The sequence below is a fragment of the Rhinolophus sinicus genome, chromosome 1 (genome assembly GCF_057876585.1).
Source record: "Rhinolophus sinicus isolate RSI-liver-muscle chromosome 1, RSI-T2T, whole genome shotgun sequence".
NCBI classification, from domain to species: Eukaryota; Metazoa; Chordata; class Mammalia; order Chiroptera; family Rhinolophidae; genus Rhinolophus; species Rhinolophus sinicus.
In genome coordinates, this window is record NC_142501.1 from 174,363,875 (window position 1) to 174,851,461 (window position 487,587).

At 35.5% G+C, this 487,587-nt stretch overlaps 3 protein-coding genes, 1 long non-coding RNA gene and 1 pseudogene across 27 annotated transcripts; 4 read left to right on the forward strand and 1 right to left on the reverse strand.

The window, feature by feature from the left end:
• The first annotated feature begins 69,874 nt into the window (after positions 1–69,874).
• LOC148759300 (elongation factor 1-alpha 1-like) lies at positions 69,875–71,232 on the forward strand (annotated as a pseudogene).
• Positions 71,233–114,837: 43,605 nt separating this feature from the next.
• SMARCAD1 (SNF2 related chromatin remodeling ATPase with DExD box 1) lies at positions 114,838–200,896 on the forward strand. 3 transcript variants are annotated; one of them, XM_019741131.3, is made up of 24 exons: positions 114,838–114,986; positions 115,601–115,839; positions 135,510–135,687; positions 141,525–141,696; positions 144,029–144,095; positions 155,150–155,253; positions 163,111–163,212; positions 164,195–164,276; positions 166,253–166,644; positions 175,220–175,419; positions 180,999–181,089; positions 183,408–183,507; positions 184,113–184,172; positions 184,284–184,359; positions 186,752–186,887; positions 187,418–187,555; positions 188,837–188,932; positions 189,030–189,147; positions 189,372–189,493; positions 191,241–191,429; positions 192,570–192,688; positions 193,736–193,918; positions 194,877–194,986; positions 199,542–200,896. In XM_019741131.3, the coding sequence occupies exons 2-24, from the start codon at positions 115,650–115,652 to the stop codon at positions 199,601–199,603; spliced, it is 3,087 nt and encodes a 1,028-aa protein (XP_019596690.3). In that variant the 5' UTR covers positions 114,838–114,986; positions 115,601–115,649; the 3' UTR covers positions 199,604–200,896. The 3 variants fall into 3 exon arrangements, with proteins under 3 accessions (XP_019596690.3, XP_019596689.3, XP_088648069.1); XM_019741130.3 differs by lacking the exon at positions 114,838–114,986 and adding an exon at positions 115,116–115,324; XM_088791943.1 differs by lacking the exons at positions 114,838–114,986; positions 115,601–115,839; positions 135,510–135,687; ... (4 more) ...; positions 164,195–164,276; positions 166,253–166,644 and adding an exon at positions 166,940–167,308.
• Positions 200,897–204,760: 3,864 nt separating this feature from the next.
• On the reverse strand, positions 204,761–250,684 carry HPGDS (hematopoietic prostaglandin D synthase). Of its 4 annotated transcripts, XM_019741098.3 has the most exons (8): positions 249,862–250,684; positions 249,260–249,425; positions 221,027–221,168; positions 218,331–218,423; positions 214,496–214,605; positions 211,335–211,661; positions 206,840–206,938; positions 204,761–205,281 (listed from the first exon to the last, which is right to left on the reverse strand). In XM_019741098.3, the coding sequence occupies exons 3-8, from the start codon at positions 221,157–221,159 to the stop codon at positions 205,117–205,119; spliced, it is 927 nt and encodes a 308-aa protein (XP_019596657.3). In that variant the 5' UTR covers positions 221,160–221,168; positions 249,260–249,425; positions 249,862–250,684; the 3' UTR covers positions 204,761–205,116. The 4 variants fall into 4 exon arrangements, with proteins under 4 accessions (XP_019596657.3, XP_088648072.1, XP_019596658.3 ...); XM_088791946.1 differs by lacking the exon at positions 211,335–211,661 and having other exon boundaries at positions 249,862–250,293; XM_019741099.3 differs by lacking the exons at positions 249,260–249,425; positions 249,862–250,684 and adding an exon at positions 228,386–228,564.
• Positions 250,685–257,155: 6,471 nt separating this feature from the next.
• On the forward strand, positions 257,156–294,340 carry LOC109452270 (uncharacterized). Of its 2 annotated transcripts, none has more exons than XR_002138117.3 (3): positions 257,156–257,432; positions 259,905–260,061; positions 291,104–292,084. It is a non-coding gene; the product is annotated as an uncharacterized LOC109452270 (long non-coding RNA). The 2 variants fall into 2 exon arrangements; XR_002138116.3 differs by lacking the exon at positions 291,104–292,084 and adding an exon at positions 294,020–294,340 and having other exon boundaries at positions 257,184–257,432.
• A 3,773-nt stretch (positions 294,341–298,113) lies between these two features.
• Positions 298,114–487,270, forward strand: PDLIM5 (PDZ and LIM domain 5). 18 transcript variants are annotated; one of them, XM_074323330.2, is made up of 19 exons: positions 298,114–298,241; positions 301,700–301,837; positions 358,963–359,114; positions 405,808–405,850; positions 407,520–407,938; positions 414,721–414,735; positions 417,085–417,102; positions 417,357–417,529; positions 417,899–417,935; positions 435,643–435,759; positions 437,282–437,350; positions 437,789–437,929; positions 438,896–439,027; positions 446,302–446,489; positions 467,095–467,269; positions 476,550–476,730; positions 479,143–479,263; positions 482,225–482,340; positions 484,001–487,270. In XM_074323330.2, the coding sequence occupies exons 2-19, from the start codon at positions 301,742–301,744 to the stop codon at positions 484,088–484,090; spliced, it is 2,283 nt and encodes a 760-aa protein (XP_074179431.2). In that variant the 5' UTR covers positions 298,114–298,241; positions 301,700–301,741; the 3' UTR covers positions 484,091–487,270. The 18 variants fall into 18 exon arrangements, with proteins under 18 accessions (XP_074179431.2, XP_074179438.2, XP_074179455.2 ...); XM_074323337.2 differs by having other exon boundaries at positions 437,792–437,929; XM_074323354.2 differs by having other exon boundaries at positions 437,864–437,929.
• The last annotated feature ends 317 nt before the right edge of the window (positions 487,271–487,587 follow it).

A 487,587-nucleotide genomic window follows, 5' to 3' on the forward strand; every position in this document is an offset into this window, starting at 1 on the left:
TGTTATTACTATCTTGCATTATTGTGGTTGATTTGTTAGAGCTGATTAATCAATATTGATACACTAATAGCCCGTAGTTTACATTAGTGTTCACTTTTGATGTTGTACAGCTCTATGGGTTTTACCAAATAAATAATGACATGTATCCATCATTATAGTATTAGGTTGGTACAAAAGTAATTGCAGTTTAAAAGGTTAAAAACAATTGCAAAAACTGCAATTACTTTTTGCACCAACCTAATACCATACAGAACAGTTTCATCACCCTAAAAGTCCCCTGTGCTTCACCTTCTCATTCCTTCCCTTCCTTCCTCCCCACTCCTGGCAACCACTGATCTTTTTATTGTTTCTATAGTTCCATTTTTTTCCAAAATATTATATGCTGGAATCATACAGTATGTAGCCTTTTCAGACTGATTTCTTCCACTGAGCAACATGCATTAAGGTTTTCATGGCTTGATATTTCATTTCTTTTTATTGCTCTAAATACTGTTTTTAAAATTAGTTTCAGGCATATAAAATAAACAAATAGGACTATATCAAACTAAAAATTTTTTTGCACAGCAAAGAAAATCATCAACAAAATAAGGACATCCTACTGAATGGGAGAAGATATTCACCAATGACACATCTGATAAGGGATTAATATCCAAAATCTATAAAAAAAAATCATACAACTCAACACCAAAAAAGAAACAATCCGATTAACAAATAGGCAGAGGATCTGAACAGATACTTTTCCAAAGAGGACATACATACGGCCACTAGACATAGGAGAAGATGCTCAACGTCACTCATCATCAGGGAAATGCAAATGAAAACCACAATGAGATACAACTTTACTCCTGTCAGAAAGGCTATCATCAATAAATCAACAAACAACAAGTGTTGGTGAGGATGTGGACAAAAAGAGAACCTTTGTGCACTGTTGGTGAGATTGCAAATTGGTGCAGTCACTATGGAACACAGTATGGAGGTTCCTCAAAAAATTAAAAATAGATCTAATATTTGACCGAGCAATTTCACTCCTGGATATTTATCCAAAGAAATCCAAAACACCACTTCAAAAAGATATATGCACTCCTATGTTTACTGCATCACAATTCACAATAGCCACAATTTGGAAACAACTGAAATGTCCATCAATAGCCGCTTGGATAAAGAAATTGTGGTACATATACAATGGAATATTACTCTGCCAAAAAATTATATCTTATCATTTGTGACAACATAAATACGCTTTTTAACATAAAATTGTAGCACCTACAATATGTCAGGCTCTGTGAAGATTACTGAGAATACAGAGATGGAGAGGACACAACTCCTACTCTCAAGCATCTTACTGCCTAGCATTAAGAGAAAGGTACGTAAACACAGAAAGTAGCAGTGTGTAGGTATTATAATAGTATTTTGTAGTTATTATAATAAAATTCTATAGGGTTACAAAAGAAGGGCCAAGTAGGGAGAAGTCAATTTAACTCCTGGTAGAGTGAGGAGTGGCTCCCTACAGGATTTGGTGTTTGAGCTGCAGGACCAGCAAGAGCCAGAACATAGCACTAGAAGTGAAGTGCAAGGTTTTAGGTGAGACAGCAGGACATGTTTTGAGAAAGGCAAGAAGCCCAGCCAGTACCTGGTAGAGTTGGAAATGAAAATGTCAACCTCTCAGGTCCCTTGTAGAACGTGTATTCTCTCTCTCATTTCCTTAGTGTCTCTTCTCAAATATCACCTCATCAGAGACCTACCCAGAACACCCTAGAGAAAAGAGAGTACCTCCTTCCTACCTTCCCTCTTCGCTTCTTACCCTCCTTCTTTTTCTCCATTGCTATTATCAGCTTTCATATACTAAATATGTATTTGTGTTTGTATTCTCTGCTTCACCCACCAGAATGTATGACCCTGGGGACAGGGACTTTAGCTTTGGTCATGTCTGTCCCCCAGTAGGCCTGCAATAAGCATTTCCTGATGGGATGAGTATACAGAGCAGTTTTATCAGTGCTTGAGATCCTTCTGGTAGAGGAAAAGCACTACAGACAATCCCCGATTTAGGATGGTTCAACTTTACCATAGTGTGAATGCGAAACATATTCAGGAGAAACCATACTTCAGATTTTTAATTTTGATTCTTTTCTGGGCTAACGACATGCGATATGATGCTCTCTCATGACACTGGGCAGTGGTGGTAAGTCACAGATCCCTGTTAGGCACATGATCAGAATAACTGATGTTCTACAGTGTCATATTAAATGCATTTTCAACTTACAATATTTTCAACCTACCATGTATTTATTAGGACATAACCCCATTGGCAGTAGAAGAGTGTCTACATAAACAATGTATGAATATATCAAATCTTACCAAATGGGAAGCTTCTAACCCTAATTTATAGATTTTCAACAACTGCTATTAAATCAACAATACTCTAATGCCCAAGATTCTAATATTGTTTTATTTCTCTGCATTACATTGGAAGACAGAAAAAGGAATCCCAAGAGTTTTGAAAATGTCAGATAACTTTACTGAACTTTACAGACTGTAATTTTAATAAAAACTATTTTTCCAGCACTAAATCAAGGCCTACCTAATAAATATCCCTGGCTACACCTAACATAGCCCAGCACTTACTCAGATAAGGGTGTAAATTAAATACGTAAACAATGATCCTAGAGAAAAGCTGAACACTGGCACTCAACTCCTTATTTTTATACAGCACATCTTGTGGCCTTCAGGGTTTAAAATTTTTAAATTATCTCTTTTGTGGTTAGGTTTTGAGGGCTACACCTGGTAAACTTTCCACTGGGAATGCTGTCTTGGAGGGGGGTATGTGAGGAAGTAACATGCTCTGAGCACTACTGCGTACAACATGCTTCAAACAGTACTGCTCCAAGCCACGGCTAAAGCCCCAAGCACTGATTCCAGTGATGAAAATGAGAGGGGAAGAGATGATTCTGCACCTTTGCCCCAAAAGTAACTATCTGTTGTGTGACGATAGTGACTATTTCAGTTTGGAACCGAATTGTCCAGGGTATTACTTCCCCCAGGGAACATTTTATGAAAAGCACTTGCTTTCATCATCCCTTGACTTCTCTGTTCTTATATCTTTTCTCCAATCTTTTTCTCTATCCTAACCCATTCATTCATGTCCAATGCCATAACTTTGGACCTTGACACCATTTATAAATACACCACAGAAAAAATAAAAATAAAAAATCTCAGTGTCAGGCTCCCATCTTTTTGACATGCATCCCTTCCCCTGTTCCTCCCCTTTCTCTACCTCCAGTGCCAGTGCCAGCAATTATTCAACTGAGTGAATAGTTTTCCATTCCCATCATCTCACATCCTTATTTCTTACCTCTCCCAGTCTAGATTCCATGGATGATCATTATAATCAACTTGTCTTTAACTCCTGTCCCTCCTTCCCATTTAATTATCACCCAACTCTGGTTAAAGTCAATTGTCCACCTTCTCTGCACCTTTGCCCCAAAAGTAAATGTTCTTGGAGAAAATCAACAACTATGTAGACTGATCTTTCTTTAAACTTATGACCACCAATCTTAGAAGAGCACTCACCAGTACCCAGAAATCCTGCTGCATTTTCCATTATTTGAGACAAGTTTCAGATCTTCTTTCTCTTCAAACCTCCAAAACCCCTCCCCTCCACAGCTCATGAACTCACTTTATTCTTCCCTGAAAAAAGAGTAGCAATCAGATGGGAACTCCTTCAACTTCCCACCACCAACTTTATTAACTTATCTGCATCTACACTCACATTCTCTGCCTTCCTCTTACTACAATGGAAAGAAAAGTTTCCCAGTGCCCAAAAATGCCAAGTCCCCCCTCCGCCTACTTTCTGGATTTTATCCCCTTCCCATGTTCAAGAAATTTAAGCCTGCAATTATCCTGTGACTCTCTATGTAGTGTAAGACTCTCTCTGTCTACTGGATTATTCCAATAAACATAAACATACACACAACTCAATTTAAAAAAACCTCCTTTGACTTCACAGTTATTACCTCATTTTTACGACCCTTCACATCAAAACTTATCAAGAGGCCATAGATTTATTGACTTTCTTTTATCATTACACCTTTTATCCTCAACTCACCCAGTCAAGTTCATGTACCCTTCAAGCAGTGAAATTGTACTTGTCAAAGTCATAATAATGTCCAGGATATGAAATTAATGGTCATTTCTCTGTTCTCATCTGACTTAACCTTGCAGCCATTTACTTCCTTCTTGAAACCCTTTATTCTCTTTATTCCAAGTTACAACATTGTCCATGTTTTCTTCCCTTTGAAATGGACTCTCTTCTCAGCCTCTTTTGCTGGCTCACTGCTGGGCATCCATTTCTTCATCTAGACTCTGCTGAGATTTCATCCAGTCTCATGACTTTATTATCTGTGGGCTGTTGACTCTCCATTTTGAATCTCTAACTCGGAAACTCTCCCCCTGAGCTCCTAGACTCATGTCTCTCTTTGTTTTCCCTGACTAATGAAGGGTATCACCTTCCAACCATTTGCTCAAGCAAAATTCCTAGAAGACATCTTTGACTCCCTTCTGTCTCTTATACATCCTGCATCACCTATACATATACTTCCTAATCAAGCATCAAATCTGACCAGCGCTACCTCAGAAATATCCCCTTTATCTGTCCACTTCTGGTCAGCTACCACCATTGTCCATGTCACTGTCACCTTTGCTGATAGTACTGCAGTAGCCTCTAAACATTCTTTTTGTTTTTTGTTTTTTCTAGGCCCTCCAAATCTATTCTCCATATAACAATTCAAGGGAACTTTCTACAATGTAAATAAAATAATTTTAATTCCCTTAAAATTCACCTGTGGCTTCCCTTTGCATTCAGAATCAATTGCAAACATCTTTCCTTGCCTGAATGGCCTTTTATGATCTATCCCAATCTATCTCTCCAACCTCAGTACACTCCACTCCTCACTATGATCCAGTCACACAGGCTGGGGTTCTTTGTATTCTTCAAGTTCACTAAACTGCTTCCCAATTCAAAGCCTTTGAAATTGCTTTTCTTTCTGCCTAGTGTGCTCATCAGGTTTCATCTCTATATTAAGAAATGTCATCACTAAACACCTTATCTAACATGAATCTCTCCTCCAGTCACTGTTATGAAATGACTGTTTCATTTTTCTCAGAGCATTTCTTATTATCTAAAAATTACATTATAGCTTCAATTTATTATCTGTCCTCCTTCCTCTAGAATATGACCTTATGACAACATAGCCTAGAAAAATCTAAATAACTTTTTAAAGAAGAATATAGTTGAAAGAGTCACACCACCCAATTTTAAGACTTACTATGAAGCTACAGTTATCAAGACAAAGTGGAACTGGTGAAGGGATGAACACATAAATCAATAGAAAAAATAGAAAGTCCAGAAAGAGAGCAACAAAAAAATATACCCGGTTAATTTTTTACAATGATACAAAGGCAATTCAATGCAGTAAGAACAGTATTTTCCAAAAAGTGGTGTTGAAACCATTGAACATGTAAATGCAGAAAAATGAACCCAAATCTAAACCTCCTAAATTAACTCAAAATGGGTCAGAGATCTATATGTAAAACATAAAACTATAAAATTTTTAGAAGGAATACAGTAGATAATCTTCATGACCTGGGATTAGGCAAAGAGTTATTAGATATTACATCAAAAGCACAATCCACAGAATAATAAATTAATGGACCGCATCAAAATGTAAAACTTTGGCTCTGGGAAAGACACTACTGGTAGAATGAAAAGACAAACTAGAGACTGAAAAAAAAATATTTGCAAATCATTCTTTCATCCAAAAAAAAAAAAGAATTTGTATTGAGAATTTATAAAAACTCTCAAAACTAAGAATAAAAACATAAACAACTCACCCCTCAAAATGGGCAAAAAAATCAAACATTTTACCAAAGATGTTGCAAGATGGCAAATAAACACACAAGGTACTTAATGTCATTAGCCATTAAATAAATGCAAATTAAATCTATAATGAGATGTCACTACACACTTATCAGAATGGCTTAAAAAATATCACCATACCAACTGTTGACAAGGATACTGATCAGTTGAAACTCTCATACATTCCTGGTGGCAAGGCAAAATGGTACAGTCACACTGGAAAACAGTTTGGCAGTTTTTCTACAAATCAAATGTACAATTGCACTCCTGGGCATTTATTCCAAAGAAATAAAAACATACCCAAACCAAAACCTATACATAAGTGTTCCCAGAAATTTTAAAATATGAACATGGTGTGCATTATATTGCTGTTGGATGGTACAACTGTAGACTCATATCCAAGTGCCTGTTACACATCTCCTGGATGTCCCACAAGCATCTCAAACTCAATTTGATTCAATATGTCCCGAATTCAACTCATCGTCTTTTCCCTAAAACCCCTTTATGGGATTTTTCCATACAAATTGATTACTAGCACCACAACACACTTATTCAACACAAACTCTTAGTAGTCATTCTAGACTCTTCTAAACCACTCAGCAGCTCATCAATTTCCAGGTCCCATGTTTTCTACCTCCTTAATCACTCTCAAATCTGTATATCATTCTGCATTTTTATTACTATCTCTTTATTTCATCTCTTCCTACTCTAATCACTGCATAGTCCATCCCTAACTAGCATTCCCTCCTTATCACCTCCCCATTTCCCAACTCTCTCAGTCTAATATTCACCCTGAAGGCAGACTAATTTTTCTACAATTCAATTTCAATTATGTTGTTCACAACTCAAATTCCTTTAGTAGTTTCTTTAAAAAATAAAATTCAGATTCCGTAGCTTGACTAAATAGAACTTACAATCTTGTTTCTTGCCTCTGTGCTTTTAGACTGCTTTTTACCTTGCCTGGACAATAATCCCACAACTTCATAATTTTAGCTCATTTATTAGTTATCTCAAAATTTACTTCCCAAGGAAATCCTCTTTAAGTGCCACTTCCTAAACACCCTCTATATATCTCATCTGCCAGCATTTGAACTAGTGGCCTCTTATTTCACCTACCAGTATGTCCTGACAGACTAGATTATTTGAAATTGGGGTCATTTTTTGTTGTTATTACTTTACACACCCAAAACCTGACACTTAAAAGGTACTCAATAAATGTCAACTGAATTAATGAGGTAAAGGCATCTTCCTCTTTCTTTCCTTTCCTTTCCTTTCTTTTCCTTCCTTCTATTCATATCTCTAGAGAATACAATTCATAGTCTGATAGAATTGTCAAGTATGTGAAAATTAATTATAAAACAACCTAATAAGTGCTAAATAAGAGAGAGTGTAGCTTTATGGGAGTTTTTGACGTGTTTTCTGTGTAAAACTTAGGATTGAGTTTTCCTTCAATACAGAATTTTAAACATAATTTCCTACAAGAGGAAACCAAGAAGAACTCAGTTCAGATCAGATGCTCTTAACCATTTTTTGCTTATAGATGTATAAGTTAGCCTCTTTCTTTTCTTCTCGCTCTTCCTTCTCAAAAGCAAAGGCAGTAATTTATTTTTATTGTGGATATTATTAGTTTTTAATAATTTTTTCTGCATTACTATTACATATTTCATTACTGCTAAGCTTAGAGGCAAATCTTCAAAAGCTACATTTTAAACCTTTACATTTTCATTTTGATAATTCACTTTCAACAATGGAGTTGACTCACAATCCCAACATTTTCTTATTTGACTTGGATAGTGTTCTTTTGGGTACATGAGTGCCAAGGAATATATTCAATTCCCACATGGTAAAATTCATAATAATCCTTTAATGTGCATTGTGATAATACACACACACACACACACACACACACACACACACACACACATACACACAATCCTATGAAATATAAATTACTATCCCCACTAAACAGTTAAGAAAAATGGAGCCATGACAAATAGACTGGCTTACTCTAACATGACCTTACTAGTAGTAATTGGCAGACCAGGATCCAACCTAGATCGCGGAATTCCAACTCCAGCATTTTCTCCACTTCATCACAGCTATTTTCCTACATTATCAATGCATCTTCCAAAGAATGTGATACCTAATGTATTTGCAGTATTACAAATCTGTTTCCACAACAAATAAGACAACTCAAAGAGCACCCTATTGATAATTAACTTTCATTCTTGACATAAAATATTATTAAACTTCCCTTTAACAAGTCAAAAACCATTTTTCATGGCTTACTTAAGAATATTTACATTTATCTTAACATGCCCCATGTGTCCATTCTATTGAATTTTAGTACTTACAAATGTATGACAAAAATACAAATGATCAAAATATAAATATCACAGCAATAAAAATCTGTTAGCCTTGAAAGAGGCTTGAAACATACTGGCAGGAAAAGGCTTACTTTTTGTTAATGTTGAAACATATCTCAGTAATTGGAAGTTTTTCCTGTAAGCTGTCAGCATTTATTATGAACTGTAAGTCACAACTGAAATCTTTGTAACAAGTAAACAGAGGAGACACTGTCTAAATTGAGAGAAGATAGAGGGATAGAAAGGAAAAATGGGATGAAAAATTAGATATACTAGATCAAACAGAAGAAACTATAAGTATATTTTATTCCATATTTTGAATAGCTATAACAGTTATTCCCTTCGTGATCCTTTTGTTTCTTTTATTTCTTCCCAGTATTCAATCACATTTTCAATACAATTATCGTATTATTTTGCAGAAACACTTTGTGTCCCTTGGTGGATTTATTCAGCTAATTAATGTTTTAAAAAGAATTACTGAAAGCAAATATTGCGAGAAATAATTTCCAAACTGAAATTTATACACTTGAAAACTGATTCCTACAAAAAATGATTTGGCTCTCTAAAAAAAGAAGCAATCCATCAGCTCCACAGACCCAGACATGGGCCTGATAGGATTTCTTTTTCATAGGAAATTACTGCTATGACTGATTCTTGTTAACCCTACGGGGGGAAAAAATCCAATGGCAAGGCCTAATCAGAGACTGAAACAGAATGTTCTATTGTCTGAAATGATTATCTTTGTGTAGTAGTTGAAAGACAAATTAAATGTGTTACAATCAAGTGAAATATTCATTTTCCCTCTTAATTTCACAGGGCTACCTCACTTTAAGTGAATTACTACTAGGTGTCTTTGCCCCTTAACTCCTCTTGCATCCTGATAATTAAATATATACCCCATATTTCATTTCTATTCAGACTCACAGTGGAAGACTGTCTGCGGAGAGAATTAATGTGGCCTGTCCTAGTATCCCTACCTAGCTGTATTTGCTGCCTCGACCATTCCCTCAAACCATCCCATGCTGCTAAGGAGCATGTCAGACATACGTCTCTGTCATATATTCCTTTCATAGGTGGCTTTTTCTTGAAAGCTGTTACCACCACCACCACCACCCTCCCAGAAGGCTCTTGCCAGCCCTGGCAGCAGAGTGAAGACAGCATGAGAATATTTGTATCTAGTAGCTTTTTTGCTGTGTTCCTATAGTATTTACTTGTGTTCCTATAGTGTATAATAGCTAAGTAGACCAAGTTATAGCTTTCAGTGGAAAACGCAGAGGCCCAAAACACTCCCAAAAGTTAAGCCTTCCATGTTCATTTTTTTCTGACTTCCCAAAATTACTAAACATGCAGATCATATTTTTAAATGTCACAAATCCTTTACCTCAGCCTTCAACAGAATGTGTGTCACGTAATGAAACAGTGAACTGAAGTCAACACGTTTGAGGATATATTTAAATGATAAATCATGACTCAATGGTTTTATATAGCTTGAAGAAACTGTGCTTTAAACTGTGGCACAGCAGTGAAGCATGAGTTCTGTCCACCCTCCAACAACTGGCTCTATGACCTTGAGCAAAGTACTGCCTATGCCTATTTCCTGCTTATGTAAAGTTGAGAAAATGATACTACCTACTTCGTCATGTTATTATTAGCATTAACTGAGATAATACATGCAAAGTACATAAAACAGTATCTTTCATGAAATTAGACCTCCGCAAGTTTTACTCCTTACAGTCACTAAGAATATTGTAAATGAAAAATATCTCTAGATATTATTATTTAGTTTGTAGACATATGAAGGCACAACATGGATTCTTAAATAACAATTTTCAAAAATATACTTTTTTATGATTACAGATTTATTTCAGGTAAGTTCTCAAATTCATCTTACTGTTGTTGTTTTTCCTCTAAACTCTTAGATCTTATTCGTCAGAACTTGCTCTGGTGTCATATAGCTATTATGAAAGAATGAAGATCAAGTTAAAGACAAAAAGCCTATTCTAGAATCATTAGTATTTAGAGTCATGTAAACTAACAAGTAAGGCTTCCATGTTAACTACTGTTGCTATTACTCTGTGTTTCTCAGTACTATCTCCCACGGGATAAGCATATTGTTTTTTTTTAAAAAATAAGACACCCAAGCAGTTAAGACAATTTTAAAATAATTCCTCCTTTTGGTTCTTCCTTTCCCTGCCACCACTTTTATCCTTATTTATTGGCATAGAGAATAGCCTAATAGCCTATTTCTGCTCACCTAATGCAGTTGAAAAACCTGTATATCAGAGAACACTTTACAACTGGTTTGCCAATATACTGGTCGTTTTCATGTTTTCCTTCGTTGTTAATGCATCTATAATTCCTTTTGTTTTTGCTTAGAAAGAAGAATTGGAAAGCATTCCACTACATAAAGTAAACTTTTTGTTTGCCCTAACATTTAAATTGTCAATATGATGTAAAATAGAAGAAATTATAGACATTTTTCTGTGTTTATGCTGAATTGAACTTGGTGTTTTTTCATCCCTGCTTAAAATGAATTATGTCTAGTGAAATCGGTTCTTTCTCCACAATACAGTGTTTGTGGTACAATGCAATGCTCAGAACCCATCTTTTCAAATGCCTACTATTTAGGTTTAGTCTTCTTCATGAAATGAGTAGCTAGTGATATCATTGTTCTTTTTTATACTGGTGAAATCAACATTTTCTCATTTTACCTCCTGAATACAACACTGATTAGACTTTTGAAAGATATTTGCTTACAAAAATAAATGAATTCATTTTCCTCTCAATCATAAGTCAAATCTTCCTGGGAATCTTGCACTTTTTTTACATTAACTATTCCTGTTCTTTATTCAACATTTCAGAGAGAGCTGGCTTTGATATTATAATGTTGGAGCCTAGTGATGGCTGGTTAAAAAAAAAAAAGAAAAAGACCTTCCATTTAGAGCCTCCTGTGAAACAGAATTCAAGGTTGCTCAGTCACTGACTAACTTGAGGGATATTTGTTTTATACTGATTCCCATGTCCCTACAAGAAACTTGTTTATTTTGATGTATAAACTATAGGAATAAGAAAACTGAGGCTGAAGGTGGTCATTTAAGACAGGCCCTTTCTTCTAGCCCAGCAGGTCATAGGGTGTTAAGTGTGATGCTGATCTTAGTAATTAGAACTGGTAATTAGAACTGCCCAGAATCGTGTTTATATTCTCACTTCAATGATTATTACATGTATACCTCACACTTCCTTGCCCCCACAACTGTGCCCAAATTTTGCATGGTTTCCTTTGAGACCTCAAACAATATTCTCCCCAGAAGGTCTGTATAGAAATATATACCACAGTTTGGTTTTTATTTAGCAGTTATCTAACCGATGTGACTTTTTTTGTTGTTTTTAAAGCAGTCATCCGTTGCTACACTGAAATGCTTTGTTTCACAGCTGGCATATATAGGTACAAGATTTGCGCCAAAAGAATTTATTGTTACTTCTTGTACCTAATAACAACAAAATAACTCAACCCGGTGGAATTCCTCATATATGTATTTCTCTCATTCATTGCGACTACACCTACTTTAAATTATGTTTTATTTGAAAGAACAAAGGGTGTGATAACAAAAATTAAAAATTGAGCAAATAAATAGATTAGCCATCTGGCAAAAAAAATAAAATTAAATCCTTATTCCACTGTCATTATTTTTATTAAAATTTTCCATTGGGGAAGACTTTTTATTCTAGTTTCTTGACATTAGTGAGAAATAGAATTGCTTATTTCCGTAGAATAAATTTTAAAACCTAAAAGTAGTGTGTACTTCCATAAAAATAGTATTTATGTTATTTGGTTTTAATTTCATTTTTTGTTTTTGTCTTTATCTGTGAGTAACATTCAGATTCGCAAAGTGCTCCCAAAGACACTTACTGTGGTGCTAATGTCACATTTTCTCCTTAATTCTTTTGTTGCCAACATAATTTTTTTATTCAAAATACGTGTATAATAATTAATATTAAATGTATAAATAACTATAAATATATTGAAACCATGTATTTTTATTTCAATGAGAAAAATTCGTAGGAATCTTGAAAGTACTTATATTACAGAACAGTACCATATTCTCAAAAGTTTTTTTACCATGACTATAGTTAACACACTCATTAAGAAATTTCTGGCAAATGTAAGCCAGTATGATATGCTGTGACTTTCTCCATATGCTGGAAAGGAGAGACAAACTAAAAATCACTCTAATTTTATATAGTACTATCAAATATACAATAATGATACCATCTCATTTAAATTATGGGATATTGTAATAAAATATTTTGTTTCATAAGCAAAATGTAATATGATTGTTCTAATTTTATTTGGAGTTGAATAAAGTATTACTTTGAATTTATATATAGATTATTATCCTATTTGCGTTACATCTTCTTTTACTTATTCACTAATGTTTACATTTTATTTATCTCATTTTTGCCTTTTATCTCATTGTTACATTTTATTTATCTCATTGTTTCCTTTAAGCCACCTAGAATTCTTTCTGAAATGAGGAATGGTGTGAATAAATTAATTAAAGTACGTTTCCAAATAATCACTTTTCAAGTGGAAAAGCTATTAACTGCAGAGCAATATTGTAATAAGTTTATAAACTATAGAACAATATACCTCATAAAATTAATCACCTTTTAATAGGAATTTACATCTGTATTTTATAAGTTGGAGTATTTTCCTTTAGATAGTTCTAAATTGTCCAGATTCTGACTATGCAGTGATAACTTTCACCCAAACTAAAACCCAGGGCTGTGACAAGGAAGCTGAGCCCAATAATAATTGTGTGTGACATTCAGTTCCAGGCATCCTAAACTGGATCCTAAGTTACAGCAACAATATTTCTGATCCTGACGTGCCAGGCAGGCAGGGAACCCACTTTTCCAAGCAGATGTTTCTGCCCCTCTAGGGGAAAAGCAGAGTCTCCATCAAATGCCCTCAAGTCATGGCTCAAAAAGACCAAGAGAGCACCAAGAACAAGCATCAGTCAAGCCCTTGTGAGCTCACAATAACATTTGGCCACCAAATTTAAAGTATGTACTATATACTGAGCAAAAGTGAAGAAGAGAAAATATTAAGTTATCAAAACTTTGGAGCACATAAAATGTTCCATAAGGAAATTTTTTTAATTTACTCTTCTGTAAATAAAATGTTGTGACTATAGATCAGCATTCATCTAAAACAAAAATATATCAATTTTGTTTCAGAAATAACTAGTCTTAAAAAGGATATAATTGATTATGTACACCATATGAAGATTGTTGAAATCTTCCTGATCAGTATGGTAAATAATCAGCCTGTGAAGAAATATGGTTTTTTTCTAATTGTTATTTATGATGAGGTTTCTGTGCAAAAAGGAAGGAAGGAAAGAAGGAAGGAAGGAAGGAAGGAAGGAAGGAAGGAAGGAAGGAAGGAAGGAAGGAAGGAAGGAAGGAAGGAAGGAAGGGGAAGGGGAAGGGGAAGGGGAAGGGGAAGGGGAAGGGAAGGGAAGGGAAGGGAAGGGAAGGGAAGGGAAGGGAAGGGAAGAAGAAAAGAAAAGAAAAGAAAAGAAAAGAAAAGAAAAGAAAAGAAAAGAAAAGAAAAGAAAAGAAAAGAAAAGAAAAGAAAAGAAAAGGAAAGAAAAAATAATCCAAAATAATTTGAAAAGGTGTGTGATCTGTCAAGGCTTTCACTGTTGAGAAAATTTAGAATTATTTTTTGAGAAAATGCAATAACCTTTTAAGTTAATAATCATATTTATTTGGCAAGCCTTATTCTGAAGATATAAATCAGTCACCTGAGTCCCAGAAAAAAGGCTGAGTTCTTTTTATGTTTTGCGTTTTATTGTCAATGCACTGACAATAGATGTTTGCTTGCTGTAATTAAGAAAAGAGATGTCTCTGTTTTTGGCAAAGGCTTATGTCAGACTTATTTTCTACAAATAGCAGTGTTAAAGGACTTTGAAATAACTATCAACAATCACCTTAAACCAGTGCAACGTGGGTTACTGACACCTGAAACTTCCATGGCTTATAAAATCACGATCTTCAAAAGCAGTGGCTATTGGATCACTTGTCTCTAAACGCCATCACTAAAAACAATGTTAGATTCTCAACTCAAAGAGTTCTTTTCTTCTTTTGAATCTCACGGAATGAAAATCTGACCCACTATGTAAATACTCACTAGTACATCCTTTAAAATGTACATTGGGTTGTACACAGTTTGTGCTTTGAGTTTTTTTCTTTTCTTTATCATGTCCAATAGAGATCTCTGAGAAGAGTAACCTAGCCCTTACAACACTACCATTTTCCAGGATGCCTGCCAAGTGAGTACTTAGGAGGATGGCCTTTGGGCTGGGAGGAGTGTGTTATCCTCTATCTGGGCACTAGACACAATCCAGGAGGGTCCCAGGAGGATAGGCTCTGTTATCTGAGAGCTCTTTTCCATTTCTGACTAAATAGATGTCAGGAGTTTCCAAGGGGTTAATATTTCAGTTGAGACCAATAAATACACTTCTTTAGTGGCTCCTTGAATTTAGCATGGTCATAGCTGTATTATTTTTGTTTCTTATTCTCAGAAATGTGGATTCTGTCATTGATTTCCCTAATTAGAAAAGAAGATGCAGATTTTTCAACCTTTCGTTGAATCCAAACAGCAACCTGTCAATGCCAACTCCATCTGTGTTCATAAGAAAAAGAATAGTTCACCTCTTCCCTTTGGGCTTTATGGGATTTTGAGGGCCTTGGGAATCTTATTTTGTTATAATCATAATGTTTTAAAATAATATTCTTTCTATATATTTTGACAATTTAATTTGATGAATTAAATTGGCTTATGTCCTTTTTCAAAAGTCACTTCACACAACTATTATTATATTTTATGACCCCAATCTAACATGGCATGAATATCATAGTGACATTATGATTTAGGCCAAGGTTTGCAACCATGACTGCAATAACTTATGCCAAAGCCTCACACCCAGAGATCCTAATTTAATAAACCCAGGTCAGTGCTCCAGCATATGTATGTCTTTACAAACTTTAAAATAATTTTATTACTTAAGAAAAAAAATTGTTGCACATGCTCCAGGTAATTCTTATGCGCAGCCAAGGTTGAGAACCACTGACTTAGGGCCTAAAGAAGAATTTAGATACCTACCTTTCTTTGTGTCAGTGATTTCCAAAGAACAGAGTGAACTGTAACAGTGAAGCTTCACAAATTATTCTAAAAACCCCAGTCCTGTTATAAGGTTGAATGATTATAGAGAAAGACAAAACATTCCTCACCACTCTAAGTATATGCTTCCCAGGCCCAGTGAGTCATGGGACTATTACCTGGCTACCTTGTATTTCTCTTCTCCTTTACTCCCTGTATTTTGGGAATTTCACAACCCATTAACAATTGGATCAAGACATAGAGAAGAAAGAGGAGAAAGTAAGGGGAGGGGGCAGAAACTAACACTCGCTGAGCTAGAGCTACAAGGAGTCAGCACTGTCATTGCCTGTTTCCTTTCATCCTTTCAACCACTATGAGGTGGGTGGTATTAAATCCATTTTATGGGTGAGAAAACAGCTTCAGAATGCCTGTGCGGTTTTTCCAAGTTTATGTCACTAATGAACAGTGGAGGAAAGACTCTAACCCAAGATTCTCTGGCTCCTAATTCATGTCATTTCCACCAGCTCCAAGGAAAGATCAAAGATTTGTTTTGTTATTCTTCATTGGCCATGGTAAAGGTGGGAAGGAAAAGACAGGTAAGGGAGACCTGAAAGAATACTTCAGCAGAAGTGTTGTGATCATTTTGGAACTTGAAGCCATTGAATTTTCGTGCCACCAGACACAATGATCACTGGATTTTTACATTAGTGCAAAAAGTCAGCTGCTGCAGCACGTTGCAAACCATGGGGTTGAGAGCAGTTGTGTATGTCTGTGTCCAGGCAGCACAGAGGGAAATTGCACTCACCCAATGCTAGAGCTGCTGCCGTGGCTTAACCCTCGGTGCAACTCCCTCTGACTCTGAGGTCTCACTGGAGGACAATCTCCAAAAACAGATGGGAAATGAGGAAGAGCATACAGGAGAAAGGGAAGTTCTTCCTCGTTTTCTACTGCCCTCCTCTAGTCACCTAGCTCTCACATCTCCAGATTGAATGAGAGTTTGGAAAGGCCGTGTGTGTGTGTGTGTGTGTGTGTGTGTGTGTGTGTGTGTGTGTGTGTGTGTAAAACTGAGACATGAGAGGTCTATTAATCCCTGCAATCTCATATTGTGGGTGCATGAAGAGACAAAACCCTGAAATCAAAACCCCATGCAGCAGCTAGAACTTGTGTAAGAACCTAGCTGCAGCGGCAAGGTCTTGAAACTGGAAGCTGTGAGAAGTCATGCAGAGTCTTTTCTGGGCAAAGAGAGGTCACACATTTTCCTGATGAGAAACTGGCCAAGTTACAAGCTGTCATGGAAAGAAAATATGAGAAATGAACATGTAGGTATTATTAACATGTGCTTCTATGGTTCAGTTTAAAATACCGAACCCATTATGTATTTGGAACTGCACCGGGTGCCGGGACACATACACGTGATTGTGTTAACACTGCCCTCAGGAAGCTCACTGGCTAGCAGGAGAGATAAACATGTAATAGGATGCTTTACTAGAGACCATTCAGCCCTACAGTAATGGTAAGGACTAAGTAACACGGAGGTGGATCAGAGAATGCTTCACGTTCTGCAACCGGCTCATGAAAAATGAATGAGAATTTCCTGGGTAGACACAAAGTTAATCTACAAATGGGGCATACGCAAAGAAATAGAGAAATGAAGCCACATGAAGCTATTAATACTTGAGCTCATATTTATCGAGGTGAAATTAAGCATATGAGAGGCTACTGTGGAATGATGGGTGGAAGTCACAAGTTTTGTACTTAAGATCTGGCTCTGATAGTTAGGAGACAACACTGGGCAAGCCAGGCACTCAGAGTTTCTGTTTCCTTTTTTTGTAAAATAGAAACAGTAACGCCTGTGCAGGATACTACGGAAAGCCATATAGGGTACCCAACCCAATCTTGGGGAGTGAGGGCTTTCGGCAAAGTAAAATGTGAGGTTGAGACCTGAAGGATGAGAAGGTGGGATAAAATGACCAGGCTGAGATAAGGCAAAGCCTGGAAGTGAAAGAGCAAACGTGGCACTTTTGAAGAATTAAAAGTTTCATATGCCTGGAGCATAAAGTAGCAATAGTGAAAACTGAGGCTATAGTAGTAAGATCATGACACGAGTTGGGGCTTCAGTCGATGGGCTAGTGGGGAAATACTGAAGATTTTTGTTTGTTTATGTTTTGGTTGGTTTTGTTTTGCTTTGATTTTAGAGATGTAACTGGATCAGATCAGACCTTTAGAAAGGTTGGGGAATTAATTGGAGGAGAGTCAAGCTGGACTCCAACATACCAATGAGAACACAATTTCGGTCAATGAGGTGAGAACTGAAGGTGGATTAAACTAAGGTAGTAGAAATGAAACACTCTGGTTTCTCTCTAGATCACATAAATCTTGTGTCTGTTCCCCAGGGATCTTAATTGTAGCTACCTCTTCTCACCATTCACTTATCACATGGCCACGGTTTCTACTCCTCCGCTTGGTTTTTGCTTCTTGCTTTTACTCAATTAAACCCAGATTCATTTTTTTTTTAATTTGTTCTAAATATCTTTCAAATTAAAATGAAAAACTATCATGAATATTGTGCAGCTAGAAAGTATATTCAGAGATGTGTATGAGTGTTACACTTGTGTGACAACCAAGAGAAATACAGCACTTGCTCTTACTTGGAAGGCCTGGTTGATGAGCTTGGAGAGGTTGGTCCCAGTGTCTGCAGACTTCAACAGCTACTGAGCAACTTTACCACAAAGCAACATTTTCACATTATCCACTCCTTAATTTACTCGATAAACTTACATTTTGCATTCTTATTGCTCATTAGGGTATATGTCTTCACACAATAAATACAAATTTTTCAAAACACTAGCTACACTAGGATTATACTTGTGCTGAAAGAACAGGGTCATCAAGGTTATACGAAATTGCTTGATGATGGATTACCCTAGACAGCATTTCCCAAAATCTTTATACAGTATGTCACAACAGGTCAAAGATCGTGTTCCTCTCCTCCTGGCCCTCTGTCTGGAGATGTTCACTCTCACACTAGGTTATGTACCAGAAGAAGGCAAGAGGGTTTACAGAGATTTAACATAAAACACGTGAAAAGTCCTAAGAATGCAAGCACCTAAATTGCAACTGCAATGTGGCCTAAGAATCTAGCAACATACCTCAAATCAGAGGCAAGCTAGGATATAAAATAACAGAATGGCAACTATACATCTCCTTGATTTGGCAAAAAGCAGGGAGTGCCTTCAATTTGTTCATTTAGATAATTATTGTGGCACATGAGGAAATAGAGCTAAAACAATGTTTCTTTCATTTCTAAGAATTATTGTTCTTTCTGTGGTGTGCTGTTTTACTGTGACATAGGATGATCTCTCCCTCCTAATAATTCCATATCATCTAAAGCTCTTCCATATCAAATGTTATGTCTTAATGTTATATAGAAATTAAACTAAAAAATATTAACTTGATGTTTATAAATCTCATTCACTTCAAAATTGGGAAAATGTCGTATTTTAAAACTATTTTGGCAAGCTATTTTTTTTTTCTTTGAGCACCAAGTATGTCAGGAATTTTATTGGATAAATATATAAGTAAGTTTACAAAGATTATAAATACACTAGTAATTGAGCAAGAACTAGATGCAGAAACGTCAGCTGTTAAGAGTTCTATTAACAGCTACTCTAGCTGCACAGTCATTTTAAAAACTTGAATTACTCTACATAGTAATTTTAAAAATTTGAGTTACTCTACAATATATCTACTGAAACTCACATAATACTACTGAAATATAAAAAAAGAATGCTTTGTTCACTTCTCAGTGACACTACATAACCTGATGTGTCCACCATTGTGTCATGGGCTCTTTTATCTCAATCCAGGAAGAAATAAGTTTCTCTTATCTATATTTCTAAACAACTGGAGTGATAATTTACATTACATTTATAAGAATATATATTGAAATATTTAAATGTTGTATCCATATTAATTCTATTTTTCTATCATCAAAATGATATACAACATTAGAAATTTCATTTAATTTCATGTTCTTTTTATATTTTTCATGCCAAAATTGAAAACACTACATGTTTTATAAAGACTATGTTAGTTTTGTCAATATAAAAAGTCTTTGTGCTTTCAAATTATAAAGAGATTAAATGTCACTTCTAAATATTTTTATTATAATGAGTCTACAAAGTCATTTAAGTGTTTGCTTATTTTATTCATGTATTATTAGACTCTACTTTGTTCTTTTAAAAAAGTTAAAGCAATATTTCAATAGGTATGAGAAATCACTCATGTTATATATTTGATTTATAATACTTTATATTACAGTAAGAACTTAAATGTGTATGTCTGCAAGAGTGAGGAATCTTATCTTCATATAACCATTAGGATAGCAGTTCTGAAGAAGTTGATCCCTCCCCTATTATAACCAAGGCCGATCAGTCTCTCCTAAGCTTTATATTGATGCGAGTTGACCAAAAGCTTGTATTGACTAAACACTGTCTAGAATAAGAGAGAGAGCCTACACAGCACACTGTAACTTCTCAATAAATAGTTGTAATTATTTACCAGAAGCACAGACCTGAAGTGATGGCTACCTTTTCAATCCCTGCTCTACCATTTGCTACATGTATGATCAGGAGCAAATTACGTAATCTTGCAAACCTCGCATGTTTTAATCCATCAGTCAGAAGTAATAATTCACCTTTATCTTAGGTTTATTGTAAAGATTCAATGAGATAATCCGTACACCACATTTGAGATAGTGCTTAGCACAAATTGTAATTAAGGCAAGTAGTCAAACAAAAGCCATAAGACTAGATGGAAGTCACAGTCTCTTCTGGCTGTGAAGTTCTAGAAGATACTGACTTTTATTTCTCTGAGAACATTAATTCTGTAGTTAGAGAATGACTAGAGCACATTTTTCTTAGTGCAGTATCTGAATGTGCAAGTTAAGAGTGGAGTAGTGATCTAAACATGTATTTATCATTTGCTTTGTGGAGAAGCGGAGTGAGTCCATTTCGAAAATGTAGCAAGTGAAGAAAGAAGGAAGAGAGTCAAAACCTCAGAGCAAACTAACAGCAGGATTGCTCCCCATATTATCTACAGTTCATTGTTCTTTAGAGATATAAATAATATAAATTCAAGTGTAAAAAATAATTGAGAATCCAATAGTAGGAAACTTGTTTTATTCAAATATCTCTGTAGAAGGATTTGCCATATTATCCTCTACACCTTGGAAGCAAAGATAATAATGGTAAATAATTACAACTATTTATTGAGACGTTACAAAGTGCCAGGAACTATGGTAAGCACATAGCATATTCTACCTAGTATAATTTTTATTAAAATTGCATTATGGAGGCTCAGAAAAATTAAGTAAATTTCTTCCATTTGCACAGTTTCTAAGAGATAGAGGTAGGAATCAAATCCAGGAGTGATGAATTCCAAAACTCCTGCCCTTTCCTATGCTACACAACTCCTGGCAACAACTGAACAACTAGGACCTTTCTGGTCACAAGAGCTGCCAATACATTTGCCCTGGCATCCAGGACGAAGCTGAAACACGTTGTCACTGGGATCACCTATGTTGTCAGTTCTGGGCACATTTATTGCATCTACTTTAAGACTTTTTTTTTTCTTATAATGGGGAAAAAATAATGTCAAAGGGAAGATTGGTCTTCATTCGCACAACAGGAACATGGAAAATTTAGCCAACTTCATTACGGTTACCCCAATTGTGCCATAACAGAAATGATTTTTAAATAAAACCGCAATTCCATTTCCAAATTTGAGTTGGTCTCTCAAGTTTCCAATAATATGCTACAATACCAACGATCTTCATTCCTTTTGTAATTCCTGACCACCTGTACTGAAACTTATCACCCTTTCCCTTTATACAGAGTGCGCTCAAGCTAGAGTGCTAAAAAGACTCAGTCATTTTCATTCTTCCCCTGGGATCTGAGATATTAATAGTAGCTTAAAGTAGTTAGAGTTTTATTCTATGTCCAGTCTTCCTTTGTCCATCAGCTCTTGCCTTTTTACTTCAGGAAAACAAAATGAGGCTGCCTAATTGAAATTCAAATATTTCTAAGCTGATTTCAACTTATTCACAAAGAGCACAGATATGATTCTGATCAGCAATGGATATGAAATGTGACTCATTTTACATTTCCTCTCATCACATGAGGGCCAGCCCACAGAATCTCTGGCATATTCTCAACACCTAAGATGTAGCTTATTTTGAGGCATCAAGGTTTCCAAAACGAAGTGGAAATGTAACCTACTAAAATTTCATAACTTAATGGACTTATTCCTGCATCTTTGAGATAATATCCTTTTAAGCAGTAGACCAAATCTCTGTGCAAGTGCAGCTGATAAAAAATAAGTTGTTATTAATAACCGTACTAATGAACACACAGGTAAAAATTACATGAAGCTGTGCACAAAGAAATCACAGAATTTTCTATTGCATTCACCTTCTCATTTATTTAACATATATTTATTGAGCCTCTAATATGTGCCAAGTATCGGATTTGGTGTTGGAGATGTAGAAATGAACAAAGCAAATGTTATCTCTGTCCTTCTACCTGCCTCCAACATAAATGATAAAGAGGAAAGAGTACTATAAGTAAATTCCTTTATCATAAACAAAATGATGAAAACAGTGAAAATTATAAAGATGTCATTTATATGAACTTATTGCAGGAAAACTAGAAATAAAAATCCAATGGGTCTTCATGCACCAGTATTTGTACTCATACAGCAAGGTTTAATAGAATTTTTTAATTTTAGAGTAGAAGACATGTCAAATGCAGTTTACATTTCTCAGCCAGTAATTATATTTTCTTACAAGTGGCTATTACATTTTTAGAGACAGACACAACAAATAATAAGAGGTTTTATTTGAGAGGAGAAACAAGCATGGTGGGTTTTGTTTTTTTTAGATGAAAGGGGTATAATAAATTTATGAGACCTCACATACAGCCATAATATAATAAATTAGAAGGATTAATAGAATTGTGAGCTACAGTAACCTGCACTAGTAGAATGCCTATTTTATGGAGCTCGATAATACAGTTTATCATTGACTCCATGGGAATTCCCACAATATATTAGCTGTGGTGTAACAATAAAGCACACACAGTAAGGGGCATGTCCCTTTTGACACACATTCTCTTCCCACACTTATTTTACCAGGGAAACAACTCTAGTGCAGTTTAATTAAACTGCACTGCAATGAATTAGTCCAGGTCTTAGCCCTCTGACAGAGAGGGGCCTGGCAGTACCACGGGGGTTTGTCCCCTTATGACACCAGAGATACTTCAGAAAACCTGGGAAAAATGTATAGGTTCCCTCAGATGACAGTGTCACTGGGAAAGCCTAGAGCTGTCAATCAGGTCACTTAAGGAAGCATTCATCTCTTTGGAGAAGTTTTATATTTCCCCATTTATTGACTATGAGTCAATCTTTTGGGGAACATCTAACTGCTTTGGGAAGGTTATGCTCTATTCCCTAGATGGGGACAAGACCATCAATGCTCATTTTAAACAAAAATCACCTTGCTATTTTAAAGTCCACTGTGTATTCATTCATAGCTAGCTTTGGAAAGGCAAGCAAGAAAGTAATAACTGGAAATAAACTTAGGATGATGATGAGTTCAAATAAACTCTATTGGAAATAAGAGATGAATAAAAAAATTCTGTTCAAGTTAAAACTCTCCAGCTAAACATGATCTAGAATAGCCAGGATGGGAATGTAGTACAGAAGATACGTTATTTCCCCAGAGTTTCTGATCAACAGCATAGTAAGGTTACACCCCTCAATGACACAGAAAATCTTGCATTATTGATGAATATTCTTATTTTATCTGAATGCTGTTTATTAATTCATGAGGGTGTTTTGGAATTGAAAATAAAAATTTACAAAACAATTACATTTTTAATAACTGTTTCTAGCTGGAAACAATGAATATTTAAGTGAACTATCACACAAAGACCTCAGAAGAATTTATTAGACAATGGCAATTAGATCTCTAATAACTTGGCTCCGCTGGAATTACTGAGCTCCATTTAGATGCCAGACATGGCACCTTAGTGATGGGTACACCATGTCGCCACCCTGCCTTTGGCTGAGGACCCTGAGAAATGACAGTCACATTAGGTGTCATGTAAAGCAGCTGACCTCACACTCTAAGCACTTGATCTTTGCACTGCAAGTGACCATTTGTCACTGTTGCCCAGAGATGGAACTCAGGTAACTCAATGTCACCACTGCCTTTTCAAAAGAGTAAGATAATTGTAAGTTTTTTCCAAATCTATTTTTTCCAAGCCTAAAGTGAAAATTTGCTTAGAAAAATGGATAGACAAATTAAAAGCAATGAATAGAATTTTTTACTCCTAAGGAATATGCTTACTAATCATTAAAAAAAAGTATCTGGACTTAGAACTTTTTGATCAAAGGGAAAAAAGGAGATTTGTCGTTGTCTGAAAACTTTTTCCTATTACAATCTTTTTCCTAAGTAGGTAATAGAGAATAAAAGTATTTCTACTAGAGCCAACACTTTAACATAGAGCCCCCCAAAAGTAATATTGCTCTTTCCTTCTTAAATAATATTTAGTTGTCCATAAATGGTGGCTCACGTAATAGAAAAATTCTCACCACAATATTTTCAAGCTTTGGAGATAGTATTATCTCCTTTATTTGTTGTGCCTTAGAAATCCCAGAATTTGAGCTAGTTAGATGAGAGACGAGCTCCTCACATTTCCAGTCTTTCGGGGCCTTTTTCACCTCAAGTGATTCTGAGATCCTCTGTGTTGATTCATAATAGTAGCTATTGTGTATTAGTTATCATTACATACAGACACAGTGTTAAGTGCTTTACATATTTTAGGAGTGTTTTATTTTAGTTCTCATTAGAAGCATGGGAGTTTGGTATTATTATTATTACTGTCATTTCATAGATAAATAAACCGAGAGTCAGAGAATTTATATTATCTGCCCAAAAGTAACAGAGTTAGTAGGTAGCAGAGTTTGGATTCTAACTGAGTGATCCTAATTCTAAAACAGATGCTATTAAATTCTTATCTACATTATCTCTCAAAATTAAAAGTTTGGAGAGCTTTTCTCACTGGTAAATATTTCCATACTATATTCTACTTAGAAAGAAAATGTCTAATTTTTTTCAACAAGATTCTGAAGCGATTAAGCCATCTCTTGTCTCTCTATACCCTCTTACTACGTGTGTAGTGACAGAGGCTAAGATGCTGTTTTACTTGGGGAAGCAACTTCATTGTTTAGTCTGAACTTGCATTTCCTTAGGAAAGGGGTTACTCACATCATTGTGCTCTTACCCCTTCTTCATGCACCTGTGTCTCCACAGGAAGGGAAAGTGGAAAAATTTCTTTTCACTGGATGTGCAACTATGACACCAAAAATTAAACATTGCCTTAATGGTCAAGGAAGAAACAACTGAAACTCAAAGTTATGATAAATTACCTATAACTATCTTCCTCCCTATCATTACCTCCCACCTCCCAGCCCAACCCAGGATTAAAAGAAATGAGTTTGGTTTATAGTTGGAACGCAAAATGTATTCATTTTTAATTTATTGGTATTAGAATAGGAAGAACAATATCCTGTGAATTCAGAGTCTCATTTTCAACACCTATGGCCTTTGTTTTCCCAATTCATTTTATAGTCTCATATTTCCCATTTTATAGTATTTATGAAATAAAGTTTTATGTCCCTCTTGAAATTTTATTCTGAAATACCAAGCATATCAATAAAAAATAAAATTTTTGACAATCTCAATGTTTCCATATATTTAGAACTAATATTTGACTTTGAACATGGTGGCCTATACCAAAATTTTTTTAAAACCTACACTATAATGTAAAAGTATTAAAAATATTAAAATGCTAAGTACAAATATAACAGAAAGACTTAAAATATATAGCTGATATCAAATGAAAGAAAATCATGCATGTGCCAAAGAGGAGCCAGAACAGGCAGCTTATAAAACTAATAAAAATGGAGTCAGTCAGAGAGATGTGGGCAAGTTATAGACCTAAGGACCAGAGGATGAGGTTTCAATTTCTATCCAGGGATAAGAGATGTGGCCTTGAACCCATGCATTGTAAAGAGGCAGAAATTAGATTGTTCATGAAGTTGGGACCCCAAAAGTGATGTTTCTTCAGTGTAAGATAAGGATTCCACCCAAAAGTTCAAGAGACAAAAAAGGACACTGTCCCTCCTAGGAGCTCTGCAAGGCTTAAAAAATTAAAATTCATTACAGAAAGTGAAAATTCGCCCTGTGTCATCTTGTGGCATAGGAATCCTTAAGGCAAAAAAAAAAAAATAGCGTAAAAATTCATTCCCAACTTTTAAACACCTGGTAGAAGAAAATGCAAAGCTACTCTGCATTAGCATTACAGAATTCTACATTGAACAGTTATTTTTCTTCAGCATTATTCTCTGTCCCTGGACAAATAAACACACAATCATGAATAAAGATGGTCTGAACTTCAAAGTGCGAATCCTAAGAGGAAACACTCCAACATGAATACATGAAGCAATACAACACTCAGGGGGATTAGAACCCAAGGCCTTCTGGCAATAAAATAATATGAAAAAAAACCCTGTAAAATAAGCACATTTAAGATTATTAAGGAGACAATAAAAAGAGCAAAAACTATAAGGAAAGAACAGAACATTGTAAAAACCAAGATATGAAAAACGAATAGGAAAAAAGTTTTGGAATTAAACATTGGAATTGAAAATGTAAAGGATGAATTAAATAGCAGTGTAAATGGAGCTGTGGGTTCAGATCAGAGAACAGGAAGATCTGAGGAAACTACTCAGGGGTAATATAGTAAGAGGAGTGAAGGAATAGGAAATATGATAGAGAACAGAAGAAACATGGAAAATAGAGGATATAGAGTCCAACATAGAGGATATAGCAGTTCCAGAAGGAAAGAATAGAAAGATTAAAAACATACCCAATGAGATAATGTTTGATAATTTTCTGTAATTAATGACAAGAATCATTTGATTTTTTTAAAAATCACAAAGAGCCCAAAGCACAACAAACAAATCTACTCTGAAACACCCCTTGCTAAAATTGTAGAATAGCAGAACAGAAGAAAATATTAAAAGCAACCAGAGTGAAAAGATAGATTACCTGCAAAGGAATAAAAATTAGACTGCCAATGGACTTATAATCATCCAAAAACAGAGGCCAGAGAATAATACTCAAGAAAAATAACAGTTAACCTAGAATTACATAAGCAGCTCAAATATCACTCAAAGGTAAGGATGAACAGGTTATAGGATATACAAGGAATAAAGGAACAAGCTAAATGACACCATGAGGTCAAACAAATTCAACAGCAGGTCATTCTCAAAACTATTAGTCTGGTATCTTAAAAAAAAAAAAAAAAAAAAAAAAAAAAAATCAGTGTCATGGAAATAGTGAGGCATAGGCCCTATGCTAGATTAAGAAGGTTTAAAAGATATAACAAATAAATACAGTGTGTGTTTTTGCTACTTACAAAGCACACCAATGAATTTAGTAATAAGCAAGCTTTAGTAAGAAGGAAATTGAACTTCAGAAACAATGGAAAATAAAAATTGAGGTGGCCGGTTTGCTCAGCTGGTTAGAGCATGGTGCTAACACCAAAGTTGCTGGTTCGATCCCTATATGGGCCACTTTGAGCTGTGCCCTCCTTAAAAGAAGAAAAAAAAGAGAAACAATGGAAAATAAAAATTAGTAAATGTAAATCAATATAAACAATGACAATAATGCCTACTAGAAAGGGAGTACACAAAACCAATGATGGAAATAGAACACATGAAAATTTGAGATGGGATTCAAGAAATACACTCTGAAATTCGGAAAATTTACTAAAAATGTAAAGATGCATATTAATTTAAAGATTTTTGTAGAGTAAGAATGCATATTAAAGTTTTTGAGATTATCCATTAGAATAGAAAAAATGTATAACTTCAAAAAAGTGAAAAAAAAGAAAATTATAAATCCAATCATTGCAATAGAAAGCAAGAAAAATAAATAAATAAATAAATAAATAAATAAATAAATAAATAAATAAATAAATAAATGTAAGATAGTAAAAATAAATAAAATTACTCCAGTTTTGGTGATAAGTATAAACGGACTTAAATCCTAGTTAAAAGATTCTCAGATTGAATGTTTACAACTGTAACTATATGTTACAGCATATGAAATAGATCAGCAATCATCAATATGGATGAATCTCCAAACATATTGTTGAATTTTCTGAGAGTTGTAAAAGAATAAAATAATATAACACCATCCATATAAGACATTAAATACACACAAAAGCGTTTAGCATGGAATACTATTTAGCACTAACAAGCAACAAACTTTTGGTCATTTTTGAAAAGACAAAATTACAGATTAGTGGTTGCTTGGGGTTAGGGATGGGAAGGAGGAGGGCAAGAGCTGGGTGTGACTATAGAGTGGTAGCCTGAGGGAGACCTTTGTGGTGATGGAATAGTTCTGTATCTTGCAGTGATGGTTACACCAATCTACACATGTGATTAAAATGACGAAACTGTACACATACGTGGTACCAATGTCCTGCTCCTGATTTTGATATTGTGCTATCGTTACATAAGACGTAACCACTGGGAGAAACTGAGAGGAGGGTGCACAGGACCTCCCTGTACTATCGTTTGCAATTTCCCATAATTATTTCAAAATAAAAAGTTTTTAAAATACCACACTTAGCTTTAATTAAATATGTACATAGTAAAAGTATAAAAACATCTTGGTATTGTTTGAATTTTTCTGAGGGCTATATGCTTGATACTTAATACTTACCAAATAATAATAGTAGTAATGCAGAAGATAAGATCATAATAGCTTGCAAAAAATAAAAAGTGCTTGTCTTTGGTTTTCTGTTAGCAAATAACATGGACATGCAAACTAAACAGAATATTTACACATTCTCTTTGTTTTCTGATAATTATTAATTCATTTAACTCCACTCTCAGAAACTCAGAAGGAATTATGACATTGCAGTTTAAGCAGAGAATACAGGCAGTCCTGACTTTGCATGATTTTCATTTACGTGATTTCAGTTACCATCAATTGGTTAAGTAACATCTATCCACCAACAGTGATTCGAATTTCAGTTACCCATTGTATTCAATGTAACTGTTCAAAGTACAAACTTCTCTGATTTTCAGTCCACAGATCACTACATAAATAATAGATGTGCATCTTGATCAGTGAGCAATCATATTATTTCTTTCAAAGTCTGCTGGTGATCGATCACTGAGCATGTTATTCATTTCACGCACAGACAGCAAAATGTGTAGTGATGGTCATGTCCGTGTCTCCCAGTGGCGAACTCAAGGGACATTCCGCAAAAATAGATAATCAAAGAGGGAATTGGCCAACAAAGGTGAAAGTGCAGGGGGAAAAAAGTGAAAACCCTGATGTAAAATTAGAATGAAACAAAATACTTCAGGAATAAATGGTTGATCATGTGAATGTAGACACTGTCGCCGTGAGAGAGTCCAGCCAGAGGAACTTGTTGAAGGTAAACATAAATAGGAAAAACGGTTGTAGCAGAGATATCCCAGAGGAAGTGACTCCAGCAAAAAGCCGCACATAACAGTAGTTCTTGGAAATTGTTCCCTACATGAAAATGCATAGGATAAAATGGTGGAAGCTGATCCAAACTAAAAAAAAGTATGACAATTCACCAACACATGGAAAGGATGCTCATTCCTTATTGTAAATTATACAATGAGAAGACAAGCACTGCTCCAACTACACTTAATAACTTTTCGCAAACAAATAAAACACATTAATTCTCAATATTTCTAAAGTTTTAATGATAGTGTAGTAAATATTAGTTTCCCTATTATTGCATGTTCCTATACATGTATAACCATGTATTTACATGCATAAACAGTAGGAGAGTTTTTAATACTTTGACAAATTTTTAATGATCACGGAGCACAACAGTATCCTATTGATGTTAAGATGGTCTGCACACTGCTATGCAGTGAGGGCTGCCTAATCCACTTGTGTAGAAATTGAGTAATGAGTCCATCCCCTTCAAGAAAAAGCATATTCTCTAGGTGACTTAGAAGGTAAATAACACAAACAGGACTTACCTATGCTTCTCCACTAACTTTGTGTGCTATCATTTCACAGTTAAATCTCCTTTTTAATGGTTCTTCACATATTTTTAAGCAATAGAACCCTTACTTTAAATTCAGTCTGAAGTGAAATAACTTATTAACCAAGATTACACTTAAATGTATTTTGTTTATAAAGCTAGTTAATGAGAATTATGATGAATTAATCACTGTCCATGAGAACTGCAGTCATTTCTATCTAAATACCTAATTTTTTTCCTACATTTTTTGTTCAGTATTCAGAGATATACAAGCTCCCCTTGAAATCTCTGACTACTCTTCAATTAATCTGAAATGGCTAGTTTGCCTATTTGAATACATATGTGAAACTTTTAGCAATAATAATAATAAAACCTGAGAGGGCTGCTTTATTCCAAAATATGTACAAAAAATTTAAAAGGAAAAGGAAAATAATAAAATGATCATAAGAACTATAGATGAGAATTATTAAAAGAAAAGAAAGAGGTTTGTAGCGACATTCTTCATAATAGCTAAACATTTTTAAATTGAATTGACTTAAATATCTAAATTTAGATTGATAGTTGTAGAACTTTAAATTCAGAATGGAATATTAAGCATCCATGAAAAATTATGTTTAGGAAAAGTTTTTAACACTGAGAGGAAATGCATTCGATATTTTTTTTTAAACAAGACTAAAATATGCTACATGTAATGCAACTATGTTAAAATGCACTAAAATATTAAACAGTAATATAATATTAACAATAGTCCCTACAAGGTGGAATCATGAATCTTTGATAAATGGTAAAAGAATTGATATTTCTATCTTTATATTTTTCAATGCTTTTTAAAATATAAATTATAATAGAAGTATTTAAAAATATTTCTCTAATAAAAATTGCATAAAACAAATAAGCCTCTCGTTCTAAACTAGAAGTGGTTCTCAAAATACCCATGGAATTGGGCAACAAAACAGGAACTTTTCATAGTAAGGAACTTTCTGAGAAAGCTTATCTATATCATCCTTGGGCCCCATCCTCAGAGACTAAGTGCAATAAGGAAAGACAGGAGCCCTTGATCCTCACTGAGGCAGCGGCCAGCAAGTACTGTAGCAACTCTTCAACGCCACTCCTGCCCCCATCTCCTGGTACTAATAATGGAGAATTTGCCAGAATGCAATCTGCCTGTGGCTTCTGTAGTATTTACTGTTTTGTTACAACTTAACATGATGGAAAAATACTAAATAATTTCTGCTAAATTGGATTGAAGCTTATATAAGACTTCTTTAGTAAAACAGTATAATTTAACAGTGGAACGATCAGAACAAATTACTACTCTTTTTTTTTTTTAAAGAACTAAATAAAAAATCAAATCAAACTAAATGAAAAGAAGCAAAATCAGAGAGAACAGAAAATTAACAAATATCAATTTAACCTGTCACTCCTTGGAGGTAGTGTACTTGAACACTATTACGATATCAATAGACCTGTGTTATTATTTTTCTCCATAGTTCCATTATCAATAAGTAGAAGGTCTATAAAAATAACTCAATTTTATTTTTTAATGTAATTGTTTATTATAAAAACACATATGCACATGACTTATTTTATAAATTCAAATAGACTAAAGGTGGTAAAATAAAAATAAGTGTCCTCCTCTACCCCAATCTTAATTCTCACTCTCTGGAGGTAAAATTAATAGTTTCTTAGGTCTCATTATAGAAATTTTGGGGACAAATACATACACACACATTTATTTTATACATGTGAGAGACATAATATGTCTGCTCTCCAGCTGTATCTTTTCTCCCTTAAAATACACATATCGGGAAATCTTCCATGTTGGCACATGAAATTTCATTCTTTGTAATAGTTAAATGCTGTTGCATGCATGATTGTACTATAATTTACTTAACAATTCCCTACTGATATATCAAGTTGCTTCCAGTTGTTACATTACAATCTGCTGAAATTGGCATCCATGTACATATATTTTTGCATATTTGTTCAAGTATGAACAAATACTTGAACAAATTAGCAATGGAATTGCTGGACCAAAGGCAAATGTATTCTAATTTTTGAGCGACATTACCAAATTACCTTATATATAAGTACACTAACTGATACCCCATGAACAATGTATAAAAATAACTCTTCCCACAGCTTCACATTGCAGCATTATTCTATGACTGTTAAGCATATTACCCTGAAAATAAGTGCCATTTCATCCACAGTTAGCCATCACACCGGAAGACATTGATCATGTATTCTTCCATGATATTCTTGCCATTAGAATTATTTAACTAAGTTGTATAGTTCTTGAGTTTCTGGTTTGAACATTAACTGTGGAATCCAGTAGGACTAAATTCTGACACATAATGGAGGGAATAACTGTGTAATCTAATTTCTAAAATCTTAAGTGTGTTAAAACTGGCTTGGATGGTACAGCTAATGTACCATTAAAACATTTTAAAAAGTTTTTAAAAAACAAAATGTTCACTCATTTTTAATGATATTCTTTGATCTCCATTTATATTATTTTTTCAAAATATAAATTTTAAAACTTTTAAACATTTTTCATACCCCCAAAATAACTTTGAAATGTTTATCAGATCTTAGTCTATCTCCCAAAAAATACAAATTTTTCAAACCTCAGTGATGAAAAATTGCTTTCTAATTATTAGCAATGTAGAAATAAATAATTTCTTACCTGAAATTCTTGAACTTCTCTAATACGTCTCTTAAAAGATCTATGAAGTAGAAGCTATGAAACATATGGTACATCCAAGAAGGAAATCTTCAAATTTGGGACATAAGCACAAAGTGGTGGCTGTTTTAGAAGAGAATTATCTGCACTGCAAACCAGCTGTAGGCACAGTCTAGTTATAGCCCTCAGAAAAGCTGGGCTGTGATATATTAATTTACACCTACTGTGCATTGAATGAGAAGCCAAAGGCCATGGACTGGGCACATAACTTACTACCCCAACACAATATTACATTTGCTAGTAAAAATATTTAACATATGATGTCTTGGAATTTGTAGTGTGGCAAACAAGTAAAGAGCCTGAGAATTTATTGTATAATTAGCTATCCCATGTTGCCAGAATGTCCTTAATAAATAGTGAAAGAAGTGATCAAATAAACCTTGAAAATGTAATCAAATGATAGAACAGTTAGTAATTACTAAAATTATGAAGGCCATAAGTCAAGGTTTCCACACCAAATTGTGAAGTATAGTTGGCATCAACAAATCAGACTATATAATGCTTATTCTTTCCTTAAAGCAGTATGGAAAAAAATAGTGATTCTGCACTACTTTTTGAAATGGTAGAGTCTTATATCTCACGAACAAAATAGTATATAATTACAACTTTCTTATTAGAAACATTTCATTTTATTTGCGACAGCAAGGCTACTTTTACACGAGAAAATGTACTTAAAAGATAATACAGTAGTACTCAGACATTGTTGATGCCATCCCATATTGTTGACTACTTCACCTGCAGTGGCACATGAAGGTGGTTTCTGGAACATTGACAGGTCTAGAGAGTAAATACTCTGGGGAGGAACCACCCTCATCCAATGGGTAAGGGAGTCAGTTGAAAACTGTCCCAGAACAGTTTTTAGAGGGTCCCCAGTGGGATGTGCCCACAGCAGTTATCCACACATTAGTGCACCCTTTAGTGACCTTTCTCTCTTGTTTTGCTTCCTAGAATGACTTCCCAAATAAATTATCTGCATCCAAGTCCTTGTCTCAGAGTTTACCTTGTGGGTAACCCAAATTAAGAAAGCAGCTTAAATGTGAAGAAGTTGGTTGTTCTTCCTTGAAACAGTCCAGAGGTGTATAGTCGAGGGCTGCTAGGGTAGTCCTGCTATCCTCAACAGGTTGTTTCTTTAACTAATTACAGGATGGTCCAAGTTGGCTGCTTCACCTCTCACCACCTCCCAGAATATGGAAAAGGGAAAAAGGAAAGATCATACAAGATGACTCCCACCGAATACCCTGTGAATTATAAGGTTTTCTATTCTGGGGGAGGGGAGCAGGCTCTTTCCCTGACACTGTGAGCCCTGGGTACTATTCCCTCCCATCCTCTTGGCTGGTTCTTTTCTGTGCTGATCAACACTCAGCTGAGTTCTCTGGTGCAGCCCTCTGCAGATCTCTGGAGAGCTGTTGTGACCTTTGTAAAGGCTGAGCCACCCAGTGTGAAGACAGGGATGCTCTGCCTCTGAAAGGGGAGTCGACTTCCGCGTGGTAGAGAGGGAGAGGGGGTTGATGTGGGTGACTGAGAGGTAAAAAGATCCCCTATTCATGCTCTCATCAACTGTGTCTGGACTTCTAGTAACAAGCCCGGGTACAGGTACCAGGAAGATGCATAAGAAATGGTAAATCATACATGGGAGTCACTTCCCCTTGAAAAAGTGCCGCAGTACTCCTCACCAAACTCGGGTAGATTTTTAGACTATGATAGACACTTTTGCAAGAATCTACAAAAAGAAAATCTAACTAGGAAATAGGGGTTGGATAATGGACCTTTTAAACTATTAGTAAAAATCACATTTTTTTCAACCCCTACCGCCAAAACCTATTTGTGTCCATTAAGGTGTCAGGACGTGTTTTTCATTTGTATTTGTTTTTAGTTGAGAAAAGAAAGAAAGAGCTTTTGATTGGAGCAGGGCCCAGAGAACAAATAAGCGAACAGAAGGGAAGGTGTAGGTCTGTCTCCTCTTTAGGGAAAGATGTTCTGGGGAAAAGTTAACAAAATTTACTTTGAAATATTTAGGACACAATCAAAGCCACTTTAGAGCCCAAAAGGAAAATATTATATCTGCCTCTTTATTAAGACAATGTTTTGCCCCAATAGAAGGGCAATGTTTTTTGTTTGTTTTTGTTTTTGTTTTTTTAATGATAACACAAGGATGTAGGGAAGTAGGCTTTCTTATGCAGTGTTGGGAAGATGGCAAGAGATGGTGGGCTGCGCTCCCTGCATCTAACAAAGGCAACTGGACCTGGAGCTGAGCTGCACCCTCCACAACTAAGATTGGAAGGACAACAACTTGACTTGGAAAAAGTCCTGGAAGTACACACTGTTCCCCAATAAAGTCTTGTTTCCCTTCCCCCAATAAAATAAATAAATAAATAAATCTTTAAAAAATGTAGGTGGTAAAGGGGAAAGCAAGAATGAGCCTTGTGGGCCAGCCCGGTGGCTCAGGTGGTTGGAGCTCCATGCTCCTAACTCCGAAGGCTGTCGGTGCGATTCCCACATGGGCCAGTGGGCTCTCGACCACAAGGTTTCTGGTTCAACTCCTCGAGTCCCGCAAGGGATGGTGGGTTTCGCACCCTGCAACTAAGATTGAACACGGCACCTTGAGATGAGCTGCTGCTGAGCTCCTGGATGGCTCAGTTGGTTGGAACACCAGTTCTCAACCACAAGGTTGCCAGTTCAATTCCTCGAGTCCTGCAAGGGATGGTGGGCAGCGCCTCCTGCAACTAAGATTGAACACGGCACCTCAAGCTGAGCTGCCACTGAGCTCCCGGATGGCTCAGTTGGTTGGAATGCGTCCTGTCAACCACAAGATTGCTGGTTCGACTCCTGCAAGGGATGGTGGGCTGTGCCCCCTCCAACTAGAAAACGGCAACTGGACCTGAAGCTGAGCTGCACCCTCCACAACTAAGACTGAAAGGACAACAACTTGAAGCTGAACGGCACCCTCCACAACTAAGATTGAAAGGACAACAACTTGACTTGGAAAAAGTCCTGGAAGTACTCACTGTTCCCCAATAAAGTCCTGTCCCCCTTCCCCAATAAAATCTTTTTTTAAAAAAAGAATGAACCTTGTGGTGCTACATTAGATTTAAAGACACCAATATAAACTCATGTTAAGTTAATATAGATATAGGTCCAGCAAAGATAACAGAGAAGGTAAACACTGTGCTTTTTCCCTCCCATGACCACATTAAAATTACAACTAAATTATAGATCAACCTGGAGAACCATCTGAAGACTAGCTAAACAGAGTCCTCTAAATAAAGATATAAAGAAGAAACTACATGGAGATTGGTCAGAGTGGCAGAGACCTGAAACAGGCTGGTCCCACACCCATGTGTGGTGGGAGAATTGGGAGGGTTATCTCAGTTGCAGAGGTCACCCCTGAAGAGGTCACCCCTCAAGCCAGGCTCCCCAGCTCAGAGTGCCAGTGCTGGGAAGAGGAGATTCTACAGCATCTGGCTGTGAAAATCAGCAGGGATTCCGACCATCTGAGTAAGAAGGTTGAGACAGAAGACTGCAGGGAAATCCAAGTGTTCCTCTTAAAGGGCCTGCACACAGACTTTCTCACTCCCAGGTACTTACTCAGGGTTCCGGCAGAGGGACAGCAGCTCAGGAGGTCCCAGAGACATAGAGAGAGAGAGAGTTGAGTGCCTTCAGGCCAAAGGCTGGAGGGACAGCCAACATCCTTCCTGCGTTGAGCCCTCCTCCCATGTAGCCAGAGCAGACGCCATCTTTCCTGTGTTAAGCCCTCCCCAACATGGCCAAATCTGAATTTGCACTGGCCTGGTAAAATCCTCTGGCTATACCCTGGTGACTCCTTGGAACCCTGTCCCATTCAATCCTCACAGCCAGAAGCTCTTTTAGCAACCAGTGGGCAGCCTGTGTTAGCTCCCATTACAATCTTTCCTGGACAACTCTCAGAGGTCTGCAGACCCCAGGCAGGCAGCAGCTGGTCTAATGTGCACTGAGCCTTTTGCTGAGTGATTCTGAATTTGTATTAATCTGGAACACCACTTTCCCCACCTTGTGATTCCCTGATCCACACCTCACCCAACTTGCATAGCACCCAAAGCTCTTTCAGCAGCTGAGCCTTACAGATAGCAGGCAGGCAGCAACAGGCCTTGGGAAGCCCTGGGCCTTTATCTAGCTGCTCCAGGCCGACTGTGTTTCCCCAAAAATAAGACCTAGTTGGACAATCAGCTTTTATGTGTCTTTTGGACCCAGTATTATATTATATTATATTATATTATATTATATTATATTATATTATATTATATTATATTATATTATTATATCTGGTCTTATATTATGTAGTAAAATAAAACCGGGTCTTGTATTAATTTTTGCTCCAAAAGACATGTTAGAGCTGATTGTCCAGCTAGGTCTTATTTTTGGGGATACAGGATAGTATTGGTGGCGGCCAGATTTAGCTCACATTGTGGTCTCCCCACGCACCTCCAAGTCCAGCACAGACAGCAACGAATAAAGAATTGCTTTGTAGCTCCTATGAGGTAGTCCTGGGACAGTCATAGGCAGTTGCTGACCTTGGCCTACAAGGGAGCCCCTCCCAAAAGGTCCCAAAGCCAACACAACCTATGGCTGCTTCAGACCACAAGAGAGCACCACTCAACTAGCCCCACAAGTGGCACACCCAAAGGGTAGTCTCGGCAGACACCAGAGCCTGCTGGGGTAAATCCTACTCCATGGGGTCAGCCCCTGCACAGCAGCTTATACACTGTGGTTGTGGCCAATCCTCACAACCTATTACCAGGAGAATCAATTCTACCCACTAATGTGCCAAAGTAATCAAGGCTCAACAACAACAGGAGGGTATATACAACCCACACCAGGGACATTCCTGAAGCATCTGGCTCAGTGATTGGGGAGGAGACTGTGCCACTAGGCACCATAGGACACTTACTACATAACTCCATCCTACCAAGACTGGGAGACATAGCAAATCTACCTAAAACATAGAAACAAACACAGAGAGGCAGGTAAAATGAGGAGACAAAGAAACATGTTCTAATTGAAAGAATAAGAGAAAACTCCAGAGAAAGAACTAAATGAAATGGAGGCAAGCAATCTACAAGGTATAGAGTTCAAAGCACTGGTTATACAGATGCTCAAGAGACTTAATGAGAACTTCAACAAAGATAGAAAAAGTAAAAATGAAGATAGGAAACATAAAAAAGAACCAGTCAGAAATGAAGGATACAATAACTGAAATGAAGAATATATTAGAGGGAATCAACAGAATATTAGACAAAGCAGAGAATCAAATCAGCAATTTGAAAGGTAAGATAGCACAAAACACCCAATGAGAACAGCAAAAAGAAAGATGAATCCAAATAAATGAGAATAGTTTAAGAGACCTCTGGGAGACGAAGTATAACAGCATTTGCATTATAGGGGTACCAGGAGAAGAGAGAGAACAAGGGATTGAGACACTATTTAAAGAAATAATGATGGAAAACTTCCCTAATCTGATGAAGGAAATAAACATACAAGCCCAGGAAGCACAGAGAGTTCCAAACAACATGAACCCAAAGAGGCCCACACCAAGACACATCATAATGAAAATGACAAAGGTTAAAGACAAGGAGAAAATCTTAAAAGCAGCAAGAGAAAAGTAGTTAGTTACCTACAAAGAATCTCTCATGAGATTGTCAGCTTATTTCTCAACAGAAAATGTGCAGGCCAAAAGGGATGCGCATGAAATATTCAAAATGATAAAAAGTAAGGACCTACAAACAAAACTACTCTTACTCAGCAAGGCTATCATTTAAAATTGGAGGAGAAATAAAGAGCTTGCCAGACAAGAAAAATCTAAAGAAATTCATTACCTCCAAACCAGTATTACAAGAAATGTTAAATGTTTTACTTCCTTAAGTAGAAGACAGAAAAAAGAAGAGAACATAAATAGGAATGATAAAATGGCAATAACCTATCAATAATCACTTTAAATGTAGATGGATTAAATGCTCCAATCAAAAGATGTAAGGTAGCTGAATGCATAAGAAAACAAGACCCATATATGTGCTGTCCACAAGAGACCTACTTCAGATTGAAAGACACACACAGAATGAAAGTAAAGGGATACGAAAAGATATTTCATGCAAATGAAAATGAAACAAACAAACAACAAAACTGGGGTAGCATTACTTATATCAGACAAAATAGACTTTAAAACAAAGGCTATACTAAGACACAAACAACATTCCATAATGATAAAGGGATCAATCCAACAAGTGGATATAACCTTTATAAACACTTATGCACTCAATATAGGAGCACCTAAATACATAATCCAATACTAATCAGCATAAAGGGAAAGACTGACAGTAATACAGTCATAGTCAGCGAACTTAACACCCCATTGACAGCAAGGGAGAGATGTCCCAGACAGAAAATGAACAAGAAAACAGAGGGTTTAAATGACACTTTAGATCAGATTAACTTAATTGATATTTTTAGAGCATTTCACCCCAAAGTAGAAGAATATACATTCTTTCCAAGTGCACATGGAAGATTTCCCATGATAGGCCACATGTTAGGACACAAAGCAAGTCTCAAGAAATTTTAGAAGATTGAAATCATATCAATAGTCTTTTCCAACCACAATGGTATGAAGCTAGAAATCAATTACAAGAAAAAAAACTGAAAAACACACAGAGGCGAAATAAGATGCTACCAAAAAAAAAATAAAAAATGAATGAGTTAACAATGAGATCAAAGAAGAAATCAAAAGATACGTGGAGATAGGTGAAAATGAAAACACCCAAAATCTATGGGAGACAGTGAAAGCAGTCCTAAGAAGGAAATTCATAGTAATACAGACCTACTCCAAGAAACAAGAAAAATCTCAACAAAACAACCTAACCATACACCTAAAAGAACTAGAGAAAAAAACAGCAAACAAAGCCCAAAGTGAGTAGAAGGAAGGAAATAATTAAGATTAGAGTGGAAATAAATGATATACAGTCTAAAAAATCCAAACGACTAATGAAACCAAGAGCTGGATCTTTGAAAAGATAAATAAAATTGATAAATCTTTAACAAGACTCATCAAAGAGAGAGTATGCAAATAAATAAAATGAAAAATGTAAGAGGAGAAGTGACAACCAACACCACAAAAACAAAAATGATCAGAAGAAAATACTGTGAACAATTATATGCCAAGAAATTGGACAACCTGGATGAAATGGATAAATTCCTAGAAACATATGATCTTCCAAGACTGAATCAAGAAGAAAAAAATTTTTGAACAAACTGATTACTACTAATGAAATCAATAGAGTAATCAAAAACTCCCAACAAACAAAAGTCCAGGACCAGATGGCTTCACAAGTGAATTTTACCAAACATTCAAAGAAGAATTAACATCCATCCTTCTCAAATTATTCCAAAAAATTCAAGAGGATGGAAGGCTCCCAACCTCATTTTACCAAGCCCTCATTACCCTAATTCCAAAGCCACACAAAGACATTACAAAAAAAGAAAATTATAGGCTGATATCCCTGATGAACATAAATATGCAAAAATCCTGAACAAAATATTAGCAAACCAAATTCAGCAACACATTAAAAAGATTATACACCACAATCAAGTGGATTTATTTCTGAGGTACAAGTTTGGTTCAATACCTGCAAATCAATTAACGTGATACATCACACAACAAAATAAAGGATAAAAATCACATCATTGTATTAATAGATGCAGAAAAGGCATTTGACAAAAGCCAGCGTCCATTTATAATAAAAACTCTCAGCAAAGTGGGAATAAAGGGTACATATCTCAACATAATAAGAGCTATATATGACAAATCCACAGCTAACATCACACTCAATGGTGAAAAGCTAAAAGCATTTTTCTTAAGATCAAGAACAAGGCAAGGATGTCCATTTTCACCACTTTTATTCAACATAATACTGGGATTCCTAGCCATAGCAATCAGACAAGTAAAAGATACAAAAGGCATCCAAATAGAAAAGGAAGAAGTAAAACTGTCATTATTTGCCGAAGACATGACATGATATGTAAAGAACCCTAAATATTCCACCAAAAAACTATTAGAACTGATAAGCCAATGTAGTAAAGTAGCAATATACAATATTAATATTCAGAAATAGGTGGCATTTTTATACACCAAGAACAAATTATCAGAAAGAGAAATTAAAACAATCCCATTTAAAATTGGATTTTAAAATAAAGTAAAAGAAAATACCTAGGAATAAATTTAACCAAAGAATTAATAAACTTGAATAATATAAGACTGAAGAAAAAAATTGAAGCAAATATAAAAATAAATGGAAGCATATATCATGTTCCTGGATAGGAAGAATTAACATTGTTAAAATGTCCATACTACCCAAAGCAATCTATAAAATCAATGCAATCCCTATTAAAATACCAATGACATTTTCCATAGAACTAGAACAAATAATACTAAAATTTATATGGAATCATGAAAGACCCCAAATAGCCACTGCAATCTTAAGAAAGAAGAACAAAGTTGAAGGTAAAATGCGACCAGTTATCAAACTATACTACAAGGTTATAGTAATCAAAACAGCATGATACTGGCATAAAAACATACACATAAATCAGTGAAACAGAATAGAGAGTCCAGAAATAAACCCACACCTATATAGTTAATTAATCTATAACAAAGGAGGCAAAAATATACAATGAGGTAAAGACAGTCTATTCAATAAATGGTATTGGGAAAATTGACAGATACATGCAAAAAAAATGAAACTGGACCACCTTCTTACACCATATAGAATAAACTCAAAATGGATTAAAGACTTAAATATAAGACTCAAAACCATTGAATTCCTAGAAGAAAACATAGGTAGTCAACTCTCTGACATTGCTCTTCATAATACTTTCTTAGTAATATTTTTTAAATCTATATCCTCAGGCGAGGGAAACAAACAAACAAACAAGAAACAAATGGGACTATATCAAACTAGAAAGTTTTTTCACAGCAAAGGGAAACATCAACAAAGAAAGACAACCTACCAATTGGGAGAAAATATTTACCAATGATACATCCAATAAGGGATTAATGTCCAAAATTTATAAAGAACCCACACAACTCAACACCAATAAAAATAACAATCCAACTAAAAATGGGCAGAGCACCTGAACAGATATTTCACCAAAAATGCCATAGAGTTGGCCAATAGACATATGTAAAAATGTTCAACATCACTAATCATCAGAGAAGTGCAAATAAAATCACAGTAAGATATTACCTCACACCTGTCAGAATGGCCATCATCAATAAATCAAGAAACAAGTTGTAGTGAAGATGTGGAGAAAAAGGAACACTCATGCACTGTTGTTGGAACTACAAATTGGTGCAGCCACTATGGAAAACAGTACGGAGTTTCCTCACAAAATTAAAAATAGAACTACCTTATGACCCAACTCTGCTTCTGGGTATTTATCTGAAGCAATCCAGAACACTTATTTGTAAAGATATATGCACCCTGATGTTCATTACAGCATTATTTACAATAGCCGAGATATGGAAGCAACCTAAGTGCCCATCAATAGACAATTGGTTAAAGAGGTGGTACATATATATACATATATACAAGATGAAGCTTAACTACTTCCAACAATTAATTGTGGGTAGTACTTAGTTATTGTTTACAAAGACTAGAGTATGGAAAATAAGAAAAAGAAAGGGAAAAAAAGTAACTTTATAGTGAAGAAACCTGACAAACATTATCTTGGTCAGATAATCAAGGTTAACCTAATCAGTGATAAGCCAAGTTGATAGCAAGTACACTTAATGGTATTTGATGAAAATCACCCTTTGCCTCCCTGATCATCCTCCCAAACACCCATAGCCTCAGACTGAACATGAGAAAAATATCAGACAATTCCAAGCTAAGGGGCATTCTACAAAATATCTGACCAGCGCTTCTTGAAAACAAGTCTGAGAAAATGTCACTGACCAAAGATACTAAGGAGATATGACAACTTAGTATTTATAATGTGATATTCTGAATAGGATCGAAGAACAGAAAGAGGACATTAGGGAAAAATTATGATATCTGACTAAACTGTGAAGGTTAGTAATTAATGACGTATTGATACTGGTTCATTTGTTGAGACAAATGCACCATATTAACATAAGATGTTAACAATAAGGGAAAAGAGGGAGGGTTAACAATAAGGGAAAAGAGGAACTCTGTACTATCGTCACAATTCTTTTCTTTTTAAATTTAAACTTTATTTTTTGGAACACATTCACATGGTTCAATTTTTTTAACATAAAATTTGCCATCTTATCCATTTCTAGTGTGAAGTTCAAGAGTGTTAAGTGTAGGGTGGCTGGATGGCTCAGTTGGTTAGAGTGTGAGCTCTGAAAAACAGGGTTGCCGGTTCAATTCCCAAATGGGCCAGTGAGCTGTGCCCTCCACAACTAGATTGAAAGAACAATGACTTGGAGCTGATGGGCCCTGGAAAAACCCCAATATTCCTCAATATAAAGAAAAAAAACAAAACTGTTGCTTAAAAAAAAAAGTGTTAAGTATATTCACTGTTATGCAACCAATCTCCAGAACTTTTTAACTTTGAGAAACTAAAACTCTATACCCATTAAACAACTATTCATTTCCACATTCCCCCAGCACCTGGCAACCACCTTTCTACTTTCTATCTCAATGGATTTGACTACTCTAAATACCTCATAAAAATGGAGTCATACAATATTTATTTCTCTTTTTGTGACTGGCTTATTTGATGTAGCACAATGTCTCTTCAAGGTTCATCCATGTTGGAGTATGTGTCAGTGTCCTAGTCGGCTTGAGCTGCTATAACTTGATACCATAGACTCGGTGGCTTAAACAACAAGTATGTATTTCTCACAGATCTTGAATCTAGGAAGTTCGAGATCAGGGTGTTAGTATGGTCGGGTTCTGGTGACAGCCCTCTTCCTGGCTTGCAGACTTCTAGCTATGTCCTCACGAGGTGGAGAGAGAGAGAGTTCTAGTCTCCTCCTCTTCTTATAAGAACACTAATTCCATCATGCGGTCTCTGCCCTCATGACTTCCTATAACATAATTACCTCCCAAAGGCCCCACCTCCTAATACCATCACATTGGGGATTACATTTTCAACATATGAATTTTTGGGAAACACACACATTCAGTCCATAACAGTTTCTTTTTAAGGCTGAATACACACACACACACACACACACACACACACGTAAGTTCTGACAATTACATTTGTGAAGTTGTCATTATGCACTTACATTGGCAGTACTGTAGGAACAGCTCAGTAAGGTTTCATGACCTTAGTACATCAGTGTCTCACAGCTGTGTTCATGTCGACGTGCGGTGGTGTCTTGCTGAGTGCTGTTCATTATTGTTGCATGCTTTTTTGTGCCGTCGCGAGAATGTTTGAGCTTGAATCAGAGCAACAAACAAACATTAAATTTCTTGTTCAACTTGACAAGAGTGGAAGTGAAATCAGGGACACGTTAGGGGATGTTTATGGGGATAATGCCATGAAGAAAATGGCGGTGTACAAATGGTTTAAATATTTTTCTTAGGGGAGAGAATGTTTCACTGATGAAGAGAGGTCAGGGCAGCCAATAACGAGCAGAACTGAAAAAAACATTGCAAAAATTCATCGAATTGTGCGTCAAAATCGTCAGCTGACTGTGAGAAGCATAGCAGACCAAGTAAACATCTTGGCATGAGAAAGATATGTGCAAAAATGGTTCCAAAGGAGCTCTTGCATCACGACAATGCACAAGCTCACATGGCACAGTCTGTGAGGGAGTTTTTAGCCAGGAAACAAATAAACTGTATTGGAACACCCTCCCTACTCACCTAATCTGGCCCCCAGTGACTTCTTTCTTTACCCGAAGATAAAGGAAATATTGAAAGGAAGACATTTTGATGACATTCAGGACATCAAGGGTAATTCAAAGACAGCTCTGATGACCATTCCAGAAAAAGAGTTCCAAAATTGCTTTGAAGGGTGAACTAAGCACTGGCATGGGTGCATGGCTTCCCAAGGGAGTACTTTGAAGGTGACTGTAGTGATATTCAGCAATGAGGTAGATAGCACTTTCTCTAGGATGAGTTCATGAACTTAATTTTCAGACCTGTGTGTGTGTGTGTGTGTGTGTGTGTGTGTGTGTGTGTGTGGTGCCAAAAATATGTATACACATTTTAAGACAGGAAAAAACTGTTAAAATTGTAATAGTCAATATATACCTATAGCAAAAGATGAATTCAAGTCACATTTGACTTCTACAGTTACAAGAGGTGCTCAAATTGGTTACGATCAGCATCCAGACACTTCTGATTACGGCGAACTACTGCTTGAACAACGTTGACCAAAATGTTCACTTGTATACATTTTTTTGGCACCCCCGGTATATATTAAATTATCCTATGCTTTGGTTATTTTTTCCCTGAAAGAACCTGTGTTATTTAAATGGAACCTTTCCAAAAGTTTACGTTTTCAAAACAAAATAATTTTTAGTATGATTTCTTTAAAATATAAGAATTACCAATGAATCACCACACCTAATGGAAAGACCAGTAAGTTTCTGAAGTGGTATTCCAGTTCATTGATCAACTCCTTCAAATTCAAGGATTCCATGCAAAAAAATCCATTGGCAAAAACGAGATAAAGAAACACATGATTTTTTCAAACTTTGGTACCTGTAGCCAAAAGCAAAGACTGAGTAGAAAAGACAGAAAAGAGAAGGAGAACAGCCAGGTTTGTACTATGCAATTCTAAAAGCGTGAAATAATAGACTTCAAGAGACTTCAGATATTCTGGCATAGGTCAGACATAAGCAATTATCAGCTGACATTTTACTAGCAAAACACAAGAAATACCAAGAGTAATCACGAAGAAGGAAAAATAAAGTGCTGAGGTATAAAAAGTCATAAAGACAAACTTTTCCTACTATTCTTTTTTTTTCTTTTTTGTCCTAAGATCAGTCCTAGCATACACATAAAACTATCTCTCTAGATTCCTTTCCATTGTACACTGAACAATGGTCTCATGTCATCTTTGGCATATGTGCATAGGTTACTGATTGTTCTATCGCCCTATTGCCAAACAATAAGAAGAGTAGAGAGAATTGAGTTGCAGTGTCTTAGGTCTACAAATGGGACCATTTGGAAAGGCGTTTTTCCTGTGGAACCTGTCTTCTCTGACTGAAACCTATTCAATAGAACTGTTCATTCTTGACCTCCTGCCCCCTTGACACTGATCTGTCCTAAAGAGGATGCCAGTATATTGTCTGTCAAATTTATATTAGAAAGCCATAGCATAAGGTCCCTATTTCTATATTGCACACAATGCTCTATGTCAAAGTTTGATAAACATGAAATCTCATTTTCAAAGGTTAAAAAACAAGTGTCAGTCAGTCAAAAATAGTTGACCACTGTGAGGGTCTCACTGGTTGACCTTGAACTCTTCCATGACTCTGAGGTCAATGATATGTCATTATAGGAAGAAATTCTTATAGATTTATGATAAACTCACTTCTTTGACTATGTTCTTGACATTAGAAACAATTTTAAGTTGTCCATCTTCAAACACCTATCTAGTGAATGAAAACATAAAGCTATAAAGGGATCAATCTTCCTTTCAATTGTGCAAGGAACTAACATTTTTCATGCAACGAAATTGATGTTAATAGGAGTTATACATGCATATCTATGAGACAAAGAACCCAAAGATTTCAATAGAATCTAAGACTCAATAAAAGAGACAAAAAGGTAGAAGAAAACCAAAGAAATGTTCAGTATTTACCACAGACTCCATTTCCACCTCAATTTTATTTGTATTTAATAGAAGAAAGTTAGCAGGTAGAATTATGCATGCATCTTTAAAGGTCTAAAAGAATTGCGAAGTTCACCTTTTATTTTAGTATGGCTATGGAATACCGTTTAACTATTGCTATTAGATTTATACTATGCCACACAAATATATGAATGAATGCTATCCAAACATTATCAGGGTCAGTTTTTAATATCAGCTACTAAGGGGTTAAATATAACCCAAGACAGGAATACTATTATTTAGATAGCAGAAAGTGTCATGTACAGTTAATTACTCTCAAAATGCAGTTCTTTCCTAGAAAACATGTTTTGTTGGCTAGTTTTTATTTGTTTGTTTGGTTTTGCCTACCTGTAAAAGATAAAAGAAATTAATTTGTATTTCCCTTTCTTTGTTTTCTTCAGTATCAATGCTATGAGCAATCAGAGAGATTTTAAATGAATGGCATAGATCTGTTGCACACACTCACCGATGATTGTAATGAACATTTTGTTTTGTTTTGTTTTTAATCCTTTAACATTAATCCTTTAACATTAAAAGTTAGCTTATCATTCTCCCTGGGATGCACAATGTTCATAAAACATATCTTACAATTTCTCAACTATGATTTAACAGAAAGTGATATACCCTTGAGCATTTTGCAGAAGTACAAGGGCATAAATATAGGCTGCTGTCCTTAAATATTTGTTACGTGTTTCCAATGTTTCCAGCCATGTGATATTTTGTACTGTGTCTTTCATATCAGACAAAGTATGACTGAAAATAACGTTAGGCAGTGAGGCAGCTTTATTATTATTTAGCAAACACAGTTTTTTGACCCATTTGAGTTTCCAACTCAGATCAAGTCCACTTTAGTGACTATGTTCATTTCCTCAGTGCCATTTGTTAAGACTTAAGTAAAGACAGTCAGTGAGAAGAAGACAGCCCTTAAACTTTATACTTAGACTCACATCTACTTGAAGGAGAAATACATGACAGATCTATTGTTCTGTATTAGCAGGACATTGTCCCAGTATATGAACACATGCAAACTACTCAGGAAGGCCTTTGAATATTTAAGGCAAGACACTAGTGGTTCATCCCAGTGGGAACCACAGAAAAGGGGAACCTGATTAAATTTAATGTCATTGTCACTTTTTTTTCATTGGGAAGAATTATATAGGTAGCCATAGCTACCACACTGTTCAGACAGCATGACCACAATATTCCCCCTCAGAGGTTGGCGTCAAGGACTGAATTATTCACTCAAAGAATGTGATTCATTGCTGGATGTGGGTCTTACAAGATTAAAAGAGTCATCAGTATATAAAATACACATACATGGGGGCAAAAGTAAAACGAAACATTGAAACCGTTTGATCACTGATAAGGCTTTGAAAGAATATGTTAAAAAACTATAAATATTTATTTTTTGAATATAACTTGGACTGTGAGCCCAGATATCTCTCTCTCTCTCTCTCTCTCTCTCTCTCTCTCTCTCTCTCTCTCTCAAATCAATTTGAAGTTAAAAAGTTTTAATATAAATTGTTGGAGAAGTTTAGAACAAGATCCTCTTCTCATTCTTATTCCTTTTAAAAGGGAATCCATTTACTCAACATTTAATTATGCTCCTCTGTGGTATGCAGTATCTCTGAGTAAAAAGTACTCATTCATCAAAGATTGCTTGCTGAGCAGCAGCAAATAAATATTATAATAATCTAACAATGTTTACCAAATACGTTGTCCTTTATTGAAATGTGATTTCTCTTAAGTCTCAATTTACAATTTTCTTTTCTTAGATAAATATTTTCAAGTGTACAGAGTCATTTCTAAACACATCACCTAGTCAAGTCAAATAAATATGATTTTAAGTAAGATCATTGAAAATTAATTCAGTTTTCACTTACTCATCTAATAATATGACAAAAGAAAACATGCTATTATTTAGCCATCTATGTAAAATTGCTTAGACCTCATCTTTTTCACTAATATCAGGCCCTACTCTTTAAAAGGCAATAAATATAAAAGTGAATGTTAGCTGATGCATAAGGTAGTCCACCAACGATGTAATTGGTAGCTTTTTATAAACTCAGGGGACTAGTAACAAGCTTTTACTTGCAGAATGTCAGTTCATCTGTTCAAACTCAGTCCATGAGGGCCTTACTGAAAGCCATGCCACCTGAGTGTCACTCACTGGAGTCTATAATATGAACTGGAAGCAAACTCATTCTGATTAATAGTGGACACAAGTCTACAACCCAGCACCCACCATCATAATTGGCTCCCTCGTTTGATGTCTCAGGAGACTGAATGGGCAATGGAATTTGAACTACCAACTTATTCTGGTCTCAACAGGGAAAGATGAAGGCTCCCTGGTGGGGCTACTTGGAGAAACTAGTAATGCTGCCATTGTGCCTTAGACCTAACCTATAAAAAAATAGAGAGCTGTCCTTTCTACAAGTGTGTACACACTTATGCACCTTTGAAACACTAAGTAATTCATTGCACATACATAGGGTTTAATTAATATTGTTTTATGACTACCTTAAAAATAAAAAATGTAAATAAGCTTCTTTATTTGTTTTAATCTACGTGGAAACAATTTTGTTAAAGAATATTAATTGTATTACAAAGAACTTAATTTACACTCTAATTAAAACCTAATCTCATTACCTTCTAGTAAACCTTTGTTCACTGAGATAAAAATCACATCTAGAATTTTCTTAAATACAATCTTATTCTATAGTATGAAAACATGCCAATTGCAAACTCAGAGGTCATAATTTCTTTCTATTTAAAAAAAAATCTCTATATAGATTCTACATATTGATTATTTAAATTGGATGTCTACAGAGATATCACTTAATTGAAAGCTAGGTTGATTACCATGGAATTTATGAGAAGTCAACTGTAAGCAGTCGAAGCCTTGGAGATGGAAGTTTGTCCTTGAAATACCAAGGGATATTTTCCTCGGTAAAATGTTAATGCGCCTTCAACAATAAACTGACAATGCCTTTCCTGAGGCTTGTGGAGTGGTCACGGTGTTGATCTTGTCTTTTCTTCTGAATGTGCTCCCATACCAGAGACATTACAATGGTCATTCACAAAAACTACAGTACGGAGAAGTTTAAGATGCTTCTTCTGTAATGTTCCTTTCTTCTATCTGCAGCTGGGGGTTTACAGCTGGTGTCTTTTTTTCTTATTATTTTTTCTTTTTTAGTTACCTGAATGGATTTCCACGTTTTAACTGTACCAGCTGCCATTCATTGTGATGATAGGTTCAATCAGAATATTTTAGTGTCCCTTGGCTTCTGAGATACGCTTTAAACAGTTTTAAAGAAAGTTTTGCTAATGTTGAATATTTTCTTCTTTAATACCCTCTTATGTTCCTTTATAATTATCAGAAATTCATATAATAAAATGACTAATTGAGTAAGTTTTTAGCTAAGGCCTATATGTAAAGGATTTTTTTCTTTTCAAATGCTGTCAACAAAAAAAGATTCTTAAAAATGGAGTTACATAACCACAGTTTCTGATAATGCATCAGTAAATGTTATGGCATTTACAGAAATAAGGGAGCATGAGGTAGAAAATAACTAAAATTAGGCTCTCTGCTCCTTAGTCTATATTCTAAGACTAGTGATAGAAAAGACTCAGTTCAAGGTCACTACAAGGATTGTCCAAAAACAGATATTGAAACACCACAAACTTGAGTGTTTTAATGGTTTCGTGACCTGCATATTTATAATAATACATACCATTTATGATATCCTTACTATGTACCAGGCACTGTACATAGTATTTTACATTATAATGTTAAATTAATCCTCACATTATCAAACCTATATGAGGTGGGCACAAAATATGCCCATTTCACAAATGAGAAAACTAGTGATTAGATAAGCTAAGTAAATTGCCTAAGGTCCATAATGATCTAGGAGAATTTGAACTCATATCTGCCTGACTTCAAAACCCTTGCTCTTAAATGCTGAATTATACGGTTTCTTTATATTTATATAAACAACTGGATATTCATCAACTGTGGATTTTTGATAAACTATTATTCAAATATTATCCTTTGGAAGATATCCCCTGGCATTTCTCAATATTGACTTTGAGTTGTTTTTGTTGACAAACTTAAGACTTATCAGACAGGTGACCTTGGGTATGTCATTTTATCTCTCTGAATCTCAATTCTCTCATCTCCAAAATCAGTTAAATGAACTAGATGAGTCTCTAAAAGTCTGTATTAGCATCAGCTGTATAACAGATCATGCCAAAACTCAGTAACTTAAACAAAAACCAACGATGTATTAGTTCATGATTTTGTGGGTGAGAAATTTGGATTGAGCTTAGATGATGGTTCTTCTGCTAGTCTCGGCTGGGTTCAATTATGTTTCTAGGATAACCAACCATCTTAGTTTGCCTGGCACTGAGGAGGTTTCTGGGACATGGGACTTTTAGTGCTAAAACTGGGAAATTTCTGGGCAAACCAATATGAGTTGGCCACCCTATATACCAGGGGTGCCAAAAATATATATATACATGACTTGTATTCATCTGTTGTTATCGGTATATATTTAGTATTACAATGTTAATAAGTTTTTCTTCCTTTCTTAAAATGTGTATACATTTTTTTCGGCACCCTCTGTATATCTATGGTGGGCTGCTGTTTAAGCCTTCACTCACATATGTGGTGACTGGCTGGCTATCAACCGAAGCAACAAGGTAAGTGAACCAAAAATATGATCATTCACCATCCTGGCTCAGGTTCATTCACATCATGGCAGATATAGGATTCCCAAGAGCAACAAGAGAGACAAGTCCCAATGAGCAAAGTCTCTGTTTCTATTATGTTTCCTACTCTCTCATGGTTCAAAGCAAGTCATATGGCCCAAATTCAAGAAATGAAAAAACATATTCCACCTGTTTATAAAAAGCTATACAAATTCACACTATAAAATAAAAAGAAGTATATAGAGGGACAGAAAGAATTTGTAACCATTTTTGCAATCTACTACAAGATCACTTACTACCCTGAAATCAGGATTTCTGTGCTTATCCTCATGTTGTATCAAAAACATCCATGGCAGTAACAGAAATTAAGTGACAGAAGTTATAATCTATCTGTTGTTATACTGCCCTGAGTAAACAATACGGTCAATTATCTTGTCCCAGGACTCTTATCCCACTTGAAGAATTTGCTTGGATTGTTTAGGTAGGAAACAAAGATTACATTTGTTTATATTATCTTTATATTATATTATCTTTCTTCTCGTGACTTCTGTTAGTAGATTAAGTCTAAAAAGATGTCCAAAACTGGGGTTACATATACTGAGTAGCATTTCTGTGTAGTTTTAGTTGCGCATTAAATAGGTCCCAAAGGGGTCAGTGACCCAAGATGGTCTAAACTGAAGGCAACATAACAAAAATTGTTTCCCATTATAAGACTTTGAATAAAGAAATTAAAGACACAAATAAATGGAAACATATACCATGGTCCTGGATAGGAAGAACTAACATCGTTAAAATGTCCATACTACCCAAAGCGATCTGTATATTTAATCTAGCGCCTATCAAAATACTAATGGCATTTTTCACAGAACTAGAACAAATAATTTTAAAATGTAAATGGAACAACAAAAGACCCTGAAAAGCCACAGCAATCTTGAGGAAGAAGAACAAAGTTGGAGGTATCACACTACCAAATATCAAACTGTAATACAAGGCTATGGTAATCAAAATGGCATGGTACTGGCATAAAAACAGACACATAGATAAATGGAATAGAATACAGAGCCCAGAAATAAACCCATGCCTATATAATCTATGACTAAGAAGGCAAAAATATACAATGAGGCGAAGACAGTCTATTCAATAAATGGTGTTGAGAAAACCAGACAGATACATGTAAAAAAAAAATGAAACTGGACAACATTATTACATCATATAGAAGAATAAACTCAAAATGGATTAAAGACGTAAATGTAAGACTCAAAACCATAAAACTCCTAGAATAAAACATGGGCAGGAAACTCTCTGACGTCATTCTTAGTAACACTCTTTTCAGTAATTTTTTTTCCTTTGATCTATCTCCTCAGGCAAGGGAAACAAACAAAAAAGAAACAATGGAACCACATCAAACTAAAAAGTTTTTTTTTATAACGAAGGAAACCATTAACAAATGAAGACAATCTAGCAATTGGAAGAAGAAATTCACCAATGATACATCCGATAGGGTGTTAATATCCAAAATTTATAAAGAACTCACATAACTCAACACCAAAAAAAAGCAAAGTCCAATTAAAAAATGGGAAGAGGACCTGAAGAGACATTTCTCCAAAGAGGACACGCAAATGGCCAACAAACATATGAAAAGATGTTCAAGATCACTAATCATTAGAGAAATACAAATTAATACCAAAATAAGATATCACCTCACACCAGTTAAAATGGCCACCATCGATAAATCAACAAGCAAGTGGTGGTGAAGATGTGGAGAAAAAGGATCCCCCATGCACTGTTGTTGGGATTACAAATTAGTGAAGCTACTATGGGACACAACATGGAGATTCCTCAAAAAAATTAAAAATAGCACTACCTTATGACCCAGCAATTTCACTTCTGGGTATTCATCTGAAGAAATCCAAAACACTAATTCAAAAAGACGTATGTACCTCTATGTTCATTATAACATTATTTACAATAGCCAAGATATGGAAGCAACTTAAGTGCCCATCAAAAGATGTTTGGATAAAGACAAGGTGGTACATATATACAATGGAATAGATCCAGCCATAAAAAATAATGAAATCTTACTATTTGCAGAAAAAAAACAAAAAACAAAAATTAAAAAAAAATGGATGGACCTGGAAGGTATTATGCAAAGTGAAATAAGTCAGACAGTGAAAGACAAATACCATATGATCTCATTATATGTGGAATCTAAAGAACAAAATAAACAAATAAACAAAACAGAAACAGACTGATAGGTAGAACAAACTGATGGCTACCAGACAGGAGGAGTGTTGGGGAGCTGGGTGAAAAAGATGAAGGGATTAAGAAATACAAATTGGGGTTCGAAAACTGGAGAGATCCACAGCAGATAAACACTGTGCCTGCTTCTTTCCGTGAACGCATTAAAATTACAACTAAATTATAGAATAAGCAAAGTGGAGTACGATCTGAAGTCTGGCTGAACAGAAGCTTTATAACTAAAGATATAAAGAAGAAGCCACATCGAGAGCAGTAGGAGGGGCAGAGACACAAAACAGGCTGGCCCCAAACCTCTATGTGGCGGAGGAAAATGAGGCGGGATATCTCACCTGTGGAGTTTCCCACTGGACAAGAGACGGATGCTAGCACCACACCAGGCTTCCCAGCTCATAGTACTGTTGCTGGGAAAACATCACGTTGTGAAAAAGAGTGGGGATTCAAATTGTTCAGGTGGGATGGAAGGCTCGGGGAAACCCAGACATCCTCTTAAGGGGCCTGCACACAGACTCACTCACTCGCAGGCACTCACCCTGGGCTCCAGCAGAGGGACGATGACTCGGAGAACATCAGAAGCATACAGAGGAAGACTGAGTTGTGTGCCCTCAGAGCAAGTTTTGGAGGACAGTCACCATTTTCCCTGTGAAGTGGCATCCTCCTGTGCAGCTGGGAGGCAGGTGCCATCTTTCTTCTGTTGAGTCCACTCCATCCGGCCAAATCTGAATCTGATTGCTCTGGTGAGCTCTACTGCTCCACCCTGATGACTCACTGGGTATCAGCCCTACCCAATTCCCCCAATACCAGAGTCACTTTCTCTGTGAGCAGCCAGACCCACCACATTGTACTCTTTCTAGGAAAACTGTCAGAGTCTGGGTGCCCCAGGAGGGCAGTGACTGGCCTTTGAACATTTTGCTGAGTAGCTTCAGGCTCAGCACTGGCACCAAACTAGACACTACATTAAGCTGGGAACCAAAACTCTTCCCACTGTAGTGACTCCCTGAGACCCTGCATCACAGGAGGCTTTATCATTCGCTGAACCTTAAGAGAGTTGGCAGGTGGCATCAGGCCTCTGGGTGTCCCAACTTTTCACAGAGCTACCCTGGGCCTGGTACTGGTGGCAGATGTCCTTGGTTCACAGTGTGGCATCTCCCACGCACCTCCAGGATTAGCACAGGCAGCGAACAACTGCAAATCACTTTGTAGATCCTACCAGGTAGTCCCCAGCTGCTCATAGACAGTGGCTGACATGGGCCTGCACCAAAGCCATTCCTAAGAGGCCCCAGAACCAACATACTTGGAGGTTGGCTTCCAACCACAGCAAGAACATGCCCCAATTAACCCCACAAGTGGCACACACAAAGGGCAGCCTCAACAGAAACCAGAGACCACTGGGACAAATCCCACTCAGTGGGGTAAGCCCCACCCCCACACCCACAGCAGCCTGTAATCTGTGGACATGGCCAAACCCCACAGCCAACCAGCCTGAAAGTCAATCCCACCTACCGATGTGCCAATAGAAATCAAGGCTCAACTATAGCAGGAGGTCCATGCAATCCACACAAGGTATACTCCTGATGCACCCAGCGCAGGTGAACAGGCAGACTGTGTCCCTGGATCCCACAGGACACCTGCTACATAAAGCCACCCAGCCAATACTTGGAAACATAGCAGGTCTACCTCATACATTGAAACAAACACAGAGAGGCAGCCAAAATTAGAAACCAAAGAAATACATAATACATCCGAAATCAAAAAACAGGAGTAAACTCTAGAAAAAGAACAAAATAGAGGCAAGCAACTTACCGGAGCATCTTTGGTTACAAGGATGCTCAAGGAACATAGTTAGACCTTCAACAGAGAGAAAACAAGCAGAAAAAAGGACATAGAAACCATAACAAAGAACCAGTCAGAGGTGAAGAATATAATAACTGAAATGAAGAATGCACTAGAAGGAATCGCCAGCAGACTAGATGAAGCAGAGGATCAAATCAGCAATTTGGAAGACAACATAGCAGAAAACACCCAATCAGAACAGCAAAAGGTAAAAAACAATCCAAAAAAATGAGGACAGTTTCAGAGACTTCTGGGACAACATCAAGCATAACAACATTCGTATCATAGGGGTACCAGAAGAAGAAAGAAAGCAGGGGATTGAGAACGTATTTGAAGAAATAATGACTGAAAACTTTCTAACCTTGTGAAGGGAATAGACATCAAAGTCCAGAAAGCACAGAGAATCCCAAAATGGATGAACTCAAGCAGGCCCACACCAAGACACATTATAATTAGAATGGCAAGAGTTAAAGACAAAGAGGGAATCTAAAAAGCAGCAAGAGAAAGGCAACTAGTAACTTATAAGGCAGTTCCCATAAGATTGTCAGCTGATTTCTCAACAGAAACCTTGCCGGCCAGAAGAGATTGGCACAAAATATTCAATGTGATGAAAAGCAAGGACCTACAACCAAGATTACTCTACCCAGCAAGGCTATCATTTAAAATTGAAGGACAGATAAAGAGCTTCCCAGACAAGAAAAAGCTAAAGGAGTTTATCATCATCAAACCAGTATTACAATGAATGTTAGAGGGCCTTCTTTAAGATGGAAAAAAGAAAAAGATCTAAATTATGAATAATCAAATGACAATAGCTACATATCTATCAACAATTACTTTCAATGTAAATGGATTAAATGTTCCAGTCAAAAGACATATGATGGCTGAATGAATAAGAAAACAAAACCCTTACATAGGCTGCCTACAGGAGAAGCATTACAGATTGAAAGATACACACAGATGAAAAGTAAAGGGAAAGGAAAAAGATATTTTATGGAAATGGAAATGAAAAAAATTTAAAAACCTGGGGTAGCAATACTTATACCAGACAAAATAGACTTCAAAACAAAGGCTATGACAGCAGCTCAAAAAGGACCCAATAATCTCACTTCTGGATATTTATCCAAGGAAACCCAAAATGCTACTTTGAGGGGACGTGTGCATCCATATGTTCATTGCAGCATTGTTCACAATGGCCAAGATGTGGAGGCAGTCTCAGTGTCTGTCAATGGATGAATAGATAAAGGGGAGGTACTGTGTTTCCCCGAAAATAAGCCCTATCTGGAAAATAAAGCCTAGCATGATTTTTTTTTAGGATGACATCCCCTGAACATAAGCCCTAATGCATCTTTTGGAGCAAAAATTAACATAAGGCCTGGTCTTATTTTTGGGGAAACACGGTAGTACATAAACATGGAATATTACTTGGCCAAGAACAGGAATGGGTTCTTGCCATCTGCAGTGGCATGGATAGACTTGGAGTGTAATGTGCTAAGTGGAGTGTCAGACAGAGAAAGACAGATGCAATGTGTCTGCTTATATGTGGACTCTAAGAACAAAATTAACAAACAAAACAGAAACAAACTCATAGATACATAAAACATTTTGACGGTTGCCAGATGGGAGGGAGGTTGTGGGTGTGGGTGAAAAAGGGGGAAGGGATTAAGAAGTACAAATTGGTTGCTGTTCCAACATAGTTATGGGGATGTAAGGTGTAGCATAAAGAATATAGTCAATGATATGGCAATAACTATGTATAGTTCGTGTGGGTACTAGACTAGACAAGGGGATCATTTTGGAAATTATATAATGTCTAATCAGTATGCTGTACACCTGAAATTGATATAGAATAATATTGAATGTCAACTGTAATTGAAAAATTTAAAAAGGGGGGGGGAGGTGAAGGGGAATAAGAGGCCAATTTTTCACATATACAATAAATAAGTAATGGGGATGCAATGTACAGCACAGGGAATATAATCAATAATATTATGATAGCATAGTATGGTGTCAGATGGTTGCTGGACTTATCATGGTGAGCACTTCTTTAGGTATAGAAATGTTGAATAACTGTGGTGTACACCTGAAATTAATATAATATTGTATGTTAGCTATATTTTTAAAAATAAATTTAAAAAAGTACAAAATAGTCACAGAGATGTAAACTACAGCATAGGAATATAGTCAATAGTATAGTAATATCTGTGTATGATGCAAGACTTATTGGGGTATCACCTTGTAAGTTATATAAATTTCTAACCATTATGCTATATACCTGAATCTAATAAAATAACATTTAATGTCAACCATAATTGAAGAATAAAAATAATAATTTTTCCCCAAATTAGAAAGATCTTTGTGAAATGAAGGAGAAAAAAGGAAGGAAAAGGAAGTAAGTTTCTCATAAAGGAAAACATATTGGATTATTTTTTTTAAACAATGTGTAAGTACACATGTACTGTATAGTTATATGTATATAAATTTATTTATTTTGTAAATATGACATATATTTTCCTTTTATATTATATTTGTTTTGTAATTTATCTTATTTGTAATACAGGAGTCAAGCAGATGGTTCAAATGAGTGAAATTAGAGAAGTAACTTGGTGCAGTAAGAAACAGAGTGAAGGGGAATATAGCAAAACGGAAGCAGAAGTCCTATTTAGAGGGAGAAAACTGTTACTAACTTCTTGGTCAAGCTGATTATCTCCAGGTAGAATTGGGGCACAATACTCCTTTTTGTTTTTAAAGAGAAGTCAGAAATACACAATTCTCAATTTAAAAATGTTGAAAAGTAAATTTAAAAACATTTTTTAACAGTGCAAGCTAAACAAAATATACCCAGAGCTGAATTCAGGCCACAATCACCAGTTTCCAACTTCCATAATAGTTGTTACTGTGGATTATTTTCATTTTTTGCCAAAATATGAATTTGGGACCAATATTTGGAGGATATTTATTGGTCTGTGAGTTTCCCAAGCATGGTAAATTTGTTATCTATTGCCACATTTGTCACATAGTGCCACAAACTTAACAGCTTCAAAAAAAACGCATTTATCTTCTCACCATTTCTATAGTTTAGAAGTCCAGCATTTCACAGCTGGTTCTCAAGGTCTCACAAGGCTGAAATCCAGGTATTGGCCGTAATCTCATCTAAGACTCAGAGTCTTTTCCCAAGCTCATTGGTTATTAGCAGAATTCAGTTCCTTGCATTTGCAGGACTGAGGTCCTGCTTTCTTGCTGGTTGTCAAGGGGAGTCATTCTCAGCCTCTAGAGACATCCCATGGTGGCCTGACATATGCCCCTCCCCACAACATGGCAGTTTGCTTCTTCAAGGCCAGGAGGAAAAACTCTTCATTTCTTTTAAGAGCTCACCTGATTAGGTCAGGCTCACCCCCAAGTAATTTCTCTTGTGATTAACTTAAATTGACTAGGAATCTTAATTACATCTGCAAAATCCTTTCTGTTGTATAATCACAAGAGTGACATCCCATCATATCTTAAATTCCCATTCACACACACGAGGGGAAAGGATTATGCAGAATGTGTACACCAGGCTGTGAGAATCTTGCAGGCCATCTTAGAATTCTGTCTACATACATGGAACCACCAATTTTGATTATTATGATACTGTAAATAAATATACATGCATCAAACAGGTTCTATGCCCTGATCTTCTTAACAATTACAGTTATCAAGTTGTACTATTTCTCTTCTTACGTTGTGTCATTTGCTTTTAATGAAAAATGATCTAGGATATGAGGTGTGGTCCAAAGATATGGTAAATGTTTAAATTTTAATAATTTATTACTCAAAAAGACACATTGCCATAATCCCCCTCAAAATATTCCCCTTTGCTTAGAACACACTTATCCCATCACTCTTGCCACTTTCTGAAGAAGTTCTTGAATTCCTCTTTCGTGAGTGTCTTTACTTCACCCACACATCGCTTCTGGTATGGCAATTTCTGTTAAATAAAAACATTATGGTGTGTTCTCATCGACCTTATTCACTGGATCTGGCACCATGAAACTTCTGGCTCTTCCCCAAAGTCAAAATGACCTGAAAGGAAAAGGTTTTGAATCGATTCAGGACATCGAGGCAGCCACAACAGCACAACTAAAGACACTCACGAAAGAGGACTTCGAGAACTGTTTCAGAAAGAGGCAAGAACATGGTATAAGTGTGTTCAAAACAAGGAGGAGTATTTTGAGGGCGATTAGTGGTTTTACTGTAATAAAATTTTTTTTAATTAAAGCATTTACCATATATATTTTTTAAATCACACCTCATATAGTCTTTTGAAAGTTATTTCTTCATGTTTTGTACAAATAATGAAATTTTTGTCTATAGTCTATGATTTTTTTAAGGAGCCTCATGTGAGGTATTTCTTCGAAAAGTTGCTAGGAAATATTTTGTTTATCCTGGAGAAGTAAGATTTTTTTTTTTCTTTTACTCTAGAAATATAAAATTGATTTTCTCTCTCTTTTCCTTTGGCTGCCATGAAACTTAGAGCCAGATTTAAATGGTCTTTTATTATCTGTACATAATAGATGGAGATTCTGTTCTTTTCTTAAAGTTATACCCATATTTTTCTAGTGCTGGTTTTAATTCTTAATTTTATATATTTAATGTTTTTGTTGAGGTCATCTCAAATCAAGGAGAAGATACATGACAAATACATAGATTAGATAAATGAGAGGGAGATAAATAAATAAATGATTAAAGTTAAACAGAATAAATAGTAATGAGAAAGACAAAATAAAGATCATGTATGCTTCCCATTTTATAGGTTTTCTGTACATAAATATATATAGCTATCCTCATACCAATGTCTCACTATTTTTGACAGGATGATATCGTACTCATATATTTAAGACCCAGAATCATATTTTGTTCTAGAAAATGAATGATATTATTCCCTTTAGAGTTGGAGACAGTTTAACTGATATGCAAGTCCAAATAGACTGGGAAACAAGGCAACATTCCAAAATGCTGACAAAGGTTTTGGACTTTTCTTGAGCAGCTGATATTCACTGTAGCTTTATTAATTTGTTGAAATATTTAAAATTGCAAAAATAACGTAGGCTAGTGTAAAAAATATGCTTAAAATTTTGGTGAAGATTCACAACATGGTGCTAATTCAAAGCCGAGACAGCATAGTAAAGAGAAGGAGTAAGGAGCATTGGAGTTAACCAAGCCGAGGCCTGAATCAGGCTCTGCTGTTACCTCGTAATCTCGCACAAATTACATACCTTACTGGATCCTTAGTTTCCTCATCTATAAAATAAAATGGATATAATAATATCTACTTCAGAATTATTTTGAGGACTAAATGAGATAAATATGTAAAGCGTTTATCTCAGTGATTGGCATTCATTTTGTGTGACAAGCACTACCCTAGGCCTAGGGATGCAGCAGTAAAGAAAACAGGTATCTACCTTCTTATTGTAGAGCTCATAGTCTAGCAGAAGAAAGAAAATAATCACAGAAATTACTACATAATTACAAGTTGGTAAATAATAGGAGACTGTAACAGGAGTATTTAATGTGCTAATAATAAACACTTTATAATGTTTATATATATACAACAACAGATACCCACATACACATATACACATTTCTGTCTAAGATTGATCAATTAGTGATTGGCAAATCTTGACCCAGAACTTGGGCCCTTTCTCACTGGTGAGCTAACATTTCCTCTTTTAAACTTAGGATTTATAAAAGCAGTGTTCATTAAGAAGTTCATGTACTAGTTACATTTACATCACAATTCAATTTGTAATAGAATGTAAAAGACAATCAATAATGATTGAATCACAGGTCTGGAAGGAAACAGAAGAGGTCATATAATTAAACTGCTACCTTCTTGGCAAGTTCTCACCTTAAAAAATATTTTGAGTCAGATATTCTCTTTTTTGTTTGTTTAAAATGTGTTTACATCTGATACACACTGCATGAACCTTGAGACATTATGCTAAGTGAAATAAGCCCTATAACCAAAGGACAAACATTTTATGATTTCCCTCACATGAGGTACCTAGAATCAAATTCATAGAGACAGAAAGTAGCACAGTGGTTTCCAGGTCTGGGAGGAGGGAAGACTGGAGAGTTGTTATTTAATGGGTACAGAATTTTAGCATGGGATGATTTGAAAGTTCTGAAGATGGATAGTGGTGATGTTTGCACAACAATGTGAATGTAGTTAATGTCACTAAATTATACACTTAAAAATGGCTAACATGGTGAATTTTACATTATGCCTATTTTACTGCAATATTGTAGTAAAACATACATAACAAAATATACGTAACATAAAAGTTATGTGTATATATTTATAATTTAAATTACATATATTTACAATTTATATTACATATCATATATATTACATAATATATATTTACAATTTACTACAATATTATAGTAAAATATACATAACATAAAATTTGATAAAATTTATATATATGTATGGTATATTTACAAAGAATGAAATTGTTAATATTTACCTTTGAATAGGGACCATAGTGAAGAGAAATATTTTCAGTTTCTGTGTAATACATATCTCTTTTATTTAGATTGTTTACATTTGTGTACTACTTTTATAATCTGTAAAAAATTTTTAAAACAAAATTTGCTTTCAGCATAAATCCTTATAACAATAAATATGGATAGTATCTATAATATGCACAAAACATAATGCTGTCACATAAAAAATTCAATTTAATTTTCTTTACTAATGAAGAGTAAAGAACAATAATATAAGAAATACACAATATAAAGGGCTTGCTGGCACCTTAACACAAACAAACTTTCAAGGATCATCTTATCAGGGCCCCACCCTTTATCCACAGTGGTTCCTGTTGTCACGGCCAGGACAGAGAAGCCTTCTTCGGAAGTTAAGCCTGGACACGTCTGCCCAATGCTACTACATGCTCCAAGGGGACTTCAAGGTAGACATGGAATCAGAAGATTGGAAGGAAGAGAAATTTATCTTGGAGGGTAACTCTGAGGATCAGTCAAATCTGAAAGGGTGATCTGCTAAAGACTCTTCTGTTTTTTCACCACTTTTGTAGGAAGATTATATATAGTCTGTTGGTTGATCCTAGTGACTGGTAGGGGATGAGTGAGGGTCTGAGCAGAGAACAGAAAAAGCAGAGAAGGGTATCCCCTGACCTAAGAAACCCAAAAATGGCATTTGAGCACTCAAGATTCAGGTCTTTCTTGTCTCTGAGAGATATAAAGGCCGTTATGAGTCTCTACAGTCTTCCTTTTTACTCCAAGGACTGAAAGGGGGTGTGCATACATAATAGGTAGTTAATAAGCATTATTCTTCTAACAATTGTAATTATTCAAATCATTACTAAAATTTCCTTCCACAATATACACTTACATCACTAGAAAAATATCAACGCTAACTTATTACGTTCTAACTTGAACCGTTCTGTGTATCATATTACTACTTCTGTATTGTTTGAGTATGTGAACAATGAACATGTTCTGGTAATAGAGTTTACAATTTTTAAGCTCCTACTGATTCCTTAAGGAGAGCATTCTACCCCAAGAGGCACCATGTTGCCCTACTACACCCTTGATCTAATTTTTAGCAGGATCCAGCTCTGGATACATTCCAGTCTTCATCAACATACATTAGTTTAGCTTAACTCTAACTTGTGTTAACCTGAAAATAAAAAGGCTGTTCAAAGTGAGAGGCAAAACGCATTTATTCAAGATCAAGCCTTTATTTGAATCAATAAGAATAGCTACTCAGGAAGCACTGATTCAGGCAGAGGCCAAATAATGTTCCAATTAGGAGACAAAGGCAATGGGTATTTATGAGAAAGGGAAGGGGAATAATTACATCAATAGAAGGAAGGCATTTCTATTGGTGCAAGTAACATAATACAGTAATGTTAATTCTAAACAATGTTTTTAATTTCCAGTCATAATTCCTTTCTTGTTATCTTTGCAAATAGTTCTTTGGGGGCACAATGTTACTTTAAGCCTAGTCCAAAGGTTCTTTTGACCTGTTACAACATTCCAAAAATTTGAGGCATAAGACATTCAAGGCAGTTCCTCTGGCATGGCAGCTCTGGCACCATTTTAAAGAGGATCCGTTTTTTGTTTGTTTGTTTGTTTGTTTGTTTGACACCTGCAAAGGAATTCTTCAGGATTTTATTTATTACTCTCCACAGTGCCTAGAATGATGCAAACCATGTTCTCGATGCTCAACTATGTTTATCACCTGGCAATTTACTCTAGGTGATTTCTGATACAGGTACAATTTCCTCAGAAAATGGGAGGGCTAAAGTTAGTTTGTCATTAAGGCAGAGTCTATATACTCTCAGAATTCAATAGAAATAATTTATAGTATCTTTACCACAATGGCACCATTCAGATGAGAAAAAAATATTCCTCTTGAAGACTTAGTTTCTGGGTTTCCTACACCTATAAATAATCCTTTAAGCTTTCACTGCATGCTCTTAAAGACAATCATAAAGAAACTAGAATCAACAACTGTTCTTAGAGCAGTTTTTAACAAGTGTCAAACATCGTTATCTTGATTTGTTTATGTGAGCCCTTTTACAAAGCCACATTTTCGTTGATCTGTCTTCTCTAGCTTCCTTTAGAAACTTAACACACATTATATATGTTTCCCAGTGAATGAAATCTTTAATAATTACTAGGGAAAAATGTGAAACAACAGCAATTTATTTTGATAACTTCTTGTTACAGATGTACAGATTTCCTAGATTGGCAATTCAAAGCAGTTTCATTGATTTGTTTGGTTATTGTTTAGTTTGGATACTTGTCTGGTTGAGGTTTTTTTCTCGCCTATAGAACTTAGTACTCTCTTCAACAAAATGTCCCGTAAATTTATTCAATTTTATATCAGTTATCTAGAGAGAGAGAGAGAAAGAGAGACTTTCAAAAAGGTTGCATTGAGAGTGATTTTTTATTTAAAAATTAATCCTTAAAACACATCAATTTAGAAAAGAAAAAAAATTGCACACTAACTGGTATTTTACTCCAGCAAATAAAGTCAGCTTAAGTGTGATTTTAAAATTTTACTGTAGATTCTTTAATAATCAGATATAGTGATCAGAACCTCAGAAGATTTTGAGAATGAGGAAAACACAATGCTATAAAGTTATAATTGTCCTAGAGAAGAGTTGCTCAGGTGACTGGTAATCTTGAGGAAGACAGAGAAGTATCCTCATACTATCACATGATTAAGGTATGTTATTTATTTTATATCACCCAATGCTAATCTCAGATTATATGCCCATAAAGATGTTATAATTGATAATTCATAGGTACATCATGTACTTTGACTCAAGCTGAGTATAAGTACTCTGAGTACTCTGTAGTCCTGTTAGGCTTGTCTCAGCATAGAGTGGGAGCTTGTAAGATAATGCCTTACAGATCTCACTGAATTCTATTCATGTCATTATTGAATTCAGCCAAAATGTCAAAGAAAACTGAAAGATCTTTATTTTTTTCAGTTTAAATAATCTCTGAAAACAAAATAAAATATCATTGCCTCTAAAAATAATTCAGTTTTATTCAATACAGTTCTTTAAAAAGCTAATTATAACGATTATATTTCTAGAAAAAAAATGTTTTTTTCTGTTTTTTTTATTGAGAAACAGAATAAACGTGAAAAAAGAGAAACAGAGGATAGACATATATGAAAAAACAACATGTAATTTTAAAAAATTGAATAAATAAAAGCTAGATGAAGCCACCTTTTAGATGACACACATACAAAAAAAAAAAGCTCCAAAATGACTTGATTTTTAAAATCAATAAATATAAGCTCCCTATACTCCTGAGGAAGGATTTCAATAAAACTTTACAAGCTACCACTACGATGGCAAATTTGGATGATTAGGCACATCAATGGAGGAGGGCATCAGAGAGAGAATGTAGGAAAAAGGCAACTGAGTTAGGGTCCTGTTACCAGATACAACAGCATCTGCATAAAGCTTGCCAGAGGCCAAAGTACTGCTTTACTCCGCAAAGGAAGTGTGGCATCTAGTGGTCATTTTGTTTCTGCAGTGCCTGCCTATATTTTGCAAAGAAATAGATGTGATACAGATATTTGAGGTTTAACTGTTTGTTGTTATTGTTGCCGTTGTTTTAAATAAGCCATGTTTTTATCTTGCGTGTTAAGTGTGATTTGTTTAAAGACTTGGCAATAAAATACAAGCTGCTCTTATTTTAAAAAAGTTGTTTCGAATCTATAGTTCTATAAAGTAAGTGTGCTTACCTTTTATTTTGAAAAATATTGCAGAATGAGTTTATTAAATTATACTTACATTAAATAAAATCATTTTTTAATTTTTCTTGGAATATTAAGTTTCCCAAAATGTGAAATGTTTTAAGAAAGGAAAAAACAGTATGCAAATGTAGCGTCTTATCGTGAAAATCTTACAAATCAGAGATTTCAAGTAATAACAGAAATATTGAACTTGAAATTCACACAGTTCTAAAGTACATGTTGCCTTCATTTTGGAAAATAATATTTTCAAAATAAGGTATTTTAAATTCGAAATTATAAACAAATTTCAGGCTTTTTGATTTCAGTTATTCACTGACAAAATAAAAGTTGGACTGGTCCCAAAAAAAATTTATTTCTGAATATTCTTCATGACCCAAAATACATTAACTTACTACATTATTGAGTCATATTTCAAAATTCATTTTTGTCTTCTGTCAAATGCATCAAGTGTTTTTTAAAAAAAACTTACAAGTGTACAACTTGGTATTTATTAAAGATGAACAATTTCAAAATAGTGTTTTCCTATGAGTTAACTAAATTTTCAAGTTATCAAAGACTCTAGGCAACTTTTGGTACACTCTAAAATGTTATTTATCTACTATTGATTCCTCAATATTTCCATAGATTTGCTCGTATATCCTGATACAGTTGGCCTTTTAGCAATAGGAAACTTTGAAGAATAGTTTGTGAATTTCAGGTGGGCAATCTGAAATGGCTTGGGTTTTTTGCCACTTGGGGGAATGGAAGCCTATACTTCTGTTCATAGTTTGGTCCCCCCTAGTGGACATCAAGTAGCACTGTAAATTAAAATTTTCACATAATTATCCAATGGTCAATGTAATAGAGATTAGTTGTAGGTTCAGCTGAAGGAAATGAAGTAGTTATGGTCCTGTGATATGTTTGAATCTTACAGTTCACACTTAACTTGGTGTTTAACCATCCATTGTTCAAAATGTGGGTGAAATATCTTTAAATATCTGTAAATCCATGAAGAAAATTATACACTTCCAAAGTTAATACCTTAATGATTTGAAAAATATTGATATACGACATTTATGTATTTGGAAAGTTTTCTGCTTCTTTATTTCCAAGGGAGCTAAATAATCATCCATACTCTGTTCCATGAAACTTTTATGAATTTGGAAATACCCCCTTCTTGGACTTCCTAAAAGATAGCTCACTCTTATGATTACACAGTGGCTTATAAAATGTGCAACAATATTTCTTAAATGGAAAGCTCTTCTCTCTCTTATAATGATATTCATTAGCATATATTTCTCCCACACCTTTCTGGACATGAATGAGAAAATGAAATGGAAAGAATCAGTGAATTTTTAATGCAATATTTGTGTTTAATAAAATTTGTTCTTAATAAAGAGTTTAGTAAAAGTTTGAAATAGGGAGGAGGAGGGGAGAGGCAGACAGAAGTGTGTGGAGTTGCTCTGCAACCTCCGGGAAAAGGAAGGATTGCTCTGGTATGGGTATTTCAGCACTGTACTATACAAATAGTCATGGCAAAATACAGCAACTTAACACAAGTGCATTCTGGGTACATAGTTGCAAATGGCATCAGTGTCAGTTATAACAGGGTTTCTACCAGTATTAAATGTGAAAGTTTCCCATAATGTCTAAAGCACTACACAAATATAAGATAGTGCTATTAGTACTGCTACTTTCATCAGCAGGGATAAGAGCTAAGACATAGAATCTTGCAAAGGGGTAAACACAATTTTAACTGGTATAAATACATCACTTCATTTGATCCTCACAACAACTATATAAGGCAGGCTCTATTTTATCCTTATTTTACATAAGAGGAAAATGAGGCACAGATATGTTAATTACCCAAAGCCACACAATTAGGAAATGATAGTGTAAGGTATTAGCCCACAGTCCTAGCTCCTAAATCTGTGTGCTTAACGTCTAAAAAATCTTAAAGTAACATTAGTGATGCTAATGATAGTACTGGGAATAAGAGTCTACTAAAAATATATATTAAATGCATAAATTGGAACTAAATTATTATATCCTCAATTTGAGTTAAATTCTCCTTTAAAATTAAAAGCATTGCTATCATACAGTACAGATGTTGATATTGTCCTTTAGATTTATTTTCACATTTGAGAAAACAAGCAGCAAAAAATGCCCTCTTGTAGAATCAGCTTGTAGTTATAGGTTGATATTTAGAATAAAAATAGTAAAATGACAAGGCGCTGTACCAACTTGTAACAAGATAAAAAGTAATCCAAGACATTCATTTATTCTTTTCTTTTTTTTTAAGTAGTGAACTACTCATAACCTTTCAAAAGCATTGGATTAAAGGGAGATTTACCTTTTTCTTTGAAAACAGCTTGCATGTAAAGGTTTGGAAGTTCCCCAGTTCTAGGTTATAAAAGGTGTGAGTTTATATAAATGTGTTATTCTTCAGAGGTATTTAGAAGTGTGTTCATTGTATAAAATGCTAAATAACTTACACTAATTTCAAGATATTTCTTAAAGTTATGAAAGATCAAAATATCAAATCTGCGATATCACCATTGATACACTTTAATCTTTGTATATAGTATTCACCATCATTTTCCCCACAATGAAAAATACTGTTATCCTGTTTTATGATACATTGTTCTATCTTCTGTAATGTTAATTTTCATGATATAATCTGATATAAGGAAATTCAGAGCTCAAATTACATGAATTTCTTATACTAAAAAAGATAAAAATCAATCTTTTATAAGTTTTCTTTTTTGCAAATTGATATGTTCCTGATTGTTTTACAAGTGGGATTTTTTATTTTTAATAGACAAAAAAATATAAGTACCAATATATTAGAGCCAACACCAAAAGTATCCCAACAGAGTAGGTTATTCAAAGAATAAATGACCTTTGACTAATAAAGGAAATGAATAGAAGCAATTATAATGAGGTCTTCAGAACTGCTTTAGGTGTTTTAAAGTTCTCTTATTTCACTGATTTTCAAATTGTGGCTACCATTACCAGGTATTTATTAGAAATGCAAATTGTCAGGCCCACATCAGAACTACTCAATCTGAAACACTAGAGGTGGGACCCACCAATCTATATTTTGATAAGCTTTCCAACTGTCTGATTTAATCTTCATTGAAATTAATAATTTTTATATTTTACAAACAAAGGTTAAACAAAATCCTAATGATATAAAGAGAGAGAGAGAGAGAGAGAGAGAGAGAGAGAGAGAGATCCAACTCTGTGCTGCCTACAAAGAACACATTTTAGATTCAAAGACGCAAATAAATTTGAAGTTAAAAATTTTTTAAAAGATACACATGCAATTAATAATCATAAGAGCACTGTAATGAGAACACTAATATCAGACAGAATAGACTTTAAGACAAAAGTATTAATAGAGATAGAGTGACATTTTCAAATAAAAGGGCCAATTCATCAGGGAGACATAACAATTATAAACATATAAGCATCTAGCAACAGAGCCCTGAAATATATGAAGCAAAAAATAACAGAATTGAAGGGAGAAATAGACAATTCAAGAATAATAGTGGAGGCTTCAATACTCCACTCTGAATTATAATGGACAGAGCAACTGGACAGAAAATCAACAAGGATACAAACTATGTTCTCTGACCATGAGGGAATTAAATTAGATATCAAAATAGAAGAAAAAAATGGGAAATCTACAAATACTGGGGGTGCCAAAAAAATGTATACAAGTAGACAGTTTGGGCAATGTTGCTCAGACAGTGTAGTTCACTATAATCAGAAGTGTCTGGATGCTGATGGTAACCACTTTGAGCACCTCTTGTAATTGCAGAAGTCAAATGTGACTTCTTTTGTACCCATCTTTTGTTATCGGTATATATTATTACAATTTTAATACAATTTTTCTTTCTTAAAATTTGTATACATTATTTTTGGCACCCTCTGTATTTATAAATTTTAAAATATACTTCTAAATAACCTATGAGTCAAAGAAGAAATTAAAAGGGAAATTAAAAAATATTCTGAGCTGAATAAAAATGAAAACACAACATATCACAATTTATGAGATGTTGCAAAATCAATGTTTAGAGGGAAGTGTATAGCTATCAATGTGTATATTCGGAAAGAAATAGAAAAACTAAGTAGACATAACAAGTAAAGAAATTAAACCAGTTATCAAAAATTTTCACACACAAAAAAAGCCCAGACCCAGATGGCCTCCCTAATAAGTTTGACCAAACATTTAAAAAGTAATAACAAATCTTCACAAATTCAGAAAATAGAAAAGGAAGTAACACAGTTTACCTTATGAGATGAGTTTAATCTACACATTAGAAAAGAATAAAAGATCATAAAAAAAGAGAAAACACAAATTACCAAAATTAGTAATGAAAGAGAGGACATCGCTACAGAAATTAAAATTATCATAAAGGAATACTGTCAACAACTCTATGCCAACCAACTAGACAACTCAGATGAAATGGACAGATTCCTAAAAAAAGACAAAAATACTGTAAATTAAACTTGACTCAAGAAAAATAGAATCTCTGCCTTTTATTTCAGTGGGTTTGTGCCAGAACACAGGTGTCAAAAAACCTCGCTAAACCTAAGCCAAAATGGGAAAGGAAAAGACTCATATCATCATCTTCCTAACTGGACACATAGATTTTGACAAGTATACCACTACTGGTCATTTGATCTACAATGTGATGGGATTGACAAAGAACCATAGAAATATTTGAGAAGGAGGCTGCTGAGATGGGAAAGGGCTCCTTCAAGTATTCCTGGGTCTTGGATAAACTGAAAGCTGAACCTGAGCGTGTGATCACCATTGTTAGCTCCCTGTGGAAATTCAAGACAAGCAAGTATTATGTGAGCAACATTGATGCCCGAGGACACAGAGACTTTATCAAAAACATGATTACAGAAACATCTCAGGCTGACTGCTGTCCTGATTGTTGCTGCTGGTGTTGGTGAATGTGAAGCAGGTATCTCCCAGAATGGGCAGACCTGTGAGCATGCCCTTCTGGCTTACATATTGGCTTACAACTAATTGCTGGTGTTAACAAAATGGACTCTACTGAGCAGCCTTGAAGCCAGAAGAGATATAAGGAAATCGATAAGGAAGTCTGCACCTACATTGAGAAAATTGGCTACAACCTTGACACAGTAACATTCGTGCTGATTTCTGGATGGAATGGTGACAACATGCTGGAGCCAAGTGCTAACATGCCTTGGTTCATGGGATGGAAAGTCACCCATAAAGATGGCCGTGCCAGTGTAACCATGTTGCTTGAAGCTCCGGATTGCATCCTGCCACCAACTGTTCCAACTGACAAGCCTTTGCATCTGCCTCTCTAGGATGTCTACAAACTTGATGGTATTGGTACTGTCCCTGTGGGCCAAGTGGAGACTGCTGTTCTCAAACCCAGCATGGTGGTCACATTTGCTCCAGTCAACGTTAAAACTGAAGTAAGGTCTATTGAAATGCACCATGATGCTTTGAGTGAAGGTCTTTCTGGGGACAATGTGGGCTTCGATGTCAAGATGTTTGTCATGGCAATGCGGCTGGTGACAGCAAAAGTGAGCCACCAATGGAAGCAGCTGGCTCCATAGCTCAGGTGATTACCCTGAACCATCCAGGCCAAATCAGTGCTGATATGCACCTGTGCTCCATTGTCACACAACTCATATTGCTTGCAAATTTGCAGAGCTGAAGGAAATTGATCATCATTCTGGGATAAAGCTGGAAGATGGCCCAAAGTTTTTAAAATCTGGTGATGCTGCGATCATTGATATGGTTCCTGGCAAGCCCATGTGTGTTGAGAGGCTTTCTGAGAATCCTCTGGGCCGTTTTGCTGTTTGTGACATGAGACAGACAGTTGCTGTGGGTGTCATCAAAGCAGTGGACAAGAAGGCAGCTGGAGCTGGCAAGGTCACCAAATCTGTCCAGAAAGCTCAGGAGTCTAAATGAATATTATCCCTAATAACTGCCACCTATTTTAATCAGTGGTGGAAGAATGGTGCCTCAATTGGCCATTTAAGTTTAATAGTAAAAGACTGGTTAATGATTATAATGCATCATACAAACTTCAGAAGAAAAGGAGAATGTTTTGTGGACCATTTGGGGTTTTTTATTGTGGCAGTTTTTAGGTTATTAGTTTTTTTTAAATCACTACTTTTTAATGGAAACAACTTGACAAAAAATTTGCCACAGAATTTTGAGACCCATTAAAACAAAGTTTAATGAGATACCTGTGTGTTCTTTTGGTAGCACTGTAACTTCCTATAGTACTTCTTAGGTAAGAGACTTAAAAATAAGAGTAGCCCATAACATATCTCTGGTTTACAACTGCTGAAACTTTAGAATTTGATAATTCTGGGTGAACATTTTATTCTGGGTGGGAACTTTGGGTTTTTTCACCTTATCTTAAGGGAAGGAAACATCTGTTTACATAGTAAAAAGCTATGGGAAGCAATCTGTTGGTGCAACACTTCATAGGTTGGGACCAATATGCAAAGAGGAAGTTTGTTCACGGGTAAGCTATTTACAAAGGCCGAATTTTGTAATATTAAAGTCCACATGTTGCATACAAAATTTTGTGTAGTTATATCAATATTGAGTAAATTTGTTGGTATGTCAAATTTTAGTTTTCTAGTTATTGGGATGTGAATTCTCACATTTACAAAAACTGAGGTAGTTCAAAGAACCTAAATAATATTGAGGCTTAAATAATATTGAGCATTGTCTTGCTATATAGTTAATTGTATCCAGATTCTAGGAAAAATAAATGATACTGGAAGTTAAAAAAAAAGAAAAGAAAAATAGAAAATGTGAATATATCTATAACAAATAAAGAAATTGAACTAGTAATTTGAAATCTTCCCACAAAAATAAAGCTCAATGCTAGATGGCTTCAATGATGAATTCTACCAAATATTTAAACAAGAAAGAATACCAGTCCTTCCCAAACTCTTCCCAAAGACAGAGGAGAAGGGAATACTTTCCAACTCATGATATAAAACCAATATTATCGTGATACCGAAGCCAGACAACGATATCACAAGAAAACTACAAACAAATATCCCTCATGAATATACACACAAAAGTCCTCAACAATACATTAGCAAACCAAATCCAGGAACATATAAAAAGCATAATGAGCAAGTGGGATTTAAAACCTGGAATGCAAGGAATACACGGTTGATTTAGCATCCCTAGATATTAATGTGATATCTTAATAGAATTAAGAATAAAACACACAGGCTCTTCTTAATAGATGCAGGAAAAGCACTTGACAAACTTCATTATGATAAAAACAAAAACAAACAAACAAAATGACCTCTCAACAGCCAGGAATAGAAGGAATCTTTTGTTACCTGATGAAAGAAATCCATTAAAAACCTACAGCTAACTCCATACCTAATGATGAAAGAGTGAATGCTTTCCCCCTAAGAAAAAGGCAGACCCCTTTTTCTGGTTTGTTCTCACCACTTTTGTGCAACATTTTATATGGTAATCAGGTGCTATAGACCCAATGTTGATGTCCACCCAAAATTTGTATGTTGAAATTTAATGCTCAATATGATAGTATTTGGAAGTTGTTTTGTTTTGTTTTTTCTTTGGCAGGTGGGGCTTTTTGGGATTAGTGCCCTTATAAAAAAGATCTCAGAGACCTACCTTACTCTCCTACCCTGTGAAGATAGAGAGAAGACGGCTGTCTGTGAGCCAGGAGCGGGTCCTCAGCAGACACCTAATCTGCCAGTGTCTTGATCTCAGACTTCCCAGCCTCCAGAACTGTGAGAAATAAATTGTTGTTTAAGCCACCCAGTCTATGGTATTTTTCTTATTGCATCCTGCACTGACTAAAATGTCGGTAATAAATAAATAAACAAATAAACAAACAAACAAATAAGTAAAATCCACATGAAAAAGGAAGAAGTGAAAAATTGTATTTATTCACAGGCAACATAATCTAATATGTAGAAAATCCCGAAGAATCTACAACGAAACTATAAGAATAAGATCAGCAATGTCATGGGACACCATATCAACACACAAAATCAATCATACTTCTAAACACTAGAAATGAATAACCCAAAATGAAATTTAAAGAAAATGAAAGCAACAGTCCCCAGAATTCTAATTTGACCTAAACTGTAGTTTTAAAACAATCTCTTTTTTTTCCTTCTCTCTCTCAGCACACTTTGCTGATCTGACCTTAGGCTCTCACTTTGATGATTGTAGGTCCCTGAGGTAGCAGAAGACAATAGTCTGGTTCTGACTAATGCTCACAAAGTTTAAGACCCCAGCAGGTTAAAGATGCTATTTTAATCTAATTTATCTTTTAGCTCCTGGGCCCTAAGGCAGGACAACCCCCTTGGCTACCTCTCCTTGAAACTAGTTCTGGATCCTGGACCCTGGAGCTGACCTCAGAGTTGTCCTTAAGACCTGAAGAAATTACTTATTATTGTTATCTCACCTCTGACCAATCAGCTCCAAACATGACCGTGAACCCCTAACCCATGGTGTCTTGTGATTTTGCCCTATATAATTTGTAAGCTACACACCATCAGGGAGTTATGTCTTTTAGAGCATAAGCTCACCTGTCTCCATATTTGCCAATTCTAGTAAAGTAATTCCTTTTTTTACTGCAAATTCCTGTTCATGCATATTTTTGGTCAGAGTATGCTGGCAAATAAACTTGATCATTGGGCTTTGGTAACAAAAATCCTATTCATAGTAGCATACAAAAAAATCAAATACTTAGCATTAATTTAACAAAAGAAGGTCAAGGTTTGTACACTGAAAAGTACGAAACATCGCTGAGAGAATTTCAAGATCTAAATAAATTGAGAGACTTCGCATGTTCATCAATTTGAACAGGATAATAAACACAGTAGTTCTCCAAAAATTGATTTATAGATTCAATATAATCATGATCAAAATTCTAGCAACCTTTTTTTTATGGATACTGACAAACTGATCGTAAAATTTATACAGAAGTGCAAAGTATCCAGAATAGCAAAAAATATCTTGAAGAACAATAAGGCTCACACTATCACATTTCAAATTTTTCTATAATCAAGGTGGTGTGGTTGGCATGAGGAGAGACACACGGATCAATTGAATTAAGTTGAAAGTCCAAAAATAAACCATTAAATTTATGGTTAGTTGGTTTTAAACCACGGTGCCAAGACAATTCCATGGGGAAAGGGTAGTATTTTCAAATATTCGATATCTTCAAACAAAACAGTGAATTTAGACTATTAACTCACACATTACACAAAAGTTAACTCAAAAATGGATCTTAGCCCTAAAATAAGACTAACTACACATAAACTAAAACTCTTATAAGAAAATATGAGAAAATTTTCACGACTTTGTGTTAGGTAGATTTTTTAACACCAAAAGTATGAGTCACAAAAAAAAATTTGATAATTGAATATCAGATTTCAAAATATTGTAGCTCAAAAGACACCATTATGAAAATTATAAGACAAACCATAAATTGAGAGGCAATATTTGTAAATCATACAGCTGATAAAGCAAATCTATTAAAATAGATACCAATATATATAAAATTTTAAAGTATTCTTGCAACTCAATGATAAGAGAAATAAGCCAACTAAAAAATAGGCAAATGACTTGATTAAGTATTTCACCAAAGAAAATATATGAATAGGCAATAAACACATGAAAAAAGTCAATTAGCTGTTAGGAAAATGCAAATTAAAATCACATCACACCCCGTAGCATGGTTATAATAGAAAAAGACATAGTAACAAGGGCTGGAGAGCATATAGATAAACTAGAACCTCAAACTGCAGTCACTCTGAAAAACAGTTTGGTTGTTTCTTTAAAAATGAAACATAAACTTACCCTACAACTTTGCATTTCTACTTCTAAATATCTACCCCTGAGAAATGAAAACACATGTCCATACAAAGACTAGATCATATATGTCAATAGTAGTATTATTCATAATTGCCATATTGAAAATTTTCAAATGATCACCAACTGGTGAATGATTAAACGATGTGTGGTTTGCATATACACTGCGATTTTATTCTTCAATAAAAAGCAGCAAACTACTGAAATGAATGAACCACAAAACATTTTGTTAAATGAAAGAAGTTTGCCACAAATTGTAGGATTCTGTCTATTTGAAATGCCCAGAAATGGCATACCTTTAGAGACCAAAAACATTTTTGATTAGTGTTTGCCTGGGCCTCGGGAATGGGGACTAACTATAAGTAGGCAGAAAGGAGCTTTTGTGGGTGATAGAAATGTTGTAAAATTGAGTTGTAGTAATGGTTTCATAACTCTGAAAACATACTGAAAAATCACCGAATCATACACTTAATATGGGTAGATTTTGTGGGATGTAAATTACATCTCAATCAAGCTGTTAAAAAAACAATTATACTGTTCCCACAGTAAGTGATGGACCTAGGATTTAAATTCAGGAGCAACTTGCCTTCAAATCTGTGTTCCTTTTTGTTATGACTTAATTTCATGAAAAAAACAGATCTTTCTGATTTGGAAGTGGCTGAAAAATGAAATATTTTAACAAAAGCTGCCTTCCAATAATAATATACTTGTGAAACTTTTTTTTCACATTTTCTTTTCAAAATACTTGCCCTTAAAATTGTGATGAGGGTAAAAGGGATCAAATATATGGTGATGGAACAACTGACTCTGGGTGTTGAACACACAATGTGATATATAGATGATGTATTACAGAATTGTACACCTGAAACCTATGTAACTTTACTAACAATTGTCACCCCAATAAACTTTAATTTTTAAAAAAAGTTGTGATTAGTCAATGATTGTTTGTAGTTATTATCCTTAATCTGCTAACAACTTTACTAACAAAAGGCATAGAAAACATTTTGGAGTTCAAAACAGAATACACTTTTAAAAGTGATTTTTTCCCCTTTATTGAACAAAGTAACAGATCATATCAACAGCCCACTCATCGTGATTTCTACTGTTTGCATTCTTTTGGAGCCACAGCACCATCACAAGCTGGGAGTGAGTCACCTTATCCAACACCTGCATATAACAGAATCACTCCAATACTGATTCCATTAAGATTTTTATCTGGCTCATTTTTCTACACCTCTAATGATCCAGACTTAATAACTAAATGTAGCAATATATCAGAAAAACACAGTTCTTATATATATCCACATATATATATATATATATGAATTTTCCTATATTTCATGAAACAGAGGAAAGCAAATTTCTAATCCAAAATTCATGACATTCATTCCAGATAGCCTTTCTATCTTTGAAAGTTTCGAAAAATTCTATGCAGAAAGCTCTTTCTCAGGCCCCATTCCTACCTACATTCTTTGCTTGGCTAAGTCCTAGTAATCTTTGTGAAGTAACTTGAAAGTTACTTCATTTAGTCATTCATTTTTTTTTTTATTTTAAAGCACCAAGTGCATACTAGAGGCAAGGTGATCTGCTGGGTTCTGAAGAATAAGGGGCAGGGAAAGAGACACATTATAGTTCAAAACCAGAACTATATAGTCATTATAGGGATGAGTGCCAGGGGGGAGAGGTGCAGGTTACAAAGAGTAAAACCAGGACATCTCATTTAAATGGGATGCCTCCAAAGCCCTCTTGGAGACATTTAAACCGAAGCCTGAAGTATAACGAGCAACTATTGTGGTGAAGCATGGGAAGAGTGGTCCAGACCAAAGCAGCAATGTTGTAAGTAAGGAAAGAAACTAATGCTTGGGCGGACCTGAAAAAAAGCCCATTGTGAGTGAAATGGAGAAAGGCATGAAGATGAAAGTGAAAAGGGAAACCAGGATTTGTAGGCCTCTTGAGGTTATTATATTAGTTTTTATCCTAAGGGCAATGAGAAGCCTCTGACAGGTTTCAAAACAGGTAAACAACAAAATCTAATTTACCTTTATAAATGATTTCATTACTGTGTGGAAAATGGATTAGGCTAATTAAATTAAGTATACTTAACCCATGTTATTAAAACAGGCATTTTGGTTGGGAGTGGATGAAACTCTTTCCCTTGGTAGAAAGAGGTAATCTCTGGAAACACTTCCTTTGGGATGCGTATGACCAATGATGGTTGTGAGGCTAACAATGTTTTGTTTGGTTGCTTGGTTTTTTATCGCAGATCACGGTTTGGCTTCTACCATGTCCCACCTTTGATTTTATGCTCAAGAGAGCTGAACAGCATCAATAAGCAATCAGGATACACAGCACAAGAGCATCACCAGGACATTGTCTTCCATTAGGGGTTCTTGTGACTTCTGTTGTCAAAACCAGGGATAGGATGATGTCTCTCATCCTAAAGCGGGAGCTTATTTCTCATTCATTCAAATGTCTGTACCTTTCCAATAAAGGTGACATCAAAGAGCCACAGCAGAAACCAGCATATTATGGGGACCAGTGATTGCTAATCAAGGCAAAAATAAGTCTGGGAGTAAAAAAAGTGTTAAAATTTTTTTCAACTGAGTAAATTTGAATATCTAATTGGTTTTATTAAGCTATTCATGAATTGGGCAACATCCCACCTAGAAGCAACTAGAAGGGTGCTTCAAGGATTTGTATGAAATGGAAGGGTATTATAGGCAGAACTAGGTAGGACAAGGTTATTAGCAAAAGAAGAAATTATTATTTCAGGCCAGCTCACCTACCTTTGGAGCTTAGAAAATGACAGGGGTTTTATCATGCCAGTTACCTTACTAGTATTAATCAAGAAATTCCACTGATTGGTTTAAAATTCCACACCTGAGAGAGGCTAAAACTGCAAATAGGTTAATTATTAAGTTTTGGTTTGGTGACATGGCTCAGCAAAAGTGATTGCATTTTGGCCTTTGCTTCTTTTTTCTTTTTTTCTTTTCTTAAAGTAAAGTGTGTTTAACCTTTCATTTCTATCCTGAAGTCTTATAGGAGAGCCTTTAAAAGTTCTATTTTTTATTATCTTACTTTGAAGATGAAAATAAGAGGGAGAACAAATACCATCATGTTTATACATTGTTACATGGAAGCAAATTTAGAGCAAATTGAAGATTTAAAATACATGGTTTACATGGGGAATTGTCACGTCTGAAATAGCTTCAAAATAATTCAACAGGAAGGGATAAAAATGAAGTTGATAATTACTGAAACTTGATATTGTGCCCATGGGAGCTTATTGCACTATTTTCTATTTTGTATACATTTGAGATTTTTCATAAGAAAAAGCTAAAAAAAATTCATATGGATTGAGAAAGTGGACATTCTCTCACACACTATTAATGAAAGCATAAATTGTCACAACCTAATTATCACAAACTAATGTGGAATAACTGCTAAAATTAAAAATCATCTGCACAGCAAAGGAAACTATCAACAAAATGAAAAGGGAACCTATCGAATGGGAGAAAATATTTACAATCATGTATCTGATACAGGGTTAATATCCAAAACGTATAAAGAACTAATACAACTCAACAGTAAATAACCAATAATCCAATTTAAAAATGAGAAGAGGATCTGAATAGACATTTTTCCAAAAAATATACAAATGATCACTTGGCATATAAAAAGGTGCTCAACAGCACTAATCATCAGAAAAATTCAAATCAAAATCACAATGAGATATCACCTCACACCTGATAGAACGGTTATTACAAAAAAGACAAGAAATAACAAGAGTTAGTGAGGATGAGGAGAAAAGGGAACCCTTATAAATTGGAATAACCACTTTGAAAAACAGTATGGAGGTTTCCTTGAAAAATAAAACTACTATATGATCCAGCAATTCCTTTCCTGGGTATTTATCCAAAGAAAACAAAATCACTACCTCAGAAAGATATATGTACTCCCATGTTCATTGCAGTATTATTTACAATAGCCAAGACAGTGAAGCAACATAAATGCCCATCGATGGATGAATGGATAAAGAAATACAGTACACAGCATACACACACACACACACACACACTGAAATATTATTCAGCCATAAAAAGGGAAATCTTGCCATTTGCAAAAATATGGATAAATCTTGAGAACATTATGCTAAGTCAGACAGAGAAAGACCAATATTGTATAATCTCACTTACATATGGGACCTTAAAAGACAAGACCCAACCTTGAACTCATAGACAGAGAACAGATTAGTGGTTTTGTAGGGGGGAGATGGGGAGAGTTGATCAAAAGATATAAAGTTCCAGTTATTAAATAAATAAGTCCTATGGCCATAATGTACAGATAGCATTATCATGGTGACTATAGTAAATATGTTATTGTATTTTTTAAAGTAGCTAAGACAATAGATCTTAAAAGTTCTCATTACAAGAAAAAAATTATAACTAAGTGTAATGATGGATATTAACTAGACCTATTGTGATCATTTTGCAAAGGTGGGGATTCAGAACAAGCCACCCCAAGATGTGCCTCAGTGGTATGGATATTACAGCTAAAGGAAATTTTAGCTTCAGGCTGAAGGGAAACTCCCCCCCACCCACCCCCCAACAACCTAGAAGAACTTGAATTAGGGGCCTTGCCCATAATAAAAGATTGTCTATCAGAGATAACCTCTTTTGACCTATCTGCACGTCAGGACAAACTTCTATTTACTAAACATCTGCCCTTCTTATCTTTCTACAAAGACCCTTTGAAGGCCCTGAAGCCATCTTACCTCATCCCTAGCTCAGAATGCTTTATACACCCATGCACGCTTTCTACCTCTGAACCTCTCTGACACTCTCTCATGTACGAGGGGTTCCCAACATATGCATTAAATGTGATTTTTTTTCTTGCTGATCTGTCTCATGTCTGATTATTAGACCGGCCAGAAAATATTGAGGGTAGAGGAAAATGTGTTCTTGCCCCACACGACATATAAAAATATCAAATCATTATGTTGTATACAAGAAACTAATACAATGTTATATGTCAATTATTATCACTAAAAATTTTTAAATTAAATTACCTATATGCATACTCTTTGATTCATTAGTCTAGTCTGAAATCTAGCCTACAGAAATAACATTAATATTTACATATAAGGATGTCCAAGGAGATCCAAGATGGTGGAGTAGATAAGCACTGTTCATGCTTCTTTCCAGAAACACATTAAAATTACAACTAACTTATAGAAAAATCAACCTGGAGTACCATCTTTATATCTTTATAAAGATATAAAGAGAAACTACATTGAGACTGGTAGGAGAGGCAGAGACACAAAATGAGCTAGACCCAAACATCTGTGTGACAGTTGAGAATTAGGAGGGATATGGAGATTCAGCTGTGGAGATTCCCTCAGAGGAGCAAAGAACCCTAGCCCCACACCAGGCTCCCCAGCCCAAAGTACTGGTGCTCAGAAGAGGAGCCATAACATCTCGCTATGAAAAACAGTGGGGATTCTGACCATCTGGGTGGGATGGAAGGCTGCAGAAAACCCAGACATCATCTTAAATGGCCCATGAACTGACTCTCTCACTCCCAGACACTCACCCTGGGCTCTGGCAGAAGGACGGTGACTGAGGAGGCATCAGAGGCATTCAGGGAGCACACTGAGGTGTGTGGATTTGGAGCGAGGGTGGGAGGACAGTCGCGATTTTCCCTATGTGGGGTACTTCTTCCTTGCAGCCAGCAGGTGTATGCCATCTTTCCTGTGTTGAGCCCTCCCCAACACGGCCAAATCTGAATACGATTGATGTGGTGAGCTCCACTAGGACCCTGCCCTACACAACTCCCCCAACACCAGAAGCATTTTCTCTCAAGAAGCCAACCCCCCTTACATTGCACTCTTTCTTGGAAAACTATCAGAGTCCCCAGGCCCAAGGTGGGTGGTAATTGGCCTCGGCGTGCTCTGAGACTTTCGCTAAGTAGTTTCAGGCTCAGCACTGGCATCAAACCAGAGACTACATTAACCTGATGACCACAACTCTTCCCACTCTAGTGACTCCCTAAGACCCTGCCTCACCCACTCACTTACAACATGAGGTGTTATCAGTGGCTGAACCTAAAGGAAGATGGCAGGTGGAAGCAGGCCTCCAGGTGTCCTGACTTTTTGCGGAGCTACTCCAGGCCCGGTATTGGTGGCAGCTGTCCTCGGTTTGCAGTGTGGTCTCTTCTATGTGCCTCCAACTTTAGCACAGGCAGCAAACAACTGTGGATCACTTTGTAGCTTCTGTGAGGTAGTCCCCAGTCAGTCGTAGGCAAAGGATGACCTGGGCCTCAACCAGAGCCCCTCCTAAGAGGCCTCAGAACAAACATACTTAGAGTTTGGCTTCAGACCACAGCAGAACACAGCCCAATTAGCGCCACAAGCAGCACACCCAAAGGGCAGCCTCAACAGATACCAGAGCCTGCTGGTACAAATCCCACTCAGTGGGGTAAGGCCCCCACACAGAAGCCTGTAGTTGTGGATGTGGCCACACCCTACAGCCAATCAACCTGAAGGCCAATCCAACACACTGATGTGCCAATAGCAATCAAGGCTCAACTATAATATGATAGAAGAGCACACACAACCCACACAAAGGACACTCCTGGAGCACCCAGAGCAGGTGACCAGGGGAATTATGCCAGGACCCCACAGGGTATATACTACATAAGACCTCCTGGCCAAGACTGGGAAACATAGCAGATCTACCTAACACATAGAAACAAACACAGAGAGGCAGACAAAGAAGGACACAAAGAAATACATCCCAAATGAAAGAACAGGGAAAACTCCAGAAAAAGAACTAAACGAAATGTAGACAACTAACCTACTGGAGACAGAGTTCAAAACAATGGTTATAAGAATGCTCAAGGAAATTAGCGAGAACTTCAACAGAGAGATAGCAAGCATAAAACAGGACATAGAAACTATAAAAAAGAACCAGTCACAAGTGAAGAATACAATAACTGAAATGAAGAATGCACTACAAGGAAACACCAGCAGACTAGATGAAGCAGAGGATTGAATCAGCAATTTGGTTGGGGGTGTGGGTGATAAAAGGGGAAGGGGTTAAGAAATACAAATTGGTTATTAAAAGGTAGCTATGGGATATAGGATATAGCATAAGAAAAATAGTCAATAATATTGTGATAACTACAGTGTTTCCCCACAAATAAGACCTAGCTGGACCATCAGCTGTAATGTGCCTTTTGGAGCAAAAATTAATATAAGACCCGGTCTTATATAAGACTGGGTCTATAATATAATATAATATAATATAATATAATACCTGGTCTTATATTAATTTTTGCTCCAGAAAATGCATTAGAGCTGATGGTCCGGCTAGGTCTTATTTTTGGGGAAACACGGTAGGTATGGTGTCCGATGGGTACTAGATTTGTTGGGGTGATAGATGGGAGGGCATTGGGGGGCAGGGTGAAAAAAATGAAGGGATTAAGAAGTACAAATTGGTAGTTACAAAATAGTCATGGGGATGTAAAGTAAAGCATAGGGAATATACTCATAGTCAATGATATGGTAATAACTATGTATAGTGCCAGGTGGTTATTAGAGTAGTCAGGGGGATCACTTCTTAACTTATATAAATGTCTCACCACTATACTGTACACCTGAAATTAATATAAAATAATATTGAATGTCAAGTGTAATTATAAAATTTTAAAAGGAGGGAAAGGGTGAAAGGGAATAAGATGTCTAAATTTCCAGGTATAAAACGAATAAATCATGGGGATGCAATGTACAGCACAGGGAATATAGTAAGTGTCGCGTCCAAGTGACAAGGGTTGTGGCAAGCGAGGAGGGCGGCGCAGGGTTAAGAAAGACAGTAGCCATGAATAGAGTGCAAGCGGGGCCAAGGGACTCCAGCCTCAAGGACTGGGCCCCAAATCGGCCTACACATTAGCTTTTATTAGTTAGGTGGGGAAGTAAAGGAGATAAAGCTTGTCAATCTCAAGATCTGTGAATCCCATACATCATAATAGGAAACTGATTCAAACCATCACCCTTGCCTGCAGGCAGCTGAACTGTAAGTCTCAGGATATATGAACTTCCCCAAGGGACAAAACCTTTATGCATATGAATAGATGGAGAGCACCACATTGAATCTCTTCCTTGCAGGTTGTGGGAAGGAATGCAGCCACAGAGGCAGAGGCTCTCCTTAGCCTGGGGAAGGTGGGGGACTGAGCCCAGCTCTGTGAACCCTGTGGGTTCTCCTGTTGGCTCCCACTCGACTGTGCCTGGCTTGAGTTGTCCCCCCCATGGGGAATGTTACTCGTCATTGGCTGACCAGCCATATTTCTGGGGCCAAACAGGGAGACATGAAGTGCAAGCACAAAGGTGAAGCAAAGTCCCTGAAAGGATCTGTCTCACAGACTCTCCTTGCTTTACAGGCAGGTACAGGAGACAGACGGATAGGCTGCTGTGTGGCAACAAGTAAGTAATGTTGGGGTAGCGTGGTGTGATGTCAGATGGTTGCTGGACTTATCATGGTGATCACTTCTTTAGGTATATAAATATTGAATAACTATTGTGTACCCCTGAAACTAATATAATATTGTATGCTAACTGTATTTTTAATAAAAATCTTTTCAAATTTTAAAAAAATAATTTCCAGGAAAAAAAAGATGTTCACTGTACCAACATAATAGCAAAATGCTCATTAAACTAAATGCTCATTAAATAGACCGATAGTTAATAAGAGGAAGAAATGCTATAGTCATCTTTTTTATGAGATAAACTTGTATGTACTCATAGAAAACAGTCCATGTTAGAGCATTACATTATTTTTTTTTTCTTTTACTGCAAACCAGTGTTATTGGCATTATGCATGTGTCTATTACCTACTGGGGTGTATAACTGGGGAAAAAGTTTAAAAGGATATAAATCAAATGCATCGTGGTTAATGGAGTACAGGTTTGCTTTTATCCCTTACTGTAAATACTTTGTGTTTTCTTAAATAGAAGGATTATGTTAGAGGTGTTTTTCATTTGTTCTACTTAAGATCACACACTTAGTGGCAAAGTTGAGCAATAAATCCCTGCAGTCTAGCTCCAGAGGCCCTGCTTTTAACTTCTCACTAAACTGCCTTTATTTGGAGCACTATGTAACATACAAACTAATAATCTCAGAATTTATTTTATTGAATCTTACCTCTCCTATCCAGAGTGACTATTCTTTCCTGATTCCAAGTATCCCTTACTATCCTTGAGTCAAGAATGCCTTTTGTTTCACAAAGTCTTGACCTATACATTTCAAGCCCTGGTTATTCCCTCAGAGATCTAGCTACATGAAGGAAAGAACAAAGACCTAATTACAGAGCTTTAAAATAAGTCAGCTAGTTGTTGTGTCCTTAAAATTACAACTTAGTTTGGGCATGTAATTAAGCCAATTATCTTGAAAATGCTACAGAAATTTTCAGTAAGCAACCACCCCTCTGGCCCCCTTACCTGGCTTCCCTGCCATTGTTTGGAAGCACAATAGCCTCTTTGTTGCAGAGACAGAGGTAAAAAATTCTCAAGCTCAAAGGTGACAGGATCACTTCATAATTAATCCCAGGGTGACCCCACCCCACCCTCCAGAAGTTCTTAGGCTATAAAGGTTCTCATGTATATGCCTGTTATAACCAAGTCCTTCTAGCCCTGTTCTTGTCTCACTCTTCTACCTCCTCTGCAATTTCTTCTTCCTTAAGGCATTTTAAGGAGAGACATTCAGTTACATAAAGGAGGTAAAGAACATTTTCTTGTTATCCAGCTAAAGGAGTCCTCTTGAAATGAGTTGAGAGGGGATTAGTAAAAAAGGAGAAAACCTTCTGCCAAAAAAAGCACACACAAAAAATGTTGCTAATAGTGCCTGGAATTAATTACATGGGCAGTTACATTATTAATTTTTTCCCTTATTTCTAGTAGCTTTTAGAAGACTGTGATTTACCAGGCATATTTCCTGGCCAAGATTTCTCTTATGGAAAAATTTGCTTTACCTAGACATAGCCCAGCAATTTACGGCACATGTAAGATTAAAGAAGTTCTAGTTTTTTTCAAAGCATACTTTTAAATTATCCTGGTCTTTTCCATTCATTTTTATATGTTAGTCCAGAATCGTGTGTACCATGCATGCTTTCTACTTGAACCTGAAAAATTTTTTGCTCTTGGAGCTCTACATAAAACTGCACAACAGATATGATGAATTATTTAAGATTGATATTGGTCTTACTTGTGACTTGGCAAATTAACTCTGTAGCAATATATAAATCTCATGCACATCTGTATACAGATGAAAATGGTGGCTATCTTTAAAAATCTTCCCCCAGAAAATATGCCCTAGTTAGTATATACAGTAATTCCATGAGGCCCAATAATGCTTACAAGATTCTTTCATCCACTAAAATTTTTTAGGATATTTCCCCCAGAGTGAAATGAATGAATAAACTTTTTCTGATCTTCATATTAAATAATTGCAAAAGTGCCTATCATGGCAGCTGCTCTCTACAAGAACCACAATGAGATAATAATATGACTACCAAAAAGTACCCCATCAACCCCAACTTGTTCCAAGAAATGATCAGCCACGGAAAATGTTCACCCATCAAGCCTTTGTCTTTAAAATGACCCCAAACTGCATACCTCCTTATGGCCAAACGTACCTGACAACCACTTAGAAAGTCTCTCTGCTTCCAAAATTTTCACATTAATAAATGCTTGCCAGTCAGAGACTGTCTTCACTAGATAAAGTCACAACTTTCTAACACTATTGAAAGCCTGCTGAAATTAAAATGATCCCCATTATCATTACTAATATCCATATCATGCGTCACCTAGAGTGAGAAATAGTCCAGAAGGGGATCTCTTTGCCTCCAATGTTCTCATATTCATCCTTTGTCGTACGCTGACAAAGTAGTCTTGGTAGAAGTCAAATCTGTCACTCTTCCCTTATTTTCATGGCACTCCAAGAACTAGCTATAGTAATAAAGCCCAAATACTTTCCATTGAAGAGGACTGATAGTAGTAGTAGTAATAGAATGTTCAAGTTAAAATAAATTTATATATACATATATAAATTTGTAATAAGTTTCCATTAACCTTGATAGATACACTGAAAGGTAGAGAGGTTTTGTTATCCTAGCTGAGAAATCTGAGATTCAAGGAAGCTAAGTATTTCAGTTTATTCGGGATGCTATAACAAATGCCATAGACTGGGTGGTTTACAACAGAAATTTATTTGTCAGTTCTGGAGGCTGCAAGTCCAAGATCAGGGTGCCTGCATGGCCAGGTGAGGGTCTCTCTTCTAGACCACAAACTTCTTGTTGTAACCTCATATGGTGGGGAAAGCTAGGGAGCTCTGTGGGTTATTTCATAAAAGCACTAATCCCATTCATGAGGGCTCCACCTCATGACCCAATAACTTCCCAAAGGCCCCACCTACTAATAACCATCACCTTGGGGTTACAATTTCAACATATACATTTGAGGTTGGGGGAGGCACAAGTATTCAAACCATAGCACTAAGTGAATTTACCCAAGATCACTTAGCTTGTAAATGGCCGAGCCAGAATTTGATCCCATGCTTGTCAGATGCCAAAGTCTGTGCTTCCACTAAATGCCCAATCCCACAGCCATATTAAACTGTATTCTTTCAATATGCTGTTCTGGTTCATATGTCTTTGCCTTTGTACGTGCTTGGACTGATCTCATCTTTTTGTGAAGCTTTCCTTCCCTTCATTCTCTTCAGGCAGAGATGATTATTCTCTCTTTGCATCACTGCTTTAGCTGAAATTTGCCTCTTTCATAGCCCTTATTACACTTTAATATAATTATTTCCTTATGTTAATATTTCACTAAACTATAAGCTCTTTGAGGATGAAGAATTCCACTCCATTTCCTAGTAAAATTTGTTATTCTGACATACAATGATAGGAATTTTTAGAGAAGGGGAAAACATTTTTTTTATAGACAATTGGGACTCTTTGGTGAAGGAAAAAAATTGAAATAATAATTACTAATTACCTCACAGGATTATTCAGAAGATTAAATTAGTGGTTCTAAAACCTAACTGTATATTGGAATCCTCTTAGGAGATTGGGGTCATATAAATATCCAGATCTAATCCCACATCTTCTGATTCATAAACTGTAAATGGAGAGCTCATGAATCCGTATGTATGTAGATACCCAGGGGATCTACACTGGGCAACTAAATTTGGAAACCACAGAACTTAATGTCATAAGCTATATAAACATTCAACACAATGCCTAGGGCCTATGGTAAATGCCAATAAATGTTAGAATTTAAGCGATAAAACCTTACAAATGTCATACCACTTTATAATTTATAAAGCACTCACACAAGAATTATCCCATTTGATTTAAAGAACAATACAAGAATCAACATTAATCTCTACTGCCCCAAATTATTCAGTAGATTGCACACTTACATGCTGTATCCTTCAAGTGGAATGAAATAGAGAGATGGAAGCCTCTTAACAATAAGGTCTTCTTTAGCCTGAAAAACATCCTCCTGATCTCCCAATGGCATGTTGTCTACAATGACTGTCAACTTTGGGTAATCGGAATCTCTAATTTCTTTAAATAGTATTTAGATCCACTGGCATTAGGAGGATAAAGATAAAAGAGTACTGTTCAGGCAAACAACACTTCCATTACAAGGGATATATTTACAGAAGACAAATATGAAAATTTAACCAAGAGAATCTAAACCTGTACCTTGCAAGAAAAAAGAGTCTCAAAATGTTGAGAAAATTTGCTGCTGGAAATCTGATGCCAATTGTGCAATCCCTGCTCACTTCCTGGTGAAACTCCAGAAAGCCCTGAACAAATATTTCCAGATCTTTCTTTCTGAAAGTCCCATGGGGAAGTCTGGAGGTGGCACTGATGAATTAATAAACGTGTACGTCTGAAGCAGTCAATAAGTGACTATAGAAAGATAGTCAATAAGACACGTAAAAAAATAAAACATATGATAGGTTTGGTGTCGAACCAGGTGGTAATGAAATTGGCTGTAATTCCGATAGGAGTGCAGAGTCTCAACAATATAAACATGGCAATTAAAAGGTACACTGAAGAGTGCCAATGCAATGAGTCAGATGGCAAAATAAAATTTTTAAAAAATGGCACGGTGTGAAAGTCATATTACAATAAAAATTAATTTTAACCTGGGTCCAGTAAGTAGTGTCCAAGTCTTTTTAGCATCCTTAACTGTATAAAGTTCCCAAGTCCGAACCAGTTCTCTCAGACATGGGCAACAGTGGGCACACAACATTACATCCTTGATAATCTAACACATTAAACATGTGCTTTAACGTGAAATGTTTAAGTGCTGTTAAATTTATTAATTTAATTTACTATATGTAAATGAACCTAACTGATATTAGATTTGTGATTTTAATTTTAAAATTGCAAAATACTTTAACTTGTTTGTAAACATTATTTCAAATTTTAAAAGAAGGTCCAATAATAAACTTCTATATTTAAACTTATCATATCTGCAAGTAGCATTTAAATGTTTACAAAGTTTTTTTGGGTTTGTAAGCCTTCCTTGATGATAGTTTGAAGTTCCTGAGAAAAATTAAAATGTAAAATTCATTATTATATTTGAAATTTATAACTTTAGTAAATTGAACGGTATTTTAAATACAAGTACGTGTGAATATTCTCCCTCCAGACATTTAAAAACTCAATCGAATATCTTCCAGGTAGAAATACAATAATCCCCTTTAATCCACAGTTTTGTTCTCTGTGGTTTTGGTTACCCACAATCAACCTCAGTCCAAAAATATTAAATAGAAAATTTTAGAAATAAACAATTCGTAATTTTTAGATTGCGCCCCATTCCGAGTAGCATGATGATATCTCGAGCCATCCTGCTACTTAGCCCATTATGTAGTCACGTAACAGCCATCTCGGTTATCAGTGCTTGTATTCAAGTAACCCTCGTTTTACTTAATAATTGCCCCAAAGCACAAAGGCAGTGATGCTGACAATTCAGATATGCCAAAGAGATGCCATAAACTGCTTCCTTTAAGTGAAAAGGGAACACAGTACAATATTTTGAGAGAAAGACCACATTCATATAACTTTTATTACAGTCTATTGTTATAATTGTTCTATTTTATTGTTAGTAATGGTTAATATCTTACTGTGCCCAATTTATAAATTAAACTTTATCATGTATGTATATTAAAAAAAATTGTATATATAGGGTTTGGTACTATCTGCGGTTTTAGGAATCCACTGGGAATCTTGGAACACAGTCTTTGTGGATGAGGAGGACTACAGTATGGCAGAGGTAGGGGGAACAAAACAGAGAAAGTAAGTGAGCATTGGTTTTGGAAGTGAATCTACTAATATGCTCTGCTTAGAATGACTGATGTCTCTTAAAAGTCTCCAATTCTACTAACATTGAGTGGAATGCCTAAAATTGCTCTGATTTTTATTAGATTATGTACACATTTAGTCAAAGTTTATGTTTAGGACAGGAGCTTCATTCACAAAATTATTTTGATTGTATTCCTAATCATCTAATATATATTCCTTTTAAAAAAGGAAAGGAAGGAGGAAGGGAGAAAAAAGTCAATATTCCTGCCTTCTAGAAGCATTCAAAATATTACTTTTTTACCTTTTCTTGTTTTGAAAATATTCATTCACCAAATATTTTTCAGGTTCCCAAGTGCCAAGTCCTGTGTTGAATGCTAAAGATAAGCCCTGAGCAATATAGGCATGGTGTATACCTGTGCCAAATTTAAATAGAACTTAAGTTACAATAAAATAGCCTAAAAAAGTACAAAAGACAAGTAAATATTAACCTTTATAATTCATTTAAAGTATCTCTAAGGTAGATTTTAATTATGCTCTTTACCAAAGTTAACTATATCCTAATATGAATTTAAAGGGTAGATATGGAAAAAATAATGTTCTATTACAGTAAATGCTTTGTAGCTGAATATTTAAGATATCATTTCCATATTTCAGTCTTACAGACCAGTTCAGACTAGTTATTGTTATTGAGTATATACATAATAAACATATAATTATAACGTAACGTATCAACCTAATTATGCTGTTTGGGGAAATGTTTTTTAAATGGTCACAATTAAGATAGTTTAAGAATTGCTTTATAAGCTTAGATAAATACAAAGGACAAAACTTCTTCTAATTCATGGAAATGATCTGAAATTATTTTTAGCCTATTATATGCAATTTTGACATGACTTCTACATGGATTATCACATGTAACAGATATAGACAGAAATACTTGAAATCAAAGTTACTTACCAAAATCTCTTGAAAAAAATAACCCTATAGTCTATAAGGTTTTAAGAGAAGCAAGTACAGATAAGAAAACTATCTCCATAAGAATTTTCCTGCCTCTTGAGAACATATTTCAATTTCAAAACCATCTAGTATACTTGTTCTTTTCTAAGTGCTTCATCCATTTCCATATACTGAAAAGCATTACTTAGTGAAAAATATAATTTAGATTAAACTCTTTCCTGCAAGAGTTGGTCAGAAGCATTCCAAATACACAATATTCGAAGGATGAGCTTCACAGGTTAATTCTACTGTCTTAAGTGTAAAGAAAAATTATTACTAGAAAAGAAATAGCATAAAAGTGCACTTCTGTCTGATTCGTTTTGTGCCTTCAGTCCATCAACAACGCTGTATCTTCCTATTTGTTAAGCGCTACTCACCACACTGAAGTTGTACTGATTCATCTACATCTTCTGACATCATGTTTTGTTTTCTCTCATGTTGTACTATACATTTCCTTTCACTCTGTTGAAGCAATAGAAATTATTTTCTCATAAACTGTTCCCAGGCCCTGTTCAAGAATGGGTACATTAAAAGGCCTTGCTTACCTTTTTTTTTTAGATGCCTCTCAAATAATCCTACTATTTTAACTCAAATTCAAAGATCTAGTTTGGTTTCTGAGGAGCTGAAATACTTACTGGCCACCTCCTCACTGATTCTACAGTCTCCAGGCTACCTCCCACTTTTTCCATTACTCCTTAATCTCATTTGAGAAGATAATGGCAGTATAGTGACTATCAGCAAACATTCGGTGCCTTCCAGATGCCACCTCTGGGACACATGCATGAGTAACACCAGGCTCACCCTATTTCTGGGTTTCCTACTACTTGATAAGTTATCATTGCTTTTCAGTTTCTTCCTCTCTCCTTGTCTAAAATAGGATGTCTAAAATAGCTTGGATAGATAGTGTTATCTGTCTTGCAGGAATGAGACATTAAGCAGTGCCAGTCCATAGAACTTCAGACTCAGCACCTGCATCTGGCTCTGATTCACATCTGTTGGCTACCATCTAGCTCAAAAACATACACGTTTTTTCTATTCACGACCACATGATCAGAAATCCAAACGAAAGCAGGCAGCATGAATTATCTTGTTGATAACAGTGATGAGGTAAGAAGGTCTGTGTGGCAACTCTCAGGAGTGAACAAATACATGTGGAGATCTGGACGTACTTGTTTTCCATCTCTTGGTAGTTCTCATATGATCCAATCAAAGAGGATTTTAATGAAATTTAATTTTAATGTCTCTAAATTAATTAATCAGCTTCAATTACAGTTTCTGGTACCACACCTTATAGCAGGTAGTTACCCAACATAGCACAGAATTGGTTAGGACATACTGGCATCCAGTTTGTGTGTGCTCTTTAATACATTTCTTTTTTTTTTTTAATTAAAGTTTATTGGGGTGACAATTGTTAGTAAAGTTACACAGATTTCAGGTGCACAATTCTGTATTACATCATCTATAAATCACATTGAGTGTTCACCACCAAGAGTCAGTGCTCCTTCCATCACCATATATTTGATCCCCTTTAACCCTCATCTACCACCCCCCCTCCATGCTTACCCTCTGGTAACCATTAAACTATTGTCTGTGTCTATGAGTTTTTGTTTCTCATTTGTTTGTCTTGTTCTTTTGTTGTTTTTGGTTCATATACCACATATCGGTGAAATCATATGGTTCTCTGCTTTTTCTGTCTGACTTATTTTGCTTAGCATTATACTCTCAAGATCCATCCATGTTGTCACAAATAGTCCTATTTCATCTTTTCTCACCGCCAAATAGTATTCCATTGTGTATGTATACCACAACTTCTTTAACCATATATCTATCGAAGGACAATTTGGTTGTTTCCATATCTTGGCCACCATAAATAAAGCCGCAAGAACATTGGAGCACACATGTCTTTATGTATAAATGTTTTCAGATTTTTTAGGTAGATACCCAGGAGAGGGATTGCTGGGTCATATGGTAATTCTATTCGTAATTTTTTGAGGAACCTCCACGCTGACTTCCATAGCAGCTGCACCAGTCTGCATTCCCACCAACAGTGTATGAGGGTTCCTTTTTCTCCACAGCCTCTCCAACACTTATAACTATTTGTCTTGTTGATGATAGCCATTCTAACTGGGGTGAGGTGATATCTCATTGTGGTTTTTATTTGCATTTCTCTGATGATTAGTGATGTTGAGCATTTTTTCATATGTCTATTTGCCATTTGTATGTCCTCTTTGTAGAAATGTCTCTTCAGGTCTTCTGTCCATTTTTCAATTGGGTTGTTTGTTTTTTTGTTGTTGAGTTGCGTGAGTTCCTTGTATATTTTGGATACTAGCCCTTTATTGGAGGCACTGTTTGCAAAAATCTTTTCCCATTCAGTTGGTTGCCTCTTTATTTTGTTGATGATTTCTTTTGCTGTGCAGAAGATTTTAAGTTTGATATAGTCCCATTGATTTATTTTAGCTTTTAACTTCCCTCGCTTTTGGAGTCAAATTCATGAAATGCTCTTTGAACCCAAGGTCCATAAGTTTAGTATCTATGTTTTCGTCTATGCTGTTTATTGTTTCAGGTCTTATGCTTAAGTCTTTGATCCATTTTGAATAAATTTTGGTACATGGTGACAGATAGCAGTTCAGTTTCATTCCTTTGCACGTGGCTTTCCAATTCTCCCAACACCATTTATTGAAGAAGCTGTCTTTTCTCCATTGCATGCTTTTTGCTTCTTTGTCAAAAATTATCTGTCCATATTTATGTGGTTTTATTTCTGGGTTCTCAATTCTATTCCACTGGTCAATGTGTCTGTTTTTCTGCCAATACCATGCTGTTTTAATTAATTAAGTCAGGGAGTATGATATCTCCAGCATTGTTCTTTTTTCTTAATATTGCTTTGGCTATTCGGGGTCTTTTGTGGTTCCAAACAAATCTGATGATCAAGCACAGAAGCATATTAAAGAAAAAGAAAACTTTCTTTAATATGCTTCTGTGCTTGATTTCTTTCTTTAAATCTCACGGCAGATGCGCAGCACTTTGGATGTTCAGGGTCTATTCTATTTTTTAGGAATAAAAATACTGTATTTTTACCACTATTCCTCCTTGTTTGGTACAGATCCTATAACCCAAAAAGTATTTAATAAAGGTGAATATAATAAAGGTAAATTAACATTTTTTAAGCTAGTGGACTGCCTTTCTGGTTAAACAGAAACTAAACTTTCTCTTTAAACTTTCTCTTTAAAACCACATTTCAGCCATAATTTTGATCTCAAACCCATAATCAACACCTGACAATTAAGGAGATGGTTTCATTGGGGCTATTGTAATAGGGAGAACTTCTGTTAATAAGTGCCATCTCAAGGAAAGGAAGTGGGGCTAGAGTTTTGTAGAGGCAGATAAACAAGGGAGTCATTGAGGAAGGAGGGAGATGGGTCTTAACTAGGAATAAGTGACAGCAGGGTAGTCATTTATAGTTAGCCATTCCTTGGAAGACAAAAGAGTAGGGAGGAAGTGTCCCAACTGTTGCTACTTTCCAGGAACACAGGACTCAAATGAAGTTCAACATTGTCAAGACAATGACAATAATTCAGGATAAATAAATATCATTTATCCTGAACAACTCTCAGAACCAAACATAAATATCCTGAGTGAGATGAAGCAAGATCTAAAAATTAATATCTCAAGGATTCTGATTGGCATTGTTTCTGTAAAATCAGTTAAACCATCTGTTGAGAGATGGTGGCAAATGTCAGTTACTTTAGGGTCCTTGAGGCCCTAAAGAGTTAGGCATTTTAAAAGAGGGATGCTTAAAAGGAAAAGAGAAATATTAGTATAAAAGTTTATATTAAAGTGAAGAGCCAAGTGTTGAGCCCTGAGTATAACCAGTTCAGTGGACACCAAGAGGTTGTTGAGAATCTTTTGGTTACGCAACAATGCTTGTTGAATTTCATGCTCTCTAGCTAGGATGTCGGTACTCTTGGTGATGTTGTCTGCAGTCTTGGTTACATCTTATTAAGAGCATGCTCGACCCAAGAATTTCTCTGGACTTCTTTAACGGTCCAGACAATGACTGGTCCAGGAGAAACCCGGCCCACAACTCTGCCATTGCAGCTGTGAGGTCTTCAAGGTTTTCATCAAGTCATCAGGCTTTAGTTTGCAGGGCTTCTTCCAGTCCTGTGGAAAGGGGTGGCTGCCAGGCAGCCAAGAGTCCTGGGGATTTGGGCAGTCAGGTTTTGGTTCATGAGACCAAACCAAGCAAAAGGGAGAAAAATGGAACCAATTTGGATGGCTACTGTCAGATATTGAAGGAAACTTGCAGAATTTAAAATTTGGTAAGGCTGAACAACTTCAACAATATAACTGAATCCAGTCCAATTTACAGTAGGTACTAAAACTGGTTCTTCCCCAGGGTGGGGGTGGAAGCCTTTAAATCTCTGTCAGATAAGACAGAGTTGGCATATCTATCAGCTATCAGTAATTTACAAAGAGGTATGCAAAAGAGCTCAGAGACCTTGAACCAGGCTTGAATCTGATAACTGAGAAGGGTGTGTTATAATGATAGAGTTTCCATTGAACATAAGACACCCACCTTTTTTCAAAAATAATCACAAAGAAAGATTATTCTAAAAAAAAAAAAAGAAGAAGAAAAAAAAAGGATTATTCTTGATCACAAAATAAATCTGGTCTAATTAGATTCAGCCTGATTACTTACATAGGGGTAGCCATAAAGATAATTTACCATCTAGGCCTTCTTAAATTTGCTTTGCTGGAATTTTTCATAAGAAATCTCAGATTAGAATTTTAAATGTTTCTTGAGCCTAGGAAGGCAAGCCAAGAACCTGCTACTGATTTTACCTGAAGTAGTTATAAATTTGGGTTAATTCCTCTCTTCTCAAGATCCCCAAAATGTTCTAAGGTCCCTTAGCTTTCCAGGAAGTAATCTTCCTTCCTCACCTATAAGGCAGGGAACACTGCCTTATAGCCAGGTACGAGTCTAGTTTCCCAAAAAGGGCTTTGTCAGCGTTACTCTATAAAGTCAATCTTAGTTTCTTAAAAATGTCTGGTCATATAGATTAAATGAACATCATTGTCAAATATGGGTCTGAGTTGAATAACCAATGCTCCCAATTATGTCGTAGTAACAAGGACAGATTCTTTTTGAACCTACGCAAATAATTATATTCTAAAATAAGAAGACCCAATAGTTTCCAAATTCTAGAGGGACCAGACAAGCAGAAAAAGATCATTTACAAATATTTTACTTCTGTGTAAAACAAGTCTACTAAATTGTTATGAGATATGAAACTCAGGGTCCTTATGACTTTGATTAAATTTTGTTTTAAATTCTAGCTCTAGAAATCATCTCTCTCTATATAAGCCCCTCAGAGACCTAGCCTTTCCCCCAGATAATCAGTAACCCCTGAGGCAGCAGAAGACAGTAGCCAGGACCTGACTAATGATCATATGGTCCAGACTTCTGGCAAGCAAAAGATAACATTTTGACCTAAGTTATGTTTCAGCTTCTGAGCCCTAAGGTGGAATGACCTTGCGGCTACTTGCCCAGGAAACCAGACAGAGGAACACTGGAAAAGATCTCAGAAATGTCAAGACCTGAAAAAATGATTTATTACCCTTACCTCACTTCTGACCAATCAACTTCCAGCATGACCCCATACCCACTAACTCATGATGTCTTGTGATTTTGCCCTGCATAATCTGTTACCTACACACCATCAAGGAGATTGGGCTTTTGAGCATTAGCTTCCCATTCTCCTGGATGGCACCATTCATCAATAAAATAGACATTATTTCTCCACTGCAATTCTTGGTGTTTAGTGTTTAACTGCTAGCACCAGGTGGACACACACTTCTATAACAATTATAGATAGCTCAGGAGAAAAAAGAAAGTACTTCTTTATATATGCAAAAAATAAAACATTAAAACATCAACAATATTCCAAACAAAACCCACAATCATGTCTCATTAGTTTATTCAGTCTTATGTAATTAATTCTTGTACTGCTCAGTCTTGGGTTAGCAATCTCATGGGCCCATCTGCCTGACTCAACTAGAATGGTCTCAAAGTTGTTTAAAAGATACAATCAGAAACCTGTACAAAATATAAATAAATAAATAAATAAATACCCCAAACTTGGTATCATCTTTTTCCACAGAGCACTGGTATTTGGGCTTGTAACTGATTGTAAGAGCTTAAAGGAAAGCATTAGAGGCAAAAAAAATTGTAGATATAAAATGACTGTGGTTAAATTATTACTGATAATTTTCCAAAGTGGAAGATCTGATGAGAGTTCTTAACAAGAATAGTACAACTGACAAGGAAATTTGTTGTTTCTGTGGTGTGCAAAAGAAAAGAATAAAGCCAATCCGAAAAAAAAAGAACATTGTAGACTAAATATCTATAAACATAAAATTAACCTATTTTCAAAGAAGAGTGGGTATTAAATTGTCAGCTTAAGAAATGTCCAAACCTGTAGAGAATTTTTTCATAGTTTATTTGAGCCCAAATTGATGACAATTGCTGGGAATCCAGATCTAAAATGCTCTGGAGAATGAGTTTTGTGGTTTCTTTTACACATTTGGAAAAGAAGGAAACATGAAGAAGATTAAATGAGGGTGGCAGAAAGCAAAGTACAGGATAATTAACAAGAATCTGTGCTCTCTTGGGGTGGTTACACTTCTAAGGGGTCTGGAGAAGAGGATTATTCCTGGCATTTCAAAGGTGTGGTAACCTAAATGAACAAGAACAATGGACAGAGCTGGCTCAAGGCAAAGATAAAACTATTACTACAAACACTATATGCCTGGGGTCTGACTACCCACCATGACCTGCCCAGTTAGGTATTTATGATCAGATCACCCGGTGAGGTTACTTTTTGTAGAACCCATTTTTTGTTCTCAATAGCTAATTGATAAAGATGGTGGACATAATCTTTACAAATAAAAAACTTTGGACATAATATATAATAACTATGAGACATAATATACCTTGAACACACAAAGCATATACTTAGAGTATACCAAGAATTATCAAGAATATCAAGTTAAAAGGTTCTATAAGTCTGAACTAGGTCTTAATCGTCTCTATATTTATAAAACTCCATAGGTAAGTTATGTGAATCCCCAACTGAAAACCTCTGGCCTAGATAAACTTTCAAATTTAAAATGTGAAGTTGTAACAAACATTTTAAAAACAATAACTGAATTTACGGCTGACAATGTTATACTGTTGTTGTCTAATATCAGGCAAAGCAGCATCAGAACTCTGATAAATAGAAACATAGCATGGACAGAGAGGGCATTGACAATTCTCTAGGAACTTCCCATGTAGCATATAGTTTCTAAAATATTTGTATTAATAATGTTTTATCATACACATTTAATTTAGGGAAGGCTAAGCATGTTTTCGGATTTGGCAACTTCTCCTCCCCAATGGAATGCAAGTTTTACTCAGCACTATGTGCCAAGAACAAATGAAGTCCCTGGGAATTCCAAGATGCACAAGACACAACTCCTGTCTCCAGAGTCTTGTCTTACAGTTTAGTGGGGGAAATACACAGATGAGTTATGGAATCACAGACTAGCTGCTCTGTACCCAACCCAGGAGAAGTGAGGAAAGTGAGAAAAGGAAGGGAGATGAATGTGGATTACATATGGCTTTTGGAGAAGTGATGCCTAAACTAAATGGTTTGAAGATTAAAAAGGAGAAAAATAAAAGAAAATCCATGTAAACTTCTTTTAAAAGAGCTTAATGAAGTAAATAGATAAGAATTTGATGAAGGTATAGAGAAGGTACAAGATCTTTAAAGAAATTTAAATCAAGAGCACAGATCAAGAATACTGAAATACAAGAGTGCGTTAAATGTAGGTAAAGTGATAGGTGAATTCTTCCTTAATCAGTAGAATGTTCTCGTATCAGTAGAATTTTCTCATAGGGACCTCTGCTGAGTGTGATTTATTGTGTTTCATACAGGAACTAGAGCATTTGAAGATGGCAAAATATGTTTGAAATAGTTGCCAAAGATAAAGAAAATTGTCCAAAGACTGTTAAAGGACTTTCCATTAGCACTGATCCCCTTCCCAGGGCCCCCCATAATATTGAAGATAAAATGTTTCTGGAGAAGCCGATCAACACAATCTGGAACCTTCTCTAACAGGGTCAAAGAGCCATGCTTTTGGGTGGAGAAGGCAAACAGTGACTGAGTATATAGAGACATGAGATCTGGAGTGCACCCAAAGAACACACATAAAAAGGAATCAAGGAAGTGGAGGATTTGGTGCAGTTAATAGTAGGAGTGGGGGTACAGCCTGAAATAGCTGGAAGGAGAGGATCACTCCAGCCCCTAATCTGAACCTAAAGCATTACAAACAGGTCATCGTATTAAATCACTTCATTCTCACATCAACCCTGTGAGGAAAAGTGGCCTACGTTAGAAACCACAGAATCCCAGAGCTTGTAGAGAAAATATTCTTCCTACAAATTTTTATTACAGAAACTCTTTTGAACCAACCAAGACCAGAGGGTATTTTGGTATTCAATTGATTTTATTTAATTTTATGTTGTCAATGGGTCTGCTTCCAGAGTAAGCTGTTTTGTAGCTAAGGATTTGGGTAATTTACTCAAATGTGTTTTTTAAAGTTTTTTTTTCAGTCCAACAACTGATGAATGGATAAATAAAATGTGGTATAACCAAACAATGGATTCGGCAATAAAAATGAATGAGGTACTGATACATACTACAGTACGGATAAATTTTAAAATGCAATTTCCTGAGTGAAAGAAGCCAGACACAAAAAGTAATATATTGTATAATTCCATTTATATGAACTGTCCAAAATAGGCAATCTATAGAGATATAAAGTAGATTAGTGGTTGCCTAGGGCTGGAGGAAAAAGGGAAGGGAATGGGAAGTGACAAGTAATGAGCACAAGGTTTCTTTTAGGAGAGAAGAAAATGTTCTCAAATTAGATTTTGGTGATGCTTGCACAACCATGTGAACACACTAAAAATATTGAATTGTACACTTTAAAATGTGCAAATTGTATGGAAGGTGAATTCTATATAAATAAAGTTATTTTTTAAAAAAATTATTTATTCGAGGTTTAAGAGAACTAAAATGTACTAACATTTCAAAAACATGATAGTTAACAATTTAGTAATGTGTAATGATATATTTCAGAACCTATACCCTCTATTAAAAATAATTATCATTAATCATACCATGAGAAGATGGTAAATCAATTATTTACCTAATTAATTTAGAAAGACTATTTTTAAAGAACTATGACATTTTGATATAATACATTCTGTTCTTCTTTTTCTTGGAAGCATGTTATTATGGGGACTGCCTTAAAATTCATGTCATGGTATTTGTACTTTCATAATTTAAGTGATTTTAAAACCAATTGTATTGACTTTTGTTCTATAATTATATTTCAATGTGACATTAATGCTTTGGCCTTTGTTTGGTCCATACTTACAAAATTTTGCATTTATTAGTTATTCTAATTACAAAACACTGCTGAATCATTTCATCAAAGATTAATAAAATTCTTCACCATGGATTCCTAAATATTAATTTTCTAGATCTCTCTTGCCATTTGAGAGATTATCTCATCTCTTTGGGGCTTTTTACTGCTATAGCTGAGGACCAAATTGAGTTTTCAGTTAGCCTTACTTACTTATATTCTTCTTAGCAGCCTTTGTCTTTATGCATTCCTTCACTCAATAATTTACTGAGTACCTCTTATGTGCCAGGCACTGGGAATATGCAACAGACACTATCTCTAGAAGCTAAGAGTCCAGGAAAAATGTATCATCGAATAAACAATTACGATAGTGTGGGCATTGTGACAGTACTTACCGGGGGGACCTCAACAGGTATAGGAATCAGACTAGGGCATTTCAAAGAAGGTGATGTCAAAGTTGAGACTTGAAAAATGAACAGCAATTAGGGAAGCAATAAGTAGGGTAGTTCAAAGAATATAAAAGTATATAAAAATTATCAGAAATGAGTGACATCGTCAAGCTTCCAAGATAACTTTCCCACAGTTCAGAATGTCTTAAGAATTGAGTTTAAAGGAGGAAGTATGGCTGGAGAGAATTAAAAAGGTTTTGAAATGCCTAGTAAGCTGTTTTAAGTAATTTGGATTTTCTAAGGGCAATGGAAGTCTTTGAAGAGTTTTAAGCTTTCAAACAAGATAAGACCTGTGTTTTAGAAAGACTAAGAAGGATTTTTTTTCCCTCTAAGATAATCCTCAAAACCAGGCAACCTCAAAAATTCTTATAATCATGTTGCCTATAGACTTCAGCTATTATTTCTAAATATTTGACATTTTTCCTGCTTGAAAAAGAGCTATCTCAGTGCAATAATCAGTCCCATCTGTTATCAAGCAATCGATTTACATTGGGATGTCTCTTGGCTCAGAGCTTTTAGGTGCACTGAGTTGAGGACAGTGAGTAAGAACAACCATTTTTAAAACTCTCACTTTGTAGAATGTTCCCCCTTGGAGAAATAATGATGCATTTGCACCGTGGAATATTATGCAATCACTAAAAAATAATAAAGTCTAGCTATGGACATGGAAAGGATTCCAGGAGTAATTCTGATGAGAATTGCAAAATATAAGTAAATGTCTCCATAATCCCATTTTTGCAAAACCATGATATCCCACCATATATTAATATATGTATGTACATGTTTGTATGTTTGAATATAACACCATGAGCATTTACCACAAGATCTGAGCTGAGTAAATTCACTTTTACTCATTGATTTCCATTTCCTTTTGTTATATCCTTTTGTAAGTATACATTTGACTATACAAAAGAAAAAGACCAAGTAAAAAGAACCCCACCAACGAAATCTCAATAGGAATCTCAGATTAGTCCTGATTTTTTAATAAATATGAATACACACACACACACACACACACACACACACACACACACACACGAAAGGTTGGACTCTCTTCACTAAGTATACACAAATGTGTGAAACAAAATATTGTTTTTGTTCATAGTTAACTTTGTGATTAGGAACTGGAATTCAGGCATAGTAAAGACCTGTTAGGTTTGTGACTCATTCTACATAGATTTTGGGTGGCTTGGTGCCTCTGGCAGTTCAGACTTGTAATGACAAATCATTGATGGAATAACGATTTTCCCCCGCACTTTTGAAATCCTTCATCAAATGAAGAAGTACACTTCAATAGTTTAACTTATGTAGGCTGAATACAGTAAAAATAGATTTGGGATTGTGCTGTTAATACACCTTTTCCAGAATTTTTGTTAAGAGCTCATATTTAACAAGTTACAATTTGATCCCCATTTCCCCCCTATAATTTAATCCCCAAACTCAACTCTAAATATGAAAGGTGTTTGTGTATTAATGTTAAATGTAAATTTATGTACTTTCTAATTATTTCTTACTTAATTCAGTTAAACTTGGTGAGTTTTTGTCTGAGCTCAAATCATTCCTTTGTTCCCAAAGTATTTGTAGAGCATCTATCTCTAAGAGCACTTCACTGGGCTCTGTCATGCAGCTTAGAGTCTATGAGGGGTTACAGAGAATTATGTAAGCAATTATAATACAGTGTGGTAATGACACCTGATAGGAAAACACTGCATGTTCTAAGAATACCGAGAATGGTTGATGGAGAGCATGAAATGACACTCAGCTAAATGAAGTGGGTCAAGACATCACCAAGGAGATCCAAGATGGCAAAGTAGATAAACACTGTTCCTGCTTCCTTCTGCGAACACATTAAAATTACAACTAAATTGTAGAACAATCAACCTGGAGAACCATCTGAAGTCTGGCTGAACACAATTTTTATAACTAAGGATATAAAGAAGATGCCAAGTCGAGACTGGTAGGAGGGAAGGAGACATGAAACTGGCTAACCCCAAACCTCCATGTGTCAGTTGAGAACTGGGAGGGATATCTTGGCCATGGAGCTTCCATCTGGGAGGAGTGAGGACTCTAGCCCCACACTGACATTTTCAGCCCAGAGTACTGGTACCGGGAAGAGTCACCCTCACAACATCTGGCTGTGGAAAACTGGGGATTCCAGCCAATCTGTTGGGATGGAAGATGGCAAGAAACTCAGACGTCCTCTTAAAGGGCCTGTGCATAGACACTCTCACTCCTAGGCACTCACCTTGGGCTCAAGCGGAGGCATAGTTACTCTGGGGGTGTCAAAGACATACAGAGGGCAGACTGAGTTGTGTTGCTTCAGGTTCAGGGCTGGAAGACAGTTGCCATTTTCCTGTGAGGAGGCCCTCCTCCCGTGCAGCCAGCAGGCAGGAGCCATCTTTCCTGTGCTGAGCCTGCCTCCACACAACTAAATCTGAATTTGATTGGCCTGGTGAGCTTCACAGGTCTGCCTTGCTGACTAAATGAGACCTCACCCAAGCTCCCCCAATGTTGGAGGCACTTTCTCCAAGAGCACTCAGCCCCACCCACATTATACTCTTTCTTGGAGAACTATCAGAGTCCTAAAGACCCCAGGTGGGTGACAACTGGCCTCAATGTGTACTGAGGCTTTTTCTGAGTAGCTTCAGGCTAAGTAATGGCACCAAGCCAGAATTTACATTAACCTGGTCACAACTCTTCCCACTCTGGTGACTCCCTGAAACCCTGCCTCACCCAAATTGTGTACCTGTGGGGACAGATCCAGGAGAGCAGTTTCCAGGCTCTTGGCCTCACATGGAAAGGTGCTGGCCCGGGTAGTAGATGACCATCAGCTGTAATCAGATGGCCATCCACTGTCACTGGTTGGCCATCAGCTGTTACCGGTTAGCCATTAGCCACTAATATAACTGCTGTGGCTGTGCTGGCAAGGGGGTTGTTGGTTGGTTGGCAGGCAGAGACCCAGACAGCGGATTGCAGATGGTGTAGATCATACTTCCTTTGTCTTGCCCGGCCACCAGCGAGACTGGGCCCCGCAGGAAGACCCCTTGTTGGGATACTGGCAGATGTTTGCTCCCTATGTCTCCAACCCAGCTGCCAGTGAGAACATAATGGTATGTCTCCCCTAACTATGGCTCCGTTGGTGTTCCTTTCTGGCTTCACCATATCCTGCATTCTTATGTGGGGCGTGGGACCAGAGGCTTTATCAGTGGCTGAAACTTAAGGGAGTCAGCAGGGGGCAGCAGGCCTTGGGGTGTGCTGGCATTTTGCAGAGCTACCCTAGCCCCAGTACTGATGGCAGATGTCACCTGATTTGCAATGTGGCCTCCCCCTCAGGCCTCTAGGGTTAGCACAGGGAGCAAACAACTGCAGATCACTTTGTAGCTTTTACCAGGTAGTCCCCTGCTGGTCATAGGCAGTAGGTGACCTGGGCCTGCACCAGAGCCCCTCCCAAGAGGCCCCAGAACCAACATACTTGGAGGTTGGCCTCAGACCGCAGCAGAGCACCACCCAATTAGTTCCACAAGTGGCAAATGCAAAGGACCATCTCAACAGGCAGCAGAGCCCACTGGGTCAAATCCCACACAGTGGGGTAAGCCCTCCACCTCCACCCCCAACCGCCTGTAAGCTGTGTAAGTGGCCAAACCGCAGAGCCAATCAGCCTGAGGGTCAATCCCACCCACTGATGTGCTAATACCAACCAAGTCTCAACTATAAAAGGAGGGCACACACAACCCACACAAAGGACACTCCTGGAGCACGCAGAGCAGCTGAACAAGGAGACTGTGCCATTGGGCCCCAGACAGCACTTCTACATAAGGCCACCTGGCAAAGACTGGGGGAAGTAGCAGATCTACCTAATATAGAGGGAGTCAAGGGAAGAAACAAACAAACACATTCCAAATGAAAAAAAAACAAAAAACACAGGAGAAAACTCCAGAAAAAGAACTAAACGAAATGGATGCAAGCAACCTACCAGAGATAGAGTTCAAAACAATTGTTATAAGGATGCTCAAGGAACTTAGTAAGACCTTCAAAAGAGAGATAGTAAGCATAAAACAGGACATAGAAATTATAAAAAAGAACCAGTCAGAAGTGAAGAATATAATAACTGAAATGAAGAATGCACTAGAAGGAATCACCAGCAGACTAGATGAAGCAGAGGACCAAGTCATTGATTTGTTATTAGACAAGGTAGCAAAAAACACCCAATCAGAACAGGAAAAAAAATCCCCCCAAAAAAGAGAATAGTTTAAGAGACATTTAGAACAATATCAAGAATTACAACATTCACATCATAGGTGTAGCAGAAGAAGAGAGAAAGCAAGGGATTGAGAACCTATTTGAAGAAATGATGGAAAACTTTCCTAACCTGGTGAAGGAAATAGACATACAAGCCCAGGTAGCATAGATAGTCCCAAACAAGATGAACCCAAGCAGACCCACACCAAGACACATTATAATTAAAATGGCAAAGATTAAAGACAAAGAGAGAATCCTAAAAGTAGCAAGAGAATGGAAATTAGTGACTTCTAGGGGAGCGCCCACAAGATTGTCAGCTGATTTCTCAACAGAAACTTTGCAGACCAGAAGGGATTGACACAAAATAGTCAATGTGCTGAAAAGCACGGACCTACAACCAAGATTACTCTACCCAGCAAAGCTATTATTTAGAACCGAAGGACAGATAGAGTTTCCCAGACAAGAAAAATCTGAAAGAGTTCATCACCCCCAAACCAATGTTACAAGGAACCTTAGAGGGACTTTTTTTTAAGACAAGCAAAGAAGAAAAAGATAAAATAATATGAACAATAATATGGCAATAAGTACATATTTATCAACAATGACTTCAAATATAAACGGATTAAATGCTCCAATCAAGTTAGGGTGGCTGAATGGATAAGAAAACAAGATGCTTACATATGCTGCCTGCAAGAGACACACTTCAATACAATACTATCACGATATTATTGACTATATTCCCCATGCTGTACATTACATCCCCATGACTTATTTGTTTTATACCAGGAAATTTGAATCTCTTATTTCCTTTCACCTTGTCCCACTTTTTAAAAATTTTTCAATTACAGTTGACATTCAATATTATTTTATATTAGTTTCAAATGTGCAGCTAGACATTTATATAACTTGAGAAGTGATCCTCCTGACTAGTCTAGTACCCACCTGACACTATGCATTATTACCATATTATCGACTATATTCCCTATGCTTTACTTTACACCCTCATGACTATTTCATAACTATCAGTTCATACTTCTTAATCTCTACATCTTTTTCGCCCTGCCTCCAACCCCCCTTTCTTCTGGCAACAATCAGCTTGTCCAATAATTATTTCATTGGGCTCTTGTGGCAGTTGTATGTGTAATGCATTTGTAAGTGGTATAGTTCTTGGTTTTACAATTAATTATGATCTACATTAAAATGTCACCTAGGGAAAAATGGGTGGACTTTCAAGTAGATCTACATCTGATGTGGTTATCATGATAGCTTTTGTAGTACCAGAAATCCTGATTGATGATTGTCATTATCCAAAGGTGACTTCATCATTTCCCCCAAACTAGTTCCTCCTCCTCCTCCTCCTCCTCCTCCTCCTCCATTCCCTCAGGGGAGTCAACATCTACATCATCATCCATTCCAGAATTCTCCTCTCCCCCAGCCAAGACTCCCATCCATCATATTTCAAACTCCCAACAAATCCTGCCAATTCTATTCTATAATTTTCTTTCAAAATCTATCCTTTTCGCCATCTCCACTATCACTATCCTGCTTGCATCTTACTTAAACTATTAGAACATCCCATGTGAATTTTAGTAGACCTTCAATCTATTCATTTTCTCCCCCCAAAATCCTTACTTTAAAAATTGTAATAATATAATTACCTGGTTATAAACGAAAGCCCATTACCTAGATTATCATCGGATTTTTTTCAGCAGAAAGTCTGCAGCTAAAAAGGAATAGAATCAATATTCAAGCTATTGATAGAAATTACCAGCCACAAATAATATATCCAGCAGTTATCCTTTAGATATGAAGGAGTAATAAAGACCTTTCCAGATAGACATGTGGTCTGCCAGTTAAGTTCGCAAACTTGCCACCATGCGTTTACATTGGCAACACTGTACAAACAGCTCAGTAAGGTTTCATAACCTTGGTGTATCAGTGTCTCACAGCTGTGTTCGTGTCGACATGTGGCGGTTTCCTGCTGAGTGGCATCCATTATTGTGTGTTTTTGTGCGCCATTGCAAAAATGTCTGAATTATAGCCACAAGCAAACATTAAATTTCTTGTTAAACTTGGCAAGAGTGGAATTGAAATCAGGGATATGTTAGTCCAAGTTTATACAGATAGTACCATGAAGAAAACAGCCGTATACAAATAGATTAAACGTTTTTCTGAGGGGAGAGAACACATCACTGATGAAGAGAGGTCAGGGATACCAGTAACAAGCAGAACTGATAAAAACATTGCAAAAATTCATAGACTTGTGCGTCCAAATCATCAGCTAACTGCAATAAGCATAGCAGACCAAATAAACATAGAGAAACAGTTAGGAAAATCTTAACTGACAATCGTGGCATGAGAAACGTGTGAGCAAAAATGGTCCTGAGGGAGCTCTTGCATCACAGCAATGCACAAGCTCACACGGCACTGTCTGGGAGGGAGTTTTTAGCCAGTAAACAAATAACTGTATTGGAACAACCTCCCTACTCATCTGATCTGGCCCCCAGTGACTTCTTTCTTTACTCAAAGATAAAGGAAATATTGAAAGACATTTTGATGACATTCAGGACTTCAATGGTAATATGACAATAGCTCTGATGGCCATTCCAAAAAGAGTTCCAAAATTGCTTTGAAGGGTGGACTAGGCACTGGCGTTGGTACATAGATTCCCAAGCGGAGTACTTCAAAGGTGACTGTAGTGACATTTAGCAATGAGGTATGTAGCACTTTTTCTAGGATGAGTTCTTGAACTTAATTGTCAGACCCCATATATAAGGACACTTTCAAAGTAAAAATTACTACAACAAAAATGAGATGCCATAAGTACAGATGTGGTCAAATTTGGATCTCAATGTGTAAGTTCAATGATTCAATGTATCAAATACCATCCTGACATTGTGGGTGTAGACAACAACAAAATGGTGATGACACAATGTCCTAAAGAAACTGAATTGCAAGAACACTGGGAGAAAAATATAGTCTTGTGTGAATTCAAATTTCTAGTTCAGAGCATCATGACAATTGTAAGATATACATAAGTAGTAAAGAAGAGGGGGAAATAGGATGAAAATAATCAAGTAAGGAAAGATAAAACATAAGATATGCTCTTTAATAGGAAGTTACAGGAAAATCAAACATTATATGCTGTATTTAGAATTTAAATCCTACCATTTTCCAGAAACACAATTATGGTAGTTAGCAAACTACAGCAGGTAATTATCAAAAAGGTGAAAATACTCAATATTTTTTCATCCTCTAAATTAGTAATGGCAGTTACTCGAATTTTTAAGTTGTAAAAGGCACATACAGGGATGGAATCACCATGGATTCTACCAGTTATGAAGATTGAAGACCTCTTTGTCAGGATTTTTTAATGTGAAGTGTACAGAGCACTAAGGATTCCACACACCTCCTGAAATTATGTAGTCTGTCATGTGCATGTGCAGTTTTCTGGAAGGCATTCCACAGATTCTTAAAAATCAGATTCTCAAAAGAGGTTTATGACCATTCCTTCTACCTCCCCATATTAAGAATGATTACTCGAAAAGAAACATTTGCTTACAAATTGGTAATATTTGGCTTAGTTTCCTGTTACCAAGGAAGAAAGATCTATTTAGTTTCATGATTTGGTATCTTGTCTTTTCCATTTCATATATGTGTGTGTGGGAGGTAAGATTAGTTTACACAAGTTTCCATTACCAACCAGGTGTGGTTTACATTTTTAAGATATCAAGTTAAGAAGGAATCCAGGTTTGCAAACCTCATTTTTAATCTCTGTTGCTGTTATTACTTTGTTTGGTTTAACAAACAAAGCTCCTTCCTTGAATTGCTTTATGATTTTATTTTGGTAAATATAAAGCAAAAAGAATTTTTTTTTTTAATTCCCACAAAGTCTTTCCTCCTATTTAATAAAGAAATTTGTGGATTCTATCAAACATTTTCATTGAGCCCATTTCAAAACTAATATGTAATTAACAGGATCTTGGCAGCTCTATTAGTCAGGGTTCCATGAAAAAACAGAACCAATAGGATATATATAAGTATACAGAAAGGCATTTATTATGAGGGATTGCCTCACCCCATTTTGGAGGCTGAGAAGTCCCTCTACAAGCTAGAGATCCAGGAAAGCTGGTTATGCAGTTCCAGTACAAGACTGAAGTCCGAAGGCCTGGGAACAGGTATGCTGATGTCCAATGGCAAGAGAGGATACATGTCCCAGCTGAAGCAGAGAGAGTGAATTTGCCGTTCCATCTTTTTGTTCTATTCAAACCCTTAATGGGTTGGAAGAGGCCCACCCACATAGGTGAGGGCAATATTCTTTACTCAGTCTACCAAATCATACTAATCTGTTCCAGAAACACCCTTACAGACATACCCAGAAATCATGTTTTACCAGCTATCTGGGCATCCCCTAGCCCAGTCAAGCTGACACATAAAATTAATCATCAAGCAGTCCTACATTAATATTTATTTTAATTTAAAAGGTGAATTCTTTCCCCATTGGGACTCTTAAAGCAATATTTTATTTCTGAAACCTTAGTCACCATCTTCGAGTAGTCCTATTTAGAAAGTTCTGTTTTATGGTCTATATTCTAGGAATATCATTTTAATTACCATGTTGAGTCCCATAAAACACGTTCACTTAAATTAGAAGTGATAATGCTTTTCAGTAATTAAGTATATATTGCTAAACAAGAGGTGCCTTTAATCTCCTTTATACTACTGAGAAAGAGGAATTGGATATTATTGTGGGAAATAATTCTTCTGGCAAAGAAGGCAGAGAGAAAGTATGAGGACACATAAACAAAGTCTGTTAAATGATGGGTGTTTGAACTCAGCGGCTCCAAACTTGAGGTGAACAGGAAATGGGTCTAAGATTTCCAGACAGTTGCTGAGTCAAGGTATTTTAAGATGGGAAAATAAGGAACATTTTAATTCTAACTTGAAGTATCAATACACTTCAGACAAAGATGTAAAAAAATGTTTGGATATGTTTCAATTATCTAGCACTGCATAACAGACAACAAAAAAATGTGGTTTAAAACAATAGACATTTTATTGTATCTCATGATTTTGTTAAGTCAGGAATTTGGGCCAGGTTTGCTGACTGATTCAAATATTATCATTTCTTTCTCACACATATACTAGATGGAATACTTTTATAAAGAGACATTTTCCTTCATCTATTGTTTAATTACCTAGCAGAACCCTTCACAGAGTTAAGGCAGGATAAAAGTTTGATTCTTTTCCTCTAGTTACCAGTTTTCATGAAAATGAATTGTCTTCCTTTCATTCTCCAAAGACAACCAGTTTAATAAAAAAAATATAAAGAACTCATGGATTTAAGGACATTTGAAGGTTTTCAAAAAATTGCAATTTTTAATCTTACTGAAGTTCAAATTGCCCCATGTTTGGTCAGTAGTGGGAGTCACTTCAAATTGACCCCTGGATCTTTAGACAAGATGTCAGTTGTCTTCGATAACTTCCTTGATTTTTGGTAAGAAAGACATTTCGGACAATTACTCCAATACAATTACTGTAAAGTTAGGAAATATTTCTTTCACATGTTCCTACCAGTCTCTCTCCATTTTAACAGGTGTGCATTGACAGATCATATAAGCATTATATGCTATGTTTTTTTTCTTTTAAACCTCATATTGTTTTTGTTCTACAAATAACAATATAGTTAATGCTCAATATCTGTTCATACATCACTGTCTTTACAGACATTTTGGTTTTATGAAGCTCATTCTGTAATAGAATTCTTCAGGAGTGCTCAGGAGAACAATATCCACAGGGTTCTTCCATTATATTTATCTGTGCCTTTGTATTTGAAATGCACTTTTGCTCAATATAAAATCCTTGGATCACATTTTATTTCCTTGAACTTTCTAAATACAATACCCCACTTTCTTCTGGCATAAAGACTTGCTCTTAAAACTGTGATGATAATTTTTTTCCCCTTTTAAGTTGCTTGGTTTTGTCTAAGAGTTCAAGGAACATTTAAAGTTTTTCTTTAAAGTCTAAGTTTTCCTAGGATATGTCTTGGTGTTGGATATCTGGGTTGATATGCTTAGATAAACAATGTTCTCTTTCAATATATAGTTTTAAATCTTTATGATTTTCCGTTTCAGGAAATATTTTTTTGAATTACAGTTTTGAATTATCTCTTCCACTTCTTTGCTTGGGTTTCCTTTTTTAGTGACTCCGATTGTAATTATGTTGGATCTTCTTTGCTTACCTTCAATATTCATTATTTTCTTTTGAAATCTATTTACCTTTGTATTTTTAGTTTTAGTTTTTTTCCCTTTCTACCCTCTATTTCTCTTAAGGCATTATCTCTTACATTTATTTATCTGTGTGTTGCATCTAGTTTAACTCTTATTTCTAAGATTATTTTTTTCTTTTACTTCTCTTCCTTTCTTAAGTTATATCACCTCTTTCCAGAGATTTTTAAACTCTGGTTTATGTTGTTCTTCCATAGCATGTGTCATTTCAAAGATCTTCAGCTTATTGTAAAATTTCTTTGCGGTTATCTGTACACTTAGGCACTTTATCTAGTTATTAATATCATTCATTTACTCAACACATATTTATTGAGCATGTAGATAGGCTTTGTAGCCTGAAGTTGAACCACACTAGCCAATCAAGCTTATTGTTTTATGCTACTCAAATTTTGTGGTTGTTTGCTATACAACAAAAAGCTAATATACCATATTTATAATTATTAAGTCCTATTTGTGTTTATCTCAGCAGAATACTTTTACACCATGAATTCTCCATTCTTGAAATCTTCATTTTTGATCCTATCAACTGGATTTATGTCTTCCAAAACATTTTAAGGAAATATATTTTCCAGGAATTAAAAGTTTGAAATTGTTTTTTTTTTTTTCTTCCACAAATGAATGACATATATGTGATTTAGAAAATTGCTGAGTCATAATACTTTCCCTCTGGATCTTTGTAGATATTGCCTCATTATCTTTTGGCATTTAGTTTAATGAACAAATTTTGACTGATTTTTTTTGTCCTTTTGTAGGCTGTTAGGTTTTTTTTTCGTGTGGGAAAAAAATGCTTGCAACACATTTTTTAAATTCTTCAAATTAAAAAAAAAAAATTCTTCAGCATGTTTTTCGTTCATAGCCTCTCTTCATTGATTCTGCCTTGAATTCAGTGCACTCTTTCACTTGCAGACTAATGAGAGCTCATAAACATTTTCTATTATATTTTTTCATTATTTAGTCTATTCATTTTATACATGTGTATTATTTCCTCTAATTGTATTAATTAATCAAAGGCTGTTCCTCATTTCTCTGACTCCTATATTTATCATTACTTTAAATCTCATGGATTTCATCTCCTTGTCTTTTTCATCTGCATTCTAGGGGGAAAGGTGGTTTTCACTTCTTCTCCCATATCAATAATTAAATTTTTCTAGTTACTTTGAAAAATAGTTAGGTCTAATGAGTTATAATCTGTAAACGGTAAGATTAACCCCTTTTAAGTCTACAGTTGAGTAAGATTTGACAAACATATTTAGTCACCACCATAATAAGTCCACTCTGGGAAAAGAAAAGACAGTAGACAACCAAGGACTGACCTTTGGAAAATGGCCATATTTTGGATCAGAAGGAAAAAAAAATTAGAGGACTGGCTTTTTAGCTCCACTTTCTGCTATCATTATAGAAGATTTCAGGGCCCATATAGAGAATCCTTCCACTCTCTTGGCCCTATTATGGGCTGAATGGTGTCCCCCCGAAAAATTCATATGTTAAAGTTCTAACCCTGTATCTCAGAAAGTGACTCTACTTGGATACAGAGCCTTTAGAGAGGTAATTAAGTTAAAATGTAGTCATTAGGGTGGGTCCTAATCCAATAACATTGGTGTCCTTCTAAGATGAGGAAATTTGGACACTGACAAGTGCATAAGGAAGACTATGTAAAGCAGAAGACAGCCATCTCCAGGAGAGAGGCTTAGAACAGATCCTTCCTTCATGGTCCTCAGCAGAAGTCAACCCTGCCATCTCCTTGATATAGCACTTCTAGTCTTCACAGCTGTGAGGAAGTAAATTTCTGTGGTATAAACCAACTAGTCTGTGATATTTTGTTATGGCAGTCTGTGGTACTTGTTATATACTTTCTCAATCTTTTGATCCACCATCAAGCAAAATCTCAAACATGGACTATTCCAATCCTCCCAGGTTATTTAAAGAATGCTGCAGAACCACCCCACCCTTACAACTGGGCAAGAGTGGCTCCTGTATAGGACCTAGTGCCTTAGAGGCTCAATCTAGCTTTTTTCCAGCTGTGCCCCACCCCAAAGGTCAAGGAATCCGCGGGGATAAGAAGACATATTAACTCAGAACCTGTACCTTAACTTTTAGACAGTGGTTTCATGTACCTGGTCTCTGAAATTCTCTGTTCACACAACTCCAAGAAAGCTAACAGTGACTTTTCCCCAGTCATGCCTGCTGATGGCCAACAGTGCTTCTAATATCAATATCCTTAGGCCTAACATGTAGCAAAAGGCCCCTAGGCGCAAGAGGTGACCAAGCAGCGGGGCGTGGGTAGGTTTGCCAAATAAGATACAGGACATCTTGTTAAAATGAATATCAGACAGACAACAAATAATTTTTTAGTGTAAGCAAGTTCTGAATATTGCATGGGACACACTGATACTAAAAAAGTATTTGTTGTTCATCTAAAATACAAATTTAACAGACCATCCTTTTTTTTTTTCCCCCCAACAAATATGGCAACTCTAGGTGGGGTCAGAATTGGACAATTGAGCTGCGTGACCATATGCATGAGAGCAAGGCCCATAACGGTATTGGAGTGGGGGTGGGGGTAATACAGGAAAGCCAGGATACATGGGCCAATCTATTTCCTTGAATCACCCGTATTTTGTCTGACACACAGGAATTCTAAATTCATCCTCATTTTCAAGGTCATTTTCAAAACAGGACAATAGAACACATTTTATTTTTACATTTTTTAACTGTATTTATAATAGTTAAATATTTAGATATTTGGTACGCAGGTCTCCGTTTTCACTCTTGCCCCAGCTGTACAAAAATGTCAAGGGGGTTAGGACTGCTGCAGAATATTGCCCTGAGTCATCACCAACTATATTTAAAAGATGAGGACACTAAGGCTTAGAGAAGTTATATATAATTTGTTCAGTCGTTCGCTAGTGAAATCCATTTTCAATGTTAGATCTGTTTGAATACAAACCAAATATTTTTAAATTACATATTGAGTATGGTGACTATAGTTAATAATGCTGTCTTGTATATTTGCAAGTTGATAATAGAGATCTTAAAGGAAATATTCTTCACCACCAAAAATAATTTACTATTTGAAAGTTGAACGTATCCTTCGATTACATCATTTAACATGCATGCAAAAAGCGAGAACATTTCAGGGATATCAAAGATAGATATAATGGAAATCCCAGTTGTTCAGGCTTTTATCCTTAATTTTATGGGTTCAGACACTGTTTTGTAAGTGTATCCACATCTGACAAACCTATGGGTTAGTGTTACAATTCGAAACACTGATTTATAAGACAATGCGAATTTAAGTTAATAACGACCAATGTATTTGGCAGACTGATAATTTGTAGTAATTCCTTTTAAGAGGATCAAATTATAACTCCAAACTGCCTTGGTCTCATGTTAGAACAACAGGAGTAAATACTCTTAAGGTATTATTTCCATCAAGATAGGTGAACTGTCATATTCCACTCTAAGAACAACCCAGACGACAGTGGGCAGGCAGTTCATATGCTTTGAAGCTCAACACACCTGGGTTTTTACTACTTAAGTACTTAACATCTGCAGGCCTCGGTTTCCTTATTTCGTAAAAATAGGATTCCTTTAAGGGTTCAGATTATCCCCGTAAAACATTTAGCATATTATCATGATACTACTTATATTTTACATAAAATATACATTATAACATCAAACATATATTATTGTTATGCTATTTGTTGTCATTGTTCTATTTATTACTGTTCTATTTAACAACTCTCTAGCTAACCTGGAGAAACAGGCCACAAGCGCTTTCCCCAGAGAGAGAGGGGCGGGTACGAGTTACCATGACAACAGCGCGCGCCTAGACATTTTCCGCTGGTGCGTCGCTGGGGAAGAAAAAAGCCTAGGCTGCGTGTTGCGTCATCAGTACGCGCTCGTTGGGTTTCTCCGTGCTGTTTTGGAAGGTCCCGGCCCGGCTCCCGTCGCCGCAAGCCAGGAATTTTTTTTTTTCCCCTCCAATCTTTGTTACATCGCACCAAGACTGCAAGACTGTAAGTACTGCAGGAAGAAAGAAAGAAAACGGGCGAGTGAGCATTGAAACAGATGCCGCGGCACACTACCCATCTCTGAACCTTCCCTGTGTTTTCTTGATCCTATCAGCTTCCTCTCAGCTGGGATCGCGCCGCGTAACTTCCGGGCGGGTGCCCGCCTGCACGGCCTCCGCCGCTCCCCTGCTTTGGCCCCTTTGTGTCCCCGCAGTGTCGAGGCGCGGGCCCTGGCACGTCCTTTCTCGAGGCAGAGTGCACCGTAGGGCAGGGAGCTTCTTACTGTGGGCGGGCGCACGGCCCCCAGGGGGGTTAGAGTGGGGAACGTGCCTGCGCGTGCTGGGGTAAGAGGAGGTTGCACGAGGGTCAGCTTGTGGTTTGAGGAAGGAGGGGCGTGGGGGGTGGGGAACGAAGGGGAGCAAAAGCAGTGGGGGAAAAAAAAAAAAAGATACCCCTGTCCACCTTCTAATCGTGGCCTAACAATGAAGCGCAGCCATAATGGCCATGCTGAGCCTTTGGCACATTGCGGGCTCTTAATTGCCTTGGGAGTGAACTGCTGTGGCTTTGTATTTTATATTGTTTTCATGGCCTCTTTTTCTCTTTTAATTTTCTCCCTGCAGATAGTTCATTTAAAACTCCCAACCCCACAGGGTGGTGGTTTCTACCAATATGAATCTTTTCAACCTGGACCGTTTTCGCTTTGAAAAAAGGAGTAAGATTGAGGAAGCTCCTGAAGCAACCCCTCAACCCTCCCAGCCTGGCCCTTCTTCACCAATTTCTCTTAGTGCTGAAGAGGAGAATGCTGAAGGGGAAGTTAGCAGGGCAGGCACCCCTGATTCAGATATAACTGAAAAAACAGGTGAGTTACAATGATGCAAATTGATGTAGCATCAGGAGATATTTTTAAAAGATGAAAGGCAGAAGTGATATTTTTATTCTTGATGTTATGCCTAATAATGCATTGTTTTCCACCGTGCCCTTTTAAATACAATTTTAGGACTGCCATAGACATCCTGTATCTCCAATTAAGTGTCCATCCATTAAAGCTTCACTTTTATTTTTGGAAAATGGCCCTATGATGGAAGTTCAAGTCAGAATTTAGGTTATCCTTAGGTCAGAGTGGTTGCTACTAGAAGAGGAACTAGGCGATTCAGTCCTATGAATCACCTAGTTGTTTATCACCTAGTTATTTGGCCAGACATTTGATTCCAGTATTTCTCCAAAAATATTGATCACCTATTATTAGCTAAACTATTCAAGGTTCCTGAAGACAGTCTCTGTGAACAAATGAAGATCACATTCAGATTTTGCCACTACTTCCTGGAGGTCCTCTGAGTGCTCAAGAATAATTGGTATTGTTCATGGTGAATGAACCATTTTTAACCTCCAGCAGATTGTCAGGGATAATAGGATTTGAGAAGAAGCCAAAAATTAACATTTCCATTGTAATCTATGTTCTTTGGTCAGTTAAATATTTAGAATATATTTGAATTCTTACTATGTTTAGGCATAGTGCTTAGTGCTTCACATTCTCTCATTTAATTTACACAGCAGTCCTACTAGATTTCTACATTTTGCAGAAATGAGACCCAAGGAGGTTAAATTGTTAAGAAGTTGGTAGAATCAGAACTCAGAGGCAAGCAGTCTAATTCCTGATCTTAAACTTAATCGTATACATACAGTTTCTGATGAACGGTGAAAAGAATATAAGAAGTTTTAATGTTCATTTTTGTAATACCTTTTTAAATGCAAAACTCAGTATTTCACAAGCAGCTTTTAGATTAAGGTGGCCCTGACAAGATTGATAAAATATAGGCCTTAGCTTAACCCTGGGTGTCTCTGTTTTGTTTGGTACTCTTCTATTTAAATGTAACAGTGATGGCAGAATATAAGTTATGGAATAACATTTTAAAATACTTTAGTGTAATTGGAACATGGGGGAATGATATAGTTGAATTAAGTGATAATTAGAAGTCAGAACTTGAAAGGCTTTGTCTAAAGGGTTTTGAACTTGTCTGAATTCTGTGGGGAAGCACTGAAGGATTTTAAGCACAGGAGGTATATTCCTGTGTTTATTCTTTAAACATAATTTGATTCGCATAACATGCTATAGTTAATGTCTAAACATCCAGGTACTTTACTACTTTAACAGTAAATGCATTAGTATGTTTCTTATGTAGTTAAGGCAGGGAAGGGAAGGGTTGTAGGCATGAATTTTGAGTCCTTAGACGCCTCTGCTTCTCCGTTTTAGTTAAATGTGACATTGAACAAGTCACTTAAAATCTGAGATCCACAATTTTTTCATTTGTAAAATAAAAGCACTTTGTAAAATGGAAATCAGTGGAATTTTTAGTTATTTATCAATATTAGTAATGTAAAATTCTTAATTGTCTTTTCTAATCAGCAGATGCTGTTTTGCATTACCTTTTTTTTTTTTTTGTCTGAGGAGACTTCACTCCTTTTTATTGGGACTTTAGGAATCTCGTAGTTAGTCTTCAGACACTGGAAAATATGAAAATGAGGTTCATCTGGGAATGGTGAGAATTCATCCTATTAGGAATAGAGAGCTTTGGTTTAAAACACATTATTGTAAATGGTACTGTGAATTTTGGAGAATCTGGAAAACTAAGGCTAAATTTTGACTTTACATTTTGATACTAGGGATCCATTAAAAACTTTAGGTAGAAGGATAAAATGATGAAAGAAAGTTGTGTAAAAATCAGTCTAGCAGTTGTGAATACTCTATATTTTTAGAGGGTAGGGCTTGAAGGGAGAGAAATTTCTTAGGAAGCTTTTATAATGCAAACTTAATAACAGCAGTAGAAATGGAGAAAAAAGAGATGTGACTTTTTTTTTAATTAAAGTTTATGGGGGTGACAATTGTTAGGAGAGTTCCATATATTTCAGGTGTACACTTCTGTAATACATCATCTATATATCACATTGTGTGTTCACCACCCAGAGTCAGTTCTCTTTCTATCACATTTGATCCCCTTTACCCTCATTTACTACCCTTCTCCCCGCTTACCCTCTGGTAACCACTAAACTCTTGTCTGTGTCTATGAGTTTTTGTTTCTTCATTTGTTCGTCTTGTTCTTTTGTTGTCTTCAGTTTTATTTACCACATATCAGTGAAGTCATATCGTTCTCTGCTTTTCTGTCTGACTTACTTCGCTTAGCATAATAATGTCAAGATCCATCCATGTTGTCGCAAATGGTACTGTTTCACCTTTTCTTATGGCTGAATAGTATTCCATTGTGTATATGTACACCACGACTTTTTTATCCATACATCTATTGAAGAACACTTGGATTATTCTGTGTTTTGGCCACTGTAAATAAAGCTGCAGTGAGCTTTGGAGTACATGTCTTTATGGATAAATGTTTTCAGATTTTTTTGATACCCAGAAGAGGGATTGCTGGGTCATATGGTAATTCTATTCTTAATTTTTTGAGGAACCTCCACACTTCCTTCTATAGTGGCTGCACCAATCTGCCTTCCCACCAACAGTGTATGAAGGTTCCTTTTTCTCCACAGCCTCTCCAACACATTACTATTTGTCTTGTTGATGAGAGCCATTCTAACTGGGGTGAGGTGATACCTCATTGTGGTTTTTATTTGCATTTCTCTGATGATTAGTGATGTTGAGCATCTTTTAATATGTCTATTGGCCATCTGTAGGTATGTCCTCTTTGGAGAAATGTCTCTTCAGGTCCTCTGCCCATTTTTTAATGGAATTGTTTTTTTGTTGTTGAGTTGTATGAGCTCCTTGTATATTTTGGATATGAGCCCCTTATTGGAGGCATTGTTTGCAAAAATCTTCTCCCATTTGATTGGTTGCCTCTTTATTTTGTCAATGGCTTCTTTTGCTGTGCAGAAACTTTTTAATTTGATATAGTCCCATTCATTTATTTTAGCTTTTACTTCCCTTGCCTTTCGAGTCAAATTCATAAAGTGCTCTTTGAACCCAAGATCCATACGTGTAGTACCTATATTTTCTTCCATGCAGTTTATTGTTTCAGGTCTTAGGTTTAGGGCTTTGATCCATTTTGAATTAATTTTGGTACATGGTGGCAGATAGCAGTCTAGTTTCATTCTTTTGCATGTGGTTTTCCAATTCTCCCAGCACCATTTATTGAAGAGGCTGTTTTTTCTCTATTTTATGGTTTTGGCTTCTTTGTCAAAAATTATCTGTCCATATTTATGTGTGTTTATTTCTGGGTTCTCAGTTGTATTCCATTGGTCTGTGTGCCTGTTTTTCTGCCAATACCATACTGTTTTGATTATTGTTGCACTGTAGTACAAGCTGAAGTGTAACACTGGCAGCATTGTTCATTTTTCTTAGGCTTGCTTTGACTATTTGTGGTCTTTTGTGGTTTCATACAAATCTGATAATTTTTTTGTTGTTCTATTTCTTTAAAAAATACCATTGGGATTTTGATGGGGAGTGCATAAAATCTGTATATTGCTTTGGGTAATATGGCCATTTTAACTCTGTTGATTCTTCCAATCCATGAACATGGAATGCCTTTCCATTTCTTTGTGTCTTCTTCAATTTCTTTTAAAAATATGTTGTAGTTTTTAGTATATAGGTCTTTCACATCCTTGGTTTATTCCTAAGTATTTTATTCTTCTTGTTGGCAATTGCAAAAGGAATTCGTTTTCTTTTTTTCTGAGATTTCATTGTTAGTATTTCATTGTTAGTCCATAGGAATACAATGGACTTTTGTACGTTGATTTTGTAGCCAGCAGCTTTACTGTGTTCATTTATTGTTTCTAATAGCTTTTGGGTAGAATCTTTACGGTTTTCTATATGTAGCATCATGTCATCTACAGAAAGTGACAATTTAACTTACTCATTCCCAATTTGGATGCCTTTTATTTCTTTCTCTTGTCTGATTGCGAGGTCATCAAATACTATGTTGAAAAGCAGATAGGGGACAGCCCTGTCATGTTCCTATCTGTTGTGAACATAGAGCAAAGGGCTTTAGTTTTCACCGTTAATTATGTCAGCTGAGGGTTCATCATATATGGCCTTTATTATGTTAAGGTATTTTCCTTATATACTTATTAAGTGTTTTAATCATAAGTGGATGTTGTATTTTGTCAAATGCTTTTTTTGCATCTATTGCAATAATCATACGATTTTTGTCCTTTATTTTGTTTATGTGGTGTATCACATTGATTTGTGTATGTTGAACCATCCTTGTGCCCCTGGGATGAACCCCACTTGGTTGTGATATATAATCTTTTTAATGCATTGTTGCATTCGATTTGCTAGAATTTTGTTTAGGATTTTTGCATCTGTATTCATCAGAGATATTGGTGTATAGTTTTCTTTTTTTGTGTTATCCTTACCAGATTTTTGTATCATGGTAAGGTTGGCCTCATAAAATGTGTTAGGGAGTGTTGTCTCTTTTTTTTGAAAGAGTTTGAGTAGGACAGGTACTAGATCGTCTTTGAATGTTTGGTAGAATTCACTAGTGAAGCCATCTCGTCCCGGACATTTGCTTTTGGGAAGGTATCAGATGACTGATTCAATTTCCTTCCTGGTGATAAGTCTATTTAGATTTTTCAGTTCTTTGTGATTCAGCCTGGGAAGGCTATATATTTCTAAGAACTTGTCCATTTCTTCTAGGTTATTGAATTTGGTGGCATATAGTTCTTCATAGTAGTCTTGGATGAGCCTTTGTATTTCTGTGGCATCCGTGATAACTTCCCCTCTTTCATTTCTGATTTTGTTTGTGTCTTTTGTCTTTTTATCTTAGTGAATCTAGCCAAGGGTTTGTCAATTTTATTAATCTTTTCAAAGAACCAGCTCTTTGTCGCATTAATTTTTTTCTGTTGTCTTTTTGTTCTCTGTTTCGTTTAGTTCTACTCTGATTTTAATTATTTCCTTCTGCTGACTTTGGGTTTCATTTGTTCTTTTTCTAGTTCTTCAAGGTTTAACGTGAGGTTATTTATCTGGGATTTTTCTTGTTTCTTGAGATAGGCCTATAATGATATAAATTTCCCTCTTAAAACTGCCTTCACTGAATCCCCAAAATTTTGGTAGGATGTATTTTCATTCTCATTTGTTTCTATGTATCTTTTGATCTCTTCTCTTCCTTCTTCTTTGACCTAGTCATTCTTTAAAAGTATGTTGTTTAAACTCCACATTTTTATTTTTCCTGCTTTCTATTTGCAGTTGATATCCAAAATGCAATGCCTTGTGATCAGAGAATATGCTTCGTATGAATTCAATCTTCTTGAATTTGCTGAGGCTAGTTTTATTTCCCAATAATGGTATATCCTTGAGAATGTTCCATGTACACTAGAAAAGAATGTGTAGTCTGATGTTCTAGGATGAAGTGCTCTATAAATGTCAATTATGTCCATTTCATTTAATGTGTCAGTTAGGGCTCATATTTTTTAATTGATTTTCTGTTTGGATGATCTATCCATAGCTGTCAATGATGTATTTAGGTCCCCTACTATAATTGTTTTGGTCAATTTCTCCCTTTAGTTCTGTTAGTAGTTGCTTGGTATATTTCAGTGTTCCCTGATTGGGGTCATAAATATTGATCACTGTTATGTCTTCTTGTTGTATATCTTCCCCTTTATCATTATGAAATGTCCAGCTTTGTCTCTTGTTACCTTTTTTATCCTGAAGTCTGTTTTATCTGACATCAGTATCGCTGCACCTGCCTTTCTCTGGATACCATTTGCATGGAGTTTCAATTTCCCCTTTTTTTACTGTGAGTCTATATTTGTCCTTTAGATGTTACTTTGGAGGCAGTATATGGTTGGGTTAGTTTTTTGATCCAATTGCTACTCTCTGCCTTTTTAGTGGTGAGTTCAGTCCATTTACATTTAGGGTGATTATTGCTATAAAGATTTCCTATTGTTCTATCTTTGGTTTTCTGGTAGGACTTTGTCTCCACTGTTTCTTGGCCTTTTTGTTGCTGTCTGTTATTTCAGTGTGGTGGTATTCTATGATTTTCCCCCGTTTCTTCTTTTATTATGTCATGTATTTCAGTTCTGGATATTTCTTGAGTGGTTACCATTAAGTTTATGTAAAAGAAAGTTTTGGGTGTCCGGATGGCTCAGTTGGTTAGAGCGCGAGCACTGAACAACAGGGTTGCTGGTTCGATTCCCACATGGGCCAGTGAGCTGCACCCCCCCACAACTAGTAGATTGAAGACAGCAAGCTGCCACTGAGCTTCTGAAGGGGTGACTGGATGCCTCAATTGGTTAGAGCGCGAGCTCTCAACAACAGGCTTGCTGGTTCAATTCCTGCATGGGATGGTGGGCTGCGCTCCCTGAAACTAAAGATTGAAAACGGCAACTGGACTTGGAACTGAGCTGTGCGCTTCACAGCTAAACTGAAGGACAACTTCTTGGAGCTGATGGGCCCTGGAGAAACACACTGTCCCCCAATATTCCCCAATAAAAATTTTAAAATGTTTCATATTTAGAGTATTCCATTTTCTTAAGCATGCTTACTTTCTCCATTCCCTTATGTCAGTTCAGACCTTTACTCTCCCCCCTTTTATGTTTTTGTTGTCACAGATTATCCCCATTTATGCTGGTCGAATAGCCTCCTTTAGTATTTCTTTTAGTGCAGATCATGTTAGAAAATTCCCTCAGCTTCTGTATGTCTGGAAAGGTTTTTATTCCTCCTTCATAGCTAAAGGACATCTTTGCTGGATATTATTCTTGGTTCATAATTTCTCTCTTTCAGTAATTTGAATATTTGAGTCCACGCTCTCCTGACTTGTAGAGTTTCTGTTGAAAAATTGTTGACAACTTAATGAGCTTTCCTTTGTAGGTTACCGTCTTCTTTTCCCTGGCTGCCATAAGGATTCTTCCTTTTTCGTTAATTTTTGACAGCTTCAATACAATGTGCCTTGGAGAAGTCCTGTTGGGGTTGAGGTAGTTAGGTGTTCTATTTGCTTCTTGGATTTGAGGATTCAGTTTTTGAGGATTCCACATGTTTGGGAAGTTCTCGTCGACTGTTTGAATATACTCTCTGTTCCCTTTTCTCTTTCTTCTCCTTCTGGTATGCCCATTCTTATATTGCTCTTTCTGATGGACTCAGAAAGTTGTAAAGTTCTTTCATTTCTTTTAACTATTAAGTCTGTTTCTTCAATCTGTGTCATTTCCAGATTTCTATCTTCAGTGTCACTGATTCTTTCATCTGGTCAGCTCTATTACCTAAGCTGGCTGTTTCATTCTTCATTTGTTTTCTTGAGTTTTTAATCTCCAAAAATTCTATTTGGTTCTTTTTTAAGATTTTAATCTCTTTCGTAAAATGTTCGTGTTCTTTGATTGTATTTCTGAGTTCATTAAATTGCCTGTCTATGTTTTCTTGCATCTCATTAAGTTTTTTCAGAACTACAATCTTGAATTCTCTGTCATTTAAGTCACATGTTTCCGTGTCTTTAAGTTCATTTTCTGGAGACTTCATTTTCTTTCTGAGCTGCCGTGTTACCTTGGTTATTCATGGCAGTTAGTGAATTATTATTTCTCTTCCTAGACATCGACAGGAGTGGGTACTACAACAGGTTGGTAGGAAGAGGTCTTTCCTTTTCTTTCTAGTAGGTGTTGGTGGAATGCTTTATTTTCTCTCCGACTACAGCCTTTTATTCTCTCTCACATTGTAATGTTGTATTTTCTCTGCACTGTTCCTGGCTTCTCACACAGTGGGGGCATTCCTGGAAGGTGTACTTATCTTTTGTGAGCAGGTTGCCTGGGTTTCAGGGCACTGCCTCCGTTGGGGGATGTGGAAAGCTTCTGAAGTTCCGAAGCTCTTCCTGCACCAAATTCAGGGCCTGTGTGTTTCAGTGGCTCTGTTTACCCTTGCAGGGATCTGCCTAGATTGGTGTGGACAGGGGTTGGGTGGGTTGTGAGAGGTGGCCCAGAGCAATGGCGGTGACCACCACCACAGCCAGTCCTGCACCCAAGGCTCCCTCCCCTTCGCCGGAACTAGTTGAGCTGTTAGTCTGTGGCTGCGGGCCGCAGTTCTCAGAATTGCAATTACTCTGTTTTTTTGATCTGACACTGCTGCTGTTCTGCTTCTAGCACAAGAGGGTGGGGGTAGGGCTAACTCTGGGAGGGTGAGGAGGGGACGGCTAGGCTCAGTGCCTAAGCCTTCTGTCCTCTGCTTGGCAGTGAGGGCTTAAACTGCCGTTTTCACCCTTCTTCCCTCAATCTTTGTTCCGAGGTCTCTGCCGTGAGCATTGGGTTCAGCCATGTTATATGCTGATCCCTCAGGCGGGACTGGGCCATAAGCGGAGCCCTAGCAGTTCCCAGTGGCTGCGGTAGCTCTGGAATGCAGGGAGCTCGGAGCTTCGAGCTAGGTCTTCATCCTGAGCCTGCGTGGCCTGTCTCCCCACTTTCTACTTCCCTCCTGCTCATCCAAGTTGCTCACCTTTACACTATTTCAGTTGCATGTCTCTTAGTCTTGCCTGTCTGCTGTGTAGGGAGTCCTTTGTGGAGTTATAGTTGTGCAATTTGTTGTAAATTCCAGGGGAGATTTCAAGAGGCTCACATCATGCCGCCATTTCTATGATGTCATCCCTCGAGAATTTTTAAAGTGAGAACGAACGAGGTTTTAAAACTAGATTCCTGATAGAAATAATATAAAATGAATGATAAAAATTTTAGTTTAGTCCATTGGGGAAAGAATGGTAGTTTTGTACATCAGAATAGGTATAAAGTACCCATTGTTAGCCATTGAGACATGCCTTTAAAAATTCAAGTAAAAATCAAAGATCCTGTCCCAAACTAGCATGTTGGAATAGACCAAAGACAACTAAACTTACCATGGGGGATACGAATGTTGAATTGAGTGTTGGGCCTTGGGCTGTGGAGCTAAGATACTGAAGTTGGGTTTAAGATCAGGACTGAATATGTAATTGGAGAATTATCAGGATATGAATATTGACCTTATTTTATCATATGGTAACTTCATATTCTTTCGTTGTGGGATAATGTTATATTTGCACATTTACAAGAGTGTTAGGGTCTAAATCAGCTTATAGGATAAAAATTTTAAAAATTGTAACACTCCTCTTTAGCTAACCCTTTATTTACCTAACATGAGTTAAGATTTTATTTCCTGCCATTCTTCTTCAGTTACTATGCCACAGCCACTGTTTCTTGAGTATGCCAAGCACAGTCCATCTTTCTTTCTTCCCGTATGCTCATTTGCCTCCAAGGCTCTGCTAATACTTGCATATAACTTTCAGCTTCTTCATTTCATTAGGTGTTAGTGAAATGTTACCTTTCTTAGGAGGCCGCCTGGTGATCAGTCTCTCTGAAGTAGCATCTCCTCTACACCCTGCTTTGTTCTGTTTTTCTATATAGTATTTATCACTACCTAACATGTGATGTATTTGTGTTTCCTTTACACTATAATGTGCAAGGAGCACTTGGGGAAAAGGACATGTAAATGTATAGTTGAAAGTACAATATGGTAACTCATAAGGGAAGATTCTAAGTAGTGTAGGATGACAATCCAATTCACAAATGATAGTTCATTCTTTCTGGGAGGATCAGGAAAAGTTACAGAGAGATGACTTTTTGAGGGGACCCTAACCAATGAATCATTGCTTATTCAGTGAACATGGGATGAAAACATATGTTGCTTGAAGAGTCTGTGCTATGTGTATGGGAAGGGGGAGGTTATCTTTGGAAGAGGAGGTTTAGGGCAGTGTAGATGAAGCTGAAAAGAGAAAAGGAACTAGCTGGGGTGTTAGGGACCTTTTATGCTATGTAAGGGAGCATGGACTTTATTTGGTACAGACTGTAGAGCATTTCATTATGAGAAGACCATTAATGAAGCTATTGCATTTGAAGACTAAATGTAGGGGAATGATAGTCAGGATGACAGGAGGCAGTTTAGGGTAGTTTTATATGACATATTTGATGGTATTTGGTGAGGTTTAAAGATAAATGTTCCCTGCTTAGACAGTTGGGTGATTGACACTATCAACTGAATTAGGCAGTACATTTAGGAGGAAGACCCTAAAACATGTTGAGTTTGAGTTACCTCATTCCAGTAGTGAAGTCTAATAGACGGTTTGTATATCAGAGTTTGGAGCTCAGAGAGTAGTTGGAATCTAAGAAATCAACTTTGGAATCATTGTGGTAGTTAAGAAAAAATGCTCTAAGCATGGTGCATAGTAAGAAATATCAACCTTTAATGATGGTCTAACGAAGGGAAACCAACGACAAATACAAAGGATGACTAGAATAGTTACAGAAATGATAGTGGCCTGGAAGCTAAAGAAAGAAGAGAGTTCCAGTTTGGAGTGTAGTGAACATTGTAAAATGTTGTAGAGAAGTCAAGTTGGATAGGAACTTATCAGAGACCACTTTCCGTTTTGTTTGCCATAGAGAAATTTTACATTTTTATGTGGTCAATTTGGTTCATTCCTTTTCTTTAAGGCTTTTGATCAGACAGGCATTCACTACTACCACATAAATATTTTCATCCATGTTTCTTTCTCGCATATCTGTGCTGACTTTGTTTTTAATTGTAGTAAAATATACACAACAAAACTTACCATCTTAACTATTTTTAAGTGTACAGGTTAAGGAGTGTTAAGTACATTCACATTATTGTACAACCAGTCTAGAACGCTTCATCTTGCAAAACTGAAACTCTATACCTATTAAACAACTGCCTCCTACCCTTAGCCCCTGGCATCTACCCTTGTACTTTCTGTCTATGATTTGACTACTCTGGGAATATCATAAAAGTGGAATCATACAGGATTGTCTTTTTGTGACTGGCTTATTTCACTTCCTCAAGGTTCATCCATGTTGTGCATGTGTCAGAATTCCCTCCCTTTTTAACGCTAAAAAAATACTCCATTGTATGTCTACAGCACATTTTATTTATCCACTCATCCATGGATGGATACTTGGATTGCTTTCACCTTTTGGCTCTTGTGACTTAACACTGCTTTGAAATGAGTGTGCAGAAATATCTTTGAGACCCTGTGTGGGGACGGAGTCCCAGAGAGCAGTTTCCAGGCTCTCGACCTCACTTGGAAAGGTGCTGGCTCGGGTAGTAGATGGCCATCAGCTGTGACGAGTTAGCCAATTAGCCACTGATATAACAGCCGGGGCTGTGTTGGTTGATTGGTTGGTTGGCAGGCAGTAAAGCAGACCGCAGATTACGCATCGTGTGGATCCTACTTCCTGTGTCTGGCCCGGCCGCCAGCGAGACTGGGGTGCAGGAAGACCCCTTGTTGGAGTACCGGCAGATCTTTGCTTTTGTATCTCCAACCCACCTGCCAGCGAGAATATAGTGGTATGACTCCCCTATCCATGGCTCCATTGGTGTTCCTTTTTGGCCTCACCATATCCTGCGTTCTTGTGCGGGGAGTGGAACCAGAGACCCTGCGTTACACCCTGCTTTCAGTTCTTTTTGGGTACTTACCCAGAAATGGAATTGCTAGATCATACAAGAAATCACCATGTTTTCCACAGCAGCTATACCATTTTACATTCCCACCAACAGTGCACAGGGTTCCAGTTTCTCCACATCATTGTCAACACTTGTTTTCTGTTGGTTTTTTTGTTTTGTTTTGTTTTTGATAGTGAAACTGATGGATATGAATTCAGTTTTGTGTTGACTTTTTTTAACCTTAAATCTTATTTGGAATTTTTTTTGTTATAAGGACTAAAGAGAGGGTGATTGTTCCTTCTTTCACTCATTATTTGTCATTTACTAGTCAGTTTTCCCAGAATTTTTTTTGACAAATCTTTTTTCTTTTTGTTTTTTATTCCTTCTTCTGCCTCCCACTCCTGCTCTGGTTCAAGCTGTTGTTTCTCAGTCTAGTCGTGTAGGACACAGCTCCCTGGCCCATGCTGGTGTTATGAGCCTTGTGTTCCCCCTGGTTGAGGCATTTGGTAGCTGGTTGGCCGCTCACAACAGCTCACGGAAGCTTTCGACAGCTGCTGGCCACTCATGATGGCTGCCAGCCGCTCACACTGGCTGCTGGCCACCCACGCTAGCCACCGGCTGCTCCTGGCAGCACATGGTAGCCCGCGGAACCACACGGCAGCCCACTGCAGCTCACGCCGACCTCTGGCTGCTCATGGCAGCCCAGCTCCAGGGAGAGCCGTTGTTCACAATCTTAGCTGTAGAGGGCGCAGCTCACTGGCCCATGTGGGAATCGAACCAGTGACCTCAGCTAGGAACATGGCACTCCAGCCACCTGATCCCCCGGGCTGGCCCAAATCTTTTTTCTTATATTTGAAAATTCATCATTATATTCTAAATTCACATGTGTATTTGCATCTTATGGACCATTAGTCTTTCTTCAATCTTAACATTAGTTTGTCACATTATTTTTATTCTTGTAGTTTTATCACATACAGGTTATATATACCACATATATTATATATAGACAGTAGATTTTAATATGAATTTCTTTTTTTCTTCCTTTTTGACCAGAAATTTCAAATAAGTGGTTTCTATGGTTTTTCTTTAAATTTCTAAGTGGCTGAAATTTGCCGCAGTGTTTTTAGTAATATTTACTTCTAATTTCACTGTTTCGTGACTTGAGAATGTGGTCTGTAGTACTTCTTCGATTAATTTACTGAGATTTTCTTTGTGGCTTAATAGACCATTTTTGTAAAAGTTCTTAGAGTACTGTAAAGAAAGACATAATATAATTTACTTAGAGATATAATGATATGCCAATAACAGATGAGTTTTTACTTGTATCATATTTCACTATGAATAATAGTTATAAAGTCAGTTTCTTGGGTCATGACTAAATACATACAACTAATTTTTAATGGAGTAGAATAAATAGAAAATTATCAAAGATGAGATGTGATAAAAAAATACTGTGTATGTTTAAATTAAAAAAAAAAAAGTCATTACAGTAAAAGAGACATTGATTGCCATTAATTCCCCTCACAATACTCCCCCTTGCTTCCAGCACACTTATCCCATCATTCTTGCCACTTTCTGAAGCAGTCTGGGAGTCCTCTTTCGTGTCTTTAGTTGTGCTGTGGTGGCTGCCTGAATGTCCTAGACTGATTCAAAACATTTACATTTCATGGTCATTTTGACTTTGGAGAAGAGCCAGAAGTTGCATGATGCCAGATCTAGTGAATAAGGTGGATGAGGACACATAATGTTTTTATTTGACAGAAAGCTATACCAGAGGTGATGTATGACACAGAGCCTTTCTGTTGTGATGACTAAATACGGTGAATGCTGCTGCCGAGTGCCATCCAACAGAAAGGCAGGGATCTTTAACATGGGAGTGGTGCGTTGAACCTTAGTAACAGTGTGACAACTTTCAGCTTGTTCGGTACAGTCAGTCAGGTGTGAGCTACGGTTGAAGGAAGCTGTGTTTTAAAAGTGTGTTGTAAATCGTCCTCCATCATGCTCCGTCTCACACATCGTTTCTGGTATACGGCAATTTCTGTCAAATAAAAACATTATGGTGTGTCCTCATCCATCTTATTCACCAGATGTCGCACTGTGTGACTTCTGGCTCTTCCCCAAAGTCAAAATGATTCAGGACATCGAGGCATCCACGACGGTGCAACTAAAGACACTCACGAAAGAGGACTTCCAGAACTGCTTCAGAAAGTGGCAAGAACAATTGGATAGGTGTGTTCAAAGTGAGAGGGAGTATTTTGAGGAGGATTAATGGCAATGTGTCTTTTACTGCAATACATTTTTTTAAACATTCACTGTATTTTTTTATCACACCTTGTATATCACTTACAGTAAAGCTTCTGAAACTTGTCTTTGAGTTATGTGACTTAACAATTTCTGTGTTTAGAGTCATAATCTAAAATGTGTCTCTTACAGTGGGTTCTGATTACAAATGTTTTAAAAACACTGTCCTATATCTTATTTTTGTGTTCTCTTCTCTATTAAGAGCTTAGAAAAGATAATTAAAGCCTCATGTTTATCTCTGTTAACTTTTTGCCTTATGTATTCTATAGTGTTTATATATCCCGTAGTGTAACATTACATTATTAGTATGCAGTTGAGATATATGTCTATTATATTTTTATTTTAGATACAAATTCTGTTATTAAAAAAATAACCTCTCTAGGTTTAACACTTTTGCTTTGTCCAGTATTAATAGCATGACTTACTTTTTCTTTCCGTTTTTTTCTACCTATCTTTATCTTTTCTTTTGGCTTAAACCTGAAACATTTTGTTAGAAACTACTCTTCAATCTTGTATTCAATGTAGTCTTTGTTTCTAGAGCTTTCATCAGAGAGATAGTTTGATGTTTCCTTTATAAGAGGCTAAAGGTATTTCCCTAAGTTGTATGACATTCAAGTTAAAGACTATCCAGATTTTACAATCTATTGTTTTATAATAACCCTTTTAAAAGGGCAAATATATGATCTGTTTTACTTGGTATTCAAAGGAACTGCCTTGAAAGTCGGTTGCCATGTTAGAGAATTGAACCATGTAGGGCAATACACAATTAAAATATCAAAAATGGCACACTTTTGTAAGTCTGCATATAGGTATAGAGGTTTATGTGTTCTCATTTCACTTTGGGAAATCTATTTATGATTATCAAGTTGGTTTAGACTATTTCTATTTGAACTCATAATCTCCCAGGAGTGATTTGTTTTGTTTTGTTTTTGAGTAGTCCTTGATCTTGGACCACTTGGAAATGTGATATCAGTGGCAGGCTTATATGCTTTTGTTTCATGGTAGACTTAGATATGAGAATGGGTACAGCATACTGGAAAAATTTGTAACGTAAAATTGTTTTCTCTTGTGCACCCACTAATGGGGAATTTAATTTGGAATTACTCCCTGGATCCTTAGAGTCTTCTTGGATATGCTAATGATGTTGGTTCCATTACCTTTGGTGAAGAGGAAGTATCATCATCTTGTATCTCTAAAACAAAATAGGCTTTTTAACTGTTTTTGTATGAAAGGACAGACTGTTTTCCCTTATGTTCCTATAGCATGCTATTTATTCCTGTTGGTGCATAGATTATGTCTCAACAGTTATTTGTGTACTTGGCTACTTAGCTCTTATGTTTGTTTCTTTAGGACAAGTGCACCTATAACTTGACTTTTTTTTTTTCTTTTATATCCACCACCTCCTGGTACAGTGCCTTAAACACAAGGAATTCAGCAAATGTCAGAATTGAATAGTAGCCAATGTTTTCCTAATTGTTTTTCCTTTCACCTTTCTTACCTTCAATTTTGTATTTTTCTGTTTTGTTTCCTTGTCTCTTTTGTGCTGCTGCTTGGAAATGCTTATTTGCTGTGGGTCAAAAAGCATCATTGTGTCAGGAATATCTTAGGTTTTTTTTTGCTGTTGCTTACTTCCAAAAATAGTCCAAACAAATCTAAGCATTTGGCACTATTCTAATTCTAGAATATTGAGCATTTTGGAATGTTGATATTTTATATAAACAAGCTCTTACTGCATCCCATTAGTTTTCAAAGTGTGGTCTGTAAACCTTTGGGGTCTCTAAGGTCATAACAATTTTCATAATAATATTAAGACATTATTTGCTCTTTTCACTATGTCGATATTTGCACTGATGGTGCAAAATCAATGGTAGGTAAAATTCCTGGTGCTTTAACACGAATTAAGGCGGAGACTCCAAGCTGTGTAGTCATTGTATTCTTACAATTTTTTAAATCCCAGTTTCACTTAAGAGTATTCTTGATGAGGCAGTAAAAATTAGTTTTAGTAGACCTCAACTTACCAGTATGTACTTTTATAGTATTTTGTGAAACAAATGTGAGCTACCCTTTACTGAATACTAAAATATAGTGTTTATCTTAAGGGAAAGCATTTGAGTGATTGCTTTGAGTTGTGAGCTAAACTTACCGTTTTTTCACAGAACACCACTTTACTTGAAAGAACTACCAACAAATTATAGTTATTCAGATGTTGATACTTAGCAGACATTTTCTCAAAAATACTGTTGTATTATGACCTCCTCCCTCCCCATATTATCGAACTACTTCCTCTGTTAGTCACTTGCCAGTTAGTCTACTGGAATGCCACTTGGTTTGGTGCAGTACGCATGTTTATTATGTATATTTTGGTGGTATGTATTATATATCCAGTAAAAGCTCTAAGTAATTGAGTACGTGACAGAGAGGAAGACAGATTTTTCCTTTATTTTTGTGTTGTTAGCTAAGCATACTACAGGTTAGTTTTAAAAACTGGTGTATGTGTTCACCAAATATATTTTGTACTATAATCTGTATGAAGTAAAGGGAGAATATCATAGAAAAGATGAATATATAATCAAGTTCAAGAAACTCTAGTCCTCCTAATACTTAGAGAATTTTTAGACCCCCCCCCCCCCCCAAGCACTGAGGCATTTAAATGGCTAGGCTTGAAACGATTATTCTTTTCACATAAAGAGAATTATTTTCCTTTTTTTTTTTTTTTTTGCCCCCACTCCCCCATCCTCCCACCTCCCATTTCCCCCCTCCCCCCCCCCCGCAGTTTTTAAGCCATTGTTTCTCAGTCTAGTTGTGAAGGACGCAGCTCCCTGGCCCATGCTGGTATTATGAGCCTTGCACTCCATCTGGCAGAGGCAGTCCTTCCTCAATCGTTGGTCAGCCGCTCACAGCAGCTCTCACTGGCTGCTGGCGGCTCATAGCTGCCAGCCAGCGAGGCCACCGGCTGTTGGCAGCAGCCCGCAGCAGCTGGCGGCAGCCCTGCTCCAGGGAGAGCTGTTGTTCACAGTCTTAGCTGTAGAGGGCGCAGCTCACTGTCCTATGTGAGAATTGAACCGGTGTCCTTTGGCATTAGGAGCACGGTGCTCCAACCACCTGGCCACCCACTTTTTCTTTTTTTGATATCCTTGGTCCTTATACGTCCCTCCTGCTTCCTCTAGTAAACCTCCCCCCTTGTATTTTTCTAATTTTTTTTATTGGGGAATATTGGGGAACAGTGTGTTTTTCCAGGACCCATCAGCTCTAAGTCAAGTCGTCGTTTTCAATCTAGTTGTGGAGGGCGCAGCTTACTAGCCCATGTGGGAATCGAACTGGCGACCTTGGTATTATGAGCACTACGCGCTAACCACTGAGCCAGCCATCCGCCCTAAAAAGACTTTTTGAAGAAAAGATGATCCAAATCATTTTGCCATAACCCTTTTGAAATTTTATAAGAAAGCAAGACACTATCGTTGAAGTGTTCAGGTGATATGCATTAGATTTAGGTCAAATTTTTGATATAGTAAAGACTAAATTTTTAGTTTTATGTATGATTTGTGATATATTAGGAACACTTTGTGAAGGCAGAATCCATAGTACCTTTATAGTTATTATATAGGAGTTGGACTGCAATTTTGTTAATTTACATAATTATCAAAATTTGCAAATGCCTTCGTATTTATGGCAGTTAACATATGTAGCTGTGATTTGTTTCAATGCAGAGTTCTTAACCCAGGGCACACTCAACATTTATAAAATTGTTCTTTTGGAAAAAATCTGATTTGCTTTTTCTTAGCGTTGATGGGACTTCATTGTAAGAAGTAAAGAAATGTCATTGTTTTAGTGCCATCCAGACCATTGTGGGCCTTGGTTGATGTTATTTACCATTATGGCTCATGAGCCTCATTAGGGGAAGCTAAGAGTTTTAGAGTAGAAGGATTTTTAGATTTTGCTTCAGGTTTGAATTTCATATCTGCTACTTTCTCCTATAAGACTTTGAACAAGTTGCTTCCTCAAATCTGGGTTTATCTATAAAATGGTAGTATAATGTATGCCCTAGGGGTTATTGTGAGGATTGAAAATGTTTGTGTTTCACCTGAGGACTTGAGACTCACTGAGGAAGTAAATAATGGCAGCTATTGTTTTTTAAATCAATATCTTTGAACCAAAAGAGTCATCGGATCATTGCTTTTTAAAGTATACTGTATTCATTTTACCAAGGCCCTGACTATAATACTTTTACTTTAATGTGAGTTCTTTAAATCTGATCTCTTCCTCGAATATATAAGGGAGAATGGTGGTTTGCTAGGAGAAAGGAGAATAATTTTGAAACTCAGCCCTTGGAGAGAGGAGACTGCCATGGCACGAGTGGCCAGGAGGGGTCGGCCTGAGGGGGGAAGGGCGAGGAGATAAAGAAAAGACAAGGAGACAGGAAAGCTGGGATCGGGAGGTCTACTGTCCACGGATGGTGGAGCAGTGGCGCAGTCTTTATTTCACACATGGTTTATATACACTCTTAGAATAATTGTCTATACAAGCAAGTATTAGCAAAACAAGCAAGTATCAGTAGAACATTCTGTTCTGTGTATTGGCAAGTTTGTATGTCTGTGGCTGCATTAATGTTATCTTGTTCTTTCTGGGAAGATGCAGAGGCGAGGCTTCCCATGGATGACCTTGCAGGCTGCAAGGTCCTTGTCAGCTTACAGCCCTCTCCCTACAGGAGACCTTGGTAGAATACACCTCTTTGGACAAATGATGCCAATTTTACTAGTCTGTGAGGGCTGCCATAACAAAATACCACAGACTGGGTGGCTTAAACAGTAGATATTTATTTTCTCGCAGGTCTGGTGGCCTTTCCCTTGGCTTGCAGGTGGCCAACTCCTTGTTGTGTCCTCACATGGCCTTTCCCTATACAGGCACATCTTTAGTGTCCGTCTCTAGAACATCATTCATACTGGATTAGGGCCCCACCCTAATGGCTTCTTTTTTTAATTTAATCACCTCTTTAAAGGCTCTATCTCCAAATACATTATATTCTGAGGTACTGGGATTTGGAGCTTCAACATACCGTGTTTCCTCGAAAATAAGACCTAGCCGGACCATCAGCTCTAATGCGTCTTTTGGAGGAAAAATTAATATAAAGACCGGGTAAAATAAGACCGGGTCTTAATATAATATAATATAATATAATATGACAATATAATACCAGGTTTTATATTAATTTTTGTTCCAAAAGACGCATTAGAGCTGATGGTCCAGCTAGGTCTTATTTTTGGAGAAATAGAGTAGGAATTTTGGAGGGGACATTATTCAGCTTATAATACCACCATCACATAAGAGAATGTTTATTGGATACTGGCTGTGTGCCAATACTGAACTACATGCTTAATATATATCATCCAATTTTATGTGTGTATTAGCCCTGCGGTTATTAGCATCTCTTTTTTACAGGTGAGGACAGTGAGACTTAGAGGATTAAGTAACTTGGCTAAGAGACAGGATTGAAATTCAAGTCTTCTGGGCTCCAGTGTCCATGTTCTCTTAGGCAAGAACTAGACTAGGAAATAAAAGGACAGAGAGAACAGAATTAGCATACAAAATACAAACCTGTTTTGCAGTTTTCAGCAGGGTTTGCTAGTAAATAATGTGTGAAATGGAAAATCATTTAACACCAGCCCTGGTAGACTAGTAATTTTTTCTTTCAAAAGTAGTAGAAATTTTTGGTTATAAAATGGAAACAGTGAGTGAGGTTAAATATTTTTAGCACATTATTCTAATTATAAAAAAAAATTTGTTTTATTTTTAAGTTGCTCCAAATGCCTTCATTCTTTTTTCTTTTGCAGAAGATTCTAGTGTTCCAGAAGCTCCAGTAAATGAAAGAAAAGCAAGTATAACATATTTCAAGAATCAAGGAGGAATACAGTATATTGATTTGTCTTCTGATAGTGAAGATATTGTCTCCCCAAACTGCTCCAATACGGTTCAAGAGACAAAATTCAACAAAGACACAGTGATTATAGTGTAAGCAGCTTAATAGATTCATTATATCTGCATGTATGGGAGAAAAAGTTACTTAATTTGAAATATTTTGATTTCCTTTTTTTTTTTTTCCTTTTCCCTACTATAGCTTGGTTATTTTTTCCTAATTTAGAAATGTAGAGGTTTTGTGTGTGTGTGTGTGTGTGCGTGCGCACGTGTGTGCGTGTACACGTGCGCGCGTGCGCGTGTGTGTTTCTAGATAATAGTAATTTTCAATTAAGTTTAGTGAGAGCAGATATTTAATTTTTGTAACACTCCATAGATATAAAAATTATTTGAACAACTACCTTTGATTACCTCTAACTGCTTTATCATTTATTCTTGAATCTAATAATTTTAACATTTTTGGGACACATTCTGTGGCATAGTACGGAGCTTGTGTTTTAGTCAGGTAGAAAGATAATAAAAATTGCTGTATGTCAAATAACAGATATTGTGAGCAAAAAGGGAAAGCAGATAAGGAATTCAGGACCTGGGGTAGGGGTGTGGTTTCCAAACAGCACAGTTGGTAGAAGGCTTCATTGAGAAGACCTATGCTTGAGCAAAGACCTGAAGGGGGTAAGAAAGTGAACCATATGGAAAGGGGGGCAGGAGGTATATTTAGGCATTTTGAGTAACCTGTTCAGTGACCCTGAAGGGCTATTATGCCTGACATTTTTGAGCAAAGTGGGGGCACATGATGCAGAGAGAAGGTCCTGAGGCCCCAAGGTAAGGAAGGACGGGGGATGTCAAGCGCGTACATACATAGGCTATTTGGCTTCTATACTGAATGAATGGGAGCTAATGGAGTGTATTGAGCAAATGAGTAAAATTATCTGCCATATGTTTAAAAGGTCTTTGAGAATGTAGGGATGTAGTAGTAGAAGCATGAATATTGCTTTAATAACCCAAGCAAGAAATGATGGAGGCTTAGACCTGGCTAATACTTGAAGAAATGGTAAGAAGTGGTAAACTTCTACATATACTTTGAAGATAGAGCAGAGACGATTTATTGATGGATTTCCTGTGTGGTGGGAGAGAAAGGAGTAAAGGATGACCCTATAGTTTTTGGCCTGAGCAACTTAGAAAGATGGAGTTACCATTAACTGAGATAAAGAAGACTTTTGGGTGTGGTGGGGGAGCTCCTTTAGATGAGCTGTGATTGAGAAGGCTCTGAAACATGGAAGCAGAGATGTCAAGTAGGCAACTGAATTTGTGACATTTGAGTTCTGGGGAGAGGTCTAGGTTACATACCTAATTTTAGGAGTTGTCAGAATATACATTTGATATTTAAAGCCATATGATTAGTTGAAATCACTAAGGGATGGTAGTATGGCTGGAAAAGAGATCTCTTGGTTAAGGACTTAGGCCAGAGGGACTCTGGCTTTTAGGAACTGGGACATGAGAAGAAACCTGTAGAGGTTCTAAGAAGGAACAGTCATTGAGGAAAGGGAAAGTCAAAAGGTTGTGTGTGTGGTCAGAAGCTAAGTGAAGAAAGTATTACAAGAATGAGCAAGAGATCAAGACTGCTGACAATCCAATTGAGGATTTCTACTTAAAATGAACTTCTTCTTATATATATAAGCCCTGATGAACATGGCTTTGTGCAGAAATTCACTCTGAAATAAAAAGTGAGGATCCTGTTTGTTTAATCCTGAGGTAAACAAATGTTAGCCTCCGCCACCCAGCCAATTTTTACTTCGTATTTTGAAAGAGTTTTAAACTTACAGAAAAGTTTTAAAAATAATAACTCCCACATTTCTTTCAAAAAGATTTCACCCATTTCCCCATATTTGCTTGTCACCTTCATAAATAATAATGATAATTATTACTGAATCCTTTGCCTCTAATATTTTCACATTTATCTACTAAGAACAAGGTCATTCTCTCACATTACAAAAGTAGTATTTCAAATGCAGAAATCCCAGTTAACGTTGGTATAATACTATTAGCAAATATACAGTCCATATTTAAATTTTATCAGTTAATCCCAATAATGGCTGTTATAGTAATGCTACTCAAAAGTACTAGTTTGTAAATAATGTAGTGATTCCTTCACCAAGTAAGTCTTGTAATAAAAAAATAATGCATACCGGGAGTGCCAAAAAAATGTATACAAGCAGACACTTTGGTCAGCGTTGCTCAAGCAGTAGTTCACTGTAATCAGTGTCTGGATACTGATGGTAACCACTTTGAGTACCTCTTGTAATTGCAGAAGTCAAACGTGACTTGTATTCATCTTTTGTTATTGGTATATATGTATTACTACAATTTTAATACAGTTTTCCTTTCTTAAAATGTATATACATTTTTTTGGCATGCGCTGTATATTCATTTGTTCTTTATTCACTTAGCAGTATACATATCTCGTAAATTATATCAGTTCATAGAAATCTTTGTTCTCTTTCACAACTTCATAGTACTGCATTGTATGAATGTTCCGTGGTATAATCAGTACCCATGTATGGGCCATTTTGGCTATCAGGATTTCTTAACCTTAACTGTTTCTACAGTGTGGGCCAGATAATTGTTTGTTTGAGGGCCTGTCCTGTACATTGTAGGATGTTTAGCAGAATCCCTGACGTCTACCTTGTAGGTGCCAGTAGCACCTCCATAGTAAAAAAATTAAAATGAATCCAGACATTGTCAGATGTCCTCTGGGGGCACAATCTCTCCCCTTTTGGAAACCTCTGATAACAGACAATACTCAGAAACTCTGGCAGCTGATAAAATCTCCCAGGAAGCATTAATAGACAAGAAGGAAATGAAGACAGAATCCTAGGTAACAAGGGCAAATCAAGGAAGTGAACAAAGGAAGAAAAGCCGTCTGTAGAGTTTAAGGACAGGCAGAGAGATAAAGGGAAAATCAGGAGTAATAAAGTTGTAGAACCCATGAGGTGAGGGGTGGGGTGGGGGGTGGGATCAGATTTTCAAAGAGATTTGTCAGCAGTATAATGGGGTCAACTGTTGCCACGCAGCAGCCTACCCGTCTGTCTCCTTGTACCTGCCCCTAAAGAAAGGAGAGTCTGAGACTGATCCTTTCAGGGACTTTGCTTCACTTTTGTGCTTGCACCTTATGTCTCCCTGTTTGGCCCCAAAATATGGCTGGTCAGCCAATGACGGGTAAGATTCCCCATGGGGGGGGGGGCGCAACTCAAGCCAGGCGCAGTCGAGTGGGGACCAACAGGAGAACCCATGGGGTTCATAGAGGTGGGCACAGCCCCCCACCTTCCCCCAGCCAAGGAGAGCCTCTGCTTCTGTGGCTGCATTCCTTCCCACAATGTACTGGGGAAGAGATTCAGTGGTGTGCTTTCCATCTATTCATATGCATAAAGGTTTTGTCCCTTGGGGAAATACTTATCCTGAAACTGCAGGCAAGGGTGATTGGCTAGAATCAGTTTCCTATTTTAATGTATGGGATTCACAGATCTTGAGATTGACAAGCTTTATCTCCTGTACTTCCTCACCTAACTAATAAAACTATGCATTGGCCCGTTCAGGGCTCAGTCCTTGAGGCTGCAGTCCCTCCGCCCATCTTGCACTCTTATTCTTGGCAACTGTCTTTGTTAACCCTGTGCCGCCCTCCTCTTCGAGCAGGAAGCGACAGCCAACGAAAGGTTTTTTTTTTTTTAATCACATTCGACATATTAGAGGATATTATTGCTCTTAGAGCAGTTTCACCTAAGTGGTGGGATAGAAGATGTAAAAATAGTGAGTTGAGAACTATATAGATAATGAGAGTAGAAAAATCTCTCATTATGAAAGATTGTGAAGGAGAGGAGAATTTGTTTCACTGCCGTGTCCTAGAACCTCTGGCACATTGACTGCATTGAATTAATTAGGGCAGTCTTGAGCACGTAGGCTTAGGAGGACGAGCTTGGAGGGGGGGGTAGGGGGAGAAATAGGGGAGACAAAATAGTTGATAAAGCAGAGTCCTTGTAGGAAGTAGAAAGGGCTAGATTCCCTTAGCACTGAGTGGGGACTTAGCCTTCAAGAGAAGGGCATAGCCTTATCTGAGACCGAATAAATGGTCACAAAGTGGTCAACTCTTGTTCTTATAGACTTTTTCTTTTATTATTAAAGCTTCAGGCAAACAGTAAAATAGAATAATATACATAAACACCCATATACCTACCACCTAGATTTAACAGTTGTTAGCATTTTTTTGTGCTTGTTTCATTATTTTATCTGTCATTGGCTGAAGTATAGTTACAGACATTCTAACATTTCTCTCCTAAATACTTGGGCGTACATCCCCCCTCCAACCCCCCCCCACACACACACACAAAAACACACACAAAACAATACTGTTAACAGTGAATAATTCTCTAATACCATTCCCAGTTTATATTGAAGTTCATGTGCTTTGTATCTGGCTTTGCAAACCAGGATCCCAACAAGGAACATCTACTGCCTTCAGAAGTTAGGACTCTTAGCTCTCTTGAGCGTAGTCTACTCCCCACTTTTTTAAGGATTTTAACTCACTGAAAACTATTTTCTTAGAGAAAATAGGTTTTTCTAATTGTTTCCTCCTGATGGTATTGTATTTATTTCTCTTTCACTTGTATTTCTTGTGAACTTGACTTTATACCCAAGGCACAAACAGATTCGTGGTCAGCATGAATGCTTACTACATCAAGAGGCACTTGAGTTTATCCCACTGAATGGTCGTGAGTCTGGTCACTAGCTTGAGATTGTGATGTAGAAGAGTAAGGATTTTTGATTGTTCAGGGTAGGAATTGTAAAAGGATTCCAACCCGAATGCTTTCGTTTTCATAGTGAATTAGGAGAACTAGGAAAATCAGTCAGGAAGTGTGAACATAGTGAGGCAGAATGAATTCTCATATTTGAATTCTCATAGTTGAGTGCAACAGGAATGAGAAGTCTGCATGTATGGAAAGGGAGACTCGTGTAATCGTCTTAAAATATTGAAGGATAGGCATAGTGAGAAAGGAAGAGATTGATTTTACCTTGTTACCTTAGAGCAGTTCAAGAAGTCATCCTAGAAGCTTAAAATATATATTCCTGTCAGTGCCCTAATAGGTACAACTGATCTAATGTGAACAGGCATAGAGAAGTTACTAAAATACAGATTCTGGATATGTGCGTAAAAGAGATGTCAAAAAAATAGAACTAGCTGAATAGCAATGTCTGCATTCTCTGATTTCCAGATTGCCTATCATGGTTGAAAACAAAAATTTCAAAATGAGATTTTTTTTGGTTTGTGAGATAGTTGATCAAAATTTGGCCCAAACGTCTTTTATATAGGATAAACATATAAACTGAAATGGAGCAAGATTAAGGTTAGTTGTTATAGAATAAAGCCTCATATGGAATAAATGCTCTATGTCTGCTAAAGAAATGTTTTCTTCCTAGTAGAGATTTTGATATTAAATGGGACCATTCCAATGTTATCATTTAGATTCTAAACACCTAGGCCATTAAATTCTTTTATCTTTCTATCATTGTAGGCTTCGTAATTTCTCAGGAGCAACATGAAAACACTCATCTGATATGTAGAGTATAGGTAAAAAGGAATAAGAAAGAAAAATAGGCATGTAACAAATGTGTATATACCTTTATAAATGCTAGGTATTTTGTTACTCTTTTTCATTCCAACCCAGATAATTGGAGATATTTTCAAAGTATGCTGACTTAGGGAATGTAGGTTTATATACTATATAAACAAAGTTGTTTCAATCTTAGACAGATACAGATTTCATTTAATATGGAAAAGAAGTACAGATATGCTGTATTACATATACACTTATTTAAATTATAACTAAATAACATTAGTAATACATTAAAATACTTTTTTTTTCCTCTGAAAATATTTTTAGTTCTGAGCCATCTGAAGATGAAGAGTCTCAAGGCCTTCCTACCATGGCAGGTGGAAATAATGATGATATTTCAGAATTGGAAGACTTTTCAGAATTGGAAGACCTTAAAGATGCTAAACTTCAGACCTTGAAGGAACTTTTCCCACAAAGAAGTGACAATGATTTACTTAAGGTTATACCTTTTTATAGTAATTGTAGCTGTAATGATGTTATATAAAATCTTTCCTGTATCCAGTGCTGTATTTAGTGAGTAGTCATTTTTCTAAAGATACTTTGTTTGAAGAAAATTACTAACTTTTATTTCATATAATAATTAAGGTAAATGCCAGAGATTTACTTGAGAGTCTTATTAATAGCTGAGGTTATTCATCTATGACTTGTATAATAATCTGAGTTTCCCTCAATAGCTCACATAGCTTGTGAATTTTTATACACTTGAATGGTTCTAAAATGGGGACAGTCCCCCTTCCATCTCCCATTAGAAACTCTCAAAAATGGCTGGAGGCTTTTTTTTTTCTTTAAGTGACAAAGAGTTGCTGTTGTGATTTAGTGGTGGACACTGGCTTACCATATAGTACATGTCCTTTCTAAAAGAAGTAGCAACTCCTTAGCTGCAGCAGGATATGGTATGTGATATCAATAATAGCCTATTTTTATCAGAGATTCTAATTTTTCAAATTAAGTGAAAAGGCTGGATTTTTATTTAATGTTGATCGTCAATTTAATAACTTTATTGAGATATATAGTTTAAATGTTATAAGGATCTCCTGTTTAAAGTGCATAATTTAGTGGTTTTTAGTGTATGTACGGAATTGCACAACCATAACTGTAATCTAATTTTAAAGCATTTTAATCATTCCACAAAGAACCCTTGTACTCATTAGCAATTACTCTCCCAGCCCAAGGCAACTAATAATCTCTGAATTTATGACTTGTCTATTCTGGACATTTCATATATGGGATGATATAGTAATGATCTTTTATGACCGGCTTCTTTTCATTTAGTATAAGATTTTGAGGTTTATGTTATATCAGTACTTCATTCCTTTTCATGGTGACTGATTTAAAGAAAAACAAAATACCATTCAGGGCAAACAAAACAAGTCTTGACTGAAGGTGACCTGGGCCTTCATAAGTGTTAGCTAAATGAAACTTTAGTGTTATCTTGGGTGTACATTTTCCCCTGCTAGCAGTGTTATTTGTCTCCTGGTATGATTTTTTTCTAGAATAAGAAGAAGTGTAGCCACTAGTAGCTACAGGGCCACTTACACTGCTGGAAAGAGCTTCCAACAGAATAAACTTGATGGAGTACTAAAATAGTCAAAGAAATAAGTCTCATTTTAAAAATACTTTTTAGCTTGTTGCCAATTTTTCATATAATTCAAGGGTATTTTTTTTTCCTGTGGAATTATTTATCTCTAATTTTATAATTACAATGGGAAAATAGACTTGATATGTAGAATCTGTATGTATGTTTCATTAATCGGTATCTGACACATTTGGAATGTAGCTCATCACTCACTCTAAAGCAGAGCACTCTGGAGGTCATCCTGATTTCAGGTGATCCCTATCATTTCAAGAGATTTAAAGGTGACATTCATAAATTACAAAGGCTTTTAGACCCATGTAAAATAATTCAAGAAGTTATAAAATGGAAATTTAGTTTTAGACTGTTAAGAATATGCTTTGGCTGTTTTGAAAAGGAAGAGAGGCCTACAGGATAGCTTGTGATCCAATTTAGGAAAACTAGTGAAGAGAGCACTCTCATTTGATTTGAGCCTGTTTAATACACAAAAAAGCTGATTTTTTAAAAGTGAGAACATTTAAAAATAAGTAACTAATTGGAAATAGAGGAAACTTTAGCAAGAGAAAAATATAGGGTGCTTAGTTTCTTCTGAAATCTAGTGAGTGTTACAGAATAGTATAAAAAATATATTGAAAATGTCTTTTAAGCAATATAAATATGTTCTTGAATAAGTTAAAACAATTCAGCAATAGAGTAAAAATCAAAAGAGACCTTTATCCCACTCATCTTACGAAGTATTAGATTTTTTAAAATGACTGCAGAATTAATGTATGCCAGTGTCCACCATTAAATGTCAATAAAAAGGGAATAATATAAATGTCTGTCAGTCTCCCCGTCTCTCCCCACCACCCTCCCGCCATACACACCTCAGTGCCTGGACAGGTAGAAAGTTTTTAGGGCTTCAGTGCACAATCTTGTAGTTAACAAAAACTTTGAATATACTGTATGTATTTGTTTTAGTTTTTCCTTTATAATAATGATGAGTAAATTTGATACATTTTAAGATATGCTCCGGTAAATTCACACTTTTAGATAAACCAGGCTTCCTGAAAATTTATCATGGGATTTAATGAACTTAAACTATGGCATATTTACTCATCTTATATATATTTAACATATTCTGTAATATTTTGATAACTTCATGAAATAATTTTTAAAGTGTTGTTTTAAAAACATTAACCTTTTTTCATTCTGTTAGTTGATTGAATCAACCAGCACAATGGATGGAGCAATTGCTGCTGCCTTGCTGATGTTTGGTGATGCAGGTATGCCTGACTTAGTTTCAACCCGTGTTAATTTATTAGTTATATAATAATATCTTTTCATTTTTAATATTGCTCTACAATTTACCATGTTCCTTTATGGATTTTTTTTCCCATCATGAATTCTTATAGGAACCTTAAGAGGTATTAGGAACTTCAGGATTTTTTAGATGAAGAAACTGAATCTTAACACATGGTTTGTGGGAAATGAGTAAACTCGTCATATCGCCTCTAGTTGGAACCGGCAAAAATTTTGCAAAGTAAATAAATATAGACCTCTTTTTAAATTAAAACACTGAAAGTTTCATAGAAAAATATCAAATAGATCGAAAGATATGAATATTTTACAGAAAGTCTAATTTTGGCGAGAAAATGTCAAAAAAGCCCCGCGTTACAACGCGATTTGGCGGGAAAATGCCCGCTTACAAAGTGTTAAGGTTTAAGTGACTTACCAGAGCTCATACTGTTAATTTGAAAACCCAATTTTCTATGTTGATTTCCACCCCCTCCTCCAGACAAAGGAGGGGACAGCATTTCATTGGTAATTTTGCTTCTTTTCCACAGATCAAATCTCCTAACAGTGAAGTTTTGGAAGATATACTTTTTTCCTTAAGTGTCCTTTCTAATTGCATTGTGGTTTTATTTACAGATCTACAAATCTGAGTCAGTAGGAATATAATGTCTTGTGGAAAGTCCTAGCTGGTAATCAGCGTTCCTTCATTTAGTAACTGTTTATGCTCTTTTCCAGACTTGGGAAACAAAATAAATGCATTTGAAGGAGTTTGTAATATAAAAGCACCTCCAAGTTTTTTGGAAATGCTATCTTGATTTTTTTAAAACTTGTACATACCAAACAAGTAGAAATAACCTGTAATCCCATTACCAAAAAGTTATTTAAGGAATGAAAACAAACCCATACTCTATTAGCCACTTTTAAATTTGCTTTGTATCATTCTCAACTTTTCCTGTGCTTATATAAACCATTGTACAACACATAGGTTACAAAATGTAATTATATTATTGGTTTACATTTTTCAAATTAAATTTATTTGGGTAACATTGGTAAATAACATTATATGTTTCAAGTGTACATTTCTATTAATACATCATTTGTATAACTGCAATGTGTGCTCACCACGTAAAGTCTAGTCTCCGTCTGTCACCATATCGTTGACTCCCTTTACCTCTTCTCCCCCCACCTCCTGCTTTGCTAGCCACCATACTGTTATGGTGTCTATGAGTTTGTTTTGTTACTTTGTTTTATATCCCACATCTGAGTGAAATCATATGGTTCATGTCCTTTTCCGTCTGATTTCACTTAGTATGATACTCTCAAGATCCATTCATGTTGTCAGAAATGACAATATTAACCTTTTCATGGCCCAGTAGTATTCCATTGTATATATGTACCACATCTTTGCCAGTTATCCATTGAAGGACACTTGGGTTTTTCCATGTCTTGGCCACTGTGTGTGAATAATGCTGCAGTGAACATAAGTCTTTACAAAAATGTTTTTAAATTTTTTTGGTAGATAGTCAGAAGATGGATTGCTGGGTCATAGGGTAGCTGTTAATTTTTTGAGGAACCTCCATATTGTTTTCCATAGTGACTATACTAATTTACATTCCCACCAGCAGTATACGAGGGTTCCCTTTTCTCTAACCTTTTCAACACTTGTTATTTCTTGTTGTTAATAGCCATTTTAACAGGTGTGAGGTTGTATCTCATTGTGGTTTTGATGTGCATTTCCCTTATAACTAGTAAATTTGAGTATCTTTACATATATCTATTGGCCATTTGTAGTCTTCTTGGGAAAATAGTTCAACTCTGCCCATTTTATAATAGGATTTTGTTGTTGTTTAATTGCATAAGTTCTTTATATATTTTGGTCATTAACCCCTTATTGAAGGTGTCATTTGCAAATGTCTGCTCCCATTTGGTTGGTTCCCTTTTTGATTTGTTGGTTTCTCTTTCTTGCTGTGCAGAAGTATTCTTGACACCAGTCCCGTTTATTTATTTTTGTTTTTACTTCCCTTGCTTTTTGGGTCAAGTTCACAAAAACCTCTCTGGGACCAAGGTCCTTAGGGTCCTTAAGGTCCTTAAGGTTAGTAGTACCTATGTTTTTTTCTGTGTATTTTATTTTTTCAGGTCTTATATTTAATTCTTTAATTCGTTATGAGTTAACTTTTGTATATGGTGTTAGAAATCTAGTTTCATTCTTTTGCACATGGCTTTCCAATTTTCTCACCATTTGAAGAGCCTCTCCTTTCTTCATTGTCTGTGTCTATCTGTCAATACCATGCTGTTTTGATTATTGTAGCTGTGTAGTATAATTTGAAATCAGGGAGTGTAATACCTCCGTCTTTGTTCTTTTTTATCAGGATTGCTTTGGCTACTCATGGTCTTTTGTGGTTCCATACAGATTTAATGGGTTTTTTGTTTTATTTCTTTGAAAAGGGCCATTGGGATTTTGACGGGGATTGCATTAAATCTGTATATTACTTTAGGTAATATGAGCATTTTAACTATGTTGATTCTTCTAATCGATGAACACAGAATATCTTTCCGTTTCTTTGTATTGTCTTTAATGTCCTTCAACCATGTCTTGTAGTTTTCAGTGTATAGGTCCTTCATTTCTTTTCTGATATTTTATTGTTAGTATATCGGAATGCAATGGGTTTTTGTACATTGATTTTTTTTTCCTCCTGCAGCTTTATTGTGTTTGTTTATTGTTTCTCGTAGTCTTTTGGTGGAGTTAGGGTTTTCTGTATAAAGAATCATGTAATCTGCAAAAAGTGACAGTTTTACTTTTCCATAGCCAATTTGTATGCCTTTTCTTTCTTTCTCTTGCATGATTGTTTTGGCTAGGAATTCTAATACTGTGTTGAATAACAGTGGTGAAAGTAGGTATTGTCTTGTTACTGTTCTTACAGGAAAAGCTTTCAGTTTTTCTCCATTGAGTATGATAGTAGCTGAGGGTTTGTTATATATAGCCTTTATTATGTTTAGGTACTTTTCTTCTATACTCATTTTATTCAGTGTTTTAATCCTAAATGGATGTTGTATCTTGTCAAATGCTTTTTGGGAGGTTTTGATGACTATTTTAATTTCCTCACTGTTGGTTTGTCTATTTAGGTTTTCCAGTTTTTCGTGATTCAGTCTAGGAAGAATATTTCTAAGAATTTGTCCGTCCTAGGTTATCGAATTTTGTGGCATGTAGCCTTTCATGAGTATTCTTGTATAGTTCTTTATTTCTGTGGTGTCTATTGTAACTTCTCCTTTTCATTTCTGATTTTATTTGAGTCTTTTTTGTCTTTAATGAGTGTAGCAAAAGGTTTGTCAATTTTATTCATGTTTTCAAAACACAGCTCTGTTTCATTAATTTTTTTTCTATTGTCTTTTTTGTTCTCTATTTCATTTAATTCTGCTGACTTTGGGCTTGGTTTGTTGTTTTTCAAATTCTTTACAGTGAAATGTTAGATTGGTAGTTTGAGGGGTTTTTGATTTTTTGAGGTAGTCCTGTAATATTATAAAATTTCCTCTTAATACTGCTCTTGTGGCATCCCACAAATTTTGGCAAGTCGTATTGTCGTTCTCATTTGTCTCTATGTATGTTTTGATCTTTTATTTCTTTTTGACCCAGTAGTTCTTCAGTAGCATATTGTTTAAACTACATGTATTTGGTTTTCCAGCTTTCTTTTTCCAGTTAATTTTCAGTTTCATACCATTGTGGTTGGAGATTATGCTTGGTATGATTTAAATTTAAATTTATTGAGACGAGTTTTGTGCCCTAACATATGACCTGTCCTTGAGAATGTTCCATGTACACTACAGAAGAATGATTCTGAATATTCTGTTGTTTGCACTGGAGAAGAATGTATATTCTGTTGTTTGGGGGTGGAAAGCTCTGTAAATACCGATTCTGTCCATTTGATCTAAAATGCATTTAAGGGCGATATTTCCTTACTGATTTTCTGTTTGGATGATCAGTCCATTACCATCAAAGGGGCATTTAGGTCCCCGACTTTAATTGTGATTTTGTCAGTTTCTCCCTTTAGATATGTTAGTAATTGCTTTTTATATTTTGGTACTCCTTGGTTGAGTACATATATAGATAGTTAAGTGTTATGTCTTCTTGATGCATTGTCTCTTTTATCATTGTAAATTGTCCATTTTTGTCTCGTTATGTTTTTTATATTGGAAAGTATTTTGTCAGATAAAAGTACAGCTACACCCACTTTTCTCTGGATGCCATTTGCTTGGAGTATCATCTTCCACCCCTTCACTTTGGATCTTTGTCTTTGTAGCTGAGATGGGTCTCCTGAAGGCAGCAACATATAATTGGGTCTTGTTTTTTAATCCATCCTGCTACTTTGTGTCTTTTAATTGATGAATTCAGTCCATCTATATTTAGGGTGATTGTTGATTTATGGGGACTTCCTATAACTTATCTTTTGTTTTCTGGTTGCTCTGTGTCTCTGTTTTTTCTTTTGTGTTTCTGTCTGTTATATTAGTTTGGTGGTATTCTATGATTTTTTTCTCCATTTCTCTCTCTTTCTTTTTGTTGATATTATGTGTCTCAGTTCTAGATTTTTGTTTTGTGGTTACCAAAAGGTTTTTTCAAAAAAAGTTTCAAATGTACACTAATCCTTTTTCTTTTAATTCCATCTTATGTCCTTCACCTGTACAAGTTCAGACCTTTTCCCCCTCCCACTTTATGGTTTTGGTGTCACAAATTATCCCTTTTTTGCTGTGCATTCATTTCCAAATTGCAGAAGCTATAGTCTTTTTATTTAAAGCTTTTACCCCCTTCAACCTTTATATTTACGTGTTTAATACCTTACTCTGAATAAGAGTTGCAATTTCCTTCTTCTGTCATCATCTTACAGTTGTGTATCCTTTTATTTTTTTTGTTTTAGTTAGAAGAGCTCCTTTTACCATTTCTTGTAATGCAGGTCGTGTGGTGGTAAATTCCGTCAGCTTTCGTTGGTCTGGAAAAGCCTATTCATCATATCGAAAGGATAACTTTGCTGGATATGTTATTCTTGGTTGGTGATTATTCTTTTTCAGTATTTTAAATATTTGATTCCACTCTCTCATAGCTTCTAGGGTTGCTACTGAAAAAATTTGATGAACCTAAAGGGTTTTGTTTTTTTGGGTTACAGCCTTCTTTTCCTTGGCTACCTTGAGAATTCTTTCTTTGTCATTAATTTTTGAGAGCTTTAATGTAACGCGCCTTAGAGAAAGTCTTTTTGCATTGGGATAATTAGGTGTTCTGTCCGCTTCTTGGTTTTGAGGGTCCAGTCTTTCCCTAGGTTTGGGAGGTTCTCATCTGTTACTTGTTTTAGTAGGCTATCGGTTTCCTTCTCCTTCTGGTATACCCATTATTTTAATACTGGTGTTTCTAGTGGAGTCAGATAGTTATCATAGAATTCTTTAATTTTTTTTTTTTTTAGAAAACTCAAGTTTCTTCTTCTACTTGAATCATTTCTATATTTCTGTCTTCAAGATCATAAATTCTCTCTTCCATTCATTCTGCTGTATTTCCTAAGCTCTTTAATTTATTTTTCAGCTCATTAATTGAGTTCTTCAGCTCCAGACTTGCTGTTGGGTCCTTTTTTATAGTTTCAGTATTTTTGGTAAGGTGCTTCTTTTGTGTATTGATTTTTATTCCTGAGCTCATTGAACTGCTGTTCTGAGTTTTCCTGTATCTCATTGAGTTTTTCAGAACTACAATCTTGAATTCTCTGTCATTTAAATCACAGTCTTCCATATCTTTGAGTTTATTTTCTGGAGATTTTTAATTTTCTTTCTGAACTACCTTGTTAACCTTGGTTGTTCATGGTATTTGATGGATTATTTCTCTGCCTGGGCATTTGAGGCATTGAAATATTTTTTAAGTACTTGTTGCTTTTAACCATTTTGCAGGTTGATAATTAGAGGTCTTTCTTTGTTTTCCAGTAGATGGCCTTATAGCGCAAGTTTTTGTTTTACCTGCACTACTGGGAGTTCTGGGATCACTGTGGGCCAGTGTCCCTTTGCCTGTGGAAAATGCCCCATATTCCCCAACGAGGTGGCATCCCCTTCATGACTGGGTCAATCCCTTTGGTTTCGGGGCACCTCTTATGTGGTGGTGATGTGTGGCAGGCAGCCTTGAATTCCCAGTACTGCTTAACTGTAACCAGAAGGCACCAGCCTCGTCTCATTATCTGAAGTATCCCAGCTGCGTCTACCAGGGTTCTCCGTGACTGGTAAGGGAGGGGTGGGTGGGGGTGGGTAGGGTTGTGGGGGACTGGTTTGTGCATCTTTGGGTTTGTTTTTTCCACTGGATTTAGCCACAATGAGTATGGGCTACACTGGCTGGAATGTTGCTTCTGCCCCTTCACTACCATGTTTTCCCAAAAGCAAGACCAGGTCTTATATTAATTTTTGCTCCAAATGACACATTAGTGCTTATATTTAGGGGATGATCCTAAAAAATCATGCGCGGGCTTATTTTCCAGTTAGGTCTTATTTTCTGGGAAACGTGGTACCTGCTTCCTTTGCTGCCATGCCTGCTGGAGCTGAGTGGGCTACAGGAGGGTGAGGAGGGGAAGGAGGGAACGTATTGGCATGTCTGTATCACTGTTTTTTTTTCCCCCTGGTGATGCTGGCTGTTTCACACCAGGTGCCACCACCCTCTACTGTTTCTCCCCTCGTTCCTGGGCTCAGAGTCAGTGTGTACCAGCCACACAGGCTAGAATGCTGCCTCCGCCCCTTCGGTCTGCGACTGCAGGGTTGCAACCCGACCCTCCACAGTTACTGCTTTCCTTGGGGCTGTAGCCAACACTGGACTGCATCTGTGGCTCCCATCTCTGTCCTCCCTGCCTTTCCCCTGCCTCCTCTCCCCCACTCGCCCCATATGCCCACCTTCCAATGTCTGAATGTGCACATCTGTCACATTGTTGTCCAACTTATAACTTTAAGGGGAGAGAGATCAAGAGGTTTTTCTCACTCTTCCATGATGCAGATACCATTCCTGATTTGCATTTTAAAAAATGATTTGATGATTTATCATGGATAACTCATCAGTACAAGAGATTTATCTAATTAAAAAAAATGGCTCCATAATATTCTTCTGAACAGACGAGAGGATTAGTTTATTAACTATTTCTCTATTAGCTAGCATTTGTGTTTCCATTATTTTGTTATTTTAGTACTAAAGTAAATAGCCTTAGAAGTAAATGTTTATATCAGTATATCTTTACCCTAAATTTTAAACCAGGATGTTGAATCATGGGGTAGGCACATTTATAATTTTACATGTATTTATACTTCCATGTTACATTTTTAAAGCTTGTGCCAATTCTTTCATCAGTCGTGTGTGAATAAATGCCCATTTCTCTAAGTGGATTTTTTCAGCTTTTAAAATTGTTTTGAAACTTAAAAATATACCAAAATAGAAAATATATAATGTTCTCCCATGGACCTGTGATCCCTCTAAAAATTATCTACCTCATTTTTTGCCTCCACAAAGTATATTGTATTGGCGTGGATTCCAAAGTTGGTATTATTTCGTCCATATGAAATATTTCAAATCTTTAATTTGCTCTAATTTGAGCAAGGGAATGGTATTTTGTTGTGTGGGTGCTGCCTACACAGAATGCTACTAGCTGTGTGGCTTTGGGCATTGTTGCCTACTCTTATGTGCCTCTGTTTCCTTAGCACTAATATAGTATAATAATAGGACTGAACTCATAAGTTGTTGAAAAGCAGTAATAAAGTCATTGTAAATCTCTTACTATAACATGTGGCACATAGTAAGTACGTAGTAAATGGTAGCAGTCACTTGTTCTTAAGGCCATCTAATGACAGAAAATGGTATAGGAAAAGGTTGACTGTCTTCCTAATTAGTGTAGTCTAGCACTAACTGTAAAAGTTCCTAAAAATACTAGTTTTACTAAACATCTTTTGAATTGTAAAACAGTTTGGGAAATTTTACATAATCTTTCTTGTTCTCATAGTATCTGAATATTCCATAATCTTTCCATTGAAATATTTGTAGAATAACTTTATCCCACAGTAGTGTCTAATCTTTTTTCTCTGGAATAATTTATGTCATTCAACTTATTAACTGGAAAAATGTTTATTGTGCACTTACTACCAGGTGCCAGATGCTATTTTAGGTACTGAGGAGGCACAAAGAAACAAGATAGGCAAAACCCCTGCTCTCATGGAGTTTAGAGTTCTCATTAAATTTGAACTTCACTTGAGTTTTTTTCTTCTCATTCTGTACTATACTTTGATATTCTTTTTTTAAAAAAAAAAATGTTGTCAAGTGGCAAGTTACAAGGAAAGAAGAAATCAGGGTTTTCTTGTTTTTTAAGTAAATGTCCATGCTTCATCTTGGAATGGACTGGACAATCATAGCAGTCATCTTCATCTTTAGTACTGTCCACTTTTGAAGTAATATATAGAATGGTGGTTTTGTCTCACAACAGTAAGATACAATATCATTAGGACGGGAAACTATTTTGGATATATATTAGGACAATTTTCAATAACAGACCTTTCTAAGTACCTGTAAGAGATCTTGGACAGTTCCACAAATCATGATGTTTGACATTGGTTTTAACCACAAATTAATCTTTTATAGACAGTATCATCTTGCATATTAAACAAAGGGTAGCTTTTATGTATTGCTATCTGGAAGTTTTTATTTATGAATACTAAGTTATAAAAAAGTAACATCCAAAGTTTTTACCCTGTTTTAAAATGTAAAAATGTGAATTTATTGATGTTGTCAGTAGTCTCTAGCTTTTTTTTCCATTTCTCTGTATGTGTAAGAATAGGCAAAAAATTTTTATATGCGTATGAACCTATTATATCTGCTGTATGGTAACTTTTCCATTTATTAGACATCTTCCCATCTTACTATAAAAGTCTGCCTCTTTTTTTTTTTTTTTAATTTATTGGGGTGACAATTGTTAGTAAAATTACGTAGATTTCAGGTGTACAATTCTGTATTACATCATCTATAAATCCCATTGTGTGTTCACCACCCAGAGTCAGTTCTCCTTCCATCACCATATATTTGAAAAGTCGGCCTCTTTTATACAGTGGTATTTATGTGTGTATCCTAATTTGTATAATAGCTTGGGCATGTAGACGTTTTGGTTACATTTTTGTATGTATGCCTAAGCAAACATTTCTATCCATTCTGTGGAATAAATTCCTAGAGAAGGAATTGTTGCATTAAGAGATATACACATCTAAAATTCTGAGATGTGTTATCCAGAGAGCCTATTGCAATTCATAGTGTTCAAAAGTACTTATTTACACACAGTCAATTTACTATTTTTAATCTTAGGATGAAAAATGTATTTTATTGTTATTTTTTTTCACCTGTCTTGAATTATTAGTTGAACATCTTATTTTTTGTTTCTGTTAAACTGCCTATTTGTGTTCTCGGTCCATATTTTCTTTTTGCAGTTTCATGTTTCAGCTTTTATTTTCAAATGTTGAATTTACGTGGAATTTACCTTTATCTGGAGTATGTGGTAATATTTTTTTTCCCCTTTGAATTGATGATGGGTGTTCTCAATAAAAGATGATAATTTATAAAACACAGAATTTGGAAGTGATATTTAGTGTAGAAAAGTTTTAATTAATAATTATAAATGGAATAGGTTTAGAGATAGATAACTAAGCATTGTGTGCTGTTTGTAGCCTTTTGTACTAAAATGTTAGTTTTGCATTTTCTCCCACATATAATTGCAAATTTTTGCCTTTAGCCATTTTATATATATGTAAGATTTGATGTCCTAATGTTAACCAAAAAAAAAAAAAAAAAAAAAAAAATGTATAGACACATATTTAAGGCTGAAGAATTCTTTGACAAAACAAAGCTCTTGCTCTTTTAGGAAAAATACATGTCTAGGTGACATGGAATAAATTATCTAGTTTGAAGGTTTTTTTCAGACTTAGTGTATTACTAATAGTGCTCACTTAACCCCAGCAAATATATGGGTAATGATAGGGTGGTGGTTATATTTTCCACCTTTTAAAGTAGATGCATAGTGCACATTTACTGTGAAGTAAATTGAGAGAAAAAATAACAATCGTTCATACTGACATGTAATTACTATACTTTAAAAGGCCAATGGCATTCAGTTACTGTGTTATAACCATATTATGAAAATTTCAGGCTTACAACTTAAAAGCTGTCATGTTTGTTTTTATTTTGAATATAGTATTTCTATAAGTTATTTCTAACTGCATAGTGTACTGATATAATTAATACTGAAATCTGAAACCTGCGTAAGCTTTAGCAGACACTTTCCTATTAGCGCAAGGATATGTCTAAGGACTTTGCTCTCTGAAAGTAGAAGTATTTAAGAAATAGATAAATGTATACAAAGTATAAATATGTATTATAGCTTCTTAAAATCATATAGATTGAGTTGTTTTCTTTCAGTCTTAGCAGAATATGCAAATTTTCTATTACTGTAGATTCGTATGTTATACTCATAAGTTTAAAAGCATTAATTGCTTGAGCTATCTATATTTCAGTTTCTCCTCATTTGTTAAATGAGAATATTACCTACTTTGTAGGTTTGTTTTGGACAGGAAATGAAACCACAGTTTATAAAACCCCCCTTTAAAGCCTGGTACAGTAAACAATTACTGGTGTCAGTGATGCTATTTAGATAAGCCACACTGGTGGGACTCACCCCTTTTTCACCACTGAACACTCAGTCACTGGGGAGAGCCCTTTCTTTTCAATATTGCTCTGAAAAATTACTCATCAATTTAGTGTTGTACATTTTTAGCATTCAATGTGGTTGTTGACAAATAACACTATTCTAGTGATTACTGCTTTTGAAAGACTAAAAAATCTCTGTTCACTTTTCCTTCAATTCTGTTGACGTTTATTGAGTACACATGACATGAAGAAATAACATTGAGCTTTATGTCAAGAGAACTATGCATATGTAGTCATTATAATAACACTTTTGCTCTTGCTTTGCATTAATGATTCTTACACAACCTGTGCAAACTTTGTGCTCTATTTTAGAAGGTGGTGGACCCAGAAAAAGAAAATTATCTTCTTCTTCAGAGCCATATGAAGAAGATGAATTTAATGATGATCAATCCATGAAAAAGAAAAGACTGGATCATGTAAGTTATATTTGAATTGCAGTATTAAAATTAGCTACGTAAGCACAGAATTTGTTGAGTGTGTGGATATCAGACCTGAAAATTCACCCTAAATGAATCTTCTTTCTTCTCTCTCACAACCAAGTCAGAAAATCTGTCTGCATTTCATTTGTGACTGTTTTTGTTTTTAATATATCCAGTATTAATTGCTTATCTGAGTTACAAAATTAATTTTCAAAATATTCTAGTGATATATAAATATACTTTAAAATTATATTTTATTTCATGAAAATTACATATACATATGGTTATACAACACTTAGGAAAAACAGCTGTTATCACCAGCAGCACCATTTCCTCTTCCCCAGTGGCAACTACTTATAACTCCTCTGGATGACTCCTTTGTTACTTAACTGGTTATATAAAAATAATAGTAGTTATGCTTTTATTGGGTTACTCTAGTTTTCCATTAACTTTTACTTTATGGCTAGAACTACTAAGAGGCCTCCCAGTGAAACCAGTCACAGATCTCCCTGTCTTTGCATTCAGACAACACAATTTCTTCTTGGTAATGAAAATAAATCACCACAACTAACAAAGTCACCTCTTTCTTTGCCTATGACTTAGTGGTGTAAGAAGCCCAAAATAGCCAGGTGGCAATCTCTCCTGTAATTTAATGGGACAATTGTTACGTCCCTACATGGAAGCGTTCTTCCCTTGGGAACGAATACTGAAGGGAAGTAAAAATCCTGTGAGTGGGTTTTTAGGCATCAGGAACAGCTGTAGTGTAAGAGAGTAGGCCCACATTTTAGTTTACAGACCTGTGTGTAATGGCTGTGGGAGAAATAGCATCATATTGATGGCTGATCCAAAGCATTTACCGTGCTTGTAGTACATCTTGTTGGACAACATAGCAGGGTGTTATCTACAAGTTCACATTCTGGACTTTCACTAAGTGATACTACTGTGTGTAAACCAGTTGCTTCTAGGTGTTGAGGAGCATGGTAAAATCAGTGAGCTCCTTGGACATGAATCTATTGATGCCCTCGTCTTCCAGTGAAATTAGCTACCTGGTCAGACATGGCTGTGTCACAGTGTACTGTGACTGTGAATCAGGCTTTCCATATATGATGTATTAATTTCCTAGGGCTGCTCTAACAAAGTACCGCTACCTGGGTGGCTTAAACAACAGAAACATCTCACAGTTCTGGAGGCTAGAAGTTCAAGATAAAGGTGTCAGAAGGTTGGTTCCTTCTGAGGGCTGTTGCACCTCTCTCTGCTAGATTCTGGTAGTTTGCTGGCAACTTCAGCATTCCTTGGCTTTTAGATCTCTGTCTTCATCTTCACATTGCCTGCTCCCTGTCTTTCTCCAAATTTCTCCTTTTATAAGGACACCAGTCATTAGACTAGGGCTCACCCTAATGACTTCATTTTTACTTGATAGTCAAGGTAGTATGACTCTGAGGTACTGGGCATTATTCATCATATGTATTTTGGAGGGACAAATCAACCCATAACTGATAGGTAAATTCAGGCTCAGAGCAAGTTTCTATTACAGTCTCTTCCATGATGAAAGGGGTCCAAAGTAATCAACTTCCCATAGACAGCTGACTGAATCTTCCAAGGAATGGTGCTGTCATGGGAACTCATTGGCCTCTGCTCTTGGCAGGTTGAATATTCAATAGTAACAATAGACAGATAAAATCCTGGTGTTGGAAAGTCTTATCGTGTTGATCTGCATGCATAGCCTCAATCCCTGTTTCAGTGACCATTTGTATATATATAGACCCATTGAGCAAGCATCCCAGTGGCTATGATCTTATTCGTGTTCACAGAATGGATCTTGCCCACCTGATTATTAAAAATCTCCTCTACGGTAGATGCCCTTTGCTGAACATTCCTGTAGAACACTGTAATCCTTGCATTCTGTTCTCAGAAAACCTGAGAAATTCAACAATTCACCTCTTCCCCAGACTCTGGTCACTGATCTTCCACTCTTGTTCTTCTCCTTAGCTAGTGTCCATGTTACATCATTGATCTGTACCTCTGGCCATCTCATTCTAAACAACAGATATACTGCCCTAAGTTGTGCACAGGGCTACACTCTTAAATGGGGTTATATCATAGCAGTTGCTCACTTCACTTTCAGCTTTTTCTAACAGTTATGTAAACTCTTTGAAAACAAAGTTCACAATTTTCTCCTTTATCTGATCCTAAATAATTCCCCAAAGTGCCATAGATGCTGGTTGAAGGAGGGGCAGCAGCAAAGCAGAAGTAGGTACTATGGGAATCTGACAATTATTTGTACCTTATTATTTGTACTTGTAACTTATTTGTACCTTCTGAACCAGCTCAAGTCCAGTCTAAAATACACCATTTCCATTTCCTGCTGTTCATGCTCAGTTTTAGAATTGGTAGATCATATACCCAGAACACATAACAGCTCAAGTCTGATGGTCACTTAATATCTCGTGGTCAACCATTGTGCTCCTATGAGGACCCCCTATCAAGCCAACAATTGTTTCACAAAAAGAGATCAGTCCGCTCTGTTTTAAAAATGTGTATTGTTCCAATGCAGTAAATATGTTAGAGAGTATTTACTAGAGTAAATATGTTAGAGAGTAAATACATAGAGTAAATATGTTAGAGAACAGTTTGAGTATAACCTGAATTTTGCATTGTCTCTGCAATTTTTGTCCATGACAAATACTAGATGAATACAGAAAACTACACCCAGCTGAACTGGACCACATAGGAATACATAAAATGCACGTACCTTAAAACATCTACTGGCTGCTTCATTTCACCATACTTGTTATCCCACAAAGTTGTCTTTTACTGTTCTTTCACATCTGTGAACTTTACTATTTGAAAAAAGCACTCACTTAGCATCCCAAACATATCTAAGCATTCTGGTTCAAAAATACCACGCAGTGCATACAAAAGGAAGGTTTAAAGGTTGAGGAGAAGCTTGAAGCAAATGTTTGGGAAGAAATGAGAACATGTGATATATATATATATATATATATGTACACACACACACACACACACACACACACACACACACATACATATATATATATATATATACCCTGAGCAATGGGCATAAAGGAATCTGCGTTGTCCCCAAAATAGAAGTATATAGGTGGACCATCTTCATATGCTGTGACGTCACTAAGAACAGGTATAAAGAAATAGGAGAAAGTGAAAGGTGGTTGGTTGAGCATTTGGATTAAAGACCAAAGAGTGAAAAAATCAGGAACGACCTTTTTCGCATGGATCTTTCTATACAAAGAGCTGAAATGGAAATCACTGTATCCTTCACGAGGAGCTCCTTTTAGTGGTAGCTTTGGTCTTTTCAAACTGCTACAAATTCATCAGCCATCAACTGGCAAACAAAGCCATGCTTGCAGATGGGAAAGCTGCAAAAAATAATTTCCCATTGGTGATACAGAAGTAAACTGAGGAGATGGTGATACATTGAATTAAATTTTCAGTTTTGAAACGTGTCTGTTGTGAATACATGCCTCAAAGGATCCAAATGTGAAAGACAGTAAACACTGTAGGATTTAAGGCTTTGAAATGTAGTATTACTGTGATGTTCCATCCCAGTGCCTGGTACAGACTTGGAGCTGAAGTCCGTAGTAGTTTATCACTTACCAAACTGAGCCTTTTAAAAGAAATAGCTAAAATCAGCCCTGGAGTTCACTACAGGTATAGAAAAATTGGATGGACTGCCCAAATCTGCATTAATATTTTTACTTAATTCTTCCCTGTTATGGAGCAGTATTACAAAAACAAAATTCCAAAATGAAAACACTTAACCTTTAAAATTCGTATAATACATCAAGCCCATCCCTCTACAAAAGCTGAACGCAACCCAAAACTTTTTTTTTCTTTTTCCTTCTTTTTGCCTCCAAAAACTACCTCTCTGATGCAGCTCCTTGATAAAAGAGTGATAACGTTCATGGCTTGCTATTTAAAGTGAACATTTAAGATGCTAATTACTGTTATTGAAGGTGAGAAGGCAGATATGGTTATGGAATTTTGGAAGATTTCACATCAGAATGGCCATTGCTACCATTGTAGAAGCCTGTAGTGAGTGATGCAAGAGTGTTACATGCTGTGTGGTGGAAAATTCTCATTGACTTGATTCATGATTTTGAAGTATTTAATCCTTCAGAGAATTTTTTTAATTCAAAACAAGCTATTTTGATTTTGATTTTGATTTAGGGAAACAGGTTGGATTTGAAGAGGTAGAAAATGAAGGTGTTGAAGACTTTCTTGGGTTCCATCCTGATTTCACCGCAACTTGAAATAGGTTGCTGCTTATGGCCAGATAGATGCAAAAGATGATGGTGATGTTCATAAAAACCAGAAACCTTCACCATGGCAGTGTAACACATCCAGTTACCAGGTGTTTTAAGTGTTATTGAAAGCAGTGGTACTGGTTTGAAGATAATAGCTTTAATGCCGAATGTAGGAGAGTCCTCCATGGCATCCAGTTGAGTTGGAAACATACAGACAACTTTAGTGTGAAAGGAGGAAGCTAGCAAAGCAGCAGAAATGTATTGATTTATTTTTAAATTTATGTTTAGTTACAGCCTGTATAGCAGAGATAACACAAGTATAATGAGCCACGCCCTTCTATAGATGGTGTTACAACTTCCTGTTCATTCTCAGATAATCCTGCTCCCACCACTTCACAGTAGTAACTCACAGGCTGCAATCCTTCCAGTGCTAAATCCCCAAGCAAACTTCAGTTCACATTTATCGTAGTATTTATGCATGTGTTAAACATTTAATGTGTGTAAAATTGTGCTTACCCTTTTTTAAGGTTCCTTTTTTTAATGTGTCACTGATGAAGTTTTCGAATGTTGCACCGCTAACTGGATTGTTTTCAACACTGTAGTTTTCTTTTCATGATTTTGCACAGCACAGTAATTTTGGGAAGTACGTATGTCAAGTTATAGCAGAACAGGTTGTAGTTATCAGCAGAAGCAGACTTGACCTTGTTGCAAAACCATGTGGGTCTGTGCTCTGATTTTCCTATTGGGGCTTGCCAGAGGCTTTATACAACATCCGTGTTAGCCACAGAGTCTTTGAGAATCATTGCATCTGCTTGCTGGTCATGAAGCCTAAGTGGCAGGGAACCTTGTATTGCACTGGACCTACTGCTGAGCCCCATTCATAACTGACAGCCTTAAGGGCTACTTTATGAACAGAGCAGAACACGCCATAATGAAGTAAACCTTACCTCCAATATCCAAAGAGGCCAACCAAGTGTTGTGTCTCTTTTTTAAGAGTCAGGCATTGTGCAACCATTTGTGTATGGTATTTTTTGTTTGGTTTTTGTTTTTTTTTAGTGGTATTTACAACTTGCTCCAGATTGGACCCCCACAGAAATCTTGAAAGTGGTGGGCCCAGAATTTGAGGGTGGTGATTTCCCTCTCTTTGACATGTATGTATCTTACTAAGGCCATCAAAAACATTTATTGCTTCCTGCTAATCAAGTCAAGTCAACATGATATCATCAGCGTAGAGGCACAAAGTGATATTCTGTGGACTGTACAGAACTGTCACAGTCCTTGGGTACTGTACTATGAGAGAGCAGAAGAGTTACCGTAGTCCTGAAGACAGTGAAGGTGTATCTATCACTGATCTGGCCCAGGTGAAAACAAATTGCTTCTACTTGTCCTTTCTAATTGGGACAGGGAAGAAAAAGCATCTATCGGATTGATAACTGCATGGTTCCATTGATCTGTTCCAGTAAAATACTACATCTTGTATAACAGCTGCAGTTGGGGTCATCACCTGTTTGTTTATGTTAAACTAAAATAATTCTCTGAGACCCATCCAGCTTTTGTTTAGGCCAAGGAGGCAGGTTAAACTGGGATGGGATGGTGGTGTCATGTTTCTGCATTTCCTTCAGGAATGATGGTATTGCTGCTGCTGCTGCTGCTTGAGAGGGGCAATCCTAAGGACTTAGATTTGGTGTTTCCTACAACAGCCCCTACTCCTTGAGTTAAGGACCTAATAGAGATTTCTGCCAATACCAATTATGTCTATTCCAACTCTGCATTCTGGAACCAGAAAAATAGCTGCAGGACTGATTCGTAACCCCTGGGCCCACAGAGACAGATTTGGGCCCAAATTCCAAACACCTGGCATTTGTAAAGCTCTGGTGTAACCACGGGGCCACAGAAGTATTTTCAGTCTCAGAGATTAGCAGAGCTGGCAGAAGTGTGGGAGCTGAGAGCAAACAGCAAATGATAGGAACACTGTCTACTGAATGTTTAATTTGTGCTATCACATATTTGATTCCCAAAAGATATTTACTGTTTTCCAAATATTTTAACTTTTTTTTATTGAGGTGAAATTCACATAGCTTAGAATTAACCATTTCAGTGGCATTTTGTATGTTCACAGTATTGTGCAGCTACCATTCCTATCTAGTTCTAAAACATTTTTATCGTCCCATAATAGCATCCTATATCTCTTAAGCAATTTCTCCTCATTCTCTCCTCACCTCCCCAGCCACTGACAACCACCACTGTGCTCTCTGTCTCTGTGGATTTACCTATTAGACACCTCAGTTTCTAGTCCTGCCATAGCTGGGGTTATTATCCATCTGTGACTTCTAAAAGGCTTGTTCTTTAGTTTCAGTGTCTTCACGGGTAAACTTAAATATGGCAGTATGAATATTTGAGGACTTTGAAGTGCTTTCTCCAAGTATTAGTGTTTTGTTACTCCCCTGCTCAAAACCCTATTGCTTTCTGAATAAATAATGACTTCAATTTGGCACTCCAGGCCTTATACAATATTATTAGCTCTGGTTTCATTTTTCAGCCTTACAGCCTACCCGTCCATGGTCTCTGTGCTTCAGCCCAAATGGCCACTTACTATTACAAATATACATGGAGATTTCTTCTTCCTACTCTAAACTTCCATAGCATTTTATTTGTTTCTGTCTTATGGAACATTATCTTTTTCCTGTGTGTAAGAGAGGTATCACTCACAACTTATTTTTATCTTAGATAGTGAAAGAAAATACAGCATTCAGTTGTTGGGTAAGAAAGGAGGTAGAAAAAGTATGAGACTGTATTTTTCTCTATTTTGTTTGTATAACATGTGGTACAGATCTAAGCAGAGTCGATCAATGCTTTTTAATTGACTGAAATGCAAGATTTTTCTTAGGCATGAACGCAAGGAATCTTTTTTTTGGGGGGGCTGAAATGTGGATTTTTAACCAGTTTCTTCAAGTAATGTTAAGTGACAAAGAAAGAGAAAAGAGATTGTGTGCATGAATAGCCACTGTTATTTCTAGTTTAAGTTTAATTTATATGTTGTTTACTTTCACAAGATTTTTTTATCATTGTGTCACTTTTATGTTGTGGCTGAACAATTGATATTTCAGCCATTCTATGAATCAAGACTGAAGTAAAAGTAAACTTTTTTCTCTCAGTATTTGAAATTTGTAGGGGAGTATGAAACTGAGCACAGATGAGGTATTTGAATTTTTTTTTGTCTCCATTAGCTCGGAGAGACTTCAGTCTACCTTGATTATTTTGAGTTAATATGAGGAACATTCTAGTTTTTTAGCAGATTTATCTCATTTTGAGCACTGTATGAATGGTCGTGAGTTGTGAGTTATTGGATATGCAATCAGAGTCTTCCAGTAATCTTAAACCAGCAGTATTTTTCATCCTTAAAGACATGAATTTGTCAATTTTTGCATGAACAGAAAAACATTTTTGTGTTCTTCTGATTGAATGTGATAACTTCCAAATCAAGTCAAAATACAAAAGGTAATCTGTCTTAAGACAATGGTTATTAATCTCTGAAATTGGTTCTCTTTTTTTTTCCCCTCCCCATTAGGGAGAGGAATCAAATGAGTCTGCAGAATCTAGCAATAATTGGGAAAAACAGGAAAGTATTGTATTGAAATTGCAAAAGGAATTTCCCAATTTTGATAAACAGGTGAGTACTATGCAGAAATTTAATCAGTGTGTACTAAATGTTTGTATTCCAAATAGTGTGAGATCAGCCATGTAAAAGCTTTGTATGATTTTTGCATTTTTCTAATTAATATTTTCCTGTATTAATATTATAAAATATGTTTATAGGGCCTGTTAATTCTTTCATTGTGTATTCACCTTATTTACTAAGTATAGTATCAGCATTATAACCACAATCATAACAAACATAACCGTAGTAACTGACAGATGTGAACTCATGTATAAAATGTAAATCATCTACAAAGCCATCCATAACCCCAGGTCAGTTGTTTTAACTTTCTTTTTTGTTCTCTTTCCTTTAAATGTCTCATGAAGAATTTTAAAATGTAATACTGCTTTTCAGTGTGTTAATATTCCATAGCTTTGTTCTATTTGGCAGATAGTAAGAATACTTTCGCAGTCAGGAAAGACCCATGCCAACCATGCCAGTGCTGAAAAGACCGCTGTTTAGACACATGATTGCATAAAGAAACACATTATTTGTTTAACATTTGGAATACATTTATACTTGCATTTGATTTATTCATGTATATGTATAGATAGTACATCTGCTTAATTCTGATGAGCTGAATGTAAAATCTTGCTGCTACCCTGGTTCTTTACATTGTTGAAATGACGTGTTTTGAAGTTGGCAGTTTTTAAAAGCCTAGCTGTGTGTTGAAATTTAATTGAGCAAACATTTGGTCCTCTAGTGTTCAGAGTACTTCATAGGGAAAGTAGAAATGTAAAAAAAGTCAAGCTTTTTTCTCTTTGAAGACTTGCATATCTGTGGAGGTGAAATTACACATAGAAAGCATTTGTAAAGCAGCATAAAAACTGCTGTGTGAAATAATCAGATGCATTCTATTAAGTTTTCAGGTGATTTGTTTATTTTTAAAAGAGATCAATGTTTTCTACAAGTTCTAATATTAGATTTTTAACAGAGATCAATAACTTATTTCTAGGAACTAAGGGATGTACTCAAGGAACACGAGTGGATGTACACAGAAGCTTTAGAATCTTTAAAAGTGTTTGCTGAAGACCAAGGTAATTAGAAAATACATACTTCCTATTCTATATTTTGTGTATAAGAAAATAGTAAACCTATTATCTAATAATTAGAATGGGATTGCAAAAGATGTTGGAAATAATGTCAAAATTTTTTAAATGACCAATTCCAAAATGTTTTGGCATATTCTTGATGGCATTATAAAAATGAAACAATAAATACTTTTTTCTGTTTGGATAATTTTTTTTGATAGTTATGGCTACTTTTAAACTGCCATGTTTTATTGAGTACAAAAGAAATATTTTTTACATTTTAATAGCTCTCAGGATGGATCTTACAATTGTTGGTGTCATAATCACTATAGTGTAGATGCCCTAGCCTGCACTTGTGTGAATGGCAAAAGCCCCAGTATCAGAAACGTACAAGATTGGAATCACCGGCATGGAACAAAGTTCCTAACCCCATAGTGGAACACTCTTAACTTTAGCAACCGAATGTATATGAGAAGTAGCGGGGACGAGTTGAATCACACATGTTTAGTAACATCCTTAAGCAAGAATCAAGTGCACTGGTTCTGTATAATTGGTTTTAGGTTTTTCTTGGTTTTTGTTGTTTTTTTCATGCATTCTTTTAAGAAACATTGTACTACAAATGCTTTTTTTTCTTTTTTTAAAGATTTTATTGGGGAAGGGGAACAGGACTTTATTGGGGAACAGTGTGTACTTCCAGAACTTTTCAAAGTCAGGTTGTCCTTTCAATCTTAGTTGTGGAGGGTGCAGCTCAGCTCCAGGTCCAGTTGCCATTGTTAGTTGCAGGGGGCGCAGCCCACCATCCCTTGTGGGAGTCGAACCAGCAACCTTGTGGTTGAGAGGATGCGTTCCAACCTACTGAGCCATCTGGGAGCTCAGCTGCAGCTCAGCTCAAGGTGCCGTGTTTAATCTTAGTTGCAGGGGGCGCAGCCCACCATCCATTGAGGGAGGTGAGGAATCGAACTGGCAACCCTGTGGTTGCGAGCCTGCGCTCCAACCAGCTGAGCCATCTGGACACCCATGAGCTTAGCGGCAGCTTATAGACTTCATTCTAGTTGCAGTGGGCGCAGCTCACTGGCCCATGTGGGAATCCAACCGGCAGCACATTGCCCAGAGCTCGCGCTCTAACCAACTGAGCCACCCGTCTGTCCCTACAAATGCTTTTGATGGCAGAGAAATGACATTGTGTGGAGAAAAGAAAGCCACCAATATAACCAATTCTCAGTAATAAATGATTCAGAAGAGAGATTATGAATGTGAAGAAGTTTGAAGAATACCTTATCCAGTTTATCTTATAGTTCTTGTATATGCACAAGAAGGAAGGTGTATGATAATCTGTGTGTGAGTCTGAAAGCTCTTCAAGTTGGTAAAACAAAAACATTCTAAATAATCAAGTATTGTGTTAAAGATTAATTGGTATATTTTTTCTTACTGGTACATAAAATAGCTGCCTTCAGTCAAGGCACCTTAATCTATGGAACGTGATACATTAATCAGTGATAAAATAGTGGTGCCTTTAATAATATATTTAAATAATTCTTTAAGTAATGATGAATTTAGACTATTTGGAGATGGAGAGGTGAAAATGAATTAATATGGAAGGTTTTAATATAGAGTGAGCATTCAGTGTTGGCCATAGGGATGGGGCTAAGTAATCGCCAGGACTTCTTGTGGATATGTACCTGCCATTTATATTTTCAGGACCTTTGTTAGAAATGGGGGTTTATATTTAATCCACCTTGAAAAAGAAGTTATCACTTGTTTTGGAAACTACTTATTTCAACTTAATTGTATGACTTCAAATTCTGTTTCAGTATTTCTCTTTAGAGTATATCAAGATTTAACAACAAATTTGGTTGAATTCATATTCAAAAGGAAAATATACATGTTTAAATATTTTTCTTATCTTATTTGAAGTCTTATACATTTTTATATTTAATTTATATCTTTGTAATTTAGTTATTTTTGTCTTTCTTTGTACACAGATATGCAATATGCTTCACAAAGTGAGTTTCCAAATGGAAAAGAAGTTTCTTCAAGAAGTCAAAATTATCCTAAAAATGTAACTAAAACAAAACTGAAACAGAAATGTTCCATGAAGCCACAAAATGGTTTTAACAAGAAGCGTAAAAAAAATGTATTTAATCCTAAGAGAGTTATTGAAGACTCTGAATATGATTCAGGTTCTGATGTCGGTAGTTCACTAGATGAGGACTATAGTAGTGGTGAAGAAGTGATGGAGGATGGTTATAAAGGAAAAATTCTTCACTTCCTTCAAGATGCTTCAGTTGCTGAACTTACTTTGATTCCTCAGTGTTCTCAGAAAAAGGCTCAGAAGATAACAGAACTCCGGCCCTTTAATAGTTGGGAAGCTCTGGTAAGGCTACATTCTTTTTTTTTTTCCCTCTGTGTGTGTGTGTGTTTAATTCACAGTACCGTTTATAGTCAAGGTGTCTTCAGCCCAGGGAAGCATAGATGGGTGGCCGTATCCTGTGTAGAGTCAAACATTACTTTCATTGTAAGCCAATAGTATTTCAAATAGTGTCATATGACCTAATTTTGAATGAATTAAGGGGTGATTTTCCTGAAAAAACCCAAGCTGATTGGCTGGGCATACTGTCACTCATTCTTTTGCATAGACACTTGGTTCATTTCACTGCAGAAGAAGAAATTAGAGCTTACATTTAGGAAGGAGTTGTTTGCTAGCCTGTTCTGATCTGTTACTGCTGAGACACCATGCAGAAAGCAAGAATGTGGCAGAAATTTTACTACAACTACTTGAGATCAGTAGCAACGTCCAGGGGAGCTCCATGATTCAAAATGCCAGCCTAAGTGTTTTATGCTTCACTACAAAAGAAGCAATTTGTTTATTTTCTTTTTCTTTTAAAAATGACAGCTCAATCTCTAACATGTTTTTCTTGGTTAAACAACGCGGCCATTTTATGGAGTGTAGCAGGCTGCAGCGTTTTTAATTGGAAAGATAGAAAAGTGTGTGGAAGCCTAGAATTCGAGCGTTAGGTGAAGGGAAGGCATAAGTACTGGTAAGTACACTCTGCATGATCCTTTTGTGGAATTTGATTTCCTATAAACAAGTTTTATACAAAATTACCTGTCTTTTGAATTTTATAAATGTCAACAGCAAATCTTATTCAGAAAAAAATATAAGAATTCTGTCTTTTAAATTTTGCTTCAACTTTTGTGAGAATGTGGGCTTTTATAACATGAATTGTATACAGGCCCTGTTGTGAAAGCAGTGTGGATTATTTTTCACTGCTTTAGAAGATGAGCTGATTCTTGATGCTTTATAAATTTTTAGGAAGTTTTATTTCCTAACTTGGAGTAAAGTTGCTTTTGTGATTAATTTTATAATGTGACAAACCTCTATAAGCATAAGTTCCCTTGGTAAATGTCTTAAAGTTGTGGTATGGAAGGGCCCTAAACAATGATTGTAAAGCATTTTTTGAAAAATTAAAATATTTGAAAAATATAGAACAAAATTACTACTATTTTCTAGCTTAAAAAATAAATAAATAAAGCCATTCGTTTTGCCTGAGGCCTTTGCTTTTCCAGAGAACATCTGTCAAAGCAGGCCCTTTCAAAACTTGTTCAGCTTTGCCTGAGTGATTTATTTGTTAAAGTATTTGCTGAAGGGCTTTCTTGTTCTTCTTTTCTTCCTTTTCTTCTTTCTTTTAATCTTTAATGGTCTCCTGTGTTTAATATTACAGAGTCAGATTGCTCAGGCTTGTTGGGATTCTTATTAATAAGGAATGCAGTTATCTGCACTACTGTGTTCAGTCACTGTAACTACTTGCCCAAATATCTTATAGTAACAGTAAATTAAACCAGAGTTATATGTGCCAGATGCTTTTAAAAATACTCAACAACTTAACATGTGGAAAGCATATTCCCCCACTAATTAATTGGCATAGTTTAAATTCGTCTTAACATGAATTTGTAGATTATGCATTACCTAGTTAAACCTTGTTCCCTTTCTAAAAGTTGAACTCAAAGACTATTTTTTTGCTAGCCATGTATGTGAATATTATTTTATGTAACATTTAAAAAGTAAACTTGCTACTTGAGCTCAGGGACTACAGAGCTTTGCTGTCCTGAAAAACAAAGTAGGTAAATGAAGAGGTTTGGGGTATGAACAATTAAAATTATCAAGTCAGTGTACATAAGCTTTGAGTTTTAGTTAGCTTGAAACTTTAAGCTTATCAAAGGAAAAGTCATATATTTTTGGTAAAAAGCGATATAAGTTACTACTTCCCTATTAATCGGAGAGGTTTGATAATATACTTGTAAACAACTTCAGAATGAAACAAGAAAAAGCCATTTACTTTTGTTTTCATAGCTGCCTTTAGGATTTCCTGTGAGAACTACTTGAAATAGTAATTTTGTCAGTTTTTAATGAAAATTATAAAGCAGTATATATTAACAACAGTGTGCGAATGACTAAGTACACTCTTAACATTATTGTTGAAGCTTATTTAGTCTTGAGGATTTGGAATTTTGGTATAAGTATAAAATTCATTAATATTTCATTTAAAAATGCATACTGAGCCAAAAAATCAATTACAGGCGTATGTTTTAATTACGATTTTTGTTAAAACTGAAGTCTGTGGCATTGGTAGCTTAAATGCAATCATTAATATTTCATTTTCTTATTTTATTATAAAAATAGTTTGTATGTGAAAATTATGTTAGCATTGCCTTTTAAAACAAAATTTGAAAAGTACATGATTGTTAGGACTTTCTTGGCAGAGAATTACACTTTTTAAAAACTAAAATGCTCTCGGATATTCTGGTCACCCTCATTTTACATGAGGGGAAAAACGGTTATTTAACAAAATGCATGCATTATATGGAGTTGTTTATGTTTGCAGCTTTATACCCATTTTTTTCCTTCGAATCAAAACTTAAATATTGTCAAGTTTTCTTCAGAATTTCTCCATTTTACTTGTTTCTCTGCTTAATAGCATTAAAGTTCATGCTTATTATAAGGAACCACATCATTAAATCATGTCGACTTTGGGAATACAGGAAACCAAAAGTGTCATTAGTTTTAAAATATGTACTGTTAATGTGGTAAAATTGAGATTTTTATTGCCAAATTTCACGCATTTGATGCCATAAGTTCACCAACCACTCACTGAATTTTTGATGAGCCTTGTGCAAAGTAGGGTGGGGATGCTATTATGTCTGTGATAATCTTATTACATTTTATCTTTATACTTTAATGGGAGTAGTAATGTATACTGACCAAATCAAGTAAAACTCATTCATGAATAGCTTAACCTAAAAACTTTATATATGCATCTACTTCCTTCCTTAACATTTAGATCAGTGTAGATACAGTTTTCCTTGACTATTAACCAAGCAACCCAGGTTGAGTTCATTTTTTAGTTCATTTATGCTCCTCATTATGCTGTTCCCATTTACTAGTAACTTAGACCACAGGTGTCTTTTTTGCTTTGTTTTCCCGGTGTTTTTTGTAAAAATGTCTGTCTAAATTTGTCATTTAAAGCATTTTAATGCTCACTGCTGCTTTCCTGATAGGGTAGCTTCAATAAATTTGTGTATGAGATTACAGTATTCGGGCTTTGTTTTAATTTTTATAAGTTGTACTCTGTCCTCAAGACTGTTGTTACTTGTTAGGCGGGAAATTAAATCTGCTTTTAAACAATTTCCCCCTTCCTGTAGAAATTCAAAGCTGTTTGTGCTATAAGAGTGACACACTGTGGCAAGAGAGAGGTACTTCCGTTTGTGGCTGTTTAAAGGGAAAAGGTTCTTAGGGTGATACTTGAGTTTTTAATAGTAGCAGTTAAGGCCATATTGATGTTCTTTTTTTCAAGTAATTATCCAGCAATATCAATATCAATTACTTTTTTTCCTTCTCCCTGGAAAAATAGCTTTATCAGTTTATTTTTAAAGAATAATTTGTTTTCATTGTCTAAAATTGAAACAGTAATTGCAAGAACAAAGAAGAAAGTATAGTCAAAATTCTGCCAAAAATACCCACCAATAATAATGTATTGAGTATCTGTCTATTTATGCATACATTTGTATGTTTCATATTAAGTAAACAGGGTCCTGTTTTCTATGCTTATCAATAACTTTAGATTCACTAGTAGATCCTGCATTTACAGAGTACTTTGTGTTTTTTAAATCTCATTTTGGGGCAGCTGAGTAGCTTACAGGATTGTTAAATGCTTTTTGTCTTCAGAAAACAGTAACAATAGTAGAGTGTTCTTACATCTTTCCTTAAATGCTGACTTCTTCCCTGGTCCTGTTAACCACCCCACACACCACCCTAATGAAGATATTGTGGAATTAAATACTAGGATTTTCAAAAAATGTTTTGATTTTTATTATTTGTGCATGTATTTAAATGAGCAAGTTAAGTAATCTTACAGGCTTGTTCTGCCCCCAAATCCATATTTATCCCCTTCCCCCATCTGTTTCTCACACTGCAGATAAACTCCTTTCACTTCTTTTGTCTGATTCTTACCACTTCCACCATCTCTAGCTAATATAAACATGATGCTATGTTTATTTTTCAGTTGCAAGCCTTATCTATGCAGAGCATTATAGTTGTAATATTATAGTAGGGTTAGCTCTCTTCTCACTGTCTGTCTCAGTTCACATTCCATTTCCTATTCTCCAACCCTACCAAAATAAGTTAATAATGTGGTAATTTTGGAGATCATTTTTTTTAGCATTTATGTTGTTATGATTTTGTGAATATCTTTTACAGCTGAGCCATGTAGTATACTACGTGACTATTTCCTTGCTCAGCATTTTGTTTTCTCTAGTTATTGTCTTGATTTTTCTGTTTTCTTAGTTGTCTATATACTTATTACTTTGAACTCTTCCCCAGTGGTCTAAATTTCCCCTCAGTTTTTAGACACGTCAGGTATTCTGTCAGTTTTATATTCTTGAGGAAGTGTTTTCTGGAGTCTTATGACCTGCTCTGGTTTGGAGTGGTTGTGTTCTAGGCCAGCTCATCATCTGTGGCCTTGGGATCTCACTTTCCTGGTATCCTGAGGAATCCTGTTGTCTGTCTTATGTTGGTTCTCTTGCTTCTGAATTTCATGCATGCTTCTTTATTCCCTTGGTTTTGTCAATACTGATGAGGAGGTGGGTGAATAATCTAGTGGAGCTAGATGGTCTCATCTTGAATCCCAGTTCTGATGTTTTCTAGCAATTTATATGACCTTAACTTCTCTCTTACTCTATTTCTTCATATGTAAATGAGGTGTAATCATGGTACTGACCTATGGGGAAGTCTAAGGATTAAATAAAGTAAATGTCCATTTAATTGCCTAGTTTTTAGAAAAGGTTAGCTGCCGATAGCCACAATATTTTGCATTGGTAGTATTCTATATACTGTTAGTATACACAATATACTGTTAGAAACGCTAAGAACCCATTTGTTTACTGCTTATCTCTCAATATCAGTTCTAGCCATATAGAATTAATCCTTTTTGGATCAGACCATTTTTCGCTCTCGTTTTTTTAACCCCCTCTGCTCTTAAAAACAAATTTATGGCTAGTTACATTACCCATTTAATAAGACTACATTTTTCAGCCTCTCTTGTGGTAATTTGACTAAGTCTTGTCCAGTGAGATATAAGAAAAAATATATTAAGATTTTTTTGGAAAATGCCCTTAAAGGATCCCTTCCCTTCTTCGTGTTGATCGAGATGTCATTGTGATGGTGGGAAGCATTAGAGTTCTTGATTTTGAACCACTATACCACATCTGAACTGCTTCCTCAGGTCTTCATCTACATGTGAGACAAATAAGTATGCTTTATTTAAACCCTTGGTGTTTTGGGTTTACTGTCATTTATAACTACTAATCCTAACCAATTCATCATTCATTGAAACTTTCTTGAAAAATCTGTCTGCTGATGTTCTACATTCATAGACAGTATATCACTACTAGATAGATGTAAATCATAAACTAGCAGCAGTAATCCGGATCATCTCTAATGTTAGCTTATATGGGAGGCGGGGTAGGAAGAGTGGGAAGCCACAGGGAGTTAAATTTTGAAATTGGACTTCAAAAATTAACCAAAGTTCAGTTACAAATGTTAGTAACCATTTCAAACTATTGCAGCATTGTCAAATGAGAGTTGCCTTTTGCACTTCCCTTCATTGCCCGTACAAGAATTTCAAACCTAAAAATCAGAACAGTATAATGAACTCCCATGTGTGTATCATGAGCTTCCAGCTTATGTCTGATCTTGTTTCACCAATGCCCTCATCCACTTCTTTCTGTCTCATATTATTTTGACACAAATCTCAGACTTCATTTTTTTCTTAAAAAATTTAAATATGTAGCTCAAAAAAGGTTTTTTATTCCTAAACAAAACCACAGTAACATTGTCACACCTAAAAAAAATCACCGATAATTCCTTAATATTAGAAAACACTCAGTGTTCACATTTCTAGTTTCTCATAAATGCCATAAACATTTGTTTGTTTTTTTACAGTTAGTTAGAATTAGGATCCAGATAAGAGCCACATGCTGCAACTGCATGAAAGGTCTTTTTAAATAACTCTGTTAATCTGTAGATTCCTTATCCGTCTACCTCTTTTTCTTTTCCTTTAATACCTTTGGTAAAAAAAAAACAAACTGAATCATTTGTTGTATAGCTTCCCAGTCTGGACTTTCCTGGTTATACCGCTGGTATAGTTTAACATGAACACATTCCTCTGGACCAGTATTTTCTGGAAAGTTATTAGGTTAAATGGAGCCAGTGCTGTTACATGGTTAGTGCTGTGTTCTTTCATCAGGAGACATTAAGGTCTGATTGCGTCTTTTTTGTAACATTAGTTTAGCTCTTCTCTAGATTCTGACCTAATGAATTGGACTTCTGTGGGTCAAAACAGTCCTTTCTTATTTCTGGTCTTATTGCTCTGAAAGGACTTCCTAGACTATGTATTAGTCACTTTGCAAAAAAGTGCCCATGAAAGTTTGTTCTTTCCCTTGTATTACCAGTTGTTACACTTAAAATTATTTGTTGCGTGTCTTTTTCCATAATCATAAACCACATGAGGGCAAAGACTGTGTCTGTATACCAGGTACTTTCAACATCCAGGGTAGTACTTGCTAAAAATAAGAACATAATAAATGGAAGTGCATTACCGATTAAAAGTTGTTGTTTTTTAAAAAACAAAACAAAAAACTTTGAAGGTCTTAATTTTTTTTTTAAACTTACGGAGATACTAGTTATAGTGAAAAGAAAAGAGCATGGACTTTGGAATCTATTATCCTGCTTTATAACCTTGGAAATTGAAGCTTAGTTTATTCATCCAGAATTGGTAGACTAATGTTGCAATTGCTGTGAGAATTTAATGAGTTAATGAATAAAAGACATCTAATAGTTTCTAGCACATAAAAAGCATACAATATATGTTCCTCCTTATTTTCTGATTATTGTTTTTTTTCACACACATACATACCACAAACACACACACACACCACAATAGGCATGAGATTGTTTTTTGTTTTGTTTTGTTTTGATTTGGTTTTGGGGTTTTTTTTTTGTTTTTTTTTTGGTTCCAATGGAAACTCCTTAAAATCTACAAGGCACTGATTCTCATATATCCTGCTGTTTACATATAAATCTTTTCCCCAGGAAAGCACAAAGTGGGAGGTCACATTGTAATTATGAATGTTGTCATTGTGAAAACGTATTCAGCAGATAACTTCATACATCACAGTGCCATTTTGTGAAATAGTAAATTTTTTTTTTTTAATCCGATAGTACATTAATAATATGGTGTAGAATAGATTGGAGATTTTATTTCTTACCAACTTATTCTAGGTTAGATATGAAAAATGTATATTATTATAAACTGCATTTTTAATGAAATATCTTAACATTAATATGTCCTGTTAAGTGTTGAATTTCTGTTGCTTGAGATTCTCTGAATTGAGAAATACTGTGATCACAGGGGTTATTTAGAGTTGTTAATGTGATTCTTGTTGTAACTTGAAAGGATATGTGAAATAAGATGCCATGAATCAAAATCATGTATGGTTTTAGCCTAACAGATGGTGTTACTTTAGTTTCTTTTATTCCGTTCTGGATTATTGGCTTTTTCTTTTTGCCCAACAAGCTTTCAGACAGCTATTGGGCTTTCTAATCCTTTTCACTAAAAATATTTTTTTGCAGTGTTCTTCAGGATATGTTTTTTCAACTATCTATATGGAAAAATTCTAATTCTATCACAGCTTTTGCATTATGAGGTATTCAGTACCTCCTTTAGGAAAATAAATACAAATGCATTTTGGAAAAAATTCTTTGAGTTTTCACACAAAACCACTTATTCAGGTGTTGTATTAAATTTTTAAAAAGCGTTTTATCAAATTATTGAATTGGTCATAGTTAACTTTTGACTCATGCACTATCTTTCCAAGTAATAGTTTCAGTTTAGGAGTAAAATATCCAGGGACCAATAATAATTGGAGTTTTGAAAGCTTGAGGGGTTGTACTTTGATGATAGATAAGGAAAAGTATGTTTTAGGAAGATTAATCTTATTAGTAATATGTCAGTTATAGGAAGTGACAAATGGAGGCAAGAGATCAGGTATGCAGGTATTACATTTAGTACAATTACTTTTGGTAATAAAGGTGAATCTGAGAATTTGAAGACAGCTTGATAATAGACCTGAGGTCAAAGTAACAGGCTTGGGATTGTGTATTTTGGGGAGAAAGATTTTATTTCAGTGTGATAAATTTGAGGTGACTATAGGATTATCAAAGTGAAACATGGGAATTTAAATGTAAACATGAAGATTCTGGTTCTCTTAGCACTTGATTAAGGTCATTCGTAAAAGTTTAAATTAAAAAACTTTTTTCCCTCATAAAGAAATTCAGAGTGCCTTTCTATTTACTAGATCTGAACTGTTAAATTATTTTTCTTTTTATGCCATAGTTCACAAAGATGTCCAAAACTAATGGCTTATCAGAAGATTTGATATGGCACTGTAAGACACTGATCCAAGAAAGGGATGTAGTTATAAGGCTTATGAACAAATGTGAAGACATTTCAAATAAATTGACAAAGCAAGTTACCATGCTCACTGGAAATGGAGGTGGATGGAACATAGAACAACCTTCCATTCTGAACCAAAGGTAATATTTGTTATACACACTTACTCATTATTTTAACTCAGTTGTATAAAATTTCTGAACTTATTTGTGTATTGTGCCTAGAGAACTTAAATGTGGAAGTGATGTGAAAACTACTATTAAAAGGGAAACTAACGTTTTCTGTAATGGCACATAAGCGATATGTGAATTGTTTTTCATTGCTTGCCGTCCTCCCCTGCCCAATCTGGATATTTTACTCCATCCTATTATAAATTAGAGAGAAAAAATGTCACGGTCTTATATAATCTCTGTTTTACTTGTCTGGTGACAGATGATTTCATATATAATCACAGAAACTAAAAAAGTGGTTTTAGCTACCCCTTCCCATAATTTGGTACTTCCAAAAATCAGCTGCTTAATTGCATCAATGTAAAAATTTCTGTTGTAGCTCAATTTTTTAAATCATAAATGAAGTTATTAAAATATCCTATATCTGTAATAAAATGTTTTAAATACTTTCAAAAGCCCATATTTTTAAATCTCTTTGGTGTAGAAGCACATCAAAAATGAAAAGGATATTTTCATTAAATAGATTATATAAGGAAAGGTTATAAAAAGCATTTTTAAAAAGTACATTCCCTAAAAATGTTACTTTCAGTAAATACTTTATCATAATTCTTACAAAAAATAGACACTAAATTCTTTTCACTAAAACATTGGTCCAATAGCCAGTGCATGTTAAAACAGCATTTTGTATAATTATAAATGCCCCCTTTTTCATGGTGTTGGGATATTTGGATGGGGAAGATTGTTTTCTACTTCCTTTAAAAGTTTATTTTTTAGTGGTTTGGGGACTCAGAACTGTTCACAGTATTACCTTTTTTGGGGGGTGGGAAATGAAATTGTTTATGGTGATGATATTTATAGTGGCAAAAACATGGAAACTATCAAAGTTCCAACTACCAGAGAATAATTACAATGAATTATGGGATATCCGTACTATGTAGTGTTACAGAGCATTAAAAATCTGTTACATTTGTCAAAATATTTCTGATAGGTATTTAATAAGATTAGCACTAAAGTCTCAGTAAAATTAATTACCTTAGTTGGTGATTTTATTTACTTTTTGTAGTTTCCTAAGTCATGATCACAGCATATTTGCTGATCGTTGATTAATTTAAAATCAAGGTGTGGTTACTGGCCTTTAATAGTAAGCTACAATCTTTTCTGTGCCCTTCTAGGGTGCTATGGGATGGTGTAGGGAAACATGATGCAGTTCCCACAAAGAAGCTCTTTTCTAGAAAGAACTATGGCCATGTCAGCATATTCATCTCCTAAAAGTGTAGTTGGAGCTGCTCCTTCTTGTTCTACAGCATTGGATATGGGGAGTTCTTCACGCTACAAGACTTACCCAGTTGAGTCTACTTTGTCATAATTGGGATTTAAAAAAATCAAGTGCTTTATTGCATCATTTAAAAAAATTTCTCTCTCAAACCCACGTTTACAAAGTCCTGTTACTTGTTAATAGTATAATCAGGTACTAAACTATCCTTTCCAGTAGACTGAGGAATTTTTAATGAAATATTTAATATACAAGAAAGTAGTTTGGGTTTTTTTTAAGTGCTTATTGGATATAGTCCCAAGTACAACTTCTAAAAACCTTTTTAGATAGTCTCTTTAGAGTTTATTTAGATGCACTTTTAGGGGGTGAAATTTGTTGTCTTGGTTTTTGTTTTTGCCAAGGTAAGAGTTGGACAAGCAATTTTACTTGTTATGCTGGTGAGGCATCGTGGCTGCTGAGTATACACACATTTAAATTAGTTTTCTTGCCTTGGGCAAAGATTTAGCACAGAGGAAAATGTTGGACTATGCTGATGAATAAGCTAGCACGCTTTTTCTTAACAGAACAATTTTTTGTATTAGTTTACTTTGAAGCAAAATTATATTAACTGTTTATTTTCCTACTACAAATGTGTATGGATTATAACAGCAGGAAATTTGCTTTTTAGAGATAAAGGAAAATACAGAAGTACCATAACTCCTTGTTAAAAATAAGGTCTTTGCAGGAAAAAATTAAATTTCTCATATGTATCTCAAAATCGTTACATTCATAATCTTTATTTTAAAATGTCAAAACTGAAATTGCCTAAAGTTAAAATAAAATACAATGAGGGAAAAGAGAAAAAAACCGTCAGTTTATCTCTTATTTTATTCCTACTGTAGCTATCTCAAGCTTTACCAGTTTATCTAAAATTGATCAGCTTTAAACTGTTTTAATTTAAAAGATTTTTCAAATGTTTAATATAGAATATATTTAATCTTGTGTGTTCTGCCTTTTCTGGACTAAATCTAACAAGGTTCGTCTGATCTTGTTCTCCCTCAATTGATGCTACGGTTCCTATCCTATTTGTAAACAGTTGCTATAAAAAAAAAAAAAATTTGACAATGGTCTGAATGCAAATCAATACTGCAAATGGGGTTTGACTAACTCAAAGTATTGTGATGTAAATATTTTAGTAGTTTGGATACTAGTATTAGGACAAACCAATGTTGTAGTGTTTTCAGCAGCCATGTCACACTTAAGGGGCATAAACTTTTGGTCAGCTAGCATCCCCAATCTGTTCCATGTGAACTACTTCAAGCCAGTCTCTCTAGCCCTCTATTTCTGCTTTTTAAACTCAAATTTAGCATATTGTATGTACTCCTATTATTGTTTCTGTTTCAGGCCTTTCTTACCTTTCAAAATAAATTTGATAATAGTTTCTCTGACCAGAGATTTAAACCCAATTTAATTTTCACTCTGAAAAGAAATCATAGTAACTCTGGATGGATTTTTCTCCCCTAATAAAACAAGTAACTTCAAAATAACATGCTGCTTTGTTTACTTTCATGATGTCAGAAAATCTTAAAAATCATTTTTTTTTCTTAATGAGAGGTAAGAAAACCTTCAGTTTAAAGATATTTATAGTCCCCTGTTAAGAAGAGAGCATTTAACTAGTTCAGAATTCCTGGGCTTGGTAGTTCTTACTATTTGGGTAACCCTGGCATATTACATATGTATTCTACATATGCAGCCATAAAAAGCTTAGAAAATTGTAGAATGTCAAAATAAATGAAAGGTATGATTGTATAGCATCCAAATATTAGAGCCTCCTAGAGAAAGAACACAGCTGCCCATTTGAAAAATTTGTCATAACAAGTGAATTGGATTTAAAGGTCTTTGTCAAAACTGCATTTTTATTGATCCTTTTACATTGTGAAGAAAGAGTCTGTGATAGGCAGCATTATCGTGATGGTAAGCAACAGAAAGTTACTTGTAATTTAGATAAATTTAGCAGAGGAGCAAATACACATACACAAATGTTTGTATTTTTAAAACAAATAATTCAATATAACAAAGCTATTTAATGTCCTGATCAAAACAGCTTCTGAGAGCTGTTTTGATTGTGGATGAAACAATTTAATTGGAATGAAAAATTCTAGATGCTTCTCAAAATTTCCTCATCACTTTTTAAAGTTAGTGAAGAATATTTTAATAGTTAGACTTGTCTTTTTTCCAGTTTTTTTTTTTTTTTTTTTTTTTTTTTTAAGGCAGGTGCAGCTCACAGTGGCCCATGCGGGGATCGAACCGGCAACCTTTGTGTTATTAGCATCATGCTCAGTTGGTTAACTGAGCTAACCGGCCACCCCTAGATAGACTTGTTTTTCAACATGTGTTAGTAATGAAGAAATTCAGTAACTTTTGTTTGTTAAGAATATTTCTTGGCTCTTTGTGATTTACATTGGGATAGCATGTTGGCCCTTGGATGCATTTATAAGTGATGTGATATGACTACCTCGTCAAGTTTCACCATTTTCATGGAATATGAACCTTTTGCATGTGCAGTGTCTTAAGACATTGTGAAGGACTCAAAAATAATAGGGAACTCAGTTTTGACCATAGAATGGGTGGGTCAGAGAGAGACAATTCTTTCATGTTTACTGTTTAGTAGCTAAGGGCAGAGCGCTGAATCAGACCTGGGTTGGATACCAGCTCTGCCCCTGCACACGTGGATTTGGACAGCTGTATGACCTTGGGCAAGTTACTTCCGTGAGTCCCAGAGAAGCTCTCATCTGTGAAATGGGGATAATAATAGTATCTACTTTATACAGTAGATTAAATGAAATAATGCATGTTAAACACATAGCGTAATGTTTGGAATATGGTAAACAATCTAGTACTAGCATTTACTCTCAGCACTACTGTAGCAGAAAGAATTCATTTGGATCTAGAAGTTAAAATATCTTTGATAATGTGTAGTATTTACTTTTGTAGTGGCATAAAAACTATTTTGGGCAAGAAAGCTAAGACATTGTTTTTAAATGAGTTGTAAAGACTTCAGCAATACTGCTGATTTTTTTCCTACGTATACTTTTAATTTTTTCCCAGAAATGTATTATAGATTACGTACCCCATAGTTGAAACATAGATTCTGATTTAAGATGGCTATCATTCTACCCCACCTCTTTTACCCCTTGCAAATTAAGGTGTCTCGACTTTAGAATCTGCCCCCTTAAACACTGACTATGCCATAGCTAGGTCCAGACCCCTTCTCTGTGGGCAGATAGAATATGGGAAGGAGGAAATTAAGGGGATAAGGTAGAAGCTGGAGAATGGGAGGCATGGCCTTATCCTAGGTTTTCATGTTATATGGGGTGTATCAAATCATAATGAAATATGAGAATAGCCTCCAAGTGAGAGAGACTTCCTGAATTAACACCTTAGCCATACACTTTGTAACTCCAACCTTGGACAAATTAATGAGCCTCAGGTGTATTTTGTTTGTTAAAATGATGATATTAGCTACCTTTATAGGATGTTAAAAGATTAATTGAGGTGATATTTGAAAATGATATCTTTGTATATCTATATATAGTAGATGTTCAGTAAGTAACTGCTATTAGTTTTTAATCACTTGACCTTTTAGAAAAAAACTGTTGTTTTTGTCCAGCATGACCCTCCCATATTTACCTTCCAAACAAGTTCTTCCCAGGAATTAGTCTGTTACTATTAACATTTTGACACTTGCCTGCAGGGTTCTGCTCACTGATGTTGATGTCTGTCAAATTTACATTTATACATAGTTCAAACATAAATACACACATACATACACGCTCCAGAATTATACACACTAGTGACGTTAGAGGTGATTGGCATTCAGAAAGGGTTTATTAAATCAACCTAGCAAAGTAGCAAATTATGCTTTTGCTTTTGTCCTAATGCTTTAAGTTCCTTAAAGTGTTACAATTCAAATCAGTACAATACAATTTTCTAGTATAAATATTAGTAATAATGTTATAGTAAATATGCCAAACATTTGTGGAATTAAGACCAAATGGGATTTTTTTTTTTATTATTATTCTTATTGCCAGAAGAAATAAATAACAAATATGGAATAAAATTTGACAAGATAAAAATGTATTATGTTTTGGGCTCATTTTACGTATAAATGTCTCATAACAATAAGTTAAAAGGTAAGACTAGATCTAGGTATTTCAGTTTTTGTGTGCATTGTAAACCTAAACCTTATGTCAGAAATCTAGTATAAATCTATAATATTTGGTAACTCTCTCTTTATCAGTTTGTCACTCAAGCCCTATCAGAAGGTTGGTTTGAATTGGTTGGCATTGGTACATAAACATGGACTTAATGGCATTTTGGCAGATGAAATGGTAAGTCGTACTCTGTTTCAAGGATTTTTCATTAAAAATCATCCTTGTGTCATTTAAAAAATGAAATTTTCCTTTGATTATGTAGTTTACTGCTCTTACCTCAGTATCTTTAACTCTTCTTACCCCTCCCGGTTTTCTGTTTGCTTATCTAGCTCTAGCCTACTCACTACTCCCTCCCAATGAAAATGAATTTATTGTGTATCTCATCAAATTAACAAATATGTTTAATACATGCATATATGTACAAATATATGTAAAACACTAAATGAGATTGTACTGTATTTGCTTTTGTATAGCTGCCCTTAAAATTATTATAGGTAACCTGTCCTTGTCAGTAAATAAATCCACACATTTGTCAGCAATAACATCAGCCTCATTTCAGCCATTTTACTTTTATTAGATGTCTCTGAGTTCTATCCTTTCCCAAATCACATTTGCTTGAACTGAACTTGGGAAGTTTATTACAGCCAACAATCCAGGTACTGAAACATAGAAACGTGACGTTTAACTTTACCTTTGCCCTCCAGCTATACTTTTTTGAAAGTGTTCATCAAAAATGAGTCATGGTCAGTGGAGAAAATGTTTATTGAATATATATGTATTACATTGTGTATTAGATTTCCAAAATAAAAATTAATAATGACAGTGACCTTTGTTCTCTTCTTAGCTTCTAGTAATCATTATACTTTGACTATTTCTACACATCCATCATACTTTCATTAAAGCAAAATGCTCTTTATCTGATAGAAAAGTGAATAATATATTCAGGATTTCAAAATAGTTATAGAAATTATAATAGAATGTAGGACATTACACTTGTAGAAAAACTAGACTTGGGAATCCAATCTGGGTTTTGGATCCCTCCTTTGCTATTCATGGGCTGTCTGTTCCTTACCAAATGACCTAATCTCTCTGAACTAAAACAGGTAATTTCTAGATCATAAGATTACATTCAGTATCAAATGAGGTATATTATGTAAAACTGTTGTTGTAACCTGTAAAGGGCAACATTTATGATAAGTTAGAATCTAAGTCTGCTAGGGATGCTATACCAGTATCAAAGACAGGGTGGCTTGAAGAACAGAAATTTATTTCTCCTGGGTCTGGAGGCTGGAAGTCTAAGATCAAGGTTTTGGCAGGTTTGGTTTCTCCTGAGACCACTCTCGTTCGTTTGTAGATGGCCACCTTTTTGCTATGTCTTCCCATGGCTTTTTCTCTGTGTACATACATCCTTGGTGTTTCTTTCTCTTCCTTTGAGATGAGGATGTGTCCCTAGCCCTTTGACCTCATTTAACCTTAATTACCTCCTTAAAGGCCCTATCTGGAAATCCAGTTAGTCACACTAGGGGTTAGGGTATTAACACATGAAAGGGGAGATTCATTTTTTAACGGATAGTAATATTTATTTAAGCCTCAATAGCCTTTAAAACAAACAAAAACCCCCACTTTATTGATGCATAATTTACTTGCAGTAAAATGCACAAATGTTCAGCTTAATGGCTTTTTACAAATGTGTGCACCCATGTGACCAGCTCCCAGATCAACCTTTCCCTCATCCCAGAACGTTCCCTCATGCTTCTTTTCAGTCATTACCACCATCATTCTGATGCCTACCACTAGTAGTTTTTTTATTTTGAACTTTATATCATCACAGAGTTACTGATATTCATCTGTGTTTTTACATGTATCAGTAGTTTTGTTTTATTTCATTTTTATTTTTTGGCATGTAGTTCGTAGTATAAACATACTACAACTTGTTTATCCATTCTCCTGTTGATGGAAATGTAGGTTATTTCCAGTGTTTGTCAATTATAATAAACACCTATGAACATTCTTCCCCAAGGTTTTTTGTGGACATGAATTCTCATCTCTTAAATATATTGTTAGGAGTGGAATTACTGGGTAATAGGAATTACTGGGTAATTGAATGTCCAACTTCAATTAGTCATTGGAACATCATCCTCAATCCATCCAGTACATATTAAATATGTGCTTTATATAAGTAGTTACCAAAATTATATCTTTTATATGCAATGCAAAGGTCTTTCCTATTAATGTATATGTCACATTAACTAGCAGTTGCGATACATCTTGGTCGTTAAACTAAGTTGTAGTTTCATTTGGAGATTTGTTTTAACTGTTACAGAGAACTGAAAACAGTAGAAATTGTCAATAAAGTTGCATTGTGGGGAATCAAATAAAACCAGAAATACTTTTTTTTTCCTTTTGTATTTTCCAATATTTATTTGGGGTTGTTTTGGGGGTTGTTTTGGTTATTTTTACATTTTATATATTGTCTTTTGAACTTTTAATTTTAGGGCCTAGGAAAAACTATTCAAGCCATTGCATTCCTGGCATATCTCTATCAGGAGGGTAATAAAGGTCCTCATTTGATCGTTGTTCCAGCGTCAACTATAGGTTTGTAATACTGTCGACACCCATACTTGACTATATACTATTTCATATAGGGAGAGGAAGAGCTGTGTGTGTGTGTGATTTCTTAGTTAGTCGAGGTGAATATTAATTCCTATGGTCTCAGAAAAGCTTTTTTCTCCTTTGTATATGTATGTGTATTTTTACTAGAAATATTTTAAAGAAAATACATGTAAGTCAATTATATTAATAAATTAGGGACCATTTGATAAGATTCTTTTGTTTTTATAATAATTTTACATTGTTTTTATGAGTCTTTAAGAGAAACAGTGCATTTAAATTTATAATTAAATATTTACTGAGTCAGAATGTGTGCAGTTCATCCCCACTCTAATTACTGTTCCAATCCTGCTCAGTTGATTGGATGTAGAATAGAGTATGAGAATGTTAGTGTGTATAAATGTAACCCCAAAACCCGTCTCTTTAAATTGGAGTAAAATTGTGACGGGTCTGTGATTTTTAAAAATCATCTTGTATTATTTTATAAAAGAATAATTTCTGGGCAAAACCTGTCAAACTTTAGTGTTCGTTTTAGTGCATACACATACCCTATTGTAGCAGATGCAAGTAATATCTCTTTTGTTTCATAGATAACTGGTTAAGGGAAGTTAACTTATGGTGCCCCACTTTAAAGGTACTCTGTTACTATGGTAAGAATATGTTCTTTTGCTTTTAACTTAGGAAATTTCTTTAGAATCCTAACATATATAGTAAAGTACAATAAATGCAATCAATATGTGTATATTATTTTTAAATTCTAGGTTCTCAAGAAGAACGTAAACAGATAAGATATAACATTCATAGTAAATATGAAGAATACAATGTAATTGTGACCACGTAAGTATTGAGAAAAAAAATATTTTTGGAAATTTTTTGCAGCCAGCAAAGTTTCAAAAAATAATTTTAATATAAAGGAGTTTATGCTAAGAACTATGCAACTAACATCATGGAATGACTTATGATGAGGATTCAGGCATTTTTCAATTTGATGTGTAACAACAAGATAGCAGTTTTTTGCTAGTTCATGAGGTGACTGACAGTGATTATAAAAAGATTTTGTCCACTTGATTGAAAACGTAGTGTTATAATAATGCCCTCAGTTAAACTTAGAGTGACATTTAAACTTATAAATTCAACAACAAAGGAATTGATAATCAAAACGGGAAGAGGACATGAAAAGACATTTCTCCAAAGAAGATGTACAGATGGCCAACAGACATATGAAAAGATGCTCAGCATCACTAATCACCAGGGAAATGCAAATCAAAACCACAATGAGGGCCGGCTTGATGGCTCAGGTGGTTGGAGTGCCACGCTCCTAACGCTGAGGTTGCCGGTTCGAGTCCCACATGGGTCAGTGAGCTGAGCCCTCTACAGCTAAGATTGTGAGAAATAGCTCTCCCTGGAGCTGGATTACTGTGAGCAGCCACAGGTTAGCGTGGGCTATCATGAGCTGTGATGACTGACTGGCAGCCAGCATGAGTGGCTGGTAGCTGGCGAGAGCTGCCATGAGCTGCTGTGAGCAGCAGACCGACGACCAGCAACCGACTGCCTCAGCCAGGAGGGAGCGCAAGGCTCATAATACCAGCATGGGCTAGGGAGCTGTGTCCTACACAACTAGACTGAGAAACAAGGGCTTGAACTGGAGTGAGGCGGGGAGATGGAAGAAGGGGGCAAAAAACACAACCATGATGAGGTACCACCTCACATCAGTCAGAATGGATATTATCAAAGTCAACAAGTAGTATGTGTTGCTGAGGATGTGGAGAAAAGAGAACCCTTGTGCACTGTTGTGGGGTTGCAAATTGGTGCAGCCTCTGTGGAAAACAGTATTCCTCAAAAAAACTAAAAACAGATTTACCATACAACCCAGCAATTCTACTTCTGAGTATTTATCCAAAGAAAGTGGAAACACTAATTCGAAAAAATGTATGCACCTCTATGTTCATTGGAGCATTATTTGCAACAGCCAAGATATGGAAGCAACCTACATGTCCATTGATATATGAATGGATAAAGAAGATGCTGTATATCAGTACAGTGGAATATTATGCAGTAATAAAAAGAATGAAATCTTGCCCTTTGCAGTAACATGGAAGAACCTATATTTTGATATATTTTGAAATATATCAGAAAGATACCATATGGTTTCACTTATATATGGAATCTAAACAAAACAAAACAAGAACAGTCAGAAACAGAAACCAAAATGATGGTTATCGGAAGGGAAAGTGTGGGGGATGGGTTAAAAGGGTGAAGGAGAATATAGTCAATAGTAATGTGATAAGTTTGCACAGTGACAGATTAAAATTAGTGGTATGATCACATCGTAAGGTGTAAAAATGTCAAATCACTATTGTATACCTAAAACTAGTAAAACTAGTACAATACTATATACCAGCTATACATAAATAAGTTTTAGAAAAATAAAAAGCATTTCTTTTAAAAATAATAACTGACATTTAAGATATTTCACCAAGATGATTTATAATATTTCTAACTTATAAATAATAATAAATACAATGAAATCTCACTTCTTGAAAAATTTGAGTAGGAATAAGGGTGGAAAATATAACTGAATAAGTTGATCATTACTTAGTAGTAGATATTTGTCATAAATATCTAGCAGAGAACTTAATGCCTTCATGTTATGTTTATTATATAAGCTATTTTAAGCTTCATATTAACTGTCAGTATTTGATTATTCTCTCTACTGACTTCTGTAGGCGGCCATGATTAAAAGAATTCATTCAAAATTCTTAATAAAATGGACTCCATGTTTATATATAGTCATGTACTGCTAGCTGCTGTTATTTCTTGGATCTACTCTAGTAGTTTAATACAGTAGTGTTGTGTTCTCAACAGAAATGTCTTAACCTAATGCCCTTTTTTCTCTTGCTTCTTAAAATATAACAGTTAATGAAACAAAGTGTATAACAGGTGCAGATTACATATAAATCGTACCAAAATTGGCCTCTTCTTAGGTGTGTAGAAGTTGTCTGATTACATTATAAATTGTAAATTTTCTTTTAACTACATATGGCAGCTTTCATAACTTGTTTACATGTACAGCAGTAATTATTGGATACAAGTACATCCAGCTGTATCTTTTAAGTGCTGGCTATTAGAAATGTATAAATAAAAAATAATTTTACAAAGCATATGTCTTACTAGGGTCCAGGCTCCTAAAGGTATAACCATAGAGATTCTTTTTTTCCTTTGGTGACAGGTATAATTGTGCAATCAGCAGTTCTGATGACCGTAGTCTCTTTCGACGACTGAAACTTAATTATGCAATTTTTGATGAGGGCCATATGCTGAAGAATATGGGCTCCATTCGCTACCAGCACCTTATGACAATTAATGTAAGAGTGTTTTGTGAGTTTTTCCAATTATGATGAAATTTTACATTATGTATTTTAATGTATATAGCATTTTATATGAGGGTCAGCAAATTTTTTCTATAAAGGGCCAAATAGGAAATATTTCATGCTTTGTGGGCCATTCAGCCTCTGTCACTTTGCTATTGTTTTATAATCCGTTAAAGATATGAAAACCATTTGTTGTTCATGAGCCTCAATTTACTCTCCCTTGTCCTATACGGTAAACTATATGAACATCAAATATAATCTTTCATCATGTCATAAAAATGATCTGAGGATGCAAGTTACCTACTTATAAAATGATACCATTAGTTTTATACCTTCTACCTTAAAGCACAATATTTCATAATTTTTCTAAATTACTAATCTTTCATCGCAGAATTTGATACTATTAATAATGGTTTACATTTGTTTTCTCCCCTTCTAAGGAGGGTAGACAAATAAGAATATGGCTCTAGTAAAAAAAAAAAACAAACAAAAAAACCTAATCTTACTTTTACCTTCATTCACAGGCAAATAACCGTTTGCTGCTCACAGGCACACCTGTACAGAATAATCTGTTAGAACTCATGTCACTGTTGAATTTTGTTATGCCACACATGTTTAGCAGTAGCACCAGTGAAATACGAAGAATGTTTTCTTCTAAGACAGTAAGCATAAATTCATATTTTCTCCCAATTACATTACTTTGTGTTTTACCTGGGTTACTTTCCTTTTTTGGTCTTTTTTCCTTTTTTCATGGTGCCTATGTGGTATGAAATAAATTTAAGGAGTTGATATATTTATCCTTAGTTGAGTTGGGAAGTCAGCCATAATACAATGGGAAATTAACTGGTAACTTCTATGAGTTTCTAAAAGTTTTGGTTTTTAATATCCTAATTTTCTGAAGAATGACAATTGTAAATTAGTGGAGAGCTTAGATATATAATATGTGGGGAAAGTTTGATCATTGCATCTGCTTTATTGAAATTAGTCAGATAAATTAGTAGTATTTCTTTATAAGTAAACTAGAACTGAACAAAGGTTGAATTTCTGGAAAATTCCTATACTGGGACATATTTTTTGAAGTGAAAGTCCATACATACAAAAGTAATTTCTAAAAGTTACACTAAAGAAATCCTATTTAGAAGAAAATCTTATTTTCTCCCCATTGCTTAGAAAAAGTACAGTATAGTCTTCAACAACTCCCACATCTTCCAGTACAGCAATGTTTGTATAGATTCTTCATTCTCTTCCCAGGTCACATATATTTTGCAAGAATTTTCTATGATACTCTTCTACTGCAAATTAATTGCCTTTTAAACTTTCAGTAATGTATTCTTTCCCATTTGATAGCCTCGCAGATCATAGGCTATGGAAGACTTCTTTACATTATAGAATAAAGTTCCACTTCTTTAATTTTCCAAAACTAACAGGTTTTGGCTAGGAACTATCCTCATTGTTTAGACCACATGATTTCCTTGACCTGTACTACGTAGCTTTCTTTTAAGACCATTTTGCACAAATATAAATTCATTCTCTCTCTCTCTCTCTCTCTCTCTCTCTCTCTCTCTCTCTCTCTTTATCTCTCTCTTTTTCTCTCACGCTCTGTCTCGCTCTCTCTCTCTCACACACACACACACACACTTTTTTCCGTGAGAGTTATCTAGGTACTCCGTAATGACTCATCAGTTAATAACTTCTGAAAACCTACTACAGTTCAATTTTATTACCTCAGCAGAATACACAATTACATGTCATGAAACCTCATAATACATATGGATCTTTAAGAGGTAGATTATAACCCAGAATTCAGATGTAAACTTCCACCTAGAATGGATTGAGTTTCCATGGAAAATAACTCAGATTGTAGTGAGGGAGATTTTCAGGTTGTGTAATATTGTTATTGTGAACAAATGATTTCTAAAAGGATATATTCTTATTTTACTTAGAAATCAGCAGATGAGCAAAGTATATATGAAAAAGAGAGAATAGCACATGCAAAACAAATTATAAAACCATTTATTCTAAGAAGAGTAAAAGATGAGGTAACTCTTATCTGCATATTTTTTATTATGATGGTTTTTTAAAATTCTGTTTTCCCCTTTATTTGAATAATTTACTTCAGCTGTTTTCCTTTCTCAGGTTCTCAAGCAGCTACCGCCCAAGAAAGATCAAATTGAGTTGTGTGCAATGTCAGAGAAGCAGGAGCAACTCTATTTGGGTCTTTTCAACAGATTGAAAAAATCTATCAATAACTTGGGTATAATCTGATTTTCACAATTTTATGTGAAAAATATAATCCTGTACTGGCGTTGCATTTTGTTTAGTCAGATTATAATGGGATTTACTCATTCTTTTAAAAGATTAGTTGGAATTCGAAGAGATAATTTTAAAACTTTTCATTTGCATTGAGATACATGTCAACAAACAGCTATCTGCTTGGTTTTTTGTTTTGTTTTTTAATGTGTACTCTTTGGATCACAGAAAAAAACACAGAAATGTGCAATGTCATGATGCAATTGAGAAAAATGGCCAATCATCCTTTGTTACATCGCCAATATTACACAGCTGAAAAACTCAAGGAAATGTCTCAGCTTATGCTAAAGGTAAGAATTTCATCATATGTTAACACTGAGCTTTATTAAGACTATTAAACATGAGGTTAAATTGTTAGGCCAAAAATCAGACTATTGAACTAATGAGCATATTAACCCTTTAACAACATATTTAAGAAAAACATTTTTACGGTAAAGTTCAAGATACTTTGGGGGACATAAGCGCCAAGAAGGACTGACAGTTTATATCAGGAGTCAGCAAACTGTGGCTCTAGGGCCAAATACAGCAGTGTCTTTTTATAAAGTTTTATTCTAATACAGCCATGCCCTTTTATTTCTTATGTTGTCTGCTTTCTCAAAACAAGGGCAACATTAAACAGTTGCAAAACAGATTATTTTGCCTACAGAGCCTAAAATATTTACTGTCTGGCTCTTTACGTAATAGGTTTACCAACTCCTGATCTAGACTGCATAATACACTTCTTTATTTTTACCAAAAGATTCCTCAGATTATATGGCCTGGGTACTGAGTTATTTTTCGTTTTATTTCTTCCTTATTATATTGTATCCATTTTACCTGTTTAACTGTTATCCATTTTATCTGTTTAACTGTTTATTTTTGCCTAATTCTCCCTTAACAATTGGCGCTTATTTCTCATTATAAGTCTGTGTTGAAAGCAACCACTTGCTTTCAAAAATTTTTTTATATTATTTTAAACTTATGGAAAATTTCAGACATGTAAATGTAGAGAGAATTGTATAGTGAACTCCTCTGCCCATGTAACCTTCACACGTTTTCTGCAGTTATCAGGAATGACACTGGTCTGTTTCTTTTTTACTTATTTATTAAGCATAGTTGTTAGTTATATTAGTTTCAGGTGTACAGTATAGTGATTTGACATTTTTATACCTTACAGTATTATCACCCCACTAATTAGTAGTCATCTGTCACCGTGCAAACTTACCACAATATCGACTATATTTGCGTTCACCCTTTTCACCCATTCCTCCATCCCCCTCTCCTATGTCAACCATCCCTTTGGTCTCTGTTTCTATGAGTCTGTTACTGTTTCGTTTGTTTACTTTTTTGTTTTCTTAGATTCCACATATAAGTGATACCACATGGTGTTTGTCTTTCTTTAATTTATTTCACTTAGCATAATACCTTCTACGTCCATCTATGTTGTTGCAAATGGCAAGATTTCATTCTTTTGTTTTGATGTGTAATATTTCTGTGTGTGTGCGTGTGTGTGTGTGTGTGTGTACCACATCCTCTTAATCCATGCATCTATTCATGGACACCCAGGTTGCTTCCATATCCTGGCTATTGTAAATGCTGCAATGAACATAGGGATACATGTATCTTTTGAATTAGTGGTTTTGTTTTCTTTGGATAAATACCCAGGAGTGAATTGCTGGGTCATATGCTAGGTCTATTTTTAGGTTTTTGAGAAATCTCCATACTGTTTTTTCATAGTGGCTGCACCAACAGTGGACAAAAGTAAACATTACTCTTGTTTCATCTAGACCTCTCCCCAGGATTATTTTGAACTAAGTTCTAGACATTATTTCATCTGTAAATATTTTGGTATGTTAACTCTAAAACAATAAGTACTTCCCTCCTCTTTTATTTTACCTAAAAAAAATGAATATTAATTTCCTTTGCTAAATCTGTTGCCCTAAAATGTTCTAGGATTTACATATTTTATGAGATGTGAACAATGTTATTAGATTGTTCTGATCATATTGTAAATTATCTTCATTTTGAAGTGTATATATTGTTTTGTTTTGTTTTGAGGAACCTACACATTGTGAAGCCAACCCTGACCTGATCTTTGAAGATATGGAAGTTATGACAGACTTCGAATTACATGTGCTTTGTAAACAGTATCGACACATTAATAACTTCCAGTTAGACATGGACTTGATTTTAGATTCTGGAAAATTCCGAGTTTTAGGACGCATCTTGTCTGAATTGAAAGAGAAGGTATTAAAGAAGAATGCTACTCTTTTTCTATATTTCCCAATTAGTTAAACTTGTTTAAAACAATTCTGGTATGACTTCACTTTCTTGAAGTTTTAGGCTATATCAGTTCTACATCCTTCTAGAAATTAGTGTTTTGAGCATTTTTTGGATACAATAATCTCCCCTTATCTACTCTTTCATATTCCATGGTTTTAGTTACCCACAGTCAATTGTGGTCTGAAAATATTAAATGGAAAATTCTGAAAATAAACAATTCATAAGTTTCGCATGCCATTCTGAGTTGTGTGAAATCTTGTGCTTTCCCACCCGGAACATGAATCATCCCTTTGTCCAGCATATCCACACTGAAGACACTATTTACTATTTGTCTTTTAGTCACTGAGTAGACCTCTTGGTTATCAGATCTATTATCGGTTATCAGATTGACTGTCATGGTATCATGGTGTTTGTGTTTAAGTAGCCCTTATTTTACTTATTAGTGGCCCCAAAGTGCAAGAGTAGCAGTGTTGGCAATTAGGATACAGTGTTGGCAATTAGGATATGCCAAAGAAAAGCTGTAAAGTGTTTTCTTTAAGTGAAAAAACTATATATGTATAGGGAAAAACATTATCTATGGCGTCAGGCATCCACAGAGGTCTTGGAATGTATCCCCTGTGAATAAGGGGGTTCCACTGTATTTGGGCATTTATTTTCCTCACTATTTTTCCTGTCGAACCTCAGAAAAATAGAAGTTAGTAGAATACATCTATATTGATGTTTTTAAAAAATAATCTTAATTGTTATTTCATAGGTGACAGTCTGTATGATTGTTTCAGAGTGAGTATTTTAAAGATACTATATTAAGTAGTAATTTAATTAATTCTACAGTTTATATGTGAAATAGCTTAAATTTGTAAGATCACAATCCCAATAGTACTTTTCTATTTTAGTAGCTATTCCCATTAACTGTCCTTAAAAATCAAAACTGAGAATTAAATTTTAGGTCTGAAGTTTAGAAATTTATTTATTTATATGTAATCTAAACTAAGAATTTTACCTTTGCTGTGATTACTTGACTTTTTTGAAGAAGCAACTGATCATTAGATACTTACATCATAATTTTATTTTCCATGTATCTAATCCATAAATGTATTTTCACAGGGTGATAGAGTTGTGTTATTTAGCCAATTTACCATGATGCTGGATATTTTAGAAGTTCTCTTAAAACATCATCAACATAGGTACCTCAGATTAGATGGAAAGACTCAGATTTCTGAAAGGTTGGTATACTTCAGTTTCAAAACTCCACCTTATCCTCAAATAAGTGGAAATGTTTGTATTTTAATATCTGGAGCAATTGATAGAATTGTATAACTTTGAGTCTTCTATGTGTGGTTACTTCAAATCATTACCTTAAGATGGGGAGCATTTTCTTTTAATCTTTTGGTCTGAACTGCCTACAAATATATGGTAGATGTTTTCGAACATCTCTGTTGACGAACATTTCGGTTTACGAACACCGTACGTTTTATGGATCTATAGTATCATTAGATGGTAAAATTCATGCTAAATTTGCAGTTTTAGGGGTTGGCTTTAAAGGTCTGGAACAGATTAATCCATTTTGCATTACTTTCTATGGGGAAACCGTGTCTCGGTTTTCGAATGTTTCAGAACTCGAACGGTCTTCCGGAACGGATTACATTCGAAAACCGAGGTACCACTGTACTTTGAAACAGCTGTTACAGTTATATACTTACCAGTGTTTTTCTTTTTAAAAATCATTCAAAGTCTGAAGTATTTTATCTTTAAACCAAGATTGTTTTAAAATCTTGAGCTTTTCATGTTTTAAGGGTAATTGAATTTTTTGTTGTTGTTTTTATCGGCACAAGTAAATTTTTTTTCTCTGGTGTTAGAGTGAGGGTAAGAAGTCATGCTAAAAGAGATTACATCAGTACAGTTTGATCTTGAGATCCTTAAATTCACAGGCATGTTGTCTATCAGTAGCAGCTGATAGACTTCTGAGAAGATTAAAGGTGTATGCAGAATTTAGATAAGCCAGAAGTTATAAACAAAGGACAAAATAGTCCTTTAGGAAGTAATTAAATCTGAATATTTGAATTAAGTAAGACTTAGTAGAGAGATGAGTAGTATAGAAAAGAAGTTGGTGAATTGGGAAGGTCTTTCAATAAAATAGCTACAGGTAATGTACTGTAATACAAAGAGCATGTATTTACTCTTCAAGTTCATTTTTTCATGAGATATGATTGTTTTCAGTTTTAATTATATAACCTTTTAGTGAGATTTAACCTAGTACATTCATCTTACAGGATTCATCTGATTGATGAGTTTAATACCGATATGGATATCTTTGTGTTTCTGCTGTCAACAAAAGCTGGTGGCTTAGGAATAAACCTGACTTCAGCAAATGTTGTTATACTTCACGATATTGACTGTAATCCATACAATGACAAACAAGCAGAAGATAGATGCCATAGAGTAGGCCAGACTAAGTAAGTGTTTTCAGTTGAAATTTATTTTTAATTAAATGCAAGTTTAATTTGTGTAGAATATTTGCATACAGTCTGATGTCCTGCCTTAGTTTTTACATTTTTAGCAATGCATGGCTGCTGATGTATTGCATATCAGCGGTGTTGAACATAAACTATGTAACCTAATCACTTTCTAGTAATTAAAACAAAGTAAACTCCCACCCCACCCCAAGTAGTTCTTCTGCTAATGAAAAGGAAGTTTTATCAATGATCCAACCACTTTGAAAAAGGGGTAATTAGTAATTAAAAAGACTTGCTTGTTAGACCATTTGAGAGCCAGATAGACTTGGTAATATACATGCTGTTGCTACCCTGTTACCCTTTAAGAAATAGATTATTGGAATGGTAGATATTTTAGGTGACGGTTAATTTTGACATTGGTCACAGGACCGTATAGAGGTGAAAGAATACCTACAATTCAAATCTACTTGCACATTTAAGCAGTGGACAATGTCTACTTTGTGGAGTATTTTACTGTATTTCCAAAAGACAGTGATAGATTCATTTATGAACCAAATATTTATCAGTACCTATTGTGGGACTAAAACCTCCCTTGTAGTCTTTGTACTACATTTCCTTACTTTTTGTACTGAATTATTTCTTAGAACCTAATAAGCAAAGTACATCCCTTTTTTAAATGGAATACTTTTCTGAACCTAGAACTTTTTGTTGTAATATAGTTTTACCAGTAATTTTTAAAGTATAAATATCTTTTTTCTCTTGGCTCAGTAATAGGAAAGGATGTTTAAAAGTGACATGCTCAGAAAAAGGAGAAATTAAATTTATGAAATATTTGTTACACAATTTTCAAATTATTCTTGTTAAACTTTGAGATTATTTATATAGTTCATATGTATCCAAATAATTTTATATTTAGTAACCAATGGACGTATCTTTATCTTTTTTGTTTTCTTTTTAGAGAAGTACTAGTTATAAAATTAATAAGCCAAGGGACGATCGAAGAATCCATGCTAAAAATTAACCAACAAAAATTGAAACTAGAACAAGATATGACCACGGTAGACGAAGGTAAGTTGTTTATAAGGAGAAATTTCTGTATTATCCACATGAAAATGCGTTAAATTAGCAATAATAGCAAGAGGATAACAAAGATGGTCTGAGTCCTTAACTGGCATGCAGTTTAGGACTGGCATGGGAGAAGATAAGCATACTCATTTCAGAAGTTCTATAATTACAGATCATTTTGCCAGATATAAACACCTTGACTTTGGAAAATTCTTTCCATTCTATCCTTTATCTCTGACACCAAAACATTCCAGAAATAAAATTGTATCTGTTATTTTATACACAATTTTATGATTTACCTACTATGTAAGTAATACGTATGAATCAAAATAATTAAAATAGATGGCCTAATATTAACTTATTAAGAACTCTAACATTTACATTAATTTCATTTTGTCTAGCAAGTATTTATTGCACTAGAATGCAGTAAAGTGTATTTTTTCAAAAATTTCAGATTGAAGTAGTTGGGTCTAGAAAAAACCCTCAAATAAGAAACCTTCACTCCACCTTTTTGAAAAGAACAATTTTTAAAGTTTTATAAGTTTAAACATTTTATATATATTTGAAAAGATATACATCCACATAGTTCAAAATTCAAAAGTTACAAAAAAGGGCAAACAAAAGCCTCCTTCCCGCCCCGTTATCCAGCTTCCCCATAAAGGTGATACATTAGCTTTTTGTTACCAGTTATTTTATGCAGATAGCGGTAAGTAAGTATATGTATTCTCTCTCCCTTTTACAGAAGTTACGCAGTTTTCTACATCTTGTTTTTATTTAATGTTAAATTTAATTGAAAATAAGCATTTTTATTATTTGAATAAATAAGGATATTCCTAATACTGATAATGGTTTATTTCAATTCAGCAGATTTCCATTGAATATTTACTATGTTTTATTATTTTGTCAGGCATTCCATACTCGAAGCGCTCAATATATTTTAATCTGTCTTCAGAGAGAGATGTATGATATTAGTATGTGTCCTTCATGTATAGCGTTTATTTTAGGGTGCTGTGCCAGGTTGGGGAGGCAGGCATTTGAGAAAGCTTAACTAAGAAGCAACCAAGTTAAGACCTTTAAGGGTGAGGATGAATAGAATAACTGTAACGTAAACAATTAACAGTAATTACTAGGCTTCGTGTGGAGGTGGCAACTTGCCAATTTCAGATTATCCAGCAAAACTAAAAGAGTTAACACATAAGGCAGAGTCCACTGGGCACTGTGCTTTTCCTGATTATTTTATTAGAGCGTCTTTTCAAATTTGGTAAAGCAATTGAATACCTAGGTTAAGTCTCTTAGCAATGCTAGCAAATACCCAGATATGTTGATTTTATCCTATCAGTAAGTCTTTAAATAGAACCATCATAGTTATTAATAATTAATCGGGGACTGAGCTGTTTGATTGCCAGACTCCCGACTATCTTTAACTATCTTTCAAAATGAGAGGTTAGGGGTGGCTGGTTAGCTCAGTTGGTTATAGAGTGTGGAGCTAGTAACACAAAGCTTGCCGGTTTGATACCCGCATGGGCCACTGTGAGCTGCACCCTCCTTAAAAAAATTAAATAGATAGATAAATAAAATAAAATAAATAAAATAAAATAGAGGTCATTTCTCAGGGGTTAGTTTGTTTCCCCAAGCTATGTTCTCCAATCTTTTGCAAAGTGCGGGTGGTGGGAGAGGTGTAGTATAAGCCTACTGACTATATTCTCAGAGCCGAGGGGGAGTGTGGGGGTGGGAGTGTTGTCCTATTCAAATACTTAATTTTCCTATTCCCACTGCAGTTTCACAGCCCTCTGTTATCCCCACATCCAGTGTTTCTTTGATTCAAATTTTCCGAAGAGTAAACCTTTTGTATATTTGGGGCAGATGACTGGCTCTGATGGGAAGGCTTTAGGTGTCCTACCCATCAATCTCTTTTTACCTCCATATGTTCCCCACCTTTCAGAAGTACCCATTACCTCCACATCCTGAGCTCTAGGGGTGAGGGGGATTCTGAGCATGATGTACAGTAGCCTTGCATTTCCCACCTGCCTGCACTTTAGTTTTTGCTGTGTCTATTCTGCTAAAGTCAGCTTCCATTCTTCCATCTGCGTTTCATCTTCCAAAATTTGTTGACAGATCTCTCTCTCGACTGCTCTCTTTTTCTTCAGTTCTTTCTCTTTATGTTTAATGCCCCCCCCTTTGTCCCCCCATGGCATTTAATGGTATTTCACATGAGAGCAGAGGTGATATGTATGTCAGTCATTTCCAGTCATAATTTATGTAAATTATTTGCATTTATATAAATTTCTTTAGTTGAAAATTTACCTGTTATTTTCATACCTGGTGTGTGTTAAAATAGCAACTTATTTTAGCTATGCTCTTAGGCCATTAGCTTTGAAATGTTTAGTTATGAAAATTTCCCTCAGTTATCACTCTTCCCTTCTGTGGGAAATTTCCTCCTTTACCATACTGATGCTATTTATGTATCAGTTGTTCCCAGTAAGTGTTTTATTGGGTAGATGAGGATACAATAATGTCTTTCATTTAATCTCTTAACTGTGTATAATGATTTTGTCTTTGGCTTTGCCCCTGGTTTCATTTAAATAATTTGACACTGACCCTGATAAGAGTACAAGTATGCCCTTCTTTTCATCTCTCACAGTGAGTTCGTTTCCTCTGTAAACAAAAGGTATATTTGTAATATAGCATGTATGTGCTTTATGTTTTCTGTATGCTTCTTCTCCCATGAAACTGAAAGATTAAAGACCATGATTCCTCTCCTATGTGCTTGTCGGATTTTTGTGTTTCTAGAACTTGCCTTAGTGGATATCAAAGTGTAGCCCCTGGACCAGCTGCAACAGCACCACCTGGGAAATTGCCAGTTTGAATTGTAAATTCCCAAGCCCAACTCCAGCCCAACGCAGTCAGAAACTAGGGAAAGGACACTATAAACTGGTTACTGTTTCTGATACATGCTAAAGTCAGAGAACCACTGCTTTAGAATAAGAATTGTGTGGGTTTTTTCCTTTAATCTCCCTTAATACAATTATATTAATAAGTTATCTACCACTTAAATTTTTTTTATTATGGAAATTTTCATGCAAAAATGTTGAAAGCATAGCATGAATAAAAAGTACAATGATTCAACAATTGTAACATTTTACAGTGTTTATTTCATCTACCTTTTTTTAGTGAACTATTTTAATGTCAGTCATAGACATGACACTTAATGCTGAATGTTTCTGCATGTTCCTCTAAATTGCCATAATATTACTATTACATCCAGAAAATTAACAGTAATTTCAAATATTATCACATATTGTCCACATTTGGATTTTTCCCAATTATGCTCTTAATACTTTATAGCTTTTTGTAAAAAACAAAACAAGATCAAATGAAACTTCACACCTGCATTTTACTGTATTATTTTAGTGTCTTTAAATTTAGAACAGTCTCTCCACCCTTTCCTTCTTCTCTTCCTGCATCCCTAGTAATACTGAATTTTGGAGAGTCTTGTTGTCTTGTGGCTTTGTATGCTTGTTGTCTTATTCTGGATTTGCCCAATTATTCATGGTGTCAGTTTTAGGACAAGTGTCAATCTAGATTTCATGGGCTATTTTCCGACCTTGGAGGCAAGGGTGTCAGTGAATTCCATGAGAATTTATGCACTAGTTTGTGTTCATGTGCATATAACTTTCACTGAAAGGATAGATAAAAGTACTCTCATAATTTTAGATTATAACTGGGGGGAGGGGAGAGGTGATAAAGGTGATGAGTTTTGCTACATTTTAGCCCCATCTAATTTATAAAATTGTTCATAGCTACAAATGTCCAAATATTTATAAATTGTCAGCACTACCATGTTATTGTAAACTAATAAATCAGTTCTTCTAAAAAACAATTTGAGTGATTGAGTTAATCAAGGGTGACTAGATTCTGTGCCACCTTGACAGATAAGATGTTTTCACATCTTAGAAAATCCTGAATAATTCCTGGATAAATACCTAGATAATAGAGTCCCATTTAATTGAAATATGGGGCAAACATTGGGAAAAGATAATTTACAGTGGATACTTTAATCCTCAACGGGGATTGCTGTACTCAAGATTTTATTTCAATGTGTCAGTTAAATGGAAATCAGTGATTGTATCCTTGGACTGGAAATAAGCGTGTAGATGAAATGAGTCTCTTTGGTGTGATTGATTGGGAGCTCTATTGTCCTGTGTTCAGCATTCAGTTTGTTACATATATGTGTTTATTAGCAAACTAGAGGAGTAAATACTATGTGGATATGAAGATATGCTCCGAACTATCTATGTCTGTGTATCTTTATATTATGTATAGCAGATCCGAAACCTAACTGTAGATTGCTGTGCTGTCAGTAGGCACACGAGCACAGAGGAAGGAAGTAGCCCTGTTTTACACAGATTTGGGAAGGTCTTTAACAGAGCGTGACACTGAAGCAAACTGGGCCTTGCAAGATTATTAGGAATTCTCCAACGGTAGAGAAAATTGGAGAGAGAGAATATAGTTCATAAAATATTTTATTAAATTTTAATGCCACTTTTCTGACCTACAGGTGACGAAGGGAGCATGCCAGCAGATATAGCCACATTATTAAAAACGTCAATGGGCCTGTGAAATAACAATTGTGAATTCCTGATTGATGAGGAAATATCAACTTGGTGCACTCAAGGACATTTACATTATGATGACCATGGGGTTTATGAACATTTATAACTTTTTATAATTTCCATATTACATTTCTCATAGTATGGACAACTTTTTTGCCACTAACTGAATTCTCCCAATGCTCATATGTGAAATTTCCAAAAAAGCCACAAATATGTAGTCCTAAAGATACTGAATAATCATTTTACAAAACAGTTTTCTGAATGGGGTTTAGTTGGTGATTGTTTGTAACAAATATGCTAATGCTTTAGAAATGTCAGTATTTTTGTAATTATTTCTACCTCCAAATATATATATATTGTCTTTCACTGGATAATGTGTGTAGATTTTTACATGTGCCTTATTTGATGATGCTTATGTCTTGTTTTTGCTTGTCTCATTCGAAGTTCTTTTTTATTACGTTAGTTTAAAGAATGCAGCTGTATAGATGGTATAGTTTTCATTTTATTGCTATTTGAAGCAGATGTTCACCACTGTCAACAAGAACTCAACCTGAATCTAAAGGTGGCATTCCATATACTAACACCCCCCAGGTCCTCCCGAGTACTTCTGTTAAAACAAATTTATTTGGCTAGGCACTAAGTTGTTTTCCAGGGAATAGTAACTAAAGAAGCCCTTACCTTGCTCCATGGATTAATTCCTTCTGTTCATTTCCCAGCGGCACTAATTGTGTTTATTATTACTCTGCCTATTCTTGTGCATGTTTTCATTGATTTGCCTCTCCTGGCTTTTGCTTCTCTTGAAACTGTTGCCCAGTCACTTCTGCTCCAGTTCTCTTTACTCTCTAAATAGTAGTTTATTCCCGCCACATCTCCATGCATCAGCAAAATGTTGGTGACATTTTTCCAGCCTGGCACAACAGATGAACGGGCTCTTTCACTTCAAAGCATACTGAATGTGACTTTGTATTAAGGCAGCATTAGGTACCGCATGGAAATGGGTCATTACCTTTACATTCTTAACAAAATATGATTTATCAGTTTCCAGAATTGCCAGTACAGGACCTCCTGAAGAGAGAGCCATTGTTCAATTCCAATTCAGTGTGGGTGACAAAGTGAAATTTAGAAGTAAAGTTGTCTACTTGATATTTAGCTCTTTATTAAATCTTTCTTTAAATTTTTGCCTGTCAGTCTATATTGCTGTTTTTATTACACATCAGTTTCTTTGTATAACTTGTGAGTTTCATGTGTTTCGTTTTTATTATGTAAATATCATTATAAATAAACTTATTTATAAATGAAAGCTTTGTTAATTATTGGAGATTATACTTTCAGGGCATCCTGACTTGCTAAGATGCTAAGGTACTATAACCCTCTGGAGTTAGAAGGCTAATGTAGCTAGCTCTTACAGTGATTCTGCAGGTGTTAGACTGAAAACTCATGACCCCGTAGATTTACCCAATCTTGAAGGTATATTGCACATAGTCCATATATTTTAGTGTAATGAGGCTAAAAGGAATCAGCAGATACTACTACCTCCCCCTGCATCATAGTACCCAAATCACTTAGTCAAATTATTGGGAGTATTACCTTTTAAAATCTTTTAATGGATTTCTCGTAACTTCTGTATTAATGTATCTTCAATGATAGACTATTTCTTTTGTTGTTAAATCCATCTTTTGCTCTTCAATGAACTGTAGTTGGGTTCTTTACAAAATCCATCTTTTGATCTTCAATGAACTGTAGTTGGGTTCTTTACATCTGTAGTTGTAATGCTTTATTATGTCTTGGGCTTAATAAAAATATTTGTGATCATAAGTTGTATTTTCAAACCCTTTTTAAAAGTTTCTAACCCTTTATCCTTAAACTATATATATATATTGTTGAGCACAAATGCAGTCATATCATGTGCTTAATACGAGTATTATCTATTTCTCAATAAACTGGGAATTTATTGCTTAGGGTCTATTCTTATTAGTCCCTTCATTGGACTGAGGTCGGTAATCAGACTCCGTTATCAGTAGAGAGAGCATATGAGGCCACAGTTGCGAAAATATCTTGACCACCTGAAGCAGCTTTTACTTTTTTAATACAAGTCACACAGAGATGGAAGACATGCTTTATGTGTTTTCATAACTATTTCTAACCCCATGGACTTGAACTTTATGCCAGGAGATATTTGTATCGCAACATTAAGTAATTTTATGTTATTGTATAGTGGTTATATAGGAGTATCAGATTTGGTTTCCCTTTGTGTGACCTTAAGTAAGACACTTAAATGGTCCATAAAATTAAGGAATTGATTCTTTTCACTTTTTCTTCCCCAAATGTATGTTTTTCTTTTCTGATTTTAATATGCAATTTAGTTTCTGCTCTGATCTATTCATATTCTTTCTCAATTGCTCAGTATGGAAACATTTAATTTGGGTACAGGGTGGGATAATGAAATGTGTTATCCTTCAGTGAAAATAGGTGACCTAAAGATTGTGGTGATGCTATGATTGAAATGAAGTATTTCCTTATGAAATCTGCTGTGGCTGCATTTCATATTTGAATTATGATTTGTGTAAACAAGTGGGTCTGATCTTATTTTGAATTTTCATAATTTTAGATAAGATTGCATTTTACTAAATTCTGTTTTTATTAAAGTTTGTCAGAATGTAATCAATGTGCATGAAAATGAATATACATAAGAATGAAGAAAAGTTACTACCTTCATAATCCAGAGTATTACTCAAATTTTTTTTGTGAAAGATACTTTTTTTTCCTTTAGACTGCCTTGATAACATGATAAGAGTACTTTGCAATGAGATTTACTTATAATCTATTATTTATTAACAGCTTATAACCTATTATTTACTAACGATAAGAAAATATGATCCAAAAAAGCAAGGTACTTGGAAAATACACTTTGCATTTATGTGTAATCCTTAAGGCATAAAATATTTTAACATTTTTTCCCCATTTCAGAACATTGTTGAGAAGAAAGAATCACCTTAAACAAGATCGTATTTAGCTGGGCTTTCCTTTTCCTTTTTGCTTTCTTCCCCCTCACCCTCCACCCTCTCCCTGTTTTTGTCTGCTCAGCTATGTTTTCCTTCCTCTGCCTTGCATTTCAGGTGTAAGGCCAAGTATCATTAGTCTGTTTCCGTATAGAACATGACATTGAGCTAAACAATCCAATATTAATAATAGTAACATGTAAATTGAACTAAAATGTGATGTTCTAATATAATTATGGCTTAAAGTAGGTTAAGGGTAATCTAAATATATAGTTATTTGGAAGGTTTGTATTGAAATAACTTGTTTATACTGGGAGTTCTTGCTTTCCATGGTAGTGTGGGGCTGTGAAAATGAGTGGAAGTTGAAGTTTGCAAAATAGTTATTGGGGAAAGTGATTAAAAAGTTTTGTCAACACATTAAAAAAACATTGGTTATAAATCTATACATGAAAAAAGTAAAACATTGAGTACAATAAAATATTAGAAACAGTGACAAAGTTTTTGTCAAAAAAGTAGTTTGAACAGTACCTTCTTATGTTCAAACTTTTTTTTTAATACTTTGGAAAATTGTCATAATTCTAAATTTGGATCAGTTTCCAACATTTTATTATACTCTTTCAATGACACAAAATACCTCTGTTCTTTTTTTCTCTTTTAATAGACTTTATTTTTTAGAGTTTTAGGTTCACAGCAAAACTGAGCAGAAAGTACAGAGTTTCCATATACCACATGCACTGTCAACACCCTACACCACAAGGGTATGTTTGTTTCAGTACCTGCACCTACACTGACATAACCACCCAAAGTCTGTAGCTTACATGAGGGTTCACTCTGGGTGTTACACATTTGATGGGTTTGACGAATCTACCAATATACCATGTTTCCCCGAAAATAAGACCTAGCCAGACCATCAGCTCTAATGCGTCTTTTGGAGCAAAAATTAATAGAAGACCTGGTATGTCATGTTTTGTTACTATGTTATATAAGACCCAGCCTTACATTATAGTAAAATAAGACCCGGGTCTCATTAATTTTTGCTCCAAAAGACACATTAGAGTTGATGATCCAGCTAGGTCTTATTTTCGGGGAAACATGGTAGGATCCTACAGAATAATTTTACTGCCCTAAAAATCCTCTATAGTTCTATTCATCCATCCCTCCCTCCCCCTTAGCTTCTGGCAACCACTGATCTTTTTACAGTCTTCATAGTTTTGCCTTTCCCAGAATGTTAAATAGCTGAAATGATATCGTAGGCTGCCTTTTCAGATTGGCTTTTTTCACTTAGTAGTATGCGTTTACGTTTCCTCCTGTCATTTCATGACTTGATAGCTCATTTCTTTTTAGTGCCGCATAATACACCCTTGTTTGAATGTACGGCAGTTGTATCCACTCACCTGCTCAAGGACATCTTGGTTGTTTCCAAGTTTGGGAATTATCAACAATGTTGCAACAAATGCCCATGAGCAGAAGATTTTTGTGTGTACATATTTTCAACTCCTTTGTGTAAATACCAACAGTGCGGTTGCTGAACTGTATGATAAGAGTATGTTTACTTTTGTAAGAAACTGCCAAGCTCTCTTCCAGGGTTTCTGTACCATTTTTCATTCTTGTCACAGCAATGAATAAAGTTCCTGTTTCTCCCCATCCTTGCCAGCATTTGGTGGTGATGATGCTTAAAATTTTTGCCATCCCAACAGGTATGTAGTGGTATCTCATTGTTTTTATTTGCAATTCCCTAGTGACATGATACTGAACATGTTTTCATAAGCTTATTTGCCATCTGCATATCTTTGATGAAGTGTCTGCCCAGGTCTTTTGTTCATTTTGTAAACAGGTTATTCATTGTGTTGTTGAATTTTAAGAGCTCTTTATGTATTTTGAATAATAGACCTTTATCAGGTCTTTTGCAAATATTTTTTCTCAGTCTGTGGCTTGTCATCTTATTCTTTTGATTTCTGTTCTTTTAATATGAAGTTTTACACCAGTCTCCCTTCCTCTGGGATATTTTCATCTTTGTCACACCACCCTCCTCATTTATGTTGCTGAGTTTGCCTTCACCAGTTTCTCTGGCTGCATATCTAGAGCCATTTGAACTGCAGCAGTGTCAACACTCCCACTATCAGCTCTTTCCACTTTTGTTCAATTTGAATTTCACACCAGCACTATCAACTTGTCCTTTCTTTATTGTACTTTTGTCTTCGTTGGTGAGTTCCCGTTTTCAAATATCCATTTTTGTAAAATGTCAAATGTGTTTATCACTGAGAAACAAGCAGGCACTGCTACTACACACTATTGTCTGCGTGAACAACATTTGCAGTTAACTATCAATCACTAACAAGCTTTGAAAGAAGTGACATTGGTCATCCGTCATGCTGTGCATCCTATTTACATAGTGATCTGCTGACAATAGCTAGCAGCAAAGTTGAGGGAGTGTGTGTGGACCACGGCAGGTGGATGTAGCGTCTTATCTGATGGGAGCCTTACTGTGAAGAACAAGGAAGTTGGAGGCAACAGGCATCACCTAGAGTTTGGTCTGGGGCCTCCTTTGTATCCAGTCAGCGATGGCAGGAATGGCTTGGACTTTCTTCCTTAACATCACCAGCCTGCGATGGGTGTCCAATAGGTCAGGTTTCAAGACCAAAAGTGTAGTACTGCAAATTTCCCAGTAGAAATCTGCCCAAGTTACCTAGTTTAAAAGAAAATTTTCCATTTAAATGTAAAAGGCATAACTTCTTAATCTAAAAAAGTTTCTTTTAATCCAAAACAATCTTTTATTACAAAAGTGGAATATGTGTGATAGAAAATTCGAGTTAACACCATACTCCCAACACCCAGAAATTACTAATATTAACACCTCTTTGTATCGGGTTTTTTTCCTGTGTGTTCATGCATTTTTGTTAAAATGAAATGTTACAGTACATACACTTGTAACTTGATGGATCTGCTCCTCTCTGACTACATTTTCACCTATCGAATACCCAACCAATACTTTACGTGGGACAAAGAATCGTTTCCAGGACCAGGCATTTCACCTGGTTGTGCCTTTGAACTCTTAATTCACAACAGTACCCCTTTTTTATGCCACTGAATGCTGGAGGATCCCACAGTAGACCTGCACAATGTCCTGTCTTCAGGATTTGGGTAACTTGTGTCTTGTTTACCTTGTTCTTTACACACTGCAGAGTGTAAAGCAATAGAGTGCAAATTATCCCTAGAGAGTTCACGGTTTCAAGTTAAATATTTCTGCCTCACACGTTCTATTGCATCACATCAGAAGGCATAATACATGGGTGTCTGACGATAAGTGGAACCCTAAGATTGACCGCTATTAGGGTGATGACAGCCTGGTCCTTCCCTGTGTACTTTTTTTGTTCCTCCTTTGTGACTAGAAACTAATCGGGATTACATTACTTTGGCTCCATCTGGACATCCATCAGAGTGAAGTTTAAATGTGGGCTATTTTCTTTTTGTATGGAATTTAATAATGCTTATGGCTAGTGTTTTATGACTTGCTTACTAAAAGGAGCAGGGGAGTCTATTAGAGAGTCAACCAGGAGAGTCTATTAGAGATTCAGAGTTTGGTCAACACATTGTGGAGCACCTACTGTATGCCACGTGCGGGTCTAGGTGCTGGGGTTAGTGAGAGCATGTTATGCAAGCCACTGTTCTGATGCAGCTTTTATTTTAGGAGCAAGAAGACAGTCAAACATGCAAACTGAGGGGCGATGAAGAAAAAAGTGTGAGAGGGACTCTCAGGTGATCAGGGAGGAAAGACCTTTAAGAGGTGACATTTAAGCCATGGCTTGAATGATAAAAGGGTTCCAGACATGCAGCGATCTCGGGATTAAACATTCCAAGCAGAGGAATCAGCAAGTGGAAATGCTCTTAGGTGGGAATAAGGCTGGTATCTGAGAAACAAAACACCAGTGTGTGTGGAACACTGTGAGGAAGGGAGAGAGGGCTGAGACATGGACCGTTCAGGAGAAAGTTTACAAAGGAATTTTAGTAGAAAACAGAAGGAAAAAAATAAGTCCATCAAAACTGTTCATAGGGCAGGGAGAGGAACATTTTCAGAAAGGCTATTGAGTCAATGGGTAGAAATGAACGGGTATGAGGTATACATACATTTATATATATGCACTGATGTTTGCTGTATATATATATACACACACAGAGAATATATATATATATATATGTGTGTGTGTGTGTGTGTGTCATATTTTTAAGATGTAAAACATACTCACAGAGTTACCAATAAACCACTCTCTTTCCCCTAAGTATGCTTCCAAATCTTGCAGAAGCTGAGGTGCATCGTACGTAAGTAGTTCATTAAACGTCTGCTTCTAGGAGAGGGAGAAAATGATCACTTTAAGGATAATAGGAAGAAAAATAAATAGTATGATTTGAAGAAGAGGAGTTCCATCTTTATTTTCCTACTTGAGTTCAGAAAGGAAGAGAAGTAGCTAGGCGTGTGTGTGTGTTTTTTTTTAAGGTGTGACATTACTGAGATTCAGATCTAACTTTTCTTAGATCTTAGTCATCCCTTTATTACTCATGGATTAAAAAATAAATACTTTGTCACTAGTTCTTATAGTTTCTTTGTATATTATGACTAAATGTTTTACCCATAAAATCTTTTAATGATTTTATCTTAATTTTTTATTAATAAAAATTCCATTATGTTTTTCCACTTTTAAAATTCTCACTTTTCTTAGCCTCACCCCCTTTAAAGTTAAATAATAACTGAAGGTAAAGAAATTTTATTTTATAAGGAAGGTTAGCTTTCTCTAATTTGACAGTCTTTTTAATTTTTTTTTTTTAATTTTCAGTTATAGTTGACATACAGTATTGTATTAGTTTCAGGCGTACAACAGTGATTAGACACTTATATAACTTACAAAATGATTCCCCCAATAAGTCTCATCCCCCCGACACCATACATAGTTATTACAGTGTTATTGACTATATTCCCTATGCTGTTCTTTACATCCCCGTGGGGCAGTATTTCATTTCATCATTACACTTAACGGAAGTAATCCATACTGAATCATTATGCTCTGGGGCTTGTATGAATTTTCTCTCTTTGACTTGATATTGTGCCTCAGTATATTTGTCTGCCTTGAATATCATCTATAAACACATCATCTAGGTGCCTCTTTTTGATATATTATGTAAGGTAATATTACAAACCAAATAATATCCTTACCAAAAAAATTTAACAAATATATCCATTTTTAAAAAATTGTCCTTGTGTTTTTGCTTGAATCTCTGAAGACCAAATAATTTATTCATGGCCGATTTCTTGGTGCAAAGTATTTGTTTATATATGAAAAATTTGGCTGGTTTGTATTTTGGATGTGAAATGTAATTCAGACTTAAAAATATTATAAAGTCTGACCATGTGTCATTTATTGCTATTCATAAGTGACCTACACAGGCACACCTCACTTTATTGTGCTTTGCTGTATTGCTCTTTGCAGACAGCATGTTTTTTTACAGGTTCAAGGTTTGTGGCAACCCTGTGTTGAGCAAGTCTATGGCACCATTTTTCCAATAGCATTTGCTCGCTTCATGTCTCTGTGTCACATTTTGGTAATTCTCTCAATAGTACCAACTTTTTCATTATTATTATATTTGTAATAACAGTACCAACTTTTTCAGTATTATTATATTTGTTATGGTGATCTGTGACCTTTGATGTTACTATTATAATTGTTTGGGGTGTCCAGAACTGTGCCCACATAAGACGGCGAACGTAATTGATAAATGTTGTGTGTGTTCTGACTGCTCCACCCTCAGGCCTCTGAGACAGATGCAGAATAATATTGAAATTAGGCCAAAAAATAAACCTATGATGGCCTTTAAGTATTCAAGTGAAAGGAAGAGTCAATCTGTGTGGCAAATTGCATTGTTGTCTTATTGAAAAAATTGCCACAGCCACCCAACCTCAGCCACAACCACCCTGTTCAGTCAGCAGCCATCCACATTGAGGCAAGACCCTCCACCAGCAAAAAGATTATGACTTGCCAAAATCTCAGATGATGGTTAGTAATTTTTAGCAATATTTTCAAATTAAGGTATATACACTTTTTTAGACATACGCTACTGTACACTTAATAGACTACAGTATAATGTAAACAGAACTTTTATATGCACTGGGACATTGAAAAATCTGCTACTTGCTTAATTGCAATAATCTCTTTATTGCAGTTTATTGCAGTTGTCTGAAACGGAACCCAGAATATCTCCGAGGTACGCCTGTAATAAAAGCCAGTCTTTATTAAGGTAAGTCAGATAGTTGATAACTACCTCACCAATTTGCTGATTTACTTCCAGTTACGATTATGACTTAGCTAGGTAATACCAATTACTATTACATAATGCCTTATATTTGTAGAGTTGTTTGCAAAAGCATCATTACATATTTACAAACATTTGCCAGATTTTGCAAACTGAAGCTTGGAAAGCTTATTATTTTGACTTTACACTGTTATATACCATCTTTGTACCTAAGGTTCTCTCTCTCTATGGTTAATACGTTCATAGTTTTAAATTAAAACAGTGTGAGTCCTTCTGCCCCTTACTCAGAATTTGTGAGCTGAGGCAATGTGCCCAGAGCTGTGTGGCACTTCCTGCAGCTCAGCTTAGTTTAGCATCAGTTGGAAAGACAATGGCCAACTTGGCTATCCCAGAATAGCTAGAAACAGGAGGGAGCTGAACAGAACGGGATGTAGCTGCTAGACAGCTTTCCAAAAACTTCTATATGCTCACCTGGTTAACTTTGTTACTTTTTCTAATGTGCATTTCCACAACTTAAGGTACACCGATACTTGCATTATATGCAGTGCCAAATAGAAATTTTATGTCTGTGCTATTGACTTCTTTAGCCCAGGTTCTCTTTACATGTTTTGTGAATCATCTTAGTCTAATAAAATGTACATAACCAAACAACGTAATCATTAGTATTTAAGAGTCATTTTAAAGAATACTCACCAAAATAAGATAAGATGAAATTTGGTTATACATCCTTTTCTTCCCAGATGTGTACTTTTTAAAATGCATTTCCTGATAAATCCTAGACAGCCACTCTTGTATTTGAGGTACTCAGAAATGTGCTACCTCCTCCAGAGAGTCAGACTGCAGGAGGTTTTTGCCCCCTGAGAAATCATTGCTATAGTATTAATATAGGAATTAAAGAAGATTGTGCTTCTCCAAATCATTGTTTTTAAACCACACTACCAAAATCATTTAGTATTGGAAACGGGCCACTAGCATTCCTTCAGCCCTACTCCTGCATCCTACCCCGACCCCTGTTCTGCAGATGAGGAAACTGAAACAGATACATTGCATAACCAAAGAAATACTAGTGGTAAATTCAAGAATTGTCAGTGTGGGTGACCAATGTCCTGAGACGTACTTTGCCTTTTTAATTAATCTAAATTAATTTTTAATTGGAAATGTAATTTTTAGCAACCAATACTAAAACTTTTATAATTATGTGTATTTGATAGATTTTTAAAAGCACATGTAATAAGAGGACTCTTTTCATTATCCATTCGTCTTTACTGCACCAATATTCTGCGTTTGAAAATTTTACCTGACCACAAGGTGGCAGCAATGCAACCCACTACAAGGAGATTAGGCGACAAAATATAAAAGCACTATGCATTTTTCATTGTATGCTAGCCAGGTTCTGCTTATTAATCAGACAGTCTGTAACTATCTGCAGTATTTCTGCAACATGTTCTCCCTTCATATGATTTATCATGAGCTTGGATTTTGTTCTGTTAAACTTTGTTTTGTGGTAGGTGGTATGTAAGAGCGTTGTTATCCTATTATAAAGGTAGAGTGTTACTCTTACCATGAATGCTCAAAGAATATTTTCCTCTGTGAAATGGCCTTTGTTTGGAGCCTCAGCCAAAACAGAGAAAATACAGAGGGCAAGCCCATAAATTGACAGACTGCCAATCAGCGAAGATTTTTAGCGTGTGGGAAAAAAAGCTTGTTTCTTTTTCTAAATCAGGATTCATATATCTACTTGTATGCATTCATAAGGATATGTAAAATACAGATGCCATGTTTAACAAACAGAAGGGAAAACAACAAGCACTGGACTGTATGATAACACTGTATTAGTTATAGCAGCTAATGTTTATTGAACACTTTACCTAGCCATTAATATTTATGCTACCATTTAAACCTCCTAACATATTTCAAAGTAGATTCTATGATATTTTTACAAACAAAGAATTTAAACTATTGATAAGGAATTAAGAAGGGAATCAGGATTTACTGGCAGCCTGGCAGTCTGAGTACAGAGCCCAGGTGTATCGTCTCTATCATCAAAGCTGAGCTTTTAAGACTTGGTCCTGGTTAGTCGTGTGTGTGCATCACCACACACCTTACATTTATGTCAAGGAATCAGTGAATGTGACTACCTTTATGTTTTAAATATCTCTATTCAAATCAGAACGTCCTCATTAAATAAACAGTATTTAGAATAAATATGCTTAAGTAAATTAAGGAAGACGGCCATCTGTTCTGTGCTGCTGTAGCTTTTGGATGCAGGCCTTAAGCTATGACATGTACATAATATTCGTGTGCAGCTGTCTTGAACAGCTGCTGGCACTATGGTCTCACACCCAGTGGTTAAGAACATGGAGTCTGAGTCAGAATGACTGGGACTGGAATTCCTTGTATATGCCTTACGAGCTGAATAACCTTCAGCGAGTGACTTACCCTATATAACCTTACGTTCTGGAAAATAAGGATAACAACTGTTTCTCCCCAAACGGATGCTTTGGGATGAGTCACTAATTTGGGAGAAAGTATGTGTAGATGGTGAGGCTGTGAGTTCTGGGCTGGGCGGACTTGTTGTGTGACCTCGGCAGCTACTCTCTTCTCAGTTTCTTCATCGGCAAAGTGAGCATGATGATACAAAGCACTTGTCTCACAGGAGGATAAGGGCACTGACTGAGATAATCCATGTAAAGGGGCAGAGCAGCACTGCACATGGTGCTGGAGGAGCTTGGCTCTTCTACCACTCACACAACAGGGATCCAGTGCCTGCAAAACATAAGGTGTGGGGCGCACCAGCGAATGATGCAGGCAGGAGTCCCACTCTCATGACACATTCTACTGCAGGAGACAAAGTCAATATATTTTAAAGTACAGATTATCATGAGTGCCCTAAGAGAAACCACGAGGATCTGTCTGTAATGGAGAATAACCAAGAGATCTATTTACAATTCTGGATAAAGATGACGGATTTGATTTGAGACATATATATATACATATATATGTATATATATGTATATATATATGTATATGTATATATATGTGTGTGTATATGTGTATATATATACATATATATGTATATATATGTGTGTGTATATGTATATATATACATACACACACATATATATGTATATAGTTCCAAAAGCACAGTATATATATTTTGGAAAATACAGAACCGTATGTGGAATATTGGAGAGGAGACAAGCAAACAGAATTTGAAGCTGTAAAGCAGATGGATGAATAGTACCTGCAAAGGGAAAATCAAAAACCAGCATCATCTATTCCCATAAAATCCTCAAATAGTTCAGGAAATGCCAGGATAATATCTAGAATTGGGGGTAAGGAGGTAAGGAAGGGGATAAAATGAGGATGGGTGAAAAGCTGTGGAAAAAAGTCATTTTGGCATAAGACTTCCTCCTTGATTTTACACTGCTGGGTACCTGCCTCTTCGCCATCCTTAGCAGAAGGCTAGAGAGGGTGGTGTAGATGGTCTCTGGGTTGGGAGTCCTCATACATAATGTATTAAAAAACGGGGATTAAATGAATATCTGTATGCTGAATGTCAAATTCTGAGACAGCCTTCTCTTTGTTCCTTGTCTGCTAGAACACTGGCAGCCAGGCCATTATATCTCTGGGCAAAAGATTGAAAGTCTTCTCTAGGGACTCTTTCTAGTGTAAGAGCAGATACTTGAAAATGGTGATATTGGGAAGTACCTCCAAATGGCCTCATGATGCTCAAAATCAGCAAACCCCATCCACATGCTGAGAGCTTTGAGTAAACGTTTTAATTTCCCTACTTTTTGTCATGGATAATAAAGGATGGTATGACTCCTGGGGAAAGACAGAGACCAAAACAAAGAGGAAAAGTGGCAACTTTAAACAAACATACAATAGGCAGGGAGATGATATTGTATCAATTAACCAAATATGAAGTAATATTTTTTAAAAAACACAGAGAGCATCGTAGAATAAGAGTCCTTATACATTTAAAAACATATCAGATGTTTAGACCTCAAGAGAAGGATTGTTGAATAAAATTGAAGAATTCTCCCTGAAAGTAATGGCAAAAAACAAACAAAAGGAGAGATTAAAAATAGAGAAAGGATCAAATATCTGAATAATAGTAATTTTAATTTAACAGATCAAAGAAAAGAAAGGAGGAGGACATTACCTGTGAAATAATGAAAGGCAATTTCCTAGAATTAAAAAACATGAGTCCCAGATTTTAAAGGGCCCGCAAAAGAGATAGCACAGTTTATGAAAAGAGGATCATACTAAGACAATTACTGCAAAATTTTAGAACTCAAAGACAAGTGGTCTACCAGCTTTCAGAGAGGAAGGAAAAATAGGTCATATGCAAAATGTCAGTAATTAGATTAGATTCAGACTTCTCAACTGCTAGGAGACCATAAATAAATGTTTTCCCAATACTAAAGAAAAATTGCTTTTCAACATAGAATTATATACCCAGCCAAATTATGAAACAAGTATGAAGATGAGATAAAAAAGTTTTTAGACAAATAAGGCCCCAAACATTTTCCTATGCTCGGTAAGCTCCTGGAGAGTTGCCCCACAAAAACAAGGACAGAAACCAAGAGAATGAAGCCAGGAAAGGATCCAGAGAATCATCCAAGATGATGATAAAAATTGCAGGATGACAACTGTGCACCACATGTCTAGTGCAACCAGAGACACAGAGGAGAGAGAGATCCATACTGTTATCACCATATCTCCTGGCATCAAGCCTTCATTTTAACTTTTGAAATACTGGAGGATATGCCCCCAAATAAAGGAAATAAAGACAGAGGATGGCATCTAGGAGACAGGACTCCAAATAAAAAAAAAAAGAGATCCCTGGGATGGCAGGGACGGGAAATTTGATAATGATGGTGGTACAGAAAAGCTAAACAATTCTACAGAGGAGAATGGACGTCTCTGGCCAGCTATCACCAAGAAAATAATGGAAATAATAGCTTATCGTATTATTGACATTGAGGAAAACCATACTGGTCGACTACTGGATAGTGTGGGAAGGTTTAACAATAAAAGTGAAAAGAATAAAAACAAATGGGAAAAAAAAACAATTAGTAACTTTGAAGGGTAAAAATAAGAAAGGAAATATAATCAAAAACATACTGCAAGGCACAGTTCTGTATAATGTTTTCATGGGCAAACTAATGTATTCACCGAATACTGATTTAACCAAAAAAGTTTTAATATCACTGCATTGGCAGTTTGGGGGAACAGGAAGCAGAGAGAATGACTATGTAAGAGTTAAATTCTTATTACTATAATAAGAAATCCACAGAAACTAAAATTAGTGAATCACAGTAAGCCATATTTATATGTGCTATAGAAATATGGAGATATGTAAATCCTATAGAAACAGCTAAAAGGGTTAGAAAAGGGATTGCATCTGAGAGGAGCCATTGTGAAGAGGTTAGGGCAGAGAATCACAGTGTTTTGCTTTAAACTTTTCAATATAACTTGATATTTTCAAACTACAGGTCTAACTTTGATAAAAAGGGACTTAAAAAGCACCTAACATAATGTCTGGCAAGTGAATCTGATTAATAGCAGTAATAGCAAACTGATTACATTACTTTTATGTCTTGTTTTTTCTCGGCCCAAGGAAAACGTGACATGAAATCATCCAATGTATCCACAATAGCATCAACTTGACATTGTTCCAGTTCTGTTTTTCCAGCCAAATCTGTGCAACAGAGAAAAAGGTCATTTTATGCCCCCAAATATGTTCAATTTAATTTACTATATTGACATTAATTTTTTAATATGCAATATATTCATATAGTTCAAAAAATCAAAATATTAGGTTGGTGCAAAAGTAATGGAGGTTTTTGCAATTATTTTTAACCTTTCAAACAGCAAGTACTTTTGCATCAACCTAATAATATAACATAGTATCCCAGGAAGACCAACTTCCACCCCTGCCCCCATCCACCTCATTTTGCTCCCTTCCCTACTACCATATTGATAACCACTTTTATTAGTTTCTTTTGTATTCTTCCATTGTCTCTTTACGAAAATAAAAATAATATCCCACTCAATATGCACCTCTCCCATATATCCTAGAGATCTTTCCTTACAAATCCCTTAAGGGTATCCTTGCTCTTTTTTCGGCTTCATGGGACTCTTTTAAGTAGAAGTGCTAAATTTATTTAGCCTCAGCTGACTAGGTCTGCTTCCAATCTTTTGCTAATACAAGCAATACTACAATAAATAACTTGTATATACATTTTCATTTATTTTGCAAAAAGAATTCTTTTCAGTTTTCCAGACAGTTTTTGTCAGGAGCATTTGTGTTCATACTGGAAACTACAAGTTTAAAATAATAGAGGTTTTTTTGTTTGTTTTCTTTCCTGCCATTCATTGATCATCATTTTGCTAAACAAATATTGGTCTTCCTAAATATTTTCTCACTGGTGTCGATTTAAAATTCTGCAGTGTGGAAGCATACTAAAATAGATTGCTTTTATACAATCGTGTGAAGTTACTAAAGATCAAGGAACTGTACACTGACAATGAGAGAATTGTAGGTCATACACACCTCAACAAAGCTGTAAAAGAAAGAAAATGCTTTGGTGATTTACAGTTCTTCTGTAAATTATCTGTAGTGTTTGTGTGTGATGTTCAGAGGTTGATTTTTCTTTTTGACCTTGAAAAGCCCCTCCTATTATTAGGTTCTCTTTACTCATTTTCATCCCCACTTTAACTTTCATGCTCAAGGCTTTTGGCTATCAGTTTTATGCAGATGACTCCATATCAACACTTTGAGTCCTAAATTCTAGGCCCATATTCTCAGCCTCGTTTTGGATAGTTCTTGAATTCTTTTGGCCCCTAAACTTCCTTCAAAAAAATCCCAAATGGAGTCATCACATCCTACTTCCCACCAGCTCTTCCTTCTTCATTCATTTAACAAATGATTACTGGGCTCCAACTGCAGACATACCCCAACTGGGGCTACAGCCGTGAACGGAAGAGATAAATTTCTTGTCTGCATGGCACTTATGGCTGACTGGAGGAGACAGATACTGAAAAGGGTACTCCTAGTTAAGGAACTCCCTTCTTTCTTTCCTTCCTTCCTTCCTGCCTGCCTGCCTTCCCTCCTTCCTTCCTGTCTTAGAGAAGAGGAGGAGGAAAATGAGAAGGAGTTATGAGAATGACAAACCATGTCCAAGCTGTCGTATGCCTGCCCTGACTCTCCTGGTCAAATAGACTGCCCTTCACTTACCAATACTGTCTTCTGGTCCCTGTGATGATTCTATTTCCACAACCTTTCTCATTTTTTCCTCACTCTTTCTTTTTTCCCTTTGCTGTCTGAACTATTTCAATGACATCCAAACGTATGTCCTTCACACATGAGCCTATCAAATACAAAGTATAACCAGTATAATCTTCTCAAACTCATAGCTATAGTTATGTAGGCTTTTCTGCATAAAAACCTACAATTGAAGTTAGACAGAGAAAGATAAATAATGTATGACCTCACTTATATGTGGAATCTTATATGTGGAAACAAAACAAGAAAACCCCCAAAAATAACAGCAAAAACCTAACTCATCAATACAGAGAACAGATTGATTATTGCCAGGGACAAAGGGTATAGAGTGGGCAAAATGGGTGAAAGACTTGGGGCTGTAATGTACAGCATGGTGACTATAGATAATACTGTATTGTATACCTGAAGTTGCTAAGAAAGTGGATCTTAAAAGTTCTCACATAAAAACAAATTTGTAACTGTGTGGTGACGGATATTATCTAGATATACTGTGGCGATCATTTATCAGTATATCCATATATTGAATCATTATATTGTACACCTGCAACTAATGTAATATTATATGTCAATTATATCTCCATTTTTAAAAAACTTGCTTGAAGAATGACATCCATACTTTGAATCTTTCTAACCATATGCCAATCTATTTTTCTATCTGTTTCTCTTTTTACGTCTCCATTCTGCAAATTTGAAGTTCTTTTCTTTTTCTAATGCCATTTTCTCTCTACCTGGGATGGTATAGATTAGAGATTCTCCAAGTGAGATCTATGGACTGGTCCCGTCAGCATAATCTAGGAAACTATTTAGAATGCCAATTCTTGGGCCCTAACCCAGGCCTATTGAATCACAATCTCTAGTCGAGGCTGAACAATCTGTGTTTTAATGAGTCTCCAAGCAATCCAGATACACATAAAGTTTGAGAAACACTGCCTGGGTCCAAGTCTTCCTCTTGAAATTCTAGGTATCCTCTAGTTAAGGCTCAACTCAAATGTTATTTTCACTTCAAAGTCAAATTTCCGTAGAGTCAGAATTAAAATCTATCTCCTCTGAACTTCCAAAAAATTTCATTTGTTGAAATATGTTAGTGCAACAGAAATTTTTGTATTTTTAATGTACACACATAACTGATTCAAAAATAAAGGTCTAGTCTTTATAGTCCATTTTATTTGTGAGCTAACCATGTGTTTGTGTCTTGGGTTATAGTGGTTGTGGTGTGCATGGAGGGTGATAGGTTTGAGAGTGGGGCGTGGAGATTCTACAGATGGATTAGAAAGAAATGGACTATTAAAAAAAGCCAGATGTAGCTTTTTACTGAAAAAGAATGTTAGGGAAGTATGAGGGGAGATAGACGACAAAGGAACATAGGATGGGAGAAAAGGTATCCAGCAAAGACAAGAACTAACAGTTTTCTATATTTCTCCTCATCACTGCCATGGATGCAAGCAGGTGCTTACAAAACATTCCAGAAGCCAACTACCAACTTAGGATGCCTCATATGGCACTCATTGGAAGCAAATACAACCTTGCTAGTTTTTCCAGTGTGACTAGGATGGAGAACATTGAGAATATGATTCAAATAGTCTGAGGAATTTCAAACTTCATATGCCATGTGGATTTCCTGTTAATCTTCTCTGATAACTTACGATACACATGGTAGCAAAAGTGTGGTTTCAGACATACTTGTCCAGTTTTTTCAGCTGAATTCCGATAAGAGATTGGGGGCAAGGAGCTGAGGGGCAGGAGTGGCTGTGGGCAATATAAAATAAAATTAGATGTCTAGGAAACTCATGGAGAGTTAAAGTGGCATAGATGGTACATTTATACTTCTCCAGCATTTAATTCCATTCTTCTTTGCACTATAATGTTCAATAATAAAATTATTTAATGAATACTGAATATATACTGTGTTTTCCCGAAAATAAGACCTAGCCGGACAATCAGCTTGAATGTGTCTTTTGGAGCAAAAATTAATATAAGACTGGGTCTTATGTAATATAAGACCGGGTCTTAATGTTTCTCCAAAAGACGCATAAGAGCGGATTGTTCGGCTAGGTCTTATTTTCGAGGAAACATGGTGTGTGTGTGTATCCTTTCTTTTTTCAGTTATCCAAAATTTTAAAATGCAATAAACATATTACCTGTGTTTTTGGTCAAGTATCTTGCTATTGCTAGGCTCTGGTGAAGCTTAAGTCCATCGATTTCCAAAATGGGGATTTTGCCAAATGGAAAAGCTTAAAATAAATGAGCAAAGAATCAACTTCCATAATAAAATCAAGAGTTATAATACTTCCATTTTTACTGATAATTGTGGAAACGCAGAATGATTTTTAAAGTCATGGAATTCTTGAATACTTATTCTAAAAGGGACACTAAGTGCTCTCTTTACGTTTTGTAAGTTAAAAAAAAAAGATTGTTAGAAGAACTGCTATAAAGTTAGTGACGGAACTGTGTCTAAACCCAGTTTTGCAGTGGTACTCTATATAATACTATAGATTATCTCATATGCTTACTTAATTTTCTAAAACCTTTCTTAAAAAGCTTACTTTTGTTAAAAAACCTTTCTTTTAAAGCTTCATTAATTTTTGTGGCATCAATCAAGGATCACATTAATTATTCTTTAGAACTATAGTCTGAAGAATATGGAGAGTTTGACTTACATATTGATTTTGGTAAAATTCTGTTTTTGATAAGCGATTATTTGAAGTGTATAGTAAGGCAGCAAGCATATTATAAAACAGGACAGACTCATACCAGGTATCATATTAATATTTTATCTGTAAGTTCTACTTTGTTTAGATAGCAAAACAAAGTTTTGCTATCTAAGCCTATTATATTTTTGTCAGAAAGCAATATATTATTACAGAAAAATTCTAAATTGAAGGTAAATAAAAATAATTCTGCCACATAATTATAACCACTTTAATATTTTACTTGCTTTCCCATTGATATTAAAAAAATGACATTATAGTGTATATGCTTCGGCTTTTAAGCAAAAGATATACATTTTTATCCTCTTTAAACCACTTTTATGTCGGATCTCTGTTAAAGCATTTGAAATTATAGTCTAACGATCACAAATTTTAAGATCCCTTTCAACTTGGAAAATATTAAGAAAATGCGGCAATTCCATTTTCAATAACATAATGAAAAATTAAGGTAAAATAGAGTATAAGGCACTTAGACAACTTATATCTAAAAACTGAAAAGTGGGATTTGTTATATGTAATGTTTCCATTACTTGCTATCCATCTTATATAGTGGATAAAATTAAATTTCACCTATTTTATGTCGACAGAATTATAAACCCCCATATAAAAACTCTGATATCGGAAGAAACATTTGGTTATTAATGGTAAAGTTTCATGAGAGCAGAAAATAAACTCTTCTGTCCCACCAGAGAATAATTCTCTGATAAGAAAAAAGATTGATTGTAGGGGCAATGACTTTTAAGGAACTCAGGCTTCCAAAATGCATGTAGCCACATTTATTGTTAATATACCATTTATCATGGTATTATTGTTAGCATTATCTAGTGCAAATAGCTTGGGCCACAGTGTTAAGTAGACCTGTGTTTGAACATTAGGTCTGCCTTGCTAGAGCTGTGAACCTAAAAAAAATTACCTAAGCTCTGTGTGCTTCAGTTATCCCAACTATAAAACGGACACAATAATACGTTCCACATAGGCATGCTAGAGAAATTAAATGAAATGGAGTCTGTGGAGTATCTACCAGGTGCCAGATAGTCTTCGAGTACTCAACAGTTGTTTTCTTCAACTTCGTCTTTATGTGAGTTGGTGATAATCTGGTCATAAATATGTGAATTTTACACACAAAACTAATATTTAGTTAGTATTTCTAGGTAACATGGCAAGCATCTAGAGGATGGCTTACAACTTACTGAGAACCACACACTGTTTTTTGTTTAATATAATATTTATTATTCTTCCTCATTGTCCTGAGTGCAAAATAGCATATTTTGATAGGGTAACCTGCCCAATTTGTCCATTTGCTCTTTCCTCTGATGAAACAGATCCCAGTTTTGTTTGTGTATCCACCCCTCTCTCATGTCGTCACAGCCTCAAGAAAATTGATTCTATCCCCAACTTCAGAGGGGGACTAGATTACTCTAAGGTTCTTTCCATACCCTATGCCAGTGGCTGATTCAGAAATGGATGCATGCACCAATTTGAGACAATGAGACACGAGAAATTTGCTGAGGTTTTCAGGGTAAGTTTTTCTTCATTCTTCCAGGAAGCGGTTGTCTTTCCCTTACTTTTTCTCATATATCCTCTCAATACTACTGTTCTGGGCTAGGAGGCTGGAATTGAGCAACATATTGCTACCAGCCTCATGATGGAGCCAGCACACAGAGAAGGAAAAATGGATAAAACCATCCTTTGAAACCTGTCCTACTTCTGGATTTTCAGTTATATGATACAATTCATTTCCTTATTATTTAAGCCATTTTGAGTTCGGTTTTCTGTTAGTGCAGCACATCTGATACATTGTGAAAACATTATAGATACCTGTAGCAAACCCATCCAATTCCAACTGTCAAATATGTTCACCGCAATATCCCCCCATTTCAATTCTTCTGACAAAACTTCATATTGGTTTATCTTTATATTCTTTTTCTGTGATAGTTGTATTTTCACCTCAAATAGGAAATTTTCTGGGTCACATAGTATTTATTTAATTTGCCTGAATGCTGCCTCTCGGTATAAAGCTACGTGAGATTTTTAAAAATCTTTATTTTTCATTTTCCTGAGGAAAGACAAAACATTCTGGAGACATTTCTCCTACATTTTCAACAACTATTATTTGTGCTACTTACTTGATTTGATTTCAGGCCAGTCAGCTTGTTCTATTCTGTGGTCTTCATACTTTATGTCCAAATATGCAAATATGTAACGAATAATTTCTGCTCTCCCCCTCATATTAAAATACATGAGTTTGTAGTTTGGCATGATATAATTCTGGAAAGAGAAAATTGGAGGAATTATTTTTACACGCTTCTAGCGATGTTTCAACATTTTTCTTTGAGGACATTTTAAAAACTTTATGGCATCTTTGGAGATAACTGAAGATATTAGAGGATATTTCAAAATGAGAATCATAAATCACTATCCTAATAACATACGAGAATGACTTGGAATAAGATCATGATTCTCTCTTTAAGAACTAGCTAGAACATTCCAGTGAAATAACCGAATTCAAATATTATTTACGAGAGGACTTCAGACTGAGAGGGTATCTGCACACCAACCTTCAGAAGTTGGAGTCAAAAATTCCCGTTTTAGGATGTTTTGCCCTGCCTTTAGTCACTTGTAATGGGTGCTATTTGACATATGGTTTGTTGGTTCTCACAGCTGAGTTTGTGAGGACAGCTGGGTAAAGACTGTAAAGGCAGGGTACACACAAGAGGAACAGAGCCAGCCATGCCGACCTGTCATCGCTCACTTCCCTCACCATGGCTTTTCCCTCTAAGAATCAAAGGCTTAGGGAAACCTTGCCCTCATTTCCCTCTTACTGATCCATGCTGCTGAGTTTATAGGGTTCCTTGCACCATACAAACATATCCCATCTTGTGGATCTCTTTTGGGATGGCACAGTGGTGAAAATATCCCCCCATTCCCTCTGTAGAAGAGCAAGGAAGTGAAAATGCTAACTTTTCTTACATTTTCAGAGAGTGTGCTGATACTGGCTACATTGGTTAGATTTATGTCATTATAATTTTGTGAGTTTTCTGTGATTTGTATCATTTCATTTCCAGTGTTTGTAAACAATTATTTTAAGCACTGATAGTAAATTGTATTGTAATTTTATGATTAGGCAGCTGAGAAAGACATCTTCATTTGGAACTCCGTTCTTCCATTTAGTTGCTGTGTATCTTTGGGCTACCCAACAAAATCTCATTGAATTTCAAAGCCCACTTTTTATCAATAAAGATACAATGTGGACTTGGGGATTTAATGAGTAATTCATGTATAGCACGTACCACAATGCTAAATACTTAATAATGAGTAGCTATAATATGAATAATAAATTTGAGCTAGTTCTATAGAAAAATAAACACTGAATGCAGCATACCAAAATAAATAATAATTATAGTAATTACATAAATAAAAATCATAAGTAACAATTATTTGTTATTTATGCATATAATGTTTAAAGTTATATGCATAAATAATAATGGTTTATGATTTTTAAGTAGTAAAGTGGTAAGTTGAAATATTTATTCTCTACTAAGGAAGTCTTTCAAAGATATTAATAGAACATTAAATAAAAGAAAATTTGTGCTTAGGCCTCAAAGTGCCATCTGAAATCACATCACATAAAAGGTCAAACTCTAAAAACCTAGATTGCCTAGTTTACATTTCAAGTTCATGCATTCGTGTGTCTATCTTTGGAAAGGATGACTGGAAATAACTGTCTGGTTGCCTGTCTAGACCCTCTCCGGATCCAGGAAATGGCAATTCACCATCTGGCCCCAGGTTTTTCCATGTCTAGATATTGTAGAGAGGATGTGGTACTTTTTGTTATAAACAGAGAGTCACCCTAATTATTCTGTGTCCTGTCCCACTCTCATTAGCCAGTCCAGTTACCACCCAAGTGAAATGTGGCACATGCCGCACATAACAGTATGTGCGGGAATGTTCTCAGTGGAGAGAAGAATTCACTAGAGGAAACCAGTGAAAATTCCAAGACTTATAGCCCTAAATTCCTTTTGGGGAAAAATATAGGGAGTTCAAATCTGAGGGACTAAATGAAGTGCCCATGGGACTAATGAGACTATTTTCAAGTTCCTTAGAAATACTGAACTTATAAATAAAAAGGGGGAAATATCTGAGAGCACAAAAATAGTAAATTAAAAATGTAAAGTAGTAACTTTCTTTCTGAAAAAAGAAAGCATTGGTTGGTAACTATCTATATTTCTCTGCACATATATCTTTAAATCTGAGATTTGGCACAGGCCCATCAACATCTGACAAATGCTTATCGTTCCTTCTAGAACATCCTTTCAATGGTTGTAACTCATTAATGAAGCTGTATTTGCACTTCACATTCCCATAGTTGCTTGTATAATTATGTTTTCTACCCAGTAAAAGTCTTGGTTTCTTGGTTTTTACAGCTACAAAATCCCAAACTTTTTGTTGCTGTTGTTCAGGATACAAGTGTACATTTTTATAACAAGAAAAATAAAGGTAAATGCAGTTAGAAATAGTTACTGATTCTAAGAATTCTTCCTGTATTTTATAAAGCTTTTGCATAAAAACCAACATTAAATATTCCAAGTAAATGTTTCTATGGTTAATGAAAATAGATAAAAGGAAATTTATAATAAAGACTAAAGGTTAGAGGATAGTGTCTTGAAGAATATCTTTCTCCCTTATTGCATTTAGCATTATATCTCTGTTATAATTGTCTCACGTTATTAAAGCATTTATTTTATAAGGATGATGGACTGAACGAGTGAAGATAAAATGTATCCCACTCCCCCCCCCCAAGGGATGTTTCTCACCAAGTGAGAAACAAGTTCAAGGGTAGAGCAGTTCAATGGTGAAGGGAATGTGTGGTTTTGGAGTCACCCTTGTCACTTACTATCTAAAAGGTCTTGGACAAGTCACCTGATCCTAGCTTTAGTGTCTCACCTGTAAAATAGTAATGAAAAGATTGTGTGTAAAGTACCAATACACTGTTTGGCACATAGTATGAGTTGAAAAAGAAAAGAGAATACAAAGGGAGAAAGGGAGGAGGAAGAGAGGGAGGGACAGTCCCAACACTATTGGAGGAGAAAGTAATTAGCTTTGTGATTTGATAGGACTCAAATCCTCAAGATCTTGTTCTTTGATGAACCAATCCTGCTGCAAGCACATAAAAATTTAAAAAAGAAAATATGTAGTTAGGATTAAAAGTAATATAAACTTTGCCTGGACCCAAATGAACAGAAGAAACAAAACGCAGCGAGCAGGACTCTGAAATCTGAGAGAGGCGGTGGACAGCCAGGAGTTCAGCTCCTTCAGAATAAAGGAGAACAAAATCCTGCAGACCTGATGGGAAACTGGGCAGACGTACTGCTTGAAACTAGGGTCTGGCATGTATTTCTGTACAATATTTTAAAAGGTCAAATTGCAAACCTCTAGTAAAACTGATAAAGAGGAAAATATATGAAAAGTCACAAATACTATTACAAATAAAAAGAGGTCATAGCATCAGATAAAGCAGCTCATTAAAAATTGTAAGCTAATACTACAAATAACTTTATGTCACTAAATCCAAATCCTTAAATGGGAAGATTTTGAGACATATAAAAACATAATCAAATTGAAAAGAAACTGAAAGCCTGCATTTAACAATATCCATTAAGGAAATCAAATTGGTAATTAGTTACACCCATGAAAGACACCAGGCCCAGATGACTTTACAGGTGAATTTTAGTTAATCTTCAAGGGAAAAGTAATCCTTGTCTTTTACAAGTAGTTATTAGCTATTTAAATTTAGTAGTGTATAAAAAGAAATAAAATGTAATGACAAGATAGGGTTTATCCCCGGAGTGCAATATGTTTCAACCCCAGAACATCTATCTGCATAATATACTGCATTAATTGATTAAAAGAGAAAAAACGTAAATTCTCAGTAGATGCAAATAAATGCTTTCAAAAAAGATTTATAAAATTACTCATTCATTTGTGATCAAAACTCTTAAAACAAAACAAAACAAAAAAAACTCTTAGCAAACTGGGAATAGAGGAAAACTTCCTAAACCTTATAGAGTCTACAAAAAACGTAGAGCAAACATCAGACATAAGGGGGAACCAATGGAGGCATTTTTCTTTATTGTCAAGAATAACAAGATCCCCACTATTAGCCTTACTATTCAACATAGTCCTGGATGGCCGAGCTAATTCAGTAAGATAAGACAACAATATATAATATATGTAAGGAATGGAAAAGAAGAGACAAAACTGTTCTTATTTGCAATCAAAATGATTGTCTATATTCAAAATCCAAGACAGCCTACAGATAAACCTGATCCTAAATTTCAAATGGAAATGCTAAGGACCAAAATCGCGAAGACAAATCAAGAGAACAGAAAGAGGGGACTTGACCTACCTGATCGCAAGACATTAAAAAAAACCTTATAATTTCAGGTAATGTGATCCTTCTTCAGGATTAGACATGCAGAAGTGTGTAGCATCTTGAAACAGAACCTAAGTTATGACACACATGCCATTACAGTGAGGATATGAAGTGACCAGACTAAAACACTTTTGAGACAAAAGAGGAAACGTATGCATAATTAGACCCCAACTTACTTATACATGTAAATAACATCCAGGAGGCTTATAAATCAAAATATGATTTGACTGGCCTAGGCAAATTCCAATGTCATGCTGGCCTCTTATTTCCTGTTAAGTGTCATTTCTGAGCCCTTCTACTGTCATTCTGAGTTAAGAATCCCACATAGGGAAAGCTGCATGTATTTCCTTAAATGACACAGAAACAAGAAGTAAAAAGGTGGATTGTGCTTACAGATCTCCTTTACACCCAAAACTGACCACTGACTAGTTTGTGTAAAGTTCCTCATTCGGTAGACAAAAAGCCCTCTTAGAATTCTCTTTGAAAAATAAGACATACGTTTCTCAAAAAAAATATGAATAATGACTAATAAATATCCGAGATAGAAACTTTCACATATGAACTCATGAATGTAGCCATTAAAATGAAAAAGAAGGTTTAGCTTTAGCGTATGCTAAACTGGATTAGAAATGAAATCTTTTACATGGAAAATAATTGTGTTTCTGAGAAGTTCTGTCTTGGGTATTTCCTTTCTTTCCTTTAGGTTTGTAACACTTTTTACTTTATATAACAATCATACATTTCAGTGTAGTAGTTTGATAGTCTGTAGTAGTAGGAGTTTGATAAAATACAAACTATCATAATAAAACCATATCCTTTTAACTAAGCCAATATTCTATTCTGTACATCGCTGTAAGAGCAGAGTGAAACATACTTTCAAAAATTCTAGTGTCTGTGCCAGAAAGGTGACAACAATCCAAACTTAACTCTTTGGCAAAGGAGGCTAATATTCAATTACCATATATGTACCTTAAAAATTGTCAGGAGATAGCTAAAAAAAAAAAGATGGAATTTTTGGAGTAATTTTAATGGACAAAAAACTTACAAATAAGGACTTACTAACCATTTTACAATTCTGTCCAGAACCTCAATGCTATTATCCGGATTTATTTTATTCATGAAAATGTTGGCCTCGATGAGCTCTTACTCTTAAATAAAATGAACTTCAACCATATTTGGGAATTCCAGATACAGTTTTATATATGCCTGTGAGTTAGAATTATAAAAACAAAGATTGCTTGTGAATTTTTCACAATTCTTTGCTACATCTTCACCAATAATAATGTGTGTACTTTCATTGTATGCACTATAGTGTTTTGAAATGCAACAATTGGATTCAGACAACAATCAAGTGATACACTATTGTCTACATAGGAACTTCTTGTACATACTGTGTTTCCCTGAAAATAAGACCTAGCCGAACAATCCTCTTTAATGCGTCTTTTGGAGCAAAAATTAATATAAGACCCAGTCTTACTTTACTATAATATAAGACCGGGTATAATATAATATAATATAATATAATATAATATAATATAATATAATATAATACCGGGCAAATATAATATAATGTAATGTAATGTAATGTAATATAATATAATATAATATAATATAATATAATATAATATAATACCAAGTCTTATATTAATTTTTGCTCCAAAAGATGCATTAGAGCTGACTGTCTGTCTGGGTCTTATTTTTGGGGAAACAGGGTATTGACATTAAATAACAGCACTGTCTTACCCGCTAACCGTTGGTGGTAAGGAATGCTTATTTTCCTCATTAGTAGTGTTCCTGGGCATTCCCAATTCAATTCTGGATAAGTTGACAGGTTGGAGTTAAATTGTAGGCCAATAGAGAAATAGTAAGTTTTGTTCACTGAGTAAGTTATGAATTTCAACCAAACACTAGATGTTTAATTTTGAGTTAGCAAGGCAAGATATCTATTTTCCTAACAAAGACCAACTAAATAATCATTTTAAATGGTTACCTCACATTAAATCCAAAGCAAGAGGAATAACTGAAATATCCTTTGGGAGCTGTGAGTTCAAATTTCTGGCCTGGGGTAATAGCCTTAAATAATGCTTGAAACCAAATAAAATTAGAATGCAATTCTTGGCAAAACATGGAGACACTTCTCCAAAATGAGCCTGAAAGCAATAGAAAATATTAAAATATTACGAATAAGATCTCTGAATCTTTTTTTTCTTCTTTTTCTTGGCTTGCCTAAAAGAGGCCCTTCATCTCAAGGAAATACTGTTTTCTACAGGTGCAGGGTTGGCATTTGTACAACCCTGAGCGTGAGTGCTCCTTTAGATTTTGTGCCCTAGCTACCTCACTCATCTCACTTGCCTCATCCTAGTCCTGGCCTTGATGGAGAGGACTAATAATAATAGCAACGGCCAAAATTTACTAAGCACTCACTATGTGCTAGTCACTATGCTAAGACTGTTTCATGTGTTACCTCTAATTCTTCCCCAAAGAGACACAGCAAAGTTGCCCACCCATGTCCATCTTCACTCTTCCTTTAATAATAACAACAACATCATCAATAATAATAATAATAACAATAATACCTATTTTACGTGGTGTTAGGGAAGAATAAAATCCTTGAACTTTAAAAAAAAGAAGAAGAAAAAGAAAAAGAAAGTGAAGAACTATGAAAGTCTCTACTGCTTCGCATATCAAAAACATCACTTGGGAAAATTCTGGAACAAGACACAAATCTGATTAGAACAAAATTCTTCCTCTGGTATTAACTGTATTTTCTATGTTAAAATCTAGTTGAAGGATTGTTTTTAAACCCTCTTGAAATCTTTTAAAATCTTTTGTACTTATATTTTTCTTAGAAATTACTATTTGATGTCCACTTGGCCACTAACAGAGAGAGGCTCTGAATGAGACAAGGTCTGGGAGTGAAATAGTGAAAATAATCCACAAGACAGTCACTCAGTCACACACAGAATATGACAGTAATAAAACTAAAACCCTAAAGTAAAGAGTGAAGACTATCTCATTTCTTATCTTTGTAGAGTTGGATCTTATCACTTACTTGTGCTATGTCTCTGTGGAGTCCCTAGTATCTTCTATGTCCTCGTGTGTGGCTGCATCTTGCATTTATATGATGAGTAACTGATGGTCACAAGCCAATGAGAGAAGAGGCAACTTAACTTCCACTTAAGTCTCTTCCTTCAATTTTTAGATAAAATATGCCCGCCAGACTGTTCAAGCCTTCATAGTCTTCTGGCTGTCCTTGACTTTTTATAGTGTCGCTACGTCCACACACCTCACATATTTGCATACAGTTGGCAAAGTCAAAGTGCCAGGTATGAAGTGTGCCTATTGCTACAAGCTCGTTTATTTTTGAAGTCTTACACATAGGCTCCTGGAGAATGAGAACCCATGAGAACAAGTCAAGCCCCTTTCCAGGTACACACTTGGTTTGCTTCCTGGCTCCATTAGGTCTACTGGGAGAATTCTTGGCTCACCACAGCTTCTCACCTCCTCCAACAGTCTCATCCTTTACCTGCTGCACATTTCACCCTCGCAGTATCTGACAACATAGTGTGTTTTATTTATTTGCTCCTTCCCCCAGTAAGATGGAAGCTCTCATATAAAAGCAGGCACTTCATCATGTGTCCTCAGACCCGAGAGAGGTACGGGGCATATCATCAGCACTAACATATATTTGATGAAGGAATGATCTCAATTTACATTTCCCCACAATTCCCATTTTTACAAGAACTCTTTCAAGTCTCACTGTGGCTACTGTATTTACACTCGCTTCTCAGAAGAGCCCATTGTTTCATGTAAACCTGGAGGGAGAGATGCCAATACAGCTTATTGATAATCCTTATGCAGATTAGTAACAAAGGCCAAAAAGTCATAAAATTGTATTTTTTCACTCCTTAGTGCAGGAATTAATTCCAGCTATAGTATTCGGACAGCTCGGTGTAAAGGTCCAGTAAAATACCTGCCTGTGCCCCATTGGGCCTGCAGATTATCCATGAAACATTTTAAGGAAAGGCTGGCTTTCACCTTCTAGGAAATTGCACTCATAGACAGCAGTAGCAACCAATGAATCATGTAATATTTCCTATTTCTAAGCACTTTGAATTTTCAAAAATGTGATTACATCCATTTATTGTAAACATAAATGAAAATAAACATAAATATTAGTCTGTAAAAAGTTTAATTAAGAAGACAATTACAGTCCCTTACCTGCCAAAAAGATACATGTAAGTCAAAGTCAAGTGCAAATGGAATAGGAGCTATTTAAACAAAATCAACACATTGCATTTATTATCTTCTACTGAGTTTTAACTTACATTAAAAAAAAAAAAATCTTTTTGTCCTTACCTGAATCATTTTAATCCCCATTTTATAGATGAGGAAACAGAGACATTGGGAAATTAGGTAAATTGCCCAGGAATTTTGGAAGAATAAGCTAGTACACTCAGTGCATTGCTTGGCAAGTGATTACTGCTTGAAAAGTATTAGTTATGGCGTATTTCTTTATTAATTGAAAAATAAATATAGTATTTTTGAAATAGCCCGCATGTCAGTTCCTCTTCATTTATTTATTTTGGGAAAGGGGAAGTATTCAAACAAACCCATTTCTACTTTTCTAGCTGCGGTGCTGATGGAGAAAGAGGGAAGTTTCCCAGAGGGGCCCACAGAGCTTCCCATCCTCGGCTTCACGATGCCTTTTTCACAGTGAGTTATTTGAGAAACTAAAAACATCTACAGTCATAAAACTAAAGTACTTAAGCCCCAGGTGGAGAAGGCAGGAAATGAAAACTATGTTTCCTTTCTGCTTCTAACCTATTGGTGTAATTCAGGGGTGTCCAAACTTTTTTCAACGTTTTTCACAAAGGGCCATATGCGGTAAAATACACAAACAGCCGGGCCACTCACTCGAGGTGAAGTACATATTGCCTCACCTGGTTTATTTAAGTAAACTAAATGTATTTTTGGAATTTGCTGCGGGCCAATTAACAATGGATCATGGGCCGCAGTTGGCCTGCGGGCCGCAGTTTGGACACCCCTGGTGTAATTGAAATGTTCCTGTAAATCTTTAGTGTCTATGTTTTCCCAGATTTCAGTGGTGACAACACTATTTTTCTTACTGACTCTTCAGATACTCTGAAGAATGATATAGCAATTGTCTCCAAGGTTGTGAGTAAATGTTTGTCTGTTTAGCTCTTCGACTAAAAGAGTATTCCCAGATATAAACAAGTAATGGTCATATAAATAGCTAATATTTGTTAACTGCCCCCTGTGGGTCAGGCGTTGAACAAAGTGCTTGCCGTGTATTATCTCATTTAATGCCCAGAAAATAACCTCACAAATAGTGTGCATATCCTTGTATATGGTTATGTAACTGACTAGGGCATATCATGAAAGCATTTCTGGATGTAAAAATTCTCGAACATTTGACTCTTATTCATGAAATTTCATGTTTACTCATCTGTCAAGAATAGGGAAAATAAGCATTAAAATAGAGTAAATGAACTTGTTTTTACTTTTTTTCCAGAATCAATTAATGTCCCCTCTGTATCATTATAACATACAATGTAGAAGAAAGGGCCATGCGTTAAATCCCACCTCTGCTTTTACCCTGTCCTTTTACCCAAAGAGTCTAATTTCGTCTTCCAACCTCCGTTGTTGGAAAATAAAAGAGTTTGCCTAGTTACCTCTGAAGTCCCTTTCTGTTCAATTATTCAATGACATAATTTTCCCCCTGAAGACTCTCTCTGTCTTACATGATAACTTGAATGATAGTCCCAAGTCACACATAGTTCTAGGCGCACAAATTATCTTTGTCCCCAAAACTAGCAACAAAGACAAAATACGCGGATCAATGCAAGCCACTCTCTCTGATAAGCCCAGGTCACAGGATGAACTTACTTTTTACAAGCACTAACGTAATGCAAACAAAAGTGTAATTTAAGAAAAAAATTTGGTGAGATTAAAGCAGTCTCCTAGAAGTTATCAAGAAGCAAGCAACCAAAATGTAGCTATTAAAATGATTTGTGTATTTGTATTTTTGAATATTTTGAAAATATATTAATCTAAAGATGTGTGTTTTCTTCATGAAGTCTAAAAATAGGAGATTTTGGAGAATAAGAATGTGTCAGAAACCTTCCAGGACTACAGGGAACTGATAATAGCAAACATTGATAATTTGTGTGGCTCATGTACCTGGTACTCACTCAACGTTTTAATTTGCCAAGGTCTCAAAACCAGCAAGCCAGATCCGTTATTTAACAGTGATAGATATTTAGACATATATGTATATCTCGTGTATTTCTTACTCTGTCAGGCTTCCTTTTGCTGACACTATTTCTTAGGATTATTCAACGTTCTTTAGGCTTACTGTACATGTCAAGTAAATTTCTGATCTAAATTCTTTCTCCTAAGCAGGTTTTTTCACCACTTTATTCTAGAAATTGATTTTGCATGCCTTCATATCAAATATGAAAAAATTCTGGCCTTTCACGCTGGCCTGTAATGCAAAGAGAGGAAATTGCTTAGAACAAAGGAAATCCTGTTTCTGCTGACACAAGTAACATCTGCTGCCCTGTGTCTACAAGGCAAACAACTCTAGTGAAAGGAAAACTCTAAGAGATGACTAGGAAAATTAGATGAAGCTTCGATCCTTTAGAGCACAGACTTATACAAGAATATTAAAATATATAGTTTGTTTAAGCAAAGAAGAAGCAATTTTCATTTACACCAATGTAACAAAAAGATCCAGAAAACAATGAACAAAGTTAAGCTAAAAAAATATTTTTCTGGCCTCTAAGATATAGTTTTGTTCCATGAGTACTTTGGTTCTTCCTGAGTCTGAGTCACATGGAGAGAAAATATCAGCTGTTTCCAAAATTCTGGGACCTTGTCCACAAGGCTGTTAAGTGGTATGTTTCCTGGCACTGTGTACATTTTGTTGATGGAAACAGTTTCAATAGCTCATGGGAAGTTATGGGCCACAATTAGGATGAATCACAAGAGTCTGGGGAAAAGATCCCATATTGTCACTAGGCCTGGGGCTTGGAAGAATTTATATAAACAGTTAAAAATTTGTCATCTCTGTACACCACTGAAAGATGATGTGTAAATGAGATTCTGTAAAGAACTGCATGCTTCCTAAATATTAACATGGTCCCTATGGCCCTTGTAACAAACGTCAGTGATCACAGCATCTTTGTTTAATTGTTGCTAGGGTGGTTCTTACCATTTGGCGACTCCCTTCCTTTCTCAAAATCCATTTAATTTCCTCTCAAAGTTTTGTGTTCTTTGAAAGAGAGCAACCTTCCTCAATCAAATACTTCTGTTTAATCAAGGGATTAAAAATATACATGTAAATGAGTAATTGACATGAGATTGTCACTCAACATGCATGCAACAAACATGTCTTGAACACTGGTCCCAGCATTAGAAGATGTCACCTATCAACATTTATTTATATGACACGTGCTTTTTGGTGTCGAGTAAGAATACTTGAAAAGAAAAACCTTTGTAAGACAATTTTCAGGTTTCCAAGTAAAGTAACGAAATCTTCCCTTGCCCGTGAAGATTTATCCTTCTATTGATTACGCTCTTTGTTGAAATGGCCCAGTTCTCTATAATTTGATACAACCCTTGGAGATGTGTTTCTTAACATATTCTAATACATTTATATTTTGGTTTTTCACTGGTTTGTGAAATATTGAACGACCTCATTAAATTTCCAAAATGGCCAGGCCAAGGAGCAGACGTTAGATTAATGGAGATTTTCTAACTGCATACACTTTGTTAGGCTCAATTTGAAAACACAGGCTTTCCTTTCTGCACATGGATAGAAATTCATATGAAATTGTATGTTATGTTGACTAACACTTCTTATTAATATGCTACTATGTTTTTGTAAATGTTCAGAATCAAATCTTTGTCTTTTATTGCTTTGGATGTAGTGGTAATCCTACTTCATTTTAACTTTCTACTTATTGCCTGTTTTAAAACAGCAGGATAGAGAGAAGTAAGCTCTGAGCTACAACAGTCTGTTCAGTTACACAGCTCAAGCAAATTAGCCACCAAGATTAAGCTGCTGTTCATGGTTCATTTTTTTTCAATTTTAGCAAATGCAAAGCATTAAATTAAAAAAAAAATCAAAGGCATCTTTTATCAAAGTCAAAGGCATCTTTTAACCCCCTTAGAAGTTCAAAAAGTGAAGTTTGAACTTAAGCCAGTTGAGCGTTTAGTTAGTTCTCATTCTTTGTATCCTGTTTATTAAGCCCTGTTTACAAATTCAAAGAATAAGGATAGAGAATTTTCCGGAAAATGTGCTTGAAAAAAAAAGTATTTAAGCTTTTTCCTGAATTATCTTAAGAATTATATGATGGAAATGCTCAAATTAAATGTACGGACTGATGTGCGGAAACTATACATCTTTTACTTAACATTTTAAAAATTGCTTTCTCTTTTTTATGATTCATACCTCGTTTAAATCCTATCATTTAAATGTCCGAACTTAACCATTTAGATAAATTCTTCCAAACTCCAGGCCTAGTGACAATTCTGGATCTTTTCCCCATTCTAAACTGTTCTTTGTAAAGCAACTAATTAAGTGTGACATGTTAACAACTCATGGTAATAATATCCCCAAACCCCACTGAAAAGATAGTAAACTTATACAAAAGGAACAGTCAGCAAGGACAAATAGAAATGGGAGGTATCAAGTATAGGAAACATTTCAAAAAATATTTTGGCAGACAGGAAGCAAGTGGAGGGTGGCCCTTGATGTATAACCCGTATAGTGAAAGTTATGACCCTAGTTTTCCTAAAGGTGGGAGAAGGACTTATACTGAGGAGATGCCATCCCAATAATCCCTAAGCACCCGTGACACACCAGGGCCCCATGACCTACAAAAGTGGACTTCAGAGTTAGGACAGAGTTAGGGGTGGGATGAAAGTCAGCAAGGAAATCACTGGACCCCTGTTGCTCTATCCTTTCTCAACCCCCACTGCTCACCGACCAACCCTCAGTCTTCAATGAAAAAGAGTAGGGAGAATCTTGGGGAAACAGAGACCACGCACGATAGGGGATATAAAATTGAGTAGTCTAATTATTGAATAATCTTATAAATATGTAGTTTCGGAAAATAATTTCCATAAAAACTTAAAGTGAGATTCAAATTCGGGTAAGCTTATTTCATAATAATGATAGTTGGCGGGTCTTTTAAGGCACACGGCAAATCTATAATGCAGATATTATTAGCCCCAGATGAGAAAATTAAGGCTTGGAGTGATTCAGTAGCTTACCCTAGGTCATACAGCTATTAGGTAGTGGTTCTATACTCAAATTCAGTTCTGTTGATTATAAGCTTGTGCTCTTACAACTATCCAAATGTGCTGCTTCACAAAGATTTGGTTTATAACCACTGCACAGAGAGAAGATTCTTCAGGATAAAGAAAGGAGTGTTGTGGGACATTTCTTACAAGTTTAAAACTTCTAATTACTTCATTGTTTAATGTACTTCAAATAATATCATTTTCCTCCTAGAATTGCAAATACACACAATTAAATTTCAAAAAAGAAGTTAAACTGAACAATGTTGGTTAATCTTACCAAGAGTTTCTTATCTTTTTTCCGTTAGTCATTTCCTCAGAGACTGTTTTTCTCTATGTCTAATGTGTTCTGGACTCACTGTCCCCTGATAAAAATACTGCTCTGCCTAATAGTTGGGACCAAAGTGCTTAGTATGATTTCTACCCATTTTAATATGAGCTTAATATTTTTGTATTCTTTACCAACCTTTGTCAGGTAGTCTAAATAGCAATTTACATATGCATATATGAAAAGTTCCCGTTTTCTCTATAAGAATAGTTGGGCGGAGCCAACCCTGAGTTAGGGGTGGGGGATGGAGAATTGGTAGTATGGCTGGGGGCCTGGGTTTGTGGGAAGATCTAGAAGGAAAAACTTTACATCATATCTTTTGTCCACGTGCCACATCCAGCATTTTTAGCCAGGTTAAATAAAATGAAAAGTATATCAAGAACAAAGGTATGGACGGGGGAGAGAATCTGTACAACAAAGTGATTTGTGAAGATGATATGCAAATGGGGGAGGGGCAGTGTCACCTGATAGAACTCAGATGATGTTAAGGAGTGGGGTACAGTCCCTGAACATGTTCTAACTTCCATAGCCTGTGAGCAGCAACTGGGAAGCTGTTCCTCCACCACCCACCATGCGCTTGCCCAGTTGGGAAGACCCTTATACATTATAAAAATGCTCTATATCAATTATGCCACATATCTTTTCCTTGCATTAGAGTTTTGTGATATCTGCTACACAGATTCCTGACAAAGTGTGTTAGGTGTTTAGGTTTGCAATCTATGCAAAACGCAGGAAAATTCAACCTTTTTAAAGGCCCACAATGAAATCCAGAGAGCATTTTAAAATGAATTGCCTCATAATCTTTCTCTTTTTATTTGATTCTGCTTTATTTCTCTTTTTCTATCTCATTTTCTGTTTCTTAATAGAGATAGTTTTAACTTTCAAAGTCAAAGCACATTTTTTTAGTGAGAAAAAGAAATTTGTTATGCTGGTGGTGATAAATTTGTAACTTTATTGGTAAATTTAATTTACCAAGTCGCTGTGCAAAATTTGTGATTATATGCTATGGATGAAAAAAATCGGTTTAGCTCTTCATGCATATAATAATAATGTTCGGGCAAAAGCAAGAGAACAAAGGACTTGCTTCAATTCATTTGGCCATTTTTCCTTTTCCTCCATAGTAAATATTTTGTACAGAAATCTTTGTACAACCTTTTTTTTTAGAGTATACTTTCCCATTGTTTTATTTAGTACTTGGCAATGTGATTTCCTGTGCCCAGTGTAATACTCACAGATGTGATACAACCAGAGGCTTTAAATATGCTTGCAGTTTGGATTTTCTTTCTGTGCTCCTGGGCTCTGCAGTAAGAAGAACACGCCCTGGGTAGCCGCTGGTCCCAGAATGAAAACAAAGCCTGAAGCAGAACTAGCTCAGCTTCCCTGTAGTCTACTCTACTTACCAGTGAGGACGCTAAAACGTTTGTTGTTCTCAGCCACTGAGACATTGTTATGCAGCAGTATGGCAGCAATAGCTGACCAAATATTAGTGTGATCCTGTCAGCCAATTGCAAGAGGAGGAGAAATTTTAAAATAAAAAATAACATATAGAAAATATACTGCTCCTTTTCAAGAGAAGAGATATCCTAGGAACACTGTATATAAATAATTGGCGAGGTTGGCAAGAGAAGTGACAGCTTCCAGCAAACCAGCCAGTATAGCAGAGTATGTAAGAGGCAAAGTCAGAACAATCAATATTTCTGCAAGAAATTAACAGTTATTTATTAGTCAGGGTTCTCAGGGTTTATCATATTACGTATTAATTATATATAATGTATATTTTATATATATAATACATATATATTATACATATATATATAATATACAGGGGGTGCTAAAACTATGTATACACATGACTTGCATTCATCTTTTGTTATCAGTATATATCGAGTATTATAATTTTAATACAGTTTTTTCCTTTCTTAAAATGTGTATACATTTTTTTGGCAGATAGATAGATAGATAGATAGATAGATAGATAGATAGATATAGATATAGATATAGATAAATGAGAGAGGGAAAGAGAGAGAGAGAGAGAGAGAGAGAGAGAGAGAGAGAGAGAGAGAGAGAATGAGAATTAGAAGGAATTGGCTCATGCAGTTGTGGAGGTTGCAAAGGTCAAAGGGGACCGGGTGGGCTGGCAGGGTGGAGACTAGCAGAGCCGATGCTGCAGATGAACTCCAAAGGCCATCTGCTGGAGAATTCTCTCTTGCTCAAGGAAGCTGGTCTTTTTGTTCTATTCAGACCTTTGATTGGATGAACCCAGCCATGTTAGGGAGGGTAATATGCTTTCCTCAAAGTCCACAGATTTAAATGTTAATCTCATCCAAAACCACCTTCACCGAAACACTCGGAATAATGATTGGACACCATGTGGCCCAGTCAAGTTGACACATAAGGTGAACAATCATAGTCATTTTGAGATTAATATTGACTATAAGGCTAAACTTCGTGTTTTGAATCTAAGGTAGCCAGAGTATACAGCAAGACAAGCCTGAACTAAGGGCATTGAAGTCATCACATGAGGAAGACTGGGTCCTGGGCCAGGCAGAGTCCAATAGGAGACCACATGTCAATTATTTTAACAGAGAGAACTTAAGAAAAAGAAATACTAACTAGGTATTAAAGGACTGTAAAGGCATAAAGATGACCTTAAACTATCAGGGAGTTAGCTTATGCAGGAAGCAGTTACCACCTCTGACCTGGAGGAGCAAAGTGAAAGGGGTTGACATTATTTTAAGGTATAAGCTGGAAGCAAATGCCCGTGTTGCTGAAACTCAGACCCCTGAGACCATGGGGCTGGGATGCAAACCTCTGAGGGGGACAGCAGTCAGCTGGCGTGAGTGTCCCTGAGAGGCCATGGTGAAGCTGGTCTTGTGAGTGTTAGAAAAACTGAGAACTGGAATCAAGGGCTACAGCTGGAATGAACTGCCACTTCCCGGGCAAAGAAGTGTTGCTGGGTGACACTCGGAGGTTCAGCAAGCAAACAGGAAGAGAAAAAGTAAATCCCTCCTTCCTCCTTCAGTGCGAAGTCTCTCCCTAGTGCTGTCTCTTGGCAGAGCCTAACAGGCTGCTAGCTGGCCAAGGAGAAAGATGGTTCACAGGACCCCAGCCCAGTTCCCACTGGGTTTGTATCTGGGAGACATTAGCTTGAAAACAGGCAAAGAGTCCCTTGTAGCGTGATCCCCAAAGTGTGATACATGCACCCAGGAGATACGTAAGACAATCCACTAGGGAACGGGAAGAAATCTATTTACATTTTTAATCTAAAAAAATATATAAGCAAGAAAATTTTATTAATATTTAAAAGGCAGATTGAGAGTGAAAGCTCTCTTTGAGAACATTAAGATGAGGGAAAATGAAAATAAAGAATGCAGCCAAGAGAAAAAAAATCTAAACAAAACAGCAGGAGGGAAATTGGTGTTGCTAAAATGCAATCCTTACACGTGCAATGGCGAGGAAAAGGAGCGAATAACAGTGACTGAGAAATTTTTTTTGTACAAGTAAGACATGTTTGCACAAACAGACACTAAAGAAAGTCAATTAGAGTCCTTTGAATTATTTTTTGGATCTGAGAATTATGGCCTGCCCCAGGCTCAAATTTGCCTGTTATCTCTCTAATCTGGTGGTATCTGTATTAGTAGCAGTTAGTTAAAAGATAACCGAGAGAAAGGGGGTTGGTTGCTGAGGATGGAAGGTAGTCTTCCCTAAGACAAACAGCCTTGCGTTGAGTTAGTCTTGAACAGTGCCAGAGTCCTAGAGATGATGATTAGTAGATGAGCTAGAAGGGGGACAGAGGCCAGCCCACAAAAGGTCTTGCATGACTTGATAGACAGAAAATAAAGAAGCCGGTGAAAGCTCCATGTATCCCTTTCTCCTTGAGAACTCTGCCAGGTGCCAGAACCATGCTCTACCACTGTTTCTTGGGTATGGATACAAAATTAAGCCTTGATTTCATATCTAAATGCAACCAGGGTGTGGGGGACAAGCACATTCACATCTTTAGTATATTAGTGGTCATTTAGAGCAACCAAAAGACCCCTTTGGATTCTCTCTTTCGAGTTTAGACATCATCCAAGTTGATAACCCTTTGTTGAGCACAACTAGCCAAACTTCAAGATGAGAAAGTTCAGGGAAGAAGAAAAGCATTCCAGGCAGAGGGAATGTTTGAATAGACACTAACGTAAGAGTGAAGGAGACATTTAATATGTAAACCACAGGAGCCTGGGGGGCTGAGGGGTGAGGGTGAGGGTGGAGGCACCGATCTGAGACAGCCTAATCCACCAGCCTAAAATGCTGGGGACTTTATGCCCCAAGGCAGTGAGGGATCACCGAAGGGTTTTAAGTAGGGAAGTGACATTTTTGGTTTGTGACCAATCACTCTGGTCAGTATGGATTGGAGAAATAAGGAAACAAATTAGAGGAAACCCGTGCAATGGGAGAGGTAAACAGAATTATGGGACCTCTTCCATCATACCACATGTTTATATGAATCTACCTGGACCTACAGTAACAGCATATGCAAAGTATTTGTTCATTTTTAAGCTTTTAATTAGGCACTTTGGTTTCAGTGAGCACCCTCTTCCACGGAAACCCTAAATTACACAGGCTTATGGAGAAAAGGAATTGTATGGGTCCTTGAGAGGTTCTGCTTGAGAGGCTGTTAGGAGATCAGATCCTCCCCCAGTTCTACTTCCTCTAGGTTAGCTCTGTTTTCAGGCTCCCAGCGACTCCCAGATTTCCCTTTCTGGTTGAAAATATCTGACTGTGTGTAATCCAAAAGGCCTTTTGCCAACAACCTTTTACTGGGTTTCCCAGAAGCCTAGCAATCACCACCTAGAGTCTTACTGGTTGACCGAGGGCCAATAATTCTATCAGGCACAGTGAGGCTCAGTGCGTCAGCACCCAGGAAAATGTTTTAATTTCTTTGAAAATCATATGAAAATAAAATACACTTTTAAAATAAACTTCCTTTTAAGATAGGACCACTACGATAGCAGATTCAAAAATCATTTGATAAAGTGGAATACTGATTGTTTGAGGACGTAAGTGGTATCACTATTTTTGATTCTTAACACTGTTTTACACTGGATGAAAACATAATCTAAGGTAACTTTCTGCTCATCAGGACTGCTTTTCTAGGGCTCCCAAGCAGAGAATTAAAAAAACAAAAAATAGCAAAGCGTGCATTTGAACAAATTGAACTCATATGGTGAACTCAGAAACACATTCTTTTCAGGAACTGTGAAGTAATCAAAGATTTCTTCAAAAAGACAGTTTTAGGGAATCAATTTGAAAAAAGCCAAACCTGTATATATTCTAAAGTTACTCAACCATTGGAATGAGAAGAAAAGTTTCAGGGGATGGATGGTGGTTGAGTTTGCACAACAATGTGAATGTACTAATGCCACTGAATTGTATACTTAAAAAGGGCTAAAATGGTGGTAACTTTTATGTTATACATATTTTACCACAATAAAAAGTTTTTTTAAAAAAACAGTTCATCCTGAATAAAACAAAACTTGAAAATATTCACCAATTTGAGCTTGAACTTTTATCCTACGTTACTTGCTTTGAGCCTTGAGTGACTACCATACCAGTGGTTCTTATGTCCCTGCCAAAATCTTCCTGAGTATATTTGGCTGGGTTTTGAAGGATAACATTCGTGGGATACATAAAATATAACTCATGTCCTTACTGATTCATTAAAATAAGTAAATAAATACACAGTCCAAATTGAGCTCAGTTTTGAATTAAAAGTCATATCCATAGCTCCAACAAAATGCCTATTGCCTTTCTCGCATATGTGTTCAATACTTCTATTTGTATTTGCCAAAAATCATTCCTCCAGAGATACCATATGACTGCTTTTAATTGAAACATGTTGGACTGCTTTCTATGATGTCCAAATCGTACGAAAAAATATTTGTATAGAAAACTGGCAAATGGTTCACTGCCCATCTTTAGGCCAAGGTATGTACACAGCTCATATTATGTTCAACTCTAGTCCACTGGGATCAACACTTAATACAGAGTTGATGGTCCTATAATCCAGGAGATTACTGTCAAATTTCTCACGTAGGGTTCTTAAGCCAAGTGGCTATGTTTTTAATGTAAAACTGACCCAGGTTTATATCTATCATGAACTCAGAATGTCGTTTTCCAAGATTTTTTCATCGTAGGAGATAAGCTATTCTGCATTAAGTCTAGGTACACATTACTAACATTTTTGGTTTCATTGTTTTTGTTTGAATAATTTTCTATTATGAACAATTTAATATCCAGCAGAGTATAGCTTTTTAAAAATAATTTAAATATGGGTTTGATTCTGTTTATACATAAAGTGGTTACTATCCAACTAAATTCAAAAGGCTTATTGCAAAAGTAATCTTTCAATTCTTCATCAGTGATACTTTAGGGTTATTTTTTTTCCCCCAAAGAAAAATCCTATGTTCTTTTCCAGTATAGCTTATGGCATATATATAATCAATGACATACCATGCAGCATACCACCATTGATGATGGTTCAATAGTTCAGTCAGTTACTATGTAATGATCTCTGATTAAATAGATTAATTCTTTAGAACATCATGTTTGACTTTTTTTTTTAAATACGGTGGCCACATTTTATTGTTTGATTAAGTTATTGTCCTTTATTTCCTCTTAATAATACTCATAGCTTACATAACTTACTGGCACCAGGCATTTTATAAGCACTTCATATAAATTAATTTATTTAATCCTCACAACACCACTATGGTGGTGGTACCATTATAATCCCTACATGATAGTAAGGAAAGTGAGGCTCAGGAGTTGCTGACAGTCATACAACTAATAATCGAAAGTGTTAGGCTTTGAAACCAGGCAGTCTGGTTTTAAAAGTGTTGTATTTGTTCCCTGAACTATAACACAGGCACATCTGATAAGTTTCCTGCCTGTATGTACTTCTTCTCTTGGGTTTGCACCCTATACTCATATGTTATAAAACTCTTGGTTGTTTGGTTTGGTTTGGTTTTGGCCTTTACAGTACTTATTTCAGTTAGTGAAAATTATATGGCAGAGAGTAGAAGAATGTTCCTGATTCAGTTGCTTTGCGCTGAGTTGCTGGGTATTGATCTCTTTGTCAATTGTGTCTAGCAGTCAGTAAGGATTACTAAAGCGACTTTGTCATACGGATATCAGCGTTTGCAGAAATGCGATAGAATAAAAGATGTCACAAATATATTTTAAAGCGTTTCCTATGGAATTATTGAGATTCTGTATAAAGCTAATCTAGGTGAGCCCTGGAATAAAGAAAATAAAAGTTGAGGTCTAGCATCATTGCTAATTTGTCTCTGGTGGGACTGAGAGTTGGCAGCAAAGCTGAGAATAGAGGCTAACTCTCCTGATTCCCCATTTAGTACTCTTTCCTCTATGCCCTCAAGAGCTCATAGTCTCACAGTGGGTACCAGGAAATAAAAAAGACAGTGATAAAACTGGGAATGTATTAAGGAGAGCACAGAAAGGAAAATGGAATCCAAATGGAGAGACTAGAAAATGTTTCTGAAAGGAGATGATACAGAACTTCAGAGCTGACGCGGTAAAGAGAAGAAAAGAATTCCCCAAGCTGTGGAAGCAGCATATTTAAAGGCCTGAGAGCTGTGAAAGTAGAGAACCTGGTCAGAGACTGCAGCTAGTCCAGGGCGTCTGGGTAAGCTGGAGCGTGGGAAAGGGGAGGCTGGATATAGAAAGTAGAAAAAAAAAAAACAAGTGCTTTCTATGCTATACTTAAAGATTAAAATTTTACCAAACCTTTTGGGATGACATTGGAAGATTTTATACCAAGTAGCATTGTGATTAGATTTGCATTTTAGAAAGAGTGCTCTGGCTGGAGAACGTTTTGGACTCTGGGGTGAAGAGAGAGGACTGCAAAGACTAAAGGCAAGGTGCCGAGACTAAGAGGAAACTTGCAACGCCCTGGAGAGAGCAAAGCAAAGTTCAGAGGCAGTAAAGAAAGTAATGTTGTGAAAACACAGACTGTAGATGTTTGTTGCATGACACCAAATCGAAACGTGCAGAAGGATATAGGAGGTTGACCTTGAGGTGACTGAGGCACCCGAGTAGGGAGACACCTAGTTGGTATATGGTTCTGTGCACCTGGTACTCAGGAGACCATTCAAAAGAGAGAGAGAAAAAGTGGCAATTATGAATCCCATCATTCATTCAAAACATCTAGTGAGCATTTACAAAGTGCCGGGTGTTGTGACAGGTTCTGGAAATTCAGAGGTTAATCCAGTCATAGTCCATCCTTGTCTCCCAGGAATTTATAGTTTACAGAGGACACAAGATACATATAAAGAGTTAAGGGAAGGAAAGAATTACAGGTTCTATTATGCAATTGTGTCCAGAGCACATGGGGTCGTCAGTTCTCTCTGGGAAAAGTTAATTTGCTGCAGTGCTCTGAAGTTATATTCTCGAGGTCCTTAAAAAAAAATTTGCATAAGTGATGAAGTGCTAACTTGCTCAGAAGTGTCCTTTGGCATTTGAACTTCATGAATAACATGCTCATTGGTGCGTTTATCTAAACAATTGTTTCAGGAATAAGAGTAGTAACTAACGTTTATTAATTGTCTACTACAGGTCAGATAATAGTCTGAATATTTCAAATGTATTTTCTCATTTGATCCTCCCAACGACCCCAGGAAATTAGTATTTTTATAATCACTATTTTATATACTTTTTTGTAGTTAATATGTTATTTATTTCTTAATAAAAACAATTATACACAGTCACCTTGTATAAATAATGTAAATCAATTTATTCAACACAAAATAGCACTTTGAATTTTTAATCACAATAACTAGAAACTCAAAGACACTGAGATGTAATAATTTGTTATGTAGTTGCCTTACTTTCATGGAAACACAACTTTCCATGCTGATTTTCACAGCTAATCTGTATTTTACACATGAGAGAATCAAAGCACACGAAAAATAAGTAATTTAGACGAGGTTTCCAGTTAGAAAATGGCTGATCTAGAATTCAGGCATGCAATCTTGTATCTCCTTATAGGGAGAATAAGAATAAGTGGCAATAGGAAGGATCATAAAATGCTTTTTCCATCATCAGTTGTGTATGAATGTTGACTTTTGGTATTTCCCTCTTTTTAAAAAATTATTATAGGGTTAATTTTTTTCAGAAGCTCATCATTGTGTCGGTTGAATAAGCACACCAGACCCCCTCCTTTTACATGTGTGAACTCCCAGAATGATGTAAGCTCCTTATACTCCTCAGGTCTGCATGGAGCCCTTACAGCATCTTTCTTTTACAAAGATACTTAATTCTTTTTTTTTTTTTTAAAGATTTTATTGGGGAAGGAAGGGGAACAGGACTTTATTGGGAAACAGGGTATACTCCCAGGACTTATTTCCAAGTCAAGTTGTTGTCTTTTCTGTCTTAGTTGTGGAGGGCACAGCTCAGCTCCAGGTCCAGTTGCCGTTGTTAGTTGCAGGGGGCACAGCCCACTGTCCCTTGTGGGAGTCAAACCCGCAAGCTTGTGGTTGAAAGCCCACTGGCCCATGTGGGAATCGAACCGACAGCCTTCGGAGTTAGGAGCACGGAGCTCCAACCGCCTGAGCCACCGGGCCGGCCCAAAGATACTTAATTCTTGTAAATGATTGGTTAGTATAACATATCTATCGAATAATTATTTTGGCTGAGAGAAGTATTATAATGGAGAAAGTTGCAATTCATTAAAAGAAAATTATCAAGCACTTACTCCTGTGTGTCAGGCAGGCACTGTGCCAATTTCTAGAGATGAAAACATAAATTCAATATGATTTCTGCCCACATATTAGAAGGAAATAATGATTAAAGCATTCATTTCTGGTTCCCCATAAAGAAAACCCACCCACAGAACATACAAAAGGCCTAACTCTTAGTGGGTGATATTGAGAAAATCATATCCTTGCACGAATATATTTAGCTAATATATTAAGACACAACAATCACTTAGTTTTGTTTTCAAAGTAAGGGCCATTATTAGACCCTGGGAAGTTTCCTTTTACTTTTATCATCGATTTGCTGGGTAGTCCAGTGTTTTACTTTATAGCGTCACTCTTGTAGAACTAACACTTAACCTTTATACCCTGGATCTACATGTTTGGGTGTATTCGATTGACTGAGAATCATTGACATTTGTGTGTGTGTGTGTGTGTGTGTGTGTGTGTGTGTGTGTGTGTAAGGAAGTAAATTAGCTTCTTGATTTCCTTTGTTGGTTTTGTTTGCTTTTGTTCATTTTCAGCCTTCCAAAATACTTAATGACTAACCAAGAATGCGACCACCCTCATTGTTTCTACATTAAACAGGCTTAGTCAAGCCAAGGTCTCTTTTACTGGCCCCATTATCACCTTTAAAAAAAAAATCAATTCTAGATGCATTTCATTTTAGTATCATTATTTTCTCTTATCTTTCCAACTCTAAATCTTCTATCAGTTATAGCTATGTTCTGGAGAAAAGACAGAGATCTTCAGCCAAATATTCAGTTTCTGGACACTGCGTGATAAAAAGCAATGTAACCCCATGTCTCATGGCTGCTCTGAGGAAAAAAACATCATAATGTGAAAAAAGGTCCAACACTGGGATATTGAACATACATCTGTTTACTTCACTGCAGTGCTGTAAGGACAAATATGGTAAACCTGTCCTTAATTATCTGACTTGAATCTCCTCAAAAGCAAGGAATAGGAATAGGAATTTTGTGAATACGTATGAAACATACCATACAGAAGCCAAAACAATTTACTAAATTTTCTGCTTCAAATTTTATTCTCTTAGTCTACACCACAGTACAATGGCTGCAGCAATTATAATCTTAAAGTGAAATTAATATTCAATTAATTAGAATGTATTGTGTTCCAGTCCTGCTGATAATTTTGTTTGAAGTTATGTTTGAACTTTAAAATACTTGATCAGTTGTTTTTGCTTATGATTATGAAACACAGTTAAGTTTTTAAATACAAATTAATTTGGGTCATGATTTAAAAAGCATAGTTATGGAAGCCACCTCACTGGCATACCATAACTGATGATAATTCCAATGTAACTGCCGATTTGACTTTTCAGGTTTTATAGAAATTGCCATTAAGCTATATTTGAGGACACAGAAAGAGGAAGCTATCTTGAATATTAAGTTAGATCAGTAGCAACCAGGCTCCTGCCTCCAGTCTGGCTCATTCAGATTCATCCTGAATTTTACAATTAGATTAATCTTTCTAAATAGCAATATGGTCATGTTACTGTTTAGCTCAAAACCTTCAGTAGTTTTTTTATTATCTACAGAAAGGTTAAGGCGTTGATTATAGCAGTGGTCTCAGAAAAGGAAAAAGAAACTAAGCATGCAAATATGTATTTCTTCTACATAAAATCATATGTGTATTGCTGTAATTATCTAATATCTTAAAGTATAATTCTTAGCACAGAGCTTATTGTTTATTATCCTGGTTTAAATTCATGTCTCATCTCAAATGGTCTGCTTGCTTGACTAATTTAATTAGATTACTTCCTCCTCTCATATCTGATTTGATGATCATTTGTTTAACCTACTTGTCAAAGAAGGCCAGGGGAAAAGTCAGCTTTGTGATTTTTTTGTGTCTGTCTGTGCTTGCATTTTAATATTTTCTATTTACAGTTCCTTTGCAGGGTTTTCTCATTGTCTATTTACAATTGTCTAAAATATATTATAAAATCCATCAGCTTACATCAGTAGATTGTAGAACATGCAGCTAGCAAAGACTTTAAGATCTAGTCCCTGATACAATATCTAATCTTGACTTTTGTTTCTGGAAATATGGCAGAACTGGTTTACAAACCAGTTGTATGGCAAACTGATGTTTACAGAAATCTTTTCTAGTAGGACACACCTAACAATATTATATAAAATATTTTTCAAAAGAATTACCGATTAATGCTGGAAGAGAACTTAAGGAATCTTCAGAGGCCAAAAACAATAAGAAAGTGGAGAGTGAGAACTCGGTTTTACTGGACCACCCACGTGGTAAAGAGATAAAGCTGGGCCTCTGACCAGGACAGAAGTTTAGACCTGAGACCTTGGAATAAAGTATGGACACTTAAAGGAAAATATCCTTATTAGGTGAATTAGGAAAACATTTACCGTCCTTACAGAGAGAGATACCTACCATGTTCTGGGAAGACTGAAAACAAAAGAAAAGTTCTAATAATTCGTAATGTCAAGCTTGAACTCACATGGTTTCTTGCCTAGAATCCATATTCACTATCTTTGTCACCCCCACTAGAAAAAAAAAACAGAACAAAAATTGAATTTAAAGTAATTCCAGGTTGTAGTGCTCTCTGGAAGAGAGCACATTAAACTTAGGTGTCAAAGAATTCTCAAAGATAAAGTTCCAAGGAAAATCAGCTCAAAATAAAAAAATCACCACATACACATGAAAACTAAACATTGTGAGTGAGAGCCAACAGAAACAACAAATAATTGTATTCACATCTTACAAACAACAGATATTAGAATTGATAACAAAAGAGACTATGAAATAAGTATGTTTAAAGATAAAAAATAATTCAATGAAATTATAATGAAAAAGCAAATGACTACCATAATTGATTAAGAAAATTTGTAAAAGTACAAAAATGAATTTTTAAAAATGAAAACTATAATATTGTCATTGGAAGCGCAGTCTTTTGGCTAAATAGCAGATTTGAAATGGCTCAAAGCATAATTAGTAAACTGGAACATAACAGAGCTAAATAAATCACAAAAATGTAAATAGAAACACAAAGATATGAAAGAAAAAGATCAGGAAATACAGGATAGAGGGAGAAAGCTCTACATACCTATAATGAATGGATATTTCACTAAGAGAAAATACAGAGAATGGGAAAGGGAATTTAGAAAGATAATGACTGATAAAAATAATGAAATCTTGCTGTTTATGAAAACATAGATGGTATTGTGCTATGTGTAATAAGTCAAATCGAGAAGGACAAATACCATATGATTTCACTTATATGTGGAATCTAAAACACAAAATAAACAAACAAAAAAGAAACAAATTGATAGATACAGAGAACAAATTGATGGTCGCCAGATGGGAGGAGGATTGGGCTGGGTGAAAAAGGTGAAAAGGATTAAGAAGTACAAATTGGCAGTTACAAAATAGTCATGGGGATGTAAAAACAGCATTGGGAATATAGTCAGTAATATGGCAATAACTGTGTGTGGTGCCAGATGGGTACTATACATATTGATCACTTCATATGGTATATAAATGTTCATTACTATGTTGTACACCTGAAACTAATATAATATTGTACGGCAACTATAATTGAAAAATACATTAAAAATAAATTTAAAAAAAGAGGTAATGGCTGAAAAAATTTCCAGAAATAAAAGGTATCATTCCTCATGATTCAGAAGACCAATGAATCCAATGGAAAATATATAAAAAGAAATACACTCCTTATCACACTGTTGTGAAATTTCAAAATACCAAAGGGACACTCTCAGAAGTAGCCAGCTCATCTTAACACACCGATTAACTGAGTTCTCAACTGCAGTAAAAAAAACCCAGATGATAGCAGTATGATTATTTAGTTGTCAACCGAGTGAGTTCCCTATCCTTACGTGGCATTTGGAAATATGTGAGAATGTTTTCATTGTCATAGTGACGGAAGTGTGACTGACAAGTTTCTTAACTTCTCTGTGTCTGTTTCCTTATTATTATGGGAAAAATAATATCTCATGAGATTGTGGTGAAGATTACATGAGTTGGATACTAGACAGCATTCATAACAATGCACGGCACAATAAGTGCAAAGTAATTGTAGCTATTCTAGTACCCTGAGGCTACCTCTAGTAATGCAAAGAGGTGTACAATGAAGAATCGTCAGACCCAAATTTCCAAGAAAGTCCCCCAAAACACTAAAAACCTATCAAACTTCTTTTGACACTATTCCCACTACTTTTCTCCATCTCACTTCAATACATGTCATCCTCTAGTCACTCTCTGAATTCACTTTTTCATCCAACAAATAGTTACAGAAAGCAATACTAAGCTCCAGGAACTATGCTTTGCATTGTCTTCTGATTATATCTTTGCAAATTCCTTGAGGGCATATGTGGCAGACGCTAGCTAGTGTCTGGCCATCTCACTGCCTCTTTCAGTTCATTTGGGGAGTTTCCTTGTCTCAGCCTCCCTTGCACTGGCTGCACAGCAGGATTCTGGTTAGAGGAATGGTAGAAATAACACCACTTACAGGATGATCGAAACCTCCAGTGAGAAACCTATGAGGCAGGAGATCTTAGGCTCTTCTCCCTTACTCTCTTTGCTTCTGAGCATGCCGAATGTGGAGTATCCAGGGGCAGGCAGACGCCAAGGAGATCAGGAGCGTTCAATCAGCACATCTAAAACTTCTAGTCAGACTTTGACATAAGCAAGAAATGAATCGTTATTGTTTTAAACTACTGAAAATTTAGTCTTGACCAACATAGCACAATTTTTTTCCTTTTCAACTATAAACCTAGAACAGAACACAGTGCCTGGTTTATAGTAGATCTCTATAAATGTTTGTTAAGACAAAGGAGTGAAGGAAGAGAGGGAGGGAGGGAAGAGATAATCTCCAAATGAACATATCTATTCCTTATTTTATTTGAAGTGATTATTCTAACCTATCTACAACTTTTTCAGTTTTAACAGTCATTTCTACCCCCCAAACTTTTTTCTTTTTTCTAAAGAAAACTCCCTTCTCTGTCTCTCATTTATTTGCATTTACTATAAAGAAATACAAGACCTCTTTAATGGTAATGCTGACTTCTCAGGTACTGCTCATAATGGATTGAAGTAAGACTGTTTACATACCAAAGGAAAATGTAGAATTGTTCCTCAAACATTTCCTCTTCTAGAAAGCAAAGCCATCCTAAGCATTGGACCCTTGGAGTTAGAGTGGAGGTGATGCAGTAGGATCTGATGGAAACTTCTGGATGAGGCAGGAGAGCTTAGACTCGTCCTGGAGACCATGCAGATACGATGAGCTCAGTGGCAGAATCGGGAGGAGGACAAGAGGAGCATGAGAGAGGGGCTTCCCTCTTGCTTTACCCTCACCCATCTCTTGCCATAGACTGCACTAAAATTGAACTGGGAAGATAGGTCAGAAGAATCAGTGGAGGGCAAGAGGGGGAACAGAGGGAGAAGAGGAAGAGATGTCTCAAGATCAGCAGCTGGAAGGAAATGAGACCCTCCACTCAGCACTCGGGCAGGTTTTCCTGTGTAAGCACTGTTTGTAAATTAAGCTTAAATACTTTGTGGACTATCATACATGTCTTAATGCTAATACACAATTAGATGTTCTTTTTAATTTTTACAATTAAAATTATTCTGAAACTTTCAAGATAGAGCGAATAAGCCAAGCACTTCAATTGGTGTTAAATTTGTCTACGTTTGAAAACCACACATGTATGTGTTTCATTTACTGTTATTTTTCTTATAATTTCTCCAAGATTTCTTTGGAAACAAGCACTGTTGTAAGTGCACTGGTGTATCCAGGGAGAGAGTTAGAAGCCTAGTTTTAAACATATGGCTAAACAAATACATAAAAGTATTTGGAAATGAATTTTTCCAATCACGAACGTTTTTACCAATGCTTGGATAAGCACAAAAGAAACTTTTATAGCTCTCTGGTGATGCTTTGATTTAAGATGAGAAAATGCTGGTAATCATTTTTTCCTTCAGTACTTTATTTATAACCTTTGATCTTTTCTATAAAGGAAAACAATTTTATGAGTTTCAACTGAAAAAATACATATTTTTATATATCATGCTATTCAAACCAATACATGTTCTGATTTTTTAAAGTGCTCTTATCAGAGTAATCTTTATAATTTTCGTCGACACTCTTGACAAAACACTTTTTAATACACAGATCCTTAAACATTTCATTGAATTATGTGTTCATAAACTTCATATTGTTTCTTTCTGAAATAAAAACTTTAGACTAAGATTTTAAGGAGCCCATGAGCTACTCTATTGCATATCAGAATATGTAGAGATGGTTTCCTTGTAATTCTCCCAGGAACCCCAGTTTTCGAATCATGAATACAGATGACATACTTCAAGACTGACCATTGAAGAATGGGGCTTCCTTATAGCAAGATAATATAAGAAGGTGGGAAGGAAGTGGATTAGAACAGTGGTTTTCAGTCTCTCGTCTATATGACCATTGGAGGTTTTAAAACTAAATAAGGAGTTTATATGCACATCAAACACAAACTTTATTCAGAATAAATAAAATGTCTTTCAAATATACTGGTGGTGCCAAAAAATTGTGTATACAAGTGGACATTTTGGTCAACGTTGCTCAAGCAGTAGTTCACCATAATCAGATGTGTCTGGACGCTGATGGTAACCACTTTGAGCACCTCTTCTAATTGCAGAAGTCACACGTGACTTGTATTTCTCTTTTGTTATTAATATATATTGAGTATTAAAATTTTAATACAATTTTCCTTTCTTAAAATGTATATACATTTTTTGGCACCCTTTGTTTGCATTAATAATTCTCAGATTTATGTAGATGCTTTTAAAAGTAGCAAAATATCAAACTGTTGCTGGACTCATGGTGGCAATTGCCACTATCTGTTCCCCATCAGCTACTTTCAAGTGGAATGTGAATTAAGACCCCTTAATAGAGCACAACGAGAGGAGGACTTGGTCTATTTGAGAGCAGAGATGTCCTGAAATTTCTATTTCCATTGAAGCAAATAGTCTCCACTAGATGTTCCTCTTTTCTCAGTAAGAATTGTCATCCTTTCCTTCTAAAGACCAGCATGTCTTGGTAATAGCTGCAGAGGTCAGTTCTCAGTCAAGTTACAGGTTGTTGGTTTTGTTGACTGAAGGCCCAGCTGCCTATGGATAAGCTTCCATGATGGTGATTGTCGATATGACTCAGGCTGTGAATAACCTTGCTTCAGTCTCTGTTGTAGTCTGTCAGCCTGTTGGGATATCTAGGTGTTTCAGTTTGTACTAATACCCTTTTTGCTATTTGCTTGAATATTTGAAGACAATTGAAACTCCTGGATACAGGCTTTCCTGCAAGAATAAATCTGTGTTGTCAACTGCTACAGTTGACGTAGGTTTTCTTAGGTCTGTCCTGCTCTGGTGGAGGGTTTGTTGCCATCCCTGGATCTACTGTCCTAGCCAGTCAAGTGCCATACAGCATCATAAAAGCTCAAGAATGAACTCCAAATGGAAATGTTCTCTAAACGATAAGAGTTAGTCTTCATTTAGAAGAAGAAAGCCTTTTCCTTTTCTGGAGAGTTCTAAACTTTTTTTTTTTTTTTTCATTTGCCCTGTGCTTCAATTGAACCAAACATTTCATCTTGATTTTGTTGAGCTGTGATGGTTTTTTTTTTCCCCAGACAGAATGTTAATGACCCAGATTGTTTTAAATTTTCAACTGTCTCTCTCAGTAGTCCGCAAACTAGGGCATACAAAGACATTTCGTGGTGGATGTGAACATAGAAAGGTTAAAGGGAATCAATTTCCTAATGCTTAGCTTTCATATGTACTTTCCCTTAAAACTCATCTGCTTGAAAATACGACTGTGTTCAAGGAGCCATGCCAATTTTCCTCTCCCACCTTCCATTTCACAATATAAAAGTGAGGTGAACAGTTCAGCCATTCCAAATTTTCCTATGTACATTGTATCAGGGTGTAAAGATTTCTGAAAGTGCCAAATATAGGAAAAACTCAAAATTTGCTGTCAGTGAAAAAGCTCATTTAAACAAGGTACCATAAATCTACGGTAGGAGTTTATGTATTTCCCTATCTTATACATATTTCTGTGCATGGTTTTAGAAATGGAGCGTTTTGGCCCGTTTTGGAATATTCTGAATTAAATATTTTGTAGAGTAGGAGTAGCAAGAGTGATCACTATTTATATTTACTATTCATTTCTTCTCTCCCCTAATCACAGGCAACAAAAATAGATTTCACCCGTGGGAGTGAGCAAAGCAAAGACAGCATCAGTAATGCATACTAAAAGTGACAGCACTTTAATTCATCTACTCAGAAAACTCAGTTTTTTGAACTCTTTTCCTCCAAATAGTCTTGTGCATCGCCCTATGTCAGCCATTAACTTCTAGGATCATGGACTACATCTTGTCATTTCCAATAGCTGCAGCATCTCCGCGGTCTCCCACCACCACAGGTATCTACTCACCAGTAAACGTAATCATGTACTCTGCTTTCCCAACTGTTGGTATAGGTAACTGTCATGCTGTCGGTAGAAAGCCAGTTCCTCTCCTTAGACAAAGATCCCATCCACTCTCTCCCTAATAAGTCCTGAGAACAGCAATTCTACCACTTCCTACATTATCAATTTTTCACTCTCTACAGAATATTTCCTATCAGTATCCAAACATGCTGTTATTTTTTTTCTTTCTTAAAAACACTCTCTTTTAACTTCACTTACTCTGAAAACTACCATCCTTTTTTTTTTTTTTTTTTTTGGTCTCATTTCTAATAAAATTCTTTAAAAGAGTTACCTATATTTCTTTCTCTGACTCCTCCCGTTCCCTCTAAGGATTACAAAATTAGGCCTTCGCCCATCCTTACATCAAAAGTTTAGTACAGAGTTCACTAATGACTTTCACAGTCATGAAATCCAATGATCAATTGTGCTTCTTGATCAAAAGGATTTAGTTGATCAAAAGGATTTAGTATGGTTGATTAGTCTTTCCTCCTTGATATAAATTTTCATATAAAAATTTTCATTCAGTATTTCTCCTCCCTCACTAGTTTATCTTCCTCAGTCTCCTTTGTTTTTCTGTTGTTGTTTTTTTCTGTTTGTTTGTTTGTTTGTTTTTCTCTCTTAACCCCAACCTCAAAATACTGGTCTACCACATGGTTCAGTCTTTGATCTGCCAACTTTCTCAACACTGATTCCCTGAGTGATATCATTCAACCTCATGGCCTTAAGTAACATAGTCCCTATCGCCAATGACTCTCAAATGTATATATATATATATATATATATATATATATACACACACACACACACACACACACCTGTCCCTGAGTCATTCTTTACTCTTTTCTTTCTCTCGTTACATATTCAATGCATCTAGAAATTGTGTGACTCACCTTTAAAAACATCCATAGTCACACCACTTCTCACTAGCCTGTTCTGAGACATCATCATTTTTCACTTATAATTATTCAGTAGCCTCCTTAGAGGTCTCCTGACTTCTACCTTTGCTACCATACAGTCTATTCTCAGCAAAGCAACCAAAATGATCCTTCAAAAATGTGGTTGAGATCGTGTTATTTCTCTGCTTAAGATCCTCCAGTGCCCTCTCCCCTGAGTGGCTGCCAGTGCCCCTCCGGGTGTGGCCTCCCATTGCCTCTCTGAATTCCTCTTCTGCTAACCCCTCATCCCTTACCACACTCCAGAAACATCGGCCTCCTTGTGCATGCCTGGCAAGCTCCCACATTAGGGCCTTTGCTCCCTTTTTCTGGAATGTTGTTCCCCCACTTGGCCATCTTCTCCCCTCTTTTAAGTCATTGCTCAAATCTTATTAATACTACAAACTATCCAGTTTTCTCCTCCTACCTTTTTATCCCTGAACTCCCTTTTTCGCTTCTATTTTTTCTTTTTTCCCATGTCACATATCACCTTCTAACATACTATTTAATTTAGTTATTATGCTTACTATCTGTTTCTAGACTCTAAGCTCTTTGAGTCTCGGTTTATTTTGTTTACTGATGTATCCCATAAACATAGAAGGTGCTCAAAAAATCTTTGTTGAATAAATGAATGAAAAAGCTTTTAGAGGACATGCAAGCAAACAATTTTGAAAACCACTGATATGATTTCCAATTTCATAAGGGAACTATAAGTTCAAATGAGACATGTCTAAATGAAAACCTTAGCTTCAACTTATGGTTTCAGTTTTTTAAAACTCAACAGTTTTAAATTTGGAAACTGTTTTAAGTCATTTTGTGAAATGTAGTTCTGAATGAACACTAAAAGATACAAACTATTTTTCAACTCAGAGCAATGAGGAAGCATTACCTAATTCACGACCAACTTAAAATAGGACATTCTCTGTATGTCTGCTTTTGAAAAAGACTGGAGAACTACCCAGGCATCATACTATATGGCTATATATTTTTTAAAAAGACAAAATGAAAAATTCATTTATTGCCTTAGTTTTTTAAATGCCAATCTTCAGCATTTCTTTGTTAACTATAAATTCTGTTAGCAAGAGCCAATTCCGGTGCCTGTATTTTAAAATAAGAAAAAGGCTCTTTATAAATTACAGTTAAGAGTTAAAGTCTCTTCCTTCCAAGAGTGCCTTAGAAATTGCTGGCTTAAAAATTCAATAATTATTCCCTCCAAATAGCTAAACTTAATCATTAGAAAATTAACTGACGAATACCTTAGGAACAACGTGGCTTTGTGAAAAAATATCCTGTGGATCATTCTAACTTTTTTGCAGACCAGAATGACAGGACCTGTTACAATAGGTATCATTTATCTGGACTTGAATAGAATCCCTGTAGGAATGGAAATCATGACCCCAGAAAAATACTGTCTTGCATGAGTGTCATCCCTTTTTTTTCAGTCAGTTTCTAGTCAGACTGTAAGTGAGCTTTCTGCACATACTGCTTTTTGTGGTTATGGTAAGAATTCTGGGCTCATAACCACAGTTTGGTGGCATGCAACAGTAGTCAGATGCTCCAACAAAACCTTGGTGCAGGGCAGGAGAGCATACACTATAGCCAAATGGCACAAGCTCACTGTGGGTTATTTCTGGTCTATCTACGGAAGGGGAAAACAAAAATGATGCTTGAAAAATGAACTCAGTGTAACAGCAATACAGATCAACATTCTAAACAGAATCCCCCAACAATTGCCTAGCTATTATTATTATCCAATGGAAATATTTTCCCAGAAAACAAGTCCTCAAAGGTAACATTGACCTATAAGCCAAGTATTATGTAGAGTTTATGTGGCATTTAGTTTTTTTTTTGTTTTGTTTTGATTTTAATTTGATGATCACAGTAATGGAATGTAGAGCACATAAATTAAAATCATAGGTAATTTCAAATTAGAATAAGATATTTGCCACTATAATCAGATATTTTGTCCTAGTCAGAAAAAATTGAATTCAATTTAAAGATTCATGTTCATATAATGATCCAAACACAGAAGAACAAATACACCAGTTAAATTCAAGAATGTGTGGCTTAGCTAAAAAAGGAGATAGTAATCACAGAGAACACAAATAATAACATATTAGAAATGCATGATAGTGTTTAAAAGTGCATATGATACCAGGATTTTTAAGGACACAGTTGTAACAGAAAAAGGGAATTACTCTGAACTCTGGTACAAATATTAACATGTCTTGTACGCAATTTATGAGAGACATGAAAAACTTAAAATTCATAGGCATGAATTAAAATGATTAAGGGTTTGCAAATAGGTGATAAGAGGACAGGTTAAATGAATGGGATCATTTATCCAGTAGAAGAGAAGGCTGTAGGATGACCTCAGCCTTCTAATTTATAAAGCAATATTATGCAGATGGTGAACAGCTGTTCTCCATCTCCACTGAGGACTGAACCAAAGGAAATGGGTCTAAACTTTGGCTTGTGGGATTTAAGTTAAATATAGAGAATAGTTTCCTGACAGCAAGGGTTGTAAACTACTAAGCAAATTCCTGAGAGGCATTATAGAATCCCCTTCCCTGGATATCTCTTAAAAACATAAATTGCTTTACCATCTGCAGGCAATGAGCGCATGGCAGTGTTGCAGAGAATAGGTGATAACTCAAAATCCTGTCTTTATGAGTTACTATAATCCAATGTGATATTTCCACCCAAGTAGATTTCTATGTATTTTGGTTTGGGGATTTTTTTTTTTTTTTTTTTTTTTTGAGAAGCGATGTCTTAGTGGTTGAGAATTTTACTCACACCAATACATTTTCTATGGAAGTTAAACACATTTCCCTCTACTTCATTTAAAAATAAATGCGGCTCATTTTCACTGGTCTCCAGAAATAGTTCATCCTTGTGGGACTTCCAGACAATGAAATGCCTTATCCATCACTCAAGAGGAGATGTTATGAGAGCTGACAGTTGTTGCCTCAGTAATGTTATCACGCTATAGCTAGAGCATTGTTTCTAGGAGACGTTTGATCAGTCTGTTTTCACATGGTGGAGATATTTCAACTGTTAATAACACAGAGGCTTGAGAGTGACTCACAGCTTTATAAGAACAATAGTGTTTTATTTTCAGTTTGCATGTATTTAAGCCTTCATTTTTCATTTGAAAGAAGAGAAGATAAAAACTATTTTATGTCCCTGGGCATAAGAATTTAGCTCTGTGCATCTGCTGCTCTTCCTACCTGAATAAATCAGACAAAGTAAGTAAATGTGAGGCTTATTGTTCATGCATGTGTGTTCAGGGAAAATTAAACATTTAATGTCCAATACTAAATTTTCTAAGGAGGCAATATATGTTGGCTATAGTTGTTAATGCTTTAACATATGAGCTTTTATGTCATTTATGACCTTGACGGGAGGTTTTTTTTTCCCTATACAAAAATGTCATGCTTAATATTGGCTATGAGACCTTTCCATAACTATTACCTTATTAATGTCTTTGAGAGCTTAATAAGTTGCTATTTTATGAAGGATAACCCAAATAAGTCAAACACTTTGCCCAAAGTCCCATGTTTAGTAATTGGAGAAGATAGAACTAGATCTCAGAAAGTCTGTGGGTGGATGTTTACCTGTAACTCCTCGTCCTTGCCTCTTCCTCTTCCCTGTCCTCTTCCCTTCCAGTCAGAAGACCACAGCACCACTTCTGTCATGATTCTGCCAAAGATACCTGAATTTAATAATGAGGAAACACTTTTTTTTTCATGTGGGATATTTTACAAAATAATTGGTTATAATATTCAAAAATGTGAAGTCCATGAAAGTCAAGGGAAGATAGAGGGTACTTCCAAATTAAAAGAAACTAAAGAGACACAACAACCAATGCAACGTATGATTCTAGGTTGTATTTTTTGCTATCAATGACATTATTACATTAAAGTGTTTCAATGTCTTAAGGGGGAAAGAGGTTCTTAGTGGATATAGATATACCACTAGCACCCAAGTATACATTAGTAATATGTACTTAGAGGGACCTCAACACTTCTGCTATATGTTATCGGTAGGGCTCAGAATGTAGCACTATGTTTCTAACCTTTAATGTCCATTCTTTTCCAGAATGTTTATATACGCAGTGAACAGCCTTGGACGACAGAGATAGGGTTTCTTCTAGAGCAAAGGGCAGGCAGGCTTTCTCTCATTGTAAAAGATTCAGGTTCCTTTCCTGAACACAATCCATTGTATGTGCAGGTCTCATATCGCCCTCTCTGAGTTGCTCTGTAGAAATCGGGGCTCAGGGAACCAGGGCCTAAAAATGCTGATTCTCTGGCTACTGCTAACGATGTGAGTAATACACTGTCCTTCATCTGTGACCCAGGAGTCTTACTTCTTGTACCAGCATTCATGAAACTTTGACAGGTTAAAGTGCAAGTAGGTTAAATCTCAAACCCTTTCCAGTTTTTGACAGTTCATTCCTCCACTAGTTTCATTCACAATAACATAGTGATTCCCTATTCCATATAGACTAATTTGTAAAGTCAACCACTATAAACCACACCATATAAAACAATAGACGGAAGGGAAAAAGGAAGAAAAATGTAATCGGTTATATGTATGTATACATATACATAACGTATGATAAGGTAAGATGAAGTATAGATTACTGTAATCCCCATTTTTGCAACTGATCAAAGGCCAAAATTTGTATGTATAGCTTCTTTTTCCAATATCCATTTTACATTCTTCTTGCCCTTGGTTGGTGTAAGTTCTTTATTAGTGAAATGTGATGACTCAATAATAATATATTGTGGTATATTATACAATGGAACGCATATCTCAAAATGGATGAAACTCATAAATATAAATGTTGATGATAAAGTAAGTCACAGGTATCATTTATGCTAAAAATAAGCAATATATCAAGGGGTAATATGTGTACCTAAACTATAGTGACAAGAAATGATATGACAAAAATTATAAACATCAAAATCAGAACAGTGTTACCTCTAGGGAAAAGGGAAATTTGTTCACATAGCCTTCAAAAGCTAGATACTGTTCTATTTGTTGGGATGGATGGTGTGCACAGATATTTGTTTTATTAATATTTTGTAATATATTTACAAAATAAATATATTTGTTGGACATTGAGTGACACCCAAAGCCTTTCTGCCCAGCCCCAGAAAAATCAATGTAAAACAATAGTTCCTTTTAATGTATTTGTCATTTTCTTTCCCACTTATCTTTTTTGGCTATAGTAATAAATAAATAAAATAAAAATACAATTAAAAAAACACTTCTCATTATAGGTCTGAAATTCATTTGAAATCTTGAAGAAATTATTGATTTATTTTAGTGTTTTACTTACCTTTTCTTCATGGGTATTCACTTCATCTCTGGATAATAAACAGCTCTCAGGCAGTAACTATTAAGTTATAAACAGACTAAGTAGTAATGACAGGAACCTGGGTTTAAATCTTAGATTGCTCATAAAATTTGTAAGTTTCCTTTTTACCCGTTTCGGCGCAAAGCCACCTGCTGGCAGGAGAGAGTTAACCTTTAAAATATTTTAGAATGCAATTGTTGAATTCAAATGCACAGGAAAAGTACATTGATGAGGCTGTACTTCTAAAGACTATTAAGGAGACTGAAAATGTTAATGTTAAAATGTGCCATGTAGTGGAGGGAATGGCATTTTTTTAAAAGTTGAGAGTGATTAGATCAAATTGAAATATTGGCAGGAAAACCCTATTAAGAGCTGAGAGTTTGAAGGAAGGTACAGTGAGGAGGGAGGAGAATCCATTTTGAAGGTTCTTGAAAAGCAAGAGAAGATGGATTCCCGAGTACAGATGGAAAATAGTCAAGACAAGAGATGAGGACTCTCCTCAGATGCATCAGGTAAGACTGGGGAGCGCAGGTGGGAGTTGGGGAGGAACCGGAGAATTTTGATTGTATATGGCTGAAAGAGAAAATGGGATAATAGTCTAAGGAATTTAGGAGACTAGAGAAATGTGAAAGAGTTAAGCAAATAAGAAAACAAGTTGCCTAGAGAAACACACTAGGATTTCAGGGCCACACTGAGAGCCCAGTGGAAGTTGGTGATCATAAATTTCTGGTGGTACTCATATGCTCTGCCTTGTATTTTTTTTCCCCCATAATTGTTCTGTTGTCCATATAAAGAGATGAAAAAAGGAAAGTGTTGGGATAACAATGGAGGGATTTTTGTCAGATAGAAGAGGTAAGACAAAAAAGAAAAAGAGTTTATGGCATTGACAATATTGTTCTTAAAATTATAGATCATGGAAAATAAAGAGAATGGGGAAAAAAATAAACATAGAAGGAAAGATATAGATATGGGGACTGGTTCCTCATGGAGGGTCCAAAGAGGTCAAGGAATTGTCAAGGTAGAAATAGTTGAAGAAGCGAGCCAGAAAGATGAGAGGTGATGGTGAGAGTGCGCAATGTCTAAGCCAATAATTTGGAAAATAAATGGTTTTGATGATTAAAAGATCCGGAGATGACCAGGGAAAGAAGTAGCTGAGGTGGAGCAGAAAAGGCCATAGAGATGAGGAGGGTGAGGAAATGAGAGGCCAGAGTGTTGAAAGTACACTGTGGCTGCTGAAGCCACCTACAGTGATGACAGGAATTGGAGCAGAGCGAAGACTGTGAGTGTGGTGCCAAAGATTCTGATGAACAAAGGCGAGTGGTCACATTGTAGATGACAATGATGAAGAAAATTAGCAGGCCATAGAGTCCCAATGGCATGTCTCAGAGAAGTAAGATTACTTTTATAAGAGATTGGGAGGGTAATGATCTAGGAGATGTAATGAGAAGCAGAAAGGATTCCAATCTTGCTCTAGAGAGTAAAGTCTATAAGGTTTGGAAGAATCACATCCACACCCCCACTGGGCTCCTAGAGAACATCAGAATGACAATAAGGCTGGTGGAGACAAGGCTTGAAGAAGAGGAGTTTGTGCTAGTGATGGAGCAGCAGTTTCAGGGGTCCACGATTGCCGAAGTGGCAGGTGGAGATGAAATGGAGGGTAAATAATTTACCACCAATAGTCTGCTTAGTGTCTTCATCTTTCCTGAAGGAATTTCTCAAATTAAAGACTAAGTTCAGGCTATTTCTATTACATATTTACTGTTACTGACATATCAATAAATTGGTTACTGAAATAAGAATGTATTGCTCTCCAGAAACTAGTTCATATGAAACATATGGCAAGGTATACACTTCAGTTTCCTTATTTATAAAATGGACATAATTATTATCCCACAGATTTGTAGTGATGAAATGGAATTTAATTGTATGTGTGTGTGTGTATGTGTGTGTATATATACATAGAGAATAAATTTCTTGTTTTAAGCTACTCAGTTTGTACTACTTTGTTATAGCAGCAGTAGGAAACTAATCTGGAGAGAAAACACAGGAGAAAATCAATAGGTGACATCCCCAATTCTAAGTATAAATTCTGTCACTCTCTGGCTGACCCCTGAATTGCACATGTATAGAGTAGTTAAGACTAAAGTAATTGGACAGGCTTTTAGCTGCTTTACTCCACATGGATACAGAGTTTGGTTTACTTTCAGCTAAAGTACCTGCTGAAACATCAACAGAAACAACAAAAACCACAATTCTTTTTGGAAGACTATAAGAGAATTTGAATCCCAAGAAACAGAAGAAAAAACAAACAAAACAAAAGTGAATCCGAATCTTTACAATACGTCACTCACAGAATACAATTCCAAATTATTAGACACATGAATAAACAGAAAAAATGCAACCGTACTCAAGAGAAAAGACAATCAGTAATAAGTTATCAGATATGGATTTTACATATATATACATATACACACACATACAACATCATTAACATCATTAAATATAATTGACAGTTTGCAAAAATAAATGCAATACGGCACTATAAAATACATATAAAATTTAAATCAGGGTAAGAAAAAGTAGGATAGTATGATGAAGGCAAGGATAAATCTAATATGCTGGAAGTCTTAAGTTCTTACACAAATGCTGGAGGTAAGCCACAAATTTCTTGCTCTCCTAGAAGGAAATATGATGAATTAAAAATATAGTGTACATAAAAATAAAATTTTCTTAGCACTGGGGAATAAAATGTCTATGATTATAATTTGAAATCTAGAGAGGGAGGGAAGGAAAATGAGTTATTCAAATGAAAATGATTATTACTGTTATTTTTAAAAACTCGTAATATACATATTTTAATGACATTATTGAAATACTACTGGAATACATTGTTTTTAAGCTTCCAATATTGCTTTGAAGAGTTGGCTAAGTAGGTGGTCAAGGGGAAAGGAAAGGAAAGGTACTGCAAGGCTGGGAAAGCAGTATCTTCAAACTATGGGGCACTAATAAACATGAAGATATTCTTCGGTATTTATGTTATTTAATCCCATATTATATTGACATTGGTAACATGGGCTTCTATTGACTTCCTTGCCACTGTGGAACCTAGGTTTTCCTCATACCTCTTTGGGAATTCCATCTCAATTTGTTTGACAGGTTTATCTTGCTCCATTCATTCCTTTCATGTTGGTCTCCTTTATGGTTATGTATCAAGCCTGCTCTTCTTGTCACTTACACCCCCCCCTGATGGTTTCATGCATGCTCAAGTTTTAATTACAGTATATATATACTGATGACTTTTCAATTTTTAGCTGGAACCTGAATTTCTCTTCTGTTCTGCATATCCACATATGTAACTATTAATATGTCCACCATCCACAGTTGCCCTGGTAAGAATTGTGGACATCTCTTTTTATATTCAAATAATTATCAAGTCTTTTAGAGTCCACTTTTAAAATCTCTTCCAAATCTGTCAACTTGTCTCCATCCCTTGGTTCAAATCTCCATCATTCTTGTTGGGATCATTGCAGCAACTTCTGAACCTGTACAGTTGACCCTTGAACAACACAGGCTTGAACTACACTGGGTCCACTTATATGCAGATGTTTTTCGATAATTATACAACCAGCCCTCCATACTCCCAGGTTTACACCCTGAGATTCAACCAACTACAGATAGAAAACAATATTTTTGATCCCGGTTGGGAATCCACGGGTGTGGAGAGTCAATTGTCTGCATTGTTCTGTCATTTTATGTAGGACACTTAAGAATCCTTCAATTTTGGTATCCATGGAGGTCCTGGAACCAATCCTCTGCAGATAACCAAGGGACAGTTTTGGGGGAGTCAAACATTATACACAGATTTTAGACTGCAGGTGGTGGTTGGCACCTCTAACCCCCACATTGTTCAAAGGTCTACTGTATTTCTGACAGTATTTCATTGCGCTGATCCATTTCCAAATACAGTGATTTTTATATGGTCTACCTTCTACATTTAAAAATCTACAATAGCTGCTCATTGCCTCAGGCTAAAGCTCCAAATCGTCAAAGAACAGAGTTGCCTTCAATATTTGACATTGGCAATCTCATCCTTTCTCCCTGAACCCCAGTGTAAGCTCACATCAGGCTGTCTCTAATCTTTAGTGTCTTGTTCATGCTGCTACCTCTCTCTAAAATACTTTTCCATCTTTCCCTTGCCTCCTTCTTCCCCTCTCACTTCTGGTCTTCATTTCCTTGTTCCCACTTGTCCTTCAGTTCTTAGCTCAGATAGTAATTTCTTTGGAAATTTTCCTGGTTCCAAGGGTTGAGTTGTATGGGTCTTCTACACGCTTTCTGAGCAACTTGTACTTAATCTTGGCCTTTATAAAATTTAACCAGTTGAGATTAATAGAACCCATATTCTTGCATTTAAAGAATAGTATGCGTGTAAGTAAGATATAAATGAATTTAAGCAGGAGAATGGATTGCCTCTTTCCTCTTAACCAAATATAAAATATTAAAACTTAATTAATAATTCCCTGAATAACAGACACAAGGATGTACGAAGCTTCATTTATTTGGATGTTTACAATTATTTAGAAGCTCTTATTTAGTAGGGAAGAGAAGATAATTTGCCCTTACCAGTTCCTACGTATATATATAAGGTTGATTAATAGAAACTGATTAGCAAAGGAGAAAGGGATGTTAATAAAGAGCTCACTCCTTGGTCTTTAAGTTTACACACAAGCCTGGAACTTAAGACTTTCACTTAAATGCTAACTAGCATAAGCCCCATCTGTCATTTCTGGTCATCACCTCTGCTTTATAAATAGGAAGAAACCAAGATATACCTTGTCACCTCCACCCAGTGACAGGATGGAGTGCTAAGGAATGGAGCTGACCCAGGACGAGTTAATTGCATGGTGCCTGAGCTCAATCAGAAAGGGTAACCATATTTTAAAATAACAAGCATTATGACCCAGTTACCTCATTTATACAAGAAAAAAAAATCGCAAAAACACACAAAAAATCAGATTTTGACGATTTCAAAAGAAACGCTTTTTCCCCCTCTACCTCGGTTCAAGTTACAGGGCAAATATTTTTAAAATCTAAATGGGAAACTTTATTTTTTGTCTTCAGAGAGCATTGCTCTTTGTGTACATTGTGTACACAAATGCCTAAAGAATTCACCCTCTTATAGTATTTGGAACTAAGCATTTGGAGTTTAATTTCAGGCTGTTTTTGCTTGTTTTAGTTGTGTATTTTAATAAAATACTATCTTTAATATCTTGTTATTCTTACTAAAGCTTCATGCTTTGGACTTGTTTCTGCTAAGAGAGTTCTCATGCAAATATGTTCCAATCATGATTCTGTTATCTGATGCTGAGTAACAATTCTGGTACTTTTAGAGACCGTTGCCTTTGCACTTAGCACACTGGGTAGATAGAGAAGGAACAGGAAGATTTCATCTTATCTGTGGCCATATTTTCCATCAGCAATGGGAAGCTAGCAGCATAATGTTAAAGAAAGTTCTGTTTCAACCAGAAATTTATCTTTGATCTTTAATCGACAATTTGATTACTGTGCTATATATTTACCTCTTATCCCGAAATAGTGTCAATTACAGCAAAGCTTTACGTTTCTATCTTTGAATTCAATGCTTTCATTTAAGAATATCTAGGGAAAGGGCCCCTATTTTTAACTGAGTGCTACCTACCACATGCATAAAATTAGTCTACCTTTTGTAAGCTGTACTTCTTACCAAAATCAATACTTTGAAAGAGATGTTGAAATCAATACCTAAAATACCTAAAGAATTCACCCTCTTACAGTATTTGGAACTAAGCATTTGGAGTTTAATTTCAGGCTGTTTTTGCTTGTTTTAGTTGTGTATTTTAATAAAATAGTATCTTTAAAATCTTGTATCTAAAGATTAAAGTTCCTGCTGTGAAAAATTTTCCTGAAATAGTAAATATCACAAATTATTCTGTAGCATTCCAGTTTATCCAGAAAATGGTGGCTTTTCTTATTTGCACAGATATATAATAGTAAAGAAGTCAGGGAATTTCAGATAAATTTTAACTGGGGTCACCGTGGTAAATTCCTGAGGATTTCATAGCTTAACTCAGTCTGCAGAGTAAAGTACTCTGAACATTTAGATCACTGAATGGTTTAAGTTTCAGTTCTGAAAAATATTGCAGTGCAATCTCTCTCCTCTTTTATCAGTTACTAATTGCAAAGTAAACAGCTCTCCACTACAGTGACACATGCTCTTAGAGTGGAATCATAGTCAGTACTACACTATTTTTAGGAATAATGTTGGAAGTAATTTGTTCTTAGAACCTACTCGTATATATTAGAAGATCTGGTAATCCTGAAGATTCTCAAATTGTTTTCTGGCTACTCAATCTACCACATTCATTGAACACTTCCATTTCCCTTCCCAATCCTTCATCATGGACTTAAGAACAAATTCCTTACGATAATGAATGATGACAGTGGAGTTGATAGAGTAACTGGCAGCTCATTCTTAGTGTCCAGCAGACTTTCCATTTTAAGCAAGTGACCTACATCATTTATAAAATAAAATGTTTAAGTTACTTGGTGAGTAGCGGCTCCTCTTTTTTTTCTTACTTTCTATTTTGAACAAAAATTCCAAATATACCAAAAAAGTGTAAGAATAGTATGATGAATCCCCTTTTATCCTTCACCTAAGATTCACCAGAGTCTTGGCATTTTTGCCATACCCTATTCTCTCTGTCTCTCTCTCTCTACCCCTTCTTTCCCCTTTATACTCTTATTAATAGTCTATATATATATATATATATATATATATATATATATATATATTTATTAGTAGTAAATATAGTACTAGTATTTTTGTTGAATCATTCTCCTATATAACCACAATATAATTGTAAAATTTGGGAAGTTTTATATTGACAAATTATTATTAGCTAATATACAATCCACATTCAGATCTTGCAAATTATCTCAGTGTTATCCTTTATAGAAATTTTTTAAAAATTTGAAATCTAATCCAGGATTATACTTATCATGAATTGCATATTTTTTTTAAAAAATTTATCCTGCCTAAAATGAGAAAATGCAGGTGATGTCATTGTGTGTAAAAAAATAGTAATCTCATCCTTATGGCAGCAATAAAACAACATTAAAATTATTAGAGGAAAATTTTAATCAAATTGTCTATGCAACGTAGAGCATGTGTCTAGCAGTGTCTAAAATCCTGAACATTTTAGCAAAGATTTCATGGTTTCTTGCTCTTAACTAAGTCACAGTGTAAATGCTGAAGCAGATCTAATACCCAAGTGACAACTGGCTAATGAATAACCATTATATCCATTAGCTTTGTTGCAAAATAAACCACCCTTAAGTGGAGTGAGGTAAGACAACACTTTTTAAGCTAGCAATTCTGTGAGTTGGCAATGCCAGGGGGCAATGTCAGCTGGTCAGTTCTCTTGGTCTTGCCCAGGCTCAGTCATGCAACTGCAATATTGGTTGGGTTGGCTGGGAGCTAGTCGTTCTAGGGTAGCCACGGTCATACATCAGGCTGTTGGTTGGTACTGACCCTGAATTGGGGAACAGGGATGACTGGGCCCCATGTCTCCATGAGGATAGCCTACACCTCTTTCACATGGTTTGTCTCAGGGCTGCCAAGAGCAGCAAAAGAAGGGAAGCCCGAGTACACAAAACTGTTCATGTCTCTTTTGCATTGCATTTGTTCATTGCCTCTTTGTCCAAATTATGTCAAATGGCCAAGTCCAGAGTCATTATATGAGAGTTTCTGAAAGGGCATGGATAGAAGGAAGCATGAATAAACTGGAGTCATCACTGCAGTAATCTATCCCAACAGTATAAAATTTGACTAGAATGAGATTGATGAGCACTATCAAGGAATAAGTATTATTTTCTAACTAAAACTTACTAAACAAATCAAGTACTAAAGGATAGTTAAAATATGATACAAAATGATTATGACAAAATAGTGTATGTAAGTAGAGCCTCAAGGAAAGAATGGCATGGAATGGCTCTCAAACAATGGCTGGGAATTAGGCACATAGTGAGAAAGTTACAGACAGAGGATTAGGAGTGGGTAAAGGAGGGATCTAAGTTAAGAAAATGCATGGAACTGACAAAGAACATGACATGTCTGGAGGATAGTGAAGGAACAAACTCAAATTGAGTAGGTGGCCCATCAGAAATAGCAGAAAATAGGATTAAATAGGTAAAATCGGCATAAATTTTGAATGGGGGCATTGAAAGGTTAGCCGTAGTTCAGAGTTGGAGCTCCATGACATCAACATTATTTTAAGAAGAATCATTTAGTAACAGCATTAAGATGGATGAGGTCAGGTGCGAGCAGTAAAAACCGGATACACATTTATTACAATAATGCAGATTAAGGTACTAACATTGAGAAAAAAGAGACGAGGACAAATCTCAGAGACATATTAAATGAGAAGAAAGGTAAAAATTTGAGATCTATTTTATATAGAAAATAGTGAAATTTTTAAACTATAGATTTGCTCTCCCATTCCCTTTCCTTCTACACCATTGTCTTACATATATTTGAAAAGAGCGCAAGTATCACTACATCTTTGGCATTTTGCCCCTGATGTTTAGCTAGTCTCCATATGGCTTTAAATATTTCCTGCTTCTGAATACTCAGTAATTTGTTGATATCATTAAACTTTGGTATTCAGAATACAGCACAGTATCTCCTACGTGCCTGACCAGGATGGAGTATAGTATTTAACTGAATATCATACTTATAGTCATGTAGTCAGTGTCGACATCAGACATTTTTCCTGTGATATCACATGACCACTTCACATTTATCCTATAAAATCAACTGAATTCCTCAGAAATTTTACATGAGGGCATTCAAAGTTAGGCTATCTTCTAAATCAATTTTCTTTTTACTATTTTTACAGGTTATGCTCAAAAATATTTTTAAATAAAAAAAAACGGTTTATGCCTATTGAAATTTAAAAGAGACTTATTCTAAACATGGGTTAACCTTCAAACATCTTGAGGGATGTTTTTCATTCTGTAAAAGTGCCTTTTTCAGTATTACCTGACTGCCATTACATAGTCCTGTAAGGTGTGGGCCCACAATCGAATGCAATATTTAGTACGAACTATATTCTTTTACTTGCATAATAAGAATTACTGAACACGGTATTATAGACACAACTCTAAAGCCTCTATTCCTGTTCTTAACATGCAACGTTGTCCTTAGAGAGTAAGGAATCTGAAGTCATCAGCTATAAATCCACTGGGAATCCAGACATTTTCGGGACACTCATGTACGAGACAATGTGCTCACCACTAACTAGGGCATTACAATGACAGTTAGTCCTATAAGGTCATGTTAATGGCTTGGAAAAGGAAAGAGTGACTTGCCAGCCTTTATCTTCTTACAAACAAGGTAACAAGTAAATATGACAGTTCAAGAGCAAACTAGGTACACAGCTAAGACAAGGATGTACTTCTCCCCCTCTTTTTCCTCCCCCATCACACACACCAATAGCAATTTTATTTAACATTGTAACTCCTGTAGCATTATTATTTTCTTCTTAAAAATTTGCCAAACAATGAAAATTATCTCAATGACCAATGAGTCAAACACGTAAGATGAAATAATTATTTTTCTAATAAATAGAACATTACTATTCTTTGGCTTTTATGGTAAAAAAAATTTACCGTGTATTTCATGTTTGTACATATCCACTCCTATATGAAAAGTTTCTCCAGGGGTAAGAATGATCTTGTACTTCTTTTGTGAATAGTTGCATATAGGTAGTTTCATAATAGATACTGGACAAATTTTTTTGTTGCTGTTAAATGTAAAAATCTGATAGCAACAAAAAAATTCACTAATATATAAAAATATATATAACCATGTGCTTTTCAACAAGGGAGATGGAATCTTTTGGAATATGAAGATTATATTGTCAATAGATGGCAATATTTTTTAATGGTGATGCTCTGAATAAAGGAACCTCAGGGAAATGTCTAAGGGACTTGAGATGAGAGAGAAAAGGCACCACTAGAGGGCGATAGCCCCCTCAGTTGTCATAACTAAAGTTTCACTTAAGCGTAACTTCCTATAGCTGTTTAATAATTTTTCCCTCTAATACTTGATCATTTTCTTCCTCTCACAGCAAATATCTGTTATGTAGTTTCACTAACTTTGAAATCCCAGGAATTTAGAAATATAATACCTGGGAGTATGAGATAGCAAAAACATTTAGAATCTGTTGTTTTCATTGTTATTTTAGTCTAATAACTCAGAAATAAGGTGACACCTTGGATTTGGTAGAGAAATCATTTCTCACACCAAGCATTATTCTTACAAGTAAGCTTTAGTCTGTGGCCTGTCCAATGCTTGTTAAGATTGCTTCCTCTCAAGGCACACTTTGCCCTTTAGCGTAGCACAAAGGCAGCTGCAAGAGAGCCCCTTTGCCCAAAATAGCCCTGTCATTCTATTTGAAATCCATTAAGATAGTGGTTCCCAACATTTTCAAAGTGAAGGCCCTTTTCAAACAAAATTTCATAACCCCCATGTGATAACTCTTAAACTCTTAAGGTCAGTAGATTAAAATATATACATATACATAAAAAGAGACCATAAAAAGATAACTTCAGTAACACATTTTAATGAACTAAGATTGTGTTAACTAATATTGTACCTAAATAAGTTCAAGAACCCCTTAAAATGAACCTATAGTGTACCCGATACCTACAACATAAGGTCTGGGGTGTAAAAGAACAGAGTCATTGAATGTATGTGTCATCGCACTCAACTTCCACTTTTAACTCTTTCACTGCATTAATTGATTTCAATTTTTTTCCAAAATGTGTTAAAAATCCACAAAAAAGTTGTTATTTTGACTACTTTATGCATTTAATAACATTTTGACTTACTTTATACATAAATTACATTTTTATTTTAAACCTTTGATAAATTTACCATTATATTGAAATTTAGCACAAAATACTCAAAACATATTAAATGGCATCAATTACATTTAAGTACAAATAAATGAGAATCTAATGGCATTGATGACAAAAAAATTATTACAAAATGTTACACAATATGGCATACAAACCATCTTTGTTGTTGATAGTGCAAGACATAGGAAAACATATCCGAACATTGCAGAAAAAGAGTTAAGATGGAAACATCCTATTTTTCTGGTTAGATTTTTTTGTTGTTGAAAAAAACCTCACCATCTCTTAGAAAGTGTATCTTTCTGCATACATTTAAGAAATGTCATAGTTCCTGGCATTCATCATTCAACACACCTGACATTAGTGTATATATAGTTCTCTACATGTGTCCTGCATGTGAAGATTTACCAAGATTAAAGTTTTCAAAATATCAGTGGAAGTTTAAATCTCTCAAAGACGTCAGTTCCAAATACAGTTTGTCTGTGTGACCTGAGGAACTTTCTTCGGTGTCCTACTATGTACATAACATGCATTCTTACCTCAAATGTCCTGCGAGTTTTGACATCATAGAGGAAATATCTCCTGGCACTATTAAAAGAGTATCTGGCATCATGTAACTCTGCAGAGAGCCAGGATTCCAGAGCTCATGTTAGCCGACAGTGGAACTCCACCACTCAATTCTGGGAAAAGTCAAATTACATCTTTTACAAAAGTAACTTACTGTATACTCTGCTCCTGCTTCTCTCTGGAATTTGTCAATGGAAGGACAACCATTTAATTAAATCAAAAACATAATCACACATCCATGCTTGTTGCATTATTATCAGGGACAGGTACCAAATATAATAAAGATTATAGACAGGACTAAACTGAAGAAAACAAACTCACTCAAAAGACAGCCATCATATAATATGGAGGAAATTAATTGATTATACTTTTCTTTGCATCAAGGTTATTTTACTGTAAAATAGAAGAGAGTATTCTTACTCTTGTCAAATATTCTTTCTTTTGTCAAATGTAGAAAAGGGGTCTATGAGTCCAAGCTAACAGAGAGAGACAGAAGCTTATCCACAAACTATGTGAGTGTTTCTCTCCCTTTTCAATAATCCTTTCTGAAGGAAATAACTCCACGATGTTTCACGTATTGTGGTGGCAGTCAATCAGACAATTAAGGGTGACATGTGTGTCTGTGGGCTCTTGGCAGTGGATAGAATTTGAGGGCCATAGGTTGGGAAATGCTTATCTGGGCTAACCTTCATTTTCTGAGGTCCAGAGTGATGAAGAATTTGTACAAAATTACACAATTAATGAGAGTCAGCTAGAGCTAAAATACAAGTCTCATCCTCTTTGTCTCATACAATTTCCACTATCCCAGAATTATAGATAAAAGTACATAGAGTCCTTGAAAAATGATTCCTATGCTAATTCGCAAAACTAGATATTCAGGCAAATCTATCAGCTAAGTGCCGAGGGCATTACTATACATCTGGGAATTCAGAAGGGTGCTCAGAAAACTTATAAATAGAATTGTTACAAGTGGTTTGATGTCAGTCTTAACACATAAATAATGTTAACAGGTGTCAAACCAAGGCCTGGTTCTGTTTGGTATTTTCATCAGTGACCTAGATAAGACACTGGCAACCGAGAGGGCCAAAATCTCTCAAAAGAAGTTTACATTTTAGGAAGTGTTCTAGTGTCTGCTGCCCACAAATTACTACTCTTTCTCTTCTCCCATAATCACGTTTCATCCTCCCACAGCTCAGTTGATCTCACCTAGGAGTTACATTACTTAACTAATTACCACTAATATAATAGCTCTTCCCAATGTCTTCGAGACCTTTATGTTTTAAAAAATCAGTTTATTTATCCAAAGGAATACTTTTTAGTGTGTAGAGATATGTATCTCTGTGCCGCTTACTGACTGGAACATTTCTTCTTGCCAAATATAATCGTAACTCCTCTGAATTCATTAACATTTTTGGCAGAAAATGCTTGAAGATTTCAAAATCACAACAGTCTTTCTTGCTGATCCTGAAGTAAACCTCCAAACGCTTGTCAATATGATTCTCCAGGCAGCCACTAGCAACTGATCGATGGGAATTGAATGGCACCTGCAATGAAACTTATTTGCCATTTCTGATGTATGAGTATATTCTTGCTCGGAGGTAGACAGTATTTCATAACCTCTCAAAACATTTCCTTCACCACAGCTCATTTTGTAGAAAAGATAAGGTCGTATTTCTTTTTTTGCTCTCTACTTCTCGTTACCTGTAAGTTGTGCTAAAGCTTGAAGAAAAAGAACATAGAGGCTTTGGTTTGTGTTAAAGAGAAAGCAGATCCTTTTTCAGGATCACTTAGATCTAAAAATTATTTTTGAAAGTAACCAAAATGCCTGCAGTGGCATGAAATTTTGTAGAGTGAAGTTTTGGCCATATGTATTATATTCTTGATGTATACACTACTACATTTTAAAAAATAAAACGACATCAATTTTGGGGGTAGGGTGGTAACCACAAGCAAGGGCTTACAAATGAGGCTACTTAGAAGCAGCCACAAGTATCTGACAGGTCAAGAAAGTAGACTGTCTCATCCAGGCTTTGCTGTTAAAAATACTCCCGTGATGTATTTTTATAGGCAGGCGAAGGAAAATGTCCTTAAATAGTTCTAGTAAGTTTAGCCAAAAGCTTAAGTTGGTAGTAAAAATATTACATTGACCATCATTAGAAATATTGCAAACTTAGTTAATACTCAAAAGGCAAAAATAAGGATACGCTGAATTATAGCAATAATTAAGTTTGTAGAAGTATTTTGCCTGTCATATTGTATATTTTTCCAGTTTTTTCCATAGTTTCTTTCCCCAGTTTCATATCCTAGATTTTTTTTTAACCTCAAATTTTATTTTCATTGGTCATTGTTTTAAATGTTTTATTTCTTTCCTGTTCCAAAGTGTGGGATTTCTTTTTTTTTTTTTTACCATATCCTAGAAACTTTTCCTTCTTCATTTCAAATTTTCACTACCAGTCAATTTCTTTTTAGGGGAAAAACATTTAAATGGGTGTGGTGAGTTGAGAGGGTGAACTTCACCTTCTGACACTGGCAATCCATCTCAGTAAGATGTTCTTTATCCTGATATAGGATTCCCTGAGTGTTCACGGTGGGCACTTGACCATGAACTATGAGTTGGCAGCTGTGACGTCTAAGCCTAACTCAGGTTTGTGAAGTTTCACAATTTTTCCCCTTGGGAACAGCCAATATTGAGCTGGCATCACACCACCCAACTCAGCTCTTTGAAGAGGACTCTCCTGAAGCCCATGTGAGGAATATGGTACTTGGTCATATTCCTAATTCAATAGCATCCAGAATAATGAGGTGGAGGCTTTGCAACCTGTCTTGGGTAGCCTTCTCCCCACTTAGTTAGAGGAAGAACTAAAAAGAAACCAAGGCCTTATTTAACAGCATTTAATGCCGGTCTGGTCATGGTGACACCTAACTTATTTAGAAAGATAAACATTTGTGTACATGAAAAACCAATTAGTTGGACAATTACTTAACTGGTTATAAATTTAAAAGTTGAAAAGTTTTTTAAAGTCTTATGTGTTTCAACTCCCTCCTCTAATGAAATTAGAAGACGTTAGCCATTCTTTTAAGTCTGAGTTCAGGAATGAAGCAAGAGAAATAGGGCCAGAGCTCGGTGGCAGAATCAGGGCCTAGCTTGAGTCATCTTTCTAGTCTTTTTGATTTTTAGAAGGTACCTCATTTCTATTTTCTTTAGACAATACTCTCCAATGTGTTACAGTGTACTTTCTTGTCCTAACTGGTAGAATTTTTAATAAACTTACAAGTTCTCTCCTATATTCTGATTGTCTTTATACCTCCACACTCACAGTTCATTACTAGTTACTACAGTAGAAGTAATCTTAGCTAGCAATTTTAGAGGACACACTCAATTTTAATGTAAAAACATCCTTCTCAAAATTCTTCCAACAAATGACCCGTGTCATTTCTTCTGATACGCTGCCACTGAATGCTACAAAAGAGGTTAAGTGTTGACAAAAGGCCCCTTTTCCTGTTTTCGTCACAGTCATTGCAGTTTCAAATTCTTACTGGGAATTTCAGTGCAAACAAGAAAGTTTGCAGTGATTTTCATAACATGTTCTTTGAAAACTCTGAGCCTCATAAACATCTCTAGGGTTATGGAGAAGTATGTAGAATGATCACAGCTGGATGTAATTTATTTTCCCCATTTTTTTCTGTAGACTAACTGAATAAGGTTGAGGGTCAGGGACACGGAAAATTAGCTTTATGAGTTGGAAACACTACTCAAGTGACATATACTCAGTTGAAGAAGACCATTTCACAGCTCGCTGCCAGTTATTTTGGGACATATTTGGTAACTTAGAGTGAGCGATGTTAGTCTTCAAAACAGAATAAGGACACGTTACTCTTTACTTTTGGCAAAGCCTATTCATTTTCTACAGATAACAGGGAAAACAGTAAGGTTCGTCTTCATCAGTGTGATTACTGTTCTTTATGTTTGCCTTTGGCAAGAATGCCAAAGGCTGATAAAGCCCTTTGAAATTTTAATTTCCAAAGCACTGTCACATATAAACTTAAATGCACTATGAGCAGAGTAGGAAAAAAAAACGGTACTGCTGGTGTGAACACAGCTCCTTTCACACACCAATTCTGTCCAGCAAACAATACTGGGAACTGAGCCAAGAAATGTCATTTCTTTCACTTCAGACTTTCATAATAAGTCTCCATCCCCTGTTCCATCCTCTGACTAATCCACCCACTCCTAATCTTTCCTGTTTACACTGTAAAAGAATGGTATTTTAAAAACCTTACCCTTAGCAAATTACCCAACAGAGAGGAGAGCCTTGCTCATAGGGGCATATCATAAATGTCATTTTGAAAATCTTTTAAATAGATATTCCTTTATGAATTTCATTGATCACGGAAAGAAACAACTCAAGGTTAAACCCAGCAACTGACTCTTCATGATAAAATTGCTTCTGTCAGAAAGTACCAGAACCTGAATGCCAGATTTAAACTCTTAAAGACTTTACCTGAATTAACACACAAGTTACTCAGTCCTCTAATGCACTGAATCAATGTCAGCATTTCAGAAAAGTTGGTCCTGGTTTGACAGAACCTTTAATTTTTTCCTAGTTTGTGAAACTGACCCTCCCCTGACCTAGATTTGTAGGAGACAGTATTAGGCATAAACTTTGTAGGAGACATTATTGGACATAAACTAAAGTTTACTCCTGAAATCTGAATTAAAAAAAAACATTCACTCACACAGAAGGTGACAATCCCTGGTCCTTTCCCTCATAAACAAACTGCTCTCAAGCAAGAAGTCCAGAAACATCTTTAGGTGACAATACCTGCGAAAAGTCAACTTAGTTAGAATTTACTTTACTTTCTTCCATTTGTGGGAATTTTAGAAGCCATTTTTTTTTTTTTTTTTTTTGTAAATCAGGAATTGTTTGGATGTCTCTTTACAGGCATTGCATTGATGCAATTAAATTGTTTTCAATTTCTCTCAGCTGAGGGAGTAATTCTCCTCCTGTGTTTCCAGCAAACATTTACAAAGATATTCAAATATATCTGCTTGTCTAGTTTTCTATCTCCAACATAACCCCAATTCTGCAAGATATTTTCATCATTGAGTCAAATTGACCTTGATGGAAAGCATAAAAACTTTGTTGTATCAGTTTTAGTCCAAACCAAATCTGCCACTCTCTGCCATCACATCTGAAAGTTATGTCACTGTCCGGCTATTACCTGTTATAAGACCTCAAAGTCATAGTTGAGTACTCCTAGTTATATTACCTTTGTGGTTACCAGAGCTTGCTGGTTCTCTTTATAGGCATCTGTCTGGCACACACCAATTTCCATTCAGAGCAGTTCCTTTTACAAGCCTTGGTGATTTACCAATGGACTATTATAATCTTTTGCCCTTTGACTTGTCTTCTCTTTAATCATCCTAAAAGCTATATGTCTTATAGTAATATATAAGAAAACAATGGTAACTGTAAGCCACAGTTAACGATTAATGTAAGGTGTCATTATTGTACAATCTTAAGTAATTAACATCAACTAACCTTTGTTTGTACTCTCTGACACCCAACATACCTGGAGCGAGGGCTTGGAAGGTGAGGTCTGGGCGCTGAGCTCCCAGCGCAGCCTGGGCTGGCCCTAGAGGAGGGGCCGTATGAGGAAGTTCATTCCTGAGGTCATGCCAGAGATGATATACTCAATAACACATATGGGTGACTGCACTGAGCCAGGAGGGAATCCATCCTCGAGTCTGCGCAAAGAAATGAGGGGACAAACGTCAGTAGAGCAAGGCTTCAAAACTCCAGTTCAGGCTTCAGCAAAGTCAGAGTAGGACGATGAAGCAAGAGGTGAGCCATAAAGCAGGAAAAGATGGGGTGAGTTGTCAAAGAACACAGGACAGCCCACCCATATGACTATCCTACACTTTGTAGCTTCTCTAGACCTTTGTTTCACTATCACCCACTCATTCTGGATTCTTAATTCAAAGAATTTTGTTTCTCCACCTCCTTTCTTCCTCCCTCTGTCTCCTCTTCATTATTTTGGTTTCTCTTGTCTGGCTTTTTGTTGTTCTTGTTTTTAAACTTTCTTTTGCTTTACCCATTCTACTGACTCGCTATAAACAAAGCCCAAAATCTAGTTTTGCAAATCCATAGCTCTTCTTAGATGGATGGAGAAGGAGGAGGGAAAGCCAGAATTTCTTGTCCCCATTGTGTTTCAATAATGTCTTGAATTGTTTTCTAATATTTTTTAAGTACTGTATATTAACTTATTTCCTCAATTGGGTTAAAGATTCTTTGAGAAAAAAGAACATGTCTTACTCTTCTTATTTTTCTTTATACTCTCTTGATGGCAGATAATAGCCTCTTAATGCTGGTTGATCAATGTGCATATGATATATTTGTGTTATGAATGTGTCAAAATGTTTTGGAAGAGTTTTATTATGTGTGCTACTGAACACTTAGCAGGAAAACTATTGGAGCAAGTGAAAAATTATGTACTATTATATGAAACTTAAAAAGTCAAGTGTTAATATTATTTTAAAGAGATATAAAATAGAAGAAAAATGCCTTTTATAATTTCCCATCTTTTAACCATTTCTGTAGATCTTTATTGTTTTTCTGAATCTAGATTTCCATGTGGTATTATTTTCCGTTCTTCTTTTGATCTTGTTTATGGTATAGGTCTGCTGGTGATGACTTTTCTTGGCTTGTATTTGCCTGAAAAAATGTCTTTATGTCACCTTCATTTTAAAAGTGATGTTCACTGATTATCAATCCTAAGTTGGTAGGCATTTTGTTTTGTTTTGTTTTTTTCCTTTCAGTACTTTAAGGATGTTGTTCCTTGTCTTTTGGGTTGCATAGTTTCTGACAATAAGTTCTGCTTTGCTTCTTTTCTTGGTTTCTTTGTATTTTCTTTTATTTTTCTCTCAGGTTGCTTTCAAGAATTCTGTCTTCATCAGTACTTTTCAGCAATGCATTTATGATGTGCTGTGGTGTGGTTCTCTTTATGTTTCTTTAGCTTGGAGTTTGTTGATGCTCTTTGATCCATGGGTTTAGATTTTTAATTAACTTTGGAAATTTCTTAGCCATTGCTTCTTCAAACAGTTTTCTGGGCTTCTCTTCCCATTCTGGGACTTCACACATATGTAACAAATCAGTACTAACATTGGGTTTCTAGAGTGTTTATTATATGACTAAAATGAGGTATGAATATCCATGGCTGAGCTCCTAAGTATTTAAGTTGATTACTTGAAAATTAAAGATCAAAGTCATTGACTATTTATAGCAAAACTATTGGTGTATTGTAAAGTGTATAATATAGGTAGAAATGAGGTGTATGATAAATATAGCACAAAGGAGGAGGGGATATGGAAGAATGCTGTTCAAAGTTTCTTACATGTAAAATGATAAATATTATTTGAATAAAAACTGTGTTAAGTTTAAAAATGTGTATTGCAGGTCCTTTGAAAAGCCATAAAAAAGTAAAATGAAGAGCTGAATCTAATACACCAATAATGGAGACAAAATGGAATACTAAATAAAATTTGTTCAAAAGAATGCATGAAAAGAGGGGGTGGGGAAAGAACAGGAAACAAATGGGACAAGTAGAAAACAGGAAGTAAAAGCATAGATTTAAACCCAGCTCAGCCATCCTACTTCTTGGTATCTGCTAAAATGAAATGAAACATGCCCACACAAAAACTTGTAACCAAGTTTATTGACTTTTTATGCTTATATAAGATAGAAACTACTCAAATATCCATCAACTGGTGAATGAATGAATAAAATATGGTATATCTATACAATAAAAAACAGCAGTAAAGGGAGCAAACTACTTACCCATGTAAAGACACAGATGAATCTCAGAAGTATTATGCTAAGGGAAGGAAGCCATTCATACATTCTACATGATTTCATTTATATGAAGTTCTAGAAAAGGCAAGGAAAACTACAGCAACAGAAAGCAGATCAGTGATTGCTAGAAGCTGGGGGATCTGGAAGAGGGTTGAGTACAAAGGGGCAATGAAAGAACTTTTAGGGGGTGGTGAAATTGTTCTATATCTTGATTGTGATGGTGGTTACACACTGTTTACATTTGTCAAGACTTGTTGAATTGTATATTTAAAATTACCCCTCAATAAAGTTGACATGAAAATGAATAATGATTTGACAATCACATTTTTAAAATAGCAAGTTGACATTATAAGTGAGATAGTGAATGCCCTTGAAATAAGATCCTACTATGGAGAGAAAGGCAACTCATTGGAAGAATGTGAGTGGAAAAGATCAGTAGAATAACCCATGTTCCAGGAATCCCGAGACTGAGTGTATTAATAGAGACCGTAATTCCTTCTCTATAGGAGTCTGTTAAAATATGCCTGGGAGCTTTGGCTATTCTCTTATCTAAACAGAAAGACTGACTTCATGACAGCTAGTATGCTAACTGATTTCATGTTGAAAGCATCAGGTAATTTGGCAAGTTGGAATTCTCTTGTATTTGCTACCTAGCTTCAAGAGCAAACAAACAGGCCTCATTTAGCTAATTGAGGCCAACTGGTTTGGTCTTCAGCAGTCACTGGATTAGGACAGATGACAAATGCTTTTGAGATAGATGTGTATAAACCATTTTAGAGCCTGAGGCAGGGCATATCATACTACAAGTGGAGCAGCGTAAGGCGTAGCTGGGAAAGAAAGCAAACTTTAGACTAAGGAACAAGTTGATATAAGTGCCACACGCAAAGCTAGAAGGGGGAGCTGAAGATGCACCTGTTGGCTTCTACCCTGTTTCCCCGAAAATAAGACCTAGCTGGACAATCAGCTCTAATGGGTCTTTTGGAGCAAAAATTAATATAAAGACCTGGTATTATATTATATTATATTATATTATATTATATTATATTATATTATATTATATTTATTATATTATACCCAGTCTTATATAGTAAAATAAGACCGGGTCTTATATTAATTTTTGCTCCAAAAGATGCATTAGAGCTGATTGTCTGGCTAGGTCTTATTTTCGGAGAAACATGGTAAGTCTCATTAAAGGATTTAAAGGTTGGATAGTTTTAAAACCTCTCTAAGTAGGTAGATATAGTTGACTTTTCCTTCTACCTGCTTGCTGTATCATCTCTCCTTTTACTTCTTAATTCTTATTAACTTATTGGTATACATAGAAATATATACCAATATATATTTTTACTTTTAAAAACAAAAGTAATACACAGACAAGATTTTTTTAAAAAAACTTTAAACAAGCACAGAAATGTGTAAAAAAGAAAATTGAAAGCATCTCTTCCCAATACCCATACCTATTATCTTCTAGAAACATCAGTCATGTTAAAGAGTCCAGACTTTCATATAAATGTGATCTTTATGCCGTAGCACATAAGATCTGGAGATTTTTTATTTCTAATTCCTATACATATGTATATCAGCAAGCATCACACTGACTTTTCCCTTAAAAACCTTTGCATTCTCATTTGCCTTGACCTCTCTCCAGCTCAGTAAACAGCCCCTTATTTATTCATATGCTCAAGGCAAAATTGTTGGGCTCATTCTTGATTCCTCTATTAAAAAAAAAAAAAAAAAAAAATTACACTCCATAGTTAAGCCACCAGCAAATATCTTCAGATCTACTACTCCCAAAGTATTTGCAATATTCCACAATTTCTTCCCATATCTACTACTACTATACCTAAGTTTAAGCCACCACTCCTCTTCTGACTTGTCTCGCTGATTCTACTTTTATCTTTTAAAGTCTGTGTTTATGGAATTTTGCCCTACCCCTGTTAAAAATCCTCCAGTGACTTTCCGGACACTGGAATGAAATCAAGACTTTTTCATGGGCTTCAAAGCCTGGCATCTGGCCTTTAGCTGCTTTCTGATCTTATATCAAACTTCTCTCCCTTTAGTTCTTTTAGCTCCAGCAAAACTCGACTCCTTGCTGTTGTGAAAACAGAGTGAATGCATTCCCTTTTCAAGATCTTTTTGGTTTGTTTGTTTATTTTTTCCCTTTTATTCTACCTGAAATGCTCTTTCTTAGATACTTGTGTGGCTTACTTTTTTTTATATCACTCAACAGGCTGATTAAATGTCACCTCCTCAAAAAGCTCTTCCCTAAAATACCACCCCATTCCATCCCACTTTTTTTCACAGTCCCCTTATCCTGATTTATCATTCTTTATAGCATTTATCAGCATGTGAAAATAATGTAAGTACCTGTTTTATTGCCTATCAGACACACTAAAATGTTAACTCCATGTGGGCACACACTTAGTTTATTTATCACGATAGTTACATCCTTAGAACCGTGCCTGTCATAGAGTACGCACTAATGAATATTTTTGAATGAATGAATGAATGAACTCTCAGCATCTTTAGCTATCTAGATAGTTTAATGAAGTGCTTCCTACTTCATGAAACTGTGATCTCTACTGTGATGATCAAGCACAGATCAACTGGAAACATCTGTGATTTTTCTCCATCAGAGATGCAAAGACAGAGCTAACCAAAAATCAGTGAAGAAGTCCAGTACTGGTTTTCAATCTTTTATCAATAATCTAACACACTAGACTGAGTGATTAATTATGTTAGAACCTTTGCCTCAAAGTAGATAAAGAAAATAGTATTTCAGAGATTATTGGTCTATCCTTTTTAGATGTACAATCTCATTCATCAGGAAATCTCAACTGATGTCTCCCAGTGGAAAGTTGGGTTCATCAGTATTAATCACACACGGGTTTGCTCCAGACACTGTTGTAGATTGCAGAAGTGTTTGGGCTGCAGGGCTCTATATTCAACTGGAACTCTCTGATTTAGCTGGTTCTGGAACATTGCCAAAGCTATGGACATCGTTAATGGCCTTTTTGAAATTGCAGGGTGGAGCCTTGTTTTCTGAGAGTTTGTTTCTGTTCTTCATGACATGAGATGGTGATCTTTCTTAACTTTGTAGCACATTGTTAATAGATGGTTTCAATCTATTTATATGTGTAAGAACATACTAAATAACTAAGAAAGAAAAACTTCAATCACTTTTTATATTCCCCATTTTAAACAAATGAGGTATGAGATTCAAAAGTAACCCTAAAATATCTTAGTCCTCTCCCAAGATATGGAACAATTTAATCCATTACGCTGGTCCTATCATTCATCTGGTAAGATGATACCTACTAATCAGGTAAAATAGTCAATTAAAATTTTTTTTTTACTCAGTTCATAGTTTCCAACAAACTATAGATGATGCTGAAATATGTATAGGACTTCAGTCTAAAATATCTCTAAGGCTGCATCAATGAAAAGATGTCTTGATTGTTGCTTGCAGGTTTTACACATTCAAGTGGTCTTCATTTAAAAAGAAAACAACATAAACCTCAAATATGCTAGTAATTTAATCTAGTAATCAGATTTTGACATACAATACATAGTATGTTGAGATTTATGTTGTTTTCTTTTATACCCTTGGGTATAAAAGCACTAGGACACAAAGAATGAATTTACAAAATCTGGGTTGTAAACTTTTGTTCTGAGTTTAAAATATAATGAAATCTATCTAAAGTGGCAGTGGTGCTGGTACTACTGGTGGGAAGCAAAGCTGACATCATTGAAAATCCATGGGGATTACCCATAAAAGGCTTAAATGTCAATTAAAAAAAATACCAGACTATTTTCTGTATATAATTGTAATATTTATGGACTTGTCAATTGATCCATCTCAACATTCATGTAATAACAGGCCGTATTAAAGCTAAGTTCTTTTGTATTTGTTCAGTAGTCTTATTTGCAGTGAGGTCCGCTTGGATGTCATCTTTAATCCATCTTTCTCCTGATAGTGATCTATGTAGACTGTTCATTAAACTGGAAAATGTTCTGGGGTTTTGATGAAACTGTGTAACAAAACTAAGGGTTTTCCCTTGAGTGAAACATGCAGTAGGCACTCAGTAAATCCCATTTTCTTTCATTTTATATGTCATGTTATCTAATTTCTGAAATGACGCTTGCATTCAAGTTTGGATCCTATATTGTATTGTCTTATAGTCACTAGAGAATGCCACGAAATAAAGGGAACATATAGAAAAGCTTTTATCCTTGAATATTTCTGTTACTCTATCTACAGTTTTCATTAAGAACTTGTTTATAACTTTCAAAGGAAATAGAAGGAAAATTTACTCAGTGAGTAATGGAGTGGTAGAGTCACAATTGAAAGATTCTGGTAATGTTATCTTGAAGAACATAAATAATTCCATACTAAAAACCCCTCAAGTTTGGCCAAATAAATAGCTACTTTCCACTATATAGCACATTACGTCTCTTCAAACAAGGTTCTCCTGTTCTGCTTATTTCAAGGATCTTACAGTTTATAGAAATTAAGTAGCCGGTACCGCTTGGAATTCTTGGGCAGACCTCAAAAGAAGGAATCAGTCTGAAGGAAAAAGAAAAGTTTGTTTTAGTTGATCCATGATTGTATTTTGTTGTTGTTAATTTAAGAACCTATGAGCAAATGTGAAAATTGCTTCTTTCTCTATATGAACAAATGCAATTAATTGCACTATATATTAATTTTATAAACCAATCACCATTGAGCTTTGAAAAAAAAAATCACCACTTCAGATCATGAGTCAATATAAAGATTTTTTAAAATTAAATCAACATGTGTTTATTGAGCACCTACTTATATGGCAGGTACCCTTCCAAGCCTTGTGGAGATTACATTCTTGTGGGAGTAAGATTTATCTTGCATCTCACTCAAGATGGCTTATTACCCAACTACCTAAACAATTTCTGTAAGAATATCATCAACCAGCTAGCTTTGTAGCAGAGCCTCTGAAAAATAGCACTGAGAATTCTATATAATATGCAGATATAGCATAATAGAAGTGACTCAATGATACGATATCTTGCTTAATAGTCTTAATGCTTTACAACAGATTTCAGGAATAAAAAGGTTGAATGATATAAAAGCCATAGATCTTATTGAACTGTGATAATAATCAAGAGTATGAGATAGGCCTCTCCACAAAATGGATTATTAGTAAGAGTAACTATATAGATATCAAGTTGAAGCCTCTCAGCATATAAAATATTTATGGAACAGCCCTGAGATCTTAATCAAACTGATTTGAAAGAAAAACAGAAATAATATTTTCAAAACTATTTTTCAAAAATGATATAGAAATAATCTTCCTGAGGGGAATGCTGATGTTCTAAAGAGCAGAAATTACAGATTTTTATATAGTTTGATTTTTGCTGTTCAAAAATACAAATTTCTCTGGCTCCTTGGAGCCTTCTTGGCTCTCCCTGTAATCTCATTCGCTATTATTATTCCCTTTTCTGTTTTTTTTTTGTACTCTTAGAAAAAACAAACAACAGCAAAAATACCGTTTGTCTCTTTGAACCCACAGAAATTCAGATGTCATTTTAAATAGCTATGTAGGTAATATATGGACATGGAAATGAAAAGTTGGAAATCTTTTAATTTAACTCATAGACATAAAAGCCAAAGTGTTACAATCAGGATCGTTAAACAGGAATCAAAGTGGAAGAATCAGACACTGAATGATTATTAAGAAAAGTTCTCCCCAGTGTTGGTATAACATTAATGAAAGATCAGGAGAGATTACTCTTTAGAAAACAAACAAACAAACAAACAAATAATCTTTTCTTTGCATTTTTTATTCCCCAAATTGCTATATCAGTCAAACTTCAACTACTAGCCAGGTGACCTTGGACAAGTTGCTTAATATTTCTAAACTTTATTGTCCTAATCTGTAGTGTGATTTAAAAGTGTAGCCACTTCAGACGGTTGTTGTGAGAATGCATATGAAACACCTAATCTAGTGCATTGCACACACTAGGCACACAATAAAGAGAGTCATTATTATTTGTTATTCTTCTTAAGCCAGATAAGCAAAAACTTATGAGGTTACGCTGAGAAACACATCTATTCATTTGTTAAATAAATATTCATTGAACACCTACCATGTGCCGATCACTGTGGTAGGTGCTGGGAACATATATTCGTGAACAAGATAAACACGTTCTGCCCTCATGGTACTTATGGTCTGGAAGGCAACAGTGACACTAAATAATAATTACTCAAATTACTATATAATTACCATCATAACAAGGGCTATGAAGGAAAAGTGCAGGGGCTATAAAAGTATAAATACAGTGTGTGGAAGTGGATAACTTACTCTGAAGAGTCCCAGAAGGCTGCCCCAGGGACGTGACATTTAAACTGAGATCTAGAGTCAACAAGACAGATTTGTAGAGGTAGCACTGATAGAACACAATGAAGTAATTCAAATGTATAAATAAAACCACACAAAGATGGCATTTTAGCCGAAGACGTTTTTCTTTTAAAATGATAGAAGTAAATTTTCTAAGGGACCTTACAATTTGAAACTATTATTATAAGGTGGTATTACTAGGTAATTAAACTCAATAAGAAATCTAAGAAAATATTGTTTAGCAAAATACATTTAAATGGGTCACTTTGTTTCAAATTCAGGTGTACATTTAAAAAGCTAGAATTAAACAAATTAATCTCACCTCACTTCAGGTTTCCAAGATGTAACTTACAACATAGAAATGGATAAGGTTTTATTTGCGTTGGGGAGTTTTTTTTTATTTGTTTGTATTTTTAGGCATAGCGAAGTGGAAAGAACATTGAATCTGACGTCAGGAGGTCTGGGTTCTATTTCTGACTTTTATTCGCTCACTGGGGAGCCATAAGCAAGGCATTTAAAATCCAGCTTCCTCTCTTGTAAAAGGGGGCCTTCCTTACAAACGCCCTGCATTACAGAAGCTTAGAGAGGAGCACTGTTAGCTCAGGAGATGACGTGATGGCACCAACTGGGTCAAAGTGTTCCTGAAACCTCATTATTCTTTCACCTAAACATCTGTTTGCTCTTTTCTGGCTTTATGACAGTAAAGGACCAGGAGTCTCATTACCTTAAGATTCACAGGAACCACGGGGGGGAGAAAAAAAGAAAAGATTAACAGCTTTTGGTAACAGTAATGGAACAAATAACTAATAGGAGCCAAAGTTAACTTGAGCGTGAAAAGGACATGATGGGGACTGGTATTTATCACTGCAGTTCTATTGGAGTCTTTTATCTGCTGAGTGGTGCTTGGGGTCCTTTTGTCAGAAGTAATCACACTACTATGAGAACCAACCAAACTATTCCTTATTCTCTCAGAATTTCTCTTTCTCATTCTTGCTCTTCTTCCTAAGCAACACTCTGCCTTCCCTCATTCCATATTTTATCAGTTTCCTTGTATTTTTCCTTTGTTTTCCTTGCCTTCTCCCTTGTATTCTTTTTTCCTTACTCCATTTATGGTCCCTTTTCTATTGCTTCACCCCACAATCATTGTTAAAATCCTTAATAACCAAAGCAGAAGTGCATTTCAATAAAAGCCTTAAAAATTATAACAGTTGTTATAACCACATAATACGAGAGCAAATTTGTCAACAAATTACACTGAAAGGTCATTCCTCATGTCACCTAGGACTACTTGCAAGGTTCCATTTGCAAGAAAGTAGTATCCTACCACTCACACGGTAGGATTCAATGTTTTTTAAGGAAAAAAATTTGAAGAATGGTAAGCATTGTATTTGTGCTCAGTGGAGAGGCCACTCTGAGCTAAACATATTATGCTATCATATTGTCAGATAATTTTATTGTCATTTTGCAGGTGGGCTCTTTAAATAAATTACTTGTCAATCCGTAATGGTTGTAATTATATAGACAAGAAAATAAACACAGGTAAATAAATCCAAAGGAAAAACAAAAAACAGATTGCTTTAGATTTTGTGGAACAAACCAGGGAATTTTTCAACTTCAAAACTAAGAGGTGAATTATTTTCAGTGAAATTATTTATACCCAACATTATATCTGCATATAAGATAACCAAGTATCATTATTTCAGAGATGTCACTGACACCTAAATGCTCCAGCGAGGAATTCCTCAGTGTCCCCACCATTTGTCACTATATGGTTTACTAGCCAACCGTCCTGGAACATACTAACAGAGGAGGAAAATGCTCTTTACAAATGCCAGAATTGGAGTGTGTTGGCAATCCATAAGGGTTCAGTGAAACGCTCTCCAGCAGTATTCTTTTGGTTGGAATAGATTTTTAAGAATTCATGACAGTAGACAGGCTATTTGATTAAGTCAAATTCTTATGGATTGGCTAGGGTTGTTTTAAAAAGGAAGCCACTTAGAACAAATGAAGGAAGTTGTGAAACTTCTGGCTGTGTTGACTAAAGAGTCTCATTTACTCCTTTGTTACTTGATATGAGAGAGGGTTAATGAAACAGAAATTAATATAATCTGAGAACTCTTGAAATTGTTTCCATTCTCAATCCTTTGATAAAGAAAAGCTAGCATAGTGATAATAAATTGGTAGCAGGTGCATGCATAAAGGAGAAACAGAGTCTGTTTTATTAATCTTATAGAGAAACAAATATAAATAGAACCAACAAGCTTCACAAAGAGGAAAAAAAGCTTTTTTCTGATGTTCAAGTTGAAAAACAAAGTGAGAAATTTGATTCTTTGGAAGCCATCCCACATAGTTTGGGTTATAGGCTAGCCTTTCTTTAACCATCCCAGAAAAAAGCCAGAGTCCTTTCTCTGAAAGCTGGAAAAACAGGAAAAATCTGTACATATTTGAGTTTTGCCAGTGTTCAAGTCTAAATGACCTGAGGGATGGTAGGTAGCACACCCAGGATTCAATAGTTTCTAAGTAGATTGCTTCTGAAAGGTCAGCAAGGAGCCTAGGAGTTTTCCCTCTAAATGGAAGACATTAATTTAAAATGCTACTCAGGTAGGTAAGCTACAATCTTTGAAATTGGGTAGTTCATAGTGAAGTGTTTTAGTAATGAAAAAAAAGAAATTAGGAGATTTAATAAGGAAGAGTTTGACAGCTCTCGTTAGTGTTCTCTGGCCCTGGCCTGGGGATGGTGTATTATGAGCACCCTAAGTCACCTACTGAAGTAATCACCCAACAGGGAAGGGTCCATCTGGTTAGCCCAAAAGGATGAGCTTCTCCTTAACTTTATTTCTCTCTTTTACTCTGAATCTATTCTTGATGAGCAGACTTCTAGCCTAAATTTTATTTTTCAATGAGATGTTCCTGGAAGTAAAATGACCTGAACATTCCAGATTGCTTCACAAGGATCCTTTATTATAAATGAACAAATTGAACTTCTGGATTCCTCATCAGTGTCTACTGAGCTTCATTGTTAGCATGAATGAGTCCCTGGGAGTGTCTATTCTGTAGTTCAACTAATAAAAGTGAATTTCTGAATATGTTCAGTTTTAATTGATGGAGACCTCAATCAAAAGAGATTTATTTACCCTTAGAGTTTGAATCTGAAGTAAAAAACCTACCAAGTGTTCTTTTTTTACCAAATCTGTAAGTGCAACATGGATGAACAAAAACCCACATTCCTTCATATAACCTGAAAAATAGTTTGTGAAACCTTGTCATGTATAAAACTTATCTTTGTTTAAAACTATGCATAAAACTTAAAAAAAAAAGTATTAATGATGGCAATTGTTGAGGCTGGGTAATGGATACATTGCGAGTTGATTATATGTCTTTCTATTTTGTGTATGTTTGAAAATTCTACAATAAAATGTAAAACATTCTCACATTATTTGGGGGGAAATAACTTCAGCAGAACACACTGGGAAAAGAATCTCTGCCCCTTTCTGTTCCAAATTCAGTTTTCTCCCTTCCTGTCTCAAAAAAAAACCTTTATGGAATCAACACCACTGTGCTCTTAGGGAAAAAAGGAAAACTTTCTGCTCCCTTAGCTCTGCTGGAAGCTGAAGGGTGCTAGGCTACTGTGCAGTAGTGCAGAGATTTCTAGCCTTTTCCCTTCTTTCTCTGTATATTGAGCTCAAACATTACACTGTGTTTCTATGTGAATACGATTGTTAGCATTTACCAACATGTGTCTGTCTTGTTTACAAAAAGAAAAAAAAAACAAAAAATGGGGTTATAGAAGGTCAGCAAAGGGTGAGTTTGAGATGTCTGGGTGGGTTACGTGGGCATTTTGGCAACATGGCTTCTCCTTTGGCATGTTTAATTGTGATGTTTAATGGTCATTCTTGCAGTTTAAGATGACTCTTTTAGAATAAAATTCTCTCCTAATGAAAAAGAAAGTAAAACAAACAAAAAGACACATCAGGACGTTTAAAATCTATCTTCAAGAACTTTCTAAAATTGAAGTAATGTGATTTGTTTGCTGCCTGGATTTTCAGTGTATTTGTCTCCACAACAAGCAAAACTTTAGCTCAGGTTACTGGGGCAATGCTATCAGGTGTCTCTCCACCAGCTCTGCCTCTTGCTGTGTGTTCTTTCTTTTCCAGGAGGCACTAAATTTGGATCTATGTGTAACAGTTGATACTTTGGCTCAAGTTGTAATGAACCAACTCATTGCTTTTCTATGAGGGATTGATACTTGCTTGTCCCCGCTGATCATATTGAAATACATGTGAAATAGATAGGATTTTAATTTTTCTAGAGGTGTTTCCACTTTCTTGCTAAAAGAAGTAGAACTTCTCCTTGTGCGGCAAGTTCTCTGTTGCCTACTACACCAACAAGCTCTCTTGTTCAAAATTGATATACATTCTGTCTTTGGGCCAGAAACACTTTCATGTTATAGAGGTTAAGTTCTGAAATGATAATACACTGATTTAATTATTGCACAAAATTTATTATACGTTACATATAAATTTATGTATATAAATTTAATATAAAATTCTAAATATTATAAATTTAATAAATAGTACAAATAATATAATTTATAAGCAATATAAAATTATATTAAATATAGCAACAAGGCTACAAGAATTTGGTTAAGGAATCTGATCAGAAAGATATAAAGAAAACTAGAGATGCCCTCAGTTTTTTTCCCCCTAAAGATTAAATCCTACATAGAGACACTTATCAGCTAATACATTTCCTTGAAAGAGATGTTCAATTGATGTTAATTTGGAAAATGTGCCTCATTTACCTCACCGTGGTATGTATTCATTTTACCTATATTTTTCTCAGTACTTTTTGTCATTTACTTTAGTTAGTGTGTTGAATGTGTTTGTTTAAAAATTATCAAAATTTTCTTTTTAACATTTAATATAGCTTTGATTGACTACTCTACTAAGATTGATTAAGATATATCTACATTAAGTTCCATATTAAATTAAAAAAACAAAGTTAGACATTTTTAAATAACTAATAGTTTGGTTTTATCTAAATCAAGTTTGTGAATACTTTATTTTTCAGATTTTATTTGTATGTTTGACTTTGTACTGATGGAGCAACCATATATAACGTTCTCAAATCTCCCTTTCTAGAAGAAATTCAGAGAGAAAATGAAATATTCTACGGAGATTTGAATTTCATTTTTTCATTCTTTCACCTACTGAAAAATATTTTTATTAAGAGGCACTTTTCTGTAGGGAATGCTATAAATCTTTTTTATTTTTTAAATTTATTGGGGTGACAATTGTTAGTAAAATTACATAGATTTCAGGTGTACAATTCTGTATTACATCATCTATAAATCCCATTGTGTGTTCACCACCCAGAGTCAGTTCTCCTTCCATCACCATGTATTTGAACCCCCTTTACCCTCATCTCCCACCCCCACCCCCCTTACGCTCTGGTAACCACTAAACTATTGTCTGTGTCTATGAGTTTCTGTTTCTCATTTGTTTGTCTTGTTCTTTTGTTGTTTTTGGTTTATATACCACATATCAGTGAAATCACATGGTTCTCTGCTTTTTCTGTCTGACTTATTTCGCTCAGCATTACACTCTCAAGATCCATCCATGTTGTCACAAATGTTCCTGTATCATCTTTTCTTACCGCCGAATAGTAGGAATGCTATAAATCTTAATAGAAATAATGGTTTCAGCTTAAAATATTTGAGAAAATATTCCTTACGATCAGGTTACAAGATTTATCCCTTAATCTTGAAATGACTTTTATTATGATCACTATTTATCTTATTGCAGCTTATTCACTTAATACTCCTTGTCAGTTATGCAAAAACATAAAAATCGTCAAGGAAGTTTACATCTTGAATTAGAACCACATTGGACTGAATCAGACTTACATGAAAAGAAAATTTCAGAGACACAAACTTCCATCATCCACTCTGGAAAAGCAGCCACATATTTCAGTTAAGTACATGTATTCTATAGTCAAATTGTTTGGGTTGAAAACCTAGCTCTGCTTTTACTAGCCAGCTGTACAACTGTGAGTAAGTTATATTAACTCTCTCATTTCTTTATATGAAAATAATAGTACCTAGTGCCTACAATTGCTGTGAGGATGAAATAAGTCAATACATATAAAGGAGTCAGAAAAATATCTAGCTATTAGTTTTTAATAAGTAATGGTTATTATTCATAATTTAATTTGTTTCAAAGATATTTGTTATGACTATATGCCAATGTATATAGCATAATGTATATATAACATTGTCATTGTATTAATATATACTAAAAAATGCTACTCCTAATATTCAGTTTATGATAAAAGTAAAATGTTTTCTTTGAAAAGTATAAAAAGCAAATAGAAGTAGAATACAATTATACCAAATTTCACCACCCATAGGCAACCATTGAGAGCATTTATACCTAGACTTTTTCCATGAATTTTAAAATGTAAAATTTAATGTCTAATGTAATAATATTTAAGTAAAAATGGATGAATTTTGTTATCTATACATCATAAAACTGCAGTTATTTTGTTAAAACTTTTAAGTTCTGAGAATAAGCAGGCATCAAATTTTGGCTAATATATAGTTTAAAAAATACATTGTCATGTGAAATAATCAGATTAGGAAAATATTTTAAAATTCCAGTTTCATATCTCATAGATTAAAAAAAAAAGTCTTGCTTATTTTCTTAATCAGTTAAACTTTCACAGCTGGCAGAAAGTGGCTTTGAGGAATTTCCCAGAATTAATTTTATGAAACTAAATGGCAACAGGTAGGTGCATATTACGTCCTGGCAGAACTGGATGTGATGTGTAAATGGATATTTTCAGTAAAATTAAGTAGAGTTTTGGTTTATGTTATTGATCCATATTCATTCCTTTATGTTATTCCTTATCTTAAAAACAATTCTATGCTTTAATCAGATTTTTGATGAATTGATTCATCACTCTTGGTACTGCATCCCTTACAATTTGGCTAGAAATGACGTGCCTTAATGCATTCCACTATGACTATACGTGTGGATAAATTCCAATGAAAATATTAGTTTTCTTGCGTTTCCCAGAGTCTGTAAAATGATTTTAAATACTTAGTAGAGGTACTGTCTTTTGGGTAGAGAGATTTTATTGTAAACAAAGCATGTTAAGATTAGATTTCCCCAAGGATCTTTCCAATCCAAAATACCACTTGTTTAAATGGCCTTATTTGTATACTAGTCTCATTAATAATTATGTCTTCATAGCTCCGTCATTGATGAAGAGATACATGGAAAAACATGAAAAATTCTAAACCCAGACAATGTAAAAGAGTACCTAAGGCATCCATAGAGATTATATCAGTGGTTGGGGACAAAACCATAAGGAAATTGGGATTTCAAAACCAATTAATTCAAAATTAATTTTGTCCAATATAAGCTTATGTTACTGGGGTGAATTTAGTCCATTTATATATATTAAAAAATAAATTGGTGTTGCTTTAGTCTCATTGTAGATATAACATATTCTCTAAAAATCTGCAATATAGAAAATTATAAAGTAAAAAAATAATAGTTTCATAATCCAATCTCCCCAAAATAACTACTGTTAATACTTTACTATATATATATATATATATATATATATATATATATATATATATATATATGAGGTCCGACAATTAAGTTCAGGAACTCATCCTAGAAAAAGTGCTACATACTTCATTGCTGAATTTCAGTATGGTCACCTTTGAAGTACACCCCTTGGGAAGCTATGCACTCACACCAGCACCTAGTCCACCCTTCAAAGGAGTTTAGAACGCTTTTTCTGGAATGGCCATCAGAGCTGTCATCATATTATCCTTGATGTCCTGAGTATCATCAAAATGTCTTCCTTTCAACATTTCCTTTATCTTTGGGGAAAGAAAGAAGTCACTGGCGGCCAGATCAGGTAAGTAGGGAGGGTATTCCAATACAGTTATTTGTTTACTGGCTAAAAACTCCCTCACAGACAGTGCCCTGTGAGCTGGTGCATCGTTGTGATGCAAGTGCCATGAATTGTTGGCGAAAAGTTGTTTTTTGTCTAACTTTTTCATGCAGCCTTTTCAGCAGTTCCAAATAGTAAACTTGGTTAACTGTCCAGTTGGTACGAACTCATAATGAATAATCTCTCTGATCTCAGAAAAGGTTAGTAACATCATTGCAACAAGTTCACGAACTTAATTGTCAGACCTTGTATATAGACAAGGTCTAGATTTAAGAAGTATTGTATTTGTCATTCAAAATTATCACAATTTTTGCTAGCTCTTTCGTTGGTTAGAAAATTGACAATGTGGGCAGAAAACATTTATTTCCAGATTCTAAGTGACGGTGGGTCATACCACAACATTTTAATCTAATAGAATTGCTTATAAAACCCCTAAAATGTCGAACTTAAAAAGTCATTAATTTTAGAAATCCGAAAAGCAAAAATCCATTTTTTTTTCAGAACATGCATTTGCTTTTTAAATCATTTATATCAGTAGAGTTTGGGACATGGTTGATGCTCCATAAAGAAGTGTGCATAGCATTTAGATGATTTATGCTAAGGAGGTGATGATTCTAAGGGACCATTCTCACAGTGAGCATTATAAATCTTCTTTCTTTACATTTTCCTTAACTCATGTACTACAAATGTGCAAGACATTATAATGACTACACGGAAAGCCAATAATTTGTCTCTTTTTCATTTCCTAGCCCACTGCTTCTCAACTCTTTTTACATGAAGGCAAACTTGGAAACTGAGGACAATGCACAAGGCTTCTTCCCACCCTGCACTGCCTCCTAGGCTGAAGACGTTGATTTCTTGGCCAACAGATTAGGAAGTTGTTCCCAGGCCCTCTTCTCACTTTCTTCAAATAACATTTTTCTTCATACGCTATACTTTTTCAATTACTGACCTACACGTTTTGTTTCTATCTTATCTCTAAATGTACACAGTCTATATCCTTTGAACCACTCACCAGACTCCTCAAAGAAATGACTTTATCTGAATAAAACATCAGACTGTCAAAACCTGGATCTTGTCATGAGGAGTATTTCTCCCTTTCTGAAATCTCAAAGTTGGAGCTTTCCAGTACTTTTACCAATGCCCTTACTGTCTACCCCTTTTCTTCATACCCCTTACTTACCCGCTGGGGTTTTTCACTTATTAGAAATTGCCATGTAATGCACAGTCCTTCAAAACCTGCTCCTTTTTGTTCAGCATCAGTTATTAATAGCACCCCAAATCCCAGACTTGAAACTATGAAGTTAGGTTTAAAAAGTTTAAACTTCTTTTTCACTTCTTCAATCACACAGTTGCTCAGTTACCTAGGCTTCATGGATTTGCTCTTGGAAGCTTTCTCACCCATTTATTCCTTTTTTGCACTCTGCCTACTTTAGTTGTGGTTTTGTCCCAGAATTCCGTGCAAGCTTTAGAATGACACCATGCCTTCAGTCTCTCCCTAGATTGCCAAGTGTTTCTTTAGGTATTACGATAGCTAATACCTCCTCTCCATTCTAGATTTTAAACATTAAATAATCACACCTATGACTGGTTTATTTATCTTTCAGGATTTGGATTTAAAAGATAAATTGAATTACAGTAAGGTAGGAACTTTTTAAGAACTGGCACTTTATAGTTTATTGGGTGCAACTGTAAAAACTCGCCACAGCCATGCCCTCTTGTAATTAAAAGTTTCTGTTATTTTTGAAGTACTGTAGGAGGATTCTGAGTCATGCATTGGATAATAAAATGTTAGAGCAAACATTTATACACTTAGGTAAGTACTGTTTTTAGATGGAATATTCTTACAAAACCTTCCTGCTAAATCAGTGAATCTTTTGATCTACTTTTTTTTCATACTTCAGCTCTTTGTGCACTGGTTATGATAAAGTGAAGCTTTTAATATGGTTTTCTTTGCGGCGAATGCCTCATTGTTCAGCCTGTAGAGGAGGCTGAGGACACTGATGTGATTTCCCAATGGATTAGCTATCTTCCTGCTAATCTGTAGTCCTTCGAAACATGGCCAACCACTTTATAAATGTTAGTCACAAGGGAGCAAGAGGAGGCGAGTCAGAATGGCTCAGTGGCAATTCATTCTAAAACAAGTTAAGGCACATGCCCTACCAGAAACGGTTCAGGAGTTTAGTCCTATCTCATAGGCTAGTAACTCAGCATTTATTGAATTTCCGTAATTTGCTGCAGATTCTACCTCTGTGGCCTACATAAGTGTTAGTTGCTATAGCTTTCCATCTTCTTTCTCTGGTGTTTAAAGCTGGATGGCTTATTGCATTTACTGAAAGGCAGTGGTGTTGAGATGAAAAGGACATGGTTTTTGGAGACAGATCCTCTGCTCTATTTCTGTCACTAATGAGTTGTGTGCCCTTGGTGAAATTTCTTAATCTCCAAGTTTCTCTTTCTTCCTTTGAAAAAATACCTTCCTTATATCATTGTAAGAATTAAATAATATACGTAAATCACCAAGAACATAGTACCTGCATAATGAATATTAAAGTTCTGTACTTGTTTTTTGTGATATATAAATAAATCTAATAAATTGGTTAGGAAATTTTCATAGGGCAACCATTTACTTAACATCTACTTGTTGCCAAGCATGATGAAAGGTGATATATATACACACACACACACACACACACACACACACATACACTTCATATATATTCATATATTATTCATATATATACACTTTCTATATACATATACTTCATATATACATTCACATATATATACTTCATATATATATTCATATACATATGTGTATATATATATAATTTCTATTCCTCGTGATAACCTCAAAAGGTTATTTATAATTATTATTTCCTTTAAGATGAGAGAACTGAGATAAGTTGCTGCTGAGATGCATGGTTTTCACCTAAGCATGAAACACAGTAAATTGAGGATATAGGGGTATTTCTAACGAAGTGGTTTTTAAGTATTGTAGTTTAATAATTACCTGGGGGGTGTGGTGAGGGAAGGAAGTGTTTATTAAAAAGACAGATTCCTGGGACCTATCTGCAAGGATCCTGGGTCTGGGTTGGACCCAGGAAAATGCAATTTTTACAAGCTGCCCATGTCATTTTGATGCAGTTGGTTCTTTGGAGGACACTTGGATGAATATCAGACAATGCATCACATCTTAATTTGGTTCATTTACTCTATACCTCAGGCTTTAAACTGTGGTAGGAGAAGGAGGTGAACTCAGAGCCAGGCTAGCATCTGTGGGCTAAAATTGAATTTGCATAAGTAAGCAACACTCCTCTCACTCTCAAGTCTTCTTCATCACCTCAAGATACTTATGTCTGGTGATACCTTCATATGCCACCTGTAGTTATTGACCTTTAGTCAACCTTTGTTGATACAGGCTTAAATGAACTGTATCAGCAGCAAATTTGTCTTATTGTAAGGACTATCACACTGTCCAGCACATGGTAGGTATTTGTAAATGGCAGCTATTGTTATTATTTACTTAATTTTGGGGTGAGATGTCAAACATGATAACATATATTAAAGCACTTTGTAAATCAGCTCTCACATTAGGAAATCCTTCCCTCCAACATAAACTTTTGAAGAATGTGATGAAAGATGTGGACCAGCGCTATTCAATAAAAATATAATGCTAGTCACATAGGTAATTTTAAATTTATTACTCTCCACATAAAAAAGGCAAAATTAATTTTAATAATGTATTTGACTAAATATAAAGACTTTATCACTCCAACATGAGGTCAATATAAAATTATTAATGAGGTATTTTATATTTTTCACATTGAGTCTTTGAAATCCATTATTTCACTTCTATCATATGTCAATTTAGCAGTAAATTTTCAATGGTAAAGTGAAATCTATTCTTACCTAAACAATAAAGTTGTGTTTAATGGAAATAGGTTACCCTGGTTCAGTTCTTAAATTCAAATTAAACTTATGTAAAACCAAAAAAAAAAAAAAAAAAAATCAATGGCTCGGTCCCTGTAGCCAAATTTCAAAAGTTCAATAGCCACACGTGGTTACCCTTTTTGACACAGCAGTTTTGGACCTTCTCTAGAATTTTGTTTGTACTTCTAAGGGATTCATGGACCCCATGAAATTCATTCTTGCTTTACATGTCCCTTGGTTAAAAATTGTCCTTTTCACATTTTATATATAAGCCAACTCAATTTAAAGAAGTCAAGTTACTTTCCGTATGTTCACTAAACATTAGTCAAGTTTATTTATGAATACATTTCTTGGGCAACTTTATTGAAACTGGACTATTGAAATGGACTATTATTGATTTGGAGGTAGAAAAATAAGCTTAGGATGTAGCGGTTGAACCACTTTGGGCAGTTGTTCTTTATCACTGTCTTCTGTTGTGATCACAGGATTTAACTTTTAGATATTAAAGTTACTAATTTTCACCTTCCTGACAAGCAAATTTCAGGGTTTGCATTTCTCAGGACCTAGGAATCTCTCTCAAGAAAACAGGCAATAGCTACTGAACTTGCCTGGATAGGGATTTATCGAAAGCTCCTTTCTCTTTTTAGCCAGAGCAACTGCTTTCCAATCCAAAGTTTCTGAAGAGAGAAATGCATCCACCGCAAAAGAGACGCGCGGAGCAGACCTTTGCCCGGTAAGCGCTCGAAAACCCCTAAGACTACTCCCACCGAAACTCGGTAGCGCAAGCGTTTTTCCGTAGCGTGTTCCGCCCGCCCCCGCATGCCCGAGCGCTGGCAACTCCAAGGCGTTCTCGGCCGGCGCCGAGCCGCCTGGCCCGGCCCAGGGGTGTGGCCGGGAGCGGAGAGGGCGTGCCCGGGCTCGGGGGCGGGGCCGGGAGAGCTAGGAGGCGGAAGTTCCCGCGGGCTGGGAGGTCGGCGTACGCACCGCGAATCACTTGTCAGCGCTCGTTTGAGGCGGACGCAGCGCGGTGCCGGACCCGGGGTGAGTGGCCTCCAGCTGGGGATGCGCGTCTCTGGTCCGCAGTACGGAGGATGGAAAGAAGCGGTTGCCGTCCGCCGATCGCGAGGGGATCCCAGCTGGGGAGGAGGTGGGGGCGCGCCTAGTGCGGGGGTGGCTTCTCAGGTGCTTTCTGGACGCGGAGCGGCGGAGGTGGGAGAGCGGCGTGGGAAGAGGAGCGCCCGGGAAAGGGCGGAGTGGGAGTGGACCCGGGCACTGGAAGTTCCCGGAGCCCCGGCCGACCGGGACGAGCGAGGCGGAGGCAGGGACACGGGAGCGGGGCGTCCGGGGTGGCGAGGGCGGGCGCTGACGGGCCCCCGGGCGCCCTGCACCGACCCACCGGCCGGCTCAGGGCGTCGCCGGGCACCCACCTTGGCGTCCGGGTCCATCCAGGTCTTGCGGGAATCTCTTGGAGGTGTGGGGAGGAAGCGGGACTACACAGGAATGGCGGGTTAGTTTTTGCTTTCACGCTACTGGGAAGCATTTATTTCCACCCAAATATTTAGGATTGTGTAACCTGTTTGGGGAACATTTCCGTGCGTCCGGAAATAAAGCTGGTTTAAAAAAACAAATCTGTAGTGAGCGCCAGATGTATTAACGACTTGGGTGCTTGTTGGGGCATTTATAAGACTGTGCCCTCAGTGCGTTTGACAATTAGTGGAAAAAGGAAGGGCGTGTGGCCAAGGGCAGAACTTGGACAGAAAAATCGTGGCTGCGGTGGGCAGGGCAGGTCTAGGGTGTGATCGCCAGATCCTATCCCAAGTCCGCCTTCCTGACCGTGAGGACGTCGGAACCCGCCTGCCACGGAAACAGCCGGCTCGGGAGCCTTATTTGGCAAACAGGGCTTAGGCGTGAACATCTGCTGGAAAACTGTCTCGTCGGCTGCTAGTAGTATCGTCCTGTGCCTGTGGCCTTAGTTCTTCAGCTCTACCTCCGCTGTCTCTCATTCTGGGGAAAAAGAGCATCTCAAGATACCGCTCTTTAATTTCAGACCGTTTCTGTTACCCTGAGCATTTATTTCATCAAGGGTTCTTTCCCCATTCTCACCCACCAAAGAATCTGGGATAGGAGTGTGGGAACTAACCAAGCTTCCTTCCCAAGTTAAAGCGAAGACATTGTTTGAACTTTCCCTAAGAGAAACTCCAGAACTAGACAGAAGTTCCAACATTTTCTACGTGTTTGAAAGCAGAGTAGGCTTCACTGTTTCCTGCCTGCTTGTTATTTTAGGCAGAGTTTGGTCACTGGTAATCAAATGGAGGAGACCAGGAAAAGGCCAATAATACTACCATTGCTTAGGGATCAGAATACTTAAGGCAAATGAAGTTAGCAGAGGGAGAATGCTAGAAATGAAACGACATTGACTGGAAATGAAATGACACAGTGGTTGTGTAGTGTGGCTATGACCTTGCCAGTGCTAGAGATTTTCATAGCAAATGGGAGAAGTCAGGAAGGGAACTTCCAAGTAAAGGGCAAGTTGCATGTATACGCGTTGATACATAAATGCATTTTCTTGTAGGGAACAATGGAGCCAGAAGTTGAGCCTAACTTTCACATACTTCTCTTAACAAAAGTTAAAGATTAAAGGGGGGGGGGAAGGGGCAGGTTGTGTGTGGTATATCTGTTGGCTTTATACACTTCTGATTTGTCTGGTGTGCCAATATGAAAACAGTCTTTCTCTGCTAGTTCTATGAAACTCTTTTATTATGGCGGGAAGACAAATTATATATGGCCCCTTATTACTTCCTTACTGTTTGTTTTTCACGTTATCTATTAGGTTGGTGCAAAAGTAATTTTGCGGTTTTTGCAATTTTTAACCTTTTAAACCGCAATTACTTTTGCACCAGCCTAATAACAGTTTGACTTCTGTCTTGGCCTTGAGTCTTGCCTAGTGCCCTGTGCCTATTACATCAGTAGTGCAGTAATGTGCTAATTGCTTAGCAGTTGAGTATACTACCATGCCAGAGGGAAAGCTCGTTTAGTTTCCAGATAGATGCCATGAAGATATTCACTGATTTAATTTTTATTTAAGAACCAGACTTAGTTGAAAGTTTGGCTCATTTTCCTCTTATGAAAAGATGGAATCTGTTTGCTTTTAATATACCCAGTGGTTCGGATATCTACATGTGCCACTTTCAATTTTGATGTGATGGGATAGAAATTTTGCATGGGTTAAAAAATGGGAAAATATTGTAAGACAGGTAATATAAGGTGATAATTTGGTCGAACAGCATAGATTTTCCAAGGAAGTGTGTCTTAAGCAGCTTTTTTTTTTTAAAGTTTTAAAATTATATTAAATTATACATCTATTATATTTAAAATATTTTTAAAGAGGGAAATCTGTTTCTTAGTATTACATTTTAGAAAATCTCCATTCTTCCCATTCTCTCACTGACATATAACCACCATAATAACCAGTACCAAACTCCATGTCATACTTTTTTCTTTAGTTTTTTATTTTGTAAAAGTACTACTGTGAGAGTCATGATGAGTCCACTTACAGCAAAACACACAAGAACGCGAGTACTGAAGTGCTGGTTCTTTTCTAAAGCTCCAATTCCCCTTTATGCATTTAAGATTAGCTATTAGGTTGGTGCAAAAGTAATTGCGGTTTAAAAGGTTAATAATTGCAAAAACCGCAATTACTTTTGCACCAACCTAATATATACTATTCTCTCAGTCAGTTTTAACGTGTGGTCAGTTTTCACGCTCTTCTTTGCCTGATGAAGTGTATGTATGAACAGAAAACAGGTTCTGACTGAAGTATCACTGTGCTGGGGTATTACCTGTTATTGCCTGTCTGAAGAAAAAGTAAATATTTAAGTGTGGAAAATATCACCTCCCTATAAAAGGATATACAAGTTATAGTTTATGATTAGAGAGAATAATTCTGTGCATTAGAAACAATTCATTTTAAAGAATTTAGTATTTGGAAAACAGAAATGAGGATATATGAATTTGCAGCCCTTTTTATATGTTAGTGTAATTTAGAATTTAAGGAAGTAAAATTGAAGGATCTTGTTAACTGCAGGCAAAAGAATACATGAGGTAACAGAAAGGAGAAAATCATTTTGAATGAAACCTGAAATAAGATCTTGTTCTTCAGTGTATAACAAAATGTTGTAAAGTACTTTGAGTTAAAGTTTGTATGCAAGATGCCACAAATTGTAGCACGCTGTAAAACTGATCAAGTGTCTAGGAATATATTCTGATGTGGAATTTTTAGACTATGGAAATTGGCGTGAGTTTAGAAATTGTATATTAGCTCATAAATACCTTTTCTTAGACTGAAATGAGAACTTAATATAGACTTATCCTCTATATCCTCTCATGCCCCCTAAAACAAAATACTGAATATAATTTAGTTGGATTTATATTAAATACATTTAAATATGTAATAGGGCTTCAGATAAACATTTTTTTAACCATCTGATTTTCTTTCACAGTTTCTTTCACGTTCTGGGATTGGACTTGGAGTCATTAGAACCATGAGCAACTACAGTGTATCCTTGGTTGGCCCAGCTCCTTGGGGTTTCCGGCTGCAAGGTGGCAAGGATTTCAACATGCCTCTGACAATCTCTAGTGTAAGCACACTTTACAGATTTTATTACAGATGTTCATTCAATGCTTAGTCCTGGGACCTTAAGGACTGATTCTCTGATGACCTGTTCTCTTACTTATTACAATTGCTTATGAGATTTGATCTCAGCAAACTTAGTTACCTGCAATAAAGGATATAGAGGGAGAGAATTTAGCAAGGATAATTAATTTCAATTATGTTTATTTTCATTTTTCCTTCATCTCATTCAAAATAAAACAAAGCGTTTAGGGGCAGCCGGTTAGCTCAGTTGGTTACAGCGTGGTGCTAATAACACCAAGGTCACCAGTTCGATCCCCGCATGGGCCGTGGTGAGCTTAAAATAACAACAACAACAACAACAGCAACAACAACAACAGAAAGTATTTAACCAGGGGCAGACTCCAGATCTTTGAACTGTCACTAATTTGAGGAATTCTCTGGGACTTAGTTCCTTCATATGTAATATTAGAAAGTCCCACTATGGGATTGCCATGGTCTCTTTCAGTTCCAAACTTGTTTATTAAAAAGTGTTGATCAGTATTAATAAAATGACAGTTTTTGGTGTTATTTCCTCAGCTCACTTTCTGGGGAAAGTGGTAGCCAACAGTACAATGGCCAAAAGCTACTTACCTTTGAAGAGGAAGTGAAGGGCTTAGATCTCCAACTAGATAGTCTATGAATAATTGAGATTTGGCTGTTTACCTCATTATGGATTTAGTTTGAATGGATTCTGTGTATATATTTTAAGGATATGTCTTCATGGTGGTAATGAGGGGAGTAATTATAGCTTTCAATTAGTGGGCTTGACTGTGTGTCAGGCAGTGTTTCACTTTCATCAGCAATAGATAAGTAACTGTTGCTATTAATTACTTGTATAACTTTCCAGAGGCTTTTTTTTTTTCTCTTCAGATAACCATGAGCATCTACTCCCCTTTTACTTGTATGGTAGCATATTATACACACTGATCCATAACTTGCTATTTTCTCAATAATTTGACATGGAGAACTTTCCCTATTAATATATAAAGAGTTTTTTGTTTGGTTAAAAAACAACTGTGTAGAATTCTTTTGTAGGGAAGTAACATTTAACCAGTTCTCTGTTGGAAAACATTTATGTTGTTTCCAATATGGCTGTTACAAACAGTGCTGCAGTGTATACCATATATACATTATATATATATATATAAAACAGACACATGGGATCTGACAGTTAAGTTCGTGAACTCATTTTAGAAAAAGTGCTACATACCTCATTGCTGAGTATCACTACGGTCACCTTTTGTGACCAGTGTTTACTGGCTAAAAACTCCCTCACAGACAGTGTCGTGTGAGCTGGTGCATTATCGTGATGCAAGAGCCATGAATTGTTGGCGAAAAATTCAGGTCGTCTAACTTTTTCATGCAGCCTTTTCAGCACTTCTCAATAGTCAACTTGGTTAACTGTCCAGTTGGTACAAATTCATAATGAATACTCCCTCTGATAACCAAAAAAGGTTAGCAACATCGTTGAATCAAGTTTGCGAACTTAATTGTCAGACCTTGTGTGTGTGTGTGTATGTAAAATTTTGATAGGTTGTGCCAATTCACACTTTTATGCCTATTCCCCCTCGCCCCCCACAACCTTACCCAGAAATTTTGGGATTTTTGCCAATTGCTTTGCATGCATCATCTCACTTAGTTCTACTACCAATCTGTGAAATAATGGCATTATTCCCATTGTACAGAGCTCATAGTTGGTGTAGAAGAACTGGCTTTCACTTAGTTGTGTTATGTTGCCTCCCTAATAAACTTTAACACTTAAGTAGATTGTTTCTATAATCAGATATTTAGAAGACTATTGTTTAATTATGTATGTATATATGTATAAATATGTATATATACACCAATTCTTACAGTGTATATCCAACTTGACTTTGAAAGATTAAACATAAGTTTGTAACACTTACATATCTCTGTTAAAATACTGCAAATCCCAGCTTACTAATGATGTTTTTTTGGCTGTGGATTTCAAAATAGTTACCAATTCCTGTTTCTTGGCTGGGATTTTCAAATAGCTATAATTAATCACTAATACCTGTCTTGATTTCAGTTTTTCAGATTTTATGAGGAAATACATATATGTAATCCAGCTTGCAAGTTTTCAGACGTTTTGTGGTTGGATGACATTTTAAATGTAAAGCATCCATGTGAAAACTTGTCTTGTGATTTATTCCTATTTGAGTGAGGCAGTATTTTATTTTTTTATCCTACTGAAGATTGATTATGAAGAAAGGAACAGTATTTGATTATCTGTTTTTATATTCTGTTAACATTATTTTATATAAAGCATGACTTGTCTTACTTTGTAATAATGGACTAAAAAAATTTATTCAATTAAAATACTTCCATTTTTGCTGGAAAAAAGTCCAGAAATAAATTGATGCCTAAATGAAACAAACTTAATCATCTTGTTTGGTCATAGAAATGCAAATGGTATGTAAATATGTGGTACCAGGACTTTTACAAAGTTTTCTGTGCTTCAGTTCCCTGGCAGCCCGTTTGAGGCCTCGCTCCATGTTGTGATGCTGATAAAACAGAACACTGTGTACATACATCCATGCCCTCCCCTGGCACAGAAGAAATGCTTTCCTTGTGTAGACAGAGTGCTAATTAAAGGATTTTGAACATACTGATTAAAAGAAACTACCCGTAACAAAGCTGCTGAGTTATTTCTGTTCTCTTACAAAAGTCTCTGCCATCTCTTGTGACCTTTTTGGGCCTTGTGCAGTGGGGCATGCAATTCATTCTGGACTCCAGAGGATGGGGGGGAGGGGGAGGAGGGAGGGGAATGTTGGCTCAACTGAGCTGCTAGGCTGTTGGCCTTTCATTGTAGTTATTTTTAACCCCTTGTGTGGTTCAAACATGCCTAGTAACATTGCCTAATAAAGATTTGTGCCTAGTAGCTAATTTATATTGCTGTGGTAAGATTATTAATGTAATACTTAATTAGTTCTCTGGCTGTATTTATTCTGCCTTAATTATGTAAAATTATTGGGATATATTTCAGAGGTCACCAGATTAGTTAATAGTATCAGAAGCAATTAAAACCTGAAAGCATGCCTTATAACATGTAATTTAGTGATTCTTTTATTTTAATAGTCTGTGTGAAATTCTTAGCAAGGCCTGGCACATATTATTCTCTCAGTTGTTTTACAATAATATTATTATCAAATTAAAAAAACATATTTAGAGACTTGAGATACCAAATCTCCATAATTGTAGGGGACATAGCAGTTACATATATATATGTATATGTGTGTGTGTGTATATATATATATATCTATATATACATATATATCTATATATATATACATATATATCTATATACATATATATATGTATTTTACTTACAGTCTTTGGAATTGAAAAGAAATCACAAGTTTGTGCTGAGCTAGGAAGCTGCATCTTTATGTTCAGAGTTCAAAAGTATACAATTTTTCCTCTGGTCAGGTATTATGTTGAACTCAAAAGGGTTATTTATGTTCCCTTATAACATTGGAACTCTGTGATATCAAATGTATTTGAGATAAATAAGCCGTTGGCTGGGACTTGAACATCCTGTTTTCTTGAAATTTTATTGTTACCAGCATATGAATATGCTGAATATGACTTGTATCGTAAAGCATACAGACTATAAAATTTTAACATTTCACTCAAATTTGTTCATCACCTACATTGTATGAATTTTGCATTCTTTTTTGGTAGGTTTATTTCTAATACAAGATTAGTAATTCCTGCAAACTTGAAATGATTCTCGGATTGCTGTAGCTGCATGATCACGTGTCATTGTCTTCAGGTTCCTGTTCTTAAAAGGGAGTGTTGGCTACAGGAGTTTGCAGGCTCTTTTTATCTTGGAAGGATGTATTTATGGAATTGCCTTGAAGCCATGGAATGTGGGGATGGGTTTCATAGTAGCTTTGTGGGTTTGTTGGTCTTTGCCAGTATATTTTATAAGAAACAGGAGACTTGTTTCACAATTCAAGGCCGTATTTTTGCAAGTTGATGTTTCTCATGATGGAATTACAGGAAGGATAATATATTTGTGGATAACATCTTTTAAATACAGTATCCTAAAGTTGAAGTGCTCTGCTGTGTTATTTTCTGATGTGTGATATTAAAAGTTTTTTAAGTTTTTTCCTTAAATGCCAATAGTTAGATTTCCTGAAGTTGATGCCCCATTTCTCAATAAACACACCTACCATGTTTCTTTAGCAGATAAGGAAATCAGACATTTTAATAACCAGATAATAACTTTGATTCTCAAGAGTTGGAGAGGATCAGTTGTTACCAACTTAGACAAGATTTTATTTTTATTTATTTTTTATTTTTATTTATTTTATTTTAAATTTTTTATTGGGGAACAGTGTGTTTCTCCAGGGCCCATCAGCTCCAAGTCGTTGTCCTTTAATCTAGTTGTGGCGGGCGCAGCTCAGCTCCAAGTCCAGTCACCGTTTTCAATCTTTAGTTGGAGGGGGCACAGCCCACCATCCCAGGTGGGATTGAACTGGCAACCCCGTTGTCCAGAGCTCGTGGTCTAACCAACTGAGCCATCAGCCACCCCACTGGCAGCTCAGCAACAGCTCGTTGTCTTCAATCTAGTTGTGGAGGGCACAGCTCACTGGCCCATGTGGGAATTGAACAAGCAACCCTGTTGTTCAGAGCTCACACACTAACCAACTGAGCCATCTGGCCATCCCTTAGATAAGATTTTAGTTGGATTTGAAAAGCAGAAGCTATTTATTATTTCCTGGAGTATGGAGCCGTTTGGGAGTATAACAGAACAGAGAAAGATAGAGCTGTGAAACACTTTGCTGTGAATTCATTTATTCAGCAGTTAAAAGAATACTTCCTAGAAGCCATTGAAGAAGATAAAGAGTATTGGGAGTGAAAAGCTTGCGGAGAAAAGCAATAAGTACCGTACTAGACAGTGTCATGAGACCTGTCTATTACAAGACAGTGTTTGATGAAATGGCAAAGATATAGATAAGTGTTTCTCAGTTTCAGTGGGCATATATCTTTTGTATTCATGGGGGTCAGCTTCCGACAGGAGAAATTAATTCAACTGGTCTTTGAAGAATGAAATTTGAACACCTCAAAGTCAACATTTCTCTGTGTTGGTTTTGGTGCCAAGTGAAGATGAAGACTTTTCTTGCCATTGCTTGACTCTGAGCGAAGCCATGAATATAGTTGAGTCATTCTCCAGATGGGCCAGCTGCAGAGTTTCCCTCCTGCAGGAGGATAGAAAGAGACTTTCTGTCTTCTCCAGCCGAAATGGGAGAACCATCCTACCTGCAATAAATGGGCCCATTGTTAATTTTAAGCTGTTGAGTATTTTTCTTTTACATTCCCTCCCAACTACCCTGTCATTATGCCAAGACGGAATGTTAATAATTTAGTTTGTATAACTGCATAATATATATTTCACATGTATGCTCATTCTCTGCATTTAAAATACTAATTCCCTTTTGTGTGGGGGCTTAGAGACCTGTCTTTTCCCATGTGGCAGTTTTCTATCATTGTGGTCACATGGGGCAAGAATGTCCAGGTAATTCTGAAGATGTTTTTCTGGTCTGTTATTTGTAAAGAAATGAAAATCTTATCAGTATGTTGTTGTAAATTAATAGTTTTAGAAAAAAGGGCTTGCATTTTTAAATTTTAATGAATGTTGATCATTTTGGAAAGTTATTGGTTAAAATCAGAGGAATTTTACTGCTTTGCAGGTCTTTGGTATCTGATGAAGGAAACAATATTGTAGAGATTGGGTAACGTAAGAATAGCACTTTAGATCTAAGTAAAGGAGATTTTCATAAAACCTCTTTACCTCCTCATGAGTTAAGTCTAGTATTTACTTACTAAAACTGTGTATACTGAAGCCTATAGACTTACTGTCAGTTATTTTTGAGAACTTGCAAGGCAGAGAGCTTTTCTTTATGATGGTTGTTGGCCAGGCTGCAGTGTGAATGTACAGTTAACCAGGCGTCTTTGTCCGAAACATCCTGTTTTCAGTAGTTCTTACACAGGTTCCCAGAGGCTTTAGTCATGGCCTTTCTCCCAGTTACAGCAGCATGGAGGTAGAATCTGATAGGACTTAATCTAGAAGCAAACATTGCTCTGGACAGGGAAGGGTTGTTTCTTTGGCATCTCATAAGGGATAATTATGTTTCAGCTTTAGCAGGTGAGACTCTAGGTCTTTACTTAAAATTTTAAGGTGTAGAAATAATGAGTATATGATATAAAACTTGGCCAGACAGTATCCTAGCATATGAAATGTTAACATATGTATGCATTTGCAAATAAATGATATAATAATGGAAATGCAAAGCGAAAACACTAGTTTAGGCAACTAATGAGCAGTGATCTTGGTGACCCCTAATTTAGGTATGTTAGATGCAGGGACATTGTATCATGTAAGCTGGGGAACATAAGGTTGGTGTTTTTAAATTGCAGAGTGGAAAAATCACTTTTCTAGCGTAGGTACTCTGTTTTTATTACGGTTTTTTTTTTTTGGGGGGGGTAATAAAATATGAATGGATAGAATAGATAATATTGAATGAGTGTATAAAGTTGGTTTTGGAAGAATTTTTGTCATAATGTTAAAACGGAATCTCTCAAATCTTATGGTCACTTTCCCCATCTTCTTTCACCTTACTTTTTTTCTTTCTGTTGCATAAGTGGAGTTATCTACCCTTCTGTAAATATTCAGATTTCTTTTATAGCTGATGTTATGTTGTTGCCCATTTTATGTGACAATTACTGGAACAAAGTTCATCAACCTCTGGCGTTTAGTACTCCCAGCAAGGCTAAGTAAGCAATTGCAGCAGATGTCCTGATAGACCTAAATGGAGGAGAGTAAGATGAACTGGGAAAGTTGACAGAAGGGAATGAAGCACAGCAAGTTAGGTAGAAGGAGAAAAGAAAGAGGCAATTTTTGAAAAGCCAAAATGAGAACAGTTCTTTATTGGGACAATTAAAGGACAGTCAAATATAGGACAGTCATTGTACTTCAGAAATCTTTTTAACCCTTCCCCCTTCCCCCTTTTAAAGTTGATTAATTTATGCTTTTTTATTTTTTATTTTTTTTAGATTTTATTGGGGAAGGGGAACAGGACTTTATTGGGGAACAGTGTGTACTTCCAGGACTTTTTTCCAAGGCAAGTTGTTGTCTTTTCAGTCTTAGTTGTGGAGGGCGCAGCACAGCTCCAGGTCCAGTTGCCAGTGCTAGTTGCAGGGGGCACTGCTCACCATTCCTTATGGGAGTCGAACCGGCACCCTTGTGGTTGAGAGGATGTGCTCCAACCAACTGAGCCATCTAGGCGCTCAGCGGCAGCTCAGCTCAAGGTACCGTGTTCAATCTTAGTTGCAGGGGACAGAGCCCACCATCCCTTGCGGGACTTGAGGAATTGAACTGGCAGCCTTGTGGTTGAGAGCCCACTGGCCCATGTGGGACTCGAACCTGCAGGCTTCGGAGTTAGGAGCACGGAGCTCTAACCGCCTGAGCCACCGGGCCGTCCGTATGCTTTTCTTTAGGTATGACATTCATATGGTTTGAAATTCAAATATACAGTAGGGTTCATAGGAAAGAGTGTCCTGTTGCCCTCCATTCATTTCCTCTCCCGGGAAGCAACAAGTGTTAGTAGCTTCTTGTGTATACTTTGACAGAGAATCTATACAGATATCTGTAAATACGTATATATCCTCACCACTCCCCTTTTCAACACAAATAATATCCTTAAAAAACTACTTATTTTTTGGCATTTGCACTTAACCCCAAATCAGTAAATATATCATCATTCTTTTTGTACATCTGCATTGTTTGGATTTAATCATGATTTATTTAACCAGTTTATATTGATGGACAATTAGGTTGTTTCTAGTCTTTTTCTTTTGGTGACACTGCAGTGTAATTTTTGTGTGCGTGCACACACCCACTCTTTTTTTTTTTTTTGCTTGTATATGAACATTTCTGTCAGATAAATTCCTAGAAATGGAATTGCTCAAAGGGTTGTATGCATTTGTGATTTTGATTGATATTGCCAAATATCTCTATAGAGACACTCCTACCCACGATATGAGAATGCTGGTTTCCTCATACCTGTGCTGGCATGCATTTCAATAGACTTTGGTCTTTTCCAATCAGATGGGCCTCTGTTCTACCTTTCTCCTTTTTACAGGGCTTATCACAGGTGTTCTGCTAAGTGCTCTATGTTTTTGAGTAATTTATTGTTTTCTATTTTGCATGACAATATATGAAATAAAAACATGCTAGTCTTCTTTAAGTGGGTTTTATTAGATTCTAGAGATGCTATAATATTATTTGAATTTTTTCCAGAGCTTTGGTTAATAGTTATCTCTCTCATTTGTTTCTAATTTCTAAACAGATATCCTCTCTCGGATATCCTCTCTCTGTTAATGTATTCCAATTACATGGCGAAATGCTTTTCTTTTTTTTTGGTGCAACAGTTTTTGGCATAGTGCCCTGTCATAGACTTTCTGAAAAATTAAGCAAATTACATTTAATAGATTTAAGGTTGTTACCTTCGGAGTTTCTTCAGTAGCTTGATACATACAGTGTGTAATTTAGAATCGCACTCTTCTCCAGCTCCCTTTCAGTGCTGTGACAAGGAGACTGCCCATAATGAAGTGTTCTGCATATTCCTGAGGCACAGTGAAATTCACCCTTAGGAACCTCACTGTTTCCCTATCAGCCTTTATTAGCTTAACTGCAGTCACAAAGGGTTATAGAGTGTTCCATAGCATAGTGAGTCAAGCATTCTGAAAGCATACTAAGGTGTGGCACAATACAGTTTGTTCATTCTACTTGGGTGTAAGCGGCAGAGTGTATATGTTGGTAACTTTGGTGACAAAAACAGTAAGGATGCCAGGGATATTTGTATTTTATGCGCTTAATGATGGGGGAAGGCGAACGTTCCTTTAGTGTGTTGCTGTAAATTTTTTAATGTGATGAGAGGAGTTTGGAACTAAATAAGAATTTGTACCATTTGTTGTTTGAATTCTGTGACTTCTTAAACATTTTTTTCCCAGGATCCAAAAATTGATTTAACAATGGCCACTGTTCATAGTAATTGTCTTGGGTAAATTTCAAAAAGAGGAAGTGTTATTTTAATGACATTAACAATTGAATGCCATTTTCAATTATTTCTTCAGGGATTTAGGTCCTGTGACTTGGTTCCATTGAGGATCCAATTATTGGTCCAGTATTACTCGAATGATTTTTGAGATAGTAACTGTTAGAGAAGGTAAAATTTAAAAATTTAGTAAGGTTGTGTAATGCTAGCCAAAGGGATTGTGGATATGTTCTGAAAGTATTTTTCTTTTTGAGAAAAGATACTGCAGGACAAATGTCCATTAGAACACAAACTTTATCCCTTGACTAGGAAGCCTTATAAATATTCTGGAGGAAGAAGTTTATATGTAAATGCAAATGTTGTTACACATGTAATTTTCATGATTTTGAACATTCTCTTGAAATATCTCTACCCTGTTAACTTCCAAATAGTCTACAAATGGTTCTTTCGATTTTTTTATACCATGCATTTCTCTTTATATGTACCTTTATTTGTTGTGGAAGATTCTAGTTAGTTGGTATCCAATTTTCAGAGTGATACTTTGATATTTTGGCAGACAAAGGTGTTCCCAGATTTTGTCAATGGCTTTTCCCCTCGTTAGGCTGGTTCCTCGTCTTCAGGCTGGCACCTTGCCTAGGCAGGAATTCTTTTTTTCTGATTTTTTTCATTTTTATTAAATTTATTGGGGTGACAATTGTTAGTAAAATTATATAGATTTCAGGTGTACAATTCTGTATTACATCATCTATAAATCCCATTGTGTGTTCATCACCCAGAGTCAGTTCTCCTTCCATCACCATATATTTGATCCCCCTTACCTTCATCTCCCACCCTCCACCCCTCTTACCCTCTGGTAACCACTGAACTATTGTCTGTGTCTATGAGTTTCTGTTTCTCATTTGTTTGTCTTGTTCTTTTATTGTTTCTGGTTTATATACCACATATCAGTGAAATCACATGGTTTTCTCAGGAATTCTAAAATCCTATATTTAATGCATTACAGCCGTGTTTAAGAACTATAAGGGCTTCTGTTATCCACTGAATTATTACTTAACTCCTCTGCTGGCAGTGGGGCTGCATGTATAAGTGGGCCTATTTAATGTAACTGAGTTTGTAGTCCAGAATGCCCCCTTAAAACATGAAGTTCTTGGTTTCTTTATTCTTTATGCACACTATCTTTATTTGCTCTTACCTCTAAAGCCCTCCCCATCCTTCACGGCACATTCATATAATAGGTGCTCCTTGAAATGTTTGACTGCTCCAGCTCACTTGGGTCTCCTTTCTTTCCAGTATTAAATAATAATAATAACAAAAATACCGTATTTCCTTGAAAATAAGACTGGATCTTATATTAATTTTTGCTCCAAAAGATGCATTAGGGTTTATTTTCAGGGGATGCCTTATTTTTTCATGTACAAGAATCTACATCTATTCATGTACAAAAATCTAAATTTATTCAAATACAGTCATGTCATCTTCTTCTGGAACATCGTCATAACTCTCCAAACCCCGAATTCTGGCTTGAATTTCTTGCGACTCCATTTCCTGTAGAACCATTGGCCCCAATCTCTCATGTCCAGCAATAGAGCTCTCCTTAAATGAGCACTTCTTGTCCATGTGGTCTGCTCGTAGTGCATTGGCAACACAGCTGTCAGTGACTTTATCCCAGGAATTCTTCACCCAAGTCACAACCTCTTGCAGGCGAGGCTTCACAAAGTTTCCACGCTGATTTCTCTCCATTCTGTTTTCATTGTAGTCACTGATTTCTATGCGCAAATGGTCCTAGAATGGCTTGTTTATTGCAATATCAAGAGTCTGGAGATAGGCAGTCATTCCTGCAGGAAGCATTATTTGATCTGTTCTTCTCTCTGCAAGGAAGTTCTTCATGTCTTTAGCGCGGTGAGTGCTGGCTGAATCCCAGACTAGCAGACCTCTTTCACCACCTCACAAAACAAGTGGCAGCATTAAATCGACCCACTTCCTTATTACTGCTTGTGTGCACCAGACCTTTTTGGTTTTAAGAACATAAATGCCTGAAACACGTTCTACCTTATCTTTCTTGCCCTTAGTGATGATTAGAAGTGGGGCTTTCTTTCCATCCAGACGAGTTGCCAAAAGACAGGTAACGTGTGCCCTGCTATAACCAGTGGAGGGAATGTAGATTGATGAGGCACCCCTCTGAGCAATTATCATTTGAGATCCTTGGCCCATAAACACTGCAGTTTCATCCATAGCAATCATGTTGGAGAATTGGTATTTAGAAAAGTCAATGCCATCAACAAAGGACTTGGATGCAAGTGCACATTTAAAAACTTCAGTATCTTCCAGCTTGAACAGTGTTGTTGATCTTAGAGACAGTTCATATCGCCGAAGGAAGCCATCCAGCCAGTGTTGTGATGCTTTGAATTCTTCCGGGGATATTTCTAACTGTGGTGCTATTGCAAGGGCAAGTGCTTGAATATCAGCCTTGCACACAATCAAAGCCTTTGCTCTCCTGTCAGCAATCCATTTACAGATGATTTTGTGCAGCTCAGGAAATAATGGTTGCCGACCTGATACACACTTGATCTTCTTGGCATTTCTCTCGTTTACCTGTTGACTGAGGTTATAGTACTCTGCTCGCCGTTTTCAGACCATTTGGAGATCCAACTTCTCTTTGCAGAAAGCTGTAAGATTCTTGTTTCGGGAGTCCTCCATGATTTCTTTCTTGTACTTGACGGAATAGCTCTTTCTTTTTGCACTCATCTTGTCTGGGGGTCAAAATGTTGTTCCCTTTAAATCTACCATTCAATCAAGTGTTAACTGAAGACTTACGAAGCAGGAGTGACAACAAAAATGGTGGTGACAGTTAAGAATGATGGTCCACACAAAAGCTATGAAAAATCGCAGGCACCAAAATTCAGGAAACGTTTCTTTATTTCACATGAGTGCATTAAGTACGTCCGTTACAACACATGACGTACTGAATTATGAAGATTCATATTAGACACAACCACGTCTGTTCGTTATCAAGTGCACACGTTATTCATGTGTTGTGTCTGTACTCCAATTGGTCGTTCGACAATAAGTCTTGAGTTCGTCTGTTTACATAGGCGTTTACCTCTCGTCCAATGGTGCCCGCTTGGATATTTACAAATACTCAATTATAATTTTATTATCGTTTATTTTAAGTATTAATGTCAATTTTTTTTATATATAATTATGTTTTAATATTTTATAATTCAATACATACGTCGTGTGTTGCAATGGACGTACTAAATGCGTCCATCTGGCTGATGATCTTAACTGGGGCTTATTTTTGGGTACGGCTTATATTACGAGCATCCTGAAAAATCATGGTAGGGCTTATTTTCCCATTAGGTCTTATTTCCGGGGAAATTAGGTCTGCTAACATTTATTGACTCCTTGTTATTGTCTGGGCCCTGCTGTAGGTGTTTTGCACGTGTTCGATTGTTCAATCTTCATCACATCCCTCTGAGGAAGTACGATTTTAAATCTGATTTACAAGTGAAGACACTGAGGAGGGAAGTTAAATAACATGCCTGAAGTTACACTGCCAGTAATTGGTTAGGCTTAGGATTTGAAACTAGTCACACTTAGTAGTAATAAATAGTGCTTTAAACAGTATACTCTATTTTTGGGAATAAATGTCAGTTTTCACTACTGACAGCCAAGTTTGTATGTGTTTCTGAAAGAGAGCACATGCTATGTGAGATCTGACAGTTAAGTTTGCGAACCCATCCTAGAAAAAGTGCTACTTATCTCACTGCTGAATATCACTAGGGTCACCTTCAAAGTACGGTCACCTCAAGGTGGGAAGCTATGCACGGATGCCAGCGCCTAGTCCACCTTTCAGTTTTGGAACTGTTTTTCTGGAATGGCCATCAGAGCTGCCATCTATTACCCTTTATGTCCTGAATGTCATCAAAATGTCTTCCTTTCTATATTTCCTTTATCTTCGGGTAAAGAAAGAAGTTATCGGGGACCAGATCAGGTGAGTAGGGAGGGTGTTCCAATGCAGTTATTTGTTTACTGGCTAAAAACTCCCTCACAAACAAGTGCTGTGTGAGCTCACAGTTCTCTTATTATTATTTATTATCCTTTAGGAAAGATGAGTAAATTCTTGGTACAGCAGGGTATGTCCTCTTGGTGTTGTCTTCTGGTGCTGCCCCTTAGAATGACTTATGCCAGAGCCCTGAGAGGAGAAGGTGTTCGTCCACACATATTTTTTTATTTCTTACTGTGTACTTGGCCTTGGATATAGAGGGCTGTTCTCCATTCTCTGACATAAGGCACATAGAAAATGAGAGGATATATAAAAGGGACTTAGCAGAAGGAGAGGGCATAGGTATAGTCAGATCTGGGACAAGACCACACAGTAACACATACGTTGACTATACAGCCTGTGTCAGGTTGGCAGGGATCTTCTAGAGTAGGCTCTGTAGAATCCATGGAGCAGACACAAGTCGGCAGCAGCAGATGGAATTGGCTATACTTACATCTGAGAGTGGAGTCACTTATTCAGTATCATTGAGCACTTACTTTATGATCAGTATTGGCCTAGGCACTGAAATTACAGAGATAAGCAAAACAAAGTCCTTAGTTATGGCCCTTATATTCCAGTAAAACAGACTGATAACTCACAAATACATAAATTAATAAGCAGTGTAATTTAATAAGGTGATGTGCTAGGGAATAATAGGGGGAAGAGGATGAGCGTATGGAGGTAAAGGATTTACTTATGATCGGGTGGTCACACAAGCCCTTCTGACTGAGGAAGCAACATTGACTTACCAAGAAGCCAGCCAGAAGAGCAAGAACAGCATTGCAGACATAGAGAACAGTAGGTGCAAAGGCCTTGAGATAGGGAAGAGTGTGGTGTATTCAAGGAATAGAAAAGAGGCCAGTATGGCTGGAGTGCAGAGAATGAGGAGGAAAACAGAGTGGGATGAAGGAGGAGAGGTAAGGCTAGTATCAGAATGAGAGATGAGGTTCAAGGTAGATAACATTGGGGGTGATGGCGGGACAACTGGGGATTTGAGAGGGCCTCTGAATCCGCTAGATTAGACTCGAGCTAGAGAGAGAGTGGGTTACTATTATTGTGATTTTGTTATATCTATAAGTTGGTGTGTTTTCAAATTAGTTTTGATGGACATTTCAGGGAAAGAATTCCAAAAATTTTTTGAGCAAAGGAATAACCATGTAGCTTTCCAGGATGACTACTTGGAAGTAAATGACTAATTTTAATGTAGTATGTTTGTTTTGAAAAGTTAATGTAGGTAAAACACATACATTATTATTTTTTTCACTGTTATTTGCACACTGATTATATTTTTTCTGGTTTGTGTTCCTCAAACAATTTTTATTATCTCTGTAAGAAGCAGCTTGTTTCCCAGATGGCTTCTGTTTTCATTTCCTTGTGATGTTATGACCTTTTCTACTTTAATAAAGCAATGTTGCATACACATTCAGGAGTTGTTTACAAATTATGCTGCTAACACTTTTGTTAGAGTCTGCCTCAACGATAAAGTGAGTGTTAGTCTGTTTATTCTAGGTCAGATATGTTGAGCAGAAAAAGGTTTGAAATGTGTCTGTTTTTAAAAAGAATGTTTTAACCTATTGGTTGGTTCATGTACCCAGTGCCAAAAGTTATGTTTTGTGACCCTCTTATTATTTCAAGTGGAGGGAGTTTATAAGATTGACTGTTTTTCATTTCTGAACTTTTAAGAGCGGTCACTTGAGTGGGGTTAACATCTAATAAGACAAGGCTGACAGTTGACACTTCAGTAAATTCAGATGTTCATGCCTTAAACACGTTGTTAATGGGTAAAGTGTCATCAATTCATATGGATGTAGCTCTGCTGTAATAAATCAGAATGCCTTAGCAAATGATACAACTTCATATTTGAGTTCAGCTTTTTATAAATTCAGGGGAAAATGAGTTTTCGTATGAGTTACACGGTATACTTGGAAAATAATGCTTGGCAACCAATTTACAACTTATCTGTATTACATTAATAGGATAAAATAACACTAGTGTAAAATAATTATCTCTTCAGATACAGATTTCTTAATGATTTTATCTTAAAAGTTAAGGTAATCTAATAGTAATTAATTTCTAGCCTTTAAAAACATTCAGGCCTTTGTGAAGTGTTATGTACCTTATATTCTAGAAAGAGGGACTGATAAGTCACAGATACACAAATTAATAAGCAATGAAATTTAATAAGGTGATGTGCTAGGGAATGATAGGTCAAGCATCTGTGAATATTATATTAAAATCTATGTTAGTAATACATTTTTTATTGATTTTTTTACAGTGATCTTTTAGGGTTTATATTTTCTCCCAATGTAGCATTTAAGATTGTGATTTTTTTTAGTGGACAATATTCTATATGCTGTATGTGTAGTTATTATAAATGCAAGCTCTGGAGCTCAATACCTGTGTGTGAATCCTGGGTCTGTAATTTACCAGCTACATACATTTGTACAAGTTACTCAGCTGTGCCCCAGCTTCTTCACTTGCCAGATGGGGGTAAAAATAATATTTACGTCATAAAATTGTTGAATTGAATACATTAACACATGTAAAGCACCTGGCACATTGTAAGTACTCAGTGAAGGTTACCTAAACCAATAAAGGTTACCTTACAGTAAAAACTATTTATTAGTAATATCTAGTTGAAGCAATTTTGACACTATTATTGAAATATTTCTAGATCCATCACTTCTTAGGTAATGCAATCTTCAAAATTCAATTCTGGTTTTCTTTTTTGTAGGTTTTTATAAGGATTCTTTAGAAACACCCTTGTCAGTGTACACACATGCGCGCGCACGCATAACACACATACACCCTGTAGTTTGAATTATTTCATGAAGCATCTTCTTTCATAGAAGATACATAATATTTGTAGAACGAATGGGGCGTTTTCTTCTTCCATCTGTTATGGTCTGGCTTAAACTAAAAGGTTTGAAAGGAGGTTTGGCACCAGTAGTACCTCCAATTAGACGTTCTTTCCATAGTGATTGCCATTCACTGTTTCTTGTGTTTTTTTTTTTAATTCTTTAAAGGACATGATAAATGTATATTGTTGGTGAGAGACAGTTGCTCATGGGAACGGTTTTCTTGTCCAGTGAAGGACAAATTTGATTATGAGAGACTGTATAAGTGAAATGGACACTAGACAATCTCATTAATGTGTCTGCCATTTGTACTATCTTTTTCGAGGAGTTTTTGCATCATCCATTGTAATGAGACCAAAGCTTCCCATAAAATGTTTCTGAAAATAAAACTTAAAAGGCAATTTCAAATATTATGTGACAAATCCCTAACAGAGTGAATCATTTCCCCTATTAATATGCCTCTAATAATCTGCATGTTACTTTCTTTAGTGATTACCCAACAGATACTAAAATTTTTCAATCTCCCTGATGAGGCTGAAAAGTAAGGGTATAGGCAAAATCTTGGAATAAAGACAAAAATAATTTTTTGTTTCACCTTACTTTATAGTGAATATTATTGAAAGAATGATGGCAATGAAATTAAATAAGTATTCACACTTCATAAAAGTTATTGTCGCTGAACTGTGTATATTTAATTTGACCATACTTCTCATTATAATCACCATTCCTACATATAAACAATAGTACTAAGAATAGTACTAAGAATACAAATACCAATATTTACAACTTTTAAACCTGAAATACTGTTAAAAATTAACATCAGTCCTGAATAAAATAACCTGCAATCAGCACACTTTTCAAAGTCTTCAGAGAAAATATTTCCTGTGTTCCCAAAACAAACCAAAAAGCTCTCACTATGTTGACAAGGTCTTATTTTAATCCAAAGACAGAATGCTTCTGTCCTGTCAGCTAACCTGCTGTAAATTTTAATACCACTAATATTGGGAAATAAGTACATTCAGCTCTCTAAAATCATCTCCTACCACTCTCTCCCTCAGTCTCCTCCAGCCACTGGAGCCTTCTGCTCCTTGAACCTGCCACATGAAGTTCCTCTCAGGGTCTTAACACTCTGCCCCCAGATTTCTTCCCCTCACTTCATCTTAAGTGTCTGCTCAAATGTCACCTTATTGATGTGGCCTTATTTGCTCACCTTCTATAAATTAGTAATCCATATTCAACCACCACTCCCTTCCCCTATATATTTTGTTTTGCCTCATACTATTTATCACCAACTATTTTTGTTTGTTGTCTCTTTTTCACTCAACTAAAATACAGGTCTAAGAGGGCATAAACTTTGTTTTATTCACACCACTGTATTTGGTATATAAGAGTTGGTATATAAGAGTTGTCCAATAAATATTTGTGCAATAAGTAAATAAATCAGTGAATGAACAGCAGTGATTTGCATTTCCTTATATCACTAAAGTTCTGAGTCAGTCTTATATTTCATAAAATTTGTGATGCTTTTAAAGAGTAAGACCACATAGAGATCTGCTAACTTTGTTTATATATTTGAGTCAGGTCAGGCCTCCATCCCGGGACCAGCTGTCTATGGCCAGAGAAGCAGGATGGCAAGGTCAGGAGCATAGAGAACTCACACAAAGGCTGTTGATGTAACAATGCATCTTGGCTCTTCTCCCATCATCAGTATATATAAAGACTTTTTTTTTTTTGTCGTGGTTGTATATTGTTCTACCCTGTTGGTTTTATACTTAAATTTTTTGAGTTTATATGTTGATGGTTTAGGAGAGGTGTAACAAATACAGGGATACAGAGTCAAGAAATGACAGTGCCTAAGAGTATGGACTTTGGAGCCAGCCACTGTGTGTTCAGATCCTAACACTAACACTTTATTGCTGTGTGACCTTGAACAAGTTGTAAAACTTCTATGGGACTCTGCTTTCTCCTCTATAAAATGGAGTTATTAATAGTATAGTTATATTGGAGGAGTACTATGAAGATTGAGTTCATATTTTTTAAGTACTTGGAATATCTGGCACAGAGTGCATGCAGTACAAATATAAACTATTTTCTTTCTTATTATGGATGTTAGGGTTGCTAACGTGTTAAGATAGAGGTATATTTAAAATGATTTGAGGTTTTAGTCCAAGCACCCACATATATTCCTTTGCCAGTTCCCTATCTCTTCAAAACATTGTGTGTGATATTGTTTTGTGTCTGTTGAATAGAGATGGGGTGGAAGGGAGGGTAATAGAAAGGAAGTTTTGGGTTTCAGAGTCCGGGATAGAATTACTGTTGGCAGTTACCCATGCTTTTCTGGCCATATCGCCTTTGGCATATCTTGGGTGGCCTTTGACTAGAGCTGCTCTAAGTAGAGCCAGCTCTGCTGTATCCTGGAATCCAGGGAATTGTTTTAAAGGTTCTCAACCCAGGCAGTTTAGTTAATATAAGTTAGTGAATTTTGGCATGTAGTCTAGCCTGGAGATGCACTCTGTAACCTTACTGACCTTTTCTTGATTTGTGTGTTTAAGCATTCTTAAAGCATTAAAAGTGGGCTGTGTTATTTGAGAGACACTTCCTTTTTTGGAATTGGCCTTTTTGACTTCTTCATTTTTTTTTTTTTTTTTAAAGCTAAAATTTAGAGGGAAAGAGCGAAGCTGTGACTTTTAGTTTTTCATTTCAAAGTAGTTTTTAAAAATGGCTTGAAATAGAGGAAATGTAATGAAACAAAAAAATATTTAAGGAGGGGCGGCCAGATGGCTCAGTTGGTTAGAGCTCAAGCTCTGAATAATAGGGTTGCCGGTTCCATTCCCACATGGGCTAGTGAGCTGTGCCCTCCACAACTAGATTGAAGATAACAAGCTGCCGCTGAGCTTCCGGTGGGGTGGCTGGATGGCTCATTTGGTTAGAACGAGAGCTCTCAACAACAGGGTTGCCGGTTCAATTCCTGCGCCCCCTACAACTAAAGATTGAAAATGGTGACTGGACTTGGAGCTGAGCTGCACCCTCCACAACTAGATTGAAGGACAACTTGGAATTGATGGGCCCTGGAGAAACACACTGTTCCCCAATGTTCCCCAATAAAAATTTATTAAAAAATAAGGAACGTTGATCTGTGGTTACATATATTTGTAAAATTTTAGTGTAGTCATCTATGAACTTCCTTAAAGTCAGTGAAAAGTTATTAATCAAATGAACCTATCTTATGCTGGCTTCACTTTTTGTAAGTATACGTATAAAATAATGTATGATTTCTGACTAATTTTTATGTATATTTCACTTTGGGTATCATATAAGGCACATAAGAAGTTAGAGAAAGTTAATGTGACCAGTAGAATATGGGTTAGTGTAGTATTACAACAATCCTGGGTCATAGTGAAGATAGTTCTGGCTGGAAGTGTTAGGCTATGAGGAGGAATGTTAGGCCACTGGTTGAAATTTATAGTTATCAGTAATTTCTAGAGATAGTGCTGACTTTGACTTTGTAAAACACACCAAAACCACTATTTCAGTATGCAGTCTTTTTTCACTTTTTCTTAATTCTTTCTCAAAACGGCCCTTTAGGGGAGATGAGGAGAAATACAAAATATATTGGATTGTTTTCAAGGCAAATTATGATGAGAAGCTAAACCATTATACATGATTCTACTCCATATTAAGATATAGATAAGATATAAATAAACTATTCCATCTAGTGATATATTTCACATAAATTTGTTTTCACCCATATTGTCATCATCTAGATATTTGTCTTTGATTATGATATTTTAATTCTGGCAGAAATATACTGGCAAAAGTTGTTGTAGATCTAATTTTCAAGCTTCTGTATGAAACTTTCCACTGTCATTCACCAATTTTTGATTTTTTCTTGCTCTTGGAGAAAAATGTCACTGGGGGAGGGGGAAGAAGGAAAGAATTAAGAGTTCTGGAGGAGGCTAGAGCTAAAGCTCGTTCAATAGTGGGTCACTAAATCAGAAACCATCTTTTAATTTCATTCTTTACATTTTTTTTAAACACTACTTCTTTTACTCGTTATGGACGTTTTAGATAAATGTAGACCACAGGATCTGTATGAGGATCATTAGAGTTAAATCTGGATCATGGGTAATTTATATATCATAATCTTTTGTATTTTAATATTGCCATTCCCCCTGCTCCCCCTCTCCCCCCAAAAAAAGCAAGACCCAGTAAACATTACTTTAAATTACCTACCTCTTTCATTGAAATATCCTATTAAGGTCTTGATTTTAGAAACTAAATGAGTCAGGGTCCAGTTAGGAAAATAGGAACACTTTAGGTGTTTAAAGCAGGAAACTTTAATACAAGGAATTGGTAAATAGGTTTTGGTGGAGCTGAGAAGTCAAACAGTACTGGTATGGTGGAACAATCTAGAGATGAGCAACAGTAGGAAACCATTGCCATCCTTAGGACCAAGAGAGACAGTGGGAAGATGTGGTGTTACCAGAGCCTGAGTGAAGGGGCTGTCTGACAGGAATTGAACCGCGAGAGGGGATCCGGTTCCAGAGCTGGGACTATGGAACCAGGGGCCAACTGACTGGATGTGGAACCACGGAGAAGATGTAGAAAGGTGTGGGGAGAAATACCACGGCTTTTCTCCTCCTCCTACCCTCCTGCCCTCTGCTATTGTGTCTCTTACTGGTGGGACCTACCAAGAAGCCAGAGCAAGGGGGTCGGGGTTATGAAGCTTTGCCATAAGGGAAGGACAAACACAGGTAGGGACTTGATTTGAGAGCAAATAGACAAATGAGCAGCACAGACAATATAAAAACATGTTGAATTTTTTTCACGCCTGGAAATAGATATTAGTCCTTCCATATTATATTCTAAGACACTCCTCTTCCCCTGTGCTCACGATCCCTCGTAAAAGATGGAAATAATTATGATTTGTTTGGTTTGAGTTTTCAGGAACCCTTTATGTTTAATGGAATTGAACTATTACATTTGCTGAATATATTTTTGCCATTCTCTTTTCATTTTTATTGTTTGAATATTTTGGACACACAGAAGTTAATCGTTTTCATTTGTTCAATTCTTTTCCTTTATTTTTAAATATTTCTTCAAAGATTAGAAAGTCAGTTCCCTTGAGAAATTTAATAAATATTCTATCCTGTCATCTGCTTTTTCTAAGTTTTCAACATTTTAAAACTCTGTAATCCATCTGGAATTAATTTTGCTGTGGAGTTGATGTATTATTTTAAAGCCACTGAAGATAGGTTATTCGTTTTTAAAAAGATTACCTGTGCTTTGAGAATCCTTATATTTTCTTTTTCGATTGCCTTGTCTGTGTTGGATTTCTTTTTATTTGGTACCAATCTATAGTAATATTGCAAGTTTTATTTAAAGTATCATCCTTGCTAATTCCTTAATTTATTGACTAAAGTATACTTCCATCTTGCATCATCTTTGAAGTGGCTATCCAAAGGCATTTTACCTCCTTTTTTTAAATGAAAAAGTTTAGGCTGTCCTGTGATTTGGGTTAATTTTAAGACCTTTGGATATTTACTAACAAATAGGTATGAGTTAAATATTGATGCATGCAACTCTACTTGTTGCTTTTTATGTGCAGGTCCAGAAGGGACTGATTTTCGTGTTTTAAATTTACCTTACTTGTGGGGGAGTACCTGTGTTGAGTAATAAGTGTCTAATGTGTTTTGAACTTGGCCTTTTAAAATCGGTTGCTTTGATAATATTAATCTGGTACTTGTGGTATGGAACATTGTCTAAATTTAGTAGACAGGGGTAAAAGTCAAAGTATCAAGAGAAAGTAAGGGTAGGTTGCTTAATTATTAATTCCTTACCTTTTTCCTTGATGAATTTATTCACTTGTGATGAGGCTATTGGAACTCCGAAAATGTCTAAATTGAGAGGGCATCACTTTCCACAAATTTTATTTGCTTCTGAAATGCATATTATTATGAAGTATTTGGGCAAATGATAGAATGGTTTAAGTTAATATTACATGTTATATTGTGTTGTAAAGGAGAGTGAGTGAAGAGAGATGTATTTAAAACATTACGTATCAGAAAACATTCTGAAAAAGTATCCTCTCAGTTTAGAAGTAAGAGACTTTTGTTTCCAGTTTCTCTCTAGTCACAATTTAAAAATTGGTGTAATTGTTATTAATTTAAAGCTTATTAATATAAACAACATTTTTAATGTAGACAATTCCAACATTATAAAAGTAGAATAATATAATGAACCCAATGTATCCATCATGGAGGTTCAAACACTGTAGTTAATTTCATTTTATCTCAATTATCATTGACTTCTTTCTCCACTTTTGGATTTTTCTGAAGCAGATACTAGCTATAATGTCATCTAAATATTTCAGTATGTATCTCAAAAAAATAAGAACTCTTAAAACTCATAATCACAATACCTTTTATCATATCTGAAAGTTGACAATGATTTCTCAATCTCAGCTATTTAGTCCATGTTCTCATTTTCCCAGTTGTTGTATGTGTGTACATGTTATTATTTTTTAATAATCTGTTTCAGGATCCAGATGAGGTTCATACTTTAGGATTGGTTTATGAATTTCTTAAATCTATTTTAATATACAGCTTCATCTTCCTTGATTCTTTATTTCTTAAAATTTTATGTTAAAGCAGCTGAATTACTTATGTTATATAAAACATTTTATTTGAGGGAAAACTTTACTACAGAAATAGAGCGTAACGTAAGTATTTTATAGATTTGTCATTTGTTTACTGTGTTCATGATTTTTGCCATATCCTAGATTTGTTTTTTGCTTAGTATTTTCATGATTATTGTTTTTTTAAAACCAAAATCCATACTTTTTATCATTCTAATCATTTACATTTATGAAATCATGGATTTGATGTCTTTGTTATATTTTAAAATACATGTTAAGATAAATTTAACAGTTAAGATAAAACTATATCCATATACAATCTAAAATCATCTTGCATACCACATATTAGGAAACACTGCTTTAATATTAATGCCTCTTCTCCTTATCCCCTCCACTCACCTCCTGTGTGGAAATTTAATCAGTTACCCCAAGAGGGACCAATTTGAAACCTTAGATACATTTCCTGCATGTCTTCAGAAACAAGGTACGTCCTGTGCAAAGTATGGTTATACTAGCACAGTGCTAGTGAGGTGTGTTACCAATCTGAGATCATGGTCTAGCCAGTTCGGCATTCTTATCGTTCAGCTTCAAATTACATTACGTGTGACATGTAATTTTATAGAGGAAGAAAAAAACCCAGGAACCTGTTTCTGGACTGTCATTGAAATCTTTAGTTTATTGTTGATAAATAGTTAAGTAATGGCTGAAAACATTTCTCTTTCTGTTGAATAGGGATTAACTTTTAGGGAAAGTTAAATGTGAAGATTATAAATTAAGAAAACAGTGATTTTTTTTTTTTTTTTTTTTTTTAAGTTTCAAAGAAATGTCAGTAAAATAATTTGTTTAAAAATACAAGCTTTGGGGAAAATAGAATTTATTAATTTACTTTGTGTGGATCAGTATATTTAACCAGACTTTATATGTGAAGATCATCCTTTTTGATGTATCAAAATAAATATGCTGTAAATAACTCAGAGTTCTTTCTCATGCATTGTTAGTTGTATGTCAAGTTACTCTAGAAAGAGTTAGGGAAGCTTAGGGAAGTCACAGAAACCTTGTGACTTGCCCTTGACATGTAGCTGGTCAGAGTTAATACTGAGAACCATGTAGAGATCTGTTTTTCACCATAGTGAAGACACTGGATTTGAAATCAGATGTTCTGGACCTTGTGCTATTTATTAGCTAACCAGTATAAGTTTGGATAATTTATTTCAAATCACTAAGCAACGATCATTCTCACTGTAAATTAGGATAATTTGCTACAGAACTTTCTTGAGAATTAAGTTAGATAATGTATAAGTAAAAGCAGTATAAAACTGACAAAAAAATTACAAAATAAGTTCTCTTTGTGAGTTCATGTTAATGTCATTTATCCACAATAGCAGTAAATATAATTTTAATAAATACTTAGAAATAAGGATTCATTGCCTTTTTAAAAAGTTTTCATAAGAAGTCTAAGTAATAAATCAGTAACTGGGAGGCATTTCTATGTTTTCTAACATAAGTTTCTGGGGAGCTCCTTTTTCTATAATTGGGAAATTTAATGTACTACATTTTGTTCATTTGGTGAATTTTGATAGGCTCCGGGGATACAAAAATGAGTAAGATACATTTCATTTCCTTGAAGAGATCACACCCATGTGGGGAATACAGACTTAAAACAAAACAAGTGAATTTCAGCGGAGCGTACAGATGCTTTATTAGAGGATGAAAGAGTGCTAGGAGAGTTTTGGGGAGAATTAGTTAGAATTATATGACATTATATACAGTACAAGACTCTGAGTCGTAATATTTATCTACAGTCGGGGAGGTTCTGCCCAAATGGGGCTATTGGGCAATAAGTTGTTTTGGGTTGCTTTGTTGAAGATAAAAGGGGTAGATAAAAGGGAGTTCAGCTTTTATCTAAGGGGTCTTCTCCCCACCAGGTATTGAGTGGAGGGTGTTTTGTGAAGGAAAGGAGTGGAAGAGGAAAGAGAAGCTAATGTTTTGAGAATAGAGTCACAAGGTGGATAAATATGTGCCTAATGGGCACCTGTTACTTGATAGAAGGACAGAAGAAAGTACAAATCTCCTTTTTTGTCTATTTGACCAGCCAAATCCTATTTCTCCATGTTTGCTAGTTTATCCATCTTTGCTAGTTTTCAAGTTTATTTCTCTTAGGGTTATCCATTTAGTCGTGTTAGCACTGTAGGGTTCTAACTGCAATATGTCTCTCTTTAGTTATGTATTATTATTGTGCTAGAGCTGTGTCATTAGGTGATATGATAACATACCCTATAAATAAAAGCATTTGTTTCACATACTACATGGCCAGTATAATGCAGCTGGGAAATTATGTGGTTGAAGTGAGTGAACTAGTGCATAAGCCTTATGCTTACGGAATGTTAATTACCTCCACGTCTCTTCTACCTCTTAAAAAAAAATCATGTGACATCTGTATGGTGAAAGGCCAATAAATTATTAATCTGGATGCTGCAACCACAAATCTGTAAGTTACTTACTACCTGTAAATATCTAGCTTACTGCTAGCATTTCTTTCCTTAAACTAGGCTGTACATTTTTTTCTTGTACTTTGAAACAAAATAAAATAATAAAGTACATTTCTTGTACTTTGAAACAAAACAAAATAATAAAGAATGCTATTAGATAAGGTTCCTTTAGCTTTTGATAAATTAGGTAGGTTTTATATGTAGCCTCCAGATAAAGACAATGTACTGATTTTAGGGTTAAGGCTCGAGGAGATAAAAGAAAGATCTTTTGTGAGTCAGGTAATACTATTAGACCATAGTAAACTCTCTAGACTAAAATGCTCAGACGACTTTTCTTACAAGGAAGTTTGGGTGACACACTGCAGTTTGCCTATCCAGTACCTTTCATCCTCCTTTTTTCTTACTACCAGTATCCTCTTTGGGGTGACAGTGTGCCCAGTAAGAGATTGCTTTGTAGATTCTTTGCCGTGCAGTCTAAGTGGATGTTTGCTAGGGTACATGTCTGTGTTTTCCCTGAGTCAGGGGCCTGTCACACCTCCCATCCCCTAGTGATTTACTTCTTCTCCTTGTCAGGAAAGTGAACATAGTGCTTGGACTTCCTAGCTACCATTTGTGACAATTAAAAAGTAGAAGAAATCTGTATATAGGGGTGACTGAGAAGAAAGAATGAAGAAGCCTGGGGTAGAGACATTATTATGGAGCTGCGTGGATTGCCTACCTTTGTACTTCTCTTTACGTAAAGAAAACAATTTCTTTTTTATTAAAACCACCGTAGAAAGATTTTCTGGTATGTGCAGCTGAATATAGTCCTGACTTTGCTGCATAAGAAATATTTTGTTTTATCTCCCAGAGCCTTTGTTACTAAAAGCTGTTAGTACACTCCCCCCCCCACCCCCTCATAGAGATTTTGTTGGTGAACTTCAACCAGTGTAGAAGTTGACCAGCTGGGGTGAAGAGGTTATGATTAAAAAGAGTCTAACTTCAATGTAATTTGAACATAATATATCATCAAGAATCATGTGATTAAAGACAATTGTCTTAAACAGTAAGTTGAAGAAAGCTTTGGATGCATAAAAGTTCTTTCAGTTTGGTTTTTGTATATTGGTTGTGGCTTTTTCACCTCGTGCAGACTGGCCATTTCTTAAAAGATATAGCCACTAAGGCAGATGGCGCATGGCGCATATCCAAAAAGTCGCGGTGTTTCTCCTTGCTGATTTTAGCGAGCCTATGCTCCCTTTAAAATAATCATTAGGAATGAAATGAATTCAGTAAAGTCACAGGATAGAAAATGAACATGCGGAAATGTGTAGCATTGGTATACACTAATAATGAACTATGGAAAAGAAATTAAAAAAAACAACAACTCATTTACTGTTGCATCAGAAAAATACCTAAGAATGAATCTAACCAAGGAGGCGAAAGACCTGAACACAGAAAACTAAGACACTGGTAAAAGAAATTGAAGAATACACAAATAAACGGAAGATCATTCCATGCTCATATTCCTTGCACATTTGAAAGTGTGTCTAATTTTTGAGTTAGTTTTTCAGCAGTGCCAGTATCAGTTTTTCTGGGAGATGTTTCCGAGGCCTCCTAGGTGGGCTTGTGTTTTACATTCCCTATAACTACCCTTTTCGTTGTTGGGCTGTTTCTTTAGTCGTCATAAAATGCCTTCCCTTTCATCAATTCAAATGCCTTAAGGGCAATCATTTCTCTAGGAGTTAAGGTGGAGTAAGCTTACAAAGGAAGTGCAGAAACAGAGCACAGCTCACCTCCTTTTATGGAAAGTAATTTTGCAGGAAGAACTACTTTGTATACCTCCCGCTGAGAGTCAGGCAGTTCAGATGTCCCTTTTGGAATGGTCCTAAAGGTGTGTTTTCTTCTGTTGATGACATACAAGCAGCCTAGAAGATTTGGTAGTCCTTCAGTCTGACATAGTACGCGTGGGCTCTTTCAGTCATGGGGAAATAAAATGGACAGTTGAGACAAGTAGTTATCCTAGCAGCTGTGAACCAGGCACAGGGCAGCCTGGGACATTCTGTCCCTGGTTTTGGAACTTTCTGGACTCATTGGGAATGTTTGGTCATCTCGGGTTACATAACATGCAGTTCCTATGAATGCATATGCATGTGTATTATACATTGGGTAAACAGAGACATACCATATGATCTCACTTGTATATGAATCATAAACATAAAGGATAAGGTCATGGTCAAGTTTGACTATCAGGTAAAATTTGTTGCTTTTATGGTTTTGGTCATAATATGTGTAGAATGCCAAGAATACTAACTAGTATCTGGTAACATCTTTTAAAACAAATACATATTTTTATCAAAAAATTGAAGTTTAATTATACTTGTAAAATATCCAAAAAAATATAAAAATACACAATGTTTATAGTAATATTTCCTCAGCTTCTTCCAGCCTCCCTTCTTCCCAGATGTAATCTTTTCAGCTTTTTACTCTTCATTTCTGCTCTAAATGTACACCAGTCTCTTCACAAATACATGTTCTGTTAGCTTTGCTTTTGTTCCTTAATATATATTGTGGATGTGTTTCCAGGTCAGTACATATAGGCATTTATCATTGATGTATATAATTTATCAAAGTTTTTTGATGTTGTAATTATTCTTCATATCCCAAATTTTTTAAATGAATGTTTGCTTATTTGCCCAGTACATATCTGTATGTGGCTGTTAATGGAAAACAAATCAAATATAGAGTGTGGACAATTTTATTAATGAGTGTTATGCTGAGTTATAATGCACATTTGAATTAATCAACAATTTGAAAATGACCTAAGCATCTTTGTCAACAAGAAAATATTGTAAACTTTTCATGAACATTTTTCTGTATACTTGATTCTATATAAAATAACATTTAAATGAGTTTAGATTGCATTTTAAATCTTTGAAACTTTAACATCTGTAAATATGCTTTCCATTCAGTGTTCCTCAGAATTAAAAATATGTAGCTAATACAATGTTATGTCAGTTATACCTCAATAATAATGTATATTGAAAGATTTACAAGTAAAATAACTAGAATTACAATCCCATATGCTATGTTATTTATTCATAGTACTTAAAATTGCTGATCATGTCCTTGCATATAACAGTAGATAAAGAATTGGTGAGATAACTCAAAGGAGTAGATGGTCAAAATTAATTTGCTTTGGATATTATATGCATTCTTCTAAAATTTCTCTGACAGATTTTGATATTTATAATCTTATTTTATGTAGGCTGATATTAAAATAAGTCAGTGTTTATGATAATTGTACAAATGGTAAATGGCAGCAGAAGCCAATTTAGGATTAAAAGAAATGTTGTGGCTAATCATATAATCCGTATGTGAAAATTTGACAGATGATTCAAGAATTGATGACTTAGGGAGGTAAATTATTCTTTTAGACTACTGTCTTAATAAATAGCAAGGTTACAGTGTTAGGTAGTTCAGTAAATTAGTATGGGTTCTACCCAGAAGAACATAGGAGTGGATGCTTAATACCTCTTTCATTTCCTTGACTGTGTTTTTTTTTTTTTTTTTGTACTGTATGTGAATATGAATTTTGTACTATAATATGAAATGACACTGTATCATTGTTTTTATACAACTTAAAAGTAAAAAGGCCTTTATTCTCGTCTCTGTTACAAAGCAACACTTATCTATTCCAAGTGGGAATTTTTATATTCTACAGTGAACCTTGTTTATATTCACTAACAGAGATCCTTGACGATTGATTTAGGGGTGTGGTCACTTTTTTAGGGAAAAAATGCAGTGATCACCTTATTTAGAACAAAAGCCAGAAACTGATTCTGACATTGATGGGGTTGATTTTACTGGCATGTGGCATTTGCACTTGAAACAAGAAACTTACCCCTCTTCCAAGCGTTTGAGCTATTCAGGTATTTGATTAAATCATTTTCTTTGCATAACTTCTTAACTCTGACATTGATTATCCTTATCTGATATTTTTAGAGTTAGTGTTATTATGGAAACTTTTACTGTTGCTAGTTCACGTTTAAATCCTGGGACAGTTTCCTTTCCTTTTTGATTGAGAACAAATTGAATACTGAATAATCTCTTTGGAAATGTATCTTCAGTGTTTGATTAGCTTGCTGAATACATTACTTGCGTATTATATTGCTATTCCTTACGTCTTAGGACGTTTCATTGACAACTAAGGTTCATAACCTTTAAAACCAAGACATGTAAACTGTGCTTTATTTTATTTATAGCATCAGTAAGATGAATGTTCATTTCATCATCTCTATGTCATTCAAGTTAGAGGTTCCGTGTGTCATGCTTAGAAAACATCCATGCTTAGAAAACGTCCCTAGGTTTAAATAACACATAACACTTAATCTATACTTTTGGTTTGTAGGATTAATACATAGAAAACACTGTCATGCTTTATTTGTCCAGTAATTGTGTCGTGGCTGTATTGCCAGTAATAACCGTTTTAGCCTCGGTAATAGCACATAGGATTAGGTAGATGAGTCGGCGTGGACCATCTGTCTCCCCGGACATTTGTACAGGACCAAATATCAAGGACCTTTTGGCGTGGATCAAATATCTCTGTGGGCATTTTGGATAGGACCAAATGTCCACTGATCATATTAAGGTTGACATCTGCATGTTGTTAAATGACTACCAGAATAAGGTTAGTTAACGTCCATCATGTCACATAATTATAATTTTTTTGTGTGGTGAGAACATTTAAGATCTGTCTTAGCGATTTTCAAGTATATAATACAGTATTGTTGACTATCATCACCATGGTGTCTACTAGATCTCTACAACCTATTCAGCTTTTAAGTGGATTGAGCATCTTTTATGTAGTTTTGCTATCTGTGTATTTAATGATGTGTCTTGTTCTTTTTCACTTAACAATACTGCATGGACTAAAATTGAAGTATATAGGTCATATATTTATTAACAGAGATCTAATTCCACAATCTTTTTAACTACTCAATAATATTTAATTTCATGAAAGTATTATAATTTTTTAAACTCCAAACCATAAAGATAGTCGCTTACTATTATAAAAGCTGCTGCTCTAAACATCCTGCACTCTTTTTTGGTGAGAGTAAATACTTAGAGGTCTAATTACTGGGTCCAAAACTGTGTTTATTTTTAAGTTTTTTTGATAATTACTGCCAAATTTCCCTCAAGAAAAATTCTACTCTAACAGTGGGAACACTTGAGAGGGGCAGAAAAACCTTCAGAAGTAAGCATTGACCATAGAGTGTTGTAATCTTCCTTCTTATTCTGCACGTTAGATCCTGACTAGATCACCCTGTTTCTTGACTAACTTTCATGTCTCTAAGTCATTGTAACTTTTTTCTGCCTCTGATACATGTGTCTTATGTAAGTAGGCTTTTATACCTGCACGTCTTTGTGCTTTTTCTGCTCTGTATACATGGAGATTCCCACACATCTTCTAAAGCTGATACTACTCTGGCCTTCCTTAATGAATTCTCATTTTCAGTTCCAGAGTTTAAGTTTATTCTAAGTGTATATACTACATTTTATATATTCATGTTTGAATTCCAGAGCGTACAACTATGCTTGGCATATATAAGTGGATTTCCTCAGTACTGACTAGTTAAATTATGCTTGGATCAAATCAGGTTTTTGGTCCATATTATATTTTACAGTGTATATTTCATATTAATGCTGTATTCAACTTGAAAAGCTTATTGATATGATTATATCCCTAACTACTAACATGATGCTAAAGATCCCACTTTTGTTTGAGAATGAAGATGACAGCAACATGAGGTCTGACAATTAAGTTTGTGAACTCATCCTAGGCAAAGTACTACATACCTCATTGCTGAATATCACTACGGTCACCTTTGAAGTACTCCCCTTGGGAAGCTATGCAACAACACCAGCGCCTAGTCTACCTTTCAAAGCAATTTTGGAGCTCTTTTTCTGAAATGGGCATCAGAGCTGTTGTATTACCCTTGTTGCACTGAATGTCATCAAAATGCCTTCCTTTCAGTATTTCCTTTACCTTCGGGTAAAGAAAGAAGTCATTGGGGGCCAGATCAGGTGAGTAGGGAGGGTGTTCCAGTACAGTTATTTGTTTACTGGATAAAAACTCCCTCACAGACAGTGCTGTGTGAGCTGGTGCATTGTCCTGATGCAGGGGACATGAATTGTTGGTGAAAAGTTCAGGTCGTCTAACTTTTTCATGCAGCCCTTTCAGCACTTCCAAATAGTAAACTTGGTTAACTGTTTGTCCAGTTGTTACAGATTCATAATGAATAATCCCTCTGATGTCAAAAAAGGTTAGCAACATTGTTGCAACAAGTTCATGATCTTAATTGTCAGACCTGGTATTAAAATAATTCTTTGTTTCAGAATTTTGTAATCTCAAATGACACAACTGTGTAAGTATGGTCTTGTTTTACTGTTTAGAATTACAGAATAAAATATTTTATTGAACTTGACATTAAGGTTTTCCAATAAGTTACAGTAGCCTGTAAGATTGGTTCAGTTCAGACTGTGTTGTAAGTTAACCTTAATAACATCTTTTGTTAGGTAGCATGGCAAAAATTAAAATAGATCTTAGTTATTAAAAAAAAAAAAAGCTTCAGCATTGTAGTTGTTTGTCCATCTCTGGGCTTACAAATTTGACCATCAAGCAATGAAAATATAATTTCCATATAACCGTCTAGGACATTAAAAAAAAAAAAAAAAGAATCTTTTGAATGCTGAATCGAAATTACTAAGTAAATGTATTACTTGCTTTGTAGGTAAAAACAGAAATTGCTATTGCCAGTAACAGAATTCTTGTGGAAGTCTTATTGAATTGATGAATATGTAAGAGAACGTTTTTATGAAGATCACTACAAGCTGTTTTCCAGTAAAGTCTGGCGAAATGTTTTATTTTTGCAACTTGGACAGTACTAATGCAGCAAGTTGAATTATTTTGGGGTTTTTTGGGCAACACACATATGCCCAGAAAATGTCTGGGCTGATGACTTGCCAGATGTGTGTTTGACCTAATGAAGGCGAAACCAACCAACCCCACTCACTGCCAATTTCAGGTTCCATTTGACTTAATCCTAAAAACCAAAGCACAAATAGGTAACAGGCTACAAATTCAATTAGTTCCAGAAAAACCAGATTTATCTTAAAATTACCTCTCATTATATTATAGTTCCTCTGTAAATTTTCATTGATGGTAGTAAATAAAAAAGGCATTAAAGTTTGAGTCTTTCTGATTTTAGAAGATTTGTTCTCAGCAGGTGTAACACTGTCAAGCTCACATCAAGTAAGTGAATTGTGATTTAAGATTTGCTTAAGACTGTAGTCCAGCGTGGGTTTCTCTTTTTTTGTTTTTGAAGACCACGTTTGATTTTTTTTTGCCATAGGTATTATTTCTCTCAAAGGAAGGCATTATCAATGGATTTAATTCAATTAACCCTTTTCCTGTGATTTTTAAAAATATTCCTAGTGATATTGCTGAACTTTGTGAGTGCATGTCTTAGCAATAACGTATTTGCTGTCAATAAAATCTTTCTCTGTATTTTGAAGTTGAGAAGATAATTGATTTTTTTTTATCCTACTAAACTGATTACCTTTTATGTAAAGAAATGAAAATCCAGACACCTAATTTCAGTATCCTAATATAGGTAAAAAAGTAGAGGAACAGCTTATACCCAATGAACTCTATACAACACAGTATGATCATGATAGAGATGATTACTAATTGTATGATACAAAATTCACTTTGGAAAGGTAAATAGACTGTGCTCATTTGTTAAGATATTTTTTTGAGATTACTTTGATGTTCCTATTAGGTAAAGTGGTAAAGCATCTTAGTGAATTATCCTGGAGTTCCATCTCGCAGCTTGTTTGTCGTGTGGCTTACCATGTCTAGGTATCATCACAAAGATTTATGTAAAGATCGTGAAACAGCTTCGTTTAATAAAATGGGAATCTGTTTTGTGTTAACTACGTATGTTACTGCAATGTAGAAGAATGCGTATCTAGTGCACCGTCCTCCAGTTTCATAGATTTTTGGACTACTGTTAGTTAGCAGCAGCACTTTTCAAAGTTGCCAGACTAAATGTGTAGCTACATACAGTGAGGGAGTTTTAGCTTGCCAGATAGCCTGAGAGGAAATTAATAGAGACTCCTTCTTGGAGAACTAAAGTGGTTATTTTGCCACAGTTTAGTTAAAGCTAGATGTTCAGCCAGTAATCCAAATGATGAGTGACCTGGACTTTGAGGTCAGGGGCACAAATGTGTGTGTTTTAAAAAGCAGGCTGATTTGGATTGTACCTGCAGAGAGATACTAGCTTTACACATATTCCTCATTCAAATTGAGTGGCTAAATTTAAAATCTGGGTACCCCGAGGAGTGATTTCCAGAAAATAAGTGTGACTCTTCACAAAAAAGTAATTACGTTTTTGATCCAAGGTCTTTTCACTTCATTATGTGACTTCATAATTATAACTGATATTTTATTGTCATTTAGCAGACAGCTCAAACAATAGGTGTAAAAACTGTTAATGGTATAAACTTTATAGGTTGTTTTTAAATTTAAACTATTTAAACTGAAAAAAAAAATTAAAACAGAGTTCACTCATTTCTTCTACCCTTCAAAGCCCTTCTCTGGCAACCTTAGATTGTTCCCTGTCTTTATGAGCTTGTGTGTTTTTTTGTTTGTTTGTTTGTTTTTTGAGTCCTCATGTAAGAGAGACCATATGGTATTTATCTTTCTCCATCTGACTTATTTAGCATAATGCCCTCAAGGACCGTCCATGTTGTTGCAAATGGCAAGATTTCATTCTTATTTATGATTGAATAATATTCCATTCTGTATTTATACCACAATTTTTTAATCCATTCATCCATAGGTTATTTCTGTATCTTGGCTATTGTAAGTAATGTTGCAGTGAACATGGGGGTGCCTTTTTGAGTTAGTTTGTTCATTTTCTTCAGATAAATACTCAGAATTGGATTTGCTGGATCACATGGTAGTTCTATTCTTAAAGTTTGTTCATTTTCTTCAGATAAATACTCAGAATTGGATTTGCTGGATCACATGGTAGTTCTATTCTTAATATTTTGAGGAGCCTCCATGTTGTTTTTCATAATGGCTGCACCAATTTACATTCCCACCAACAGTGCATGAGGGTTTCCTTTACTCTGCATTCTTGCCAACACTTGTTATTTCTTGTCTTTCTGGTGATAGCCATTCTAACTGGTGTGAGGTGATATCTCATTGTGGTTTTGGTTTGCATTTCTCTAATGATTAATGATGTTTTAACATTGTTTCATGTGTCTGCTGGCCATCTGTATGTCGTCTTTGGTAAAATACCTATTCAGATCTTCTGCTCAGTTCTTCATTGGATTGTTTCCCTTTTTTGTTACTGAGTTGTATGAGTTCTTTGTATATTTTGGATATTAGCCCCTTACCAAATATAGGATTTGCAAATATTTTTTTTTTCCATTCAGCAGGTTGCCTTTTCATTTTGTTGATGATTTCCTTTGCTGTGCAGAAGCTTTATAGAATGATGTAGTCCCACTTATTTTTGCTTTGTTGCTTTTGCTTTTGGAGTCAGATTCAAAAAATTATCTCCAGGATCTGTGTCAAAGGAACTCGCCACATACGTTTTCTTTTAGGAGTTTTATGGTTTTGGGTCTTACATTCAAGTGTTTAATTTATTTGAGTTAATTTTTTTGCGTGGTGTAAGATAGGGTTCAAGTTTCATTTTATTACCTGTGGCTGTCCAGTTTTTCTAACGTCATATTTTGAAGAGACTTTCCTTGTATTTGTGGCTCATTTTTGTAAATTAATTGACTATCTATGCTTGGGTTTATTTCTGGGCTCTATTCTGTTCCATTGATCTATGTATCTGTTTTTATGCTAATATCATACTGTTTTAATTACTGTAGCTTTGGAATGTAGTTTGAAATCAGCGAGTGTGATGCCTTCAGCTTTGTTCTTTTTTCTCAAGATTGCTTTGACTATTTTGTGTGTGTGTGTGTGTGTGTATGTGTGTGTGTCCATACAAATTGTAAGAATTTTTTTTGTTCTGTTTCTTTGAAAAATGCCATTGGGATTTTGATAGGGGTTGCACTAAATCTGTAGATTGCTTTGGGTAGTATGGACGTTTTAACAATATTGATTCTTCCAATCCACAAACATGGAGTGTTTTTCCATTTCTTTGTGTCTTCTTCAGTTTCTTTCATTAATGTCTATAGTTTTCAATAAACAGGTCTTTCACTTCCTTGGTTAAATTTATTCCTAGGTATTTTATTCTTTGATGCAATTATAAAGGGGATCATTGTATTTATTTGTCTTTTGATGGTTTGTTATTGGTGTATAGAAACAATAATAGACTTTTGTGTATTGATTTTGTATCCTGTAACTTTACTGAATATGTTTATTGATGTTTTTCAATGGAGTCTTTAGAGTTTTCTGTATATAATATGTCATTTGGAAAAAGTGACCCAATTTGGATGCCGTTTATTTGTTTGTTTGTTTATTTATTTAATTTATCTATCTTGCCTAATTGCTGTGGCTAGGACATCCAGTACTATTTTGAATGGAAATGGTGCGAGTGGGCATCCTTTTCTCATTCCTGATCTTAGAGGTAAGGCTGTTAGCTCTTCACTGTTGAGTATGATGTTAACTGTGGACTTGTTGTATATGGCCTTTATTATGTTGAGGTACATTTCCTCTATTTTGTAGCCATTTTGTTGAGAGGTGTTATCATGTATAGATGTTGAATTTTGTGCTTTTTGTGCATCATTGAGACAATCGTATGATTTTTATCCTTCATTTTGTTAATATGATATATCACACTGACTGATTTCTAGATGTTGAACCATCCTTGCATCCCCAGAATAAATCGGACTTGATCATGGTGTATCATCCTTTTACTGGATTGTTCAATCTGGTTTGCTGATATCTGTTGAGGATTTTTGTATCTGTGTTCATCAGAGAAATTGTCCTTTAATTTCCTTTTTTTGTGGCATCCCTGTTTGGTTTTGGTATTAGGGTAAGAGTTTCCTTCACTTCTGTTTTTTGGAAGAGTTTAAGAAGTTATCGGCATTAATTCTTTTTTGAATGTTTGGTAGAAGTCACCAGTGAAGCTTCTTGGTCCTGGACTTTTGTTTGTTGGGAGGTTTTTGATTCCTGATTCAACCTCCTTACTCTAGTAGTCAGTATGTTCAGGTTTCATATTTCATTATGATTCAGTCTTGGTAGGTTGTATGTTTCTAGGAATTTATTCATTTCTTCTAGGTTGTTCAATTTGTTTTTTATAATTGTTCGTTATCGTCTCTTATCCTTTGTATTTCTGTGGTATCAATTGTAAGAACTCCTTCTTCATTTCTGATTTTATTTATTTGAGCCCATAGGTTTTTATTGCATATTATTTTATGAAATTTTTTAGGGTTGGGCATTGTGGTCTACTTCAGTAGGTAAAAGGAGTTCTATTCGTATGAATGAGAGCTTGAATACTTTGAAAATAATTTCAGATGAGAGGTTAGACCAAATGTTCACCAAAATATACTTCGTGTTAATGCATTTTTCTGGAAAAAGTGAAGCCATCTCTGCAGAATATATTTTTTATGGTCAAGAAGCATGTAAATTATATATTTGTGTGTGTGTGTGTGTGTGTGTGTGTGTGTGTGTATGTATATTTTTTCCCTTTCTTTCTATTTTTTTTTTTTTTTTTTTTTACTGCAGTCAATGACCACAGGCCATTATTCAATTACAGGATATGCAACATAAAATGGAGGAAGAAAGTAGTTATTTATATCTTCTCTTTCCTTTTCTTGAGAGTAAACTTAAACTTTTATTCATTTATTTTTTTATATATTCACTGAATAAGTAATACATTTATAAGGTACAAATTAAAAAGTGTACAAATATCCATAGTGCGTAATAATCTCTTTGTTACCACTGTCTGCTCTGCTCGATTCCAAATGAGTAACCTCCTACCTCAGTATTTAATGTTCCCAGTGTCCAAATCAGTAACCGTGGTTAGTAGCTATTTTTTTTTTTTTTTTTAACAGGACTTTATTGGGGAACAGTGTGTACTTCCAGGCCTTTTTATTCCAAGTCAAGTTGTTGTCCTTTCAATCTTAGTTGTGGAGGGTGCCTTTCAGCTTCAAGTTGTCCTTTCTGTCTTAGTTGTGTCAGGCGCAGCTCAGCTCCAGGTCCAGTTGCCGTTTTCTAGTTGCAGGGGGGGCACAGCCCACCATCCCTTGCGGGAGTTGAACCGGCATCCTCGTGGTTGAGAGGATGCGCTCCAACCAACTGAGCCATCCGGGAGCTCAGCGGCAGCTCAGCTCAAGGTGCCGTGTTCAATCTTAGTTGCAGGGGGCGGAGCCCACCATCCCTTGCGGGACTCGAGGAGTTGAACCGGCAACCTTGTGGTTGAGAGCCCACTGGCCCATGTGGGAATCGAACCGGCAGCCTTCAGAGTTAGGAGCGTGGAACTCTTAACTGCCTGAGCCACCAGGCCGGCCCCTGGTTAGTAGCTTTTTGAGTATTCTTTCAGAAATTTTTTTGTGCCCATAGAGACAGATGTGAATTTTTATTTCCTCTCTTTCTTACACAAATGGCAGCATTCTGTGGGCAGTGTTCTATACTTTGCTTTTTAAAAAGCTTTCTCTGTGCTATATATAGATATTCTTTGTCACTGCTTAAAAGCTTCCACATTTCTACCTTTATTGAGGTGTAATTGACAAATAATTTCTCATTTTTTATGATTGCAAAGAATTTCACTGTGTAGTTATCACATAACTTACCAACTATTATAGATAAGGCTACATACAATCAGTTCCGCAATTATGTTATTTTGAAAATGTTAAAATGTTAATTTGTTCCAACACAGTTGACATGTCAGGGAACAGTAGCATAAAGTGAATTTTGCATTTGCCTATGTGTGATGTAGTGTGAAAAAACACACACAACAAAACACTAGGGAAACAGAAAATTGCACCCAGCTGAACCGAACCACTTAGGACTACACAAAACACACACACCTCAAACAACTACAGAGTTTATCAAATGTGTTATGAGTGAACTCCATTCACATCTGGTGTTACAACTTTCCTCTATTTCAGGTAACCCTCCTCCCATCACATCACAATAACCAACTCCCAAGCCCTAGCACACTTCTACTAGCAAACTTCTAGTCTTTTTCAAGGTAAAGTCCCACAATATTGTGCCTTTCACTCTATTTGTTTCATTAGCTAGATTTTCCCATAAGGTTCTCATGGTGTGATTTTGCATAGCACAGTGATTTTTAGGAACACACATGTTGCATTGCAGCGGAACTAATTGTACACAGTTTCATCTATGTGTGTAGATATTTGTAGTATAAATTCCCAGAGGTAGAACTGCTGCATCAAAAACTGTATATACACATTTGTAATTTTAATATATGTTGTAAAACTGCCCACTGTTAATGTGTGAAAGTGCCTGTTTCCCACACCCTGGCAACATACAGTTATGACATTTGTATGTTTTAAGAACTATATATTTTCTTTTGTGGGGCAAAGTCTTTTAATATAAAAATCTTTTACATAGTAGAAAATCTAAAAGTGTAGTATTACTTTGACAGTGGTGATTGTTTGCACCTGACTAACTCAAAGTGAAATTTATTTTTGTGAATAGTTAACTGTGCCCATCAGCAAAAGCAGCTTCATTGAGCACATCTAAAATCTTAACAGTATTTGAAAAGTTGTGAATTTTATTAACGTGTAAATTCTTTCATTAATTTTTAGCCAAAGGGACATGTGTAAACACAGTCAACATTTTAATAGATCTTTCAAACATGTGGATTAATACCCATAATATGCATCCTCATATTATATAAGTTATGCGTACATTTTTCTTTTTACATTGGGGCATTGAAGGCTGAGTAAAGAGAGGAAGGAGAACAAAAAAGTATAAAAAGATAAAAAGGCAGAAAACATGTTTTAATAGTCAAGCTTTAATGTGCCATAAAATAAGCTAGAGCAACTGAAATTTTATTTACTTTTACCACTTTTTAAAATATAGAATTCAAAGAAGAAAATTGAAAAATTTGCCCATAATCACACTATGTAATACCTTCTGATAATTCCTATTGACACTTAGAAAAAAATGTTTTTCTAAATTTCTAAAAATTATTTAGCTATTTCTAATATCCTGATATTTAGGGCATGGAAAGTGGTCTTTGATGTTCTAATACAGTGTTTTTCAAAGTGTTGTCTATAGAGTTGTCAGTTTGTGATAGCATAAGTTTAGAAATTGAGAGTGTTTACACATTTTTGTAGCAATTTGACCCAGTAATTTTATGTCTCTTGAATCTCATAATGAAAATTTGGGGCTTATATTACATATGTGTATATATATGTATATGTGTGTGTGTTTCACACATATGTATATATATTAATTAATTTGATAATAGTTTTGTTGATGTATTTTTACTAAAACATTGGTCTGAAACAGATTGAAATTTTTTTTTTTTTAAAAATTGTTTCATTTTAGATACTTTGAGAAGCCACACTGTATATTGTGTCATTGAAAAATCATATTTGAACTGGTCTTATTCCCCTCACTGGTCTCAGGTTTCCATCATCATTCATCAAGGGCAGGCCAGGGAAGATCCTCCCACCAAAATAAAAATGTGGGGAGGAATAGGGTAATACCCTAGCTTGGAAGACAGAAACTGTGCAGGCTGACTCCCCTTTTCCCCAGAGAGCCTATAAATGGGATTTTGGAATAAGATTAGAAGAACTACAGGGACTTTAAAAAGAAGAAAAAAGATTTGGGGGACTGTTCTTTTCTGCCACTTTCCCTCTCTTCTTTCATTTCCTCTTCCCTGATTCTCCTCCTTTCCCTCCACTCTCTTCTGCTTCCTCTGTCTCGCCTCCTGTTTGGTCAGGATGGTTTAGAAATTTGACTGAAGAATTTTTTTATTTTAAGGGTGTATAATGATGGATACCTGTGTTCTTCCTGGAAGGTAGACGAGGCGTAGAGAGAGTTAATCAAGGTAGCATTTTAGAGTGAAGCTTTAGGGGCAGATTTCCGTCTTGCTTTATCCAGCTTAGTTTTATCTAAATGGGAGGAACAGATCAGTGGGATTTAGGGGATAAACTGTTCAAGAATAAAACGTGCATTTGGCTGGAGTGTGCAATGTGTTATCTTTGGAGGGAGAGTGGCAGATGATGTGCCGAGTGGGAGGGCAGCCCATTTGGTGGTTACAGGATGGGCTTTGGAATCGCTAGGCCTGCGTTCCAGCCCCAGCACCTCGTAGCTCTGTAACCTTTGAGTAGTAACCTAAGCTCTGTCTGCCTTAGTTTCCTCACTTCTAAATTAGGAATGCTGGTATTTACTCTGCAGTGTTTTTTGTGAGGTTAAATGAGTTAGTACCTGCAAAACATCTAACTCTCCAGTGTTGTTTTCTCCTTCCTCCTCTGCTTCTCAGTTATTAGCATCAAGCCTGTACCAGGGAGCACGTTCAAATAGACATCTTGGTGGGTGTTGCCCCGGTGTAGGTACTAGCCAGATGTTTTACAGGATGGGCACACGGTGAGGTTTCTTCCTTTTTAGTTTGCCATTTTGAAAGTGTTAGGGTTTTTTAAATCAGCAAACGTTTCTGGTAGCGACTATCTTTCTGTTTTCAAGATTGGAGATATTAGGTGTTGGATATGCCTTCAACTACTTCCCATATCCCCATGGAACCGGTAGTCACAAAGCAGAGGCATGGAAAGGTCAATTGTAAGAGTGGCGAGGCAGCCCAGATTGCGCAGTCCAGACAGGCTCAGGACAGATGAGTTCACTGACTGGTATACCTAGTTTTGAAAAGAACTTCTTTAGGTATGAATTCAATATTTAAATTGCTAGTACAAGAGGATTGGTTAACCTGTCTTTAGCCAGCAGACTTTTTACTTGAGAAATATGGGTATTTTTCACTAACCTCTCCCAAAACAGTTTCGTAATAGCCTTTCATCACGTAGGAGGAAGATGTTTTTGATGCTGCTGCTTCACATTGGGACAAGAATGGCAGTGACATTGAACGGGTCGTACAAGAATTTATTTTAGACTTCTGCCAAGTTTCTCTTCCTAGGTGTTTGTATCTGTCACTTTGCCCGTAGAAGGAATTCTTTTATTACCAATGAAACCACCCAATCTCTGAGGATAGTCCTCTTTTAAAAGGCCCAACATCTGGTTCCCTGTACCAGCTTTGATACCCAAGGCGGACTTGTTCTCTGTCAAACATGCAAGAAAGGTCATTGGAACATCTAACTCCAGACCACTTAGAGTTCTCTACCCCTTTTCTGTTCTCACTCTGTTCTACTGGTTTCTGTTGGCTCCTAAACTGCAGGCTGTGATATTGGCTGTTAGCATCAAGTTACACGAGAGTTTCTATTTATTATATGCAGGATGATAGGGAAATGGACTGTGTTTAGCTCACACAACATCTTTTTATTCCTGTTTGGAGTGATGGCTATTACATCTTATGGAGCAATTTAAGTATCCCGTGTAGAGAGAGGTTACAAAACCATAAACAATCAGAATTCTGTCTGGCCTAGGAGGCCTCCTACTCTTGTTTCTTGCATTTACCTGTGTCATTACAGTCTAACAGGAAGTTTTTTTAGTGAGGTCTTTTGAAACTATGTTTCTTATTTACTGTAATAATATAAATCCAGTTACTCTGAACTCTAGCTAGATTGACAATCATATTTCATTTTATAGCATTTGCTACAGGAAAGCAAAAATGTTTGCAGTCTGATTGAAATCACTATGATGGGTAGTGAGAATCAGAACTTTATGGTTTTATTGCTGTTATGGAGAAAGATGATTTACAGTGTGTAACTCAAATTGTGTAATTGTGTTCTTGTGTCTGATCGTTCACTCTCCAGTGACTTATTGGTACTTACTATATTTATCATTTTCATATTCATATATATCCTGTACAGCACCCATGGCCTGTGACTATCTGCCCTCTCTTCAGATATATGCAGGAATAAGAATCCCATTACTTTGCAAGGAAACCATTATATTTCTGGAATGTTCTGAATGTTCTCAAGTCCTTAACTGTACTGAGAATCGAAGTCTTTCTTTTTGGAACTTCTACCCCTGGACCCTAGTTCTTGCCTCAAGGATTATTAGATTCCTGAGTCTTCACTCAGAGTTTCTAAATCAGAATCTCTTGGATTAAGTATCCATAGTCTATCTTTGAAAAAGTGCCCTGAGAGATTTTGATCTGCCAAGTATGCAAATCACTGTTTTGTAAAACAGAAATTCTAGATACTCATACACTTAGTATTTTCAAGACCATCCCTTTTTTTTCTTTTTTTTTTTTTTAAGGAAGGTGCAGTTCACAGTGGCCCATGTGGGGATCAAACTGGCAACCTGGGTGTTATTAGCACCACGCTTTAACGAGCTAACTGGCCACCCACCACCATCCGTTTTTAATAAGTAATTCTTGGCCTGGGTCTTTTACTCTTCTGACTGTAGTTGTTTCTTTGGTACTGAATTACACATAATATTCCACTAAATTACACATAATATTCCCGAACATATAGAATACATGAGTGGGACCAGCTCTTCCCTAATATGGATAGTGCTTTTTTTTTTTTTTTTTAATGTAGATGAAGGCTATATTACTACTTAAAACACACACACACACACACACACACACACACACACACACACACAGATTGTGATAGTATTGACTCACAGGGATAACATAGCCTAAAATCTCCTTGATATTATTTTTGTGGACTCCGTGTCAAGACTTCTTCTATTGAATTTGAATTACTCTTTGAATTTCTTGCTTTTGAAACTCAATACTGTGTTATATAGATTTATCTCTGTGTGTTTTGTGTATCTCCAAGTTAATAAAGAGCTTCTAAGTCTTTCTTCCACAGCCCAGGATGCATCTCTTTTCTACCCTGTTTTTCGGCGTCTACACATTGATACACATACCTGCTACGTCTTTAAAAAGTTGCTGGAAACAAATACTGAATCTGCTCCAAGAAATGATTTTTAATGATTGGAGAGTAATTATCAAGTGAAAATCAAGCAAGATGTCATACATTTAATCAAATACCCAAATAAGTTTTAGATTTGGGAGTGAAGAAAATAAATACAATAAAAAATCCATTTCAATTAGGGCTGGGTCGTTTCTGCCTGTTTTTGTTGTTGTTGTTTTTTTTGTGTTTATATTGCTTCAAGGAGAAAAGTTTTTGGTTTGCAAATCATTTTGGTAGGGCAAAATACCTAGTGTCCCTTCATCTTCCCTTTTTTCTTCCAAGCAAAATAAAATGTAACAACAAAAAAAACCCCCCAACAATACTTATTTGAAAAAAATCTTTACTGTTGAGGCTTGCTATATATATAACCCTTCAGAGAATTATCAGTAAACATTTATGTTTCTATTCGATTAGGTTTTATGCCAGAACAATTTTGAGACCATGAAGTGTGCCTGTGATGAAAGAATCTGTTGCAAGGATTATGTTCCTTACCTGAGTGTTTCTGAGCTATTATAGTAGACTTTACACGTGAGCACACTGGTCTCTGGTTTATGTCTATGATGCTGAACAGTGTAGCTGGATAACTCAAGGACCTAGTCAGAGACTTTTGCTCCTGGAATCAGAGTTTTCTTACACAAATCATATTTTGACATTGTATACTATTTTCCACCTTGCTTGAAAGGTGAAGAAATGGCTTATAATAATTGCCAGCAGGGAATAATACTCATAGCTGTGCTAACCAAGGGGTTGCCAGATAGGTTTTCTTGGAAATATATTCTTACTATTTAACTGTTTGAATAGATGATTGCATACATTGAAATACTAAGGCTGAATGTTCACCTGTGAGATAGAATGATTTTTTCATTTGTTATCTGATCTCTGTCATTTTACATGTAGAGATAGAAGGTTTTGTAAAAAGAGAAAGTAGGAAAGGACCTAGCATAGTAGTGAGTACTCAATAAATGGTAGTTAGTCTTATAAATATTATTTGTAGCTACACATTCTTTTTTCGGTGTGGGGGAGATCAAACCTTTTTATTGAGAGCCTTCAGGGGAGGGTGGAAGGGCTGGGAAGGCAATGAGATCTGATGTCTTCACCCGGCCCGGATCTCTCCAGCTTCACAACCACCAAAAAAACGGCCAACACATAAGCTTTAACAATTAAAAAATATAACTCAATGTTACCATCCCGTTTTTACACCCCCCCCCCCCAGAAGATACTGTATGCACTGGTATATATATCACATACTCATTAATTGCTGAAAGAATGGAACTCATGTCAACTATAACATAGCTCATATACTTTCAAGTAAAACACTGATCTCTCATCATTCAGTAATGATCTACAGTTGGTAGTACTGGTCATTTCTGATTGATGTAAGAGCCTAGATTTTTATAGAGCCTAGATTTATGTCTACTACCGTGTTTCCCCGAAAATAAGACTGGGTTTTGTATTAATTTTTGCTCCAAAAAACACATTAGGGCTCATGTTCAGGGGACGTCATCCTGAAAAATCACACTAGGGCTTATTTTCCATTTCGGTCTTATTTTCGGGGAAACACTGTAGTAAATTCTTGTTTTCTCTAACAACCGGAGCTTTGGTCTTACCTTTATATTTGAGTGACTCTGGGTCTGACTAAAGGGAAGAGGTGGTTTGATTCATCAAAGTGCTGATGTCATTAGTGGGAACCAGCGTAAAGATGAAACAGCAGACAGTAGACTTCAGGAATATTCTACCAGGCAAATAAAAACCTAGCCCCCTCAGCTCCTTCACGCCCACTGCTCTGCAGACTTTGCACCATTGGGAGCAATGACAGTGCTTAATGGGCTTTCTCTAAGTGCCGTCAGCACCTTGTCCCCTGCCAAGTCCAGTGTTACCAGAGCTCAGAAACACATGGTGCACCAGCTGCACCACAACAAGAAGTATTCAGTTGCTCCATATCTTTTACCTTTAGTTTTAAAAAAAACAAAACTAAAGAAACAAGTAACAGTGGCACCGACGTGAGAAGAGTTCCTTGCCATTTCTAGCTGCTGTTTGTGATGTGCATTTGCTCTGTGCGGAGGAGTGGAACATGTGCAGGAAATCAGTGTTGTGTGACTGGAGACCAGAGTGCTAGACGTCATCTACTAACACTTGGTGCTCTCTTGATAAAAGCCAATTGGGCGGGAAGGTTTATTGGGCTAGAAAAATAAACCTGGGACTGCAGGAAAAGGCCCAGGAGACCTGTTAGGGGTGTTGGTGGTAGTTCTGACCTAAACAAAGACAACTAGAAGAGAAAGGACCCCTAGGATTTTCTTTTTGCTCAACAAATTCCAAGCAGGATACATAATTCTATGTATAGAAATGATAACACCAGGGGTCCAAGTGTTGCTGGGTCTTGGTTCTGAAAGGCTACAGATGTGTGAAGGAAGCTGAAGCCAAACTTCCTGCGACAGGAGGGAGACATAGCCATGTTCTCTAAGGGATGAGAGAAAGTGCATGGTAGGAAAAGCACTGAAAGGTACCAGTTGATAAGCATGGATTTCTTGGAAACAGGTTGGCATCCAGGAGTGCTAGTTGTCTAATGTAAGCAATCTGTTCTAAGCAGTGAAAAATTTAAGGAGACCACAGCAGTTAATGTGGAAGCAACTTGTCAACATAGATTCTTCAGAAGTTATTTATTGTCACATACTGTCACGCCCTTTATTGTATGGCGTTTGGCAACCTGACTAGCCTGGGCTGTCATTTTCCCTGTCACTTTCTCCCTATAATGTGGATACCCAACTACTTGTCTTTCCTTGGAAGTAGTAGTACTTTTATGTTACTATGTTTTTCATGTGCTCTTTGTTTTTGCCTAGAGCAGGGGTGTCCAAACTGTGGCCCATGGGCCAACTGCGGCCCGCAATCCATTTTTAATTGGCCCGCAGCAAATTCCAAAAATATATTTAGTTTATTTAAATAAACCAGGTGAGGCAATACGTACTTCACCTCGAGTGAGTGGCCCGGCTGTTTGTGTATTTTACTGCATATGGCCCTTGGTAAAAAACATTGAAAAAAAGTTTGGACACCCCTGGCTAGAGCAATCTCTCCTGTTTTGCTTCTGCAACTTCCAACCTATATTTAAGCACTATATATTTAAGCACTATATATTAAGCAATTGCCATTATCTCTGAGAAACTTTTTTCATGCCACCTAAGTAGATTGTAGTCTTTGTGTTATTTTTTATTTTATTTTTTAAAGATTTTATTGGGGAAGGGGAACAGGACTTTATTGGGGAACAGTGTGTACTTCCAGGACTTTTTCCAAGTCAAGTTGTTGTCCTTTCAATCTTATTGTGGAGGGTGCAGCTCAGCTCCAGGTCCAGTTGCTGTTGTTAGTTGCAGGGGCGCTGCCCACCATCCCTTGCGGGACTCGAGGAGTCGAACCGGCACCCTTGTGGTTGAGAGCCCACTGGCCCATGTGGGAATAGAACCGGCAGCCTTCGGAGTTAGGAGCATGGGGCTCCAACCTCCGGAGCCACCGGGCTGGCCCCTAGTCTTTGTGTTATTGATAACTTCATACATTTCTTTATTATGTCATAGTGCCCCAGAGAATTTTTTACCTTTGCTCATCCCTCTGTCTGGAATGCTTTCCGTCTAGACAGCTGCAAGGCTCTTTCTGTTAACTTCATTTGAGTCTGTGTTCAAATGTCACCTCTCCCAGGAAGTCTTCTCTGACTACCCTGCCTTAAAAGAACGTCTCCTGACACTTTCTACTCCCTTGCTCTGTTTTATTTTTCTTCTGTAATACGTATCACTTGCTGATATTTTATTATTTACCTATATGTTTGTTTATCTTCTTCCCCCTGATTGAATTTGAGTTCCCTGAGGCCAAGGACTGCATTTTGTTTACTGTTGTGTTACCATTCCTAGAACAGCCAGGCACATAATAGATATTTGACGGGTATTTGTAAATGGTAGAATAAATGAGTATTTTCCCATTAGCCTAATAAGTCAGTGTTGCTGTCATTAGCATCTGGTCCATATGTAATCGCTCAGTAAATGTATGATAAACAAATGAATGCATAATCCAGCATTAAATTCTAGGGGGCTCACCTGCTACCAGTGGAAAGAAGATTCTTGTCCTTTAGACTAATTTATTCTAAAGGAAAAAAATCACTTGGGATCTGAAGAAGTAGATAAGCTAGATTCTCTTCTCTCTTAGTTCTGAAACCCAGACTTTTGGGATTTAATGTTGATGAGGTTTTAGGTTTTGAAAAAGCACACTTTTGCCGTTTTAATGTTTTGTAATAGAGAAATAAGAATCATATATATAAAGTAATTGCAGAATACTACAAAATTTATTTTAGTGCCAAAGTGAGTAATAGACACTAATTGTAATGACTATTTAGCCTAATGAGAGATTATAAAGTCTGTGTTAATATTTCTTATGGCTTAGAGTTTAAAGGAACCCTAGAACATTTGTTCCAACTCTCTTGTACAGCTGACAGAATGAGGCCAGAGATGTAAATGATGTGTCCAAGGTCACAGGATTTTTAGTGGTAGAGCTAGGATTACCCTCAGGTTTCCTTTGTAATAGTACAGGTTGCACGGGTGTGGATAACAGACATGTTCATGCACAGTGTGCAGATTTATTAATGGCCACAGACATTCTTACTGGCAGTCTAGTGTCATGGAGCAACAATTTAAATGTGCATACCTTTTTAGAAACAAGTCCTAAATAAAAAGTCAGATAACTGTGCCAAAATAAATGTACAGTCTAGTTAATCACTTTATGTTTAACACAAGAGCAAAAAGAATTGGAGACAAATTGCTAAATAATAGCCAATGTATTAAATACGTTTGATTTCCAGTGTGATAATTCATCAAATGTCTGTTGTGTATTATGTTTAAGTCCATGTACAATGGATCTAAAGAGAAATAAAAAACACAGTCATTGACTAGAAGAAATATCCTGCTGTCAGCCGTCCAGCAGACTGTTGGTTACAGTTTGAGATGAAATAAGGATAGAAATGAAGAGTAAGGATCTGGAAACTTTCAGAGTTTGACAGAGTAATTTTATGTCTATTGAATGTGATGATAAAAAATTTGGTCTTGTATTTTGTATGATTTCTTTAAATTTTGTTTTTCCAGTAATTTATCATTATTACAGATTACAGAAGAATTGGCATATGACAGATGAGGGGAAAAAATCTTTCCCCACGGATAGTGTCTTTTGCCACACAGATAGTTTGAGGAACACTGCTTTATGGAGAGTTGTGTACACATAGGAAAAGTTAAATAATATAAAACAGTGGATGAGGGAAAGGGCCATGCCTCTTGTTTTATACCTTTTCTCAGCATTCAGTAGTGAATGTAGTGCCTTATTAGGATAGGCCGTTATTAAATGTTAGTAATTTACTACTATGAAGATTTTTAAAGTTTCTTAAAAGTGAATCCCTGGTTTTTTTTTAAGCTACACTTCCACTAGCATGTGAAATCATGATTTTGCACCACTTAGAATAAATATTAATTCTGCTTCGAGTTCTTAAATTTTCTTGATGTTAATGGATTTTTTCATTTTGAAGCATCTTTAGCTTGTGGATTTTAAAGGGCTTGTGATTTTTTTTTCCCCCTCGTCATAGAAGTATGCTGACATTGGTGGTTTAGGAACCACACTTTGAGAAAACACTGTTCTAAGGTTTCATTAAATCCTTAGTTCTTAACATTTTTTTGGTCATATATGCCTTTGAGAGTTTCAGGAAAGCTCTGAACTTACTAAATGGAAAATACATGCATACTTGTACACAGTTTGCCTTCAGTTCCGGGGGATTCATCTCATCACCAAACAGAACCTAGTGAGGAGGGAGGATTGAAATGTGTGAATTTCAGTGTTTGCAGGTAAACAAGAGTTCACTAATTCATTTTTAATCTTTACAGCTATCTGTGACTTTTTTTTTTTTTACTGTTTTCCTTATTATATAGTAACAAGCCTACTGAGAAACATTAATTTCTCTGTAATTAAGAAATCGGTTTGATTTTGAGATATATTAGATGTGCTTTATTTTTAACTACCATACTTTTCACATTTCTTGAGAAATTATATTCACACATTAACTACAAAGAACATTAAATCTCTGAGTTAAGCACATATGGATTAGGTATAAAATGAAAATTACTTGGCATCTTAACAGTGAATTACAGTTTAAGAAAGTATGCTTTAATTTTCTTAGGATGGTGATAGAGAAGAATGAAGATGTTATTTCAATGGAGGAGTCATCATGGGAAATACATTTAGACTACTAGAATAAACAATATGTGCAGAAGCTCTGTGTGTGAGCGAGGTAGCTCCTTGGCTACATAAGGAAAGAGGCAAAGTCGTTCTCTTCCGTTTGGTTGTAAGGCATAATGAATGACACGGGCTTTGAGGCATTCTCATCATTGCTACCATATAAGGTATAGACTCAGACTTGCGGGTAAAACTGATTCCAGTTAGACTCATACACCAAAAAAATAAGGCCCATAGTTCAACTAACCAGTGCTCACATGAGTCAGGATTTTACAGATTTATTCACAGAGGGACATCAGTAATCGCGGCTTGTGTTATCTCACCATTCGAACCTACAAAAAGCCAAATCACTTTACTTCACAGAAAAGGGTAGTAAAATTAATCCAACGTAGCCTCAGATTTTAAAGGGGCACGTTCACATTAGACGGCCAAGCCAGAGATTGTCTTCATACGTGATTAAGTAGCATTGGCAGGCTAGTCAAGGCACCGACACTTTATAACAATAAATAGTCCAAGACAGGACAACTTTAAGTGCTGAGTGTAATTTGTAAGGCAGATTAGCACTGGAATGAGGTAAATAAATTAGGATTTGAAAAAAGCCTTAGCGGATAAGTTTGAAAAAAAAAACAACACAACCCAGCACTTCTCAAATGTTCTTTACTCTGCTCACTTTAGTGGCTGAAAACTCCACCACTCTTGCTTGTTTGTGATATTTGGTTTTGGCTGAGTAGCACGCATTGTTCGTCAGGAAAACCAGTTCTCTGAGTTCTTTATATGCTGTGATGCATATAAGTTCTTACGAGTTTCCGAGGGGATTAGTGCAGAAACCACATTCATTGTATCCTGGGCAGTAGACACCTAGACACTTTCAACCATAGGCTCATATGCCTAGATTCAAAGTTTTTATGCTACACTAGGTACTAGAAAGTAACATTTTAAAGCAAAATTAAAGGTTGACCATTAATCAGGTGTTTTTTTAAAATAAGACTTTTCTCAGTGCTTTTTTCTGCCTCAAGAAAATTCTGTTGGTCAGATTGACATAATTTTATTAGTATATTTCTCCAAATTTTAGTAACAGCCCTGCTAGAAAAACAATAGCTTTTATTTTCCCATGGTTTAGTTCCCATGGTTTTCAGATATGGGAAATTTCTGTTAGTGCTTCTTTCTGTAGCTGTCATATTTGTATGTTCCTTTTTCACATTTACTAAGTCTGATGGCATTCCTGTCATACCCACAGTCTTAGGGTCATAATTTCCAAACAGTCCATATTTGTGGAAAATATGCAGAAAAGTTGAAAACTTGCATGTTGGTTGTGGCTCATTATATAGGTACCTGTCTCCTACTTGTTACCCGAATGACCAAAGTCAAATTTTTTTTTTAACCAGCATAAATCATTCTTAGTAAACATCGAACTATTAAAATCGTCTTATCTACTTTATAAAATGATCTCTGTTATATAGTTGGGCATCTGTATATGTCTCTTCAGTAAATCATTTCTATTGCTAACACCTGTTTTTTGAGATTTGTAACTGCTGGCTTATTTCCAGTAGAGGTTTTTGGGTGCATACTGAGAATTCCTATGATGTAGAAGAATACATTTCATTAGGGAATTCTAAGAAAGTGTTGGAGTCACTGCTATGGCTAGACATGCTGCCTCTTTATGAAAAAGTTTAGGGCAATATAGAAGATGTTGTAAACACTCATTTTAAATACAAATCTTAGGCAGTTTGACTTATTTAAAATATCTCCCATTTGGGTTCTAACTTTTAAAAATGAAAGCTCTATAGTGCTTTCATTGGTTTTCTTTTTTTTTTTTTTTTTGCCGTGAGTTCAATGATTGGTTTGTTGCAGTGATGTGCTCTCCAGAGGTAATGGCCATGGGGAACGGTTAATCTGATACCTTAGGCATATCTCTAAGACCTTATGAATCCCAAATAGCATACTTCTTTGAGAATAAGATACGTTTTTTTATTTTATTTTATTTTATTTTATTTTATTTTATTTTATTTTATTTTATTTTATTTTTTATTGAGTGCATTTTTGAGATCCTCGTCTAAGTGGTATGCTATCTTGAGATACTAATATTTTATTTTCAGTGCAGTTTTATAAAGATGTAGTGTTATTTTTCTCTTTCATTAAAAAGTTTCAAGCAATGCTTCTGGAACCACACATTCGTATGGAGGGTAAGCATGTGGGGGAGGTTTAATTATAAATTTTATTTAAGTGCAATAAAGTTAATGACATGTTTAATGATGCACATACGTATTACTGTAAGTTAATTGGTTCTAAATTATAGTTATTAATTATAGTCATTTATATGATTTTGGTTATTGAAGTCGAAGTATAACATCTTTCTATCTTTCTTCTTCTATTATTTTGATGTTCTCTTCAGTTTAGATATTATCTTGGGTGTGTGCACATGGAGGTACCGCACAGCCCGAGACCAGGCCTGGATCCAGCTTACCAAGCCTAGGAGACCTCCTGGCCACCTCTTCCCTCCTGGTCCTGGCTCCCCGTTCTCCCCCCTATACCAGTACACTCCGTTCTTCCCTTGTGTGTGTTCCCATGTTTTCCTTCCTTCCTTTCCTTCCCTGATCCCCAACTCCAGGCTTCTTCACCAACATCACCTTACTGATTCTTACCCTTTGGCTGCTTGGTGAAGTGACAATGCCTAACTGTCCTAGGAAGTGGTGATATGAGGTCACCATCTTGAGGGAATGGAGTTTGGAAAATTCAGATTTGGATAGTGGTAAGCAAGGAAGGAGGACATGGTCAGTGGGGGTTCTAAATCTGTGACATACGGAGCTCTGTCGCTGAGTGAGGAGAAGGCTTAGGGTTAGAGAAGCAGAGGGAAGAGAATGAAGGAAGGAGGGATTTTGGATCTTGTTTTGAGAAAGGAAGGGAAAAGCCAGAAGTTAAGACTGGTCAGTTTGAAAGCTGTCTTCTCTACCCTGTAGGTCCTTGAAGCAGGTGTCCAGCCTATGAGAATTGGTGGCATAGAATATGATGATGAGGAGGATGATAACCATGGACATTTTCTGTGCGTTGTGTGGTACATGCTGTGCTGGTGTTTAATCTGCTCAACAGCTCCGTGAGGCAGGTGGAATTATAGTCCCTATTTTCAAGGAGAGATAGCTGAAGTTGAGAGAGGCCCATTAACTCATGTCACACAATTAAATAGATGGTAGAACATGACTCTGAACTCATGTTTGCCTAACTTCAAAGCCTCTGCTCAGTACTGTGTTCTTACTTGCTACATGGACGTAGGCAAGTCATTTAATCCCTTTGAAGCACTCTTTTCCCATCTGTAAAAAATCTGATAGTGTGAAAGAACAATAAACGCTTCCCAAAGTCCCTGACTTACTGTGGTGTTCCATAAGTAGTCCTAATTACTTTTTCTGGGTCATTTCTTTCTTAGGGCAGGAAAAGACTACGTGAGAGGAACTCCCCCTCTAAAATGACTGAAGAAAAGTTACCTTTGGGTATTTTCTAGTCAAAGTAAAATGGAGGAAGCCTGTGATGTCTTTTTTTTTTTTTTTTTACATGTTCTACCACACACACACACACACACACACACACACACAGAGAGAGAGAGAGAGAGAGAGAGAGAGAAAGTCCACCCATCTGCATTAGTAAACAGAAGCTCAGAGGTAGTTCCAACATGTGCAGCCATGTATGCTTGCAATTTAAGTGAGACCACAAAGCAATGTTTTTAAAGAAGCATACAGTTATAGTTAAGTTTATGGAAAATTGGACAGCAGTACTGAAAAATGCATTTAAAGATCAAAGAGAAGCATTTGCTTGTGATTAGCTTGATTTATACTGAACTTGACCTAGGAGCCTCCCACAGCTGCTTCTTCCTACACATTGTGCATTTATGAAATATATACACACACACTTGTGGTTGTCATATAATATGTACAAGATTTACTGATGACAGAAAGTTATTATTGCTTCAAACAAATGCAAGCTATTTAGACTTGCAAAAACAAAGGAAAAATGAACTATGCAAAAAATGAGTGACCTTGTAGTTTTTCCTTAGTTGCTCACAATTCATAATATGCTACATCCTACACAATTAATGGGGGGAAAAAGAAAACAAAACATTTATCTTTTTGATGAGTGGATGGCTTGAAAAAGTGATTCTGGGGATAAGTTAAGCTCATAAGAGTATTCAGTGAGATGCCATCTTTAACAAGTGTTAAGTATGTTTCTATATATTGGGCCTTTCCCACTATACATACAGCATTTCTTCAGGAACTTCATGCTCTTTAGTTTAAATAGTGTGAGTAGAAAGCCTTAGTCTTGAATAATAAAATGGTTGGAGATTTAGAAAAGATGTTAATGTCAAAAGCCCAAGACAGTATTACTAAGCTCAAAAAACTGTAGACAAAAGGAGTTTGTCAGTTTAAATAATGTGAAAGATTGTACTGATGGCAATGGGTATTTGTTTCCATTCCTGATAATTGATTAAGAAAGGGTTGAGATTAAATACAGTTTACTCTTACTTTAGGATTAGATTTGTACCTTTGTGCAGATAGCTCACAGGTAGGTAAACTTTTAAAACTGGAAGAGACCTTAGGAAGGCCTTTGAGATCATCTAGTGCGTGCCCACACTGCTCAGATTAGTAATCTGAGGTCAAGAGAATGGTAATCACAGCTAACGTTCATTGAGCTATAATCTCACATAATCATTATAACAACCCTGTAAATAACTCCCACAGAAAGTGGTGGCATTGCTGGCTTTAGAAACTGTTTTCTTTTAAATGTCTTTCACAATTTAAACCATTTAGTTCTGTACATTAGAGCAGGACAATGAGTTTGCTTTAATTAAATGATTTTTTAAATATTTAAATTAATAAAAAGAAATACTAATTATTAAAAGATGGTCCACACCTATTATTTAGTGTACAGTCATGCGCTGCTTAACGATTGGGATCGGTTTTGAGAAATGCACTGTTAGGCGATTTTGTCACTGGGAGAACATCATCAAATGCACTTACAACAACCTAGATGATACAGCCAAATACATACCTAGGCTGTGTGGCATATCCCATTGCTCCTAGGCGACAAGCCTCTACAGCATGTCACTGTACAAAACAGCACAAGATTAAATCAAGCACAAGAGAAAGTGATGCAATCGAGATGCGGTAAAGACGAGATGTGTAAGGCTGCTACTGATGTAACGTGGTATACTGTTTTACAGGAATTTTTTTAATAAGTAGAAAGACTACACTGTAAAATAACAATTAAAAGTATAGTATTATAAATACATAAAGCAGTAATATGGTCGTTTATTAATCATTATGAAGTATTATGTACTGTGCATAATTGTGTGTGCTATACTTTTGTAAGGCTGGCAGTGCCCTTGGTTTGTTCATACCAGCATCACCACAAACACGTGAGTGATGAATGCATTGGGAGGTGATTTTATGATGGCTATGACATCACTAGGCAATAAGAATTTTCAGCTCCATTATAATCTTCTGGGACCACCCTCCTATATGCAGTCCTTGGTTGACCAAAATGTCGTTATATGGTGCATGACTGTAGTAAAGCCATATCATTTAATGTACTTATTGTTAATTTTAAAGACTTTTTCCTAACTTCCAATTACAATTACTTTTATTTTTTAATAAATATATCTGCTGATACAGTATTTAAAAATATATGTGATAAAATTCTATCTGAATTATTTTCTTTTGATCCTGTGATCCTGTAATCCAATTCACTTAATTTACATTGAATTTTGGAACTACTTTGTCAATCATACAATATCTATATATATAATAGAAGGTGTGTATATGTGTACATTATAATGTAGTTATGTTGATAAATTTTATATGAGTTAAATTTTGATCTTGTTACTCTGGAAATTTTATTTTTTTAACGTGAACATTTCATTAATTTTTCTTACCTTCGAATACTTGGGTAGCTGAGAGGGGTTGTTTTGTTTGTTTCTATTAGAGCAAAGATGAAAACAAAATCACTATGTACTATGTATAAGATAGAGAATGTTTGAAAGGTTTGAAAGTTTTTTTACACGTTGTGTCTGTTAGATTTTACATATCCTTGCTCAACTAGATGTTTTTTCTTATTAATTTAAAGAACTGTGTCAATTACTTGATTGCTACATATCGGAGAATGAAGTAAATTTCAAATTATATAAAATTTTAGTGTTTCCTAGTGTCACAATTTAAAACAAACCATAGATTTTACTAGCGTTAAATAATACATTTGTGACATCCACTCATTCAGCATATGTTTCGTGATGGTCTGTGGTGTTCAGGCATACTTTTCGCATTAGTGGGGAGGAAACACAAACATGGGCTCTGCCTCCATGGATCTAGTACTATTTTCTTGATTTTCGATCCAAATACTTGTTCTGTGTACTTGGATGGTCTGCCTTGGTCATTATTTTTAAGGAAAGATTTTGACATCTGATGCTAATCAAAACCTAATATACAATATCCATTGTATTTATTGCTTTGCTTCCAAACTATGAATTCCAGCACTCAGTTCTTGTTTGGTTGGCTGAGGGATATATATTTTTTAATCAAAAAGTAATTTTAATAAAATGTTCTCCAAAATATTTAGTGTTTTTTATGAGTTGTAAAATATACATATATAAAAGTTAATCACTTTAACCATTTTTAAGTGTACAATTCAGTTGCATTAAGTACATTTACAGTGTTGTGCAGTTATCACCACTATTTATTTCCAGAATTTTTTATCATCACAACTATAAACTGTTTAAAATCTTTGGTTTTAAGTACGAAAGGAATACTGGTTATTTTCTTTCCTTTTTGGGCCTAGTCTCACCTAACTTCCAACAACCCAATATTCAGTGTGATCTACTTGTACTTATTAAATTCAGAGCTTGTGATTTGAATTTGAATGGTTTCTTTTGATATGTGCTTGTTCCTAGATATCTATTAAAATTGTATCATCTTTCATTTTACTGTAATTTTATATTTGTTTGCTTCTTTTGAAGCAATAAAACATATATAGACGTGAAGTTTGAAGGAGATCAAACTGACTAATGTAAACACATAGAAAATTTTACAGAGAAGGGAATAAAGATTGGGGATTAAAGACAGTGGTACAGAAAACAGTCTAGCAGCTGCAGACGAACTAGTTTCCTTCCCTTCCTGCTAAGTGCCTGGAACAGGAAACACATCTAATAGAAAAGATATTTGGGCCTGTGATCTGAAAGTATTCATCCCCCCGAACACTGGATATGAATTGGACTAAACAGGAAGGATTGTTCGATAGATCCTCCATCTGTATTACTTTTTGTGCTCAAACAAGAATACAGCTGTTTAAAGAGTTTTAAAAATTATTCCTAAAAGAGTATTAAATACTCTATTCAGATTGTATTCCGTTCCTTCTGCTAAAATGTAGTTTCCTTGGCTACTTCTCTTCCTCATTCGTAACAGTCACACTACTGTTGCACAATAAAGAAATGGAGAAATTATCAGGGAACCTTTCTCAGAAAGTTGTTTTAGTTTTATAGAGCAAATAAGAATTTAAGAAAATAAACATAAATGTCATTTGAATTTTGACTTTACCAGTTAAACGAGATGCTTTTTACTACTTTGTCCAATAATATATTCATATACTTTTGATATAAGCAAAAGTTTAATTTTCGTCTGTGTTTATTATTCTTTATTTTTTAACAAGTGACACACCTAATGAAATCTGTTTGTTGCAGCTAAAAGACGGCGGCAAAGCATCCCAGGCAAATGTCAGAATAGGCGATGTGGTTCTCAGCATTGATGGGATCAGTGCCCATGGAATGACTCATCTTGAAGCCCAGAACAAGATTAAGGGTTGTACAGGCTCTTTGAATATGACTCTGCAAAGGTAAATTGCTTTGTTTTTGGCTCTGAGAGAGAAAACAACACTGAAGAATGTTTCTGTGTGTCTGATTTATGGTGTTAACTTTTAAAAAGCAGTTTCTACCACCCTTATTTCAGAGAGATAAATAAAAAATATAATGGCTACTAAATTGGGTAATCAGGCAGTATAAGAATTGGTGAAAGCTTTGGATTATTTCTCCACAAAAAGGCATGTATTTACATACTCATAAAAACTGTGTCTACAGCCTCAGTGAGCTGAAGAGTTCCTGAAATTTCTCAGTGGAGCACAGGCTAAGAATTCTTATGATACGGTAAAACTCTGCCTTAATATTCTGGGCAATATGTTAGAGGGTATTCTTTTAAGGTATGATTTGGCTTTTCTTAGTATGTCCTTTCCCTTTTTTTTGCTGGGTAGAAGAGTAATTTTTTAATATACTCATATGAAGTCCAGGGTTTCTGAACTTACTGTTTTTTAAATGTTCCCCAGCCTCATTTATAAAATATGTAATCATCTCTTTGATGATAATATATCAGGCATTTTGAACATCCCAACATTTGATGTACACTGTAATCACCTGATTGCTTGTTAAAAATACTGATGGGAATCAGAATATTGGGAAGTAAGAACTGAGAATTATATTTTAATAACTTCCCTGTGATTATAATGAATTATTAATATTAAGTTAGAACCACCGCAGTATCTTGGGCTGAGGTGAAGGGAAGAGAAAAAAGGGATGACGAGAGGGCGATTGAGTGATAGCTCTGAACCTTTAGGTTTATAAGGAAGGTAGCTGCCCTTCCTTATACACCAGGTGGGTTCACCAGGTGGGTTTTAAACAAGTCTAGTTTTTAATGATTACAGAAGTGTTCTCTATTCTATAAGGTTTGGAAAACACCATTTCCCCCCAAATCGTCTTGTAGTCTTTCATAAATTGTTGTGTATATTGTAAATCGTTAGGAGAGAAACAACATATGTGGTACCTTCCAAACATATTTGGCTATGGGACCTTTTTTTCCTGGAGTGTCTCCTGGGACTATTTACAGATATGTAGAGAATAAATTAGATGTACTTGTGTGGAGGAGCATCGATTTGGCCTTAGAACTGAAGAGTAAAATTTTTATGAATTTATACATTTACTTTGATACATCATGACTTTCTAACCAGTTCCCCCTTTTTTTCACTTGGGAGAAATTCCTTTCAGTGGGATCGTTGCGTGTATTTAAATTTTGATAACTATTAGCGATACATTTTAATGCACATGAAAGTAATCAGTGAGAAAAATAACCTTGCTAAAAAGTTCTATTTTGATAGTATTCTTTCTGCCTACAAATAAAAATGAGTACTTTCATTTATTACTCATCTTTCTTTGTTGGCATTTTTACTAAGTATGATTTTTTGAAAGAGAACTAAAAAGTCAAGAAGCTTAACGTGTGTGAGATATCAACAAAACAAATATAGATGCTAATGAGCTTTCTCAAATTCTAACGTTGAAAATTTATGTAGCACATCAGCTCATTTCCTGGGCTGTGCATCATTTCTTTCATACCAGCCTACTCGTTTTCACATTGTGCTCCCTATTTTATGACCCAGGACCCAGTATCTTATTTTCCATTGAAAACACTGCTGGGTCCCCTAAGAATAGATGAAAAAAGAAGTTACCCTGTTTGGATGCATTTCTATTTTGAGTAATCTGCTACTGCCTCTAACAAAGATTCTTTAAAGCTACTTAAATACAAAATCTAACAAACCAACTTGTTGTGAACATTTGGAGATACTACGTAATCTTGTCTTCATCTTTCTGAACACTCATATTCAGGAACCCAAAATATGAGAGAGAACTTGAGAGTCCTATTATTATTAATTGTAATTCTTCTCAAGTTTTTGAACGCTTCTTGTGTAAGGTAATGTCAGCCGACAGGAGATTCGCATTTAAGAAAATTGATGATACAATGCTGACAATGCTACTGAAGAACTTTCTGCCTTTTAAGGAAAAAATGAAACTTTGCAGAGTTATCTTCAATTCTTCCTTATACTAAGGCAGTTCTCTGCTTAAGTTCTCTTTCTTTCACATATCAAAGCAAATATTTTTTCTTCCACTTATTTCTGAATTTGAACAATAGCATCCTTCATTGGCTTCCAGTCACCTTACCCTCTTTATTCCACCTATCTCCTACCAGATTGCTCTGAATTCTCCTTCCAATATGAGTTTCCTGCAACAGTACTTTCTCTGTGTAACTCTTTTCTTCATAGGCATGTAGTTTTCTTCATGAATATGTAGTAGTTTCCTTTACAGACTTGTCTGAGTTTAATTTCCCTAGAAGCAGAACCTGAAATGGGATTCATGAGTAAGTGATTTAAAAAGGGAGTTCTTTTGAATGTTAAAGAGAATAAGTGAAGCACGGTTGGGAAGAAGAAGAAATGGAGATGAGCAAGGATGTGGTTTCAGGGGTTGTGTAGCCTCACCTAGATCCAGGACGGAACGTAGGAACAAAACTGTACCATAGCTTCTGTCCTGCATTGAAGTAAGGGAGCTGGGCTTTTGTCCCTGTCCCTTCCCTGCATTTATTCGTGATTGGCCACCAGCTGTCCTGGAAGTGTGTATGTGTGTGTGTGTATGTGTGTATGCACGCACAGGAGGGCTAGGAGGTAGCTTCTGTTGCTGTCACAGTGTTGCCGGTGTGAACCATTGCGGAATGGCTTGGGGATGGGTGTACCCAATCGGGAGAAGCGTCCCAGGGGACTCCGGCTGGGTACAGCAGCATGTGCTGTGCGATTCCATCCAGACGAGTCTGCTCGGAGGATGGAGTTCCTGTGACTTAGGCCCACTCACATTGTCCTCCCGTGATCATCACTACTCGAAAGTGAATACCATCTTTCCGTCTAAGATAGGTTTCTAACCATCCCTCACATACCTTCATGTCCCCTCATGAAATTCTCTGCATCTAGAAAGCCTACCCACCTCTGCCCCTCCAATAAATGCCTCCACACACACAAACTCCATATCGAAATCATCATCTGCATACAGTCTTTTCTTACTATTGCAACTTACTCATGTTTTTTGGCTTCTGAACTCCTATGACAAATTTATACCATTCCATTCAGCATTTAAATATACACTAGGAATAACAAGGCCGATTCCATTAGTTATATCCAAATAAACCTAATTAGTTAATGGTCATACCTAATACTGCCTATATAATTCACTAACAACTCCATGTATATTAGTTCTATTTCTTCAACCAGACTCCTTGAAAGCAAAGACTTAGGTTTTTATGCACTACTTGTATAGTTTTGAGTTTTTAGTGTCTTAATAAATATTTGTTGGGTGCCCGCATTATTTCTCAAACTTGGAACCATTTATTCCACAAATATTTTTTGAGCTCTTGCTATGTGTCAGGCATTGTTATAGATGCTGGGAACATAGCAGTGAACAAAACAAATCAAATCCCTGCCCTCATAATGCTGACTTTTAGTGAGCAGAGGCATACAGGAAGTAAGAACAAAAGTATATCACATGGCAATCAGTGTTACAAACCAAAATAAAGCATGGAAGGGGGATAGAGAATGCAGGGGTAGGGAACTGCAATTGCAAATCGAGTGGTCAGGAAAGCCTCAATGAGGAGATCGTTGTCTATCTGGGTCACGAGTGTCCCAGGCAGAGGGAAGAGCTGGTGCAGGAGGCCAGTGCGCCTGGACAGAGTGAGTGAAGGCAGGCCGGGGAGAAGTGAGGTCAGAGAGGGAGCAGGAAATGGGTCCAAGTGGGACAGAACTTGTAGGGCTTTGTGGGCCACTCACTGTAACGTTTGTAATCAAATTTCAGTTTTCCTGAGCCTGTAAAAAATTGTGAGAAAGACTTGGAGAGTTACAGCTGCTTGGCTGTAACTATAGTAGGGTTTGAGAGAGAAAAGTGACTTTACCACTGGAACAAGGGGCTCGAAGAAGGGGCAGACCAAGCCTCTCGCCAGTCTGGATAGTGGCAGCTCTGCCTTTTCCTGTAGAAACATTAGATGATTACCACTTCTGCCAACTTTCTGCTCACCTCCACCCAAAATTCCTTAGGGGGAGAATATAAGAGAGAAGACCCATTATTAAGGAAAAAAAAATTTGTTTTTCGAAATGAATGTTACCAGCAATTTTGTTTGTTCATGTATGTGTATATATACATATATGTGTGTGTGTGTGTGTGTGTGTGTGTATATATATATATATATATATATATATATTTCATTGATCTCTTTTTTAGGCCCAACCTCAATATCCTAAAATAGGATTTAGATAAGAAAAAGTAAACTAAAGATACTTGCTTGATTAAGGTTATTTTGTAACTGAACTAGTATACATGGAGTTGTTAATTTTTTTTCTATCTAGTTTAACTTGGGGATATGTAATAAAGCAAACATCTCTCTCTCAGATATCCTAAAATAACAATACTTTACTCACTATACTCTGGATTTCTAATGAATATAGAGGTGTGGAAAATTTTATTTTGATTTTTCTTTTATCCTTGACAAGGATGTGAAAAAAATGTTTTTTCTGCAACTGGAAATGATTGTAAGTACTGCAATTGGACAATGAAAAATTCTGTTTGAAATTATTTTTCTGCTTGGGGAAATTAGGCATATAGCAGTGTGCTTATTTTTAAATACCAAAAGCATTTGCCTTTGCTTTTGATCCAAGTCAAAGTGGATCATTTTATAAATTATGTTATTTCAGCTAGGTAAAGAAGAAAATTATTTTTTAAAGCTTTGATGTCTAATAACTATATTAACTATATTAGAGTTGGATTCTATGAATAAGACTTAACTATTTTATTTTATTTTATTTTCAGTAATTTTCTGCATAGCATAGATAAACTTGCTACTAACTTACTGTATGAATTAGGGCAAGTCGCAAAACTTCTTGACTATTAAGTGAGGTCATGGGTGATTTCTATCTTCCCTTTAATTCAGGTTCTTGTTCTGGTGTTTTAGCTGTAAAATGATAAGTTCCCTAGAGCTTGGTATTAGATCAAACTAACTTCAGTTTGCTTACTTTGGCTGAGAGAATCAGGAAACTGGACTCTTTTCATTGGACTTATCTTAAACAGTGCCAGGTTAGCAAAGTGACTTGTGCTACTCTGCTGACTTTAAGGTGAAAGGTAGGTCACGTGAATATTCAAACAGCATTTAATCATTAAAAAATACTTTATGTATTTGTCCTTGTTTTACATTTTTAAACTAATTCTCTTGGATTAATCCTCAAGAGAGTATGTGTGTGTGTATATACCGGGGTGCCCCAAAATATATACACATGACATGTATTCATCTTTTGTTATTGGTATATATAGAGTATTACAATTCTAATAGTTTTTAACTTTCTTAAAATATGTATACATTTTTTTGGCACCCTCTGTATATATATGTATATATAGCTGTATATTCCTATATATAGCTGTATATATTCCCTTGTGCTTTACATTATTAGTAATGGCATGTTTGTGTTTTGTTTTGTTTTTGTTCCTTAGACTTCATTTAGTGTATAACTTGTTATGATTGGAAATGAAAGATCTAGTAGGATTGAGGTTTGAAAAATACTGAATACTCTCTTTCTGCCTCCCCATTCTTTCTTATCCTTCAAAAAACAAAAACATTGTCAGAGGTCCAGTAACTGCTACTACTACTAAATGACAGATTGAAATAATTTAATAGGTACATTGAGTTAGAAGAAAAAAGAAAGAGTAGCTGTAATATAGACCGAAGCTATTAGCCATCTTTTGTTTCATTTTAACAGATTGCTTAACATCCTATTACCTTTAGCTTTATGGGTTCAACTCTGCTCTCTTACTAATAGCATCAAGGCCAGACTTCAGAAAGTATTATTTTTTTAATCAAAGTTTTTAGTTCTCTATCTGTGATATTTCAATTTATGTGAATTAAAAGATATTTAGTTCAGTTATCTTTTCTTTTAATTGGAGTTGCATAATATCCCATTTCAGGTTACTTTTCCCCCTTTGTATTTCACATGCTTTTCTAATGTCTGCTCTACAATTTAGGTTTTATTATTTTTTGTTTGCTTTTTTTTTTTTTAAATCTTGGTTTTAGTTTTGAGTTTTAATTCTTAGGTTGGAGAATGACTGTTTTCAAAAGGACTCTCACCCCCTCATCATTAAAATTAGAAGTGCTGCTTAGGATAGGGGAAGAGGATAAGCAGGCATTGACATCTCTTGTGCAAGCCTTTTCACATGTATCATTTAATCCTTATATCAGCTCTTTGAGGAAGGAGTTAACATGCCCATTTTGCAGATGAGTACTTTAGGGCTTCGAGAATTTATGTTACTTGCCTAATAGTTCAAAGCCTGTGCCCTCCCCACTTCTCTGCTGCAGTAAGGGACTTGTAACTATAGTCTCTTAATAAAATTTGGTAAGATAGGACAGGGACACAATAGGGATAACTCTCTGACTCTTGTACGTGTAAGCAACAGCATCTCTGTCCAAAAGATACTTTTCATTTTCAGTCTTACCTGTCAGCATTCTGTAATATTATACCTAAATTATTTTCTATGTGCTTCATAGACCCTATATATTAGAAGGAAAGTAAAGGGGAAAAAAAGAGGCTAAATAGCTCTTGGTCCACTAGATACAAGCATTCATTTGGATACTGACTTGTTCTTTATGGTTGCCTGTCCTTTATTGGAATGTTATCTTTTATTTTTCCCTCCCAATTTATAAGCCTGTTGACTATATTGGATAATTTACTTCTATATTAAATTTTAAAGAGCTAATTTTTCAGTAAGCTTCCATCTGTGCATTCCATGAGTAATTAAGGATTCAGGAATTTAAAAAAATATGTTTTTCGGACTTTTGGCTCAATATGACACTCGCCGGAAAAGACACTGTCGTCAATCAACAGACATAGAAGAGAAATATTTATCTGATATCTCTTTTTCTTCAGTTCAGTTTGGATAAAGATTATTGAAAATAAACTTGAAGGTTCAAGTTAGTTCATCTTTTTTGATAGTCTGTAGCAACTTGACAACAGCAGATTTGGTAAATACAGGTTCCTCAGGGTATATTTTGCATTTTGAAATTCTTCTCTTTGAACTTGACATCTTGAAAATGTGTGGTTATTTTTAACATAAAAATCTTACTTCTCTGAAGGAAAAATTGTTTCAATGTATAATCCTTTTGAAAAACAATCCTAGGAAATAATACATTTAAAGACCTATTTAATTTTAAAGCTTTATTGTACAATTTTTGTATGTGCAAAATTTTTAAACAAGGCCATGGAATGGAGAGGTAAAGAAGGGGAATGGTAATAACACTGGCTTTGATACTGGGCAGACTTGATGCAAACCTGGATTCAACCACTTCCAGCTTAGGCAAGTTACGTAACTGCATTTCAGTTAGCCATTTGTAAATGGGACTAGCAATAACTGCCTTGTAGGGCTATTCTAAAGATAAAATGAAATAGCACATACAATAAAGATGTTTTCTCTCCTTTCTGCCTACCTCTCTCCTCAATTGATAAGTGAGTGTTTATATAGTAGTCATTGTAAAGTCTCTTTTAGGAGATCATATTTATTTAGTTTCTTAGCAACAAAATGGGTATGACTGGAGGGAAATTGAAAGAAAATGAGAGGGCAGTCTGGTAGGTAGTCATCTGAGAAAGTCAGAAAGATGATGATGCAAGTGTTAGAAGAAAGGAACGTTGAGTCAAGGGAGTGATTTTGATCATGCAATTCTAATGAAAGCTTTTTAGAAGAGTGGATGCAAACGTTACGCTTACTGCCAGTTAACTACTGTTTTGGTTCAAAATTATTGTCTTGACCAATAATTTATGGCAGCAATGAGAAACCAGTACACACCTAGTTTTGTTTGTTCTGCGATTCCTTTTGTTCTACTAAGGGGAACAATGCAGATGTAATTCTCTTTTATTGTGGGTTAAGTCGGCAATACAAACTACAAAAACAACAAAACAATGAGTATTTTTTTCTCTCACGCTCCTATTCAAATTCATGTGTATTTCCTTTAATTTCCTGAGTAACATTAAAATCAAGTTAAATTATTAACTTTTGGACTATATTTTAAATGGTACTTTTAGAAATAATTTTCTCTTAATCTTTCATTGGTACTGCCATTGATTAAGTTTTAGTTGGAAATCTCATAATAATGTTCCAGATTTTTAAAATTTGGATTTTTCCTCCAGATTTACCTTACGACTAACAGCCATAAGGGTAGTATATATAAAGACAGTGATTTATGATTTCTGCCGTTCAAGGATTTTGTATCTATTCATTGGGATTAGAAGAGACAGAAAATGCTACAGGAGCTTAAAAGAGGGCAGTATCCCATTCAAATGGAAAGGCTTCCTGGAGGTGATGAAATCTGGGCTCTGCTTTGAAGGATGAGGACGATATCTCAGCTGGAAGAACATGCTCGGAGGTGGTGTGGGGATGGCCAATCCCCAGGCATGTGTTGGGATGAGCATGCTGACCAATTGGAAATAGAGATAAGAATAAAAGGAAAGTTAGGTAAGAGTAGTGATTTGCAGGGTTGGGTCTTAGACACTGAGGTATTAAAAGTTTTGATCAGGAAAGTGACGTTTTTCAGGATATTTAGTGAGACTGCTTGGAAGCAGGTGGAGAGACATCAGATCCCAGGAGACTGGTCAGGCAAGTATTGCAGTCACTTGGCTACGTGAAGTCTTGAAATGGAAGACAGAGAAGAGATGAGAAAAATTAGAACTTGTGAATAGTAATTCTAAAGCCACATTGATGGTGTAGAGAAGAGGGAAGAGCCAGAGCTCGCTCAGGTTTTAGCCTGCTGGACCCAGGCTCTGTCTCCTTTCACCTTCCTGCCCCTGCTCCTCTACTCACTGGATGGAGTCTGGCTTCTGCTCCTGGCTTGCCACTGACACTGCTTCACACTTGGATGTCTCACAGATTCTTCAAACTCAGTGTGGTCAAAACTGAGCTCGACAGCTTGTCTCACCAATGTGCTTTTCCTGCTGCATTTATCTCGGTGAATGGCCGCAGCCACCCCATCATCAGGATCAGAAAGACTCCTTTCTGGCCTGAACCTCCCATGTTCATCTCTAACCACCTGCTGTGTAGTGTTTGTATATATCTCAAAACAGACTGAGGAGAGCAGAGTAATGAGCAAGGCCTCAGGTAGGTGGGGTGAGGGGCACAGCTCCTAGTCCTCGTGGTGCCTGTACCTTAAACAGAGTGTTTGAGATTCGCTTGATTAGCATGAACTAATCGGTCACTTGCTGTGTTGATCACTGGGGAGAGGAAGGACGTCCTCACCTGGGCCCTCAAGGAGCTCAGTGTGGGCTATGGGTTTCTAACCTGAAATAGGACTTTTTTTTTTTTGACAAATATTTCTGAGTTAACTCTTCCCCCACCACATTAATCATTGCATTTTTATTAACTGCAGATTTTATACATATTGTATTGCAGTTTTAAATGAAGAGGAAGTTTTTTTTACATTTATGTGCAGGAGTCTACATTTTTTTAAAAATCTCAATATATACATACATGATTTAAGCCGACGGTGAACAGTGCTTGGTACACAGATGAATTCGTGGATCACTTGTGAAAACTTAAAACTTGTGCCAGTTACCTCCAGCTGCTTCAAGTGTGGTTCACAGACTGGGAACCACTGGCCCCAAACATTTGAAGCCGTCTGAAAGTAAACAGGGAAGCATCCACAGGAAAGGCGAGACAAAGGAGCGACAGCCTGAGGGTGTGGAGAGAAATGGAGACAGACAGACAGACAGCAGGACAGCTGAAGGGGTAGAGTAACATGAGAGGAGTCTCCTGGTCATGGCTACTATTTAATAGCATATTAAAAGGACCATGATTCCACAACATTGAATTCTACCAAATTAACCTTCAGTCTCTTCTAAGAAAGAAAAGCGCTGAATTTCAGAGATTTAAAATGAGAAGCTTCCAGTATGTCATTGTATAAAAAGGAATCGTTGAGTAAGATGTAATGTGCACACGGATTAGGTGGCAAGAAGATCACGCCCAACTCTTGAAAGGCAGAAGTAACGTTCTGTTAGGTTGGTGCAAATGTAATTGCAGTTTAAAAGGTTAAAAATAATTGCAAAAACCGCTATTACTTTTGCACCAACTTAATAATTATTCCATTTTCCAGTGCCTACCCCTGTGGCTGGCACATAGAGGATACTCAATAAATATTTATTGCCTTGAGTTGTAGAGAATTAAAAAAAATTTTCTGCTACTTTTGCCTGATAAGTTTAGAAATAATTCACAAGCAGTTGTTAATGAGCTACAGTGACAGAGTGGTCATTCTTGTGTATGTAATGGCAGCAGTCTCCTTGGAGTTCCAAGTAAACAGTTTTGTCCATGGCATTGAGAGCTTTTGAAAGGATTGAAATTCAAGTCATCCCCAACTGTTTCCAGTGGCTGTTGTTGCTATTAAAGTTTCAGAGACTGAAATAGCTTAGGCTTTATAGGAGTTTAAAAGTAAACGGGAGTGATGGCCTGTGTAAAACACACATGTGGCAGAGTGTTTATACTGTCAAACTTTGCACCTTACTTTTTCTTTAATACATTTTAAAGCCTGCATTGTCACAGCAAACTAGCTTTATAAATAGGTTTCTAAATGCTACTAGTCCCAATAATTTCTTTTACCAACCATGAACAGTCTTTCTCTGAAATTTAAATACATGCGAAAAATAGTCGTTCATTTTTCTGTTCTTTTGTGTGTATGAGTTTTAATTTCTTGGGTAGTACAGCAGGAGTTCATTTCTGTATTGCAACAGAAATCCACAGATGATAATCCTAAAGTCCGTGACTTCTCCTACAATGAGTCTGCCTTTATCTTGACTGTTTTGGCTGAAGTTTATAGCACTGTTTTCCTGTGTCATTCATCCTGTTATAATGAATATGAGGGACTTTCCAGATTCTTTTGTTTTACTGGAATTATGTTATATAGACTGTGCTTTGGAATAATGGACTATTTTATTAGTCCAGAATGTTGTTATTATCCTGAGACTATGTTTGGTTAACAAATAATTCTTAAAACTAAGACAAGTATTTTTTTGTATTTGAAAGACAAGCTAGTTAACTGCTTCTTTCAAAGTAACATTTTAATCTCATTGATACCCTGAACTAAAGAACAGTATTTCTTTTCCAGATTTCATAAATTCTATAATGTTCATGAAGGTTTCATTTTCTAATGAGAAGCCTATTTACTCTAGTGAGGCAAAGAATTATCTGCCAGGGATTGAAGTGAATCATCCCTTTAGTGAAGCTTTGCTGTGACGTTTTTGATTTTTGCATTGAATCTTTGCTGTTGCTATATAATATTTGCAATTGAAAGTATTTTATTAATGTACAGGAATTTATTTCAACAGGCTTATATTTGTTATAATGATATTTGTGTTTCCAAGAACTTTAGATAAATAGTTTTTCTTTTATCCGATGGAAAAAGTGTTAGAGTTGCTAGGGAAGCAGTTTTTGTTTTGTTTCTTAGTGCACAGTAGTAATTTAGTAAGTAAAGCATGTAAAGAAAAAGAAGTTAGCATTTTAAATTCTTACTATAACAAGTTACTCAATTAGGAACTTTATATACTTTAGTCATTTAAACTTCATAGCAAGTATTGTGGCAAGTGTTATCACCCCACTTTATAGAGAGGTTAAGTAAGTACTTCAGAGTCACCCAACTTGTAAGAAAGCCAGAATTCAAGCTCGGGTCTGTTTCCCTCCTAATATAATGGTTTTCCTACAGTATCACATTGTCTCTTTAAATGGAGGAATTAAAAAATATTATTATTGTGTGGTCATCATAATGCCTGTCATCTAAAATTTCATTTTGCTCTTCCAAAACACCACAGTAAGAATTTCTGCCATTCAATTTGTTCCATAGGAGTCAGAGAAAGAGGTAATGATGGAGACATTTATTTGATATTCCAGTAATTTCTAATTCCATGGAAAATACTAGCAAGAAGTCAATGCTCTTTGAAACATTTGCTTTCTTAAAAGGTCACAAAATATTCCAGCAGTAATATTACCTCATTCATTCCTTTAGCAGCGCCAATGTATGCATTCTCTGGATAAATTAAAGCAGCTTTAATAATAATTTCATCTGTGAAACCGTTTTGCAGTTGAACTTAAATGCATGGCTGAGTTCAAATATAGAGAACAGACTTCATAGATTCATAGCATTTTAGAGTTTGAAGCAACTCCAGCTGTCAGCCAGTAGAGCTCTTAGTCCACCTGTATCGTTTGTCTCTGTTGACACTTCAAAATTTCTTTTTTATGTATGTAAAGAAAATGCCTCCAGTGACAACTCTGTGACAGTAGTCCCACTGGGATTGGAGTTGTGTGGCAGAGGAGGACAGGAAGAACAGACTGGTGTTAGCCTATGAGTTGATGAAGCTTCTCAGCCTACATGCCTGTTCCGTGCTCTATTCTTCTCCATCTATTTGTGGTCTAATAACAATGTTCTTTTAGGTATCTTATAGGAGAGTAGGAAATAATGCTGGATTTAGTGGTAAACTGGTTTATAGCAAATATCATGACTGTTAAGGAAACCAACGTGTTTCTTGTTTTTTTTCACCTTTCTACTTTGTTTAAGTTGCTCATTTTCCTGTTTCTTTCTTTCTTTAGAGCCTTGAAATCCTTCCACTTGACTATAATGTATCAAAATGTCCTTCCCAAGTTGTACATGTCTGGACCTTAAATTAACCATATGTAATTGAATTATAGAAACAGAATATGTTTATGTTAAAATATTTTTAAATAATAAAATTACATAATTTCAAATTCTTTAAATTAATAATATTAAAATCTTTACCTTCAAAATATTGAAGTACAGCCTACAGCCCCTCCCCAAGAGGTGGGATGAATGGTGATGGCAGGAAGCAATAGAGTAGCATTGTTCAGTCACCTGAAGTTTGAAGTTCTGAAAAAGGAAGAATTTTTTAGACTAACGACAGTGAAAAAATTTGCTGGGATCCCAGAGAAGGGAGATCCTAGTTCAGAGAGAGTCTATGCCTAAATTCCGAGGCAAGTTATAAGTTAGTACAAAAAGTGCTCAGTTTTCCCAGGAATCAAATGAGATGAGCTGGGCCAAAGGTTGAGATCAAACATAAATTAAGCTTGAAAGACTGTAGATCCATTAGCAAGATATAAATGAGTGACAAGATGAACTGAGTTTTCTGAGACTTACGAATGTATATCTATATACAGAGGGTACAAAGAAAATGTATACACATTTTAAGATTTGAAAACTGTATTAAATCATAATACTCAGTATATACCAATAACAAAAGATGAATGCAAGTCACGTTTGACTTCTGCAATTACAAGAGGTGCTCAAAGTGGTTACCATCAGCATCCATACGCTTCTGATTACGGCAAACTATCCTGCTTGAGCAACGTTGACCAAAGTGTCCACTTGTATGCATATTTTTGGCACCCCTGGTACAATACATAATTCATGCTCCCCAATATCCTTTGTACTTCCTTCTGCGAAAAGTAATTTAACTGCATTGGTGTAACCAGTAACTATGCTAGGGCCAGGAAATAGGTAGAGAAATAAAAGCATTCCTTAGTTCAAGAAGCCCCTAATGGGAAGAAATAGACATTTTTATAATACAGGTTGATGGTTGTCAGAATGTGGGTATGTACACGTCGCTGGAGCATAGAGGAAGAAGCCTGACGGAGGCAAAGAAGACGTCCCATGAGATAATGCATGAATGAGTGGAAGCTTGAGTATTGAGTAGGGGCTTGACAGGTGGTCAAAAGTAGGAGGAAAGAGGTCATTCTAGGAAGAGAAGACAGACAAAGGAAAAACAAACAGAATATTCTAAGAACTTGTCAGTAGTTTACTGTGGCTGAAATGTAGTTTTTGAGAGAACAGGAAGAGTAGGAGATGGTTAGAGGGTAAAGAGAGTTCAGATTATGATAAAAGATCTCAGCTGCCATAGTCAAATTTTGAATTTTGGTTCTTAGTTAATAGGAGACTATCGGAGAATTGTTTTCTAATACAATAATAATAGATTTAATTGAGCAGGTAGTATGTGTCAGACATCTTTTAAATGTCATTTAATCCTTTCAAGAACTCTGTGAAGTATGGATGTTGTTATTAGTCTCCTAGTAGAGATAAGGAAATGGAGGAAAACAATACCTATGGTCACCCGCCGGGATCACAAGCCCAGGTATTCTGGCTCTGTGTCATATGTGTGCGGAGGAGGCAGAAGGATACCCGTTAGAAGACTATTTCACAGGTACACATGGGGACTAATGGAGGCCTGGGCTACTAGAGAGTTGGTTGGGGTGGAGGACTGAGTCACCGGCAAGTTCCAACACTGGCTGAGTAACTTTCTGTTGAACAGCTGTGTTGATCTATGTCTTATTGCCTCCTTTCTATTGCTTATCTCCCATTTAAGGTGCCCCTTTTCTTTAGTTTTTCTTTCTTCTCCCCTCTGGTTAGTAACACTCATATTTTTAAAAACAAATGCTTGTCAGGTTTTTAGTTGGTATGAGTCTGCATTAATTTCTGTGCAGTTACAGGAAAAAAAGACAGTTCCTGCTTCAAAGGGGTGTTTGATGTAGTATGACGGGTCAGAGAAGTACAGACCTGTAATTCACATCAGTGTGGGAGGGGTCAGAATGATCCACACTTCTGGGAGAGCCACGTTCATTCGACTGTCAACTTCATCTTCCATTTGTATTTCTAAAGCGATTTGAGATAGATTCATCTGGGCTGGTGAGGTCTACAGCTCACCAGCTGTAGCTCCCTGGTTTCCCTAAAGATCGGAGCCAGAGCCCTCATAGAGCCATCACGTACTTTACACACACACACACACACACACACACACACACACCTTCCAAATTTCCCCAAATTTTGGTCTTCAGAGAAAAAAATAACTCATTAATGTGAAACGTCCTTCACATCTGCTACAAGACTGGCCGTTCCTGGGGCAAAGGCCGGGCCTATCTTGTTCACAGTAGACTGTCCTGACCTTTCATGTAGACTTTGCCCTGTGGCGTGTGCAGAAATGTTTGTTGAATTGAATACCGCATCTGAGGGTTCAAATTTCCTAAAAATTCTTTTACCAAGAATTAGAACACAAAAGCACGTAAGAGTGCAGAAATAAGTAAGGCTGTGAGCACAAGTTTGTGATGTTAAATAGAATTGGACTAAATAGAAGCCACTGATTGGCAGGAACAGTTTTGTGGGACAGCCCCACATGCCAGACCCCTCTCTGGGGAGCTCTACTTGAATGTTTGCATTTCTAGATCTTGATTGTATACCCCACTCCTTCTTTTGTCCGTTACCAGCTGGGAAGTGAGTGAGGTACTTCATTCTCCTTCCTACTGCCTCTGCCCATTGTGAGAACAGAACATCTGTGCACATCTTCTCTGCCCACCTGAGAAGAAGTTGATGGAGGATACGCCTTTTGTCCGTCCAGATCAGCTCGTACCCTGAGAGTTGGGCGTCTGTGCCTGATTGGTCCTAATGTGATACTCATTGGTTCGCATTTACTGAAGGAGTGGAGGACACTGTGCCAGTCTCCAAGCTCCACTTCTTCACCTTCTGTCTTCAGGTGGGGCTGGTGCCCTTGGAATGGGAGAGGCCTGCTGTTCTCTCTTACTTCCTGTTTCTTTTTTTATCTACTGCTTGGATATGTGAATGGAGTTGAAGAGATGGAATTCAAAATGAGAGTCCCCTCTTTGCTCCAGCAAAAAAACAGAAGCCCTGCGTTTGTGTCCTTGAAGGGGGCTTGCATTTACTTCTCATTTGCCAGCCAGTCGTTGGTGGGTCATAGCCCTGCAGAGGAGGAGGTTTCAGTGATACACCTTACCTTCTCGCTGAGAGGAGGTTTGGGGCTCATGTGTCTCTGGGTTAGAAGAAGAAATCATTGTGTTTCGATAGCTATACACTGATTGAAACAGTATTTCACTTGTTGGGCAATGAGTCTTGATCCTTTTCTTTGTTAAATAATTCACCCTATTTTTATAATTCCAACTCTTTCCAATGATATCAAATCCATTTTATTTCATCTGTTTAATAGGTTAGGAGTGAATGGTACTTTTTCTGAGGCTATTAAGAAATTTAGCTTTAGCCTAAGTTGGTGAAATAAATGAGAATATCATTAAAAGAGAAAACTATTTGTCTTTTTTAGGAACAAAGCTTAATGGTAATAATGCTAATTTTTAAAATATATTTACTGGGGCACCAAGTTCATTTTGACAGTTTATTTCATAGTGAAGGAAGAAGTATGTGACATTTTCCAACCTGGGAAAATGCAAAAACAGACATTTACATGTAGAATGTCTGCCCCTCATATATATTTGTTCATTAATGATAATTGCTAGTATTTGTTGTATACTTACCGATCAAGGTGCTTTGAATACATGATCTGATCAAATCCTTTCAATACTCTGTTTTGGTACCGTATTACTTTCTTGTGGCTGATGTAACAAATTACCACAAATTGGGTGGCTAAAAATAACAGAAATTTATTCTCTCACAATTTTGGAGGCCACAGTCTAAAATCACCGTGGCAGAAGGGCTACACTTCCTCTGGAAATTCTATGGGGGGCATGCTTCTTGCCTCGTCCAGCTTCAAGTGCTGTCGACATTCCTTGTGACTGTATCACTCCAAAATGAGCCTTCCTAGTACTTTGTCATCTCTTCATGTGTCTGATTTCTCCACTTCTCTCTCTTGTAAGGAGATTTATCCTTAGATTTAGGTTCTACTCGGGAAATCCAGGATGATCTCATCTCAAGATCTCTAACTTAATTACATGTGCAAAGACCCCTTTTCCAAATAGGTAACATTCACAGGGTGTGGGTATTAGGATGTGGACATATATTTTTGGGGACCACCATTTGACCCACATACTCTTATTATCTGCATTTTCCAGGGAGACATTGAGTAAGTAAGTGGTGAATCTGTTATGAATAGGAGTTGTGCCTCTCCCTACCACAGCACCGTAATACCTCTCTGATTTAGTCCGCTCTGTTTGTAGATAGTATGTTTTAAAGAATTACTTATATGAGTTTTAGTCCTTTATTAGGAATGAATTCACACCTGGTATGTCTTTTCCACTTACTGCAGTGTCTGTTTTGGAAAGTGTCTGCATGAGTCATTGATGAATTCTCTTGATGCAGAGACGGTAGTTACCTTGCTGTGGGTTTAACTCCAGCAGAAGGAAAGGCAGCTCACTGCTTTGACAGCAGCATAGACTTGTTTTTCTGGTTTAGTGAGACCAGTCAGAAACCTCAGAGTTCTAATCCCGACTTCTTCACTTACTAGCTCTAGGGCTATGAGCAAGTTACTTTAATTCTTCAGTTTATTTACCTGTAAATTAGAATCCCTATTTTGTAGAGTAGTTAGATTAGTTGAAAAAGTTAAACCTGAGCATTTAATAAGTCGTTTGTCTAAACTAAGCATATAAATATTTTTAAAGCTATAAATTCATAAAGCTATGAATTTCTTGAGTCTTATTTAACTGGTAATAAAAGTTATGCTTTTTAAACAATTCTCTATATCACAGATGGTGGTGCTTCTTCCTTTAAATAAAAAAAAAATTTAAATTCAATACGTCAGCATCTTTCATTGTCCATGTACATATATGGTATCTTTTTAAAAGCCCAAATATTTGCTTTGCTTGTTTGTGGTATCTCCCTTAGCACACTTTGGTTTTGTTCTGTGTGTGTGTGTGTGTGTGTGTGTGTGTGTATTTTTTTTAAAGGATCATTCCTCTGACCCAGTGCCTGACACATATACCAAAAAGGGAAAAATTACCAGAAAGAATCTTGCTTACATCACATCATCAGGTTATTGTACTTTCAGTATTTTTTCAGTGATAGCTCCTTCCTAAGGAGACATTCTTATTAAAGTTGGAGGTCGCTGTTTCTTTTTAAAAACACTGTGTTCCAATTCTGAATAATATTTTCTACACAGGAAACAATGACCATCTTTCATTTTATTGTCCTTTTTAATAGATGTTTGTTGAGAATACTGGATGCTGATAAGACAAACTGCTCCGGTCTAGTTGCTCATACTTATTCTAATTTGTTTTTCAGTTGCGTAAGTCTATTTGATAAGGTCTTGGTGATCGGATATATTTTCATCTATTTTCTAATGAAAGGCCCGATAGTCCACCCCTCCAACATTGTCTTCTCTTATCCCATTAAATTACTGACAACTGAGAAAATTTTAAAACTATATGTTTTAGAATACTTGTTTTGAAATATGTCTTTTTTCTTGGCATTTTAGAAAAACTCTTAGACTAGTCTTAATGTAATTTATTTTAAATGGAACTGTTGGTTGTATAATGCAAAAACCTGTGAAATGTAAGCCCAATTCAGTAGTATTTGTAAATATTTATTTTCCCCTTTTGTGCAGATAATACCAATGATGGAAGCAAAATTTGTTTTGACCATTTATGATGCTTGCTTCAGGAAGAGTATATTGTCACAGAACTGAATATAGTGATGGATTTTTCAAATATTCTGACCCAAATGATATTGCATTACTAATACTGTCCCTGCTATTTATTAATTTCCTCCTGGAGTAGAAAATCGTTTGTTCCTACCACAACCCATGTAAGCCCCCGGCTCCATATCCATGTGTACACACCCACATTTCTATTCAAAGCAGAATAGTTTCAAATTGGAAGAAACAATGTAGAAAAAAAAGATAAACTACCTAGAGAAGTGTATATAAGGAGTATTTTTCGTCCTTGCATTTCCTTTTTTTTTTTTTTTTATTGCTATCAAACAAAAGCTATTTGGAAATCTTTGGAATTTGCTCTGCAGAGGTCCCAGACGTATTCCGTTTCCTGATACTCTTACTCTTTAGGGAAATAATTAATGTGTTTAATTATTTTTCTGATATTAAATATAAATGAATTTTTTTAATCAATAGATATTTGAAACATGTAAGTGTTCTTGATTTTTATAACATCCCATCTATAATTTGAAGTAACTTTCATAATTTAAAGCTAATTTGAATCTATAGTAAGAGGTATGAAAACATCAGGCATGTCAAAGTTTTAAATGTTAATGTTTTAATAAACATATTACAATTTGTACTTAATATAGTCAACCCCAACATTTCTTTTGGAAACAGGCCATTCCTTTTTCAAAACTAAATATTTAATGGATTTAAGATATTAGAAATTGCATATGGGTTATGTTATGGTTATCTCAATTAGTATTATATTGTCTAGGTTTACAGTTAACTGTTAGTGATTTTTAGGCTTAAGGAACACAAACATTTACCTAAAGTTAGTGGTAAAACTTGTTATCACCCAAACCTTAGGGCATGGCTAATTCTGAACAACTGAATTTTCTAAATTGACATTTTTAGAATAAATACCTCAATTCTTTAAAAGGTTTACTATAACTTTTTCATAGAAGTATTTCAAAAATTATTTCTTTTTTTGTACTAGTTTCCTATTGCTGCTGTAACAAATTACCACAAACATAGTGTCAAGAAAACCACAATTTCATTATCTTCCAATTCTGGATGTGAGAAGTCCAGAATGGGTCTCTCTGAGCTAAAATTAATGTATCTGTAGGGCTGTCTTCCTTTCTGGAAGAATCTGTTCTCTTGCCTTTTCAGTTGGTAGAGACTGCCTGCTTTCTTTGGGCTCCCATTCTTTTCATCTTCAAAGGTGGCAAAGGCTGTAGAGTCTCTCCCATCACATCATTCCAGCACTGACTCTTCAGTCTCCCTCTTTCACATTTAAGGACCCTTGTCATTCCACTGGGCCTGCTAGATAACCCAGGATAATCTCCCTATTTTAAGGTCATCTGATTAGAAGCTTTAATTCTACCCAAATGGAACTGTAATGTCTCACTGTCATGTAATTTAACATTATTTACAGGTCTGGTGATAAACACAAAGACATCTTTGGGAGGCCATTATTCTGCCTACCACACTTTCCCTTCTTAGAGTGTTGAATTATGTAGACTGAGCTGACAGTAACCTATGTATATTGTGTGAGATAGGTGGTCCAAATGATTTATATTATCACTGTCTATAACTCAAGGAGTGAAATTAACAGTTCTTCCAGGCTTCCTCTCAGCTTGGTTGGTAGGATTTCTTTATGATTCACTAATACTTTTTGTAGGTTACTACATTTCTGCAAACATAGTGGAGATTTTTTATACCAGAATCATTAAGGGCTACTGTTGGGATACAGGTCAGTGTTTGACACCTCTTCTCACTCCTGGGAAGTACAATGCTAAATAATCTTTCAGTTGTTTACTGTCTTTATTCCCATCCTTATCATTACGTCTGTGACCATTACCACAGTTCATGTGTCTGACTTCTGGTCATGTAGGGTGCCAGTTTTTTGAGATGTCTGATCTTTATTAGATTGTAGTCTTGCCCTGGTCTTTCTGCTGTCTGCTGCACCTTTGTTCTTTCACTTTTTTTCCTTTGTACAAGAGTACTTTTTTTTTTTTTTTTAAATGAAGGAAAGGAAGTTTGAGTAATTTGCACATGGTTACTCATCAGTGGCTGTTCAAATCCTGATTTGAACCCGGGGTACTTAATCCAGGACAGCCCATACTTACTGAATTGCTATCCAACATTCATTCCAAATCCTGAGCCTTTTCTTTTGAAATCCATCTGTCTTGACATTTTAATAAAGAGGTCTGTGGAATGAGAAGGGAGAACCTTACATTGATCATAAATTTACTATCAGGAAGATAGGAGTAACATGGAATGGAACTTTCACTCTGATTTCTCCCTTTAGAGAGCTAAAACAGGGAACCTGGAGGATAATGCCTATGTTTTAGTAGATTCAGAGAAACAGTTCATATCCACCCAATTTTCAGTTTAGGAGGAGATAAGGAATTAGGCTGTTTTCATGACATTCTTCTAAGGGAAGATAAGACAGGAAATAAAGGGGTGAACCAAAAGACATCAGATATAAAGTGTCTGTTTACTCCCTGTGAGTCACTCATATTATTCTGCCTTAAAAACATGTTAGGAATTCATCTAATCTTCTTAAGGGCACACCCACTTCCCTATAAGCCTAGTATAGTTCATGGATAAGTTGGTCTTTCTCAAGTCACTACTTTTGCTATACAGTCACCTTGCCAGTGATGATTTGATGTCCTGCTATTGGTTAAACCCTTCCTATTTTGTTTTGATTTCTTCCTTACATAAATGAGTACCTAACAAATATTTTACCTAATCCTAAACTTTGCATTGCCCTGGCAATATTTCTGTGAGCTGAAAAAGACATCTAGAGTTTTAAGTACATAATGATGGTCATTTTGTCCTTTAATTAATGTTTTGCTTTAGTTGGCTGCTCTTCTTAGTTTTCTACATTCTTGGTTTTCACAAATAATTATTTGCAGAAGACATCCATTTTATGCATATGTGCCCTGTCCTAAAGTTTAGTGCACTGTAGGCAGTGTTAATTGACCTTCATTTGCATGCTAGTACTCTGGGGCAATATAGTGTCTGCCAGCTTCATATTCTTATGTGAATATGTGAGATTTTATACAGAGTAGTGTATGGTTAGTTGCTAACCGACTTCTATACTCTTTTATGTCTATCTTAGTATATGCGTTTTCATTCTCCATATGTGTTTTCATTCTCCTGTTAGATTGCCTATTTGTATGCCTTCCCAGAACGGGAAGGCCCTTGATGGGCATGACCTCTGACAGTAGAAAGTTAACAGTTTAACATATTCACATTTCTTTAGTTTCACATTTTTCTTTTTGTAGGAGAGACTGCATTAAAAAAAAATCCCTAAATTTGGAAATTACTAAAAATCAGGATTCATAACTGGAGACTGTACTAGAAATGAGGATTCACGCTCTTCTTTCTTTTCAGAAAGATCTAAAAATATTTTATGGCTCATTGATTAAACCTTAAAAGTGACTGAGTTACTTACAGAGATTTGGCATCTGAATAGTCTAAAATATTTAAGTCATGATCCTTGAAAGTAACTACTGCCTCTAGCAGAAGTGTTTTGAAAAAAATATATGTAGGATAATTTGGAGCTAAGAAAATTCGATTAAAGCCTGAGAAAAGTTCTAGGCTATTACAAATTATTACTATCTGGATCTCCTGGTTAAATGAATTACTCTTTTAGCTAATGGAGACCACATGATACAATGGAAAGAACATGGACTTCAGTGCCAGACAAAGCTGAAAGTATATCCTCGTAACATTTACTTGATTTCTGTATTAGAATGTGCATGATTTAACGTTTCTGACAGAGTTCGGAATCATTTTTTTATAAGTAAAATTTATTATAAGGTGCCCAAGATATCATTGTAGATGGTAGTGAGAATGGTGTAAAGAAAAAAAGTTTGATTTGGGTGTTAGTGCAAGATTATTTAGTTAGGTCTCTGTTCTGCCATTTACTAGCCATGAAGACCTTAGAAAGAAAACAGAAATTTTTTTTAACAAGATTTTTTTAATTTAATTTTTGAATGAGCAATGTATTTATGTTTTTCAAAACCCCAAACACACAAAGCTTTTGCAATGAAAACCTTCTCCTTCCTCCCTCTTTTTGTAGGAGAGACTGCATAAAAAAAAATTCCCTAAATTTGGAAATTACTAAAAATCAGGATTCATAACTGGAGACTGTACTAGAAATGAGGATTCATGCTCTTCGCTTCTTTCTTTTCTTCCTCCTGTCCCTCAGTCTCCAAATTCTCTTCTTTAGAGCACCCACTAGGAGACAATTAAGTATATTTTGATACAACCATATATTGAAACACTATGCAAAAAAACCCCACAAAAACACTATGCAGCTATATCTTTACAGATACCTTATGCATGTAGGAGCAATACATATGTACATTTTATTCTCTTTTCCTACAAATGGTAGATTCTGTCCATACTGTCTTATGTCTTACTTTTTATAACTTTTTAAACTTCAAGCTTATCTTGGAGATCTTTCTATATCAATAATAAAAATGGGCTCATTTAAAAATAGGTACATAATATTCCACTATATGGGTTACCAAAATATATTGAACTGGTTTCCTATTGATGCACATTTAGTTTGCTGTTAACATTCTTTAATGGTCTACTTTAAATGTGCTTCATTTCATACATGTGTGAGCATATGATATTTTTAGGATAACTGTCTAAGAAATGGAATTGGTAGATCAGAGAGTATGTCCATTTTTTATCTTTAGAAGGGAACAGACCTTACAGACGGATTGATCGGAGTGCTGTTTGGATGAAGTTGTGTGTGCTCATTTAGCATTGCTTCTCTTTTATCCTTCCTGTTGCACTTCTGTATTTTGTGGGGCATGGGTCTACTGAATGCAGCTTGAGTCCAGCTTTTTGGAGACGTCATGAATGTCAGCATTGTTGTTCTTACTTTAATGTGCCTCTGCTCAGAGAATGAGCCCTTTGGACTTTGTGATGTGGCTGCCCTTCTACAGAGTACTTTGAGTTTCAGAGACAGAAGCAAACATGTCCAGAATAGCTTTTTCCTTCAAAATACCTAATTCTTTACAGTTACATTCTGTCCTTTGACATGTCGTCATATTATTCCAAGACTGGACACACACGCTATCTTTGATTTTTAAAGAAAATCACCAGCAGAGTGGAAAGTAGACGCCTTGTTGTAACCTCACTCTTACTTGCACCGGGAGTTTTCTTGGAGTGGGAAACAGCATCCTTGATAAACACAGGAATTTAAGTTCACCTTTATTCCAATGCTTTTAAAGTCTCCTGAGGCGTCAGAAGATGCATCTTCTGCTTTTGACATATGACCATGTCACAAAAATCTTGACAGTTTTTTTTTTTTTAATTTTCTAGTTTGAACTGAATTCTTGGTATTAAGCACGTTAACATTTCATAATAATCTGAGAATTTTCTATTTTACCTGTATGATTATCAGTACTTAAATGAACTTTTCTAATATCTTTCACTGTCTGAGGCACACATTGCTACTGGGTGCATAAGAAGATGCTGAAAATGAGAACACAGAGCTTGTCACAATTAATTATTGCTAAATCATTGTTCTAAATGATTTCTATATGGTAACTCATAAATAATAGAGCATCTTCCCTGTGAAGTAAATGATATGAGTGTTTTTCTTCCCCACTTTATATGTGAGCAAAGTAAAGCCCAGGAAGATTAGGTAACTTACCTGAGGTTGCCCCTTTAGTAAATGGCTACTCCCTGCTTTGAACCCAGGCAGCCTGGCTCTAGAATTAATATTCTCTCTCTCTCTAGTTATCTTTATTTAACAGATGCATCTTCAGTGTGGGATTTTGGTGCTCTTAAGGACTGCTGAAATGTAAATGACTGCCAGTTTAACTTCCTCCTATTACCTGTCTCTACCTGTCCCCACTTCACGCAGCAGGAACAGAAAGATCTCTCCTTCCCTCCCTCCCTCCCTCCCTCTGCACAAGTGCCCTATAGCAGGAGTGCTATTGTCCTTAATTTAGATTGTGCTTATTTTCTGGGTCTTTACTCTAAAGTCAGTGTCTGTTTTTTGTGTGTGTGTTTTTTTTTCCATCCTGCGCTGTCCCTTTTGTCACTGTCAATATAGCTTTTTACCCTCCAGTATTATTCTTCTTTTTGAAATCTTTTTATCTTTGTCACCTGTTACTTATCAGTATTATACAGAGGCTGTAAACCTATTACAGCACCCCTCTCTTTCAGCACAGGGAATTGAGCAGATACTTTTCTCAGCTATATTTATTTACTCTGGTTGTCAGAGGTGGCTTCTTTACTGTTGAAGGAGGAGTTTTTACCAGCTACTTTCCTCCTTCATTCTTAAACGTTTACTAAGTAAGCATCCCTTTATAGCTGCTAGGAAAATTGAGATTGGTAAATTGTACCATGATCAGAAGGCTTGGAGTCTGGAGAGGGCTTGTGCATGTTATGAGTTCTAAAATTTTTCAGTAAATCTTCAGGATCTTATATGTCCAGTAAAATGATAATGATACCAGTATCCCATGTTTTTTTGATGATTTGTAGATATATAAAACTGTGTATGTTTCCTTGCTGAAGTCAGTGGTATAATATCTAGCATATACACATTAATTATATGGATATTATATTATAATGTAATATTATATAATTTTATAATGATTCAATAGAATTGTTATCGGAATACATTTTCTTAGTTTGCTTATTTTATAAGGTTTGAATCAAGATACCTCTTTAGTCTTAAATATTATTCTTGTTCTAATCAATGATTGCATATGAACTATTTTTCTGTATAAAATACATTTTACTATCAGTTTTTAGATTCAATGTTAAGAAATTTCAGAAAGATTTATGCATTATTTAGCAGAAACCTTTCACTTACTTTCTACATAGTATGTAAAGACTAAATGAATCACAGAAGATGAGGAATCTAGAAGACGTGTTACCAAGTGTTTAACATGTACTATTGTCCTTGTAAAATTATTTTAAGCTCTATCTGTTGTCACACACTGAAGAGATACAAGGAAACAATGTGACTTTGGCTAGGGCTTATCACTTCTCAGAATAACTTGGGTGCATTATCTTTAGTGGTGTTTTAGCTTAGTTGGTGCACTTCAAAATATCCATCAGAGACACCACAGGTTGACTTAAGCTTTGATGACTTGCAATTCCACAAATGTCTAATTTTGGAACTCTAGAAGTTTGGAATTCTAAAACTCTAATTTTGAAATTCTACATAGTGAGACCACAGTTCTGTCATTTAAAGGGAAGAGGGGCATAGTTCTAATATTTGTAATTGATGTCTTTATTATTTCTCTTATTAAAAATTACCCATCATAATATTTTGGCATCCTGTTTGCACAAGCATTTCTAGAAATAAATCCATGAAAAGAGTGTGTAACCTTTCTTGGAAATAACACTCTACCTGAACTCTGAGGTTGAGGTCCTTGCTGGAATAAAATTAAATAGATATAGAAAGAACCAAGAGAAGAGAATGCCAAAAACAAACAAAACAAACAAAAGGAGTAAAAGCTTGAACTTAACATACCAGTTAACAAATTCAAATGGAAGAGCAGACACTGAAGAAGAGTTTAGAACATTTTGAAGAACAAGGTGAGAGGAGTACCCTACCTTGCCTCACAAAGGACAGCGAAGGGCAGTGCGGGCTTGGGGATATGAAGCTGCAAACTCATTTTAGTACTTCTGCTGGCAAAGGTCATTCCTCTCTCAGAATTTTCTAGCTAGTTTGTCTCCCGCTTAGTTAGAGCCACGTTTTTTTGTTTTTTTTTCAGTGAAGCTATTTTATTTATTTATTTTTTAAGTGTGTTTTTCCAAGATCCATCAGCTCCAAGTCAAGTAGTTGTTTCAATCTAGTGGTGGAGGGTGCAGCTCACAGTGGCCCATGTGGGGATCGAACTGGCAACCTTGTTAAGAGCATCACGTTCTAACCAACAGAGCTAACCGGCTGCCCCAACTAACATTTATTTAGTAAACTTATTGTGTACCTGTTTTATGCCAACCATTCTGCCAAATGCTAAAGATAGAAAAATTAGTAATCTGAGTGTTGGATTTACTATTTGCAAGGGACACCATAAACTACTTGTGCTAAAGCTAGATCCCAATGAATTTGAGTATGTAGTAAATCAAAGGCTATCCCTTAGTTTCTCCAAATCAAGGCTCTGTAACTTTATTGGACTTAAAAGACTTGAAGCAGATTACTGGGTTTCGTCCCCCGAGATTTTGATTCTACAAATCAAATCTTTCTTACTCTATAGCCTATATATTTAACCGCTGGCCCTTACTGCTTATTTATTTCATCTCCCCAAATAAGTGTTAAGATCCTTGAAGGAAAAATTAATTCCTTATTCAGCTATGTGGTATCTCCTACAATACCCATAACAGAGTCTTAACACGCATGAGATGCTAAAATGTGAATAAACATGAATTAAATCCAAGCAACATAATGATTACTTAACTAGCTAGCTGCTATATCCAGTATATGACACATAAAGGAAAAAGTGCACGTAAAGGAAGCCTTCCTGTGGAGCTGAGTATACATTATTTTCTAAGAGGAAATGGAGGAGTGGAACAAGTGTCCTTTCTTTTTGCTTTTAAGAAATATGTTATTTAATAGTCAATAATATTGTAATAGCTATGTATAGTGCCAGGTACTAATCAGGGGGATCACTTCTTAAATTATATAAATGTCTAACTACTATACTGTACACCTGAAACTAATACAAAATAATATTGAATGTCAACGGTAATTGAACAATAAAAATAAATAAGCTACCTCAAAATATTTTTAAAAATACATTATTCTCTACAGAACTGATTAACTTTTTTTGATATATATGAACTGATTATTTCTTTTACATTAAATAGATAAAGATATTGCATAGTAAAGTTTGCTTAAGTAAGGTAATATTTTTAACTCTGCCCAGTGATTTTTAAAGCTTATTTAATCAGTGTTCTCAGTAGCTACCTAGTGCCTAAAAAGAGCGTACTTTTCTACCTGAGATGACTTATGAATATATGTCCATGTACTTTACTGTAGTTGTAAATCAGACAATTTGATGATGATTATTTTAAGTGTCATTGCAGTTAGCTATTTTCAGAATCTGAGGAGCTTAATCTTCTTTATAAGTCATGTATTCCATTTATGTTTCTTGACAGTGTAATATATACTTTAGTGTAATTTTGAAATATCCACAAGTTGTCAGCTTGAGGGGCTGAGAGATTTGTTTAAAGAAATGAGGGCAACATTCTTGTGGTTGGAAAAAATAGGGAGAAAATGAAAGTATTGTGTAAAAGATGTCTTTAAAGCTTGTATTATGAAATGGATTATAGCTGAGATTTAGAGCCTATTTTTAAAACAAAAATGAGAACAGACTAAATTATAATTTTGTAAATATTGCCTAAATAGGAGTCTCTTAAAGAGACAGTATTAAAATTGACTTCTGATATTGCGTTCTATGACCTCAGTAGAGTGTTTGTTAACAAATTGAATGAAAATAGGTATAAAAATTGCTTAAATATAGCAAAGTTACTTTAGGTAAAAATCTTGTTCTAATATTTACTAATATTATACAAGTATCTAAGAATACGAAATTTTCCATAAGAAAAAAAATATACGAGAGAATAGCATCAGAGAAGGAAAAGATCTTTTTCCTTTAGATTTTGTTTCATAAAATAGTGGTATTTGATATTGGCTATAAAATGACTGATCTGGTTTTATATGGTGGCAATAGGAAAAAAAAGGCACATTGGGAAAATACATCAGGCACATGTATGACATTGTCATGGAGCCTGAAAAGGGCAGGACAAGATTGTCTGGTTTGATTACCGCATCTGGAGCATGAGGGGAGTAGCTAGAAATGGAGCCAAGGTGTGTGTGTTGGTAGATATGTACATTTTTGTGGGTGTCTTTTTCATTTTTTTGTAAACCTGATTTTCTTATATGGTATTTGAAATTATTAGCCATAAATTCTTTCTATGTATATGTCATTAATGTTACTGCCTTACCAAGTGTACTTCTTAAAAGTTAATTTTATTTTTATCAAAATATTTTATGCAAATATTGTGAGAAATTACAAAGGTTATATACAATAAAACCTTTTTTGCCCCTCCTCTTACCTGGTCTTTTTCATCAGAGGCAACCAGTTATTTCCCCTGCTATTTATACTTCTAAATAACAATTCGTACTTCTAAATAATAATCATCTGCTAACTCTTGGATCATCAGTTTGGGTTATTATTCACTGACTTCCTATTTGATAGGTGAGAATTTTATCATACTTATAGCTCTTCTTTTCTTGCCATCTTGTCAGTATCATCATTTTTGGGAAGATTGTTTAACAATAAATTTTAAAATCCATATTCAATCTTTTCATTCTTATTGGCAATATAAATATTCTGTGCTGAGCTAAAATTTGGGAGAATTCATTATATCTGAATTCAGTAAGAGAGTGTACAGTGTCCCTTGGAGAGCACTCCTCGGTATAGTGAGCCATAAAAGGGAGCGTGTGACCTCTGCCCCACTCATTCTATATGGGGTAGCATAGTGTGCAGTGTCAGGGTCCCTCGACCCCACCTCTGTTAGGCAAATTTCAGAGCACTCCATGTGTTTGTTTAGTATCTGCATGTTTGCAATTCAGTTCTTATATGTATAAAGAAATTCAGCATTTCAGAGAGTATATACCCTGTTCCCCCCAAAATAAGACCTAGCCAGACAATCATCTCTAACGCGTCTTTTGGAGCAAAAATTATTATAAGACCCAGTATTATATTATTATATTATATTATGTTGTATTATATTATATTATATTATATTATATTATATTATATTATATTATATTATACTGTATTGTGTTATATTACATTACATTACGTTACATTACATTATATTAAAGACCGGGTCTTATATTGATTTTTGCTCCAAAAGACGCATTAGAGCTGATTCTTCGGCTAGGTCTTATTTTCGGGGAAACACGGTATAGACATGGCATTGGAGGATGAATGGATTGAGTAACCTTATGGGAAATGTGAAAATACTTTCTAAAATTAGGTTTTGTAAAAAAAAAAAATCTGTTATTTCACACTTTTCATGTATTTATATTGTTCCACAGTGATATCTCTACAGATAATGTCTTCGTAATCAATCACTTTCTCATAAAAGTCTTTGCTATGAATGAGTCATTTGTCTTCCCTTTATATTTAAGAAAATATTTAGTGGCTACTTTCCATTTGTAAAACAATGACACATACATTGAAGAACATTTGGAAGACACAGAGAATATGAAAATTGTGTACCATCCAGAGAAAAAAAATCGTAGTTTAGTATATGCTCTTCTAGTCTGATTACATATGTACACACATAGATTATGCATTCTTTCAACACACACTTCAAGAATACAGAGGGGAATAAGATAGACCCATCATGAAACTGCTACATTAGCTGGTAAAGGGGACAGTCAACATATAATAGCATCATTATTTAATTATAACTTTGACAAATGCATTTGGTATAAGAGCATGATTTTAAGGAAGGGAGTAGTATCACATTCATGAGCTGGTTTCGTCATTGAAAAAAACTTGTCATAATATATAATACAATGCCTCTGTAATATACTATGTATGTATATGTAAAAAATTTAGTCTACACACCTAAGTTTGTCAAATGATATTTCTCTTTGGAAGATATTACAAAATTGTGGCCTAATGGAATTGAATACTAGCACGAAGAATCCTTCTGCTTTTAACTTTATCGTTAGGATACAAGCCTTTTCATTTAAATATTTTATTTCAACCACTACTCAAGTTGCCAGAGTAGTGAGATTCACTGCTTATAATGAACTTGCCTATGAAAGCACCATATGAACATTATAATGCTAAATAGATTCATTTTATAAATACCTGGAAATGCTTTACAGATTCTAGGCTATTTTATTTATCAACTACAAGTTGTAGGTACCGTACTAGATAGTTTACGTATATTACATCGTTTAATCTTCAGAATAACCCAGAGAGATAGGTGGTAACCTCTTTTACAGAGAAGGAAACTAATTCAGAGAAGTGAAGTTACTTGGACCAACTAACTTTTATAAATATGGTATTGAGATGTAAGTCTTGCTCAGCTCCAAATAAAATTTATGCTTTTAATTTTCTTGATACTATGCTCTCTCCTTGTAGTGGTGAGGTAGATGATGGGAATTATTATACCCATTTCTCAAATGAGAAAAGTGAGGCATAGAAAAGGCTAAGTGTAGTAGAAAGGGCAATTAAATAGTAGTCAACCTATTTCTGAACTTCAGTTTTCCTGTCTATGTATAAGAGGATTCATCTATATCAAACTCTATCCTGAAGTGTCCTATGGTGGTGGTACCAGGAGGCCAAATGGGATGCCTTCTGAGTTTCTGCCCAAACTTGTATCTCAACTAGAGAAACTGTGCTTTTACTTGTTTTATATATTGGACCTTAAAATCCATTCAAGTGTAACCAAGCTTTATAATACTATCCTAGTTTGGGAATAAAAATTGGGGCTTTCAGGTTTGATTTTCTGCTTTACTTTTTTCTAGGTGAGAACATAAATAAATAATTTTTCTCATATTTTTCTGTAAAATGAACTGTCATGGTTTTTTTTTTTATATATGAAAAGATTTAATGAGAATCAACTTATAAATGGATCTTGATGAGTGTTTTTAATAAAACCATGTGTTGGGATTTCTCTGCAAGTAGTTATGATTAAATTTTTTGTTATAGCATTTCAGCTGTATTTGAACCTATATGTAGATATTTGAGCCTGTATGTAGATATTCATGCTGAGTATTTTTGGTAAACTAAAGAAAATAAATTTATATTATAGAATCAGGGATTTTGATTAGACTAATAGGAAATTGTGATAGTTTGACATAGATCTTATTACCATTGTCTATCAGGAAACCTGAAAAAATAAAAATAAAAATATTTTATTATGATTTTGATTGTGATACTGTGTAAAGTTAGTCTAGATGATCTATTAAGATCTGTGTGATTCTTTGATTTCTAAAGTCTTTGCTGAGGATTTTGTCAAATTTCTAAAGCTCACAGTTTTCTTAATATCCAACTTTATTGAGCATAGGCTACAGCATATATCTAGGTTATAGCAAATATTTTTGGGGTACTGAAATGGAAAGCTGTAATTATCTGAACCAGACCTTCTACCTAGTGCCTCTTTTACGAGGCACTCTTATCTCTACAAATGTTCCCTCTAAATAACTGGTTTCTTATAGCCATACACATCAATATTTCCGCACATTTAACTGCTAGTCTCTTTCTTCAGAACTCACGTAAGACACACAATTCAACAAGAGGAGCAGTGAGTCGTGCTGCATCTTGTTTTCGTAGGAACACGAAAGCACAAGCGCATGCAGAGTTTGCTTTGGGGTAGGTTTCCCTAGAAAACAGGAGAGATCAGTGAGATGCTAAATGGTAATTTTATGTGACAGACAGCTGAAAACAAGGCCATGTGTGAAATCAGCCAAATTCTTAGATGTTGTGCATGTCAAAACGGGCACAAAAATTATAATGCAAGTTTAATTTCCTCAAATACGTATCCCAACGTTAATTGAGGTATGCAGCTCACCCACAGCCTTGGGTGTGGCCCATGAACACAGCTGCTAACTCTGATCTGTAATTATTACATTTTATTGCCATGTATCACTGGGCCTTTGGGTTATACCAATGAGAGAAAGGGAAACAGATTACCGTAACATACATGTTTTTTACTTTGGTTCTTTGTGTCATCATAACTTTTTTTATTCATAGAACTTAAGTACTTGGAAGCACTTTTGGAGAAACTTTTAATATGCTGAATGTTCTCATGGGAGTTGGGAACAGACCTTATCTTTGTAGACTTTGTTGCCGATCACTGTGATGGTTTCAGAGGCATCCAAGACTTAACACTGTCCCCCAGATGTTGACTCTGAAGGCAAGTGCATGTAACTGCACACCGTGGTGAGCCTAGGTGTCGCCCCTGTACCTTGGATTCTGTGAGGTACCTGACAGGAATTTAGAAGAGGAGAGTCATTGGCTTCAGCTTGATGATGCAATACATATGCTTTCTCCTCCATCTCACTTTTCAGAAATGACCATAGCCATCACCGAGCCCTGGACTGCTGTTACTTGAAAGACCTGTTTAAAACGAAGACGAGGAAACTTTAGTTCACTCAGGGAATTTAGGGATGACTCTGTGTATTATAGATGGTTTGGAACTGGGTTCTGTTTTCCATTTTCTACCACTCGGATTTCACTCCCTTTTATTGTGGTAGCCAGGAGCTGACATTTTCAGAAACGAAACTGGTGAGGTGGCTTTCACAAAACTATATTGTATTTAATGTTAGACTCTTCTTCTCTCTCATAAAAGCCTAGAGCCTGGAAGAAGATTATAACTGCCATTTATGTTCAGTTTCCATGTCATGGAAAAGAAATATCATAGTGGACACTATAATAATGTCTATTTATATGGCAAGCACTTAGCTAACCTAATCGCCTTACAGACTTTTTTTTTCTGTTTAGTTTTCACAGTAACTCAATGAGGTAGATAAGTAATGTTATTCTTATTTTGCAAGTGAGGAAGCTAATAGAGGAAGCTTAAGTAACTTGTCCTAGGTTGAACAACTAAGTAAACAGAGGACCTAGGATTAGAATCTGGATAATCATCTCTTAACTCTGAGATACTGAACATTTTAGGGGCCACATCGCTTATCAAAGTGACCAGGCTAAGATTTAGTTTAATTTTTTAAATGTATCTATCGTTTGCTTGTATTTGAGGCCAGTGTTAATTTTGGGTTTATTTGCCAGTCTGTCTGAGTCTCTTCCACCTTGTGGTAAGGAATGCATTCCTAAGAGAAATGAATTAGCTAATATAGACATATTTTCCAAGTGAAAAGGAACACTGTATGATACAAACTGTGTTACAGAGGTGTCCCTGAGCTTGAAGGGACCTGGTGGGCCCATTCATTGAGACTTCTCCTACAGAAGAATCCCCGAAACACTGATACAGCTCCTGTGTGAGCATCTCCGCTGGACGCCCATTCCAGTTAGACAGCTCTAATTTGTAAGAAAAAGTCCTTTTAAGATCTCACAGTCAGTATTTAGCAAGAACATTTTAGAAAGCAGCCCAAAGAGTTAAATACCAGAATAGTTATGGAAGAAAAGAATTATTTTTATCTTCAATCAGGAACTTTGAGGCCAAAGTTACATACTCATATATGCTTTTTCATTGATTGTAAATCGTTTTTTAAGATGACAGTGTGTACAACACTATGTGTGTTTTTATATGAACTGGTTCTAAATCTTTGTGAGGTCTCGGATCCTTCTTTGAATCTAATAAAAGAGAAAGTAAATATGATAGGAATCTCCTGTTCCCATTCTCAGCAGGTCTTTTAGGGGATGCTTCTCACTAACTCAAGGGAGCCATCAGCTAAGAGGATGTGTTTTTCTCTCACTAAGGAATCTAATACATTTCATGTTATTTGTCTGAAGAGTTAGATATTGGTGTTTGGCTTCTTTAAATTTTCACACATTATCAAATAGGGAAAATCTCTGTCATTTAGTTCAGTTTATAAGTACTTGCTGGAGGATATTTTTATTTGAATCATACATGTATTACAGTAACCTGTGGTCAGCACTTCTGTTCTTCTCAGTGATTATAATTCTGTCAAAAGCAAATTTGGGGAGGTTGAAGTTTACAGACGTGTCCTTGCCAGAACTTTGTGTTAACTCTTGTTGTTAGGTCTATTTATTTTGTGTCTTTGAGGATTTTATTGAATGCAATACTGTTCAAAAGTTAAAACTAATTTAATACTGTTTTATGACCGGGCTGTTTCAGTTTAGTGAGCATTTATTGTGTGAGCTCTTAGAGTCAGCCATCATGTTGATGATATGACCTATCAGGCTTCCAGACCCTTCTGATCTCTGCCTTTGAGTCAAGTTTAGTGTTTATCAACCTGAGGCTTATTATGCATTCATTCCGTTTGAGTCAAGACCAGCATCTCCCCTCCTCCCATTTTTGTTTTGTAAATGAAACAGCCTAGAACAGAATATGTTTGGATGGAACAGCATACATTTGGATGGTGAAAATACATGTTTTATTAGTTCATATGTATACTAGGTAGGTCATGATATAAAATATATTTCTGACTATATATTGTGATGAGTTTAGAAAGCAGGAGTCTGTGTGAATGCTACATAGTTTGTGGCCTCTGGACCCTGGGGCCGGTTTGAACTGTTTGTTCCGGGTCTACAACAAGATAAGTACTGAAACTGAGGATAAGCATGTAGACATTTTAAAAAATTTATTTATTTTTATTAGTTTCAGGTGTACACAAGTTGTAGATGCCTGACCAACGTACTTTACACCTGAAGCTGAAGTAGAATAATATTGAATGTCAACTATAACTAAGTATATAGGTATATATAGCATTTAGAAATTTTCATAGCAATTTGACCTTGCCACAGTTTTCAAGCTTTTGATCCGTGTGTTTGTCCCATTGAAAGGTGTAGACCGGTTTGAGTGTTGTTGAACTAGCATGATGAGTCACATACGTTGTGAGCCGTGTACTGTTAAGAAGCACTTATCCAAGGTCATTTTCTAATATATTAGATTAAAACAGTGGTGGAGAGAATTGTTTCTCTCAGGATAATAAGCTTACCTTTTGGTAAAATAGGTGGAATGTGTTGCTAATTTGCTACAATTTCAGATTTTTTTCCTGTAATGAGAGAGGCATTAGGGTAGAAAATATAATTTATGATGTTTTATATCATCCCTTTGTTTAAAAAAAAGTTAACATTGGAAAGCTTTGGAATACTAATGTAGTTTAAATTTTACAACAAACGTTATTAAATTATCAATCAGAAATATAAGCAATACTGTCTTATTTTAGAAACAAAATTTAGTTTCTACTTATATTAACAAAAAGTATGTGATAGCATAAATGTGATGTTAATTTCAAATAATTTGAAATTAACAGAACTTTAAAAAATCAAATATTTGAACATTCGCTGGCTTTAAATTTTCCTTTTTAGTTTAGATACTGTTATTGAATACTTTGAGCTAATTTAATGAGGTTCAGTGATGAGGATGTTGAATAAGATTCTGCTTCTGAACTGCTAAGTGTGAAATTACAGGTTTATCTAAAAGTTATTAAACAAGGATAGACCTGCCTTTATGGCTAATATAGCCATATTTCATTGTTTTTAAATTCCTTGACTCTGTCTCCAGAGTAAAAAAAAAAAAAATCTAAACCCACTCCAAATTATTTTTTAAGTGTTAAATAAATGGAAAAACCTAAGTTGAGACTATGAAGAACGAAAAGTATTCATTTCTGTGCTCTCCACAAGACAGCCAACTTTGTTTTCCTAATAAGGCTGTGGTAAATGCTGGAATGCTTGTCTCGAATTTTATTGAAATACCTTAAAATACCCAATTTACAAAAAAAGTTTGTAATTTAATGCGTTTAGCCTAGACAAGAAAAGAAAAAGAGATGAATGTGGAAAAAAATTAGTGGCAAAATTGTGCCCACACTATTAGCATGGGACAGAGAGCATATAAATGTGAACCTCAAAAATAGTTATCTTACACTTTGGATGTATGAAGAACAAACTAGGTGTTTTGTTATTTTCCATACATATTTATTTGTTTTGATATACACTGAAGATTTGGGGCAAGTTTTAGTCTTCTCTTCCTCTTCTTTATTATATACAGTTCAAATACGTATTCTGCTAATTTATTGCTCAATACTATGTTTAGATTTTATCTTTAATTTGAGATTTGGATTTAACTTTCTTGGAAAATGAAGTGCTTAGGACTACTTTATCATCGCACTGAGAGGAGTAACTTATGTGTGCTGGCTCTCAGTTATCTCTCTGGCTTCATCTCTCACTGTGCATTCTTGCCTTGGAGACTTCACACTTGCTATTTGGTCTGCTTGGAATCCTCTACTTCAGGTCTCTGCTCAGCTTTCACCTTATTGGTGGCCTTCTCTGACTCGTTTATATAAAATAATGCATCCCTGCCCGTCCTGATTTATTACACTCCATTGCACTCACTACCATGTGACGTACTTTGGTTGTTTTTAGGCTGTCTCTCTTACACAGAAAGTAAGCATCTTCAAAGTAGGGATTTTTGTCTGTTTTATTCATTACCGTTGCCCCACCTCCTACAACTGAGCCTGCTCTGTTAGGGGCGCAATAAATATTTGTGGAATTAATTAATAAATTAAGGAAAAGACATAGCACAGTGTTGCCCTTGAACCTGAAGTGACATTAGGTATAATACATATTGGTCAGGAATGAGAAGGTGCTTGGTTAAAATAATTTGTGGTACTATAGAAAGTCATTTTAATCGTAACAAATTAAGTGGACAACGGGAGTTGGATTCTGACCATAACATAAGGGTGTGTGTTTGTGAAAGTACAGACAGATTTAGAAAGAATTGAACAATATTGAACATGTATTATTCAGTGACTAGGTACCCTGTTTCCCCGAAAATAAGACCTAGCCGGACCATCAGCTCTAATGTGTCTTTTGGAGCAAAAGTTAATATAAGACCTGGTATTATTATATATTATATTATATTATATTATATTATATTATATTATATTATATTATATTATATTATATACTGGGTCTTATAGTAAAATAAGACCAGGTCTTTTATTAATTTTTGCTCCAAAAGATGCATTAGAGCTGATGGCCCGGCTAGGTCTTATTTTCAGGGAAACATGGTATATGTGTAGGTATATTTATGTATCCAGGTAATATATTCATTGACTAAGTGTACATAATATATAGTCAAAACCAAATAGAAGAAGTACTATCATGGTTATTTCTGTAATTTTTTACTTGCTCAGTATGCACCCCTGTATCACAGGGCATTCATCAGACTTGCAGTCTGGGTCTGGTTTATTGGTAGCATATCATGTTCAATAGTTGTAATGGGGACTATTATGCCAGTTTCTCCATTTTCTCAAGCTCACAAGGAAGAAGAGATAAAAACAGGTTTTTGACATGTATTCACAAGAAGATTCTATGATGTAGTGTCTCGGGACCTGCATGGCCACTAATTTCAGAAGCTGGTTGTTATTTTGAACAGAACACCCAATTTGGCACCATAGATTATGTTCATTAAAGGACTTCTAGCCCCGTCCTGCGGAAAATAAAGTTGTTAGAGAATTCCTATTGGTATGGGGCAAAATACTCCTCTTCTTTGAAAAAATAAGGAAGAATGGACTGAAGGCTCTTGTTTCTGTTTTCACATGTCTAGTGAGCATTAACTGGGGATTTCGAAGAACTCAACCTCCTATTTATGTATGTATTGCTCGTAAAATGCACTTTCTATAGATAGACAGGTAGATAGGTATCCTACATATACTATCTATCTTTATCTCTATATGAACTACATATATAGCTATGTGTATGTGTTACAATGAGTAACTTCTTTGTTTATATGAATTAAAACAAAGATGGCATTCTGTAAAAAAGGGGATTGAAAATGAATTTATTAATAGAACGTTAATAGTTATTGTTTGAAACCATTTCTTTCTGAAGTTTTATTTCACTAAAGTTACTTTATGACTTTCACTTTATTCCTAGAAGGCAGAGTGTAGAGCTGTATATAAAATACCTGGAAGAGTTGGGTTTAAATCCTGGTTCTGCCATTTTCCTGTTCTAAGTTGTGGTCAAGTTATTTTACCTGTTTTAGCTTTTGTTTCCTATATTTAAAATGAAAACACTAGTACTTTCTCAAGAAGAATAAATGGGATAATTTATGTGGTGGGCCAAATGAAATTATTGGCAATTGGTAGATATTTTCTCATTCCTTTCTAATTTGTTGTTCTTGTTTTCTCTTGAAGCTTACCTTGGTTCATAATTGGTTTGAATATAACTGTATATAATCAGAAACAGAATAATTTGCAGAACTCCTAGATCAAATCTTCTGCCTAAGGGGTAGGAAGGTAATACCTGTCATTGCTTACTTTTTGCCAATCGTTCTGCAAGGTGTTTTGCATACATGACCTCATTCCATTCTCAAAACAGTTCTGCAAAGAACAGATTACTATCCCCATTGTACCGACTAAGAAAACTTTAGCTAATTAATTTTGTTGGCCACCTAGACTTGCAACGTTCATTTAGCTATTTCTTCTATTTCTTATGAATTCCTCTATCAATGAAGAACAAAATAAGAGAAAGCCAGAATATGAAAGGTAGCCTCAGTCTCTTTAGGACTTTAAGCTTTTCCTCAAAGGAAGAAATAAATAAATAGACAAACATCAGCCTGCTTATACTATTTTTATCCTAGTCTCAAGCAGCTGACCTTTATCAAGGTTTTCCTGAAGCAGTTAGTTTTAAATGTATTGCTAGAAGTCTGTGAAAATCCAATTATGCATATGGTTTGTTTTTGATGCCTACTCTCCTAATATGAATCTTAACCAAATTTGTTGTTCAAGGGCATTTTAATAATGTCATGAAAGAGCCAGAAAAATGTAGATGTATAAATTGAACTCCTGATTTTTCACAGGCAGATTATTTGCTTTGCAAAGTTGATTGTTTTCATATTAGTAAATGAAGTATTTTTTCTCTACCTGATTGGAGCTGGAAGAGAAGATATATTAAATAGAAGTAATTACCAGTGCAGCCAAAGGAAGATGTAAACCTAGTAGGTTTTCAGCGAATGCAACTCTGTTATATATTGCTTGTTTCTATTCATGCCTTCTGTGAAATATAATATAGAGTTTTGGTTGAAAAAAATAGAAAAGAAAGAAATTATACTTTTCAGCTTCTCTTATAGAATGCAAAGTATGCCCTTTTTAGTTGTTCTTTTAGATTTTTTTAAAAAACAATTATGTTACCAATAGTTCCATTTCATATAGAAGCAGAAGATGAAAGAGGTTTTTAATAGCCTTTATCATGTATTAGCAAATGAACTGACGTGCTGAGTAGCAGAGGTAAAAATAGTGCATAAATGCCATTCTTAATCCAATAATATTAAATTTGTCCCTTCACCAAATTTCAGTATCAGTGCTGGGTGGTTTGGAAGTTTAGATGGATCATTCAGTTGCAAGTCATATGGAAATCTGAGGTGGAGGAGTTAAAAGGAATTGAAAAGTAGTGTCCTGCAACCACAGAAAGAATAATGAGAAGCTAACCTCATTTCTTACATCTCTCAGTGTCTGAACAGATTATAATTAGGGATTTTTCATTACACAGAATGACTATGAAACTTAGGGTCCAAAAGAGCAATGGTCGTGTAAGATCATTTCCTAGAAGGTTTTGTTATAATCAAAACTACAAAATGATCTAGACCAGGGGTTGACAAATTATGCCTTACAGGCCAAATGTAGTCCCCCAATTATTTTTATAAATAAAGTTTTATTGGAGCACAATGCGGCTCACTCATTTACATTTTGTCTGTGTTATTTTTCTTGCTATAATGGCAGGGCTAAGTAGTTGAATCAAATTCCTGTGACCCAAACAGCCTAAAATATTGACTATCTGGCCCTTTACAGTAAAATTTGCCATTTCTTAACAATGGGAATATAAAATAGATTCCTAATAAGCCTTTTATTGAAATAGTATTTTCACTGTAGAGGAATTTTACCCATAATAAGAATGAATTTTCCTGAACTTTGAAATTCCTTTTATTTAACTTAAACACTTCTAAAATATTGCATAATCACATCAACATTCTTTTTGATAGAAATTTATAAATACTAGTTAGAAAAATGCAGTTTTTCCCTTTACATGATTCTGAGGTTATTTTGAATGTGGACATGAGGCAGGATGGACAGATGAAACTTTATTCCCGTATAAAAATGTTCTCGTTGAAATATATGTTGAGTAGAAATAAACTTCCATCTAAAAACAAGTTGAATAATGTCAAATTTTGGATTCATCACCATTAAAACTATCTTCTATATTGGCTTATTATCTGTCTCCTGCATGAGAATGTAGATTCCAAGCTAGGACCTTCTTTGACTTGTCTTCCACTGTATCCCCAAACCCTGGAACAGAACCCACAGCTCAGTAAATATGGGTGACTGCACAGATGAAAGGATCATCTCAAGTGAAGGATATCAAGTAATAATGTAAACTTGTCACTACAACTAGTTATTTAAATTGATCAGTATTCAGTTTGCATTTCTGAAGATCTTAATAGCATTGAATTCAACCACAGAAAATAAAGCAGCGTATCATGGGAGGAAGGAATATTTGTTAATTCGCTGGCTCCTGTTGGGTGAGATGGATATATTAGAGGGAAGATAATGTAGACATTGGTGTTAAACTTTTTACTGGTCCAAGTTATTTAACATTTCTAGGCTTTATTTCTGAAACTTAAGTGATATATTGTATATAAGGCCTTTAATTCAGTGTTGACCTCTAGTAAGACCCCCCAAAATGGTAGCTGTAATGCTGACAGTGATGCTGTCATTATTTGTATAATGGGGAATATTTTATCATTTTAAATTTAGCCTAATGCTCCCTCATCTACTGTCCCTCCTCCCCTCTGCCCCCCCCCCCCCTTTGAAAATCCTGTAACCTGTGGATTAGGGAAGCTCATACAAGTGCCGTCTTCCTCCCTCCCTCCTTCTCTCCCTCTCTGGCTTGATTTAGAACTGGTTGGTGAAAATTTCTTCTCAAACCCCGTCAACTGCTATGACCACCTGAAAAGGATCTTTACAACAGAAGCCCTCACCCTACCAAGGGAAGTAATTGCCAAGTGGTAACTGCCAGTTCTGGATTTTTCAGAGCCAAGCTCAATTTTAAGATAACCCCAAGCAGAGAGGGTACTCAGGTGGACTAGAGGAATTCTCTTCTGTTTCCTGACCTTCTTTCTCCCGCTCTTCAAAGTCTGCCCAGCTTTGGGTTATTGTTCTCTCTAGTGGAAAACATGTAATTTATTAGTTCCCACTGTAAGATAGAGAAGAAGTAAAGAATGAGAGAAAAGTGAGACTGTGGGTATGACTGCATGCGTAGGTGGTGAGTACAATCTTTTTTAAACTAAACGGTGCTACAATATGCTGATATATAACTATTTTGTACTTTTGTTTCTAGCAAATGTAATCTTTACATATTCTCAAGTTATTTAGGAAAAAAACCACTGATACTTTGCCAAAAGTGGTTTAAATGTCTAAGGTTTCAGTTTTTAGAAAAGTAGACTGACTGGAAGTACAATAAAATATGGGGAAATTTAAAGAGACATCCCTTTGCACACTTGAGTGCTCACTTTTTTTCCCTCTGGAGTTGCTTTGTTATTGCAAATTGACAACTTTGCAATTAAAGTGATTAATGATCTACCCTAGTGTTTATGGGTCCTGAGGTCACTGAGCCCAAAGATGGCCATGCTGTGGGAAACTTAGATAGAGCTCATCTCACAGAAGATGAACTAAAAATCGCCCTCTTTTCTGTATGATTGTTTATGAGTTAAGTATATTAGATATGGTTGAAGGAGTTGCCAACACATAATGAATAATGTGAATAATCTTTATCAGTCTAGTTTTGTTGTTTAATTACTCATTCTTAAACACTAATGTGAACTTTCATTGTCTACTTTATTAATAACTAAAACTTATTTTTATAATGCAGTTTTAGAAAATGCATTGATTAGTGAAGAATATAACTTAAATATAACACCATTAATATAACACCATTTTCCTCAGATGTCGTTTTGATTGATTCCTTTGAATCTTGTCCTTGATAGAGCTGATTTATGTCATTATGTTTCCTATGTATTAGTCTACCCAGGGCATCCCAATTCTAGTTTTTAATACGATCTATTATAATTTAGAATTCCTTTCAACTTTTCAGTCAGAAGATGTGAAACTGGCTATAATGCATCAGGGATTTTTATTTTGGATACTGCTCTTATAAAAATCAGTCAACTTTCCAAATAGATTGTTCTAGCCACACTGACAGCATTGTTCTCAGGATTCCGTGAGCTGAGACTAGTACTGGGCCAAGGCACTAGGCTCTCACCATCACGGCCTGCTCCTGTCCAGTGGCTTCGCACTAAGGGAAGAGAGAACAATAAGCAAATTGTTTAGCCCATGGCACTAAGCCATTGCCAGGATCACACACCACACAATAGTGACCTGTGATGATCACTGTGGTTGAAAGGAAGTTGTATTATCCCGTTTCCCAGGATTTGAAAAGAGAAATGTAGGAATATTTTTTAGTAATTATACCTCAGTTTTTAAAACTTTATTTAAAAGTCTTCACAAAATTATTCACATTTAAGTACTTTATGACATTTCTGAAGTAAAGGAGCAGATGCTCAATAGAATATTTTTCTTAAAAACAAGAAAGACAACTACAAAAATTTGAGAAATAGGTATCCTTATTCATCTGTTAGGATTTTCTCCTCAGGGACTATAAGAAATATATACATTGATGAAATTACGCTCATAGTCCTTGGGTAATTTATTAAACAAAGTTCAAGAAAGCACTAGTTTGGTAAGAACCATCCTCTGTATAACTAAAGGTTTTGAGGACTTTATGGATTGTAATATTTATTCCCCTTAATTTTAGCCATGTGTAGGAGACTTAAGTAAACACTTTAGACTTACAGAGATTTACTTTCTTTAAAATAGCATTTCCCAGAGGGTTTTCCCCCTTCCTGTCTCCAGTCTTGAAAAGAGTTTTCTAAATCAGTGAATATTCAAAATAAATGAGTATTCCATACTTCACATGTGTGGACAACAGTGCACAGTATTTTCTTCTGTAGGCATTCAAAGGCTCTGAGAAGTCCTGTGGTGAGATGCTTATGTAACTTTAACTTCAAGGCTTCCATATATCTTTGATAATAGAACATTTTTTTGTTTGTTTGTTTCATGTTTTGCAAAGTACTTTTCCGTGTGCTTTGAGAAATAGTGTTACTTATAAAAAGTAGCACAGGTATGTTATATAAAATACAGAAAACAGACCCATAAGAGAAAAAACAAATATTATTCATAGGGAGCTTCTATTAAAATGTGGATGTTTCCATCCACTTTTTTTCTATGTACTAATCATACTGTATTAGCTTTTATATTTTCCTTTTTTCACTTGACATGATAAAGTAAGCATGTTACCATGTGATTCAGAAATCTTTCTAAGAATGATTCTAATCATTGCATACTGGGTCATCATATTACAGTTAACCATTTTCTCATTGTATGTTTAATCGGTTTCCGATTTTTCACTATTATAAGCTACATTATAAGGAACAAATATCTTTACATGTAAAGTCTTTTCCATATTTCACATAATTTCCCTATGATAGATTCCCAGAAATTGATTAACATATCAAGGCTTTTTATAAATAAATGCCAAATTATTTTCCAAAAGAATGTTAATGATGCATAGCTCTCCCAGAAATGTACAGAATGTTCTCACAAGCATATGTATTAACATTAAAAAAAGTTTTTACACATTTGAAAGTAAAAGATGATCTTTTTATTATTCTGTGATAACTAGTAAAGTTTGATTTAAAAAAATAGTGTTATTGCTATTTATTAATTTTGCATATTTCATTTGTCATGTTTTGTAAATTTCCCGAACCACATCAGTTTGTGTCATAACAGTATGTAACTACATTTGAATATAAGGTTTATGTAGGCTACTGCGTAAGTCTACATGGTCTTTTAAAATGTAATTAATGCAGGTTGTAGATTTTATGTTTATATACTGTGTGTTTAAAATGTTTTTCCAAATATTTTTAATGTAGACTTCTGTTTACTCCAAAAAAGCATTTTTAATGTTGACTTCTGTTTACTCCAAAAAAGCAAAGTAATGCACAAAAATGAAGGCTATTTTAAACAGAAGCATTAAAAAATTACATGACTTAAATTGTGAGCACCTGTAAATATTCAGACATCAGATGAATACCGTATAGGCATGTGATAAAGTAACTCTAAGAAACCTTCTAAGTTTCAATGATTCTATGACTCATTTGGTGGTTATTTAAATATTTAAACCAACAGAGCTAATTTTTATTGCATCTACTGTCAACTATTTTATTTGACATTTAGTTATGAGCCACTCTACTTTTCCCCTATAAATTGTTTGTGTTTTTAATGTGTAATGGACTCAGTCCTGGGGTTTGAGGGCATGTTGCTGCTTTTTTTTCTGCTTGTCTTAGTTCATGTCACTGCACTTGTGCGACCTTGTCAGAAGCCAAGCAGGCGAACAGATTCAAGTTTCAGATTAAGAAATTTTTTGTGTGAATTTAAAATTTCAAGCAGTAGTTTTGTAGAACTTTCAAACCATAAAGTATTCAAGGACGCATTATTTATTATTCTATGCTTTTTTCAACAAAATAAGAGGTTGAACTACAAAGTTAATGAAAACTAACCACTCTGTGGGCTTTTGCTGTTATTTTTATTGCTAATAAGAACTGTTTAAGTAAGAATAAAACCCACGGTTTAAATAAGAACAAACATCTAGAAAAAAACTAAGGGGTTTGTTTTCATAGACATAGGACATATGCATTTTATTCTGTTTGGAAACCTAGTGACTGTTAAACATCATGTTCTTCTTTATAAATTGTTTTTATGTTGTGAGAAGAGCTTCATGCACCTTTAAGTGTCCAGATGAAAGAGGACATCTCTGTAATACCCTTCTCCGTATTATGGCACACTGTCAGTAAATAATGTCTTGGGTGGTTTTAATACACAGATCCTTTGCAATTTCATCTTATTGTGAAATTTCAATGAAAGGAAAATTTCAGTGTTGTGTACTTGAACTTGCTTTCTTTGCTTGTTATAATAACCCTGTAAGATAAAAGAGAAATTTGAGAGTACAAATGGAAAGTCTGTTTGAGAGTACACATGGAAAGTTATGCAACTGCGGAGTATAATTTTGTATAGCAGTAACCAAATGTTCGCATCCATTATGGCCTCTCGTTAGGTTAGCCAATTATTCTGTCAGTGCTTGCCCTAGCTAACCAAATTAGTTATTAGAAAATGCAGTTGCTGCTAAAAATGTTATCTGGAGTTCATGCTCATAGAGACCAAATACCCTGTGCTTGCACCTTCTCTTGGTGATCTGTTATCTCTTTAAGTAAAGCAATTTCATGGTTTGTAGTTTACAATTTTCACATTATTTACCTATAATGGTTGCATTTCTTAAATTCTGCACTTGATGTCTTACCCTCACTCAGGCTTGTGTGATATAAGAGGAGTCAAACTGCTTCTGGCATTATTAAATATAACATGTACCTAATGCTGGGTAAATAACCTTTAAGTCATTAGAAACTTTCCCAGTCATTTACTTACTATCCTTGGCTATGACCAATATATTGTAATATATAGGAACTGTTGGCCTTAACTCTGTCCTAGTAAGTAATTTATTTACTCTAACTTGGAAGTTCATCTGAAAAATGGGGATAATGATAATTGCCACTTTATTTGTCATGATTGTGTGAGATAATTGCTCTAAATCAATTATTGTCACTATTAGTCCACACTAACCAAAGGGACAGAAATAAAACAAAAGCATATTTTAAAAATAATTAATTTGAATTTCTAAATAGTCAAGTTCTATGCATTGAATTCTGTCCTTTCCTTGTTCTCTCCTTTCCACACTCCTTACTGATGACCTGTTACAGGCCAGGCACAGTGCTGATACACAGACTCAAATAGGACGGGATCCTCACCTTCACTGAAATGATAGTCTAAGGGAAGAATTTACAGTTTAATTTTAGCATAACAAATAAATTAACTTGCATAAACGTTTAAGACTATGAATACAAAATAAATACTCATTTGGTGACCCAATTCAACCAGAATTTATTCAGTATCTTCTCAAAGAGACCCAATTTCTTATGGACATATTCATGGATGTTAGGAGAAAAAGCAGATACTATTGGCAACAGAGATTCAGATGAGATGTTTCAGGAACCACTTAAGGAGCAGAAAGACATGTTTGTTTATCCCTTTCGATTTGGAAAAGCCTTAATTTAAAGATTAAACGTGAGTTCATTAGCAAACAGGATTGGTGTTTGCCTTTCCTTATTTGAATGTGTAGAGAACTAATAAATACCTCGTGTGTAAAGGGATTGGATGTTCCAGCATTTTGAGTTACATGAAGGAATTAGTAGATTGTAAATAGTCAAAACTATGAATTGTGGAACTATAAATTCTGGTGATTTAGCATATATTAAGGTTTAGCATGTATAATAAGATTTAGATACATAATAATTAAAATTACATTAATAAGTTTGCAAGTGTGTAAAAATTCATGTTTTTTTCCCTTCTTTTCTCCCCCCCCCCCCCCCACAGAGCATCTGCTACATCCAAGCCTGAGCCAGTTCCTGTTCAAAAGGTGTGTTTCTAATCTAGTATCACTAGGATAACATTTGATAGTCCCTCCTGAATTCCTGTAATTTCCATTCCTGTCTCAGACCATACTGACAATTTATAGTTTCAGTATAATTTTCCTTAGTTCTTTTCCTTTAAAAATGACATGGGAAAATGGAAATCAACACATATAGGATTACCATCTGTAATTATACCTATATTATTCTATTAAATATAGGTATAAGCATTATTCCATTGTCATATATTATCAATAACTTATGCCCAAATTTCTTACCTTCACTTTTAATTTACCTATCTTTATTCACATATACTAAAGAGAATAAATAAGTGATTACTGAAAATGAATGAATATACAGTAAGTCTTTAATAGCATTTTATTAGTGATAGTAATAAGTTTTAAATTACATTTTCAGAGTATTCTTGGATTAGGTTATTGGCAAGTGTCTTTCTTTTTTCATATATACCCTCAAATTGTCCTAAACCATTATTCATATACATCTGGTTGATGCTTTGGGGAGTTTTCTCCTTAATTTTATTTGTGCCTTTCCATTTAATTACTTACATTGATTTGCTGAGACATTAAAGTTACTTCCCTTCCCTTCAGGTGGCTTTATTATTTTTATAAGACTAATGTAGATTACCTTTATTTTCTTAGGTATCTATGAATGTAATAGAGCTACCATTGTATGCTTTTTAAAAATTGTTAATTGTTTTTTCTTTTGGCATGGTGGGGTGAGTAGGGATTTCTTCTTGAAAGTCATAGACGCTTACCCTGTTTTGCTTTTTTTCTTAAACTTTACACTTGTTTTGGAATAGGAATTTAAAATTTTTTAAATTAACAAATTCTGTTAATTTTAGGAGGAATTGATTTTTCTTACTAGTTATCTTTTTCTTTGGCTGATAGCAGTGAAGAAACATCTAAGATAATTTTTTTTTCCCCACATAAAACTATTAAATATTTTATCTGGAAAAGGGAAAGAATTTTACTCCTTTTTATTCCCTAAATGATATCTCAAAACATTCCAGAGAGAGAAAGTGGTAGATTACAGGAATGGAAAATGATTGATTTTTTTGTTGTTTTTTTTTTAAACACAGTTTCTTGATTCAAAATAATTAGAGTGGGCACATTTCCAAATTAGATGAAAATGATCTTATTCCTTTTTTTTTTTTTTTTTTTTTTACATTGAAGCGTTAGAAATGGGTGGCTGTTTCTTCATAAATCAAATAATTATACACTGGAGAGTAATAAAACTTACTTGAAAGATGGAATTATACTTGAGACTCTGGATATTTTAAAATAAACATTTTGGTTGGCAATGTATTATTTATTATGGGGTATTTAAAATTTTTTCCTTTAGAATATGTCTAAATTGACACTTATGATGGCCTTTAGGCTTTTTGATAGCTTTTGTGCTCTGTCTCCTAAATATTTTGAAACTCCTTTCATTTTTATAAAATATACAGTGTGTGCATCTGTATTATGCATGTTGAGAACAGTTAGCATGCATGTTATGCTGTATCAACTCATTGTTTTTATCTGAAACCATGTAAAGTTTGGGCTGCTAACATGATTGTGTTTGTCTTTTTAAAAACTAGCTGTGTGTTCTTTTCAGTGAACCTATTTTGCATGTATTTGGTGTGTTTTTGTGTATGTTTATTTTTATTTCATGTAGGGAGAACCTAAAGAAGTAGTTAAACCTGTGCCCATTACATCTCCTGCTGTATCCAAAGTCACTTCCACAACCAACATGGCTTACAATAAGGCACCACGGCCCTTTGGTTCTGTGTCATCACCCAAAGTCACATCCATCCCATCACCGTCGTCTGCCTTCACCCCTGCCCACGCGACCACTTCATCACATGCTTCCCCTCCACCCACGGCTGCTGTCACTCTTCCCCCATTCGCTGCATCTGGACTGCATGCTAATTCCCATCTTAGTGCTGACCAGCGTTCACCTGCTCTGAGCGCTGGTAAACCCGCGGTTACTGTCCCACGGCAGCCCACAGTCACCAGCCTGTGTTCCGAGACTGCTCAGGAGCTAGCAGAGGGACAGAGAAGAGGATCCCAGGGTGACAGTAAACAGCAAAATGGGTAGGTGGCCAAGGGTGCTTTCTGCTCTCATCAAAACTCTTTTTTCAGGCAATTTCCAGGAAACACCATAATCTAAATCCCCCCTGCCCCATCAGCTGTCCTTTGAGGGAAGGGAGATGAAGTTTTCTTTGCTTCATTAACTTGTAGCTTTATATTACATACATACAGTACTTTCTACAAGGCAATTGTAGGTTCATCAAAAGCTAATTTTGCGTTTTGACACGTTATGAACCATGTGATGTACTCTGTAACTCTTTTTTTTCCAAGTCCTGGCACAACATGGAGCAGCTGGCACTTACAATGCAAGGCAAATCTTGAATCCTTCTTTCTCAATCTTTCCATCCTTTCATTAACCACCAAAAGTTTAAACAGAGTGGTTACAGTTGTTTCAGCTTATGTATTGCATCCTAAGGAGGGAGGAAATAAGGAGTTTGTAAGAAGCTTTTTTCTAGGAATTAGTCTTAAAAAGACAGAAGACAAATTTAGTTTTGACTCATGTCTCTGATGCATTAGCTTAGGTCAGATAGCTAGCAACATTCTTTTCAGATAAGCTTAAACTAGAATTTAGTGTTTAAAAACAAACAGTAATGACAGAACAGCAACATCAAGGGATGCTTGAAAACCTCAGAAGCAAATTAGAGAATGTTTTCATTCCAAAGATTTTCCTAAAGTGAATGGATTTAAAGCAATGGACACTAAATATGTAATTTTAGCAGGAGTTTTTGAAAATCTATTCCTTATAATTTTTCCCTTTTGGGGTACATTTTTAAAAAATGGTTGAAGTCTATTTTCAGCAGCCTTCATTTATAGATGGTCATTTTATTTATTTATTTTTTAAATTCATTGATCATACTTCAAACTAAAGTCATTTTTGTAAACTCATTTTGATCAGATTCATTTAGAGAAAAATGTACTTTAAAAGGAAGGGAAAGGGAAATAATCTGCATGTGTGATGGTTTTTACCAATGCCAGTTCCCAGGGAAATATAATTAAAATAATTGTGTGGATAGGTTCTTTCTGAGATAATCCCTTCCGAATGTTAATTCGCGTAATGAAGGGACTGTACTTTCAGTAGCACTGCTGCCATGGCAACTTTGGGGTTTTGAAAAAGAGGATGGCAGGGTTCCAGGCTGCTGCTGAGAGAAAGAGAGCAGGAGGTTTGGAAGAACAGCTACTGGGCTCCACATAAGGTTTTGTGGTTTTGGGTGACTTTTTAAAGTTCTGATGTATGTATTGAGGAAAATTAGTGTCATGTGAGGAAGAGAAATAGTATGTAGTATTGAGGTGTGTTTGTTTGTTTGTTTTGTATGTCTGTTTTAAAACAATAGATTTTAGAGTAATCAAAGTAGATATTCTGAAAAGACAGATGCTGCCTGTGAAATGCTACCCCCACAGAAAACTAAAAGCAGAAGTTTACTATGCTTACTACATTTCAGGTTCAATAGAAAAAAGTCCATTGAAGGAAGTGTTTGAGCTGAACTCTTCTCCTTACTACCTACCACTTCTTAAAAATTTATTATGAAAGTCTTCTTAATGGAAAATTGGAGAGCTAAAACCACATTGAAGTTATGGAAAAGTACTACATTTAAAACAGTTGAAAATACCTAGCTTAAATTTTGGCTTTTATACGTACAGCTTTGCTGATTACGCTTCAAATGATTTAAAGCTTAATATTTTCAAACCAAAACTGTAGGCAGTGGTGTCGTTAGAGGGCCTTTCTGATAGTTTCTTAGTCAGTCGCCATGTGATTACTGAGTACATGCCCTGTGTCCAGCACTGTGCAAGATTCAGGAGAAAAGGGATTATTACGTACTTTGCATCATTAACAAGCATGTTACTGCTTTGCATCTGCACACTGGGTATATTCAAAACTGGCTTGATTTCAAATGTCCAGATGTTAGGACAATGAAAACTTGGTTACTCTGAAAACAAAGTGAGATGTCTGTGACAGTCTAAAATTTGCAGTGCCCTTTCTCTTACTACATTTAGATTAGAGAAATGATAAATAAATCACACATTCACTTGTCCATGATGTGTCATTTTGAAGAATAGGTGTTTTGTGATATTGGTCAATGCATTTCCTGCCTCAGGTGCCAAACTTTTTTCTGAAATCACTGTCAGGCTTTTTACTAATAATGTCATCTTAAACTTCCCATATTTTTATAATGTTACAAAATACCTGCAACAGAACTCTTTTCAAAGCTGAGAGTTAACTGTCTATTAATGACTTTTTATTTTAAAAATAATATATGCCAGTGACCAAAAATTTAAGAGTTCAGAAGAATCTAAAGTTAAATGCATACGTGATCTTTTTCCTCAAAGCAAGAAGACTTAGGTTTTAAGTGATTTAAAGTAACTAGATAATTTACCAATTTGATAGACATCCCACCCAAATGTATATAGGATTAATAAACATAAGACAAAAGAACTGCTTCTTAATTGTGTATAATTACTGAGAAATAGTTACTCATCCTATCTAAAAGTGTGAAATCTATAATTATGTTGATATTTTCAGAAAATTTCTCAATAATATGTTGTACCGTGTTTCCCTGAAAATAAGGCCCAGGAATTAATGTAAGACCTGGTATTATATTATATTATATTATTATATAAGACTGGGTCTTATATTAAAATAAGGCCGGGTCTTATATTATTTTTTGCTCCAAAAGACACATTAGAGCTGATGGTCCGGCTAGGTCTTATTTTCGGGGAAACACAGTAAGCATTCCTGCTCCTTGTAAATAATGAACAAGGCACTTCAAGAAATTTTTAAACTTCTACATAGGAAAAGTATTGGTCTTGGCTTGTTGCTTTTTTAGCACTCTCCTAACTCTACTTAGAGCAGAGGTGGACTTTATACTCCAAACTAGGAGAGAAGCTATTTTGCCTCAAGTATTTTAAGTGATTTACCGTTTCCCTTTCCATATACCCTTGCATTATAATGTGCCACTGCTTTCAAGAGGTAAGTCTTTCATGTATCGTCTATTAATTTCAGTTTCTTTGGACTGCAGTTTTTTCTAACAGTTCCTATGTGGTATTTTGAAGAACTTGGCCTTGGAAGATATAAAACATAATGATATGGTAGTAATATTTTTAAATGCTCTTCTCTTTGCAGAAAACACAAGTGAAAAAGTTAGTATCCACATTACTGGAGAGGAAATATGGTGAATTATATATGAGTAAACAGCATGAATGCCCGATTATTGCAAAATTAAATTAAATTTTGCAACACAGCCATATTTTAGAATAACCACATTTTGTATTTTCCATAAGTTTGGTTTGCATTGCTATGTGGTGGTGAATTGCTTTATGGTAATAAATATTAGTATTTAACTTTTGTTATGAAATACATGTGGGGTTTGCTGTGTAATGGTTTAAAAGGTAATGCTTGGCGGAATGTAATGTGATTCAGTTTAGACTGTTAGAAGATCAAGATGTAAACATATACCACTAGTGATTGGCATATATGAAACTGAGTTGATTTCCAAATTCATGTAAAAAATACAAGTGTTTCCCAGGTAAGGTCTCTGAGAAGCTTTTTGATTTTTCAATGTTGCTGAAGGTTTAGACCTCTCTGTGCATTTGTGTGTCACTGGATGATTGATAGTCTATATACCTTTGAAATTAGTTAAGAGAGATGATTACCAATTTACGAAACATCACAGGAGGTTGGAATAGACATTGGAAATCACTGTGGTGTAACTCTAAAACCTCACTTTTGTATTTGTTGGTATTGACAGTAAATTGGCTGGTGATGACTAGCTTTACAAATAGATAAAAATCACATTAGATAAGAATTTGAAATAATTTTCTGTTAATTAACTTGTGATTATTCTGAGCTTGTGCTGAAATTTCTTTATCAATACACTATAGAGTAGAATTGGAAGTACGGAATATCTATCTTAGACACATTCAAGAGAGTTAACTGTTGAATTATTAGAGCACCTTTACTCAGTGTGGCTGATGTGGTCTCACTAATGGAATAGTTTTATGTTATATACACATTAGGAATATTGCACACCAAAGTACTAGTGAAAATCCCAAACTCTGATTTGTCTATTTAAAGTTAAATTCTTATATACAAAGCTTTGACTACTTATTAGATTCCATGTGACAAATGGTTGACTTGTAAAGGGGGAAAAATGGGACTTAGAAAAATGAATGTGAACATTTCAGTGATGTTCAAAAATGAATTTGAACATTCATATATATATATATATATATATATATATATATATATATATATATTTATATATATATATTTAAATTAAATATATATATTATATATATTTAAATTAAGATTCAGATTAATTTGTTAGGTATTATTGTGCATTGTATTAGGTGTTTCTAAATACATTTTGCAATTTAATTCTCATTTAAACTGAATGCTGAGAGGTTACTTAGTTAATTCAAGTCACAAATTTTGTCAGTGATAGAGCTAAGATTGGCGCCTAGATTTTTTTGAAGTCAAATTTTGATGTGCGTTCCTCTGGATCACTTCTTTGTGACCCGGGCTTACTTCTGTTATTTCAAATTCATATTTGTTTTTAATAATTATAGACTTGAGGATAAACTGAGTGAATGGAGGCTATTTGAATACATAATGTGCATAAACTACTGTTGGGTTTGATAGTACTTTTTTTTGTTTTTGTTTTTTGAGTAGTTTAGGGATCTGTCCTAACAACAAACACGTATTTGTATAGTTCTCAGAGGGCCTTCAAATAAATATGGTAGACATATACCCTTGCAAGAAGTCTGAAAGACAAAGAAATTGTAATCCATTTCACTGTTGGGGAAAAGAAGCTTCTTTCTGTAGATTGCAACTTGCCCAGGGCAGAGGGGAAGTGGTCAGCATATCCTGGGTAACAAGCCACGTCATCTAACTGTTGCATTGGCACAAATGCCATTGTGGGGTATAATGGGCTCACTTGGGCACATTTTTTAAAATGCATGAAAATATTTGGCATATTCAAATTGTCATCTTTACATCGAAACCAATCAGCCCTCCATTTGCTGCACCTCACCACACCATAGAACCCCCTCCCCACTTCATGTTGACATAAAACGTTTTCCCGAAAGTTTATAATGTTTAAATATATATCTAAAATTCTATTACGTTCAGGGGAGGTTATTTTGAAAAACTATTTCCCTACTGCTTAAAGAGCAAGGCTGAGGAGGGAATGCTTTATATTGTGGCTAGAGAGGAATGAAGACTGGCAAACTATTGAGGTCAACTCACTCACTCCTTCGTCCATCCCCATTCAGTGAAACTCAGCCCTCTGTTGAGTTTAAGAAACTGACTTTGATAATTGGAAATATAGCTACACTGCACAGTGGTATTATTAAAACTGGCCAAGGCAGTGTTTCTCACTATGTTTGTAATGAATTATTAGTTACTCATTAAACTTATTGCCAAAGGATTGATTCAACAGTGTGTTTATACTTTAGTCTTCTCTGTCCTTAATGGAATGCAAATATGCAGTTGACCCTTGAACAGCACAGGTTTGAACTGCACAGGTCTACTTACATGCAGAATTTTTTTCAATAAGCATACCATCAGCTCTCTCTATCCCTGAGTTTCGCATCCGTGGATTCAGCCAACCACAGATTGAAAACAGTATTTCCGATCTGTGGTTGGGAATCCACAGATGCAGAGGGGTGACTGTATGTGTTGTTGTCCGCCATTTTATATGAGGAACTTGAGCATCCGTGGAGTTTGATGCCTGAGCGGGTCCTGGGACCAATCCCCGGCCAGTACCCAGGAACAGCACAGTTTGGGGGGGAGTCAAAAGTTATAACGCAGATTTTCGACTGCACAGGGTCAGCACCCTTAACCCCCACATTGTTCAACGGTCAATTGTATTTTTTAAAATGATTCCCTACTTAGTAGGCTAGGTGAGTGAGTTATGTTTTGAGGTTTTCCCTCTTCAGATGTTATTAACCTAGTTCCTTTACTATATCATATCAGGCATGCCTTTCAGGGTAATAATTAGATTGCTGGTAATATAGAACTATGGAGTTCATGCAAATGAGTTCCAAACTTCCTGAGATTTGCTTGTGGATGAGGATGATGGTAATGATGGACAGGGGAGAGGATGAAAACTGAATGATAGCCCATTATTTATGACCCTCTGTGCTGCCTATATTTTCATCATAACTACTACATTTTAAAAAATTAGACAATTTTCAAACAGTGTATCATTCCTTTATAATATATGATTCAGGATACTTTATGTGAGAAGATCACTATGTACCACTTGCATTATCTGAGAGTCTTAGTCTGCTCTGATTTTAAAGGTGATTCTAAAACAATCTGCTTCTACATCTTATATCTAATTATCCTCTACCTTTTGTTAGGAACATGATATGAATTTAGATTCATGCTAAAATAAATTTTATAAAAACCTAGAAAACTTTTAAAAATAGAGGCTTTTTCTTGGCATTAGTAACTTGAGACTTGAACTGGCATGAACATATAAAATATTTTTCAGTGTTTTTGGAAACAAACAAAAACGTAAATGAAATTGGTGTCCAAATAATAACCGTGTAACAGAATTTTGACTAACACTTGTTCATTTTATTTGTCTGTGTTTACATGATTATTTTGAAGCATGATGTTTGTGTAACAGCTTCATGTAAATTCATTGTTTTCAATTTCCTTATTTCATTTTTTTTTTCTTTTTTTGGCTTCATCTTTGTCTGTTTTCATCATCCTGGGAACATCAATGTCTTCTCTGCTTTATCACATCTTTTTTTGTGTGTGTGTATTATTCTTTCTTCAGTAACCCTGGCACCACGTAAGTACCTAATCAGTGGTTACTTGTATAATTTTCATCATTGTCTCTCTGTAACTTTCCATCTTTTTTCAACTTAACACCATCAGCAAATTTTGTTAGTATCTTCTTATTGCAAGAATTTTCAAATATGTTAAGGAGCCCAGAAAACATATTTTTCATGCTAGAGAACTTCATACGAATCAGTGGGTATGTTTAAAACACACTTCTGCAGTGGAAAAACTTAATAAGCTAAACCTTAGGGAGATAGTTAAGTATTACAGACAATGTATACCACAGTTAGATGCAGTTTGGGCCTCCCTTGTTTAGTTTTTTTTTTTTTTTTTTTTTTTTGTATAAACTTGCTAATTTTGAATGTATTTTGAAATAAATTATTTGTTCTCTATGGTTAAGTTTATATTCTATCCCAAATACATTTTTAAAAATAAAATCACTTCTTTAATCATTGCCATCAGAGTCTAGTTTCAGAGCTAGAGAACACTAAGTAAATGTTTTGAAACTTCCTATCGCTTAACGTAAGACTTTTGTTGTGGTGAATGTCACAGAGAGCCCAAGGTGTACTATACTTTTTGCAAGTGTGTCGTAGCTCAGAAATATTCTTAAGTGGTATGGTTTTACTATTCTTAGTGTCTTAATTAGACACTGTTGTTTTGTGCTTTTATAGACCAGATCTTTTTTATACGTGATAAAATAGTCTTATACCTGAAATTGGCATCATTGTAAGAGTAAACAACACTCATTCATAATAGAGAAATTTAAACTATAAGGTTAGTAGCTAACATAATTTTTTTCAAGTAATTAACATAAGTTAAAGTATTGTCTGTTTAGGAATTTATACCTGCCAAAGACAGTGTGTTTGTAAAGTAATCTATGCCTATTTTCTAATTTTTAAAATTTTTGTTTATTTTAAAAGGATTAGATTTTGTTCAATATTCATAAAAGATCTTTTAGATATTTCACTTCTGGAATATTAAAATTTTACCATAAATTATAATAACAGGTATTACTGATTTTGTGTGGCAAAATGAGAACATGCATGGCAAATACTTTTTCTAGTAATCACAAAAAAAATTATAAAATCATTACTATGTATTAGGTACTGTGGAAACACTTTACATAAATTATCTATCTTATTACTCAAAACAACCCATTAGGTAGATGAAATCCCCACTTCTCAGATGTGAAAAATCTACACTTGGAGAAATTAAAGGACTTGCACAAAACACACACTGAGTGGGGGATGTAGTGCCTGAAGCTATTATCTATCTCTAAAGCCAGTGTTAATGTTAATTCTATCATGTTCTTCACTGGGCAAAAACTCTGCTAGCCTAGGGAGACAGTTTTAAAAGTAACTATTAAATTGGCAGTAGTCGTGTGGAATTCTGGTAGCCATGTGATTTTCCAGCCGTGAGTTCTACCTCTTAGGTGTTGCCGCCCATATCTGATACTCTTAGGGCATTTCTCTTCTTGGATCCTGGGCCAGACATCTGCCAGTCCAGACTCAGGTCCCTTTTTCACTTCTGAAATGAAATTCACAGCCTCCAACCGTTTGCCTTTATCCTGTTTTGGGGGCAGGGAGGAGAGATGGAAGGCGTATTTATTATGTTTACTAAATCTTAGGTTAAAGTGTTAAAGTCATCTACACTGTGAATTGTCCAATGTTTATGATTTATTAAGAGAAAAAATGAATGTTCTTAGCAAACTCAAAGCTCTTAAACTTTGTAGTTACAAATCCCTTTCACATATATTATTTCGTGTAGTGCTCAGGACAGTGTGACTTTATATGTGATATTCTTGTCTTATAAATGAAAAAAGCTGAGGCTTAGTGAGATAGACTTGTCCAAAATCACACATCTGAAAAATCAGAGAGCCAAGATTTACGTCTTGGTCTTTTGATTAATATTTCATTGGTTTTTGATATATCATAGCTCTTCCTCACTCTGCTAATCCTGCTCACAATTTTATTCAGGCTGAAGAATATCTGTACACATGAATAAGAAAACTAGAAAATAGCAGTTCTCCCCCTTTTCAAAACTGTGTTTATAATTCCTGGCTGGTTCAGCCTGTACTAAACCATTCTTGATTTCTGGGTCTAGTGAAGATATGATCATTTAATTTTGTGACAGCCAATACATTTTAGCAGCATTTTGATATTTAGTAGTGGTTGTGAATGTAGTCTGTGTTTTGTTAGGCATTAGATAAATAATACAAGTACGTGATTTCAAATTGTTTTATTTTAACTTTTGTGAAATTTTAAATTTCTCATTATTTTCCTTCTTTTCTTAATCTTTCCTTTTCCTTTTCTTCATGTTGGAAATCTCTCTTCTGCTGCCTTCTTCTGTCACTTAAAAGGAAAATCCCACCTAAACGGTAACCTTTCTGTTGAATAGATACTTATTATTTTATATTAGCATATGCATAGTTTTCAAATAACTTTTAAAGAACTTAGTCTACTCTATTTTACAAGGGTGCTCTTTTTTTTAAAAAAAAATTGAGGCTGTGTATGCCTCAAAAAGGATACAAGAGGAACACTGAGCATTAAATGTATACATTAAAAATTTGGGGTATTTATCCCGAATATAATTAAAATTTTTTAAATTCTCTTTTTTCCTTCCTAACCTTAGCCCACCGAGAAAACACATTGTGGAGCGTAATACAGAGTTTTACCACATACCCACTCACAGTGATGCCAGCAAGAAGAGACTGATTGAGGACACTGAAGACTGGCATCCCAGGACTGGCACAACTCAGTCTCGCTCTTTCCGCATCCTGGCCCAGATCACTGGGACCGAACATCGTAAGTGAACACCCGGGGAGTCTAATAGGTCAATATGCTTTCCACAGAGAGTAGCATTTAGATGGATAGACAGTTACTGGAAAACAGTCATTTTTCTCAGACAGTTTGCTTTTTAATTATGTCATGCATAATACGTATGGGTACTGTAAATAAGAAAGCAGCCCAAGAGCGTTCCATGGAAAAGTGTGGAAGCGGTCGTAGTAGTAGTAATAGTGATTGTAGTGTACCACGGCCACTGACAAGATGATTTGGAATTTTTTTAGTGGCTTTGTACAATGTTAGCATTTGGTATTGATTGGTACATGTAATTGCTTATGTGATTTTAAAGTTGAAAAAGGGAAACTAATACTGGATGTGCTTATATTTCAGTGAACGAATCGGAACCTGATACTACAAAGAAGACAAAGTAAGTTGTCCATTTTTTTTTTTTTTTTTTTCTTTGTAAATTGAATGCTTTCCTTTCATGAGTGGTCTCAGTTGGTTTTTCACATTCTCAGGTGTAATGGTATGGCATTTTGTCTTTGCAACTAGAAGCTAAGCATTTAACTTTGGTGCCTTTTGTGGGACTTAAATGTACAACTTACAGATTTTAAAATTACTAGCTATTGCCTGGATTTTATGACTAAGGCTTATTTTCTTTCAGATTGAAATAAGTGGGCAGAGGGTGTATTTGGGGATGCTTTGCTAACATTGCAGACCTCTGTGGATGAGGTCATGAGTTGTCTTGCAGTCATTTTATTTTGAGTATAAAAATCGATGTTTCCAGAAAGGCTCTATAAATTAATTTCGGTATTTCTAAAAGTGCTCTACCCTTAAAATCGTTTGCTATTAAATAAAACAGCTATGTGAAATTAAGCTTTAAAAGGCATGTTTTCTGCATGATGTACGAAGTGTAGAAGCTTTTTCTTTCTCTTTCTTATGACTCTTCTATCACTTTTCTTTTTTTCTTTTTTCTTTCTTTTTTCTTTTTCTTTTTTATTTCCACAGGGAAAAGATACCCCTTCACGTCTTTAGTCCCAAATACACAAAATTACGTGACTGGCACCATGAAGTTTCAGCACGTGCTCTTAACGTACAGTGATTTATGAGCCTTGCCCCCTCAAGCAGCCAGCACATATCTTGTCATTCACTTGTTCTTTTTTTTTCCAACTTCATAGCAAAATCTGTATTAAATTTGCCTTATGAAAAAATAGAACCTTTTCTATACTTTCCTAACCATTTCCTGCTGTTGTGAAAATGAGGAGGATGGACGTGTTCTGTGCTAGTGGGTAGCTCACAAATGTTAAACCAAGAAAGCATGTTAAGGGACTAGATCTAGTCAGTGAATTTACATCTGTTTCCATTGTTACTAAGGTAGTAACCCTAGAAAAGGAATTCTTTTTGTAAGTTGAATTGGGTTGGTCGTTCGAAGCAGAAGTAGATGAGCAAATAATGTTCTTGTCTAATTTGGAAAATACATCCTTTATGTGAATATATGTCAAGGGTATTTTTAAGTTCATTATTATGTCATTTTAAATTATTCTAAGTGGGTTGTAAATTATTCTAAGTAAGCAAATACTAAGAGGCAAGATAAAACAAGAAGACTTTATTAGGATAGAGTTTATTACATATTTGGGTATCTTTTAAAGCAGGTACTATTCAGGATGGTTATATGAAGAGGAGGAAGCCCAGATTTGGCTCCTAAAAAAGGAAAGAAGAGAATTCTGTCCCTATTTGCAATGGGGAAATACAGTGTTCTTTTGGTTTGGTTAATTTAAAAAACTCCTACTTTCTACCAAAGGAAATATTCCTAAGCATTAAGTAGTAAGATATAGAAAATACAGCTTTGTTTGTTCTAAATCAGAGGAATGAACATAAATGGCAATATGAATGATTCTTTATGCGACATCATAGAAATATTTTACTTAGTGGTATAAACTATTGTGTGTTGCTGCTGTTCCTAGGAAGCTCTGTTTTGGGCAATCCATGCAGGCTAAATATCTGACCAGAAATGCTTTCTGTCTTGTAATATAATGTATTATATATTAGATCTAAATGCAATAATGAATGCATTTTGAAGTTTGGAAAAGTATTGTAATAAAGTTGCCTTTAACTTTGCTTTGTACTTGTTTTCTATTTCCTTGAAACCAGTAATGATGCCATCCAAGCCTTCTTACAGTATTAGTTGGGTGAAATAAATAATTATCTTAACATTTCACTTGGAAAACATTTTAATTTTGTAAGGTTACTAAAACTTGAGTGTAGACTATGACAGAGGCCCAGATTCAGTTTTATTCCTGATTACTACGCATAACATCTTATGTTAGTAATATATAAAACAAGCTAGACTATGGCACAACATAGAATTCGTTTTTGTGTGAAAATGATTACCAAAAGATATTGCCTGCATTCAGGGTTCTATTTTAAATTTTTTTTTAAAAGTTTTCTTCACTTTAATGTTACCATAGATTAGGACAAATGCTAGGCAATTTAGAGAAAGTAATTAATTTCAGTTAGGGATTGATTACTGTTTAAAATTTGGCATGCCAAATGCATTTAAAAAATAATTCTAGGATTTATTTATACCCATTTCGGTTACACTTCTTAAGATTGTAAGGTGTCTTTCTTTCATAGCATCAGTTCTTCAGATACTGCTTGTAATTTTATGATCCTGACATCAATCCCACTTACTACTGTGTCTTTGGCGTCTTAAAGAAAATCTACTTTCTTAGACCATGCTTTCCTGTACCTCATAATTCCTCACTGACCTCAAAAGGTAAATTTTGAAAGACAATAGAATCAGATTCTCATGAAAATAAATGGTGTGGGTAGAGTAAACATGGTATTTTCCGCCAAGACCCAAATTTCTAGAATAACTACAGAGCTGAGAGAAAGAACTAATAGAAAGGGAGTTTAAGGTAAATGAATTTTTTCCTAACAGAGACAAGAAAATGTGTAGAGAACTTTATAACTTGAAATAGGTGCAGATGAAAATAAGAATTTAACACCTTGCTGATTTCAAAGTTAAGTATTTAATGTTGCATTGAAAGCATAAACTTAGATAAATGGAATGACCCATATTTGACTATAAGGGTAAATGTTTAGCCAGGATCACAAAGGACTTTCCATTTGACCCTGTCAGAGGTTGAATTCCTGCGCTCAGTTAATCTCCTGGGGCATCTTATATTCCTAGCTTAAAAGCTAGCCAAAAATTATAAAAGCTTCTTGCGAAAATATTATTGTAAGTCTGGTGACCTAATTTATAGCTTGTTTTTGTTTGTCTCTCTTACACAGACTTTCTTTATCATAAGCTTGTTTTTAATGTAAAATTGGGAAGTTACTCTTAAAAATTTTCGACATTTCTTTCCTTAAAATATTTTACCAGTCAGAAGATGGAATGTCTCCCACACAGTCAGTTTTGTTACCTCCAACAATATACTATTTGTGGAAATGGCAGCGTATTAATTTTGTAAATCATTATGTCCTTTAGGAGGACGCAGATAGAAATGTCTTAGTCTGTTTAATAAAGATGTTAATAATTATGATAGAGAATAGCAGTCTCTTCTTTTATTCAAATTTATTCAGAAATATAGAATGAATTGATTTCCTCTAGACAAATAATTTTGCAGTTGTTATGTTTCTGATGTGTGTTGAAATTCATATAAATCATAAAGACTCATTCACCACCTGCATGCATTCTTTCACATGAATAATTATTGAATACATAAATGCCAGTGCTGGTAAGCGCTAGGGATTCAGTAGTGAATAATAGATACATATGTATACAGGATGATCTGAGATAATTGTGTTACCAAGATAAGAAAATAAGTTAACATGAAGGAAGTTTGGCTTAGGCAGGGAGGTGATACTTAGATTGTGTAGACCTCTGAGATCACCTTAGTGCCGTCACCTGAGAGAGGAAAGGGGATCAGTTATGTGATATATTGGGGTCAGTGTTCAAGTCAGAAAGAGTGTGGAAACCCTGAGGTGGAAAAAGGAGCATAGCAAGCCCAGAACCGAAAAGACAATATGAGAGGAAGCATGATATAAAAACAAGTATTTATGCCCATAGGCAAAGAACTAGTATCCCCACTACTATCCATGGCATTTTAAATGGGAAGTTGCCTTATCGTATCTAACCACTTTCAAATGAAATTAGAAAATGAAGAACGAAACAGGTCAATCAACTCGCTAAATAAAGTACGTACACTCACCTAGTTAGCATCAGCCCTGAGCAGTTAGCAGTTTAATGCTTTTCCCATTGCGACCCATTGAAGACCTAGAAAACAAAGGCATTTGATGCAGTATGTCTGTAACACACATCTAGGGAGCAGAATGTCCTGGAAAGCATACATAAAGCCATTCAGAAACAAAACTTTCATGGATAGAAATTTGACATATAATGCTCTATTCATAATTTAGTGATGAAATTGACACTTTAGTTCTCTTCACAAACCTGTCTAGAATTGTTTGGACTCATTCCTTTTGTTTATCCCATTAAAGAACATTCCTTAAACCAAGTAAGTATTCCCTTGCTTGTTCTTTCCAAAACAGACATCAGCATTTTATTTTCTTCTTCTTATTTTTTGTGTGTGGTTAGAGTAGTAAGAAACAGAATGATAAATTCTGGGTTTTAGACTCAGATTTGTAACTACTCTCTGCTTCTTTAAAGTATGAAGGTTCCATTTCTATAAAGTATGAATTTAAATCAGTGGTGGACATTGTGATCCTGCCCAGATACTCCTTCTGTAGAGGACTTGATACCACTGCTACAGGGGGTGTAAGGGGGGAAGGTAGCCTTCAGTGGTCAGTGCCTTCACCTAGCACCCCAGCTGCAGACACCCCCTCTTGCAGCACCACAGCCTTCGTTTTGCTGTTCCAAAGCAGTGAACTGATTGGAGCGAGGAGGAGGTGAAAAGCCCGATCATTTCATCCCAGGTAGGGACAAATTGGAAGGGCCATTCTCAGTCCAGCACTTCTTTTCTTCTCCCTTCCACAGCAGGTGTTGTTCCTAGAGGCATTTCTTAATAAGTACCCTCCATGCCAAACTCTGTCTTGGAGTCTGCTTTCTGAAGAACCATAATCTTTTAGATCCTTATTTAGGCCTCAGTTGCACAGGTTCAGTGTGGTTCTTGTCTTCGTCTCCTCATCATTCACTCTGTCTTTGTCACCTGTCCCTTCTCCTTAAATCTTCAACCCAGATCACAGACACACCATCTAGGGAAATCATGAAAGTGAAAGATCAGGTAAGTCAGCCTGAAACGTGTATGGAAGTCAAAAGGAAGGGATGTTTATTTGTTGATTGCATCAGAAGCACCCTGGGAGTAATGACTAGGTAAAGGTATTTAGAAATCAAATACAGTCAGGGCTATATGAATGAATCAATGACATGAGAAGCTTTAAAATAGAAAATTCGGATGAACTCTGAGTAAATGTAATAAACACTTATAACTGGTAAGCAGCACTTAATAAAATACTATGATTTTGTATGTTACAATTTTCCATATTCAGCATTTTGGAATCAAGTGTATTTGTCATTTAATCAGTCACTTAATAAATTTTATTTGAGCACCTGTGCTGTTTTCTTCACATCCTTAAAAGTTTACCTCTTGGTCTCTCCTGCTGCTGCCTTCGGAAATGTACAGGGTGATAATACAGATATTGCAAGGCCAGGAGGGCCTGCTGGGGGACTAAGGATGCTAAATGTAATGCTCTGAATAATTCCACAGATGGAAGCATCATCCCGCCCCAAAGGCCAGTGGTGTGCCCTGCGAATGACGCTGAGTGCAAATGCTCCCAAATAAGGTTTTCTTATTTCTTCCTAAAACTCCAACCATACAGTCTCACCCACAGTGCACCCCACAGCAGAAATAACCTTCTTACTTCTGAAGTAACAGAATGTATTATTCTCAACCCTCTTTGGCACCTCCTTTTCTAATATGTATTATGGAGATTTGTCTACATGTCCTAAATCTCTAACTAGGGTATGAGCTCTTGGAAGACAAGAGTCTTAGTATAATAATATAAATTTGAAGGAAAAGGCAAACTAATAGGCGTGGTACTTCTTCCTGGATGCAATTATGGCTATGAAAGTAAAGATACGCATTCACTATATAAATCCATAGATAAATGGACATTTATTAGAAATGTATATATAAATATAACAAAAATATTAATATACAAATGTATAAAAAAGCAAATTCACTTTGAAAGTGGATGTTAGTTTTGTAAGATTCATCTCTGATGAACTACTTCTTAAATTAGATATACACTGCATCAGTCAGCTGAGGCTGCCATAACAAGACACTATAGACTTGGTGGCTTAAACAACAGAAATTTATTTTCTCACAGTTCTAGAAGCTAGAAGATTAAGATACTAGCAGGTTTGGTTTCTAGTGAGGCCTCTCTCTCTGGCTTGTAGACGGCTACCTTCTCACTTGTCCTCACATGGCCTTTCTTCTGTGCACATGAGAAGAGAAAGAGCTCTGGTGTCTCTTCCTCTTCTTATAAGGACACCAGTCTTATTGAATTAGGGGCCTACTGTTATGACGTCATTTAACCTTAATTACCTCCTTAAAGGCGTCTCTCAAAATACTGTCACATTGGGGGTTAGGGCTTCAACATATGTGTGAATGGGAAGTGGGTGGGGGCGGGGGGAAGGGATGGGCAAACAATTCAGTCCAGCTGCCTTTCTGTACTAATACTCAATTTGAAAGATTAGCATCTAAGAAAAAGTTATTCTTAAGTAGAATCACTGACTTGGACCTAGTTGAAAGTATTATCGTTACCTCTGTTGTGGTGTCTTTTTTTTCTGCTTTGGATGACAGGTATTTGTCTCCATGTGCTATATTTCTACCTAGAGTATAAGCTCTTTGAACACAAACGTTTTAGTATCCTACCATATCCAGCACTAAGTAGCACTAACAAATGGTAACTAATTGTATATAATTACATATTTGTCCAATTTCCTAATTGTTGAATTTTAGGGAAATTGTTTCCAGCATGGTATACATAACTTTTAATTGAATATAAATTCAGCATAAGGTTAAATTTTCATAAAAATACCAAAACATTAATATCTATACTGGAAGTAATGTGGACCAGTACTAAAGTTGATTAAAAGGACAATTGTTGTTGTGCTTTGGGCAATCTAATTGGCAAAATTAGATACTTTGCCCTAGATATTATCTGTTTGTTAAATAGTCGTGGAAGACTTTTAAAATAATTAAATGAAAATTTGTTTTTTAATTCATCTTTCTTTGTATAGTTGGTCTGTTTCAACATGAATATCTCAGTGACTCCTGTGACAAGAAAATACCTGACTAATTTTGGAAATAGTTATATGAGAAGCATAGTACTCTGATTGGAAAAACCAATAGAAATAATTTTATCATTACTAAGGAAATATTTGAAGTTAAGAGTCTAATCTACAACGTTGACTAAAAAGAAGCAACAGCCTTATTATTAGTAATCTACTACTAATGGGAAGCTAGTAATGATGTGTAGCTTACTGACACACAGAATTATGGGCGGCCATAGAAAATTTCATTAAAAGATAATTATTTTTAAAATGTATATAATTAACAATACATCATTGTGCCAGACACCACACAATTTAAGTTAAATGGTGATTTTCTTGATCTCACTATTTTCAGAACTTTTATTACATAAAATATTGATCTAATAAACAATTGAAATTTTTTCATGTGAATTTTCTGTATAAGTTAGTGTAAAGTAGGAGCTTGGTTTAGCAGAAAGATGTATAAAATTATCATGATGAAAACATATTTTTGTCAGTCTTTTATTTCTCTTGCTCAAGGAATGGCAGGTTTTGATTTTTCACATATTATGATTAAGAATTAATAATATATGATACAGATTTAAAATACTCATCAAGAGAAAAGTGACTGCCTCTCCCTTTAGTAGGAAAACAGCTACAACTCCAGTCACTAGTTATATTACACAAAACTGAAGTGTAGTTATGGGGAAAAATATCCTCTTATACACTGTCCCAAAGCACTAAATAATGTCTACATGATTTCTAATTGAAGTCATCGGAACAGATCTTAAGTTACTTCTTGAACAGAAACTTATCACCTTTGTATATTCATTGAAAACTTAGAAAGTAGAAACTACAACCATATTTCTAAACATATGCTTTTTACAGAAAGTTTTTAAAAACACTTGAGCTTATTCACAGATACTCATACAACCCACATAAAATAGATGAATAAAGACACACAGCTGACCTGTGCTGGGTCTTCATTATTGCTGTCTCACAAATATGCTGGACTCTGGTTGCATATCTTATTAAGACACATGGCATTTGAGTAAATTACCCAAAACTACTATCCTTCAAAGTTATGCAAAGAAATCAGGACTCATTTCCTAGTTTCATATTCTTCCATATTTTTAATAGGTGTAAGAATTAACAACTGGATTTGCCCCCAAAACACAGAACACCAAGGCTTCTGCAGCATAGTCTAATTTTTAAAAATAATCACAGCCAGAGAGCCTCTTATCTGATACCCTCATACACATTTTTGAAAAGTATGTTCACCAACTGGAAAAAAACAACACAAGTCCAAAAAATGGGTATATAACCAAGCCATAATTTTGCCTCTTGCCAAATGTAAAATAATTTGTAATTTACCTCCTTTCATTTTCTACTGGTGGATTACACCATCCTGTGCAAATGCTGGTTAGTGACTATAATGTAAAAGCCGCCATCTGTCGAATGTAAGTAAGTACTACACTTCATACTAGTGAGACTAGTATGTACTGAAAAATTATTGAAGCAGGAAACCTGGTTTCTATCTACTCTATGCATTTTCACACAGAAATTGTTTAATTCTCTGTGTAATTATGTAAGTGCTTGTGTACTTTTATCAAATTAAACTGGGAAGACGACCACTTATAAAGATATCTTTCATAAAAATCTTTTTTGTAATATGCAAAAATTGACTTTCATAGTCCAGAATATGCACTAAGTTCCTTAGAAGTTTTTTCAGACTAGTAACGCTTCTCTTATAATGCTGTTTAGATAAATTCTTTCCACTTCACCGTGAGAGAGGTAAATTACACAACACATTTTATTGAATTAAACCAGAAAATAAAAGGAACTTCTTGACTGAAATTCAATATTGAAGACACCTTCTGCAGTTTCCTTTTTTTTTAACTTCAAAAGAAATCACAACTTAAAAAATTTAATTAGGAGCATTGATAGTAGGCAATCTTCACCATGATGGAAGCTTAATTTTCTGCATTTTGCCACTATTCAATTTCAGTCTCATTGAAAGTCTCAGAAGCCCATGTTTTTCTACTTTTATGTTATGTGGTGTGTTTATGATGGTGGTATGATTTTATAAAATAATTAAAATAATATATGACATAATATAGTATAAAACTTATGACAGGTATGGATATTTAGACATCTTAATTTTCCTTTTCTTAGTCAAATTAAAGAACTGTTATCAAATCACATTAATCTTAAAAGCTTTCTGTCCAAGTCTCCACACTTGTGTTTTTGTTTTTATGTCTGTTAGCAGGTCTATGTTGAGTGCTGCTTCTGTGTCCAACATTGTTGTAGGTGTTCATCTCCCAGGTGCACCTAATTACTTCTCAAGAGTTTGTATTCATTTCTTTGAACAGAAGACTGTGTTAAAGCTAGGATGACACCTCTGCAATTTCTCAGTTGGTAGTACACATTTATATGGTCTTTTCACATACTTTATTCTTTATCCTGATAATCTAGCAATTCCTAAGACGAAAAAAATGTCTGAGAAAATTTCTGAAAGATTTTAATCGCTTCAGTACTTGTATACCACTGGTTAGAAAATGGGTGAATTTCAGGTTTTAATAAAAAGAAGCAACAGTTTTAAACTTGGTAGACTCAGATTTATCCTTTATTTATAGCACTGTAATCAAATGTCTGTTGTTAAAATCAACAAATCTCTTAGCAGTGGTTTTCGCAGAGATATTGAAGCAGTACCACATGCATGTTAGAAAATGTACATCCACACATGCAAGACATTTAAATGTGAAAACTGAAACAACCAGACGACATTAATTCAAGAAATAAAAAAGGGATGGTGTTAAGAGTTATTATGCAATGAATAAATGCTCATTGTTGAAAGATACAAAAAAAAAAAGCAAACAAAAATCACCTGAACCCAGAGGTAAATACTAAAGTTTTGGTTTATTTACATTGTGGAGGTTAATTGAAGGCGCAGGTAGTAAGTGCTCTTTTTCTCAGTGATCTGTAATCCAAGTATTTAGAGAATTTACCAGTGAGATTTGCTAAGTAACATTGTGTGCACTTAGAAAAAATCCTGGAGACTGGGAATGAAAACAGAAGACTGGGAACAGATAAATATAGTACTGATTTTCACAAAAGGAGAAGGTTAACTTCTAAATTATAAACTAGTTTGAACTTGAGGCCACCTGGAAAAAAGTCTAGAAGGCATTCTTAAAATCATGGCGAGAGAGCACTCTAAGAAAAGGAGGGCAGAATTGCCAAGACCCAGAATTAAGTTCTCCAAAAACAAATCACACCCAGCTTAACACATTTTGGATCGACTGGAGGAAATGTTAATGTTAACAAGTCATCGAAGAAAGACTCTTAAGATCCCACAGAATTTTAAAATGAAATGAAGCTAATGACTGTCAAGTTTTTAGATTCATAACAGGTTGAAAGAGTGTAACCAAAGGATATTGTTTATAAAGTATCAGTCAGTGACTTGGATGAGGGACCTACGTCTACAGCTTGCTGCCTGCATGTGTGGGTATCATGAAGCAGGGAGAAATGGCGTATATGTTCCCTAACTAGATCACCCTTCAGAAGTGTATTGAAAGTCTAAGAAAATATACCAAATATATTAGGTTGGTGCAAAAGTAATTGTGGTTTTTGCAATGGAATATAATAGCAAAACCCACAATTACTTTTGCACTGACTTAATAGTTTAAAAAAAGAAAAAATTTAATATGGTTATGTGCAGTTTGGATCAAATCATTTTACTCTTGTTGGACATGATGGTGGTAGGGATAAGGTTAGGAAAAACAAATATAGAAAAATTAGGGGTTTTAGAAGATCCCCAATGAGTTAGTCATGTCATATGGGTCCCAAAAATATAAGGCAAGCAGTGGTTCTATTCTGCTCCAGTAAAATCTCACCTGGCATATATTATGTTTAATCCTTGGCATTAATCTCCAATTACAGAGATAATCCCACTGAAATCAACTGAAAAATCATAGGACAATTAAGCTGTCTGTGGGTCACAGGCAGTTATATGAGTAATTGATGTTAGCTGATAATATGGGCTAGTTCCTTGACCTAAATCCACAGCTACGCCTTCTTCCCCAAACATTCTCCCTTAGTCTCAGGCCTCATAGATTAGCAGTGGTCTTTGCTTATGTTTATTGTATAGTGTATATCATAAATCTAGTACTTATTTGTGTTGTAGTTTGTATTTAGGGATTCAGATTCTTATCCCAATTAAATAGGAAGCCAAATAACAGGATTTTAATTGTGGAGTAACAGTTGATGTCTGTTTTTTAAAGATCACTCTGAATACTATGGAAAACTGATTGTAAGGGAGAAATAATGAAAGAAGGAGAGTAGTTATGTGTATTCCCTTAGTTCAGGCAAGAGAGGTTAGTGGCTTGGGCCATGGAGGTATGGGTTTGTATTTTAGAGGAATAACTAGCAGGAGTGGAAATATTGGAAGGGTGGGATAGATAATGGAACATTGCTGAGTTGGTGAATTTGGTAAGAATTCAGTTGGTAAGAGTCCATGAAATTGGTAAGTCAATTCAGTATAGTAAAAAGCTAATACAATCAAGAGGTAGAGGAGTGAGTGAGTTAGAATCAAAAAAGTTTCTTAAAATCCAGATTTTAGATGTGGCATACTTGTTGATAAGAAAGTAAAGGTTATGAACTCTGGAGTGCATGGCTGAGGTCTTCTAGGCCTAATACTTAACATTAGGAATTATCTTTGAAGTAAGTGAGGAAGTCAGAGAATTTGGCAGTTAGGTTATTCAGTGATTCAACATAACATTGAAGTCATCAGATGGATTGTTGGAATGGGGTAGAGGAAGGCAGTGAGCCAGGGGCTAAAGCAAATAGTGAGTGAGGTAGAAGCAAGACAGTGCATGGCTAGGTAGTGAGTGGGATAGTCTGATGACACGAGCCTCAATGGACTTGGGACTTTGAAGGATCAGAGGTGACTGATGTTAGAAACAATAATGAGGAGGAACTTGTATCATCTTCAGGTTTATAAACATACGGGGTATGAAAGAAAAGGAATCCCTGTCTGAAGGGACAGTAAGGAAGGAATGGAATGATGGAGGATTTGTGAAGGCTGAGAAGTGAGTAGGATGGACAATTGATCAGATTAGGGGATACATAGAACAGTAAAGAAATAAGAATCCAGGAGATGGGATGACCCAAGGGGTTTGCACTTCTCATTGTGGTGGGTGAACAAGGATGGAAGTATGATGGATGGGGTTGATCCTCATGGTCTGTTACAGGAAAGTGGGCACTAGACTGTAAGTTCCATGAGTGCAGGAAATTAAAGTGGGCAATAGAACATGTGAGGATGCCTGGCAACTCAAATAATATTTTGTTGTTGACTGAATGAGTGAATGCAGCATGTGATTGAATGGAAACCAAGATATATGATCCAGAATATTTAGCTAGAGAGTGTGTGGTCCTTGGCTTTTGTTCTCTAATGCTGGCAGGACACTCTCACTGGAGCGTGAGATGCTTTGGTGGCTTTGTCAAGACACCTGGCTTCTCCAGAGACTCACCGTGGGTGGCTGTTGAACAGTAGGTATTTAGACATATTCATTTTTATTCTCAAATAGGTAACAGATTGACTCAACACTATTTATTACATAAGGTATCCTTTTATTCTGAATCTGAAAACACCATTATCATATATACTTTTTATAACATTAGGATTATGTTAATGCTACAAAATGGCAGATTTTTCCCCTTAGAGAAGCTATTCCTAACTACTAGAAATCACTGAAATCATTGATAGGAATGAGCCAGTGAAGAAATTGATGATGCAAAGTGAGAGGAGCTAAGGTTAGTGATAAGTACCCTGCAAGTTACTGAGGGAGTCAGGCTTTTATCAGGGTATTGTTCCAAGTGATTTTTAAGTTGATATTATACCTTAAAAATCTCTATATTATATTGGTATTTTTATAGACATAACATAATATATGCTCATTCTTTACCTGTTTTATCTTTAGACCCCATATTACATTTTCTCTAAAGAGATCAAGGGATAGTATAGATAACTAAAGAGTTCACATAATACTAAGATGGGACATTTAATATTGGTAAAATCATTAGGAAAAGCAATAGCAGAGAAGTATGTACAAGTTAAGGCAGAGTTTGAAAGGTGTGAAGAAAATGGACTATATCAACAAAGAGTGAATTCTTACCCCAACACAAATAATAAGTTCCAGCTTCTTAAGAATTCTCCCTTTTTCTTTTCCTCTTTTCCTTCAGTAAAGTGGAAAGCTCTACGAAAAATAATTTATTTGAGTCAGTCCTTTTTATTTGCTCTCCCAAAAAAGAAACCTCATTTTGGGTAGTATTTTCATGTTTGATAATTTACTTCGGAATCTCCTTTTGATCTCTGACAGTAAGTCCTCTCCACTCCCCTGTGTAAAGCAAGGATGCCCTTACCTGCTGATTTTTAAATTCGTTTCAAGATGCCATCCATAATCAATGTAGAATTAACAGGCTCAAATAATGTTTTTAGGGTGCTATAGAAACAAGAGCTATTGACATTAATTAATAAATTTAGCTTGTGATTAAGCGTGCCAGAAATTGCCAGCTGAGGTTTAGTTGATTTAATTTTCCAGCAGGGAGATCATAGTTGCAAGTGAACACACTCACCATATTTTATTGTCAGGAAGTCAGTGGAAGATGTTCATTTTTTTCAGATGATGAGCAGTTTCTGTGGCTAAAATAAATAGCTTTGCTATGCCATTGAACCCCAAAATGCAGAATGCAGCTATGATCCTGGTATATTCCACTCTCTGCTTAGCAATATTGTTGGGTGATTGTTTCCTTTGTAGAAGAGAGAAAATACAAAGGATAATTTATTGTCGTTTTCCTGCTTTACTTTCTACAAAATACATATCTTAAGGTTTCAGAATTTCTCATCTTACTGAAAACTTGCCGTGTAGGGTGTAGTAAGTCACTCTATTTGATTATTTTATGATATTTCTATGGAGAACAAGGAGGCATTGACATTTTTAGTTAGAGACTTGATGACTTTGTGCTGCAAACGAAAGTTTCTGCTGTCTTTCCCAAATATTTTGAAGGTTAACCTTGGTGAAGAATTTGCACTTATGCAGTTTGCATATCATTCCACCAAAATATGGATAAGCCATTGAAATTTGACTGATAAGAGCTTTGACACCCTGCAATCAGGAACGGCCAGCGAATAGTACCAAGCAGATGAGTATATAGGGCCTAGACACAGAAGACGGGAACAAGAGTGGCCAGTTAGGTCATATTCAAAGACTGAATAAAATGGGGAATGGACACAAAAAGACAATACTGTAGGATTCCACCTATAATGTACCTACAGTGGTCACATTCATAGAAACAGAAAGTAGAATGGTGGTGACTAAGGGCTGGGGGAAGACGGAAAAGACGAGTTGTTTAATGGATACACAGTTTCAGAAATGCAAGATGATAATGTTCTGGAGATCTGTCTCACAACGCTGAATATGCTGAACAGTACTGAACTCCACTTCAAAATGGTTAAGAAGGTACATTTGTGTTGTGTATTTTTACCACAATAAAAAGAAAATGAGGAATGCAAATTATCCGCTGAATTTAGCCACGAAGAAGTCGTTAGTGACCTCAGCAAGAATATTGATTTTTTTTGAGGTTGGAGAATGAGGCCCACTTGAGGTGGTTGAAGTGACAGGCCAGTGAGAAAATGGAGGCCGCGTGAGGAAACTATTATTATTCACAGAGATTAGCTGTTAAGTGGAATAGGAAAATAGAAGGTGACGGTACTTTTATGTTCTTGTTCTAACAATTTTGAATGGAGTTGCAAAGCATGCAGTGAAGAAGGAGAAATGGAAAATGCCAGGGAAGTAGAGATAGATCAGTTGAAGTCCCTGAGAGAAAGGGGGGGGATGGAGTATGCAGCATAAGGGTGTTGCTGTTTGACAGTTGTCAGGACTGGGAGACAGAGCGTTCTGCTCGCTGGTCCTGCAGGGTAAGCAGGATGGTAAGTTAGTAAGATGGGCAACTTCATGCCTGCTTTACCCGAACAGATTGCTAATCTGGGTCCCCACTGAAAAGCATAGAAAGACAGTGCAAAGATTGTGCAGAGAAAGGCACAATTACAGAAAAAGATAATGTACCAATAGCTCTTTGTTCATTTTTCCTGAGAATAGCAGGCCAAAAGGCTGCAAGCCCAAGTCTCCAGACATATCCTGGAAGGAGAAAGCCTTCATACCTCTCTGGTGAGAAACGAAAACTCACTTAAGTAACAGACAAAGCAAAATGTCTGGCTGTGGCAGAGGTGCTATTAATCAGAGTTTCTTCCAACCCTAAAAGGAGTAACTATTAGGAAATGACAGGATGAAAATAGATATTGATGTCTGTTCCATATTAAATGAGATTAAGATTTTCTTAAACCTAGTGTTTTTAGACATCGGCTAAGCAACGGACTAGGTAATACGTGTGTAACATATGGGAAACCTCCCAACTGCATTTATTTGGAAATTTGGAAATCTGGCTTTCGAAGGTATTCCATGAGTTATATGAACTTTATTGTCAAGTGACACTCATTTTTCCAGTCAGCATAGTTCATGGAGGAGTTAGCAGACTCCACTTCAACTTCCCTTTCTTACCTGTCCTCATCGTATATTAATACGTAGACATTGCTAATTCTTTGTAACTGTATTTTCTTTTTTTCTAGAATATTGATAATTCTTTATATTATAAAGGACATTTATAAAGGTATTTTTGGAGTGATCATTGTCCCTTCTTAGGCAGTAATACCTGTTCAACCTGAAGTACAATAAAGTCTCTAGAAGGTACAAATGTCTTCTAAGAAATGTGTGTATATTGTGAGTGACTTCTGAATTTAAAAACAAATTTTCTTAATTCTTTGATTCAACAAATACTTATTTGTTGTTTACTTTGTGGTAAGCACTTTGTTTACATTTCATTTATACCAGTAAATGTAATGGTCCTTCACCTCAGGGAGCTTCTATTCCAGGGAGGGAGTCCAGATTTAAACAGATAACCGCACAAATTGTATCATTACAATCATAACAAATTCCATGAAGAAAAAGTACAGGGTACCTTGAAGCATATGGCATAGACAACCTAAGGGGACTTGGGAATGGGGGAGGCTTCCATGGGGAGGTGACATTTAAGCTGAGGCCAAAGGGAAACTTGGGAATTAGCCCAGTGAAGGTGTGGCCGAGAGGTGGGTGTTGAAAGTGAAAAGTAGTAGACTGTGCAGAAACCTTGAGGTGGGAAGAAGCTTGGCCTGTTTCAGGAAGAAACAAAGAGCGGTTGGACTGGAGCAAGGAAGGCAGAGGGAGAGGAAGAACACTGTGAGATACGGCTGGAGAATAGGTAGCCCCGGATCCCAGTTGTCTGCAGAGCTGTGCCGGGGTCTAAGCAACAAACAGGATCAGATTTGTATTGTTAAAAGTTTAGTAGCTGGGTGGAGACGTTATTGTCTAGGACAGGGGACAGCAAACTTGTTCTGTAAAGATCCAGGTAGTAAATATATTTGGTTTTGTGAGCCATCAGGTCTGTCACAGCGGCTCCGCTCTGTATAATGTGAAAGTAGCTATAGACGTATGCAAACTAATGAACCCTGCTATGTTTCATAGAAATGAAATTTGAATTGCATATAATTTTCATGTGTCATGAACTATTCTTTTTCTTTTCACTTGTTAAAAATCATTTTAAACATACGAAAACCATATTTTCTGGGGCCATACAAAACCATCTTAGTTCCCAGGCTATACAAAGACAGGTGGCAGGCTGCATTTGACATGAGAGTCAGGTTTGCTGACCCCTGTTCCAGAACTTAACATTTCTTATCCTTGTAACTTTTTCTTTTCTACCTCTTCAGTCACATATTAGTTCTGCCATGATATTTTTCTTAAGTTGTCTACATTTTTTCCAACATTCTGGTGAGGGTATGACCAATTTTATATAAAAAATGGGAATATAACCTCTCCTTTTCTATTTCTTTATCTTAATGTTACATTTTATGTTTGCAAATCAGTATAACATGACTGACACATTCTATTTTTTATCCACCGTCCTTTTTTAATAATGGTTAATTTTGTGTTTTCCTGTTAATTTTTTTCTTCCCAAAATGGAATACTTGGTGCTTTCTTCTTTTAAACCTCACACTGAGTTTTTCATCTTTACCTGGTAATAGTTCTTCTAAAATTTAATTCTGGTATTCAAGAGAAAAAATGGTATAGACATCAGAAAAACAAAGTAAAAAAATTATCAAACAAAGCAACACAACTGCAGGCAAACATTTGTTGTGTGACTGGATAAAATACTTTATTACATCAAGATAAACAACATCCAAATAATTTCAGATCTGCAAACACAACATTCTGATTTGAAAGGAAATTCCTAGGTGCTTTTTTACTATACTATGCAGGCAGCTGCCGCACAAGATGCTGGAAAGCATTATGTAGTATAAATAGTACAGACAGACCTGGTTCAAATTCCATCTGACCCTTAAGGCATAGGATATTGGATGACTTAATTTCTTGGAGCCTACGTCTTCCTGAAGCATGCAAAATACATAGTGTATGGGAATTCCCGTCCACCTTTCTTCCCCAGAAAGCATAATCTTTTATCACACGGAAGTACTAGCCATGTTTAAAAATTGGAGGAAAAAAACAACCCGTATTTGGTGGTGGTGAGGGTGTTGGTTTGGGTTTTAACCTTACACAGGTATGAAGTAAAAAGAAAAAAAACAAAAAACAAACACTAGCTGTACAAATTAAAGCAGTATACATTTAAAAGGTAGTAAACATGATAAATGTCTGTACTTTTCATTAATATTTCCTTTGCCTTGTTTATTTTACTTCTGCTAACTTAGGTTTGACAGTTGTCTGGAAGACCTACCTAAGAGTGGACCCCACCCACCTGCAACTCCTCAGGTTTTACATATTGGTAGCCAAGTAGCCACACTTTCTAAAGTAACTACATATTCTAGGTAGAGTTTTGCCTTCTTGGTATGTCTAAATGTTAATGCTGGTGGTGAAATGAAATACTAAAACTGTTTGACTAAAAAGGAAAAAGTGATCCTAGATTACAGAACTGACATCATTAATATGGAGACAAGAAAGCTTGGCACGCGGTCTTGGAACACCACTTGACACCGCTTTTCATATTTTTCACTTTTTGTTTAGATTCTAGTTCTAATGTAGAGTCAGGAAATCTGTGCCTTTTATTTATTCAGTGATTTGGAAAGTCAGCTTTCTTGAGTTTGTCATAAGTCTACTAATTAAAGCATTCACCTCTGAAAAAAGGAGTTAAAAAAACACACAAAAAAACCAGAGATCGTATGTTCCAGGTGTCCAGACATATTCTAAAGGTTCAGGCTAATTCTTCTTATAAGAGTTTGTTGGGATTCTGCTGATACCAAATCCTTTTATGTTATTATTTGTGATACAAGATGACGAAAGAAATTCATTACAGTTTCCTTTTCTTCGTAAAGGAGAAGGATAATTTAGCTGACTGATTTTTTTTTAGCTGATTTTTTTATAGACTTAAGTTCCTAGTTATTTGCCATTGCTTCCCCCAAATGGTAATAATTGCCTCAAAGGCGCAGAGTAATTGAGAGGTTATATCACCAATAGTTGAATCACTTGGTCACTTAATTCTTCCACTTTGCATGACTCTCATATCACCCTGCTCTGCCACTGATAGCATCTTTCTTTCCTCTTTCCAACCCCCATTTTTTTCTTTCTTAGCCATTCACAGCAATTGTTAAAACATAGCCATACATTTCAATTAAATGATAGACTTGCAAAAAAATTATACTTAATTCTGTATAATTTTTTTAAATAGATTACCACCCTTTCTTTCATTTGCCTTCTACTGGTTTGAAAAGTTATAGCTAACAGAACTAGGATTAATGGAGTATCAAATTCTTCTGCAAGGAGAAGAGACTTTTATGAACCCTCACAGTTTTAGATATTAGAGCTCTCATTAACCTGGGATGAATTTGGCACCTAATTACTTTATGTTGGAAGTGGCCACTGTCACAAAATTTGAAAAAGTGATCATAGTATATAGTGAGGTCCTAACTTGTACCCATAAATGAAGAAGAGTGACCACAGGTTTCACTCTGTGCATTTTAGACTTTCTTTTTACCGAAGAAAAAAATTCTCAATTCCAATTCGATAACCAATTTGGAAATCTGATTACACTCCTAATGATGGAACGTTAATTCCTGTCTAGGTGTTGGACTGTTTTAAAAGACCAAAGGAAAATAATTATTATTTTCAGTAATAAGAGTTCTGAAGATAACATTTCATACCAGCATTTTTGCATCTTGACAGAGCTAACTGAAAATAGAAATAGAACATCAGCAGAGAAAGTGATGTTTAGTCATATTCACTGTAACTGCTTTTTGTTTTACAAAGGTGCTTGCCATCCTAAATAGCTTTACTCTCAATGTTTTCAACAGTTATTTCTTGTTCATATTAATATGTATTGCTGCTTCTGAACAGGCAGCCGATTGTACCTGCTTCTCCTGAAAACATTAAAATGTCAGGCTCTGGGAGTATATCATCTCTAAGGTAAAACCCTTTATATAGAGACATTTTGGAAAAGCTCCGCATAACCGTCCTTCTTTCTCTGCTTATAGAAATTCAAACTTCATGTTTAGGTTTATTTTTTACTTAGTTGTTAACAAATCAGTCTTCAAATGTCTATTGTTGTATGATAGTGATTTAATGTAAATAGGATTAGAGACAGTGAACTTAAACACATTAAAAATATTTGTATCTCAAAAACCATTTGCAAGGATTATGTATCAAATTTTAATTTCTGAGAAAAATCATAGCAACAGTAAATAAATGACCTCAACTCCTGTTGCACTTGCGACATGTCACACCTGTATAATATCTCAGTATCAATATAGGATGATTGCTATTTTATCTGTATTATGGTACATACCTCTTCTCACTTTCCTTTTTGTTCCTCTCTGTTTTTCTTTCCCTACCTATTAACTTAAGCAGCTCCACAAGAAATGTGGTGACAAGTTCTTTGGAAGGTTTTCGAAACTTTTCTACCTTCTCTTCTCCTGCTAGATACAGTGCTGCAGTTCTGAGCAGTGCAGCTGCCACTGTGTCTGCTGTTATTGCTGCGAAAACCAGGTAGAACTGCATGTACAATGTGTGTCTGATGTGATCCCAGCACTACTCTGTCTTACAAGTCCCCTTAAAGAAAACACCTATTTGAAACAATCACAGTTCTGTTAGGGAATCTTAATCATATTGTGGACATTTTATCGAGGTTGTAGATATACAGAGGGTGCCACAAAAATGTATACACATTTTAAGAAAGGAAAAAACTGTATTGATATATGAGTATACTGATAACAAAAGATGAATACAAGTCACGTTTGTCTTCTGTAATTACAAGAGGTGCTCAAAGTGGTTGGTTACCAGACACTTCTGATTACAGCGAACTACTGCTTGAGCAATGTTAACCAAAGTGTATACAATTTTTTTGGCACCCCTGGTATATCCCACTAGGTTTATTACTGATTTTGTTTTAAATCACCCTTTTATCTTTCATGACTACCATTTATCTATGATACTTTTCAGTTGAGTGGGTTATTGCATGTTGTGTGCCTGTTGACTTTTGGGGGTTTATAATTTCTAGTTTTTATATCAAACAATAAAATATGTACAGATATTTTAAGTTTTCATTGGTTTTATCTTCTCCCACAAACTGATTGTATTTGAAGGCGATCTAACACCTTACTGTTCTTTGCGATAACCCTTCCTCCCAGTAAAAGAATAAAAACTTTAATTTTTGTGGGCTTTTGTTTATGCATAATTTCTAGCAGTCTTTTGCAACTTTATTTGTTTTCTAAAAGATTACATTGATCAATTTTGGTGAAAATGTAGTCAATTCTATATTAATGAGTAAATATAGTAGGCTCTTAGCCCTTCTTTTCATCCTCTTTCTATTGTTTAGTTCTGTCTTTCTCTCAGTCTTTCTGTTCCTATCTCTTCTACTCTGTGGAAATGTTTCAAATCACAGACTATAAAAACTACTTTCTATTATTCGTAGTGTGATTTTTCAACTTAAAACTCTTTCTAAATGCTCACCAGGCTCTCCAGTCCTGAAAAATATCACTCACTCCTGGATGCACTTTGCATCAGCCCTGTTTCCAAGCCTTTAACTTTTTCATACCTCCAGTCCTCGAGGAAATCAACTGGCTCTATTCATGTTAAGAAAACAAGGTACTGTGGGAGCAGATGTCACAAGCCATGGTTTGCTGTAAAAGATAATGCTTTCTGTACGTTTCCCCACCATATTAACAGGCTAGATGAGCAAATCCTAGAGCTGATTTGTGCCCAGTTTTAAAGTAACTGTAATTTCAGTGCCTTACTAATGCACAAGCACGTTACTTTGTATGATTATTAACTTACCCTTTAACCCTTTGTGACATCTTTTATTAGCACACTTGATGTTTGGTATGAAATTATGAGTAATTATGCAAGTGCTTACATTACAACAGAACCATGTCTTATATTGCAGGGATGTAGCTATACAAGAATAGTCAAATGTTTAGTAAGATATACCTTTATGCCTTTTGAAAAAATGAAAAAGTATAATAAAATACTTGGTTTTGTTTAGCTACTGTCTTAGAGTTCTCAAATCTGAAGGTTTTACTTGAGCCATATCTGGGAAATACTGATTCACAAAAATTAATTTTTCTCCTAAACTTAATAATTATGCCAAAAATTATTAAGTATAATATAAAGAATCAATATATCCCAAGTGTTTATTACTAAAGGTATAATCTTAATTAAATAACTGTATAAAACAATTTCTGGCAGAACACAAAATTAATGGCAGAGTGTACAACTCTGACTATAATTAGAAAAAGCCTGATATGACATAGGCTAGCTGTTGATCACTTGTTCGTATCCTACCCCCCTGTTATGGAGGTTTTCAATATACTTAATTCTAATTCTGGGTAACTTTTAAGGTGTTTAAACAGGGGGAGCTTTTGCTCTAAGAAAAATATCTGAAATTATTTTTATTTGTGGAGTTTTGAGTGTTAAATGAGCAGAAATCTTTGTCAGGGCAAAGTCTGTGCAGTGACAGGTTACTGACCATAATTGGAATAAGAGGTCTCTTTGAGGACATAATGGAATGCTCTAGATCTTCTCTCCAGAAAAGAACCTGGTGCTTTTTTTTTTTTTTTTTTAACTAAATGGCCAGGTTTTTTTTAAACTAAATGGTACATTTTGATTAACAACAAATGGAGATGGGATGGGGAAAATACTGGTTCTGTGAAAATATCCCCTTTCTCCATTAGTGGCTCAGCTCTTACCTTTCTATTCTAGTAAGTTATTTTGCTTTCACTGTTTAATAAACAAACAAAAACTAAAAATTCTTGGATACCTGATACACACACACATATGTGTGTATGTGTATATATATATATATAGAGAGAGAGAGAGAGAGAGACAGACAGACAGAGAGGCAGAGAGAGAGAGAGATATGATGTAATAAAGAATTGTATACCTGAAATCTGTAACTTTACTAACAGTTGTCACCCCAATAAACTTAATTAAATAAAAAAATTATTGGATACCTTTTTCAATAGAAGAATTTTAATGTTTTTTATTTATCACTAAAACCAAGGACAATTTTATGACGTTTTTTGTATGTAGCTGTTACATGTAAGACAATCTGTCTTTATGCAGGCATAAATTACTCTAAAAGAAATGAATCCTAGATACTTTTCCCTTCAAGTCAAGTGTCATGTTTAAAACAAAACAAAACAAAACAAAACAAAAAATGGTGTGCGTGCATTTATGGACTGACTGAAGCTCCCCATGAATCCACTTCTACAGCAAGTATTAGTAGTCATTATCACTACGTTTCATTAACAGCAATTTGCACAAACTAAATATATTTTGATATTTGGGAAAGGGAAATTGTTCTTGACAAGGTAAGGCAGTTGGCATTCTGGAAAGCAGGAACACAGGGTTTCCTGAGGATACCTTTCTAACTCAGAAAGGAACCAAAAAGAACAGTTTGGTTAGTGTTGGAGATATTTTCTCTCTGATGTTTGCTTTTGTATGGCAGTAATCTTGACATTATAATAAAGTATAATACCAAACTTGTTTCTTTCCATTATAGTATATTTAGAAGTTTGAATTTTGGTGCAGAAAGTATTAAGTTAAACAATTTTGCTTAGGAAAATACTTTTTTAAAATTTTGTAAACACAGATTTCTGGAAGGAGGGAGACTCATGATTCCTCTCTATGTCTAGGTCCTTTTGTAGAGTTCTGACAGAGAATTCTATTAAAATAGAAAGTTGCTTGTAATTATAACCCTTTCAGAAATATCAGAAATACTTCTCTCCTACCACTTCAGAGTCTTTGTATTAGAATATCAATTTTTATAAGACTTTTCGGTAAAACTGTTTAATTTAAACTTTGATTATTAAACCTGTGATATATAGTTGGCTTTTTAAAATTTTAAACATGTATTTAGAATAAAAGTTACCTCAGGAGTATTCTTCAAACATAATTTTTCCTTTGAAAATAGATTTAGAATTTCCAACTGTTCTCAATCTGCAGCTTAAATTTATTTATTATAATAATTAAACAAATATGGGGGAGAAACGTATACTCAAGATAAGTCAGGTTGCTGACACCAAGTAAACTTTTCTTCCTTTTTCTTTTTTCCTGATTAGCTCAGTTTTGAAAAGAAATCTTTGCTCTATTAGTGTATTTTCAATTTTCAAAATATGAAACAAAATCTTTGGTATTTTGGATATGGAAGCCATATGAATTTGACATATCATTTCAGTACTTGTTCATTTGGTAGACTAGTAAAAATGACCATATTTGATTCTTAGCATCTGTGGTATTAGCCCAGGGTATTTATGAATTTACTCTAGTTTTCTCATTAGAATCTTTTAGAAAGCATTTTAATTTTGATTAGAATTTAGGTATACCTTAAACAATTTAAATTTGGAAAAAATATGTGTGAGTCATGATTTCAGAAATAAGGTACCAATCTAATTTAAGTAATCATGCCATGTTAATAAATGAGTCATTAATATAAAATATTTTGCTGTTTTTGATTATTGATAGTATTTTCAAATATGAAATAGTATGGACAAAGACTTTATTAATTCTTTAATCTTTAGTACCTGTTACCTAATGTTTATGTATTTTCTTTAAATGGTAGTTAATAATTAAAAATTAGGAAAAAAGGACATGTTTTTAGAGATCTGGGCATCATATATTCAGATGTATGATTGTCTAGATTAATAATTTTCAATTACTACATTAAATGTTTTAAGTAAATAGAGATCTGTTTCCCCACTGAATATTGAACTCTGATGATCAATCCTGAATTTAAAAATTAATGGAACAACTTTCTTGCTTATAACTTGGATTTTTAATAAGCTATTTATAATTTACTGAACACCCTTTGTAGCTAAAGAATACTATTTAAGATTTAAATCTTAAGCCTTTGGGGAGAATACATGTGCAAGACTATGTACAAAGGATACAATAAAAAATGCAAACTTTTCTTGGGCTTATGAGATACTCATTCCATGGGAATTTTAAGAAATATTGTGTTTTATTTACAATTGAATTGAGGAAGCAAGCTTTTTAGTTTTAAAATCCAAGAAAACTACCCACAAATTACATTCAGAAGTAAAATTATTAGTACAGAGAAGAGGTGTTTATTTAGCAAATGTACTTATTGCTAGGTATGTGAACTAGATGTAACATGATGTATTGTTTTCTGAGCATAAACCTGAGCTAAGCACTGTGCTAAGTACTTTACCTCATTGTATTTCATTTCATCCTAACGATAACCTTGGAATAAGGTAGTATTTTTATCTTACTTTACAGATGAGGAAACTTATCAAATTTAAGTAACATTCCCAAGGTCATAGTAAAGGCCCAAATATTAGATGGTATATAATGTAGTGAAGGAAACTATATACATAAAGAAGTCACTATTAATTAAACCAAAAAACCCTGGCTATTACAAATCAAAAGCTAGCTATATATGCCATGCAGTTAGTATGTGCCATGAATTCAAGGAAGGAGTGACTACTTCTAGAAGATTGAGTGATTAAATAAAATAACGTTAATTGTATAGCATGATGGATATTATTGTTATTGCTAATTATTAATTATGGATAGGATTGGATCAGTGCAGATGGCAAGTGGGGAGAAGTGCCTTCTATGTAGAGTCTGGAAAAAAAATGGAGAATTGTGGACAGAGAGGAAACATGGCCAGAACACAGTTGATTGTAGCTATATTTTAGGAGGCTTTAAATGTCTTGAAGTGTAACTTAGCCATCCACCCTCTAAATGGTTAAATTTGTTGTATAGCATTTTCATCCACTACTTAAGAACCTTCTGGAGACAGGCCTCTTCAAGAAAGGTGAGATTAGGAAACAGATTTTTTTCTTTTGGGTGATTTTTCATATTAGGTACTTCCTTTTATTGAACCAAATCTCTCACTATAGATTCCATTCAACTTTAGGCAAACAGTATGTAGCCGTATTGAGTGAAATTTGCTGATTGCTTTTGTGCTTCTCTTGAGTTTTTTTCATATCCTGGGCCCGTACTTTTAGGCTCGGCATTGATTTCCTATCATCCTTGTCACTTTCTTCCAAGTAAATCTGTCTGTGGCAACTCTCCTAGAATTAAATTTAAATTCTTTCAGGTAATGAAACATTAAATGATGATTTGGGTTTTGTTATTACCAGATTGTATTTGTGTTTCACCTGTAACTTCTAGTATTGCTTGGTCATAAATTTTCTCCTCAGAACTGTCACTATGTGATTATTATTTTTTTCAAATTCACATGAATAATTAACCCTAGAATTAAAATGACCTGTACTTATGTATTACTTTAAAATATCATTTATTCATAATGTGTAAAAATATTGAAACTCTTATTGTTTGAATACATTAATTATCCTTTTCATATGTCAAGTTGATATTCTGTGCCTTAGTGTATGCTAATTAGCTTTGTACATATTTATGTTGTTTAAGTCTCATGAAATTCTTATGAACAAAGTATTATGCCCATGTAAAGTTTAGGTAACTGCGGCTTAGTGAAATAAAATAATTTGTTCATCATAAAACTTTTAAAAGGTGCTCATAACCACGAAATTATAATGCTTAAACTGTTTCCATTAATATCTGTTGTGTCATCTTGATTGATAATTGTGTCCAGCATTGCCCTTAAGTAAGCAGTCTTTCACTTTCTGTTCATTATAAAAATTATTAAAGTGCTTAAATTTTTCATGATATAATATGTTTTAACATCAAATACATCTTAGTTTTTCATTAAACTGATTAGAAATGATAAAAGAAGGTAGATAGCTCTCTTACACTTGAATTTGAGAGAACCATAATAGGGAACTATATTTCAAGAAAGTTAAAACAGGTCCAGTATGAGTTTTCAAAACAGTGTAGTATTGGAGGTGCCCAAGACTTTCCCCAGGTGTGATGATTCATTCACTAGAGGACTTATGGAAGTTAGTATATAGTTGTACCCATGTCTAAGATTTATTACAGTGAAAGAATGCAAAGCAAAATCAACAAGAGGGAAAGGTACATGGTATCAAATCTGGAAGAAATGAGACTCACATTTCCAAAATCCTTCTTCCAGTGATTCACACGGGATGTGCTTGATTCCTATAGCAATGAGTTTTGACAAAATGTGCAAAGTACTGTCTACAAGAGAAGCTCCTTAGAAACTGAGGACCCAAGACAAGGGTCCCCAGTTGTTATCAGGGCTTCTTAGTAGGTACGCTGTGCCTCGTTCACACCGAAATTCCAGACTTTCAGAAGGAAAGCAGGTGTTTAGCATAAACCGTATTGTTTACATAGTGTAGGCACAGTAAGCCACTCTTATCTTTTAAAGAGAGTTTTACGGTGACCTAGGGATCTATTTACCAGCCATGTTCCCAAATGCCAAAGGCCAACCTTGCAAGTAGCCCTTCCTAAGGATCGGTGGGCTGCCGCAGGCCTTTAGGTGTTGTCAGAGATTCAAGAGGCATTGGGGAAGTTAGGGATTCTTGCGCATGGTAGTATACTGGACATAATTGAATTTGAAATTTCTATTCCTTGAAATAATCTGAATAATCTCAACCTAAACAGTATAATTAAGTCTATTTATTTTATTGAAGTCATTAATATGGTATCTTATCTTTATCAATCGGTTGTCCCAGCTGTTGCTTTCAGATATTGAAGAAATCGAGTTTCTATGCATGAAATTATTAAAGCAACTAGTACCTCAATTTCTATTGAAAAGTTAGTAGGATGTATTATTATTTGTTGTTATAATAACAATTATTATTATACTTAAGTTGAGAGAACTGCTATCGTGTTGTGTCATTCCAAAGTACATATTTCATAATTTGAGCTACCTAAAAACTTTTTTTGAAATGGTATATAATTATAAGTGACCAATAACTGGGTAATAAAAGCCATACGATCTCCTAAACCAAACTGGAACCAGCACGGATAAGGCCTCCTGCTAAGCAAACCACTGACAGAGAGAACAAGGCGGTGTTGTCTCTTGTTTTCCTGTATTATGAACACAGTTAGACTGGGGATATTGTCTCGTTTACCACTGTGTGGCCGGTGCGTAGTGCAATGTCAGCATATAATAATAGGTGCTTAAATATTTATTGAATGAATGAGTGACTGAGTGATTATGTGAGTGAAAGGAGTGACTGGTGAGATGTCAGAGAAACTTAGTTCATAAAACACCCGAAGAATGTGGGAATGTTCGAGAAAGAAATGTGCCATTTCATAGAGATTATCAGGGATCCTCCAATAGTTAATTGTTTTAATCTACATGATTAAGTGTTGAGATTGCAAGGAATAGGAAGAGGAAATTAGCGTACTGTTTTAAAGGATTGGCTCTATAAGTTTTCCAGTCGCGTAATTTTTCATGGTAGACGTTGTAAAGAGAATTTCCAAAGTATTGAGTAAATGCAGTCTGACTACTTTTCTTTTTTAGTTTTAGCATTTTTGCTGCGATGCTCGTCTATAGTTGAATGACATTTCCATGCCACTGACTGCAACGTTTGACTTTACCCTGCAAGCGCAGTATTCCAGAAAGGAAGTTTGGGAAAGCAGATGTACATTTTTCTATATTTTTGTGTTTTTCAAGAATGAATAACAATAGGACATTTTTCTACTTTAATCATGTATTTTTAATAAAAAGTAGCACCTTAGCTATATTTACTTAAAAATATAAATACTATAATTATTTTCTTCGGATGTTTGAAACATGTTGGAGAACTGACTTGAAATCAATTAACGCAGTGAAAAGATCTAAAGAGAGTCCCTGAGTCATGGTTTTAGAGCTTTTCTTTTTAAAAATGTCAGTTAATTATTCTTTTTGCTTTCCTTAGAGATTTAATAGATTGAGAAAAGAAAGAATCATTGCTAGCTTAGATTGCTACCACTTCACCAAAAATGTTTTCTTATTTCCTTTCCAGCAACTCCCAGGAACCTTCTCAGCAACTGGTTCCGTCAGTCGCTTCAGTACAGAGCATGCCTGCGAGGCCAGAAAGCCCAGCCTCTGCCAGAACAGGGGTGGCCAGTCTCCCAACCGCTGCTGCCTTCAAGCCTCTAGGATCCACCAGCATTATCAAGTCACCAAACTGGCAACGGCCAAACCAAGCAGGTGTGCCAAATAAATCTCTTGTGTTTTGTTCTTCTTAAGTACAGTTATGAAAATGTGTTCTGGAGTATATGATAGAATTCATTGGTGAAACCCATTCTCACCCATCTAAGATTTTAAAAGGATTGCAGAGAATAGCTACAGCTATTTTCCTCTCTGAAGTGTATCATAAACATTTTCTTTGTTTGATACAATTGCCATTTGCTCTTCATAGTTATAGAATCGGGCATTTCCTTGTTTTCCAGATTACTCACAGAGCATGTGTTAATTGTAAATTTGGGTCTTACTAACAAATTATATTGTGGGAAGGTTATCCTTGAAAATACAACATTTCAGTTTAGATGATATATACAAAACAACAACAGAAGCATTTATTACCATTGAGCAATTACTGAAGAAAGGATCTTTTACTTATTGTCTTCTGAATGTTTACAAGGCAGAAGCAGAAGGAGGACACAGTATTAAAAAAAGAACCTTTGAATGATTAGGATGGAACAACTTAGGGTCAGTCTGGAAACCTGAGTTTTCATTCACTTCTATAGATAAATAGCTTCAATTAAAGTCAGTTAACCTCTTTGACCCTCAGTTTTCTGATTTGTAGAATGTAAGGAGACTAAATGATCTCCTGTTTCTCCCAATGTGAACAAAGTTTGTGGTTTAAAGACTAAAGTGTCTCTCTTAACAGGAAGATGGGATTATGCTTAAATGTTGCCAATCCCACACGTGGCCTTCATCTCTTCCCATTCTTTACACTCTCCCTGGATGATCTCTCACCCAGATTTCTTTTACTACCTAGCCACTGATAATTTATATTGCTCTCTCTCATGAACTTTATATCCTCAAAGCCTGTTGACCAACTTGCTGTTTCAAGGTGGGACCTCAAATGTAGCATGTCCAAAACTGTCATTACCTCTGTCTGGAAATGATACATCCAGCCAGTCACCAACGTTACCATGTTTCGCCAAAAATAAGACCTAGCCGGACAATCAACTCTAATGCATCTTTTGGAGCAAAAATTAGTATAAGACCCAGTCTTATTTTACTGTAAGACCCGGTCTTATTTTACTATAAGACCCTGTATAATATAATACAATGCAGTGCAGTGCAGTGCAGTGCAGTACAGTACAGTACAGTACAGTATAGTACAGTACAATAAATACCGGGCCTTATATTAATGTTTGCTCCAAAAGACGCATTAGAGCTGATTGTCCAGCTAGGTCTTATTCTCGGGGAAACACGGTAGAATGTAAGCTGGAGACTTCCCATTCCCACCCCCAAGTCCTCACAGTAATTAAATGCCTATACACTTCTTAGTATTTCTCAAATTTCTCCTCTTCATTGCTTTGGGTCAGGCCCTTGTCATTGCAAACAACTTGTATCTAATTTCCCTATCTCCTCTCACCCCATCAGTCTATCCTCCGTACTACAGCAAGTGACCTTTCTAAAGCTTGGATTTGCCCAAGTCACTTTCCTGCTTCAGGTGCTTTACTTAACGTATCATTTAAGTCCTTTTTCACTCTGGTCCCCATACATTTTCAGTCTCGTCTCCTGCTGTTGCCAGTGGGAGATGATCTCGACTATTTTAAAAAAAGATGACTGTATTACTGTTGAAAACTTAAAATATTTAGATTAATATCATGAGCCTCTGAAATTTCTAGACTATTAATTAACTTAGGAAGACCTGTTCTCTTGGGGAAAATGCTGACAGCTCAGCCCGTACATTTTTAATTATTTCCATTGACTTAAAGGTTACCCATGATGATGGATATTTGCTGTGATTATTTTATATGTGCATTAGAATACAGAAAGAATCTTTCAGAAAAATTTATTTGGTATGGTAAATGGAAGGGAACAGGACAATATTTCCTAAAAAAGAGTAAAAACCAAAATTTCTGAGGTAGAAACTGAAGGGAGGGCATCAAATATATATACTATGGAGGGCAGAAAATATATGTACTGCTTTTGTAAATTCAGAAACTATAGTCAAAACAGCATTCTGCTTGTTAGAGTGAAAAAAGTTCCAGTGGATGTGGAACACTTGGAGAATATATTACATCAGAGTTACCACAAGAGGGCGACTGAATCCTTTCTTTTCTGAGTCTAGCATGTTAATGAGAATGGGCAAATAATGCAATTAATTATGATTCACATGATTAGTATTTAAAATATTATACTCTTTACAGAGCATATAAGTGAATTTAATCTGAGCAAAACTATAGCAGTATAAAACATTATACATTATATAACATTATAAAGCATTAATATTACAAAAAGACAATATGTTTTGCCATTGTAAAATCATAGTTGAATTACACCATGATGCTAAGCTCAAATCAGAAAATATTTGCAGAACTCCTACTATTTATCTTGTCTAGGTGCTACAACAGACATTTAATAAGTTATGTCAAAATAAGTAAAAGTTACTTATTTTACACTGTTTTGTAAAATAAATTCCCGGCAACTCAAATTCTTTTATTCTACTCTACCTAACAGTATATACCATAGGTTTTAAAAAAAAAAAAAAAAAAAGCAGAGTCTACTCTTAGTCTTGTAAAGTTTCAAGACCTTCCTAATGCAAATGAAAAGTTCTTTTGATTTAGAAAGTGATAACTCATTATGGGTTCTTATGTTCTTCACAATTCACCGAAAACTGCAGTGTCAAATCAATCAAAGGGATGCAAAACCTAGAAAGGCAAGTTGCTTGGGCTTGAGTGGACTATGTAAAGCATTAAGGCAGGTGACATTACTTCCCTCACACAGAGAACTTCTGGCTTCTTTCTCTTGTTAATTCACAGCTGTGCTCTAATGTGGGTGACAAAAAGGAAAAAAATGATCCCCTTCCCCCCTTATCAAACAGTGACTATTACCAGTGATGTCATTTAAAAATAATTCCTACAGTTGGGTGGGATCAAAATCACTATATTGCCATCTGACCCACTTAGTTTACTCTGAAATCAGTTTAATGGATCATAGCCAGTATTTTTGTGACAATGTAATAGAATAGAAAATATAAGAATATTTTAATATATTAAGGGTTGGTATCATGTTATGAAAATGTGCTTTCAGTTTATATATGTGTATATGAGTGAGTGTGTTTGTGTATACATAAACAAACATATATTTTGGGTCAAACATATATTTGAGTGTGTTTGTGTATACATATACAAACATATTTTGGGTCAAAAGGTAAAGTGTATTTTGTACTGTATTTCATAGCTAAAGGGTTTGAAAGTCATTTATTTAAATAAGTATTTTAGTCATACATTTGTCTACTAGGTGATGACTAATGTAGCTGTGAAAAGATAGCGGGAAAAAAAAAGACTTCAGTATAAGGGCTAATTGAAATTTTAAGACCTACTAGTGTGTACTCTGAACCTGTCATGGGTTTCTGTTACCTCCACTGAAATTCTGACTTTAAACCTTAGATCATTTCGTTTGTGGTATTATATAGCCTGTATTACCCAGAAGTCTTTCAAGAACAACAGTGATGCTATACCAGTTGATAAATAGGAACTAGGCGTGTATGTAACAGTGTTTTAGTTTAGATTGGATCATCTTCTTTCTCTCAGGCATATAGCTTATCATCCACTACCACACATCCATTCACAAGCTTGCCAGTGACTGACAAAGATCTAAATATTTTAGGAGGCAAAATGTTCCAAAGTTCATAGTCTGCATGAAAGTATTAAGGCAGAAAAAGAAGTAAGAATCTAAGCTCGCGTTTAAGCAGCAAAACTACTTCCTACTTGTCCTGTATCTTTGGTTAGACTTCCATAATTCAGATGCAGTAATCCCTTTAGAAATGTTGACTTGATCTAGAAAAATACATAAAAGGTAAGATTCTTGTTATTTTTCAGAATTGGGGATTGGTATTTTTTAAAACTTATGTTTTAATTCACTATGTTTGTATGTCTGCTTTTACAATATTTGAAACCTTCATATTATAATTAATAAGCAGTTAGATAGATATTTTCAAAACCTTTGTAATTTAATGGTATAAATTTAAAAATATGTTCCTGTGCATATGTAGGTGACCTCATTTGCTATATAATGTTTTTCATAGATTCTGTTCAGGTTATGGAAACCAGATTAGGTAAGTTTAGTTCATTTGATGCAAGTACATGTGTAAAATATTACTATCTTACCAAATATAGTGAGATGTTTTCCATAAATCCAGTATTAGAGTCATGAAGAGCCATTGTATGTTGGAAGCATACCGGTTTTCTAACTTTGGTTTAATTGTGCACAAAATGAGGATGACTAATTCATTAGAATATAAGCAGTGCTTTCTAGATCAGGCAGTGTTGTTCATCGAACCCAGTTTGCTAACTGGGGGCAGCCCTGAAAAACAGGGAAGTCTGCTCTATGGAGTTGAATTTCAGGACGCCAGAGATGTTCCCCAAATGGGGCATTTTAAGCCTTCAGTTTCTTTATCTGTTAAAATAAGGGTCTAAAAAAGTCCTTGTTAGCATTGTCGTGAAGCTCAAATAATATAAAGAAGTGCTTGATGCATAGAAGGTAACCCAAGATGTTAAGTTTCCATCCCTTTATTTTTTTGTTTTTAGTGATAGCATTAATAACTTACACAGTTACCGTGCAACAAAACAGTTCTCATGCAACTTTCCTGCTTGAAAATGTTTGGGGCTCTCTGCTGCCCACACAGTAAATGTTCGGGTTCTTAACTGGGCTTAATGGGCCCTTTACAACTGCGCGTCAACCTTCTCCAGCTCATTTTATAATGTCGTTCTGCTTGTTCCCTATAGTCCAGTCACACTGAAGTTCTTGAGTTCGTACCATTCCTTGGGCAGACACCTCTGTGCTTTGTACAAGCTGCTCCTTTGATTTGAAATGCTTTTACACCCTCTACCCCTGAAAAATTTCTATTCACTCTGTAGGACCTAATGTCATCTCCTTTGTGAACCTTTCTTGAGCCCCCTAAATAGTTGCCTATTCTTTCTCTATGTTCCTACAAAATGTTGATGCTGGCTTTATTACAGCATTCATCACGTTCATTTAATTGTTTACATATGTATCTTTTACCACAGTTTTTAGACCCCTTAAGGGTAGGGTTCAGGTCTTACTAACCTTTGTTTTCCAGCATCTAAATAATAACCTGGCACAGTGTCGAGGCCCTAAGTTAATGTCAATGAGTAAATGAATGAGTGGGTAGGACAGTTTGTCTTACTTTCTATATCGTCATGTAATTTGAGAGATTCACAAGCCATTGTTCTTTCCTCCTACCAGACTTGAAATTCCCACAACAGTCATTGAACAAAGGTGGAGGAGCTGTCTGCCAAAGGCTGCCGTTAAAAAGTACACGTTTTGCTTAAGGAGAAGGGAACTCCACTCTCCTTGAAGCATTAAACTCTGTAAGACTTAAAAGTTGTGAACATAAGCAGTACTTTGACTAGTACTTTATTAATGTCCAGCAGTTAAAAAAGTTAATAATAGAGCTGAAGCCCTATGGTAGCATTCCCGCCCCCCCAAAAGATGAGGCATATAATTTATGGCATGTAAGTCCCCAAACAGTGGAGTGCCAAGGAAATAATAGGGATATTCACCCATTTTGTCACTGTGGACAAATTAACTTGGGTGCATCAGTAAATAACAGAAATCAGCAAAAAAAAAAAAAAAAAAAAGTGCAGAGAGTTAAATCAAAATACAAGGTCCAGGTCAGAAGGCATGGAGGTCTGGATTAGTGGAAAGAAGAGAAAGAGACCACCATAAAGTTCCAGTGATACAATCTTGAGGTAAAATATGTATTTGTGTGTAATAGAGTCATAATTTATGCAGGAATAAAGTGTTACTGTTTGTGCCTAAAGTAAAAATCCCAGGTAGTCAATACCCATTTGAATATTTTTAGGAAGAGACCAAGTTGGAGAGGGATGAACATATGCAAAAGCTCTCAGAGAACTTGACTTCTAGGAAGGAAGAAAGGCACGTAGTTCAGTGTGTTGGGCACTGTACAGTGGCCAGAAGAAAAGTTGGATGGGTTAATGGGGGCCTGGTCAGAAAGGGCTGTGAAAGAAAGGAATGTGGATTGATGTGGAAAGGAAGCTATTAAAAGATTTGGAAACTCGAAAGTGACACAATCAGATTTGCATTGTTAAAAGCTCATTATAGTGTTAATGTGTTTAAAAGATCATTATGACCTCAGTGTAAAAGGTTAAGATGGAAGTCATTCTGATTCTCTAAGAGGTTGTTGAGGTAATCCAGCATAGACAGGATGATAATGAATATGACCCTATGTAATGGTAATGGGAGTGGAGAGAATTCCAAGGGCAAGAGAATGCAAAATACTTAGACTTTAACCTGACCAGGATGCAAGTTCTAACCATTGCTCCTCCAGGGAGCCTTATTCCCTAGAGCAGGGGTCTCCAAACTTTTTTCAACGTTTTTCACCAAGGGCCATATTCGGTAAAATACACAAACGGCCGGGCCACTCACTTGAGGTGAAGTACGTATTGCCTTACCTGGTTTATTTAAGTAAACTAAATATATTTTTGGAATTTGCTGCAGGCCAATGAAAAATGGATTGCGGGCCGCAGTTGGCCCGGGGGACCATAGTTTGGACACCTCTGCCCTATAGAGTATTATTTATCCTATGTTAAAACGCTGGTGGATGACTGTATTCTCTTTGGAGAACATACACTTGGTTCTGAGTAAGTCATATTGTGGCAGATAAAATTGGTTGAATGTATCTTTAGGTTTTTTATTTAATGTGTCTAGTTACAAAACGTAAATCTGAGTGAATTGCATCTTGTACTTGAGAAACAAGTTTAAGTTTACTTTTGTAACACAACTCATCTATTTTTATAGCATTTCCTCAGTGCATGAGTACATTTATTTCCCCTAAATAAGCATTTTCTAAATATTGACTCTCTCAGTTCTTTATGCCTGAAGATACGAGATTGGTAGCTTTGGCACAATCCTCATGGAACTGCTTGCCTTTGCATGAAGCACTTATGCTATATGTTGTCATGGCAATAAACATGCAATAGAAAAGGGGTTTCTTCCAAGACAAAAGAACAAAAATTGTATAGCGCCTCATTGGTCAAAAGTTAAATACTCATGTTGTTATTTGTAGCGCAGAAAGCTTTAAGTCCATAGGTAAGCTTTTACAATTTTTTTTTTATTAATTACAGGTTCTTTTCTTCTTTTCCACTCTCAAAATATGTTGATTTTAAAAACATTTGTAATGATACTTAAATGTGTTAACATTATAATAAATGTTTAATAAATAACTTATAATTTCTTACATAGAAAATCATTGAGCTATATATAATGTTGGCTAATATTGTAATCACTGTTTTCTAAACAGAAGTGTGACTTTATTTCATAGAGCCATTGAAAATAAAAGCTTTGTTACGTGTTTCCCTGAAAATAAGACCTAGCCAGACAACCAGCTCTAATGTGTCTTTTGGAGCAAAAATTAATATAAGACCTGGTCTTATTTTACTGTAAGACCCAGCATAATATAATGTAATATATCATATCGTATCATATCATATCATATCATACCGGTCTTATATTAATTTTTGCTCCAAAAGACGCATTAGAGCTGATTGTCTGGCTAGGTCTTATTTTTGGGGAAACACGGTATGTTTTCTTTTACAGTAGTTACTGTTGTCTAGCTGTGCTAAAAATCTTTCCTCTTGCTATTTCCTTAGCGGTTCTTATAGCATATTAAATTAATGCTGCCTTCATGCTTTCTTTAATTGCATGTACACACAGCTCCCTGTTTATTATTATGTCTTGCGATGTTGGCAAGAAATTAGTGGATGTCTTTTTTTTTATACTTGATAAAAGTATAAACTTTTATTGTTAAAGTATCCATGGAGGCAGACACTGTAGTAAGGAAAGTAAAGGCAAAAGACATTTAGTTGATATTATGGTGACGTACTCAATACACTAGTAGGATTTTATCATTTAATATTAGACATTAATCTCTGATACTCTATGTTGAACAAACATTAATTTTCTTGTATTCTTATGGTATTATTCCTTTTATATGTATCACGTAATATGTACATACTCTTTATTAGTGGATTGCTTTTTGCTTTATGAAACAGTTTTCATTTATATAGTAAAGGCAAATGGTCATAATTGACAATGAGATTTGTAAAAATGGGTGATTCTTTTTTGAAATATAAATTGTGTTTTGAAGAAACACAGTACCAGTAAGCTGTAATTAGAAAAGTTGGTATCATTTGAAGGTCTTTTATGGACACAATAAATTTATTTTGGTCAAGTCAAAAAAGGAAAAAGACACAAATGAATAATTAATTTTAGCTTTTTTTCTGTTGCATCTTGCCTTGGGGAAGTACTCACCATACTCATTTGGGCATTTGGAGCTCAGGAATAAAATGGGTAGCCTTTTTAACAGTCAAATGGTGGGTATCATTGCTTAGTAATAATTATATTTTTATAATTCTTTCAATTTTTAAATGTATCTTTACTCACAGTGTACAGTAAGATAATGTGATTAAAATTTAAAATGGGCATCATTTTACCAGTGACTGTAACAGTCTGAGTGAAGTTAAAAGAACTGTTCAGAGTACTATAGTGATTTGGACTTAGTTATCGTGATTAAATAGCACACTTTCTTGTGTCACAAGATAACATCTGTGAATATATTTAAGAAGGACTAAATCTCTTAGGGATAGTGTAGAAAGGATTCTTGCCTTTCACAGGGAGGATAAACTAGTGAGTAGCAACTACTAAGACGTTTCAAGTAACGTTTTCTTTGCATCTAAACTTCATTTTTAAAATTAGCTAAGATTCATTATTGTACCCTGCCTCTGGTGTATACTACATTTTAACAATAAAGAAAAGCTTATTTATTCATTATGGATAGAACTTTGGAGCAATTCGATTTTTTTTTTTTTCAAGAAAGACTCAAATATATTTGTGAGATCTGATTAGAGCAAAGACTGAATGATGTGCATCTCAGTTATAAGTGGATATAAATTCTATCTTTTATTTGAAGTCTAAAGGAGATCAGGGTGAGAAAGGAAATTACTGTTTCTCCAACCATCCCAAATTTCATTGTAGGCTTTACGCTACAGTAATAAATCGAGATAACTAGATTTGCTTAGCTAAGATGGAGAGATTTATTGGTTCCATTTTAAAAATTTTATATGAATAAGTAAACTGCTACCAGTTGCATATGTTTCATCTCTTCTAATAATGTTTTATTGCCATCTGCTCCCCTGCTTTTTGACATCATTAAACTAAACAGTCCACTTGCCGTAAAGGCCAGACTGGAGCAGTCCATTGTCAAAACCGTGGTGTGAAGTATGTAAACATGCGCTATCTCTTTATATAACAAGTCGATTTTTGTTTAGAATCATGACTCTCAGAAAAAAAAAAAAAAGTAGCAACCATTAAGTGCCTTGTTTCTTTTCTTCCAAATGTCCTCTTATTGGAATTTATTTCCATGTTGGAAGCTTTCCAGTGCTGATGCAAGAGCCCAGTTGTGAAAGCTCTTCTTTCTCCCCATTTTCCTTTCATCCTGAGATGAAAAAAATAAATCTTTTATAAGGGAAGATACCTGGATTTATTTAAGTATGCTTTTCATAAAGAATTACTACTTTTTACTAATGGATGCATATGGTTTAAACCAAAGATTGGCAAACTGTAGTCCTGGGTCACATCTGGCCCACCACCTGTTTTTGTAAATAAAGTTTTATTGGAGCACAGCCATGCTCATTTGTTTACATGTTTTCTGTGGCTCCTTCATGCTTTAATAGCAGAGCTGAGTAGTTGCAACATAAACCATATGGCTCACAATAGCTAAAATATTTACTCTCTGGCCATTTACAGAAAAAAAAAAATGCCAACGCTAGGTTTAAACCACAGGAATAATAAAATGTTTGCTTGATACTTCTACACAGTAGATGCAAACTTTATTGGGGGTCATGAACGCCCTTGACAGCACTAATCCTAACGTACTCTGTTGCCTGTTTGCCTGTGAACAATACCTGTAAGAAGATAAACTCTTTTGGGGCAGGAATCTTACTCTTGAGTGTATGTATCTTTCATAGCAGAAGAGTTCCTAGATCTAATACATTGTATGCATTCTCTAAGTAGATGTTGATTGAGTAGATACTTTATATATTTTTTAACTATGTCAGAGAGTGTAATAATAATTGACCTTTATGAAGCATTTCTTACACATGCAAGGAACTGTAAGTAAACCCTTTACTTACACTGCCTCCTTGAACGCTCTTCATATTTTGAGGTAGTTGTTCTTGCTTTTTTGCAGTTTAGGAAACTAAGACCCAGAATAATGATATTTCTAAGTTCACACAACTAGGAATTAGCAGAACTAGGAGCCCAAGTTTATCTTAACATTAGTCATTATGCTAGAGATACTGCTTCCTCCGGCATAAAACAACTCAGCAATGTTCTCTGCTTTTAAAAGATGTGAAATTCAAACATAACTTTGGATAGAGATAATTAAGTTTCCTTTATGTCAGAGACTTAATGACTTTGAGAGAGAGAGAGAGAGAGAGAGAGAGAGAGAGAGAGAGAGAGAGAGAGAGATCTGAGAGAATTAATAGTACTATTAGAAATGTAAAAAAGAGTCCAGGTTTTAAATTTTACAGTTGTTATTGCTTGACGGGGGGATATCTCCTTAAATTTCTTTCCTTTTCTGCTTCAGGTTTTTTGCTTACATTAAAAGAATGCTATTTATATATTAGCAACTCAAACCTGAGGTACTGTTTTCCTTTATTTCTGAGATTAGGCTGCTTTCACACTTACATAGATGAAAATCGGTGAGAAAATGGTAAGAGCCAAGCCCATTTGGGTTTCATATTACTTTGGAAGGAGGGCATATCAGAATTCCAGATACAATGTCAGTATAAATAATTTTAATATATGTCCTTTCACTTTTCTCATCCAAATATGAACAAAATTCTACAAATTTAGTATGTTAAATAACTTATTAGCTTACAGTCTGTATGAGTTCACCAGTGGTTCTCTTAAGTATTCCTGAGGTCGTGAGTCACGTACCGGATTTGTTTTTGTTTTTAAAAATATTTTATCTAAGTTTTCTTTTTTCTTTGTTTTGTTTCCTTTTTTCTTCATACTTCCCTCCTCCCTGCCCCCATTCTTCTCTTTTTAATGTGAAGTACATTGCCCATCCACAGTTAGAGCATGGATTTTTCTTCCTGTTATAAAATTTGAAATTGGAACAGTAATATTGAGATTATTTAGAAAATCTTGCATGTAAGTGATAAATAATATGTTGATTTTTAGTTGAACCGTGGTAAAACCAGATATTTGAAGATCTCATGTCTTTATCTGCAAGGTATAGACTGGGTTTGTTTTACTTGTCACTCTGACCAACTGGAAGTTTTCTTTGTAACGTCAGTTAGTCAGGAGAAAAAGGCAAGTCTGTGTATCCTGAATTTTGATGATGTGTGATGCCACAAATTAAAAAGAAAACTGAACCTTATCCACATCCCCGCACTCACTTTAATTAAGACACTCTAGATCCAGTTTAATCTGAGTCCTTAGAGTTGAAAGGCTGGTTGCTAATGGAAGAAACTAACCTTCTGAAGTTGCGGAAATACTTGATACTTAGCCTTGGGCGCACCTGTTCCGATTCTTTATGGCATACATACCAGCATTCTCCACTACTTAGAGAAATGATAATAGTTTAATCTGTCCAATTTTGCTTTTAATCATTGAATTAAAAAAATCCTTGATTCCATTTATAAAATTTGCACAGACCTCTCCAGAATGTACTTTCCCTCTGATCCTAGATCTTGGCTTAACTTTAAATCCTTTCTATTTGTACTGGATATAATTTCATGCCTGGATTATGGAGCGCAGACTGTTGTTTATACTTTTAACATAAGGAACTTGACAGACAAAATGCACAGATTCTATGCTTCTCTTGGCCACCAACTGTTTGAGATGGTTGAGGGACAGTACAGAGAAAAAAGCACTTGTTGCCCACGACAGTATGCAAGTGTGTTGCCATCACTGCTACCCAATTTAGTATGTGTAACATTTCTGCCATACCTTTGTGAACATAGTCTCTGAGATGTTGAATTACAATACTTTATTTCCCCCAGAATGTCACTTTGATGTAGCCCAGTTATTTATATGAGTACAGCATTAGCTTCGGTGTTTATAACAGGAACTCCCCTTGCAGTTGAGCCAGTTGTTTTTCACACCATAAAATTTCACATATGACTTCTGTCTTGTCAAGGCTGTAAATATTTGTCTTTTTTTCTTTTGGGGGGTGTGAACATTAGGATTCTTGATAGCCTTATTTATGACTTCATAAGAATGAAATATTACAGGATTTTAAAAATATATATAGTGTGGTTATCCCCAAATTTACTACCATAACTTTCTCTTTGGCTCTAATGGAGTAGTTGAAATATTTATGCCAATGTAGAGTTGTACATCAAAGTGGATTCAACATTCTAATGCTTCAAGCCTATTTGTCCTTAGCAGAAGTATGAGATCTATAATTACATTTCCCTTTCTGAAGCAACTTATATAAATCCTCTTAAATGTTCTCAAAACATGAAGAATCTAACCTTATATTCATATGTTTTATTTCAAGAACTTTGCAGCCATTAATTATAATGGCTGAAAAGTATGAGCAGCTAGGTATAGGGAAAGGAAGTAACATCTCTGTAGGAAACTAATGTAATCTTTTGCAAATACAGGAAGGGTTTAAAAGTGGTCATCTAAGCTATCACACACATCAGGGCAACTAAAAAATAATGCTTTCATGCATTATTCCTAAATCTATCCTACCAGGCCCATTAGGGAAATTAGAATGGAAGAAATTGATCATCTCAATTATCACGGTCCCCTCTTTCTAAACTGGTCCAGAAGTTAGTACTGCCAGGTTTAGATCACGTTTGAGGAGATCTGCCTTCATAGTTCCAGGGTTTAAGGCAGTGACGACAAAGAGCTTGGCTCACAGTAGCACCTAATAAATATTTGATGGGTGATTGCATAGGGACATAGGCTCCAGAGTCAGACACATGTGGTTTTGGATCCCAAATTGCCCACTCTTCTCCTTTGGCTTACGTGACGTACCTTACTGGTTTTTCTCTTACCTCTCTCTCTGTCCTGAAAGAATTTATGTTGTTCTGCCTTATGCCTTAGGAGCTCTTCTATTTTCATTCTACTCTTTCCCTGGAATCTCATTAACTCCCACAGCCTCAAATGTCATTAACGTGCTGATGACTCTGGAATCAATTCTAGCTCAGATCCAATAGAAAACTAATACAGGGGATAATCAGAAACATTTGAAAATTGGTTATTTGATTATGCTATTTTAGGTTCAATAATGGTATTATGCCTAGGTATTTAAAGAGTACTCTTAGAGAGATCATACTGAAATATTATGGATTAAATGATAGATCTTGAATTTGCTTCAGAATAGTTCAGAGATGGCAAGGGAGTGAGTGGGATATAGATGAAATGTGATCAGTTATGAGGTAATAAATTGTTAAAGCTTGATTCTTTCCCTTCATTAAATTTTACTAGTTTTTGAAATAATGAATTTGTTCTTAAGCATCCTCTAAAGATCAGTGCAGTTTTTTTTAAATTCCAGAATTATTTTGAGCTAGTGGGTTTAAACATATTTAAAGTGTTTTGATCCTTTGTAGTTGTTATTATTAATGCTCAAACCATCTCATCTGCTTTGTCAAGTCCATTTGATACAACTCTAGTAGCCTTTGATAGTTTCCTTGCTTTCTAATTTGACAAGATAATCTAGACATTCATTGTTCATTTCTTGTCCCAGTCCTAGAATCAACAGTTTCTCTAAGACATCTGATCTGGTTCCTTTGAGTGAGAAGACACTAATTTTGGTGCTGGAGTCATTCATTCTCTAAACAAAGATTTATTAAGCAATATGTCAGGGACTGTCCTAGGTGCTAGAGAGAGAGGCAACAAACAAAATACGATGTCCTTGGCCTCGAGGTGTGAAGAGCTAGATAATAAAAAGAATATGAAATGTGTTCAATGAGCACTGTGGAGAAAGATAAACCAGTTAAGGAGTCTAGGGAATGCCGGCTTGTGGGGGAAGGTGTTGCTGTTTTATAAAGGATGGTGAGAGAAAGCCACATTGATAAAATGGCCTTTGAGCAGAGACCTGAAGGAAGTGAGGGAATAAGCCATGCAAACAGCTGGGGAAAAGATTTCCAGACAGAGGGAATAGAGAGTAAAGGCCCTGAATCAGAAGCATGCTGGACATTGAGAGGAATAGTAAGGAATCCAGTGTGGCTCACCTGTATTGGCCACGGAGAGTGGCAGAGCAGGTCAGGCAGGTAACAGGAGTCAGAGTCTGTAGTGCCTCTGGTTTTAGTTCTGACTTAGAAGGGAGCCATTGGAGAGTTTGCCGCAGAGTAGCAGCATGATCTGATTTAGTTTTTACTGGCTTCTGTGTTGTTGGCAAGAAATAAGATCTAGAGGCAGTAACTGCAATAAGCCACATAAGAGATGACGGTGGCTTGGACCAGGATGTACTGTAGAGCTGGGAGGAAGTCATGAAGTTACGTATTTTTTGGATTGTTGTGAGCGGTTCATCTTCCAACACCAGACTTGTTCTCCTACTGAGTAACATGTTCAGCAACTCAAAAACACTACATCTAGTAAGAGTAATGTACCTTAGAAGAAAGACACTATCAGTGTCTCTTGTTATTTGTTTGTTTTCTGGGCTGTCACTCCCCAGCCCCAATCGACTTATGTTAAGTTTCCAAGTGAGACTTGATATAAAGTAGTATTTTTTTCACCTAGTACATATCAGTAATAAGACTGTTTTACTGGTAGTTGAATAATTTGCCTTGACCCAAAAGAGTTAACTGATGAATTCCTTGCCTATTCAAGTACAGTCGGGCCAGCTGTTTAACGTATACATTATAATCTTCACCACTGGTTTTTTAAGTGTATTGGTTTCGAGTTAACAGCCTTTTTTGAGCATGGATGGAAAGCAGAAATATCAAATATCCCATCTTATTCTGTTTTCAGAGAATTCACATATTGTACTACCAGGAGCTCTATTGCCCTTAATCTGTATTTTCTCTCTGTAAACTCCTTATTTATGTAAACAAGTTCCTTTTAATGAGCTCAGCTATTTTTGAAACATGTAGTAAAAAATCAGATAATGTATAATTCCTTATATATTACATAGTATTTTATAATATTGTGTATTATTGTATTTTATAATGTTAGTATTTTATAATGTTGTGTATTATTGTATATATTATGCAAACAAACCTCCAGTGATACACTTTTATGGCCCATAGTGCAGAAGTTACTTGCATAACTTAATAATCACTTGGTTGGAGCCTTACAATGATGAGAAAAGAAAACATAAATAAATCTCAGGATAAGATTGCTTCAAACTTGTTTTAACTAATTTGCTAAATAAAGTAAACCTAAATCATGGGCTTGGGGGAAAAATGCAATTAAGATTTTTCTAAAGTAAAGAATTTTTAATTTATCTTTCCAAATAATGTATCACACAGATTTACCCAATAACGGGAAATCGGTGTTCTACTAAATTAATGAATATATGTGGTTCAGTTTTTAAAAATTTGTTATGCCAGTTAATAGCCTGTTGTCCAGGAGAGATTACTTCTTTAGTTCTTTGTAGTAAATTAAATTTCACATTTAATTAAGTCAGAAGTCTGGTTGCTTTTTTAAAGAAGTACTGCCCCTTAGAATTCTCAGATATATCACTATGACAAATATTTTAAAAACTAGCAGCTCAACATATTGTGGGTATATTTTACTTGATTAATATGACAACTGTACATATTATACACTGAGAAAGTATTCTATTATGCTGCTAGGTTTTTCCACAAATTTGTATTTACTTATTCAATGATAATCTTCATAATTTTAGGTCTTAGTAGCAGTGACGAAAGACAAAAGCATAAAATAAATATGAATGTGTATCATTCAAAACCCAAACACTCATAAATAACATTCTAAAGTTAGGAAAAGGTATTCTCACCAACACTATTGGTTTGGAAAGTAGCTAATGGCTCTAAATTTCTTTCTTTTGTTTTATTCCCTCGTTCCCTCCCCCCCCCCCCCAACTCCAGTTCAAGCCGTTATTTCTCAGTCTAGTTGTATAGGGCCCAGCTCCCTGGCCCATGCTGGTATTATGAGCCTTGCCCCCCACCCCACCCCGGCTGAGGCAGTCGGTCGCTATTTGTTTGTAGGCTGCTCACAGCAGCTGGCCACTCACGCTGGCCGCCGGCCGCTCTTGGCAGCACACAGCAGCTCACAGCAGCCCAGCTCCAGGGAGAACTGTTGTTCACAGTCTTAGCTGTAGAGGGCACAGCTCGCTGGCCCATGTGGGAATTGAACCTGCGACGTCGACCTCGGCGTTAGGAGCACAGCACTCCAACCACCTGAACCACCGTGTCGCCCCTTCCAAATTTCTAGATGGGTTTTGTGGTGCTGAAATGTATTTGATACAAAAGAAAAAAAATAATTTTGAAACATGATCCCAGTAAAGTAGAGATTAGCCACAAAAGAAGCCAAATTTGATGGTAGCTGCTCCAGATTAAGATTAAAAAGGAAAACTTGAGTCAAGGACTAACTTCCTGATGTTCTCATTGTGACACTTTACTGACTCACTCATTATTCAGTTTGAATAAGTCACTTAAATTGTTTGTGACTTAAGCTCCTTGCTTGTGAAAGGAGCTAATTCAATGTTCCTAGTTCTACTAGGACTTAAGTGAAAAAAAATTATTGCAAATAAGTAGGTTGTCATTTTAGAGATTGTCATCTCTAAAGAGATGTCTGTTTTTTTCTACCTGACAGTAGGTGATTTTTAAGTTGGGTTCGGTAAGTTTGAAGTATTTTTAGTCACTATACCCATGAAAGGCCCTTTGTCCGTACAGTAGCAGTTCTCCACAGAATTCTGAAGGATGCAGGGCTCATTTTCTGGGGCTTCCCCACTCCCAAGACCTCACCTTCTTACACTCCTCTTTCCCAGTAAGCCAAGAGCGCAGAAGCCAGGGGGTTGGCACTTGATGGCTCAAAAGTTGCCTAGAGTAGTGAGTTCAGTTTAAAGAAATGAAACGTCATTTTATTCATACAGGAAGTAACTGGGCCTTGGAAATGTTCAGGCTTGGTAATTAACAGGCTTGTGTAGCTTTGTGTGCGGGCCAGTGTGCTAGCAACACAGCAACAAAACGGAGGTGTGAGGACATCGGTCCTATCCAGAGTGGTTAAAATGGGGCAGTAATAGAAAGCAAGGCTTTTCTTCCCAAGAAAGAAACAGCAGTGAGCTTAGAGCCTTTTTATATGTGCTTAAGACCGTCAGATGTTTCACGTTTAAGAATGGCTTCTCATGTTAAATAAGTTAGTTCCCCGCGTACTTTCTCCTTGATGCACGGGCCAGATGGATTACGTCCCATTTTACAATGACTGATGCAGAATTACTACACTCTTTTATTGCTAAAAATGTCTCAGTGACTCAGTACTTTAGGGCTTATGCATAGATAATGTGATAAAATAAAGGCATATGGTAGATGAAAGGGTTTGACTCTCTTTAAGGTTTGATTTTCAGAGTTTTCACTTGGTAATTTTCCCACTGTTTGAAATCCTGAACCTAATCCACATTTACAAAATCTCTGTAGTGTCCTTTAAAAACGCAAAAATGAAAATGATTTGGAACCTTCTCTTTTTCATTTACTTGGTTAAATATTAATTTTTGCCTTCTATTTGTAAGGCAGTGTTCTGATAGTAGATAGAGTGTATCATTTACTTTGGAAGGAAAAGATACTACAGGATATTGATAAATGCAAATAAATTATACAGGCAGGGATGTTATAGATGTTAAGAGGAGCAGGAGAACACTCGTAGCTGGGATCGTCAGGAATACTGGGGGTGAAAATGGAACTTTCATGATCCGTGCATAATGGGAAAACTGAGCAGCAGAGGACAGAGGGACATTTCATTGGCTGAGGGTCATAGAAGCAGGGGATGGCATGGCATGTTCAAGGGACAGTGAATAGACAAGAACATAGCATTTAAGAGCACATCTCTGAAAACAGACTGCCTGGAGTCAGGACTGCCCTTTGTTTGGTGTTTGACCTTGGGCAGTTTCTTAACCTCTCTTTGCCTCAGGAAGAGTAAAAAGGGGCTACTGATCATGCCTAAATCCTAGGGCTGTTGTAAGGATTTGAGAACAGTGCCAGCACAAGTTAACTATTAAGTGAGTAGAATCGAGTATGATGATGATGACAGGGCTGTGAGGGAGCATCCGAGAGAAGGTTGTAAAGGGGATTAGAGTGACGTCCTGGAGGGACTGGACTGGCAGGACTGCATGGGGTTTGCAGTGGGGAGTTACGAAAGCTTTGCAGAAAAGAACGATCAGGTTCGTGCATTTGGAAAAAGAATGTAGCACAAGAGGTCAAAGAAGAGACTGGCAGCAGAGAAACTGCTTAGGAGACTTGTAATGGTCCAGACTGGAGGGATTGAAACTAGGACTGAAATGATAGAGAATGGGTTCAGATTAGAAAGAAGGGACAGACCTTGGAAACATTTACAGTGAAACCATTGTTAGCACCTGGGCACTGAATGTCAGGGACATAGGAGGCCAAGGGCCATGCCTAAGTAAATGGCAGTTCTTAGGAAGAGCCGGGAAGATGTGCAAGAAGGTGAAATACATTTTGCATGTCCTGAACTTAAAGACATAAATAAGATTTGGCATGGAAAATGCATGCCTGGTGGTGGTCCAGGAGAAATCAGGCCTGGATATAGAAATTGAAGGCCCACAGAGAAGAGAGTTGTGCTGTGTCAGTCAATGAGGTAGCAAAGATGAGAGTATACAAAGTGATATCACAATGGTTTTCTTTTACATTTCTGTAAGAGAAAGTATGAGTTGAAGAGAATGAAAACATGTTTCCAGTCCAGTTGAATCACCTGAAACATGGGCAGTAGTAGGGCTCCCCGGCCAGTCAAATGCCATTCCACAGCTGGAGTGCCAGGCCAAGCACCATAGGAGATGTGCTCAGTGTTTGTAAATGCTTCGGTTCTGGATCTGTACTTGCACATGACTGCAAGCAGGCTTCATTGTGGTGAGGGAAAATGATCCTAACTCATCTTACCCAGTTCTGACCACACCTTTAATATGGTTCCTGTCAATACCCACACACACATATGCATACACACACTTTGTTAATTTGTAGTATGTGTGTGCTTGTCTTAAAAGCTGTTCCTTTTAAACCTTTTTAATATATGCCTTTTCTCTTTCATGACATTTTAATTGCCTGTGGGTAAAGAGCTGGACTTCTGTTGGTTTCAGTCCCTTACAGTTTTCACATTCATTTATATACTGATTCCAGTTCATTCGTTCATTCATCTATTCATTCATTCATTCATTTATTCATTCATTCATTCCAGATACTGTATTAGTCACAGGGGTAATGAATAAGACATAGTCCCTGCCCTCAGGGAGCTTCTTATCTAGTTGGAGAAGAAAAGACACATATGCATAGTTGAAGCAGTAATAAAGTCATTCACAGGAAATTTTGGGAACGTGGAAGAGAAACATTTAATGAGGATGATGTGGAGGGGACTGCAGGCAGAGGTAATTCAGGGAGGACTTTTGGAGCCGTTGACTTTTGGGCTGAATCTTCAACAATAGGTAGTAGTTATCAGGAAAATAGGAAAAAGGATAGAGAAATGACAGTGAAGACCCATTCATGAGGAAAAATGAGGCAGGTTGGTGTTGCTGTAGCATAAAGTGAAAGACAGGGAGGGATGGAAGTGAGGTGGTGGGGCAGGCAGAGACCACTGGCAGGACCTGTGTGCAGTGCTTGGAAGTATGGACCGTGTTCCATGGTCACAGAACAGGAGATCCTAGAAATGGTTTGCACAGAGTTGTGATTGGGCCAGATGTCATTCTTAGGTGGCAGTTGGGAGGATGAATTTGTAGAGGACAAGACATTTTGGCGGCTCTTACAGGTGGGAGACATTGAGGACCAAAACCAGGACAATATTGTAGGAATGGAGATGAGGGGCAAAACTAAGAACGAATGTGATAAACAATCAGCAGAATCCATCAGCACCACAGATGAGGGAGAGGAAGGCCCTAGGGCGATTCTAATGCCATCAGCACCACAGATAAGGGAGAGGAAGGCCCTAGGGCGATTCTAATGTGTCGGTGACTGATCGCACTGTCATCTCAGAGAGTACGGGGAGAAAGATAATGTGGTAAGTTTATTTTTGGTATTGGTGTCTCCAACTCACTGAGATTTTTTAATGTGCTTGTGATCTGTTTGGAGTTCGATGTAATTATTGGTTAGCAGAGATGTCTGGATGACTTGAAATACCTCGCTGTCAAAATTCACCCTAACCGTTCCTCCTCTTGGAAGCAACATGCTATACATGCTCCTGTCATAACTTTCACTGTGTTGGAATCCTCGATACGCTTTTCTATTTATCCCTGTAGTCACAGTCCAGTGTTTGGTATGTAGCCTCTCCTTAAATTTGAGTGAGCAAATGAATACATTATTTTTAAAAGTAATTATATTATTTATTAGAAAAAGTTTATATTTGACTTATTTTCATTCTGATTCTTCTGTGTTTGAACTCATAGCACCTTCCACTGGAAGAATCTCAAATAGTGCAGCTTCTTCAAGATCAGTGACACCAGGCAGCTCAGCTGTGGGGCAGCCTCAGCCCAGCGACCAGGACACTTTAGTGCAAAGAGCTGAGCACATTCCAGCAGGAAAACGAACTCCAATGTGTGCCCACTGTAACCAGGTCATCAGGTTGGTTGTTTTTTAATTTTCTTGGAAGTACTTAATACCAATGTTACTGTTTTTTGAAGTGTGTGTGTGTGTGTACTGAAAGAGTCAAAATTTTATTAGTGAAAATATTCTTGCCATATTTCTGTGGAATGGTTATTGAAGTAGGTAAATATGAATATATATTTGTTAGAATCTATTTTAATGAAAAGTAATTCTAGGCCCTCGAAATTAAAACTGAAAATACCAGTTTTGTCAGTTATTAATTCCTATCAGAATTAAGAAAAAATAATGATTAATGTGGCCTTTCCGATAATAAAATTTTAAGACTCGAAGGGACCCTGAAGATCATTTATCTGAACTTCATTATTTTACAAATTATAGAAGTGAGGACTTTCATTTAGATGAAAAATAACTAGTGACATAAAATAAAGAATTTTGAGTTCTAGAGGAAAGAAGATTGGAATTTTAAATACCTAAGCATCAAAAGATATATACGTAATTACTTTCAAGTCTATACATAAATGTTTTCTATTTTAGACTAGATCAGAACCTGCTTCTTTATAATATTTTTATCCAAATCTTATTTTATTGTAGCTTAAATTCCAAGTAGGAAATATGGCCCAGAGATCGCAAATGAGTATGCTATAGTGGCACTTACTAACTCTCGGAGCATTTCTTAATAAGCACTTTAAAAATGTTGTGAGGTATAGGCATGACTGCAGGGACAGCACAGCCGGACCTCATTGCTTCTGTGAGTTCCCTCGTTGGCACGAATAAATGATCAGCTGAAATGACCGCTCAAGCTTGCCCCTCATTTTTAATTTATCCTGTTTTGAAAGAGTTAAAACAATGGCTTCTCTAAAGTTGAATAAGGTTAAGACTTACTTGCATTTTTTCCCCTCCTCTATTGCTTAGGATAATACATTTAGTTAATAACTTAAAATGGGGCCGAAGAAGCCTGAATACTTGAAGAAGCAAATATATGCTTCTCCTTAACCTGCTGTTAAATGTAAATGTGTCAAGAACACAGCATACTGTATATGATTAAAAATAGAATTGCTTTCATATTTTCAAGGTAGTCCACGTTCATTGTGACATTTCAAACATAGGGAAAAACTGAAAGCAAAAATAAAAATTCATACATAATTCCACTTCCTAAGATAGCCACTATTAGTATTTTAGATCATAGTTTTACAACATACACACACACACACATACACACACACACACGAGGACAGATGTTGTTTACAGAAATAGAATCATAATACAGTATTTTGTATGCTATTATTGTTCACTTACATTGTGTTTTCCACAGTGAGTACCATAGTTCCCTCTTGCTATAATAAGAATTAGCCAGCAGTGGTAGCAGGAACCGTTATTATTATGGGGAGAAGGACCAAATCAGTAGAGGTGTATCCCGCACACAGGCATTCATTGAATGTTGGACCTGAACAGATCACACGTGACTCTAGACTCACTTGTCATTCAAGCCATAATATCAATTCGGTTAGAGTCATTTTCCTAAAAGTACTACTCTAGGGTTACTGCCTTACATAAATACTTAAACTATGTAAAATCTAGTGTGGTACTGCTTTATCCCAGTACATAAAACACTGTTTTTAATGACTGACTGTATTTAGTTGTTTCATTTTTAGGTTTAATATTAATGAAATAAAAATGAGTTCTGACTTGTCAACTTGTTTCTGTAACTTATGGTACATTGGTAATGTAGACTGGTATTTAGGGATACTATATTCTGGGTAAAAACACCCTTTTTGGAGACAGAAGTCACTGCTGTTTGTGTGCTGTTGTAAACAAGTAATTGGTTGGGTTACTAAAATGTCAAACCATATCACTTGCTGATTCATGTTGTCTGATTATCAAATTTTGTGACATCCGCTACCAGCACATCTAAGAAAACTTAATATGGAGAAAATATGAAGATCAAAATAGAAATTACATTCCCAAGCCCTACCTGCCTTGCCTCGGTTTCAATTTTAATGCTAGATCAGGATGTAATTTTAATGCACAATCTTCTCCATGTGAAATACATATGTATTATGTTAATAATATGACTGGTCATCACTGATTGCTCCCTCATCTGTTAAGTTTTATATTGCGCTGGATTATCCCTGCACTTGTTATCAGTTAAGCATTAAAGCTTAATTTACTTAGGAAGTTAATAGGAACAGGGATTAGTCCATGTCAAGATCTTATAACAGTAATTAACACAGCACATTTGTTTGGTGCTCAAATGCTAAAGCAGCTTGAATAGATTGTGGTCAGTTCAGAGACCCAGTCAAAGCATAATTCTAGTTCTTGGCCTCAGTGTCAGTATCACTTACCAAAGCAAGGAGGCATTAGATCAAGTGACAGTCTCTCAGACACCTGTTTTAAAAACACGCTGCAGTTGCAGGCTTGATACTTTCAGTATAGAATATTACAACCTGGCCAACTGAAAAGTTTAAGATTTTGTCATTTATGTTGTTTATTTTCCACAGTGTAATTTATATAATTTGTTTATAATTTATATTGCTTACTTTATATTTATTTTCTAAATATTTTAAATTTCCAAAAACATTTTTTAAGTAAAGGCAAACTAAGGCAAGTTTTGTGTTTTTACTTATTTATTTATTTTAACAAAGTTAATTGTTTTCGGAAAACCGCAGCACCCTGAATCTTAGTCCTAAATTGGTTATCTCTTATAGAGTGTATTTAGCTTAAAACTCCATAAATCATTTTATTTGGATCTAATATTTAAAATATTATGGATGTTTTGCCTAAATTGTATGATTTAGACATGACTTTGATTAGTTGCTTTTTACAGATGGAAAAGGTGTTACATTTAGGAAATTCTACTGAAGCTTTGAGTAAGTTTGCTATGGAACATTTCCATTCCATTTGTGATACAAGTACCATTTCTTCCACTCTTCCACTCCTGAGTAGATTCACTGTTGGAGTGGTGCTATAATAGGAAAACAGAAAATCAGACTAATGTAGCTATTTTACTTTTTCCAGTAGAATAGGCTTATGAAACTTCTACTTATTTCTTGACGGTTACATCTTGTAGCATTAAAATCCATTGACCACTTGCATTACATGGAGTTAAGTGGACCATTCATATTTAGCTTCTTAGCATCTTTGTGTGAGAAGTCAGGGATTTATGGTGCTTGAATTTCTTCTTAGATTATGGAATGCTTAAAAAACAAGAGCCATAATACTATTATTGTTCTGTGTTTGCCAGCAGTACAGCACCAGAACAGTCACATTCAGTCAACCCATTGTCTATTCCAATGAGAGAGAATTTTAACATTACTGAATTGTTTCTTGCTCAGTGATTTTCATATTTTTCTCATAAGGAGATCCATCTCAGTGACCCCAAGGAGAGGCTGACAGAGCGTTTTGCCTGTCTCACCATCTATTTCAATCTCTGAGCACTCCTTTATGAAAAGGTTTTGTTTCTTTTCCTTCTGGTTAAGATTTTACTTGCAAATAATAGGTTTCTTGACTTAATATGTTAGCCCCTGAATTTAAGGAAACAACCAAAAGACACAGACCAACATTTATGAGCAAGACATAGACCAAGAGTCAAGATTTACTGTAGTGAAAAATCACTGTTTTCTTCCTTTGCCTGGTTTCTCTTCCCCTACATATTTGCATAGCTTATCTTCTCCTTGAGGTCTTTACTCAAATATCAGGATATTCCTGACCATCCTGTTTAAATTCACCCACTCCCCCCCACACACACACAGTCTCGCTCTCTCCCCTCCCTGCTTCATTTTTCTCCTCAGCATTTAAAATCTAACATACCAGTGTCTGTCTCCCCCATACTAGAATGTAAGTTCTATGCAAGCAGGGCTTTTTCTGGCTTTGTTTCTTGCTATATCTTTGTTCCTAGAACAGTCCCTGGCATATATCATTGCATTTAGCAAATGTTTGTTCAATTGATGAATGAACTTTCTATAATACTTGGAAGAATGTATGCTATTTGTCTTGCCAAGTTGAAATTATATCCCACTTGTCTTACTATATAGAAGCACATTCCTCCTACTTTTCTGATTTTATAATAACCTCAATATACAGAATGAACTATAATTGTCTCCAATAAACTTTTTTTAAAATTATCAATTAATATTACCTTATTGAGAACCTCTTCTTTTTATTCACTTATTATGTTTGGGCTCATTTTACCTGTACATGTACTTATTCTTAAGGAGCATATCCTTTATATCTTTAAAATAAAAGGCTATATTAGGCCTCAAAGCCTTTTACATGCAATTATTTTAAAGGGCTGTGAATTAAAGATGAAAGCAGATCAATGAAGAACTATATATTTTTAATGTTCCAAATTGGAAAGTTTGGGCGTAATCCATTGGAAATTAAGAATTAAGGTGTCAAAAAATACAGTGTTTCAAAATTTTAGGAAGGATTGTTAATATTTCCAATTTCAAGTATTGTAAATCTTGAAAGATAGTCACTGTGTGTTTCATTCTCTTTTACGCTTTTCTCATCCTGCATGTATCTGTGTATATTTGTGACTGTGTGTGTTGTGCAATTTCTCCCAATAATCTTTTCTGTTTCATTCTATTCTTCTAGCTTTGTTGTCCTTAGACTGTTTGCTCATGCTAGGCCCTTCCTAAAAGTTCAGCATACCATAAAACAGGCTTATTCATTTTTATTTTTATATCTAGTTAAGTAGAATATCAGATTCTTTATTTATTTTTTAGTATAATTGTTCTTTTTTATGTGGCTTTGTTTTTAGCCTTTGGTTGATTAACTTATTTTGACTTTTTAACTTCTTTTTTTGTTTTTAATGCCTATTGATGCAGTATGTTTTGGTCAAATAAAAATTGTGATCTATAGTGGCTGGGCCTTAGAGGATTCCAGTTTTACAATTCATCATCCACCATGATCATAGGAAAGTTAGCTCACTTCTCCTATGTTTCCTTCACCTAGTAACAGAGTTAATGTCTATCACCGAGGTTTATTGTGAGAATTAAATAACAAAGGGAAGCTAGAAGTAAGCATCTGGTTTTGAATTTAATCCCTGTTAGATTGTCCCTGTTGAAGTTTTCACTTCCGTTCATCTTTCTATTTGTAAGCTTTGCTTTTCCTCAGAATGTTTTCCTTAGCATCCTTCCCTCTCTCTCCTTCCTATTATTATTTTTTTCTTTTTGGCATAAGTCTCACAGAAAATAAAATGGGCAAAAAGTTTCATGCCGTAGCTCTTCTCTCTCAGCCTATCAATGCTCTAACTCCCTCCCCTCCCTTCCTTTGTCAGTCAGCAAGTATTTAGTAAGGACACAGAAGGTACAGAGTAGTCTAAGAGGTAGCTGAATACTTAATTCCACTTTGCAGTTATCCAAGCCTGTTGTTCCAGTTCACAAACAGAAACCCAATCCTACGTGGACCCAGAAGAACTTCGTCAGTGTTAATCCTGTGTTAATGAATTTGTTAAGTTAGTCTCTGCTGACACAGTGAAGAGAGTACTTTTTATATGTAAAAGATTTTATTGTTTAATCTGTACATAACATAAAGGGCATTGATGAAGAAAGATGGTCTTTCAGCATAGCCAAGGATATCAGATTAGGCCAATATCTGCACTGAGCGTGTTTGTTTAAGAAAGGTCTGGCAGGAACAAGTCATTTTCAACTCAGTTTTTAAAGGTACACAAGGAGTTTCTTTATTGTTGTCAAGATCTTTCATTATCTCAATTTGATAAAGAAACTAAGGCAATATCTCAAAATTACCCTTTTGATGGACAATATTTATTTATTTAGTTATTTATTTGTTTATTTAGTTAGTTAGTTGGGGTACTCTTTTCCAGAAAGCTTCCCAAAAGGCTTTAAAGAATACATGAAATATAAGATAACCTTCTAAATTTCAAAAGGGAGCAAAAGAAGAATGAAAATATCAAATGGGCTATTAAAAATGAACACTGCGGTGAGGTGATATCTCATTGTGGTTTTTATTTGCATTTCTCTGATGATTAGTGTGTACACCTGAAATCTGTGTAACTACTAATAGTTGTCACCCCAATAAACTTTAATTAAACAAAAATAAAAGGAAAAACAAAAAAAAATGAACAGTGGACAAATTTGATGTTGACACTGGACAAGACCTACAACATTGACACACATACTTGCCTGTGGTTAGACTAAATTTGACTTTAAGCCTTCCAGCAGTCAACAAAAAAAAAAAGGAAGTTAATTTTGCAAATTACTAGACGTTGGCATAAAAAATAAATCTAGTGCTCAGAAGAACTACTTTATTTTTGTACTTGCTGCAAAAATCTGAAAGGGATTTCTCCAAGGAATCCATGTGAAAATGGCCCTGTGTGATCTAACAACACTTTCAACAGCAATTTGCAGGAAGAGCAAAGGTGGATTTCATAGAGCTATTTCCTGTAACAAATGTTAGTGCGGACTGATAGTGTCACACTTAACATGGATCATAATTCCATGGGATGGGTCAGGTCCATATGCTCTGATTTGCAGAACCCTGTTCTGTGCTGGTCTGACTTGATCTCAACACATATTTTAGAAAATCTAGAAAAAGAATCATATTGTCTTCAATCAATTATTCTTAAATGTCTTTTTCTCTTAGTTGACCTTTCTTGGCTATTTGGTAGCACTGATAGACACACATGTTCCAGGAGTAAAACTCTTTATTCCAAGTGCATACCAACACTTAGCTTTAAGGGAATACAGGTTGATTGACTTCTTTTGCAAATTGAGCAGCCTAAGGATGCTGGTCTCGGGGCTTATCCAGGCTTATGGATGTGGTGAAGATGTACCCTAATAAAAAATTCACCCTAGTATATTGTTTTGAACAATCTGAACATACAGACCAATGGTAGCATAAAACCCTAAAGTTTTCTTACATTGTGGTCCATCGTCTTACATTGTGGTCTCAGTAAATTTAACCTGGCAGGTTTTTCAAGCATATATAACCTGATACCCACCTGGTGGAAAAGCTCAGAGCACTCATAAAACTCTGTCTAGCTTTGAGCATTGTGGCTCATTGGTTTATCTTTGAAGGAAAACTACTTGCCAAATACTGTATTTTGCCGTGTATAATGCATACTTTTCCACCCAAATTTGTGAGGGGAAAATAAGGGTGCATATTACATGGGTAGTACTAATTCCGTATCTATATAAATGTTTTTAATTATTTTATTTATGCTTAGGAGTTAAAAATGTAACTCTAGAAATCAATAGCAATATCCATATGCAAAATATTACCCTGGAATATTTTAATTGGTTTTGTTGAACTTATGTGGAACTTGCAACGATGAAGAGTTCTTGGCCTTCTGTGATGCGTAAATATCCTAAATTTGTTACCGGTACATAATATTTCTTGTGCCTTATATCTGTTCTTGTGTTTTGTAATATTTGTTACATAAAATTGCTAGTACCATAATATGTTAAAAAATAAAAGCTAAAAGTCCTACATAATACAAAAAAAACAAGTATTTAGATATAAACAAATAACAATTTGAATTAAAAAATTAAAACATAAGACTGTTTTCCCTGAAAGTTTGGGCCAAAAAATATGGGTGCACATTATACACAACAAAATATGGTGTATACTGAGAAAATGAAATGAAGGAGCTGGTTGAGTAGGGTTGTTACTTACAAACCAGTTAAAAATTGACAGACATCCTACCCAGAGTAACATATTTGGTTACAGGGGTGATCTGTAGCCCTTTTTTTCTTTCTTTTTTTTCTAGTAGAATTTAGTTAACAAAGGCATTCCTTGTTAGAGATAAGAAAACTGTAGTGCCCTAAAATTTAAAAAATAATAATATGAATTACTTGTCTCACATGCTAAGAGAGCTGCATGCACGAGCTTATACAAAATGGCACATTCTTAATAAGAACCAAGGCAGCAGAAAGTGGGGCTAGAAAACACCCTCTTACCACAGAACACATTTTAATCATTCATCAAGAGCCTTTCTACTTTCTTGACTCTTACAGAATTAGGCATCACTTCTGAGTATAAACATCAATGTATTTGCAAAGAATTTCCCAGTGGGAGATAGTTACTGAATTTCTAGAGTTATGTTGTTAAAGGCTAAAAAAATGCTTCAACTTTATGATGCTTATTTCTGTGACTTTTCCTATTAATAACCTGCCTCAAAGTCAGGTATTTGATGCTTAATAACAATTACCCTGTGGTCTCTAAGTGATGATCATTGATGGTAATGAGATCAAAGGCAAAATATCAATTGACTAGAACAGTATACTAGAAATCAAGGAATTCAGCTTCTGGCCTTCACTCAGTCAGTGATTTTATGATATTTGTCGTTATCTTTTGAACATTCCATATCTCAGCTTTTCCATCTGTTAAACTGAGTTCGTAATAACTGCCCTGGTCTGTCTCAGAGGAATGCTGCATGGACAAATTAGATAAGTGTAAAAGTGCCTTGGAGGTAAAGCCACTCTATGAATAAAAATTAGTGTGATGTAGCTACTGAAAAGTATGTTGCAAAGGCTAGAATGGTTCATCTCTGCAGGCTTCATGACTAGATAAGGCTTCATGACTAGATAAGGCTTCATAATGGATTCCTGTCAAGCAAACCAAGCCCATCTTATCAGTTCATGACTGTGTGGTATTTAATGGAAAAAAAAGTATCTTTGCAAACATTTGTTACCTTGATACAAATGTGTATTAAAACTAAGTCACATTTGAATTAAAGAAAATCTTTCTAAGTAGCTTCAAACAACCTCTAATATCCAATTTACAGTTTCTGTAGTCTTTCTGGAGGGTGAGGATTTGATGTGTTTAATAAAGTTGAGAAATAAATACATGAAACAATGTGTAGGGAAGAGAAATTGACTAGAATGTTTTCTTAGGTAATAGTTATTATTTTTAAGTCTGACATCAAATTGGTATTTTTTTCTTTTGTTTATTTTATAGAAATATACTCTCATCTGAAAAAAAAAGCATTTTTTTTCTAGTTACTTTATTTTCTGTCACAGTTAACATCCTCATTCTCAATCATAATCATGACACAAACAGATTCACTCATTGCAACTCAAAAACCATAACTACCAAATCTCTTGAAGACAGAAAAATATGGGGGGGAGTTTGGCCTTTCAGTGTTCTTACTCCTCCCCTCTTTTCACATAAATGTGCAGAGAGCCCTCGTGTAAATTTACAGCACCTATGTGTTCAGTCCTTGAGAAGGAAAATTGAGCAAGTAATTAAGAGTTTGGACATTGTATAAAAGAGGTCCTATCCAGGCAAACTTGAGAAACTTATTTCTGAGCCAACTTGATCTCTTTGCTTCTGGCAGGGGACCATTCCTAGTGGCACTGGGGAAATCTTGGCACCCAGAAGAATTTAACTGTGCTCACTGCAAAAATACAATGGCCTACATTGGATTTGTGGAGGAAAAGGGAGCTCTGTATTGTGAGCTGTGCTATGAGAGATTCTTTGCTCCTGAATGCGGCCGATGCCAAAGGAAGATCCTTGGAGTAAGTATTGGAGATCTTTATATTCTGGATGAATTTCAGAGCAGAACCATTTCTGTTATGAAACCCTTCCATCATTTTGACTTTTTATTTTCTTCTTGCTTGATCCCTTCTCTGCTTTCATCACTATTTATTATTGTAAAGCAAAACTAAATAGACCTCTGTGGATCGGACTCATGGGGTTAAGTTGTCTTTGGTTTTGTCTTACTGAGTGCTGGTTTGTCTGGTGAAAGTCTAGCCACTGTGGGGGAAAAATAATTTACTGTGGGTGTGCTACCTCAACAGGACTCTGTTTGCTCAGGAATGAAGAGGTCGCACAGGACCACACACATCAGAGTTCTCAGAACTGACACCTTCACTGTTTTAAATTAAATTCCATAGCTTTTATAAGAGCAGCATTTCCCTATTTGTCAGAGTTCAAGCACGGGGCACAGATCTCATGAAGTTTATAAAACATGAGACTTACAAATGATATATTTTTCTTGAATGCATATAATGTTTAAAAATACAACCTCAGTTTTATGAGAGTATACATATATAGAAAAATAATAAAACTACACTTTTTTTTTTTTTTTGGCAGAAAGGGTGTAATTTAGGAGTCAGGTACATAATAAATAATAATGAATGAATGAATTTCTTACTCTGGAATACCCAGTTTGCAATTACAAAGTGAGGACCAGGCATTTCCTATGGATGACCAGGAATTAGAATTTTACTTTAAAAGCAACCTAGGTACCTGGTCTCATGCAAAACTCATACAGCTTATACAAAATTTGGAAGTGTTATGGCTGAGTTTTGATATTCTGAATATAAAGATATAATAATGAAACTAAATTCATATCAATTAAAAAAGTTAACAAATTGCTGAATAGTCTTTAATTTTAGACTATGTCTTTAAATATGTCTAAAACTTTGATGGCACTTAAAAATTCTAAATATATCACATGAAGTATTTCTGTAGTATTAATTTGTACAATATGTTGAGAACAAAAGGATAGACTAATTCAGGTTCTACCTTCCCAAATGACCAATAATAAGTAGGATATATTAATACTGTTTTAGGATATAAGTCTATTGTATGGATTCTAGAATAATGGATAAAACAAAGTTAAGTAAGAGTCTTAGAACCAAATGAGGTTCTAGGAAACGGAAATCTTATATTCAGCGGCTTCCGAGATTGATCAGACCGTCGCTAAAAGGACAGATTCTCTGGATTGTGTTTTAGTTGTTGGTCACCTAGTATTAAAGAAGGAATAGCAGTCTGTCTCATGTATAGAAAGGGAAGTATATGCTGGATGCAGTGGGAAGTGGTTTGGTTCAATGTACATTTGTTGTACATGTTCATGGTGCTCTTTTTGGATCTTCACAACTGCAATTTTTTTTTGTCCTTCAGTAGTGAACTATGGCATTTTCTATGGCTAACAATTTATTGTATGTCATTTTCTTTTAGTTTGACAGTATTTTTTTAATTATAAAAGAAAATATTTCACTCTACAATTGGAAAATAAAAAAAAATGTAAAGAATGAAATTAAAATGACCTATGTATTTATCAATCCCAGATCATTCCTGTTAACCTTAGGATGGATTTTCTTGCAGTTTGCTCCTTATAAGTAATTCATTTACAAAATTATAACCCTACTTTATGTATAGCATCCTTTTTTTGTGATAAATAGTACGGAAAGGGTAAATTCCTGTGTTACTAACTATTCTTCAGAAATGATTTTTAATGGCTGTATCCCTTAACCTCAATCTAAAGAAATGATTCCCCAAAATTATTTTACTAGTTAAAATCTGGTGCAAGGTTTTGATACTTGGTGTATTTAATCATAGGGCCACTGTTGACTAGAATCCACGCATTATGGTTCAAATTTTAGACACGGCTTTGAGTGTGTGCTTAATATAGTCACAGCTAATTTCCAAAATCCTGAACATGTGTTAAATTGATTGGATTACACCGATTAAGTTACTGCTTCCATAATGCACCAATGTATAGTTTTGTTTCAGTTTTTAGATGTTTTGCCCTTCCTCCATGACATTTTCAAGATAATACTATGAAACCTTTATAAGTTAATGTTTTCTGACACCCTTTGAGAGAAAGCAGAAGGTATTGTAACAAGCACTTAGAGATGCTTACTTTATTCACTGCATGTATAATGTTTAAATAACACAGTAATCATTCTTCAAATAAGTTTATTGATGTGTATTTGTGAGAAATGCACATGTTAATGTAATGCATCAGTTTAGCTGATTATGAGTCTGTCCTTACATATCTCATGTTACTTAGGTGAAAAACTCAAGGCAGAGGAAAAGTATGTGTGTCTCGTTTGGGTCAGTTTAGAAGGGCGGTATTTGTCGAGCATTTGTGTATTGTCATCTTTTTTTTTTTTTTACATCCAATTACCTTTCTATAACAGGAAGTCATCAATGCTTTGAAACAAACTTGGCATGTTTCCTGTTTTGTGTGTGTGGCCTGTGGAAAACCTATTCGTAATAATGTTTTTCATTTGGAGGATGGTGAACCCTACTGTGAGACGGGTAAGATCTTGAAGCCATTAGTTTCTTAAGTTTTGAATGAAGATAAAATATGAGCCCTTATGTTGTTGTAAAGTTGAAATGAACTTTTAGGTAAAATAGTTTTCCTAGTTGTTTTAGTAACATTTAATATTATTCTAAATACATAGCCAAAAAACTGTAAAATTTTTATGTGATTTTTGTCAAAACACATAACTTAATTAACTTAGTTAACAGAAGTGAGCATGTAGGCATAACTTGGTAGAAAAATATTTTGCTTGAATCCCCAATAATTTATGGATATAAGTTCTACAAAATTGTGTAGCTTAAAGCCATCTCTTATACTTTCAGTAAGTGAATTTTGAATGGTTATAAACATGACAAATGTTCAACTTTTGAATATGATACTGATTTGTCCTTTAAGGCAATTGCCTTGACGATAAGTTGGAAATGCTTTGTTACTTTTACTGAATAGATGGGCAATCCTAGCTTGGATTGCTCCCTTGGTAAAATTGTTTTTAATAAATTAGTATCTAAGGACCAGTCTTCTACATTTGTCTTATTACCTGGACTCTGGATACTTCCTTTGCTTCCCAGAGGCTATAAGTGAACTTCATAACAATTACTTATTAACATTACCCTTACTTAGACATGACTACCACACATACATTTTTCAAAAATAAAATATTTTTCCTTTATCACGTCTTCACTCATACTGCTTTCCCACTATCAAATTTTATTGTTGTTCTACCTTGACATTCAAAGTGTGGTGCTAGAAGAAGGAAGTATTCCACACCAGTCAAGTTAAAGGAGTGGTCAGCTTCTAATTGGAGGCTGGTCAACATCACTCAGTCCTTCTTTGCCTACTCAGTATTCTCTTATTTTCACCTTTCTTTTAGCTCCTTAGTTAGGGCCAATCTAGAACTCTGCCAGACTGTCCACCAGGAAGCCCTATGGAAAGGCCGTTGAACGACCACATGGGCCCATTGGGACAGGATGGATACAAGCTGCCTACCCTGATTCAATGAGAATATTTCACATTTTGTATTAGGTTGGTGTAAAAGTAATTGTGGTTTAAAAGGTTAAAGAATACTTTCAAAAACCGCAGTTACTTTTGCACTAACCAAATAATTCCACTTAATCCTTCTGAAGAAAGAGCTGTTTGTTTTAAAAGCTTTGCAAGACTAACTAGTATAGTCCCTGTCTAGTCAAAACACATATAAAACTATCTAGCATTAATACCATACATAATGTAATCTAAACAGTCATTTTTAAAACCCAAAAATTGCCTACTGGAGGGGAAAAACATTACTGAAGACTTATTTATCTGTTACTTCTGATCACCTTGGTCTGTGATGGTTCTTTTTATTTAATCTCTCAGACTTGTTCTTAACCCTTCCTTCCCCATCTCAATAAATGGCCCACTGTCCACTATCCCGAAACCTCTAACACATAACCCTCCAGTGTATATATTGAATTCATTGATTTCTCTCCACCTCAGCTGTCATCCTTAATCCACTCACTTGCACCCTTTGTGTGGACATTGTAATCGCCAACTAAATGGTAACTTTTTCCCTCCAGCTCTCAATAGTTATGGTAGTGTTTGTTTAAATGTGAATTAGATTGTACTTGATACCCTTCCCAGCTTCACTGGAGTGAAAACTATATTCCTTACTCATGCTGGCTTTGCCAACCTTTTCACCTCCTACCTTACTTTCTGTGACTGGATTCTAGCCATACCCGGTCCCTTTACTGTTTCTCAACATGCTAAGATTCTTCCTGCCTCAGGGTTTTGTACCTGCCGTTTCTTTTAATAGAAGTACTCTTCCCTGCTTTTTTGTGGTGATTTCTCTTTTTCCAACTCTCAGCACAACTATGACCTCCTCACAGAGGCCTTTCCTAACCCCTCTGTATAGTGTAGTGGTGTTTTATACCGCAGGTATTTTATACCGCATCATTTATCTTTCCTTCATGGTACGTATTACAATCTGAAATTGCTTTTTTTTTTTTTAAAAATATGATAAATTATGACATCCTGCTTCCAAGGACAATATAAGCCCCATGAGGAGAGAGCAACCACGTCTGTCTTCTTCACCACTATAACCCTGACCAGTGCCTAGAACAGTGCCTGGCACACACAGCCCTGTGGATGTGTGTTTAACAAATAGTGCTAAGGAATATTGAAGATTACTAAGAAAGGTGAATCAAGTTGGAAATGATAGCTTACTTTCTCCTCCAGCCCAGGATGGATTGAGAATGTCAAAAGCCAAAGAGGGAACCATAAGTAAGCAAAAGTAGTGAGAGTAACTGCATAAAAGAAAATTAAAATGCCAATAAATTCTAATTTAGTAATAATAAAGAAACATCTTGTCAAAACTGCTTTCTTCAGAAGGATATCCTAGGACTATTTTATAACTATAACCTGTGTCAAGTAAACGCTGTTCTCTGGCTAATAATTTTAAACATGAGGTCATAAAATTGAAAGGAAAATATAGCAAACGAAATAGTGACTAATATTGTGATATAATCCAGCAAGAAAACTCAGTCATGGCACTTATTCATGGAAGTTTCCTGTGACTTTTTATTTTCTTCCTTACCAACTCAGATATGCTATAAAATTTGCTAATACCAGATATTTCTCTTGATTTTTCATTAGTCTTATTGTTCCCAGTTATTGGAAGTTCTTTTGCATTTTATTGAGACAATCATGTCTATTGATAACTTACGTGTTGTATTAAAGTAGAAATGAAAAGCATTACATGGAAAAATACAATACAGGATGTTAAATTGTATAAATAACATTTACCAGGGTAACCAGAAACAACACTACACATGTATCTCAAGCCAAATATTATGCCATCTGAAAAATTTTCCAGTTACTAGTAACTATATCATTTCATTTAATTCCAATATTATTGCTGCTTTCTAGGAACGGTCATTCTAAAGCTTTGTCACGTTTAAATTATGTCTCCTCCCCCCATACAGACTATTATGCCCTTTTTGGTACTATATGCCATGGATGTGAATTTCCCATAGAAGCTGGCGACATGTTCCTGGAAGCTCTGGGCTATACCTGGCATGACACTTGCTTTGTGTGCTCAGTAAGTAAACTCTTTATTTCCAAATTCAAGGAGCACATATGGCCAATTCTACCCTAAGCCATAAATGGAAATAACAGTTCTTGTATCTTTTAGTCCTTCAAACCTAAAAATATTTTCACGTGATTTTGAAAGTTTTTTATTATAATTTTCGTCACTAAAGAATGATTTTGCACAGAATAAGATGCTTAACTCTTTAGAGAAAATCCTGTCTTTAGTACATTTTTGTTTATAAGGAGACACTATTTCTTAAAACAGTAACAGGCCTTTAGTTTTTAAAGAAAAACTCTTTTATTGGAATGTTTTAGTAATTTTTGGAAACAAAGGTACTTCTTAAAATAGAAGTAAATAATTATAAAAATCTATTATTGAATTAACACTGGAAGTAAACTATATGTTGATGTGTTTCCTTCCTTAGTAATAGTCCATGAATATTTTCTTTTTGAGACTATAATAAATATGTAGTAATATATTTACCTATTGCACTTGATACTTCAATATTTTTTATTTTATTTTTAAGGATGAGTATAGATTCAGAGATTAACATTAGCCTAAGATATATATTGTTTTTAATTTGGAAAGTAAATATTCAGTAAAGGTACTCTGATGTTTGATTTTTTTTAAAAAAAATTAGGTTTCATATATCTAATACATTTTAAAATGTCCCACTGACAATAACATATTGTAAATCAAAAATCTAAAGAGTAATATATGGTATATTTGTGTTCCTATTGTAATAATTTGATTATAAGAAAATCAAGAGGGCTAAATTACACTGTTTAAATGTCACCTTTGTAATGTTGAATATTTGACATAGCTTCTAAGACCCATGTAATTTTTTGTCCCTTTTGAATTTTTAAACTTTTACAGTTAGTGAATATGAAAGTATTTCTGAATAAAAATGCATCTATATTTTTAAAAAATACCCATTATATGAAGGGAAACAATTCATGTTAATTGAAGTCAAATGATTTTCCCAAATGTTACCATTGAACCCTGTCTAGTTTACCTCATCCATCTCTTAGACTTCATAAAATCTATAAAACACATCTTTGCAGATTTGCCGTCTCCTGTTCTCTGGTAGAGCTGCTCTTGTGCATTATAATTAACAAAAGCAACGGCAAAGACAAAAAAACAAATGTGGATAGTTAACTGAATATATAATTATCTAGTAGCCAGATGTTGCCCAGGGTTTTCACTATAAGAAATAAAGAAGTGTATTATAATAAAAATAATTCTCAGGTATTCTGTGCCTGTGTATTTGAAGGCTTGGAAAGTTTGGCTAAGCAGTTGGGTTTTCTTTTTGAATGTGTTGATTCTCTACAAGGAGGCAGACTGAAAGCATTGATTAGAATTTGGGAAGAGAAATTATATTTAATGTGACCGCTTCATGTGTTAATTTTTTATTAGGGCCAAGTGCTTCACTCCCAATAAAGACAAGTAATGATCAGTGATTTAAATAAATTAGAGTGCTTTCCAGGAAAAAGTCACTTTTCATTGCTCTTGAAAGAATTCATGAAATGTAGTAATTTTGAAATGTCAGGGTGCCTAACAACCAACTAAAGTGCTTTGTCATGTTATCCACTGGGTGAAAAATCATTTTCCCCTTCATGTATACTTGATAAAATAATAATATTCTCTTATATAATGCTTCCTTTTCCAGGTATGTTGTGAAAGTTTGGAAGGTCAAACCTTTTTTTCTAAGAAGGACAAGCCACTTTGCAAGAAACATGCTCATTCTGTGAATATTTGAAAGTCAACAGTTTAGAAGAGAAGAAATTTGAAGAGAACGAGAATTAAAATTACCAGTTAATTTTTAGATTTAATATTTATATGGAGTTTTGAAAAATAATAGTGGGCCTGAAGGGATAAATTCCAGCTTTAAAAACCAAATCTATGAGGAAATATTTGGCTTCATAATGTATTTGCCAAAAAGACAGTTTGGCATTTATTATTACTTTTTCCCTGTGTATTCTGCCCATAAAATAACTTTCACAAAAATAAATTTCCTGGTTAACTATTAAATTCATCTTAGAATAAATGAAGAATTAAATTTTTAGAATAAAAACTCCAACCTCTATGCTGAAATAATTATGCTTTCTTTCCTTGTTAGGTAGTTATGAGTAAATCTGTAAAAGGCAATAAAATGCCTTATACTTTATCAATAAGTGACACATTGTATTTTTAAAAAGATAGTGTTTATCTTTAAAACAGTAAACAGGAGTTTAAACAGAATTTTATCGGCAGTAGTAGGTGTCAGTTTTTAAAAACTATGTACATTTTTTTTGTATTACAGTTGATTATTCCAGTAGGAGAAAGTTCAATGAGATTTTTGATCAAAAAGTATCATGCCAATAAGAGATGCTGTATTTTTTCTTATCCTCCTCAAAAGCCACCATATATCTTATAAATCTCAAAGTTTTACCTTTTATTAAAATATGACCATTTCTATTCACATGTTTGTTTTTTAACACTTGTATTAGTCAAACTCTGTTTTCCCTCCTCCTTCATGCTGAGGTAAAGAGCTAATAGAATAACTTTGGACTATGACAGTTTTCTCTATATATGAAGAGAATAAGTAGAAGAGAATGTGGTTAAGAATTACAGTAAATCAGAGGATTGGACCCAAAATATTGCGTCCCAAATTCCCCCTTTCAAGTCATGAATCAGTTTTTGAGTTGTACTACTGACAAATGAAGGGTCGCGAACTCTATTTGCAGAGAAATATTTTTCCTTAATTCTACATTAGAAAATAAAAGACTGGCATGGGGATGTGATAAAATCTAGATTGTTTTTTTCTTTTGATAGTTCTCTCTCAAAAATAAATGAACCACTTCCAAATGTGATCACGAAGTTTGGAAAGTTTTTATTCACAGATGTTTAATCGTATAGGAGGGCAACATGGTTAATTACTGAGACTGGCCTGTTACTTGTTTTCTTCATTTGGGGCAAAAATTATGTCGATACCATATGAAGGCAGAGAAACAATTTGTAGATCCTATTGATATTTGCCCAGTGAGAAAAGAGATTATGGCATTTGATGGGTTTTCTCTTTGTTTCCAGAATGGATGGAAGCCCGTGATTTTCCTTAGTTATAATTTAAATTTGTTCGGAGCAAGGTGCTTTTACAGTTGAAACCGATTCCCAGATCCTTCCTGTGCCCATCACTCACTAATGACTTCACTTCCAATGTGTACGTGTTTGTTACAGAGGTTTGTTAGGCTACAATATTTGTTTAACACCCCCCCTAAGACCTTTTCAAGGCATCTGTCCTAAAAGCTGTTAATTTATGGTCTAGCAGATTGAAATTATGTGCAGATAATAATTAACTGGGGATAAAAGAATGAGAAGAGTGATGCAGAGTGGCAAACTGAATGCTTCACCAATAGCAACTGCAAACTGCCCCCTCACCCTGCCTCTTGTAGGGAGGCAGGAACGTTTAAGTGTTGGAACTAGAGTGAGCATTATTTCTCATTGCTGCTGAAACTACCTACAGAAGACATGCTGGCTAATGTGCTTTGCTGCGTACCTAATGTCAGCCTTTTGCTTTACAGCATATAAAATAAGTTGGTGGTTTTGTTTTGGTGTGGTAGAACTTTTTTGTTGTTGTTGTTATTTAGTTTTGCCTTTAGAGATGGTATGCAAAGATAGTATTTGGTAAGTCAATGGCATTTGGTTATTTCCTTCAAAGAATTTTATTTGACCTAGATTTTTTATAAAGTAATCTTACATGAACAATATCATTTATATTTGACTTTTCTTTCTGCATGTTATCCATGGAGCATAATGTTGCCTTTCTCTAAATTTTCTCTCTCAGAGGGTAACATTACTTCCTAATTTATCATTTTGTCTTTGTGCTTTGTCCTTCTCTTCTGTGGCAAAGCTATATATCTGTTTCTAAAACAGTTAATCCTGTGAAATAAATATTGATCATAACCCAGGAGAATATCTGTATTTTCTAGTAGGGCATGCCACATTTAACACACCAGAATTAATCTTTTAATAACTGGCAGAGCACTTTATTCTTCTGGTGAGCTCCCTGAATATTTATTTTTCTGATTATAAATATCCCATGTCAGTAGCTTTTTTTAAATTATTACCTCTTTACTGTAGAGCATTTACTTTTAGTCTCCCTAGATGTATATCTTGGAATGCTGTACGTAGTTATAACACAGATTAAAATCACAGTACATGACTTTAAAACATCCCCTATTTGGATTTCCCAGTTTCCAAATGCTAGTGATAGGTTCAGATTCATAACATTTCTCCAGATTTACAAGGACAGAACGTTGCCTGCTGGAGTAGCTCCTAAAAATGATCCCCTGTGATTATGCTTATAGTAGTTACACATTTCCTCTTGATCCAGGTTACATTCAGAGTCTAAAACTAAAACCTAATCATGTGGTCAATATTAAGACAAGCAGAAATAGTTTAAATCTTCAAAATATTACTGCAGCATTACGTTTAAAAGTTACAACAAAATCGTGTTCATAGTACCATTTTCCAGGCGTACTCTATTAGGACCACTTTTACAGAAAGCAATTCCTTCCTCTCCCTGTTCAAGTGTGAATCTTGTGGTTTGTTAGCATTTTTGTGATGTTTGGAGTTTAGTCATCCCTGTTGAAAGGAGAGGCGTTTCAGAAATAGGGAGGGGAAAACATACTGAATAATTTCATAGACCTCTAAAGTGGCTTCAGTTTGTCACTCTTCATCCCCCAAATGTTTTTAAAGTACTGGGTTTGGATTCTCAATGTATCATTCGCCTTATCTACTAATCTCTATTTTCTGTTTCTTTATGTTTTTTAAGTTTGTATATGTCTGTGCTGTTTTGCTTTTGGATGTATTTTCTGATTAAAAACCACATGAGAAATATAATCAGTGTAGTAATAATGCCTTAATGAGCACATAATAAATAAATGGCTGTAGTGATGTAGATAAGCTCTCCTGGTTTTTCTTTTGGGGTGGCAAGTGGTTTCTATTAAATGATCATGGGGAAAAAGTCATGTTTACAAGACAGGAAGAGGTGTAATAATTCTCAAGAAAATCCCTCTCTTGTGAGATTTGCCTATCAAAATGTCCCAGAAACAAAACATTCAAAAATATTGTCACATTTTCTACACTAATCCATTTTTATGCTCTGCATGTAGCATATACAGAGATGTTTGCTAATTAACTGATAAATAAGCTCTATTGTCTTTTAAAAAATATTTATTACTGAAACTGCTTATTGGAGTAACCTGTAATGTCAAG

What these genes read in the sequence shown, in the direction of transcription:
- HPGDS (XM_019741098.3), bottom strand. Translation starts at nt 221,159, where the DNA reads ATGCCAAACTACAAACTCATGTATTTTAATATGAGGGGGAGAGCAGAA. An exon ending in CTGGCCTGAAATCAAATCAA is followed by an intron (nt 218,424 to 221,026) that starts GTAAGTAGCACA and finishes ATTTATTTTAAG; the next exon opens with CTTTTCCATTTGGCAAAATC. An exon ending in AGTGGTTTATTGGTAACTCT is followed by an intron (nt 205,282 to 206,839) that starts GTGAGTATGTTT and finishes CTTTTAAACTAG; the next exon opens with GTAACTTGGGCAGATTTCTA.
- PDLIM5 (XM_074323330.2), top strand. Translation starts at nt 301,742, where the DNA reads ATGAGCAACTACAGTGTATCCTTGGTTGGCCCAGCTCCTTGGGGTTTC. An exon ending in TGCCTCTGACAATCTCTAGT is followed by an intron (nt 301,838 to 358,962) that starts GTAAGCACACTT and finishes TGTTTGTTGCAG; the next exon opens with CTAAAAGACGGCGGCAAAGC. An exon ending in GCCAAAGGAAGATCCTTGGA is followed by an intron (nt 476,731 to 479,142) that starts GTAAGTATTGGA and finishes TTTCTATAACAG; the next exon opens with GAAGTCATCAATGCTTTGAA.
- SMARCAD1 (XM_019741131.3), top strand. Translation starts at nt 115,650, where the DNA reads ATGAATCTTTTCAACCTGGACCGTTTTCGCTTTGAAAAAAGGAGTAAG. An exon ending in AAAGACACAGTGATTATAGT is followed by an intron (nt 135,688 to 141,524) that starts GTAAGCAGCTTA and finishes AAATATTTTTAG; the next exon opens with TTCTGAGCCATCTGAAGATG. An exon ending in AAAGGTACTCTGTTACTATG is followed by an intron (nt 184,173 to 184,283) that starts GTAAGAATATGT and finishes TTTAAATTCTAG; the next exon opens with GTTCTCAAGAAGAACGTAAA.